This window comes from Dermacentor variabilis, chromosome 5, assembly GCF_050947875.1.
Source record: "Dermacentor variabilis isolate Ectoservices chromosome 5, ASM5094787v1, whole genome shotgun sequence".
Classification (NCBI taxonomy): Eukaryota; Metazoa; Arthropoda; class Arachnida; order Ixodida; family Ixodidae; genus Dermacentor; species Dermacentor variabilis.
Window position 1 is genome coordinate 155,365,392 of NC_134572.1, and position 576,716 is coordinate 155,942,107.

General features: G+C 46.4%; 1 pseudogene; it reads right to left on the minus strand.

Moving 5' to 3' along the window:
- Window positions 1-128,364: 128,364 nt before the first annotated feature.
- Window positions 128,365-129,017, minus strand: LOC142583677 (uncharacterized; annotated as a pseudogene).
- Between the last annotated feature and the right edge of the window lie 447,699 nt (window positions 129,018-576,716).

Here is a 576,716-nt window from a genome sequence, read left to right on the forward strand (position 1 = left end):
CCGCCGGAATAGCTATCTCAAGTACTGCTGCTGGCGAGGGCGAAATACCTTCGTGTAATTATAATAACCCTAATAGGACTTCTTTCAAAGAAAAAAAAAGAAAAAAAAAAGGAAACGGCTCAGAAGGCTATACTACGAGAGCTATGACTGATACTTTTCTATATATATGTATTCATCTCATCTATGGGCTCGCATGCGCGCGCTATTGCTTGTCTCTGCGTGTAGTAGTTAAGAGAGCCAGTTTAAGGGCGGAGAAGAAGCAAGGAGAGGAAAGCAATATTGCAGCGCCGTGGTTTTAAAGCGCAACCGTGGTAGGGATACGGAAGGCGATATAAGCATGCGTGTCCATGATGCGCACACGACCAACTGCCTTACAATATTTAGACTTGAGGGGAAGCTTCGTTAACAAACTATAACACGGCAATCAGCACTCGAATATAATTATAACCCTAATAATAATTGTAAATATTCATCTCGTCTATAGGATCTAAAGCGAGCGCTGTTGCTTTGTCTGTGCGTGTAGTAGTTAAGAGAGCCAGTTTAAGGACGGAGAAGAGGTAAGGAAAGGAAAGTCTCTGAAGCAAACTTGCAGCGCCGTGGTTTTAAAGCGCAACCGTGGTAGATAAACGGAAAGCGATATAAGCATGCGTGTGCATGATACGCACACGACAAACTGCCTTACAATATTTAATAATATTAATAATATTTGGGGTTTTACGTGCCAAAACCACTTTCTGATTATGAGGCACGCCGTAGTGGAGGACTCCGGAAATTTTGACCACCTGGGGTTCTTTAACGTGCACCTAAATCTAAGCACACGGGTGTTTTCGCATTTCGCCCCCATCGAAATGCGGCCGCCGTGGCCGGGATTCGATCCCGCGACCTCGTGCTCAGCAGCCCAACACCATAGCCACTGAGCAACCACGGCGGGTATTACAATATTTAGACTTGAGGGGAAGCTTCGTTAACAAACTATAACACGGCAAATCAGCACTCGAATACGACGAGAGAAATTATTGAGAGGTGGAAAATTCCCTTGAAATAAATCCGGTTTGCGAGACAAATGCTTGTAAGTATTGAATCTCTTTAAAGATGAGGGGGCAAATATATACGCTCACCGAGAGGGCTTCGTCAGCACGAGACCACCACCAGGCACCTTACTGAGATGTAGAGAGCTTCGCGGCAGGAACGAAGTCTCCCCTCTCCACCGGCCAAGAATGGAAAACGCGCTTTCCGATCGCTCAAGGTTGCGCGGACATTGTATAGCTCTAGCGTCTAGGAAAAAGCTTAAACAGGTGCGAGGCCGCACGCATAGCGTGGGAAGCTAGCCGCCGGAATAGCTATCTCAAGTACTGCTTCTGGCGAGGGCGAAATACCTTCGTGTAATTATAATAACCCTAATAGGACTTCTTAAAAAAAAAAAAATAAAAAAAAAGGAAACGGCTCAGAAGGCTATACTACGAGAGCTATGACTGATACTTTTCTATATATATGTATTCATCTCATCTATGGGCTCGCATGCGCGCGCTGTTGCTTGTCTCTGCGTGTAGTAGTTAAGAGAGCCAGTTTAAGGGCGGAGAAGAAGCAAGGAGAGGAAAGCAATATTGCAGCGCCGTGGTTTTAAAGCGCAACCGTGGTAGGGATACGGAAGGCGATATAAGCATGCGTGTCCATGATGCGCACACGACCAACTGCCTGAAAATATTTAGACTTGAGGGGAAGCTTCGTTAACAAACTATAACAGGGCAATCAGCACTCGAATATAATTATAACCCTAATAATAATTGTAAATATTCATCTCGTCTATAGGATCTAAAGCGAGCGCTGTTGCTTTGTCTGTGCGTGTAGTAGTTAAGAGAGCCAGTTTAAGGACGGAGAAGAGGTAAGGAAAGGAAAGTCTCTGAAGCAAACTTGCAGCGCCGTGGTTTTAAAGCGCAACCGTGGTAGATAAACGGAAAGCGATATAAGCATGCGTGTGCATGATACGCACACGACAAACTGCCTTACAATATTTAGACTTGAGGGGAAGCTTCGTTAACAAACTATAACACGGCTATCAGCACTCGAATACGACGAGGAAAATTATTGAGAGGTTGAAAATTCCCTTGAAATAAATCCGGTTTGCGAGACAAATGCTTGTATGTATTGAATCTCTAAAAAGATGAGGGGGGAAATATACGCTCACCGAGAGGGCATCGTCAGCACGAGACCACCACCAGGCACCTTACTGAGATGTAGAGAGCTTCGCGGCCGGAACGAAGTCTCCCCTCTCCGCCGGCCAAGAATGGAAAACGCGCTTTCCGATCGCTCAAGGTTGCGCGGACATTGTATAGCTCTAGCGTCTAGGAAAAAGCTTAAACAGGTGCGAGGGCGGCACGCATAGCGTGGGAAGCTAGCCGCCGGAATAGCTATCTCAAGTACTGCTGCTGGCGAAGGCGAAATACCTTCGTGTAATAATAATAACCCTAATAGGACTTCTTTCAAAGAAAAAAAAAAGAAAAAAAAAGGAAACGGCTCAGAAGGCTATACTACGAGAGCTATGACTGATACTTTTCTATATATATGTATTCATCTCATCTATGGGATCGCATGCGCGCGCTGTTGCTTGTCTCTGCGTGTAGTAGTTAAGAGAGCCAGTTTAAGGACGGAGAAGAGGTAAGGAAAGGAAAGTCTCTGGAGCAAACTTTCAGCGCCGTGGTTTTAAAGCGCAACCGTGGTAGATAAACGGAAAGCGATATAAGCATGCGTGTCCATGATACGCACACGACAAACTGCCTTACAATATTTAGACTTGAGGGGAAGCTTCGCTGACAAACTATAACACGGCAATCAGCGCTCGAATACGACGAGAGAAATTATTGAGAGGTTGAAAATTCCCTTGAAATAAATCCGGTTTGCGAGACAAATGCTTGTATGTATTGAATCTCTTAAAAGATGAGGGGGGAAATATACGCTCACCGAGAGGGCATCGTCAGCACGAGACCACCACCAGGCACCTTACTGAGATGTAGAGAGCTTCGCGGCCGGAACGAAGTCTCCCCTCTCTGCCGGCCAAGAATGGAAAACGCGCTTTCCGATCGCTCAAGGTTGCGCGGACATTGTATAGCTCTAGCGTCTAGGAAAAATCTTAAACAGGTGCGAGGCCGCACGCATAGCGTGGGAAGCTAGCCGCCGGAATAGCTATCTCAAGTACTGCTGCTGGCGAGGGCGAAATACCTTCGTGTAATTATAATAACCATAATAGGACTTCTTTCAAAGAAAAAAAAAGAAAAGAAAAAGGAAACGGCTCAGAAGGCTATACTACGAGAGCTATGACTGATACTTTTCTATATATATGTATTCATCTCATCTATGGGCTCGCATGCACGCGCTGTTGCTTGTCTCTGCGTGTAGTAGTTAACAGAGCCAGTTTAAGGGCGGAGAAGAAGCAAGGAGAGGAAAGCAATATTGCAGCGCCGTGGTTTTAAAGCGCAACCGTGGTAGGGAAACGGAAGGCGATATAAGCATGCGTGTCCATGATGCGCACACGACCAACTGCCTTACAATATTTAGACTTGAGGGGAAGCTTCGTTAACAAACTATAACACGGCAATCAGCACTCGAATATAATTATAACCCTAATAATAATTGTAAATATTCATCTCATCTATAGGATCTAAAGCGAGCGCTGTTGCTTTGTCTGTGCGTGTAGTAGTTAAGAGAGCCAGTTTAAGGACGGAGAAGAGGTAAGGAAAGGAAAGTCTCTGAAGCAAACTTGCAGCGCCGTGGTTTTAAAGCGCAACCGTGGTAGATAAACGGAAAGCGATATAAGCATGCGTGTGCATGATACGCACACGACAAACTGCCTCACAATATTTAGACTTGAGGGGAAGCTTCGTTAACAAACTATAACACGGCAATCAGCCCTCGAATACGACGAGAGAAATTATTGAGAGGTGGAAAATTCCCTTGAAATAAATCCGGTTTGCGAGACAAATGCTTGTAAGTATTGAATCTCTTTAAAGATGAGGGGGCAAATATATACGCTCACCGAGAGGGCTTCGTCAGCACGAGACCACCACCAGGCACCTTACTGAGATGTAGAGAGCTTCGCGGCAGGAACGAAGTCTCCCCTCTCCACCGGCCAAGAATGGAAAACGCGCTTTCCGATCGCTCAAGGTTGCGCGGAGATTGTATTGCTCTAGCGTCTTGGAAAAAGCTTAAACAGGTGCGAGGGCGGCACGCATAGCGTGGGAAGCTAGCCGCCGGAATAGCTATCTCAAGTACTGCTGCTGGCGAGGGCGAAATACCTTCGTGTAAATATAATAACCCTAATAGGACTTCTTTCAAAGAAAAAAAAAAGAAAAAAAAGGAAAGGGCTCAGAAGGCTATACTACGAGAGCTATGACTGATACTTTTATATATACATGTATTCATCTCATCTATGGGATCGCATGCGCGCGCTGTTGCTTGTCTCTGCGTGTAGTAGTTAAGAGAGCCAGTTTAAGGGCGGAGAAGAAGCAAGGAGAGGAAAGCAATATTGCAGCGCCGTGGTTTTAAAGCGCAACCGTGGTAGGGAAACGGAAGGCGATATAAGCATGCGTGTCCATGATGCGCACACGACAAACTGCCTTACAATATTTAGACTTGAGGGAAAGCTTCATTAACAAACTATAACACGGCAATCAGCACTCGAATATAATTATAACCCTAATAATAATTGTAAATATTCATCTCATCTATAGGATCTAAAGCGCGCGCTGTTGCTCTGTCTGTGCGTGTAGTAGTTAAGAGAGCCAGTTTAAGGACGGAGAAGAGGTAAGGAAAGGAAAGTCTTTGAAGCAAACTTTCAGCGCCGTGGTTTTAAAGCGCAACCGTGGTAGATAAACGGAAAGCGTTATAAGCATGAGTGTCCATGATACGCACACGACAAACTGCCTTACAATATTTAGACTTGAGGGAAAGCTTCGTTAACAAACTATAACACGGCTATCAGCACTCGAATACGACGAGAGAAATTATTGAGAGGTTGAAAATTCCCTTGAAATAAATCCGGTTTGCGAGACAAATGCTTGTATGTATTGAATCTCTAAAAAGATGAGGGGGGAAATATACGCTCACCGAGAGGGCATCGTCAGCACGAGACCACCACCAGGCACCTTACTGAGATGTAGAGAGCTTCGCGGCCGGAACGAAGTCTCCCCTCTCCGCCGGCCAAGAATGGAAAACGCGCTTTCCGATCGCTCAAGGTTGCGCGGACATTGTATAGCTCTAGCGTCTAGGAAAAAGCTTAAACAGGTCCGAGGGCGGCACGCATAGCGTGGGAAGCTAGCCGCCGGAATAGCTATCTCAAGTACTGCTGGTGGCGAGGGCGAAATACCTTCGTGTAATTATAATAACCCTAATAGGACTTCTTTCAAAGAAAAAAAAGAAAAAAAAAGGAAACGGCTCAGAAGGCTATACTACGAGAGCTATGACTGATACTTTTCTATATATATGTATTCATCTCATCTATGGGATCGCATGGGCGCGCTGTTGCTTGTCTCTGCGTGTAGTAGTTAAGAGAGCCAGTTTAAGGACGGAGAAGAGGTAAGGAAAGGAAAGTCTCTGGAGCAAACTTTCAGCGCCGTGGTTTTAAAGCGCAACCGTGGTAGGGAAACGGAAGGCGATATAAGCATGCGTGTCCATGATGCGCACACGACAAACTGCCTTACAATATTTAGACTTGAGTGAAAGCTTCGTTAACAAACTATAACACGGCATTCAGCACTCCAATACGACGAGAGAAATTATTGAGAGGTGGAAAATTCCCTTGAAATAAATCCGGTTTGCGAGACAAATGCTTGTACGTATTGAATCTCTTAAAAGATGAGGGGGGAAATATACGCTCACCGAGAGGGCATCGTCAGCACGAGACCACCACCAGGCACCTTACTGAGATGTAGAGAGCTTCGCGGCCGGAACGAAGTCTCCCCTCTCCGCCGGTCAAGAATGGAAAACGCGTTTTCCGATCGCTCAAGGTTGCGTCGACATTGTATAGCTCTAGCGTCTAGGAAAAAGCTTAAACAGGTGCGAGGGCGGCACGCATAGCGTGGGAAGCTAGCCACCGGTCTAGCTATCTCAAGTACTGCTGCTGGCGAGGGCGAAATACCTTCGTGTAATTATAATAACCCTAATAGGACTTCTTTCAAAGTAGAAGAAAAAAAAGGAAACGGCTCAGAAGGCTATACTACGAGAGCTATGACTGATACGTTTCTATATATATGTATTCATCTCATCTATGCGATCGCATGCGCGCGCGGTTGCTCGTCTCTGCGTCAAGGGAATGGGTGAAATAGTCGGCGCAGAATATTATCCAGCGGTTCCCCTTAAATGACTTTGGAAAAGGGCCTAACAGATAAATTATGACTTGCCGAAAGGATGAGGTGGGAGGCGGGACAGGTTGAAGGAGACCAGATGGGGCAGTGGTTGGGCGTTTCCGACGTTGGCACTGTATGCAGCTGGCGACATACAACTCAACGAAATGTCGCATCCGGGGCCAGTAGACGCGTTCTTAAATGCGATAAAGGGTGCGCACAGTGCCTAGGTGACCGGAGGTAGGGTCATCGTACATAGCCTGAAGGATTGCTGGCCGGAGACGCTCCGGCACCATTACAAGGAAGCGTGCACCCGTGCTTGAATAGTTGCTTTTGTACAGGAGCGCGTCCGTTAGACAGTAGCTGCTTGCTGCACTTGAATGGGCAGAAGAGTGGCTCCAATTTGCTGTCTGTCCGTGGTTCTGCTTTGAATGCAACGATATCTCGAAAAGCGCATGTCACAGAAGCGACGAGATGATGAAAATCGTCTGCGTCGCAGTCCGCCATGGTAAGCCGCATACGGGAAAGGCAGTCGGCATCAGCACGTTTTCGGCCACTCTTGTAGGAAACAGTGAAGTTATATTCCTGCAACCTCAACGCCCAGCGCGCAAGGCGATCACAAGGGTCGCGAAGGTTCACGAGCCAGCACAGGGAATGGTGGTCTGTGACGACTAGGAATGCGCGTCCGTACAAGTACGAGCGAAATCGCTGACAGCAAAGATTACAGCGAGGCATTCTTGCTCTATCACCGTGTAATTTCGTCCAAGTTTGTTTAAAGAGCAGCTTGCATACGCAATCACGTGCTTACGGTCGTCAGCAGAGTGGTTCGGCAGAGTGGTTCGGCAGCCGTGTCAACAGCACGACGTGCTAAAACTACCGTTTTTTCACCGCTGCAGGGTTTTCTAGCTACAAGAGGTGACGAAGACAGACAAGTAGACCAGCGCGCAGGCGTACTTCAGTCAACCGTGGTTCCCTAATAGGCCGTTTCCAGCGTGACAGTGCCTTCTTCGTACCCATGTAAGCAGCACGGATTCCCCGCGATTCATCAGAGTGGTTCAGCAGCCGTGTCAACAGCACGAGGTGTTAAAACCACCGTTTTTTCACCGCTGGAGTTGGGCCAACAGCCATTTTTTACTGTTTCTATTTAGAATATTGCGGCTGCTGAACTGCTCTCTGTTGCCGTATTACACCTTGTTCGATGTGCGCATTTCGTTGATGTATATGTCATATTTTGCTTTGCATCACGGCAGCTGGAAAGAGTGACGCTTTCGAATAATTCACTAAGTCTATTGGAGACAAACCACCTCGATCTATAAAGGAGGTTGTTAACGCTATTGTGGAAATGACAATGAAATTTGCTGAAGTTTTGTCTGAATGAAGTAAAAGCAAAAATGAAAAATATCAACCGATCAAACAACAGCATAAAATCAGAGCTGAAATCAGTTGCAGCTTCGATGGGCTTTATCAATAGTAACCTTCAAGAGTTCAAGCAAGAAAATGTAAACCTTCGACAAGAACTTTCTCAGGTGCAGAAAGAATTCCTGATTTCTCAAACAGTAAACAAGCGGCTGGATAAAGAACCTAAAGAAACACGACGGCAACTCAATGAATTCAAAAAGTACAGTCTTAGAAATAATCTTGAATTGAAAGGAATCCCCTGCACTGAAACTGAAGTTCTTGACCAAACAATGCAAAAGATTTCAACTTTCTTGAACGTTTATCTAGTTGATGGAGACATTGATGACATTAATCGTGTGCGCACAAAAAGGGTGATGGACCATCCAATGTCATTGTCAGGTTTAATGCGCGCCGAAAGCGCGACATAATCCTACAAGCAGCAAGAAAAAAAAAGACCAACAACAGCAATGTTTGGCGCAGAAAAATCTGAACCGCTGTACGTGAATGGACATCTATGCCCAAAATATAAGGCGCTACTCGGCAAGGCCATCGAAATGAAGCGAGAGCAAAAGTGGAAATTTGCCTGGGTATCAGATGGCAAAGTACTTATGCGGAAGACAGATAGTTCTAGGGTCATCAGCCTTACAAGTGAAGAAGATTTAGCCCAAATAGTGTGATTCCGTATATATCGGTAGCCTGAAAGATAAATTCTTTAAACCAAGATGGCTTACACTCAAAGCAAATATATGAACTTAGTTTGAACAAAAATGAGACCATTTTTCATTGTAACATACGCAGTTTAAGAAAAAATGTGAACCTCTTGACGTCATGTTTGTCGGTGCATAATTTCATGTATGACGTCATTGCAACAAGTGAAACTTGGCTTTTGAATGATGAAATCGTACATATGCCAGGGTACAGATTAATATCCCGCCCTCGTGTGTCACGTTATCGTGGGGGCGGGGTCGCCCTTTTTGTGAGAAATAAGCTCTACTTTACAATACTGCATTCGATTACATTCTCTTCCTGCGATATTGAGGTACTGTTTGTGAAAATAGAAGCCGGTTATATCGTAGGTGTGGTCTGTCGATCTCCCAACGCCAATCTTGGCAGTTTTCTTGATAAAATGGAATCAATTTTATCTTGCTTACGAAACTGCCAAGCTACGCAGGTTGTAATCGCTGGTGACGTGAACATTAATATACTAAATTCAATACACAAGGATTATTCTTACCTCCTTAAATAGTCTAATTTCTGAAATTTGATATGTAAACCAGCGCGTGAAACAAGCACTACGGCTACTCTAATAGATCACGCATTGACGAACAATGAGTCTGGAATTCATGGTGGAGTGTACAGTCTACCTCTTTCAGACCATTTGCCTATCTTTACGGCATTTAACAGCCAAAGTGTAAAGAATAAGGATGACGGGAGGCTTATAATTAGATTAGATTATTTGAAGCTCGGAGATAAAACCCTTGAGGCCGACTTTGAACAAGTGTACAATGATAATGTACACATAGAGTTTTCCAATTCTATTAGCTTATCTGGCCTTTTGATAAATGAGTGTAGCAGTACATATACTCGAAATTCTTATAATCAGCCTATCTGTTCATGGATGACGGCACAAATTTCGGAAATACTTAAAACAAAAGAATAGTGGTATAACAAATGGAGGCATAATAGGAGTAATGGTTACTAATTAGGTCAGTTTAGGACATTTGGCAACAGAGCGGTGTCAATGATGAGGGTCCGGAAGAGATATTTTAATTCGAAACGTAGCAGTAAAGCTGCCGACGACTCCAAACAACTCTGGCGATTAGTAAACGGGGTTACTGGTAAAAACACAAAAAAGTGTGTTTATCCTCCCACTGTCGATGCGGACACTGTCGAAGACTTCAATACGTATATTACTACTGTAGGTCCAACACTAGCCGCTCAACTACTACAGCTATATAGTGAAGCTCTTCCCGCTCCTAACCCACTAGTAAATTCGTTTATTCTAGAAGAGATAGAGCTCAGAGACATCGTTTCAAACGTAATACACCAAACAATAAAGCGTCAGGACCCGACGGCATTTCTGTAAGGGTGTTAAAGGAAAATTTTGATATATTAGGCCAAGTTTTGTGTCGAATCTTTATTCTTTCTATTACTCAAGCAATATATCCAAATTCTCTAAAAATTGCCAAAGTCATTCGAATCCATAAAGAAGGTGATCCGTCTGACCCTTCAAATTAAAGGCCAATCTCTGTTTTAAGTATTATCAATACTGTTTTTGAAAAAGAAATTTTGTCGAATCGGATGAAAGTATTCATTGATAAGTACAATGTACTCTGCCATCAGTAATATGGCTTGAGACCTCGTTTCTCAACAGCTACTGCAGTCTTCACGTTAACACAAAAGATAAATATGGGTTTACAACTAAATAAAGTAGTAGCTGTCGTCTTTTTAGATTTAAAGAAAGCCTTCGATACAGTGAATCATTCTATCTTATTGGACAAACTCAAACATTGTGGGCTTCGAGGCAAAGTATTGACTGTTTATCAAGTTATATGCAAGATCAATCTCAGGTCGTCAAAATCAATATCATAACTTCTTCAAAACGAAATATTGTTGCTGGAGTCCCACAAGGCTCCGTATAGGTCCGCTTCTTTTTTCTTTGTATATAAATGACCTGCAACAAATTATAGACTCTGCAGAAATATTGATGTACGCAGACGACACATGTATTATAGTAACTGCGGATAATATTGCAGAACTTAGTCATAAGGTAAATGTAGAGTTAAATAGAATTTCCGACTGGTTCTTGGCCAAAAAATTAACAATTAACACAAAGAAAACAAAATATATTGCTTTTCAGTCACGCTTCAAAATTGTAGATACTACGCCTTTAAACATACATATAAATAGCATCCCATTGGGTCAGACAAGTTCTTACAAATACCTTGGGGTAATTTTTGATAAGCACCTGCAATGGGAAGATCACATAAACAGGGTCTGCTCTAGATTGTCATCTGGTTGCTACGGCTTAATTCTAGCCCGCGAGTACTTTGACACCTCAGTTTTACGACTTATGTATTTTGCTTTTATTGAAAGTCACTTAAGGTATTGCATTGGACTCGTGGGGATGGGCGTATAAAACCATATTACATCCGATTATTACGCTACAAAGACGCGCAATTAGCATTATGTCTTATTCTAAGAATTGCGACCACACAGCTCCACTATTCCACGAATATCGCATATTACTATTCGAATATTTACGTCAACAGAGCATTTCATTGTGTGTTTATAGGGTTGCCAGATTCAACCACCCGTTCAGCTCATCCATATTTTACTCGTGTTCACGATGTACAAGAAATCTAACAACAGGTCATTTTAATCTCGCACCGTGTAGCAATATATACGGAGAGCGTATGCTACAGTTCACAGCCATTAAAACCTGGAACGGACTCCCAGAGGGAGTCAATAATTCCCCGAACTTCCCTAGTGGCCTGAAACAATATTTTATTTCTTTGTCAAAGACAGAGTAAATAATCTATTTCTTGATAGATCTGTACGAAGCAAGAATTATATTTTTAGACTATTTTCTGATTAGACTATTTTCTGATGTTTGTTATGCATTGAAATGTCTTATTCTTCTCGTTTTTCTTATTATGTACATATTGATGTTCATCAATTGTATGCTTTATCAGCCAGGTCAGTACTAATCGATATTGCCCGCAATATTTCGTGGGATACGTAAAAGAAATTGACATCATAGCACACATTTTTACATTTCGATATGTATTCTCCTGTATTTGGACTGTGCCCCTTACACTGTTATTTGGTACTCTGCTGTATTCACTTCCTTTTAGTTGACTTGTGAATCAACAACCAACACCTTTGTGTATACAGTTACTGTTGCTCTTTTTTTAATACTGCTATGCTAGGATTTCCTTTATATTTTTCTTATCGGACCTTCACTAAGCCTTCGGCTACACGTCCGACAAGTGATTGTTACTTGTGTATACTAACCTGGAAAAAATAAACATCTTTCCTTCTTTGTTTACAAAAATAACGCTGCACCAAGACGGCACCCAGGCCGACGGCACTAGCGTCTGTGTGGATTTCTGTCGGCGCAGTAGGATTGAAGTGGCGAAGGATATGTCGGAAGGTAAGCAGGAACTTCAACTGGACGAAATGCAGACTCGCACTCGGGTGTCCACTCAAACGTGGGTCTTTATGCAGCAGATTTGTCAGAGGATAGGCCACGTCAGCAAAACCAGGAATAAATCGGCGAAGGGAAGAGCAAAAGACCCAGAAACCTACGAAGTTGCTTCACTGGCTGAGCTGCACTGAATGCCTCAACAGCTGCCGTCTTGAGGGGATCAGGCCGGATACCGTGTTTGTCAACAAGATGACCCAGCACAAGGGTTTGACGGTTACCAAAGTTATTTTCTTGGAGTTCAGAACCAGGCCAGCGTTTTTGATGCAGTCGAGGACAATATCCGGGCGCCTATTTTGCTCATTGAATGTGCGCCCGAATATAATAACGTCGCCAAGATAGCACCTACAGATGTTCCATTTTAACCCACGCAGAATGTTGTCCATGAAGTTTTCAAAGGTTGCTGGAGTGCTGCACAACTCAAATGGCATCACATTGAATTCGAATAATCCATGCGGGGTTATGAAGGCTGTTTTCTCCTTGTCTGCCGGTTGTATCGGGTTTGCCAATATCGTGAGTGCAGGTTCATTGAAGAAAAATGAGAGGCCGAATGAAGGCAATCAATCGCATCATCAATCCATGGCAGCGGGTAGACATCCTTCTTAGTCACGGCATTTTATCTTCGATAATCAACGTAAAATCTCCAGTTACCGTCTTTGTTTCTGACGAGAATGACCGGAGCTGCGCAAGGAATCGAGGATTCGTGTATTATCTCATTTTTCCTCATGTCACTTACTTGTTCCCCGATTATCTTGCGCTCCTTAGGCGACATGCGATAAGGCTTTTGGCTGATCGGGCGCGCACATACCATACCGATAGTACGGCGCGTTCGTGACTCGGGAATCGACAACGCTTTGTACGGCTGCTCAAAGTCAAACACTGACAGATGCTTAGAAAGCGTATCCACCAAGGTATGGCGCTTCTTTGTGCTGAGTGACTTGTTTATCATATTATATCATATCATTTTGTTTGAGACGTGGCGAAGGCCAGCAGGTTCACACGGCGTGTCTGTTAGTAAGGCTGCGGACGAAGACGTGTATTCTCTAAAGTAGCGAGTTTCAAGCCTTCTGGAAGCAGGAAGGGTTTTGCCAAGCAGTTGGCCGTCCTCAATCCAGGACGTCCTTTGCCGATGGATACCACACGACGACGGACAAAAACGTTCTTCAAAAATTTAGATGCATTGGCTCTACGGAAGCAGCGAAACTGTCTGGAACTTCACCGCGACATACAACCGGTACGCACACAGAGGTGGACGCAGGCGCAGCAGTATCTGCAGACACACAAAGTTCACCTTGACTCAAGTCTCCTCAAAGAGCCCGGACGAAACATGGCCATCGACGCAAACTTCCCCCGTGCGACAATCAACGGTCGCACCACACTGCCGCGAGAAGTCGATGCCCAAAATCACTTCATGCGTCGATCGGGGGGAATAACTACAAATTTCGTCGCAATAACTCCACCAGCGAAGGATACTTCAGCATGCAGTGCCCATACAAACAGGGCTCACCGACTCGCCGCTCGCTCCACAAAACGTTGCAGCCTGATCCCACAGAAAAACAACTTTGCGCCCCAGCGAACCTTTAAAACAGAGACGGATGACGCATACGATTGCTCCGGTATCCACTAAAGCCATTGTAGCAACACCATCAACAGTACACGCACTTTCTTCGTATTCATAGGAACGGCAGGGGGCATTTCTGTCGATAGCACGTGTCGAGCGACCTCACCCCCATCGGCTGCGCTAGCTAGTTTTCCGGTTGTGAAGGCGACGCGGGGCAGCGCACTGGCGATGGAGATTGACACGCGCGGGGCACGAGAAGTTGGCGGTGGCGTCAAACTCCTGTCAGATGCCAGCGAGCGGCTCCGAAACCTTCTCTGCAAGCAATCGTTGCCGGGAGGAACGCCAGCTGATCAAGAGGTGGTGTACGGCTGTTGAGTTGTCCTCATAGGAGGTGTGGTCTTTGTTGAAGACCCCGATCAACCATTCCACGCTGTTGGGCGACGATCGCAAAAGCTCTCCATGTGGCCCGTGACACCGCATTGGAAACACACCGGCAGATGCCGCAAATTTCGATGTTCTTCCATGTTGTCTGGCATGTTCCTGTCGACTGCATAGCCAGCAGGTGGGTCACATTCATCATGCCTGGCATCGGCTGCCTTGAGGCACGCGTGCGGCGAGGGCGTTGGTCGTAGTCATGATCTTGATAGCTTATGCTCGCCCTTGTTTGTGGGGTAGAACTCTACTCGACGGACGCTGAGTGAACCATAGTTTCTGTGCGGTCGAAACGGCCGTGTTTCTCATCTCGTGTGGTAAGTACGCACTACTGATGCCGCGTGTGCAACGCTACATGTATTCCCGATGGTGCAACTCTTCGCGAACAATCTGCCGTATTGTTGATGAAAGGCCAACACACGAGCTCGGGTGTACACTTGGCGCCGTTGTGACATTAGCCAGGCGACCAAACTTCGGTATTATCCGTCGCATCTTCAGCATCTCAAAGATCCTGCATTGGTGAATGAAGTCAGACACGGAATCCAAGCTTTCTTTTTCGATCAAAAAATTGTAGATGCCTTCGGCTATTCGTTTAAACAAATGTCCAACTTTGTCATCTTCATTAATTTGAGATTTGAATATTTTACACAGTTCCAGCACTTCGATATAAGTCGTACAGGTCTCACCGGGAATCTGAGCTCTTTGCAAAAGCGTCTGTTCAGCGCGTTTTTTTACGCTAGAGTCTCCAAAACACGCTCTGAGCACCTCGACGAAAAGCTCCCATGACGTTAGCGTGTCTTAGTGATTATCATACCAGACGAGCGCTGTGCCGGTAAGGGAAAGCACAACAGTGGAAAACTGTTCGGTCTAGTTGCAACCGTTAGACTAACTCACCCTTCGGTAGTTCGTGAGCCACTCGTCGATATCTTCTCCAGCTTTTCTTCCGAAAGTGATTGGCACCCGGTTGTATTGCCACGGAACACCAGATGTTGGCCATGAAGTCGCGTCGGATCCTTCGGGAATCTCGCAAGCGTAATCAGTCATGTCAGGTGAGGGTGGCGGAAGTCCGGCATGTCGACGGCTTCGGCGAAGTTGTAGCAGCGTAGGCTCCATGGTTACGAGGTGTACCCCGCACCGTCCACCAGTTTGTTACAAGCACGGGGAAAAGGGGTTTATTTAGGCGTGCGAGAGCCCGAACGGCAGGCTACGAAGGCTGCTGCACATTCTTCGTTCTCCTGTTCCCTCCTCTTCTTGATCCCCGCGTCCCTTTTACGCTCTTGGACGTAGCGTACCTTTTCTGACGGACAAAGCCTACTGGGCGACTTAACTAGCTTGTCGTGGCGTGCGGCAGGCTTCGAGGTACTACTAATAACCACTGGTGGCCGTAAGAGGTGTAACTGCGTCAGTGAAGCGGGTCGTCGCGAATGGCGAAATGGAGAGCTTGACGGCGCAACGACCGTGTGGTTGGCTGCCATGACGGATCAGGAAGGAAGTCAATGATGGAGGCACTCCAGGGGTCCTTGCGCTGCTCGGAAGCGATGATCTCATTATCGATGGAAGAAACATCAAGCAGGAATACTAAGCAGCAGGCACTGTCGTCAGGCAAGGGAGAATTTGAGAGGGCGTCAGCGTCAGTATGGCAGCGTCCGTTGCGGTAGAGTACGCTGATATCGTAATCCTGCAAGCGAAGTGCCCAACAGGCGAGATGCCCTGAAGGATCTTTGAATGACGACAGCCGGCACAGTGCAAGGTGGTTTGTGACGGCATCAAATTGGCGACCATAGAAACTGTGCCGGAGCTTATTAAGCACCCAGGTGATCGCCAGGCACTCTTTTCCCGTGGCGGTGTAATAGGTGTCGGCTTTAGCGAGCGTATGGCTTGCAGAGGTCACCACCTATTAAGAAAACCCTTGCTTGCGCTGCGCTAGGACATCGCCGAGACCAAGACCGCTGGCATCTGTGCGTATCCGCAATAGGTGCCGTATGGTAGTAGTGGCGCAAAATGGGAGACGTCAGCAAACGACAGAGCTTTGCGAACGCTTAGTCGCACTCGGACGACCGCGAATGGAGGGGTCCGTTCCTCGCAAGCAACTTCGTCAGGGTTGATATGACAGCGGCAAAATTACGAACGAAGGGCCTGAAGTAAGACCACAGGCCGGCGAAAACTCGCAGCTCTTTTACAGATGTCGGTTTTGGCAATTCGGCTGCGGCACGAAGTTTGGCTGGATCGGGGAGGACTCCTTCCTTCTAGGCGACATAACCTATTATAGTGAGCTGCCACGCTGCAAATCGACACTTCGTTAGCTTGAGTTCTAGGCCAGCACTTTTTAGGCTCGTCAAAATTCGCCCATGGCGTTGAAGTTGCGTGCTGAAGTCAGCGGCAAAAACAACAACGTCGTCTGGGTTACATAAATGATATAGAAAGGAAGATGGACACTGGAGCCAACGAAGCACTGCTCTTTATTCCAGAGCCACCCCAGCGCGCGCGCTTATATAGCTTGTGCAGAGGTGTCGCAGGCATTTTCGAGACGCTAGCGGCGCTTCTGAGACGCTGTCGGGGCGATGTCATCGCTCTTCCATCCCCTCTTTTTTATTATAATCCCAACGCTCGGGCTGCCGACGCCCTCTTGTGCTTCTCCGAAGAGGTTTGGGCCTAGGTGAGCCTGCGTTGTCCACGCCTGGTTGGCCGAGGTCGTGGGACTGGGATGGAGTCGCTTCAGGTGTATGGCAAGCACGGTGCTTTTCTTGTGGCGTTGCTGGCTCCTGCTCTGTGTCTTCGACAGATGGAGCTGGTGCAGGCGAGCCAGACTCCGTTGGAGGGAGTGTCTGCCCAGTTCTTGGGAATGGTACAGGAATAGGACTGCTCAGGAACAGGAAACGTTGCCTCTACCAGATGGTGTGCCTAAACGAGCCGCTCTTCGTTTTCCATGTTCACAACATAAGTCACAGCAGTGACTCGTCTGACGATGATACCACTGATCAGGGTTGCCAGTTCCGCTTAATATAAGCGAATGTGGGCTTCTTTTTTCACCGAGTCACTTATAAATTTTTACAGTCGCGCGTTTTTTTTGGGTGGGCTTACTCGCGCTTTTCCTGCAAATATTATTATTTTAATGCCTGTCGCTAGCGGTTGTCGTTAAATATACGTGATAGCAGCGGGAGTCACAAAGTACGAAACTGTCCCTATCCATTCATCAATGTTTTGACGCCTTGCCAGGACTCGTGGTCGTCTATGTCGTAGTGTGTTGGCGGTGTTCTTTGTGCAAAATGGCTTGGAAGTGGTCGAAATATGGCAAATGATACTGTAGAGAGGGGGAAAAGGAAGCGCAGCTCATGGACTGGTTACGCCCAGTCACCGGAGACGATAAAAAAGCTGCATGCAAGTATTGCAAGTGTGAAATCCGCGCTCATCATGCCGATCTCGTTCAGCACATGGCAACAAAAAAACACGCGAAGAACTCCCGGCCACTTTACAGTGCACGTTTGACAACCATGGGCGTCACCAAATCATCGCCTCCAATGACAACACCAGAGTTGGAGCTCAAGCAAGCATGTTACTCGGCGTGTCATGCCACTATCAACTCTGTGGATCATCTCGGCGAGCTGTTACCGTCGTCCACAGCGTGCGAGGTAAAGCTGCACCGAACAAAATGTGCAGTACTAATAACGAAAGTTCTCGTGAAGGATATAGAGGATCTCGTGAAGGATATAGGTGCCTCGCAGTAGTCAGTACTGATTGACGAAAGTACTGAAGTAGCAAATGAAAAGCAGGTCGCTGTCGTGGTTCGCTATTTCAGCACCTCACCAAAAAAGTTGTGTCCACGTTCCTGGGACTGTTCACGCTCGAGGGTTCAAGTGCCCAACAGATTGCACAAGGCCTCTTAGACTTCTTGACCAGTGTTGGTCTTGACTTCATAAGGTGTATCGGAATTGGAACCGACAGCGGCAATGTTATTGTTGGGAGGAACAATTCTGTGTACACACACTTGCGTCGAAAAAATGAGAACCGCATGCTAGTCAAGTGCGTGTGTCACTTGATTCAACTATGTGCAAGCAAGGCAGTGGAAGTGCTGCCCCGCAGCCTAGAATTCCTGGTTGGCCGTTCGTACAGTTGGTTTTCGCACAGTTCACTGCGGCTTCAGGAGTACGGCAAAATTTACAGACTGATGAACAACGGCAAAGAACCATTAACGTTGGTTCAGCTGTCGGGAACGCGGTGGCTGTCAATCTCCAGCTGCTGTAAACGTATACTGGAACAATGGGAGGAACTGAAGCTTCACTTCACCATCTGCAAGGACAAGTACCGTTGCTGTGACGCTGAGATTCTATCCGAAATGTATCGGGATCCTGTCAACAAGCTGTACCTGGTGTTCCTGAACCCATTGCTGCAAGAATTCTCAAGAATCAATAAGCTTTTCCAACTTGAAGCTGGAAATCCACTGAAACTGGTTGATTGCCTTCAGAACCTTTTCAAGTCATTGATTTGCAGAGTGCTCAACCCGTTGTATACATCCCAGCTGCAGGAGAAAGACTTCATGAAGTCAACCCGGAGGACAGTGCGAACCATCTTCCACTTTCTGCTGTGGACCTTGGAGTGCTGTTCAACATCGAAGTGGCAGCATCCAAACTTAACGCTGAGCAAGAAAAAGATGTTAAATTGAGATGCCGGGATTTCATTTTTGAGGCTGCAAAGCAAGTGCAGCTTAGGCTTCCTCCCAACATTCAGCTATGGCATTCGATGAAATCATTCTAGCCCGAGAACGTATTGAGCCAGGTAAAACTGCCCCTTCAGGACGTGCCTCTCCTCAAACTGTTCAAGGGAGATGTAGGACTCCTAGATACTCAGTATAGACGGCTGTGCCTCCTTCCTTGGAAAAATATAAACAAGGACGGCGCTTCTTTCTGGGTAGAAGTGCTAGATTTCAAGGATGCAAGCGGCGAAAGTTGTTTCAAGGAAATAGCAGAGTTCGCTCTGTCGTTGTTGGCCGTGCCCGTTAGCAATGCCGATGTCGAGCGCGTGTTCTCGCACATGAACCTGGTGAAGTCGCGCCACCGGAACAGAATGAAGAGTCCAATGTTGAGCGGCATCCTGCACGTACGTTATGGCCTGAAGTTTCGAGGTGTTTGCTGCCGGGAGTACCCTGGGGACAATGCTAAAAAGCTACATGAGTTTTTTCGCTCATTCTTGCGGAAATCGTTGCTGTTCAAAATAATTAAAATTATTTGTTCGCCTTCCCTTCGTATTTGTGCGATTTTTTTATACTGTAATTAAACGATTTGCAAGAATCAGAAAAAATGTTATGATCCGCTTCTTTTGGGCTTCTTAGCAAAAGTCGCGCGGCTTTTTTGGGCTTGTTTTGGGGTGGTTATTTGCTCATTTGCTCGGCAGTATCTGGCAACTCTACCACTTATCCATGATGGTTCACCTGGTGTAGTACCCTTCACCTGCGCCATGCCACCTTCTTTGAAGTCGCGCCAGTGGGCAGCAGGCTGCTGGATGTGCCGTCGCTCGTCTTTCTACAGACGGTTCTGAAGCTCGGGGTGCAGCATAGTTAGTCGTGTCGTTGGACTACATAATACGAAGAATTCGGACGGGCTTTTTCTGGTTGCTGCACATGAGGTGTTTCTGTAGTGTAAAAGGAACTGGTCGACCAGATCTTGAATAAATTTGGAAACTCCCGCCCGCTCTCCATCCTTCAGCTGTTTTTTGAGGTTCCTTTTCATGGTCTGAGCAAGGCGGTCAGCAGCTCCATTAGACGTTGGATGATAAGGTGGTGCCGTCTTCTGGCGGTTTCCCTTTGATGAGAGGAAAGCAGGGAACTCCGATGACACGAAGTGTGGGCCGTTGTCGGTGACAAAATCTTCCGGCAGGCCAAAAGCTGCGTAAATAGTTCGAAGTCTTTCCACCGCCTTGGCTGCAGTTGTCACAGACATGCAGATGACATCTACCCTTGAACAACCGTCTATAAGGACAAGCAACCAATGAGGTTTCAGCATGAGAAGTCAAGGTCAATTCTTTGCCACCGTCGTGTCGGCCAGTGTCACGAACTAATTGGAAGGCGTGTCACAGAATTTTGAATCAATTGGCAACTTGTGCATTCCCTCACTGTTTCTTCAATGTCCTAAGATTGCTTAGGCCACCAGACACGACTTCGTGCAAGTATTTTCATGCGAGTCTCTCACGGGTGCCCCTCGTGCAAGAGTTTCAGTACCAAGCATTTCAGCGGATTGGTATGAGCACCCGGTTGCCGCATTTAATACAGTTATTATCAACAGATAGTTCATAACGCCTAGGAATGTACGGCATGAGCGCTTCTTCGGTTACTCTTGAAGGCCATCCGTGCCACGTGTACAGCAGCACTTTCGACAAGACTGTCGCGCCTGGTTTCTGTGCAAACCTATACCGGCAGCTCGTCAGTCACTAAAAAGAATTGGACGTAGTCGCTGACGCAATTCAAGTTTTTTTTAAGCTGAATGCGCGAGAACGTCTCTGCGTTCGCCACTTTGCGGTATTGCCACGTGCAGCGATAGGCTGAAAGCAAGAGTATTCATCTTTGCAGGCGGGCTGCTAATGCGGTAGATATTTGTTTATCCTGTCCAAAAACCCTTTAAGTAGCAGATGGTCGAAGAAAATTGTAAATTCACGGCCGAAAATGTACTTGTGAACGCATTTTATTCCAAAAACAACAGCCAACGCTTCTTTCCCTAGGTCTGAATAACCCATTTCTGCTTTGCTCAGTGTGCGCGGAGCGTATTCTAGCGGATTTTCGTGGCCGTTCCCCCCACAACATGAAAAACAACCACTCTTACTCCCTAGGTAGATGCGTCTACCACTACGACTAGTCATTTGGACGGACGGAAGCTCTTTGACTCTCTTTCGGCGAGATCCGCTGCTTTCGCCAAATCGCACGCTGTTTCAAAGTCGAGCTCTTTGCTGCAGAGTGACGCTGCTTGAATGGTCGGGTTTCGGAGACTCACAAAAAGCGGTCACGTAGCGCATCGTTCAGAAAAGTCCCAAACGCGCACTTGGCTGCCATGTGTCTTAGTTCAATCGTCTCCAACGGACTCAACGGACTCCATTTCGAGCTGGTGCCAGGGATTGAACTTGAACCTCCCAGCTATTACTTTGTACATCTATTATTCTACAGCTATTGCGGGCCCCTTCAAGGCCATGACCAGTCCTCGAACCTCTTCTCCTCCATTCTTTATTAAAAAGTGGACAAAATCGCAAATTTTCAGAAAACGAAACTATCAAGTTCAAAACTCTGTAACTCAACAATTAAACTTGATATCGCAATTCTCTCAATTGCATCTCATATTACATCTACAGCGGACAAAATTGATATGTTACACATGAATCTAAAACAAATAGTATTACGGAAATACAGGTTTCGCTGTACCCTCGTACACAGCGTAACCAATTCACGTAAGATAGGAATCGACAGATCAGATTTGCCAGCTTTGACTGCTATAATAAATGACACTTACAGATCCACGGTATATGTTCTTGATGCAGAGCTATGAGTTTGTAAACGTCAAGCTTCTATTATTTTTCGAACTTTCAAAATTTGCAGAATATTTTAAACAAAATTCAGGCCCTAAATCGAAATTTTGCTTCCAACACACAATAGAATTTAAATTTATCTCTCCAATGCAACAAATTACATTAAAAGCTGTCCAGGGGATATCTCAGAAAAGCTTTTCTGCGTTTTACATGTATTTGATTGGGCCGCTTCGGTGTTGGGCCCGAGCTAAAGCTTCCTCTTAAACAATTTCTTCAGGGATGAAATACATAAAAAATAACTGCATTCTCATTGCCAAAGACCTGGTAAACGAACTGTTGTACGCTATGCACTGTCAAAACAAGTAAGATATGTATTTTTTTCATAAAAGAATATACTCCTATGTCCCTAAAAATTGTTGCCGAAATAACTGATATCAATGCTTCCGTGTTTTTTTCTCTATTTAATAAGTAAACTAAATATCACACGAACTTTACGATAGATCAGTTCGAAACCAGCAAAGCAGTGCATGCCGTCGATTTGAAAAATGTAAAGGCCATGAAATGAATAACTTGAGGACCGATATTTTAAAAAAGAAGCATTGTACATTTTCGTACATATGCCACGGCCAGAGAAAACTCTCAATGTTGTTGTCCTTTTTTCCAATGCATTGCGCAGGAGCAGCTGTCACCAGTCGTGTATTCTGAGTAATTGCACCGAAGTTATAGTCTCAACAGAGAGCACACATAAAAAGCAAGAGCTTTGCAAAATATACGAGGGCGACTCAAATGAAAGTGAGCAATTGCGATTATGTGACAAACGTAGTATTTTATTTAGGTGTAGTCTCCATGAGCATTCAGACATTTGTCCCACTGCCTTACGAGTCGCGTGGTTCCCGTCTCATAAAAGTCCTTGGGTTGCTGCTTCAAAAAGTCTACAACTGACTCTCACGCCATCGTCTACACGCATCTTATTCCCTTGAGCTGCTTTTTTAATTGCCCCAAAATGTGGAAGGCGCGAGGCGACAGGTCTGGGCTCCATGGTTCGTCCCCAATTACAACTGCAGGCAAGAATTCGTGACCCTCATTCTGATACGGGATCTGACTGTTAAAGGCAGCGCCAAACTTCTGCGTCTTCTGGCCGTTGTTCGAAGTCTTCGGCATCCATTGCGCACACAAGAGCCGATAACGGATACGTTCATGAATATTGATGTTAGCCGAACTTCATATACGCTCTGCCAGTTCATCGATGCTTATCTCTCGCTCTTGTCTGGTCAGCTTATGAATCTTTTCAATTTTGTTATTGGTGATTGCAAAATGACCTTGGCCCGGTCTTGGATCGTCTTTGCAACTTTCACGCCCTTCTTCGAACCGTTTGCTCGAACGCTTCACATTGGCCATTGATATGCAATGCTCAACATACACGGCAGCCATACGGCGTCGAATTTGTTTTTTGGAAACACCTTCAGCTCTCAAAACCCTCACAGCACCACACTGCTGAACTCCTGTAGCATCGATTACGTCACGCAACCGTGTTTAACCCAGTGTATGAGAGCATTAAATACATTTATGATCACCATTGTGTGTCACTTTTGCAAATGAGAAATGCCTCTGTGCAACTCGCATGCCTCGCAGATAATGAACCAACTCATATTTGCACAGGGTGGGTAGGCTCACTTTCATTTGACTCGCCCTCGTACAGTAGAAATGCGAAGATACAAGGGAATAGACAAATGCGAAAATACAGCTTGATACAGGGCAAAAAAGTGTCACTGGAAGTAAATTTCACTGCACACATTGTGGAGATACGAGACTCTCAAGCGTTCCCTGATATGTTGTTTTCCCGCATAGCGCCCGTCACCTGTAATCCAGCTTCGCCGCGTGACCTGGTGCCCGCGGTAGTCAGTGTGGTTGAAGCGCATTGCGAGGGATGGCGCGAGTGTTGCTCTGCTAAAGCCACCTAACGGCGGGGTTACTTGGGCGCAAAAAGGAGAAGGCTCTTCCTCTTTGACTCGGCAAGTGGCGCGGACGTTCTGGGTGTGCACCGATGCATCCTTCTGCGAGACCGTCACGCGAAGCGTATCCCAGAATGAATGAACACTACCGTTAGAACGCGCCAACGTTCGCGTGACCGTACGCGGAAACGACTAGGCGTTGGTGTCCAACATGGTGCGAACATATTCGCTCGTAATCCGGTCGTGGTGAGTTGGGCTTCCGCGATTAGTCGCGCGCCCATCGGCATCTTTTGTGGATAGCAATTTGTCTAGCAGGCATTAGTCTATGAAAGCTGCAATAAATGCTCTTGTGACTCTTTGAACTACTCTGTTTTCGTTCATTTCTCCCAAAAGCACGGGTCAGAAGCCCACAGTATGCACACAACCTCGCAACAAGATATTTAAATATACTTATAAGTCTCCAACAAATCTGCGTATCTAAGATACAGTCAGTCCATATAATGCGTCAGACAAGGCAAACAAACATGTTACGCAATCACATATTCACAGAATCCTAAATACGTCCTACAAGGCAAACAAACATGTTACGCAATCACATATTCCCAGAATCCTAAACCCGCCCCCATTCCATCCATTCTCCCCAAAGAACTGCGCGCGATAGAAGGCGGCGCGCTTGCTCCCCGCTTTTCTCCCTTGCGCATACAAAACTGAGCCAACATTGTCGGCTAACCCATTCCACCACCCCGCTGCCCTATGCACATACAGCCTGCGGCCCGCGGTCACGATGTTATCGCACTAGCACTTTATACCAAACACGAGGGCGATGGTGATGTCAAGAATGCGCCTGGAGTGTCCATATAATTGTCGTCGCAATAGTATTATGAGAGTATCCGGCAACTGAATCTTCCCGTAGCCCAATAGAAGAAGCAACAAAACCGATATTTCACCGTGCGACTATCCGCCGTGCCGCAACAATGTATTTTTTTTCCTTTTGTGAGGCGGGGCACCGCAATGAAAAAAAAACGCCAAGGAAAGTATGTTGGCCACAAATTAACGCGTACTTTGGGCAGCTAAGGTGGTTATTAAAGGAATATCGAAGAAAACGCGAGACGCTTGGTCCACCGAAAACCATGCACATACTGTTCGGCATCCTACACCGGCGAGACAAGACTTTTCGGAAAGGTTGCGCTCAAGCAAACGCGGTGCAATCCGTGTAGAGTCCCCATAGTGATTGCGGCGAGCGACCATTGTCTCATTTTCTCGTCCGCTAGCCAAAAACCGCCCAAAACTTTGACAGGCGAAAATCCACTCTGCCAGAGAAAACCGAACGCGCACCGAAGCACGCCGCGCGGTGCTCGGCGCAACACGAGAAAAACCTATGCGCTCTCGCTGGCTCTCACAGCTCGTGGGTAGCGAGGACAAGAAAATTGAAGAGGTTCAATATGGTCCTCGCGAGTAAAAGTCTAAGTAGAAAAAAATTAATGAGAACGTAGTTACCTTGCCTGCCTTTAGTGTCTCGACATGGTTCCTTTGGCGGAGGTGAAAAAAAAATGTTATTTTTTTGTGACATGAAGGCATAAAGGATCCACAACAACTCTTCGTCTCGTCGGACCTCGCTGCGTGCTTTGTAAGCTTGTCTGATATGGTGTTGATTTGACTTGTCTCGTTGTATGTTCCGATGTAAGACTTTAGAAACGTCAATACACCTTTGGCGTGAGATGTTTAAAACATTAAGCCCGCGAAGTTCCGGAATTGAAAATCTAATGCGCAACTTTGGAAATATCAATGCGCCTTTCAGATCAAAAGTTTACAAGAACATTATAGCCATTAGGTTTCGGAATTTCCCATGGTACTTATGTAAGCGGTCTGTACTCCTTCATTACGCAATACATCTATCAATGGTGGTATCTCTACTTAATAAAATGCTCTTTCGTGATCTATGAAAGCCATGTAGAGAGGCTTAGTGTAGTCTGTGCATTTGTCGATAACCTGATTATTGACATGGATGTGATGTATTGTAGAGTATCCATTCCTGAAGCCGGCCTGTTCCCTTGGTAGACTATAAGTTATGAAAAAGTTAGGAAAGTTATGAAAAAATAGATAATGTAGCATGAGTGAAGTGCCGTAAGAAAAAAGTCCAGTATTACCTTTATTCTATAGGAGTTTATTTTGGTAAATATCTTATATAATACTGGGAGTAAGCTAATGGGCCTATAATTTTTCAGTTCTCTAACGTCTCCCTTTTTGTGGATTAGTATAATGTTTGCATTCTTCCAGCTTTCTTGCACCCTTACAGTCGATAGACCCATCGTATAGAGAGCCGCCAGTGTTCCTAGCAGGATGTCTCCTCTACCTTTGATTAAATCGACTGTTATTTTTTTCTCTTCTGCCACTTTTCCCCGTTTCGTGCCTTACAAGGCCCTTGTGACCTCACCTCTATATATAGGAGGACTTTCTGTATAATGCTCACTATTGTTTCGAATGCTGTCCTCCCGAGTCCTCTGGGTACTGTACAGGTAAGTATAGACTTCTCTCGCTGCGTTTATTATGCCTTTGAGATTGATCACGACATTGCCCTGCTTATCTTTCAGTGCATGCACCATGGTTTGTCCTGTGATGTAGTTCGTGCCTGTGATAAGGCATATATATATATATATATATATATATATATATATATATATATATATATATATATATATATATATTTACCTGTTATTGCCTCTAATCATTGCTTATGCCCAAAAGAGTGTTACTTCAGGAAGAGGGAGGGAGGGAGACCAAATGGGGGGAAACAGAGGAAGCTTAGCCAGTATAAGTAACGGGTGGCTATTCTGGGCTGGGGAAAGGCTTAAAGGAAATCTTAGTTGAAAGAAGAAAAAAGGACTGCGAAAAATTTACACAATAGCACGATTCTACATGCTACAGCATTAAAATACGGTCGCAGAATTCACAACCCCTTAAAAACTTCAAGAAAGCCCTTAAGGCATTGAACGCCGTAACCTATCTGCATTAGTGCCCTAGAACGTATTCATCTACAGAGGGGCGATCATGCACTTTTTTGAGCGCTATCGCGAGCACTTTTCATGAAGCATTGTTACGGGGACAGTCAGAGAGGAGGTTCTTAATGGTCTTGACAGCCGCAGGTGTAGCAAGCAGGGCTGTCGGCCATTCCGATACGGAAGGAATAGGCGTTCGTGAAAGCCACGCCGAGCCAAGGGTGGCACGGAAGTGTTGTTCAAACAATTCATATAAAACAGTACATAAAAAATGCAAAAAAAAAGAATGAACATTCAGCAGCATACCTGTGATAGTTGTTCGTAATAAAAAAATTGAAAACACCACAACGAGCGTTCCACTGTTGGTGCTCTTGTTCCCTAGGGAAAAGGGGCCACCCACCATTTGAGATTGGTCATGAATCTAGCGGTGAAGAAACTGTTATCAATTTTTTAATAAATTGAGGTAAATTTTTCAAATAGGATTTGAAGTGTCTACTGTTAGAGATATCAATAAATATCTATGTAAGTATTACATGAAGTGAAATATGTTAGCATTTCATGTAATAATGAGAATTCTAGCATTCAATTCTCTTTATATTATGCAGGGAGATGCAAAATGCTTCACAAACGTTCCTGTGAGTGTAACGTTGTCCGGTAGCCACAAAGGAAAGAATTACAAATAGAGTCAAATTCAAGCAAAGTTTCCGGCAGAGCTGTTCTCAAAATATTTTCCGCTGTATAATGAAACGACGGCATCTCAAAAAGAAGTGTCGCAGTTCGGCACCAACGTGGTTTCGCAATGCTCACGCCGTCGTCTTCATCCTCTTGGGGATCGCATGCAGAGTAACACGAAATACACACGCTGGTGATGCCACTCTCAAACACCTCACTGTAACTAAACTCCTCTGATGATGTCGCTTGCGGAAGATAAATGACAGCAAACTATTTAGAGTCTCCGGTGGCTTCCAATGCGGTAGGAAGGTACGTTGGAACGCCTTTGACGTTGGGACCTTTTTCGTTAACTTTTTAATTGACATGCAGAAACACTTACCACCCCTTTTGGCTGAAATTAAAGCAAAATTAAAACGAGAAGACCAACGAAGGCTAGCGAAATCTTCTGAAAGCAATGTTTAATTCGAAACACAGACATTTCATTCGAACGGAACTAGATCAATCCTAATACGTGCAAAACACTGTCCCTATTTTTCTAAAAAAGAAACTCAGTTATGCGACTAGCCTAACTACAAGACAGCGTAGATAACGTAAGCGCTTCAAATAGTGACTGAACCTCGTAGGAGAGCAGAGATACTTATTTGCATGCAGTGCTCGTACTGGCAAAAAAAAAAAACATGTTTTGTTTCTTGCACCGACACCACACCAATCATGCGTGTCATTTTTGCTAAAGTAAGCTCAGTGCCAAATTTAGGCCACTCATCGATAGTAAGTTGTTCATATAACAAATAAAGAATGTACAAGAGTATTTGGCAATGTACTGCAAAGCTTGTAGTAAATCTAAAAGCATGAAACATTCTATACACATCAGTCCTTACATGATGTGATGTGAAATTCGTGTCACGGATCTTGCTGGCATATCATCAAATGCAAAGCGTATAACGATTTTTCAAATGTATTGCATGCTTATAGAGGTACTTTTCACCATACGTTGTAAGAAGCACACAAAGCCTAAATGTTATTCTTTTGTTATCCGCAAGGGTTTCCAGCTTTACCATGCAATTTTAGTTTCGGCGTTTCTGGAAGGACACCAGACAAGAAATGTGCGCACATGTAGGCTTGCACAAATTACTGCAATTGTACGAAAATGCCACATCACAAACTCGAACTGCACAGCTGTTGTGTGGTCATGATTATAGCATGCCGCAGCGCCTACGACAACTATTGTTGGAATAAAAAAAGAAGTACCACTTCAGCTTCAGAGGGATACTCATGTTGTGTTATGCTGGAGTTCATTATATGAAATCACAGTGCACACGAGTCCGCTCAGCACTTGAAATTGGCGCACTTCCCACGTGATACAGGATAAGAAGTTTATTACCAGAGAAGCGGTTTTTATCTGACTATGTGCTATCCACTGCAACACTTAATATTTAAGTAAGAATCATAGGGCAGAGCCTAAAATCGCAACCATGGTGGTTGCTTAGTAGCTGGAGTATTACGCTGCTAAGAATGCGGTCACAGGACGAAATACCACCAGCTACAGCCGCATGTTGATGGGAGCGAACTGGAAAAACGCACGTGTACCATGCATAGAGCGGACGTTAAACCTCCAGGTGATCTAAACTAATCTAGAGTTTCCTACTACGGCATGCATTATAATCAGAGGAAGATATTGGCTCTCGAAACACAATGGGCAATTCCATATTAAAGGCACGATAAACGGACAATAGCTTGTCATGTAACCGAGAAGAAAAATTAAGACTTTGTTCATCATTAAATCAAACCATCAAGTCCAAAATAAATCATCGCATGTCTGCTACAGCCATGAAATTACAAATTCAAGCAATAAAAACGTATAAGGGGTAAAAAAATCTACAAGAACTACTTGAATACTGCTCTACAGGACTGTGTGGTCAGCTTGCCGCACCGTAGCGGGGATATCTTCAAGATAAAAAGGCAACGCTTCCATTTTCTCTAGAAGGCCTGCTTGGTGAATTCGGCGTAGAAATTGTGGAATGGTTGTTGAGGCGCGAAACTCTTTCAAACAAGCATGATACCGAGCACTTGACTAAGCGTATCTTTAGGCTCAGCAAATCCAGGAGTCTTTTTTTACCAACAACTAGACAACCTATCCGTGAAACCGACTTGGTCTTTTTGTCGTGCATACGAAAGACAGGGCGCAACGTTTGTGCTCTCTAAAGACCTTCTTTCTTTCGCCTCATAGAATGCTAAGCTGAGCTTGGTGTGCAAATTTCTGTAGCACAGGTGTGATGTGTCCTGGTACCAACATGGAAGCAAGGAGTAATGGTGTTCACGCTAAGCGCATCAGCAATGCGAGTGAGTGTGACCACAACATCCACACGAGAACATACTCTGGGACGTGAGAGGAGTTGACAGCGCAAATAGAGATGCAGCAGAAGAATGGCGATAAACCAGACGCTGTGAACAATTTTTTTTTCGCGATAATAAACTTCTGTGAGAAAGTGGCAGCGAAGTTGAGTAAAAAGAATCCAAAAGGAGCAATATGGAGTCCCCAATAGAGCTGAAATGCGACAAATGTCTTTTTCTCATGCCTGCCATGGTCAACAATATGGAACTGCTTATCAGGGCAGCCAGAAAGAGCCACAAGACAAGCTTTGAGTACAGGGCAATTTTTGAAAGCACATCAACACAACGTCCTCGCCTTTAATGTAGAATACATCATGGATTTTCTCAGTTATTTGAGAGGTATCGTAGTAAGGTGTGTAATGATGGTTAATACTGATGTTCATACGAACGATATCGACATTTCCTGAAGTAAGCACATTTCCCAGAGTGCAGCTGTTCTGCTACAGAACCTCTTTAAAGTGACGTTGTAAAACTCAAGTGCCCGTTGGATGAATCCTGTGATCTATGTTTGGCAAGGCAAGATTGTATCCCGTTTCGCACAGCCTAAGTGTGTTACGCTATTTCTGAGTCTGGGCTTGCCGCAAAGTCTAGAATGTTCTTTAAGCCAAAAAGAAAAGATTGCATTCTGTAGTAGATTGCCAGAGCATGCAGTCGGGTGGCAAAAGCAACGACGGTTGTTGAAACTCCTGGGAGTGGAGAATACGAGAATGAAGAAGACGGCGGGCTCAAAAGGTGCGCGCGCTAAAGAAAAGCCAATAAGAAAAAAGAAGAATCTTGATTTCGTTCGCATCGAACGCTGATGTCGCGTCTCGTTTCTGCGACATGGTGGCGTGACCAGGATTGCGGCTACTCCTCCGACTGGCCACGGACTACCAGAACGACGGACTGGCCACAGAAGACGGACGAAGAGGAAGCCCGAAGGCGAACCAACGGCAGCTAGGCGGGACATACAGAGCAAGGAGCGGCACGGACACAGAGGGCGACCAAGACACAGATGACGGCTCATTACTAGAATCTGTAAGCTACCAGCAGTTTCCTCAGTTAGTCAAGCTGAACAGAGAAGTGATTTTGAAAAAGCGAAGAACGCTGAGGACACAAATAACCAACTTAGTGAGTGATGCTGAACAGAAACTGGCGGAAAACAGGGTCCTGCAGTGACGTCGCTGATAGCCGGCCAGATCAAATGTATTGCAGACTCGCTAAAGAAAGCAGACGAGCAGATGCAGTAGTTCATAAAACCCGAAACAGCTTGACTCAGAGTTTGCGAAAACCACTGAGGGCGAGTTAAAGATAATAGGTAAACTGCACAGCATCAACGCGTACCTTTCTCGACAAGAAATACGGGAAACAGCGAGGGAGCAACCCAACTTTAACGGCGAAGCTAGACAATCGCTGCAAGCAACAGTAGTGAAGCTGACAAAGCTAGAGATAATGAAGTTTGACGGTGATAAAATGAAATGGCAGAGATTTTGGCAGCAATTTGAAACAGCTGTACATGAAAGAACCGTCTTGAACCAAAATCAGACATTTACGTACCTTCTGTCCTCACCAACCGGAAAAGCGGCAGCTGCCGTGGAGGGAATACAGCTTTCCGATAGTAACTATGGGAATGCCATTGATTTTCTCAAGCAGAAGTACGGAAAAGATAACGTGCTGGTAGAAATACTTATGAAAGAATTAAATAACTTGAATACAGAAGCAAGTTACAATGACCATGACGGTTTAAGAAAGCTGTCACAAACGGTGCAAGTGCACATACGTGGATTGGACTCATAACGATTGAAAAGGGAGTATATGCGTCAATGTTGTTTCCGATCCTGAAAAGAGCTTCGTCAGTGGATCTTTACATTGGATTCCAGTTAAAACAACGAGAAGTGATCAGTAGATCTTCAGCACAAGATCAAAACGTGGCTTTACGTGAAGAAGGTATTCTTCGGCGCTTGATGAAATACGTAGAAGATCAGGAAGAGTGCGGAGAGGAATTGTCGACAGAAAGGAGAGAAAGCTACGGCAACAGAACGTAGAGTAAGCAGCAGGCGAGAACTGTTAATTTTCAAAGTACAGCTGCAAAGTTTTGCTTATTTTGCGAGAATACTACTCATTATGCTGATGATTGCAGGAAAACGATGCCTTATGAAGACAAGAAAATGAAGCCTAAAAAAGCAGTGTTTCCGCTGTACCAGGCCTTACCATACTGCTTAAGGCAAACATTAGGCGCAAGATATGTCAAAAATGGCATGCGAAGTCTATGTGGCGAAGCAAACAAGGGACAGCACAGTTTACAGCATGTACTCCTGGTGAAACTGAAAATTAGGGAGAGGAAACATCTACATGCCAGTTTATGTACCTCTCATCAAGTGTTTTTCTGGAGACTGCAGTTGCACTAGCAGAAGGTAGAAGGCAGTCGTGCTATTGTCGTGTTCTGTTGTATACTGGCAGCCAAAGATCATTCATAGTGAAAAGACTATCTGACAACCTTGGCTGTAAAGTTAAAGGAAAAGAAAAACTCACAATAGGCTCATTCAGAGGAGGTCAAAATGAAAAAGCCATGAATTGGGTTAAAGTTAAACTGAAAAGTGGCTACAGTAGTGAAGAAGTATTATAGGAAGCACTGTAGATAGACATACTTTCAAAAGAAAGATTACCGTTCCTTCCTATATCACTACTAAATAAGTGTGAATGCGACGGATTCAAGCTGGCTCACAGTTTGTGTAGAAGCACATCATGCATGAAAATTGGACTACTTATCAGATCAGACCAGTACTAGCAAGTAATGAATGGTGGGATCCGAAGACTAGAAGAAAGATTGACAGCAAGAGAAACTATATGCGGCTGGAAAGTACAAGGCGAAGCTAAGAAATAAGCAACAATAATGCAGTCCACCGTAATGGTACTCAACGGTAACGTTGATGAAATAAATACATACAGAAATCAGACATTTCTGGGATATTGAAACTCCGGGCATAAAATACCCTGAGAAAGAATCCAAGAGAGAAGAGGAAGTGATTCAACACTTCAAGAGGCACTTAAAATTTGAAGAGAAGCGATATTCTGTCAGACTTCCATGCAAAGAGAACGTGGAACTTGATCAAAACAAGAATGTAGCTATGAAGAGATTACGAGAACTCACTCGACGGCTGCAGAAGGACGAAAGTATACGTCGGCATTACGACAGTGCGATTAGAGATTCAATAGTGGAGTAGCAGAAGTGGTCGAAGAAAAAAGAAGAGCGATGACACACTGCTACTACATGCCACATCAGGCACTAATAAGAGACTATCGACAAACTACAAAGGTGAGAATTGTATTCTATGCGTCTTCATCGTCGACAAAAGGGTTTTCTTTAAACGATAACCTCGAGACATGCTGATGAACTTCCGACACTATCGAATAGCAATAATAGCTGATCTAGAGAAAGCATTTCTGCAGATTTCAATACAGGAAGAGGATAGAGATGCATTGCGTTTTGTTTGGTGGGACAGAACTCCATGTCGCACTTACTAGCAGCAACTATGCAAAACCAGCTAAGCAAGTTGGAAGATAGCTTTCCGGAAACGATTAAGCAGCTGAAGAAGAACATTTACGTTGACGACGTGATACTGGAAGTCAACTCACCAGAAGAAGCCGAAAAACGTTATAAAGAGTCGAAATACATTTTTCAAGAGGTGTTGTGATGCACGTTCTTGATTTCAAAGGTTCAGATAGTTCTCTGAGGCGGAGCTGCCCGCTCTTTCCGCGCTTCCTGCTGGTCCATCCATGCCATTAGCTCCGCTCCTTCCAGCCCCATGCGTTCAGGTAAAGCTAACAGGTCTCGTGTGCTAGCCACAGTTCCTAGCCATTGGAATAAAACAAATCCAAAGTAACGGTTTTGTCCTGTCGCGGAAGCCAATTTGTGATGCGCAATTGGGGACAAAGCCGATGGCTTCGAACACACACAAACATTTAATGAAACTAGAAAGAGGTTTAAAATAAATAGAAGGAAAGAGAAAGCATAAAATAAACACTCAAACAGATATAATGGCAGTAAGAAACACAATTGCGGCTATTGTGACGTTAACAATATGCGTGTCCCGGTTTGCCACGACGGCCGGGACGACGTGGAGTCTCGACGTGGAGACGCAGCGAGAAGCTGATGAAAGGAGTTGCGCCGGTCTCACCAAAGGTTGGGGTGTTGACCCGTTGATCGGGTGACCAGTGCTCGCTAGCTCTGGCTGGAAGATAGAAGGCAGGCGGCTTGGCGGCACGAGCAGACAGCGGCGGCCTTCTGGCCGGACAGCTGGGCCTAGAGCTCGGGCCCGTAGCCCGACTGCTCTCGTCCTGCCCACGGGCGCGGAAGCTCGCCGTCCTTGAGCAGCTGGCGGCACGCTCGGGTAGACTGGCGACGCACCGGAACGGGTTGGCAGGAGACTCCGGTCGGGTGAAGTCCTGGTGGCTCGGGTCCGGAACCCGACGGCCCGCCTTCAACTCCCGGTGAGATGGCGGACCTTATCCTTTCGTCGCTTCCTGGAACTCTCCCGGCGTCTGCCTCCTTGTGCCAGCGCGCCTCCCTTTTTCTGCCGCTCTGGCCGATTACTCGCTTTCTGATTGGCTGTTTGACGCTTCGTGGTCTAGTTCTAATCCGTCAACATCTTACTCTTGTTTTCTTTTCTGTCGCCGCGCGTTTACGTGGCGGACGCTCTTCGGCGCCGACATTCCCTCTCCAGCACGGAATTCGCCTCGGCGCGCGCACTCCTTGTCGTCTGCTTCTGTCAGTCCCGACCACCACACCAAGTCGCGCACCACGCACATCACAGGCGCCAATGACTCTGAGAAAGTTCAAAACGATTGAGCCTCGATTACAGCAAACTATATATCTACAAGAGAAAAACACAGGCACGGAAACCTCCCCCCCCCCAGGTACAGATACTTGGCATCAGATGGAATTACGAGGAAGGTAGACAGTACATCCCATCTATTGACATAAAGGATATCGATAAGAGCGGTCCAATTACGAACAGGCAAATGTTACAGCTAACAGCAAGGATATACGATCCGCTGGCCCTCTTCACTCCATTCACCGTGACAGCTAAGCGACAAATACAATACATGTGGCGAAAGAATGCAGATAAAATGTAAAGAAAATACAAAATATGGAGAGAAACATATGGAGGAACTGGATTCAAGCTTCGATGGTTACAAGACTTCAGCATACCTAGATGGTTTGACACTAACCAAGGCAGACAGCCTCTTCACACGGAACTCCATTTGTTTTCCAATGCAAGCCCGTACGCCTACGGAACAGCAGCCTACTTAATAAATACCTACGAAAACCAAAAACAGTTTGAGATACTGATAGAAAAACGACGAGTAGCTCCAATGAAAGAAATAGCTTTGCCAAGACTCGTGCTAATGGCTGTGACGCTATCTGCACACCTCTCTGAATATATCAGAAGAAGATGTGTAAGAAAACTAAACGAAACGAGATATTGGACAGACTCAAGCATTGTTTTAAGTAGGTTACGCGGAAAGAAAAAAACAACGCGACAATTTTGTTGAAAACCGAGTGAAAGAGATAAAAGAAAAAACAACACTGTCAGAGTGGAATTACGTTCCAAGCGATGAAAAGCCCGATCGTGGGAGGTCTGAGTTTTGAGGAACTGAAGAATGCTGAGACGACAATAATAAAACTAGAATAACCACACATACTAGAAAAAATTGCACCGAGCATGACCATTCTTCTTCATGGTACGGAAGTCGTTGAAGATGATCAAGGCCTGATAAGACACAAAGGTCGGCTACTTCAGAGTGGACTAACAGACTACGAAAGACATCCTATTGTGCTGCCAAAGTGTATGGCTGCTACAAAACTGCTGGTACGTCATATTCATCAACTCGCGCTGCATGGAGGAATAAGCGTCACATTAACGCAGCTTCGAACTAAGTACTGGATAATACAAGGAAGACAGCTGGTGAAGAAGAGAATTCATGGGTGCCTAAAGTGCGAATGATTTGACACCAGACCGCTGCACCAAGAAACTGCCCCACTTCCTATTGACATAGTCAACGAGCGACAACCATTTGAAGTGATCGGTGTAGATTTTGCGGTTATTTACTTATAAAAGACGCGATGAAAGGCACTACAACACAGTATGTTGCAATATTTGTATGTGCTACCACTCGAGCTGTACATCTTGAAGTTGTGGACAACACGATAACAGAAGAATTCTTACATGCTTTCCGAAGATTTACAGCGAGACGAGGGCTAATTTTCGCCATTTACAGTGACAACCCACGGACGTTCAAGAAGGCCAAAAGAAAGATCAATCGTATGATTAAAAAACTACAGGAAGAAGTCTCCAAGGAGATCAAATGAAATGGAAGTACATCGCAGAACAAGCGCCTTGGTGTGGAGGCTTTTATGAAGGGATGGTACGAAGCATGAAATTAGTAATGACGAAAGTTATTGGAAAAAGACTGTTATCAAGAGAAGAGATGCAAAGCATAACTGAAGTTGAAGCTATCCTTAATAAGAGACCGTTAATCTATGTATACAGCGAACCGGATGAGCCTCTACCTATTGTGCCGCCTGATATAATAGGCGCAAAGGATAGGATTAAAGATATTACGGAATGTGAAAAAAAGGTCAGCATAGAAGAAATGTGGGCTGTTGTCTCAAGGTGGAACTGGTTGCATTTACCACTGGGTGCTACGTGTCCATACTGCTCCGTTCCTGTGGTGGAATCAGATGCATACCACCTAATATGGACATGTACGGGTTTACAATCGGAACGCTCGCGTCTCCTACTGCAAGCCAGCCTCCGCTACACTGTGACAACCAGCTATGACCGCTGGATACATGAGAACAGATTCCACAAAACACTGCTTCAATTCATACACAACACAGGCCTCACAGCACACATATAATACAGATATACGCTCCACGATTTATGCCTTAAGGGCAAGCCTTCATCGCAATAAAAAAAAAGAAATGTGGAGAAATAAAAAACATCACGAAAGATTGGTGGAAAAGTTGAAACAAGGAATATCTGAAAGAACTGAGAGAGCAGTGTAACGCAAGAGAGCAAGAAACGACAGTGCACCAAGGAGATATTATTTTGATTGGCGCACGCATACTTAGATCTTTCTGGAGCCTTGATCTGGGAGTGGAGGCGAAGCCGCGCTCCTGTCTCTTAAAAACGAGAAAAAGACTCGTTCGGAGACCTGTGCAAAATCTCCACACTTTAAGGCTGCTTCCAGTGATGAGAAGAAAACTTTTCGCGGCCGGAAGCTGTTGAAATTCACGCGATATGACAAGACGAGACAGAAGAAGACGGCGGGCACCAAAGGCGCGCGGCTAAATAAAAGCCAATAAAGAAAGAAGAATCTTGACTTCGTTCGGATCGAACGCAGATGTCTCGTCTCGTTTCTGCAACAACGGTATTTGACTTCTATTTACTACACAAGGTCTTCCGACATTGCCCGACAACCTTCTCGTATGCCCCACTTCAAATAAGCCATTCGATGTTATTCGATGTCTAGCTTTTTCTTCAATCAAGAAGCAGTCAAGAAAAGAAAGATCAACTAGGTGTATGGGAGACATTTTCATATATGGTAACTTGTTCGCAACAACACTTAGCGTGATAAAGTTCGTCTTGATACCTAAATTAGCTTTCGTATTGACGTATGAAGATTGAGGCTGTAGAGTCCTAAACAAGTGCTGATTATTTGCACCGGGTGCAGTATTTTCTGTGGCTCGACAAGCATGCTAAACACTCGCATGTATACATAATATCATCCCATTGTTTAAAATCATGTCTTAAAAGTTAACAGCTTAGAGCATTAAAGAGGAAAATGAAGCACTTGAAGCGCGATATTGAGGAATTTATTTGTTTAGACTGTCAACCGTTTGTCTCCTGTGTTTCTGTATATGTATCTATCTAATTTATGAAGAGCAACTTACCTAATATAATGATAATATCACATACCTTATCGTGCGTTGGACTTCCATTGAAGTCCACACACATGTCGGAACAATGTGATGTGTCAAGAATTTTACGCGTAATGCCAGCTTCACAGCCCCTATATATGTGAATGGTGTTGTGAAAACGTGTTCCATATAACTGCTGTTTTTTTTCTTCTCTTTATGTTTACTAAAATGTCATTCTGCCCGTGAATTTACCTCAAATATAAAAAATAATCGGGAATTCAAATGTTTGCTAGACAAGTGGCCAGAATAAATTGCACAAGAAACTGGTACTGCTCCGTGTTCATTACCATATCAACATGGGACACGATATAGAGGCTAAATAGTTCACACAAACAAGCAACACCTCTTCTTCCTCAAATTGATGTGTTTATACCTTCTACTCGCTGCAGAATACGAAAGTGGGCATCTCTAAGAACACACCTGGAGCTTTCGGGGAACCTTTTCGCTTCTTCCTGTGTCACGTTTTACCTGCAATATGAAAAAAGACAACGGTCCTTTTGGCACATACAAAGCTGTCACTTGAATTGCAAAATCTTTTAGCAGAGCCGTCTGTATTCAACAGTATATTCATCGGTGCTGTTGTTAGGGGAATGTTTCCTCCCTGTACATACGCATTTAAAAGCTTCTGCAGCGTCATACTTGGATAGCCATCACTAAATAGGCCATTCTGCAGCAACAGCGATTCCTGAAAACGGACTTAGAAATATATACAACATACACACTACATTTGAAATTTGCGACTTAACGAGCCCCTGATGGGCGGTTGAACGAACCGGTCGTTAGGCGTCTGCTACTCCAATGGGAAGCTTATCAAAGTATGGAAACACGCTGGCTCAGACAAAAGCACAATAGGGCACTCCAACGGCGCATGTCCGCGATGTTCGACCTCATCACAGAACATAAAACTAGTCTTGATTCTAAACAATGGGCGCAAATCTGCAATAGGCTCGATGGAAGCCTTCAATTAAAAGAAATGCTCCTCCCATGGTTGTTAGAAGCGTCTAAAGACGAGGCAGAAACTAGCAAACTAATCGCCAGATTGCTCCACTTAAGGAAGTGGCGAGGTCAGGACATAGTAAAAATCCAAATTCAAACCTATATTCCGCAGTATGCGAGCTAGTCCGTGTCAGTCTACGGAGACCTCCCCGCCCAGAATAAGACAGCACCATAGCGGAGGCAGAGATGTACGCAGTGTTACATCAGCTTTGGACGAACTTGGCTCCCACCCTGATCGCGTTACCAGCATATATCTACACAACCTGGATGCATGTTCAAATAGGTGCTAACCGAATATCGTAACGAGCACTGGGAATAAGGCTGACAGTCTCCCCAAAGAAAACGTGCAAAGGGGACCTTCATTAGAAAGCCAGAAGAACGGCTAGACCTAGCTTATTTGCACCCTATATGCCCCACATAGAGTGCCGGCAAACTCCTGGAACATGTAGTCGTTAATCGCCAAAATAGACTTATACAGAAAAATCTTCTTTTCCCTCCTGATATGTTTCGATTCATGACAGGGCTCTCCACACATGATATAATGCTCCAGCTCAAAGAGGAGGTACTAACTCACGAATTCCCACATTTCAGAAAAGTTATAAGGGCGCTTAACCTGACCTAAAGGCTTCGATAATGTGCAACACGCGGCTATTTTTCAAAATCACAGTCAGCTCAACGTGAGTTGCCGCACTTATCTATTTGTTTCAGCCATTTTAACGCATGTTTTAACGCATGTTACAGACTTCTTAACCCTCGGATCGGTAAATCCCATACTTTAACCCTCGGCAAAAGGAGCACTCCGCTCGTGGTAGTCTTGTCTCCTTTTATGTTTTATATAACAATAATCCCGCTTGCGCAGTATTTCTCCGCCATACAAACTCTACAGGACTCCCTGTGCGTCGATTACATTACTATCTTGAACACCACGGGCAAAAGTAACAGAGTCGAATATACCCTTCAAAAAGCAGTAAAGATGTTCCATGATCAAGCGCCGAGCATCGGGCTCAGCTATTTGTGTCAAAAATTTGAACTTCTCATTCGCCTCAAAGGCCCTTCTCTTGCAGTAGCAATTTCAACATATCTGGATTATAAATTCACCCAAGAGGTAAACAAGATAATTCGATCCCTTTCAATTCCATCGTTATACGTGCTATAACGTATAGGGCGGTGCTGAATACCTCCTGTCTACTAAACAGGATTTCTAATCGCTACAGGGGGGGCATGCCCGAAGCAGACACACACTGCCTGGTTCAAACGTTCTGTTTTTGTAAGATAAATTGCTTCCTTTACTATCGTCACCTCTCAACTCTCCAGAAGGACAACTTAGGTCACCTCATCCCCACAGGAGGCTGAACTGCCATGCACCTGCCTTAGAGTACCCCTACGAGTAAACTTCTCCAGCTTGGGGTGCACATTTCGATTAATGAATAAGTCAAAGAACACCTCATTAGCCATTATACAAGACTTTCCCTGTGTGAAACAGGAAGGAAGCTCCTACAGCGCCTGAAAATCAATCTCATAGGACGCACCAACCCCTCTACTTCACCGCCCGACTTCTTTAGCGACAGTCTGTACATAGCATCATTACCAAAAAATACCCATCCAACCCATAATTATGACCACAGGGTAGCCAGAGCCAGGGCGCTTCATAAGCGCAACCCATCTTCGATCCAAACCACTGATGTAGATTAATCAGAAACCTCTCTTTTCTTTGCTTTCGCAGTGCAGTCTCGGAGAATGCTCAATAGACCACTTTGTACCTATAACGACTGCAAAAGAAGGTGAACACTGCGCAAAATTCACCAATATTTTATTGCGTTGCCACATCCTATGTATATGTACAAGTTAGGGCATGCGCAGAAAATAAAAGGCGGTCCCTAGGGGCGTTCTAACAGCAAGTCATTGTGCTAAGTACACGATCACGTGAAAGAAGCGGACAATACTTTTACCATATTTTTAGATACATGACTTCGAAAGGGGTGAGTGCGATAGAGGCGGCACTGACACACGAACTACCCAGCTTCTGTTGAAATGTGCTTGTATAATTTTCCGCGTGAGCCCGGGCGTTAACTAGCAAACTAATCACCCGACTAATCCACCTAACGAAGCAGCGAGGCCAGGACGTAGTTGAAATCTAAACTGACACCTAGTTTCCGCAGCACGCTACAGAGGCCATGCCAAACTACGGAGGCCTCCCCAACCGAGAATCAGTAATGTGCGCTTTTTTTCCCGTGACCATCCAATGAGTACAATGGCTTGCTGTTAGAATGCACATTGTGATCGCCTTTCATTTTCTGCGCATGACCCGTTTTGTTTATATACATGTGATGTGGTAACGCTATAAACTATTGCTGGAAGTCAGCGCAATGTTTCTCGTCTCTGGCAGTCCATGTCCTTCGCGCTTTACGTCGGTAATTATTCAAAGGGGTGCATTGAGCATTATCCGAGACTGCCGCTCCCTTGCACTGTACGTCTTTTTTACCTTGAATTACCAACTAGTCCATGCAACAACCCTTGTTCACTTTGTATCACCACCGTCGACAGAGTGGCCAATCCAGGCGGAAGAAGCCGCCATTTCTCGAGCAATTGCTCACACTCACGCTCAATATATCTTCTCAGACTCAAGAGCAGTGACTCGTAACTTTGCTATGTGTCGGAATCACGTGCCCGCCTAACGGATACTGCAACTGGTCGCGCATTCCGAACGCATAATCACCATCCTATAGGGTCCAGCGCACTCTGGACGATCCAGTAATACGCTAATACGAGCGCTCGGGCTTGTTGCCTGAGCACTCGTCAACCGGTCAGCGGACATTCTAGTTTTGTTTTCGAAGCACGGGAATGCGTTCTCATCTATCATGAAATTATTTTACACTACCACAATTCCCACACACTACAATTCCCACATGAGCTACCTTTCTCTTCAGAAATCTCTGTGCCATGGCTGTGCAAGTCGTTTGGCGTGAACTTCGAACAAGTACTTTGGTTTCTCATTTCATCCATTCTTTATTCATCAGGGTGCTGCCTTTCCCCATTGCTTTCTCTACTCGATTCCGCGAGGCCGTCTTTAATGACATCGACTGTTATTGCCCAAACAAACCTATTCCGCCTTTCAGGCTGCTGAGCAGCTCTGCTCTGCTCTGCAGGCTGGCTTGCACAGCTGATGGCCGGCAGACCAACCCCGGTTTGTATTCTAGGCCATAGGGGCTGCCGAGTCACAAGGACATTCGGACACCTAGAGCGTCCTGAGAGCTCACTATCACCTTCCCCACATAACCACTACCCCCTCACTTGATTTAGTCCTTTCTGTCAATAACTTCTTTGCTCCTCCTTATGCTACATGGGCTTCTTGCAATGCGTAAACAAGATATAAGAGTTGGTCTGTCGGATAGGAATATATTAAGTGCTGAATGCATACTGCAAGAGCGTATATGGGGCCGATTATATATGGTGGATGAATATTTTCGCCGTTATTAACCCCTTGAAAAAGTAATCACCAAGCAAGTCCGCAAAAAGCATGTTGATCAAATTGCAGGATCCAAGGGCTTGTTAAATTTGCATTTGCAAGAGAAAAGACGATTTTCTTTCGGTGTCATGCAAGTATTAGAAGAAATGCGAGAAAGCAATAGCAGCGTTCTTTCATAAATGAGGTGTAATCAACAATTTTTTCTACAAGTTGTTTTATGGAGGCAAGCTTGCGAAATTTATGAATGGTATGCGTAGATATTCGAAAGCCTTGATCATTCACTGTAAAAATTGATTTCTCTATCGTATAGGAGATATCATTCTCGGCAGGTAATAAGAAACTACATATGCTGAACTAGTCATCACATGTTTTCAACAAAATTGCAAACCATGACTATTATCACATTACAAACCAAGTTATCACACATGGACCTAGATAGCCAACACAGGAACACTCACTTTTAAACACAAAGTGTTCCAGAATTTCTTCCGCAAATCTTTCAATTTTCAAGCCTCTATTCGTTCTACGCGCTCATTGGAGCGAAACTAAGTTTTATGGAACTGGAAACCACAGCCTTCCAATTCAGTTTACAGCCATCTTCATTTTGTTCAGGTACAGCAAATTATTTATGTTGCTGCAGCTACAGTAGTCCTCTGCCTCAATGAATGACAGCTTTATAATTATCTCTTATCTTTATACTTCATGTCTCATGCAGTAACATTGCGGGATTTTTTCTGTTGCAGTTCAAAGGTTTTAGTGTGCCTTTACTACATTCCAACGTGTTTCGATGAGAGCAGATTTATTTATTTTTACTTTCATTCCATTGAAGCCCTTTTACAAGTTGGCTGTTTGATAATTTACCGTTTCAAATTACAAATCAATCTCTGCGGTAATGACTGACTGTTTCGCGCACATTTTAGAGTGAAGTAGTTGTTCGTATTTGGCCAACAAAGCATTCGGTGGTACGGTTTTTTCGAGCAGCTTCAATACGAATTTCGTTCACACGTCGCTAAAAAACTACATTAATATACTCCAAACGCATTACTCGCTTGTTTGAAACCTTGCATAAAAATATTGGAGCGTTTCTTAAGGAACTTTTTACAAGGACACTGATTTACCCATGCACATCTCAGTTTTCGAGATCATTCGTCATGAATTTCTATCTATGATGACTTTATCTGATCCTAAACGCGATTATAATTCGTTCGGGCAATGGCTTAACTCACGCGCAATTCGAAAAAAAAATTTAAAACACTTAACACATAATTTATTGCAAAAAGAGCAACCAACACCGTTTTTTACTTTCTCTGCATATATCCTATAACGTACCCCTTATTTTCTCCAGGTTTAAACAGCATGCGTTATGTATAAAAGCTACTACAAACGTCGTATAAGGCGTGAAAATATTGTACAGAATTGAATTGAGCAATTATTTGCCTGGCTCCTATTTAGGCCAGGAACATAAGAGATTTACCACATGCTATACTGAGGATTTCCATCGCATTTGTCATCCCACAGCTTGGAATTACTCAACGGTTTAGATTAGACCACAAATCGACATCTACGGTTGCGAAACTTGTGGGGATACGGGGGGCTGTCCGTTTTATGAGAACGCACACAGCTCATAATTGTGCGATGCCAAATCAGCGCTACAGGCGCTAAATTTTTTTTTAAAGAAAGCACCATACTACCTCTCGTGCTGGAAATCTTCGAACTTCATCACAGTGCCGAGTTAAGTGGCCACGTGATCACCTTTCAATGGGTGCCTAGTCATTGTGTTGTTTTTGTCAATGATCAAGGCAAGATCGGCGTCCTCTTCCTCTGATGAAGTACGGATTGCCTACTCGCGACGTGACACCAACTTCATGATCAAGGCACTCATGCAGGAGCTTACGAAAGCTTACAGAGCCCACTATGACAACGTTCATAGACGTCTACACATGATTAACCCAGACGGTAAATTCTGTTGGCCCCCGAAGCTTACACGGAGCAAAACATCATTGCTACTTAGGAATAGGCTCGGCGTTGCTTTCACTCGTCACTACGCGCACCTCATCGGCCAATCGAACAGCCCTGATTGTTATCACTACCAGACGCTTGAAGCACTGCAACACCTACTGTGCGACTGCCCAGCATATATGCTGGAGCGAAGGATGTTAGAAAGTTTCTTAGCCAGCGTCGGCAGGCAACCACTGTCGTAGCAAGCTATCCTCGGCCCATGGCCTGACACTGCAATTTCAATACGTGCAGCAAAAGTATTGAAGTTTCTGCAGGACACCGAGTTCGACGAGCGGCTCTAGCAAGTCAACAGTCTCATGTACACAAACACTCACCACTTCTCTTATCATCATCATCCATCCCAGCACTTTCACTCCCCTTCCCTCTTCCCCAGTGCAGAGTAGCAGACTAGAGCGCACTAGCTCAGGTCGACCTCTCTGTCTTTCCTATCAATAAATCCAAATTCAATTCAAATCCATGTATGCACATATTTTAAGCATGACCTAAAAAAGCATAGCCTAAAATGTTTATGAAACGCTCTTTAATTATTGTAAAACACGTTTTATCGGAAGTTGTACTCTTTCCACAGATATTTGTCTTTAAATACTCATTAGACATAGCTTTTTCTGTTTTCGATAAGTTTCATCTGCTCAGCAATGGTATTTATGTTGCTAGAGCAAACTGCCATGATATAACGCGATTTTCTAATTGCAAGAACCGGCCGCTTAGCAGAATGCAGCAGCGTCCGCGTGGCATTCCAGTGCTATATCAGTGGCCCGGCAGATGACTGTGAAAGCCCTGAACGTTCCAATAATTAGGTAAACGGCGACAAAGCCACGAACAGCAACCAATATAAATCTGAGCCTATGAACGCACGGAAAGAATTACCCGAGTATCGTGCACAACAAGGGTTCCATTACAGAGGATTAGAAAGTACGCAAGGCAGCTCAGCGAAGCAAAACATCCGGTTCAGCAGTGTCAATGGCTTATCAAGGCATAAGAAAGTTTTCAGTAATTGTAGTAAAATGTATGCTGGCTGCGTGAATGCTGCTTGCACAGATGCTTATGTGCTTCGGCTGACTAAATTTTTGCACTTACGGACACGCACCAGATCTATCTCTAATTAAACTTTACTAATGAAGTTTGAAAGTATCGCGATTATGGCTTGTTTGTAATAGAAATGTGAAGACAATCAAATTAGAAGGCAACTGACATTCGATGCGCTGATTTCGCACTCAGAGGCCACCGTCATCAAAACTACAGGCCTATACAATCAGGAGGCGCACCGCAATGCGGAGCTTCAGTTTTGTCTAGTGAGCTGGTGACATCTTATAATGATTTCACAAATCTGTACTGTACTGTAAAATGAGGAGCCGTGCGGCTGTGGCTATGAGAGAGAAAAAACCTTGTTTCGGTACTCGATCGGCTATAATGCCTCTCGCTGCTCTATCGTTCTAATTGCGAACGCTTACTGCCTAAAGAGCTTCGCGACATTTGATGGAAGGTACTGGACCTTTGGAAACCTGGAACTCCGAAGCCCGCCGATCCCTGTCACATCTTCCATGCCTGAGGAGACTAGTCCTACGGATCCACCTGAGGCACCGCCTCCAGTCGTCTGTCCTGTTGCGCCACGCCAACGGCATCCTCCTATATTCAATGGAACTGACGATAATGAAGTAGAGGACTGGCTGTCATCGCACAACCGAGTGAGTGCCCACAACAAATGGTCTGAAGCTGACAAGCTTGGTTACGCACCATTCTGCCTTTCCGGGGTCGCCCATCTTTGGTTCCGCAACAATGAGACTGACTTTTCCACCTGGACAGCATTCCGCACGACACTTCAAGAAGTAATCCGTAGACCTGCTGTAGGCAAACTTCGTGCCCAACAAAAGGGCGTAACCTTTACGAGCTGTACTGAAGATGTAGTTGACATTTGCCGGCGTGTCAAACAAGATATGACAGAAGATGACAATGTCAACAACATCTTTAAAGGCATAGAAAATAACGCCTGCCAAATCCTCTTGGCAAAGAATCCTCAGACGCTCAATGACCTCAAAAGGCTTTGCCATAGCTGTGAGGAGCTGCGCAAACAGCGGCTTTATACGCGCCGAGCTCTTGCTCTGGACGTCGCGCTTTCAGCTCTGAGTGATTGTGTCAGTGCTACTCCTTGAAGTTCAGCAATTTTCGACCAAATCAAGCAATCCGCACGAGAAAAAGTGGCATGCGAACTCTCTCTTCTGCCAGTCAGTCCAGCTTCAGAGTAGCCCTTGTCTTCCGATCTCCGTCAGGTGATACAAGGACAAGTCGCTAACGCAGTTCCACTTGCTCATCAACCGCCTCCTACGCCTCTTCCACTTCCGTACGCTGCCGTTGCCGTGAATCCAAGGCCTCACTCTGCAGGTATTCTTTCCAGACTTACCAGCGCCTTTGCGTCACCTCCGCAAGCAGCTGCTACATGTGCGCCTACCCCCTCAAGCAGCTGCTGGCCGCCACAGAAGCCCGTGCGCCCACCTCGCCAATATTTCCATCAGTCTCCACCCGCTACTCTTAAGCCATGGTGCACCCATGACAACTGGTCCATCTGGTATTCGTGCGGCCTATCTGGGCATGTAGCACGGCTTTGCCGCCGGCACGAACGGTATCTTTCGGATTCTCTGAGGGACAAAGCAACGGTGTCGACTCTCCGTCCCGTTCCGCTACTGCCGCTCAGTCCTTCGGAGCCTCGCCTTCTGCTTCCTGAACTTTCAATACCCGTCGGTTTCCGTCTCCCCGTCGGCGGTCTCTGTCACCGCTTATCCATCGCCATTGAAGCTATCCGAGAGGAAAACTAAGGACCGCAGTCCCGGAGGCAAGAACTGCGATTGCAACGAACTCCTCAAGACATAATTTATTTCCTGCGAATGTCTTTGAAGTTTACGCAGAAGAGATTGCCGTTCATGCGCTTCTAGACACGGCAGAAGTAATATCAGTGACTTCGGACCAGCTTCGTCTTAACCACAGGGAAGTCACGACGCCATATTCTGCCATTTCATTACGTACAGCAAGCGCTGCGCCGATTGAACCCTCAGCGAAATGTACCGTTCGTGTTGTTTTAAGCGGCGCTTTATACCATGTTCAGTTCGTTGTTCTGCCTCGCTGCTCCCGTGCCATGATTTTAGAATGGGACTTTCTGATCTGTCTTCAAGCCGGTATAGATTGTGCCGGTGCTGAACTGGCGCTGTCGCCATTCGGCACCAACTTTTTTAAGATACTGGTGTCGCTTCTGGTCGTGTGTTCGTCACTGCCGACACCGAGATTCCTCCATACTCTGCCGCACCTGCACCCGTTTCCTGAGTTAGGTTTTCCGACTCCACGGTTCTTTTCAAGCCGTCTAAGGTTGTTGCTCGCCGTCATCCCTTCTTCCTTCCTTTTGACCTTCTTGCCATTCGACAAAGTTCCAGCGCACTTTATGGATCGAACCTATTTCCTTTCCCTGCTAACCTGCTCCACGATAAGCGTCTTGGTTATGCCGACTAAACCAAACCAAGCTTCATTTACGATGTGCCTGAAAACGCTGCTTCTCCTCTGGTTAATGCTCTGGCCCTTCAAGTTCCTTCTCCCACGCCACCGTGCGATCCAACATTTCCCAGTGCATTGATCCCCAATTGTGTCCAGCGCACCCCACCTGGATCGTCAATCTCCTAGCCCGCCTTCGCATGTCATTCGAACTACAACAATCTCGCTCAGGCCGTACTTCCACTGTTGTCCATAACATCGATACCGGCAACCATGCGCCTTTGCGCCCCAGGCTGAATCGTGTATCCGCCACGGAGCGTAGCGTCATCGCTGAGCAAGTTGGAGACATGCTCCAACGCGGCGTCATAAACCCTTCGCACAGTACTTGGGCATCACCTGTAGTGCTGGTAAAAAAGGAAGGCGGCCAAATTTGCTTTTGCGTGGACTACCGGCAACTCAATAGGGTCACCCGCAAGGACGTTTATCCAATACCCCGTATTGACGACGCGCTAGACGGCCTCCAAGGCACCGATTTCTACTCATCTTTAGACTTACCATCCGGGTACTGGCAAGTGCCAGTGGCTGAGTTAGACCGTCCAAAAACGGCCTTGCTCACACCTGACGGTTTATTTGAATTCACCGTGACGCCATTTGGCCTGCGTAACGCACCTTCCATATTGGAAACAATAATGGACAACATCTTGCGCGGCCTCAAATGGCAGATATGCCTGTGTTATCTAGGCGACATCGTTATCTTTTCACCGGACTTTCCTTCCCACTTACTCCGACTTGGACGCGTCCTCAAATGCATCGCTGACGCTGGCCTCCAGCTTAACTTGAAGAAGTGTCGCTTCGCTGCCCGGCAGCTGGTACTCCTCAGTCATGTCGTCTCGAAAGAAGGTGTACTCTGTGATCCGGCGAAACTACAAGCTGTTCCCCAGTTTCCGCGACCAACAACCTTGAATGAACTGCGCAGCTTCATTGGGTTAGCATCATAATTCCGCCGTTTCATCCGCGATTTTGCCACCATAATAGTACCTTTACCGCAGCTTCTTCATGCTGGCCACAACCTTTCGGCCTGGTCACCAGATTGCGATGCCGCATTCACAAAGCTGCGTCGTCTCTTGACGTCACCGATAATCTCGCGCCATTTATACCCAAGTGCTCAAACTGAAATACACACGAACGCCAGTGGCGTTGGCTTTGGTGGTGTTCTTGCTCAGAGAAAGGCTGGCTTCGATGAGTACGTCGTCGCCTTCGCCAGTCGTGCGCTCACTAAACCTGAATCGAACTATTCTGTAACGCAAAAAGAATGCCTTGCTATAATTTGGGCCATAACAACATTCCGTCCGTATCTCTATGGCCACCTATTTGACGTGATAACTGATCACCATTCACTGTGCTGGCTGTCATCCTTAAAATAACCATCCGGTCGTCTTTCTCGGTGCGTCCTTCGACTGCAGGAGTACGACATTCGAGTGCTGTACCGTTCTGGCCGAAAACACTCGGATGCGGATGCCTTGTCTTGTTGGTCACTAACAGACGAGGTTACTTCCCGAAGGCCTCATTCTCCATGCCTTCCCTTGCGGCCACGGACATTATTCTGGAGCAGTAGAAAGACCCATACATTTTGTCCATGCTTCGTTTCTTGCCCACCCCATCGACACCCACTACCAATCGCGCATTACATCAAGCACATCACTTCTCCATTCCAAACGGGCTCTTGTACCGTCGTAACTACTCGCTGGGCGGCCGCAAATGGTGGCTTGTCAGCTCTCGGCATCTGCGTTCGGATATTTGTGCAGCGTTCCACGGCGATCCCCAGTGTGCGCATGCTGGTGTACTGAAGACATACGCGCGCCTACGCCCTTGTTTCTATTGGCGGGGGATGTATTGATTCATCCGTTATTATGTCCGCTCCTGTCTCGTTTGCCAAAGCCGTAAAGATCGCCCTCGTCGTTCAACCGCCCAATTACAGCCTTTTCCTTGTCCAGCACGTGTTTTGATCGAGTAGGCATCAACATTTATGTACCTCTGCGAAACACATTAATTGGCAATCGCTGGGTAATCGTGGCCATCGACCATCTTACGCGCTATACGGAAACTTCCCCTTTGTCTAGCGCTTCTCCACGTGACGTCGCCTGGTTTCTCCTGCGCCACATCATCCTTTGCCACGGAGCTCCCAGAGAACCGGTCAGTGACAGTGGCCGCGTCTTCCTGTTCGACGTCATTGAGGCTCTCCACAAAGAATGCCGCATCATTCATCGCACCACTACTGCGTATCATCCGCAGGCATGACTGAGCACTTTAAGCGCACTCTTGGTGACATGCTGGTCATGTACATTGCATCTGGCCAAACTAAATGGTTCCATGTTCTACCTTTTCTTACCTACGCTTACAACGCCGCCACGCAGGCTACCACGGGATTTTCCTCCTTCTTTCACTTGTATGGACGCGAACCTTTTTCCACAATGGATACTATCCTTCCGTACCGCCCCGACACCACGGAAACTACTGCCTTATCCTAAGCTGCTTCACACGCAGAAGAGTGTCGCAAGCTTTCCCGTATATTTACGTCAGCAGACCAGCAACGCCAGAAGCACTATCGAGAAACTTCCCATGCTCCTGTGTCCTATGCTCCTGGCTCACTAGTGTGATATTGGGTTCCAGCCCCTACACCTGGACTGTCACCGAAACTCGCGTCGAAGTACCAGGGCCCATACCGCGTGATCTAGAAAACGTCTCCTGTAAACTATATCGTGGAACCCCTCGAGCTACCTTTGGATCATCACCGTCGAGGACGCCAAATTGTGCATTTTCAGCGTCTCAAACCTTACTATGATCCGCCTGTGTTGACTTAGCCATAGGTCGCCGGGATGGCTTTCTTTTCCGCGGGAGAGATAACTGTACTGTAAAATAAGGAGCAGTGGGGTACCACTGAATACCACTGAATACCACTGAATAAACGATGCCACTGAAACGATACCACTGAATAAAGTGATTCTGAATTGTGATGAAGATTTGCCAATTCAACCGGAGAATGCAGGTCATAATTACATTACAATTTCTGATGGATTAAAGGGTGCCGATCGTAAAATCAACCCCTGGAATGCAACATGTCTGAGCTAAAGTTTGGTCTGAGAATATTCGTAAGCTGCGTAGAGTGACCACTGCAGTGAACACCGTTCAATAAAAATTACTTTTTAAATTTAGCGTACCGCACAACAGGATTCACGACTAACGGACGCACAATTTACTAGTGAGTTACAAAGAGTATATGCGGTATTTAATTACGAAATACAAAAACTCTGACAACAACAAAGCCACAACATCGGAATATATTGCTGACATTCCTATGTGCCAAAGGAAGTTGAATTTGGCCGTCTCATATTGGACACAAATGACTTAAGACCATGACACACCAATCAAGTGTGATAAAAGGGGCAAAAACACAACGGAGAACCTGAATCGCAAGCGATAACATCACGGTGTGGTACTCACAAAACCTGATTTTTGCGGTGTGGCACAAGGCAAGGAAATAGGTTGGCCGCTTGACCAGTCCTCTTGCGCTACAGTATAGTCGTAATCAACCATTACCAAAGAGCCAGTTCGTCATTTATATCTCTGCCGAATTCTTGCTAAACGTGGGACTGAAATACCTCGGTGGTGGCTTTGGAGAAGATATAGGCAAATTGCGCAGACACGTAAATTCACTCGTGTCTTCGCATCCTGCAAAGCTTGCTAGTTTTACGCATAACGGTTGATTCTGACGCCAGGCCCCTCAAATAGATATGTTTCGCCTACCTCACTTTCATCCTAATACTGCTCTTAACGCCTTAATTACAAGGTGATTGAAAAGGCGCATCGCATGGCCATAGCGAGATGGCAATGAGCTCGAAGAGCAAATTAGTGTCCTCTACTCGGCACTCTCGAATGTAAAACTCAGTTTCTCGCCAAATTAAAATCATACAAACAAATCGCTGCCCGGGTAGTGCCAAGAAAGACAATAAAGCATTGCAATACTTGCATGATGAAGCAGAGCGGAGCCGAAAATAGGGACCCGCCGTGGTTGCTTAGTGCCTATGCTGTTGGGCTGCTAAGCAAGAGGTCACGTGATCAAATCCCAACCACGGCGGCCGCATTTCGATGGGGGGAAATGCGAAAACACGCGTGTACATAGAATTAGGTGCATGTTAAAGAACCCCAAGTGGTCGAAATTTTCGCAGTCCTCGTCTACGGCGTGCTTCATAAGCAGATCGTGGTTTTGGCACGTAATGCCCCTTAATTTACTTTTAATTGAAAACGGACAGACACGCATAACTGCCCAAAGCGAGCGCATTTACGGAAGTATGCACAACCCGGATTCACACAGTAGCCTTGGCCCCAGGGGTGAATCTCCGCATGACTTCCATTGGATCTTCTTTAGCAGACGGTCTTTCGACGCCAATGTCACCATTAGTGATGGCCCTAGTAGCAGGGCGATACTTTGACAAAATGGCGGCGCACACGACTGTTTATGTTGTCATGGCAATAGGAACAGCAGCCGCACGGTGCCTCCTCACCTTAGCGCTCTTTTTATGACGACCCGCTCCGCTCCGCTTCCTTTCCACCCTTCTCCATGCCCCACGCACCTTGGGCGCTATAACGCAAAACTGTTCAAAACTTTCTATTCCAATTCTGCTATCAGCCCTTCGCGATCGGTCAAAAGCTTTTTTCGACCATCTCCCACTTCACCTGTCTGTCACGCGACGTCGCGAAAACCGCGATGCCTCCCCATCTGATATGATGCGTACACACTGATTATACGTGATTTGACAGAAAAAACAAAAACACTTATTTCTGATTCGACCCCTTTTCGCCATTAGCCCTCGGCTATTGGTTAAACGTTTTCGGGCTGCACCCACTTCACCTGCCTGTCACACGACGTCACAAAACCACACAAACTCACCGCGTCAAAGTATCAAATCAAATCTTTTATTCAGCATTCTTCCGCGTATGAAAAAAAAGAATGCTAGGACAAGAGCAAAAAAGCTGCTACAAGCAGCTTGACGAGGCCCTTGCCCCTGTTTGACTGGCAGCGAAATGGTTTTTACACTCATTGTAAATACATATTGTTTACATATATGTGTTGCATCTCACAGAAAAAAAGCAAGACAAATGTATTCGCGTACAATAGCATCCCACGTACAGGCCAACATTTCTGAAAACATATGCAGGAAAAGGAATGTATGACAAATGTATTCACGTACAATAGCATCCCACGTACAGGCCAACATGTCTGAAAACATAGAGGAAATGGAAGGAAAAAAAAATACGCACTTCTGGTCCAAGTTAGACCATTTTCACTCAGGTCGTACAGACAATAAAAGAATCATACAAAGGTAATACGAAAACAAGTGACCTGTAATAGAAAACGTTTACATTTCATTTTTCCCTTCGCCTTTGTCCCCCTTTTTTTTTTAAAGTTGAAGACCGTCGTTTGCCATTAAAAATTCTTTCCATTGTTTTCTAGTGATGGTCCTCGGGTCTATATGCCTCTTTTCAAGGCTATTTAGCAGGAATGGTACACGATATTGTAACCTGTTAAAACCATTTTGGGTTCGGGAAAATGGCAAATCCCATATTTCTCTTTGCCTTACGCTGTACGGCAGCTGCAATGATTTTTTGAGGCAGCTCATTCGAAGAAAGTGATCATTTGTGCGTCTTAAGCTGCTCTTGTATTTTAAGAACAGGTTAAATATGTATGCATGCTTGACAGGAAGGACATTAAGCGACTGAAACAAATCCCGCGTATGGGAATTGTATGGGGCGTTTGCGATATGGCGAATAACTTTTTTCTGTATTACAAGTAATTTGTGAATGTTTGTTTGAGATGTTGTCCCCCAAACAAGGTTACAGTAGTTTATATGCGGGAGGAATAAGGCATTATATAGAAGAAGCTTGAGTTTCGGCGGAATCACCTGTCGCATTCTGCAAATCATTCCACATGCCCTCGCCAACTTTTTAGCTACAAGGTCAACATGAGCGTCCCAAGTTAAATTTTCGTTAAAGACGACTCCTAGTGTTTTAACCTGTTTCGCAAGCTCAATTTTAGATTTGTCAAAATAGATACCCAAGCAACGATTTATTTGCTTTTGCACCGGCGCAAATAAAATACATTTGGTTTTCGCTGCGTTTATTTTTAAGGAATTTACTGTGCTCCATTGAAACAATCAATCAAGGGTAGTGTTTGCTAAGCTTGCGAGTTCCTTAATATCCTTGGACTGAAAGAAAATGCTGGTATCATCTGCATAGATAACAAAATATGCTTGATCACTAATGCTTATTAAATCATTAACATAAAGATTGAATAAGATCGGTCCCAGTATACTGCCCTGCGGAACCCCAGCCTTCACAGGAAGCAAAGATGAATATTCGCCTGAAATAGCGATGCGCTGTTTTCTTTGTTCGAGATATGATTTTAGTAATTCTAAAGGTATTCCACGAAACCCATAATGTGCTAATTTGCATAATAAAGTGGTAGGATTAATCCTGTCGAACGCCTTCGAAAAATTGACAAATATGCCAAGGGTTAACTTCCTTTCCTCAAATCCATTAAGTATGTACTCTTTTTGCGACAATAGAGCCAGTTCGGTTGACACCTGCTTTCGAAAACCGTATTGCTGAGACGTTATAATCGAAAACCTATTACAAAACGTTGTCACTATTACAAATAACTTTTTCCAGACCTTTCGAAATAACAGGTAATATTGCCACTGGTCTGTAATTGGATAAATTGTTTCTGTCTCCAGACTTATGCAACACCGAAAAGTTTGCGAGCTTCATTTTGTCTGGAAAAACACCTGTAGACAAACAAGTATTAAACAGATGGGTGAAAACTGGTACCAGGAGATCGAGTACAAACTTAATAGGTCCTATTTGAAGTCCATCTATATCACACGCTTTACTGTTTTTTAGTGATGAAAATACTAAGAATATTTCCTCCGGAGATACCGGTTCAAAAAAAGCACTGTTCGTAGTCTGCATTTCCAGGAAGCTCGTGGCAGTGTCATCGTGGACGCTATCAACCAGATTTATGAAATATTCATTAAACTTGTTCGCCAAATTTTGCCCTTTAAATGCTTCATTATCAATTATTATTTCAAGTCCTTCATTGTGGCGGCTTCCCCTTTGTAATAATTTGTTCAATTCGCGCCAGATTTCATTACCACGAGCGCCCGGTTTCCCCAAGAGGTTTTCAAAATAGCTGTTTTTAGCATTCCGTAAAAACTTTGTCACCAGGTTTCTGTGTTTTTTATAAGCAAGAAAGTCTGCACGATTTTTTGTTTGCAGAAATGCGGAATACAACGTATATTTTTTTCTTATCATATTGAGACATTCATCTGTGAGCCAGGGCTTGCGTATCTTCCTGGATTTCTTTACCATTTTGAATCTAAAGCAGGTTCTGTAGGCTTCAGTAAGGATAGAAATGAGAATGTTGTAGGCTTTGTTAGCGTCTACACATGCAAAGACAGGGTTCCAAATTATTTTTTGGATTTCTTCCCTAAAGTTGTTTAATGTTCTCGGATTTATCTCTTGAACAATGAATGTCTCAGAATGACTCACACTTTTTTTCATAATTTCACCGTGTTTACAAAACATATAAATAGGTAAGTGGTCACTCACGGCTGCTGAGACAACACCCGATTGTATCCTGTCTTCAATGCTGTTAGTTACGAATAAATCCAGAAGACTTTCAGAAGAGTGGCTGATGCGTGTTGGCTCGTTTATAACGTTTTTGCAACCAATTGAATCCAACATTACCTGCAATTCTCGTGACTGATATGTATATTGCAATAGGTTAATGTTGCAGTGACCCCCCAATTGTAATGTGCAGCCTATTTAATGACACAAAACTGAGCACGCTCTCTAGAAAAGAAAGAAATGCGTCCAGTTTACCATTAGCTGGGCGGTACAGCACAACAAATACAGATTTTTGATACTGTAAGGATAAGGCTTCATAATCTGGCGTTTCTATCGAGAATTCGGTGAGTAAGCTGCATGGCATGTGCTCGGATACAAGTTGCAAAACACCCCCACCATGGCGATGTGATCGATTTAGAAAAAACGTTTGAAAACCAGGCAGGTAAAGTACTTCCCCTTCAGATTCGTACCACGTTTCTGTGAACATGATGACGTCAAATTTGAAACCAAACTCAGCAAGAAACATCATTAGTTCGTCATGTTTGTGCCTAGCTGATTGCGTATTGCAATGCAAGAATGAGATATAGGCACCGCCACATGGGCGGACAACGTCACGTGGCATAACCATCCGAACAAAAAGTACTAGAATGAACGCGCCAATGGGTAGGAAAGAACGACATCATCTTTTCCAAGTCGGCTTCACATGTTACACGTAGCATACGGGAACTTTCCGTCTTACGAGCGAAAATTTTGCCTCCCCTCACCCATGCATAGCGCCATTTCATTTCCTTTTTCTTCGCCACAGTCATTCCAAGTAGCTTCTTTAGTTGAGGGGCCAGGTGCTCATTAACAAACACGGGTTGCTCAGTGGCAAATCCTAGCTCAGTTGTAGTGAACCTCGTCTTTCGTGCTTTTTGAACAACTGCGTCCCGTTTCGACCGCCGGTTAAAGACCACAACAATGTTCTGGTTCGACCCATCTGTTCAATCCATCCCTCTGTTCCGCACAGGAACACGATGGCAAACCTCAATGTCCTGCTCATTTATAGGCTCGCCCAGCGCTTCACCTACTCTTCCAAGCACGTTCACGAGGTTCTCGTTATTTGCAACTGGAATTCCCTTCACTTCGACGTTTTTGTTTCTTGAATACTGATCCTGAGCTGTTATCCCGAGAGAATTATCACGGACCTGATCCTTCAATTTGTCCACCTCCTGAGCCAAAAGATTATTGGACACCTTTAAAGCTGCATTCTCCTCCTTGACGCTAGCACATTTCTGTTTCATGTCTTCATACTGTTTGTTTATGAATTCCAAGGATTGTCTTAGTTCCCTTAAGTCCTTCCGGAATTCGCGTTTTAGGTCTGCTATCTCGGTTTCCATTGGGACAGGTTACGATTCAAACACAGGCGAACAAAAATTTGACAGTCGGGCAGCAAAAAATTTGACTAAGTCAGCAGGGGCAGCAGAGGCAGTACGTACAAAAATTAGCAGAAGTAATGAGAGTTCAGACCTGTAAAATGCAAGTTGACGAAAATCACACCCTGCTCCGTGCGCTGCCCCGCTGCCAAGTGGTTCCAGCGATGATCGTGGCCTCCTTTTAAGCCACGCAAAGCGAGCGTGTCACGTGTCCACGAAACCAGTCAATTCACCGGCGCATCAGGACGACGCCGCTGTATCTTGATGCAGCTGTACCGCAGGCACTTGGTCAGTAGTCGAGCGTTTCGCCTGTAAAATGCAAGTTGACGAAAATCACACCCTGCTCCGTGCGCTGCCGCGCTGCCAAGTGGTTCCAGCGATGATCGTGGCCTCCTTTTAAGCCACGCAAAGCGAGCGTGTCACGTGTCCACGAAACCAGTCAATTCACCGGCGCATCAGGACGACGCCGCTGTATCTTGATGCAGCTGTACCGCAGGCACTTGGTCAGTAGTCGAGCGTTTCGCCTGTAAAATGCAAGTTGACGAAAATCACTCCCTGCTCCGTGCGCTGCCCCGCTGCCAAGTGACGTGTACGAGATAAAGATGCATTAATATGTCGAAACCTCAGCAGTCATAGAGGCATTACGGAATCAGGGTGTAGACGAGCCGTACGTAAAAATACTGAAAGATATCTATAGCGGCTCCACAGCCACCGTTGTCCTCAATAAAGGAAGCAACAAAATCCCAATAAAGAAAGGCGTCAGGCAGGGAGATACGATATCTCCAATGCTATTCACAGCGTGTTTGCTGGAGGTATTCAGAGACCTGGATTGGGAAGAATTTGGGAACTTTTGGCCAGCAAGATGTTAAAGGCGTCGTCTTCTATGCCCTTCAGGATGTTTCGGATTCGATCAGACTCCGCCATGGTCGAATCAACTTCCCTGCATAGGTCCAGGACATCTTCGATATAGCTGGTGAACGTTTCGCCTGGCTGTTGAGCTCGTTCTCGCAAACCTTGCTCGGCACGCAGCTTGCGAACAGCAGGGCGAGCAAATACATCGGCGAGGGAAGACTTAAATTCCGACAATGTCTGGAACTCTGCTTGATGGTTGTTATACCACAGGCTGGCAACTCCAGCGAGGTAGAACAGAACATGGCTCAGTTTGGCTGCTTCGTCCCACTTGTTATGGTCGCCTACCCTGTCGTACGCAGTGAGCCATTCGTCCACTTCAGTGTCGTCCGCTCCAGTGTAGATAGGAGGGTCGGATGACGAGGCACCCCGGGACACGCAGTGGGTGCAGGAGGAGGCGTTTGCTGGGAGGCGTCTTGGGGCATGGTAGATGGTAGGGTACGAGACCGGAGTTACAGGATGGTCGTCTGAGAGTACCCCGCACCTCCACCAATTCTAAAGGTGTTTATTAGGCAGAGCTCGGGGCAGCGCAACGTCGACGGGCAGGGCAGTCACAGCTTCCAAGTACGAGAGCCGTTGCTGAGGAGGAGCGCTCGACCCACTACCGATTAGAGCCAGTAGCGCTGAACCCACTAGCGACTCTCTTCGCTAAAATGTGAATTCCGAAAGGAATTTTTTGAACAAGAGCTGGGCATGGGGCGTTTGAATTTTAACTGGTCATCTAAGATATTACCCAGAAATTTCGTTGACATAGATCTTGTAATTATGTGATTGGTATGTGATACAACTAAGCAATCTATGAATAATGATTGAGGGGTATGAAATACCATAAATGTTGCCTTCGATGGATTGATATATAACGTGTTTTTCAGGCACGATGCATTAACATTAGCGAGATCATGGTTTAATTTGTTTAGTAGTGTGGTGTAACTCTTGTCGGATATGAAAATGGTTGTGTGATGAGCATAGATAAAGCAGTGCGAATGCATTATTATTTGTGGCAAATCATTCATGAACAATAAAAATAACAATGGCCCAATAATTGATCCCCGAGGGACGCCTCTATTAATAATTTTAAGTGAGAGAAGGAGCTATTCAATTGGACTATTTGTGGTAGGTCTATTAGGTAGTCACGAATTAACTGCAAAGGCGGGCCAGAAATGCCAAACGATTATAGTTTTTGTAGGAGGATGAGATTGTTAATTGTTTCAAACACTTTAGTAAAATCAATAAAGAGAGCATCGACTAATAGGCCTTCATCTATAGCTAAATTAACTTTATCATAAGTGTAATAGGTTAAGTTCTTCTGACAAATGCTCTCTAAAACCATATTGATAAGGAAATAATAGCTTAAATTTGCATATTTAGTTAAATATGCTCCTGACTAAGTTTTTCAATCACCTTGCTAAAGAAAAACAACATGTAAATAGGGCGATAATAATCAAAGACTCATTATTACCTTTTTAAAGATTCGGGGTACCTTACCCATTTTGAGGCTTTTGGGAAAGAGACCATCTTTAAATGATTTAATCATTACGTCGGCAAGTACCGCTGAAATTTGTTTATGCACAAGCTTAATGTTCGACGGTCGGATGAGATCAAGGACTGTCCCAGTTGTTTCGAGTGATGTTATGATACTACGAACTTCTTGTGATGTTGTAGGGCTTAAGTAAAATGAATAGGGACTGCGTGGTGAACTAGGTATGGGTGGTTTAAGGCTATAGATCAACTATAGCATTTGGTAGTTACTGAAAGTGTTAGCGACGTCCTTAGCGTCGGTGAAATTACCTTAACTGCAGCTGACGCATGATAAGCCATTATCAGGGGAAGCAGCGTTTTAAAATTCTTTAATATCTTGCCAGTTTCGTCTGGGGTTGTTTGCATTTTGTCCAATCTTGTTTGCGTAGTAATTACGCTTAGCACATTTTTTTTACGCAAGAACATTTGAGTATGCTTTGCATCGTGAAAACAATGTGTTAGCTTTGTACTTCTTGCGAAGGTTGTGTTTTTTTTACTATGGACCGCATTAAACTATTGCGGATCCAAGGCTTTTTCGGTATACTGAACCAGCACGTCACGGTGAAGATATTGATGCATAAGTTATTGCACTCTGATACCTTCGCGGAAAAAGATGCAAAAGCTTTTTCTGCACATTGCTCCTGAATAACGTCCGTTCAGTCAGTCGCACGAATTAGGTGAATGAACTTATTTGAACATAAAATTAGCTGATGTTTTTTTTTTTTAAACTAGCTGTTCGGAGCCTGCGCTAAGAAATACGGCATAATGCTCAGTTACATCATACTTTACTACACCGGCCGTGGTATTATCAGCAGGTGAACTGGAAAGAATACGATCTAATTGAGTGCTGCAACCGCCTTGTTCACAACGAGTTGGAGTACGAATTAGCGGAGAAAATCCACATCTAAGGAAAGTGCTAGCGTACTCAGAGCGTGGCTGACTGGTAGGGTCAATTATATTGATGTTTATCTCATCGCAAATTATAATATCCTTGTTCTCGTCTATTGACTTGTTCAGTAACTGCTGGAATTCTCTGCAGAAATCAATATATGTAGACGAAGGCGAGCGATAGATGGACGCAATTATAATATTACGATTGGTCGGCAACAAGTTACTGCTTGACTGAAAGTTACTTTGATTTACTTCTAACCAAACAGATTCGCAGAGAGAGGTGCACAAAGTAAAATCATGGCGGCGTATATAGGACAGTTCTGAATTTGCTAATATGGTTGACCCGCCACTGCGATGTCCTTCGCGATGACAGTATTCAGAAGTATAATCGGGAAGACCGTACAGATTTTCGTCATGTGATAGCAACCACGTCTTAGCCAGGCAAATGAAAGAGAAAGCGTGGTTCAGAATGGAAAGAAACGTCAGGAGATTATCGTGGTGCCCACGAATACTGCGGTTGTTAAGATGTACTAAAGATAGCGAGGGCTGATTTTTTTCAGCAGACAATTACTGGGATCAAGTGAAAAAACAGACTCAGCCATGATGAATTCTAAAGATCAGAGAATGCTACAAAAACGAAATGTGATTACTTGAAGATAGATCAGTCACATGGGAGATGCCGTGCACGCGGCTGTCTTTCGACTTTCTGGCCTTGATAGCGTAGTTGTTGGTCCACAGAAATTTCCAACATTTCAATTTTTTACGTTCTAGCGCCTGCGCAAAAACTCGCTTATTTTCCGGTGTTAGATGATCGTTGACAAAAATAGATGTCGGTGGCTTATGTGAGAGCCCAATAGCGGTCGTAGTGAGTCGGGCCTTTCTTTTTTTTTGCATCGCGCTTTGGATACAAAGTCAGCATTCTTTGTCCTAGAGCAGAATCGTTCCATTATGTTGGTTCCCTGTTCATCAGGTACGCTGTCCACAACATCTATATCAGCAGCAGCCACAGGACAGTCGATCTTTTCGCCCAAGACCTGTGATTTTGACAGACAGTTTTCTCGGTTCTGCTCGAGCTAACTAACTCTTTGCGTAAGTTCCTTGTTACTATCCATGAGGGACTTGTTCTCATCCCTCAGGGGTTTGTTTTCTTGCACAAGACTGTCATTATTTGATTTCACAGATTCGTACAAGTCATTAAAAGCCACCAGGCTCTGGCGCATCTCTGCGTTTCAGAACGGAGCACTTCAATTTCCCTTGCCAGCCCAGCGTTAGTCGGCATCGCGGCTAAGCACACACAGCAATAAACACGACCAGTAAAAAACACAGCGAAAAGGCAGCAGGGGTGGCGGCACTGAGGGTATTTGCGAAAAGCTAGAAAAAGATTACTTAACCACTAAACTGTGCAAGGATTGAGGCAACGTTAGGGCCGTACTTTAGGCCGCAACCACTACTGCCGAAATGAAGAACGCCGTCCAGAGGCAGCCGCTTAAGACGGCTTGTCTTCGCCTGCAGCCATAGCGCACAGTGCGGTTGTTTCGATGCACGCTGTCGTCACGATACAGTGGTAGCCGGCTGTACACGTACCCGCCTTGTTAGTAAGGGCTGTCGAGCTGCTGCTCTTTGAGCGCAGATGCTATGTGATCTGCGCAAGAATTGATGCAAGGGTTAGGAGCGTGCTTTAGGCCACAACCACTATTGCCGAAATGAAGGACGCCGTCCAGAGCCGGCCGGTTAAGACGGTTGTCTCCGACGGCAGTCACCGCACGCAGCGCGGTTGTCTCAATGCACGTTGTGGTCACGGAGTCGCCCCGATACAATGGTAGCTGGCTGTACACTTGTCCGCCTTGTTAGTAGGTGCTTTCGCAGTGCTGTTGTTTGAGCTCAGGTGCTACGGGATGTGCGCAAGAATTGAGGCAACGGTTAGGACCGTACTTTCGGCCACAATCACTGCTGCCGAAAATGAAACCGTCCTTCAGTGTCGAGCGGTAGAAGCTGGTCGCCCTGAATGACGCCTTCAACGTCTGCGGGTGTTTGCAACGTCTCCGTGTCATAATCCTGGAGCAAGGCGGGATACTGAGTTAGTCCCTAAGCACACACAAGGCACACTGACTGGAATGCCTCTCCGTCAGTATGGCTTAATCGGTGGGCAGCGTTATTGAGTTTGACTTCAGATTGATGATCACATTGTGTTGATTCAGGAATTCCATGTCGATAATTATGTCTTGTGAACACTATGGCTCGATAAAGAATATGAGAGGGTCATGAATAACAATTCATGCCCTGTAGATACTGATCGGCGTCACCAGGTGCCCTCCAACTGTCCGCATTTCAGGGCCGCCCCATGCAGTCTTAGCTTTCTTCAACTGGGCGTCGAAGAGTCCACTCAAGAGGGAGTAGTGATCTCCTGTCTCTAGGAAAGGAGCCAGTGCATGACCGTCGCGAAGCACGTCCTCACCGGTGATTCTTTGTAGTTGCAGTTAGGCTTTGGCGTCAAATCACGGCTGCGTCACGCTGACCTGTGGCTGGAACGTGGCATCGTCAGGTCTTCTTTTGTGCAGAACATGGCGTGGTGCGGTGTGGTGCAGCATGGATGAGGAAGGCGTGCCGTGGTGAATATTGACAGGTGTACTTCTTTATCTTTATAGGGCTTCCACTTCTCACTGCCTAACAAATGTCATCGCACAGCGCAGGATGCGCCTGCATGTAAAAGAAGCTTCTGGAATGGTTTTGATGGTTCCGTCCATTGTCTTTCCCCGCAACTTGTGTAATCTGATTGCGTGTATGGGCGACGCGAATAGTGTAGAACTTTGTGGAAGACATGCGTGTCCCAGCGGTTACTCTGGAACATTCGACGACTGATCTATAAAAGCCGACACGCTTGACCCGCTGACCAGATATTTGACGAGCGCCGACCGTGTTCGCCGCTATCGTTGTGCTAAATGTGTAGCCTGTTTTGTGAGTGCAGGTTCGCCCAATAAAAGGTAGCTTTGTCTTTCGCAGTATTGCTACTGTGCTCTTCGTCACCACCATGTGACATCTGGTGGAGGTGCTTTTCGTTCATCTACCAGATGCCCCCGACAAGCCGTGATCCAAGCCCGGACCGCAAAGCGGACACCAACGTAGTCCCAGACCATCGAGCAAGTCGCCGTCTTCAATAGCTGCCCCCGGAGCACGAACTTCTACCTGAGAAGACCAAGAAGATTGTGGCCAAGGCAACTCCAATGGCAGCGACAGCGTACCCCATCGTACTGCAGCAGACCAGGGAGCCTCCGACGTTCCACGGTTCAACATTCAAGGACCCGGAAACCATGCTTGAGGCGTATAAGATGGTCGCTGCATTTACCAGCTGGAACAGCGACGACAAACTGCGACATGTCTTCTTCGCATTTGAAGACGCTGCCAGGACGCAGTTCGAGAATTGAGAAGCCACCTTAACGACGTGGGACCTGTTCCGAAGCGGCTTCTTTCAAACATTTACAAGCGTGGTGCGAAAAGAGCGAGCCCAAGCTCTACTAGAAACCAGAGCGCAGCTGCCAAATGAGACGATCGAGATCTTCACGGCGGAGATCACCAGTTTTTTCCGGCAAGCCGACTCGGAAATGTCGGAGGAGAAAATTCCGCTTCCTGATGCGGGGCGTCAAGCAAGAACTTTTCGCCGGACTCATTCGTAACCCACAGAAGACTGTGGCTGAGTTTTCTGCAGACGCAACGACGATCGAGAAATTTCTGGAGATGCGCACCCGGCAATATAACCTCAAAGGGCTCACGCCGCAGTACGCCATCCACGGACTGGCTTCCGACGACCCTCAAGAGACCATTAAGGCCATTGTGCGCGAAGAAATGTGGAAGGTCCTGCCTTCGTCGCAGCCTCAAGTGGCTTGAATCACCGACATCATGAAAGATGAGGTTCAGCTTCACGTCCAGAAGGTGCCGTGCCTAGTTTCCCGGCTGTATCCGGCAAGCGATAGGCGGCGAAGAGAATCGAAGCGGTTGCGGCGAATGAGACTGATGGCGTCGAGGTGAAGGCGAACGGCTTCAGCGAAGGCTCGGAACAAGAGCGTCAGCGGCACTGGGTTCATGGGGTATAGCATAGCGAACAGAAGGTCCAAAGGTGCGGGATTAAGCGCGGGCGTATGTCCGTGGAGGAGGTGGCCATTGGTTGCGGCCGTGACAAGTGACGTTGCCGTTGCGGCAAGAGTAAAAGCAGATCGGGCTGTCATCAGGGGTACAACATCGGACCGGTTGCGGCGAGATGTGGCAGAAAAAGACTGCCGGGGATGAGGAGGGCCGCTAGAGAACTCGCCAACGCTAGTTTGAGAAGTTAAACACACGGACTTCAGACCCTTGTTTTTAATTTCGTGTCTGACGACGGACTGAATGATCGCAAGCGTTGTTGGTGGTGGATCGGGAGGCGTCGTGGAGAAAACTAGCGGACAGGCAGCCTCGAGCTCGGAGCGAACTATACGGGTTGCGTCGTCACACGATGTGGTCTGACGCGGTCGACCTTGATATGTCGACGTAGCAGCAGTGTTGGGTAGCCGCGTGATATGGTGTGTGATACGGCGGCTCCTAGGTTGTTCATTGCAACGGCATTCCTTTATGATAGCGTCGATAATCGATACGTTGCCGAAAACAAATTGAAGCGTTGTCGGCGATGCATTTTAGCGCATGTGCCACTTTATCTGCTTCAGATATCGTATCGTCAGCTTTAAGGCATACAGCCAGGACGTCGAGGATATATGAAACGTACGGCTATGTGGAATTCTGAACACGAGACGCAAGAGCCTTTCTCGCGGCAAACTTGCGCCCAATGGGGTCGCCGAACAGTTACCGTGGCTTTTCTTTGAAACGTTCCCAATTGGTTATCTCGTCGTCATGCGTTTGGTGCCACACGCGTGGGGTGCCGCCGAGATAAAAGATGACATCGGCGAGCATAATCGTTGGCTCCCACCTGTTATTAGCACAGGCGTGTTCATAGAGCTTGCTTCATTCGTGAACATCCTGAACCTCAAGGCCAGAAAACATACCAGGGTCGCGATGTCGGGCAGCTGTGACGATTGGAGCAGTCAGATAAGCCAAAACCGTTGCAAAGGCGGTCGAGTCACCGAGAATAACGGTGACAAGCTCGATGTACCGACAATTTCGGAGTTCAGTGGCGAGGATAGGGGTCTCTAACCTCCAGCAGAGTGTTACGTGTTGAAAGAAACAGACAAAAGAAACTATTTACAGGTTATATACACTGGAGCAAGACAGCCAGGCCGACACTCGCTCGCGCCATGGCACCGACCCACTTCAGCATCGTTCTCCGCGTGGCTCGTGTCTGCAGTATCTCCCGATAATATCAGAATAATATTAACCGCCGAGAAGCTGTCAAGTCTGAAGTCCTGACTTTCCGGGGGAGCGCCCGGGCCACGCCCCCCCCCCCCCCTTGGGTACGTGCTGCACTTTATTATTTGATTGGGCAAGCGCTACTGGAAAGATGAGAAACACAACTTGGCAGTAACGTTTCGTTTATTTACGCAACTGTGTTTGTCCGTGAACCGACTCTTTTTACAGATCGGTCGGTGCACGGACGGTCACTGTTGGGTAAATAAACCACAGTCAACCGCGATGTTTTACTTCTCAAATATCTATAAATATATTGTACCTAAAACCTAATGCCAACGGCATGACTTCCAACTCTTGCGCAAAGACATAGGGATTAATATCTACCGCGTCCTTACTTGGGGGACTCAGATACCTAAGGTTACGCTGATGCTAAGCGGACATGAGGTAACCTCAGGCAGAGGTAACGTCAGCCCTGCTGTAAAACTACTAACTTGGAAATACCAATCGGACCAAAATTAGAATATACCAGCACTGTTTGAAATCCCGATGAAAACTTTCTGACCTGCTTTATTGAACCAATACAACACCGCGCAGTAAGAGCCATATATCGTGATTAATTGAAGTCTACTAACATAACTATGACAAATAAATAAAAAAATCACGTTTTCCTAACCTTTACTTACGACGCCTAATTCCCTGGTCTTCAGTCTATCATATAGTTTCTCATACCTTACGCAACTCTTCTCAAATCAATTTATCCCACGGCATCTCTCAACGGATAACCAATGCGAAAGATATATATATATATCTGTATATATATTCAGCCTGCGCGCGCCACCACGCACCCTTAACCGCTCTTATCGAGATAGGCATAGCAAGCACGCAGGCCCGCAGGCAGGCAGCTTCGGTGATAGATAGCGCCGATTAATATTATGGAACCGCAAAATAGGCGTTCTAGTGCCGTACTTATCTAATATGCAACTCCTTTCGACTGTAGCAATACGTGATGTCGCTATATTGATTTACAGCTAAACGCATTATAGTTGACAATTATCGTGGTGTTGCTTCCAACGAATATTCAATTACCTAACTACACGGAAGCACAGGTTATGTTTTGCATTAAATCTTGCAACATAACAATGATATTGATACAAGGCAGAAACAATTAAACAACGCGCGCAGGTTCGTGCGCCCCCTCAAGACGACAACGGCGTATTGGAAGAAAAGACGACGAAATAATGGCACGTGTTTTCGCCGCACGCACTCGCATCGCAGGTGGCCGTTGTCGGCGTCTACAAGAAGAAGACGAAGTGAAGCGTCGCCCGAGAGAGAAGAAGAAGGCTTCCTGATCTTCCGTTTAGAGTGCGGTAGTGCTTTTTATTTACCGCCAGGGCACAAGTTCGCCCACAATAAATAGTTTTATCTGAATTCCCTTAACTGTCCGTTAAAATTCTGGTGGAGGTGCGGGGTAACGATTTCCAGCCCAATTCGAGTTGGAGAAAGCAGCCCGGAACCACGCCATCTCAGACCCAACGAGCTTACGCCAGTCCACCAGCGCACGAGCCGTCGCCTACGTGGTGAGCCACCCGAGTTTCCTCTTTTGCCGGAGCAGACTGTAATAGCAGCAGCAGACAACACAGAAATGACATCCCAGACAGCCTCAACCCGCATCGTTGTTGATCAGCCGCGAAGTCCCGAGCCTTTTCACGGCGACACGTTCGAAGACGCCGAGGACTGGTTGGAAGGCTTCGAGTGCGTCGCTGACTACAATGGATGGGACGAAAACCGGAAGCTCCGCAACGTTTACTTCGCGTTGGAAGACTGTGCGCGAACGTGGTTTGAAAACCACGAAGCTGTCCTCCAGTCGTGGGATGACTTCCGACGGGAGCTGCTGGCCACGTATCCGAGCACAGACCGCCGGGAAAGAGCTGAAGCCACTTTGCAAGCAAGAAGCCAGCGAAAAAACGAAAGCGTGGCAACGTATCTCGAAGATATGTGCCGCTTATTCCGCCGGGCCGACCCGAGCATGAGCGAGGACAAGAAGCTTCGGCACCTGATGCGCGGTGTGAAGCAGGAGCTTTTTGCTGGTTTGGTTTGAAGCCCTCCACGTACCGTCGCCGAATTCCGCTCCGAGGCGACAACTATGGAAAGGACTCTTCAACAGCGTGCGAGACTCTACAACCGTGATATGAACGTCACCTCTATGGATTTAATGTCGGCAATGTTCGGGAACAGCGTCGAGGTGTTACGAGAACTCATAAGATCTGTGGTTCGAGAAGAGCTCCACAGGCAACAGCTGAACAACGGCCCCGCAGCGGTCTCTTCGTTAGCAGAAGTGGTTCGCGAAGAGGTGAGACAAGCAGTCCGCGAACAGCACCCGCCAGCACAGCCGCCAGCGTCGTCACCGGTCCGGCCGACGGTATCGTACGCCGTGGTACTCAGAGGATCTCCAGGACGTACTTTCGTCACGGCAACTGCGCATGTACCCGAACCTCGGTTCTTGCCGTCTCCGCCGGAGACGAGATTCCGGAAGGATGACATATGGCGCACTCCTGATAGAATCCCGCTGTGCTACCACGGCGGCGAAGCTGGCCTCTCTACACGATGTGCGAATACCGCGGAGCGGGACTTCGGGCGTTCTCCGTAAACGCTCCTTGTCCAAGAAACGGTGAACGCCCTTTCGAGATCCAGGAGTATTTGTCAACGCGCCAAAGCCCGCAGACTTCACAGCAACAGCAAACTCGATCAACAGTGCCGCTGAGGTATCGATCACCAAGCCCGCGTCCATTCTCCAGCTCCCCAAGGCGACGCCCCCAAAGCCCACGTCGGGGAAACTAATACCGGTGACCTGTGGAGGTTAGGCCGCTGTCGACGCAAGAACGAAGCCTCCAGCGCTGATTCTGAAATATAACGACGGACGCGAGAACAGTTGCGAAAAGAGTGACGTAGCTTCCGATTTATGTGTGTTTATAGATGTCTGCGAAATTACTGCTTTAGTAGACACAGGCGCAGACTATTCCGTTATGAGCATAGTACTTGCCAGAAGACTGAAAAAAGTGCTGACTCCTTGGAGAGGAACGCAAATTCGAACCGCCGGTGGACACCTTATCAACCCAGTGGTCAGGTGCACTTCAAGAATCGGAATACGCTGCTTTACATACGTCGCCAGTTTCATTGTGCTATCAGAGTGCTCAAGGGATTTAATTATTGGAATGGACTTTTTGCAGGCAAACGGTGCAGTTATCAACTTGCAGGAATCCTGTGTGTCGTTCTCAACGAAGCACGCCATCGCGACATTCGAGTGTCAAGAACAATTGGATGCGCTTCAGATTATAGACGACGAGGTCATGATACCCCCAAGATCCAGCATAGCTGTCGCCGTAAGAAGCAGCGTATTCAGCGACTATGAAGGAATAGCAGACAGTAACACTGGACTCTTACTCGAAAAAGGGATCTGTATGGCAAGGGGTCTTGTTCGGCTGCGTGACGGGTGTTCAAATGTCTTCCTGACTAATTTTGGAAATGAAGTCCAGCATGTTGCGAAGGGAACCGTCATTGCCCGCCTCAACGATTATGAACAGATTACGGATTTGAGCTCTTCCGATGCTGCACTACTGGAGTCTGACAACGTAGACTCCATACTCGCATCCGTAAACATCGAAGCAGCGCTATCACCGAGTAGAAGCAGCAAATAGAGAACCTTGTACGAGAATTCGCCTCGTGTTTCTCAACGACATCGAAAGTCCCGAGAATATCCATCGCCAAACACCGTATCATTGTCGACGAAGCTGTGAGACCTATTTGCCAGCATCCCTACCGAGTGTCACCGAAGGAGAGAGAGATCATCAGCAAACAAGTCGAAGAAATGCTTAGAGACGACGTAATCCAACTATCGACCAGCCCGTGGGCTTCGCCTGTGGTGCTGGTAAAGAAAAAGGATCAGACCTTGCGCTTCTGCGTTGATTATCGGAAGCTAAACGTCTTCACAAAGCGGGATGTCTATCCACTTCCGAGGATCGATGACACCCTCGATAGACTACGGGATGCGAAATTCTTTTCCTCTCTCGATCTCAAAAGGGGATACTGGCAAATAGAAGTGGACGAACGGGATCGTGAGAAGACAACACTCGTGACACCAGACGGACTATACGAATTTAAGGTACTTCCGTTCGGCCTCTGTTTCGCACCTGCCACCTTTCAGCGGATGATGGACACTGTGCTTTCCGGGTTAAAGTGGCAGTCCTGTCTGGTTTATCTTGACGATGTCGTGATTTTTTCTACCACCTTTGCTCAGCATGTGGAACCACTAAGGACTGTGCTCAAAGCTATTAGTTCAGCAGGGATGCCGATAAAGCCACAAAAATGTCACTGCGGCTTCCATGAGCTCCTTTTCCTCGGCCATGTGATTAGCTCTGAAGGCATCCGTCCTGACCCTGAGAAGACCGCAGCAGTAGAAAAGTTTCCTAGACCAACCGACAAAAAGGCCATTAGGCGATTCCTAGGACTTTGTGCTTACTACAGGCGTTTCGTCAAATTTTTTTCGAAGATTGCCGAGCCGTTAACGCGATTAAAGAAAGAAGATATGCCTTTCGTATGGCACAGTGAACAACAAGATGCATTCAATGAGCTGCGACGGCGACTTCAAAACCACCCGGTCCTTGCGCACTTTGATGAGGAAGCGGAAACAGAAATCCACACAAACGCCAGCAATTTAGGACTCGGTGCCGTCCTCGTTCAATGGCAAAATGGAGAGGAAGGAGTGATTGCATACGCTAGCCGCACTCTTTCGAGGAATGAAACCAACTATTCAGCAACAGAAAAAGAATGCCTTGCAGTAATATGGGCCATAGGAAAATTCCGACCATACTTATACGGTAGACCGTTGTTTGGCAAATGCTATTGTGCGAATGCCTAATATGTACAAAGAAATTAAGGTAGACGGCCCACAAGCATATTGCGCGTGTTTTATCCGTGTCACAAAGAACCAAATTTGAAGTGGAGTAAAAATGAGCAGAAAGTAAGCAGAAACAAGCAGAAAATGAAGAAATAAGCAGAAGGACACTGCAGTCCGGCTTGATTTCGAAAATGCTGCTTCACTTATTCTGCGTACCAGATTTCGAAATTTCGAAACAATAATGAACAGGATACAGAAACTCCTACTACAGCTAGAGATGAGGTGAGAAGGGCCTTGCAATACATGAAACGAGGAAAAGTGGCAGGAGAAGGCGGAATAACAGTCGATTTAATGAAAGATAGAAGAGACATAATGCTAGAAAAACTGGCGGCTCTCTGTACAATGTGTCTATCGTCTGCAAGGGTCTCAGAAAACTGAAACAATGCAAAGATTATACTAATCCACAAAAAGGTAGACGTTAAAGAACTGAAAAATTTTAGGCCCATCAGCGTAGTCACAGTATTATATAAAATGTTTAGTAAAATAATCTCCAATACAAGAAGGGCAACACTGGACTTTAGTTAACCAAAGGAACTGGCTGGCTTGAGGAAGCGATACACTACAATGAATCACATCCACATCAGTATTCAGATTGTCGAGAAATCCGACATCGAGAATCCCAATATATATACATATACATATATATATATATATATATATATATATATATATATATATACGCAAATCTGGCGGCGCAACTCACAAGTTGTCGAAAATCACATAGCAACAGGTAAAAGGCGATAAAACGATTGCAAAGGTGACGTTCGTGACAATGACACCTGGTGTATAGGGCCAAATGACCGTAAATGATAATGGTTACGCGATACACAAAACCCAGCTTTAAGTGAGTACCCCATTAAAAACTAAAAGATTAAGATTTATCATCAAGCGCAGGCGGCGCAGTAATATGCTCACTTATAAATAAGGGCTTCTAAAAAGGAAATTTCACTTTCATACAGAATTTTTGATGCTTCGCTGACGCATTCAACCCCCTTCCTTTTAATGTGGAAGGCTTCCTTCAGCTCACGGGCAACGCTGTCTCGACATCTGTCCTGAACAATGGTATCTCTTAGGCGAGGTCTGCACCTCTTTGCAATGGATGGCAAAATTGAAACCAGTTGATTTTTCCTGTGAGCGCTCGTGTTCGTTTAGCCTTTCATTTAAACAATGTGTGAGCATGCATTTGAGTTCCAGGTAGGAAGGCACAAGGATGTTTTCGTCAATTCTACTACAAGAAACTCCATTTTGATGCGAATATTACGTTAAGGGTAATGCCTATATATGCTAAGCGTTTTAATAGCCTGAACAACCACAATCATCGGTTTCTTTAGTCACACGTGAGGTTCAGATAACGAAATCTATACCTAATATTGTAGGTTATAGCAGAAAATTACTACTGTTCAATATTCATTGCCACCCTATCGCTGTTTTTACATGTAAGCGTTTGATGCAGAAACATCTGCTTTTGGAACTTGTTCAGCAACATTATAAAATTATATTGATTGCTATAGCGCTCTTTCCCGAAGTCAGCTAGAAACAGCTCAGAGACGTCTCTGTGAAAATAGTAGGCTACGCCGGTGTTTCCTCGGCAACGCCAATCAATTCTGTTGTGCATGCACGCCTGAATTTCCAAAGATCCAAAACAACACTTTGTTCGCGCGAGCAGGCTCTTGGAACTGTTTGATGACTGCATGTTTATATCTGCTTTTTTATTTCTTATCATCAATGCATGCGTGCAGAGTGCATTATCATAACGAGGGTACCATAGAAGGCAAACGATAAAACACACAGTGAAAGCTATAAAACAAAACGAAAATTCACTATCAGTGTCAGTACCAGTCACACGACACGTGTCAGTGGAAGTAAACTGACGCAAGATGAGAAGTGGAGGGGGTTTACGTCAACACTTGCGCATGATGACTTGGTTTAACGCACATGTCACCTCAATGTGATGGCAAACCTCTAACTCGTAGCGGTAAATATAGTATTAGCTAAGTTGTTCCACTCAAATATTGAGTGTGGAAAAAGAATTTCTGGCTTCCTCGTAACATAGAGTATATGTAAGCGTGAAATGGCAAAGGGCAAAGCAAATTGGTTGCATACGATACCAGCCGCAATTTTGAGATGTTTGTAGCGCATTTTTGCAGCAGCACGCCCCACGACACCAGACCGCACTGCACCGCACCATGCCGTACTGTGCCCTGGTCCATATGGAGGCTGCCCAGCTTGAAGAAGAAAACCGGATGAAGGTGACACGACAGGAAGCCAAAGAGGCCAAGGAGACAAGGCATAATGCCCAGCTAAAACAAAATTCGCTGAAGCAGACGGCACGCAGCAGGGCGCCATCTCTCTAGGCTACGGAAAACCCACTCCGCGGAACTCATGGATCTCGCGGCCAAAATTAAGAAAATGAGGTCTACGGCCCCAACTCTTTGTGCACAACCGCATTGCATACGCTTGTTACTGCCCAAACAAGTTACAAAAATATTGCTTTGAAGCTCTTCGCAATGTTTCTTCACAAACTCACTCAATATGTAACTTCTAGTGCGCTAAAGTTTTATTTGTCATTAACAGTAGTGACGTTCAAAAAGCCGATGCAGGGCACTATATATTTCATGGTCATCTGTTGGCGCTGAGACAGGCTTGCCTGTATTGAACGCCAGCGGTCCATGATTTCCACGGCATGTGTTTTGAGTCGCCTAGGGAGATAGCGCCACGCGACCGGGCGTCCCCTTCAGCAGATTTCCTTCTAGCTGGGAAGTGCTCTCTGTTTCCCTGGCGTCTTTCGCTGCCTGTCGTGCCACCTTCAGCCGGTTTTCTTCTTCAAGCTGGGCAGCGTCTATATGGACAAGTGCACAATATGGCGTGGTGCGGTATGCTGTGGTGTGGTGGGGTATGCCGTTGCGAACTTGCGCTACATACATTTCAATATTGCGGCTGCTATCACTTTCAGAAGGACTGCTTTGCCGCTTGCCCATTCATGTCTAGTCCAACTTGTCCGGGTTACGAGAGAGCACGAAATTTTTTTTCAACGCAATATGTTAATAATAATAATATTTGGGGTTTTACGTGCCAAAACAACTTTCTGATTATGAGGCACGCCGTAGTGGAGGACTCCGGAAATTTTGACCTCCTGGGGTCCTTTACCGTGCACCTAAATCTAAGCACACGGGTGTTTTCGCATTTCGCCCCCATCGAAATGCAGCCGCCGTGGCCTGGATTCGATCCCGCGACCTCGTGCTGAGCAGCCCAACACCATAGCCACTGAGCAACCACGGCGGATAACGCAATATGTTAGTGGAATAACTTAGATAATACTATTGTTACCGCATCGATTTCGAGATTTGCCCCTTTTGAGGCGACATTTGCATGAAGCACAGCCATCATGCAGAAGTGTTGACGTAGGTCCACTCCACTTCTCATCTTGCGTCTTTTTACTTGGACTGACACGTGTGATGTGACGGGTACTGACACTGATATTGAATTTTCGTTTTGTATTTATAACTTTCATTGGTGTCTTTTTTCGTTGGTCTCGCAAGGTACGCCCGTTATTATAATGCACCCTGGACACATGCAATGATGATACGAAACAAACTAAGATAAACATGCAATCAGCAAACACTTCCAAGGCCTTCTCGCACGAAGAAAGTGGTAATTTGTTTTCGATCTTTACAAATTCAGGCCTGCATGCGCCGCAGAATTGATCGGCGTTCCCAAGGAAACACAGGCAGAGCCTAGCAATCTTTCACAGATGTCTCCGACTTGCTCCTAGCTCACTTCGAGAAAGGTTGCGACAGCAATCAATATAATTTTTAAAAGTTGCAAAAGAAAGCTCCTATAGCCGATGTTTCTCTCATCAAACGCTTACATGTAAAAACAGCGGTAGGCCCGCAATCAGTATTGAAGAGTCGTAATTTTCTTCTGTAACCTACAATTTACTTCAAACGTTTACACATCTTAACATCACGTGTCGCGACCGGGCCCGTGGGCTAGACCTGCCGGTCCCGTCGTGGGACTAGCCGGCTGCGCGACGAGTTCGCGTCGTCGCCGGAGATGCATTAAAGTTTCTTCACTCACTCACTCACTCACTCACTCACTCACTCACTCACTCACTCACTCACCTACATCACGTGTGATCGAAGATTCCAATTATCGTGGTTCTTCGTGCTATTAACACAGTTAACATATATAGCTCTCATGGTCTATGCTCCATTAGCAATTAAATTGGCTTTTTTGCACTTGAATCGAAAAAAACATTACTTTGCCTTCCGAGCTGGTACACAAATGCATGTTCAGGCATTGACTTTAAAAATAAAAATCGCCGTTCTGCCCCAAAGGCGAAGCATCGGTTGTGATAGCAAATTAGTATATAGCCGTATGAAGTACGCATAGCAGTTTTATTGGCTGTATAAACTGTTAAACATTCGCTTACTAATAAAATTATCAATGATAGAATGTGTGCGTGACTCACCGAGTGCGTAGAAAGAAATAGGCGCACGGAGACAGTGTTCTCTTTGTGTTTCAGATTCATTCAACATGCTTGTTCGGCTGCGCTTCCACATTCTATCATCGACAAAAACCAACAAACCCGCCAACGTGTTTAACAAAATTAACACATCACTCCATGGACACGTTCCCCTCATTCCCAGCCGATAACTGGTGTTAGCAGAATACGAATTGAAAATCATCCAAAGGTCTGATTTTTTCGGTGCCTCTCTTCGCATTTAGCTGCCTCCAGAATAGATCACCATGCCATGAAAAGTCAAACGCAACCAGAAGCACGTTTTCGTTAATGTTTATTTGACGTGGCTGTGTAAATATCTTTTCCCATCGCCTTCTTGCATTCGCACAATTCACAAAAATATTTTAAGGTTCCGCTTCATTCTTCCTGGGTGTTATTGACATATTTTGTGGCCTGTTTTATTGGGAATAATGTATGTAACTTTGCCATGACGTCGTATTTTTCTTTTTTTTTTGCTTCTTTTGTTGGCGTCTGTGCACTTGCAACAAGGGCTCCTACGATGGAAATAAGCAAAAGATATGCTGTACTGAGTCACAGGTAAGCAAAGCATTTGGCGCAAAAATAAACCTACTGTGTGTTAAAACATAATGTGGATAGAAATTTTGAGAAAAAATGCTTTGAATCAATAAAAGGTTTGCCAAAGGCTGAGCAAGAAACCTTATTATACCGTCTAAAAAGCAGAATGCCTCTGGCAATTTGCTTTTCTTTGTTCCCTGAGAAAAGCTTGGCTGCCCTTACAAAAAAAAAACTTTGATGCGCGAGTTATCGGGTTATCACATGAACCAAAACGTTTTGTGCATTTAACAAGAGCTTTAAGATTTGAGGAATTACGTACTGTATAAAAATGTTGCTCGGGGGTGCTAGAAAAACAAAAAAAAACAACATGGTTTATTTTTTGACCGAAACTTGGCTTATCGCTTTTTTTCCTATCGGCAGAGGTGTTGCATAAGAATATTTTTCCTGTCCCTGTTTTTTTTTTCAGAAGCAACCATCTGTGAAGAAGCACTGTACGACTCGGCTTGACTTAGCCCGTATCTGGATTTAACACTGCAAAGGTGAAATGTTTTCCAGTAGATATATTGGGAACCTATCGGCAAAACATGATGTTCATTTTGTTCGCATGACCGGCAGTCACCAGGACATTTCTCCTACAAATACTTTCTTTGAAAGCTCAGAACGCTAACCTGTGGTATATGTAGCTTATATTTTACACAGCACAGTGGAAGACCACAGCTGTGTAGCTGATGGATCATGCAAACTGTGAATCCCAGTCGCCTTTGTACGACGCAAATGCTAAGGCAGTGTGTTTCAGAATATTAAGGTCCAAGCCTTTATTTTCCAGGTGCAGCACGAAGTGGACGCAGGAAAGCGGTGGTCACCGGCGAGGAGAGCAAGGAGAGGAGGCGCCATGCCAGTAGCGCTGTGCAAGTGGGCGCGTGGGAGTGCCTGCACATCGGCGACGAACCTTGCAGCCATATGGCTGTGATTGCATCCCATGCTCGCGGCCACGGCGGCGTCCGTTCGCAGAACAGTTCAGACAACAGCAACAGAGGCAGTCATAGGTAGGCTTTTGCCTGTCGAATTTTAGCTAAGCAAGGGACCGCAGATCTTTTTCTACCGCAATTTGACAAAACAGGCTCATTATCAATGGAACTACGCATATTTTGCTGTACAAAATAGTATGTAAATATTGAAGAGTCAGAAAATAGTACACCACCGCTGTATAGACATTGGTTTTATATAAAGTTAGCCTGTAAACTAAAGCGGCTCTTTGAAGACATTTGTTGTTTTTTTTCTTGATATTTAAGGGCTGGCTAACATTAGCTAGGACACGCAGTGGTTGCTCAGTAGCTTTGATGTTGGGCTGCTAAGGACGAGGTCGCGGGATCGAATCCCGGCCATGGCGGCTGCCTTTCGATGGGGGCGAGATGCGCAAACAGCCATCTACATTGATTTAGGTGCACGTTAAATAACGGTGGTCGAAATTCATCCGGAGCCCCCCACTATGACGTGCCTCATAATTAAATCGTGGCTTTGGCACGCAAAACCCCATAACGTTTTACCGTTAGCTGGGTCTCCTTTGAATATGAAGGCATTATCTTTCCGCACTGATTGGCTAACCTCGGATGACATGCAGAACAATGTAAGGTTTATGTTCTCCGTTGATCTTGTGCGAAATACGAAACCTGACACAACTGAAGATCTGGGGGTGACGTGACGAAGTTCGAAAAGAAAGAAAAGGTCAGCGCGATTACGTCGACGCCGAAGTGGGGACACAGAGAATATACCCGTATTGTTAGAATAAGCTCGCGTGTGCGTGTTACCCAAGGAACATAAAAAATATACAGCTAGAGTGGAGGGAGCGGTCGTCAAGTGAAGACGCCGCGTCGCCATCTTGTCGAGGGCGAAAGCACACCAGTCAGCGTAGCCCATGCAATTCAGTTCATCGTAGCTTGTTGTGCGGGGTGCTGTGCGGATCCCAAAGTGTGCGAGCGCACTCGGGTGTTTTTATGATACCTGACGTACAAGCAGTTGGCATATTAGTGTTATTATTGCCATTTAAGGAAGGTTGCAGGTTACCAAAGCCTTGCTCTAGAATATAGAAAAAATATTATATTTCACGCTAAAAGCAAACGGTTGCCACTAAAGTTTCGAGACTCTTCATGCAATCAGGATGCTAAATCACTGGGCACACCTGATGATAATGAAGGTAATAATTAATGCTCATGTTTATTGCATATGCTGCTATTTTTCATGCTACATTGTCAGTTTTAATTTATTTTTGTTTGGACAGCTTTCATGATTGGTCAATTTATACACTGCATTAAAGAAGGTAAAGAAACGCTTATTATAGTGCCAATCTGTTTTTCTACTTTGAGGCAGCTGCACATTGATGCCGATAAAATGGGAATATGCCAAATTACTCGGACATTTGCGATCCGCAGACCTCCAATATGGCTCGTTCCTCAGCGCACAGCGTTGCATTAGAACTCGGAAATATGTTAAGCAAATGAAAACCGCTCGTCGCCGGCCGCTTCTTACCCCCCGCAACATGGCCGCCGTCAGCATCACCTGAGCCCATAGGCGGGCATAGGCGACTTCCACTCTCGCAATTTTTCTTTAACATGTTTTTTGTAACGAAATAGTAATGGTGCTTGCTTAGAAAGTTTTTCTTGACACAATCTTTAATGTCACTGTTGGATATAGAAATGCCATTCCGGACGACCTAGGCGTATGCGAGATGAGGAAGACAGATTGTTGTGCAGAAGTTACGGAACAGTTTAGAGGAATGGAATCCTCTAGATAGTCTGCAAACACGGACAAGTAATCGCATACCCCGCATTGGAACAAATATATAGTGAGGAGAAACGCGTAAGGTTCTGTCAAACAGTACACCGAGATCAATAGCTCTCACAGAACTTCAAATATGGTACAGAATCTAGAGAATAAAAACATGCTTTTTTTGCTTGTGGAATTCGTCACACTTTGATTTCAAAAGCATTCAAGGTTACTTTAACATGCATGCACCATTAAGAATAATAAGAGAGGTCCCACAGGAGTTGTTACAGTGCTCAACACTATGGTTTTACTCCTGCTTGTCAGTCCATGTACTGTTCACAGATGGATTCTAGTATACCCTCAACATTAAAGAATGCATCTTCATTTGTTCATTTACTTCATTATCACATATTTTTTTACTGTTAGGTGAGCAGTACGTGAAGTCTGCTTCACAAAAGCCGCGAGTTGGCGCGGCATTGTAATATCTCCAGGATCGGCCCACGCTTCCCTTTTTATTGTTGACGCACAAACACGAAAAATACTTGGAAGTATTGATTGACGTATTTCGTTTATATTTATTTTCATTACTATTATTAGGGGCTGAATGCTTGACGCCTGCTTCACTACTGCCGCGAGTAGACGAGGTATTGGACAGCCTCTGGGATCGGCCCACATTTTTGGCCATGGACACGACAGATGCAATGAGGGTAGATCAATGCAGCATGGCTATAAAAATTAATTTCACGTGCCTGTTAGAAAGTTGGCTATTTTCGATGTAGTTGATAACGCACCTAATGAGCTGCACTGTAACATGCTGCTTAGTAATCATCATCATCATCATCAGCCTGGTTACGCCCGCTGCAGGGCAAAGGCCTTTCCGATACTTCTCCGATTACCCCGGTCACGCACTAATTGTGGCCATGTCGTCCCTGCAAACTTCTTAATTTCATCCGCCCACCTAACTTTCTGCCGGTCCCTGCTAGGCTCCCCTTCCCTTGGAATCCAGTCCGTAACCCTCAATGACCATCGGTTATCTTCCCTCCTCATTACATGTCCTGCCCATGCCCATTTGTTTTTCTTGATTTCAACTAAGATGTCATTAACTCGCGTTTGTTTCCTCACCCAATCTGCTCTTTTCTTAGCCCTTAAAGTTACACCCATCATTCTTCTTTCCATAGCTCGTTGCATCCTCCTCAATTTAGGTAGAGCCATTTTCGTAAGCCTCCAGGTTTCTGCCACGAAGTTGAGTACTGGTAAGACACAGCTATTAAAGACTTTTCTCTTGAGGGATAGTGGAAACCTGCTGTTCATGATCACAGAATGCCTGCCAAACGTACCCCAGCCCATTCTTATTCTTCTTATTATTTCCGTCCCATGTTTCAGATCCGCGGTCACTACCTGCACTAAGTAGAAGTATTCCCTTACCACTTCCAGTGTCTCGCTACCTATTGTAAAGTGCTCTCTTCCGGGACTGTTAAACATTACTTTAGTTTTCTGCAGATTAATAATTAGGCCCACTGTTCTGCTTTGCCTCTCCAGGTCAGTGAGCATGCATTGCAATTGGTCCCCTGACTTACAAAGGAAGGCAATGTCATCAGCGAATTACAAGTTACTAAGGTAATCTCCATTAACTCTTATCCCAGATTCTTCCCAATCCAGGTCTCTGAACACCTCCTGTAAACACGTTGTGAATATCATTGGAGAGATCGTATCTCCCTGCCTGAGGCCTTTCTATATTGGAATTTTGTTGCTTTCTTTATGGAGGACTATGGTGGCTGTGGACCCGCTGTAGATATCTTTCAGTATTTTTACATACGGCTCGTCTACACCCTCATTCCATAAAGCCTCCATGACTGCTGAGGTTTCGACTGAATCAAACGTTTTCTTGTAATCAATTATAGATATATATCAGGGCTGGTTATGTCCCGCGCATTTCTCTATCACCTGATCGATAGTGTGAACATCGTCTATTTTTGAGTAGGTTTTACGGAATCCTGCCTGGTCCTTTGCTTGACAGAAGTCTAAGGTGTTCCTGATTCTATTTGTGATTACCTTAGTAAATAGTTTGTAGGCAACGGACAGTACGCTGATCGGTCTATAATTTTTCAAGTCCTTGGCGTGCCCTTATGGATTATGATTACGTTAGCGTTCTTCCAAGATTCCGGTGCGCTCGAGGTCATGAGGCAATACGTATATAGGGTGGCCACTTTCTCTAGAACAATCTGCCAACCATCCTTAAACAACTCTGCTGTTACCTGATCCTTCCCAGCTGCCTTCCCCTCTTTCATAGCTCCCAAAGCTTTCTTTACTTCTTCCGGCGTTACTTGTGGGATTTCGAATTCGTCTAGAATATTCTATCTTCCATTATTGTTGTGGGTTCCACTGGTGCTGTATAAATCTCTACAGAACTCCTCAGCCACAAGAAATCTCACATCCATATTAGCAATGATAATGCAGGCTTTGTCTCTTAACGCCTACATCTGAGTCGTGCCAACTACTAGTTACTTCTTCACGTTTTTTAGGCTTCCTCCGTTCCTGAGAGCATGTTCCATTCTATCCATATTGCACTTCCTTATGTCAGCTGTCTTACGCTTGTTGATCAACTTTTAAAGTTCCACCCGTTCTATTCTAGCTGTAGGGTTAGATCCTTTCATACATTTGCGTTTCTTGATCAGATATTTCGTCTCCTGCGATTGCTTACTGGTATGCTGTCTAACGCAGTTACCACCGACTTCTATTGCACACTCCTTAATTATGCCCACAAGATAGTTGCTCATTGATTCAACACTAAGGTCGTCTTCTGAGTTAACACCGAATACCTGTTCTGTATCTTGATCTGGAATTGCTCAATTTTCCCTCTTACCGCTAACTCCTTGATCGGCTTCTTATGTACCAGTTTCTCCCGTTCCCTCCTCAGGTTTAGGCTAATTCGAGTTCTTACAATCCTATGGTCACAGCAGCGCACCATGCCGAGCACGTCCACATCTTGTACAATGCCAGGGTTAGCGCGGAGTATAAAGTCTATTTCATTTCTAGTCTCGCCGTTCGGGCTCTGTAAGGTCGCTCTGATTGTTCGTGTTCTTAAGTGTCACGAATCGGCCAGTGCTGTGTGTATAGAGAGGGGGTGCACTCCCCCCCGCCATTTCAGCGGGGCAACCGTTTCTGTGTTATGTGGGGTCACGGACCGCGCGGTGTTGGCTGACGCGTCGCGGCAGGCGCCAGGAGGGCGAGTCCCGATTCCGGGAAGTCGGTATTGTGCGCACGGTGTTGGCAGTCCGCCGACGGTCACACGTGTCCACACAGACCAGCCTTGAAAGGGACCGCTGTACATGGTATTGTGGATCTGGCGCCCGAGTACCTGACTACCTGGAGGCGCCGCCGAGGTTAAGAAGGGCTTAGCAACCCTGACCCCGTGCCGCATGCACTGAGCATGGACCTAATCTTCTACGCGTCCGGAACGCAATCGCCAGCCTTATTGTTGGGTGTGACTGCCTGTGTGGTGTCGAAGGCCAGCTTACAGTGCACGCTGTAGGAATGCTGTGCACACGTAAAGAGTGCGTTCGGACGACGGCGTCTTGGAAACACGCACTCGGAGAACTTTGTCTTGTAGACAATAAGCTTGAAGGACAAGGAGGGCCATCAGTCTCCCACGCGGACAAACTTTGAGTACGGCCGCACTACGTGGTATCGATGCCCCTGCTTCCGAGACATTTGCGGCCTAGACGCCGTTGGGATTTGAAACGGTCTAGCGATAACTTGTTCGGGCCTGGCGTGTTTTGCTGAGCCCGTCACTAACTACGGAGAAATGAGAGGGCAACGGAGTTTTGGCGAAGAAGGAAAAGAGCTTTGTTTTCCAATATGTTTATTTTTAAGAGTAAGCCCATCCCTGTGGGTTGTGGCTTAACAAACGGTTGACTCTGATTGGCAACGGAACCTGTGGGACGGGCCAACGGCCCTACCGCCTCTTTTTTCTTTGTGTAATTGGGCTATAAAAATCGGGACGACATGCTGTCCCTCAGACTTGGCTGAAATCAGGATTGCTGATAGATCAGTGAGCCTCCGTACTATGTGCGTTAAAACGAGTCTGGGCTCTAACAGTCATTGAGACATTCGAAGAGTGAGACTTTGTTTCTCAATTGTTCAAATTTGTAATGTATTTGTTTTACCTGCCATGTATATAGAAAAGTTTGCGTATAAATATTTCTTGTACATCTGATCTCATCGCTTCCTGCCTGCGTTTGATCAACAACTGCCGATCACCGTCCGAGAAGCTTCAAGTTCCAACGGTGAAGCGAAGACAGAGAACGAACGAAACTTTACTGGCGCAGCACGACAGGATCGGCAAGCCCCACAACGGGCAACGAGCGGCGAGCCAGGCGCAAGGAATCGGAGGGCCACCAGCGATTTCCGCAAGGATTGCAATTCATCTGGAGAAGGACGTCAGGCGGCGCCCCCAGCAGCAACGGTTGAGCGGGATTCGTTTCGTTTTGTCTAGGTTTGCATGGCTGTTATTCAGTGAGGTTAATGGTGTTCACGCGCAGAAGAGCAAATGCGATTGAGGCTAACGTAAACATTGATACTGCATTTGAACAAGGAGAGGGTCAGAGACGGCAGGAACTACAACGCATCGGAGAGACCGAGTCTGACACGTCGGATACTGAAATGGATAGTGAGACGCAGGGCGCTTCGCGGGCTCCGAGCACGACAGATCCAGAGGCCATGGCGGTGAGACGCCTGGAGCTGGAGCTGGAAAAGATGCGCCTACAGCTAGAGTGCGAGCGCATTGCTCTACGGAGAGTGGAGCTCGAGCAGTCGAGCAGGCCGCCTTCGGTGTCGGAAGGAAGCGATCGGCGCGGTGCCATCACGGATGGAATAGCACAATGTGCTAAAGTGCTTAAGGCATACCGGTTGCCGTGTGACGCTGACGTTCCGATATGGTTTGATGAGGTCGAAAAGTTGTTTGCATCTTTTCAAGTACCAGCACATAGCCGTGTACATTTGATCATGCCGGTGCTGGCCGAGCGGGTTCGTTATCTGTTGCGTGGCCTCAATGACGAGGAATGTACAGATTATGAGGCTGTAAAGAAGGCGGTATTAGATTAACTTAAGCTCACGCCAGCTAAACACTTGGAGAGGTTTGAAAAGGCATCTAAACGAAAGGAGGAAACTTGGGCTCAGTTCGCGTCTCGCGGGAGAACTTATTTGGCCTATTACCTTCAATCTCGAAATGCAAACACCAAAGAAGCTATGACGGAGCTTATGGTCGCTGACCGTATGAAAGCCAGTCTAAGCTCAGAAGCCCTTGAATATGTTCTTTTGCGGGAGGGCGAAGATTGGTTTAAGCCAGTGGAGGTGGCGAAAGTGCTCGAGACTTTCGAGCAAGCTAAAGGGAAAGGACGAGCAACTAAGCCAGCCGCAACAGCCTCACTGCTGCAGCACGCAAAACTAGCTAGCCCGCACAGGACACATTTAAAATGCCACATGTGTCATGTACAGGGTCACCTAGCCAGAGACTGCCCAAAAGCTTCAAATAAAGAACAGCAGGGGAAGGGGCCGACTGTGCAAAAACAAAGGGTACAGAAGGTTGCTGTAGTAAGTGAAGAACCTCCACCAGAGCAAGAAAGGGTGCTAAGCGCTAGAGTACAAGTGTTAGCTCAAAATGCTAGTTCAGGGAGGTCAAAGCTGGACCTTATCCCTATCATGTGCGGGGGTATAGCAACAGTAGCTGTGTTGGACACAGGTAGTGAGATAACGGTGGTCCGTAAAAGTATGTTGCCCGTCGTGTTACAGGAGCCATCACGAACAGTAAGACTCGAGTCGGCATTCGGAAACACCATTCGAGCTAACCTAGCTACGCTGCCCGTAGGCAAGCATCGCCCGGGGGCTGTGATGCAACCGCAGAGGATCGATCTGGTGTGCGCGGTTACAGACGAACTTGCAAACGGGGTTGACTGCCTGCTGTCAAAGGAAGATTGGGAACTACTACAGGCGCACGAAAAAGAGGAGTTTGGAGGAGAAAATATTCCGCGGGTAGCCAATTCCGTTGAAGTCCGATCAGTTGAAATGGTCGATAAAACTGACCCAGACTGCGGTCTAAGTTGCGAAGAAACGACAGATGAAATCCCTAAATTGCAAGGGAACAGTTTGATACAAGATATCAATGGCGTGCCCAGTCAGCGGGAGGAATTTCGAGCTGCTCAGATAGCCGATGAAAGCCTGAAAAGGGCCTCGTATGATGCGATAAATGGAAAAGCTAGCATGTTCGTGTCAGACGGACTTTTGTACCATTGGGATTCCTTAGCGGGAGTCAAAGTGAGACAACTGGTCCTACCAGAAGAAAGACGCAATGAGGCAGTGCCGCTCCGATCCCTGACAGCGAGGGCCACATGCGAGGCTTTACTGGAAATTTTCAGTCGTACTGGAGTGCCGGAAACGATCTGTTCAGACCAAGGAACTAACTTTAAATCTCTACTGACACATTTAATGTTAGAAAAACTGGGCTGTGCACCTAGGTTCTCCACTGCCGAACACCCTGAGAGCAACGGAGTGGTTGAGAGATGGAACAGCGTCCTCAAAAATGTGTTGTATCATGTAATGGAGTGGGACCGAAGAAGCTGGGACAAGCTCATCCCCTTTGTTCTGTGGGCTTATCGCGAAGTGCCGCATGATACCACCGGGGTGGCACCGTTCAGGCTATTGTACGGTAGAAACCCAAATGGGCCCCTATCAATATTGCAGCAAACTTGGACGGGTGAGATCGCGGTGCCCTCAACTCTGAGAGAGAAACCTGCCAAGTATATGCAGCAGCTGCGGGAGCAACTAGAACTAGCCGCGAGTGTAGCTGAGTTGAGAAGCACCGAGTGCCAGAGCAAAAATGCTGAAGTTTACATTAGGAGGGCACGGACTAAAGAATTTAATGTCGGGGACCAAGTACTCCTCTTTGACAGAGATCGGGCAACCAAGATAGCGGCCATAGAAGGTCTTGTGTCACCTCACACAAAGAAAGAGTTGCGAAGTCTTTTGGGGCGTTGTGGGTATTATCGGGACTATGTCTCAAACTACGCCGACGTGGCGAGCCCGCCTACAGCTTTAGGGCGAGGGGTTCCTAATTCAATTCCATGGTCGGAAGAAGCGCAGTGCGCGTTCGAAAGTCTGAAATTAGCTCTCTTTCAGGCTGTCGCCATGAACACTCCTGAGCCTCATCAGCCGTACTGGCTATTCACTGATGCGTCGGCGACGGCGGCCGGTGCCTGTTTAGCTCAAATGTCAGCGGACGGAAAAGAAAAGCCGATCGCTTTTGCTAGCCATCGCTTTAACCCGACACAGGCGCGCTGGTCGACTATAGAGAGAGAAGCCTTTGCTATTATTTGGGCACTCAAGAAATTTGACAAAGGGCTTTTCGGAGCAGTGGTGAATGTTGTCTCTGATCATAACCCATTGTCATATTTGACAACCAGCACCCCGCAGGGGGACAAGTTAGCAAGATGGGCGCTTTCACTACAGCGCTACAATGTAACGGTGCGTCACCGGAAAGGAACATGTAACGCCAATGTTGATGCATTATCAAGGCTCTCGAATCGTTCATGGGAGCCAATCGAGTAAAGAGCAGAAAATAAAGGATAGACAAAAACAGCCATGCCAGCTGGGACAGGCGTGAATGTTCCCGTTCACCCGAAGGACGTGTGCGTGGGACAGTTCAGCCTTGATGGAACTTTCTGTGGTTGTTGTCGTCCATGTGTGTGAGGGTTATAAGACTGTGGACATACTATGTATATAACCTGCATATGTTACTTTGCTGCTGTTGTGCCGTGCAGTGCGTTGAAGTGTTCCTGTACATACATGAGTGTTTCTTTTGCATGCTCACTGTCATGAATGTGTTGAGCTTTCGCCCTTTTCTTTTATCGCTGTGAGAAAATTGTTTTTTTTTCGTGGTCCTTTCAGTTCATTTTCATGGTCCTTACGGACTCCGCAGCACCCGTGTTGGGCAGCGTATGTCAATTTTCTTTGACGGAACTTTCAGAGCCTAAATTCTAGGATACAGCGCCCTTTGGCTCTTGTAGTATAGCTGGGCACATTGTGAGCCCAGTATACTCTTTAGGAGGGACGTGGAAGGTCGCTCTGATTGTTCGTGTTCTTAAGTGTCACGAATCGGCCACGTGCTGTGTGTATGGAGAGGGGGTGCACTCCCCCCCCCCCATTTCAGCGGGGCAACCGTGTCTGTGTTATGTGGGGTCACGGACCGCGCGGTGTTGGGTGACGCGTCGCGGCAGGCGCCAGGAGGGCGAGTCCCGATTCCGGGAAGTCGGTATTGTGCGCAGGGTGTTGGCAGTCCGCCGACGGTCACACGTGTCCACACAGACCAGCCTTCAAAGGGACCGCTGTACACGGTATTGTGGATCTGGCGCCCGAGTACCTGACTACCTGGAGGCGCCGCCGAGGTTAAGAAGGGCTTAGCAACCCTGACCCCGTGCCGCATGCAGTGAGCATGGACCTAATCTTCTACGCGTCCGGAACGCAATCGCCAGCCTTATTGTTGGGTGCGACTGCCTGTGTGGTGTCGTAGGCCAGCTTACAGTGCACGCTGTAGGAATGCTGTGCACACGTAAAGAGTGCGTTCGGACGACGGCGTCTTGGAAACACGCACTCGGAGAACTTTGTCTTGTAGACAATAAGTTTGAAGGACAAGTAGGGCCATCAGTCTCCCACGCGGACAAACTTTGAGTACGGCGGCACTACGTGGTATCGATGCCCCTGCTTCCTAGACATTTGCGGCCTAGACGCCGTTGGGATTTGAAACGGTCTAGCGATAACTTGTTCGGGCCTGGCTTGTTTTGCTGAGCCCGTCACTAACTACGGAGAAATGAGAGGGCAACGGAGTTTTGGCGAAGAAGGAAAAGAGCTTTGTTTTCCAATGTGTTTATTTTTAAGAGTAAGCCCATCCCTGTGGGTTGTGGCTTAACAAACGGTTGACTCTGATTGGCAACGGAACCTGTGGGACGGGCCAACGGCTCTACCGCCTTTTTTTCTTTGTGTAATTGGGCTATAAAAATCGGGACGACATGCTGTCCCTCAGACTTGGCTGAAATCAGGATTGCTGATAGATCAGTGAGCCTCCGTACTATGTGCGTTAAAACGAGTCTGGGCTCTAACAGTCATTGAGACAGTCGAAGAGTGAGACTTTGTTTCTCAATTGTTCAAATTTGTAATGTATTTGTTTTACCTGCCATGTATATAGAAAAGTTTGCGTATAAATATTTCTTGTACATCTGATCTCATCGCTTCCTGCCTGCGTTTGATCAACTGCCGATCACCGTCCGAGAAGCTTCAAGTTCCAACGGTGAAGCGAGGACAGAGAACGAATGAAACTTTACTGGCTCCTGCATGTCCGCTTTAGGCTATGCCGCTTGCGGAAGAAGGTATTCATTATCCGCGTATTATTCTCTTCCGCAAAGTCTACTAATGCAGTAAACTCTCAGTTGTACGTACGTCGGTTTACCGAATATTTCAGAATAACAAACATTTCGAAAATCTCCGGCAGTTTTCCTATGCATTCATTGCAAGCATCTTTCAGTTAATCTTTGGAATATTTCAGAGAATACTTCAGTTGAGCGAACTTGATCAATGGACTCGAGCTCATTTTGGAAATCAGTTCAAGGAAGTTTCGCGCTCTGCAGCCCTGGCGTGTCCGCTGCCCGGCGCACCCAAATCGCCCCTCCAGCGGCGGCTACGTGCAGTGCGACAGTGAGCTAGTAACCTGTGCTGAACTAACAGATCCGCAAATTGTTTCCAGTGCTCGTCACGAAGAGGGAGAGTGCGACGAGAGTGCGAGAGTGCGTTGATCAGCTGGCTGTTGTCACAAGACGGATCAAGTGGGCGCTCGCATCCAGAAGCAGTGAAGCGAAGAAAAACGTGCAGTAAGCAGAGAAGCGTTCCGTTTAGCGACATGGCGGCTTTGGATCCGCCGTGCCCACGGAAGACGAACTCATGCCGGTCTTCTTTTATAGTGGCGCCAATCGATGACGTCACACTGTGATACTTGAAAGGATAGGCCAGTAGAGTTGCGCCGCCGGAAGACGAGAGCGTTGAAAATGAAGGGCCTTTGTTGATCAGCTGGCTGATGTCACAAGACGGATCAAGTGGGCGCTCCCATCCAGAGGCAGTGAAGCCAAGAAAAACCTGCAGTAAGCAGAGAAGAGTTCCGTTTAGCGACATGGCGGCTTTCGATCCGCCGTGCCCACAGGAGATGAACTCATGCCGGTCCTATTTTATGGTCGCGCCAAGCGATGACGTCACACTGTGATAACTGAAAGGATAGGCCAGTAGAGTTGCGCCCCCGGATGACGACAGCGTTGAAAATGAAGGGCCTTTGTTGAACAGCTGGCTGTTTTCAAGGGACGGATCAAGTGGGCGTTCGCATCCAGAAGCAACGAAGCCAAAAAAACCTGCAGTAATCAGATAAGCGTTCCGTTTAGCGACATGGCGGCTTTGGATCCACCGTGCCCACAGAAGACGAACGCATGCCGGTCTTCTTTTATAGTGGCGCCAAGCGATGACGTCACACTGTGATACTTGAAAGGGTAGGCCAGTATAGTTGCGCCACCGGATGATGATAGTGTTGAAAATGAAGGGCTTGTTCATCAGCTGGCTGTTGTCACAAGACGGATCAAGTGGGCGCACGCATCCAGAAGCAGTGAAGCCAAGAAAAACCTGCAGTAAGCAGAGAAGCGTTCCGTTTAGCGACATGGCGGCTTTCGATCCGCCGTGCCCACAGGAGATGAACTCATGCCGGTCCTATTTTATGGTCGCGCCAAGCGATGACGTCACACTGTGATAACTGAAAGGATAGGCCAGTAGAGTTGCGCCCCCGGATGACGACAGCGTTGAAAATGAAGGGCCTTTGTTGAACAGCTGGCTGTTTTCAAGGGACGGATCAAGTGGGCGCTCGCATCCAGAAGCAGTGAAGCCAAGAAAAACCTGCCGTACGCAGAGAAGCGTTATGTTTAGCGACATGGCGGCTTTGGATCCGCCGTGCCCACAGGAGATGAACTCACGCCGGTCTTCTTTTATGGTCGCGCCAAGCGATGACGTCACACTTTGGTACCTGAAAGGATAGGCGAGTAGAGTTGCGCTGCCGGATGATGACAGCGTTGAAAATGAAGGGACTTTATTGATCAGCTGGCTGTTGTCAAGGGACGGATCAAGTGGGCGCTCGCATCCAGAAGCAGTGAAGCCAAGAAAAACCTGCAGTAAGCAGAGAAGCGTTCCGTTTAGTGACATGGCGGCTTTGGGTCCGCCGTGCCCACATGCTACGTGCTCATATGCTACGTAATACCAGTGTTACAGTTAACTCGATATATAAACTAGAAAAATAGTTGCATGCGCAATCAGACAAATTATTCCGAGAAAGTTTGGATACATCTGCCCGGCGTACTAGTTCCAAGTCGCTGTGAAAGCAATGTCAGTGTGCTGCAAACGTGTATATGGAGGAGTGAGAGCTATCATCTGCAAGTTATCTGCTCCAAATGTAGGCGATTGTACTCTTGCGATTTAGGGGAATCCGGACAGGCTCTTTGCTCAAGTGTTCCCTTTAACAGTGGACCGCTCTGTACAATGGGCAAGAAAGTGCAAACATGGTAGCCTGCTGTCGCACATGAAACATAAGCATTACATAACCATCCAAACGCGTTAGTGCGTAAACAGCTGAGTCGTGCAGTGGCTAGAGCAGTTTGTGATGAAACCTCGAGCCATAACAGACACTCCAATGAAAAACTAGGAATCACTGGCAATTGATTTCTCTATGCGGCCTCCTGAGCACTCAACGTTTGGGCAAATACATTTTTCGATGCTATTGTGACGTCGTTAAGATGTAACTACGATAGCGGAAACTCATTCTGGGGAATGGCTGTAGGTATTCTTGGTTTATTTTCCATGCCCAGATTGGATACAAGAGCATACAATCGTGCTTACATGATTTTTTGTATTTGCTCACGCTGGCTTCTAGCGGTACAACTATAATGAAGAAATGTGCGCAAAGGCGTTAGAAGGACGTTCTTATCTTTTATATGCTGTTTAGGTTTCCATTTTTGTTGGATATTTGGCTGGTAATGTGATACCAGGGTAGCCATGCAATAGTTCCTCAGTACAGTAATCATCTCTAGATTTGCATGCTTCATTTCTGGCTACTGTTTCTTTTCTGATATCATTCGTATGGTAACTGGCATGACCGCATTTTACAGACGAACAAGGACTCCTTGCGAATAAATTGTGAGCTAGCTTCAAATTTCGCACTACTGTGGCATTGTAAGGGATTGTATAAGAACGAAATTGGCGAAACAGTTTTCATTCACAGCTGCTATCCAGTTCCACAATATTAAGTGCACGGCTCGCTGATACGAATTCAGGCTATGTGCTTTCTGTGACATATGGGGCTACTGACATTAATCATTATCATCATCAGCAGCAGCAGCCTGCATACGCCCACTGCAGGGTGAAGGCCTCTCCCATACTTCCCCGGTCATGTGCTAATTCTGGCCATGTTGGCCCTGCAAACTTCTTAATGTCATCCGCCCACCTAAATTTATGCCGCCCCCTGCTTCTGAATCTTTTCGACCTGGCCTCCGTTAGAAATGGATGTATTTCCTGTCAGGAAACACACATTAATTTTTGCTTCTCCTGTTTGTGTATGTTCACTTTATTGCTTGTCAGCCAGCATTTACTCTGCGCGTACATTACACTTTTGGTTGTTAGATCATCCCGGTTTTCTTGTTCGTCCTATGTGTTCGCTGGTGCCGTTTGCAGCCAGGCGGTTCCTTAGTTTCTTTTTTAGACTGCAACAAGTCACTTTATTGGCCCTTATGATGCTTCGGTGTCCCATTTTAATATCTTATTTATCCAACGCAGCAAGAAAGTATAGTGTGAAGCAGTGAGAACAGGGTAAGATAACTTCTAATTAAAATGTTTATTGTGAAAATGCAGTGATTTATAAAGGTTACCACAAAGTAGTACAGCGAAAAAAACCTGATAAGAACTTTTGCTCTATTAAACCAAACATAAAAAATGGGAAAGGGAGAAAATACATATAAATATAGAAGTCCAGCCTAAAAACATTGTGATCACCAAGTGCGCATGTGGCTACTTTCCAAGAAACTTTTTTTTTCTTTTTCCAAATGCATGGACCTGGAAGAGTATTTGCATAAGCAAGCTGTCACTTGGTCTATTTGAATAAAAAAGTGTTTCTTGAAAGGTGCTGGCATGCAGGATTGACAATTCTTAATATATTTCCCTGCACTTGGAATTTTTCTGTAATATCTTTCTGCAGCATTTTTATTTATCTTTGGCTGCATCTAGCATCAATTGTTATCTAGCCTTGAAAGATGTGTTTCTTTTTCTGGTAATTTGTATATCTCGCCACATTTTTACAATGAACCTTAGTTGAAAGTTAGTCCTCATCCATCTATAGTGCCATCCTGTTGAAACTTCTTCATGCAATGCACCCTTGCAACATTTGTGTGCATGTGTGTGTCTGTGTGTGTGTGTTTGTGTACGTGTGTGCATACGCACACATGGATTTCGATCTGAAATCGGGCCCATGGAGGTATCCTTCTCGTGTGCAGCCTCATCAATTCATTAACTATAGTGCAACAAAAATACGATGGACAAGAACCAAATGAACACACAGAGTGCCACGTTCTTATCCATCATTTGTCCATTCGTTGTCTATCTGTTGCAATTTAGTTAGTAATGAACACACGAACTCGTACAGTTTTCAGTTCTTATGGCAGGCTTACAAGCCCAATCGTATTCTGGAATATTTAGATGGCTCTGTATCGTGTAAGTAAATTCTTGGCGATGTGATTGCAAGTCGGGCGTCGATCTCCTGGTTTTCCTGACAATCTCGTGTGATGTGCAGACCCAAACAATTTCTGGTGAATTCATAAAGGTGCGTAGGGTGTTGTGCCGGGTTTAATTTGCACTACAAGTGCTGCTTTAATTATAGGCAGCACTACAAGTGCTGCCTATAATTTAAAAAAAAATTATATGTGCCGGATGTTTGCTTGCATCTTCATGATTAGCAACCTCTTCTGTGTTTGGCAGTTGCATATAGTCTCCAGGCCTAACTGTTTGCCCCCATATTGCACGGTATGGGTCTGTTGTGCTTCAAGTGCTCCGGAGGTTGTTTCTGAAGGGAGGAGTAGTGATCTTTGCATCTCATACGCTACCTAGCATAGTATCTTGGGGCCAGGTTCTGAGCTCTTGAGGCAAACAATTTGTGCTGCAGGCAGCAAGTCTACTCTGTCTAGGTGCCCTTTCGTTTGCTCTTTCTCATAGAGGTCTTCAAGCATGGTAAAGTCGGGAAGACCTGCAATTACTTGATGCTTGTATTGTATGAATTGCCTTTTTGTGCGCTGCTGGTAATTCATAGCGTACAATACCTTGGACACAAGCACAGAATCTGCGATTTTCACAGCATCCACACGTACCCCCCTCCCCCCCCATGATTTCATGATTATTCTTTTCACCAGGTGTAGAATTTGCGTCCAGCCATGGGATAATTGTTTCACAAACGTGCTGGGTCTGCCGTCATGGCCTTACACTAGCTGAGGATTTGCGGATGTTGACTTGCGGGTATATTTCTCCAGCTACGTGAAACACAATATGCAATCTAGGGTATTTCTTGATTCTAGTCTTTTTTTCCGACGTCGATGCGAGCTGACTTATCAGAAAGCGAGAGGCCAGACTGGCCAAGAGAGTCTGCAGTGTTGTCGAGAGCTTGTTGCATTATTCTTGATTTTTGTATAAGATAGCTTTCCCATAGGGTGTAGTACACCATAGGCTGTTATACGTCTTGTAGTATGCCTGGGTTCTTGGTGTTGGTGGGCAAAATGTATCTCCCTCACCTAGAATTTTCTATCTTTCAAAAAGTTACTCTTTAACTTAGGTGCCCTACCACAAATTCTTTTGCTCGTCGTTCCTCTTATAAGAATAGCATGAGGTACTGCTGTTAAAAGCCCCTTCACTCATTTCGTTCTTTCATAAGCATTATTACACAATGGCCGGCAATAAAGTTTCTGCTGCTTATGGCCCACTCATATCTGCCAGAAGGGACAACACTTGAAAAATTTTTTCTGTGTGTTGTATGTGCGATGTTGCATGAACATTCATCTCTTGACATTTGTAGATCTGTGGAATCAGCTTTCTGACGGAGTACTTGCTATACCAGATTTTGCTTAATTGTTCAGCTCTGATGAACAGTACACATTGATGCAATGAATCTTTACAAACTAGAATTATCACGAAAGATGGTTGTTTTACAATTGTGCCTTTTGCTTTCGATTGGTGTTATATTTTGCATAAGCATGCCCCCTATTCAACAGTATTTGGAAGTTCAAGGGTTCAATAAAAGATCATGAACTAAATCTTAGTGCAAGAGCCTCTCTTTCACCTATGACTCCCGCCGAAATGTGACTTCCATGGCTGTCACTTCAACCCTCGCCTTGTGTTAGCAGCAGAATGCTATAGCCACAGTGGCAGGTGAATAAATTGAAGAACAATATTTTTGTCTATAGAGTTTTTTTCCTTGCCTGTATGTAGGTAAAACTTGCAATAAGTTTGTCATTGCAAAAAAGCAGTTTGTGGTGCTTTATTGAATAAAGCAGAGATTGTGTGTGGTTCAAATGCAGAAATTTGTTCCAAAACCCCCGGGCGATATGTCTTTGCGACTAGCATGGCATTTCATTACTTATAAAGACAGTAATTGCAGCAGATATCGTTATATGGTTTTACACATTATTATACGTGATCACAAACTTATTAGAAACTGTTATTAGAAACATGTAAGGCATGAATGTTTCTGCACATTTGATCAGTTGTGAATGTACGTGCAAGAACTGCTAGTACTTAAATGGTTCAAATTTTTACAGCAAGGGATGCAACTGGCTGAGTTCACTGCACAGTTTTGATTTACTTTTCTTTAACGTGTCGTTTTCTACTGTTTTATTCTCACAAGAACAGACTGTATGCCTGCTTTTCGCACTATTGTACGGGTTTTACATGACAGTGCAGGACGGTATGTTGTCACTGTGCCACTATAGCAAGAGAATAATTTACTTGATTAACTCTCTGTAGAGTTAATGACCGTTCAATACAAATGTTAATACAGGTGCAGTAAGGACACAAAGTCTGGAACTGATTCAATGTTTATTGGTTTCTATACAAAAAAAAATTCTCCAGAGAAGAGGCGCAGCTTAATGTGCATGTAGTATTCGAAAACTAATTAACGACGCCGTTTATTCAAGCCACGGATTTAGTGTTATGATAGCAAATTCATTACGATAGCCAACACTATTGCTCTGTCATATTTAATAATTGAGGTAAGATAACCTTTCAAGATACATCGCGAAATTCACTTTTGAAAACCGACAAGAAAATGCAACTGAACGGTGCAGCATTCATCACAACCTTGAAACTTCGGGTACTTGGCTGTCTTGTCGTTTGCCCTTGCCGAGCGTGAAATTATTTAAGCTGCTCCGCACGCGCCATTTATGGTATGCTATTCAATAAAAGAAAATTGTGAAGACTCCAAAAGGCTATGTCGTCTTGTGGCAACTCACAAAGGCGGACGAAGCAAACGTGAAATTGCGCTTCAATTTATGCGTAGCGCGTCACTGAACGCGTAGAAAAGGGGAATGGAATCTGCGGCACAAGTTTTTTATTGCCCCTTCGCGTGCATACTGAATTTGGTAATCCACGTCTCCGTGCATTGCACTTGTTCAGCGAGACCCACTTCCCTATACATACCGGCGAAATAGCTCTCCGCACAATTTCGACGGAAAATCGCAGCGATCGCTGCGACAGTGCGACTGTGCGACCAACCGATTCGTCGCAGCTGAAAATCGGGGGGCCGGCACTGCGACTGCGATTTTCGTCGCAAAATACGGAAATCGCACTTGCGGTGCGACTAAAATCGCATCATGTGAAACAGACCTGACTCCTCGGTAACCAATCTGCATCCTGCTACAACTGCGTGTATTTGATCCGCAGTGGTTTGAGCAGATGTGAGGGGCGAGATCTTCTTTATCTTTTTTGCCACCGGTAGCCTAACTGTTACTTCGCCAAGAAGACTCCACTTATCCGCTGCCACTTCTGCGGCACCACAGTCACAATATATTTTCTCGCGGGCAAAGAATAAATCGGCTGTGTACCAAGAAGTGATCAAGCTCCCGCTCTTTTCTTAGATAACTATGAGTAGACATAACGCTACCATCGCGGTCAATTTTGTAAGTTTGGGAATTAGAATGGCGCATGTACTATTTTAAGCTTAATACATAAGACACCATTGGCCAGTTGCGAGCATTCTGTAGACCTTGCTTGTCCAGGCTTGTGCGAGGCACATGCGTTTGTAGCCAGTATGTGTGTGTTGTAGCGGTGAAAGCCTAAGAACAGCTATTTGAGGCGTCCATTCTCCTATCTATCCTCTCGTTTGTGACTGTATTGCTATCCGTACTACAACGAGTAACATAGAAATCTTTTTTGTGCTGACGACAAAATTAGCTCTGAATTTCCTATAAGCACTAAATATTACGCATCGATTATGCTGGAATGCATTTTCGCACCATCACCTAACACTTCATCACTATCAATTGGTTGCAAAATTCGAAAAATGATGCCTATTCATGATTTCGTATAAGCGTATAAGCCGCATAATTAGAGACCAATTTCACTTGCATCGATAGGGTGCGAAAAGTTCAACACATCATTCACACAAAACGTATTCGCTTTCTTGACAATAAGTTGTTTACTTTATTTCGCCCAGATTCGCGCACGCTGCAAAGAACAGTACCGAAAACAGTTAATTCGTTAAATATTGTAATTGATTAGAGAGATCATTTATAGCCCCATGAATGCATGTGATGTGTGCGCATGGCTGAACAGCTGATCACTACATGCGCAGTGTGTTCTTTCCAGTCCGACTTTGCTGAACCTTTCGTTAACGAAGAGCCAGTCAGCCTTTCCGTATATGCTGGCTACATGTTCATCTGAGTGTCAGCAGTGGGGCGAAAAAGCATAAAGCCTTACATCGACGCACCTCCGTGGTCGAGGCCTCAGCATGTCGACCACGCAGAGCGCCTCACTGGTTTACCCGCAAGTCTATGGGCTCGTGCCGCAATGTATTGGCCACAAAGTGATTTCTTGTACAAATTCTCACCGACATCAATGCGTTATTATCGCCCAGAACTTTCAGTAGCACCTTTATACCTCATACATGAAGGGAATGCTTCCCTTTATAGACTGCATACTACGGTTTCTCGTCGGCAAAAGGTTTCTCACATTCGTAGCATCTGTGCTTCAACACGGGAGGCTCTCCTAAGGAAACGTTTGACAAAGCACACCAATGCTGTGGAACACTGGGAAAACTACCATCTGCGTTCTACAGAACATTTAAAGCTGAGCCCTTTGCACATGTCTTTGGCTATCTCGGTATGCTCAAACCGCAGCAATGTATTCTATCACCACACCTAACGCACTCATGATATATGCAGTCTTGATACATGCTATGGTACATATTCGCTTTTCAAAAGACAGAGAATTAAGCTTTAATGATACGATGGCAATATTAGCGTCGATGTACGCGTGACGTGTTACGCCAGGTCCTGGTTAAGGATTACATATACAGTGGCAAGCTTGTCAGTGAAAAATGGACAGGGTAACATTATCCGAAATCTCAAAGATTTAATAAAAGCAGCAGAAGAATTCTATACTGACCTGTACGGTACCCAAACATAAAAATACTTCCATTCATAGTATTAATGAACAAGTTAGAGAGGCTGCTTCTATAACTAACGATGAACTTAGAAGGGCCTTGCAAGATATGAAGCTGGGAAACGTGGCAGGTGAATATGGATTACCAGTCGATTTACTGAAATATGGTGCAGACAAATACTTTAAAATCTAGCGGTCCTTTATACAAACTGCCTATCAACGTCAAGGGTCCTAGAGAACTGAAATAATGCCAAAATTATTCTAATCCGCAAAAAAGGGAGACGTTAAAGAATTGAAGAAGTAATAGGCCCATTTGCTTAGTTCCAATATTATATAAAACATTAACCAAGAAAATCTTCAATAGAATGAAAGTACCACTGGACTTTCTCAGCCAAGGAAATAGGCAGATTTAAGGACGCGACACACTACAATGGATCACCTCTGTGTCATCAATAAGGTAATCGAAAAATCTGAAGAGTACAATGAGCCTCTCGATATTCCTTTTAAAGATTACGAAAAGGCATTTGATTCAGTCGGGATACCAGCAGTCATACAAGCATTACGTAAGCAAGGAGTAGATGATGGTTGCATTAATATCCTGGAAAGTATCTTCCGAGATTCCAGAACAACCCTAATTCTCCACAAGAAAGGTAGGAAGATACCTAAAAAGAAACGGGTCTGACAAGGAGACACAGTCTCTCCAATGATATTCAATGCATGTTTGGAAAAAGTATTCCAGCTTTTGAACTGGGAAGGCTCAGGAGTAAGGATCAGCGACGAATGTCTCTGCAACCTTAGATTTGCAGATGAAATTGTCGTGTTCAGCAACACTGGGGACGAGTTACAATAGATCGAGGACGTGAACAGAGAGAATATAGGAGTGGGCGTGAAGATTATTATGCGGAAGACAAAGATAATGATGAATAGGCGGGCAAGGAAACAAGAGTTGAGGATTGCCCGTCAGCCTCTAGAGTCTGTGAAGGAGTACGTTTACCTAGGTCAATTACTCATAGGGGAGGCTGATCACGAGAAGAAAATTTACATAATAAAAATTGGTTCGAGCACATTCGGCAGAGATTGTCAGATCCTGACTTAAAGTTTACCATTATCATTCAAAAGGAAGGTGTACAATCAAGTCATTCATTCTACCGGTGCTGACATAAGGGGCAGAAACTTGGAGACTGCCAAAGAAAATGGAAAACAAGCTAAAGACCGCGCAAGGAGCGATGGCACGAAAATTGCTAGGCGTAACGTTGAGAGACAGGAAGAGGGCGTTGTGGATTAGTGAGTAAACAGGGATAGCCGATATTCTAATTGACATAAACCGAAACAAATGGAGCTGGGCAGGCCATGTAATGAATGGGTTAGATAACCGATGGGCCATTAAGGCTACAGAATGGGGCCAAGAGAAGGGAAGCGCAGTCAAGGAAGGCAGAAGGCTACGTGGGGCGGTGGAATTAAGAAATTAGCCGGCTTTAGCCGGAATTGGTTGGCGCAGGACAGGGGTAATTGGATATCGCAGGGAGAGGCCTTCGTCGTGCTGTGGACATGAAATAGACTGATGACCATGTCAAGCTCGTTTTTATTGTCTACTTATAGGTTAGGAGCATGAAAGTTGCCTTTTTTCAATTATTTATTGTGGTTAAATGCCGAAAGGTCATCTCAGTTTACGTTGACGGAGTAAGAATTGCTTAGTGTTTTCTATTTAGAAACTGCATTTCATTGTCTAATTACAAACAGAATAAAACACAGCTTGCCACCTACCAGCTGTATCGTACGCCCTAGATTTTCGCATACCGCCGAGAACATGAGCAACAGGAAGGTTGCTCTACGCAGTCTTTGACAACGTAGAGGCCTAAATCAATATAGTGTAAAATCTCTCGAAAGTGCGTGACAAGAATGTGAGTAAGCCACTTCCGTACTGCGAGACATGCCTACGACTTCATATTGAAGATAACAGTTTTAATTATCGCTTCTATCTTAATTTCGAAAAAGAAAGGATTGACGGCCAACTTTCCATATAGTATTCTTGGTGTCTTGGGAGGAAAACACATGATGACGCACTCAAAATCAACGCTCGCCATGTGTCAAGAGTCCCTGACCACCGTCTTGCTCGCTTGTTAGAGAAGAGACGCTAGATAGCGTATTCAAAAGCTGTTGCTTCTAAGCAGCAACCTGTAATTGACATTCTAGAACACCACTAAAACACTGTACCTTTCGTTGTGCCTGAAAAAGCCTCCAGTGTTCCTTAGTTCCAGGGTTGCGAAGAACGCAAGCCTGTCCTCTGCGGCACTCAAGCAGAACAAATTGGAGCATTTACAAACTTCATAAGCAAACCAAATCTGTATTTACACGAACGGAAGCTCCGTCTCGGAAAGTGTGACCGATGACTTCGCTATCCGATCTCGGTCGATCTTTGCTGTTTCTCAGTGAACCACCAGCACGGCCGCTTCCTGTTGGATTGTGATGTAATGAACTCCAGTTAACCTTGCTGAAACATTATTTAGGATAAAAAAGTCTTCTTATTAGCTGCAGAGCCTTAGCAACGACTGTAAAAAGCTTTCTACCATTATGCTGCTGAAATTATAAAAATCTACAAATAGCAAGAACTGAAAAAAAATTGTAGGAGGGTTCTAGATTCCGGTGGCCTTCTTGTAGCTTTAAGACGTCCCCCTATTTAATACATAAGAGTTTCATGGTTCAGCAGGACAGCGCTCGAGTGCTTTATACAGAGGTTGCAGTGCCTCCAGATTTCTTTGTTCGTTTGTAATGACACTGATACTACGCTTCGACTGGAGATCCTGAATTCACTGAAAGCTTCCTGAAGGAAAATGCGCGCCCTTATATCTTGGCGACTGTGCTTCATGTTCTTCAATAGGAAACTCAAATTTATTTTTACTAATATGTTTTAATGGCTTGCTTCGAATCGACGCGGTAGAGAACACAGCCCTGACCTGTGGCTGCCAAGATTGTAAGCTGGCTGGTTCAGCGCTAGTTGCGATTCAATGTGCGCTACTCATGGGCAGAAAGCACGGTGATTGTGAACTTTTCTGCGTTGACTGCTATGGGGCCTGTTACCAAGCCGTGTTACAAAAATAATGTGTTCATGCCAACCAATAAACAGCCTGCCTAAGTGTTGTTGTCGATGTGCAATGTGCTATGTTCGTTATTGATTTAATAAGAATTAGGTGCGGAGTAGTTTTCTTTGAGAATTATACACTTACCATAGCTGCTAGTAATGCTGTCGTGGTCTTCACGCAACGTGTATGTGAAGGAGCATACGTCGTCGCTAGCGTCTCGCGCTTATCTAGCCGTGCGCTACAGTGTTTTCGCTAAGTTTCATTCTCCATACACAGCATAAGTTCTTTTCTGCACTAGAAAATGATCTTGCATAGTGGCCCGTTAGCTTATCACTTTTGCTCGCTACACATTGTATAACTGGGTCAGTAGAATGAGGAATAAAATGCATAGCAGATTGAACAAACTAAAGCATGCGTGCCTCTTTAGTAAGATGAATTACAAATCTTTTGAACCAGATAATTCAGCTTTAGCATTCCAATCTGGAGTTCTCCCAGCCAGCAGTGGAGAAAATAGCGCTACCAATCCTGCTACTTCAAAAGTAGCCAGTTAACATATTGCCGCGACGCCATCTCTGCACAACAACGCCGACGACGAAGGCGACCTCGTGCGTGCAAGCGAGGTGCTAGAGAAGAAGCCTGGACTAAACGCTTGGCCTAATTCTCTCGAATAAATACCGCTCTCCACTCTTGTCACCAGCGAGCATAGACAGTGGTGGAGGTGCTGGGCATATGCATCATCGCCTAATTATAGGGACGTCTCCTGTGAGTAGCCCTGTATCCAGTCCTTCAAGACATCATCCACGCGTCGAGACACCCGTGCACCACGCAAGCCGCCGCCTGCAAGGTCTATGCCCGAAATTCGGCCTCTTGCAAGGAACTTTGTCAGCGACCTCACCGACTTAGGAAATGGCGCTTGCAAGTCCTATACAGGTGACAGTTCAGAACAATCTAGTCCCCACAAACCTCTACGGTGTCACGTATGAAGACGCATAAGACTGGCTGGACAAGTACGAACGCGTCTGGACCAGAAGCTTTCCAATGTGTACTTCGCTCTTGAAGGTAGCGCAAGGACGTGGTTCCAAAACCACGGGGCACATTTGAAAACAGGGGACGAATTTTGCCATCGGCTACACGATACCTTCGGAAGCACTGATCGCCGAGATAATGCACAACGTCTTCACGAGTTGCGCATTCAGATGCCCAACGAAAGTGTTTCTATGTTTTCCGAGGACATGTCCCGTTTGTTTCGTCGCGCGGATGCCAACATGCCTTATTCGAAGAAGCTGAGCCATCTCATGCGCGGCGTCAAAGAATAGCTATTCGCTGGTCTCGTGCGTAACCTGCCTACAACACTGGAAGAATTCATTAAGGCAGCCACAGCCATTGGCAGGGGGAAGCGGGCGCTGCGGCAGCGTTGCCGGCAATACGAACACCTGACTAACGACGCGTCTGCAGGAGCCGCAGTACTGACAGTGGAAGACGAGATCTCGCTGGGTCAACTAATAAGAGACATTGTGCGTGAGGAGACAAAGAAGCAAACTGTGACACCAAAGTAGTGCACTGTTGCTTCGGTTGCTGAAGTTGTCCGCCAAGAAATCCGGCAAGTATTTGCATCACCCGAGCCACTCACTGAACCGTGTCCCGACCCACGCTTGGAGCCGCGTGCATATAGCTACGCAGACGCTGTCCGTCTCGGGCTTTCTACCCTGCCAGTACAGCAGTGCCACCAGTGGCCACCTATTTGGTTAAAAATTCGGTTAAAAAACTCATAACCGCAATTTCCCCAAAAGATATAACGACCTCTTACCTAGATTTTTCCAGACAAAAGCCCATGGGCGTTCTGCTGAAATTACTCTCATTTCTATGCTTCCCTGCTTCAGACTGCGCGTTATCAGCCATCCTTAACTTTAGGATCGCTTTTGCTTAGTGAACGTTTTTTGTAACTGTTGGTAACCATGTATTTCGAGAGAAAGGATGCTTTTGTGATGTTGTCCAATGCAAGGTAAGAGATTTGTATTTAAGTAATGAGAAATTGTATGTTTTCCTACATAGTTACGCGCCTATTAGCGATGTTATTTCTGCTCTATTTGCAATATATTCAGCTCTGAAGTAAAGCTTGTTTTTTGTTGTTTTTTTTAGTTTGCTAACATCGAAAATATAGCACATTGCGCTGCCTTTTGTAATCCTGGCTAAGAGTAAGAGACTCAAGATACGGCTGGCTGGTTAGCTTACCTGTCCTGAATGCTAGAGGGAATGTTTCAGTAAGCAATGTTGAACTCCTTATACTTAGGTACTACGGAAACAGCCCCGGACAAAAACTAAATTGTCGTTACAAGAAGAACGATGATGGCCATAATGAGCGGTAAGGACAAAACAGACGAAAAATACATAGGGAACGATTTTTTGCCTCCTTGTGCCGAGAAAATTGAGCGCCCGTAGATGCCATATCAAACGACAAGCATGATTGCCTTTTCATGTCGCGGGTGAACAAAACCATTGCCATAACAGCATACTTGATTTTTGTCTGTTTTGGAAGCTTGGCATAGCAAACAAAGGGAATGAATCCATGCTACTGATACAATGAACTGTTACCTTGGATGTGCACCAGCAGCCACTGCCAGGGAATACTTCCAGACGCTATATGACGCACATGAGGTGCGCTCTGCTATGGCCGCTGGCAGGAGCCGCTGAGTATACGGCAGACGCTATTGATCGCGTCAGCCGGAGGAAGGTACGCTGCGCAGCTTCATAAGGGTTCAACTGGTTCGTGTCCCCTTTTCACCATAAAACATTATGCAGCGAGAAAACGCCAATGCGCGTGTCGGTGCACTTCATGCGTCGAAGTAAATTGCGTAGGACTGCATAAATAACCGTGAGGTCAAGTTGGTTCTTAGGAAGCTGTTTTCCTTCAAAGGTAAGACACTGTTGCTCTTGTTAGGACGCCGTTCTTGATAACCGTTCGCAGAAGAACAGTTACATGATTCATAGCACCATTTTGTACCAGTCAAGAATGCATAGAATTATGTAGGTGTATAATTAGGGTTGAATCTGCTACTGAGCTGCGGTGCGACTAGGAAAGTTCAAAAAATGTTATATGCCAATTTTTTCCGTGTCCAGAAAGAACAGCTTTAATTACCGAGTTATGATCGGGAGGAGGTGCGGTATGTGCCAACGATAATATGTAGACAGGTTTTGATGTACTGGTTCAACTGGATGCTAAATGAAAATTGCTAATCTCTCGTTTGTCGCCCGTGTAGATGCTCATATGAAACACTTAAAGTTCTCCCGCTGCCCACGCAAAAAAAAACAAAACAAGGTGGCAGTGATTCTTTATTTGCACAAAATCAGGCACATATTGTTCGTAACATGCACTTTCAGATTACAGTACGCAGGTAAACTGCTGCATTTTAGGCATATTACTTAGACAAGCGTTCTAGAGGATTTACAGTTGTGGTATTACAAACAGGAGAGGAAGTGTGATATGCTGAACCAAAAAGAGAAAGGTTTGGGAATCTGTGGTCATGTTTTCTTGAAGTGTCAATATTGTCAGTTTCATGCAGCGTTTTCAGAAAAGTACTCATGTAAGTGTTTTAGAGCGTTCAGTGATCTTTATTTTAATGTTTGACAGAGGGCTGAATCAGTAGTGCTTGGAAATGATTTCTTCTTTGTTTAATGTGCAATGACAGGTGAGAATTTATTCTCCTGTCTAATTAAAAGAAAGAAACCTAGAACCTAACAGTTGCTTCGTGAACCATGAATGCACGCGGCTTTAGTGCATAATTTAGCGACAATGCCCCGATCAGCAACGACGTGTTCTCCCCTTCGCGCTTGCGTGCGCGAGGGAGCCACTTTCCGGGGAAAACGTGCCAAGCTGTTGACTACACCCTATTGTACCTTACCTACCTGGGTCCACTGGGTATGCAAACATTGACTTACGTACCTACATACATACATACATACATACATACATACATACATACATACATACATACATACATACATACATACATACATACATACATACATGCATGCATGTATACAAAGTCAGCTCAGAAGTCAACAAATCATAACACGAAGGGCAGAGTAGACAAACTTATCTGTAGATATTCGTATTACTGAATCACAAATAAATGAAAACAAAAGCTGATCAAAAAGCTAATGGCAGCAGGAGGAATACCAACCCACATGTTGGAATTACAAGAGCGATGTTTTTACCAACTCAGCAACAACACCGCTGTTTTCCTCTCATTTATTCGGCTGTTTATGTGTGTCTGCTAGCACTAATCCTGCGACTGAGGCAGCGCCACCACTCACGGCCACGGTAATGGATGCAGAACATTCGATGCACCGGCTTCAGATAGTACGCGAATATTCGGATGAAGGAAACATTTCAATAAGCCAACATATGCTACCTCAAGGCAGCAAAGCAGCCAGATTCGAGACCATCGCTATCTGCCATATACACTCGTGCAAAAGACGCAGCCGTGTCAGGGCAGCACAAGAAAATTGGCTACCCAAAATTCAAGCAACCCAATGAGTCTATGCGGTAATGAACGAGGATAAAGAAAACCGAGAGTCCTGACCTGTATTCGTCAGATAATAAGTTGTTGACCTAATAGGATCTGGATAAAAAGAAGGGCATGTAATGGAGGTCTTATTGCTATACAAAGAAGCCGCTACTGTCGACAATACCAAATAAAAGCGCGCTGCGATACAAAAGAAGAATGACCGTGTCTAGAGAGGACACTTATTGTTTTTCCAGTCCCTCTCATCGATCGTGCAATAGCAGGGAAAATGGAAAGACACAGAGACAGAAGGACAGAGGGCGGGCATATTCTGAAGGCGTTGCCTGAGAACATGGAGCCGGTGTAAAGTAGCATGTCATTTCAAGCCCATCCCCGTCGAGCCAATGTAACCTTGCGCCGGTGGTGGTCCTGTTGTAGGCCGCCGAGAGAAAGTAACCTGTAAGCACCTCCCGTCGCCTGAGTGTGGTCTACACAAGCCCTGTCCCGCAGCCAAGCAAGTTCGCGAATGCCAACAAAAAGTTGGCCAAAATGTAGCAGCCAGCTAACCCAGCCCTTCACCTCCCAACCAACAGTAGGTGGAATGACAGCCGGTTCACACCGTTTAATAACCACCCCAGGCAGGGAGGTGAGGCACATCGAGTTTTCGGAAACGCAAGGCGACGGAGTCCTACAACTATTTTTTCGCGTTCGAAGCACCGTGATCTATTGAAAATCCCAGCGTTGCGCATTATAAATTTTATCCTTGGTATGATGGTAAATGTCCTCGGCATGGTAGGTGCAGTGGCAGAGGGTGGGATGTATTCCACCAATACATACTGGATGACCTGTCTCAATGGAGAGCATGCAAAGTGGATGGTGGGTGCGCTTCGTGGATGGTGGGATACCTGCTGGGTGAACTGTGTAATTGGTGGGTGAATGATGAATGTCCTGGGTGAACGGTGGGAGTGCTGCTTGGTTGGTAGGACACATACAGGGTGACTTGTCTAAATGATGGTCTAATGGTTGCGTGCTGCGTGAATTGTCGGTGTACTGAGCGGATGATGTCCTCCCACTATGTGGGAGGACATTGGGTGAGTGTATGCCACAGCGAGAAAATTATAGGTGGCTTATTGAATATTAGTAAAGCAGTGATGATGGCGTGCTGATGATGTGATGGGACTGAATCGTGTTCCCAAATAATCTCCAGTGTAGTCTCATTTTTACAAACGTACATCACATGTATTTTTCTAACAATTTATCAAGTATTTCGTGACGCTGAATGATTCACCATTGCACCCTGCTAAATTTGTATCTAGTAGTAATATTTTTATTATTGTAATGATTTCAGGGTCTTACATTTCACAGTTTTTTTTTCACAGTAAGATGCCACTGCTTTGCTACCCTTTGTAGGCAGAGGGAGCTGGTGAAGCTGCTTCAGTGCTAGCTTTGCTCCCATCATTTCTCGTTTGCAGCACACTAAAGTAATATTGAGTTTAATTCAACTTGGAAACACTTATGGCGAATTTAAAGCATGCTAGATATGTAAGTACTAATACAATGCAGTAGCTATGGTAAACTGCATGCCCGTCAGCATGTTGAAACCGCCACAGACTTTCCCTCAGTGGGTGTTGTCGGACCAGTAGCATAAAGGGAATACTCAGGGCAAAATGAAAATTCTTCTAATATAATTAGTTATGGCTAGTTGGTACAAAAGCAATCACATTTCTGCCAGAAAAAGAGGCAATAGGATATTGAAAAAATTCTGGAGTGATAACACAAGACGCCCAACAAAAATTATAAACTATCTGAAGGAGAATGGTCTTTGAAGAAGCCGCGATTTTAATGGGCACTGTGGCACAATCATTCTGCAGGCTGTACATGACTAGCAAAAAATTCGTGAATTAGGCTGTTCACAATCATTTCTTTCGATGCACTGTCTGGACCTTTACATCTACATCTGTGTCTAGTTCGAAGATGCACCCAGTTGAAAAAAAAACACGCCTACGAATTTGGTGTATTTCAGAGTTTTCTAGTGGAAACGTCAGCAAAGTATGGTGGTAAATGGCATGCACACGAGACTGGTCTTGTGAAATCCGGTATGCACACCAGGAGGGTGTAGTACCGCCTGGTGTGTACGCCACAGTACTGAAGTGTTACTCGCTGTGCATATTACTGTGGCGTGATGCTTGTCTGGCGTGTATGCCAGTGGCTTCTGGTGTAAGTTTGCGTTTCGCACAGCAGCCAGCTCCGAAAGGCTATTGCAGGAATGGAGCGTACAGAATATGAATTTAGCAAAGAAATCAAGCGAAAGCAGAAGAAGATGTCATGTAAAACCAGTGATAAAATAATAGCAGAGGAACTCAGCAGGTGACAAAGAATGAACATGAATCGGTTAGAATTCTACAGTTTTATAGTGTGGACAAAAACAACATTTAAATATCTCGGTGTGCTGAAGAGGAGACATATTCACACAGGATGATGTTCAGTGGATGTAGGTCTGTTAGTGGTGAAGCTACTGAGTAAAGGAAATTGTGAAGAGGTACACAGGATGGAAAGACTTTGATGATTCGACATAGCGACAGGAAGAGTGAGTGCCGCGTTAAATATTTCAAAAAAGGAGTTAATACAATAGAAACTCTTACCTGAGAACTCTGCCTACAAGTTGTGACAGAAACCATGTCAGTTGAATTATGCTGAATTATGATATCGCATACATTAACATTACCATGGAAGTTTCAGTTACCACGAAGTTACGCATTTGCTTGCAAAACTGCAGGATACACATTAAAGCTGCTTTATAAGGGGATGATACATTCTATATATAATATATATATTCCGAGACTGTGTCAAAGTACAATAAAACATTGTTGCCTAAATTTCCGACTATTGAATTTTTAGAACAATAAATTCGACTATACTGTAGGTATGCCTGGTAAGAGCGGAGGTTCGACGAGAAATAGTTGAGTAATGGTGGACAAACTGCGCGCATAATATGCTTGTTTTATTCTAGTGTCCCGCTTCCACGCGGTTGCCTAATATGAAGCTTTTGAAAACTAGGAGTTTTAAAATATAATAATTTCAAAACTAATGGTTGCCTAACAGGCCTACACTTTGTATAAAGACGTGAAACAAAGCGGTTATGAGAAATAAAGTTGCTGCTTCTAGCTTTCATAAGATCCATTTTAGGTTATGTGCTGAAAGTCGGTACTAGTGCTTAAAATCTGTTTTGTGATGGTCTATTTTACTTACACTCTAATATTGCCGCAACGCCATCTGTGCGTAACAAAGTTGACGATAAAGACGACCTCGTGTGTGCAAGCGAGGCGCTACAGAAGTCTGGACTGAGCGCTTGCCCTAAATCTCTCTACTAAATACCGCTCTCTGCCTTTATCTCCAGTGAGCCGTGACACTGGTGGAGGTGCGGGGTATCGCATCATCACCTAATGATAGGGACGCTCCTCCGAGTAGCCCTGGATCCAGCCCGTCAAGACATCATCCACGCGTGAAGACACCTGTGCACCGCGCAAGGCGCCGCCTGCAAGGTCTGTGCCCGGAATTCGGCCTCTTCCAAGTTACTTTGTCAACGACCTCACCAACTCAAGAAATGGCGCTTGCAAGTCCTACACAGGTGACTGTTTAAAACAAGCTAGTCCCCACTAGCTTCCACGGTGACACGTATGATGAGGCCGAAGACTGGCCGGACCAGTACGAACGCGTAGCTATGGTCAATCATTGGCGTCCGGACCAGAAGCTTTCCAATGTGTACTTCGCTCTTGAAGGTAGCGCAAGGACGTGGTTCTAAAATCGCGAGGCAGATTTCACAACGTGGGACAAATTTCGCCGTCGGCTACTTGACACCTTCGGAATCACTGATCGACGAAATAATGCACAACGCCTTCTCGAGTTGCGCATTCAGAAGCCCAACGAAAGTGTTTCGATGTTTGCCGAGGACATGTCTCGTTTGTTTCGCCGCGCGGATCCCAACATGCCTGATTCGAAGAAGCTGAGCCATCTCATGCGCGGCGTCAAAGAACAGCTATTCACTGGTCTCGTGCGTAACTCGCCTACAACAGTGGAAGAGTTTATTAAGGAAGCCACAGTATTCGAGCAGGCGCTGCAGCAGCGTTGCCGGCAATACGAACGCCTGACTAACGATGCGCCTGCAGGAGCCGCAGTACTGACATAGACAGACGAGACTTCGCTGCGTGAACTAATAAGAAACAATGTGCGCGAGAAGATTGCTAAGCAAACTGCGACACCGAAGGAGTTCACTGTTGCTTCGGTTGCTGAAGTTGTCCGCCAAGAAATCCGGCAAGCATTTGCATCACCTGAACCACTCCCTGAACCGTGTCCCGACCCACGCTTCCACGCTTCAAGCCGCGCACACACAGCTACGCAGACGCTGTTCGTCGCCCGCTTTCTACCGGGCCAGTGCAGCAGTACCACCAGCGGCTACCTGTTGCTGCCGGACCGGGCAAGGTTCTACGGCGCCTTACGGACGTCAATTATGAAGTGGTTCCTGACAGACCATCCTGCTTGAGGTGCCGTCAGTACCTGCCTGAGGCTGTGCGCGTGGTGCCCATGAAACCTTATTTTTCTGAATGACATGGACGCTCTCTGGTTTGCTGAACACCGGATGCTACCCGCCGAGCATCGGCACGATGTTCCTTCTAAAGGCGGGCAAACGCCGCGACGCCATCTGTGCCCAACAACGTTGATGATGAAGACGACGACCTCATGTGTGCAAGCGAGGCGCTACAGAAGAAGTCTGGACTGTGCGCTTGCCCTAATTCTCTCTATTACATACCGCTCTCCGCCTTTGTCTCCAGTGAGCCGTGACAATATACAGAATATTATTTGAGAGCCAGAGAAGAATTTCGCAATGTGAAGAGTAGGAAGTATTCACTAAACACGAAAAACTGTGCTTTCAAATTGATTGGGAATTGTGTAACTCAGAGAAGCACACCCGCGTTCGCTCAATAAAGCTATCATTCCAGCAGCAGTGTGAAGCAGGAGCTTATTTTTAATGTAGCCATTTCTTGCCCATATCATGTTCTGTACCATTATCCAGACAAAGGCGCATAAACATGCCGCATACACAATAATTTGATGACGAAGCCAATTGTCCAGCTAACAAAACTGTCGCATTGCATACTTTTTGTGCAAGGTGATATCGCTTTTTCCATGATGGCATACAAACTACACGCGATGGAGGAATAAGGTATTGCGTATTGATATAAATACTTGAACAGAGTAACAATACAACGCACAACAGATATTACTCCTGAATTCATGTTGAAACAGTGCAAGGCGTTCTGTTGAACAATATCTCAAAATATCTTCACTCGAAAAGGCAACAGTACAGAGATGAAAATTTTGTACTTGCAACAAATGCTACCGGGAAATTGTGAGCAACACTTGAGATAAGTAAATGATTACATTGGGCCCTTAATATGATGCAAAGTCCTCTGGACTGGAATATGCTGAGACTTTGACGCATCATGGCGACATTCTAGTACTGTAAAAGTTTCGATAATTTTGCGTTGTAGTTCAAAAACCCCAGCCGGATTTCAGTGGTCTTCTAATTTACGACTCACTCCCAATTTTAAAGAATAAAAAGCAGGATTATTTCAACTTTGTCATAGGCATTTTGCTGTCAAGCAATCTCTTCTTTAAAATGACATTCAATGAAGGCGAACAAGGCACAAAATTGCACAATCACAATGTTACGCCGTGGATATGCATCGTAGATTCCATCGAAGATGTACATAAATCGCTAAATTAATGAAGAAACTCTAACGAAAACTGCGCGTAGGCAGCCGAGTCTATTCACCGGAATATACGGATTGAGGTTACGATCTAGTCTGGTTCTGGCTTGGCAAACAGGCTCAACCTTGAGAAGGCACGCCTTCACTTGGCTTCTCTGTGTACAAGGTGGAACGATCATGTCGCGAAGAGTTTGCTGACCCGATACTAAAGTAATGCCGGAAAGAAAGTTAGGTATACTTCAATTTCTGTGGACCTCTGGCCGATACCCAAAGGGAACACCACTCTTCGGGCGACACTGCTTTTTTCGCCGGATGCGGTAATGCACTACTGGCCTTTGGCCATGTATGAATGTGACTAACAGCAGTTTTGGACTGCGAGTGCTGGATGAAGTCCGTGGCTCTCCACTACGCCCCATAACACGGACTCATTACTGGAATTGACGGAGCTGGTGGTACCGCAATGGAAAGGTTGAGGGCCTCGAAAGCTGGTACTTCTAACTAGTGAGGAGAGGTCTTCTCTTGTGAGTTTGTTCGTGAAGAGCGTCAGGCTGTAGCAGCAGTGCTGCCAGTGGGTCCTAGCTGTGCTCACATGTGCACTTAGCCACTGGGGTTAACTTTGACGGGTGACGTGGTGTCACTGTTTCCACGGTAAAAACCTAAATGCACACTACCGCCCTTAGGAGGTAGTGCCGCTGCCCGCTTCAAAGCACCTAGGAGCATTCAGAGGTAAACTACACTTCTTCCGAAGTAGTGCCTCTCTTGTGACAGCACGGAGTGCTGCTCCAAGGGGCTCACTACGCCTCACACAAGTAGTGCCTGCCCTTGGGCAGTAGGGAGCATGCTCCACAAAAGGTGAACTACACCTCCCCCGAAGTAGAGCTCTTGGCTGACCAAGGAACGGGCCACTGCCCAAACGTTTTTTTTACTGTACTCAAACAAACGCCCTGGTTTTTCCAGGCGGCTCTGTTTAAACAGAGACCTTTTCTTGACCTGTGTTTTCACTTCATATATGTCGCCAATACGATGAATGCAGTGCTCACCACTTCGTTGCCACTTTTGATTCCGAAGTTGGTTTCATGCATTGTATGAACGTGTTAAAGGTAGTCTGCCAGTTCTGTAGCTCATATTTTGGAAGTTTGTGGTCGGTAGGAGAGTGGTTGGTTTTGCCCTGTTTGCTGAGCGGGTATCTGCGTGTTTATTTTCGCCCGTTCCGAGTGATGTGTAATAATGGCGATATCTGCAATATGGGGTCTTCTACATATCTTTTATATTTGTTCTGGAATATGAACCTGGCAACGTTTAACGCTAGAACGTTATCTAGTCAGGCGAGACTAGCAGTGCTATTGGAGGAAGTATAGGGCAGTAAATGGGATATAATAGGGCTCAGTAAAGTTAGGAGGCCAAAAGAAGCATATACAGTGCTAAAAAGCGGGCACGTCCTGTGCTACCGGGCTTAGTGGAGAGACGAGAACTAGGAGTCGGATTCCTGATTAATAGGACTATAGCTGGTAACGTACAGGAATTCTATAGCATTAACGAGAGGGTGGCAGGTCTTGTTGTGAAACTTAATAAGAGGTACAAAATGAAGGTTGTACAGGTCTACGCCCCTACATCCAGTCATGATGACCAGGAAATCGAAAGTTTCTATGAAGACGTGGAATCGGCGATGGGTACAGTGAAAACGAAATACACTATACTAATGGGCGGATTTAATGCCAAGGTAGACAAGAAGCAGGCTCGAGACAAGGCAGTGGAGGAATATGGCATAGGCACTAGGAATAGCAGGGGAGATTTATTAGTAGAGTTTGTGGAACAGAATAATATGCGGATAATGAATACCTTCTTCCGCAAGCGGGATAGCCGAAAGTGGACGTGGAGGAGCCCGAACGGACAGATTAGCAATGAAATAGACTTCATACTCTGCGCTGACCCTGGAATCGTACGAGATGTGGACGTGCTCAGCAAGGTGCGCTGCAGTGACCATAGGATGGTAAGAACTCGAATTAGCCTAGACCTGAGGAGGGAACGGAAGAAACTGGTACATAAGAAGACGATCAATTAGTTAGCGGTAAGAAGGGAAAATAGAGGAATTCCAGATCAAGCTTCAGAACAGGTATTCGGCTTTAACTCAGGAAGAGGACCTTAGTGTTGATGGAATGAAAGACAATTTTGCGGGCATCATTATCAGGACTTGTATTAATCTGAGCAGGACAGAATCAGATTAATACAAGCCTTGATAATCAGCAGAGTTACTTACGGCACCCCGCACCTGGGTCTCAAGAACAGCGAGAGAGTCAAATTGAACACCCTAATACGAAAGACCTACAAGTTGGCACTGGGGCTTCCAACGACGACGTCGACGGAGAAGCTACTCAGCCTGGGCATCCACAATACTTGGAAGGAACTAGTAGAGGCCTACAAGACGAGCCAGATAGAGCGACTCAAGCTCACCAGCACAGGTAGGGACACGCTAATAAGACTGGGCTACCCAGTCGAATATGAGTCCACAAAACAGCGGGTTCCGCTACCCCTGAGGGAGAAGATCACGGTGGCCAGCATCCCGAGAAACATGCACGCTGAATACCACAGCGAAAGGAGGCGAGCGAGAGTGAAAGCTCTACGTAAAGCCTACGAAGGACCAAAACAAGGAAAAGTCCGATACACCGACGCGGCAAAGTACTAGAACAGTGCGGCCCACGCTATCAGCGTGATCAACGGCCAAGGACAAGAAGTAGCAGCGGCCTCGGTAAGCACTCCAGACATCGACTGCGCGGAAGAAACGGCGATAGCCCTGGCGGCCACTACGGGCCAGCGAGAGCAAGATATAATCACAATCATCACTGACTCACAAACAGCATGTAGAAATTACCAAAAAGGCCGTATTTCCAAACAAGCCCCGAGCATCCTCGAAAAACCAGACAATTTTCCAGAAGTGTACATTGTCTGGGCCCCGGGACACGAGTCCCTGGCGGGTAATGTAGCGGCTAATGCCGCTGCCCGAGGCCACATTCTCCGGGCTATCCCACCAGGTTCACGAGCACCGGTAGACCAACAAGATAGCGTCCCGAAAAGATACGCCGATATCCTGAGCCACTACAGACTGGGTAGAAGGATCTATCCACCCCCGCATCCCCAGATGACAAGAGAAGAGACGGCGATCTTTCGAAGATTACAGACCGGCACATTCCCGCACGGCACCCTGCTACATGCCATGTATCCTACGGGCTATACTCACAAATGCGCCTTCTGCTCTGCGCCCAATACCCTCTACCACATGGTATGGGAATGTCAGCAAAACCCATCGACACCGCCCATCACCCGACCAACCGTCGAGCAGTGGGGGGCCCAGCTGACAAGCTCGAGCCCTGAAGACCAGCATCGCCTGGTGAGCAGGGCCAAGCTATCAGCTCAGGCCCACGGCATCCTGGACTAGGGACGCCGCCCACCTCGGACGATTTTACCGTCGGCTCATTTCCACTAATAAAGTTTATTCCTCCTCCTCCATTAAGGAGTGTGCAATGGTAGTCGGTGGTAACTCCGTTAGGCTGGATACCAGTAAACTATCGCATGAGACGAAAGATCTGATCAAGAAACGCCAATGTATGAAAGCCTCTAACCCTACAGCTAGAATAGAACTGGCAGAACTTTCGAAGTTAATCAACAAGCTGACATAAGGAAGTATAATATGGATAGAATTGAACATGCTCTCAGGAACGGAGGAAGCCTAAATGCAGTGAAGAAGAAATTAGGAATTGGCAAGAATCAGACGTATGCATTAAGAGACAAAGCCGGCAATATCATTACTAAAATAGATGAGGTAGTTCAAGTGGCTGAGGAGTTCTATAGAGATTTATACAGTACCAGTGGTACCCACGACGATAATGGAAGAGATAATAGTCTAGAGGAATTCGAAATCCCAAAGGTAACGCCGGAAGAAGTAAAGAAAGCCTTGGGAGATATGCAAAGGGGGATGGCAGGTGGGGAGGATCAGGTAACAGCAGATTTGTTGAAGGATGGTGGGCAGATTGTTCTAGAGAAACTGGCCACACTGTATACGCAATGCCTCATGACTTCAACCGTACCGGAATCTTGGAAGAACGCTAACATAATCCTAAACAACATGAAAGGGAACGCGAAGGACTTGAAAAATTATAGACCGATCAGCTTACTGTCAGTTGCCTACAAACTATTTACTAAGGTAATTGCAAATAGAATCAGGCACACCTTAGACTTCTGCCAAGCAAAGGACCAGGCAGGATTCCGTAGAGGAAACTCTACAATAGACCATATTCACACTATCAATAACGTGATAGAGAAATGTGCCGAATATAACCAACCCTTATACATAGCTTTCCTTGATAACGAGAAAGCGTTTGATTCTGTCGAAACCTCAGCAGTCATGGAGGCATTACGGAATCAGGGTGTAGACCAGCCGTATGTAAAAATACTGAAAGATGTCTATAGCGGCTCCAAAGCCACCATAGTCTTCCATAAGCAAAGCAACAAAATCCCAATAAAGAAAGGCGTCAGGGAGGGAGATACGATCTCTCCAATGCTATTCACAGCGTGTTTACAGGAGGTATTCAGAGACCTGGATTGGGAAGAATTGGCGATAATAGTTAATGGAGAATACCTTAGTAACTTGCGATTCTCCGAAGATATTGCCTTACTTAGTAACTCAGGGGACCGACTGCAATGCATGCTCACTGACCTGGAGAGGTAAAGCCGAAGGCTGGGTCTAAATTTAATCTGCAGAAAACTAAAGTAATGCGTAACAGTCCAGGAAGAGAACAGCAATTTACAATAGGTAGCGAGGCATTGGAAGTGGTAAGGGAATACATCTACTTAGGGCAGATTATAACGGCGCATCCGGATCATGAGACGGAAATAACCAGAAGAATAAGAATGGGCTGGGGTGCGTTTGGCAGGCATTCTCAGATCATGAACAGCTGGTTGCCATTATGCCTCAAGAGAAAAGTGTATAATAGCTGTGCCTTACCAGTACTCACCTACGGAGCAGAAACCTGGAGGCTTACAAAAAGGGTTCTACTCAAATTGAAGACGACGCAACGAGCTGTGGAAAGAAGAATGATGGGTGTAACGTTAAGGGATAAGAAAAGAGCAGATTGGGTGCGGGAACAAACGCGACTTAAGGACATCTCAGTTGAAATCAACAAAAAGAAATGGGCATATGGGCAGGACATGTAATGAGGAGGTAAGATAACCGATGGCCGTTAAGAGTTACGGACTGGATTCCAAGGGAAGGGAAGCGTAGCAGGGGGCGGCAGAAAGTTAGGTGGGCGGATGAGATTGACATGAGGGAGATTGAGATGAGAATGAGATGACGGACGACATGGACACAATTAGTACATGACTGGGGTTGTTGGAGAAGTATGGGAGAGGCCTTTGCCCTGCAGTGGGCGTAACCAGGGTGATGATGATGATGATGTCTTCTACGTTTACAAGTGGTTTCATCACAGGCCACTCGACGGGCTTTGCAACACAACACTTGTATGTATTGTATGTGAATTTCGAGCTACCTCTGGTATTAAACTTGAAGATCACTGTGTTACACATACTATACAACATCTATGGCGGTGCCCGTCATGCGGTCGCGATTATAGCTCTTCATAGAAAATACCCTCGGATTACTCAAAGGGTGTTAAGCTTGTCACTCTACTTAATACACAATCTGCACAATCGTCGTCCACTCCCACGCTGCAAACTGCTGCCGAACAATGTAGTGGTTGCCCAAACGCTGCACAGGGTACACCTACTACTAAAGCTACAGTGGGGATTTCAATTGAAGATTCAGATGTTCAGCCTAGTGCGACCGCTGCTGAGACAGTTGCCGATGAGATGGAAGCTGCAAAACTACCTGGTTCAAGCGATGGCCAGCACATGCCTCTTGAGAAAGAGTACCTAGATGAGTTTCATCAACCTAATTCACATGCTACACAGGTGACATGCCAGTCATCTCGTCGATGTTGTCATGCCAGTCATCTCGTCAGCCGCCGATTCGATTGAAGCTGCCACACTACCTGGTTCAAGCGATGGCCAGCACAGGCCTCTTGAGAAAGTGTACCAAGATGAGTTTCATCAACCTAATTCGCATGCTACACAGGTGACATGCCAGTCATCTCGCCAAAGAAGGTGGACTGCAGAAAACATTGCACCTTTGGCGGTCGCCGAGATTCGTCTCCCAGCAGGAACAGCGGTGCCTAGATCATTAGCTACAAACTTTCCATTGTATAATGAGGCTGCAATAGAACACAGCTTGCTACAAGAATGCAATTGAACTGCTGAAAGATGACGTTGAGGCAGACGATGTTGGAGAGCCGTCACCATGAATCCCCCCTATGCCATGTTATTCTCACTATCGTTGGACAGATTGTGATATAGCTGCGCTTGCAATGGCCGATGCTGTACTACCATTCAGTTGCGCCATAAATGAAGACCTACACAAAGAAATTCCTACCAGAATGCTTCAGGCAATCGCTCAATTTCGACACACATCTCGTTAAAAGGATGCGCTTGACTTGGAAGGAAATGCGTGCTAAATCCGCCACCTCTACATCCATTTGAAAATTTAGGAATCAGGCCACTCACACTAGATACAAATGTTATTCGTCTTACTCTAAAAAATGTAGGTATTGACGATAACGGACTTGTTTCTGCATTAAGCGTGAGCCCGATATAAATGCAACATATAGAAGTAGACTTTGGATATATACTACTATGAAAGTAAATGTTCACCTCCAAAACGACGTCCTCCTAAGGTACAGGTTGAGTTTTTAGCGTTGCCAATGAAAAATCGCCGCCAGCCGCTATATGCTGATCAGCAGCATTTATATGACTGGGGTCCTGCTGCCCTTGGGGACTCTCCTGCTCAGTGGATCTCAAACTGGATGTGCAATAGAGGATCTACACAATGAGTACGATCCAATCTTTAGGGCGAAATCCACTCCTGTAGGGGAGAGTCTTCTTTGTCAAGCAAGGACAGAAGTTTCTGAGAGCCTGTTTGTGGCAGAGGAGATTATTCGAGCCTTGAAATCCTTCCCTAACAAATCCGCTGCAGCACCAGATGGTGGCAATAAAATAGTCGATTTGATTAAAGTTCCGTCGAATGTATTACTTCTTCTCTTTAACAAGGGGTTTTCCTTCGGTTTCAGTCCCATCAAAATGAAGTGGCCCCGTACTGTCTTCATACCTAAATGTGCAAACCCGCTGGTACGGCAGATTTTAAACCCATCACAGTCTGCCCAGTCCTCTACCGTAGCTATTGCAAAATGCTTCTGCCACGTTTAACAGATTACCAGTTTTACAAATTTCATGCTGAAATTCAGGATGACAAATCCACGGCATCCAATGTACTTTTGCTAGAAGCACTAACCCAACGGTAAAGAGTAAGCACCGTCCTTTCTTTGCGATGTGCCTCGACCTTAGAAAGACATTTAGCTCAGTGTCCTAAAATGCTCTGTTCATGGCTCTGTCGGAGCGGTGTGTTCCTGAATGGATGAGGAGTATTTTAAAAGATATGTATCGATGTTGCTCCACTATATTTTGGTGTGGGGGCTTAACTGATTCACTAAGGGTTCGTGTGAGGTGTGCTCCAAGCAGGGTGATCCACTATCACCTTTCTTGTTCAAGTGTGTCCTCGATTCTCCCTTAGAAGGATTGAACATGGCGAAACTGGGTGTTCAGCTTAATGGCACCTATGTGTCAGCCACGGCATTTGCAGACAACCCGGTTCACATATGAAGGGCTTTCCTAACTCAATAAACAAACAGAAACGTTTCTTTCAAATATAGGTCTCCAAATGAATCTACGTAAATCCGACTTTTTCGATTGGCGGAAAAACCATCTATCAAAAGCCTAGATTGATTGCATAGATTCGATGCCAGTTGCAGGGACTGAGGTCCATTCAGTTTTAAAACATCAACCCGTCAAATACTGAAGACTACATTTCTTCGTCAACAAGGCCCCTATAAGGCGAACAAACTCCTGGAGCTCATCGGAAAAGCCAAACTTAAACCGTTTTAAAAGATTCATTCCTGGACACAGTTGGTTCAACCAGCATATTTTTATGGGGCCTCAAATTCACGTCAAGCATAGCCAGAGGCAGGGCGCCTTGATCACAATCTTTCTGAAGAGGTCAGGTCGACACTGCATCTTCCTCGAAGCTTTCCAAACAGTCACACTTGGATGCAACTTGATGCAGTGGTCTAGGGATGTTGCAACTACAAAGAGTTACTTTGTTTAATCACTACAAGGCACTTAGTCGACTCGTTCGCCTTGGCGACGAATTCGTTGACGAAGTATTTAAGGAAATTTTGGGCGCATGCAGGGACCGCACAGCAGCTATCATTGAAACTTCAACTAGCATAGTTGATGCCTTCCAAGTGAAATATGCCTTGAAGAAAGGCTCTGTGTCATGGCGGAAAAATCGAACAGCCAGATACGCTAACCTGGACTTGTTTGACCATAAGGCACAGTTCCCTGCAAACTTTTGGTTGGCGTATGGCGCCAAACAGTTGAAGGATAGCGATATAATTAAAGCGTTGCGTTTGCGCACGAACATATATCCGACACGAACCTTGTCTAATAGACACGCTACCGAACCGAGTACGCGTCTACGTCGCTGCTGTAACCAAGGACCTGAGAAACCTGATCTTGGGGTCGAAGATGACAACCAGGTGACTACTCTGGATTTTGCAGTCACCTTGGATGCCAACGAGGGCATACTGCTTCGCATGTGTGCCGTCAAAAGAAGGAAGTATGCAGCAACCAAAGAACTTTTTCCCGAAAAGAGGGTAGGAATCTATGGGACGGCCTTTGGAACCAGGTCTAAGCTCTACCGAGAAACGTTGAGAGCTGGGGACTTTCTAGGTTTGTTCTAAGAGAGACGTCGGGTGGCTGGCTATCCGAACCTTGCTCGGCAGCATTATTGTGCTGAGCAGACTGTCTACATTGATTTTCTAATTTCCAAATATTTCCTCATTATTTTTTCGTTTTTTCTCTCTATATGTGTACGAAGTGTCCAGTAAGTAATTCTAACCAACTTTTTCCATTTACAGTGACCCCAGTACACAACATTTTATCGAACCACTCAAGGCGTCCTTTAAGCAGTAGTTACCTAGCGTCTCGCATTAGGGCATTGAATCCAACCAACGAAGAGCTTCGGTCCTACCTGAGCGCGGACGTCAAGACCCGAGCAACAGGGGGTTTCTTGGGGAAACCTTTTAAATCTGTTAATGTAGGGAAAGTTTTGTAACTAGCCCTTGGAAATCAGCCTACATCATTTTTATACCGCAGCCTGGAAAGAAACGGCAAATGACGAAAATAAGGCCCGTATCGCTAGCATCATGCGTCGGTAAACTCATGGAACATGAGCTTCTCACACGCCTCACGAGATACATTGATGATGGAGGACTTTACCCACATACGATTGTTGGATTTCGACCCACGTTATCGACGTGGGATATCATGCTTAAACTAACACAATGGATCAAAGATGCGGGTGAGAAATATCTAGACCATAAGGCAATACTAGATCTCGATTTAACTAAGGCATTTGACACCATCGCGGACACGGCAATGCTACAAAATTTCCAAAAGTTGAATGTAGGACGTAAAACATACCCGTACATGAAAGGCTTCTTGACGGATGGTACCGCCAAGATTTCAATTGGAGAATCCACATCGCAGGCGCTCAGACTAGGTAATAGGGGTACCCCGCAGGTTTCAGTCCTATCTCCCTTTCATTCAACGTGGCAATGATCGGTCTTCGTGCGAGACTCGAAAAGATTGACTCCGTCGGACACACCCTATAGGCGGACGATATCACCCTTTGGGGGGCGGCTGGAAGCGATGGGCAGTGGAAAAGATCCTTCAAACAGCAGTAAACACGGTCGAAGACTGCATCAGCGGCAAGGCACTGAGATGCTCCTCGCAAAAATTCGAACACCTGCTTTATAGACCCACATGCAGGGGTCGAAAAAGCATTAGGCAAAGACCTGGCATTGTCGTCAAGGTCTGATGGGGAGACACATCTTAGACGATATCGGAATACCCAACGAAGGAAGGCATGGAGTGCGGAGAGACATCCCAAAGAAAATAAGGAGCTTATATCGATACGCCCAATCCGCAGAAAAATCCACCCGGAGTTCCACCAAAATCGAAGAATCGCAAGAGCGAGAGCTCTCCACAAACGATTCCGTAGTGCCAGGGACGTGGTCTATGTGGACACGGCGGAATACGCAAATGGACAGAGTACGCCAATAGTTGGTATGAGTCCATAAGGTGACTGCAGAGTTAGTGGCACGGTAAAAACAGGGAAGGCGATGTTGGCCAAGGAGGCTGCCTTAGCACTGTCGATAGCTTCCACGAAGGCTAACATCGTAGTAAGCGACTCCAAGACAGCCGTCAAGAACTATGCAAAAGGAAGGATCTCACCGGAAGCGCTGGGAATTTTAAACAACTTTCGTGAAGATTGAGACATTCATATTATATGGTAATCCGCACACTACTCCGTTTCCGGGAACGATATAGCGCACAACCTGGCTCGAGAGCTGACTGGCCGAGCAGGTGACACCCTACAATTATTGGCAACGAAGAGAGACCGCATGATCAGCTTTAAGGAAATCACCAAACACTATAAATTGGCAAGGATACATTTCCCCCGCCGCAATCCATGCAGACTAGAATGCAAGCGATGGCATGATGCTTCTTACAAACAGATACATATTCGAACCCGGTGGCCTACCACCGTTTTTACCCGGACCTTTACACGGATAGATGTAAATTCTGTCAAGAAAGAGCGGACCTACAACTTATAGTTTAGGCTTGTCCTCGGACACCGACACAGAATCAAATAAGACAATAAGATAGGTGACCTCGTTTCTCAGCTGTACACCGTAAGACCAGCTCAAGGGAATCCAACAGGCCGAAGATGCCGCCAGGGCCCACGGGCTCGAGGACATCTTCTAAGTAGAGAGGCCTATGTCTCAAATCCGCCGTGCAGAAATAAATGTTTATTCCTGCTCCTCCTAGCCGTTGGCTACAATCACATTGTACGCCGCCATACATTTGTGGCAAACACCACATAGAACACATTGACGTTGCATAGACACGCTTTTTTTTTTCGTGGATCATTCGTTGGTTGCACGATAAACACCGAAGGCATGGACGTAACCCGCGCACATTCAACAGACAAATATGAACGCAGTGCGGATGACACGCGCGTACCCTGCGCAACACGAGCGATGAATCGTCATAGATCAAATGCTTTCCTTCTGAAATAGTTGCAACGCGCACAGAAACACCGCACACTGCACATGTGTACATCCGAGATCGTGTCAATAATTTCTAAGGCTACAGCAGAGGTTGACGGCAGCAGCGGCATATTTAGGAGGAAGAGATCGCACAGGTAGCACGGGAAGTAGCAAGGCGTCGTGGGTGGGCTTCAATACAGCTGAGTGAACTCCAAGCGACAACATTTTAGGAATTGTATATAAAGATCTTGAAAGTCATCCATTTACTGCTTGCGAGCTGCGGAAGCTACTGAAAATCGCAAGTCATAGAGTTTGGTTCTGCGCCAAAGTATAGCGGATAATATAGACTGTGCGATAGTTGTTTTTGTATTGTAACATACATATTTAGTTGGGAGCAACAAGGCGAGCAATGAAAGTGCACAAGTTTTGTGCTTGCTTTATTGAAATGTAACTTAGTTCGCGTGCGCGAAACCTCCAGAAGACAGCGTGTGTCTCGCTGCAAACTCGCCGTATGCGTGGCGCATCAGGCAAATGCGGACCAAGGAATTTCATGCCTTGGAGTGCGATCTTTTTTGTCACTGGTTGTTGTGGAAAGTTCGGTTGACGTCACAAAGAAATAATGGGTAGTGTTAGCGTGCCTCAGCTCGGCCACTACGCAACGCCTTGTATTCTGGGAGTAACTTTGCAGCATCGGCTACTACAAGGGTGCTTTTCGGCCACATCGAATCATTTAAAACATAAGTGTTCGGGCTTGCTAACAACACTCGTATTATGCGGCTTCTCGTGTTTGAATAGAGCGTCTTGCGCAGTTAGGAACTAGGACTCCCATGATGATATTAAACCTTTGCTGAAGGTTGAAAGAATTTGGTGCGAAGTTTATTGGCTTACTGCAAAATTGAAAATATTGATGAGCGCTTGCTTCCGATGAGAGAGGTTCGGTTCGGCAAGAATTGTGTTCATAATTTGCGACAGCTAAAGGTAAGCAATCACAGCAAGCTACTACTACAGCTTTCGTTTTCAGGCAGAATGTGTGTGGGCATGATTATGACGCAATTAAACATGACAAGGGAAAGTTGCTTAAACTATGTCATGGGAAAAATGAATTGGTACGCAAACACATATTTGTTTTCATTTATTGTTGTCGCGAGTCTGTTAGAAATTTTACTGTCAAAACTGATCCCTATATTGATAAGATTTATCACTGACTTCGACATTATGCTCTCTTCCCACCCTGCACCGGTGAAAACATTGTTTTATTGAACATTTATAGGTACTCCTTGCATAAGTTCACAATGTGACATATTTGAAGCGCCACCGCTATAAGTTAACGCTGAACTTGTCTTGCAGTGGCGAGGCCGTAATCCACAACTGTGCCCACGTCCGAGAGGAGACTCCAGAAAAGCAGAAACCCCCTGTCTATGGCTGACATGCATCCAGATTGCACGGCGTGCAATCTGGATGGTTGGGTGAGTTATGACTGAAGTGTGCGTATTCGCAAAAGTAGGATATCCGTATAATTTGTGGATAATTTCATGGACATTGTTGTAACGGAGACACACATGCTGAAAGGCCGTTTATTCTATCTGACGGCGGTACAACATATGACGCGGCTCACATTGGTCACAGCGCTTTTAAAGGAAACCGCGCTGAGAAAAGCGTGCGTCCGCACAATTTGCTCACTGAACAGCAATGGAACAGATAATTATGATCGGCGCCGTTCATGCGATCAAAGCACCCCCCCCCCTAACGAAGCCACAGTCAGTCGTAGATCAGTCGATCTGGTGCACGCGTCACCCGAGTGCTGCGTCTAAGTACACGAGGAGCTTGTGGCTGCTGCGGTGACAACACTGCTGGTAGTGATGGGCAATTTTCTCCCCACAAAATCTCACTGATATGCAACAGGTCACCTGCAGCACCACAATCTTCCGAATACTCCTCATGCTTCAAAGAAAAACAGCGTGAATGATCGGCATTACAAAAGCGCGTTTGTTAGGCCACGTACACCAAGTATGTTGCAGGACACTTTACACACAGTTTTTCCTGGCCGCCACTTTACAAGTTCCCTACGAACAGTACGCACGAACACACGATTGCCAAAAGAAAATGCTCTGGGTTTACCCTTATGCTCATTTGCGCGGCGCAGTCTTCTCTCGAAATTGGCGCTTATCGTAGCTTCCATGTTTTATTTCAGCAAACAGCCTTGTGCGCACCTTTCTGTTCAAAAACAGTTCTGCTGGTGTTCTACCAGTGAACGTGTGCGGTGTAGTCTGTACGCGAATAGAAAGTTATCAACTTTGTGTTGCAAAGACCACTTTTGTTCCGTTCTTCCTCCAACAGCTGTTTCAGCAGTGATTGCTTAGCAGTCTGCACAGCTCGTTTTTCGGCGTCATTAGATTGAGGATGATACGGCGGACTCGTTGTACACTTGACGCCATTTGCATGTAAAAAATCTGCGAACTCTTTTGCCTGAAACTATGGCCGATGGTCAGTAACTATCTGAAGAGGTAGACCACAGCTTGCAAATAATGACCTTATTGTTTCCACAGTCCTTCGCGTGGCAGCAGAAGCCATTATTTTTACATCTACAAACTTGGAGTGTGAATCCACTGCTACTAGAAACATCATAAGTTCTTTCCTTGCGAAATCTGGTTGCACTCGCTCCCAACTGTTCGTCCACCACCTCCACGGAGTCAGTGGCGCTGGCTGCCCTACTGGCCTCGCGCTCTGACATATGTTACATTCCAGGCCACCAAACCATTGATCTTGCCAGGGCCTTCATTTTCCTGACGCCAATGTGCTGTTCATGCAGAAGTGATAACACTTTTTTTAAGAGAAAGGGGTATAAGCACATGGCTCTCCCAAATGAAATAGCATCATCCACAGAAAGTACAAACAAAAAATGGTCGATACTGCTCGCCCACATGTGGTGGCCAACTATGCCATGTCATTTCATGGACAGCCCTCAAGAGAGTGTCTTTAGAGGTTTTACGAGCATTGTCCTTTGCCGTTAAGGGCAATTCTCTAACGGGAGAAACATTAGAAATGTTATCTGCACCATCAGAATCGGAATCAGAATCAGTTTTATTGAGATGATTAGAAAGAATACAAGATGTTAATATACAGAAGGAGGTCCCGAAGTCAAAGACTACAATGGGACCTCCTTTACAAAGTAAACATAATAAAAAATTACAGCAATTTCAAGAAATTGTTAACATGGAATAATTACAGGTTTTAGTACGAACAGCATGATTGAAGGATTACATGTGCATAGATGTCAAGAAAAAAAAACGCACTGTAGCATAATCTGGATGACAATTAATAAAGCTGACGTGATAAACCCAGTATAATTTGATCGAATGTATATGTAAGGGAGAGACAGAAACCTAATGGTATGGCAATGAAAATGAAAGGAAGGCACCCTGAAAGAATGCTTGTGAGTATGAACTACGCATCAGTATTCGACAGAATGTATCCTATTAGTTGTTTCTTAAATTTGTGAATTTTAAGTGTTTTTATATGTAATGGTAGTGTGTTCCAGAATGCGATAGATGAAAAATGGGCGCTCTGCTTGCGATAATTATTATGTATTTCGGGTAAAATGAAGTTCCTATTTATTGCAAACCTGGTAATATTAGTATTTATTATAGAAGCTTGTGGTATCAACCTATCACATCAGCGGTTTCAGACAGTTTTAGCTGCGACAAGCCGTCGGCGTTGCTATTTGCTCCCGATCTGCACACAACGTGGAAGCAGTAGTTTGACAGAAAAATGACCGAGCGCTCGACTCGCGACACTGCGACAGTTGTGCTGTGATGTCTTCTTTCGAATATTATCCTGAGTCGTTGGTGATCAGTGATAATATTGAAGCTGCGGACGTAAAGGTAAACATTGAATTTCTTCACGCGAAAAGTGATGGCGAGTGCTTCTTTTTGAATGGGCGCATAGTTTCCGCTCGCGTCATTGACCTGGAGGCGACTGCGACTGGACGCTCAACACAATTCACTACGTGTGACAACACCGCGCCCAGCCCGTAGTCAGAATAATCGATATGGGCTGGATTTCTTTTCTCATGTCATGCAGCTCTAATGCGGTTTCTTTGCTTAATAACTGCTTACAACGCGTGAAGAATTGATTACACAGACGTGACCATTCCCATAAACTTCCCTTGCATAGAAGCTGGTGGAGTGGTTTTAGTTGCCCGGGCAAATGGGGCATAAATTTAGCATATAAATTTACTAAGCCTTAGAATGCCCTCAGCTGGGTCTGGGTCACACTGCTGCGTTTCAGTGCTTTGAGGATACTTTTCACCGTGTTCGCTTTACGATGTAGAACGTGCTGGTCTATCGCGTGCCCCACATATTGCACTCTTTCTTGAAAATACACACATTTCGTCACATTTACTCGGATATCATGCTCACTCAGTGGCTTTAGTACTTCCTCCGTTTGGCTGCAGCACTCGGCTAGGTTTTTTGCAATCAGTAAAGATGTCGTGCAAGTAGCAGGCGGTACCAGGTGTGCCTTGTAAAACCTGGTCCATGACTGCCTGAAACATGGCAGGTGCTCTCGCAACGCCGTAGGGCAATCGCCTGTACCTAAAGAGACCCATGTGCGTGTTAAACGTTAGGAGTTCTTCGGCATGCTCATCTTACTCCAGCTGTACGTAAGCTTTAGTGAAGTCTATAACAGTCAACACGGTTTCTCCAACCAGGGACTGAAAAATGTCCTCTGGAATTGGCAGTGGTATTGATCCACCTCGATGGCCTGGTTCACAGTGACTCTACTCGCTACAAGTCCTTATTGCTTCCCCATTTTTGTTTGGCACGATAACTAGCGGCATTGCCAAGTGTGGTGCCTCACCCGGTAGATGACCCCAGCCTTTCCTAGTTGCACCACTTCTCTCTCCACTTGCTCTCGCAAGGCATATAATACCAACTTCGCATTACAGAAAACTGGATTTGCGTTCACTTTTGCGCACTTGATACCTTTGTACCCCTTGATAGCGCCGTAGGCTGTTTGAAAACACTAGCATTCCGCCGTTTTAATAAATCTACAGCTTCTTCACTTTTCATCAGCGCGACTGCTTCTACATTAAGTGCAACCTCGAGCAATTTTGGCACGTTGACTTTTGTCCTTGCGAGCAAGTCACGACCGAGAAGCACCGGCATACGCGCAGGTTTTCGTTATTTGGCAATGACGAGTGGTAGGAGGTGGCTTTGCTTCCAGCACCTCACGTTCACTTGCTGACGCCCTTTACGCTGACTGCGGTCAGAGCTGCCAGATCGCTCCAACCACAGGTAACCAAATTGTCCTCCAAATGTAGCCAGAAGCGAAACTTTTGGGAAAACCAAAAGTAGCCAAATACTTGGCCTTTTTCTGAAGTCATTTCTTAAGGATACTGGATTAATTTTCAGCAACAATAACTATATATTAGTTTTTCGCGCTCGACCACGCATGACCTCCACGCGCATAGTCACAGAGGTCATGCGGCACGGAAAACAAATGTTGCTCAAGCGCAAGAAGTGCTGAAACGCTGGCATGCAGGCAAATTCATGACAAGGCAAATACTGTCTTCATTGCAAATGCACTGTTTTATTTTTCCTAGAACACAGAAAAGTCATGAAAAGAACTACACGCAAATAGCACCGCGCCATAAACACGCCAAGCAATGGCATGCATTCAGGCTTTCAGTATTATTACTTACAGCTCATGATAATTTCGCTTAACACCACACAATGCACTAAACGAGAAACTACAAAAAATTCCAAGACATGGTCCAACACAGTAGATGGCGGTTGCTACAAAATCTAGTACGATATATAGACATAAATGTGCAACCACTGAATAAGCATCATGAGCTTATTGCGAAGTGGAACTGCTTGGTGCATACAAAATGTCAGAGCTGAAACGGGACGAAAATTCCTGGCCCGGCTTAAAATCCTTGCAGCAGCCTCCGTTCCTGGCCAGGCCAAACTTCGCGTGGAGCAGCGCTACGAATTTCTTGTTCGACATTCAATTTCGAAGGTCCGTTTTAATAAGCGAGACCTGGCTGAACACTCGTTCGACGGCGGCGTTTGATACGGGTAGTGATAGAAAAGACAGGAAGAGGGTTTGAAGTTGTGTAGACAACGGATGGCTGTGGGGCAGCAGAAGAGCATATGATCTACGTTGGCGTCGGAGCAGGGGCAATTTGGGCAGGAATGGTCCGAGCGAATTGCCACGTAGGCGCCATGCGGTAAGTAGAAAATTTGGTAAATTTCAGCTGGGTTAAGCTTGGTGTTCTCTGTCCGTTCTGCCACCGAGGTCACCCGCGGCGCACAGTCAACGGGAGCTAAAAGCATCTCATGCTTAAAACATAGGACGCCGAAGGCTCTCATGTGGAGTCAGCAACAGTCTATGTTCGCTGGCGCGCGCACGCTGGTCGTGTTAGTTCGCGGTTGGAGACGTGTTTTCTAAGGCCAGCTTTCTTAATTAAAATTATGAAAAGGCGCGAACCTTAACCTTTTGACATGCATGTGTGTTCTATCACATTGAACTTGCAAATTTTGATTTTGAAGCAGACGCGCTCAATTTCTTGAACCTTCTGTCGTCTGCATTTTGATCCCAACGTACTTTTCATTTCTGCTTAACTATTTCTACTTTTTTGTACAGAGGAAAAAGATGTAGCCGCAGAATAGCCACATGGCCAAAAGGAAAATTCTGACGTCAATTCGGACAAAAGGTAGCCCAATTTGGCAACCCTGACTGCGGTGCCGTTGAACAAATCCAGCTTTACGTCCTCACAGTTGTGCGATACGTTAGGAAAGTTCTCTGCAAAGCATTTTCAGACATAATTGCTACGGCAGCCTCCATTGGCACTTCGCGACCCTTAATGATCACCCTTAGTACTATGGGAGGCTGTCTACCTGCTCTCTTTGTCTGGCGAATAGCAAATCCTGCTCTGTTGCCGGCTCTTCTACAGCGTGAAAGACTCGCGTTTAGCACATACTTGTGACGTGACCGCGTTTAAAACACTTAAAACAAGCGCTTATTAAGAAAAGACACCTTGTTGGAGCATGTTGTCCACCACACCTACGACAAACTGCTGCTATTTTTCGCGTATAGCGCTTTATTTTTCAGGTATCTGGCTTGCAGCTCGCAGCTAGACGGCCGTTGCTTGCGATATGCTGTTTGTCGGGCTTAACTGTGGGTCCTCGCCAGTGCAAATCAGCGTTGCTGGCACCAGCATTGTCGACCAGCATTTCCTGGGTATCCTTCTGTGCAACTTCCATGGCGGTGGACACATCGCAGACCCGGTCCCATGTGACCTGGTCATTGGGCAACGCGGGAGGACGGCATCGGATGGTATCGCTCCGTAGTCCTGCAATTAGACGGTCCCGTAGAGCTTCTTGCAGGAAAGTTAAAAAAAAAGCATGTCGCGGCAAGCCTCCTTAATTCCACGAGAAATTGTGCGATGGTTTCACTTGACTCCTGATTCCGTCTGGAGAAGTGGTATCACTCGGCGACTGCGGACCGTTTTGGAGCGTGATGCTGTTGTAGCACTTTTGTGACATCTACGTACTAGACCTCGGTGGTCGTTTTTGGTAGCAATACGCTGCGCAGTGTAACATAGGTCTTCTCTGATAGGACGGTCAAGAAGACTTCAATGCTTGTTCCCGGCGTCTATATCATTTGCTTTCGTAAACAGCTCGAACCTTTCAAGGTAGGCGTCGATGTTGCCTGTGTCTGGGCAGAACTTCGGCAGCTTCCCAAACGTGGTGGCCATGGCATCTGCATCGCTTATCCCATCCTCGTCGCCAATATAATAACGGAGACACATATGTCGAAAGGCCGTTTATTTCCTCTGTCGGCAGCACAAAACATGACACCGCTCAGCTTGTTCGCAGCGCCTTTAACAGCAACAGCGCTAACAAAAGGATCAACGCGCATAGTCTGCGCACTGAAAAGCAAAGGAACAGATAATCACGATAGGCACTTAACACAGCTTAGTAAGTAGGTGAAATATTAATTGAACTTTGTTCAACTTGCTGCTCGTTTGTGTTTGCAGTTGTTATGTACACATTATCGTGTTCAATACCGAACTACGCCTAACGTATCTTGATATTTTGTATTTCCTCTTGCATCAATCGCTTGGCGGCAAGTTACACTTTAGTTTTGTTTAATACGGAGTATATATACCACTTTATATTTTGTTTTATTGCTAGAAACCTCGCGATGCTCTACCTCTTATTTCCATTTTTTTTTGTTTATGCTACACGCTCATGCAATTTGTACACATATAGGCATGCGAAGTGTAATTCGCCAGCTATGTGACAGGCCTGAGCAAGCAGCATGCTCCCCATTGTTTAACATTGAACTTTACAATTATTGTAACATAGTTACTAGCGCGAACAAGACTGGCGGAGGAAAGGTGGGCAGGAGGAGCACTAGAATTTAACTGATAAGCTTTATTAATAAAAACTTGGAAGGAGGCCAGCGCATGCGCAAATAAATGCGCATCCTGACGCGTAAACGAATGCGCCACGTAGGAGACAACCAAATGCGCAACGAAGCCGATGCGCCCAAAACAAGCCATTACAAAGCGTTCACCATTATCTTTTAATGGCGCAACACTTCTTTAGCAGTGAGCGCCAGAGATGCAGCGCTTACACGTTCATCAGCCAGTTTTTAAATGCTGAACGCCTCAAATATTTCGCTATTTGACTTCCTGGCGAACCGTCTCAGCCCTTGCGTGTTATGAAAACACGGGGTGCCTTTATCAGTACATCTTCGGCAGTGGTCACCCAAGTTGTCAGCACCTGCTGGAGCGGTTACAGCGTTCTGGTCTTCCCTATGTCTGTCATTCAGGCACCTACCTGCGTCGCACCTACCTTTCCCCCAGGGAAGTGAAATCGTGTATACTCTGATAGTTATCTTGCATAATACTGGAGGGCGCCACAGGTAACCATTGTTTGCATGTATGCTAGCCACTAGCCGAATAAAGGGACTTCTTTTGGCTGACGCCGTTGTGCTTGCTTAGGCTTAACGCCGCTCCGCTTGTACCAGCCGCAGATACATCGTATTGACGCTAGGTGTCACGAGCCAGTGCTAAGAAAGAAATGACTGGAGGCGCGCTCGGCAAGATGTGGGCGCTGATGAAGAAGTAGAGCTTGAGGACGCCGCCTTGAGTTTTTGTACGCCATGTTGTACAACTGTCTGTCTCGCCGACGCCGGGTACACCTTCAATTTTCTTTTCGTGACAAAACTGGTGGATGTGCGGGGTACGGTTCATCCGATGGCACAAACCCATCCTGGTAGCAGGAGTATCAGCCCTATACTAGTGGACACCCCTGTTCACCGGGCCAGCAGGAGAATCTGACGATTGCCGAAGCTTGATCATCTCTCCGCAATAACATCGACGCCCCCACGGACCAGTATGGAAGGAACATCGACCTCTCTAACGACCATTATGCAAGGTACAGCCACAACGGCAACTCAGTACCTGCTGCAGAATCTCCGAGTGCCCAAAATGTTCAGCGGGGATATCTTCGAGGATGTTGAAGACTGGTTAGCCCAGTTTGAGCGCGTGGACGAGATATTCGTTTATCCCGGCCACGCGCTCGAACAAAAGCGACGCGTCGAAGTTGAGAAACGTCTACTTCAGCTTGGAGGACGGTGCTCGCACTTCGTGCGAGAACCCAGAAGGGATCCTCAAATCGTGGCTCGATTTCCGCCGTGCCTTGCTGGAGACATACACCAATGCTGATCGCCGCGAACGAGCCGATTGGGCGCTCCAATCCCGCATTCATCTGCCGAGCGAGAACATGATGTCGTACGTAGAGCATATGACGCACCTCTTCCGGCGAGTAGACCTTACCACGTCAGAGGAAAAGAAGCTGCGGCATCTAATGCGGGGAATTAAAGAACAGCTATTTGCTGGTCTGGTTCGAAGCCCGCCAAAAACCGTGGCTGAATTCTTAACCGAAGCCGCCACGATAGAAAAGATGCTACACCAGCGCTCAGCTATCTATGAAAGGCAAATGAACGCTACTTCACCTTCGGACCAGCGCTCAGCTATGTATGACAGGCACGCGAACGCTGCTTCACGGACGGAACCGGTTGCCTTTGGAAACCTGGACGTTCTCCAAGACCTTATCCGCTCTTTGGTGCGTGATGAGCTTCAATAGCTCAGCTGCCCGCCTCAGGCCACGCTGGGTTCCATTTCTGCACTCGTGAGAAGTGAAGTGCCGCAAGCGATTCAAAGACCCGTTCGAAGCATCAATGCGCCGCCTGTGACAGCACAGTTGCAGCGGCCGTCGTATGCGGAAGTTCTGAGGCGAGTCCCTGTCTGCGCTCCGACCCATTTCATAGCCGCCTCTTCTTACGCCGCGTCATACGTCCCGCCGCTCCCATGAGTGCAACCGATCCAACGTACAGAGTATTGGCGCCTGCTCGAAAGGAAATCTGATGTCTTGCATACCCCGAACAGACGGCCTCTGTGCTATCACTGTGGAGAAACCGGTCACGTATACCGCGAGTGTCCATACCGCCGCCTCGGACTGCAAGGTTTTGCCGCTGATTCACCAAGGCACAGATATGGCCGAAGGCGTGGGGCGATTGCAGAGTACCTGAACAAGCAGAGTATGCCACTGTTCCCGAGGCGGCAGTCGCGCTCGTCGTCCACCAGGCGATCTTCCCCAGCTCCTAGAAGCCCTCCAATGGCAGCGCAGGGACGATCGCCAAGCCCTCGCCGGGAAAACTAACAACAGTGTCCTTCGGGGGCGAGGCCGTTGATAATCGCCCTTCCGAAGACCTCCCATCGACGCGAGCATGGTCTATCCAGCACCATTTAGCGACGACAGCAGCCGAACTCAGCGACAGACTCTCGCTAGACATACCTGTAGTGCTCGACAGCCGCCACGTTAGTGCGTTGTTGGACACGGGTGCCGACTACTTAATCTTGTGCGGAAAACTAGCGTCGGAACTTAGCAAGGTTATCACGCCTTGGTCTGGAACGCAAATTCGTACTGCTGGCGGGCATATCGTAACTCCATTGGGCATGTGCACGGTCAGAGTACACACTCGTGGGTGTACGTTTCCAGCCAGCTGCTTTATACTCCGTGATTCTTCTCGGCATCTCATCTTCAGCGTCAACTTTCTGCGAGAGTATGGTGCCATTATGGATCTCCGGGAGCTTACAGTGACTTTTTTGCCAGAGAGAGCAGCGAACAGCCGCGACAATTGTCGACGTGACCCGTATCGGGTTTACGCCGACAGTGTAACTTCACCACCACGCGCAAGAGTCTTGCTAGCGGTTGTGTGCGACGATCTGCGTGACAGCGAAGCTGTTGCAGAGGGCAATTCCTCGCTTATGCTGACTCATGGTATATATGCCGCATGCAGTCTCATTATGCTTCGAGGTGGACATTCTGCGCTCCTCGTGACGAACTTGAGCCGGGAACATCGGCACCTGTTTCTTCGTACTACTATCGCTTTTGTTGAGCCCATAGCAGACGTTGCATAATGCTTTGCGTCTATGACAAAGCACAACCCAGCCCAGGCACTCAGCAATATAGACATTAATTCAGACCTTTCGTAGGAAAAGCTAAAAGCGCAGCGCGAGTTGCTACTTCGGTTCAAGGAGTTCTTCGCATCTTCTTCTAAGGTACGCCAGACGCCCATCACGAGACACCGAATAATCACTTATGACGATTCTCGTCCGATACGACAACTGCCTTATCACGTATCGGCGAAAGAGTGCTACGTGATTAATGCAGAAGTGAAAGAAATGCTTGACGATGACGTCATGCAACCATTCCAAAGCCCTTGGTCCTTGCCGGTGGTCCTCGTAAAAAAGAAAGACGGAACGCTTCGGTTCTGTGTTGACTACCGAAAGTTGAATAACATAGAAAAATACGTTGATCCGCTTCCGCGGATCGATGATTCGTTACATCGACTGCAGCGAACCAAGTAATTTTCATCCATAGATTTGAAGAATGGATATTGGTAAATCGAAGTCGACAAACGAGAGCGCGAAAAAAACTGCCTTTGTTACCCCGGAGGGACTGTACGAATTTAAAGTACTTCCATTCGGCCTGTGTTCTCCATGGCCACATTTCAGAGAATGATGGACACTGTTCTGACGGGTCTGAAGCGGCACAGTTGCATAGGATACTTAAATGACGCCGTCGTGTTTGCGGCAACTATCGAAGAACATCTGAAGCATTTAGAGGCGGTACTTAAGGCGCTCCGCTCCGCTAATCTAACACGAAAGCCAGAAAAGTGTCACTTCGGTTACGAAGAGTTCATGGTTCTCGGGCATGTCGTGAACGCCGACGGCGTCCAGCCTGACCACGACAAAACATGTGCTGTTGCTGCTTTTCCGACTCCTCGTGAAACGAAAGCAGTACGCCGCTTTCTCGGTCTGTGTGCGTACTGTCGTGGCTTCATCGCTAATTTCTCCCGGATCGCCGAACCACTCTTACGCCTCACGCGAGAAGACACACCCTTCGTTTGGACGGATGAGCAGGACACAGCTTTCACCGAGTTGCGGCAGCGCCTACAATAATCATCCGTCCTCGCTCACTTTGACGAGGACGCTGACACCGAGGTGCATACCGACACAAGCAACATCGGTCTTGGCGCTGTACTCGTTCAACACCAGGAAGGCGTCGAGCAAGTCATTGCTTACGCCAGTCGCCACCTTTCACGCGTCGAAATCAACTACTCCACCTCCGAGAAAGAGTGTCCAGCGGTCGTGTGGGCCATCGTGAAATTTCGGCCTTATCTCTACGGTCGCCCTTGTAAGGTGGTGACCGACCACCATTCCTTGTTTGGGTTAGCCAACTTACGAAACCCGTCCGGGCGACTTGTTCGATGGAGTCTTTGACTGCAGGAGTTTGATTTTATCATCGTCTACAAATCGGGCTGCAAACACGAAGATGCGGACACGTTGTCGCGCGCTCCCGTCAAAACTTGCGATAAGGACATGGACGAAGACGGCGCATTCATTGGGGCGCTCACCGCATCTGACCTGATCATACGGCAGCGCGAGGACGCCGAAATACGATCGATCACCTAGAAGGCAAGAATGTTACAATCCCACGACACATTTCTCGCAGTCTCTCCAGCTTCTACCTCCGAAAGGATGTTCTCTAAAAGGAAAACTCGAGTGCCAGCGACAGAGAGTATCTATTGGTCGCACCTGCCGCCCTCCGCGATGACGTTCTTCTAGCCTACCATGATGAGCCCACGTCTGGACACTTCCACTTTTTTTTATTAAGCATTGTAGATTAGTAAGCATCGGTTCAATGGTTTCTTTTGGCGGGGGAATAATGCTGCTAGGAGTCACGAGCCAGTGCTGAGAAAGAAGTGACAGGAACGAGCGCTCGGCAAGAGGTGTGCGCTGAAGAAGCAGAAGTAGAGGCTGAGGACACCGACTTGAATTTTTGTACGCCATCTTACACCTTACTTATTACACGCCTGGTACACCTTCAATTGTCTTTTCGTTACGATATGACGACGACGGTCGACAGTATTTGATTTTAATAATTTGGAAGATGAGCCTGCTTCGGTGACAAGAATCCTTGCCAGTGCTGGGAAAGCCAGCCATCCCGTGAAAGCAGCGGCGCAGGCTCTTTGAAAAGTATCTGCTGGCACCAGGCAACAACGCCCGCCCAACTGCGCGACGCGCTCTGGTTGCACTATTTGAGCGTGGAAGGGCAACGAATTTTCTGCAGAGGGCCGGAAGCAAGGTTTCGGTTTCGGGAAGAAATCAGCAAAACACGATCACGAGCAAGTCAGATGAATTTGACGTCTCCATGGCAAAGCTCGAAGCTTACTTTGTCACTACAACTGATGTAGCTGCGGAGTGACAACGGTTCCACCAGCGAGCTCAGCTGCTGGATGAATCAGTGGATTCATTCGTCTTAAGCCTTCGTGAGTTGTTTTTTGCATGCGACATCGGTACGCAGGTAGACGAATTCATTCGGAATCAACTCACGGAAAAGTCTACCCACTGCCAGCTACGGGAGCGGCTACTGCTAGAAGGTTCTGCTCTTACTTTGCAACGTGCGCTCGACATTACCAGAACTATGGAAGCAACGGCCCAATACTCATTGCAACCTAAAGGTGCAGATGCGTGCGCAGTAGACGCCATGCATCCATCAGCTACGACAGCGGAACGTTCTGCAGCATTCAGAGATGTACCACGCCGGCAACCACCCTCCAGAGTTTGTTTCCGCTGCGGCTCTTCGAGGCACATAGAAAGTTCTTCAATATGCAGCGCCAGAACGAGCTCTTTTAACAAGTATGGTAAACTGAGTGATTTCAAATGTACGTGCAGAAGCCAATTAGAGGCCAGGCAACGCTTGGCCATTCGAGATGTCATGGACGAAGAGGGAATTCAAGTGACGACAGTTTTCCTACTTGGCCGATGGCATACAAAAGCAGCACACGTCAACGTACAAGTACACGCTGCAATGTTTCACTGACGGTGGGCATCGGTTCTGCTACCTCAATTCTCTCTGCAACTGCATACGAGAAGTTCGAGCTGTCCACGCCGTTGCAGTCGCCTTGGGCCACTCTCTTCGTTTTTTTCACGCAAGTGCATCACCGTGCAGGAATGTTTCGTCACTCCGGTGCTTTTCCGGTACCGCAAGGCAGATGTGTACTTTCATGTCGTACCTGAAGGAACGGACATCCTAGGGTTGGACGCCATTGTTGTCCTGCGTCTCAAAGTTGACGGCGTCGTTAATTGCACAACTTCCTTGAATCTGCCACAGGGCAATTTCAATTACTTATACACTGCATTTGTGCACTTGTAAAATGGGCAGCTGGGTCGACCTAAAAACTTAATTCACAAGGTCAGAGTTTGTGAAGGGTTACCCCCGGTCGCTGCGAAATTGTGACGATCGCCACTGTCTTTAAGGGATCAAGTATTCATTTAAAAATGCATTCATTCATTCATTCATTCATTCATTCATTCATTCATTCATTATTTCATTCATTCATTCAAAATACTCTCAAAGGCCCTCATTACGAGGGTATTACATAGAGGGGGCGGAACGCGATCACAGGCACTGGTCATAGATTATACATCATACTAAAAACAAGAGAATATAACAAAACTAATGATGGAGTGAAACATAGGTAATATACAAGATAATTAAGTCACAATTATTGCAGAGAAAACATTAGTACGTATTAGGAAGACATACGACAACTGCAATGAAAAGCAAACAGAAGCAGACAGCGAAAATACAGTGAAATTCCACTAATAATAATAATAATAATAATAATAATAACAATAATATTAATAATAATAATAATAATAATAATAACAAGGTTAGTTGACAAGTCGTGAGCAAATTAAATCTTGAAACATAGACAAGTCTGGTTCCGTGGCAATATCCTATAGTAAGGCGTTCCATTCGGTTATTGTGTGCGGCAAGAACGAATATGCATAATGTAATGAGTGGAAGTTAATGCGTTTGAATTTGTATGGATGGTCACGGCATGGAAAGATAACTGGTGGTGATTGAAATAAATAATGATGAAGTGAAGGATGGTGATAAACTTATGGAAAAGTTATAGGCGAGAAATTTTCGGCCAAGTGCTAAGTGGTCCAACTCAGCTTTAATCTTTAACGAGGTGACGCTAGTGTAATATGAATAATCTGAAAAAATAAATCGTGCCGCATGGTTTTGAAAGGCTTCGATGTTACTGATGATATAAGTTTGTTCGGCATCCCAAATGGCAGATGCGTATTCTAATTTAGGATGGATTAATTTGGTGTACGCTAGTTTTTTAGCACACATTGGGGCTTCAAATAGGTTGTGTATTAAGTCCGAGAGGACGGTTTGAAGAGACGAGGGTAAGAATAATTTGATTATTCCATGATAAGTAGGCTGAAGATTGATGCCAAGGCACTTGCATGATATGGCGTGTTCCACAGCGTTGTTATCATGTGAGTAAGTGGTTGAAATTCGTGGCCTATTGGTGACAGACATGAGTTTAGTAATATAAGGAACTGAAGCGTCATGAACGCGAAAGTGTCATTGAAAATATCGATAACTCTAAATGGTTCTGGCCGCGTATCGTTGTGCAGAAGTAGGACGGCTCAATACGCTTGTGCGTTGACTGGCGCGAAACTAAGACGGCAATTATCTTGGACAAGTTCCCGCTGCCTCACACAAAAGAGCTGTTAAATAAGCTGCATGGCAGTTTTCAATACTGGATTTAGCTGCAGCCTATCACCATATTACCTTCTGCAAAGAACGCCGAGATTTAACAACGTTTATTACAGACAAATGACTGTACCGATGCAACCGTGTTTGTTTCGGTCTTACTTCAGCACTGTCGGCTTCGCAAAACTATGATGACTAATATTTTGCAAACTTGCTTAAACACCTTTTGTTACATTGACAACATAATTGTTTTTGATAATTCACTTGACGAACATAACGCAAATCTCAAGGAAGTTTTGGGCCACATCAGCCAGAACGTGCGGCCTTTAAATTGCAAGTGTATTTTCAATGTTACCAAACTTTCATTCCTCGGCCGTATCGTGAGTGATAAGGGTGTGCCCACTGCTGAGGAACGTTGATTCCATTCAGAATACGGCTGCGCCAAGCGACAAGGCCACGTTACGCTCCTCCTTTGGAGTGGTTGACTGCTATGCTAAGTTCAAGCCACTATAGGCCGGGTTGGTCGAGCTCCTCCCTGAAAGGTTGCAAAAGAACACGGAGTTGAAGCGGGTTTCAAAGTGCCAATGTAGTTTTGAAGAAGTGCATAATTTTTTTTATCAGGAAACTGCTTGCAGCTGTTCGACCCTGCCCTGGAAACAATCGCGACATCTGATGCCAACGCAACCGGCCTCTGAGCAGTAATACAGCCGTGGCATGGTCAAGACTTGGTTTCTGTTGCCTTCGCTTCCAGGAGACTGACAGATGCGGAAAAGAAGTTCTCGACTGGTGAGCTTGAAGCTTTGGCATGCGTACGGGCCTGCGAACATTAGCGTATGTACTTATGAAGCCGTTCGTTTAGCTTGCGCACAAACCACCAGGCCCTGGTGACTGTTTTGACCACTAAAGGATTGGGTCGCAGACCCTTCAAAATTGCAAGATGGCATGTCCTGCTGCTTATTTATACCTACACAGAAAAATCTAAGAAGGGCACTTAAAACATTGTGGCTGATGCACTGTCAAGAATGCCTCTAGTTAAACACGCGGCAAACCTGGAGCATTAAGGGTCTGATGACGTAACATGCACCGGTTCGTCGTGCGTAAGTCATGAATTTGTCTCTGTCACTTCGCATGATCCGCTGCTTCAGGACATCATCAGCTGAACCATGTGATCATGGCCGCCAGAGTACGCATCTGCCTGCTGACGCAGTCCCTTTCATCGTATTCGGGAAAGATGGCGGGAAAGGACGAGACCCGGTCACGAAGCCCAATGCGCCGAGGCAGCCGAAGCATAGTGAGCACAGTTCTACGAGCAAGTAGGAGGCCCTGACTACCCAGGGATGTCATCAAAATAATTGTTCTGACCGAACGACGGGCTTAATATAAGGAACACGTGCGGAACGAGTCTCGGCGAGGCGATACGCAAGAAAGCGGTAGTGGGTGACTGCGACATGATCACGATCTGTCCCAATACCATGCAAAACAACTTGCAGATAAGCGCACCGGACGAGACAAATGCGACGAAAATCGCTAAGATCAAAGTTTTGACGATTAACGAAAAGAGGATGAGACCAACGCATACGTTTCGGCACCCGAGCAAATGGTAAAAGAGATTAATCCCTCTTTAACATAGGCCAAGCGGCTCGGCAGTACAACCACTGTACAAACACAGTCCCCACATGGGCTTACTTCAATAGCATCATGACAAGAGTATCCTTGTATCGGAAACAGATTGACTTTTGCAAAGAGTGCTGCAGGCTCGGGTGCCGACGTGACGTATGCCCAAGGCCGAAGATCAGACTATGCCCGGCATGCGGTCCGAAGAACCCGAGCATCGAACACGAGCTCACGCCCAAGTGCCGGATGTTTCAGCGAGGCGCACCCCACGGCCGACCGAATGGGCAAGGGAAAATATAAGTTGCCGCACATAGTGAAGGAGAGAAGGTGGCGGGCGAGAATCAGAGAAGAAAGGGAATGCACAATGGAAGAAGCAAAGAAGAAGAACAAGTCCCTCCGAGCGGCCGCTGTTTCTTCGGTGAGATATTATTTTCTGTTTTCTTCGAAGACTCAGTGCTGTGTACAGACTTCACTGTTGTCCAGGGAGAACGGACATGACGTGGGATTCCTGTGTGCTAAAGATCACGCACAATATCGCGTGGTTTGGCTGCGCTCCGCAGCCATCTACGCCTACCACGGCGGTAGGCAGCAAACACCGGCACGAGCCATATGTCCGACAGCGCGTTCCTAGGCGCATGAGTGCAGCAGAATCGGCGCCGCAGACAGAAGTGCCACAACAAGCGCCTAATGTCATCAAGCCGGCGACGCTAGTTTTCAACGTACCTACCTTCCAACGCACCTTCAGTGGATATAGCTGATACAAGCGAAAGTGAAGCCAAGAACCCACGGGTTGACGACGACAAAAAATCTACCTTTGATCTAAGATGAACACATAGGCTGCGATAAAACGCCGTTCTCCTTGGTAACGTATAAAAAGAAGCGGCCTGAGGTAATTCCAATAGTTTTTCGTCCCTCACAGGAAGGACGCAACTTCTGGCAAGTGAATCCAAACCGAGTTGCGTCGAAAATTCTCTCTGCGGCAAAAGAAAAAGTGCAGTCTTTCGCGTGAATAGAGATGGAAGTTTCTGTATCAACGTTACTTCAGTCTCATCTGCAAGACATCTACTGTCGATGAGCGAAGTGGCTGGTTTGGAAGTCAAGCCATTCATTCCGGCGTCTTATACCAAGAATATTGGCAAGATACGCCATGTGCTAGTTGAGTATACGGAAGAACAACTGGTTGACTTCCTGAAGGATTTTGGAGGGACATCTGCCCGTCGTCAGGCACGCTACAATCGCAAAGATGACGGAGCGGTAGAATCACGCTCTCGGAGAAGCGTCATCCTCCATTTCAGAGAAGACAAACCAATGCCGCAACGAGTGAATTTAGGTTTCACGAGTCACCCTGTAGAAGAATATCATGGCCCTGCTCTAAGAAGCTACAACTGCCAGAGATTTCGACACCTATCGAAGAACTGCCGCAGTCAGCGTCGCTGCAAGATATGCTCAGAAGACCACAACCATTCAGAGTGCAAGTCTGTGTCTCAGCCAAAGTGTGCCAACTGTGGCGGAAACGATACAGCTTCCTACTCCGGGAGGCCTCAGAGCAGAGCTGCCTCAAGGTTACGCAGACATGAGTTAAAATACGGAAGGCTGCCTCCTCGGGATGCGCCCCCACCCAACCTTGCTGCTGTAAGATGCGCGCCTCCAAGTAACAAAGAAAAAGAGCAAGGGGTCGTAATGAGCTATCCTGCCGCTCTAAAGCACACAGGTCGATAACGTTCTGACAGCGAGCGGCATGATCCACCTTCAGAGAATGCTACTCATCTTGCCCAGGCTTCGAGTTAAATTCGCCGACCTTCTCAGCAACGCCCTCCGCCATTGACACAGCAACCTCATCTAACATCTGAGCGACTACCTCAGCATTCGCCTAAACCAAAGCAGTTATCCCAGCGACCATCTCAGTAAACTCTTCAGCGACCTGGTTCGAGCACGCATGGAGCTTCAGCATCGCTTGGTTATTACGCATCTTTACCCGTAGCACAGATGATCCTGCCCATGCTACTCACAGCTCTGCGTGCAATTCTAATCGCCACTCCACAAGCAAACAACCCACCAGAGATAAAAGCACTGCTTTCTATGGTACCGTTGGTTCTTCCACAACCACCAACAGCTCCACGGCAGGCTTACAACGAATAATCGTTACAACAATGTTTTCGTATTTCAGTAGAATGCTAAAAGCCTTCGAAATAAGTCAGCTGATTTTCGCAAACTACTAGCTCAACATAACTCACCTGTTTTGTGTATACAGGAGGCAGGCGTAAGAGATTACTTTCGTCTTTCAAACTATGTTATATATAAATCATCGCGGATTCCTGGAAGTACCAGAGCGATGAGATACCATCGAGTGATTCAAATATACCGGGGTTTGTAGCATGCAAGATATCTTTTAGAAACACAAGCGTCATAGTGATCAGTCTTTATCTACAATGTGCTAGCAAAATATCAGTAGACAGCTTGGTGAATGTGTTTGGTATCGCAAACTCACATGTGCTGGTTTGTGGGGACTTCAACGCACATAACGTCATCTGTGGCAGTGAATATAACGATTTCCGTGGAAGCATCATAGAGTCTGCCGCAGAGAAAAGCAATCTGAGCGTGTTAAATGACAGCTCTCCAACGTTCTTGCGGGGGTTTCGTTACTGAAGCTGTATAGATGTTACGCTCTGTTCACAAGACTGTTGTTGATGGGGTTGAATGGTCAACGGGCATAGAAACGCACGGTAGTGATCATTTTCCGATCCTGGTAAAACATCGCCTCATACGGAGTGAGGAGACCCGGCGCTACTTAAAATATACTAATTGGCAAAGTTTTCGTCACCATTTATTAACCGATTGGACGAAAATCAGGGCTTTCCAAGTTTTGCAAATATATTGTGAGAGTCTTACGAGATTTGCACAAAGCAAGTCATTGTTCCAAATGAATACGCTGCCGTCGACGGGCAATATGAATGTCTAAGAGCAATTAGAAGATGCGCAGAGCGGGATTACCACCGCAGTGGAAAGCGGGATGACTAGAAGATGGCACAGAAAGTTCGGTCAACTTCGCGCAGACGCTTACAAAAATTAGGTACCAGAAGGTGGCGTGAATACTGCGCGTCGTTGTCTCCGTTTACTCCAGTTCCCAGAATATGGTCAGTTGTCCGATCTTTCAGTGGTCCAGTTACCCAGAGTCACTTCTTCCGAGCCCTTGCCGTAGCTCGAAGCACTCGGGAAACATCTGTTGCTGAAGAATTCTGTCAACTTCTATCCAGACCAGGAATTCCGTTTACTTGCCCAAAAGTTACAAGTTCGACAACATTAGCAGAACATGAAGTTCGTGCGTGATTTATGTCACAATATCCTCAACTTGAATGTGAGGTTTGTCTAAATGAATTGAAATGTGCCCTTTCGTTATGCCGTACAAAGACAACCGCAGGCCCAGATGGTGTCGCGTATATGATGTTACAGAACCTATATCCAGTAGGAAGAATTGCTCTTTTGGAGATATTTAATGATACCTGGTTAAGAGAGACTCTTCCAGATTAATGGAAATTAGCCCGGGTAATTCCAGTACTAAAACCAGGAAAGATTCCCCTTTGTCTTGACTCCTACCGACCCGTCAGTCTCACAAGCTGTTTTTCCTAACTAATGGAGAACATGACAGACCACCGACTGCAGTGGTAGTGTGAACGCACAAATGTGTTTTCCAATTAAATGACCGGTTTTCGACAAAATAGGTGCACAATGGATTCAGTATTAGACATTGCCACATGCGTCGAGCATAAGCGTAGTTGCGGAAATGTGACAGTAGCAGTATTTTTAGACATTCATAGAGAATTCGACACTGTAAGTCACATACACATCCTTGCTGGTATGTTAGAGCTTGGCCTACACGGTCGAGCACTGCGATGGGTATCAAATTTCTTCAAAGACAGAAAAATATTTATGGAAACAATCGTAGGAGAGACTAATTATCACAGCATCACGCAGGGCTTTCCGCAGGGCAGTGTTCTCAGCCCGTTTTTATTCAACTGAGTCATGGCAGCCTTGCCACTAAAACTCCCGTCCGGTCTACAGTATTCGCTGTACGCATATTACCTCTGCATGAGGACCTCTAGATCTCATATACAAGGCATTCAAAGAACGCTGCAAGAGGGTCTTGTTAGTATCGAAACATTTTTTAAAAGAAAGAAGCATTAGTCTTTCATACGCAAAAACAGCAGTACTTCCTTTCACTAGACGACAGCTGAATAATTTCCAACTTACGCTTAATGGGAAAATTTTGATGTTTGTGAAAGAGCATAAATTCCTTGGATTTATTCTTGACCGCCAGCTAACATGGGCTTCACACATCCGCGTACTTGAAAAGCAGACCAATGCAGTGATAAACGTACTTCAGCGACTCGCTGGCACAACGTGGTGGGGGGGGGGATCAGTCTCTTCACTGCTACAGGTTCATAACGCACTCATAAAACAAAGAATTGCTGACTCGGCGCCTATTCTCCATGGTTTATCGCAAACTTCTGAGGAATGTCTTCAAAGTTTACTGGTAAGAGGGCTGCGAGTGTGTCTTGGGGTTCTGAAGGCTACCTCGAGCTCTTTAGTAATTGCAGAAGCTCGTCACCCACCATTTCTAGTCATACGACCTGTTGAAATATGCCGACATATTTATCGCATCTTAACCCAACACGAGAAGCATCCATTAAACCTCGCGCTTAACGAAAGAGACAAAAGCAAAATGCACGATGTTGTTCGAGAACATAAAGCATTATTATTAAATATTTGAATTATGCAATGTGGATGTTTGTTATCCTCCCTAGATGTTAACATGTCCTAAAATAGAAATATCGGTTGACGGGATTATATCTAAGAGAGATATGCTCATAGCAGCCGCACAACAACTGGCACTCTTCCAAATTTACTCCTTATATCCCCAGTACATCCACGTTTATACTGATGGTTCGTGTCATAAAAATTCCTCGACTTCAGCATTCGTCATTCCACATTTATCCCTAGAGCAAACATTCAAATTATCCCGAGAGACATCTTTCACCGTGGCAGAACTGTTTGCGATCCTGTGTGCTTTGCGTTTCACATCAGAAAAACATTCGCAAAAATGGGTTATCTTTAGCGATTCGCAAGCCGCTCTCACATTACTACATAGCAATAAGAAAAATTCTTTGAACACTTTGCTATTGTATGACACACTCAAACAGCTTACAAAAGCAAGCGCAATGAACCACGTAATTGCATTCCAGTGGATACCTTGGCACTGCAATATTCCTGGCAATAGTGCAGCGGACGTAGCTGCGATTCGGGCGCACAATAACGTGGAGACAACCAATCTTCCTCTATTGCGTAGTGAAGTCCGTCTGCTCCTGAGACAGCTTTCTTGTCGACTCAGCAAAACTACCTGGTAAAAACTCGGAGTTATACTTTATAGACCCATGTATAAACTTATCAATGCCGGAAAATCTAAGAGACAACAGAAAATTTGAAACATTGGTACACCGCCTGCGTCTTGGTACTGCATTTACGAAACACTTCTTTTACAGGATAAAACGTGTCTCTAGTCCGTAGTGTTCTTGTGGCCATCCAGAAGAAGATGTGCATCATCCTTTTCTCAAGTGCACGAAATACGATACGCAAAGAACGGTACTGCAAGCTAATTTTTTATGTTATACAGAAGACCATTCACTCTAAAAAAGATACTTCGCCCATGGCCAACTGCGGGACTTCAAAAAAGAGCGTTTATTGCTCTGAAAAAGTATTTAGAGGACACCAACATTTTGGGAAAATATTAGGTATCAGGTGATGCGAATACACTAAATGAGTAACAAAAATGTTGTTCGTGGTTCATAATTGGTTTATGTGATAATCGCAACTTTTAAGCAATATGTATAATTCTGTTCTGTACTTGCAGTGCATTACATGTGTTGTGTGTTCTGGCTGTTCAAAACATCTGACTTTATATAAGCGTATCTGGACTGAACTAATGCACAGAACTTTGCGACTCATGTACTGTTGGACTGTATATTCTTTATTCATACAGTGTTCTAGGGAGTGCCATATTTCGCGTCGCTATTCTTCCTTTTACGCAAATTTGATTCCTTTGCCAAGTGACAAGGAGTAGCCGGTGCCACCATAAAACGCTAATCTCTCCTAATACTCATTTCAATAAAAAAACGACCCTTCAGCGGACCCCATCACCATCGGGGTACAGTATGGAGGAGGGAAAAGGCCAACGTCGCCGATGACAAGCCTTAAGCGAAGTCGTAACAGGCCTTCGAGCAGAAGCCGAAGCCGGAGTCCGAGTGGAAGCCGCAACCGGAACCGAAACCGCCCTCTGCCAGACGGCGCGCGGGCCACACATGGCGAGATACAGACAGGGCCGCGCAAGGTAACCTGGTCCAACAGAGTCACAGGAAGAAATAGATACTCTGCAGAGAGCACCCCCCTTTCTGCCAGCACGACGGGAGGCCCCGACTCTCTCCTGGCGGCGAGGATGGAGAAAATGCAGCGAGAGAATAACGAACTTCGAGAGGAGATCGGCAGGGCCAGAAAGCAGAACGAAGAATCAGCAAGGAAAATCGACGATCTACAGCAGACGCTGAACGAAATCTTGAATGGCATGAGAGAATCCCCTCATGAGAGGATCTCTTCCTCCACCTCCCGCGAGGCCACCGAGCGAGGCGATGCGACCGCGACAGGAGGCGAAGTGGGGCAAATGGACATGTGTTGCGGCGAAGAAAAAACGCTGGCAACTGCGGGCTCCAAGTGCAAGCGCACTAACGCGATGCACCACCTACGGAAGACACTGTGAATCACGCACAAGCACTAAAGAGACCCAGGTCAGGAGCCAGAAAGACGCTATTCAAGAGATGGTGAACAAACTGACGGGCAATAGGGAGCGAATGTTTGAAATAGTCCTGACAAGGCTGAACGAGTCCGACGCGGGACGGAACGCGCATTACGCAGCGGTTAACCCCCAACTCGCCGCCATGAATAAGCGAATAGAAGATCTGGAACGCGGGACGATGCAGCGGCAGCAACAGCTGCATCATCACCATCTGCCTCGAAGGACGGGGTACCGTCGGCAAAAGCGGTAAACGTACCGGCCATCATCGCCAGCGGCAACAACGCCAACACGACCCGCACCGAGGCCGGAGGAATGCACGGATAGTTGTGTACCCCCAACACCTCTGCTAACAATCATGGCTGTGTCCCGCAAGTCCCACAACAGACGCATTGTCTGGCAGTGGAATTGCAGGGGCTTCAAAAACACGAAAGCAACGATGGTGCAATACATGAAAACGCTTTCGAATAACAAACTTCCTGTCGTGCTTGCTTGCAAGAACCTTTTCCTGGGCCCAGCTCCCAGGCTCTCTGACGTGCGCCCCCCCCCCCCCCTACGATAGCATGGGTTGGGACGTCAGGGTGCGCGCCCTGGTTAAGCGCGGGACGGCCTTCATCGAACACGAACTCGTGCTCCACGTGGCGTCGGACATTGACCACGGCCTCATCGAAGTCGTGCCGATTAGAACGAAGACCGGCTTCTTCGTTCTCAACGTATATAGCTCGCCCTCGGAAGAATACCGCACTCACACTTTCGACGCCCTCCTTCGCGAAGCGATGGCCAAGGCCGCCTCCAGTTCCTTGCTGATATGTGGAGACTTCAACGCGCCGCACACGCAATGGGAATACGGAGCTGACTCGACGAAAGGGTAGAGGCTAACCGGACTAATGAACGAGCTAGGCCTGACTGTACTCAACGAACCGGCGTGGCACACCAGGATCGGACAGGGAGTGTGCTGCGACACATCCCCCGACCTCTCCGTCTAGTCAGGCGCGGGCGTGGTCACATGGTCGAACTCCTCCGAGGACCTGGCTTGTGACCTCAGTATCCTGTGTGTGCCCGTGGGAGAGGATGAAAGCCAGGAGGACGTCTGCCGAAAGGCCAGAATCGTAGACTGGCACAGACTCCAGAAAAAATAGAGAATGAGACAAGAAGGAGGCCCCGATCAAAGACATCAGTGACTGGTGCAGAGAACTACTCGCAGACGTTGAGGAAGCCACCGATGAGATCGAATGAGCGGACTGGCGACAAGAACCCCCAAAGAAGGAGACAGATCTGGTGGAACTAGGGACGCCGGCGCCCCCCTACCGTCCACAGTGGACAGCCGGCTGGCACATCTCGTTGCGTCCAATAAGTCCACGCAACGAAGAGCGAATAGGCAAACACTCAACAGGAAGATACGCAAGAAGATCGCCGAAATCAACCGGGAGATCGAGATGCATTGCGCCCGCCAGCGCGCGCTAGAATGCGAGGAGCTGTGCGAAACGATGACCGGGAACATGAGGGTTGGACACACCCGGAAGATTCTCACGCACCTGCTCGACTCGGCAAGCACCAGAAAGGGGCCTGTGCAGAGAAGGCCAAGCTGCGACACAAGTACAAGGACGACCATAAGGCCTCCGGGGAAGAGATCATGCAGACGCACCTCGCACGCCCGGAAGGCCAGAGTCACCCAGAGTACCGCGGGGATCCCAACGAGGTGCTGGTCGTGGACTTTTCCGTGAAGTAAATTAGAACGGTACTCCAGCTACTGAAGACCAACTCGGCGCCCGCTCCTGACCGGATAACCAACAAAATCCTGAGGAACCTGAAGGACGACGCCATCGAGAAGCTATGCGAGTACGTCAACACGAGCTTGAAGGTGGGCTGAATCCCGCAAGAGGGGTTTCGTTTCGTTTCGTTTCGGTTTGCCCAGCTTTGGAATGAGTATAATACTCATTCCAAAGCTGGGCAAACCGAAACATGAGGCCAACCTCCCTCGCGTGATGGAGAGCCTGCCTCAACAGGGGGACGACGATGCTCGAGAAGCAGGACGCCTTCGGCACCCACATCATCGGTTTCCGGATGGAACTTTCAGCGCTGGACATCATGCTGCAGGTGGTGTTACTTGAGAACATCATCCCTTAGTGTCCCAGGAGGCATGAAGTTAGAGGCCTCGGAAAATGCGCAGTGCCGTCAAGACAAGGAAGAAGTGGCGCGAGTACCGGAGGAGAAGAGGAGAACGAATACGTTTAATAAATTGGAGGAACTGCTTTATCAGACTCCGTTTATTTCTTTACAACATATTCGCATCAGGCTGCAATGAATGCGTCCTACTTTACTATATGGTATAAAGGTTGTAAACTCTGATAAGGGGCCTACGGCGTGCCTCATAATCAGAAAGAAGTTTTGGCACGTAAAACCCTATAATTTAATTTAAGCCGACAGACGACAAGGGAGGAAGAAGGATAATTAGGTTAATGTAATAATTTATTTATTTATTTCAATAAATAATTTATTAAGTTAATATTTCTTTTACAATTACTTCATCGAAATATGACAATGATAAATAAGTGAAACTAAATATGAACGAAAAATAACTTGCCCCAGGCGGGTTACGAACCCGACGTCTTCGCATTACGCGTGCGATGCGATGCGATGCCCCCACCAAAAAAAAACCTGTTGAACACTTCCTTCTTAATGTGATCTATCCGCTAACCCCTTGAGTTACTCTACGCTTTTATGAGAACCCTTGTTCGTGCATTTAGAGCCATCTTAAACTGCCTCTTAGCATAATGAGACTGTTTCAGCACGATCAAGAACACAGTGTTTGACATTTTTAGCAAGGCTATCATTAAATATCTCCATGTGATCTTAATCGAAATCCACGTTGTCACCGTTATTCAGCGAAGGAGTTAAGCTGATTTCGTCGGCATGTCAGGGAATCAAGCGATGTGTGATCACTCGCCCAGCGCCACCAAATACTTATGTGCTTTCGGCGTATCTCAATCAGATAAAGGAAGACACCCCGATTTCTGCTGAAGAGAAGGTAACGATAACGCTAAGTTCCATTATTCAAGGTTGTTGTCAAAGAGATTCGTCTTAACCTGGTCAAGGTACTTGACAGTACGCCTGAGCAAGCCTGTAAATACTGCTTAGGCTTTTGCGTCACGAAAAAACCAAGTGCTCTAGCTAAGAAGATCGTGTCTCAGATGCAAAATAAGCTGAATCTCACATAGTATCCTTTCACAATTCATTTTCTTGAAGACTGCACGAAGGAGTGTTACTTAAGAGGTGAAAAGACAACAAAAAACCAAGCCCATTACCACGTGGCGGTAGTTGAAGCCACGTTCAAATATGTTTTCAGGAACAGGTATTGGGGATGTATTGGCAATGATATCTTGAGGTACGTCGTTCCGAATTTTCACAGGATGGGAAAAGAAGGATGCTAAGAACATAGAATTGTTCGTGGCAGGCAGAAACTGGTACTAGGTGACCGGGGCTGCGGAATAGATTGGTATCACGTAAGGTGTGTTAATGAGCAATCAATAGAGATAATTCAGAAAAAGGAAAAGTATGTTACTAAACAGCTACGCAAAGAAGTGGTTCTGAGCCAAATTTCGTTTTGAAGGCTCCAACACAGCCTCTGTTGGAGCCTTGAAAACGAAATTTGTGTTACCTTTTGTGTTAATTGGCGAGCACCGTGTGGGGAGGGTGTCGCATGCCTGACAAATAATACAGTTTCAGTAGAAAGAGTGGCTTGTACGCAAGAAGTCTGGCATACTTACGCACCTGTCAAATGTGACACTTCAAGAAGCCGAGTATTCGGCTTCCTAATAGATTAAAGGTACCCTGAACCACTCTTGATGCAAGTGGAGAAGGGCACTTGAAGTGAAAATAGGCAATTTCGGAAATACTTTGCCGCAAAAATAATTCACTGGCATCAGCGGAAGCGGAGTTATTGGCAATAAATCAACGGCCTCCCCTGTGACCTTGTTTCTTCAATGCCTTGCACTGCGAAAGCTACGGTGCAGCGGGGGTCCCCAAAGATCCGCCTTCTAAATGTCACCGTAGCGCGCAGTTCAAATTTCATTTTGGGTGTTAACGTGGACGCCACGAATTCCGCCTTTGGTGCCTACGATGCCTTAAACATGTGCCAAATGCGGTTGTGCTCAGCGAGCCGCGCTGCGCTTAACCAGTGGACTCGTGGCGGCACCCCGCGGCGGCCGCAGTATATACGCCCTGTAGCCGTTCGCAGCTTGATGTAAGCTATCGGCCAATAGTAGCCGCCTAACGTAATAACAAAATAAAGCGTCTGTTGACGAAATAAGGCGTCCAGAAGTGAGTGCGGATAGGGCCTTCTGTTTAAAAGAGAGGGTTTGAGACAAAGACGAATTCGCCATTCATTTGCGAGCTCCGCGCACTGCGTACGACAGCAGAACATGATCCAGATGCTCACAGCAGCTTCTGCTATCCGCGGACAATGCCCGAAGGGTTGTACAGGGCCCCTTTAGTATAAGTGAAGTCCATGTTGTCTGTAAGTAGTCAGTGTTGCGTGAGTATCTTCATGGTGTTACTGTCGCTTGGAGATTCCTAGCAGCTTTATGCCTAAGAAAAAATTTTTGCTCATGGCAGATAAGCGATATATTTGAACATGTACATTGATTAAGCATCATTAGCCATTCATCGCACGATTTCTTGAAGAAGGTCATGATTTTGCTGGGAAACACATTGGTGCAGCGTTTACCTGGTGGTGCCAGGTAAACACTGCACTGACACTGCAACGTGCCGCATGTAGCTAATGCAACGGAAGCCTCAAAATGGCCACTTCGAATAATGAATAGACATAACCTGAGGAATAGGGTGTGTCGCAACAGTTGTTAATGTTAATCGTAATACCGTCGAGAATCTTGATGCAATAAGTTCTGCCATAATTTATTCTGGCCAGAGTAGAACTGATAAGATCAATGTAAACGAAATGGATCGAAAATAACTTCCCGGCTGGTCAGAGCACCGTTTCCTCTTAGGTGTTTAGGATATATAAAATGATATGTCAAATGGCCCACCGAAAGCACCTAGGGTGTTTTCAAATACAGAAATACCACATAGAAAAACTGCTTTGCATTCAACCCATATTTACTGTGACGCATTAGCCAAATCAGTCATCTCCCCTTGGAGCTGCTCTTCTTGATAGGTAAAACCTCTAAATACTAAACAGTGTACGTCGTTATTTAAGCGCTGCGAATAGCAAAGCCGCGATCCAATCGCGAAACGCGCGGACAAGACCAACGTCGTGAAAGACCAGCGAGCTAGCCGAAGGCAGGAAGCAGTGCTATCGCAATACGGACCTATTGATGAGAAGACCAGACGGATCAAGCCCAAGTCATGAATCGCAACGGCTGCCAAAGCGTCCCTCATTCGGCTGAAGCAACCTCGGGACCCGGCAACCTTTTATGGATCATCTAATGAAGATAGATTAAGAACTCTGGCTGGAGACTTAAGAAAGAATCGCCACATTCAACAGCTGAAACTCAGACGACAAGCTGCGGCGTGTACACTTCGCTTCAGAAGACGCCGACAGAACGTGCGTTGACAACCGCGAAGCGACCCTCACAACATGGGACCTGTTCCGCAATGGCTCCTTGCTGACGTTTACGACTCCTGTGCGCAAGGAAAAGACCGAAGCTCTGCTTGAAGGCAGAGTGCTACTTCCCAATGAGAGCATGACAATCTTCACGGTGGGGATGAATTGCCTGTTCTGACGCACCGACCTCCACATGTCAGAAGAGAAAAAAGTTCGCGTCTTCATGAGAGGTATGAAGCAAGAGCTCTTCGCCTGAGTGATGCGCATTCCGTCCCGGACAGTTGCTGAATTTGCTTCCGAAGCTGCAACCAACGGAAAACACTCGAAATTAGGAACAGGCAGTTCAACCGAGGAGGGTTCCCAACCAATTACGCCGAAGTTCAGCCAGTGGGTATCGACGACCTGCGCGAGGCCATCAGAGCGGTCGCGCGAGAGGAGCTTCAGAGAATGTTCCAAAGATCGCAGCCTCAAGTATCATCCACTGGCGACGTCGTCCCACTGGAGACTCATGAGTCGCTTAGAGTCCCCGAATCGCCGCAGCCTCAATCGGAAGCGAGGATCTAGGCCACCGTCAGCCGCAGCCAGATTCCTTCCGCACGCCCACGCCGGGGCCCCATGGGACCGCGAGTCCGTCATAAGACACTGCCACTGTCGCCGCTGCTACGCAGCCCATCTGCTGTCGGCCATTGAAGCGCACTGAGGAAGACAGACATTTGGCCCACCCCCACCACACGCGTTCGGCTACCATCGCGGAGAAGCCGGCCATGTGTACTGCCGATGCCCATACCGCAACTTGGGACAGCGACGGTTCGCTGTCGACGCGCTACGTCCACATCTTGAGGAACACGCTTGTGACTTCGCAAACTACCGCGTCACCACTCAGTAGAGTTTTCGACAACCGTCCCGTTCGCAGTCACCAGGCCAATACCTACACCAACCATACGCTGGCCCAGCCCGGAGCCGGTTTGCGAGCCCATATCAAGGAAAATTGTGAGTAGCGACCGATGGAGGTGCAGTTGCTGTTTGTCGAACTGACAAAGATCCTTCGCCGCCTATAAAGACGCCGAAAAATGTATCTCGACTATATATGAACGAGACGCCGCCATGCTGACCATCCCTAAAAGCAAAGAATACGCCAAGAGAAAACACCTGACCACGGGACGTTCCAGCCACCCGTCAATACGACGCAGCCATGACTTCACCCAAGACCTAACTGCAGCGCAAGACAAAGTACCAACGTCCTCGATGTGTTTCTCGATGGCCGCGCAGTCACCGTGCAAGTGGCCATAGGGAACGGACTACTCCGCGATGCGTGTAACCCTTCCCACTCAGTTGAAGAAACTTGAGGCTACATGGGAAGGCCATCCAATCCGGACAGCTGGAGGACACTTGATAACGCCCACTTCAATCTGCAATGCCCGAATTACGAATAATGACCGCGCCTACCTGGCCACTTTCGTTATTCTCCGACAGTGTTTACAAAACGAAGTTCTCGGCATAGACTTCCTGAACCAACACGGTGCAGTCCACGACCTAAGTCGAAATCGATAACGCTATCCGAAGTTCAAGCGATACCACTGGACAGCTCTCGTAGACACCAAGCCTCGAGTGTCCTCGAAAATCTAGTCAGCATCCTGCGCAACTACAGCACTGTCCTTTCCGTCGTCACCCAAACACCTGCAAACGTAGGAGGCGTCATCGAGAGTGCCCAGCGTCCACTGCTCCACCGTGAAATTTGCTTCGCTAGAAGGATCGCTCGACTGCACGGAGAAGAAACCCAAGTGTTGCTGAGAAACTTCAGCCAGGAGTTTAAGCACATCAACAAGGGCACGACGATTAGATACATCGAGGAAATTATGCAAACCAGCAATGCATTTCTCCTCCGAGAATTTGCGGCACCTACCCTAAAGACCATGGTTCCTGAATCAGACTTCAACATAAATCGAAGTCTCCCCATGAGTAAGCAGCAACAGCTGAGAAGTATTCCCCGATGACACAAAGAGTGCCTTTCGACGTCATCGAGGATTCGACAAACACCATTTGTAAAGCCTCGCATAGTAACTCAAGAGTGTTATCTACCACTCCGCCAGAGCCTATACCGAGTTTCGGCGGGAGATCGTGAGGCTACAAGGCAACAAGTTGGCGCAATGCTGTGCGATCCAGCCTTCCAGCCTTCAAAAACTCGCCGGCATCTGCTGTACTCTTAGTAAAGAAAACGGACGGGACCGTACATTTTTGTGTCAATTATCATCGATTGAATAAGATTACGAAGAAAGACGTATACCCTCTTGCACATATAGACGGCGCGTTGGGTCCGCTTTGCAACGCTAATTACTTATCAATGGATCTAAAGATTGGCTACTGACAAATGGAACTCAACAAGCGGGAAGGCGAAAAGACTGCCTTCATCACGCAAGAGGGCGTTCTATGAGTTCAAGGTCAGGTCATTCGTACTGTGCTCGTTGCCTACAACGATCCAGGGCGTGATAGACACGGTGTTACCAGGTTTCAAGTGGCAGACCTGCCTCGTCTACTTGTATGACGTCGTGGTTTTTATTCTTTTTTTGCAAGTTTGCACGAGCACTGCAGACGCCTTCAGACAATACTAAAGACAATAAAGTCTTCCGGACTAACTTTCAAAGCGGAAAAGTTTCACTTTGCGTGCGAAAAGCTGCTCTTCCTGGTACACATCATCAGCAAGTCTGCAGTACGCCCTGACCCGCAGAAGACAGCTGTCAGCGCAAAGTTCCAGCAGCCCAACGAGCAGTGCATGGATTCCTTGGCATGCGCACAGGCGCTTTTGTAAGGCCTTTTCAGGCATCGCTGCGCCGCTGACACATCTAACTAAATGTGATGTCTTGTTCAAGTGGGAAACGCCGCAGGCCTATGAATTTCAAGAACTCAAACGACGCATTCAGACGCCACGGGTACTTGCGCACTTCGACAAACACGCCGATACGGAAATCCACACCCACGCCAGCAGCTGAGGCCTCGGCGCAGTCTTAGTCCAAAGAAAAGATGCACTTGAACGGGTGATAGCTTAAGCTAGTCGATCAAAAAAGAGGAATGTAATTATTCTACAACGAAAACGGAATGCCTTGCCATCATCTGGGCTACTGCGAAAATTTTGACCTATATGACAGACCGTTCAAAGTAGCAAGCGACCATCACGCCTTGTGTTGGCTAGCGACCGAAGGACCCTTCAGGACACCTGGCACGGTGGAGCCTGAAATTGCAAGAATCCGGCATCAGCGTAACGTACAAGACCGGAAGAAAACACTGTGATGCCGAATACAGGTCTCGCGTTCCACAGGACCTGCCGCCCAAAGATGACCAGTATGACGACGCCTTTTTAGCAACAATAAGCACACACGACTTTGCCAAGCAGCAGCGAGCATAACGCGAGATAAGAAGGCTTGCTGAGTACTTGGAAGGCAAGACCGACTTTGTCCGTAGCATATTTAGGCAAGGATTGTCTTCGTTCTTTTTCGCGAATAGACGTCCTGATGACGAAGAACTTTACCCCATCCCCTGCAAACTGCAGGTCAATTTGACAGCCGGGCGCTTCGGGTTTTGCGGTACATTGGCAAGAATCATGAAAAGTACTACTGGCCGCGCATGACCGCGGACATGGTTTGTGACGTCAGCACTTGCCGTAGCTTCCAACGACGCAAGGCACCTCCAACGACGCCATTTGGGTTACTACAGCCGATCAAGGCACCTTGCCGGCCATTCCAGCTGATTGAGATGGATTTATTGGCACCCATTCTGGTGACAACTTCTGGAAACACGTGCATCGTCATGGCGACGCGCTACCTCACCCGCTTCGCTGAAACGAAAGTTCTGCCGAAACCTAGTGCAGCAGAAGTAGCGAAATGCTTCGTTTGAAATATCCTACCGCGACATGGTGCGCAAGAAGTCGTCATCATCGACAGAAGAACCGCGTTTACAGCAGAGCTTACCGGAGCCATCCTGAAATACACCCAGACAAGGCACAGGAGGAGAACTGCCTACCACCCGCAGATTAATGGCCCTTCCGAGCAGCTGACCAAGACTCTCGCCGACAAGAAAGCAAAGCACGTCGACGTTGAACAAAAGACGTGAGATCCTGTCCTGCCGTACGTCATCTTCGCTTACAACACGGCAGTGCAAGAAACAACACATATCATGTTGTTCAAGCTGGTTTACGGAAGAAATCTGATGACGACTCTCCACGCCACCCCACCGCACGTCGCTGACGATGAGAATCTTGACGTCACCACCTATCTCCAGCACGCTGGAGAAGCCCCACGCCTCGACCGCCTGCGCATCAAGAACCAGCAGAGGACCGATAGCCGACATTACAATTTATGACGACGCTACGTGGAGAATCAGCCCGGCGACCGTGTGCGGGTTCGGAGTCTGATACGCCGATGACGACTCAGTGAGAGAGAGAGAGAGAGAAATTTATTTACGGAAAGGCAGAGAGGTCGGGCTGAGCTATTACTTGCTCTGGCCTGCTACTCTACACTCGGGAGAAGGGCTAATGAATGATGATGGTATAAGGAAGTGATGCGTATATACAAATTCATAGAGTTTTGGCATCTCTAAAGCCGTGCGTCCAGCCCAAGGGCTTGGAGGAAAGCTATAGCGGCTCTTGTTACCAGGGATGCGCTGTTTGCATTAGGCCAAGGACCAAAAAGAAGCTCGTCTGATAGCTGTCTCTCATGGATCTTTGCAATCGAAGAGACAAGTTGCTCTCGTACTTGCGCGTACGCGGGACACACACCAAATGCATGTTCAAGTGTTTCTGGCACCTCACAGAATTCACAGTTTGGGCTAGTATCACTGGCACCTATCTTATGTCTATAACAGTTGGTGAACGCAACACCAAGGCGAATCCGGTGCAACATGCTCGTGTGGCTTCTTTTAAGCTTGTGAGGCATACGAAATTTCATTTCTTGGTTCCATTTGTGTAATCGCTTGTGTCGTCGATCTCATTGGGTCCAATGTTCCAAAGTAGAGTTGCGGTTTACGCGACGAAGAATGGCGTTTGTGTCTGTTCGTGAGAACGGAATGCGTACTTCACATATATTATCTAAAGCAGTTTTCGCTTCAGCGTCTGTCTATTTGTTCCCGATCAGGCCACAGTGTGCAGGTATCCACTGAAAGGTGACCTTGTGGCAATTTCTAGTTGCATGGTCGAGGCGTTCTGTAATTTCTATAGCCATGGAATAATACAAGCCCCGTCTGAGGACACAGTCAATCGTTTGAAGAGCTGGCTTGAAATCGCAGAATATTGTCCATGCGCGAGGAGGCTCCTCGGAGAGAAATCAAAGTGTCTCCCGGTTAGCAACAAGTTCTGTGGCAGTTGATGTTTAGCTATGGTCTAGTTTAAACCGCCGAGCGATGATCATATGTGAAATGACGAAGGCTGCAGTTGAGGCATATGGTGTGACAGACTCATTGGTATACGGGTGTACAGAATCTCCGTACTTTGCGGAAATGTGCAACAGGGTGAGTTGCCTGAGGCCGATAGATGCAACGGATGACTTTTTAGTAATTCCACGGAACTGCAATGTAACGGCATGTTTAGGCAGAACCCACGGGGGTATTGTCGGAATGCAGGCGGGAGAAGATCTTGACGGCAAAACACTCTAATGGCGCGATAAAGTCCTTCAAAAGCTGGAACCTGGGTGGGTGGAAGGGAGTGATCACAGAGGATGGTGCCTCTGTCGGATCAATACGCGAAGGTACATTCGAAGAGACTCGCCGAGCAATTATACCCCAATAGGACAAGCACGAGCTTCCGCTATTGTTCCATTAGTTGGCGTGCATCATGGGAGGCCTAAACATGTGCGCAATGCTTCAGCTTGAATGCTCTCCAGCGCGCGCACACAGCTACGTCCCATGCTTCATAGCGCCAGAATGCTGTACCGCATATATCCTACGAATAGTTCATGGTACAATTAGAGTAATGATGACTCCGAGGGACCCCACCTCGTTCCCGCAATGACGCGAAGGACGTGAACAAAGCTCTTCAGCTTTTCTTCAGTGCGGCAACGTGTCTCGACCAAGATAATCCACAGTCTATGACTATGCCAAGTAATCTGTGGTGTGTAACAGTAGGTATCGCTACTCTGTTAACGATTATCGGATACCTGGTCATTTGTTTTCGCGTGAATATAATGACGGAACATTTTTCTGTTGAGAGTTGGAGGCCTTGACGCCGCAGATACTTAGCTGTGATTGTCACTGCAAGTTGTAGCCTAGCATGCACTTGGCGACGGGTGGCTCCAGATGTCCATATGCATATGTCTTCCACATATGCGCTAATCTTCACCATGCTAGGAAGTTCAGATGCAAGGCCAATCAATGCAACATTGAAAAGAGTAGGACGTAGAACTCCCCTTGTGTAACACCTCGATGTATATGGTACTGTCCGGTGCTGCCATTACTTGTCGACATATACACCGTGCGGCCCCTGAGGTAGCTAACAATCCATGCATATAGCCGGCCACCGACGTCTAAATCTTCGAGTGCATCAAGGATTGCATAATGTAGTACATTGTCGTATGCACCCTTAATATCCAGAAAAGCAGCTCCAACTAACCGACGGCGACATCTTTCCTGTTCAACAGTGCAGACAAAGTCGATAACACCGTCAATGGCAGAACGGCCTCTTCTAAATCCGTGAATAAAATCTGGAAAGCAATTATTTCTCTCTAGAAACCATTCCAGCCTTGCCACGAACATCCTTTCCATTACTTTGCCGACGCAACCAAATCTTAGATAGAGGCTGTCTTGGATCTAGGGATCCACAGAATGCTCTCCAACGCTGTCTGTCAAGCTTCTCCAGATGTCGAAGAAGCTGTCGTTGAGCTCGGCCACTGTTCGAAAGATCTGACGGTGACTTTGTTCTTCTGTATCGCCGTTCCGCGCGGCGACGGATTGCACGAAGGGCTTCATATTGTATGTCGACCGATGATCTGTGCCTCGGTATGCTGACTTCTCAGGTTTTGTCCCGCAGGGTAGAGGCAATGATGTCCTCTATTTCTTATGGAGATGTGATACTCTGACAGGCGGGGACCGATAGGCGGCGTCGAGGTGTGCAGCAGCACCCGTTTCGAGCTCCGCAATATCCATGTTTTTCGTTGGTTACAGTTCCAGTAACCAACCGAAATTGGGTATCATCAGAACCGTGAACGTCTACGGAACCCAAGGACACCATCCTCTTGGACCTAGGCCCATTTCCGGCGGCTCCACAATTTCAAGAAGCTACCAGGTACGCTGCGTCGGAGCTAGCATGCATCAGAGCTAAGGCGCGGCGGCGGCCGCCGCGTCGCGTCGGTGCAGCGTCTGACACAAGACACCGACGCATATGGCGTCTCAAGGGATCGCTTCTGTTGCGGCGGGCGCCTCAAATGGCGCGCCGTCCCAACCGAAACCCGGTACGGAGGAAGACGGCATGGATTTTTCCGAAGCCTTAACTCCTCGTAAAGATGAAACTAATACAACGCTTCTCACGGATGCTGAGGACCTGCGGCGGTTTACGAGAGAACCCGACGAAGATGGATGGCAGACGGTGCTAACGCTCCGCCAAAAACGGCAACAAGCGAAGGAACGCCTGCAGGCAAAACGGAACGAGCCTTCGCAGAAGGAACAGAACTCGCCCCCCATCCGCCGACGCAAGGTGCGACGGAACAAGTTACCACCACTGCCGCGGGATGACTTCAAGATCATTCTCCGCCCGCACCAAGGACTCCCGTTGAAAACTCTAACCAGTCCGATGCTCGCAGAAGCAGTGATCGCGGCCTGCCACAATAAAATAAAGGGTGAGCATTTTATACTGCGCATAAAACAGGGCTCAAACATCGCAATAGTCTCAACGTCTGAGGAAGAGACAGCCAATCTCCTACGCAAGATCACAGCTCTCACAGTCAATGGCAAGACGCACGCGTTCAATGCGTACGCTGCCATAGGAGAAGGCGCCGTCAGAGGTGTCATTCATGGACTGCCGCCGCACACGCCCGGAGAGACAATCAAGGCAAACCTCCGAGTCCGTACCCAGGGCATCGAGATAATCCAGGCAAGAATGCTAGGGGACTCGAAAAGCGCAGTCATCACATTCCTCTGCACGGTCCTACCGCGGTTCGTCTACTATTGCGGTGGGGAAATGGCGTGTCATCCATACCGCAACTCGGTGCAGGTTTGCAAGATTTGTCACAGCGTCGGCCACCGCACGGACGTTTGCCCGCAACCGGACACAAAAGTGTGTGCAATCTGTGGGGCGCTCGAGCCCGAAGACGGACACGAGTGCTCACCGCGATGTGCCGCTTGCGGGGGGCAGCACCTCACGGGCGACCGAAGCTGCAAAAAACGCCTGAAGCAAACACGACCGCAAGGCCGACCGAGAAGCGGAGGGCACAAAGCTGCTCAACAACACCGACCCCGGTGGTTTTCAACAGAAGACGAAGAATTGGAGCTCAGTGACTTTCCGGAGCTCCCTCAACGGCAAGAGGGGACCCCCTCCAAATTCAGACAAGAAGGAACCTCGAGATCCAGATCGAGATCGCGTACCAGGCGGCGGAGTCGTCAGAGATCTAGGTCAACATCCTTGGCACGCAATGTCAAGCCTCTAGCCCCCAAACAGGAGAGGGCTCCGCAGGCCAAACATCAGACGGCGGCCATCGCGTCACAACAGGTAAGCTGGGCGCGAATAGTGTCTCCCACTGCCGATCCAGCAACTCAGAGTCCAGCCTATCAAAAAATCTTAGAGGAGAACAGAATTTTAAAGGACAGCCTTGCAGAAATTCGAAGGGAGCTAGCTGATTTGAAACAAAGGAATGAGCCCCACACGAACAAAGCCAAGCCAGGAGAAACCAAGAACGCGAACCCACAGGTGACAGGAAAAGACGATAAACTGGATACCATATGCCGACAAATCCAACTTCTTTTCGCAGAGCTGTACAAGCTCAAACGACAGATAGAGGACTCCTCTTCTCATGCCACGAAAGAGGGACCGAACAAACGTAAATGTGCCAGCCCGGGAGCTCCTGCACGCAGACCTAAGGAGAGAGAGCTGACCGACAGCGAAAGTACTATAGATGGCTAATCGCCACACGAGAGTAGCCGAAAACCTCGAGGTCTGGCAGTGGAACTGCAGGACTCTTAGAACTAAACATGCAGCACTTTTGAGTTTTATAGATGCGACGCCTGTTCCCCCGGATATAATATGCATACAAGAACCAGGCAAGAACATACCGAACCTCAGAGGATACAAGATGCACACGCACCCTGACCATTCTCAGACAGCAGCACTGACACGGGCGGACATAGCGGTGAGCGTGGACTACGTCCCTAACTGCGGTGTCCAACATCAGCTTCTCACGGTCTGGCCATGTAGACGCTGCAAGCCAAAAACAGTTATTGCCAACGTCTACAGCCCACCTAGAGATAGGAAGGCAAAGTTCGACGTGCTAGTGACGGCCGCATTGCGCAAAGTGAAAAGCAACGACCGGGCAATTATCCTAGGGGACTTTAACGCTCCGCACTCTGATTGGGGCTATGATCGAGGCACTCCTAAGGGCCAAAGGCTAGCCCACCTCGCGGAGGAGCATAAGCTGGTCCTGCTGACGCGACCGGATGAACCAACCAGAACGGGAAACAGTGTAGTCAAAGATACCACGCCGGACCTAACTTTCAGCAACAATGACAGAGGTGTTACCTGGACCAACCTAGGCGAAGACCTTGGCAGTGATCACTGCATTATTAGTGTCTCAGTTAACAGGACGCGGGTTCGCCATAGATTAGGAAAAGCCACCATAACCGATTGGACAGCTTATAGACAGAAGCAAAGGCAGGCCACACCGTGCGATAGTGCTACAGAATGGACGGAATTCATCAGGGAAATACACAGAAGCACTACACGGGAAATATCGACAACAGTCGAAACACCGGCAGTAGACAGGCATCTACTACACCTGTGGGAAGCGCGGAGAAGTCTGACCAAACGTTGGAAGAGACAGAGACACAACAGAAAACTCAGGATCAGGATAGCCAGACTTGCGCAGGAAGCCAGTGAGTACGCGCAGCAGCTGCAGGACACCAATTTCCTTCAGTTTTGTGATGCACTCAAAGGAACGCTTAGCACAAAGCGAACATGGGCTATTCTGCGCAGTATGATAGATCCGACAGGAACACGGACCACCGCAAACAGAACACTGAAATTAATTGAAAATGAATACGATGGCACGGCCGATGCCCTCATTGAGGACCTTAAGAGCGTCTACATAGGAGTACCGGACACAACATCAGTGCAATACAACTATGAGGGACCAGACAACGCGGAGCTGGACGAACCCATAACAACGGCAGAGCTCTATGCAGCCGCACAATCTTTCCGTAAGAACACCGCACCGGGTCCGGACCACATTACAAATGCGATGCTGCGCAACCTGAGTCAGGAATCACTGCGGCAGCTTGCGACCTATTTTAACGATAATGTATGGTGCGACGACGGGGAACTGCCAGAAGAATGGAAAGAGGCTACTGTAATACTCATACCGAAACCGGCTAAACCCAGAGATCTGCAAAACTTGAGACCAATATCGCTCACGTCGTGTGCAGGGAAGCTTTTTGAGAAGGTGATCCAAACACGACTGAGCAACTACATCGAGCGGAATGAACTTTTTCCCCACTCTATGCTTGGCTTTAGGCCACACGTCTCGGCACAGGACGCCTTTCTTATGCTTCACGACGAAGTTTTGGACCCGCCACGAAGCAAAGAAGCCAGGATCGTTGTGGCGCTCGATGTCAAAAAAGCGTTTGACACGATCTCTCACGAAGCAATCCTCGAAGGTCTGGAAGACATAGGTTGCGGAGGAAGGGTGTTTCGGTACGTCCTTGCCTTCCTTCGCGACAGGAAGGCAACGATTGGGTTGGGCAGTACGCGCTCTGACGTCTTCGCGATACCCAACCGAGGAACTCCACAGGGCTCAATCTTGTCGCCTATTCTTTTCAATGTCGGGATGAGGCGACTGGCCCTAGAACTCGAGCAAGCACGGGACCTCGGATGTACGATCTATGCCGATGACATAACGTTGTGGGCACACCGGGGTTCCTACGGAGAAAAACAAGACCTATTACAGGAGGCCATTAACAAGGTAGTGAACTTCACCAAGCACGCTGGTATGACGTGCGCACCCGAAAAATCAGAGTTCATGTGCGTACGCAGCAAGCGTCATAAGAAAACTACCACACCAAGGATAGACTTACATCTCGACGGCAAGGCCATTCGTGAAGTCGCCCAAATGAGAGTGCTTGGCCTGCTTATCCAAGAGAATGGCAACGTCGATACCACAATTCGGAGCTTAACACCAACCGTTAAGAGTGTGGCACGTATGATATGGCGAGTTGGACGCAGCCACAACGGGCTCGCGGAAGAAGAAACTATTAGGCTGGTGCAAGCATTTGCGATTAGCCGCATTACTTACGGCCTGCCGTTCCAAAAACTTAACCAAACTGAAATGAAGAAGGTGGACACCCTTATCAGAACGGCATACAAATCTGCTCTGGGACTCCCGAACACAGTCAGCACGGAGCGCCTGGAGCGATTGGGTATTTACAACAAATATGAAGAACATGCCTCTGCAGTTCTCATATCGCAAAGAGAAAGGCTGAGCTCTACGCCCCAGGGCCGCTCTATTCTCCAAAGACTGGGATACAACGCTCGACCCTTATTCTGCGGAGACGAAACAGACTTGTTGTCACGAGATTTGAGGGAGCGCGTCCATGTCTCACCTATACCACGAAATATGAGTGCCAGGTACCACGCAGGCCGCAGACAGGCCAGGACGAGGACTCTGCAGAAGCGATTCGGCAAGGATCCGGCCGTCTACTACACGGACGCGAGTGCAACCACTCGCAGGGACTTCTACGCGATCGCCGCAACCAATAGAGTCACCACGATAACCGCTACCGTTAAGACTACCTCGGTATGCACAGCAGAGGCAGCGGCAATAGCGCTGGCGATACGAGACGCCGACTTTAAGGGTCAGTCGGCTCATGTGCTTACAGACTCGCAGGCAGCGTGTCGACTCTTTATGCGGGGAATGCTACCGCGCAGTGCCCAAAGAATACTCGGCTCACGACTGGACCTGGACCACGGCATTACATGGTGCCCCGCGCACAACGGACTCGACGGGAACGAAAGGGCAGACCGCATAGCTCGAGGAAGCAACGACCGAGCAGCGGCCAGAACCCTAGAGGAACCACTGTCCGCAGTGCGCGACATATTAGAGAATCAGAGGAGGGAGAGACGGACCTACGGCCCTCCGCACTGCAAACTAAATAGAAGACAAGCCCAAGACTGGCGTCGCATACAAACCAATTCATACCCGCACCTAAACCTCTTACACAAGCAGCACCCGACATATTACACCGACACCTGCCCGTGGTGCGGCGCGAAACCCACGCTGGCTCACATAACGTGGGAATGTACGGCTCGGCCAAGCACCGTCAATTCACCTTTTCTAAGCGTCACAGACTTCGTACGGCAGTGGGAGGCACTACTCGCACGCGAGGATCAGGGGAGCCAGTTGGCCCTCCTGGACCAAGCTCAGCGAGCCGCAAGAGCCAGTGGAGCCCTGGACTGAGGGCCCCACCCAGACCTGGCATAACTCCGATTAACTGAGCAATAAAGTTTTTTTCTCTCTCTCTCTCTGACAGGCGGTTTCGACAGAGGTCTTAAATAAAGTTCAGTCTGTTTGACGAATGCGACGTGAGGCGGAACGGTGAAACCAGCTAAAGTGAACGTAAGTGGGGAGGTGGTCACTGCTATGAGTGTCTAGATCCGTCGACCAGCATGGTGAAGACAGAAGGCTCCTTGATACAAACGCTACGTTTAGACAACTGCTGTAGGACGTGCCACGAATAAACGTAGGAGACCCGTCATAGAGCATATTCAGTCCCTGACTACACATGAAGTCGTCCAAACGTTTGCCACGAGAATTCATCGAAGTGCTACCCCACAGGGGATGGTGCGCGTTAAACTCTCCAATGACGATATGAGGACCTTGCGATGCTTGCAGCACAGACATCAGGTGCGAGCAATCGATCCTCGCTCTTGGGTGGATGTATCCTCCAATCATTGTAACCGTGCGACATCTGTGTTTTATGGTAAGGCATACGTAATCATTAGTGATATGCGATGGGACGTCATGTCTGAAATACACCAGATCGTCACGCATACAAACTAACACTTTTCGAGGTTTGGTCATTACGATACCACATCTGGACATATCCAGAAATACGGAAAGAAGAATCCATATTAGGTTAACAGATAACAATAACTGAAAATTGGTACATAAATATCAGCTGTCGGAAATCCGACAAACGACCCCGTAGACCTCGTGAATTCCATTGCTTAACAAGCGATTGACGCATCCGTTCTTCAAATATCATCGTCATACTTGCTTAGCGGAGAACCACGAGCAGTGGTTCCAACACTTCAAGTAGCTGCACGGCAGCCTTGGCAGCCAGGGTATTTAGGCCGGAAAGAATCCTGCGCATGGAGCCCATCAAATTTTTCAACTTACACGTGACGTCAATGTAATCCATCTTTTCATTTTCTTCAGTGCGTGTAGGAGCGGTGCATAAGGGCGTTCACGGAGGCCTTGGTGGTAACGAGGGCCACTGAGTCTCCGATGTGTTTGGCGCCGATGATGAGCCGCCTTGTACTTTTGCAGCATACAAAGGCTTTGAGGCAAGTGCTTCTTCATTCGTGAGACGATGAGGGGGTACATGCTGCACTTGAGCTGTCGTTCCTCCTACGCGAGGAGGGCTGCGATACCATTGATGTCGGTGTCGTGAACGGCGTCTGCGGTGGCGGATAGCCCTTGCCACTTCCCTGTGCGTGGAATGATCTCTACCTATCTTCTTTACAATACCCATTTCCTTCCTGATCTTTGGGCACTAGTTAGACGTTGTGTCGTGAGCGCCAGAACAATTTCGACACTTCGCAGCAACGTTGCAATTGCTGTCTCCGTGAGGCCCACCACATCGCTTGCATGTTACTGCACCATTGCAAACGGCACTGACATGCCCAAGTTTCATACACTTGTGGCATTGTAAAAGCCTCGGCACGTAAGGACGTACCGGATGCCTCACATATCCAACCTTGACGTGTGTTTGCAAAGTTTCCGACTGGAACACTAATTTCACACATCGGTACCGTCCAAAACGGTGAAGCTGAGCACAGGAGCTGACGATGATAGTAGTTTCACCAGGTCAGTGTCTGTAATGTCAATGTCCACGTCGTAGATGACGCCTGTCATCGCTTCCTTGCCGTATGAGGGGAATGCGCGAACAGGGATGCTTCCCAATTTAGTGACGTTTTTCAGTGTCTCCAGTACTGTCGGTGTATTGATTTCCACCGAGAGGATGTTCTTTGGAGCGTTTATTCGTATTTCTTCTACTTGACCAGTGGCAGTTCGTTCAAAATATTCCGACAGGCTCTGCCTGTTCAGTGTGTTTAGGTTATATGTTGTCGTGGTTGGTACATATGCAATAGTGTATGACTGCTTGCCACTTGCCTTTTTCGTCGCCTGGCCGCTGGTCGGTGATGTTCTTCATATCTTTCTCTTCAGACGTAGGCTTGACACCAGGGTGAAATCGCTGTCCGAGCCCATATCGTCAGTAGAGGAGCCATCAGATGACTCAATCGGGACCATGCTGGGGTCGAAGCGGTCACTCACGTCACCGGCGTAATGAACTGGAAGTTCATGATCCAATTGCTGGGCGGAGTTTGGGTCCCCCATTGTAGACGACGACGTCCCCCAGTTTTCTAGTCACTCATTGCAGAGATCACAGAATATAAAATATAAAATGCAGAGAGCTCGAAGCTGAATCTGCTCGCTACGATAACTTCTTCTGCCTCCGTCCTCAGTCTGAAACTATTGCGACGCTATTACAGACCTTACAAAAACCTCCGACGTATTGGCACACTGGAATATGGGGTCGTTCTAGACGGAATTTCACAATCCATGCGGTGCCGTGCACGACCTAAAGGGACCCACGTGGTGCGTCTTAAGTGCTTTTAAGCACACTGACGAACTTCGTTACTTCATTGTCTCTTTATGCGGGTGTTTTTGATTATCACTTTCATTTGCTTGCAGCATCGAGACGGTGCTTTTTATGAAGGGTGTATTCACATGTGTACTGGTTGATCTTTATCAGGTGACCAAGTTTCATCGCCTAAGAAATGTTAGCACACAGTACAGGACGCGCCTGCATGTACCCAAAGTTTCTCGAATGTTATCGATGATTGCACTCGCTGTCTCTAGTCAACGAACCTTGTGTAAGCTGCTTTAATGTATGCGTGACACGAATGCTGTAGAACTTTTGCAAGACATCCGGGGACAAGAGATTACTCGGGAACCTTCGATGACTGATCTATAAAAGCCGACGCGCTTGATCCGCTGATCCCATTTTTGATGACCGGCGACCATGTTAGCCGATATTGCTGTGTGTTTATCGCCCAATAAAAAGTTAGTTCCGCCGTTCACAGTTTTGCTGCTGCTACGTGAGTATAGCCATACCTTGCTCGTCACATTCTTCTTCTGAAAATGGCGCAGATGACAAGAAATATGTCCAAGTCTCTATGATTTCCTTTTGCGTCATTCACTTCTGAAGAATTCTTGTATTCACCGAGATGAGAAATTTGAGATAAGACTGAACACAATTCGCCTAAATCTGTGACAGCAATGTAATACATGATGAGCATCCTAAACGGCGACACGAATGGTCAAGCGCTGTGGTCATGCGAAAAGTAAGACACCATTAGAGCATTTCTTTGCTCACCATAGCGGCGAGATAAAATCGCCTGTCACACGTGACGTACCTCACCGGACATCACTGAGGTGTAGGGAGGGGGAATAATTCATTACTCACCAACCATGGCGGAGGATGTGGAACATTCTTTCTGCCGCAGGTGTCACATGTACGTGATCTTTCTGGTTGACGGCAACAGGTCGATAAAGCCGCACATGCGGCCTCAAAGCTTCAAAGTTGCCGGATTGGCGACCCTCTTTATGTAAGAAGGAGAAAAAAAGGGGCTAACTGAGGGGCCGGGTTTCTATTATTCGTATCATGAGAAGCTATCAAAATTACTTGTACTTACTCACTGAATTAAAGAAATGATAAATTAATGCAAAAGAAAGGGGATGAAAAGAACAACTTTGCCACAGGGGGGAGACGATCCCACGCCTTCGCAGTACGCGTGCGATGCTCTAACTAATGGAGCTACCGCGGCACGGTTTCCCCATCCACTTTATTGGGTATTGATGTCTTACTAATAGAACCGACCTTGGGAGTGTCAGCCAGCGCCACCATTCAAAAACCTTGGCGGCGGATGTAGAACAACCTTTCTGCCGCAGGCGTCACGAGCGCGTGCTCGGTCTTGGTGAAGGCAATTGTTCAATAAACCCGCACATGCTACTAGAAGGCGTCAGTGTTGCCGGATTTGAGACCCTCGCTACGTAAGAACAAAACAAAGGGGGTTAACGGGGGGGCGATTTTTATTAATCATATTATGAGAAGCCAACAAAGACACCAAGGAAAACATAGGGAGAAATTACTTGCACATACTATTGAGTTCAAGCAATGATAAGTTTATGATAAGTTAAGATAAATGGGCCTGGCGAAGTGAACCAGCCAGCGTTTCTGACCATGTCTCTTTCCTTCGCTATCCAAGTAATCCTGCTCAGCATCATTTCCTTCGAACCCGCCGATAATCTCAAGTCCGTCTTGCTACCTACGCCTGCCCGTCACATTCTTCTGTACCTCCGCGCATGCCTGCCTTCCTGCCTACGCTTGCCCCGTCAAAGCCTACTGTACCTACGCACATGCCTGGACCAAGGCACGTGTTTTCCAGCTTTCCTCCCCTCGAGAGCTCAATGGCGCTCCTGTTGGGGACGTCATCCTCGGCACGCCATCCTCGGCACCCGTTCTTGTTGATGCTGCCGTGCCCGCGGGTTGTTGCAGTTGCCGATGTTGTATTGTTTTTATGGAAACGTCTCTTAGTAGCTGGGGATAAAGAATAGAATCCAGGCCCCGAGTTAAGCCAGATTGCTAAACAACTAAAGGATATCGCAACTGACATAAAAGATATCAAAGAACATCGGCTAACCGAAATTGAAAGAAGATAGACGCCCTCTCCAAACTTGAAGAAAAAGTAGTCTCATACGAAAGGAACACATTGCAGTTGGGGAAAGGTTTTAAAAGATTAGAAAGCAGGGTTGGTGATTTAGAAAACCACAGCAGAAGACCAAATGTTATTTACGGACTTCCCGAGGATGAGGGCAAAAACAGCTCTACATTGGAACACAGTGTCAATCAAACAATCATCAAGGAATTTCTTTGCTTGGAGTCAGTTGCCATCGAAAGAATACATCGCTTAGGCAGGCCGAATAAAGACAAAAACAGACCAGTCATCTTAAAGCTACTTGACTCAAGTAACAAACCAGTGATACTGAAAAAAGGCTATAAATTCAAGAACACTAATAACTCTGTTGGTGAAGACTTCAGTCCTAGAGTGCGGGAAAAGAGAAGAAAACTCTAGGAAAGCACTAAATCAAACCGTGTGGAAGGTGAAAAAGTATCCCTATTCTTTGATAAACTGTACATAAACGACAGCATGTTTTCCTGGGATGACGAAAGAAATCTGAGAGTCGCAGTTCAAAAAAACGCCGAAAGAAGTCGACCAGTAACTCGAAGCCACAAACATTCACAGAAATAACACTGCGAAATGTGAACGCGGCAAGTATTGTAAATGAAACTGAAGCATTAGAAAACCTGTTACTCGAGCACTGCCTTGACATTGTTGCTATTATTAAAACATGGCTTTCACCAGAAATACACAGCCACGAAATAGCACCCTCAAATTACTCAGTTATCCCTAAAATTCGACCAACTCGAGGCGGTGGCGTAGCTCTGCTTATTAAGAAGTGCTTACCCTTTGTATTGATGCCCGACGTTCCAGATGTCGAGGCTGTGTTTAGCAGGATTTTGCGCGATTATTTTGCTATACTTATTGGTTGCTTTTCCAGAAGTCCTCTTTCTGGTAACGAAAGTGTTATTACTGTACAGGACTTTATGCAGAAGTATGCTAGCAATCGAGTAATTTTTATGGGAGACTTCAATTTACCTGATATTGACTGGAATACCATGCACCACACCTCCCTTCATCAAATTTGCTCATCAATTTGATGCTCAATTTCGGGCTTCATCAAGTTGTAAGCTCTCCTACGTGAACACAAGGAACAAGCGATAACATCTAGACTTAATATTGATTAATGACAACTTCCCCCTTGATCTACAGAACTCGGAGTTCATCATCGGTATCTCAGACCACAACATACCAATATGCCAGCTGCCCCTCGGATGCACTGCAAAAGCCATCATCATCATCATCATCATCAACCTGGTTACGCCCACTGCAGGGCAAAGGCCTCTCCCATACTTCTCCAACCACCCCGGTCATGTACTAATTGTGGCCATGCCGTCCCTGCAAACTTCTTAATCTCATCCGCCCACCTAACTTTCTGCCGCCCCCTGCTACGCTTCCCTTCCCGTGGGATCCAGTCCGTAACCCTTAATGACCATCGGTTATCTTCCCTCCTCATTACATGTCCTGCCCATGCCCATTTCTTTTTCTTGATTTCAACTAAGATGTCATTAACTCGCGTTTGTTCCCTCACCCAATCTGCTCTTTTCTTATCCCTTAACGTTACACCCATCATTCTTCTTTCCATAGCTCGTTGTGTCGTCCTCAATTTGAGTAGAACCCTTTTCGTAAGCCTCCAGGTTTCTGCCCCGTACGTGAGTACTGGTAAGACACAGCTATTATATACTTTTCTCTTCAGGGATAACGGCAACCTGCTGTTCATGATTTGGGAATGCCTGCCAAACGCACTCCAGCCCATTCTTATTCTTCTGATTATTTCCGTCTCATGATCCGGATCCGGCGTCACTACCTGCCCTAAGTAGATGTATTCCCTTACGACTACTACTTAAGCCAAAACTACTAATATTACTCTCCTTTGATCGTCCTCACGCAGGAAATTAGGCTCACTGAGGCATAAACATAAAAGCTCTCCCCCAAGCACAAAACGCCTCGCATGTAATGCAATAATACAGTATAACTTGGAATTTGCATCTTAGGTTTGTGATCCGCACACTAAAAAATATTAACAATCTCGAGAAAATCCAAAGATTAGCCGTTCGTTTTATTTTGAACCGTTTTCGCCACTCTGACTAGCCAACTGAGCTAATGAATAAAAGTAAAATAAATCTTTAGAATGGCGAAGGAAAATCACGACTAAAATTTCTTTTGCACCAATCTAGCAAGAAATGTACTCTAGAACTAACAGACACCCATGCACCGTTATCTTCGCGTCCCACAAGGCAATACCGTTCACCCAACTTCACCCCTATCTTTGCCCGTACTAACAATTTTAGATACTCTTTCTTTCCTCGCACGCTAACAGATTGGAACAACTTGCGACAGCCAATTTTCGATTCTAGAAGCACACTAAAATCTATTGATAATTATTGTGAACAGTTTATGTCCTTGTACTTTACTATGTTAAATACCTGTGTGTTTTTTGCCACGCCTGTATTACTATGTCTTTCGTTGTGTACATTTCTCTGCAACACCCCTACTCCGGCTTGAGTAATTCCTTGACCTGCAGTATTTTCTAAGTAAATGAAAAATGAAAGTGGATGAAAAAACAACTTGCCGCAGGTGAGGAACCATCCCACATCTTCGCATTATGCGTGTGATGCTCTAACCAACTGACATATCGCGGCGTGGTTCCCAATTCGCTTTCTTGTGCATTCACGTGTGACTACTACAACTAATCTTGGCAGAGTTAGCCACCGCGCCCCGCACTATCCTTCGCGACGGATGTAGAACATCCTTTCAGCCGCAGGCGTGACGCGTACGTGATCTTTCTGGGTGAAGGCAACTGGTCAATAAACCCGCACGTGCTACCTGAAGGCATCAATGTTGCCGCATTCGAATCCCTAGTTGTATCAGAACGAGAACTAAAGGGGTTTACGAAGGGGCCTTATTTTTATTATTGTTATCATGAGAAGCCCCCCATCAAACAAAGCCACCAATGAAAACATTGGGAACATTACTTGAACTTACTGAATTAAAGAAATGATCAATTACTTACTAATTGAAAAATGATATGATAAAACATGGCAATTAAAGTGGTTGAAGAAACTACTTCCCCAGGTGGCGAACGATGCCGCGTCCTCGCACGGGTGCGATGCTCTAACCAATTGAGCCACCGTGATGCGGTTTCCCCATCCACTTTCTTGGGGTTATTATGTCTTACCACTAGACATGACCTTGGTAGTGTTAGCCAGAGCCACCAATCACAAAACTTTGCGGCGGATTTGGAACATCCTTTCTGCCGCAGGCATCAGGAGTGTGGACGTGTTCCCTATTTCCTAGGAACACTGCTACTGGCCGTCTGAAAACGTTGGCGGCTTGCAGAATTTCATTCCCAGTGTGGCCAGTATGCAAGTTCTTGTGGACTATCCTCTCTTCTTTGTTGAAAAAGCTTGGAAGCACGATCAGATATAGCTTGTCCATAAACGGAGAACACCTCACAAATTGTGTCTATAGCTGATGGGCCATCGAGCTTTGCCAAAGGCTTGAGGGCCCCGGTTCCGTGAGACAAGGGTTTTCAATGTACGTCGGTGTTTCAGGACAGGTGCAATGAGCGAAGTCCCATTATGATAAGTCAAGGCGCGAATGTAGGATGAGTAGACTCAACCTTCTTACGTACCTGCTAACTTGGCTCTGAAGATTCAGCAGAGCCCATCTCACGATGGCTGTAGATGGCAATAGGTGCAACATTGAATGGGTAGAGCAACGCAACGTACTCCCGCCATCGAAACGAGTTATGTATCAGGTGTGTAGTGAAGGATTACCTCAATTTCGATTTTCTTCATGAACACTCGCTGAAGTATCGCGTCGCCGCCGCCATGCCCACGTATGGCGTCAGAAATTCATGGCATTGAGGTGCTTGAAAACGCGGAGAAAGGCGTTATACAGCACCCAGACAACTTGCTCCTTTTTCCTGACAAGCACAGCCATGTAGTGGCGGTGACGACCAGTCCTCATGTAGTCTTCGATACTGGAAACCTGACGCCTTGTGTATGCGAACACTGAGAACTGTTGCCTTGCATGCCGCACACCCAGTAGAGACGCAACTTGTTCAAAGGTTCGCTGAAGAGCGGCACATGCTCAATGTATTTTTGGCGCAACCTGGCAAAGCACCAGGCTGTGATCCTTCAAGAGCACTTCTGATCCTTGTGTTACTACGATCAGCATCGGATAGATATTAGGCATCTTTTATTGAGCGTGCTCCGGTAACAGAGTTCGAAGCCCACCGCCGAAATAAAGTTGATTACGTGGTATGCGGCAATGTGCACATATGTGGCTCTTTGCAAGGAACCACTTTCGCCGCAACATGTGCCACTGTAAATGTGGAACTGGGTAGGTGCGGCTGTTTGATGACACTTTTTGACGCCGACTTAGAGCAATGAGTATGTATGTGCCACTCGGTGTGTGCTGGTCTTCAGCGAACCTCCTTGATGCCACGTGGATCGTTGGGTGCGTTCCAATTGGTGTGTGTCGCTTTTCAATGAACATATCTGACACAAATTTGACTAACTGGCTATATGGCACTAATAATGTGGTTATCAACAGGTACGAAAAAGGTGCTTGAAATTCCTTGGATGTTGGGTAGAATTTAATCCAACTCTCAAGCTTTTCTCAAAGAGAGCAAACCCGCGCTTTAGGAGCCTGCGCCAAAAATGCAGTCAGAATGTGCCGCTACAACGAATGTATTTCACGCCAAATTTTTAGCAAGCTAAGCCAAAAATGCAGTGGGTATCTGCCGGTCATCAATGACCGGCACATACTCAGTGCATTTGTGGCTTAGCTTGCTAAAAATTTGGCGTGAAAGTAGAGGACACTTCTGAGTGAAAGCAGGCACTGCCACGCAAGATCTACTCGTCTCGGAAGCCATGCGCGAACTCCTTCGCAGCACTGTTATGTGGCGCAGCGCGTCCAGACTGAAGCACCAGAGAGGTGCCCGGTTTCCGTATTGAGTTTCTCGTGGCTAGCACGCACTGGCGCCGTGGGTATTCATTTCGGAGGCCACACGCAGGTTTCGCCGCGGTACGACTAAATGGCACAGAGTGTTCTCATGGGAGCGCAAAAGTGGAGCACCGCTGCACTACACGTCTCATAGATAACTTGTGTCAATGGTGGCAATACGCTATTTTGGCATATTGAATTATTTCCACATGCCTTACACACTCGTCAGACATGGTGAGGTAGACTTTAAGAGGAAGCTTTAGTTCGGGCCCAACACCGATGCGGCCTGTCCAAATACGTGTAAAACGCAAAACGTTTTTCTGAGATAGCACCTGGACCAATTCTACTGAAGTTTGTTGCATTTGAGAGAAAAAGTTAAATTCCAGTGACAGTCGGAAGCGGAATTTCGATGTAGGACTTGCTTTTTGTTAAAACGCTTTTTAAATATTCGACAGTTTAAAGAAATAGAAGCACGAAGTTTATAAGTTCATAGCTCTGTACGAAAGCAGATATCGTGGTTCTGTAAAAGGCACACATTAGGTCATTCAAAGCGGACAAATTAGATAAGTCATTTTACCTCTTTCGTGAATTTGTTACGTTGTTTACAAGGGTTCTGCAAAAGCTCTATTTCCATATCATTAAATTTCTTGATATTCATGTGTAACTTTTGTCCGCTTTAGATGCACTATTAGACGCGATTCCCATAATTGTATTATCTTTTCCGTTTGTTCAGTTACGGAGTTGTAAACTTACTAGTTTCGTTTTTCAAAAGTTTTGACTTTCGACAATTTTTAATAAAAAAATAACGACCTAATTAAAAAATTAGAAACCAACAGACACTAGATTTTACGTTCTTCTTTTAGATGCAACAAACCTCGTCAAACTTGGTGCAGTGGTTGCCGATAAAAACGAATTCACGTTTTACATGTATTTAAATAGGAGCGCCCGGCCTAAAGCTTCCTGTTAATGTTTTTCTGGTCGCTATTGTTTTTTTTATGGGTAACATTTTTCTATTATTGCAATTCTATAATGCAGCATCGTATTGCATCCTTTCTAGAAATATTTTGGTGCTGGGTATATCTGTTTTCAATCCTGATAATTGGGTGTGAAATTACCTGTGATAATTACTAACTTTGAGCTGTGAATAAATGATCCTCAGCTGCCTTGATCAGTTTTTCATGCCTAAGCGTATCCAAGATGACATTTGTGGTTTAGGCATACCTATTTTTACCTAACCGCTTTCATGTCAAATATTGCTTTTTTGTATGTCTAAGACGAATCAAATAATGTCAGAAACGCATCAAATCATATAGTTTTGAATAGGAATAGTCGGAGTGCGTATACAACCGAAGTTATTGCAGTTGTTCAAGATTACACTATTATAACGCAAATTACCATTGAAACATTGCGTGTGCACATAAGATACTTTGCCCCGACCCCTACTCACCACCTCCCAAGTCTGACAGTATAAAGGCCGCACACGAAATTCAGCGCAACTGCCATCGCGCACCCTGCCTCTCTCAGGTCAGGTTACGTGCCTGTGGGAAGACCTACAATTCGTCCAGGATGTGTGAGCCCTACTCAAGTAAACCTTACAATACCAGGGCTTCGGAAGAAGCCGGATTTGCTGTCGTCTTGACTCAAGCTGCTTACTTCTCTGGTACGAGAAATTCACCGACGGCACACACGTCAGTACTGGTGGATAAACTCCATCAACCAGTTCGGGTGGGGCTGTAGTTGAACCAATCACGGGAATAACCTAGTTGTTCAAAACTTGCCATATTACTACGCCTACAGTTCCAGAGCTCGCCGCTTTCCGCGACGCGCTTGATGTGATAAGGGCTTAAAGTCTTCGAAAATAGTCAATATATTGCGATTGAAGGCCCGCCTTGCAATGTGTGCAGTCGTTTCTCCGGCATGAAAGTCACGACCAGTTCACGTGAAAGATCATGGAACTTGTCCATCACTTGAGAGAAAAAGGCAATGATATCTCCTTTCAATGGATACCAGGTCATGGCGGTATCACAGGGAATGACGAGGGAATCGAAGCAGCTAGGGCGTCAAATAAAGAAGGCCGCTAAGTCCCCATTCCTCTCTCAAGGACTGACGCTGCGAGAAAACTTCGCATTTCAGTACGCACGCTCTCCATAGCAGGGCGGAATGCCGCACATACGAGGCGCATCATACTGCACAGACTAAACCCTTCACTGCAACTCAGATCTCTGGCCGGACTGAACTGACGCCAAGTGTCTCTTCTGTGTCTGTTATGGCTGGGAGTCGCCTTCACAAAAGCTTATTCAGCACTAATTCGAATGGCTGATAGTCCGGCATGCGATGTTTGCGGATGCGAAGAGAACGTTGACCACTTATTGTGCGACTGCCCTCAATTTCAAGCAGAAAGGAAATGTTTGTCCAAGACATTGAATAAATTAGATGATCGTCATCTGAGGGAACAGAGAGTACTAGAGCACCGCCCCCACCATTCATCGGCTCAGAAGGCAGTGAAGGCAATTTTGTGCTTTCTCAGAACGTCTTCTTTGCATGAGTGGCTTTGACTGAATGACTGTCTGTGCACGTCTCCATACCCTCTCTTTCTCTCCCTTCTCTCTCTATCCTTCTCCCTTCCCCCAGACGAGGATACCCAACCACACTGCTGTTTTATGTTAACATTCCTGCCTTCCATATATCCCTCTCTTTCTCTCTTTTGAGTAATAAACAGCCGTTATCACATTTATTACAGAATGATGTTCACATTCTAGTATTCCTAAAGAAAGCAAGTTTCTGTCAGTACATAGTACGTTTGAAGCCTTGTTTATGAAAACACAAATGCCCTTGCAAATAAGTAGTTTCTGCACATGCGCAGCATTGTTCAAGAACCGCAAATGATCGCCCTTTAGCATGTGAAGTATGGCTACTTGAGCGACGAAACGTACTCGACAACGCAAGTTCTCATGTTTCATGTCTACGCTATGCCCGCGGAGGACAAAGCTTACTGTACCTTCGCTGAAATTTTATGCTTAACTGGCATTTTCAAACATTCAAAAAGTATTAGAAAAATATTCGCGCTTACAAATTTTGAATATTTAATTAGGAGACTGAATCAAATAGGACACTATTCGTTATTTGAATGTGTCGAATGTGTGTACACTTCTACCCGCTAGCGTTGGTATATCATCATGTATATAGCAATATCATACCATATCATATGCGATAACATATCATGACGTAGAGGTGGGCTTTCCGCTATATGGTCTCGCTTCGAAAAATATACGCATGTTAGTGTCATATACTTAGATAGCTCTACCAAAGTATCGGCACTTGATTTTCAGAAACTAGGTTATCCTGAAATGTGGCATGTGTACGTTGGACTCCAGAAAAAATTGTAGATAGCCCCGATTGTTAAGATTTCCCGTTTCCTGACAGGATTCTCTTCGATTTGCCTTTGAAGTGCTGGTAATGTTTTGGCCTTGGCCGGAAGCACTAGTTGTTTACCCTGCTTATGTGTTTATGTGCCCATGGCGTCCAAAATAATGGTTCTCTAAGCTTTCCTTAATGCCTCCAAATGATCAAGGCACTTATGCAATACCTTAGAAAGGCATGCAGAGCCCAAGACGAGAATACTCACAGGCGCCAACATAAGATCGACCAAGACGGTAAATTATGTTTGCCCCGAAGGTTACGCGGAGCAAAACGTCATTGCTACACAGGATTCGGCCGGGCGTTGCTTTCACCCGTAGGTACGCGCACCTCGCCGGCCAATCGAACAACCGTGATTGTGAACACTGCCAGATGCCTGAAACACTGGCACACATACTGTACGATTGCCCAGCATATATGCTGGAGCGAAGGACGTTAGAATGTTTCCTAGCCAGCGTTGGCAGGCAACCATTGTCCGAGGAAGCTATCCTCGGCCCATGGCCTGACAGTGCAGCTTGAATGCGTGCAACTAAAGTGTTGTTGAAGTTTCTGCAGGACATCGAGCTCGACGATTGCCTCCAGCAAGGCAACTGTCTCATATATATAACCACTCACCACTTCTCTTGTCATTATCATCCATCCCAGGAAACTCACTCCCCTTCCTGCATTCCCAGTGCAGAGTACCATACTAGAGCACACTAGCTCAGGACGACCTGTCTGTCTTTCCTGTCAATAAATTCTCTCTCTCTATCTCCCCGAATGTACAAGAACTTGGAAAGGGCCGCATTTTTTAACGTGCGGTGTGTTGCATGTGGCTCCAGCCACATTACTTCATGGTGTCCTGCTTTTAGAAGAGTTTCGCAGAGGAAGGTTCAGGTTATCGCCAACTGCATGTTGTGTTCGTCTTAGATACTGACCACCAACACGTTAGAGATGTCACCGTAAATCTATCTGACTAGCGTATTTCGGCAGCAGGAGTTATTGCCGTCTGTACACTTTAGTGTGTCGCGCACAGGGTTCTACACTAGACTAGCGAGTGAAGTCCTTCAAGAGCAATCGATGGGACTGGCTATCAATTCGTGCACTGTTGCCTAGGCTGAGTCCATGCGAGAAAGAAATATATCTCTTTTCGGCCCTCCTTCTCTCCTTCTTTCCTAGGAGCATGATCGGTGCTTAACATAGGCGGAGACGCTCACGCGGCTTCGGGAACCACCGATAAGTACGAAATAATACTGAGTTCAACTGTGAGGCCGCAAACAGGAGGGCTTTACGTAGAAGCACAGCTTGAAAACTGAAATTCAATAGCAGAAGGGTTGTATCATCCTGCTTACAGAAAAACTCAGCAGGAGTCCTGGCATTGGGTGGATGTGTTTACGAAGACAACGAATAGTGATTACGACTTGGACGTAAAAGGAGGACTCAGATTTTTTTATTTCCGTCTCTTAAATCGGAGCTTTTCTTCTCCAGCCGACTTTAAGATTACGTTAAAAGAATAAAGATACGGGCTGAACGCGCAGCGGCTTGGGACATCCCGCATGAATCTTTCCAATAGCAGCGAGTGAAGCACAGTATGTTTCGATAGAAAGAACACTATAAGCATTTTGATGTCAATAAAAACTAAGTAAAGCATATTTAGAGGCTCCATTCGCTGTCGCGGATAGTACGTTCCTCAATTTTTTTATATCTTCTGTCCTAAATTCGTGCAGAATTAAAGAATGTTGTTGCCCAGGTTACTCTCACTCTAATCATGGGATAATGTTGTCATACTTTGCCGTTTAAGTTTCTCAATCATTTTATACGTGTTATGCTCCAGTACGCTTCTGAAGACTTCACCGGCCTACGCTAACTGCATGTTGCTGAGATGTTACAGACGCTATGTCTGCTAGCCGGATGCTCTTCCAGTCAAACTTGTTGTAGCTTTTCTTGTGACTAATGAGATTCCTGAAGCCTTTCTAACATAGTTGTAATAACCGATGTGGACGCCGCAGCAGCTTTTGCAAGATTCCTTTATCGCGCGAAAAACAAGGGTTTATGTAGGCACGGTGCATCGCTTATTCGCACACGTGCGATGGGTTTAAACAAGGGAGACATGCGCACAGGATAGCCAACTCAGTCACGTCGCTCTGTTAACACAATAGTCATGAAGTATCGCTCGCCTCTTATGCTAAGCAATGTTTCTGTGACCATGACTGTTGTTGTTTGACATAGTTTTTTAGCTCCTACGAAGTAGGTCAGGGATGCTTGCTTGGCATGACAAGAACATCAAGTGCAACATCGAACAGTTCACCTTATCAAGGTAGCTTTCAGCACCTCACATTTCCTGACTGAAATAAGGATCAATAGCGTGAATTACCAGGAGTACATCTTCATCATTTTTGTGTCCCCCTGTACACGCAAACGGAAACATGAAAATGCAATTTGAATTCGACCGGTTGGTGGGAGATATAGCGTTACATAGCAGCGCAAATAAAAAACGCGACACCAAGAACGGTTGTCGTCCTTTGTTTACCCTAGAGCAGGTGGTGCTTGTCCGTAAAGCTTTGAGACACAGATAAGACAGGCACAGAAGTTTTAAGAAGCATGGATATTTTTTATGTTGGTACATTCGAGGGCGTGATGAAAACAGCGCGCCTAGAATGCGATGCTAAATAGAGACGTGTCTTTTTGCATAATGCATAAGAACTTGTGTTTGATGCAAAAACTCTGAAACGAGGACCAAAGAAAAGGCTGATTCGCAAAACCTCCATGTGTCTCGGCCTTCTTCGTAAACGAAATCGACTAAGGCGCAATAAACAGACAAGCGGTGAATAACTAACAGAAATGCAAGCGGGAACTTGCAATTCAATGTTATATTCAGTTGAAACAAAATCTTTCTCGAGCGTATTGGCTACATTATATGTTCGGTTTCTAACCAAGGTGACAACAGTGGCCACACTGTTTTATGCGTGCTTATTTATCACTGACATCGTCCTGTACTTCTGCCGCTTCTTTCATTTAAAGAAAAGTCTAAAATCACTTGTTTTTGGCTCCCTCCTTGAAGTTTTCCTTGACATTGTTTATCATAATTTCAATCTACAGCTTTTTCTTTGCCCTTTCTAACCGCTTAGCTCGGCCTTTCGCGCATCAGTGTGTAGCGTAGAGAGAATTTTTGTAGAAAAACAGCTTCGCCCTGAAGCACGCAAAATTCGAATATTGCTGCAATGTCTAGTGTGACTACTGACTGAATAACGGATAAAGACGGACAGACTTCTTGAATCAGAAACCATATTTAGATTCGTGGTCAAGTCGTTGGGCTCATTCCTTCATCATAATTTCACTGGTCCCACTCCTTGTCCCTTATGCCACCGTCGTCACTCCGTCAAACTAATTCCCTCATCCCATCATCCTGTTGGCAGCAAACTTACGAGCAAAAGTGATATATAAATACGAATGTATACGGACTAAAACCACAACCTAATCATAAGGCCTAATCATCCTCCTATATTGGAGGACTCTAGCATAATTTTCATATCATTGAGTGCTTCAGTGTAAAAAAAAATATTTAATTACAGAAACGTTTGTGTACTTCGCCCCATCAAGTTCCGTCCGCCGGTGATGAAATCAAACCTACGACATCGAGCGTAGTAGCGCAGTGCCATGATTACTGAGATAACGCGGCGGGTTACTCCGAAGCTCTCGGCGGAATTCGGCAACCAGAAACGGATACGTTTGCTCATTGAGTAATGAGTTGAGCGAACAGATATACGCTAAATAGGCTACAAATAACTTTCGAGTAGGGTCCCGCCTATCTTTCCCTGCCACAGCTTTCTACGTGTGCGTAGAGGTACCCTCGCGTAAGACCAGACATATCCACTATTCACTTCAACTAGTTCATCGTTAAGAGATATGAAAAACCTCGCACAATGTTCGCAGTTTGAATGCACACACGAAATACTATGCAGTACCACATAAGTACGTGGTTTTCTTTTTCATGTTTTTTTAGCAACTAGATATGCGTCACTGAAAATTTGGCTTTGTAATTAGTTATTTCATGTTCATGTACCGACATCATTTAGCCTTACTAATCAAATGCGTAGTACTTCTGATAATGGCTTTGATCAAGTATCGTATGTCGAATATAAGAAGCTATGTGTACCTCGGCATGGCACAAATGCAGCATAAACCTGTATTCACATGACGAGACGCATGACTGAATCCACAGACTAGAGCGAGAGACAAAAGGGAAGGAAAGGGAAGAAGGTTAGCACGGACTAGCGGTATACAAAAACCGGTATGCACTCTGGGAAGAAGCAGACCAGCCACGAGCGGCCACACCACGATGCACTTCAGATTGTTTCCATGGACGAGCGGTGTGCAAAAACCTGAGGTGCATTGCGCTGTTGTCGCACGCGGCTGGTCTCCTCCTTCCCAGCGGGCACAGCGATACAGTGGCCTTGAGTCACGTCTTACTCGTCGTCGACTGTACCAGCAACCTGTCGCGTAATGTGCGCCGAGATTATCTAGGCAACGTTACGAAAATATTTACTAGCATATCGTTCAAGCATGAAATCTTGTAACGCTAGTAAAAATACAACAGCTCAACTTTAGGCCTCACGGTGGCGACACTCTTACGTATGGACCTTGCACAGTGTAGCTTAGAAGGGAAAAAGTTGTGCTACCGCCGGCGTAAAATGGTTCTTCTCAGTCGTCTTCAAGAGAGTGCGCGTGACGGAAAGCATGCAACACCGCAGACTCGTAGCGACTAGTCTGAACAGTTGGTGGCAACTTTTGGTGGTGAGTTGGTGCCCACACTTGAGTGGCATGGCAGGAATTTATGATAAAACGATAATCGCGCTGTTGTCATCCTTTTGCAAGCTTTAAAAATTATTATGCCGCGTTTCTCACTTAGGTATTGGCAGTTGGCGATTCGGTATTATTCGCACGAAAATAATTTCAAGATCAGCTTAACACTTTCATTAAAAAAACGCCATGCGCATGTGCAATTCTCTTAATTACTGCGTCATACTATAGCGTTTCTAGACAGCAATTCTCGAAATCTGAAGACAGCTTCCATTGCTATGAAACGAATACACCGCTTATCTGAGGACTGCATCGAATTGGTTACTCCCATTCCTCATCGCTGCATCAGCCACATTATACAAATAACGGTTGTCAAGGATCTGCTTTTTTTACAAACTTGAGGCTCTTTTACATCCGGTAATAAGCTTTTTCTGCGTGTCTAAAACCCGTCGTGTATTCAGCCGCCTGTACCTGACATCACTACTTGTGAAACCATGGCTACGCAGAAGCAATCTCTCTGAACGATAATCAGTAGTGGCAACGCAAATATCCTGCGTGAGGTAGGAAACGGCGGTCCAAGGCAGTAGGCGAAAGAACTGGCATTTTCGCCCGAAGGTCAAAGCACTGACTGCGGTATCTAGGTTTACCGTTGCGCGTGAACTCCTGTGACGGTGTTCCGTCTATACACAGGTTCGACTATAGGGGGCGCGACGTACTGTTGCAAACAAGATCGGTTGTCATGAAGCTTAGGTAGCGTCCCGTCATCGTAAGCTTTCGGAACGCACTTAAACGCAGTTGCGCAGTTGTCACTTTGCGCTGCACCATATTATCAAGAAAAGGCAAGCGACCATCCCCCTCCAATTCCACCATAAAATTTATGGCGTGTTCTCTTGACTTTATATACGACGAAAAAGCACCGGACCATCCTTCTTTATCACACAAAAGCAGTCCTCCGCATATCAGAGAGACTTTTCTGGTTGTGGCGCGGACGCCACTAGAGCCCATCTGAGGAGTCCTTTCAGTGCCCGGAGGCACCTCAGAACCTCAGAAAAATAATTGGCCCTAATCGCCTTATGCGCACAAAGCTTGGAGGACGCTAAAGGTTCGCCTTTAAGAGTGTAAGGCGATAGCACTCAAGGACCCTGACTGCTTTTCACGATTCTCGGCAACTGCAGCTTGTGTACCCGGGATGTTTACCGCAAAACAATGACGACGAACGCTAGGCACGAAGGCGAGCTTTCTGGTAGAAGCGCCACCTTTTTTTGGCCGATCTCCTGATACTGTTTCGCACTCTAATATTCCAGTCTGAGAATATCTAACATAAAAGATAGGTGTTGATCATTTTTTTTACATGACATTTGTCCCTGCGTTGTTATTCTCAAAATTCCGCAGAATACCTTTACAAAGAATTAAAGACAAGGTGTGAGCAACTAAGGTGATAAAAGAGAGTTTGGGTAGACGTGCTTCTGCCGAAGAGACGGACTACGCTGAACGCAGGACACTGACGCCGGTTTTCGTGCGACCTTAGGCCCTTAATGCTATCCTGCTAAAGCATAGAAAAGAGCATCAGTCACTATGAGCATAACATTGTTCACTACCAAGGAATGTGGAATATAGAAAAATGAGCTGGTGGTGCGAAAGGTAGGCCGCATCACGGCCTCCAATACTGCTATAAATGTCTTCTTTAGAGCATTAAATTTTGGCTGGCAGCGGACAGAGCGATATCAGGCCACGTATTACAAGTTCATAATTTTCTTTTTGCTCTAAATTCCCAGAGATTCCAACAGCATGCACTTCATATTGCATAATTATGTGGCTTGCTAAACCAAGCACTGACGAGCTTAGGCTAGCAACGCGTGACTTTGCGACCGACATGTGCCCCAGTGGTTGGGCGGGGTGTTGCGGAGGACAGACACGGTAAATAAAACAGTCATGAAAAAAAGTTTTTCATTGAAAAAAAGGAAACCACGAAAGTGGTGGGGTAATGGAACAAAGCAATCTATAGAAGAGCGTAAGCAGGGCACTAGAGATGGTCGAGAAGGCAAAAAGTTGGGATTACACGAAAAGGCGCTCCTTAGATGGAAAAAATAACGCGAAAACAAAAGGGCGGGGGTTGGCTCATACAAGATAAAATTAAATGTACGAGGGGTCGTTGCACTCGCCGCGGTTCCTCAGTGGCTATGGTGTTGTGATTGTGAGCCCGAGGTAGCGGTATCAAATCCCGTTCACGGCGGCCGCATTTCGATGGGGGTGAAATGCGAATACACCCGTGTACTTAGATTTAGGTGCAAGTTAAAGAACCCTAGGTGGTCAAAGTGTGCATCATAATCAGACAGTGGTTTTGGCACGTAAAACTCCATAATTAATTTAATTAAGGAGACCTTAGGTGCGAAACTTTCGAAAAAGAGAGAAAGGCGCACCAAAATGATTCCAGAATCATACAAGTGCACTCGTAGCTTGAAATAAAAATCCGAAAACGCCTATGACGGATGAAGACGGTAACGTCTTCGAAGGAGCCTATGCGGTGCCGTGTATCAGAGGCATTTTAGGGATAATTTTGGAACGAAAGAAATCATAGTTCACACCCAAACAGATCCAGCAACAACAGAGAAGCCGTAGTGATCAAAATTAAGCAACATCACTTTTTCTGGGATAAGAAGAGGCAAAGGTCCCTAATAACACCGCCGCGGGACCACATGAAATCACAGTAAAGCTAATCAAAAACCTCGGTCCAATGAGGACTGTGCGGCTGACTAATGCCATTGAGCAATTGATTAAAACGAAATTCTGGTTGGATGGCGGGAAAGCAAGATGAAGCTCGTCTACAAAGTCAAACGTGATAACGAGAGGACGAGCTCGTGCAGATCAGTTAGAGTAACGCCGGCGATATACACAATGGCAATGCAAGCCATAAAATAAAACTGCCGAAGTGGTTGAAAGAAATGATGTTCTGGGGGAACTACCAGATAGGTTCAGACAAGGGAGACGCTTATAGTACAATATGTTTGTCATTACTGAGTGCATGGACGTTTCAGTAGCTCAGAATAGATCTTTGTGGATGGCATTTCAAGATATATACGTAGGAAGTCTACGCCACCGTTGATAGGCAATTTTTATTGGTTAGTCTCACGCACGAAGGCATAGATGAGTTCGTGGAGCTGCTGAGGGCGATATGTAGTGACAATCGAGTCGAACTTGTATGGGAACGCTAAAGATATAATGAAGTTGTAGAAATTCACCAAGGAAAAAAAACAATTGACTCATCCACCTCCATAGTTGTTCCCGCTTTTTGTTAAGTTCATAGAAACACGACTGAAAAACAGCGAATTAGGGTTTGATATCACATGCACTCGTAATGGAGAAGGAGGGCAACAAAAGGTCCCCGGCCTGGCGTATGCGGACGACATAGTGCAACTAGCCGGCAATCACAGATATTTACAGGCAATTCTGTACATGTATGGCAAGGCATCGAGAAAGCTACGCCTAAATCATAGCAAAGAGAAATCTGTAATGATGATCTTCAATAAAAAGACGAGCAATTACGTAGTGTGAATTCCATAGAGAGTCATGCTCATATTCAAGCAACGCTGCCTGCGAACTTCGCCAACGCCACAAGAAGCCTCACTTGTTTTCCCTTGGCCTCCTCCAGCCTATAGATATCCCCAGTGAGTCATTTTACCGCGTCGGCCTGGGCTTTCTTGGCCAATTTCCTATTTCATCCTCGGGCAAGAAGGGGGTGACCATTGCGGCGGAATATAAGCCCGTTACGCTATAACGCTGGCCCTCCCTACGAGCTGCACAGCTGATGTGGCTGATTTTCTCCTTCCTGAAGTGATCCTACATCATGGTGCGCTACGTCATCTACTCACTGATAGAGGCCGCTGTTTCCTTTCTAAAGTTTTCGACGACCTCCATCGCTCTTGCTCCACGTCCCACAAGTTCACGACGGCTTACCACGCACAGACAAACGGACTTACCGAGCGTCTCAACCGTACACTCAAAGACATGCTCTCTATGTTCGTGTCTGATGATCACCGGGATTGGGACTGCACCTTACCTTTCATGACATTTGCAAACAATTCATCGTGTCACGATATTACTGGGTATTCTCGGTTCTATCTACTATATGGACGTGACCCACTCCTGCTTCTTGACTCGCTGCTCCTTTGTAGGGAGCTCTGTTACCCTTTGTAGAGGCCAACTGCACCTTAGCTTTCACGCGGGACTAAAAGCATTCACAGTACATGTGAAGGACCTGCATTATTATTTGACGGAAAATGAAATAATTTGTGTTCAGTCATCTATAGATGAATTTGGGGGTGTAAGATTTAGTACGAAAGAAGGCACAAGCGTTGAATATTTTTTAGAACATTTAGACTTGTATATGAAGTCAACATTTGTGCAAAGCAATGACATTTCTTACCTTCAAAAACAAGGGGTCTGTATAGAATCCTGCTTAGAGCCTGTTTTAAGCAACCTGTACTTAGCTACGGTAGACAGAGACCTGTATTTACGCGTCAATGATACAAAAGTTGTGAAAATATTTAGATTTGTTGTTGATTTTTTATTATTTGTCAATGTTAAGCTAGACATGTTTGACGCAGAGTGTTCAGCTGTTAGTAATAATATACGCGGGTGCCTTTGTGAACTGGAAGGTACGTTCGAAGTGCCCATAGAACAAAAGATTAAGTTTCCTGATGTAAAATTTACCTTCGCTGATGATTGATCGTGCTGGTGCAGGAGAAACCAACCATTGTTGTCATATTATTCAGCCCATTCTAAACTGGTAAAAAGGGATATTGCGAAAATGTGTTTTACTAAAGCACTTACTAAATCATGCCATCATTGCACTGACGAAGCGTTCATACAACAGGCCATGCGGCTACATGAAGCAGGTTATCCTAATCATGTTGTGGCATCAGTTGCAGAGGAAATAGTTAAACCAGTGCACCAATCTGGAACTTCTGAACGTGCTGAAGGAAATATTAACCGTGAGAAAAAAAGGCCAACAATGATACCTTGTATTCATCGGGTGTCGCAGAACCTAAAGAAAATTGCCCGCCGCGGTAACACTGATGCGATTTTTTCTCCACCTAACAAACTAATAAGCTTGTGCAGGATAACAAGAGCAGAAGAGAAATAAAATGCTCCTAGCTACCAAGTTAAACACAGGAAGAGGTTTAGAGATTGTAAGAGATGAATTATATATCGTGTACCCTTATCATGTGGAACGTATTACGTCAGACAGCCGGGCAGGTGCATTAATAATAGACTGCGCGATCAAACAAATAAAGTCGACAAAATTGTATCAGATGTGTTTCTCTTCCTTCATTGTAAGCAACATAAGTGTTCCCTTCTCTTCAAATCAACAACCATTACTGGTAGAAATAAGTGCGAACTCACTAGACTTATATTACAAGCCGAGCAGATTGATGCCCTAGGGGATTCCTGCATCAGCAAAGCCTCATTGGCTCTCTCTGAAAAATCACTTAAATTTTTGCGCATGGCTTAACACATCACTTACGAAAATGTTTCGCTCTGATTGATTTTCTGTTGACGTTGCTGGGACTGATGTTGGCTGTATGTGTAAGTTGATCCTGGTTTTCGATAATAAATATTGTTAGAAGTACGCGCTGTGTATATCCCTGTGTGTCTTCTTTTGTCCCGTCTTGTAATCGCGCTACAGTACACTCCATTGAGATGCATTACCATCAAGCCCACATTGCAACCCTCGTGTGCCTTCCGGTGCCAACTCTACCACGTTCAATGCTCACGACGCCACTGTCCGCGCGGCGACAGGACGTCGCATTCATTGTGACCGTCTTCTGGTGTCTCAGACTATCCGAAAGAACTGTTACGACAGTCGTCGTCAGGACGTTCATTTCAGCCCTGGGTTACTTACGCTGCTTTGGTTACCCTCCCGTCCCATCGGCCTTTGCGAAAAACTGTTGCCTCGATACGTCAGGGCGTACCGAGTTCTTCGCCAAGTCATCAGCCTCGCATATGAGATATCACCTTTGACTTCGACGCCTTCTACCCCAGCAAGAACTGATTTCGTGCAGGTTTCGCGAATAAAGCCCCATAATTCGCACACTGATTCCACAACCTAGGTAGCATCGAGGCAATGCTTCTGCCACCGGGGGTTAACGTCAGGTACGGGTTTCTGCCGCTGTGGACAAAAGGACTTTGGGAGGTGAAGAGGAGGTTGAAGTGTCTCGAAGATTGGTACATGATGTTGCCCTGGCAACTGAGCTACAATCTTGTAACTCTAGATATTGTAAATACGTATATTTTCTCCCCCCGTGATAATATATATAAAGAGAGAGCGATATATAGATACATAACGATTATTGCCTCCAATCATGGCTCACACCAAAGAGAGAGTTTTTTTTCAGAGAGAGAGAGAGAGACAAGAGGGGACGAAATACAGGAAGGTTAGCCAGTACAACTACCGGATGGCTACCCTGGGTTGGGGAAAGGGGAAAGGGAGTAAAAGGTGATAAATATTTACACAACAACACGATGCCAGGCGCTAAAGTCTTCACATATGGTCGCACAACTCACAAGGCCTCAAAAGTTTGACCAGAGCCCTTGAGGACTTGAACGGCGAAACCTATCTGGACCAGACTCCAAGAACATTTCTTCTGTAACGAACGATCGCACACTTTTGCGAGCAGAGTCGCTAGCACTTTTTGAGACGCATTGTTACGGGGTCAGTCAGAGAGGATGTGCTTGATCGCCTCCTTGCAGCCGCAGGTGTCGCAACCAGGTCATTCTTTAATGCAATACGGAAGGAATAGGAGTTCGTGAATACCACGCCGAGCCAAAGGCGGCACAGAAGTGTTGTTCAGACAAGTCGTATCAAACAGTAAACAAAAATGCAATAGTAAATGAACATTGAGTAGCATACCAATGACAATAGTTTATAATAAAGCTTTAAAACACCATTACGAACTTAGCACTTCTCATGTACTTGTTACCTAGTGAAATGGTGCCACCCAGGCTTTGGGATCGACCATGAATCTGGCGGTGAAAAACTATTATCATTTCTTTTGAGCACGTTTGGTTCAAATCTTGCAAATTGGTTTTAAAGTGTCGTGTTACAGATGTGAATGAATTATGTTAGCATGTCATATAATGAGAATTCTAGCATGGAATTCTTTTTGACTCACGCAGAAAGGGGCAAAATGCTTCACAAAGATTCCTATGAAATTAACGCAGTGCGGCAGCCCTCGAAGTAAAGAATTACAAGAGTCAAATGGAAGCAAATCTTTTGTAAGAATTTTCCTAAACATGTTTTCCGTTGGATAATGAAGCGACGGCATGTCAAAAAGAAGTGTTGCCGTTTGGTACCACCGTGCTTTCACAATGTTCACCGTGTCGTCTTTGTCCACAAGGGCATTGCATGCTGAGTGAAACGAAATACACATACCGATGATGTCACTCTCGGACACCTCACTGTGCTTTAACTTTCCACTGATGATGTCGCTTGCGAAAGATAAATGGCAACAAAGTATTTAGAATCTCCAGGGGCGTGCAATGCGGCAGGATCTTCAGTTCAAACACCTGTGGTTTTGAGGTTTTTTTGAGGAACTTTCTAATTAACATGCGAACTGAAGAAACCTTTCTAAACCATTTCCATTTCCAACCATTTCTAAAAAACGCAGTTTTGGCTTTCTACCAGCTGTAAATTAAAACAAAATTAAACGAGAAGAGCAATGATGCCTAGCGAAAGCTTCTGAAAGGATTGTTTATTTCGCGGCAGAGTCATACGAGCAGAACACTTACCTTAATAGAAGCAAAACACTGTCCCTATTTTCATCAAATGGAAACTCAGTGTTGCGACCAGCCTAACAAAAAGGCAGCGTAAATAATATAAACGCTTCCAATAGCAACTGAACCTCAAAGGAGAACAGGGATCTTTGTTTGCAAGCAGAGCTGCTTATGACAAACAAAAACATGTTTTAGGCCTTGCGCCATCATCACCCCAATCATGCTTTCCATTTTCACTAACGTAAGCTCAGCTCCAAGTTTACTGCTGCAATGATCTAATTGAAAGTGAGTACTCCACATAACGAATAAAGAACAGACATGAATATTTGGTGATGCGCTGCAAAGCCCGCACTTACTATAAAGAAAATGAAACCTTGTGTACTCCTCAATCCTTACAGGATGCCTACTTGTATAAAATGGGAGATTGGTTCCTTGGATATTGCTGGCATATCAATAAAAGCAAATCTATAAGGATTTTACAAATGTATTGCGTGCTTATAGAGGCACTTTTCCTCAAACGTCCTGAGAAGTCTACAAAGCCTAAACGTCATTATTTCTACCTGTAACAGTTTCCAGCATTACCATGCAATTTGCGTCTCGGTGTTTCTTGAAGGACACCAGGCAAACAATGTGCGCGCATGTAGCTTTGCGGAAAACTGGACCTAAAATCCGCATCAAAAACTCCATGGGCACAGCGGTTGTGTGTTGATCACTACCACGTGCCATAAAGCCAAGAACAACTATTGTTGCAATAAAAAAAAACAGTTGTGCCACTTCGGCTTCAGCCATTGTCCGTTGTCTTCGCCCATCTTGCCACACGAGACCTTTCTTTATAGGACATCGCAGTGTACATGAGCCCGCTCAGTTCTTGAAATCGGCACCCTTCCCACGTGATACTGCATGGCAAGGTTATTACTACAGAAGCCGATTTTAAGACGACTATGTGCTATCCACTGCAGCACTTTACATTTGAATAATAATGATATGGCATAAACTAATATTGCACCTTCGTTGGTTGCTTAGTGGCTGTGATATTACGCTGCTTCGAACGCCTTCAGGGGATAAAATCCCGTCAGCTATGGCCGCATTTCCGTTGCAGTGAACTGCAAAAGCTCCCGTGTACGATGGATTGTGTATATGTTAAAGAACTCCAGGTGGTCCAAATTAATCTGGACTTTTTACTACGGCATGTCTCAAATCAGATGATGATATTGGCTCGCCATACACCACCGACCTTTTCAAATAAAAAGGCACTGTAAACGGACAATGGCTTGCCATTTAACAGAGAAGAAACTTTAAGGCTTTGTTCATCGCTAAACAAACCATCAAGTCGAAAGAAGTTGATGATGTATGGTCTTTTATGGCGCGAGGGCCAGGTTTTGCCAAAGAGCGCCATGACAGGTGGTAATGCTGACTATGTAATGTGGATGACGTACACAATGGGCTCACCATGGCACATGTGATGTGGCTGTAAAAGGGCCTAAAAACTTCCGCTCTAAGTGGAGTAGAATATATAGGTGCTAAAATAAAGACGGTGACAAGGATGTTATGTGGGCTATGGCAATTGGCTTTCGTTAAAACATGATGCAATAAAACTTAACACTGACACGAGAGTTTCAAGAGAGCCCTTGAATTCAGGGCTCTTAGTCGTGTGCTAAAAGTTGCCTGGCCAGATGATTTTCAGGGTGTCCGTTTCGGCTAAAAACTCGAAGACTGTTTGCAGATTAAAAAGCGGTTCATCGCTAAGAGAAAATGCAGGGTTAAGGGGTAAATTCTCGCGATTTGCAGCAGGGAAATTATTTTTCCTCTCCGTTTCTATTGCAGGGCACTGAATAAGAACATGGAGGACTGTGAGACTATTGCCGCACTTAATACAAGTTGGAGGATCGCCCCCAGCCAAAAGATGAGAGTGGGTACCGTATGGTGTGGCCTATCCTTAATCGGCAAAGAAGTACTTCTTTGTACCTTGCTGTTTTCCCATTTATCCAGTTCCCCAGTTTTGGTTTTATTGTGTGAAGCTTATTCATTGCTTGTGTATCCCACTCGCCTAGCCAATTATTCCTCAATTTACTGCGTAGAAAAGGCTTCAGGTCGGCGGCAGGGATGGGTATTTTTAATCAGCATCGCTAAATGTTACTGACCTAGCGCTTTCGTCAGCAGCGTCGTTGACTTTTATACCTTTGAGACAAGGTACCCAGCATATGACAATCACTTGATTGCACATATATGGGGAGCTCAACAGACTGTACAGCTCACTAAAAACTGAGTTTTTATATTTTCTTGCGCTAAGTAGGGCTCTGACTACACTTAATGAATCTGTAAACAATATAGCCCTAGAAAGTTTTGTGAGCCTTGTGTTTTGAACAGCCGATAGTATAGCGTAGGCTTCAGCTGTAAATATACTTATGTGTGGATTTAGTGCCCCGGATACTGAAAATGAAGATCCCAGAGCTGCGTAGAAAACTCCTTTAGAGAACTTGGAAGCGTCTGTATAGTATTCTGTACAGTAGTACTTCTCCTGAAGTTCACGAAAATGGAATTGTATACGGTGCTTCTGGCGTCCTCTTAGATATTTCTACGAAAGAGACGTCGCATTCAATGGTCTGCCATTCCCATGGTGGGAGCAGGCGTGTGGGTGCCATTAGGACATCCTCTGGGACTAGGACGCCTGTTTCTTCTGCCAGTGTTGTCAAACGAAGGCTCAACGGAGCTCTAATAGCTGGGCGGTTACGAAATAATCTGGCTGTAGACACTTCATGAATAGGTGAGCGACATGGATGCTGCACGTCTGACTTTATCTTGAGAGCATAGGAAAAAATTTAATATGTCCTTTGGAGATGTAATGACCATTCATTGCACTCCACATACAGGCTTTCTGCGGGACTTGTCCTAAAAGCGCCTGTAGCCAGGCGTATACTCAAGTGGTGAATGGGATCTAGCATCTTTAAAGCACTAGGCGCAGTAGAGCTGCATACTATTGCTCCATAGTCGAGGCGAGACCGTATAAGGCTTTTGTAGAGGTTCAAAAGGCATCTCCTGTCACTTCCCCAAGATGTGCGGGACAAGAGCTTTAGGAAATTCATCGGATTCAGAAATCTCACTCTCAGATATGTAAGGTGAGGGACAAATGTTAGTTTCGAGTCTAAGATGATTCCTAAAAAATTATGTTCGTGGCTGACAGATAGCGGCTGTCCATTAAGATGGACAACAGGGTCAGGTAATATAACTCTCTTTTTAAAGAATAGAACGCATGCGCCTTTTTGGGGGTTTAGCTTGAATCCATTCTCGTGAGCCCACTTAGATATTTTGTTTAGGCCAAGTTGTATATGTCGCTCACTGATAGCAATATTGCATGATTTAAATCCTATCTGTACGTTAACCACATGCACTGAATAAAACATTGTTCGTGGTATGACGCTATAGACGGAATCCATTTTTACCATGAAGAGCGTGCAGCTGAGCACATCACCTTGTGGCACACCTGTTTCTTGCGTAAATTGACGAGATAGCACTTTACAAATCCTCACACGGAGCGTGCGATTAGAGAGGTAGCTTTGAATCAGGTTCAAGAGATTGCCTCTGACACCCATACAAGATAGATCACGAAGAATTCCAAAATGCCAGGTTGTGTCATATGCCTTTTCTATATCTAAAAATACCGCTAATAAAAACTGATTGTGCACGAAGGCATCTCGCATATTCAGCTCCATGTAGACAAGGTGATCTGTCGTACATCTACCCTCTTTAAAACCACACTGCAATGAGTCTAGTATTTTGTTGCTTTCAAGATAATGAATTAGGCATCTGTTTACCATTTTCACAAAGATTTTGCGTAGGCAGCGTGTCAGGGCTATAGGCCTGTAGCTGCATACCGAAGTTGGATCCTTGCCCTCTTTGAGAATAGGAATTACGAGTGCTTGCTTCCAGGCATATGGAATGTAACTGGCAGAGAATATGGAATGAAAGAGTTATAGTAGTGTTTTGTGTGTTTCGGCGTGTTAGTGTTCAATCATCTCATAACCTATTCGATCGCCTCCAGCAGCTCATTTATTGCAACAATTCAGTGCAGCCTGAAATTCTACCATGTTTAATGGTCGGCTGTAAGGTTCATTTTTATTTCCTTTCTGGTTCAGAGGCTGTCGTTCCGCTTGTCGCTGAAATCTTAGAAATGTATGAGTAATGAGATGAACTCGAGATGTACTGGAATTGTGCGCCTAGCGAATCAGCTTGGTCCTGAATAGTGTCTCCTTGTGTGTCTACTAAATGTACAGGATGAGTTTCACGGCCTTTTATTTTGTTGACCCTATCCCAGGCTTTCCGTTCGTCTGTATATGAATTGATGCTACTGATGTGTTTTTGCCAACTTTCACGTTTGGCCCGGCGGGGTGTTCTTCTACCTAGTGACTTTATTTTCTTGAAATTGATAACATTCTCGGCAGTTGGATATTCGCGAAGGTGACTTCAAGACTTATTTCGATTTTTACGAGCTTCTTTGCGCTCCCCATTCCACCAGGGAACACATTGCTTGAAGGGCGATCTATTTGATTCAGGGATACAAAGTGACGCCGCATCAACAATAAACGCTGTCCGATATGCCAAAGCGTCATCAATAGAAAGTGCAGAGATGTCTTCCCAAGTCATGAGGGTGCGTTCTTTATAACGTTTCCAGTCGGCTGACTCGACTTTCCAGTGGGGGATGCATGGAGAGCATTCATCACGTCTTGTTGATTTCATGACAATTGGAAAATGGTCACTCCCATATGGATTTTTAAGCACGTTCCACTCTAAATACGTTACGAGTGTACCAGATGCAATGCTTAAATCGGTCGATGAAAATGTTTTGTTTGCCACGCTATAGAATGTAACCTCTTTGTTATTTATTAAGCATGCACCTGTAGTGGAGAGGAAGTTTTCTACTAAGCGTCCCCTGGCATCACAACGGCAACCTCCCCAAAGGGTGTTGTGTGCATTAACATCTCCGATGACAATAAAATGTTCGGGCAGTTCATTCATAAATCTTTGGAATTCTGTTTTTGAAAGATGGTAGTTCGGAGGGATGTATAGTGGGCAAATTGTTACCAGTTTATAAAACAGTATCGCACGGACTGCGACTACCTCTAGGTTTGTTTTAAGCTGTAATTGCTTTCAAGCAACCCCCTTATTTAGAGTTATTGCCACACCGCCAGACGAGGCAAGGGCGTCGTTGCGGTCTTTTCGGTAAGTGTCATACTGCCGGAGAAAGTTCGTATGTGAAGGATTAAGATGCGTTTCTTGGACACACAGCACCTTTGGATTACACTTATTTAAGAGTTCCCTAATGTCGTCTAGGTTGTGGAGTAAACCCCTGACATTCTATTGTATTATCTGTGTATCCATAATGTATGTTTATTGTGCTGCGTGTCTAAGAAATATAGATTAGATTATCTCACGAGACCTTTCCAGGACCCATGAGACGAAATTTCTTGATCTTCCGGACGCGCTCGAGGGAGCTGCGCCGTTTCTTGGGCGTCTGAGACGCCGGATTTGTGCCCATATCCATCACCTCGTCTGAGGCGATGGATACTGCCCGCGCGGCGGGCACTGTCGCGGGAATGTTGTGCCGATCTGCTGGGGCAGTGGCCGTGGGTCCAACAGGCCTCAGGGTCTGCTGGTCCTCTTTTGTGGGGGCCGGTACAGCGCTGGCTGTTCCAGCCGGGGGCTGATGGCGTGACAGCCGTCACACTCCGGGTGACTTGGGAGGCCACCGAATGATGTAGCGCGGCCCCCTGTCGCGCCACCTTGGTATAGAAAGGACTAGACTGATTGTGGAGAGCGAAACGTTTACGTGCCTCTGGAAAAGATAGGTTTAGTTTGACTTTCAGTTCTATGACTTGTTTCTCTTTCTTCCACGAGGGGCACGATCGCGAGTAGGATGGGTGATCTCTTTTACAGTTGGCACAGCACATTGCTGAAGTACAGATATCTGAAGCATGCTCTGTTGAACTACATTTAGCGCAAGCATCACGCCCTCTGCAGGTTTGCGTCCCATGCCCAAAACGCTGACACTTGAAGCATCGACGCGGATTTGGGATTTGTGGTCTAACACGTAGCTTGCAGTAGCCGGTTTCTATTGTTTCAGGCAGGTTGCTGGTTCGGAAAGTAATGATTATGCGTTTGGTCGCTATTTGTTTCTCATCTCGCCCTGCTGTTATTCTTTGCACTTTTACTACGTTCTGGTCTTGCCATCCTTCTAGTAGTACGCTTTCACTCAGTTCGAGCAGGTCATCTTCTGAGACGACCCCGCGCACTGTGTTCATGGAGCTGTGTGGGACCACTGAGACGGGAATTTCCCCAAATGCTACAAGTTTCGAGAGCTTGTCATATTACGCTTTGTCGCGAAGTTCGAGAAGAAGATCACCACTTCCTATCTTCGTTACTTTATAGCCTGGGCCAATCGCTTCCGTGAGGCATTTCGCTACAACAAATGGTGAGGTCATTCTGACTGTTTTCCTATCGTTCTGACTGTGTACAACGTAGTACTCGGGAAAAGATTGCTTTGTTTGCATGAAAAACGTGAAAGTTTCATCGTTGCCCTGCCTCTCGAGGGAGCGATCAGGTAATGGTGGAAAGTTGCTCGCCATTTGGCATTGGAAATTTCGGCGGCGATGGTGGCCACCCACCACCGAGCCCAACAAGGGGACGCTAAAAGGTTGGAAGAATACCTGCAGACGCCAGCCATGCATCGCCGCTATAACCTAATATACATGCCCAAGGTTACATTTATTACACATGGTTAGCCCTTGCCGCGAAGAAATACGGATGTAATAAGAAGTGAAGAGGAGACAGGAAAGATGGAAAAGTATGAGAGAAAGACGAAGATTGGAGAGGAGGACAGGAAAAGGCGACTGTCGGTTTCCTCCAGGTGGGTCAGTCTAGAGGTGCCGTCTATGCGAACCAGAGGCCAAAGGGGTGTGTTGCCTCCGCCGGTGGGCAAGTCGAAAAAAAATTATCGCATGGGAACTACAGCCACGAAATTACCAAATGAAGCAATAAAATTAACCTAGAATCATCTATGAAAACTACAAAAAAGCACTAGAAAAATGCAATGTTCAGCTGTATGGTCAGATTGCTGCAGTGATGTCTTCATTATCTAAAGGGAATGCTGCCATTTTCTCAAAAAGTCCTGGTTCGTGAATTCGGCGCACCGATTTGTGAAATGGTTCTTTAGTCAAAAAAACTCCTTCGAACAAGCAGGTCCCTCAGCACTTGACTAAACGTATCTTTAGGTTCAGCAAAGCCACGAGTGCTTTTTTACCAACATCTAGAAAACCCATCCGTGAAACAGACATTGTTATTTTGTCGTACACGCGAGAGACATCCTACAGCATCTTTCGCCTCTAAAGACTTACTCTTCTTCACCTCATAGAATGCTAAGTTGAGCTTGGCACGGTAGTGTAGATAAGGTTTCGTACAACGGTCTGATGCGTCATATTACCAATAGTGCAGCAAGCAGTAATAGTTTGCCGGCGAAGCGTAGCGGCTATCTCATTGAGTGTGACCGTAAAATGCACAAGAGAAGGTAGACTGAGACGTGAAAATAGTTGTCTGCGCTAATTGTGTGACTGCGGAAGAATGGCGATGAACGAGAGGCCGTGAACTATTTTTAGCGGTTATTACGAACTTCTGTGAGAAATTTGCAGGAAATTACCATAAAAAGAATACTAAAGAAGCAATATGGAGTCCACAATAAAGCTGAAGTGTCACAAATGTCTTTTTCTGACGCCAACCATGGTCAAAAGTTTGAAACGGCATATTAGGCCCGCCAAAAGCAACCACAACACAAGATTTGAGCGCAGAAAAATATTCGCAAAATACATCAAGACAACGTCTTCACCCTTAAGGTAGAATGCACTATTGTTTCTCTCAATAATCTGAGAATTACTGTAGTAGTGTACGTAATAATACTTAAGACTCATGATGGTTCTCACGATATGCAGATTTCTTTAAATAAGCAAACTTCCAAGAGAGACAGCGGAACTGCTACAGAACCCATTTAAAGTGACGTTGTAAAATTAAGTGCCTCTGTGATGAATGCAATAATGGCTATTTCACAAGGCAAAATTTTGTCGCGTTTTGCACAGCCAAATTATATTACCCTACTTATGAGTCTGGACTTCCCCAGAAGTCTCGAATGTTGAACGAGAGAATGCAGCCAGGTGGCAAAATTAAAGACAGTATCTGACTTCTATTTGCCTGACAGAGTCTTCTGAAGTTGCAGGACAACCTTCTCGTTTGCCACACTTCGAAGTAATCGGGGACGAATCATGGTGCCACTACTACGAGCCTTAAACACGATGACAAGGCTTACAGTGGAAAGATTCGAATTAACCGCCCCTAAAGAAAGCAAGGGTCGTCATTTCCGCCAGAAAGGTGTTGTTGACTTCCTTTTTAAGGTCGTCGAAGCCATTACTGATAGAATTTACCGTATATTGAGAGAGTATCAATTGTTTCCGATATTATGAAACGCCGGATCGGCTGCGTGCTCCAATGAAGAACAAACGACGTGGAAAACCGACGAATGGGGTCACCTTCTTCCACGACAATGCGCGTCCCCATGTCACTGATGTAGTTAATGCAAAACTGGCAAAGTTCAAGTGGGAAACGCTGGAACATCCGCCATGCAGCTCAGACCTGTCGCCTTGCCACTTCCACATTTTGGGGCAATAGAAGAAACACCTCAATGTAACAAGATTCGTATCGGACGATGACGTAAAAGAGTCAGTTGCAGACTTTTTGAAGCAGTAACCCAAGGAGATTTAGGAGACGGGAATCACTCAACTCGTTAGTAAATACGACAAATGTGTATCTGCTCATGGAGACTACTTTTAAATAAAGTCCCCCTTTGTCATATGCTCGCAGTGGCTCACTTTCATTTGATTGGCCCTCGCATATTTTGCACAACTCCTGCATTTTATACGTGCTCTCTGTTGCGACTACAATTTCGGTGCAATTACTCACGATACATGACCGGTGACAGCTTCTCCTGCGTAATATATTGGAACAAATGTCAGCGTCCTTGAGATTTTTCACTGGCCGTTGCACACGTACAAGGATCTAAACAAGGTTCTTGAATGAGAAAGTTTCCTTAACATATTTGTCCTCAACTTGTTCATTTCATGGCCTTTACATTTTTCTATCAGTGGCATGAACTGCTTTGATGGTTTCGAACTGATATACTCCTAAATTTCATGTGATATTTTCTTCACTTATTAAATACACGAAAAATATGGGAGCATTGATATCAGTTATTCTGGGCACAATTTTTGGCACCCCATACTAGTATAATCTTTTATGAAAAAGAAATACATGTTTTACATGTTTTGAGAGTGCGTAGCGTTCAAGGAATCGTTTGCAGCATATTTGGCAGTGGTAATGCGGTATGTTTTTGATGGATGAAATCGTGTATTTGATCCCTCGACAAATTGTTTAGGAGGAAGCTTTAGCTCGGGCCTAACTCTGTCGGGGCTTTTTGAAATACATATAAAACGCAGAAACGCTTTTCTTAGATAACCCCTGGATCGCTTTTAAGGAAATATCTTGCATTTGAGAGAGAAAGTTCAATTCTAGTGTCTGTTTGAACCGGAATTTTGATTTAGAGCCTGAAATTTGTTTAAAATATTTTGGAAAATTAGAAATTTCGAAAAAAATAGAAGAACGATGTTTTCAAGTAAATAGCTCTGTATCAAGAACGAAAATTGCGGTTCTGTAAAGGCATCTATTATAACAGTCAAAGCGGGCAAATTTGGCGCGGCAATTGGTATCTTACGTGAATTAGTTACATTGTGTAAAGGCTTATTTCCATAATAATAATTTTTAGAATCATGTAAAACAGAACTATTTTGTCCGCTATAGATATACTATTAGATGCAATTCACAGAATTTCGATAACATTTTTCTTTGTTGAGTTACAGTTTTAAAGTTGATCGTCTCGTTTTCTGAAAATTTGCTATATATGCCAATTTTTTATAAATAACTGACAACCCAAATAAAAAATTGGAAACCAGCAGTGCCTACAACTTAAGTTTTTCTTTTAAATGCAAGAAACTCGTCAACTTTAGTGCAGTGGTTGCTGAGAAAAACTAATCCACTTTATACATGTATATATATACGAGCACCCGAGCTAAAGCTTCCTCTTAAGTGAGGAGGCCCAGCTGCAACGTGAACCCCCCTCCCCCCCCAACGAATTTAAGGCTACGCCACTGGTCTCATCTCCTTCGCGGCTGGGCATGCTCACTTGATCGGCGAGTAAGTTCACAAGCTACGTTGTGAACCGCATGTTGCCAGGGAGAGGAGAACGTGGACGCCAAAATATTTTCGATCGTTCCGTGATAATGGCCACTGTTATTGTTTAGAATTTTGAGCGCATCTTGCGAGATGCGTCCTTTCGCGAAATTGTTAACTGCGATCTTTCAGTCGCTCATCATGATTCTAGCTTTGATGGAGGCCAACGCTAATGCTATTACTGATTCCTCCGCAACTTTGAGGATGTCAGTTTTTCACATTTCTGCTCGGTAGGGTTTCTCCGCCTGCGTCTACCACTACGATGGTGATTCCTTTGCATTCTCTATATTCTGCGGCGTCAACGTAGGATACGCCCTCTACATCATGGAATTAGCGCTCAGTGTGGCGCGCCTTTGCCTCTCGTCGCTCCTTGTGGAACTCCCGGTGCATGTCCTTTGGCATTGGCAGAATTTCAATGTTTCTCCTCGTTTTATGGAATGCTGAGCTTCATGCCGTGTTGTGCTTCGTAGTGAATGTTTAGTTTACGTAATATGTGTCGCCCCGAAGGTCTCTGTGTGAGTCTTTCATAGCGGGCGTTGGTATGCGCCTCGTTTAGTTTGTCAATCGTGTTATGTCGCCTCCATTCTAAGTGTTTGTCGTTGGATGTTGGGACGCGCATCTCAATTGCCTGTTTGAACGCTCGTCTGATGATGCATTTCGTTTTGCTTTTGTGCTGCCACACCAAATGTTATGTACAGCGGCACATACATGACGTGGCTGATTACAAAGGACTGCACTAAACGAATTAAGCCGCCATGCCTCATGCCGTAGTGTCTATTGGCAATCCGTCTTAGTCTTATTGCTTGGTCTTCTTTAGCGCATTGATCGTATCGACGTTTCTAACTTCCTCACGTAACCGGAGTCCTAACACTGATGTGATCTACATTATGTATCGGGCCCCCGTTTGCCTTTATGTTAATGTTCGGCGTTCGTCCGTACTGTTTACTTTTGCGAGGGGATACTAAGCCCCCTCTGCGCAGCGTTTGCGGCCTCTGTAGCCGACTCGAAAGTTTCCTTGATTTGGCCCTCACTTCCCCTGTCGCCTCAAAGTTATGTCGTCGGCGTACGGGCTTTTTTAAGGCCGTGGATCTTACTAAGGATTTTAGGTTGACCGATTATGGCCACGTTGAAGAGAAAGGGCGAGAGTACTGACTCCGGCGGCGTTCCCCTACTACCCAGTAATGTGTCGTCCGACTTGATTTCTCCAATCGTGATTTGAGCTGTGCGGTTCGAGAGAAAGTCACGGACGCAGTTGTAGGCCTTGTGACATACCCCTAGTTACGGAGGTTCCCTACCTATCCTGGCATTGAGTGTAATATTATGAAACACCTCGGTGAGGTCAAGCCCTAATATATCTTTTGGTCACCCTCCTCTTACCCATGCGTCGAGGATTTGATGCTTGATTTGGATTAGGACGTCCTGTGTGGACAATATCGGCCTGAACTCAATCATCATGAGTGGATACAGGCATGTGTCCTACATGCACTTACTTGATGTTGTGATAACGAAGTGCTCCCTCAGCCTACCCGCGCACGAGGTTACTGTTATGAAACAGTAATTTCTTGTCGAGTTTGGGTATCATCACTGCGTGTGCAATTTGCTACTGCCGCGATAATGCGCCCTGCTCGCAGCACTCATTCATGTACTTTGTGATTGCCGCGATGGATTCGTCGCTTAGATTTCGGAGAATTCTTTTCGTGAAGTCCTCCTAGCCCGGCAGCGACTTCGTGTTTAGCTTATTTTGTGCCTCACCTCGGTCTTCATGATTTCCTCATCCATCGCGGGATTCTCCCTTTCCGTGTACGCGTTCTGTGCTTCCCGCGTAATGCTTCCTATGTATTTGTTCTGTATGTCGCGAATAAGTTGGTCGTCAGATCCGTTGTAAGCGTAGGCGATCTTTTTGAGGTTCTGCCTTTGTCGTTTTTGCTGCCTTCGGGGTGTAAGAGACATCAACGGATGTTCCACGTTTTTCCCGTCTTGAGCTGGCTGTCCATGGTGTTACATGTGGACACCCATTCCTGTCGGGCTAAGCGGTTGGCGTGATCCTCAATGCCTCTGTCTAGGCGTGCTAGTCACCTCCGCTGGGCCTGATTCAGTCTCTGGCGCCTCCAACGTTGCTGTAGGCTGCTGTGCGACTCCTGAAGGTGGAGTAGTTGTGTGGCTGCCTCGAGCCCTGTTTCCTCGGGAATTTCTGTAGTAGCCTGCTTTACTACCTTATGTATCTGTTGAGTCCATTTACCAATGTCTATAATAATGTCTGCGCTATCGACGTCTGCCAATGGGCCGTTGTATGCCGGTGCCTCTCTGAATATGTCGCTGTCCCCCGTCAATTTCCTACCCCTGATTTTTGGGGGTGCCGCGGCTATTGTTGTGGCTATAATTAAGTAATCGCTGTCAAGATTTTATTCCGTGTTCCCCTACTTGGGCTCCCGCGTATTTGTAAACGTGAAGTTAGGTGTTGCGTCCACACTCACGCTTTCACCCGTGCACGCGGGTTGTTGGGGATCCGTATTGAGTTTGAACCCCTTCCTGTTGCACGTCTATTCAGAGATTGCGTCTTTTGACGCTTCCTCTGCGACAGCCATACGCGGAGTGCACGTCGTTAAAGACCCCAACTACCACCACACTATTTCGCTTGGCTGTGTTTAGGGTTTTGGGGAACAGAAGCCCGAACCTATTCCTCGGCCTTGAAGACAGACAGCCAAAAAACTCTAATGAGGTCCTGAGCAGCAGCGCGGGCCCCTCCCACGTGGCGTCGGGGAGGCCTAGCCTTACAGCCACATCGTGAGCCCTCTGGACAGCCGGGATTTGTGGGAGAACCTGCGTAGTCTTGGTGACAGTGCTCCACTCCCCCTCGGCGACTTGATTGGGTCCCCGTAACGTTGGGCAACGCCAGATAATGTTTTCTAATTTGCTAACAGTCACAGAGCCCTGGCAGGTAGACTCTAAGGCCGCACGGGCAATAATGCGGAGCAAAGCTAAACTGGGATATGACCTAGTCTGCCACATTCTCAGTGAGATTGCCTGAGATTGGGAGAGTTTACCTTGCGCAGGCGGAAAAGCCCGCCTGCCCATTTGATAGTGCTTGGTGACTGTGTTGAAGGTGAATAAAATGTCTGTTAATTCCCCGTACCTATCTTGCAGACCTGCGTCCTCCCGGAGGCGGAGGGTTAGAGCGCGGGCCCAAGAGTGAGTATCATTGAGGTTGGTGAGGCAGAATAGGTGAGAACTGAGTTGCGGAGACATAATCTCATTGCCGAGAATTTTAGAGGCTTCCATAGAAATTGAGCCAGAAGGAAAGGCCCTAGCTGCCGATGTACATTCTTTATAGATTTGCGATCTATTATCGTCCAGAAGGGCGAGGGCTCTGGCCGCCAGCTCGGCCTTAGAGGGAGTGTTATCTTTGAAGGATGCGGGATTGAGGATTGGACTCTTGTGGCTGATGACAACGGCAGTGAACCTGGTGGAGTGGCCATACTGAGCGGCATCTACGAAGCTAGTCGAACGAGGTTCTTCCCTGACGTGTCTGAGAAGTGCTACAGTCGTGGCGCTGCGCATGTCAACGTTGAGCTGTGGAGTAACGTCGCGAGGAAAAAGAGAGGCCTGAATGCTTGCCCTTTGGGCGTCGGAAAGCCGATGTTTCGGCTCCTAAACGAGCGTGGGGTTGAGGCCCAGTGCGGCCAAAATCTTCCGGCGGGCGTGGACGACAGCCGAGCTACCTGGGCAGATACCTGTGCATCCATGATCTCTTCCAGGTTGTTGTGAACCCCTCCTTGCACGGGTTCCTCGGTGCTAGTTTGCATGGAAATGCTAAACACCCTCTTTATGCACTTTCAAATTAGCGCGTCCAGCTTCTCCTCGTAGCCTTGCCAGCAGTGCATGGCTGCCACGTAGTTGATGTGCCTTATGAGGAAGGCGTGAATGAGCCTGAGAAGGTTGTCTTCTCTTACACCTCCCGTCCCCGCCTCTTGGAGAGACTGTTGTTTAGTACGATCATGTTTTCCGTCTTTGTAGTGATTTTGTTGGACCGTTACAGACGTTCGACTTTATCAACATGCCGCGAACTCTAAGTAGGCCCACCCTGGGAATGGGATTATCGTTATTCGTTAGGAGGTTTATGTCGACTGCTGACAGCGGCCTCCATTCCTTAGGAGTGGGCCCCCTCCTGACTAGCCTGTACAGGGGGAGATCCGACTTCCTCGAAGAGCACATAATGCCCATGTTCGTGAGAAAACATTCTGTTTGATCAAGGGCTTCCTGAAGCGCCGTTTCGACCTCGCCTTCGCTGCTTCCGGCACACCAGATGGTCCTGTCGTTAGCGTAGATTGTGTGGTTGATGCCTTCGAATCTGGAGAGAGAGAGAGAGAGAGACATGCAAATTTGAGAAAGGCAGGGAGGTTAACCAGAGCTAAACCTCCGGTTTGTTACCCTGCACGACGGGAAGTATAACGCTGCGCGAGACAACACCGGCCCGCCGGGGAAAAAAGCCGTCGCACGTGCAACAGGTATACGGTGCGCGTGAAAGGAGGCCGACAGTGCTCGCTGCTGCACGTGTGTTGCACGTGCACAGTGTGCCGGAGAAGAGGCCCGGTGTTCGCAGGCGCTGCGGCTTACAGGCAGACATTGAAATGGGCCAAGAAACACCCACGACGGACTCGACGTCAAGCGAACGACAAGAAGAAACAAGCGCAATGCATACAGGCTCAGCGGAAGAAGCCGACGTCGTGCAATCTCGGACCTGCATTAAAAAAAGCGGCAGAACTATAGACCTCAACGACCAATGGCTGACATGCGAAAGACAAGCAGAAGGAAATCACGCGCATCAAAGTCCCCGCAGAGACCCAATACACAAAACAGCATGCCATGCTGCCGCCGCGACGCGAATCTAGAATGCCACTGCTACCTTTCGAATACATCATGATTGTCTACAGCCCACAAGCTGGCCTTGAACTCGCCAAATCGCCACTCGTCGCAGTCATTCACGCAGTCGGAACATCCAGCTGAATATTGCAAAAAGAATTCCACGACAACGTGCGAGCAGAAATGCAAAAAGAAGAAAACCTCAGCACTCCATGTACAGCAAACAAGAACTACGCTCAAAACATAGCCAAGGTCACTAACATACAGCAACATTTCCAACGTAAAAGCCAACTCGCGTCTACCAGAAGATGTAAGCAAGGATGTTGCCTGGTACATGCAGTGCGGAACTAATAGATGGAATTCGAGTGCCAGCACGCTATACAGTCCTCAGCGCCCGCATGCTAGGGCAGTCAACGGCGGCGGTCGTCTATTTTGACGGCCCACACGTCCCCTACTTCATCATTTATCAGAGCGGCGACTATCGATGCAAGCCCTACTGCAAGTCAGTTCAGTATTGCCGAACCTGTGGCAACCTCGGACATCGCCAAGCCGTTTGCCCACAATCAACCCCAAATTTCCCAAACCCTCACAAACACCCCCCCCCCGAACCATGACTGCCATCCCACGTGCAAGATTTGCGGAGTAGGACACGAAACGGCTGTGAAAGAATGCAATCAAAACTTCAAGCCTAACCCACCACTTTATCAAGTAAGAAAGCAATAGCAAAACAGGATCCAAGAGCGCGACAGTCAATGTAGCTCCAACCGCGATGAGTTCGTTGAATTAATGCTGCCAATGGATGCGTCACCAACTCAAGTAACGCCTCCAGTAGCACCGCAAGAAGTAGCAGACCCACGTCAAGATCAAAATCAATATCGCGATCGCGTTGCCGAAAACGCGTGAATTATGCTCAAGTGGCCAATGGATGCTCCGTCATCTCAAGGAACACCTCCAGTAGCACCGCAAGAAGTAGCAGACCCACGTCAAGATTACGATAACGGTCGCGATCGCGTTACCGAAAACGCGTGAATTGCGCTGAAGTGGCGGGCAGATCTGGCAGTGCCAGCATCGGATCGGCAGAAGCGGTAGCCGTAAGAGCCCCAGAGAGCAAGCTACAAAATCAACTGTCAAAGAGAGGCTATTCCAAAGATGCGAAGAATACGAACATGGAAACAAGCAATCAATGGAACTGTCGATACTTCCGTCCCCGGTATGCAAACCTACAAGAACTCGTTAAACTGGACCACCTTGATGTAATTGCCCTACAGGAAACCAATGCCCACAATGTTCGACTTCAAGGATACACCGCTCGTACACAAACTCAACGCACAGCCATGCTTACCAAGAAAACTCTCACAATGCAGGAACACGAAATAGAAGACATGCCCATCGAGCACACCCTAGTGGAGATCATTCCAAACAGAAAAACGTAGCAAAGCTTCCTTATCGCCAGCATATACAGCCCTCCTCGTGATCAACTTCCGGAATTCGACCACTTTGTCTGCGTACTCAGGAAACGCGCGAGAGGACATCAAGTTGTCATAATGGAAGATTTCAACGCTCCACGTACAACATGAGCTTACCGAAACACCACCAAGAAGGAAGCCCGAGTGCACGACACTGCTCAACAACACAGACTGACCCTCTGGAACGACCCACTGCAGGTCACGAGAGTCGGGAACAGTGCCTCCAGGGACACAAACCCGGACCTTACGTTCACAGCGAACGTCCATTGGCCCGAGTGGTGTCGACTCTCGGAAGCGACCACTACATTATCCAACTAGATATGGCGCATAACCGGAAACTAACCAAGACTGGAGTTGCTCGACTAACAGACAGGAAGTCCTACAGAGACAACCTCAGCGGCAACACAACAATCGACGACATCGACCATTGGCTCAAGGGCCTTCTCATCCCCGCAGGGAACCCCACCAAGAGCATCCAGCTAAGCGCCAACACTCCCGCAGTCAACCCGTGTTCTTTAAGGTACAATGTATGCCTGAGCGATGCGGTGGGAACATCAGCCGGGTGTATGTTGTTTGTTAAAAATTGAATTGGCATTGACGTTGAAACGGTTATAAGTTGCTTGCAAGGGCGCTTTGTTTTGTGCGATCTTTCTTACGGGGAAAAGAAATTTAGATTTATTTGTGTCTATGCACCTACAAAGCCGCATAAAAGATGTTTGTTCTTTCGCGAATTGAGTATGTATTTTGATTGTGAGAGGTGTTTGATTGTGTTGGGTGACTACAATTGTGTCCTTAATCAGGAAGACCGTTCGAACACTGCTAGTAAAACACCGCTCTTTCATCATTTACACTGCTAGTGTAAATGATGAAAGTGTTGCGTATCTTAAAGAATGCGTAAGAAATTCTCTTTAAATGACATGGCACAGTTTGCAAGAGGTGGAAGTCGCCAGCACTTCACACACTTTCAAGGCACCAGCCATCTACGACTAGATCGATTGTATGTGTACTGGGAGATTGCCCCTTTCTGTCAGAACTACGATGTAGATGCTCTTTCTTTCAGTGATCATTGTTTAGTGACCTTCGAGATCGGCCAAAAACAAAAAAGGAAACTTCAATGACAAAGATGGAAATTGAATGCCAAGCTTATCAAGGAAGACGTGTTCACAGATAAAACAAAAAAGGAAAAAAGCAGTTTTTTTTGACAAACTACGCTGTGCCGCAGAGAAATGGGAGTTATTTAAACAAAGCGTAAAATTGAACGCAATAGAAAGAGGTGGGTATATGAAGTATCAGGCTCAAAATCATGAACAGGGTCTGCGGCAGGAGCTTGAAGACCTGGGGCGAATCGAAACAGCTAATCCGGGTTTGCTGACGCAAGAACTGTGTCATTAAAAGAAAACTAGAAAGCTTACAGGAGGATGAATACAGAGATGCAATTATACGTGCACGAACTACAAATAGCTCGCGGGGGTAGTACCAACAAAGCGAGGTTTGTCAGATGAAAAGGCGTACGCTCGCGGAAATAAAATATTGGAAATAGAAATAATGGTGAGATATTCAGAGAACAGAATGTAATCATGACGGCATTTGAAAGTTGCTATAGAGAGTTGTTTTCTTGTCGTGAGCCAAAGGTGCCGGGCTATGAGGATGGATTTTTGGCAAAAATGCCGCCGCTAGGCAAAGGGGAAAGGATTTTATCAGAAATTAATATTAAAATGGAGGAGATTTAGAGGGATATCGAGGAACTAAGCTCGGGCAAATCTCCTGGTCCGGATGATATTACCGCGGCAATTGACAAGGCTTTCAAGACGGATAAGTCAACAGCATTGCATGAAATATTTTCATAAGCACTCGAGCGGGCGACTTTACCTCCATCGTTCAATCGTGCGCACACAGTTCTAGTGCCAAAAGGCAAAGATACAAATATATTACGTAAAGTAACGGGATACAGGCCAATTACATTGACAAATGTTGGCTACAAGGTTTTTGTGATAGTTCTTGCAGCAAGGCTGCAGGGAGTTATGCGGAAGTTAGTTGGCCCGCATCAGACATGCGGCATCAGAGGTAGGAAATATTTACAAATATTCATACAGCTAGAGGCATTTTAGAATATTGCGATAGCGCTCTCCTCTAGGTAGCGATGCTGCAAATAAATATAGCTAGAGCTTTTGATACGGTGCCACATAGCGTTCCCTTTTTAATAATTAATTATGTAGGACTTGGTTCCGTCATGTGTAAAGGCATCAAAATGGCATATCAAAGTTCATGTACAAATTTAATTGCTTTAGGTGAACTCTTACAACGTATACAAGCACTCTCTTTCGTTCGACAGGGCTGTCCGTTAAGTACTTTACTTCTTGCTTTATTTTTGGAGCCGCTCTGTAGAAAAATTGTTAATAGCACAGAAATCATGGGGTTTAAGATAGTCATGTGAAGTACGTGTTCTAGCTGATGCCGATGACGTTGCCCTATTAGCTGCACATAGGGAGAGTGTTAGCTCATTATTAAGAATTACTGAAAGGTTTTGCGAGAAAACCGGCAGTGAAATCAATAAGCAAAAGAGTATTGGTCTCTGGCATGGCCAATTGAATGCCACGCCCGGTGTTTTTGAAAATATCCGGTGGGTCACGACACCTAGCACTTACCTGGGAATACCTTTGGACGGGTATCGTGAAAACGAGTCACTCTGGCTCGAAAAAACGGAGGAAATGCGTGCGATGGCAAAGCATGGGGTGGCCGTGAATTGTCGATTTTTGCACGTACCACTATTTGTAACGTTTCTCTCGCTGCGTAAATTATGTATCTTCTGCAAGCACTGTATTGTACACGTAAGCACATTCAATAATTTCACCGAATCATTGCCACGTTTATCTGGTGTTCTACGTGCCCGCTATCGCTGTGATAATTAGTTTGGATCCCGAAGATTTTATTACCACTGTGATCGTGAAGGTATCCGCTATCCTCCGATACCCTACTTTCCATCAAAGGTGTGTTTTTCATCGATTTACCGGACTTTACATGGTTCACCGCCAATAGGCATTGCTAGGCCTAAGCGAGGCCAAGGCTTTCTAGGCCTAGCCAGCCGTACACCTGCCGTGGCAACATGAGGGTTCCCCCCGCCGCTTTGACACACGGTTCCCAGGTTTCCCAAATGTGCGTGCAAGTACAGGAAGAAGAAATTATGCCCGAGGAATTTCATCGCACGCCCGGATGTCTGCACAAGCGTGGGCACACGAGCCGAACACGCCTGCAAGCAACACAGGGTGAGTCGAATTCACGTACTGATACTCCGAGCTCTAAGCAGAAGATTAAATTCAACAAGAACGTTAGGACCGCAGTTATTCGAGCGGCTCGCATGCCCGCAATGCCTGCGGAAGAAATTAAGATCGTCGTGCGGCCCCGCGGAGGACTCGATATTTCAAAGGCGGGAGCTGCATGCGTGGCTTCTGCGTTCATGGCGGCAGCGGGAATTGAGAAGGCAGATCGAGCTGAGGATATGGCGTGTCCCAATACAAATCGCAACATTATAGTGATCAGCACTCCGTGCGAGGAACGAGCGAAGAAGTTTGCGCGAATACAAGCTATCAATGTTCAAAGCAAAATATTCGAAGTGAGCGTTTGCGGAACGACCGCCCACGACACAGACAAGGGCGGGATCAGGGGCATAGCAATCGAGGACAGCGAAGCCGAAATAATGGAACAGATCGTTACAAAGTACAACCCCCTCGCCGTGGGGGCGAAGCGTATCGGGAACAAGACGATGATAATCGTAGTGTTCAACGGTATCATGGTTTCGAACTATTTGCGTTATGGATCCACGCTCTATCCGTGCAGTCTCTACAGGAAGCAAATAGACGTTTGCAAAGTATGCGGCAAGGTCGGCCTCAGGCGCGACGTGTGCTCCACACCGAGGGTACGTGTTTGTCTTTATGCGGTGTTTCTATTCCTAGAGAGGACAAGTGTGTCCCCAAGGGCAAGCTCAGTGGCGAAGAACACCCCACTAGGGACCACGTCTGCAGAGGGAAATACAAGGTGTCATACGTTTTGCGGCGACGGCGATGGGAATGGCGTTATGCCCATGAACAGCGAAAGCAAGCACTCTAATCAAGCTCCTTTCCACGCCTAGGACGCTCCCGCTCACGCAGCGGTTCCCGTGGTGGATCCCGCAGCGCGTCGCGCCATGCCTCACGCCACGCATCACGTTACGCTTCCCGTCATGCGTCGCGCAGCGCATCCCGCGGCCGTGACTCGTCGGACAGGAACAGCCGCGACGCAAAGCGATCGCGCTCCCGTGACAAAGTCAGCTGGGCGGACGTAGCCAAGGGCGGACGTAGCCAAGGGCGAAGTTAAAGGCAGCAGCGCCAGCACTAGTGGCCGAAGCACTCCGACCAGCTGGCAGGCGTGGATTACCAGCCCCTACTACAAGCAACTCGAACAAGTCCGCGCAACCAATGCGACGCTGGTACAAATGACGCGCCGGCTTGCCGAAGAGCTAGCCGAAGTCAAGCAAGAACTTCCAGCACAGCAAGCCCATCCAAGGACAGACCCAACTCAGTCACCCGAGACACCTACACCCGCCACCGACACGCCATCACACCAAGGGATGCAATCAATGAACACAACCCAAGACCAACCCCAGGAGGAGAAGACCACTGACCCAACCCACAAGAAACGAGCACGCACCGAACCTACACCAACCATTGTCCCCGAGCAGAACACCGACACGCTATCGCACCAAGGCACAGATTCAAAGGACGAAACCCAGGACGTGCCCCAGGAGGAGAAGACCACTGACCTAACCACCAAGAAACGAACACGCACTTGATCACGACATTACAAGGACCTGACCCAATTGGAAACTCACCTCGAAGCCAAAATTGAAGCGCTTGCCAACACCTACGCCAGCACGGCTGCCGTGACCGACCAACGTCTGGCGCGGCTGGAGGAACTGATCACCACGTCCTTGCGCACCATACAAGAGAGTTTCGAATTCATTGAACACACCCTCAAGCCCATAGTGCGCAGCCCCATCTTTTCAGCGGAATTCGCCAACCACCCATACCTTCCAAGACAGACGCAAGCCCACCCTCGCCACAACTATGTCCCAAACCAATCCACAATAGGATCGCTACCGGGCCTTACGGTCTGACACTGGAACTGCCACAGTTACAACAGCAAGAAAGCAGTGCTGCGACAACATATTACCACAGTCAACAAGAAAGCCGACATTATCCTGCTGCAAGAAACGGCGACTGTGACCCCCACCCTCCCTGGGTATCGCGCTCACGTTAGCCAAGCGGAGGGACGGGGCGTCCGCACGTTTGTCCGCAAAGGGCTGACGTTCATCCAGCACCAGCTCAAACACGGCCGCAGCAGGGTGGAATACGCCTTTACCGAAACCATTCCAAGCAAACAAGAGAAAGGCAGCCTGTTCATCGCCAACATCTACAGTAACGCCTAGCACCAAACACAGAAATTCAAGGCCCTACTACACACAGCCAGCACCGAACCCCGAGACAACACGTTGCTGATCGGAGGGGACTTCAACGCCGCCCATCGAGCGTGGGTTTACGTGAAGGACACGGCCAAGGGACGGGACTTATTACAGGATACCCTGGACCACAACTGTGTCCTAATCACCGGCCCCGCGCATCCTACCCGCATCGGCAACACCGTAGCACGAGACACCACACCAGACCTTACTATAATCAAAAATGACCACACGGGCAAAGTAACCTGGCGCAACATGGGCGTCGACCTCGGCAGGGACCACTACATCCTCGAAATTACGATGCCCAACCAATTACAGAGCAATGCCATTATACACAAGTCAAGGGACTGGGACGGATTCCGTAAGGGACGCCTCACCACAGCACAAGACATCACCGAGATCGAAATCCGGACGCCAGAGCTCGGCGATGCAGTGCGCTCAGCCACAAAGGTTACATAAACAGATGAGGACGTCATCATCTTGGACAGCCCATCAGATCGAGGCCAAACGTTCGATACAGGCGCGTCGGAAGCAGCACTGGTTGAATCGCAAATTGAGGAAGTAGGTGGCTGATTAACAGGGTCATTGAACCCCATTGCGTGCTCCTGTGCCGTCAGCAGTGGAACGAAATCTGCAACCGAGCTGACAGGAAACTGCATCGCAGTTGTACATGGAATCTATTTCGGCACCTCCTAGACGGAACAAAGACCAAGTCATACCAGCGCGACCACTTGGCCCGCCTCATCCACACCATCACACAACAACAAGGAAAAGACGATCTTATCAGGAGCCTGGAAGCCAAGTATCTGCCAGACACGCTAACGGAAACCCACCCGCCGTACGGGGGTCTGCCCAAAGCGTAGCTTGACCAAGACATTACCATATCAGAGTACGGGTAACGCTGCGCGCGCTCGACACCCGCTCAGCAGCCGGCCCCGATCTCGTTATCAACAAGGTGCTACGCAACCTGGACGATGCTTCGATAGAGGCCCTAACCCATTACTTCAACGAATGCTAGCATTCAGGCAAGCTCCCCCGACAGTGGAAAACGGCAAGAACGATCCTGATTCCGAAACCGGGCAAACTGCGGGACATCGGCAACCTGCGTCCCATCTCGCTGACGTCCTGCGTAGGCAAAGTGCTGGAGCACCTGGTCGCCAACCGGTGGAAGGCATACCTAGAGGAGGAAGGCCTCTATCCTTACACGATGATCGGCTTCCGGCGCAGCCAATATGCCATGTTACAACTCAAACAAGAAATCATCGACAACAAGACACAAGACAGCAAAGTAATTCTGGGTCTCGATTGACGAAGTGCATTCGACAAAGTCTCTCAGCCATATTAGCACAAGTATCAAAACTCAACATGGGGGTAACGAGCTACAAATATATTCTAGACTTCTTGACCAAGCGCAGCTGTTCGTCCTCACACCGCTTCGACCGCGACGGAAGCACGCTCCCCTTCGGGAGTGTGCTTCACATCAAGATTGTGACTGCATCGGGGCAACGCTTCGCCGAAGTTCCCAAAATCAGGGTCCTGGACCTGCTGCTCAACAAGAGCTGCCGCAACGACGAGACCATCAACAAGCTTACCCCCAAGGCAATGGACGCCATCCGGCTCATACACCGAGTCTCTACACGACGGGCGGGCATGCGTGAAGACAGTCTTGTGCGCCTTGTCCAGTCGTTCGTGATCAGTCACATCGCCTACGTTGCGGTTTACCTCAACATGCACGTCACTGACAGCACCAAGATCATGACGCTGATCAGACGGGCTTACAAGACGGCGCTAGGTTTAGTGGAGACCACGAGTACGGCCTCGTTCATGCAGCTCGGCGTCCATAACACCGTAGAAGAAAGAGCCGAGGCGCAGCTCACCGCGCAATTCGAGCGCCTTTCTACCATCAAGACGGGCGCAGTATACTAACATCCCTGGGTTAAAGCCCCCAAGCTCCCAGCCGTCAGCGGTGCGAGATCACAGATGAGGCGCGGGCCCACATTTACGTGGACCCCATCACGAAGAACATGCACCCAGAGTGCAACCAAGAACTGTGGCAGGCGCGGGCAAAGGCTCTCACCGAACAACACGCCGAAGGCCCGCACGCCGGGTACGTGGACGCAGCGGAATACAAGCGGGAGAATTTGCGGCAGAGGTCGTTGCGGCGGCTACCGACACCAAGATAAGGGCATCGAGCTTGCGGTGCACGAACGCCACAGACGCTGAGGAGGTTGCCATCGCTCTGGCGATCACCGAGGCTGAGTGTCGCACCGTGCTAAGCGACTCGAGGAATACCGTGTTCAACTTTGCCAAGGGGCGAATATGCGCGCCGGCGGCCGCCATCATCGGCAATCTCCAACTTCAAGATCGCGGAAGGACCGTTCGTATCAAGTGGTTCCCGGCACACGCCGGCGAGTGTGCATCCTTACCGATCCACAACGAGACGGCCCATTCGGCGGCGCGAGCGCTTACCTTCCGCGCCCCCGAGAGTGACCGTTCCGTGTGGTGGTTCGAAACCAAGGACAGATTGACCAGTTATGCCGAAGTACCCAAGTGTTACCGCTTAGCTCGACGGACAATGCCGCCTCTCCACCCGGCACTCAGTCGGGAGGAGGCCGTAATTCTAAGGCAAATACAGACCGCGTCACTCCTCACCCCCGCAATGCTTCACGGGCTTCATCCAGAGCTCTATCCGAGTGGGCTGTGCGGTGTTTGTGCAGTGGGTCATGAGCCTCATGACCCACTACAAACGGGCCCAACTGGGGTACTACAGAGAAGGGTATAACCCCGGGTCGACGCTTGGCCAGCATCCCTACGCGTTAAACCGTCGTTTTCCGGCACTTTATTAAAGTTATCCCTATCCTATCCTTTGTGGGAGCGAACATCACGGACAAATTTATTCCGTCGAGTAAAAAAAGGTGGTCTGTCGGTGTGCCATTTCTTTCTTCAGCAAGTTGTATCACATTTCATATTGATAGGGGACGAAGGAGACCCGTTTATGTGTTGTTTTTTTCAAACCATGTCAGCAGTTTCTATGCCTGATTTTTTGGTTTTTTCAGCCCTTGGCCCTCATTAAAGAAGTTCAACGTTCTTGAATGAATGAATGAATGAATGAATGTGTAGTTTTTATTGGCGGAAGGACCAGGTATGGCCGAAGAGCGCCATGCAAATGTTAGTGATGTCGCAGTGGAGTGATAGGTTCTATGAAGTTGATGTGAAGTAACTGTAAAGGGGCCTAAAATATAGTCACTGTAATGTGCGTAAAATGTACGTGTAATAAAACTATGGCGATGACAAATGACGTGTACTATGAGCATTAGGGTGCATCGCAAAAAATGATACGATACAGAAAATGCATAAGTTTCTAAAATTCACTAGAGCACCATGGCCTCCTTAGAGCCTTTGAGACACAAGGGCCTGGAGGCATGTGCTATACAAAACAACTATCACAGCGGCATCCTCTGGAAAGAGGATGCGCTACGAATTTATTGGGCTCATAACATGTAGGACAACCTCATTTAAAAAATCGAGAACTACTTTGTGTTGAAAAATGGTTCCTTACCAAGAAACATGGCTGGGTGAAGAGGTATGCAATAACGATATGCTAGAGGAAAATGTTTCTTTCTTTCAGATTCGGCTTTGCGACACTCCAAGAGGAAGTGGAGGATGGTCAGCCTCTCACCTCATCGACCACAGGTTGGCGGTTCATTTCCAGTAAGCAGAAAATTGTGTGTACCAAAGGTGTGCCCTATTCTGAGGCGGCAGAAAAGAACATCTGTTCACCATGATTTTGCTGGGGAGGGCCAAAAACCTAACTGTGGCTTTATAACGTGCAGTTTATTGTTTATTTCTGCGTTCCACATGCGTTGCCAGTGTTGTCGCAGTTTCTTACGCAAGAAAAAATTCAGATCTGTGACAGGGACAGCAGCTGTAGGAAATGTGTTTGGTGATGTGACTGATATGGCCATTTTATCAGCCAGTACATTACCCTCGATACCTCTACGGCCTGGTACCCAGCATATTACTTCATGTTTATGTGATATGTAAATACTGCATGAGAGGGGGTAAAGTTCAATGAAAACAGGATTTTTAAGCTTTTGTAATGGAATGAACGCTTTTACGAGACTTAGCGAATCTGTGTATACAATTGCTCTGCCGAGTTTTAATTTCTGTATATGCCTTACTGCAGAGAGTACTGCACAGGGGAATGCAGTGAAGATACTTGTTTGCGTGTTCAATAAGTCAGATTTAGAAAGAGAGGGACCAACAGCAGCATAAGATACACTAGCATGTGATTTTGACGCGTCTGTGTAGAATTCGGAGCAGGTGTACTTTGAGTGACGTTCACGGAATTGCATAGGGATTTCGAGGTCACGTGCGTGCTTTGTGACCTCTACAATGGATACGTCACAGTCTATCACCTGCCACTCCCAGGGCGGTAATAGCTTAGCTGGGGGTATTAGGCGATGTTCGAGAACAGGGACATCCATTTCAGTGCTAAGTTCTCTCGCACGCAGTGAGAAAGGAAGTCTCATTGAGGGTTTATTATGAAAAAGCGTTTCACACGTCAAGTCGTTAACAGTGTTGAAACACGGACGTTCTTTATTGGAGCGCACATTTAGAAAATAGGTAAATAGGTCCGTTCTCTGAAAATGTAGTGACCACTCGTCTGACTCTGCATATAGACTTTCTACCGGGCTTGTTCGAAATGCGCCAGTGGCCAGGCGGATACCCAGATCATGAACGGGGTCTAACATTTTTAACGCACTCGGTGCAGCATAGTGATATACTAAGGCACCATAATCTAACCGTGATCTAACTAGGCTCCTGTAAAGATTTAAGAGGCACCTCCTGTCGCTACCCCATGCAGTGTGGGATAGAACTTTAAGTAAGTTCATGGTTTTTAGACATTTTTCTTTAAGATATTTTATGTGTAAAATGAAAGTGAGCCTGGAGTCGAGATGAACAGCTAAAAATTTGTGCTCTTTCTTGAGGGGAATTTGTTGTCCACCCAGTTCTACACAGGGTTCAGGTACCAGGCCTCCCTTTCTTGTGAAGAGAACACAAGAGCTTTTGTGCGGGATGATTTTAAATCCATTTTGGTCTGCCCACTTGGACACCTTGTTTAAGCCCTGCTGTACCTGTCTTTCCCACACTGTAAGGTTGCAGGACTTTAAACCTGTCTGTATATAATCTACGTAGACGGAATAAAAAATGGCCGGTGGCAGTGAAGGACGAAGTGAGTTCATTTTAACGATAAAGAGAGTGCAACTGAGTACTACTCCCTGGGGTACACCTGTTGGCTGTATAAAAGGTCGCGACAATACGTTGCCGATTTTCACGCGAAAGCTACGATCCGACAAATAGCTTTCAATTATGTTCAGCATATTTCCACGGATGCCCATCTCCGACAGGTCTCGCAAGATCCCGTAACGCCATGCCGTGTCATACGCTTTTTCCATGTCAAGGAATATCGATAATAAATACTTTCCATGTATAAATGCATCGCGGATATTTCCTTCAATGCGCACCAGATGATCGGTTGTCGACCGCCCTTCTCTGTAGCCAAACAGATAAGGATCGGGCATATTGTTGAGCTCAAGGAAATGGATAAGTCTGCGATTTATCATTTTTTCAAAAATCTTACACATACAATTTGTTAGAGCTATCTGACGATAACTTGTTGCCAAAGAAGGGTCTTTTCCCTGCTTTAGAACAGGAACCACAATCGCTTCTTTCCATGTGGATGGGAGGTATCCCGAAGCCCAAATAGTGTTGAATAGTGTAAGGAGTGTAACTTGTGCGTCAGTATGTAGGTTTCTGATCATGTCATACATGACTCTGTCAGGTCCCGGTGCAGTGCTTTTGCATGTGTTCAAGGCAGCTCTCAACTCGGCAATACCGAAAGGCCGGTTATGCGGTTCATTCTGCCTGGATTTTCGTATGATTGGCTTACGCTCTGCTATTTCGTTATGTTTAAGAAAGGATTGGGAATAGTGCGTTGAGCTCGACACTCGCTCAAAGAGCTCCCCAAGTGAGTCTGCCAGGTCTTTCAGTGTATCGCCGTGTGTGTTTACCAGAGGGAGTGAATATGTTTGTCGCCCTCCTATCCTATTAACCTTGTTCCAGACTTTGGCCTGATCTGTATAGGAGATTATACTCGATAAAAACTTCTCCCAACTTTCTCTTCTAGCCTGTCGGCGGGTTCTGCTGCCTTGGGACTTTACTTTCTGAAAGTTAATAAGATTCTCCGCATTGGGAGAGACGCGTAGCAAACCCCATGCTTTTTCTGTTTTTTACGAGCGATCCTACTTATTATTACTTACTTCCCATGATATACTAGTTGGGGTTCGGAATTTCTCCCAGTCAGCTATGTCAATCTTCCACCTAGGAGCCTGTGCTGGATATTCGTTTTCTTTAGGTTGTCTTAGCAGTATGGGGAAGTGGTCACTTCTAAAAGGATTGTGGTTAACTTCCCATTCAAGTTCAGACAGTACTGACGGGGAAACTAGGCTAAGATCAATTGAAGAAAACTTTTTGTTTGCAAGACAGTAATATGGTGGGTGCCTTCCTTTTAAGCAGACATGCACCGGAAGAAAAAAGGAGCTGTTCAACGAGACGACCTCGCGCATTGATACGAGAATCTCCCCCAGGCTGCTGTGTGCATTGAAATCACCCAGAACAACATAAGGTTCTGGCAATTGATCTGTAAAGGATTGAAATTCATGTTTGCTTAGTTTGTAATGTGGGGGTATATAAAGCGAGCAAATGGTGATAAGTTTGTTTAGCAGAACAACTCGAACCGCCACTGCTTCAAGGGGCGTTTGTAGCTGTAAACGATGACAGGAAATAATTTCATGAATAAAAATGGCAACACCACCTGATGAGACGACAGCATCATCGCGATCTTTGCGAAACTTGACATACGGTCGGAGAAAGTTTGTGTGTTGTGGTTTTAAGTGTGTTTCCTGTAGACACAGCCCCTTTGAATTGTGTTTTTGGATAAGCTCTTGCACGTCATCAAGGTTCCTAAGAAGACCTCTGACGTTCTATTGAATTATTTGTGTACCCATATTTCTTCGCCGCTTCTTAGGCGTTTGATGCGCCTTCAGGATAAGTGCAGTGTCCATTGCCTCTTGTGAGGCGCCGGACAGGTGCTCTTGCGGGCGAGAAGTTTCCCGAGAGAGTCCCGCCCTGGAGGGCAAGACCCCTGCGCCCAACAGCCCGGAGGTCGATGGGGCTCCCTGAGGGATTTGGCTGCACCTGCTGTTGCCAGCAGGGAGGTTGGGGAAGTCTCGACTGCGCCCACCTTCGGGGTTGATACTCCCTTCTGCTCGGTTGGTGGAGCAGCGCTAGCTGCGACCACTGTGGGGGCAGATGGCGTAACTGCCGACTCACTGCTTGTGGGTCGGACAGCCGCCGGAGGCCGTTGTGACGCTGCCCCCTTACGCGCCACTTCGGCAAAGCTTTTCTTTGGCAGGTATGCTACCCGCCTTCGTGCCTCTTTGAACGATATATTCTCTTTTAGTTTTATAGTTACAATTTCTTTTTCCTTCTTCCAGGAGAGGCACGACTGCCAGTACGCGGCGTGATCCCCGTCACAGTTTACACAGTGGAGAGAGTTCTTACAAGCTTCAGTGGCGTGTTTAAGGGCACTGCATTTCGCACATGTTTGGCGGCCCCGGCAGCTCTGCGAACTGTGGCTTAAACGCTGGCATTTGCAACATCTTAGGGGTTTTGGCACATATGGTCTCGACACGGATCTTGATGTACCCGGCCTCTACAGACTCGGGCAGAATACTTGAACGAAATGTGAGTATTAGGTGCTTCGTTTGAATTTCTTTTCCATCCCTTCTCATCTTAATTCTTCTGACATTGGCAACATTCTGCTCGCTGAAGTCCTCCAGGATCTCAGCCTCTGTCAGCTGCAGCAAATCATCATCCGAGACAACGCCGCGGGTGGTGTTAAGAGGGCGATGTGGCGTTACTGGCAATGGAACAGCCCCAAATGATACTAGACTGGGCAACTTTTCGAATTGTTTCTGATCGTGCAGCTCTAACAGGAGATCACCACTTGCCACCCTTGATACCTTGTAGCCTGTATCAAGGACATCAGTTAAGGACTTGGAAACTAGAAAAGGGGAAATGTTTCGTACTTGTTTATCGAAATTTTCAGAATGGATCACATGGTACCGTGGGAAGTTCGGGCTTTGGCGTCCTAAGAACTGGAAAACATCTTCGGTGTGCCCTCTTTTCTGAGGGCGATCGGGAAGGCAAGGAAAGGAGCTAGCCATAGAAATATTTAAATTTCGGCAATAACGCCAGCCACCCACCATGGAACCCTACAAGGGGACGCTACAGGTACTGTATGTACAGGTCCTGTAAACGCCAGCTGTACGTTATCACTATGAACAAATATGAAATAACCTAGGTTAGCTATTCACACAAGGTTAACCCTTGCTGCCTGGAAAATTGGAAGAAAAAGAAGCCAGGACAAGACAGGAAAGGTGGAACGTGAGAGAAAGACGAAGGCTAGAGGGAGAGAGAGACAGGAAATGGCAACTACCGATTTCCCCCGTGTGGGTCAATGCCGGTGTGCCGTCTATGTGAAGCAGAGGCCAAAGGGGTATGTTGCCTCCGCCGGGGCTCCAAACACCCAGCATCAGCTCAAGCCCAGGGTCCCCCTTTCCCCAGACACAGCTAAGCCGCGCACGGCTACACGCGGTAGGGTCCAACCCTCGTGTGCTCGGGCACGTGGTGTCGCAACACACCAAACGCCTGCTGACGCAGACGCCCCTGCGGGGTAGTGAATACTTTGTAGGCAACGCACAGTAAGCTGATCGGTCTATAATATTTCAAGTCTTTGGCGTCCCCTTTCTTATGGGTTAGGATTATGTTTGCGTTCTTCCAAGATTCTCGTACGCTCGACGTTATGAGGCATCCTTCTTCTTCAAGCTTCACACGGGAATTTTGCCTGTTAAAACGTGGGTAGAAGAAAACTGGATTTGTGTGCCATGGGGAAGCAGAAGCTCTCTGTGCTGGAAGCTGAAACGATTGAACATGTTTTCATTGATGGTAATAATGCCATATTCTTTTGGGATATATTACAGAGAACATTAAAGATAGACCTACCCATCAATCCACATGGCATTTGCTTTTTACCCCCTGAACGCGATTTTGAACATCATCATAATCATCAGCCTGGTTACGCCTACTGCAGGGCAAAGGCCTCGCCCATACTTCTCCAAATACCCCTCTCATGTACTAATTGTGACCATGTCGTCCCTCCAGACTTCCTAATCTCAAACCGCCAACCTAACTTTCTGCCGCCCGCTACTACGCTTCCCTTTCCTTGGAATCCAGTCCGTAACCCTTAATGACCATCGGTTTTTTTCCCTCCTTATTTCATGTCCTGCCTATGTCCATTTCCTTTTCTTGGTTTCAACTAAGTGGTCATTACCTCGCGTATGTTCCTTCACCCAGTCTGCTCTTTTCTTACCCCTTAATTTTACACCCACCATTCTTCTTTCATAGCTCGTTGCCCCGTCCTCAATTGAGGTAGAACCCTTTCCGTAAGCCTCCACCTTTCTGCCAGTACGTGAGTACTGGTAAGACAGCTGTTATACACTTTTCTCTTGAGGGATAATGGCAACATGCTGTTCATGATCTGAGAATGCCTGCCACACGCATCCAAGCCCATTCTTCTTCTTCTGAGTCTTTCAGCATCATGATCCGGATCCGTGGTCACTACCTGTTCTAAGTAGATATATTCCCTTACCACTCCCAGTGCCTCGCTACCTATCGTTAACTGCTGCTCTCTACCGCGGCTGTTAAACATTACTTTTGTTTTCTGCAGATTAATTTTAAGACCCACCCTACTGCTTAGCCTCTCCAGATCAGTGAGCACGCATTGCAATTGGTCCCCTGAGTTATCAAGCAAGGCAATATCATCAGCAAATCGCAAGTTACTAAGGTATTCTCCAATAACTGTTATCCCCAATTCTTCCCAATCCAGGTCTCTGAATACCTCCTGTAAACACGCTGTGAATATAATTGGAGAGATCGTATCTCCCAAATTGACGCCTTTCTTTATTGGGATTTTGTTGCTTTCTTTACGGAGGGCTATGGTGGCTGTGGAGCCGCTGTAGATATCTTTCAGTATTTTTACACACGACTCGTCTGCGCCTTGATTCCGTAATGGCTCCAAGACTGCTGAGGTTTCGACTGAACGAAACGCTTTCTAACAATCAATGAAAGCTATACATGAGGGTTGGTTACATTCCGCACATTTCTGTATCACCTGATTGATTGTGTGTATATGGTGTATTGTTGAGTAGCCTTTACGGAATCCTGCCTGGTCCTTTGGTTGACAGAAGTCTAAGGTGTTCCTGATTCTATTTGCGATTACCTTGGTAAATACTTTGTAGGCAATGGACAGTAAGCTGATCGGTCTTTTATTTTTCAAATGTTTGGCGTCCTCTTTCTTATGGATTAGCATTATGTTAGCGTTCTTCCAAGATTCCGGTACGGTCGAGGTCAAGAAGCATTGCGTATACAGAGTGGCCAGTTTTTCTAAAACAATGTGCTCACCATCCTTCAAGAAATCTGCTGTTACCTGATCCTCTCCAGCTGCCCCCCTTTTCCATAGCTACCAAGGCTTTTCTTCGCTTACTTGTGGGATTTCAAATTCCTCTAGACTATTCTTTCTTCCATAATAGTCGTTGGTGCCACTGGTACTGTATAAATCTCTACAGCGCTCCTCACCCACATGAACTATCTCATCCATATTAGTAATAATATTGCCAGCTTTGTCTAATAACGCATACTTCTGGTTCTTGCCATTTCCTAGTTTCTGCTTCACTGCTTTTAGGCTTCCTCCGTTCCTGAGAGCATGTTCAATTCTATCCATAATATATTTCCTTATGTCTGCTGTCTTACGCTTGTTGATTAACTTCGAAAGTTCTTCCAGTTCTATTCTAGCTCTAGGTTAGCAGCTTGGCGTTTCTCGATGAGATCTTTCGTCTCCTGCGATAGCTTACTGGTATCCTGTCTAATGGAGTTAACACCGACTTCAATTGCGCACTCTTAAATGATGCACGTAAGATTGTCTATAATTGTTTCAACAATAATGTTTAACTAAGATTCCTGAGTTAAAGCCAAATATCGGTTCTGTAGCTTTATCCCGAACTCCTCTATTTTCCCTCTTACCGCTAACTCATTGATCCGCTTCTTATGCACAAGTTTCTCTCGTTTCCTCCTCAAGTCTAGGTTAATTCGAGTAATTACCATTCTATGGTAACTGCAGCGCACCCTGCCGAGCACGTCCACATCCTGTATGATGCCAGGATTAGCGCAGAGTATAAAGTCTATTTCATTTCTAGTCTCGTCATTCGGGCTTCTCCTCGTCCATTTTCGGCTATCCCGCTTGCGGAAAAAGGTATTCATTACCCGCATAATATTCTGTTCTACAAAGTCTACTAATAACTCTCCCCTGATATTCCTAGTACCTATGCTATATTCCCCCACTGACTTGTCTTCAGCCTGCTTCTTGCCTACCTTGGCACTGAAGTTGCCCATTAGTACAGTGTATTTTTGTTTTGACTTTACCCATCGCCTGTTCCACGTCTTCATTGAAACTTCAGACTTCCTGGTCATCATGACTGGATGTAGGGGCGTAGACCTGTGCGACCTTTAATTTGTATCTCTTATTAAGTTTCACAACGAGACCTGCCACCCTCTCGTTAATGCTACAGAAATACTGTATGTTCCCAGTGATATTCTTATTAATTAGGAATCCGACTCCTAGTTCTCGTTTCTCCGCTAAGCCCCGGTAGCACAGGACGTTCCCGCTTTTTAGCACTGTGTACGGTTCATTTGGCCTCCTAACCTCACTGAGCTCTATCATATCCCATTCACTCCCTCTAATTCCTCCAATAGCACTGCTAGACTCGCCTCAGTAGACAATGTTCTAGCGTTAATTGTTGCCAGGCTCAGATTCCAACGGCGGCCTGTCCGGATCCAGGGATTCTTAGCACTCTCTGCTGCGACACAGGTCTGACCGCTGCCTTAGTCAGTTGCTTACAAACTGCTGGGGACTGAGCACCAGGGAACAGATGGAAGTTATTTTAATGGGGTTGTGCGCAGTCTGGCGTACTCTGTTGGCATATAGACATTGTGATGTTAAAGGCCGATCTGTTTATGAATATTTTGTGGAAAGGGGTGTGGAGGTACGTGACGTTTACGAGACGAATGACTGTAATGGAGCTCTGGTGTCAATGCTTGATACTTTGACACATAAATATCGAGTGTGACCTATGATCAATATCTCTTTTGAAGCTTCCAGCCAAGCTGGAAATAAAAAAAAAATAGAACTCGTGGCTGAGTGGTAGCGCCTCCGTCTCACACTCCGGAGATCCTGGTTCGATTCCCACTCAGCCCATCTTGCATGTTGTTTTTATAATTTAATTGCCTTCCGGGATTTTTCGCTGACGGCCAGCACCACCGATGCCGAAGATACCGGCTTTTCTGCGACACGAGCTCCTTACGCTGTCGCATTAAATGCTTTGTGGAAGTGTGTGTAACCCTCCCCTAAAAGGCGGGTCGACTACGATGATGATAGACGCTACGAATTTGCGGTGAACTGTCATTTTTCTCTCACCTAGGGGTCTAGGGAGGACAGTGTGTTTATAAGCAGCTGCTGGGTGGCTCCTGTGTGTGCTTTTCTCTCGCAGTCCTGGTAGACTGGTGTACTGCGACGTCCTTATGTAGATACTGTAAATAGACGCATTTTCCTCGATGTTTACAAGTATCTCACTTCAACAACCTCCTCAGCGTGGATTAGTAGGACGGCGGCATGGGCCAGCTACCACCTAATTCATTCCCGACTCCAATCCTTACAACAGGTGGCAGCGGTGGGATTGTCCTCAAGAACCTTACACCTGGCTGACAGCGGTGAGACGGACTTTGCGTCGAGGTGCTGTGTCTTCGTTGAGTGCTTGGTTCTTGCTCTGACTCTCTAGGTTTCATCTTATGGTTGTTCTGTTTAGAACAGTAGGGAAGCTCGATTGTTAATTGTTAGCTAGGTTGTGTATTCCTAGGTAGGTTTAGCGAGCAGGATCAAGGCAGTAAAGCAGCAATCATGGTGTTAAAGACACTGCTGAGCGACGAATTCTTGATAGTTGGTGAGGAACTGAGCCTAGAGGTACGCAAGCAAATGCTAAAATCAGAAATAATATAGCTAACTCCCGAACAAGCCAGTGAGGAAAACATTGAAATGGGGTTGGAACTTCTTAAGAAAAAAAAAAAGAAACGGGACAGAGAGAGAGAGAGCAACGCGAGAAAGATCGCCAGTTAAGAAGAATGCAACTTGAACTTGAAAGCAAACATTTGGAGTTGTCGTATGGAAGTGCACGTGCTCTGGGACGGTCAAGTGAGGCAGAATAATGCCGCATGGACAGGCTGTTAAAGCCATTTGAGTCGGCAACGACATAGGCTTGTTCCTAGAAAATTTTGAAATGACTTGCGAGAAGGTTACCTTCGGTCAGCGTACATGGTCACAGTGGTTGCTGACCATGTTGCCGTGTGAGGCTGCGGAAGTAATCGCCAGACTCAACGTGCAGGATAGATGTGGTTATGCGAAAGTTAAGGCCAGTCTTTTCAAAAAGTACCGCCTCGCAGCCCAACCTTTTCAGCAGCGGTTCAGAAGCACAGGCAAGAATGATAGCGAGGGATATCTGGAGTTTAAATATAACTTAAAGACAAAAAGGTCGAGTAGTCGAGTGGCAAACCTAGTCGAAGCGCGGAAGCGTACGATAACAGAGACATGATCATTGAATGCATGTGTTTAGAGCAGTTCCACAAAAGCATCCCCCAAGCTGTGAAACTGTAGGTGCAAGACAGAGGGAATGTAAACACTGTGAAAAGGGGGGCTGGAATAGCCGAAGAGTACGCAATGCGTAGAAATCTGAACACCGAGGACGGAAATTAGGACAGTCGGAATTGACTGCGGAAGCCATTTTCGTTCAAAAAGGGTTCGCAGATTAAACGACGGGAACCTGTAGACGTCGAGGAAAAGCGCTCAGAAAAGAGCAAGGAGAAATCAAACGGGGAAACACTACCAAAATAGCAGAAAAGAAAATCAGAATCTTTGAGACCGACCCGCTGCTTTAAGTGTCACAAACTCGGACATATTGTTGTAAACTGCGGGAACCCTAGCGTAGTTTTTTCCTACGTAGATTAAAAAGACAAAAATATGGAACCTTTAAGCCCATATCTTCACGACCTACAAGTTTATGGCACCCCATGCCGGGCGCTGCGAGACAGTGACGCCACTATGTTCATTGTCCATCCGTCTTACGTGACGGTACACGACTTAACGGGAGAAGTAGCTTGGATCAAACAGGTTGTAGAGGAACACAGCGTGTGTCTGCCCATGGCGAAAGTGAAAATCAGTGGACCGTTCCGGGAACTGGTGACTGAGGCCTCAGCTTCCAAATTTTTGTCGCTGCAATGTCCCTACATTTTTTTTTCAAATCGTTCGGATCAGTTACTACGTGACAAAGGGCTTAAACTGGAAGAGGGCGTAGTGCCGGCATTGACGCGAGGCCAAGCACGTAAAATCGCGCCGCTTTCAGCTGACAATGCACAAGCTTCTCCAGCGGAAGTAGCTGAAGAGGCAACTTCAGTAACCGAATCCGAGCTAGACTCGAGCGACAAAAAACGTTTGAGGAAAGCCTGCCAGCTGACCAGCTCAATGAGAGCGTATCACTAGGATGTCAAGTTTACGCCTGCAGGAAGAGCCAGTGGATGCAATCACGACCAACAGAGGGTCATTATTATCACCAGCCTCCAAGAACATTGATCAGCTCTTAAGTGTGGATAGAGACACTGGCAGCCGAACAAAAGCATGATAAAAGCTTAGCTAAATTACATCACACAGCTAAAGGAGGCATTGCTAGGCGCAACGTGATGGTGCATGAGAGAGGCGGATTCTTGTATCGGCACTAAGAGACCGAAAGAGCAGGATCATAGATCAGTTAGTCGTATCTACTAAGTACAGGGAGGACCTTTTGAGTCTCTGTCGTGGAAATCGGTGAACCGGCCACCTATGCATACCCAAATCAACGGAAAGATTGCTTATAGAATACTACTGGCCTGGCTGTTTCAAAGACGTACAAAACATTGTAAGATCATGCGACGCTTGCCAGCGCTCCGGTAAGCCAGGAGAAAAATTAAAAGCGCCTCTAAACGTAGTGGCCTTAATAACAGAACATTCCATACGACTTGTGATAGACATGGTAAGGCCTCTACCAAAAACAAAATCGGGTTCTAGGTACTTGTTTGCCATGCTGTGTCCGGCTACAAAGTTTCCAGAAGCAATCCCTCTGAAAGAGCTCAGCTCCACCGAAGTAGTAGACGCTCTTTTGACACTATTTGGACGAGTTGGATATCCAGCTGAAATTCAGGCGAATGAAGGGTCAATATTCACCAGCGCACTGACTTCTACATTGTTGCAAAAGTGTGAGGTGAAGTTGATACACAGTTCCGTTAATCACCCTCAATCAAATAGTGTAGGAAGGTGGCCTTCAGTGCTTAAGCGAGTTTTGCGGTCGCTCTGTTACGAACACAAGGAGGACTGGGAGAATTGTCTTCCAGCCACTTTGTTTGCTTTGCGAACGGTTCCTCATGAGGCTACAGGGTTCTCGCCAGCAGAACTTGTGTGTGGGAGGACACTCCGTTCTCCACTGACAATGTTAAAAGAGATGTGGGAGGAAATAGCAGAAAGTCTAACAATGGTAGAATACGTGTTAAATGTGCTAGAACGGCTAAGTGCATCCCAAGAACTAATAAAAAAGAACATTGAAGTAGCTCAAAAGAACGCCAAGTTCTATTACGACAAGAATGCGAGGCTTCGTACGTTTGACGCCGGAGACCAGGCAATGATCCTCAAACCATCAAGAAAGAACAAGCTTAAAGTTCACTGGGAAGGCCCCGTTAAGGTGTTCCACAAACTTTCAGATACTAACTATGCTCTGAAAATGCCCGGTCGCAGGAAGGAGGTGAGGATATACCACTGCAATTTGATGAAGCCGTCCGTAGAGCGGAGCGGAGTCGTTGACTGTACCATCAAAAAGCACGATGACACTGGTATCTAGGGTAATGAGTGTAAGGTGACTTCCAAATCTGAAATCAGCCAGGAAGAAGTGGTAAAACAATCGGTAATCTCGCACTCTCTTAGACCCGAGCAGCTAGATGAGCTAAGAGGGTTGTTAGGGGAATACCTCGACAAATTCAGTGACAGCCAGGTAAAACCGAGCTAATAACGCATGAAATGGGGCTGACCTCAACCAAACCCACATGATGGAAGCCTTACAGGGTGTCTCCACGACAGAGAGAAATTATGGAGGCAGAAATACAGCGCATGCTAGAGTTAATAGTTATTGAGGCCGCTGAGAGTGACAATACGTCACCGCTAATACCTGTTGCAACCACTAACAGAGACCCTCGTCCGTGTGTTGATTACCGGAAGTTAAATGCCCTCCCTATGGATCAGGTGTACCCGATAGGCAACATTGAGGAACGAATTAAAAGCGTTAGCGCTGCTAAATACATTTCAACTATTGATGTGCGGGGATACTGGCAAGTTCCCCTCAGAAAGTCCCAGCCGCTATGCCGTATTTATCTCACCGGTAGGCAATTTTCGCCCTCTCGCACTCAGCTTCGGGCTGAAGAACGCGCCATTTAGCTTCCCTAAGTTAATGGATATTGTCCTGAAAGACTTGCAGGAGTTCGCCTTGCCATATCTTGATGATGTAGCATTCTTTTCGGACAGCTGGAAAGAGCACGTATCGCACCTCAAACAGATGTGCTCACGGTTCAGGGAAGCCGGTTTAACGATTAAATGCAGAAAAGTGTAGGTCTGGCTGCTGGCAGGTTACTTACCTGGGCCATGTTGTCGGTCAGGGCACGAGATAGCCGGCCTAGCTGAAAACAGCTACGATTGGACCATTTTCACAGCTGCGCACGAAGACAGACATTCGTTCATTTTTGGGATTTGTGGGGTACTATGAACGGTACATTCCGAATTACTCGCAAATATCAAGTCCTTTAACGGACGCCCTCCCAAAGGAACCGCCGAATGGCGTGCACAGGGATAAGGGCAAATAGAACGCTTTACAAAGTTTGTAAACGGTATTGGTTTCTCGTCATGGGCGCCGCGCGCCACACTGCAGAAAAGAATTCACTGTTCAGTGCGATGCACGCGACAGAGGTATGGGCGTCGTACTTAGGTCGGCGACGATAAAGAGGAACATCCTATCCTCAATGCCAGCCGTAAAATGACTGTAAAAGAGGAAGCCTACAGCGCTTCAGAGAAGGAGTGCGCTTGTTTGGTCTTGGCAGCGCACAAGTTGTCGTGTTACTTTTATGGAGCGAGGTTCATCTTCGAGACCAATCACTGTCCTCATACGTGGCTCTATCAAATGTCACAAAAAATGGCCACTTGCTCCGATGGAGCCTCACTCTCCAAGAGTACAACTTCTGCGCTAGATATAACAAGGAAAAGTTGCATAGCAATGCGGGTAGTTAAAGCAGGCTAATTTGAATTCTGCCTTTGAGGGCCCCGCCTAAATTTTAGTGTTGTTATTGTTATGACTAAACGCGGTCGGCGGACCAAGCATAGTTCGTGGATTCGCCATGTACGCTGTATGAAGCAGGGGAGCCCCTGGAAGATATTTTGCATGGCCGTCCCACAGGGCTTAGAAATCATGGACGGACGCGGTGGGCATTGTCTGCGGGGTCAACATTGGGATGAAGAGGCACCTGCCCGAGCAAAGCATCGTGTCTCCAAGAACCCACTCACTTCGACGTGGTCAGCAAAACCTCTGTGGAAGTGTGTGTGACCCTCCCCCTAAAAGGCGGGTGGACTACAATGAGGTTGGACGCTACGAATTGACGGTGAACTGCCGTTTTCCCTCACCTAGGGATCTAGGGAGGACAAAGCGTTTATGAGCAACTGTTGCTCGGCGGCTGAGTGTGGTTTCCCTCGCCGTCATGCTAGACTGATGAAATGCAACGTCCTTATATACCCGCCGTGGTTGCTCAGCGGCTATGGTGTTGGGCAGCTGAGCACGAGGTCGCGGGGTCGAATCCCAGCCACGGCGGTCGCATTTTGATGGGGGCGAAATGCGAAAGCGCCCTCGTACTTAGATTTAGGTGGACGTTAAAGAACTCCAGATGGTCAAAACTTCAGGAGTCCTCCACAAAGGCGTGCCTCATAATCAGAAAGTGGTTTTGGCACGTAAAATGCCATAATTTTTTACCGTCCTTATGTAGATACGGTAAATAAACCCATATTTCTAGTTCTTGATGAGAATCAGTCCTTCCCTTCAACAACTTCTTCAGCGTCGATAAGTTGGACGACGGCATGGGCCAGCTGCCATCTATTCCATTCCCGGTTCCAAAATTTGCAAACTGGTTAATACACTAAATGCAGCACTTCAGCTTCAGCTTATCAAACGCTTATTCGGTTCAGTGGAAGAAAGGAGTTGCCTGTGAAAGCGAAAACAAACGTATATATATATATATATATATATATATATATATATATATATATATATATATATTGCTAAGGCTACTCAGTCACCCATGGCTACGGCTACAACGAGATGAAAAATGTGACGTGCGTTCCGATATCGCTTTCTCTTTCGTAAATGTGTATATAATGATGGCCTCGCAACTGAAAGTTTATTTCGGAAACAGAAACGGAGGGTCCTGACTGTCCATGTGTAAAGCACTATCTAGTTCGTTAGGTTGCCTCTGCCTGTTAGTTAACGAGACGAATATATTACATAGCGATTGAAGCACCAATGTTAAACGACTCACCGGTATTGCCCTCCCTAGTCGCAGCTGATCCGGCTCCCATTTTGATGCAGACGTGTTCTACATGGCGCACGACTGAAACCTAGGTTTCGGTCTTTTACACCCCATGTTAAGTAACGGGAGATGTCGAAGCGCAATAAACTGGTTTTAGCACAAAATAACCAACCGATGTACGAACCAAAGAATCTGTACCTGCAGTGCACGCGAACATACCTGTGAAATTTTAAATCCAACCAGAGGTCACGTGGGAGGTGTATGATGTTCAACGCAATTTTGCGTTCAATGTGGCACGAAACAAGAAAGTTGGTAATAAAGAGTACAATGTAAAATTAGGAATGATAATTTTGTACTCTTAGTCATGTAATAAAAACGCTTCGTTTATTGTTGAAGAAAGTTTGTAGGTTAAAATTCCGCTTACTACGGCGCCTCTAGCGGGAGATAATGAGATCACGGAGGCAATATTTTCAATTGGTGTACTATTCCTGGTATTTTTAACAGCGCCGCGCGGTGAACTTTTTTCGCCTTCTGCGGCCATTTGTAGAACTTGAGGGTGTTGGGAGCCTGGAATCGCTTTCCGATTGTTGGCGCGCGACAGCGGAAGCATGTTTACCGGAAGTAGGCGGCTTATTTTTAAATCTGACACTAGACGGCTCTAGTTTGCCAGCCAGTGACATTAACATACATGTAAACTGAGGTACATCAGCGGAATACGATAGGGCAAGATAATGCGATATGTTTCTACTGTATTCATGTAAACGCGGCTATTGTCTGATCTGCCTGCGCTACTGATTGTCACTCGTCACCAGACCGCCACGTGCGGCGACAAAAGTGAGCAGTTTACGAGTTCGCGTTATTGGTTTGGTGCATAGGTGCTTTGCTTTTCTTCTGCCAATCAAGTCACACGTCGTGTTTACTCAACGTGGCTTGTTTCTATGAGCGTCAGGAGATGCTCTTTATTCTCCTTGAAATTAAAACGCGGCAGCTGAGGCCTGCTACAAAGCCAGCAGAGCGAGCGCGGCGCATACCCTGCGTACGCCACCGGTAAAAAGCGGCCATATTGACTATTGCACAAAAATTGGATTTCCGCTTCCTGTTTAAGCAGCGAAATCTGTCGGGTCCCCCGGTAAGTTTCATGCGCTGCCGCTTCTTATTTCCACACCAATGTGGAAGGTGCGTTTTCCCTTCTCTAAATTTGGTTCTTTATTCTACGGTGCCGGCTGGTTGTTTGTGCTACTACGAAGTGTTTGCGTAATCGCGTGGTTTTATGTTGGTTATAATGAAGTGTGACTTAGTTCATGCACAGAAAAGTGCCAGAAAATATTTCTGTCTCTTTGAAAACTCGCTGTATGCGTGGCGCACCAGAAAAAAGTGGACCAATGATTTTCATGCCGCCACCTTTGTCTCTAGTTTTCGTGGAAATTATGCTCGGAGTAACATCGCAGCATCGCCAACCACGCAGCCAGTCATGCGCACACGAAAGGTACGCACAACACGCGTGTGGTTACCAAGCATGATTACTTACCTTTTCAATGTTGCGACGCGCTCGAAAAGCGCCCTCTAGGTTGGCCGTGCTGGGATGTTACTCGAAGCATACATATGCTGTTGCGTACTGGAGAAGCTGAGGCACGCTGATATGCATTTCCTTGCGACTTCCATCTAACTTTCCGCGACAACCAGGCCTAGCGGGACAAAGGTGAAGCCACGAAAATCATTGGTCTACATTTGGCTAGCGCGCCAAGCATACGGCGAGTTTCCAGAGAGAAACAAGGAAGCTTTCTTCTGGCACCTTTGTGTGCGCGAAGTCACATTTCATTATAACAAGCACAAAAGCACCCGACTACACAAAATACGTTGAAGCAGAACTCACAACCAGCGGGCTCGTATAAATAGAGAACAGGATAGACGAATGAATGGGATGAGCGTCCCCTTTAGTGTACATTACGGTAACTGGTACATTCTCGTCTTTTGTCGTGTTGCGCACAACGACACATGCTGTTGTGATACAAAATTGATCATCGAACTTTCTGTATTGTTCCCTACAGCTTAGCGCAGAATGAAATTCTATCAGGTATTTCTGGTTTGCAATAACTTCTCCGAAATGCAGCCAGGAAGAGCATGGCCTTCGAGATCTGTTTATGGTATTGTTAGGAAGCCCTCATCGGGTGTTGTGATTTCAACGATTTGACTTCGGCTGAGAGAGAATTGTTGTTCAGAATCCCCTCTGTGACGTTTTGCGCTTCTGCCTGTGATACCTGCGCCGTCAATCCGTTTGAAGTAACTTGCTGCAGCTGTCGTGTGCAGTTTGCGATGTTTCTGGGTGCGTTTTAACTGTTTCAGTCGGAAAGCGTCAAATTTTCGAGTGTTTGTCGCTCGTGTGGCGCAGGTTACATCCGTCTCGTCCGCATTTGCTTTCGTGTCGGTGTGTGCGATGTGCGCGGGTGGTGCTCTTGTCGTTCGTTCCTTGTGTGTTTATCGTGCGGCCCACGAATCTGTGCATTGTGCATGTGTCCCATGTGTTGCGTGCCACAAATGTGCGGTGGTATACGACGTGTTTGCAGCCAACTGCTGCATTACATTTCAGCGACTAGACGGAGAACGTTACACGCAGTTTTCATTGTTTGTTCATTATCTTTGTGATTTACTACATCAGCGATAGAAAGAACAATACGATTCCATGACGTTGCATTGTGAATGTGTAATTTTGCGACTGGTTTGCCTTCTTAAATGAATGTCCTTTTAAATATATGTTCTTGCTTGATAGCAAAAATATCTGTAATGTGTTTGAAATAATCCCGCTGTTTATTTCATGAAAATTGCAGTCAGCGGTAATTTTACAAGATCTTAGCAATCCAGCGTTGCAAATCTAGCTATAAAGCCAAACGTGTAAACGTGTTCCAGTACCTGAATCTTACTATGATGTGTCAGTATCTCAGCATGTTATCGGTGCTCAGGGCCTTGCAGTATGTTAAAGGAAAATCTGGTTTTATATTCATCTGTACTGGTTTATGTCATTTCTTCATATCATGTTTTCCAAGTACAATTTATTCTTGGGTGCACTGCTGGTTTTTTGGAGTTAAAATACACCTTGATAATCCTATTGAACAGTATACGTTGCAATGTTTTCTACATGAAATCAGCAGTATTATATATTGCGCCATGCCTAGCTACTCCTTGCAAGTATTTATATGAGTAAACAAAAGCTGATCTTTACATCGCATGTAGTTTGTAATTCACGAAGCAAAAAAAAATAATTTAAACCTGTGAACAAAAAATATTATTTCACGCAGTCTTGTTAGTTTGGAAGTTCGCTTTGCCACTAAATTATGTGTATGTGGGATGTTTACATGCATTTGCCTGGACAGTGGTACAGAGCGCGGCATGAGCCGCAATCTGCTCACTAGAAAATAACCTCCTATGTCACACTACCGTTAAAATCCCAGGTTGATTGAGCGAACATGTGTTGTTTTCTGAGTTACACATTGGCCAAGCCATCTGTAAGCAAAGTGGTTGTGATTAGTAAATATCAACCCTTTCTCCTTTTCACTTTGCAGAATTATCTGGTTCTCACATAATGTTTAATGTAATACAACGTAACTCAGCACATCACTGGAAAGTCATTTCATGAAAACTAGAAACAGAAACTTACATTCATCATAACCGCTTTGTTTTGTGCCTTCGCATGAAGTGTAGGATTGGTATGTATTCATACGTCATTACAATAATATATTTTGAATGTGCATGTCTTCCAAAGCTTCGTATTAGCCGACTGCGTGGAAGGAGGACATGACTGAATGCGCCATGAGCCTTCTGAGAAGAGACGATTGGAGAACAAAAGGAACGCAGACTTTTCTTATCCCTTTGAATATCAGTATGGTCTTTCCATTCTCAATGGTACGCTTCCAAGACGGTTTGTCGTGGTGGTGCTCTCACAGTTGTTCAGCAGATAGGAGGTGAATGACACGGTTTGTTGACAGAGCAGCGGCTTGGACGTTGTTAACGGCCTTTTCGTACTTGATGTTTACGCCCTACATGGAGAGCTTCAAGGACCATCGGAAGAGATGGCCTCGAGGATTTTTGATGTTTTTAGGCCACTGCATTGCCGCGTGATCATTAATCATATTGAAAGGCGTTTTTATGGAGATCACAATGCCATTTATCGATGTCATCAATAATTGCTGAATATTCAAGTTCTGTGATGGCGTAGTTGGTTTCATGTTTTAGCAGCTTGCGTGAATCGCATGCAAGTGGATGCTTTCGACCTTCATGATCAGCCTGCTTCAAGACAGCGCTGATTCCTTTGCTGGAAGCATCGTAGTAGAGCACCCACGGACTGGCGGTATTGTACACGGCAAGGATGGGTTCTTCCCTTTCTCATTTCTTAACCTTAGTGAAAGCCAGTTCATATTCCCGGTCCCAGTTCCAGGTAGTGTCTTTGCTGAGTAGGCGTGCCAGTGGATGAGCATTTTCATTGAAGCGGGCGATGTAACGACGGTAAAGATGGATGGTGCCAAGAAAACGCGTTAACTGTTTAGGGCGTGATGGCGTGGGAAATCGCAGGATTGCCTCCACGTTGCTTTCTTTCGCAGTGACTGTGCCATTTGAAACCATGTGTCCTAGATGCTCTATGGAAGTTTGTGCGAACTGACATTTCTTCAATTTCAGTTTAACGCATTCGCTTCTAAAAGGGCTTATAACGGCATTTATATACTTGAAATAGTCTGGCAAAGTGTCAGAATATACAATGTCATCAAAGTAGCTCATGACGTGCGTCAAGTCGTGTTTGGTCAAGATGGGCTTGACAGCCCACTCGAAAGTAGCTGGAGCATTCCGGAGACCAAAGGCATGACAAGCCATTCGTAATGACCGGTACGTGTGACAAAGGCCGTTTACGGAATGTCTTCCGGATGCATCCTCACGTGCCAGTAACCTGATGATATGTCTAACGTAGACAAATACGTGGATTTCCCGAGGGAGTCAAGAACGTCGTCATTGTGAGGGATGGGTTGATAGTAGGGCACCGTCACTCCGTTTAGCTTGCGGTAAACTACGCAGAAACGCGTGCGCCCTCCTCCTTCTTTCTCGGCCAGAAGCGCCGGCGCAGCGTACGGTGACTTAGACTGTCATATTGCTCCTCGTGCGAGAAGGTTGTTGATTTGTCTATTTCGACGCTATGGGCTTCTGAGAATTGATAGGGAGCCCTGCGGATAGGAACATTGTTGGTGAGAGAATGTCATGCGTTTCGCTAGTGATGCACCCAGTGTCAGTCTGTGATATGGAAAACAACGACCTCGTACATATGGACAACCTGCTTTAATGCCCTCCTATGAGTTTCATTTAGATGCCAAAATCACAAACTTCAAATTTCTGCAAACTATCGTCCATGCAACCGCGAAATGGTTTTGTAGACGAGGGTGGAGGATGTCATTCCCTTGGCCTAGAGTCAGGGTTTCACCATCCAGAGAGAAGTTAAAGAGACAGGCAGTGTCCAAGCCAAGATGTGGTTTGCTCCTCATGCCTTGTAGAAAATGTGCCTGAATTTCCTTCGTGATTATTCTGATCTGTATCTTTAGATTCATGCAACCCGTTGTATTAGATGATGTAACTTGTTTAACATTGAAGCAAGAATATCTCACTATTTGTAGGTTAAGAGCCGTCAGCACTGCTTCGCTGATGCAAGTAATCGAGGCTCCTGTATCAAGAGTAGCGATGACAGGGTACCCGTTGATGAGTGCATCAAATTGAATCAACAGAGCTATGGGTCGCCCTCCTCGTTTCCCTGGTTGGTAGCGAGAGCGGAAATGCTTGCAAGTCATGGACATTCATTGTGCCAGTGCGTCTGTCAGGCAAGCCGTCAATTGCGCAGTGTCTGCATTGGAATGCAGGTACTCGTATCGGCGTACTAAGTAGACGCTGATGGGCGCTGCCGCTTGCTGCGTTGCGTTGATCTGCCTGCTCCCCCTGGTAGAACGCGCTGTGATTTAACTCGCTGCATAGTTGACTGTACTTGCAGAGCAGCTCGAATCCACGTCGCTGGTGTAAGCGGGTTAAGACCAGCAAAAGCCATCTCCAATGCAGCGAGATGGCTGTGTATGCGCCCTGATATAATGTGCGCGTTCTTTAGGTCGGCAAGGCGTCCGCGACACATTTTTTTTCATTGCAGTAGTCCTTCAGGCTCTGGCCCGGTTTTAGCCGACAATGAATGATCTGACGCAAATGATCTGCCATTTTGCTTGTAAAGCGTTGTTTCATGCATTGAGCGATGATCTCCGGAGATGCGTCAGTGTCAAGCACCTTGATAAGGTACCATCGGAAGGCCTCACTTTCAAGGTAATCATAGGAATGGCACAGCTTGTCTCCCTGTGTCCATGCAGCGGCCGCAGTCTTCACCACTTCTGAAAGAGAATGTCCTCGAGTGCTCAAGAGTACTTTGTGACGTTCATGGCTTTTTGGGATGTTGCCATGATGTAGCACACGGTTGATCCTGCTGACTAGTGTAACACAAGATACATGGCAGTTTTGCGAAGCTCTCTTTATTTCAAAACATCGTCTTCCTCCTGTCTACTATTGCACTGCACCGTGCTGGTTCGGTTCATCACACACACGCAGAATGCGTCATCATTTTATGAAGCAGCTTTGCCATGTATCCTGAAATTTTGGAAGCAAATGCTTAAAGGGAGACTAAAGAGAAAAATTATTTCTTCTGCATCAGTAAATTACCGTTCTACAACACCAAAAACACCCCTCTTACAACGATAAGGCGTTTGGTAAGCCAGAAAAAGCCCAAGAACGAAATACGGGTGGCGACGCCTACTTAAGTTCCTGCAACTGGGGGCTGTGACGTCTTGCATTTTGGTGGCACCTTCTAGGTCCTTCTAACTATACAGTGTGGTACAGATTGATTACATTGTGTTCTAAGGGAACCAACTATTAAACATGCCAATTTTCGGGTACATTTATTCTGCCAACGCGGCCCAAATGCGAAAACATACTTTGGAATCCCTGACGTTACGCTGACTTCGGGCGCTGGGGTTTCGGCGCGAAATCGAAATACTGATACTTGGACCTTTATTTTCTCATCTAATAATCAAACTATTCTTTTAATGACTGCCTGAAGCGTTCTCAAACAATGCTTCATTACTCTAAACTGATTTATTGTTTGGCTTTAGTGTTCCTTTAATTTCGTGGTCAATGAAACGTTTGTGTTCATGTATAGAATGTCATCATTGAGCTTACGTTTTCTGTCATAGGTTGGAGGCATAGCTCTCATGCAATAATTTCCATTGTAATGGTTCCCCTCTTTGAAATGTTCAGCTTGCCCCACTATCATCCTAACGCCACACTGAGTCATTGAAGTTTCTCCATCTTATTAATACCTCTCAACAATTTCCTTTACCTAGCAGCTTCATTAGAAATGGTGGGCTTGCATCCACTTTAACTATCCTAACTAAATATGTCTTCTCATCACCACACATAGACATTGAAATGGAGTTTTTGTCCACACTATTGAACTAAGGAATGCTTTACCCGGTCATGTTCGTTCTTTATTGTCACCATGCTGAATTCTTCTATATTGTATACGTTAACCACTCAACTTGCATTGCAAATTTTTCCTTTTTGTTTTCGCTTTTTCATTATTTCCTAAGTATGTATTCTGTACTCCCTGTTCCGGCAAAGGCCGTTTGGAGCGTATGTTGAAATAAATAAACGAAACGAATTTTAATCTGGTGGCTGTGCTAACTTCAAAGCGGCGAACTTAGCATTTAGACAGCCTTAATTGTACACAAGCCAGAAAATAACTATAAACTGAAACAAGTGTGAGAAAGCTAAGTTTATATCACAACAGACTAGCATATATGCCAGACAGCGTGTACCGTATAGAAATGTGAGCACCTAATAACACTAGACGATACTATGGTGTGCACAACAGACCATTCTCCTGTGCAGACCAGAACACACCCGGCCACTCTGGTCTGCACACTGCGTAACACCAGACCATGCTGGTTTCTGCACTAGCGGACACTGGAACACAATAAACCGGAATGGTGTACGTTTCAACTGGGTAAATAAATAATTAGGCCGTTATTTGAGAGTGCAGCGGCACATATTTAAACTAGGGCTAAAGTTAGCTATATATTACCATTCTCTTATGTTTATCAATGAATCTATAAATTATATGTGTACATTTTACATTTATTACGTCCTTTAAAAATGTTTAGTTAATGCTTCCGTGTCTTCACGCGTGCAGTTCTGCAATTCAATACCATAAATATTTTCAGTCTCACGTAAATATTGGGGCTATAGCCTTACATTATGGCTACACGCTCGAGGAATATCGCCCACGCAACAGTTAGGAAGGCGTACTAAAAAAAGGGATAATAAAATGAACTCTGCGCAATATAGAACGGTAATGGTATGGGCTAATAGGTTACAATTCATGTTCAATGCTACTTGCACACCGCTTGAAACGAGTACTGAAGAACGACAGACACAAGCACAAACTTCAAACAGGTTTTAATGGCAGGCCGTGTGAGGGTTTTATTCATACATAAACGTGACGTAGCATGAAATGCATAATAAAATAAATATGTGCAATCAACAAAACATATTCGCACACCTGCATTCGCAATAGGAAGATAAATTCTAAATATTATTAAGTATCACACCCAAGCCGCACACGACAATGGCCGATACATTTGTGGCTCAGGTTGTGTAAAATCCGGCCTCTTATCATTTTGTGAAAGTCCCGTAATAACATAACCATGATAGATGCCCGATTACAAATTATGAAATAAACCGCGGTCAACTGAACTTTTCTCTGCACCATATTCTTCTTCGCAATGAGCACTCGTCATTTTAGTTCACTAACGAATTACATTCTAAGGCATCCGAAATCCATCCACCAGTGATAGAATTCCCGGACACGTATTTATGCCAAAACTCCACCGAAGTTGTCGTGGGCGGTATATTAATTACCGCTGACCATTACGTCCCCTGTTATCTCCGATGTGGCAAGGGCACAGGTCCGATTGCCTGTGAGATTAGGGCGAAGTTTTTTAACTAGATTGTGAGCGATGTTTAGAATATGGATGCCTGGTGAAACACAAATTCCTATTTTTGACTTTCTGAGTGTTGTTATGCGAGAAAAAATAATGAAAATCTAAAATATTAATTCAAGGTTAGAGCAAACTTTGAATGAATAGAATTTATTTCACAGTAAATGCGGATTCTTCGATTGCAATTATTAAAATGTTCTCTGATGTCCGTGACTAAACAAAACGGTACGAAATTTTGATCAACACAGTCCCCCAATTTTCACCAAATCGAAGCTCAGTGTTGTGACAGGCCGAACAAGACTAGCGCCTGAACCACTCTTCTGTTTCACAAGGCCTGTGTTGTCATAATCAGGACATGTATCAACATTTATTTGTGAAGGCCGTAATTCACAAAAAAGTATGTTTAAACTGCCCGTATACGGCGCCCTTGTCAAGTTCCCCATTTCCACCGAATGTGAGCACAGTGTGAAGTTTAGTGCAGCAAAAGCCTCGCCGAAACGCTAGTTCCTCTTACAACGGCGAAAGAGGACGGGAAATATAATAAACTGCTGGCCGAAACTTAAAGCGTCCACGTGTCGTGCATTGAGTGCGCGGTAAAAATCTCCAGGTGGTCGTAATGTTAGCAGGTCTCACCCACTAAGGCGTGCCTTGAAATTCTACAGTGTTTTTGTCGCGTAAAATTATAGTTTATTTAATTAGAAATGCGCCATAAGTGAACATAGTCTCTTTTTCACAACAATAACTCCTCCTTTAAAATGTAAACCGTCAATTCGAAAGAAAGACTATCACATCAAAACTACAGCCTCGACACTCCTAATTCAAGCAATAAAACAAAGCACGACACGGCTAGCGCCACTACGAAAAGCACTAGAAAACTGCTAAGTTCAGCTGTCTGGTCGTATTGCGGCGCGGTATCTGGACTGTCCCCACTCTCTGAAGGGCACGTTTCCACTTTCTCGAACAATCCGGCTTCTTGAATTCGGCGTACCAATCTGTGAAATGCTTCTTTAGACGCGAAACTTTTTCGAACAAGAATGCTACCCAGTGTAGGGTTCAGGATATCTTTAGATTCAACAAATCCACGACGCTTTTTTTGCCAACAATTCGACAACTTAGCCATGAAACAGACATGGCCTTTTTGTCGTGCACATGAAAGGCAGCCCACAGCGTCCTTGGCTTCTAAAGACTCTCTCTGCTTTGCAGCATAGAACGCAATACTAAGCTTGCCGTGGACGTTTGTGTTGCTCCGGTTTTCTACAACGGCATGATGCGTCGTAGTTCCAACATGTAAGCACGGAGTGATAGCTTTCCGGCTAAGCGCTTTGCCAAGTTCATCGAGTGTGTCCATAACATCCACAGGTGAACGTGCACTGAGACGCGAAACGAGTTCACCGCGCAAATAGTGTGACAGCGGAAGAATGGCCATGAACCAGACGCTGTACACAATTGTTCGCGCTAAGACTGAACCTCTTCTGCGTGGAATAGGTAACGACGTTCCGTAAAAAGAAGCTAGAAGAGGCATCACGTAGTCCACAACACGGCTAAACTTAAAGACATTTCTTTCTCTGATGTGGGCAATGGTCAGTACTAAGGAACTGCATAACAAGGCAGCTAGAACGAGGCACAATCCAAGCTTTGCCTCCAGGAGAATTTTTGCAAAAGACGTCAAGACAACGTTCTCACCTTTAACGTAGAATACATCATGGGTTTGCGTAGTGGTTTGATAACCATCGAAGAAATTTATGGCAGAATAGGTAAGAATGATTTCTGATCCTATGATATCAAGATCACCTAAAAGAAGCATCGGTATAAGGGAGGATACAGAGCTTCTATTGAACCACTTTAAGGTTACGTTGTAAAAACCAAGTGCATCTATGATTAATCCAGTGATTCCTTTTTCACAAGGTGGGATTATATTGTGTCTTGCACAGCCTAAGTGTATTACACTATTTCTGAGCTTCCTTTGCCGCCGAAATCTGACATTCTCCTTACGGAAAAAAAGATCGCATTCAGTAGTAGATCGTTCAAGCGCGCGTTCGGGTGATAAAAGTAAACAAGGTATTTGCCTTCCTGTTTTGCGACAAAATCTCGTAGTATTGCAAGAGAACGTTCTCGTGTACCACACTTTGAAGTAATCATCCGATGTTGTTTGTCCTCCAGCCCTTTGTTCAATCAAGAAGCAGTCAAGAACAGTAATATCAACTGGACGTATGGGACACATTTTTAGATGTCGCAAATTTTCGGGAAAAACATTTAGCGCTATCATGTTTGTCTTGATTCCCGCAGCACCATTGTCATAGATATAGTCATGTAGAATTTGCGTAGGCAGCACCCACAGTGTTGCAGCCCAAGGCAGCTGACGTAGTAATAAATGGTTGTTCGAATTCGAATGTCCTTTCCAAGTGCACAGTGCTATTGCATCGTGCTTGTAAATATGGGGCCGTAGAGCGGCAAACAAATGTTGAATATTTCCACCTGGTGTACTATTTGGTGCTGTGCAAGAAATATGTGAAGCAATCAATTTAATGCACAACAACTTCCAAATGGTAAAAGCCATTTTTTTTAAATCAAGTGCTCCATTTGATTGAAAAAGGGGATAAGATTTGAAGCAAGAAGGGCTAATTATATTCTACCTCACATATATATCCCTCCTACTTTTTCTCAAGTTTTCTTTATTTTCATTCTTAGGTGGGATATCTAATTATTTCATTAAGATAAAGTCAACAAATATATCTACACGATCTCAAATCACTGTTCACATTGCCTGTTATAAGGAAGTTTTGTTCCGTGTTGCAATTTATACAATGGGAATGATTTGACGGATCTTACAGATAACCTACAATCAATGACTCTAAAATTGATGTAGCAAACTGCACAAAACTCTCATACTCATTTGTGTTCATTAACATGTCAATATTGTGCAACATATGGAGGGACGATTTCCTTCACATATTTCAAAAGCGATTCAACTTGCTTATACAAGGAAAACCTAACATTTCTAGAATGGAGGTAATATTCTACACGGAATTGAGAGTAAGATTGTGGTAACCTCTATTAGTTGATTCGGAGCTTTTGAAGATTCTTTTCCGTCCTTCACATGTAGCCTTTTACCTGCAAAATAAGGAAACAAACCTACTCACACATACATTGCGGCAACCGACATTTCGAGCATTTGCGGGACGCGGACACATATTGAACAGTATCGATCGGAGTGATAGCGCAGAGGATCTTCACTCGCTACAGGTACACATTGTTAGGCCGATTAAGCTCCCTATTGGTATACTAAATACGTCAATCTAACAAGAAAAGGTGTCTGTGAGAAAAAAAATATCTCCGGAGGAAAATGCACAACCTAAACACCTTTTGACCGACGATCGGATGCGACCAACTGGCTGTCACTGTGTATCGCTGGATAACTAGAGAAGAACACATTCTTTGATGGGGCGAACATTTATGACATTCATAGTTGCCTTGAAATATGTGTAGAGAATCCATGAATGTCATAGTAACCCTGGAAGCATAGCGCGGGAAGGACGAGTGCTTGTCCAGGATCGTCTTTTTCGATCGTCCTTCCTGCACTATGCTTCGAGTGCAAATATGCATTACCAACCAGCCCAAGCCTCTACTCTTCCCAAGAATTTCGTCTGTCACAATAAATAGACCTCATACTGGTTGCATATGCGAGAGCCAATATTTGTCGAATGACTTAAGTATGTATTTTTCGTCCTAATTTACCCCTAAGAAGAGTGTTCTCCTCGTTTGGCAACAACAGGCAATCGACCAAAATATACCATCCAACTCATTGTTAAAACGAAGTAAATGGCACATTCGGCGAACTTGTTTCGGTGTCATGTAAATGGGATAGGAATATTTCCGCAAAAGGAAAACACGACAGTGCGCATTATAACGCGAGGTGAAATCCAAAAGATTTTCTGCACTGTCGTTCGCGAAAGTAAGTTTGCGACTTTTCGTAGTGGTGTGCATAAATATTAGAAAGCACAAAGCAGTGACTGTTAAATTATACCTTGCTCTTTATTACTAATAAATACCTTGCTCTTTACGTTGTTTCTCGAAAATTGCGCACTGCACGACAAATATTTCCGGCTCTATGATTTACTTTTTCCTCTTCACTTCTCAAGAACTATTTTGTTCACCAAGATGAGATATTGGCAATCATACTGAAAACAATTCTCATACGTCTGTGACAACAATTTTACGCATGATGAGCATTCTAAGCGATGATATGATTGTACAAGCGCATAGTGATGCCAAAATGAAAGAAAACATTCAAATATTTCTTTCCTCACCTTAGAAGCGAGATAGAATCGCCTTTCACACCTGACTTGCCCCACTGGGCATTACTGAGGTGTGGCTTCTTCGTTGCTAGTAAGCATTCAGACACCGGGACGTTCGAAGTGGCATTTTTCTGAAACGTTGGGAATCCGTGGGCCTCACAGGTTGCCTTCCCTGCAATAACGCTGCCAACATGACAACATTGAAGCGATAGCAAACACTGCACACTCTATCGGTTTCGACAACGCGCACACTACACAATGTACCACTCGACACAACGAAGAAATGATCTGTTGTTCTATGCAAACGATCATCATCATCATCATCAGCCTGGTTACGCCCACTGCAGGGCAAAGGCCTCTCCCATACTTCTCCAACAACCCCGGTCATGTACTAATTGTGGCCATGCCGTCCCTGCAAACTTCTTAATCTCATCCGCCCACCTAACCTTCTGCCACCCCCTGCTACGTTTCCCTTCCCTTGGAATCCAGTCCGTAACCCTTAATGACCATCGGTTATCTTCCCTCCTCATTACATGTCCGGCCCATGCCCATTTCTTTTTTCTTGATTTCAACTAAGATGTCATTAACTCGCGTTTGTTCCCTCACCCAATCTGCTCTTTTCTTATCCCTTAACGTTACACCTATCATATAGGGTAGATCAAAACCACTGAAATCCTACTTTACTCTTCTTCAGCATATTGGGCCATTCCTACACGTCGTAGCCAACATCCGTATTATTGAGTCGCACAACCAACACCAGAGTATTTTTTTCTTCTCCGTCTTCGCTCATTTCGATGAGCAATAACTGTTGAACAGAAAGCATTGGTATACGGCGAGCCATTCGCAAAGAGATGAATATCTTTCGACAAAGGCTTAGTGCGACCAAGACTTTAGCAATGTTCACAATCATGTTTTCCTCATTATAGCGAAGAAAAATTCTCCTTAGAAGCAGCCACTTATTAGCATGCAACAGAGAATGAACATGTGAAACCCACTGCTGTTAGGAACGTTCTAAGGGCTAAGCGATAGTGCATATTTGACACATTTTGTACATTGCTGAAACCACTCATATTTTCACGTGGTGGTGCCGGTGAAGAAAGCAGCAATGCGGTGGAATACAAAACTAGCTTTTATTGGGCGAACCTGTGTCCACAAAACAGGCTACAGTTATAGCACAACGATAGCGGCGAACACGCTCGGCGATCGTCGGAAATCTGATCAGCGGGTGAAGCGCGTCGGCTTTTATACAGCAGTCGTCGAATGTTCCAGACTAATCATTCGGACCCGCGTGCCTTCCACAAAGTTCTACACCATTCGCGTCACGCGATGAAATCAGATAACATAATGTTTGGCGACAACAGACAGCCGGGTAGAAGCATCGATAACTTTCCAGAAACTTCGGATACATGCAGGCGCGTCCCGCGCTGTTCGATTACATTTGTTAGGCGGCGAAACGTGGTCGCCCGATAAAGGTAAGTACACGTGTGAATACCACCCTCTTAAAAAGCATCGACCCGATGCTGCGTACAAACGAAATAAAGAAAAACACCCGTAGCAATGAAAACAACTCAATAACGAAGTTCGTCAGCGTCCGTAAAAGGGTTTCAGACGCACCACGTGGACCACTTCAGGTCGTGTGCGACGTCGATGTGAATGCGAAATGCCGTCTGGCACGACCTCATAGTCCTGTGCGCCAATACGTCGGATGACCTTGTAGGGTCCGAAATAGCGTCGCGATAGTTTCTCACTCAGTCCTCGTCGGTGTATAGGGGTCTATACCCAAACACGGTTGCCGGGTTGGTACTCGACGAAGCGTCGTCGGAGGTTGTAGTGTCGGCTGTCGGTACGCTGCTGGTTTTTGATCCGTAGGCGGGCAAGCTGTCGGGCTTCTTCGGCGCGCTGGAGATAGGTAGTGACGTCAAGATTCTCTTCGTCAGTTACGTGCGGGAGCATGGCGTCGAGCGTCGTCGTCGGGTTCCTGCCGTAAACCAACTTGAACGGCGTGATCTGTGTTGTTTCATGCAACGCCGTGTTGTAAGCGAATGTTACGTAAGGCAGGACGGCATCCCAGGTCTTGTGTTCGACGTCGACGTACATTGCTAGCATGTCGGCGAGGGTCTTATTCAGCCGCTCCGTAAGACCATTCGTCTGTGGGTGGTAGGCAGTTGTCCTCCTGTGCCTTGTCTGACTGTATTGCAAAATGGCCTGGGTGAGCTCCGCTGTAAAGGCCGTTCTATGTCGGTGATGAGGACTTCTGGGGCGTTATGTCGCAGCAGGATGTTTTCGACAAAGAATTTCGCTACTTCAGCGGCGCTACCTTCAGCTGCGCTGAAGGTAGCGCCGCTTCAGTTTTAGCGAAGCGGTTGAGGTAGTCCGTCGCCACGACGATCGACTTATTTCCGGTTGCTGACGTCGGAAAGGGTCCCAACAAGTCCATCCTGGTCGGCTGGAATGGTCGGCAAGGAGGCTCTATTGGCTGTAGTAATCCGGCCGGTCTTATCGGTGGTGTCTTGCGTCGCTGACAGTCCCGGCATGTTCTGACATAACGGGCGGCGTCGGCGGTCAGGCGCGGCCAATAATACCTTTCCTGTATTCTCGACAGCGTCCGGGAGAATACAAGATGCCCAGCGGTTGGATCGTCGTGTAGGACGTGCAACACTTCTGGACGCAGCCCTGAGGGAACAACAAGAAGGCAGTTGGCACGCACTGGTGAGAAGTTCTGGGTTACGAGTAGGTTGTCTAGAAGCGAGAACGAAGATAATCCTCGCTTAAATGCCCTAGGGACAACGTCGGTGTGCCCTTCCAAATATTCGATGAGGTTTTTCAACTCCGGGTCTGCTCGCTGCTGTTCAGCGAAGTCTTCGGCGCTTAAAATACCGAGGAAGTCGTCAACTACGTCATCTTGCGGCGGCGAGTCAATGGGGGTGCGTGATAGGCAATCGGCATCAGAGTGTTTTCGTCCGGACTTATAGGTTTCAGTGATATCATATTCTTGCAGTCTTCGGCTACACCGCGCCAGGCGTCCTGAAGGATTCTTTAAATTTGCTAGCCCACACAAAGCGTGATGGTCGCTGACGACTTTGAATGGCCTGCTATATAGGTACGGGCGAAATTTCGCTTTAGCCCACACGATGGCGAGGCATTCCTTTTCGGTTGTAGAATAATTGCCTTCAGCTTTTGACAACGACCGGCTGGCGTAAGCTATCACGTGTTCATGATTATCTTTTCTCTAGACTAGCACGGCAGCGAGGCCTGGGCTACTGGCGTCAGTGTGGATTTCGGTATCGGCGTGCTCGTGGAGGTGCGCAAGGACGGGCGGCCACTGCATGCGTCGTTTGAGTTCTTGAAATGCGTCGGCCTGCGGCGTTTCCCACTTGAACTCAACGTCACATTTAGTTAGCTGTGTCAGCGGCTCAGCCATGCGTGAAAAGTCCTTGACAAATCGCCTGTACTAGGCACACATGCCAAGAAATCTATGCACTGCCTTGTTGTCGGTGGGCTGCGGGAACTTTGCAACGGCAGCTGTCTTCTGCGGGTCGGGTCGAACTCCAGACTTGCTGATGACGTGGCCAAGGAACAGAAGCTCATCGTAAGCGAAGCGGCACTTTTCTGGCTTCAGAGTGAGCCCTGATGACTTGATGGCCTCTAGTACTGTTGCAAGCCGCCTAAGGTGATCGTCGACATTTTCGGCGAAGACGACGACGTCATCCAAGTAAACAAGACAGGTCTGCCACTTCAATCCTGCCAACACCGTGTCCATGACGCGCTGGAACGTTGCAGGCGCCGAGCAGAGTCCGAATGACATGACGTTGAACTCGTAGAGGCCGTCTGGCGTGATGAAGGCGGTCTTTTCGCGATCTCTCTCGCCGACTTCTATTTGCCAGTAGCCAGACTTGAGATCCATCGACGAGAAGTATTTTGCGTTGCAGAGCCGATCTAATGCGTCGTCTATCCGTGGTAGGGGGTATACATCCTTCTTTGTGATTTTGTTCAGTCGACGCTAATCGACGCAGAAACGTAAGGTGCCGTCCTTTTTCTTCACCAAGACAACAGGGGATGCCCACGGTCTTTTCGACGGCTGGATGATGTCGTCGCGCAGCATTTCGTCGACTTGTTGTCTTATAGCTTCGCGTTCTCGCGTCGAAACTCGGTAAGGACTCTGGCGGAGTGGTCGAGCGCACTCTTCGATTATTATGCGATGCTTTGCGACTGGTGTCTGTCGAATCTTCGATGACGTCGAAAAGCAGTCTTTGTATCGTCGAAGCAGACTTCTGAGCTGTTGCCGCTTAATCACGGGGAGACTTGGATTGATGTCGAAGTCTGGCTCGAGAACTACGGTAGTCGGGGTAGATGCGACAGAATCCGAGAGGACAAAGGCATTGCTCGTTTCCAGAATTTCCTCGATGTCTGCGATCGTCGTGCCCTTTTTGATGTGCTTGAACTCCTGGCTGAAGTTTGTCAGTAACAGTTTCGTGTTTCCTCCGTGCAGTCGAGCGATCCCTCTTGCGACGCAAATTTCACAGTCTAGCAGTAGACGTTGGCCACCCTCGATGACGCCTTCTACGTCGGCAGGCGTTTTGGTGCCTACGGATATGATAATGCTGGAGCGAGGCGGGATGCTGACTTTCGAGCACACTTAAGGGATGGCGACTACTAGAGCTCTCCGGCGGTATCGCTCGATCTTCCGACAGCGTTATGGACTTCGACTTCAGGTCAATGATGGCGCCGTGTTGGTTCAAGAAGTCCATGCCGAGAATGACGTCTTGCGAACACTGTTGGAGGATAACGAAGGTGGCAGGGTAAGTCCGGTCATGAACGGTAATTCTTGCCATGCAGATTCCAGTCGGCGTAATGAGATGTCCTCTAGTGGTCCGAATTCGGGGACCCTCCCATGCAGTCTTAACCTTCTTCAACTGGGCGGCGATGTGTCCACTCATTATGAAGTAATCGGCCCCTGTGTCGACTAAGGCAGTGACTGCGTGGCCGTCGAGAAACACGTCGAGGTCGGTGGTTCTTTGTCTGGCGTTGCAGTTGGGTCTTGGCGTCGGGTCACGACTGCGTCGTGTTGAACTGAAGCTGGAACATCGCGTCGTCAAGTCGTCTTTCGTCGGTGTAGTCTCGGTTTCTCGACTTCTTCGGGACGGCGGCGTGTCGTCATTAGGTCGTCGAGATGGTTTCTTCGTCGTCTTCGTCGGCGGCGGAGCAGGATCTTCATCAGTTCGACGAACAGCAACCGCACCTCCATGGGTTGCTGCTTTTAGTTTTCCGGATATGGGCTCGCAGAGCGGCCCCGAGCTGGGCCGGTGTATGGTCAGCGCTGCGGTGTCAGGTAGCGGCCTGGTGACGGCGAACGGGACGGTCGTCGAGGGCTCCATTGAGTAGCGTCGAGAAAGTCGGCGATGTCACGTGGCTGCTTCCCAAGTTGTGGAGGCGGCGCGTTGACGGCGAACCCTCTCAGTCCCAAGTCGCGGTATGGGCATCGGCGATACACATGGCCGGCTTCTCCGCCGTGATAGCAGAGCGGGCAGTGGTCGGGGGCTCGCCAAATGCCTGTCTTCCTAGAGTAGCTGCGCTGGGCGGCGGGTGGGCGTGCTAGCGGCGGCGGCGGTGGTCGACGGAATTGCGGCGTTGCAGGGCCCTGGCGCGGTCGTGGAGGGGGACCTTGATGGCGGGCGACGGCGGCGTAGGTCATCGCTTCTGGTTGGGGTTGGGAAGATTGTGGTTGTAACTCGGGAACTCCGAGCGATCGCTGAACTTCTTCTTTGACAATTTCGGCGACTGTGGCCACTTGAGGTTGCGATGAAGTGGAGATCCTTTGAAGCTTCTCTCGTACGACTGCCCTGATGGTCTCGCGCAGGTCGTCGGTGGCCAGTGAGTGAACTCCGGCGTAGTTTGTCGAGTTCGTGCGGTGGTTTAATTGCCGGTTACGCATTTAGAGTGTCTTCTCAAAGCTGGTGGCCTCGCGAAGGAACTCTTCTACGGTCGTCGGTGGGCTTCATATCATTGCGCCGAAAAGTTCCTCCTCTACACCACGCATCAGCAGGCGGACTTTCTTCTCCACGGACATTTCAGGGTCAGCGTGGCGGAACAGACGGTTCATTTCTTTAGTGAAGATCGCGATCGTCTCATTCGGTAGCTGCGCTCTGGTCTCCAGTAGAGTTTGGGCTCGCTCTTTTCGCACGACGCTTGTACATGTTTGCAGAAAGCCGCTTCGGAACAGGTCCCACGTCGTCAAGGTGGCTTCTCGATTCTCGAACCACGTCCTGGCGGCGTCCTCCAATGCGAACTAAACATGTCGCAGCTCTTCGTCGATTGCCCAGCTGTTAAACGTAGCGACCCTCTCATACGTTTCCAGCCAGCTTTCCGGGTCCTCAAATGTGGAACCGCGGAACGTCGGCGGTTCCGTGGGCTGCTGCAGCACAATGGGGGACGCTGGGGCTGCCATTGGAGTTGCCTTGCACACAATCTTCTTGCTCTCAGGTAGGAGTCCGTGCTCTGGGGGCAGCTGTTGAAGACGACGGCTTGCTCGATGTTCCTGGACGGCGCTGCTGGTGTCTTTGCGGTCCTGGCTTGAATTACGGCTTGTCGGCGGCGTTCGGTACATGAACGCACAAGCACCTCCACCAGATGTCACGTGGTAGTGCCGGTGAAGAAAGCAGCAATACGGCGGAATACAAAACTAGCTTTTATTGGGCGAACCTGTGCCCACAAAACAGGCTACACTTATAGCACAATGATAGCGGCGAACACGATCGGCGATCGTCGGAAAACTGATCAGCGGGTGAAGCGCGTCGGCTTTCATACAGCAGTCGTCGAATGTTCCAGACTAATCATTCGAACTCGCGCGCCTTCCACAAGGTTCTACACCATTCGCGTCACGCGATGAAATCAGATAACACAATGTTCGTCGACAACAGACAGCCGGGTAGAAGCATCGATAACTTTCCAGAAACTTCGGATACATGGAGGCGCGTCCCGCTCTGTGCGATTACATTTGTTAGGCGGCGAAACGTGGTCGCCCGATAAAGATAAGTACACGTGTCAATATATTCCTGAACAACAAATATTTTCATGAGACTGGAGCTAGTCCCCTCTACTACGTGAGACATAACATCTAGTATGATCCTATGCAAGAACCATATTTAGTTACCACAGAAGCTACGCCCAATGATTATATTAGGAACAACGAATTTATATACAAACAAATTTGTGCGTATATTACCTTAAAAAGTGTAGTAACAAGAGTAATGTTCGGTAGCGTGGACAAAAGAAATATACATTCGGGCAAAGACTATTATTGCAATTGAATATTTCCTGAAGCAGCCTTGAGGGCGCACACAGCATGGACAATACATTGTGGCTTACTCAATTGTGAAATCATTATAAATGCAATTTTAAGCAGCAAATATTGCTGAGAAAGAAAGTGGATCGTATATGTTGGTGCATACTGCCAGAAGACAATTCAAGCCAATGACAAGCCTATAGTAGCCGTTCGTACGTTTGAAAACGTATATGATACATTTTTTCATTGTGTCAAAATATCAGCTCCTGCGAAGAGAAGGGAGCCCTTGGTGCCGAAGTTATTAATTAATTCATTCATTCATTCACTCCATGTTTGTGTCCTTTGGAATTTCGCAATAGCGAAGAAGCGCGGAAAACACGACATGTGCATCCAAGTTTTTATTTCGAACCGTATTATGTATGGAAATTGCGCATTCAGGTGCGTTCGGGATTTTTGTACTTCAATAGATGTATCAGTCGTTCAAAGGCGTGAGTAATTACAAAGGAAAAGTGCATGCTTCCTGAAGCCACAGTATTCCGAGAAATTGACAATAACGTGCCGTCTCTGTTTCGCTACAGACGGCAATAACAGGCGGTCTTGTTGAATTCTGAACCAATTCTACAAGACGGTCTAGAATGCGCTTGAAAATTACTGCTTAGTTGACGGGACAGTAAGGTCACGTGGACAGCCTGAATGGTCTTAAACCGCTACTCCTTCAGGCTGAAGCAAGCAGGCTGATTGCAAATATTCGCTAATAGACCAAAAAGGTTCACAGCACCGTGCGGTGAGAGAATTATATCAAACGAGGCTATCACTGTGGTTTGCAATAAATACTGCTTCCATTTAACAAACAAATACCGGTATAGAGCGCGCTAGCAGACTGGAAGCAGCTGTATCACGGAATGAAATCCCTTCTCGAAAACGGAGAGTCCAGGCATGACAACGAACGAATGACGATGACTTAATAGTGACCACGAAGGAACGATCACAATGACAGGACTACACCAGGATGGAAATTCTAGAATAAAAAGGATGGAATGACAACTTCAAGATAATGACAATTGTATGAGGACAATTTCATGTCGAAGAAAAAACGACAATGATGCCAAACGACAAAAGCGTCAAAATGGCCATGATGACGCAATAAAGAGTGTGAAGGCGACACACTGAAGACAATAGAATAAACACGACTGAATGACAGTAAAAGTATGCTATACCACAGATAGTGCAATGGTGTGCCAACCCCCGGCTGAGGTGAAGTAGGCGTTAATTACTCCACGTACGTGGGCCGATCCCGAAGGTTCTGCGATACCCGGCCGACCCGCGGTGGAGGTGCAGAATACCATTAAGGGTCGCAAATACATAGCTTCGCTGGTCATCCTTCTTCACAAAGCGGAAGGGCACTGATTGATTTGATAGCCTTTTCCATGCCTAGATTGTGCATGCAACAATATATATATATATATATATATATATATATATATATATATATATATATATATTATTGTCACAAGCACGGCGATAAGTAGTTTATTTAGGCGTGCGAGAGCTGGACCGTCAGGCTACGAACAACAGGAATGACTGCTGCACAGTCTTCGTTCTCCACTTCCCTTCTCTTCTTCATCCCCGCGTCCCTGTTACGCGCTTGGACGTAACATACCTCTCCTGGGAGAAAAAGCCCGCTGGGCGAGTAAACTAGCTTATCGTGGCGTGCATCAGTTCAAACGTGCGACATGCGCGACTTGTGTCCTAGCAGAACGTCTACCAGTGTTCGTGAGGCGCGCGAGGGTATAGTTCACTTCGCTGACTTTGTCGATGACAATGAACGGTCCATCGTAGTTTGCCAGCAGCTTTTGGCACAAACCGCGCTTCCTTGTGGGAGTCCAAAGCCAAAGGAGATCACCAGGGTGATATGTAACAGGCCGATGTCGTGCGTCGTAGCGGGCTTTGCAGTTTTCTTGTGATGCCAAAGTCCGCACATGCGGAAGTCTCCGAGCCTAGGGCGAACGAGGCATAGTGTATCGGTGACCGTAGGATTGTCGTAGTGATAAAAAGTTAGGACAGTGTTGAGCGTCTACCCGGGTGGCCGAGCATACAGAAGGGAGAAAGGGCTGTAGCCGGTTGTCTCGTGCTTGGAGGTGTTGTAAGCGTAAGTAATAAACGGTAGAACTTGATCCCAATTCTCGTGATGGGACGCAACATGGAAAGCATTTTGGTGATTGTTCGATTAGTGCGCTCAGTGAGGCCGTTCGTTTGCGGATGACACGGCGTCGAGTGTCTGAGGTGCGAGTTTCATAAACGCACAAGCTCTTCCATGATATCCGCCGTGAATTGACGTCCGCGGTCGCTTATGTTAACACCGGGTGGCCCATGTCGTAGAACAATAGTGTGAAGTAAGAAGAGCGACACTTCCGTGGCAGTGGCTGATGGTATAGCTGCCGTCTCCCAATAGCGTGTGAAATAGTCGGCGCAGAATATTATCCAGCGGTTCCCCTTAGATGACTTTGGAAAAGGCCCTAACAGATAAATTATAACTTGCCCAAAGGATGAGCTGGGAGGCGGGACAGGTTGAAGGAGACCAGATGGAGCAGTGGTTGGGCGTTCCCGACGTTGGCACTGTATGCAGCTGGCGACATACAACTCAACCGAATGTCGCATCCGGGGCCAGTAAACGCCTTCTTGAATGCGATAAAGGGTGCGCACAGTGCCTAGGTGACCGGAGGTAGGGTCATCGTGCATAGCCTGAAGGATTGCTGGCCGGAGACGCTCCGGCACCAGTACAAGGAAGCGTGCACCCGTGCTTGAGTAGTTCCTTTTGTACGGGAGCACGTCCGTTAGACAGTAGCTGCTTGCTGCACTTGAATGGGCAGAAGAGTGGCTCCAATTCGCTGTCTGTCCGTTGTTCTGCTTTGAATGCATCGATATATCGAAAAGCGCATGTCATAGAAGCGACGAGATGATGAAAATCATCAGCGTCGCAGTCCGCCGTGGTAAGCGGCTTACGGGAAAGGCAGTCGGCGTCAGCACGTTTTCGGCCACTCTTCTAGGAAACAGTGAAGTTATATTCCTGCAACCTCTACCCCCAGCGCGCAAGGCGACCACAAGGGTCGCGAAGGTCCACGAGCCAGCACAGGGAATGGTGGTCTGTGACGACTAGGTATGGGCGTCCGCACAAGTACGAGCGAAATCGCTGACAGCAAAGATTACAGCGAGGCATTATTGCTCTATCACCGTGTAATTTCGTTCAAGTTTGTTTAAAGAGCGGCTTGCATAAGCAATCACGTGCTGACGGTCGTCATCAGAGTGGTTCGGCAGAGTGGTTGAGAGTGGTTCGGCAGCCGTGTCAACAGAACGACGTGCTAAAACCACCGTTTTTTCACCGCTGCAGGGTTTCCTAGCATGGTGTGGCTACAAGAGGTGACGAAGGCAGACAAGTAGACTAGCGGGTAGGCGTACTTCAGTCAACCGTGGTTCCCTAATAGGCCGTTTCCAGCGTGGCAGGGCCTTCTGCGTACCCATATAAGCAGCACGGATTCTCCGCGATTCATCCGAGTGGTTCGGCAGCCGTGTCATCAGCACGACGTGCTAAAACCACCGTTTTTTCGCCGCTGGAGCTGGGCCATCAGCCGTTTTTTGCTGTTTCTATTTAGAATATTGCGGCTGCTGAACTGCTCTCTGTTGCCGTATTACGCCTTGTTCGATGTGCGCTTTTCGTTCATCTATAGGTCATATTTTGCTTTGCATCATGGCAGCTGGAAGGAGTGACGCTTTCAAATAATTCACTAAGTCGATTGGAGACAAACCACTTTGATCTATAAAGGAGGTTGTTAACGCTATTGTGGAAATGACCACGAAATTCGCGGAAGTTTTGTCAGAAGTAAAAGCAGGAATGAAAAATATCGACCGATCAAACAACAGCATAAAATCAGAGTGAAATCAGTTGCAGCTTCAATGGGATTTTTCAATAGTAACCTTCAAGAGTTCAAGCAAGAAATTGTAAGCCTTCGACAAGAACTTTCTCAGGTGCAAAAGAAATCCTGATTTGTCAAACAGAAAACAAGCGGCTGGACAAAGAACTTAAAGAAACACGACGGCAACTCAATGAATTGAAAAAGTACAGTCTTAGAAATAATCTTGAATTGAAAGGAATCCCCTGCACTGAAACTGAAGTTCTTGACGAAACAATGCAAAAGACTGCAACTATCTTGATCGTTGATCTTGTTGATGGAGACATTGATGCCATTAATCGTGTGCGCACAAAAAGGGTGATGGACCAGCCAATGTCATTGTCAGGTTTAATGCGCGCCGAAAGCGTGACATGATCCTACAAGCAGCAAGAAAAAAAAAGACCAACAACAGCAATGCTTGGCGCAGAAAAATCTGAACCGCTGTACGTGAATGAACATCTATGCCCTAAATATAAGGCGCTACTCGGCAAGGCCATCCAAATGAAGCGAGAGCAAAAGTGGAAATTTGCCTGGGTATCGGATGGCAAAGTACTTATGCGGAAGACAGATAATTCTAGGGTCATCAGCCTTACAAGTGAAGAAGATTTAGCCCAAATAGTGTGATTCCGTATATTTGGGTAGCCTGAAAGATAAATTCTTTAAATCAAGATGGCTTACACTCAAAGAAAATATAAGAAGTTTGTTTGAACAAAAATCAGACCATTTTTCATTGTAACATACGCAGTTTAAGAAAAAACGTAAACCTCTTGACCTCATTTTTGTCGGTGCATAATTTCCTGTATGACGTCATTGCAACAAGTGAAAACTTGGCTTTTGAATGATGAAATCGTACAAATGCCAGGGTTCAGATTAATATCCCGCCTTCGTGTGTCACGTTATCGTGGGGGCGGTGTCGCCCTTCTTGTGAGAAATAAGCTCGACTTTACAATACTGCATTCGGTTACATTCTCTTCCTGCAATATTGAAGTACTGTTTGTGAAAATAGAAGCCGGTTATAACGTAGGTGTGGTCTATCGACCTCCCAACGCCAGCCTTGGCAGTTTTCTTGGTAAAATGGAATCAATTTTATCTTGCTTACGAAGCTGCCAAGCTACGCAGGTTGTAATCCTTGGTGACGTGAACATTAATATACTTCAATTCAATACACAAGGATTATTCTTATCTCCTTAAATAGTTTAATTTCTGAAATTTGATATGCCAACCGACGCGTGTAACAAGCACTACGGCTACTCTAATAGATCCCGCATTGACGAACATGGAGTCTGGAATTCATAGTGGAGTGTACAGTCTACCTCTTTCAGACCATTTGCCTATCTTCACGGTATTTAACAGCCAAAGTGCAAAGAATAAGGATGACGGGAGGCTTATAATTACATTAGATAATAGGAAGCTCGGAGATAAAATCCATGAGGCCGACTTTGAACTAGTGTACAATGATAATGTACACATAGACTTTTCCAATTTTATTAGCTTATTTAGCCATTTGATGAATGAGTGTAGCAGTACATATACTCGAAATCTTTATAATTAGCCTATCTGTTCTTGGATGACGGCACAAATTTCGGAAATACTTAAAACAAAAGAATAGTGGTATAACAAATGGAGGCATAATAGGAGTAATGCTTACTGCTTAGGTCAGTACAGGACATTTGGCAACAGAGCGGTGTCAATGATGAGGGTCCGAAAGAGATATTTTAACTCGAAACGTATCAGTCAAGCTGCCGGCGACTCCAAACAACTGTGGCGATTAGTAAACGAGGTTACTGGTAAAAAGACAAAAAGTGTGTTTATCCTCCCACTGTCGATGCGGACACTGTCGAAGACTTCAACACGTATTTTACTACTGTAGGTCCAGCACTAGCCGCTCAACTACCACAGCTATACAGTGAAGCTCCTCCCGCTCCTAATCCACTAGTAAATTCGTTTATTCTAGAAGAGATACAGCTCAGAGACATCGTTTCAAATGTAATACACCAAAAAATAAAGCGTCAGGACCCGTCAGTTTTGTGTCGAATCTTTAATCACTCTATTACTCAAGCAATATATCCAAATTCTCTAAAAATTGCTAAAGTCATTCGAATCCATAAAGAAGGTGATTCGTCTGACCCTTCAAATTAGAGACCAATCTCTGTTTTAAGTATAATGAATACTGTTCTTGAAATGAATTTTGTCGAATCAGATGAAAGTATTCATTGATAAGTACAATGTACTCTGCCATCAGCAATTTGGCTTCAGACCTCGTTTCTCAACATCTACTGCAGTCTTCACGTTAACGCAAAAGATAAATATGGGTTTACAACTAAATAAACTAATAGGTGTCCTCTTTTCAGATTTAAAGAAAGCTTTCGATACAGTGAATCATTCCATCTTATTGGACAAACTCAAACATTGTGGGCTTCGGGGCAAGTATTTGACTTTTTATCAAGTTATATGCACGATCAACCTCAGGTCGTCAAAATCAATAACATAACTTCTTCAAAACGAAATATTGTTGCTTGAGTCCCTCAAGGCTCCGTATTAGGTCCGCTTCTTTTTTCTTTGTATATAAATGACCTGCAACAAATTATAGACTCTGAAGAAATATTGATGTACGCATACAACACATGTATTATAGTAACTGCGGATAATATTGCAGAACTTAGTCATAAGGTAAATGTAGAGTTAAATAGAATTTCCGACTGGTTCTTGGCTAACAAATTAACAATTAACACAAAGAAAACAAAATATGTTGTTGTTCAGTCACGCTTCGAAATTGTAGATACTACGCCTTTAAACATACATATGAATGGCATCCCATTGGATCAGAAAAGTTCTTACAAATACCTTGGGGTAATTTTTGATAAGCACCTGCAATAGGAAGATCACATAAACAGTGTCTGCTCTAGATTGTCATCTGGTTGCTACGGCTTAATTCTAGCCCGCGAGTACTTTGACACCTATGTTTTACGACTAATGTATTTTGCTTTTATTGAAAGTCAGTTAAAGTATTGCATTGGACTCGTGGGGATGGGCGTATAAAACCATATTAAATCCGATTATTACGCTACAAAGACGCGCAATTAGCATTATGTCTTATTCTAAGAATTACGATCACACAGCCCCACTATTCCACGAATATCGCATATTACCATTCGACTATTTACGTAAACAGAGCATTTCATTGTGTGTTTATAGGGTTGTCAGATTCAACCACTCATTCAGCTCATCCATATTTTACTCGCGTTCGCGATGTACAAGAAATCTAACTGCAGGTCATTTTAATCTCGCACCATGTAGCAATATATACGGAGAGCGTATGCAACAGTTCACAGGCATTAAAACCTGGAACGGACTCCCAGAGGGAGTCATTAATTCCTCGAAATTCCCAAGTGGCCTGAAACAATATTTTATTTCTTTGTCAAAGAGAGAGTAAATAATCTATTTCTTGATAGATCTGTACATAGCAAGAATTATATTTTTTAGACTATTTTCTGATCATTCCATGTAATTTGTATGACGTGTTTGTGTTGTTTGCTATGCATTGAAATGTCTTATTGCTCTCGTTTTTGTTATTATGTGCGTATTGAAGTTCATCAATTGTATGCTTTATCAACCTGTTCAGTACTAATCGATATTGCCTGCAATGTTTTGTGGGAAACGTAAAAGAAATTGACATCATAGCACATATTTTTACATTGCGATATGTATTCTCCTGTATTTGAACTCTGCCCCTTACACGGTTATTTGGTACTCTGCTGTATTCACTTCCTTTTAGTTGACTTGTGAATCAACAACCAACACCTTTGTATATACAGTTACGGTTGCTCTTTTTTTATTCCTGCTATGCTAGGATTTCCTTTATATTTTTCTTATCGGACCTTCACTAAGCCTTCGGCTACAGGTCCGTCAAGTGATTGTTACTTGTGTATACTAACCTGGAAAAAATAAACATCTTTCTTTCTTTGTTTACAAAAATAACGCTGCACCAAGACGGCACCTAGACGGACGGCACTAGCGTCTGTGTGGATTTCTGTCGGCGCAGTAGGATTGAAGTGGCGAAGGATATGTCGGAAGGTAAGCAGGAACCTCAATTGGACGAAATGCAGACTCGCACTCGGGTGTCCACTCAAAGCGTGGGTCTTTATGCAGCAGATTTGTCAGAGGATAAGCCACGTCAGCAAAACCAGGAATAAATCGGCGAAGGTAAGAGCAAAGACCCAGAAAACTACGAAGTTGCTTCACTGACTGAGCTGCACTGAATGCCTCAACAGCTGCCGTCTTGAGGGGATCAGGCGAGATACCGTCTTTGTCAACAATATGACCCAGCATTAGGGTTTGACGGTTATCAAAGTTACATTTCTTGGAGTTCAGAACCAGGCCAGCGTTTTTGATGCAGTCGAGGACAATATCAAGGCGCTTACTTTGCTCATTGAATGTGCGCTCGAATATAATAACGTCGCCAAGATAGCACATACAGATGTTCCATTTTAACCCACGCAGAATGGTGTCCATGAAGCTTTCAAAGGTTGCTGGGGTGTTGCACAACCCAAATGGCATCACATTGAATTCGAATAATCCATGCGGGGTTATGAAGGCTGTTTTCTACTTGCCTGCCGGTTGTATCGGGTTTGCCAATATCCTGAGTGCAGGTTCATTGAAGAAAAATGAGAGGCCGAATGAAGGCAATCAATCGCATCATCAATCCATGGCAGCGGGTAGACATCCTTCTTAGTCACGGCATTTTATCTTCGATAATCTACGTAAAATCTCCAGTTACTGTCTTTGTTTCTGACGAGTATGACCGGAGCTGCGCAAGGAATCGAGGATTCGTGTATTATCTCATTTTTCCTCATGTCACTTACTTGTTCCCCGATTATCTTGCGCTCCTTAGGCGACATGCGATAAGGCTTTTGGCTGATCGGGCGCGCACATACCGTACCGATAGTATGGCGCGTTTGTGACTGGGGAATTGAGAACGCTTTCTACGGCTGCTCAAAGTCAAACACTGACAGATGCTTAGAAAGCGTATCCACCAAGGTATGGCACTCCTTTGTGCTGAGTGACTTGTTTATTATATTATATCATATCATTTTGTTTGAGACGTGGCGAAGGCCAGCAGGTTCACACGTTGGGGCTGTCAGTACGGCTATGGACGAAGACGTGTATTGTCTAAAGTACGTGAGTTTCAAGCCGTCTGGAAGCAGGACGGACAAAACGTTCTTCAAAAAATGTAGATGCATTGGCTCTACGGAATCATCGAAACTGTCTGGAACTTCCCCGCGACATACAACCGGCACGCACACAGAGGTGGACGCAGGCGCAGCAGTATCTGCAGACACACAAAGTTCACCTTGACTGCAAGCCTCCTCAAAGAGCCCGGACGAAACATGGCCATCGACGCAAACTACCCCCGTGCGACAATCAACGGTCGCACCACACTGCCGCGAAAAGTCGATGCCCAAATTCCCTTCATGCCTCGATCGGGGAATAACTACAAATTTCGTCGCAATACCTCCACCAGCGAAGGATACTTCAGCATGCAGTGCCCATACAAACAGGGCTCAACGACTCGCCGCTCGCTCCACAAAACGTTGCAGCCTGATCCCATCGAAATACAACTTTCCGCCCCGACCAACCTTTGAAACAGAGACTCATTACGGATACAATTGCTCCGGTATCCACTAAAGCCATTGTAGGAACACCATCAACACTACACGCACTTTGTTCGTATTCATAGCAACGGCAGGGGGCATTTCTGTCGATAGCACGTGTCGAGCGACCTCACCCCCATTGGCCGCGCTAGCTAGTTTTTCCGTTGTGAAGGCGAGGCGGGGCAGCGAACTGGCGATTGAGATTGACATGCGCGGTGCACGAGAAGTTGGTGGTGGCGTCAAGCTCCTGTCAAATGCCAGCGAGCGGCTCCGAAAGTTTCTCTGCCAGCAATCGTTGCCGGGAGGAACGCCAGCTGATCAAGAGGTGGTGTACGGCTGCTGAGTTGTCCTCATAGGAGGTGTGGTCCTTGTTGAAGACCCCGATCAACCATTCCACGTTGTTGGGCGACGATCGCAAAAGCTCGCCATGTGGCCCGTGACACCGCATTGGAAACACACCGGCAGATGCCGCAAATTTTGATGTTCTTCCATGTTGTCTCGCATGTTCCTGTCGACTGCATAGCCAGCAGGTGGGTCACGTGCATCATGCCTAGGCATCGGCCGCCTTGAGGCACGCGTGCGACGAGGGCGTTGGTCGTAGTTATGACCTTGATAGCTTATGGTCCCCCTCGTTTGTGGAGTAGAACTCTATTCGACGGACGCTGAGTGAACCGTGGGTTTCCGTGCCGTTGAAACGGCCGTGTTTCTCATCTCGTGTGGTAAGTACGCACCAGTGATGCCGCGTGTGCAACAGTACATCTCTTCCCGATGGAGCAACTCTTTGCGAACAATCTGCCGTATTGTTGATGGAAGGCCAACACACGAACTCGGGTCTACACTTGGCGCCGTTGTGACATTAGCCAGGCGACCAAACTTCGGTATTGTCCGTCGCATCTTCAGCGTCTCAAAGGTCCTGCATTGGCGAATGACGTCAGACATGGAATCCAAGCTTTCTTTTTCGATCAAAAAATTGTAGACGTCTTCGGCTATTTCTTTAAAGAAATGTCCAACTTTGTCATCTTCAGTCATTTGAGATTTGAATATTTAACACAGTTCCAGCACTTCTTCAATATAAGTCGTACAGGTCTCACCGGGAATCTGAGCTCTTTGCGAAAGCGTCTGTTCAGCGCGTTTTTTTACGCTAGAGTCTCCAAAACACGCTCTGAGCTCCTCGACGAAACGCTCCCATGAAGTTAGCGTGTCTTAGTGATTACCATACCAGACGAGCGCTGTGCCGGTAAGGGAAAGCACAACAGTGGAAAACTGTTCGGTCTAGTTGCAACCGTTAGACTGGCTCACCCTTGGTAGTTCGTGAGCCACTAGTCGACATCTTCTCCGGCGTTTCTTCCGAAAGTGATTGGCACCCGGTTGTATTGCCACGGAACACCAGGTGCTGGCCATGAAGTCGCGTCAGATCATTCGGGAATCTGGCAAGCGTAATCAGGAATGTCAGGTGAGGGTGGCGGAAGTCCGTCATGTCGACGGCTTCGGCGAAGTTGTAGCAGCGTAGGCTCCGTGCTTACGAGGTGTACCCCGCACAGTCCACCAATTTGTTAAAAGCACGGGGAAAAGGGTTTTATTTAGGCGTGCGAGAGCCCGAACGGCAGGCTACGAAGGCTGCTGCACATTCTTCGTTCTCCTGTTTCCTTCTCTTCTTGATCCCCGCGTCCCTTTTACGCGTTTGGACGTAGCATACCTCTTCTGACAGACAAAGCCCACTGGGCGAGTTAACTAGCTTGTCGTGGCGTGCGGCAGGCTTCGAGGTACTACTAATAACCACTGGTGGCCGTAAGAGCTGTAACTGCGTCAGTGAAGCGGGTTGTCGCGAATGGCGAAATGGAGAACTTGACGGCGCAACGACCGTGTGGTTGGCTGCCATGACGGATCAGGAAAGAAGTCAATGGTGGAGGCACTCCAGGGGTCCTTGCGCTGCTCGGAAGCGATGATCTCATTGTCGATGGAAGAAACGTCAAGCTGGTATACTAAGCAGCATGCACTTTCGTCAGGCAAGGGAGAACTTGAGAGGGTGTCAGCGTCAGCATGCTGGCGTCCGTTGCGTTAGAGGACGCTGATATCCTAATCCTGCAAGCGAAGTGCCCAACAGGCGAGATGCCCTGAAGGATCTTTGAATGACGACAGCCCGCACAGTGCAAGGTGGTCTGTGACGGCATCAAATTGGCGACCATAGAAACTGTGCCGGGGCTTAGTAAGCACCCAGATGATCGCCAGGCACTCTTTTCCCGTGGCGGTGTAATTGGTCTCGGCTTTAGCAAGCGTACCACCTATTAAGAAAACGGTTGCTTGCGCTGCGCTAGGACATCGCCGAGACCAAGACCGCTGGCATCTGTGCGTATCCCCAATAGGTGCCGTTTGGTCGTAGTTGCGCAAAATGGGAGACGTCAGCAAACGACAGAGCTTTGCGAACGCTTAGTCGCACTCGGACGACCGTGAATGGAGGGGTCCGTTGCTCGCAAGCAACTTCGTCAGGGGCGATATGACAGAGGCAAAATTACGAAAGAAGCGCCTGAAGTAAGACCACAGGCCTGCGAAAGTTCGCAGCTCTTTTACGGATGTCGGCTTTGGGAAGTCGGCTACGGCACGAAGTTTGGCTGGATCGGGGTGGACTCCTTCCTTCTAGACGACATAACCTAATATAGTGAGCTGCCACGCTGCAAATCGACACTTTAGCTTGAGTTGTAGGCCAGCACTTCTTAGGCTAGTCAAAATTCGCCCAAGGCGTTGAAGTTGCGTGCTGAAGTCAGCGGCAAAAACAACAACGTCGTCTAGGTTACATAAATGATGTAGCAAGGAAGATGGACACTGGAGCCAGCGAAGCAATGCTCTTTATTCCAGAGCCACCCAAGCGCGCGCGCTTATATAGCTTGTGCAGAGACGTCGCAGGCGTTTTCGAGACGCTAGCGGCGCTTCTGAGACGCTGTTGGGGCGATGTCACCGCTCTTCTATCCCCCTTTTCACACGACAGCGTTAAGGAGCTCGTGTCGCAGAAAAGCCGGTGTCGTCGGCGTCGGTGTCGGCGTCGGCGGCGTTGGCCGTGAGCGATAAATCCCAGCAGGCACTTCATGAATAAAAAACAACTTGCAAGATGGGCTGGGTGGGACTCGAACCAGGGTCTCTGTAGTGTGAGACGGAGACGTTACCACTGAGCCACGAGTTCGATGCTTCAAAGCGGTACAAAAGCGCTTATAGTGAACGCGGTGTTGCCTTAGAAACGAGCTGTTTCTAAGGCTCAGGCGTGCGTCGCTTGCTCAGGCGCACATTTCGTTGTCGCGCCGAACGCTGCGTTGCTCGACGCTCACCGCGTCCGATGAGGGGCGCGTAGTCGCTGCGCCTTAGCCCATTGTCTTACACCCCTTGACGGGTCGACGGGAACGCTTTCGCGTTCCACTGTTGAAGGCGAAGCTTAAGCGTCTTCCAATTTTTTTATTATAATCCCAACGCTCGGGCTGCCGACGCCTTCTTGTGCTTTTCCGAAGAGGGTTGGGCCTGGGAGAGCCTGCGTTTCCACGCCTGGTTGGCCGGTGTCGTGGGACTGGGATGGAGTCGCTTCAGGTGTATGGCAAGCATGGTGCTTTTCTTGTGGCGTTGCTGGCTCCTGCTCTGTGTCTTCGACAGATGGAGCTGGTGCTGGCGAGTCAGACTCCGTTGGAGGGAGTGTCTGCCGAGTTGTTGGGAATGGTACAGGAATAGGACTGCTCAGGAACAGGAAACGTTGCCTCTACCAGATGGTCTGCCTAAATGAGCCGCTCTTCGTTTTCCATGTTCACAACATAAGTCATAGCAGTGACTCGTCTGACGATGATACCACTGATCCATGACGGTTCACCTGGTGTAGTACCCTTCGCCCGCGCCATGTCACCTTCTTTGAACTCGCGCCAGTGGGCTGCAGGCTACTGGATGTGCCGTCGCTCGTCTTTCTGCAGACGGTTCTGAAGCTCGGGGTGCAGCATAGTTAGTCATGTCCTTGGACTACATGATAGGAAGAATTCGGACGGGCTTTTTCTGGTTGCTCCACATGAGGTGTTTCTGTAGTGGAAAAGGAACTGGTCGACCCGATCTTGAATAGATTTGGAAACTCCCGCCCGCTCTCCATCCTTCAACTGTTTTTCCAGGTTCCTTTTCATGGTCTGAGCAAGGCGGTCAGCAGCTCCATTAGACGTTGTATGATAAGGTGGTGTCGTCTTCTGGCGGTTTCCCTTTGATGAGAGTAAAGCAGCGAACTCCGACGACACGAACTGTGGGCCGTTGTAGGTAACAAAACCTTCCGGCAGGCCAAAAGCTGCGAAAATAGTTCGTAGTCTTTCCACAGTCTTGGCTGCAGTTGTCACAGGCATGCAGATGACCTCTACCCATCTTGAACAACCGTCTACAAGGACAAGCAACCAATGAGGTTTCAGCATGAGAAGTCAAGGTGAATTCTCTGCCACCGTCGTGTCGGCCAGTGCCACGAACTAATTGGAAGGCGTGGCAAAGAATTTTGAGTTAATTGGCAACTTGTGCATTCCCTCACTGCTTCTTCAATGTCCTAAGATTGCTTAGGCCACTAGACACGACTTCGTGCAAGTATTTTCATGCGAGTCTCTCTCGGGTGCCCCTCGTGCAAGAGTTTCAGTACCAAGCATTTCAGCGGATTGGTATGAGCACCCGGTTGCGCCATTTGACACAGTTATTATCAACAGATAGTTCATAACGCCTAGCGATGTACGGCATGAGAGCTTCTTCGGTTACCCTTGAAGGCCATCCGTGCCACGTGTACAGCAGCACTTTCGACAAGACTCTGTCGCGCCTGGTTTCTGTCCGAACCTATACCGGCAGCTCGTCAGTCACCAAAAAGAATTGGACGTAGTCGCTGACGCCATTCAAGTTTTTTAAGTTGAATGTGCGAGAATGTGTCTGCGTTCGCCACTTTCCGGTATTGCCACGTGCAGCGATAGGCTGAAAGCAAAAGTATTCATCCTTGCATGCAGGCTGCTAATGCGGTAGATGTTTGTTTATCATGTCCGAGAAACCCTTTCAGTAGCAGATGGCCCAAGAAAATTGTAAATTCACGGCCGAAAATGTACTTGTGCACGTATTTTTTCCTAAAAACCAAAGCCAACGCTTCTTTCTCTAGGTGTGAATAACCCATTTCTGCTTTGCTCATTGTGCGCTGAGCGTATGCTGTCGGATTTTCATGGCCGTTCCCCCCCCCCCCCCCAACATGAGAAACAACCACTCTTACTCCGTAGGTAGATGCGTCTACCACTACGACTAGTCATTTGGACGGACGGAAGCTCTTCGACTCTCTTTCGGCGAGATCCGCTGCTTTCGCCAAATCGCTCGCTGTTTCAAAGTCGAGCTCTTTCCTGCAGAGTGACGCTGCTTGAATGGTCGGGTTTCGGAGACCCACAAAAAGCGGTCACGTAGCGCATCGTTCAGAAAAGTCCCAAACGCGCACTTGGCCGCCATGTGTCTTTGTTCAGTCGGCTCCAACGGACTCAACGGACTCCATTTCGAGCTGGTGCCAGGGATTGAACTTGAACCTCTCAGCTATTACTTTGTACATCTATTATTCTACAGCTATTGCGGGCCCCTTCAAGATCATGACCAGTCCTCGAACCACTTCTCCTCCGGTGAAGCAGGCAACATCAGGTCTTTGAGGGTCTTGTACGGGCAGCTTCCGAGGGCAGTGATGAAAGCGGATTTCTGTCGTGTCTGACGCAACGAAAGCGCAACGGTTGAGCAAAACAATACGGCTTCATTAGGCCGTCAACTAAACAACGGCGGGCGAATCTATGTTACAGGAATGAAAGCCCGCGCCAGCTTGGATGCCGGCGCTTTTAAACACAACCACAGAGTGATAACATTGGCGCCGCTGCCACGGCTCATGCCTAGCTGTGACGCCTTGTCGCCTAGGCGCACAGCATATCATCTCCCCCACACTTATTTACTGTCCCGAAGTAGGGTTAGGTGATGTAGTGGTCGGGAGGTCGGCGCGGACGTAGTGGGTAGCGGCGACCCTATTCGGCGGTTTTTCTGGGTGTCGTCGACTGTCCCACAGGCTCAGTGGGGCTGCTAGCACTAGTGCCAGCTGTGACGTGGTCTTCATCGCGGAAGTCGGTGGCTGTGATCACCGTGTCGTCAGAGTCCGGAGCACGTAGGATGTAGTTACGGTGACGCACTCACTCACACACACCCCGGGGTGTCAGAACGCTAACACGATACGACACTGGACCGGTGCGAACGAGAACGGAAGCATTGAACCACTTGGGCCTTCGGACAAACTTGCGGACACGCACGAAGTCTCCTTCACTGAACGTAGTCGCACGATGCCTGCGGCGACTGGTGTCCTGGAACTGTTTGTGGGCGACTAGCTCCTCAACGGAGGGCCTGACCAGGTCTAGCCTAGTCCTGAGGCGCCTCGCTAACAGCAAAAGAGCCTATGCATTTGTCGCTTGGGGGGTGTTGCGGTACGGCAGGAGGAAGTCTGCGAGCTCCGACGGTGGTTTGTGTCGGCTGGCCTTCCGAATTGCACCCGTCAGCGTCTGGACGAAACGTTCTGTGGAACCGCTGCTGCTCGGATGATACGGAGCTGTTCTCACGTATCTTGTTCCTACTCGCTGCAGGTACTCCTGCAAATCTGCAGAAGTGAACTGAGTGCCGTTGTCGGACACCCAAGTCTCAGCAATCCGAATCTGCTAAACAGTTCATGTAGGCATGAAATGGTTGCTTGAGTGGTGGTTCTCCGCATTGCAAACACTTGTGACCATTTTGAATGTGCATCGACCAGCACGAGGCATGTCACTCGGCTTATCGGGCCCGAGAAATCGACATGCAACCGTTGCGAAGGGTGTGTAGGCTATGCTGAAGGATCCAAGCTCGCTTTAGGAGCCAGATTTCGATTAGACGCGCAAGCGTTGCAAGACACGGTGAAACGCTATATGTCACTTTCGATAGTAGGCCACCAAACGCAGCTCATTGCTAGTCCTTTGGTGCGAACAACACCTGGATGACCTTGGTGCAACTCGTCCTAAATTAACGTGCGGAATTTTTTGGGAACAAGTACTGGCATTCCCAGCATAGTGCATCCTCGGTGTATCGACAGTCATAGTCCTCTATGAAAGAATGGTTTGGTTTCATTCGGGACACTACGCGGCCTGCTTGACAGGATATCATGAGTAACAGTACAGAAAGTAGCATAATGCGAAGTTTCACAAGCAATATCACTCCTGTTGATCGGCATAGTGTCGAAGCGTAGGTCATAATATGATTCTTCCTGCTCACTGACCGCCGGCTTTGCTATTGGCAGCCTAGACAAGCAATCTGCGTCAGCGTTCTGTGCAGAAGGCCGAAAATTTAACGAAAAAGAGCAGGCCGACAAACCAATCGCCCATCGTTTCATTCTTGCGGCGGCAATTGCTGCTATGCCAGTCTTGGGACAAAAAATTGTAGCCATAGACTTGTGGTCCGTGATGAAAACAAACTGCCGTGCATACAGGTAGTAATGGAATGGAACACAAGAGCTAAGGCTTTTTTTTTCTAATTGACTATAACCTTTATCGGCACAACTCAAGTTGCGTGAGGCATATGCTACTGGCATTATCTGATCGTCAGAAAAAATGTGCGACAACACTGCACTAACCCCGTAGCCGCACGCATCACATGATAACTGCAGGGGCAGGCCTGGATAATAGTGCGCCAAGATCGGAGCTGACGACAGCAGCTGCTTGATGTGCTGAAAGGTGCGGTCGCAAGCAGTTTTCTCATTCCAGGTGACTTCTTTCTGCAAGAGCCTCTTTAAGTGGAAAATAACGGTGGATAACTTTGGAACGGCCTTTCCATAGAAGTTGACGAGGCCCAGCAGCAATTGAAGTTGGCACTTATCAGATGGCGCCGCTGCCTTGTTTATCGCCGCTCGTTTTTCGTCCTTTCAGCAGATGCCGTGTTTGTCGATTGCACGGGCCAGATATGTCAGCTCGTCGCGAAAGAATTTGCAATTCGATGACTTGAAGCGAATTGTACGTTCTGTCAGCCTTTTGAGAACTGCATCAAGGTTCTGCAACTGTTCTTCCTTTGAGCGACCCGTAATTAGGATATCATCAATGTAGCAAAACACGAAGTTCAAGCCCTAAGAGATATTATCTTTTATATCTTTCGAATATTGCAGGTGGCGAAGGCATTCCAAAGGGCAGACGATTCACGGCGTATAGACCCTTGTGGGAGTTAAGCGTAAGTTACCGCTTTGACTCTCGGTCGATTTCTACTTGCTGGAACGACCTGTTTAGATCAATTTTGGAGAATTCCTGTCCGCCAGAGCGAGGTGCAAACAGCTCGTCCGGCTTGGGTAACGGGTAATGTTCTACGTCTAGTATGGGGTTCAGTGTCAGCTTGTAATCACTACATACCCTTATTGACCCGTCCCGCTACAAAACTGGCACCACCGGAGTGGCGTACTCGCTAATCGTTACCGGAGTCAGTATGTCCCTCTCTTCTTCTCTAGACAACTCTTGCTCGACGGTACATTTTAGAGGAAACGGAAGCCTTCGATCTTTGAAAAATTTTGCCGCCTTCACATCTTTGAAAACAAGAGTCACCTTCTCACCACAGATGGTGCCTAGCTCATCCTTGAAGAGGTCCTTATGGCGGTCAAGCAAGGATTGTAGCTCGGGAAGTCGTTGAGCACTTTGTAATGTCTCCCTCTGTAGCTGATGCAGACCGCGACCTTGGTTCCAATCGATGCGTACCTGCTGAAGCCAGTTGCGCCTGAACAGTGCTGGCCCGCTCGTACAGCGGTAAGCTCGTACAGCGGTAAGCGCTGGCACTGATCTTGTGCTCAACTCTAAGAAAAAAATACCGCATGGCTTGACAGGTTCCCTCGTATAAGTCCTCAGGGTCAACTTAGTTTGTTTCAGAGGCAGTGCCGGAAAACGAGAGGGGGACTGACCCAGGGACATTACCGAAACGGCAGCTCCCGTATCAAGCTCCATTTGCAAGGCAACACCCTCGACGATTAAGCTGAGCATCATAGGGTCTCCAGTCTCTACCTCTTTCGTGACAACACTTCGCAGGGGTGGTTCTGATGGTTGTAACACCCGAACGTTCTGTACTGGTCGCTTTCGCTTCGACCGCAATTTTCCTTGCCGCCTTAGGCAGTCTTTCTTAATGTGCTCTTTGTTGTTGCAAAAAAAAAAAACAAGTCGCATTGACATGCGGGCAGGAATTGGTAGCGTGAGTTGAGTTACACAGGAAGCATTTCGTTGTTCCCTTTGTAGGCAACTGATGCACCCCGAACTCGCTTTCAGGCTGCGAATGAGCAGCTGTAGCGTCAGCAAGCGCTGCTTCCAAAGCTGCTGCACAGTCAACGGCTCGCTTAAACAATAGGTTCTTGTCTTCCGAAAACAAGTGTCTTTGAATGACGACTCTGAGCACACCGCACACAAATCTACCTCGAAGCGACTCGTCAAGAAATACACCAAACTCGCATGTTTGCGCAAATGCCCGCAACTCCGCCACGTACTGTGGTACGCTTTCGTGTTCCTTCTGCACTCGGCAATGAAACTTCGCTCGCTTGCCTATGACTGACCGTTCAGGGGCCAAATGTTTAGGAAAAAGCTCACGCAAGCTTTCCAGGGACTTCGAGGACGGCTTATCTGGAGCGGCGGGCGGCTTGAGGAGCGAATATGTTTGCGGAATCAATATGCTGATGAACGCGTCTACCTACCGGTCTTCCGGTACATTATTGACTCAAAGGTACGCGTGCACGCGTTCTTCATAGCTAGTCCAATCGCTCGTAGAATTGTCGAAATGTTGTACTTGCCCCGGTTGCAGACTCGTGGTCACCTTCGCCATACTGTCCCAACCGCCTGCTCCTCAGCTGTCCGAGCGTAATCCGTCATCAGGTGAATTCCATTACTGTCAGACAGGATCTTGTTTCTTGCTGGCAGCATCCCAACTTCGTCGCCTGTCTGTGTCGGGTCTGACGGAAGGGCAGCGCAACGGTAAAGTGAAACAATAGCGCTTTATTTAGCCATCAACTTAACAACGGCGGGCGAACTGCCTGGTTTTATGTTACAGGAATGAAAGCACGCGCAAGCTTGAATGCCGGGGCGCTTGTTATGCAGAACCACAGAGCGATAACGTTTGCGCCGCTACCACGGCGCCTGCCTAGCTGTGACACCATGTCGCCTAGGCGCGGGACATAGAAATTTCTTGAAGTTGCCGACTTCAATGCGCGTGACTTCCCAGTAATGGTCGAAACGCTCTTCATACGAGTTGAAGTCTTCGTCATCGCCTTCAACGTAGGAATTGAATTCCGAAAGCTTCTGCGGAGCAGAAGCATTGGGAATTGCGCCATATTGACAACTCTCTTTCCAGTGGCGCAGCCAGAAATGTCGTACGGGGGGGGGGGTCATGTTGCCGCTCGGCCTCCTCCTTAAGAGGAAGCTTCAGCTCGGGTGCTCCTATACAAATACATGTAGAAAGATAATTCGTTATTCTAGGCAACCACTGCACCAAATTTGACGAGGCTTGTTGCATTTAAAAGAAAAGCTTAAATTCCAGTGACTGTTGGATTCGAATTTCTCATTTAGGTTGTCCATTCTTTATTAAAAATTGGCCAAAATCGCAAATTTTGAGAAAACAAAACTATGAAGTTGAAAACTCTGTAACTCAACAATTAAATGTGATATCGAAATTCTGTAAATTGCATCTCATAGTACATCTACAGCGGACAAAATTGATATGTTACATATGAATCTAAAACAAATAGTATTACGGAAATACAGCTTTCGCAGAACCCTCGTACACAGCGTAACCAATTCACGTAAGATACAAATCGACACACCAAATTTGCCAGCTTTGACTGCTATAATAGATGCCGCTTACAGAGCCACGGTATCTGTTCTTGATGCAGAGCTATGAGGTTGTAAACGTCAAGCTTCTATTCATTTTCGAACTTTCAAATTTTTCAGAATATTTTAAACATAATTCAAGCCTTAAATCGAAATTTTGCTTCCAACACACAATGAAATTCAAATTTCTCTCTCCAATGCAACAAATTGCATAAGAAGCTATCCAGGGGTTATCTCTGAAAAGCTTTTCTGCGTTTTACATGTATTTCAGTGGGCCGCTTCGGTGTTGGGCCCGAGGTAAAGCTTCCTCTTAAACAATTTCTTCAGGGATGAAATACACGAAATATAACTGCATTCTCATTGCCAAAGACCTGGCAAACGAACTGCTGTACGCTATGCACGGTCAAAACAAGTAAGATATGTATTTTTTTCACAAAAGAATATACTCGTATGTCCGTAAAAATTGTTGCCGAAATAACTGATATCAATGCTTCCGTGTTTTATTCTCTATTTAATAAGTAAACAAAATATCACACGAACTTTACAGCGATATATCAGTTCGCAACCAGCAAAGCAGTGCATGCCGTCGATATGAAAAATGTAAAGGCCATGAAATGAATAAGTTGAGGACAAATATTTTAATAAAACAGTGTACATTTTTGTACATATGCCACGGCCAGAGAAAACTCTCAATGACGCTGTCCATTTTTCCAATGCATTGCGCAGGAGCAGCTGTCACCAGTCGTGTATTCTGAGTAATTGCACCGAAGTTATAGTCTCACCAGAGAGCACGCATAAAAAGCAAGAGCTTTGCAGAATATACGAGGGCGAGTCAAATGAAAGTGAGCCATTGCGATTATGTGACAAACGGAGTACTTTATTTAAGTGTAGTCTCTATGAGCATTTAGACATTTGTCCCACTGCCTTACGAGTCGCGTGGTTCCCGTCTCATAAAACTCCTTGGGTTGCTGCTTCAAAAAGTCTACAACTGACTCTTTCACGCCATCGTCTCGTCTACACGCATCTTATTCCCTTGAGCTGCTTTTTCAATTGCCCCAAAATGTGGAAAGCGCGAGACGACAGGTCTGGGCTGTGTGGCGGATCCTGCAGCATTTCCCACTTGAACTTTGCCAGTTTTGTGCTAACCACATGAGCGATGTGGGGACGCGCATTGTCGTGGAAAAAAATGATGCTATTCGTCAATTTTTTACTTGGTTTTTTCTTGATTGCTACACGCAGCCGTTCTGGCATTTCACAGTATTGGAAAGAATTCATGGTGTCTCAAGATTTAGCAAATTCTATCAGTAATGGCCCCAGACGATCGAAAAAGAAGTCCACGACACCTTTCCGGCGGAAATGGCGGTCTCTGCTTTCTTCCGGGGTGGTGTTTCCACTCTGACTTCAATCGTGTTCGAGACTCGTAGTAGGGCACCATGGTTTGTCCCCAATCACAATTGCAGGCAAGAATTCGTGACCTTCATTGTGATACGGGATCTGACTGCTCACGGCAGCGCCGAACTTCTCCGTCTTCTGGCCTTTGTTCGAAGTCTTCGACATCCATGGCGCACACAAGAGCCGATAACGGATACGTTCATGAATTGTGATGTTAGCCGAACTTCATATACGCTCTGCCAGTTCATCGATGCTTATCCCTCGATCTTCTCTGGTCAGCTTATCAATTTTTTTCAATTTTGTTATGGGTGATTGCAAAATGGCTTTGGCCCGGTCTTGGATCGTCTTTGCAACTTTCACGACCTTCTTCGAACCGTTTGCTCGAACGCTTCTCATGGCCATTGAAATGCAATGTTCAACGTCCACGGCAGCCATACGGCGTATCATTTGTTTTTTGGAAACACCTTCAGCTCTCAATACCCTCACAGCACCACACTGCTGAACTCCTGTAGCATCGATTACGTCACGCAACCATGTTTAACCCAGTGTATGAGAGCATTAAAACATTTATGATCACCATTGTGTATCACTTTTGCAAATGAGAAATGCCTCCGTGCAACTCGCATGCCTCGCAGATAATGAACCAACTCATATTTGCACAGGGTGGGTAGGCTCACTTCCATTTGACTCGCCCTCGTACATTAGAAATGCGAAGATACAAGGGAATAGACAAATGCGAAAATGCAGCTTGATACAGGGCAAAAAAGTGTCACTGCAAATAAATTTCACTGCACGCATTGTGGAGATACGCGAGTCTCAAGCGTCCCCTGATATGTTGTTTTCCCGCATAGCGCCCGTCACCTGTAATCCAGCTTCGTTGCGTGACCTGGTGCCCGCGGTAGTCAGTGTGGTTGAAGCGCATTGCGAGAGCTGGCGCGAGTGTTGCTCTGCTAAAGCCACCTAACGGCGGGGTTACTTGGGCGCAAAAAGGAGAAGGCTCTTCCTCTTTGACTCGGCAAGTGGCGCGGACGTTCTGCGTGTGCACCGATGCATGCTTCTGCGAGACCGTCACGCGAAGCGTATCCCGGAATGGATGAACACTATCGTTAGATCGCGCCAACGTTCGCGTGACCGTACGCGGAAACGACTAGGCGTTGGTGTCCAGCATGGTGCGAACATATTCGCTCGTTATCCGGTCGCGGTGAGTTGGACTTCCGCGATTAGTCGCGCACCCATCGGCATCTTTTGTGGATAGCAATTTGTCTAGCAGGCATTAGTCTACGAAAGCTGCAATAATTGCCCTTGTGATTCTCTGAACTACTCTGTTTTCGTTCATGTCTCTCAAAAGCACGGGTCAGAAGCCCACAGTATGCACAGAACCTCGCAACCAGATATTAAAATATACGTATAAGTCTCCAAAAAATCTGCGTATCTAAGATAAAGTCAGTCCATATAATGCGTCAGACAAGGCAAACAAACATGTTACGCAATTACATATTCACAGAATTATAACTGCGTCGGACAAGGCAAATAAACATGTTACGCAATCACATATTCCCAGAATCCTAAACCCGCCCCCATTCCATCCATTCTCCCCGATGAACTGGGCGCGATAGAAGGTGGCGCGTTGCTCGCCGCTTTTCTCCCTTGCGCATACAAAACTGAGCCAACATTGTCGGCTAACCCATTCCACCACCCCGCTGCCCTATGCACATACAGCCTGCGGCCCGCGGTCACGATGTTATCGCACTAGCACTTTATACCAAACACGAGGGCGATGGTGATGTCAAGAATGCGCCTGGAGTGTCCATATAATTGTCGTCGCAATAGTATTATGAGAGTATCCGGCAACTGAAGCGTCCCGTAGCCCAGTAGAAGAAGCAACAAAATCGAAATTTCACCGTGCGACTACCCGCCGCGCCGCAACAATGTATTTTTTTTCCTCTTGTGAGGGGGGGGGGGCACCGGAATGAAAGAAACAACGCAAAGGAAAGTATGGTGGCCACAAACGAATGCCTACTTTGAGCACCTAAGGTGGTTACCAAAGGAATATCGAAGAAAACGCGAGACGCTTGGTCCACCGAAAACCATGCACATACTTTTCGGCATCCTACACCGGCGAGACAAGACTTTTCGGAAAGGTTGCGCTCAACCAAACGCGGTGCAATCCGTGTAGAGTCCCCATAGTGATGGCGGCGAGCGACCATTGTCTCATTTTCTCGTCCGCTAGCCAAAAACCGTCCCAAACTTTGCCAGGCGAAAATCCACTCTGCCAGAGAAAACCGAACGCGCACCGAAGCACGCCGCGCGGTGGTCGGCGCAACACGAGAAAAACGCATGCGCTCTCGCTGGCTCTCACAGCTCGTGGGTAGCGAGGACAAGAAAATTGAAGAGGTTCAATATGGTCCTCGCGAGTAAAAGTCTAAGTAGAAAAAAATAATGAGAACGTAGTTACCTTGGCTGCCTTTAGTGTCTCGACATGGTTGCTTTGGCGGAGGGGAAAAAAAAATGTTATTTTTTTGTGACATGAAGGCATAAAGGATCCACAACAACTCTTCGTCTCGTCGGACCTCGCTGCGTGCTTTGTAAGCTTGTCTGATATGGTGTTGATTTGACTTGTCTCGTTGCATGTTCCGATGTAAGACTTTAGAAAAGTCAATACCCCGTTGGCGTGAAATGTTTACAACATTAAACCCGCGAAGTTCCGGAATTGAAAATATAATGCACAACTTTGGAAAGATCAACGCGCCTTTCAGATCAAAAGTTTATAAGAACTTTATAGCCATTAGGTTTCCGAATTTCCCATGGCACTTACGTAAGCGCTCTGTACTCATTGATTACGCAATGCCTCTATCAATGCTGGTATCTCTTCTTAATAAAATGCTCTTTCGTAATCTATGAAAGCCATGTAGAGAGGCTTAGTGTAGTCTGTGGATTTGTCGATAACCTGATTATTGACATGGATGTGATGTATTGTAGAGTATCCCTTCCTGAAGCCGGCCTGTTCCCTTGGTAGACTATAAGTGATGAAAAAGTTAGAAAAGTTATGAAAAAATTGATAAGGTAGCATGAGTGAAGTGCCGTAAGAAAAAAGTCCAGCATTACCTTTATACTATAGGAGTTTATTTTGGTAAATATATTATATAATACTGGGAGTAAGCTAATGGGCCTATAATTTTTAAGTTCTCTAAGGTCTTCCTTTTTGCGCATTAGTATAATCTTTGCATTCTTCCAGCTTTCTTGGACCCTTACAGTCGATAGACCGATCGTATAGAGCGCCGCCTGTTTTCCTAGCACGATGTCTCCTCTATCTTTCATTAAATCGACTGTTATTCTTTCCTCTCCTGCCACTTTTCCCCGTTTCGTGCCTTACAAGGCCCTTGTGACCTCACCTCTATATATAGGAGGAGTTTCTGTATAATGCTCACTATTGTTTCGAATACTGTCCTCCCGAGTCCTCTGGGTACTGTACAGGTAAGTATAGACTTCTCTCGCTGCGTTTATTATGCCTTTGAGATTGCTCATGACATTGCCCTGCTTATCTTTCAGTACATGCACCTTGGTTTGTCCTGTGATCTAGTTTGTGCCTTCTGTTATTGCGTCTTATCATTGCTTATACCCAAAAGAGTGTTATTTCAGGAGAAGGGACGGTGGGAGACAAAATGGGAGGGTGGCTTTGGGAGTAACGGGTGGCTATTCTGGGCTGGAGAAAGGCTTAAAGGGAATTATAGCTGAAAGAAGAAGAAAAAAACTGCGAAAAATTTACACAATAGCACGATGCTACGTGCTACAGCATTAAAAGACTGCCGCAGAATTCACAACCCGTTAAAAACTTGAGCAAAGCCCTTAAGGCATTGAACGCCGTAACCTATCTGCATAAGTGCCCGAGAACTTTTTCATCTACAGAGGGGTGATCATGCACTTTTTTAGCGCTGTCGCGAGCACTTTTCTTGAAGAATTGTTACGGGGACAGTCACAGAGGAGGTTCTTGATGGTCTTCTCACCGCCGCAGGTGTCGCAAGCAGGGCTGTCGGCCATTCCGATACGGAAGGAATAGGCGTTCGTGAAAGCCACGCCGAGCCAAGGGCGGCACGGAAGTGTTGTTCAAACAATTCATATAAAACAGTACATAAAAAATGCAAAAAAAGGAATTAACATTCAGCAGCATACCTGTGATACTTGTTCGTAATAAAAAAATGTAAAACACCACAACACCACAACGAGCGTTCCACTGTTCTTGTTCTTGTTCCCTAGGGAAAAGGGGCCACCCACTATTTGGGATTGGTCATGAATCTAGCGGTGAAGAAACTGTTATCAATTTTTTAATAAATTGAGGTAAATTTTTCAAATAGGATTTGAAGTGTCTACTGTTAGAGCTATCAATAAATCTCTATGTAAGTATTACATGAAGTGAAATATGTTAGCATTTTATGTAATAATGAGAATTCTAGCATTCAATTCTCTTTGTATTACGCAGAGAGATGCAAAATGCTTCACTAACGTTCCTGTAAGTGTAACGCAGTGCGGTAGCCACGATTATTACAAATAGTCAAATTCAAACGTCAAACTCTATTACAAGTAGAGTCAAATTCAAGCAAAGTTTCCGGCAGAGCTGTTCTAAAAATATTTTCCTTTGGATAATAACACGACGGCATGTCAAAAAGAAGCGTCGCAGTTCGGCACCAACGTGCTTTCGAAATGCTCACCCCGTCGTCTTCATCCACTTGGGGATCGCATGCAGAGTACCACGAAATACACACGCTGGTGATGCCACTCTCGGACACCTCACTGTAACTAAACTCCTCTGATGATGTCGCTTGCGGAAGATAAATGACAGCAAAGTATTTAGAGTCTCCGGTGGCTTCCAATGCGGTAGGAAGGTACGTTCGAACGCCTGTGACGATAGGGCCTTTTTCGTCAACTTTTTAATTGTCATGCAGAAACACTTAACACCACGTTTGGTTTTCTGTCGGCTGCAAATTAAAGCAAAATTAAAACGAGAAGACCAACGAAGGCTAGCGAAATCTTGTGAAAGCAATGTTTGATTCGAAACGCAGACATTTCATTCGAACGGAACTAGATCAAGCCTTATACGTGCAAAACACTGTGCCTATCTTTATAAAAAAGAAACTCAGTAATGCGACCAGCCCAACTACAAGACAGCGTACATAACGTAAGCGCTTCAAATAGCGACTGAACCTCGTAGGAGAGCAGGGATTTTTATTTGCATGCAGTGCTCGTACTGGCAAAAAAAACATGTTTTGTTTCTTGCACCGACACCGCACCAATCATGCGTTTCATTTTTGCTAAAGTAAGCTCAGTGCCAAGTTTAGGCCACTCATCGAAAGTAAGTTGTTCATATAACAAATAAAGAATGTACAAGAGTATTTGGCAATGTACTGCAAAGCTTGTAGTAAATCTAAAAGCATGAAACATTCTATACACATTAGTCCTTACATGATGTGATGTGAAATTCGTGCCACGGATGTTGCTGGCATATCATCAAACGAAAAGCGCATAACGATTTTTCAAATGTATTGCATGCTTATAGAGGTACTTTTCACCATACGTTGTAAGAAGCACACAAAGCCTAAATGTTATTCTTTTGTTATCCGCAAGGGTTTCCAGCTTTACCATGCAATTTTAGTTTCGGCATTTCTGGAAGAACACAAGACAGAAAATGTGTGCACATGTAGGCTTGCACAAATTACTGCAATTGTACGAAAATGCCACATCACAAACTCGAAGTGCACAGCTGTTGTGTGGTCATGATTATAGCATGCCGCAGCGCCTACGACATCTATTCTTGAAACCGACTTGGTCTTTTTGTCGTGCATGCGAAAGACAGGGCACAACGTTTGTGCTCTCTAAAGACTTTCTCTCTTTCGCCTCATAGAATGCTAAGCTGAGCTTGGTGTGCAAATTTCTGTAGCACAGGTGTGATGTGTCCTAGTACCAACATGGAAGCAAGGAGTAATAGTGTTCACGCTAAGCGCATCAGCAATGCCATTGGGTGTGACCACAACATCCACACGAGAACATACACTGAGATGTGAGAGGAGTTGACTGCGCAAATAGAGTGGCAGCAGAAGAATGGCGATAAACCAGACGCTGTGAACAATTTTTTTGGCGATAATAAACTTCTGTGAGAAACTGGCAGCGAAGTTGAGTAAAAAGAATCCGAAAGGAGCAATATGGAGTCCCCAATAGAGCTGAAATGCGACAAATGTCTTTTTCTCACGCCAGCCATGGTCAACAATACGGAACTGCTTATCAGGGCAGCCAGAAGGAGCCACAAGACAAGCTTTGAGTACAGGGCAACTTTCGAAAACACATCAACACAACGTCCTCACCTTTAATGTAGAATACATCATGGATTTTCTCAGTTATTTGAGAGGTATTGTAGTAATGTGTGTAATGATAATTAATACTGATGTTCATAGGAAGTATATCGACATTTCCTGAAGTAAGCACATTTCCCAGAGAGCAGCGGTTCTGCTACAGAACCTCTTTAAAGTGAAGTTGTAAAACTCAAGTGGCTCTGGGATGAATCCTGTGATCTATGTTTGGCAAGGCAAGATTGTATCCCGTTTCGCACAGCCTAAGTGTGTTACGCTATTTCTGAGTCTGGGCTTGCCGCAAAGTCTAGAATGTTCTTTAAGCCAAAAAGAAAAGATTGCATTCTGTAGTAGATTGCCAGAGCATGCAGTCGGGTGGCAAAGGCAACGACGGTTGTTGAAACTCCTGGGAGTGGAGAAGACGAGAAAGAAGAAGACGGCGGGCTCGAAAGGTGCGCGCGCTAAAGAAAAGCCAATAAGAAAAAAGAAGAATCTTGATTTCGTTCACATCGAACGCTGATGTCGCGTCTCGTTTCTGCGACATGGTGGCGTGGCCAGGATTGCGGCTACTCCTCCGACTGGCCACGGACTACCAGAACTACGGACTGGCCACATAAGACGGAAGAAGAGGAAGCGCGAAGGCGAACCAACGGCACCTAGGTGGGACATAGACAGCAAGGAGCGGCACGGACACAGAGGGCGACCAAGACTCAGATGACGGCTCATCACTAGAATCTGTAAGCGACCAGAAGTTTCCTCAGTTAGTCAAGCTGAAAAGAGAAACGATTTTGAAAAAGCGAAGAACGCTGAAGACACAAATAACCAACTTAGTGAGCGATGCTGAACAGAAACAGGCGGAAAACAGGATCCTGCAGTGATGTCGCTGATAGCCAGTCAGATCAAATGTATTGCAGACTCACAAAAGAAAGCACACGAGCAGATGGAGTAGTTCATAAAACCCGAAACAGCTTGACTCGGAATTTGCGAAAACCACTCAGGGCGAGTTAAAGATAATAGGTAGACTGCACAGCATCAACGCGTACCTTTCTCGACAAGAAATACGGGAAACAGCGAGGGAGCAACCCAACTTTAAAGGCGAAGCTGGACAATCGCTGCAAGCAACAGTAGTGAAGCTAACAAAGCTCGAGAGAATGAAGTTTGACGGCGATAAAATGAAGTGGCAGAGATTTTGGCGGCAATTTGAAACAGCTGTACATGAAGGAACCGACTTGAACCAAAATCAGGCATTTACGTACCTTGTGTCCTCACCAACCGGAAAAGCGGCAGCTGCCGTGGAGGGAATACAGCCTTCCGATAGTAACTATGGGAATGCCATTGATTTTATCAAGCACAAGTACGGAAAAGATAACGCGCTAGTAGAAATGCTTATGAAAGAATTAAATAACTTGAATACAGCAGCAAGTTACAATGACCATGACGGTTTAAGAAAGCTGTCACAAACGGTGCAAGTGCACATACGTGGATTGGACTCATAACGATTGAAAAGGGAGTATATGCGTCAATGTTGTTTCCGATCCTGAAAAGAGCTTTGTCAGTGGATCTTTACATTTGATTCCAGTTAAAACAACGAGAAGCGATCAGTAGATCTTCAGCACAAGATCAAAACGTGGCTTGACGTGAAGAAGGTATTCTTTGGCGCTTGATGAAATACGTAGAAGATCAGGAAGAGTGCAGAGAGGAATTGTCGACAGAAAGGAGAGAAAGCTACGGCAACAGAACGTAGAGTAAGCAGCAGGCAAGAACTGTTAATTTTCAAAGTACAGCTGAAAGTTTTGCTTATTTTGCGAGAAAACTACTCATTATGCTGATGATTGCAGGAAAACTATGTCTGATGAAGACAAGAAAATGAAGCCTAAAAAGCAGTGTTTCCGCTGTACCAGGCCTCACCATAGTGCTTAAGGCAAACATTGGGTGCAAGATATGTCAAAAATGGCATGCGGCGTCTATGTGCCGAAGCAAAGAAGGGACAGCACAGTTTACAGCATGTACTCCTGGTGAAACTGAAAATCAGGATGAGGAAACATGTACATGCCAGTTTATGTACCTCTAATCAAGTGTTTTTCTGGAGACTGCAGTTGCACTAGCAGAAGGTAGAAGGCAGTCATGCTATTGTCGTGTTCTGCTGTATACTGGTAGCCAAAGATCATTCATAGTGAAATAACTATCTGACAACCTTGGCTGTTAAGGTAAAGGAAAAGAAAAACACACCATAGGCTCATTCAGAGGAGGTCAAAATGAAAAAGCCATGAATTCGGTTAAAGTTAATCTTAAAAGTGGCTACAGTAGTCAAGAAGTGTTATAGCAAGCACTGCAGATAGACATACTTTCAAAAGAAAGATTGCCGTTCCTGCCTATATCACTACTAAATAAGTATGAATACGACGGATTCAAGCTTGCTGACAGTTTGTGTAGAAGCACATCATGCATGATAATTGGACTTATTATCGGATCAGACCAGTACTGGCAAGTAATTAATGGTGGGATCCGAAGACTAGAAGAAAGATTGACAGCAAGAGAAACTATATGCGGCTGGAAAGTACAAGGCGAAGCTAACATATAAGCAACAATAATGAAGTCCACCGTAATGGTACTCAACGGTAACGTTAATAAAATAAATACATACAGAACTCAGACATTTCTGGCATATTGAAACTCCGGGCATAAAATACCCTGAGAAAGAAACCAAGAGAGAAGAGGGAGTGATTCAACACTTCAAGAGGCACTTAAAATTTGAAGAGAAGCGATATTCTGTCAGACTTCCATGTAAAGAGAACGTGGAACTTGATGAAAACAAGAATGTAGCTTTGAAGAGATTACGAGAACTCACTCGACGGCTACAGAAGGACGAAATTATACGTCGGCGTTACGACAGTGCGATTAGAGATTCAATAGTGGAGTAGCAGAAGTGGTCGAAGAAAAAAGAAGAACGATGACACACTGCTACTACATGCCACATCAGGCACTAATAAGAGAATATCGACAAACTACAAAGATGAGAATTGTATTCGATGCGTCTTAATTGTCGACAAACGGTTTTCTTTAAACGATAACCTCGAGACATGCTGATGAACTTCCGACACCATCAAATAGCAATAATAGCTGATCTAGAGAAAGCATTTCTGCAGATTTCAATACAGGTAGAGGATAGAGATGCATTGTGTTTTCTTTGGTGGGCCGTTTAACCGCCCCCGATGGGCGGTTAAACGAACCGGTCGTTAGGCGTCTGCTCCTGCAATGGGAAGGTTATCAAAGTATGGAAACACGCTGGCTCAGACAAAAGCACAATAGGGCACTCCGACGGCGCATGCCCGCGATGTTCGACCTCATCACAGAACATGCAACTAGTCTTGATTCTAAACAATGGGCGCAAATCTGCAATAGGCTCGATGGAAGCCTTCAATTAAAAAATTGCTCCTCCCAAGGTTGTTAGAAGCGTCTAAAGACGAGGCAGAAACTAGCAAACTAATCACCCGATTGCTCCACTTAAGGAAGTGGCGAGGTCAGGACATAGTAAAAATCCAAATTCAAACCTATATTCCGCAGTATGCGAGTTAGTCCGCGTCAGTCTACGGAGACCTCCCCGCCCAGAATTAGACAGCACCATAGCGGACGCAGAGATGTACGCAGTGTTACATCAGCTTTGGACGAACTTGGCTCCCACCCTGATCGCCTTACCAGCATATATCTACACAACCTGGATGCATGTTCAAAAAGGTGCTGACCGAATATCGTAACGAGCACTGGGGACAAAGCAGACTGTCTCCCCAAAGAAAACGTGCAAAGGGGACCTTCATTAGAAAGCCAGAAGAACGGCTAGACCTAGCTTGTTTGCACCCAATATGCCCCACATAGTGTGCCGGCAAATTCCTGGAACATGTAATCGTTTTTCGCCAAAAAAGATTTATAGAGAAAAATCTCATTTTCCCTCCTGATATGTTTCGATTCATGACAGGGCTCTCCACACTAGATATAATGCTCCAGCTCAAAGAGGAGGTACTAACTCACGAATTCCCACATTTCATAAAAGTTATAAGGGCGCTTAACCTGACCTAGAGGCTTCGATAATGTGCAACGCGCGGCTGTTTTTCAAAATCACAGTCAGCTCAACGTGAGTTCCCGCACTTATCAATTTGTTTCAGCCACTTTAACGCATGCTTTAACACATGTTGCAGCCTTCTTAACCCTCGGATGGGTAAATCCCATACTTTAACTCTCGCCAATAGGGGCACTGCGCTCGTGGTAGTCTTGTATCCTTTTATGTTTACTATAACTATAACCCCGCTTGCGCAGTAATTCTCCGCCATACCAGCACTACAGGACTCCCTGTGCATCGATTACTTCCTCTCTTGAACACCACGGGCGAAAGTAACACAGTCGAATATACCCTTCAAAAAGCAGTAAAGATGTTCCATGACCAAGCGCCGAGCATCGGGCTCAGCTATTTGTGTCAGAAATCTGAACTTCCCATTCGCTTCAAAGCCCCTTCTCCTGCAGTAGCAATTTCAACATATCTGGATTAACAACTCACCCAAGAGGTAAACAAGATAATTCAATCCCTTTCAACTCCATCGTTATACGTGCTATGACGTATAGGGCGGTGCTGAATACCTCCTGTCTACTAAACAGGATTTCTAATCGCTACAGGGGTGTGCATGCCCGAAGCAGACACGCACTGCCTGGTTCAAGCGTTCTGTTTCTGTAAGATAAATTGCTCCCTTTACTATCGTCACCTCTCAACTCTCCAGAAGGACAACTTAAGTCACCTCATCCCCACAGCATGCTGAACTGCCATGCACCTGCCTTAGAGTACCCCTACGAGTAAACTTCTCCAGCTCGGGGTGCACATTTCGATTAATGAATGAGTCGAAGAATGCCTCATTAGCAATTATACAAGACTTTCCCTGTGTGGAGCAGGAAGGAAGCTCCTACAGCGCCTGAAAATCAATCTCATAGGACGCACCAGCCCCTCAACTTCACCGCCCGACTTCTTTAGCGACAGTCTGTACATAGCATCATTACCAAAAATATCCATCTAACCCATAATTCTGACCGCTGGGTAGTCAGAGCCAGGGTGCTTCATAAGCGCAACCCATATTCGATCCAAATCACTGATGTAGATTAAGCAGAAACCTCTCTTTTCCCTGCTTTCGCAGTGGCAGTCTCGGAGAATCCTCAATAGACCACTTTGTACCAATAACGAATTGCAGAGTGAGGCACAAGGACTGCGAAAGACGGCGAACACTGCGCAAACTTTCAGCAATATTTTATTGCGTTGCCACATCCTGTGTATATGTACAAGTTAGGGCATGCGCAGAAAAGAAAAGGCGGTCCCTTGGGGCGTTCTAACAGCAAGTCATTGTGCTAAGTACACGATCACGTGAAAGAAGCGCACAATGTTTTTACTATCTGTTCAGATACATGACTTCGAAAGGTGTGAGTGCGATAGAGGCGGCACTGACACACAAACTACCCTGCTTCTGTTGAAATGTGCTTGTATAATTTTGCGCGTGAGCCCGGGCGGTAACTAGCAAACTAATCACCCGACTAATCCGCCTAATGAAGCGGCGAGGCCAGGACGTAGTCGAAATCTAAACTGACACCTAGTTTCCGCAGCAAGCGACAGAGGCCATGCCAGACTACGGAGGCCTCCCCAACCGAGAATCAGTAATGTGCGCTTTTTTCCCGTGACCATCCATTTAGTACAATGGCTTGCTGTTAGAATGCACTTTGTGACCGCCTTTCATTTTCTGCGCATGACCCCTTTTGTTTATATACATGTGATGTGGCAACGCTATAAACTATTGTTGGAAGTCAGCGCAATGTTTCTCGTCTCTGGCAGTCCATGTCATTCGCGCTGTACGTCGGTAATGGTACATAGGGGTGCATTGAGCATTATCCGAGACTGCCGCTGCCTTGCGCTTTACGTCGTTTTTACCTTGAATTACCAACTAGTCCAAGCAACAACCCTTGTTCACTTTCTATCGCCACCATCGACAGAGTGGCCAATCCAGGCGGAAGAAGCCGCCATTTCTCGAGCAAATTGCTCACACTCACGCTGAATATATTTTCTCAGCCTCAAAAGCAGCGACTCGTAACTTTGCTATGTGTCGGAATCACGTGCCCGCCTAACTTACACTGCAACTAGTCGCGCATTCCAAACGCATAATCAGCATCCTATAGGGTCCAGCGCACTCTGGACGATCCAGTATTACGCTAATACGATCGCTCGGGCTGGTTGCCTGAGCACTCGTCAAACGGTGAGCGGCTATTCTAGCTTCTTTTCGAAGCACGGGAATGCGTGCTCATCTATCACGAAATTATTTTAGACTACCGCAATTACCACATGAGCTACCTTTCTCTTCAGAAATCTCTGTGCCATGGCTGTGCAAGTCGTTTGGTGTGAACTTCGAACGAGTACTTTGGTTTCTGATTTCATCCATTCTTTATTCATCAGGGTGCTGCCTTTCCCCATTGCTTTCTCTACTCGATTCCACGAGACCGTCTTTAATGATATCGACTGTTATTGCCCAAACAAACCTATTCCGCCTTTGAGGCTGCTGAGCAGCTCTGCTCTGCTTTGCAGGCTGGCCTTCACAGCTGATGGCCGGCAGACCAACCCCTGTTTGTATTCTGGGCCACAGGGGCGGCCGAGTCACAAGGACATTCGGACACCTAGAGCGTCCTGAGGGCTCACTGTCATCTTCCCCACATAACCACTACCCCCTCACTTGACTTAGTCCTTTCTGTCAATAACTTCTTTGCTCCTCCTTATGCTACATGGTCTTCTTGCAATACGTAAACAAGATATAAGAGTTGGTTTGTCGGATAGGAATATATTGAGTGCTGATTGCATATTGCAAGAGCGTATATGGGGCCGATTATATGTGGTGGATGAATAATTTCGCCGTGATTAACCCCTTGAAAAAGTAATCACCTAGCATCTCCGCAAAAGCATGTTTATCAAAATGCAGGATCCAAGGGCTTGTTAAATTTGCATTTCCAAGAGAAAGGACGATTTTCTATCGGTGTCATGCAAATATTAGAAGAAATGCGAGAAAGGAATAGCAGCGCTCTTTGATAAATGAGGTGTAATCAACAATTTTTTCTACAAGTTGTTTTATGGAGGCAAGGTTGCGAAATTTATGAATGGTATGCGTAGATATTCGAAAGCCTAGATCATTCACTGTAAAAATACACTTCTCTATCCTATAGGAGACATCATTCTCGGCAGGTAATAAAGAACTACATTTGCTGAACTAGTCATCACATGTTTTCAACAAAATTGCAAACCATGACTATTATCACATTACAAATCAAGTTATCACACATGGACCTAGATAGCCAACACAGGAACACTCACTTTTAAACACAAACTGTTTCAGAATTTCTTCCGCAAATCTTTCAATTTTCAAGCCTCTATTCGTTCTACGCACTCATTGGAGTGAAACTAGGTTTTATGGAACTGGAAACCACAGCCTTCCAATTCAGTTTACAGCCATCTTCATTTCGTTCAGGTACAGCAAATTCTTTATGTTGCTGCGGCTACAATAATGCCCTGCCTCAATGAATGACAGCTTTATAATTATCTCTAATCTTTATACTTGATGTCTCATGCAGTAACATTGCGAAATTTTTTCTGTTGCAGTGCAAATGTTTTAGTGTGCCTTTACTACATTCCAACGTGTTTCGATGAGAGCAGATTTATTTATTTTTGCTTTCATTCCATTGAAGCCCTTTTACAAGTTGGCTGTTTGATAACTTACCGTTTTAAATTACAAATCAATCTCTGCGGTAATGACTGACTGTTTCGCGCACATTTTAGAGATAAGTTGTTCGCATTTGGCCAACGAAACATTCGGTGGTACGGCTTTTTCGAGCAGCTTCAATACGAATTTCGTTCACACGTCGCTAAAAAACTACATTATTACATTCCAAACACATTACTCGCTTGTTTGAAACCTTTCCCGAAAAAAAAATATTTGGGCGTTTCTTAAGGAACTTTTTACAAGGACACTGATTTACCCATGCACATCTGAGTTTTCGAGATCATTCGTCATGAATTTCTATCTATGATGACTTTATCTGATTCTAAACGCGATTATAATTCGTTCGGGTATTGGCTTAACTCACGCTCAATTCGTAAAAAAAATTCAAACACTTAACACATAATTTATTGCAAAAAGAGCAGCCAACTCAGTTTTTACTTTCTCTGCATATATCCTATAACGTACCCCTTATTTTCTCCAAGTTTCAACAGGATGTCTTATATATAAAACCTGCAACAAAGGTCGTATAAGGCGCGAAAATATTGTACAGAATTGAATTGAGCAATTATTTGCCTGGTTCTTATTTAGGCCAGGAACATAAAAGATTTACCATATGCTATACTGAGGACTTCCATCGCATTTCTTATCCCACAACTTGGAATTACTCAACGGTTTAGATTACACCACAAATCGACATCTACGGCTGCGGAAATTGTGGGGATACGGGAGGCTGTCCGTTTTATGAGAACGCAGACACTCATAAATGGACGATATTGTGCGATGCCAAATCAGCGCTACAGGCGCTAAAATGTTTTTTTTTTAAAGAAAGGACTATACTACCTCTCGTGCTGGAAATCGTCGAACTTCATCACAGTGCCGAGTTAAGTGGCCACGTGATCACCTTTCAATGGGCGCCTAGTCATTGTGTTGTTTTTGGCAATGAACTCGCTGACAGTGAGGCAAGATCGGCGTCCTCTTCCTCTGATGAAGTACGGATTGCCTACTCGCGACCTGACCCCAACTCCATGATCAAGGCACTCATGCAGGACCTTACAAGAGCTTACAGAGCCCACTATGACAAGATTCACAGACGTCTACAAATGATTGACCCAGACGGTAAATTCTGTTTGCCCCCGCAGCTTACACGGAGCAAAACATCATTGCTACACAGGATTAGGCTCGGCGTTGCTTTCACTCGTCGCTACGCGCACCTCATCGGCCAATCGAACAGCCCTGATTGTTATCACTACCAGACGCCCGAAACACTGCAACACCTACTCTGCGACTGCTCAGCATATATGCTGGAGCGAAGGACGTTAGAATGTTTCTTAGCCAACGTCGGCAGGCAACCACTGTCGGAGCAAGCTATCCTCGGCCCATTGCCTGACACTGCAATTTCAATACGTGCAACAAAAGTATTGTTGAAGTTTCTGCAGGACACCGAGCTCGACGATCGGCTCTAGCAAGACAACAGTCTCATGTACATAAACACTCACCACTTCTCTTATCATCATCATCCATCCCAGTACTTTCACTTCCCTTCCCTCTTCCCCAGTGCAGAGTAGCAGACTAGAGCGCACTAGCTCAGGTCGACGTCTCTGTCTTTCCTACCAATAAATCCAAATACAATTCAAATCCATGTATGCACATATTTTAAGCATGACGTGACGTAGACATCACTCGCTATTTAAAAAGCATAGCCTAAAATGTTTACGAAACGCTCTTTAATAATTGTAAAACACGTTTTATCGAAAGCTGTACTCTTTCCACAGATATTTTTGTCTTTAAATACTGATTAGACATAGTTTTCCCTGTTTTCGATAAGTTTCATCTGCTCAGCAATGCTATTTACGTTGCTAGAGCAAACTCCCATGATATAACGGGATTTTCTCAATTGCAAGAACCGGCCGCTTAGCAGAATGCAGCAGCGTCGCGCGTGGCATTCCAGTGCAATATCAGTGGCCCGGCAGAAGACGTTGAAAGCCCTGAACGTTCCAATACTTAGGTAAACGGCGACAAAGCCACGAATAGCAACCAAACTAAATCTGAGCCAATGAACGCACGGAAAGAATTACCCGAGTATGGTGCACAACAAGGTTCCATTACAGAGGATTAGAAAGTACGCAAGGCAGCTCAGCGAAGCAAAACATCCGGTTCAGCAGTGTCAATGGCTTATCAAGGCATAAGAAAGTTTTCGGTAATTGTAGCAAAATCTATGCTGGCTGCGTGAATGCTGCTTGCACAGATGCTTATGCGCTTCGGCTGACTAAATTTTTGCACTTACGGAAACGCACCAGATCTATCTTTAATTATTCTTTACTAATGAAGTTTTAAAGTATCGCGATTATGGCTTGTTTGTAATTTAAACGTGAAGACAATCAAATTAGAAGGCAACTGACATTCGATGCGCTGATTTCGCACTCAGAGGCCACCGCCATCAAAACTACAGGCTTATACAATCAGGAGGCGCGCCGCAATGCGGAGCTTCACTTTTGTCTAGTGAGTTGGTGACATCATATAATGATGTCACAAATCTGTACTGTGCTGTAAAATAAGGAGCCGTGCGGCTGTGGCTATGAGAGAGACAACTACGATGGGAGAGAAAAAACCTTGTTTCGGTACTCGATCGGCTGTACTGCCTCTCGCTGCTCTATCGTTCTAATTGCGAACGCTGACTGCCCAAAGAGCTTCGCGACATTTAATGGAAGGTACTGGACCTTAGGAAACCTGGAACTCCGAAGCCCGACGATCCCTGTCACATCTTCCATGCCTGAGGAGACTAGTCCTACGGATCCACCCGAGGCACCGCCTCCAGTCGTCTGTCCTGGTGCGCCACGCCAACAGGATCCTCGTATATTCAATGGCACTGACGATAATGAAGTAGAGGACTGGCTGTCATCGTACAACCTTGTGAGTGCCCACAACAAATGGTCTGAAGCTGACAGGCTTGGTTACGCACCATTCTGCCTTTCCGGGGTCGCCCATCTTTGGTTCCGCAACAATGAGGCTGACTTTTCCACCTGGACAGCATACCGCACGACACTTCAAAAAGCAATCCGTAGACCTCCTGTAGGCAACCTCCGTGCCCAACAAAAGGGCGTAACTTTTACGAGCTATACTGAAGATGTAGTTGACATTTGCCGGCGTATCAACCCAGGTATGACAGAAGATGACAATGTCAACAACATCTTTAAAGGCATAGAAAATAACGCCTGCCAAATCCTCTTGGCAAAGAATCCTCAGACGCTCAATGACCTCATAACGCTTTGCCATAGCTATGAGGAGCTGCGCAAACAGCGGCTTTATACGCGCCGAGCGCTTGCTCTGGACGTCGCGCTTTCAGCTCTGAGTGATGGTGTCAATGCTACTCCTTGCAGTTCAGCAATTTTCGACCAAATCAAGCAATCCGTACGAGAAAAAGTGGCATGCGAACTCTCTCTTCTGCCAGTCAGTCCAGCTTCAGAGTAGCCCTTGTCTCCCGATCTCCGTCAGGTGATACAAGGACAAGTCGCTAACGCAGTACCACTTGCTCATCAACCGCCTTTTACGCCTGTTCCACTTACGTACGCTGCCATTGCCGTGAATCCAAGGCCTCCCTCTGCAGGTATTCATTCCTGACTTACCAGCGCCTTTGCCTCACCTCCGTAAGCAGCCGCACCATGTGCGCCTACCCGTCAAGCAGCTGCTGGCTGCCACAGCAGCCCGTGCGCCCACCTCGCCAATATTTCCATCAGTCTCCACCAGCTACTCTTAATCGATGGCGCTCCCATGACAACTGGCCCATCTGGTATTCGTGCGGCCTATCTGGGCATGTAGCACTGCTTTGCCGCCGGCACGAACGGTATCTTTCGGATTCTCTGAGGGACAAAGCAACGGTGTCGACTCTCCGTCCCGTTCCGCAACTGCCGCTCAGTCCTTCGAAGCCTCGCCTTCTGCTTCCTGAACCTTCAATACCCGTCGGTCTCCGTCTCCTCGTCGGCGTTCTCTGTCACCGCTTATCCGTCGCCATTGAAGCTATCCGAGAGGGAAACTAAGGACCGCAGTTTCGGAGGCAAGAACTGCGATTTCAACGAACTCCTCAAGACATAATTTATTTCCTGCGAACGTCCTTAAAGTTTGTGCAGAAGAGATTGCCGTTCATGCGCTTGTAGACACGGCAGAAGCAATATCAGTGACTTCGGACCAGCTTCCTCTTACCCATAGAGATGTCAAGACACCATATTCCTTGGACAGTCCTTGGGCATCACCTGTAGTGCTGGTAAAAAAGGAAGGCGGCCCAATTCGCTTTTGCGTGGACTACCGGCAACTCAATAACGTCACCCGCAAGGACGTTTATCCAATAACCCGTATTGACGACGCGCTAGACGGCCTCCAAGGCACCGATTTCTACTCATCTTTAGACTTACCATCCGGGTACTCGCAAGTGCCAGTGGCTGAGTCAGACCGTCCAAAAACGGCCTTCCTCACACCTGACGGTTTATTTGAATTCACCGTGACGTAATTTAGCCTGTGTAACGCATCTTTCATATTGGGAAGAATGATGGACAATATCTTGCGCGGCCTCAAATGGCAGATATGCCTGTGTTATCTGGACGACATCGTTATCTTTTCACCAGACTTTCCTACCCACTTACTCCGACTTGAACGCGTCCTGAAGTGCATCGCCGATGCTGGCCTCCAGCTTAACTTGAAGAAGTGTCGCTTCGCTGCCCGGCAGCTCGTACTTCTCAGTCATGTCGTCTCGAAAGAAGGTGTACTCTGTGATCCGGCGAAACTACAAGCTGTTGCCCAGTTTCCGCGACCAACAACCTTGATTGAACTGCGCAGCTTCATTGGGTTAGCATCATAATTCCGCCGTTTCATCGGCGATTTTGCCACCACGATAGTACCTTTAACGCAGCTTCTTCGTGCTGGCCACAACCTTTCGACCTGGTCACCGGATTGCGATGCCGCATTCAGAAAGCTGCGTCGTCTCTTGACGTCACCGATAATCCCGCGCCATTTCGATCCAAGTGCTCTAACTGAAATACACACGAATGCCAGTGGCGTTGGCCTTGGTGGCGTTCTTGCTCAGAGAAAGGCTGGCTTCGATGATTACGTCGTCGCCTTCGCAAGTCGTGCGCTCACTAAACCTGAATAGAACTATTCTGTAAGAGAAAAAGAATGCCTTGCTATAATTTGGGCCATAACCACATTCCGTCCGTATCTCTATGGCCACCCATTTGACGTGATAACTGATCATCATTCACTGTGCTCGCTGTCGTCCTTAAAATAACCATCCGGTCGTCTTTCTCGGTGCGCCCTTCGACTGTAGGAGTACGACATTCGAGTGCTGTACCGTTCTGACCGAAAACACTCGGATGCGGATGCCTTGTCTCGTTGGTCACTAACAAACGAGGTTACTTCCCGCGGGCCTCATTCTGCATGTCTTCCCTGGCGGCCACGGACATTATTCTGGAGTGGTAGAAAGGCCCATACTGTGTGTCCATGCTTCATTTCTTGTCCACCCAATCGACACCAACTACCAAACGCGCATTACATCACCAAGCACATCACTTCGTATTCGCAACGGGCTCTTGCACCGTCGTAACTACTTGCTGGACGGCCGCAAGTGGTGGCTTGTCAGCTCTCGGCATCTGCGTTCGGATATTTGTGCACCGTTCCACGGTGATCCCCAGTGCGCGCATGCAGGTGTACTGAAAACATACGCGCACCTACGCCCTTGATTCTACTGGCGGGGGATGTATCGATTCATCCGTTATTATGTCCGCGCCTGTCTCGTTTGCCAACGCCGTAAAGATCGCCCTCGTCGTTCAACCGCCCAATTACAGCCTTTTCCTTGTACATCACGTGTTTTGATCGAGTAGACATCGACATTTATGTACCTCTGCCAAGCACATTAGGTGGCAATCGCTGGGTAATTGTGGCCAACGACCATGTTACGCGCTATGCGGAAACTTCCCCTTTGTCCAGCGCTTCTCCGGGTTACGTCGTCTGGTTTCTCCTGCGCCACATCATCCTTTGCCACGGAGCTCCCAGGGAACCACTCAGTGACAGTGGCCGAGTCTTCCTGTCCGACGTCATTGAGGCTCTCCTCAAAGAATGCCGCATCATTCATCGCACCACTACTGCGTATCATCCGCAAGCATGACCGAGCACTTTAAACGCACTCTTGGTGACATGCTGGCCATGTACATTGCATCCGACCAAACTAAATGGGTCCATGTTCTACCTTTTCTTACCTACGCATACAACACCGCCACGCAGGCTACCACGGGATTTTCCTCCTTCTTTCACCTGTATGGACCTGAACCTTTTTCCACAATGGATACTATCCTTCCGTACCGCCCCCACACCACGGAAAGTACTGCCTTAGCCGAAGCTGCTTCACACGCAGAAGAGTGTCGCAAGCTTTCCCGCATATTTACGTCAGCAGACCAACAACGCCAGAAGCACTATCGAAAAACTTCCCATGCTCCTGTATCCTATGATCCTGGCTCGCTAGTGTGGCTTCGGGTTCCAGCCCCTATCCCTGGACTGTCACCGAAACTCGCGTCGAAGTACCAGGGCCCATACCGTGTGATCAAGAAAACGTCTCCAGTAAACTATATCGTGGAACCCCTCGAGCTACCTCTGGATCATCGCCGTCGAAGACGCCAAATTGTGCATTTTCAGCGTCTCAAGCCCTACTATGATCCGCCTGTGTTGACCTAGCCGTAGGTCGCCGGGACGGCTTCCTGTTCCGCGGGAGAGATAACTGTACAGTAAAATGAGGAGCAGTGTGGTTGTGGCTATGAGAAAGACAATGACGACGAGGGAGAAATACCTTGTTTCGGTGCTCGATCGTCTATACTATCTCTCGCTGCTCTATCTTTGTAGTCGTTATAGTAATAATCACAAGAATAAGAATAGGCTGGGGTACGTTTGGCCGGCATTCTCAGATCATGACCAGCAGGTTGCCAATATCCCTCAAAAGAACAGTGTATAGCAGCGGTGTCTTAGCAGTACTCACCTACAGGGCAGAAACCTGGAGGCTTACGAAGAAGGTTCTACTTAAATTGAGGACGACGCAACGAGCCATGGAACGAAGAATGACGGGTGTAACGTTAAGGGATAAGAAAAGAGAAGATTGAGTGAGGAAACAAACGCGAGGTAATGACATCTTAGTTGAAATCGAGAAGAATAAATAGGCATGGACAGGATATGTAATGAGGATGGAAGATAACCGATGGTCATTAAGGGTTGCGGACTGGATTCAAAGAGAGGGGTAGTGTAGCAAGGGGCAGCAGACATTTAGGTGGGCGGATGAGATTAAGAAGTTTGCAGGGACAGCATGGCCACAATTAGCGCGTGACCGGGGAAGTTGGAAAAGTATGGGAGAGGCCTTTGCCCTGCAGTGGGCGTAGCCAGGCTCATCATGATGATGATGGTGATTGGAACTGACCCTGGGAGTGTTAGCAGCGCCACCACTCACAAACCTTGGCATTGTATATATATATATATTGTAACGGACAGTTAAGGAAATTCAGATAAAGCTATTTATTGTGGGCGAACTTGTGCCCTGGCGGTAAATAAAAAGCACTGCCGCGTTCTAAACGGAAGATCAGGAAGCCCTTCTTCTCACTCGAGCGAAGCTTCACTTCGTCTTCTTGTAGACGCCGACAACGGCCACCTGCGATGCGAGTGCGTGCGGCGAAAACACGTGCCATTATTTGGTCGTCTTTTCTTCCAATACGCCGTTGTCGTCTTGAGGGGGCGCACGAACCTGCGAGCGTTGTTTAAATGTTTCTGCCTTGTATCATTATCCCCCCTCCAAAATGCATCGTCCCGATGCGTAAAGCGACGAAATTGTTCACAAGCAGTTGTCCATGCTAAAGTGGTATATGGCACATAAAAGATGTTTCGTCGAATATTCACTGCCTGTCTTAATATGGCTTCAGTCTGACCACATTTACAGTTTCTGTGCGACGCCGGCATAGTGATGAGCTCACTTGTCCTTCTGGCGTAACTTCGTAGTTCAGGGGACTGATGCGGCGAAGTACTCGGTAAGGGCCGAAATAACGGCGCAAAAGCTTTTCGGACAGGCCGCGCGTCCGCAAGGGGGTCCACACCCATACTCTGTCGCCTGGTGCATACTCAACTTCCCTTCGCCGCAGGTTGTAACGGTCTGCGTCGATGCGCTGCCTTTGTTGAATGCGATGTCGCGCCAGCTGACGTGCTTCTTCGGCCCTCTGTGTAAAGTGACTGATGTCAGGGTTCTGCTCTGTACTGTCGCTGACAGGCAGCATTGCATCCAAGGGTGTGGTAACTGTTCGACCAAAAACAAGTTGGAATGGCGTTACTTGAGTGGTCTCTTGCAATGCTGTATTGTAGGCCAGTGTCGCATAGGGTAGGATCTTGTCCCATGTACGGTGCTCTAAGTCTACGTAAATTGACAACATATCGGTCAGCGTCCTGTTGAATCGCTCGGTTAACCCATTTGTTTGAGGGTGATAGGCAGTGGTTTTCCTGTGGCTGCTATGAGTCAATTTCATGATGGACTGCGTCAAATCGGCTGTGAACGAAGTTCCTCGGTCCGTGATAATAACTGCATGGCCACCGTGTCGTAATACTATCTTGGTGACAAAGAATTCAGCCACTTCAATGGCTGTTGCACTTATTAGAGAGGATGTCTCGGCTTATCGGTTTAGGTAATCGGTCGCTACAACAATCCATCGTTTCCCTGATGACGATGTCGGGAAGGGACCAAGCAAGTCCATTCCTACTTGTTCGAACGGGGCTCCTGGTGGTTCTATTCGCTGAAGGAGGCCTGCGGATTTTAATGGAGGCGTTTTGCGTCTTTGGCAATCCCGACATGTTCGTACATAATGCTGTACTGAATTCAATAGCTTTGGCCAGTAGTACTTAGCATGAATTCGGGCGAACGTTCTGCTCACTCCGAGGTGTCCTGCTAATGGGTCATCGTGACAGGCTTCTAAGATTTCCTGTCGCAAAGCTGAAGGAACGACGAGTAGAAATTTTTCTGTGTTGTGCTCAAAATTTCTTTTGCACAGGACGCCATTTCTCATCACATACGATGACAATCCTCGGCAGAAAACTCGCGGAACATGGACGGGATGTCCCTCGAGGTGCCTGATGAGTAGAAGCAACTCAGCGTCAGACTGCTGGTATTTGGCCATCTGAGATGTGATCACGGCTCCAAGAAAGGGAAATTCGTGTCCATCTTTCACAGGAGCAGATTCGACCGGAGCACGTGATAAACAATCAGCGTCACTGTGCTTACGACCTGACTTGTACACGACCGTTATGTCGTATTCCTGCAGCCTCAGACTCCATCTAGCAAGTCGTCCAGAAGGATCTTTCAGGTTTGCAAGCCAGCACAATGAGTGATGGTCACTGATTGCTCCGAACGGTCTACCGTATAAGTATGGTCGCAATTTTCCTATGGCCCATATTACTGCGAGGCATTCTTTTTCTGTGGCTGAATAGTTGGTTTCAGCCCTCGAAAGAGTGCGCCTAGCGTATGCAATCACTATTTCCTCTCCGTTTTGCCATTTAACGAGGACGGCACCGAGTCCTAAATTGCTGGCGTCTGTGTGGATGTCTGTTTCCACTTCCTCATCAAAGTGCGCAAGGACCGGGTGGTTTTGAAGTCGCCGTCGCAGCTCATTGAATGCATCTTCTTGTTCACTGTGCCATACGAAAGGCATATCTTCTTTCGTTAATCGCGTTAACGGCTCGGCAATCTTCGAAAAATTTTTGACGAAACGCCTGTAATAGGCACAAAGTCCTAGGAATCGCCTAATGGCCTTTTTGTCGGTTGGTCTAGGAAACTTTTCTACTGCTGCGGTCTTCTCAGGGTCAGGACGGATGCCTTCAGAGCTAATCACGTTGCCGAGGAAAAGGAGCTGATGGAAGCCGAGGTGACATTTTCGCGGCTTTATCGTCAACCCTGCTGAACTAATAGCTTCGAGCACAGTCCTTAGTCGTTTCACATGCTGAGCAAAGGTGGTAGAAAAAGTCACAACATCGTCAAGATAAACCAGACAGGACTGCCACTTTAACCCGGGGAGCACAGTGTCCATCATCCGCTGAAAGGTGGCAGGTGCGGAACAGAGGCCGGACGGAAGTGCCTTGAATTCGCATAGTCCGTCTGGTGTCACGAATGCTGTCTTCTCACGATCCCGTTCGTCCACTTCTATTTGCCAGTATCCGCTTTTGAAGTCGCGAGAGGAAAAGAATTTCGCATCCCGTAGTCTATCGAGGGTGTCATCGATCCTCGGAAGTGGATAGACATCCCGCTGTGTGACGACGGTTAGCTTCCGATAATCAACGCAGAAGCGCAAGGTCTGATCCCTTTTCTTTACCAGCACCACAGGCGAAGCCCACGGGCTGGTCGGTGGTTGAATTACGTCGTCTCTAAGCATTTCTTCGACTTGTTTGCTGATGATCTCTCTCTCCTTCGATGACACTCGGTAGGGATGCTGGCAAATAGGTCTCCCAGCTTCGTCGACAATGATACGGTGTTTGGCGATGGATGTTCTCTGGACTTTCGATGTCTTTGAGAAACACGAGGCGAATTCTCGTACAAGGTCCTCTATTTGCTGCTTCTGGCTCGGTGATAGTGCTGCTTCGATGTTGACGGATGCGAGTATGGAGTCTACGTTGTCAGACTCCAGTAGTGCAGCATCGGAAGATCTCAAATCCGTAATCTGTTCATAATCGTTGAGACGTCATCGTCTCTAATCTGAAGCGCATCGAATTGTTCTTCACACTCAAATGTCGCGATGGCGTGCTTCGTTGAGAACGACACACAGGATTCCTGCAAGTTGATAACTGCACCGTTCGCCTGCAAAAAGTCCATTCCAATAATTAAATCCCTTGAGCACTCTGATAGGACAATTAAACTGGCGACGTATGTAAAGCCGCGTATTCCGATTCTTGAAGTACACCTGCCCACTGGGTTGATAAGGTGTACACCGGCGGTTCGAATTTGCGGTCCTCTCCAAGGAGTCAGCACTTTTTTCAGTCTTCCGGCAAGTACTATGCTCATAACGGAATAGTCTGCGCCTGTGTCTACTAAAGCAGTAATTTCGCAGCCATCTATAAACACACATAAATCGCAAGCAACGTCACTCGTTTCGCAACTGTGCTCGCGTCCTTCGTTATATTTCAGAATCAGCGCTGGAGGCTCCGTTCTTGCGTCGGCAGCGGCCTCACCTCCACAGGTCGCCGGTATTAGTTTTCCCGACGTGGGCTTTGGGGTCGTCGCCTTGGGGAGCTGGAGGATGGACACGGTCTTGGTGATCGATACCTCAGTGGCACTGTTGATCGAGGTCGGTGTTGCTGTGAAGTCTGCGGGCTTTGGCGCGTTGACAAATACTCCTGGATCTCGAAAGGGCGTTCACCGTTTCTTGGGCAAGGAGCGTTTACGGAGAACCCCCGAAGTCGCGCTCCGCGGTATTCGCACATCGTGTAGAGATGACTAGCTTCGCCGCAGTGGTAGTACAGCGGGATTCTATCAGGAATGCGCGATATGTCAGCCTTCCGGAATCTCGTCTCCGGCGGAGACGGCAAGAACCGAGGTTCGGGTACATGCGCAGTTGCCATGACGAAAGTACGTCCTGGAGATCCTCTGAGTACCTCGGCGTACGATACCGTTGGCCGTACCGGTGACGACGCTTGCGGCTGTGCTGGCGGGTGCTGTTCACCGACTGCTTGTCTCACTTCTTCGCGAACCATTTCTGCTAACGAAGAGACCGCTGCGGGGCCGTTGTTCAGCTGTTGCCTCTGGAGCTCTTCTCGAACCACAGATCTTATGAGTTTTCGCAAGACCTCGACGCTGTTCCCGAACACTGCCGACATTGCATCCATAGAGGTGACGTTCATATTGCGGCTGTAGAGTCTCGCACGCTGTTGAAGAGTCCTTTCCATAGTTGTCGCCTCGGAGCGGAATTCGGCGACGGTGCGTGTAGGGCTGCGAACCAAACCAGCAAAAAGCTCCTGCTTCACACCGCGCATCAGGTGCCGAAGCTTCTTGTCCTCGCTCATGCTCGGGTCGGCCCGGCGGAATAAGCGGGACATATCTTCGGGATACATTGCCACGCTTTCGTTGTTTCGCTGGCTTCTTGCTTGCAAAGCGGCTTCAGCTCTTTCCCGGCGGTCTGTGCTCGGATACGTGGGCAGCAGCTCGGGTCGGAAGTCATCCCTTGACCGGAGGACAGCTTCGTGGTTTTCAAACCCCGTTCGCGCACAGTCTTGCATTGCGAAGTAAACGTTGCGGAGCTTCCGGTTTGCGTCCCATCCATTGCTGTCAGCGGCGCGCTCGAAGCCTTCCAACCAGTCCTCGGCGTCTTCGAAGGTGTCGCCGTGAAAAGGCTCGGGACTTCGCGGCTGATCAACAACGATGCGGGTTGAGGCTGTCTGAGATGTCATTTCTGTGTTGCCTGCTGCTGCTATTATAGTCTGCTCCGGCAAAAGAGGAAACTCGGGCGGCTCACCACGTAGGCGACGGCTCGTGTGCTGGTGGACAGGCGTGAACTCGTTGGGTCTGAGATGGTGTGGTTCCGGGCTGCTTTCTCCAACTCGAATTGGGCTGGAAATCATTACCCCGTACCTCCACCTGAATTGTAACGGATAGTTAAGGGAATTCAGATAAAACTATTTATTGTGGGCGAACTTGTGCCCTGGCGGTAAATAAAAAGCACTGCCGCGTTCTAAACGGAAGATCAGGAAGCCCTTCTTCTCTCTCAAGCGACGCTTCACTTCGTCTTCTTCTTGCAGACGCCGACAACGGCCATCTGCGATGCGAGTGCGTGCGGCGAAAACACGTGCCATTATTTCGTCGTCTTTTCTTCCAATACGTCGTTGTCGTCTTAAAGGGGCGCACGAACCTGCGAGCGTTGTTTAAATGTTGCTGCCTTGTATCAATATATATATATATATATATATATATATATATATATATATATATATATTGTCACGTGCTAACGCAGGAGTAAGTGACAGTACGAGCAGCCAGAGACGAAAAAATGCCAAGCACTAAGCGACGGTTCTCCAGCTGGCGCGGGATCCTTGACCTCGTCGACTTCTTCGCCGTTTTGCTGGGCACGCAATGCTGAATGGTCGCTGGCTCATAACACCAGGTTGCATTATTCCCCCTCCCTATGAAGTATCGACTCGATGCTCAAACACAAGACGTACACGGGAAGTACGCACATTAGGTAAGACATTAAAAAAAGGGAAAAAGCGCTAGCACACATACGGGCATGCACACGAGGCAAAAAAAATTGGGTTCTGTCGTCGGGAACAAAAAAATAGAAAAAAAGCACTTCGCAGTTGTTTGGAGGACGACGCGATGACAGCAAAAACAAAAGTTTGTTTCACCGGTAGACTTAACATCACCGTGCAAAATACGGCTTGAGGCGGACGACTTGTACAGTCTCTGCACGTGGTAAACGGCGCTTGGGCGATGGTAGGTCTCCGTCCGGAACCACTTCATAATTCACGTCACTTACACGCCTTAGTACCGTGTGTGGTCCGAAGTACTTGCTCAGGAGTTTCTCGCTGAGGCCTCGCCGTCTAATGGGGGTCCAAACCCAAACTTGGTCACCAGGCTCATAGGTAACTTGTCGATGGTGAAGATTGTACCTTATGGCATCGGTACACTGCTGCTGTCGTATGTGGACACGGGCCAGTTGACGGGCTTCCTCGGCACGCTGAATGTACTCCTCGACGTCCGGAGCTAACTGGTCGAGCTGATCGATGTCTTCATATGGAATCATGGCGTCGAGCATAGTTTGAACATCTCGACCATAAACGAGGCGAAACGGCGTGAATCGTGTAGTTTCTTGTGTGGCAGTGTTGTACGCAAACGTTACGTACGGCAGGATTTCGTCCCACGTTTTGTGCTGCACATCAACGTACATAGAGAGCATGTCTGCCAGTGTTTTGTTTAGTCTTTCTGTCAAACCATTAGTCTGAGGGTGGTATGCAGTGGTCTTTCGATGACTCGTGTAACTCAACTTGAAGATGTCGTCCAGAAGCTTCGCCGTAAATGCCGTCCCTCGGTCAGTGATGATGAATGATGGTGCGCCATGCCGAAGCACAATGTGATGCATAAAAAACTGGGCAACTTCAGATGCTGTCCCGCGTGGTAGTGCCTTCGTCTCAGCGTAACGCGTCAAGTAGTCAGTAGCGACAATGATCCACTTATTGCCGGAGGAAGACAAGGGAAATGGTCCAAGAAGGTCCATTCCAACTTGATCAAACGGCGTACGTGGAGGGTCGATGGGTCGTAGAAGGCCTGAGTCCTTGTGGAACCCAAGTGACCAGATGTCGGCTCGTCATGGCAGGCTAATAGAATGTCGTCGCGAAGGGCTTGAGGCACTACAAGAAGATGTGGTTTGTCGCCGGCACCTGTGTTTCTTTTGTATAAGATGCCCTCTCGAAGGCAAAATGATGACAACCGTCGCGAAAGTGGGCGAGGAATGGACGCGATGCTGCCTTCTAAGTGATCAATTATGGGCCTTAACTCAGCGTCCGATCGCTGTGTAGCGAGGAGGTCCGGTCTGCTGAGGGCTCCCAGGAAGGAGCTGTCGTCTTCCTCGTCAGGATTCGGAGATTCAACAGGTGCTCTTGATAGCGTGTCAGCATCTTCATGTTTCCTACCTGACTTGTATACGATGGTGATGTTAAATTACTGGAGTCGCAGACTCCAACGTGCCAATCGTCCAGAAGGGTCTCGGAGGTTGGTCAACCAGCACAAAGCGTGATGATCGGTCACAACTTTAAATAGCCGCCCGTAGAGATACGGCCTAAACTTTGTAGTAGCCCAAATAACCGCGAGGCACTCCTTCTCTGTGGTGGAATAATTGTACTCTGCCCGTGACAGAGTGCGGCTCGCGTAGGCGATAACTCGTTCAGTTCCGTCTTGCCGTTGCACCAGGATAGCTCCAAGACCGATATTGCTGGCGTCAGTGCGTACTTCTGTGTCAGCATCCTCATCAAAATGACCGAGCACAGGAGGAGAAGACAATCGATGTTGTAGCTCCGCAAAGGCAGTCTGTTGTTCATCAGTCCATAGGAATGGCACGTCGTCACGTGTAAGGCGAAATAGCGGCTCTGCAATCTTCGAAAAATTTTCAATGAAACGTCGATAATAGGCACACAACCCCAAAAACCGTCGGACACTTTTCTTGTCGGTTGGAGTGGGAAAAGCAGCTACGGCATCAGTCTTCTCGGGATCGGGCCGAACACCTGCCGCGCTCACGACGTGACCAAGGAACTTCAGTTCCTCGTAACCGAAATGGCATTTCTCTGGCTTGAGTGTAAGGTCAGCCAATCGAATGGCTTCGAGTACATTCCGAAGGCGTCGAAGGTGCTCGTCAAAAGTCTCCGAAAAGATAACGACATCATCGAGATAGACGAGGCAGCTTTTCCATTTGAGGTCAGCGAGAACGGTATCCATCATTCGCTGGAATGTGGCTGGAGCGGAACAGAGGCCGAAAGGGAGTACTCTAAATTCGTAAAGGCCGTCCGGAGTCACAAACGCAGTTTTCTCGCGGTCCCGCTCATCTACTTCAATTTGCCAGTAGCCACTTTTCAGATCGATAGAGGAGAAATACTTCGCGCGCCTCAATCTATCCAGAGAATCGTCGACACGAGGCAACGGGTACACGTCTTTCTTTGTGACGTTGTTTAGCTTCCGGTAGTCCACACAAAACCGAAGCGTACCATCTTTCTTTTTAACGAGAACGACTGGCGATGACCAGGGACTGCATGAAGGCTGTATTACGCCGTCTTGAAGCATTTGCTTCACCTGCGTTTGAATCGCATGTCGTTCTGTCGGGGAAACACGATAAGGCTGTTGCCGTATGGGGGGCACGTCGTCATAGGTGATGATACGGTGTTTCGTAATCGACGTTTGACGTATCTTCGACGACCGTGCAAAGCAAGAGTGGAACTCGAGCAACAGCTCGCGTAGGGGTTGTTTGTTCTCTTCAGGAAGCGTTGGACTAATGTCGACGTTGCGTATAGGTGGTTCAGCATTGTCAATTGCCTCGGAAACAAAACACTCAGTGACATCAGCGATCGGGTCGGCGTAGGCGATGACAGTACCGGGGAAAAGGTGCCGGTGTTCGTAGCTGAAGTTCGTGACAAGAACGTCACAGTGGCCATCATGGAGATGAATAAGGCTTCTTGCTACGCAAACACCTTGAGAAAGCAGGAGAGAGCGATTGCTTTCAGCGACCGCTTCCCCGTATAAGAGTCTGTCACATGCCACCTGAACCACGACACTTGCACGTGGTGGTAACGTGACAGCGTCGTCGATGACACGAAGAGGTGCTCGAGGGTGGATGGTGTTGGTCGTCGCTGCGGCGCTCTTTGTCGAGAAAGTGACGAGGCGTTCTCGAATGTCGATGATAGCTCCGTGCTCCCTGAGAAACTCCATACCGATGATTAGGTCTCGAGAACACTGAGGGAGAATGCTTAAGCTGGCAACAAACGTGGAGCCACGAATCTGTATTGTTGCCGTGCACATGCCGAGGGGGGTGATGATGTGCCCGCCAGCTGTACGAACTGGCGTTTGATTCCAAGGCGTCGTCACTTTCTTCAGAAGGGTGGCCAGTTTTTCGCTGATTATAGAAGAATCCGCTCCAGTGTCCACTAAAGCAGTCCATTCGCGACCGTCGAGCAGTACAGGAATGTCCAAGGAAATTCTTTTTCTGTAATCAGCGGGTACTGTCGTCGTCGGTGTATCGTCGGTCCGTGTACGCGTCAGTAGGGGTCCTTGAGTACGTCCAGACTGAGCGGCCTCGCCCCCGAAGGCCGCTGTGGTTAGTTTTCCCGGCGCGGGCTGGGCGACCGACCCCGCACCACGCTCGAATACGTACGGCGAGTCGGAGAAAACCGCCGTGGCGAAGGGGAGCGTGACTGGTGTCGAGTTGATGGGGATCCGCACTGCTGGGCAACGTATTGTTCAATTTCCGGAGGACGCTGGCCGAACCTAGGTCGCGGCGAGTTTGCTGAAAATCCGCGTAGTCCGAGCTCTCGATAGGAGCACTGTCGGTAGACGCGCCCAGCTTCGCCACAGTGAAAGCAAAGGGGACGGCGATCAGGTGCCCGCCACACGTCTGATTTCCTTGGGGCCCGTCGGTGGTCCTGGTAATACGAGGCCGCATGGCCGGGCACGCGGTGCGAAGCGGGGAGGGAGGTGGGGCAGGTTGCCTCAAAGCTTGCGCATACGACATACGGGAGCTGTCAGTTCTTAGCGGTCGAGCTTCTGTGTTGAAGGGTGGTTCTCTTAGCGTTTGCTGGACTTCGTCACGGAGAACGCTGGACAAGGAGTTGAGCGTCGGCTGTGAGGGTACCGACAGCTTCTGGAGTTCTTCGCGGATTACGGAGCGAATGAGCTCTCGAAAGAAATCGACGTGGCCCCCGAGAGCTCCGAAGAAGTCCGTAGGTGAGGCAGCGTTCACTTGGCGTTCGTATGATGGTGCCCGCTGCCGAAGCGTCTGTTCCGTGGTGACGGCCTCGGAAAGAAATTCTGACACAGTCTTGGGAGGACTGCGCACGAGACCGCCGAACAGCTGCTCTTTCACTCCGCGCATCAGGTACCGCACCTTCTTTTCTTCCGACATGATGGGGTCGGCTCGTCGAAAGAGACGCGTCATGTCCTCGACATACATTGCGACACCTTCGTTCGGCATTTGTATACGGGACTGGAGATCACGCTCAGCTCGCTCCCAGCGATGAGGGCTCGCATACGTCTCAAGAATCCGGCGTTTGAATTCTGCCCATGAATTTAGGGCATCTGCGCGGTTCTCGTACCAAACACGTGCACCATCGTTCAGGCTGAAATATACGTTTTTCAGTTTCTCTGCGTCATCCCACTTGTTGAACGCGGCAACACGTTCATAGTGGACCAGCCAATCTTCAACATCCTCATGTATGGCGCCGTGGAAGGGATTTGGCGTTCGCGGATTCAGTAGCGTACACTGAATCGGCGTTGGGCCTTCCATACCTGTTGGCGTGGTCGGAGCTGCCATTTTCTCTGCGAGGAGTCCAAACTCAGGGGCTTGTCCACGGATCCTTCTGCTGGCGCGGTGTACAGGCGTAACCACCGGTACGGGGCTGGAGCTCCTGCTGCTCGGAGGGGTGTTGTGCATAGATTAGATTACCCCGCACCTCCACCAGTTTGTCACGTGCTAACGCAGGAGTAAGTGATAGTACGAGCAGCCAGAGACGAAAAAATGCCAAGCACTAAGCGACGGTTCTCCAGCTGGCGCGGGATCCTTGACCTCGTCGTCTTCTTCGCCGTTTTGCTGGGCACGCAATGCTGAACGGTCGCTGGCTCATAACACCAGGTGGCAATATATATATATATATATATATATATATATATATATATATAGCGAGACAGAGGGAGAGCATGAAATCGCGAACGCAGGCGGTGGCTTCACTAAGTTCTAAGAAGCAGCTTTTCTTAACGTGAGTACTGACCAATATAGAAACGGGAGCTCAAGTGAAGTACCTCCCAGTTGTTTGTGTTCGGCGGTTTAATGTTCGGGCTCAGTAAACCACCTTAATTCCATTTTGCTTTCGTAGGAAAGTGGCCAGCGCTACTGGGAATCAAGTATGTGACCTCTTGCTCTCCAACAGAACGTAAAGCTATTGAGCCACCACGCCGGGTCAAAGAAGTAATCGAAAGATGACGTTTAGTGCTTATACAATCGCTTAGCACCTCTGTTTCATTCATTGAAGGCTTTATATTTTTTCGAAGTGCTGCACTTTGCTTTTATGAAATGCGGCTGGGAGAATATAGAAGATGCTCTGGATCCCGTTGAATTGAAAGCTGTTCAAATTTGTATTAGTGAAGAAGACAAAGGCACCACGATTACAAGAACGAAAAAAACCTACTCTGTTAAAGCAATGCTTAAATTGACGCAATGCTGTTGACGCAACGCTCCTGCTCAACGAGCAGGAGCGTTCGTTCGATCAAACATTAACTCATCCAATTGCTTTTTGTTTTATTCCCTAATCGGTCCTTTGCAGGCCTTTTTCCTCAGTCTGAAGAAAGGCAGAAAATGTGGCACCGACACATAATCGGATGCCATAATCTAGGTATTCAAAGAAAGTAGAAAAAAAAGAGTTCGTGTAAATTGTTGCATTGACATTTACCATTGAGCCTGCTTTTTTTGCGATCGTTCGGCTGATCGAAAGCCTGATATTATACTTATATCGGAGGGCATCAAAAGTGAACATGTTGTCTCCTGTCATGAAGACATATTGCTGCCAAGGCTGACCGAAAGTTCGTAATCCAGGAAATTTAAAAAAAGTTATTGCTTCTTTATAGGCACCCGCCAAGTATTCTGTCTCTATTTTCTTTTTGCCTAGTACATGGATTTCCATTTCTGCAATTGTCAACAGGATAGGAGGTGTACACATACATAAACGATACAACTGAATAAAGAGGCGCATATGATGAAGATTTGTCAATTCAACCGGAGAATGCAGGGCATAATTACATTACAATTTCTGATAGATAAAAGCGTGCCGATTGTAAAATAAAGCCCTGGAATGCAACAGTGTCTGAGCTGAAGTTTGTCTGAGAATATTCGCAAGCTGCGTAGAGTGACCACTGCAGTGAACACCGTTCAATACAAATTACTTTTTAAATTTAGCGTGCCACACAACAGGATTCACGACTAACGGATGCACTATTTACTAGTGAGTTACACAGAGTATATGCGGTGTTTAATTACGAAATACAAAATCTCTGACAAGAACAAAGCCACAACATCGGAATATATTGCTGCCATTCCTATGTGCCAAAGGAAATCGAATTTGGCCGTCTCATATTGGACACAACTGACTTAAGACCATGACATACCAATCACGTGTGATAAAAGGGGCAAAAACACAACGGAGAACCTGAATCGCAAGCGATAACATCACGGTGTGGTACGCACAAAACCTGATTTGTGCGGTGTGGCACCAGGCAAGGAAATAGGTCGGCCGCTTGACCAGTCCTCCTGCGCTACAGTATAGTCGTAATCAAGCATTACCAAAGAGCCAGTTCGTCATTTCTCTCTGTGCCGAATTCTTGCTAAACGTGGGACTGAAATAACTCGGTGGTGGCTCTCTAGAAGATATAGGCAAATTGCGCAAACACGCAAATTCACTCGTGTCTTCGCATCCTGCAAAGCTTGCTAGTTTTACGCATAACGGTCGATTCTGACGCCAGGCCCCTCAAATAGATATGTTTCGCCTACCTCACTTTTATCCTAATACTGCTCTTAACGCCTTAATTACAAGTTGTTTCAAAAGGCGCATCGCATGGCCATAGCGAGATGGCAATGAGCTTGAAGAGCAAATTAGTGCCCTCTGTTCGGCGCTCTCGAATGTAAAACTCAGTTTCTCGCCAAATTAAAACCATGCAAACAAATCGCTGCCCGGGCAGTGCCAACGAAGACAATAAAGCATTGCAATACTTGCATGATGAAGCAGAGCGGAACCGAAAACCGGGACCCGCCGTGGTTGCTTAGTGCCTATGCTGTTGGGCTGCTAAGCAAGAGGTCACGTGATCAAATCCCGGCCACGGCGGCCGCATTTCGATGGGGGAAAATGCGAAAACACCCGTGTACATAGAATTAGGTGCATGTTAAAGAACCCCAAGTGGTCGAAATTTTCGCAGTCCTCATCTACGGCGTGCTTCATAAGCAGATCGTGGTTTTGGCACGTAATGCCCCTTAATTTACTTTTAATTGAAAACGGACAGACACGCACAACTGCCCAAAGCGAGCGCATTTACGGAAGTATGCACAACCCGGATTCACACAATAGCCTTGGCCCCGGGGGTGAATCTCCGCATGACTTCCATTGGCTCTTCTTTAGCAGACGGTCTTTCGACGCCAATGTCACCATCAGTGATGGCCCTAGTAGGAGGGCGATACTTTGACAAAATGGCGGCGCACACGACTGTTTATGTTGTCATGGCAATAGGAACAGCAGCCGCACGGTGCCTCCTCACCTTAGCGCTCTTTTTTTTTTTTCATAATAACGAACCGCTCCGCTTCCTTTCCACCCTTCTCCATGCCCCACGCACCTTTACTTTTGCTTTCTTTCTGCCTGCCCACGGCGTGTATCTTCCTTTTTTTTATCATGCATGCGCTACGTCAGACAGTGGCATTGTGAACAGGCGCGTGGTGCGCAATGGGTTCTCTGTCAGTATGCACGCACGAAGTTTTACCCATGCTTCGAGTATGCCAGCTTATGCCAGCACATAATATATTCCACTTCCAACACAACAGACCTTTGGCCTCGTTTTATTCATTTCCGTTTCCGAACACAAAGGTTTTCCCTTATGTTGGCATGATAGACGCTCGAAAAATAAAAAAAAACTGAAAAATGCATGACGTGTGCATATCTGCTAAAGAACACAAATGTTCACAGACAGCTAAATAAGAAAGATAAAACTCAAGAAAACGCGAAAGCCATTTCATGTGCGCAAATATAAAAACAGAATTTTATATTTTGCCCTAAAGACCAAGTTGTAGAAGAGCTCCTGATAGGCGCATGGAGAGCTTCTCATATACTCACTGAGATATTGCGCAAAACTGGATGACGTGTATGATGTAGTCGTGACAACTAAAGAAAAGGAAACTTCACTGGTAATGTGGTAATGGCGAAGTCAATCCCGCGCAATATACCTTAAGAATAAGAATAACATGCTAAGAGTGTTTCATTGACAGCCACACACAAAAAAGAACTTATTGATATACTTGCACAAAAGTATATGAAATGCGTGACGTGTTTACTACTACTGAACAAAATCAAAAAGCCATGGCAGAACAAAAATAACGTTGTATTAAAAGGGAAATACCCACTAACGCATTATTTCGCACTTGGCCACAACTTGAATAATGGTGGCAAGGGGGAGCAAAAAGTAATTAGTCTTTGCAGCAGCACATAGAAAACATTCGCAGGAAGGCCTGCTGTTCAGTCAAAGACCAGGTGAAATAAGCAAGCAACACGACTTTTCATTCACGGCGATACATTCCTTAGCAGTACAATCACGTCACTTAAGGAGCATGAACTGCTGGGCTAGTTGGTTATCCGTCATAATTTTTGCACCAGAACCACACAAACACAAGAAAGCGCCCTTGTTGTCTCCTTTCTTGTGTGTGTGTTGTTTTGGCGTAAAACTCGTTTATTATTCCAGTTAAGGCACTATGTGATACCTACTAGGGACTCCTTTGTGCCAAAAACACACACTGCAAGAATCTGCGTAGAGGACACTTTCAATGCTCAAGCTTTCATGGAAAAAAGCGTATCACGCCTACACATGAAGGCTGTTCGCGCTGTTTTCCAATCGTCAATGACTGAGATACTATATAGACATGAACAGTAATTTTTCAGCTGTTAGTACGTTTCCAGAATTGTGTCACACAGAAAAAGCATTCCGAGTGCAATTGAAAGCTGGGCCAGTTATTGAATTTGCAGAATGTGACTTCTCACAGAAACACACAAGTCATAAACCAGGTGACAATGAAGAGGAACATCTATTTGTCAGTTTTCTCTACCGGTAAGATGGAAGTGTACAACAATCAATGCGCGACGACGTCCAGAGACTCATGGAGCGCAGACATACCCAGGGCCGTGTTTGTGTACACGCGCCTTCTGATGTCCTTGGCAATGCGCGCCCTCCTGTTATCTTTATGCATGTGGAAGAACCTTCAAGGTCTGGTTCTTGAGGTATTCGTGTACCACTGCACGATGCACAAACTGTGCTAGTCGTGAAACGGCTGCAACATCTCGGAGTACAAGCACGCAGATACTGCGCACCAAGAAACTCACGAAACTGCCCACGCCGTTCCAGGCACATCGCCCCCCCCCCCAGGCCACGCTCCCTGATAACAGCAGAAACGAAACGTCAAACTTCGTGAAGCGGGCTAAGCAGGTGCTGGGCCGGCGGGCATGCGCGGAGTCAGTCGAAGGTGAGGGACAGCAGGGTAAGAGGAGTTGAGAGGAGGTGGAAGGCCACGGCCTTCTGGATCGGCGCGCGCCCGCGCGCGTAGCATCTACCTTTGACTGGTACGTCGGGTCGTCAGGTCTTGTTTTGTCGGCTTATTCTTTGCGTCTTCTCTTTCTCGCGGTGGCGGCGTGCCGTTGCTTTGTCGTCGAGCTAGATGTTGAAGCGTCGTGAGCGGAGGATATTCGGCATTTCTACGTACGGCAACCGCACCTCCATCGGTTACTGCTTTCAATTTTCCGGATATGGGCTGACAGACCGACCCCAGGCTGGGCCAGTGTATTGTCCGTACTTTGGTGACACTGAGCGGCCTAGTGATGACGTCGTTGATATCTGGGGCTCCATACAGTGGCGGCGAGGACGTCGGCGATATCGTGAGGGCGTTGCTGTGACGCGGAGAGCTACGACGGCGAAACCTTGTAGTACTATGTCGCGTTATAGGCATCGGAAGTAGGCATGGTGGTCTTCCCTGGAGTGGCAGCAAAGTAAGCGGTGGTCGGGGACATGCTAAATGGCCGTCTTCCTCGGGCAGCTCCACAGGGGGACGGGCGGGCGTGCTGGAGGCGGGGCCAGTGGATGACGGAATTGCGGCGTTACCGGGCCCTGGCGTGGTCGCCGAAGGGGACACTGACGGCGGGCGATCTTCAGCAGTATAGGTCATCGCTTCCGGCTGGGGTTGCGGTGATGACCTGAGGCTGCTACGTGGAGCACAGCTTTTGAAGATTTTCGCGTACGACGGCTCTTATCGTCTCGCGCAGGTCATCGGCGCCTACCGGATGAGCTTCGGCTCAGTTCGTTGTCAGCGCACGGTGGTTGCATTGCCTTGTGCGCATTCCGAAACACTTCGCGATCGCTGTGGCCTGCAAAACAAATTCAGCGACAGTCTTGGACAGGTTTCGGCGAACATTTCTTCTTTCACACTCCACAACAAGAACCGAACATGTCCGCATTAGCGTGGCGGAAGAAGCGAGTCACTTCCTCCGAAAAGATTGCGATGTTCTCGTTAGGCGGCTGCATGCGGGTTTCAAGTAGAGCTTGTGCTCTCTCGTTGCGCAGCACGCTCGTGAATGTGCAGGAAGCCGTTGCGGAAGAGGTCCCGTAGTAGTCACGGTCCATTCCCGGTCCTCGAACCACGTTCTGGCAGCGTCTTCCAAGACGATGTATGCGTGCCTGAGCGTGTCGTCAGAGTTCGAGTTGTTGAAACCAGGAAGCCTTTCGCATAGTTCCAGCCAGTTTTCCAGGTCGTCAAACGATGAGTCGCGTACGTTCGGGTGCTCCCTAGGCTGCTGCAGAACGATAGGGGACGCTGCGGCTGCCATTGAGGCTGTCTTGGAAACAACCTACTTAGTCGTCGCCCGTAGTATTCCATGCTCCGCCGGAGCTGTTGTGGCCGACGGCTTGCTCAATGGTCTTACACAACGTTTATGCTGTCATTGCGGTGCAGTCTTGGATCATGGCTTGTCGCGGGCGTTAGATACGTGAACAAAGGCCACATCCACCAGTTTTCGCGAGACAGTGATAGTCAAGTACAACGTGGCAAGCCTGTGAATTACGAAATTAACTGACCCGCGTCGCTGAAACGAAAACTCCGCCTAAAGGTAGCGCAGCCGAAGTGGCGATATTCTTGGTCGAGAGCATCCTCCTGCGACATGGCGCCCCGTAAGTTCTCATCACCGAAAGAGTAACGGCCTCTACAGCGGAGCTCACCCGAACCATTCTGCAATACCGCGAGGCAAGCCACAGGAGGACAACTGCCTTCCACCCGCGGACGAATGGTCTTACGAGGCGCACGAATAAGGCCCTCGCTGACATGCTAGCAATGCACGTCGAGGTTTTACACAAGACCTGGGATGCTGTCTTGTCGTACGTAACGTTCGCGGACAAAACGGCAGTTCAAGAAATAACAACGATCCCGCTGTTCAAGCTGGTTTGCGGCAGGAATCCGACAACGACTCTCAATTGCATGCTGCCACACGTCACCTACGAAGGCAATCTTGACGTCGCCGCCTATCTCCAGCACGCCGAAGAAGCCCGACAGCCATGCTGCCTGCGGATCCAGAACAAGCAGGGGACCGACAGCCGGCGACCGACAACCATGTTTGGGTTTGGACTCCAATACTCCGACGAGGACTGAGCAAGAAGCTTTTACGCCGCTATATCGGAAGCTACAATATCATCCGACACATGGCACACTCGTCGTCTGGAGTCTGGCGCGACTATGAGGTCGTGCCAGACGGCATTTCGCTATCACAGCGGCGCCGCTCACGACCAGAAATAGTTCCTCATGTGCGACTTAAGCCATTTTACAAGCGCTTACGATCTTTGAGACGTTGCATAGCTCAACCTTGGACTTTCTTTTTTCGACTGTATTACTTTGGAATTTGTTTCTTTACTGTTTTGTTACTGTTTAATGAGTGCCCTGTTCTTTTTCGTTCTCGTATTATGTTTGTAGCATCGGGACGATGCTTTTTGAGAGAGGGACATTAACACGTGTACTTGCACATCTTTGCCAGGTGACCGCATTTCGTCGTCTAAGAAACGTTATGGTCCAGCGCGGGACGCGCCCGCAAGTATCAGGAGTTCCTTGAATGTTATCGATTGTTCATTCGGCTGTCTGATGTCCCCATGATTGTGTAATCTGACTGCGTGTGCGACGCAAATGGTACACAACATTTTCAAAAACACGCGGGCACATGCTAGCGACTACTCTGGAAACTTCGATGGCTCATGTACAAAGCCTGACGCGTTTGACCCGCTGATAAATTTTCGACAATTGGCGACTGTGTTCGCTGCTGTCGCCGTTCTTTGAGGGTAGGCTGTTTTTGAGGGCGCAAGTTCGCCAAATAAAGCGCTAGTTCCGTCTTTCCCAGTTTTGCTCTTTTTTCTTCAACTTCACCACTACGTAACAATACATTAGTAAATGAACACAACCGATTGCGCTGGAAATTTGATTTAGTTATATCAAGTGGTTCAGCGATTGCTTTCAAACGCATCTCTCGGTAAAGCCAGATAAACTTGAACTCGTATAAACGTAGAAATTTCATGCTGATAATTTTAGTATAAATGGCATGTTCGGACTTCTGAGCAACAGTACTAGCCTTACAGGATGACGTCTGCGTATGTCAGTATTGTTGCAGTTCTTCGCTTCCTGCGCTTCAGGGTATAAGGTTTACTTCAACCTGCTACGAATGTGGCAATGTCGATGTTTAAATGTTAAGCAATGAGGGTTGCGAATATGTAGGACAATAGGTAGTGAAGGAAGAGGAGGTAGTTGAATTTTTTCATCAATGATACAAAGAGTAGTACAAACAGGTGAAGTAGAATTGCACAGCCGGAGGTCCTAAAGTAAAACCTGTCGGGGGGACATCCTAAACAAGAAAGAAAGGGGGGCTAGTACACTTATGGCAAGAGTAGCAGGCTACATGATTCAAAACTTGCGTTTGTCTGCAAAAACAAAAGCAAAAAAGCTGGGTAAAAGGAAGTAGAAATGAAAAAAAAAACATAGCTTTGAATACAAAACTGTGGTTTTAGTGTGTGGAACATGCAAAGCAGAAATGTCTTGATCGGGAAGAAAAAACAAACAGCGTTGTAGTAGAAAACTAGGTGGTGGTAGCATGGGGTACAAGCAATGCTGTAAAGTATTGACAGGGACAGACATATATATATATATATATATATATATATATATATATATATATATATATATATATATATATATAATGAAATGGGGTTTATTGTAGCTCGTTCGAGGGATCGCAGGTAGCTCTAGATCACGAGTCCTAGCGCTTCGCATCAACAACCCGCGCTCATGTCTCGCGCCGCAACGGTGGCAGTCCGCACAGTGCCACATGCATATTACCCACTACAACTACAGTGCCACTTGCATATTACCCACTACAACTTCCCCCGGGGCGAAGAGGAGCCATCCTGGCGACCTAAGGCGATGATACGATAAGGGGGTCGTGGTACGGCTTCAGGCGGCTGACGTGAACAGTCTCGCGGCCACGGCGGCGTTTGTCCGGAGATGGCGTCACCGGTTCGACCACATAATTCACAGGCAAAGTACACGCGACGATCCGGTACGGACCTTGATATTTTGGAGCAAGCTTTGGGCTAAGGCCTGGAGCTTGGAAGGGCAGCCGAAGCCAGACGTGAGAGTCCACGGCGAAGGACTGTGTGGGCTGATCGTTGTCGTGGCGATCTTTGTGGATTCCTTGGGTATCCGACGTGAACGAGCGAGCAAGTTGGCGGCACTCTTCAGCATGGCGAGCAACTTCGGAAAGAGGGGTGAATTCAGAGGCATCCGGGTGATATGGTAGTACGGTGTCGAGGGTAGTGGATGGTTCACGTCCATAAAGAAGGAAAAATGGTGAGAAGCCTGTGGTAGCCTGAACGGCGGTATTGTATGCGTACGTCACAAAAGGGAGGACATCGTCCCAATTGGAATGATCCGACGCAACATACATGGTGAGCATGTCCCCAAGGGTGCGGTTGAATCGTTCCGTTAGACCGTTAGTTTGTGGGTGATACGCCGTAGTGGTGCGGTGAATAGTGCGGCACGCGGCGAGGAGCTCATTAATAACTTCGGACAAGAAGACACGGCCTCGGTCACTGAGCACTTCTCGCGGTGCGCCGTGCCGTAAGACGAAATGCCGTAAGATGAATGCGGCGACGTCGCGAGCAGCAGCCAAAGCAAGTGCAGCAGTTTCAGCATATCTTGTCAGGTGGTCTACTGCGACAATTATCCAACGATTGCCGGTAGCACTGCATGGAAGAGGCCCATAAAGGTCGATGCCAACCCGATCAAAAGGACGTGCAGGACAAGGTAAAGGTTGCAGAGGGCCTGTCGTATGAGAAGATGTCTTGCGTCGCTGACAGGCTGCACATGACCGAATGTATTTGCGGACATAAGAATACATGCCGCGCCAGTAGTACCGCTGGCGGAGCCGCTCGTAGGTTTTCAGGACGCCAGCATGAGCTTGTTGTGGGTCTGCATGGAAATACGTGCATACGTCGGAACGCAAATGGCGAGGGATGACTAGCAGCCATTTGCGACCGTCGGGCTGATAGTTTGGGCGGTACAAGATGGCGTCCCGTAGCACGAACTGGGTGGCTTGGCGACGAATGGCTCGAGGGCATGTAGACGTTGAAGAACTGCTAAGAACGTCAATAAGAGACACAATCACGGATCTTTTCTCTGTTCAGACGGCATGTCACTAACGGCAAGCGTAGCAACCGGGCGCTCTATGGGTGAAGGTGGCCTTTCGTCGGATCGCATGGGCGCACGGGAGAGCGCATCTGCATCAGAATGTTGGCGCCCGGATCGATACATGACGCGAATGTCAAATTCTTGGATCCGAAGAGCCCAACGTCCAAGACGCCCCGACGGGTCTTTCAGTGACGCAAGCCAGCAGAGCGCGTGGTGGTCTGTCACAACGTCGAACGGACGGCCATACAAGTAAGGGCGAAATTTGTTTAAGGCCCAAACTATAGCTAAACATTCTTTTTCCGTGACAGAATAATTGGATTCTGCCTTCGTGAGAGCACGACTCGCATATGCAACCACATATTCTGGAAAGCCAGGCTTCCGTTGTGCAAGGACGGCCCCAAGACCAACGCCGCTGGCGTCGGTATGAACTTCAGTCGGTGCACTCGGGTCGTAGTGGCGTAGAACAGGCGGTGAGGTAAGCCGACGGCGCAAAGTGGTGAAGGCTTGGTCACATGCCGGAGTCCAGTCGCGAAGGTCACCAGAGCCAGCCAGGAGCTTCGTCAGGGGAGCGATGATGCAGGCAAAATTGCGCACAAAGCGGCGAAAATAAGAGCAAAGACCGACGAAACTGCGGAGCTCTTTCACTGTAGTCGGCCGCCGAAATTCTGCGACAGCACAAAGTTTGTCAGGGTCGGGAAGGACGCCGTCTTTGGACACGACATGGCCAAGTATGGTCAGCTGGCGGGCTCCGAAGCGGCGCTTTTTCAAGTTAAGTTGAAGGCCGGCGGTGGTAAGGCAAGTAAGGACTTCGCGTAGACGAGAGAGGTGAGTGGTGAAATCAGGGGAGAAAACTACCACGTCGTCTAAATAACACAAACACGTCTTCCATTTGAGGCCTCGTAGAAGATTGTCCATCATCCTTTCGAATGTCGCGGGTGCATTGCAGAGGCCGAATGGCATTACTGTAAACTCATACAGGCCATCAGGCGTAATAAAAGCTGTCTTCGAGCGGTCGGATTCAGCCACTGGCACTTGCCAATAGCCCGATCGCAAGTCCAAAGAAGAAAAGAATTCGGCACCATGAAGACAATCCAGGGCGTCATCTATGCGCGGTAGAGGATAGACATCTTTTCGTGTAATGTTGTTGAGGCGACGATATATATATATATATATATATATATAAGAAATTATGTATAGTACAATAGAAATACATTTATTAATGTTTACATCGAACAATAAAAATACTAGCAGTTCGGTAAAGAGTTAACATAATACGTTTTAGCTTTGTGCTTGAAGGTTGCAAATGCGCATGATTTGATATAGGGCAGAATCGAATTCGACAATGATATGCCTGAAAACATGACAGTAAATTTCCCATAGATAGTGCAACTTTTAGGAAGGAGCAAATTGTGACGTGCGGAAAACATTGTGTTATTATTATTATTAGTCAGGTCAGAACGGATAAAAACTTCAATACCTAGCTCCGTATTTATGAAGCTTAACATTAGGAGCAGCAGCTTATGGTGCAACAACATACGCAAGGGGAGAAGGTTCAGCGAACGAAAAATGGGAGCAAAATGACACAGAAATGGTTGAAATGTCATCAATCGTACCGCCTGCTTTTGTAAAGCTTCTAGTTAGGGGAAATGAGTGAAGTACGCATTACCACATGATGAAAGGCGATATGAAAATTGACTGAATATACGCGTAATGCAAGGACAGGAGAACACTTGGTTCAAAAAAGAAGCGCGATTTGATAATGATGTGAATTCCGAAAGGAATTTTTTGAACAAGAGATTGGACATAGCGGTTGAATTTTAACTGGTCATCTAAGATAATACCTAGAAATTTCGTTGACACAGATCTTGTAATTATGTGATTGGTACGTGATACAACTAAGGAATCTATGAATAATGATTGAGGGGTATGAAATACCATAAATGTTGCCTTCGATGGATTGATATATAACGTGTTTTTCAGGCACGATGCATGAACATTAGCGAGATCATTGTTTAATTTGTTTAGTAGTGTGGTGTAACTCTTGTCGGATATGAAAATGGTTGTGTGATGAGCATAGATAAAGTAATGCGAATGCGTTAATATTTGTGGCAAATCATTCATGAACAATAAAAATAACAATGGCCCAATTATTGATCCCCGAGGGACGCCTCTATTAATAATTTTAGGTGAAGAGAAGGAACTATTCAATTGGACTATTTGTGGTAGGTCTATTAGGTAGTCACGAATTAACTGCAAAGGCGGGCCAGAAATGCCGTACGATTAAAGTTTTTGTAGGAGGATGAGATTGTTAATTGTATCAAACGCTTTAGTAAAATCAATAAATAGAGCATCGACTAATAGGCCTTCATCTATAGCTAAATTAACTTTATCATAAATGTAATAGGTTAAGTTCCTCTGTCAAATGCTCTCTAAAACCAGATTGATAAGGAAATAATAGCTTAAATTTGCTTATTTAATTAAATGCTCCTGAATAGATTTTTCAATCACCTTGCTAAAGAAAAACAACATGTAAATAGGACGATAATTATCAAACACTCATTATTTCCTTTTTAAAGATTCGGATTACCTTACCCATTTTGAGGCTTTTGGAAAAGAGACCATCTTTAAATAATTTAATCATTACGTCGGCAAGTGCCGCTGAAATTTGTTTATGCACAAGCTTAATGTTCGATGGTCGGATGAGATCAAGGACTGTCCCAGTTGTTTCGAGTGATGTTGTGATACTACGAACTTCTTGTGCTGTTGAAGGGCTTAAGTAAAACAAATAGGGACTGTGTGGTGAAATAGGTAAGGGTGGTTTCAGGCTATAGAACAACTATAGCATTAAAATAGTTACTGAAAGTGTTAGCGACGTCCTTAGCGTCGGTGAAATTAACTTAATTGCAGCTGACGCATGGTAAGCCATTATCAGGGGAAGCAGTGGTTTAAAATTCTTTAATATCTTGCCAGTTTCGCCTGGTGTCGTTTGCATTTTGTCCAATCTTGTTTGCGTAGTAATTACGCTTAGCACATTTTTTTTACTCCAGAACATTTGAGTATGCTTTGAATCGTGAACACAATGTGTTATGAGCTTTGAACTTCTTGCGAAGGTTGTCTTTTTTTACTATGGATCGCATTAAACTATTGCGGATCCAAGGCTTTTTCGGTATACTGAACCAGCACGTCACGGTGAAGTTATTGATGCTTAAGGTATTGCACTCTGATATCTTCGCTGAAAAAGATGCAAAAGCTTTTTCTGCACATTGCTCCTGAATAACGTCCGTCCAGTCAGTCGCACGAATTAGGTGAATGAATTTATTTGAACATAAAATTACCTGATGTTTTTTTAAAGACTAACTGTTACGGAGCCTGCGCTAAGAAATACGGGATAATGCTCAGTTATCATAGTTTACTACACCGTCCGTGGTAATATCAGTAGGTGAACTGGAAAGAATATGATATATTTGAGTGCTGGAACAGCCTTGTTCACAACGAGTTGGAGCACGAATTAGCGGAGAAAATCCACATCTAAGAAAAGTGCTAGCGTACTCAGAGCGTGGCTGACTGGTAGGGTCGATTGTATTGATGTTTATCTCATCGCAGATTATAATATCCTTGTTCTCGTCTATTGACTTGTTCAGTAATTGCTGGAATTCTCTGCAGAACTCAATATAAGTAGACGAAGGCGAGTGATAGATGGACGCAATTATAATATTACGATTGGTCGGCAACAAGTTACTGCTTGACTGAAAGTTACTTTGATTTACTTCTAACCAAACAGATTCGCAGAGAGAGGTGCACAAAGTAAAGTCATGGCGGTGTATATAGGACAGTTCTGAATTTACTAATATGGTTGAACCACCACTGCGATGTTCTTCGCGATGACAGTATTCAGAAGTATAATTGGGAAGACCGTACAGATTTTCGTCATGTGATGACAACCACGTCTTAGCCGGGCAAATGAAAGAGAAAGCGTGGTTCAGAATGGAAAGAAACGTCAGGAGATTATCGGGGTGCCCACGAATACTGCGGATTTTAAGATTTACAAAAGATAGCGTGGGCTGCTTTTTTTCAGCAGACAATTACATTGATCAAGTCAAGAAACAGACTCAGCCATGATGAATTATAAAGATCAGAGAATGCTAAAAGAACGACATGTGATTACTTCAAGATAGATCAGATGCGGTGCACACGGCTGTCTTCCGACTTTCTGGCCTTGATAGCGTAGTTGTTGGTCCACAGAAATTTCCAACATTTCAATTTTTTATGTTCTAGCGCCTACACAAAAACTCGCTTATTTTCCTGTGTTAGATGATCGTTGACAAAAATAGAGGTCGGTGGCTTATGTGAGAGCCCAATAGCGGTCATAGTGAGTCGGGCCTTTCTTTTTTTTATTTTTTTTTTGCCGCGCTTTGGATACAAAGTCTGCTTTCTTTGTCCTAGAGCAGAATCGTTCTATTATGTTGGTTCCCTGTTTATCAGGTACGCTGCGAACAATATCTATATCAGCAGCAGCCACAGGACAGTCGATCTTTTCGCCCAAGACCTGTACAATTGACAGACAGTTTTCTCGGTTCAGCTCGAGGTAACTAACCCTTTGCGTAAGCTTCTTGTTACTAACCACGATGGACTTGTTCTCATCCCTCAGGGGTTTGTTTTCTTGCACAAGACTGTCATTATTTGATTTCACAGATTCGTACAAGTTATTAAAAGCCACCAGGCTCTGGCGCATCTCTGCGTTTCAGAACGGAGCACTTGAATTTCCCTTGCCAGCCCATCGTTAATCGGCATCGCGGTTAAGCACACAGAGCAATAAACACGACCAGTAAAAAACAGAGCGAAAAGGCAGCAGGGGTGGCGGCACTGAGGGTATTTGTGAAACGCTAGGAAAAGATTACTTAAACACTAAACTGTGCAAGGATTGAGGCAACGTTAGGGCCGTACTTTAGGCCGCAACCACTACTGCCGAAATGAAGAACGCTGTCCAGAGGCAGCCGCTTAAGACGGCTTGTCTTCGCCTGCAGCCATCGCGCACAGTGCGGTTGTTTCGATGCACGCTGTCGTCACGATACAGTGGTAGCCGGCTGTACACGTACCCACCTTGTTAGTAAGGGCTGTCGCGCTACTGCTCTTTGAGCGCACATGCTATGTGATCTGCGCAAGAATTGAGGCAAGGGTTAGGAGCGTACTTTAGGCTACAACCACTATTGCCGAAATGAAGGACGCCGTCCAAAGCCGGCCGGTTAAGACGGTGGTCTTCGACGGCAGCCAACGCACGCAGCGCGGTTGTCTCTACGCCCCCTGTGGTCACGGAGTCGCCACGATACAATGGTAGCCGGCTGTACACTTGTCCGCCTTGTTAGTAGGTGCTGTCGCAGTGCTGTTGTTTGAGCTCAGGTGCTACGGGATGTGCGCAAGAATTGAGGCAACGGTTAGGAGCGTACTTTCGACCACAATCACTGCTGCCGAAAATGAGGCCGTCCTTCAGTGTGGAGCGGTAGAAGCTGTTCGCCCTGAATGACGCCTTCAACGTCTGCGGGTGTTTGCAACGTCTGCGTGTCATAATGCTGGAGCAAGGCGGGATACTGAGTTGGTCCCTAAGCACACACAAGGCACGCTGACTGGAATGCCTCTCCGTCAGTATGGCTTAATCGGTGGGCAGCGTTATTGAGTTTGACTTCAGATTGATGATCACATTGTGTTGATTCAGGAATTCCATGTCGATAATTATGTCTTGTGAACACTATTGCTCGATAACGAAGATGGGAGGGCAGGTCTGGTCATGAATAACAATTCATGCCCTGTAGATACTGATCGGCGTCACCACGTGCCCTCCAACTGTCCAGATTTGAGGGCCGCCCCATGCAGTCTTAGCTTTCTTCAACTGGGCGTCGAAGAGTCCACTCAAGAGGGAGTAGTGATCTCCTGTCTCTAGGAAAGGAGCCAGTGCATGACCGTCGCGAAGCACGTCCTCACCAGTGATTCTATGTAGTTGCAGTTTGGCTTTGGCGTCAAATCACGGCTGCGTGACGCTGACCTGTGGCTGGAACGTGGCATCGTCAGGTCTTCTTTTGTGCACAACATGGCGTGGTGCGGTGTGGTGCAGCGTGGATGAGTGAGGCGTGCCCTGGTGAATATTGACAGGTGTACTTCTTTATCGGGCGACCACTTCTCACCGCCTAACAAATGTTATCGCACAGCGCAGGACGCGCCTGCATGGAAAAGAAGCTTCTGGAATGTTATTGATGGTTCCGTCCATTGTCTTTCCCCGCAATTTGTGTAATCTGGTTGCGTGTATGCGCGACGCGAATAGTGTAGAACTTTGTGGAAGACATGCGGGTCCCAGCGGTTACTCTAGAATATTCGACGACTCAACTATAGAAGCCGACACGCTTGACCGGCAGATCAGGTCTTCGACCATCGCCGACCGTGTTCGCCGCTATCGTTGTGCTAAATGTGTACCCCGTTGTTGTGGCTGCAGGTTCACCCAATAAAAGTTCGTTTTGTCTTTCGCAGTATTGCTACTGTGTTCTTCATCACCACCACGTGACATCTGGTGGAGGTGCTTTTCGTTCATCTACCGGACACCACGACAAGCCGTGATCCAAGCCCGGACCGCAAAGCAAACACCAACGTACTCCAGGACCATCGAGCAAGCCGCCGTCTTCAATAGCTGCCCCCGGAGCACGGACTTCTACCTGAGAAGATCAAGAAGATTGTGGCCAAGGCAACTGCAATGGCAGCGACAGCGTACCCCATCGTACCGCAGCAGACCAGGGAGCCTCCGACGTTCCGCGGTTCAACATTCAAGGACTCGGAAACCATGCTTGAGGCGTATAAGAGGGTCGCTGCATTCAGCTGGAACAGCGACGACAAACTGCGACATGTCTTCTTCGCATTGGAAGACGCTGCCAGGACGCAGTTCGAGAATGGAGAAGCCACCTTAACGACGTGGGACCTGTTCTGAAGCGGCTTCTTTCAAACATTTACAAGCGTGGTGCGGAAAGAGAGAGCCCAAGCTCTACTAGAAACCAGAGCGCAGCTGCCAAATGAGACGATCGCGATCTTCACGGCGGAGATGGCCAGTCTTTTCCGGCACGCCGACCAGGAAATGTCGGAGGAGAAAATTCCGCTTCCTGATGCGGGGCGTCAAGCAAGAACTTTTTGCCGGACTTATTCGTAACCCACAGAATACTGTAGCTGAGTTTTCTGCAGACGCAACGACGCTCGAAAAAACTCTCGAGATGCGCACCCGGCAATATAACCTCCATGGGCTCACGCCGCAGTACGCCATCCACGGACTGGCTTCCGACGACCTTCAAGAGACCATTAGGGCATTGTGCGCGACGAAATGTGGAAGGTCCTGCCTTCGTCGCAGCTTCAAGTGGCCTCGATCGCCGACATCGTGAAAGATGAGGCTCAGCGATCGCTTGGGGTTCCTGAGGTGCAACCTCAATCATCGCAGCCCCAGCCAGAAGCGTTGACCTACGCCGCCGTCGCACGCCGTCAAGGCCTCCCTCCGCGACCGCGCCAGGACCCTGTAACGCCGCAATTCCGTCGTCCGCCGCCGCCGCCGCCAGCACGCCCACCCGTCGCCCAGCGCGTCTACGCGAGGAAGACAGACATTTGGCGAGCCCCCGACCACCACTCGCTCTGCTGTCACTGCGGAGAAGCCGGTCATGTGTACCGCCGATGCCCATACCGCGACTTGGGACTGAGAGGGTTCGCCGTCAAAGCGCCAGGTCCAAAGCTTGGGGAGCGCCCACATGATCTCGCCGATTACCGAGCCGCCACTCAATGCAGCTCTCGACGAGCGTCCCGTTCGCCGTCATCAGGCCACTACCGGTGGCCGCAGCGCTGACCATACACTAGCCCAGCCCGGGGCCGGTCAGCGAGCCCATATCCGGAAAACTAAAAGCTGCAACTGATGGAGGCGCGGTTGCTGTTCGTCGAACTGACGAAGATTCTCCTCCGTCGACGAACACACCGAAGAAACTACCTCGATGACATAACGACACGCCGCCGTCCCGCCGAAGTGTGAAAGCAAAGAATACATCGACGAAAGACGACCTGGCGACGTCCCATACCAGCCACAGGTCAACGCGACACAGTCGTGATCCTACGCCAAGACCTAATTGTGACGCAAGACAAAGAACCACCGACCTCGACGTGCTTCTCGACGGCCACGCAGTCATCGCCTTAGTCGACACAGGAGCCGATTACTCTGTCCTGAGTAGACACATCGCCGCCGATTTGAAGAAGGGTAAGACTGCATGGGAAGGCCCTCAAATTCGGACCGCAAAAGGACACCTGATTACGCCGACTGGAATCTGCACGGCAAGAATTACCGTTCATGACCGGACTTACCCTGCCACCTTCATTACCCTCCAACAATGTTTACGCGACGTCATTCTCGGCATGGACTTCCTAAACCAACACGGTGCAGTAATCGACCTGAAGTCGAAGTCGATAACCCTGCCTGAAGATCAAGCGATACAGCCGGAGAGCTCTCGTAGTCACCATGCCTTAAGCGTGCTCGAAAGTCAAGTCAGCATCCTGCCTCGCTCCAGCATTGCCATTTCCTTCGGCACCAAAATATCTGCCGATGTAGAAGGAGTCTTCGAGGGTGACCAACGGGTACTGCTAGACCGTGAAATTTCCGTCGCAAGAGGGATCGCTCGACTCCACGGCGAAAAAACGGAAGTGGTGCTAACCAACTTCAGCCAAGAGTTCAAGCACATCAGCAAGGGAACGACAATCGCGTACATCGAAGAAATTGTGCAAACGCGCAATGTCTTTGCCCTCTCAGATTCTGCCGCATCTACCCCACCAACCACAGTCACCGAACCAGACTTCGACGTAAATCCAAGTCTACCCATGAACAAGCAGCAACAGCTCAGCAGTCTGCTCCGACGATACAAGGACTGCTTTGCGACTTCATCGAAGATTCGGCAAACACCAGTTGCAAAGCATCGCACCATAACCGAAGAGTGCGCTCAACCACTCCGCCAGAGCCCTTACCGAGTTTCGGCACGAGAACGTGAAGCAATTAGGCAAAAGTCGACGCAATGCTCCGCGACGACATCATCCAGCCGTCGAAAAGCCCGTGGGCACCTCCTGTTGTCCTGGTGAAGAGAAAGGACGGAACCCTACGTTTCTGCGTCGATTATCGTCGACTGAATAAGATTTAGTAAAGCAATGAAGGGGGCTAGTTGGTGAACATACATGGTTATATTGCGCTCAGTTTTACAAACACGATATTAAGGAAGGACAGAACGTGGACGGACGCAGCGCAAGCCACCAACTGTTTAATACTGGTAAAGAACGCGCTTATATACACGGAGCTATGGTGCGGGGGAGAGGGGTACATATAAAAGGATATGACAAGGTGACAACCAGTGATCATAGTTTGAGTCAGGCATACATCGTTCACATGCACCCGTTCGCCCTGGCAAACTCGACCTCAGCTTCGATAAGCGCGATGCACGGAGTGCTTACGCACATCTCTTTTTCTTTAACATCGGGCAAACTGGACGTTGTCTAAATGATAGGTTACGGGAGCACAAACACACGTACCAGCTTCTGACAGCCCCTAGCAACTTGGCCGCACATTGCAAACAATGCGAATGCTCCTCGCTACTAGAAAGCACCACAGTCATTGGAACATCAAAAACAAAAACGGAGCGAGAAATATGGAAGGCGCTCGCGATAGCTAAAGAAAAAGAGATGTGCGTAAGCACTCCGTCCATCGCGCTTATCAAAGCCGAGGTCGAGTTTTCCAGGGCGAATGGGTGCAAGTGAACGATGTATGCCTGACTCAAACTATGATCACTTGTTGTCACCTTGTCATATCTTTTTATATGTACCCCCCGCACCATATGCCCTTGTATATAAAAGCGTTCTTTAACAGTATTAAACAGTTCGTAGTTTGCGCTGAGTCCGGTAACATTCTGTCCTTCCTTAATATCGTGTTTGTAAAACTGAGCGCGATATAACCATGGACTGAATAAGATCACGAAGAAAGGCGTATACCCCCTTCCACGGACAGACGACGCATTGGATCGGCTCTGCAACGCTAAATATTTCCCGTCGACTGACCTCAAGTCTGGCTATTGGCAAAGGGAAGTCGACGAAAGAGATCGCGAAAAGAACGCCTTCCTCACCCCAGACGACATCTACGAGTTCAAAGTTATGCCATTTGGACTGCGTTCGGCGCCGGCAACGTTCCAGCGTGTGATGGACACAGTTTTAGCAGGATTGAAGTGCCAGACCTGTCTTGTTTACTTGGATGACGTCGTCCTCTTCGCCAGAAATATCGACGATCACCTTAGGCGGCTTGCGGCAGTATTAGAGGCCATCAAGGCATCAGGGCTCACTCTGAAGCCGGAAAAGTGCCGCTCCGCTTACTATGAGCTTCTGTTCCTAGGTCACGTCATCAGCAAATCTGGAGTCAGCCCTGACCCGCAGAAGACAGCTGCCATCGCAAAGTTCCCGCAGCCCATTGACAAGAAGACAGCGCGTATATTCCTTGGCATGTGTGTATACTACAGGCGCTTTGTCAAGGACTTTTCACGCACCGCGTAGCCGCTAACACATCTAACCAAATGCGATGTCGAGTTCAAAAGGGAAACGCCGCAGGCCGATGCATTTCAAGAACTCAAACGACTCATACAGTCGCCGCCAGTACTTGCACACTTCGACGAGAACGCCGATACCGAAATTCACACTGACGCCAGTAGCCTAGGCCTCGGTGCCGTCCTACTCCAGAGGAAAGACGGACATGAACGGGTGATATCTTGTGCTAGCCGGTCGCTGTCGAAAGCGGAAGTAAATTATTCTACGACCGAAAAAGAATGCCTCACCATCATTTGGGCTGCAACAAAATTCCGCCATTACCTCTATGGCAGGCCATTCAAAGTAGTCAGCGACCAAGACGCGTTGTGTTGACTAGCTAACACAGAGGACCCTCCAAGATGGCTGGCGAGGTGGAGCCTCAGACTGCAAGAATATGACGTGGCGATAAACTGCAAGTCCGGACGAAAACACTCAGACGCCGAATACCTATCACGCGCCCCCATCGATCCCCCACCGGAAGACGACGATGATGACGATGCCTTCCTCGGAATAATAAGCGCAGAAGACTTCACTAAACAGCAACGAGCAGGCCCGGAGCCAAAAGGCCTCGTCGAGTATTTGGAAGGGAACACCGACGTAGTACCTAGGCCATTTAAGCGCGGATTGTCTTCGTTCGCATTACAAAACCACCTGCTCGTTAAGAAGAACTTCTCACCAGTCCGCGCCAGCTACCTTCTCGTCGTTCCGTCAGCGGAGCGTCCAGAAGTATTGTACGCCCTACATGACGATCCAACCGATGGGCACCTCGGATTCTCCCGAACGCTGTCGAGGATACAGGAAAGGTATTACTGGCCGCGTCGGACCTCCGACGTCGCCCGTTACGTCAAGTCATGCCGAGACTGTCAGCGACGCAAGACAATACCGACAAGGCCAGCAGGATTCCTAGAGCCGATCAAACCTCCTTGCCGACCATTTCAGCAGATAGGGAAGGATTTGTTGGGACCGTTTCTGGCGTCCGTATCCAGAAATAAGTGGATCGTCGTGGCGACAGACTATCTCACCCGCTTCGCTGAAACTGAAGCTCTACCGAAAAGCAGCGCAGCCGAAGTGGCGAAATTTTCCGTCGAGAACATTCTGCTGCGACATGGTGCCCCAGAAGTCCTCATCGCCGACAGAGGAACAACGTTTACAGCAGAGCTCACCCAAGCCATTCTGCAGTACAGCCACAGAAGCCACAGGAGGGACACCGCCTACCATCCGCAGACGAATGGCCTCACGGAGCGCCTGAACAAGACCCTCGCCGACATACGAGCAATGTACGTCGACGTCGAGCACAAGATATTGGACGCCGTCCGTACGTACCCTTTGCTTACAAAACGGTGCTGCGATAAACAACACAGATCGCGCCGTTTAAGCTGGTTTACTGCAGAAACCCGACGACGACGCTCGAAACCATGCTGCCGCACGTCATCGACGAAGAGAATCTTGACGTTGCGACCTTTCTCTAGCGCGCCGAAGAAGCCCGACGACTCGCCCGCCTACGGGTCAAGAACCAGCAGCGTACCGACAGGCGACACTACAACCTCCGACGACGCTTCGTCGAGTACCAGGCCGAGTACCGTGTTTGGGTTTGGACACCTATACTCCGACGACGACTGAGCGAGAAGCTTTTGAGTCGCTATTTCGGACCGTACAAGATCATCCGACATATCGGCGCACTGGACTATGAGTTCGTGCCAGACGGCATTTCGCTATCACAGCGGCGCCGCTCACGACCTGAAATAGTCCACGTTGTGCGACTCAAGCCGTACTACCAGCGTTAATGAATTTTGGGACTTCGCGTATCTGACCTTTGGACTTCGTTTCTTTTCGTGTTTTGTTACTTTTATTTAATAAGTGTCATTTTGTGTTTCGCTCCCTTATGTTTGTAGCATCGGGACGATGCTTTTTAAGAGGGGGGTAATCACACGTCTACTTCTTTATCATTATCGGACGACCACTTCACACACAGCCTAACAAATGTTATCGCACAGCACTGGACGCGCCTGCTTGAAAAAGAAGCTTCTGGAATGTTATCGATGATTCCGTCCACTGTCTTCCAACGCAACTTGTGTAATCGATTGCTTGTATGCGCGACGCGAATAGTGTACAACTTTGTGGAAGACAGTTACTTTGGAACATTCAACGACAGATCTATAAAAGCCAAAGCGCTTGACCCGCTGATCAGATTTTTCAAAATCGCCGACCGTGTTCGCCGCTATCGTAGTGCTATAAGTGTAGCCTGTTTTGTTGGGCACAGGTTCGCCGAATAAAGGTTAATATTTTTCTTTCACATTATCGCTACCGTGTCCTTCAACGTCACCACCATTTGACAATATGCGCTACACCCGTTTTAAGTTTGTGGCTAGTACCACCTCCAACTAATCTGTTTTACTGGTAGCCCTTTCATGCTTACATCTACTCTGGATTACGGGAGAGCCAGCGACATTTATGTATGTTGATGGTTTTTAGCTATTTAATAACGAAGGGTAATCATACAACTTCAGGTTCTAGTTCATATCTTTTTACTCTGCAGGTGCAAGGGCTTGTTCTCACTGAGGAGATTCTTGACGAGAACAGGTAGCAATCTTTAACGCTAAATTGAAGTACACAGTTGACCACGTATGCTGGGCGAACTTTCCACGCGCCAAGGAAGGGATTCTATCGCAACACTACACTCTATCATCCCTGAGATTGAGACAAGGGGCATTGCTTGGTAATAAATGGACTCTGTTTTCCTGAAGTTCTGCGCACGGCACCTCTCGATTCCAAGTAGGCCAATTTGGCAGCGAACTTCCCTATGACAGTTCTTTGTGTGGCAGAATCTCTGTTGCAAACAGTGAAACCTGGAGTTATAATGGTAGCGCACGGCCCTAGCAAAGGAAGAGAACGTCTGAAGTCATGCCATTTGATTTCGCACATCCTCGACTAAGTTGCCGGCACACGTGATGCACTACTGGTTTTTTTCACGCACTTAATCATATAAATAACAATTCCCTCGGACCTCAGCCTAAGATAAACGTAGATGCCAAACAAGGGATGAGATTCCTTTTTTAAGGAGGTACACTGGAGTAAATTGACCTTCTCAATGCCATTTGAGAATATCCACATCGGCCAGAGGGTTAGGTGTCCTGATGACCACAGTTAGGAACGTGCTCTAAAAGTACCAACTAAAGAGAATCAACACGCGCGTTGAGCTCGTGCTTCTGCCTTTAGCTGCGAGCCACGATGTAATGAGAGAAAAATTCTTCACCGCAGCACACTTTGCACAGCTCGTTTGGCCTTGGAGGTATTCTTTATCGAATAAAATGGCACTTTTGGTATTATCAAAGCTTCGATAGGCTTTCAATGTCTTGAGTACGAATGCATAGAAGTCGCTACATGACAGAAGCCAGCCTTGTGTCGGGGTGCCTTCCTTCGTGATGCGGTGACGCGAAGGTACGCATTCGCAACATATTGCACAAATAACGGTGGCTGGCGTGCGAACAAGCATATACCAGTAGCGACCACCCTTGTCCAGATTTCTGTTTTCTGTCCATGTAAGAATTTGTTGTTAAACTCCCGTATGTGGATACCAAGTTCTATCACGCATGAGAATGCAAAAGCATAACTATCATTCTATGATTACTTGTGACGCTTATAATTAGGCCAGAGTGATTATAATCTTGTCTTACAAAAAACATTACGTGCCCCTTATTTTTAATGAACTGAAAGGTAGCCGTACGCGTTTCCTTTAAGACTCTGGAAAGACTGCCGATATCTGCCACTATGACAATATGAATATATTGAACAGGTATTCTGCTACAAGGTATTTTTTTTCTATGCAGAAGAAGCATTTATCGGACATGACCCGCCACCAGTTACCTATTTCGTGGAAGTAAGAACAAGGTGTCAGTCATAGTTCACCGAGGAGACGGAAAGAGAAATCTAAACGCATAGATTAGCGCTTCAAAATTCAAGAAAGAAACAAGTACTCTGTTAATAATTATGTTGTTGGGATCAGCGCCCAAGGCTGGCGCGACGGGCCTGCTAAGCTCGCAAGAAGCATCGGTCGATAAAGCTCCCACGTGATGGTCTCCAGACAATCAACGCTGCAAGGCAAATACCTTGCCGTAGAATTTGCTTTCCCAATCCAAAGTTAAACAGAGGCATGCGAGTGTTGTTCGCAGTAATAGTAAGTATACTGTGAGGCACGGTAACATCATACTGTGCTGGAATGTCGGGCAGAACAGTGATGAGGAACTCTCCATCAGGAAGTGGTGCGGAAGACAACAATTCTATACAGGCGATTGACTTTGGCGGCAGGCGAAGAAAGCCGGTGGGGCGTAAGGGGCACTGCGGTGCGTGAGAAGCTTCTGTGAGAACCGACAAATCAAGGCGAAGTGTACTGGCAGTGAAGTCAATAAGAGCAGAATGCTCGGAGAGAAAATCGAGGCTGAGAATCAGGTCGTGGGAGAATGAGCACTCACTGTACAGAGGACAGGAGTGTGGCGGCGGACGAAGCTGGCACGTGCCGTACACATGCCAATGATAGGCACAGCACCACCATCCGCAGCGAGGACGACGCGTGCGCACGCTAGGGTGAGGAGCTTGTTCAGTCGTCGCTGGAAGGCAGCGCTCATAATAGAAAGATGTGCTCGTTTATCGATGATTGCCGTGACAGGATAGCTGTCAACGTCAACGTCAAGAATGTTTCATTCATAGGTAACGTGAGCAGAAGATTTGAGGTCAGGGCCGACAACGGAGCTTCACCTCCAGAAGGTGCCGTGCCTAGTTTCCCGGCTGTATCCGGGAAGTGATAGGCGGCGAAGAGAATCGAAGGGGTTGCGGCGAATGAGACTGATGGCGTCGAGGTGAAGGCGAACGGCTTCAGCGAAGGCTCGGAACAAGAGCATCAGCGGCAGTGGGTCCATGGGGTATAGCATAGCGAACAGAAGGTCCAAAGGTGCGGAAATAAGCGCGGGCCTATGTCCGTGGAGGAGGTGGCCATTGGTTGCGGCAGTGACAAGTGACGTTGCCAATGCGACAAGAGTGGAACCAGATCGGCCTGTCATCAGGGGTACATCATCGGACGGGTTGCGGCGAGATCTGGCAGAAAAAGACTGCCGGGGACGAGGAGGGCCGCTGGAGAACTGGCCGACGCTAGTTTGAGAAGCTGAACACACGGACTTCAGACCCTTGTTTTTAAATTCGTGTCTGACGACGGACTGAATCATCACAAGCGTTGTTGGTGGCGGATCGGGAGGCGTCGTGGAGAAAACTAACGAACAGGCGGCCTCGAGCTCGCGGCGAACTATACGGGTTGCGTCATCACAGGGTGTGGTCTGACGCGGTCGGCCCTGACAGGTCGACGTAGCAGCAGTATTGGGTAGCCGCGAGATATGGTGTGTGATACGGCGGCTCCTAGGTTGCTCATGGCGACGGTATTCTTTTATGATGGTGTCGATAATCTATACGTTGCCGAAAACAAGCAAATTGAAGCGTCGTCGGCGATGAATTTTAGCGCATGTGCTACTTTATCTGCTTCAGATATCGTATCGTCATCTTTAAGGCATAGAGCCAAGACGTCGAGGATATATGAAACGTACGGCTATGTGGAATTCTGAACACGAGACGCAAGAGCCTTTCTCGCGGCAAACTTGCGCCCAATGGGGTCGCCGAACAGTTACCGTGGCTTTTTTTTGAAACTGTCCCAATTGGTTATCTCGTCGTCATGCGTTTGGTGCCACACGCGTGGGGTGCCGCCGAGATAAAAGATGACATCGGCGAGCATAATCGTTGGCTCCCACCTGTTATTGGCACAGGCGTGTTCATAGAGCATGCTTCATTCGTCAACATCCTGAACCTCAAGGCCAGAAAACATACCAGGGTCGCGATGTCGGGCAGCTGTGACGATTGGAGCAGTCAGATAAGCAAAACCGTTGCAAAGGCGGTCTTGTCACCGAGAATCACGGTGACAAGCTCGATGTACCGACAATTTCGGAGTTCAGTGGCGAGGATAGGGGTCTCTAACCTCCACCAGAGTGTTACGTGTTGAAAGAAACAGACAAAAGAAACTATTTACACGTTATATATACTGGAGCCAGACAGCCAGGCCGACACTCGCTCGCGCCAAGGCACCGACCCACTTCAGCATCATTCTCCGCGTGGCACGTGTCTGCAGTATATCTCGATAATATCATAATAATATTAACCGCCAAGAAGCTGTCAAGTCTGAAGCCCTGATTTTCCGGGGGAGGGCCCGGGCCACGCCACACGCCCCCCCCCCCCCCCCTTGGGTACGTGCTGCACTTTATTATTTGATTGGGCAAGCGCTACTGGAAAGATGAGAAACACAACTTGGCAGTAACGTTTCGTTTATTTACGCAACTGTATTTGTCCGTGGACCGACTGTTTGTACAGATCGGTCGGTGCACGGACGGTCACTGTTGGGTAAATAAACCACAGTCAACCGCGATGTTGTGCTTCTCAAATATCTATAAATATATTGTGCCTAAAACATAATGCCAACGGCACCACTTGCAACTCTTGCGCAAAGACATACGGATTAATATCTACCGCGTCCTTACTTGGGGGACTCAGATACCTAAGCTTACGCTGATGCTAAGCGAACACGAGGTAACCTCAGGCAGAGGTAACGTCAGCCCTACTGTAAAACTACTAACTTGGAAATACCAATCGGACCAAAATTAGAATATGCCAGCACTGTTTGAAATCCCGCTGAAAACTTTCTGACCTGCTTTATTGAACCAATACAACACCGCGCAGTAAGAGCCATATATCGTGATTAATCGTAGTCTACTAACATAACTATAACAAATAAATAAAAATCACGTTTACTAAACCTTTACTTACGACGCCTAATTCCCTGGTCTTCAGTCTATCATAAAGTTTATCATACCTTACGCAACTCTTCTCAAATCTATTTATCCCACCGCATCTCTCAGCGGATAACAAATGTGAAAGATTTACACACACACACACACACACACACACACACACACACACACACACACACACACACACACACACACATATATATATATATATATATATATATATATATATATATATATATATATATATATATATATATATATATATATATATATATATATATATTGACACTTGTACATATATTTATCGGGCGACCACGTTTCGCAAACTAACAAATGTAATCGCACAGCGCGGCACGCGCCTGCATGTATCCGAAGTTTCTGGAAAGTTAACGATGCTTCTATCCAGCTGTCTGTTGTCGCCGAACGTTGTGTTATCTGATTTCATCGCGTGACGCGAATGGTGTAGAACATTGTGGAAGGCACGCGGGTCCGAACGATTAGTCTGGAACATTCGACGACTGCTGTATAAAAGCGGACGCGCTTGACCTGCTGATCAGATTTTCGACGATCGCCGACCGTGTTCGCCGCTATCGTCGTGCTATAAGTATAGCCTGTTTTTGTGGGCACAGGGTCGCCCAATAAAAGTTAGTTTTGCCTTTCGCAGTATTTGCTACTGTGCTCTTCAACGTCGCCACCACGTGACAATATATATATATATATATATATATATATATACATATATATATATATATATATATATACATATAGGTGTGTGTGTGTGTGTGTGTGTGTCTATTATTCAGCGTGCGCGCGCCACCACGCGCCCTTAACCGTTCTTATAGAGATAGGCATAGCAAGCAGGCAGGCAGCTTCGGTGATAGATAGCGCTGATTAATATTATGGAACCGCAAAATAGGCGTTCTAGTGCAGTACTTATCTAATATGCAACTCATTTCGACTGTAGCAATAATTTATGTCGCTATATTGATTTACAGCTAAAAGCATTACCGTTGACAATTATCGTGGTGGTGCTTCCACCGAATATTCAATTACCCAACTTCACGGAAGCACAGGTTATGTTTTCCATTAAATTTTTTAACATAACAATGATATTGTTTGGCAAATGCAATTGTGCGAATGCCTAATATGTACAAAGACATTAAGGTAGACGGCCCACAAGCATATTGCGCGTGGTTTATCCATGTCACAAAGAACAAAATTTGATGTGGAGTAAAAATAAGCAGAAACAAGCAGAAAATGAAGAAATAAGCTGAAGGACACTGCAGTCCGGCTTGATTTCGGAAATGCTGCTTCACTTTTTCTGCGTACCAGATTTCGAAAATCTTTATTAAGGGCAAAATGTTTTCGTACCAGAATGCCATCCACTGCAACATTTCACGTATTTTTTACATTCAACGAATCCGTGAAGCTTGTGTTCCAACACTCGGGAAACCTGCCGCAAAGTAAACATGACGCTTCCGTCTTGCGCAAGACAGGCAGCCGACACTGTCTACAGACACTAGCGTCTTTCTCTTTTTGGCCGCGTAGAAGGCCAGGCTGAGCTTGGTGTGCAGGGTGGTGTAACTCCTATTAAGCTACAACGCTGTGATGTGCCAAAGTTCGAATGCGGAAGCAATGAGTGATATATTTGCGGCTAAGCGCATCGTCAATCTTGTCGACCATATCCATAACATTCGCGGACGATTCTACAGAGATGTGAAACAAGTTCACTGAGGAAATAGTTTGAGAGCGGAATGATGGCGATAAGCCAGACGCTGCGCAGAACCACTCGCGCCAATAACGAATTTATTTTGCGTGGATTCGGTGCATACGTTGCGTATAATAAAGCGAGGAGATATAGAAAGGAGCATATTACTGAGCTAAGCCACTAAGACTCTTTATGCGAAGCCAGCGGCTGTAAACCCAAGTGAAAAGAACATGATGGTGGCCAGAAAAGGGCACATTCCTAGTTCTCACTGAGCGACAAAGTTCACGAAAGAAGTTGATACAAAGCTCGCACTTTTGACGTAGAACACTTCGTTGATCTGAGAAGTAAGTAGATCAGTACCGAAATAACCTGCACTAACAGAGAGAAACAATACTTCGGTTACCAAGATGTCGACAACTTATTCCACGAGCACATACGATATAGTTCATAGACGGGTGGTTGAGAACCATTTCAAAGTGACATTGTAAAAAGTGTGTGCGTACAAGACGGTTCTAGCGCACCCTGAGGCGCAAGCAAATTCTGGAATTTTCCGAATTACGCAGCCTACATGTACTACTTGATTTCTGAGCCTGCTTTGCCGTAGATGCTTTGAATGATCTTTACGAGGGAGAAGGTGACATTCTATATCAGCCAATGAAAGAGTGAATGTTGGTAGCAGGTGTGAACATCCTGCTGTGCTTCCGTTTGTGTTGCAAAATCTACCACTTTTACATGGCAATGTTACATGGCATTTCCGTAAATATTCCACGTTGTTCTTCCTTTAAATCTCTCTTCAATCAAAAGGCAATCCACCAATAAAAAAACACGCAGGATATGTAGGACACACCTCCAGATATTCCATTGTGTTTTGACCAATATTTAGTGCAATCACGTTTGTCTTGACAACCGCAGCCGTATTTTCTCTAATATACACAAGAAGCGTTCTACTCGGAAGCGTCCCCAAAATTGTAGCAAAAGGCAACTCGCCGGCCACACAACGACTGCCTGAACTCCAGTAGTATTTCGACGCAACCAGTGCTAGCTCATCTTGCAGCGAAATGTGCGAGCGCAGAGTAGATAGCAACTGTTCATAGTATACTTTTTAACCGGTTTGACAATGCGCACCGAGCAAGAAACATCTGAAGCAATCAATAGCAAGTAGAAGTACCTCCCACTGTTACAAGCCATTTGAAAAAGATGTGATGCTTCGCCTAACTGGAAAAATGTATAAAGTTTCTCAAAGAGAATTAAACAATAAAGACGTTTCACAGATAACTTTTCTCATCTATTTTACATGTTTCCTAATCTTTTCTGTACACACGGAAGGACACTGAAGTAAGCTCTCTTGCAAAAGACGGAGCTGTGGATTGAATACCTTCGCAGATGAAGTCGTACCTCTTTTGTACACTGCTATCCATAGTTACTAGCAGTATTTCCGCAGCAAAGCAAAAAAGAAACTGAAGTACGGACTAAAAACTTGTTTCCAGCCGCCGTCACGGTTACCTGAAATATTGAACCAAACTCAACCTTGTAATCACAACTTCAATGAGTCTCAAACATTGGCTGTAGCATTAGGAATGTCTGGTTAATGATCGGATCGGATGAATTACAGTGACTGTTCACCAGATGTGTTCTAAATGAATAATCGGCGAATCATATGTCTGCGCAAAAAGACGATTTTCGTCATTGTTGATACGTAATTGTCACTTGAAGAGTATAGGAATATCTACCTAATCAAAAAACAATTGGTGACGGCTAAAATACTTAGGTTACGTATATTACAGTAAATTGGGCAAAATGGGCCATACAACTTTCGATTGAATGCTACATTGCAATATTGCAAGGCAGGCTAAACTATTTCACTCCTTTGCACTCAAAGGAAAAGTAGTCCAACGTATCAACCTAGGTTACATTTTGTTCATTAGATTATAAAATATCTGATATTCACCTCAGAAGCAATAGGTGTCTCTCCGACGCCTCTAGGACCTACGAAAAGGATTTTGCCTTCTTTCTGAGCGGCACTGTAGCTGCGAAGAAAGCTAGAAACATGGAATGGTGCCATCAATCGGATGGTACGTGAAGAGTCCACAATTACATAGGAAGCCTTGCGGATGTAAGCACCCACGAAGACTCGGAGGTATTGATTGGTGTCAGGCTAAAGAGTACTTGCGCGGCCCGGTAGCTACTTTTCGATGAGCGCGAAATGCAAGAAGACTCATGAATTTTTAGACAAATAGACGGTGCACCGCCCAACTTGCGCATGCATCATAAGATAGGGCTTTTGGCACGTAACAACCTATAGTTTTTTTGTGTACTGCTGTGCGCATTTGCACATGTGCAAACAGCGCTGTCAATCATGTGAGATTTGGCTTTGTAGAAAAGAGCACCAAAGCTGGGTATAAAAGTATAAAAAAGCAGTGAAGATTTAAAGCTAGCAAGCTGGAAAAAAAATACAATGCCAACACCTGTTGGGGTGCGGTTTGACAGCTTTCTCGTAGATGTTTTTTTTTTTGCTTTAATTGTTAAACCATGGCTGTTCAATGTATTTATCCACAAATTCTTTATCTGAACCTTAGGCTCTTCTAAGTGCACACCCTCAAGACGTTCTGCAATCGTCTCTACCTTGCTGGGGATCCTGAGGTTTGAATGCACCTCAGCGACGTCCAGTTCAGCGTGCTACCAGGATGGTGTCCGAAAATTTCTAACATTCTCCGACTAAGAAGACCCTCTGTTGCGTGCGGAAGGAGGGATGATCCTGGAGAAATTGTATAGCTTGTTTTTTTTTACATATTTAAAGCTCAAGTGGCATAAGAAACGAAAAAGAAGCAAACTAGCCCTAGAATGATTGAAATGAAAATGCTAATGCTCAACCTTCACTTACACCCGTGCTTGTTCACTAGAGGCTGCAATCTTTAGAACCTTAGCAATGAAAAGAATTGGTCCTTTGCTGTCACTGTTTCTCGTGCCGCCAGCGCTCTGGCTAGTGACGTCAAACTTGTATTGACAGCGAGCGCATGTCCAGTGCATGAGATTCCTGCTTAGTTGTCTGCTTGCAGCATACTACTCGCTCCCTTAAGCCGAATGCCGCGGAGTCTGGTGGGAGCAGAAGTGTAGTGTTCGGAGGCTACAGGTCTTTAGGAAATCAACAGAGCCCTTTTCACTCCCAACAGTCATTTCCCACGCCCTTCTCAAGAGCTGCTCGGAAATTCAACGTTTTACAAGGTCCCCGGCTGCGAAACATTTGTGGTTGACTGTGCGCTCGCATTACCCACACAACTACATATGACGCAAAGATGTTGTTAACGCTTTCCAGAACCCCCCACCCTGCTGGGTTCGTTAGCTACCTGCAAAATGAACCGCGTAACGTCAATAATGGGGCTGTTTGGCGGCAAATACGCAGCGCAACACGAGTGCATGAGAGAGAACGCACCTTCTGTCTCCGTGGTGAAAGTTCGACTGGGAGCTCCAAATCGCCCATCACGCAAACTTAGAAAGTGGCAACTGAAGCTGCTTGCTAAAGTAAAATAATTGGGGTCGACTTCTTCGTACTATAAGTGAGGTATATGTTAACTGGTAGTGAAGGCTTCATAGGAGCTCAGGTTCCAAGAAAATGATGACGTGTTGCTAGCATCGCCAAGTGCGTATCGTGCGGACCATTTCTCTAAACAAAAAATGTAAAGACAAATGTACGACGTCACCTCCAGAATTAGAAGTGACGTTGAGATCAAGTGCTGCTTTGCGTCAATGCTTGTATTTGTTTAGCAATGGGCATTTTGACCACTACGCCTGAAGTTATTTTCTTCTCCAAGCTTGCCAACCGCCTCAGCTGACGCGCCAGTGTTTCGTTGAACTATAGGCGTGGCGTATTTATTAAGGTCAACATAATTAGGCGGTTACTTGGCAACAATCGCTTCTGCACGTTCCTTACTAAAGTAAGCAAACAGGATAGCCATGAATGACGATGCCCGTAAGGCTAAAAAATTAAGCAGAATTTTATTCGTCCAGAATAATGCAACCGATTTTCAGCAAGAGGGTAATTTTACGCAAACTGTTCCTACAGAGCAATGTCCATTTCCCGCAATGAATAACGAGAAAATACAACTATATGAGCATGACATGCGCAGTAGTTTCTCAATATATTTTGAGTGGAAGAAAATTTTTGGGTCCTGTGAGGGCCATTTGAATATTAGAAATGATGGAAACCCCGGTGGGAAATAAAAACTTGCGAGAAATAGACCGTTTCGCGTCTTATTTCAATCTCTGCGCTTTTGCGTTGGCTTAACATTCTCTTTTACTTTCTTCAGTTTCATGAAATGTTTTCATGATTTTCAAACCTGAGCAGCAAGGTAGACATTCGCAAATGATAAAGTTTCCGAGAAATATTTTGCCAAGTACGGTGACGGAAGGAAACTGGGTATGATTTCTCTAGAAATATCATTAAAGGTCCTCTTACGAGGCCCCAAAACAAATTTTGGCTATACGCTGGATGTTGTTTCATGTCCTCAAGAGAGAGTTCTGCCGCAAACATTTTTCAAATGGGCTGATTAATAGCCGAGATAGAAACACTTCACTGTCGCGAACTCATGATTTCAGGAGGCGAGCTTCACATCAAAAAAGAGGCGCTTTCTCCACTTTCACTGTCTAGCCTGCGCTTGCGAAATTGCTTCCCAGCCTTGTCCCATACCAGACCTCGAGGGTCCAGTTTCGCGTACTTCACGGGCCCCGCCTTCATTTTTATTTCGCCTCGCTTTTTTTTTTTGCGGTGTGGCGCACTATCGCTGATGGCGTCGCGTGTGGTCTACTGGTATTGCCTTGTTTCGAGCAGCGCAAGATTTTTCGCGCAGTTCACGAGGACACCTGACTAGCGGTATAAGTCAGTGCTACCCGAATGGTGAGGCAAATAGTAGGCAGGTAGATAGTAGGCAGGTAGTAAGGGGATCACTGAGCATCATCCCACGCTAGAAGACGGTGCAAAATGACATATTTTCGGTGTCTGAGCGCGTCACAGCAGGACATGGGAACAAGGAGACGAAACCGAAGTATATCTCTCTTGCTGCGGTGGGAGGTGAAACAAAAACATGCAGATATTCGCTTTGTGTGTTTTGTTGTTTCTCCAAGCTTTAAATAGTCCGTTCGAGGCACGTATTTTTACACGAAAGACGAGTCAATAAGACGACCACCTATTTACAGGTTATATATTCAAAAACGGTCGCAGCGCTGGCGGGTTAGATTCACAGCCCGAGGCCATTCCGTTCTCCTTCTTCTTTTCTGGACTGATTGCGCCCACGCGCCTCGTTCACGCAAACATATACCACAAGCGTGAAGCATAATCCCCCGGCGGGATATGCTGCTTGGGTGATACTGCTTCAATCGTGTAACGTCCAGGATATCACTGCCCTGGGAAGCAGATGCGGCGTCAGGGGCAATATTGTAGGTGACGGGAGTCACGGAACGAACCACTCGGTATGGGCTTGTGTAACGAGACAGCAGTGTTTCGGACAGGTCGACCTGACTTGACGGAGACCATAGAAGCACCAAAGAACCAGGCGTGAACTTTGCGTCTCGGTGTCGCCGGTAGTAGAAAACCCTTTGACCCTCTTGGCATTTCAGAAGGCGGTTACGGACAATTCCCCCTGCGTGGGAACTGCGGGCGGTGGCGTCAAGTGCATATTCACTAGTCGGTGCCGCGTAACCAGGGAGGGCTGTGTCGTGGGGCAATGCTGGTTCTTGGTTGAACAGTAGGAAAAATGGGGAATAACTGGCTGTATCGTGGGGATAGGTATTATATGCAAATGTGACAAATGGTAGAGGCAGGTTCCAGTCAGTGTGGTCTGAAGATATATATTTCGCGAGCGTGTCGGTGAGGGTGCAATTAAGACGCTCCGTGAGGCCATTTGTTTCCGGATGACATGACGTGAATAGCTTGTGCCTCGTGGCACAGGACTGCAGGATGTCCGCAATAACTTTTGATAGGGATGTCCGACCATGGTCTGTGAGAAGTTGTCGCGCAGCTCCATGCAATAAAATCACGTCGTGTAGAAGAAAATCGGCGACATCTTTGGCGCAGCTTGTAAGGAGCGCTCGGATGATGGCGTAGCGCGTGGCGTAATCCGTGGCCACAGCGATCCACCTGTTCCCAGAGGTAGAAATAGGAAAAGGGCCAAGTCCAAACCAAACCGAAAGAATGGTTCCGCCGGAATGTCGAATGGTTGAAGGAACACAGCATGCAGCGTCGATGGTGTCTTGCGTCGCTGTCATTTCTCGCACGCAGCTACGTATCTTGGAACGGAGCGAGCAAGCCCTTGCCGAAAGAAGCGTTCGCGCATGCGGTCGTGGGTACGTGACACACCCAGATGACCCGCAGTGGGGAGGTTGTGAAGTTCTTGGAGAACAGCTGAGAGAAGATGTTTAGGGATCACAAGGAGTAATGCAGAGCCCTCGGGGTTCACGTTGTGGCGGTAGAGTACGCCATGTTGAACTGTCGGGAAGTGGCGATTCCAGGCGGTCAGTGATGATACGCAAGGACAGGTGACCGCGCTCGGTAACAGAATGGTTCGCGCTCGGTAACAGAGTGGTTGCGCTCTGCAGTTGACAGGATCTGGCTAGCGTAGGCTATAACGCGGTCGTGTCCGTGTTGGCGTTGCGATAAGACGGCGCCGATCCCATAACCACTGGCATCGGTTCGGACAATACTGCGGACGGGCTAAAGATGGCCAAGACCGGCGGATTGGTGAGAATCCTGATAAGGCTTAAAAATGCTCTAGCCTCAAGGGAATCCCACGTAATAGGCACGTCCTTCTTCAGATATTCACTGAGTAGTTGAGCGATTGCTGCGAAATATTTCACGAACTGCCAGAAATAAGGACAGAGCCCCTCAACACTCCGGACGTCTTTGACAGAGTGAGGTACAGGAAAAGCAGTTACTGCTCGAACCTTCTCCGGGTCCAGTTGTACTCCGGAAGCATCGACGTGATTGCCTAGCACTGCAATCTGTCGGCGCCCGAAGTAGCACTCCGGTGAGTTTATTTGGAGCCTAGACTTGCAGAAGACGTCAAGGATAGCTGCAATGCAATCAGGGTGTGTCACAATTGTAGGAGAACACACAAGGACCTCGTCGAGGTAAAAAAGGCAAGTTCACCATTTGAAACCTTGAAGCAGAGAGTCCATAGTTCATTCGAACGTGGGGAGGGCATTGTATAAACCGAACGGCATAACTTTAAATTGGTAGAGGCTATCTGGATAGAAGAAAGTAGTCATTTCTTGGTCTTGCTCATCGACGGAAACCTGTCAATAACCAGATCAAAGGTCGATGGATGAGAAGTATTTGGCACCGTGAAGGCAATCAAGAGCGTCGTTGATTCGTGGTAAAGGGTAAACGTCCTTTTTAGCGATTCGGTTTAGGTGGCGGTAATCAACGGGGAAACGCCACGTGCTACTTTCTTTTTGACGAGCACGAATGGCAACGCCCAAGGAAGTGACGAGAGCTCAACAATGCCTTTGGCGAGCATCTTGTTTACTTTCTCCTGAACAACTTGGCGCTCTGCTGGGGACACGCGCGCCGGTCAGCGGTGAATGGGAATAGCATCACCAATGTAGATCTGATGCTTAACAAGGGACGTCTGACGAAGTGGTTGATTGGAAGTGTCAATGATGCCGCGGTAGGAAAGCAAAAGGGGATATAGGCCGGCTGCTGGGTCACGTGCGAGGTCCGGAGCGACCATGGGACATAATGGACCGTCGATGTTCAAGGCATCCCGCGTGTAATCAGGAGGATAAGGAGGATCTGGAGGAGGATCTGTCACTGACCGGAAGTGGTCACTGCTGTGCATTCAGGTAACAGTTTCTTCGTCAAGCCAAAACTAAGAACAGGGAAACAGATCCAATTAGCGGCAAGGGTTTCGACGGAGTGGGGCACAGAGATGTCGTGCGCCAAGAGGACATCAACCAAGAGGTGCGACGACATAGTCGCCATCACGCATGGTTGTCGTTGAGGCCAATTCAACGAAGGCTAGGGCTTTTGGAGGTAAGCGAACAAACGGTGTAGCGCAGAGGGTTTTCGGTTGTTTGTAGCGAAGGTCTGAAAGAAGAGAAAGCTTGAGGCACAGCATACCGGTGGAACAGTCGATGAGGGCACAATGCGTCGTCAGAAAGTCGAGCCCGAAGATTAGGTCATAAGGGCAACTGGTCAGCACCGTGAACATGACTTGTACTTGGCGGCCAGAAATTCCAAAGCGAGCAGTGCACATACCCCTGACGGCAACAGTGGCGCCATTTGCGACGCGTACGGCTCGAGTGATGGCAGGCGTAAGAACTTTATTGAGGCGACGACATAGGAGCGCTCCTTATGGACACTTGGGCTCCGGTATCAAATAATGCCGTCAACGTAACCTCATCGATGTCCACTTCAATAAGGTGCGTGTTGGCGAGGAGCGTCAGCGGAGGATTTAGGCAGGACGAACGCCATGCAGCACTACCTCCAAGAGCTACAAGGCCTCGCTTTTCCTCCGTCAGTTTGGCGAGGAAAAGCGGCGTGGTTGGGGTGACGGGGAGCGGCGGCGCTGAGGGCAAGGCGATAGCACGAAGGAGCGGCTGTCAATGGCACCAGAAGTAGGGTACAGACGGTGAGGTCAATAACGGCGAGCGCATGTATATGGGCGCGGAGCAGCGAATGAGCTCCAGTATGGTGGCGTCCAGGTTGTGCGGCAACGGTGGCCTACATGACCAAAGTGGTGGCAGCGGAAGCAGATGGGAATATTACCTGGGGTTCGCCATTCAGCAGGATTGGGTGGTCTGGGAACGAAATACTGGTCATTACAAGTTGATTTGGGAATGGGTGCCCAATGAGGTCGGCAGACGTAGCAGGTGATAGGCATGCCAAGGTTTGCAATTTCCTTCCGCACAACTGCTTGAATAACGGAAATAGTAGAGGCCCCTTAGTAAAAGGTACCGTCAAGGGGTCGTGGATAAAGATGGCCCGACTCGCCGCTTCAATCTCACGGCGAACGATCCGTGTGACGTTTTCTTGAAATGGTCGTGTGCCGGTAAGAGCGGAGCAAGAGGACGTGGCACGGGTCTTTGGGAGCCGGGAAAACTGTGGGACGACGCGGCGGCTTTTGGCGAACTCGAAGCGGCGGAATTCTTCGACGATGTTGTCGACGGCAGAAACGTCGTTATTGACCATCAAATTGAAGGCGGCGTCCGCGATGCCTTTTAAGATATGGCCTACCTTATCAACCTCGGTCACGTGCTCGTGGACTTTCCGGCATTGCGCGAGCACTTCATGTATGTACGAGACATAGGATTTGGTCGACAACTGGACACGGGTGGCAAGCTCTTCTCGCGCAGCCTGTTGGCGTCCTGACGGGTTCCCGAATAGGTCACGAAGCCTCTCATTGAATATATCCCAGCTAGAGAGGTCGACCTCACATGTATGAAAAGAGACATGCGGTTTCCCATGCAGATAACATATCAATTTGCCAAGCATGGTCGTAGGGTTTCAGTGGTAGCTTTGGCTAACACACTCATATATGTTGTGACAGTCGTCGACGTCAACGCTATTTCGGGACATAGAATGTCCCAAGATCACGAAGATTACGTCTTCTGATCTGCGTTGTGGATGATGCCGCAGCTGTAGGTAGGGACGGGTTGGGTCCACTGGAAGCCATTGCTGAGAAGACGACGCTGCGGCCGCTTCGGTGCTCCGTCGCGAGGACGGTGAACATTCTACCTCCACCATAATTTTAACCCACCGCGGTTGCTCAGTGGTTATTGTGTTACGCTGCTGAGCACAACGTCCCGGGATCGAATCCCGGCCACGGCAGCCGCATTTCGATGGGGGCGAAATGCGAAAACACCCGTGTACTAAGATTTAGGTGCACGTTAAGGAACCCCAGGTGGTCGAAATTTCCGGAGTCCTCCACTGCGGCGTGCCTCATAATCAGAAACAGGTTTTGGCACGTAAAACCCCATAATTCATATTATTTTACCACAATTTTTCGCGAAGGAGGAGTCAGTAAGACGAGCAAGTATTTACTTGTTATATTGAAAACAATGGTCGCAGCGCTGACCGGTTTGATTCACAGCGTGAGCACAGTACGTTTTTCCTCTTATTTCCTGGAGTGATGGCTCCCACGCAACTTGTTCAAACAAACATATGCCACGCGCGCGTAGCATCATCACCATCATCAACCTGGTTACGCACACTGCAGGGCAAAGGCCTCTCCCATACATCTCCAACTACCCCGGTCATGTACTAATTGTCGCCATGTTGTCCCTGCAAACTTCTTAATCTCATCCGCCCACATAACTTTCGGCCGCCCTGTGCTGCGCTTCCGTTCCCTTGGAATCCAGTCCGTAACTCTTAATTACCATCGGTTACCTTCCCTCCTCATTACATGTCCTGGCCGTGCCCATTTCTTTTTCTTGACTTGAACTAAGATATCATTAACTCGCATTTGTTCCCTCACCCCAATCTGTTCTTTTCTTACCCCTTAAAGTTACACCTCTCATTATTCTTTCCATAGCTCGCTTGCGTCGTCCTCAATTTAAGTTGAACCCTTTCGTGAGCCTCCAGGTTTCTTCCCCGCACGTGAGTACGGGTAAGACGCAGCTCTTATATACTTTTCTCTTGAGGGATAATACCAACCTGCTGTTCATGATCTGAGAATGCCTGCCATACGGACCCCAATGCATTCTTATTCTGATTATTTCAGTCTCGTGATCCGGTTCCGCAGTCACTACCTGTCCTAAGCAGATGTACCCCCTTACCACATCCAGTGCCTCACTACCTATCGTAAACTGCTGCTCTCTTCCGAGACCGTTAAACATTACTTTAGTTTTTTGCAGATTAATTTTTAGACCCACCCTTCGACTTTGCCTCTCGAGGTCAGAGAGCATGCATTGCAATTCGTCCCCTGAGTTACTAAGCAAGGCAATATCATCAGCGAATCGCAAGTTACTAAGGTATTCTCCATTAATTATTATCCCAAATTCTTCCCAATCCAGGTCTCTCAATACCTCTTGTACACACGCTGTGAATAGCATTGGAGAGATCGTATATCCCTGCCTGACGCCTTTCTTTATTAGGATTTTGTTGCTTTCTTTATGGAGGACTACGGTGGCTGTGAAGCTCCTATAGTTATATTTAGGTATTTTTACAGGCCGCTCGTCTACACCCTGATTCCCCAATGCCTCCATGACTGCTGAAGTTTCGACTGAATAAAACGCTTTCTCTTAATCAATGAAATCTATATATAAGGGTTCGTTATATTCTGCACATTTCTCTATCACCTGATTAATCGTGTGAATATGGTCTATTGTTGAGTAGGCTTTACCGAATCCAGCCTGGTCCTTTGGTTGATGGAAGCCTAAGGTGTTCCTGATTCTATTTGCAATTGCCTTAGTAAATGCTTTGTAGGCAATGCACAGTAAGCTGATCGGTCTATAATTTTTCAAGTCTTCGGGGTCCTCTCTGTTATGGATTAGAATTATGTTAGCGTTTTCCCAACATTCCGGTACGCTCGAAGTCATCGGGCATCGCTTATACAGGGTGGCCAGTTATTCTAGAACAATATGCCCACCATCCTTCAACAAATATGCTGTCACCTGATGCTCCCCAGCTGCCTTCCACTTTCGCATCGCTCCCAAGGCTCTTTATACTGCTTACGGCGTTACTTGCGGGATTTCAAATTCCTCTAGACTATTCTCTCTTCCATTGTCGTCGTGGGTGCCACTGGTACTGTATATATCTCTATAGAACTCCTCCGCCACTTGAACCGTCTCATCCATATTATTAATGAGATTGGCGGCTTGTCTCTTAACGCATAAATCTGATTCTGTCCTATTCCAAGTTTCTTGTTCGCAGGTTTTAGGCTTCCTCCGTTCCTGAGAGCATGTTCAATTCTATCCATATTATACGTCCTTATGTCAGCTGTCCTCCGCTGGTTGATTAACTTCGAAAGTTCTGCAGTTCTATTCTAGCTGTAGGGTTCGGGGCTTTCATACATTGGCGTTTCTTGATCAGATCTTTCGTCTCCTGCGATAGCTTACTGGTATCCTGTCTAACGGAGTTGCCACCGACTTCTATTTCATACTCCTTAATGATGCCCAAAAGATTGTCGTTCATTGTTTGAATACTAAGGTCTCCTTCCTGAGTCACCTTCCTGAGACACTATTAAGGGTCCCACACCAGGTCTGACCATTTTGAGCTGACAAGTGCAGACAATAGAATGTGCGATAACGATCGTGCCTGCTAAGTATTACATCGCACGCGCCGCGTAAAGTTCCGAAATTTCAAATCGAACGCCGTTTTCCGTTTTCGCGGCTGTCGCGCTCCAAGCCGGAGGATCGCGTACATGTGCTAGTGCGCCTACGTACATGTACTTTGACTTCGCTTATGCCTATACGTGACATCCAGGATCATTCAAGGCAACATCCGTTATTTGTGTCATATTTCTACACGCAGGTTCATACAGGCCGTAATTGGAATCTGAGCCTGGCAACGTTTAACGCTAGAACGTTATGTAGTGAAGCGAGTCTAGCAGCGCTATTGGAGGAATTAGAGGGCAGTAATTGGGATATATTAGGCCTTAGTGAAGTTAGGAGGACAAATGAAGCATATACAGTGCTAAAAAGCGGGCACGTCTTGTGCTACCGGGGCTTAGCGGAGAGGCGAGAACTAGGAGTCGGATTCCTGATTAATAAGAATATAGCTGGTAATGTACAGGAATTCTACAGCATTAACGAGAGGGTGGCATGTCTTGTTGTGAACCTTAATAAGAGGTACAAATTGAAGGTGGTACAGGTGCACGCCCCTACTTCGTGTCATGATGACCAGGAAGTCGAAAGCTTCTATGAAGACGTGGAATCGACGATGGGTAAGGTCAAAACAAAATACACTGTACTGATGGGCGACTTCAATGCCAAGTAGGCAAGCAGGCTGGAGCCAAGGCAGTGGGGGAATATGGCATAGGCACTAGGAATGGCAGGGCAGAGTTATTAGTAGACTTTGCAGAACAGAATAAGATGCGGATAATCAATACCTTCTTCCGCAAGCGGGATAGCCGGAAGTGGACGTGGAGGAGCCCGAATGACAAGACTAGAAATGAATAAGACTTTATATTCTGCGCTAACCCTGGCATCATACAATATGTGGACGTGCTCGGCAAGGTGCGCTACAGTGCGCTAGGTGCGCTACGCTCAAACTAGAATTAGCCTAGACTTGAGGAGGGAACGAAAGAAACTTGTCCATAAGAAGCCAATCAATGAGTTAGGGGTAAGAGGTAAACTAGAGGAATTCAAGTTCAAGCTACAGAATATGTATTCGGCTTTAACTTCGGAAGGTGACCTTAGTATTGAAACAATGAACGACAATCTTTTGGGCATCATTAGGAGTGTGAAATAAAAGTCGGTGGCAACTCCGTTAGACAGGTTACCAGTAAGCTATCGCAGGAGACGAAAGCTCTGATCAAGAAACACCAATGTATGAAAGTCCCCAACCCTACAGCTAGAATAGATCTGGCAGAACTTTCGAAGTTAATCAACAAGCGCAAGACAGCTGACACAAGGAAGTATAATATGGATAGAATTGAACATGCTCTCAGGAACTAGGAAGCCTAAAACCAGTGAAGAAGGAACTAGGAATAGGCAAGAATCAGATTTAGGCGTTAGGAGCCAAAGCCGGCAATATGGATGAGATGGTTCAAGTTGCTGAGAAGTTCTATAGAGATTTATACAGTACCAGTGGCACCCATGACGATTATGGAAGAGAGAATAGTCTAGAGGAATTTGAAATCCCGCAAGTAACGCCGGAAGAAGTATGAAGAGCCTTGGGAGCTATTCAAAAGGGGAAGGCAGCAGGGGAGGATCAGGTGACAGCAGATTTGTTCAAGGATGGTGAACAGATTGTTCTAGAAAAACTGGCCACCCTTTATAAGCGATGCCTCATGACTTCGAGCGTACGGGAATGTTGGGAAAACGCTAACATAATCCTAATCCACAACAGAGGAGCCCCCATGACTTGAAAAATTATAGACCGATCAGCTTACTGCCCATTGCCTACAAAGCATTTACTAAGGTAATTGCAAAGAGAATCTGGAACACCTTAGACTTCCGTGAACCAAAGGACATGGCTGGACTCGGTAAAGACTACACAACAATAGACCATATGCACACTATTAATCAGGTGATAGAGAAATGCGCGGAATATAACCAGCCCTTATAGATAGATTTCATTGATTAAGAGAAAGTGTTTTATTCAGTCGAAACTTCAGCAGTGATGGAGGCATTGCGGAATCAGGGTGTAGACGAGCCGTATGGAAAAATACTTAAATATATATATAGCGGCTTCACAGCCACCGTAGTCCTCCATAAAAAAAGCAACAAATTCCGACTAAAGAAAGGTGTCAGGGAGGGAGATACGATCTCTCCAATGCCATTCACAGCGTGTGTACAGGAGGTATTGAGAGACCTGGATTGGGAAGAATTGGGGCTAAGAATTAATACCTTAGTAACTTGCGATTCGCTGATGATATTGCCTTGCTTAGTAACTCAGGGGACCAATTGCAATGCATGCTCTCTTACCTCGAGAGGCAAAGCCGAAGGGTGGGTCTAAAAATAATCTGCAGAAAACTAAAGTAATGTTTAACGGTCTCTGAAGAGAACAGCAGTTTACGATAGGTAGTGGGGCACTGGAAGTGGCAATAGAATACATCTGCTTAGGACAGGTAGTGACTGCGGAACCGGATCACGAGATTGAAATAATCAGAATAAGAATGAGTTGGGGTCCGTATCCCACGAATTCTCAGAACATGAACAGCAGGTTACCATTATTCCTCAACAGAAAAGTACATAACAGCTGTGTCTTACCAGTACTCAAGTGCGGGGCAGAAACCTGGAGGCTTACGAAAAGGGTTTTACTTAAATTGAGGACGACGTAACGAGCTATGGAAAGAAGAATGAGAGGTGTAACTTTAAGGGATAAGAAAAGAACAGATTGGGTGAGGGAACAAACGCGAGGTAATGATATCTTAGTTGAAGTCAAGAAAAAGAAATGGGCATGGGCAGGACATGTGATGAGGAGGGAAGGTAACCGATGGTCATTAAGGGTTACGGACTGGACGGCGGCCGCAAGTTAGGTGGGCGGATGAGATTAAGCAGTTTGCAGGGACAACATGGCGACCATTAGTACACGACCAGTGTAGTTGGAGAAGTATGGGAAAGGCCTTTGCCCTGCAGTGCGCGTAACCAGGCTGATGATGGTGATGATGTCACACGCGCCTGGCATATGTTTGTTTGAACGAGTTGCGTGGGCATGCATCACTCCGGGAAAGAGGAGGAAAAACGTACTGGGCTCGCGCTGTGAATCAAACCGGTCAGCCCTGCGACCATTGTTGTAAATATAACCTGTAAATAGGTGCTCGTCTTACTCACTCGTCTTTCGCGAAATATTGTGGTACAATAAAATGAATTATGGCGTTTTACGTGCCAAAACCACTTTCTGATTATGAGGCACTCCGCAGTGGAGGACTCCGGAAATTTCGACCCCCTGGGGTTCTTTAACGTGCACCGAAATCCTTGTACACGGGTGTTCTCGCATTTCGCTCCCATCGAAATGCGGCCGCCGTGGCCGGGATTCGACCCCGCGACCGTATGCTAACCAGCGTAACATAATAACCACTGAGCAAGCACGGTGGGTTAAAATTGTGGTTGAGGTAGAATGTTCCCCGTCCTCGCGACGGAGCACCGAAGCGGCCGCAGCGTCGTCTTCTCAGCATTGGCTTCGAATCGACCCACCCCGTCGCAACCTACAGCAGCGGCGTCATCCACAACGTACTTTACGGTTCATAGTTTTCGTGATCTTCGGACATTCTGCGCCCCGAAGTAGCGTTGACGTCGACGACTGTCACAACATATATGAGCGTGTTTGCCAAAGCCACCACTGAAACCCTATCATCATGCTTGCGAATCTGATACGTTATCTGGATGGGACTCCGCGTGTCTCGCTTCATGAACGTGAGGTCGACCTCTACAGCTGGGACATATTCAATGAGAGGCGTCGCGACCTATTCGGGAACCCGTCAGGACACCAACAGGCTGCGCGAGAAGTGCTTGCCACCCGTGTCCAGTCGTCGACCAAATCCTATGTCTCGTACATACATGAAGTGCTCGCGCTTTGCCGGAAAGTCGACGAGCACATGACCGAGGTTGATAAGGTAGGCCATATCTTAAAAGGCATCGCGGACGCCGCCTTCAATTTGATGGTCTATAACGACGTTTCTACCGTCGACAACATCGTCGAAGAATTCCGCCGCTTCGAGGTAGCCAAAAGCCGCCGCGTCGTCCCACAGTTTTCCCGGCTCCCAAACACCCGTGTCACGTCCTCTTGCTCCGCTCTTACCGGCACACGACCATTTCAAGAAAACGTCACACGGATCGTTCGTCGTGAGATTGAAGCGGCGAGTCCGGCCCCACTTTATCCACGACCCCTTGACGGTACCTTTGACTAAGGGGCCTCTACTATTTCCGTTATTCAAGCAGTTGTGCGGAAGGAAATTTCAAACCTTGGCATGCCTACCACTTGCTCAGTCTGCCGACCTCATTGGGCACCCATTCCCAAATCAACTTGTAATGACCAGTATTTCGTTCCCAGACCACGCAATCCTGCTGAATGGCGAACCCCAGATAACAATAACAACGTTGGTTATGTAGCCCGCCGTTGCCGCACAACCTGGACGCCAACGTACTGGAGCTCATTTGCTGCTCCGCGCCCGTCGTTATTCGTCGCCCGTCGGTATTCGTCGTTATACGCTCCCCGTTATTCACCTCACCGTCTGTACCCTACTTTGGGTGCCACTGACAGCCGCTCCTCCGTGCTGTCGCCTTCCCCTCAGCGTCGTCGCTCCCCGTCACCCCAACCTCGCCGCTTTTCCTCACCAAACTGACGGAGGAAAAACGAGGCCATGTACCTCGTGGAGGTAGTGCTGCATCGCGTTCATCCTGCCTTAATCCTCCGTTGACGCTCCTCGCCAACGCGTACCTAATTAAAGTAGACGTGGATGAGGTTACGATGACGGCATTATTTGATACGGGAGCCCAAGTGTCCATAAGGAGCGCACCTATGTCGTCGCCTCAATAAAGTTCTTACGTCTGCCATGACTCGAGCCGTACGCGTCGCAAATGGCGCCACTGTTGCCGTCAGGGGTATGTGCACTGCTTGCTTTGGAATTTCTGGCCGCCAAGTACAAGTCATGTTCACGGTGCTGACCAGTTCCCCTTATGACCTAATCTTCGGGCTCGACTTTCTGACGACGCATTGTGCCCTCATCGATTGTTCCACCGGTATGCTGTGCCTCGAGCTTCCTCTTCTTTAAGACCTTCGCTCCAAACAACCGAAAACCCTCTGCACTACAGCGTTTGTTCGCTTACCTCCAAAAGCCCTAGCCTTCGTTGAATTGGCCTCAATGGCAACCGTGCGTGATGGCGACTATGTCGTCGCACCTCTTGGCTGATGTCCTCCTGGTGCACGAAATCTCTGTGCCCCACTCCGTCGAAACCCTTGCCGCTAATTGGATCTGTTTCCCTGTTCTTAGTTTTGGCTTGACGAAGAAACTGTTACCTGAATGCACAGCAGTGACCACTTCCGGTCAGTGACAGATCCTCCTCCAGATCCTCCTTATCCTCCTGATTACACGCGGGATGCCTTGAACATCGACGGTCCATTATGTCCCATGGTCGCTCCGGACCTCGCACGTGACCCAGCAGCCGGCCTATATCCCCTTTTGCTTTCCTACCGCGGCATCATTGACACTTCCAATCAACCACTTCGTCAGACGTCCCTTGTTAAGCATCAGATCTACATTGGTGATGCTATTCCCATTCACCGCTGACCGGCGCGCGTGTCCCCGGCAGAGCGCCAAGTTTTTCAGGAGAAAGTAAACAAGATGCTCGCCAAAGGCATTGTTGAGCCCTCGTCACTTCCTTGGGCGTTGCCATTCGTGCTCGTCAAAAAGAAAGTAGCACGTGGCGTTTCCCCGTTGATTACCGCCACCTAAACCGAATCGCTAAAAAGGACGCTTACCCTTTACCACGAATCAACGACGCTCTTGATTGCCTTCACGGTGCCAAATACTTCTCGTCCATCGACCTTCGATCTGGTTATTGACAGGTTTCCGTCGATGAGCAAGACCAAGAAATGACTACTTTCTTCTATCCAGATAGCCTCTACCAATTTAAAGTTATGCCGTTCGGTTTATACAATGCCCTCCCCACGTTCGAATGAACTATGGACTCTCTGCTTCAAGGTTTCAAATGGTGAACTTGCCTTTTTTACCTCGACGAGGTCCTTGTGTGTTCTCCTACAATTGTGACACACCCTGATTGCATTGCAGCTATCCTTGACGTCTTCTGCAAGTCTAGGCTCCAAATAAACTCACCGGAGTGCTACTTCGGGCGCCGACAGATTGCAGTGCTAGGCAATCACGTCGATGCTTCCGGAGTACAACCGGGCTCGGAGAAGGTTCGAGCACTAACTGTTTTTCCTGTACCTCACTCTGTGAAAGACGTCCGGAGTGTTGAGGGGCTCTGTCTTTATTTCTGACGGTTCGTGAAATATTTCGCTGCAATCGCTCAACTACTCAGTGAATATCTCAAGAAAGACGAGCCTACTACGTGGAATGCCCCTCAGGCTAAAGCATTTTTATGCCTTATCACGATTCTCACCAATCAAACCGTCTTGGACAACTTTAGCCCGTCCGCAATATTGTCCGAACCGGTGCCAGTGGGTATGGGATTGGCGCCGTCTTATCGCTATCTTGGCTATCCTGTTTGCTTACCTAATTAAGGAACGTGCAGAAGCGATTGTTGCCAAGTAACCGCCTAATTATGTTGACCATTATGAATACGCCACCCCTATAGTTCAGCGAAACACTGGCGCGTCAACTAAGGCGGTTCGCAGGCTTGGAGAATAAATAACTGCAGGCGCAGTGGTCAAAATGCGCATTGCTAAACAACATGGCGCTTCCTCCTCCTGTTCCCACATAAATTCGGGGGCTTCTGTTGGGAGAGTGGGGTGCGGAGAGACAAAGCGCAAAAAACCATTGATAATATTCCTGTAATCGTCGCAAACGCCCCGGAAGCGTCGCATTGTCTTCTTGTTGTTGGGCCTTGGAAACTTCGCTAGGCCAGCACTTTTATCAGGATCCGGTCACATACCGTCATGAATGACCACAAGACCCAGGAACGGAAGTTTTTCAAAGCCAAAGTGGCATTTATCTGCTATTAAAGGGAGTCTAGCCGACCGCATAGCATGAAGAACAGAGAGGAGCCATTTAAGATGTTCATAGAATGTGGCGGAAAAATCAATTATATCGTCCAAGTATACCGTGCTAGTCTTTCATTTGAGAACGGACAGGACGGTATCCATTATTCACTGAAACATGGCCGGGGCGTAGAACAAATCAAAGGGGAGAACCCTGAATTCGCACAACCCATCTGGCGTCACGAAATTAGTGGATCACGATCATTGACCTCGATTGCCTAGTACTCACTTTTCACATCCACCGATGAGAAGAAACACGCATGCCGTAGCCTGTCGAAAAAAAATAATGCATGCGTGGCAGCGGATCAGTGGCTTTCTTTGTAACACAGTTTAGCTTGTGATAATTAATACAAAACCGCATTTCTTTTTCTTTCTTTTTTACGCGCACCAGTGGCGCTGCCCAAAGGCATTTTGTTGGCTGGATGACATCGTCATCTATCAATGTCTGGGCCTGCGGTTGCATTGCCTCGCGTTCTTTCTTAGGCACATTGAGCGAACTTTTTCGAATGAGCCTTGCGGTCTCCTCCGCGATTATGCGTTGTTTAGTCAGCGGCGTTTGGCCAATTGGAGAGGTGGAGGAGAAGCAATCCTTAAGTTGTTCAAGCAGTTGGAGAAGCCTTTGTCAACCTTTGTGCGTTAAGGTTGAACTAAGGTCGGTGACGGGTAAATGAAGAGTCATATAAGCCATTGCTTCCTCTTGAGCAACATAACAGTGTTGAGCATTGTCGATTTCGTCAAGGTATGCTACCACGGTGCCTTTGCTGATGTACCGGCGTTCGTTGGGTGAAATTGGTCAACAGCGCGTCAGATTATCCCTCAGGTAAGCTGGCGATGCCTCGAGCGAAAACAATACCTCGACACAGCAGAAGTGACATTATGTGTTCGGCGACTCCGTCTTCGTCCAATAGTGCGTCGGAAATAACCGGAACAAGTGGCTGTGGAGCCGCCATACATATCTTTCAGTATTTTTATATACGGCTTGTCTACACCCTGATTCCGTAATGCATCCATGAGGTTTCGACTGAATCAAACGCTTTCTCTTAATTCAGGAAGGCTATATATAAGGGTGTATTATATTCCGCACATTTCTCTATCACCTGATTGATAGTGTGAATATGGTTGATTGTTGAGTAGCCTTTATGGAATCCTTCCGGTCCTTTGGTTGACAGAAGTCTAAGGTGTTCCTGATTCTATTTGCGGTTACGTTAGTAAATACTTAGTAGGCGACGGACAGTAAGCTGATTGGTCTATAATTTTTCAAGTATATGGCAACCCCTTTCTTATGGATTGGGATTATGTTTGCGTTCTTCCAAGATTCCAGTACCCTCGAGGTCAAGAGGCATTGCGTATAGAGGGTAGCCAGTTTTTTTTTAACAATCTTCCATCTATCCTTCAGCAAATCTGCTGTTACCTGATCCTCCCCAGCTGCCTTCCCCCTTTGCATAGCTCCCAAGGCTTTCTTACTTCTTCCGGCGTTACTTTGGGGATTGAAATTCCTCTAGAATATTCTCTTTTCCATTATCGTCGTGGGTGCAACTGGTACAGTACAAATCTGTATACAACTCCTCAGCCACTTGAACTATCTCATCCATATTAGTAATGATGTTGCCGGCTTTGTCACTTAACGCATACATCTGATTCTTGCCTATTCCTAGTTTCGTCTGCACTGCGTTTAGGCTTTCTCCATTCCTGAGAGCATGCTCAATTCTATCCATAATATACTTCCTAATGTCTGCTGTGTTACGCTTGTTGATTAACTTGGAAAGTTCTGCCAGTTCTATTAGCTGTAGGGTTTGAGGCTTTCATACATTGGCGTTTCTTGATCATATCTTTCGTCTCCTGCGATAGCTTACTGGCCACTTGTCCAACAGAGTTACCACCGGCTTCGACTGCACACTCCTTAATGATGCCCATAATATTGTGGTTCATATCTTCAACACTAGGGTCCGCTTCCTGAGTTAAAGACGAATACCTGTTGTGTAGCTTGATGCCGAATTCTTATATTTTCTCTCTTACCGCTATCTGACTGATCGGCTTCTTATCTACCAGTTTCTTCCATTCCCTCTTCAAGTCTAGGCTAATTTGTGTTCTTACCATCCTTTTTCCACATAGGTTTTTATTTTTTTACTGTGGTTTCCCCTCCTCAGCTAGGGCAGTATTCTCGATACGCGGGGCGGCAGCATGACCGCCATTATTTTCCGTTTTCTGCTCTCTGATTGGTTGTCGATAGCTGTTGTGTTCTTAAATTTGTGCCGTGAAACGGAAGATTTGCAAAATTAAATTTTGCGTTTTCTTCAAGACGACGAAACGTCGCGTGGGGCCACAAATTTTATTGCCTAGTACTTTTTTCTGGTCCTTGGTATCTATACTGCAGTCCTAGCGCTTCAATAATAAAGTATGCGGTAGCCTGCAGAAACCCATGCAACACATCTGCAATTTGGCGTAGATGTGTTCGCCGTTCAAGATAGCCACGATGCTAGCCTGCTGATGTGGCTGAAGGAATATCCCGTGAGGAGTGTCACAGACAAGGCGCTTTCGTAAACAACAACTTGACGCTGCGTGATGTTGCACTCGGCCGCCATTACAGAAATTTTACACTATAAATTTTAGTGCGACGAGTCCCGCGAGTTGCTCTAAGGAGCGTCCTTTTCCTGTTAATTGTGTATATGTGTTCAAAACAAATAATAATAATAATGCAATGACGGCCGAAGGTATGCACATCGCCGCATTTCCCTTGTCATTTGGGGATGCGAAAATACCTTGTTTCATAACGCGTGCTCACAGCATTTGTATCACCTTCGGGTGTTGGAATCATTGTTGCTAAAAAAAAACCCGCTTATTTTAAATAATATTGTGGTAACATTGCAAACGTTCGGCGGCTTTTTCTATCTTTATATGTTGAGGTTGAATTAGGGCCAATATGTTCACTTTTCACTAAGAAGTGGATACAACCTTAGGAGCGCCAAACGCTATCGGTGATATTCGGTCGCTTCTCGGCCAGACGAGTCAAGCTGACTCACTTGCGTTTCATGAGAAATTGATAACATGTCCTGGAACCTGCGCTCGTCGCCAGTGGCGTCTGTTGCATTAAGCGCGTTGGCGCCAACACTGATTCCGTTTCCCTCAGGCCGCGCATCCTAGCTAACGAAACAGACGACGGCTTGTGCGCACCATGTGACAGAAGCGAGAAGCATTTTCGACGGAATGATCCTACACTTTGAGATACTCGCCGTATTTGGGATGAAGAGGGAAACTGTTTTGTTTAATGAAGTACCTTGGATTGGGAGCCTATGTTACAGTTCTTAAAGCGAAACGTGAAATTTGCGTCTCGTTACATAAGCAAATCGGGGCCGTTAGCGCCATTTTGTTGGCGTCGCACCTTCGTCACACCTCGAGGAAAATGACGGAATGTCGAGAATAGAGACCCTTGTCGTTTTTGAATCATATGCCACTATTCCACTATTCCCTTATTCTAGATCAAGGTGGCGCTAACCTGCAACCTTACTCAAATATCAATAATAACGCTAACATGCCAACTGCTTGTACGTCAGCTATTAGAAAAACACCCGAGCGCGCTCGCACATTTTGGGATCCGTACAGCACCACGCACAACAAGCTACAACCAACCGAAATGCATGGGCTGCGGCGACTGGTGCACGTGATTTTGCCCTCGGCAAGATGGCTACTCGGTGGCTTCACTTGATTGCCGCTCCCTCTACTCCAGCAATATTTTTTAAGCTCTTTGGGTAACAGGGACACTCGACCTTATTCCACATTATTGGTATATTCTCTTTGTCCTCCCTTCGCCGTCGACTTAATCGCGCTTACATCTTTCTTTTCGAACTTCTTCAGGTTACCTCCAGATCTTCAGTTGTGTGATGTTTTGTGTTTCGCGCAAGATCAACGGAGAATATAAACTTAACATTGTGCTGCATATCATCCGAGGTTAGCCAATCAGTCGGGAAAGATAATGCCTTCATATTCAAAGGAGGTCCCAGCTAAAGGTAAACAGTTATGGGGTTTTACGTGCGAAAACCGCGATTTAATTATGAGGCAGGTGGTAGCGGGGGACTCCGGATTAATTTCGAGCACCTTTCTTTAACGTGACCTAAATCTAAGTGCATGGCTGTTTGCGGATCTCACCCTGATCTATATGCGACCGCCATGGCCGGGATTCAATCCCGCGACCTCGTCCTTAGCAGCCCAACATCAAAACTACTGAGCAACCGCGTCGTGTCCCTGCTAACGTTAGCCAAGCTCTTGAATATATTTGAAGCAAAAAAAAATGTGCTCAAAGAGCCGCTTTAATTTACACGCTACCTTTATATAAGGCCAATGCCTGTAGGTCGGTGGTCTATTATTTTCTGACTCTTCAACTTTTACATACTATTTTGTACAGCAAAGAATGCGTTATTCCGTTGGTAATGAACCTTTTTTGTAAATTGCGGTAAAAAAAATCTGTTGGCACCTTGCTTAGCTAAACTGTGACAGGCAAAAGCCTACCTATGACTGCCTCTGTTGCTGTTTTCTGACCTGTTCTGTGAACGGACGCCGCCGTGGCCGCGAGCATTGAATGCAATCACGGCCTTATGGCTGCAACGTTCGTCGCCGATGTGCGCGCGCTGCCACGCACCCAGTCGCGCAGCGCTACTGGCATGGCGACTCCTCTCCTTGCTCCCCTCGCCGGTGATCACCGCTTTCCTGTGTCCACTACGCACTGCGCCTGGAAACTCATGAGCCACTAAAGGCTTGCAACATAATATTCCGAAACACACTGCCCTAGCATTTGCGTCGTACAAAGGCGACTGGGATTCACAGTTTGCATGATCCAACAGCGACACAGCTGTGGCCTTTCAGTGTGCTGTGGAAAATGTAAGCTACATAAACCGCAGGCTAGCGTTGTAAGCTTTCAAAGAAACTATTTGTAGGAAAAATGTCTTGCTGACTGCCGGTCATGCGCACAAAGTAAATATCATGTTTTGCCGATAGGTTCCCAAAATATCTAAAGAAAACATTTCAGGCTTGGAATGTTAAATCCAATTACAGGCTACGTCAAGCCGAGTCGTAATGTGCTTCTTCACAGATGGGTACTTCTGAAAAAAAGTGAAAGGAAAGATAAACTTATGCAGTACTTCTGCCGATAGGAAATAGGAGATAATCCAAGTTTCGGTAAAAAAAAACTAAACCATTTTGTTTTTGTTTTTCTAACAGCCTCGAGCAGTGTTTTTATGCAGTAGTTCGTTCCTCAAACCTTAAAGCCCTAGTTGAATGCACAAAATGTTTTGGTTCATGCGATAACCTGATAACTCTGGCTTCAAAGATTTTTGTAAGGGCAGCCAAACTTTTCTCTGAGAACAAGGAAAAGCAAATTGCCAGAGGCATTCTGCTTTTCATACGCTCAATTAGCGTTTCTTGCTCAGCCTTTGCCAAATTTTTCATTGATTCAAATCATTTTTTTCTCAAAATTTCTATCCACAATAGCTTTTAACACACAGCAGATTTATTTTGGCGCCAAATAGTTTGCTTGCCTGTGAGTCAGTACAGAATGTCTTTAGCTTAATTCCATCCTATTGGGCCATCTTGCAAGTGTACAGACGCCGACAGAAAAAGCAACAAAAGAAAATACATCATGGCAAAGTTACATACATTATTCGCAATAAAACATGCCGTAAAATACGTCGCTAACACCGAGGAACAATAAAACCATACCATAAAAAATTTTTCGCAAATTGTGCGAATGCAGGAAGGCCATGGCTATATATGTTTACACAACCACGTACGATAATCAAAACATGCTTCTGGTGGCGTTTGTGATTTCACGGCACGGAAATTTATTCTGGAGGTCGCTAAATGCGAAGAAAGACACCGGAAAAATTGAACCTTTGGATGATTTACAATTCTTATTCTGCGAACATCAGTTATCGGCTGGGAATGAGCGAAACGTTTCCATGGAGTTCTGCGTTAATTTAATTAAACACGTTGATGGGCCAGTTGACTTTAATCGATGATACAATGTCGAAGCGCGACTGAACAAGGACGCAGAAAGAAGCAGACGCACTAGGACAACACTATCTCCCTGCGTCTATTTCTTTCTACGTTCTCGTTGAGTGACGCTTATACATTCTATCATTGATAGTTTTATTAGTAAGAGAATGTTGACAAGTTTCTACGGCCAATAAAACTACTATCGATACTTCGTACTGCTATCTACTAATTTGCTATCGCAATAAATGCTTCGCCTTTTGGGCAAAACGGCGATATTTATTTTTGAGGTCAATGCGTGAGCATACATTTGGGTACCAGCTCGGAAGGCAAAATAATGTTTTCTTCGATTCAACTACAAAAAAGTCAATTTTAATGCGAATAGAGCATTGACCGTGAGATCTATATATGTTAAATGTGTTAATAGCGTGAGAAACCACGATCATTGGAATCTTCGATGACACGTGATGTGAGTTAGTGAGTGAGGGAGTAAAGAAACTTTATTGCAGGTCCGGCGAGGACGCGAACTCGTCGCGCAGCCGGCTAGTCCCACGTCGCGACCGGCAGGTCTAGCCCACCGGCCCGGTCGCGACACGTGATGTTAGATGTGTAAACTTTTGAAGTAAATTGTAGGTTACAGAAGAAAATTACAACTGTTCAATACTGAGTGAGTGCCTACCGCTGTTTTTACATATAAGCGTTTGATGAAGAAACATCGGCTTTAGGAGCTTTCTTCTGCAACTTTTTTTGAAATTACATTGATTGCTGTCGTGATCTTTCTCGAAGTCAGCCAGAAGCAACTCAGCGACATCTCTGCAAGAATGCTAGGCTGTGCCTGTGTTTCCTCGGGAACGTCGATCAATTCTGCGGCGCATGCACGCCTGAATTTGTAAATGTTAAAAACAAATTACGACTTTGTTCGTGGGAGAAAGCCGTAGAAATCGCGCATAAAAATGTTCTCTATGGCAAGTTTATTTCAACTAAAGATATCGAATTATTCCGCCAGTTTAAAGTGTGCCGTAATCGCCTCGATAAAGATATAAAAAAGGCTAGGCGAGAATATTTTGCAAATTTCTTTGCAGCAGCTGCTGGATGCTCCGATATTATGTGGAAAAGGCTCAGCTCTGTATTAAGGCATCATCCGCCTATCAGTAAACTTCTTAAATTAAATATTAATGGTATAGAATTATCTGGGAAGCGGCTTGCATATACATTTAATACATATTTCGCAAGTGCAGGTAGTACGCCTATGCAACCAAATGATCTTAGTAATATTCCGGTTAATAGCAACACTATTTTTCTTATACCTGTAGATGAAAACGAAGTAATCCACATAATTAAAAATCTAAACAGCAGCAGTGCTAAAGATATTGACGGCTTACAGATAAAACCTTTAAAATACGTTGTCGATATCCTGGCTCCATGCATTGCACATATTTTCAACCTTTGTCTCAATCAAGCCATTTTTCCCAGTAAAATGCAAGAAGCACGCATTAGTGTCCTATATAAAAAAGGTGACAAAAATGACATGAGCAACTATCGGCCAATATCAATACTCCCTATGTTCTCGAAGGTACTTGAAAAAATAATTTTAAATCGGCTTATGGATTTTGAGCAAAAACATAAACTTCTAAATGAATGCCAATTTGGCTTTCGCAAAGGCCTCAGCACGGAGTGTGCCTTACTTGCTCAGAAAGAGTTAATTTCAAGGGCAATTGATGAGGGAAAACTGGTTCTGGGGTTGTTTGTAGATTTTACAAAAGCATTTGATTGCGTCAATCATTCACTTCTTATTAGGAAACTCACACGTTATGGTTACCGCGGGAAGGCTGCATCCCTCATCACATGTTATCTAGAACACCGCAAGCAAAGGGTCGGTATTGATGATGAACTCTCTAGTGCACTGCCCGTTTCTTGTGGCGTACCACAAGGCAGTATTTTGGGCCCTTTCCTCTTTAATTTATATATTAATGATATCATTAGTATCAGTATCAAGGCAAACTATATAATTTACGCCGATGATACTAGCATATTCCTGATAAGAAAGTCGGCGGATGGATTAGTTGAGGAAGCAAACATAATTCTTCAAAAATTGCATGAATGGACACGTAAAAATTGTCTCAAAATAAACACAAACAAAACAAAAGGAATAATTTTTCGAAGCAAAAATAAAAGCGTACTAATTAATACGCCTATATTGCTAAATTCAACTCCTATCGATATAGTTCCGTACTTTAAAACTTTAGGTGTTATCTTTCAAGAAAACTTATCTTGGGATATGCATGTAAATTCCTTGGCGACAAAATTATCTCAAATAATCGGGCTTGTTTACCGTAACCGTCATATACTGCCAACAAAAATAATGATGCTGATTTTCAACACACTGTTTCTTTCTAGTCTAAACTACTGTCACTTAGTTTGGGCTACTACCACACAGGGAAATTTGGAAAAACTTTATGTACTGCAAAACAAATTCCTACGAGTCGTAGAAAATGTTCCAAAATATGTTCATACACGTGAATTTTTTATAAAATACAATGTAATGCCAATTACCAGTATGTACGATTATCGACTCTGTAGAGCGTACAAACAAGAAATAAAAAATGGAGCCAGCTTTCTGAGAACACTAGCGGATTTAAAAATCAACATTACAGCATATGCGACAAGGTCCAGAGAGTTTTGGAAAGTAGAAACCGTCAGAACGACATACGGAAAACAAACTATTCGTAACAACTTGCCAAGGTTACTGAATAAATTACACAACGAAACCACTGGATTGGAAAATACCTCTATTAAAGCTCTGTATAGTTATTTCTGCCTGCACTAGATTGTTTCCCTGGCGTTCGCAAATTTTTTCCTTATCGAAAACAACTAGTCCCATTGTATAGCTTATATTCTTCGTTTTTTCATTTGTTTAGTTTGTATGAGAAATGTTATTGTTACACCTTGTGTTATGATTATATCTTTCTCACCCTTGTGTTTTTTTTTATTTTTTGAACAGTTGCGATACCGTTGTGCCTATCATTGTTTTTATCCTTATTGGTTAGAGATGATTTTTACTATGACCTGTTAGAGCACATCTTTCTTTTTTCTTCATTTGCTTCGCATGGTTCGCGATGCTCAATATTGTGTAAAGGACATTTCTAAACAATGATGTACTACCTTTGTGCTCGCTAACGCCGCGCAAACGCCAATGCGGGGGCCTGCGGCTTCGTCAAGCTGTCCATGTGGCAGCTTTTTCTGCATGCTCCTCGCGTCATGTACTGATGCAAAATAAACATCATTGTCATTGTCATCTTAGTTCCTTTATTTCGTATCATCATTGCATCTGTACAGAGTGCATTATAATAAAGGGCGTACCTTACGGTACGAAAGAAAGAAGACACAATGAAAGTTATAAAAACAAAACAAAAATTAAATATCAGTGTCAGGGCCAGTCATACCACACGTGTCAGTCTAAATAAAAACATACAAGATGAGAAGTGGAGTGGACGTACGTCAACACTTCGCCATCATGACTGTGCTTCACGCAAATGTCGCCTCAGCAAGGTGGCAAATCTACAACTCCATGCGGTAACAAAAGTATTGTCTAAGCTGTTCCACTAACGTAGTGTATTGAAAAAAATTGCTGGCTCTGTTGTAACCTAGACTAGATGTAAGCATGAATGGTCAACCGGCAAAGCAGTTTTGCTGGACATGATACCAGCCACAATCTTCAAATGTATGTAGTGCATGTTCGCCACGGCACACCCCACCACACCGCACCGCACCGAACCACGCCATTCTTTGCACTGGTCCATATAGACGCTGGCCAGCTTGAAGAAGAAAACTGGCTGAAGGGGGCACGACAGGCAGCCAAATACGGCAAGGAAACAGAGTACACTTACCCAGCTACAAGGAAATCTGCTGAAGCAGACGCCCGGCAGCGTGGCGCCATCTCTCGATGTGACTCAAAACCCGCACTGCGGAAATCATGGACCGCTGGCGTTCAACACAGGCAAGCTTGTCTCAGCGCCAACAGATGACAATGAAGTATATGGTGCCCTGCATCGGCTTTTTGAACGTCATTACTGTTAATGACAAACCTTTAGCGCACTAGAAGTTACAGATTCAGTGATATTGTGAACAACCATTACGATGAACGTGAAAGCAATATTTTGTGTAACTTGTTTGGGCAGCAACTAGCGTATGCAGTGCGGTCCTGTACAAAGAGCTGGAGCCATAGACCTCATTTTCTTAATTTTGGCCGTGAGTTTCATGAGTTGCGCGGGGTGGGTTTTGCGCCACCACGAGAGATTGCGCCATGCTTCGCGGCGCCTGCTGCAGCGGATTTTCTTTTAGCTGGGCATTATCCTCTGTCTCCTTGGCCTTTTTGGCTTCCTGTCGTGTCACCTTCAGCTGGTTTTCTTGTTCAAGCTGGGCAGCCTCCATATGGACCAGTGCACAGTATGGCGTGGTGCGCAGCAGTGCGGTCTGGTATGGTGGGTTGTACTGGTGCGAAAATGCACTACAACATTTCAAGACTGTGGCTGGTATCATCTCCAACCAATCTGCTTTGCCGTTTGCCATTTCATGCTTACATCTGCTCTAGGTTACGAGGGAGCCAGCAATTATTTTTCCACACTCAATATTTCAGTGGAACAACTTAGCTAATATTTTTACCACGTCGAGTTAGAGGTTTGCCATCTTAGTGAGGCGACATTTGCGTTAAACGAAGTCATACTGCACAAGTGTTGTCGTGCAGCCTCTCCATTTCTCATCTTGCGTTATTCTACTTCCACTGACACGTGTCATGTGACTGGTACTGACGCTGATTTTGAATTTTCGTTTCGTTTTATAACTATTATTGTGTTATTTTCTGTTTGTCCCCAGGGTACCCCCGTTATGGTAATGCGCTCTGCACGCACGCAATGATGATAAGAAATAAATAAGCAGATATAGAAATTCAATCCACAAACTGTTTCAAGAGCCTGCTCCAGTAAAAAAGTGTTGTTTTCGATTTTTACAAATTCAGGCATGAATGCACAGCAGAACTGATCGGCGTTACCGAAGAAACACGGGCGTAGCCTAGCATTTTCGCTGAGACGTCTCTGAGCTGCTTCTAGCTGACTTGGGAAAGGAGCAATGTAAATGAATGTAAGAGCAAAATCAATGTAATTTTATAAAGTTCCTAAACAAGTTCCTAAAGCCGATGTTTCTGCATCGAACGCTTACGTGTAAAACAGTGATAGACCGGCAATCAATATTGAGCAGTGGTAATTTTCTGCAATAACCTACACTACCAGTTATAGCTTTCACATATCCTAACCTCACGTGTTACCAAAGAAACCAATGATCGTGCTTGTTCAGGCTATTCACGCGCTGATCATATATAGGTCTTACCCTTAACGTGATAATCGCATTAAAATTGAGTTTTTTGTAGTCGCATTGACGAAAACATTATTGTGCCTTCTGACCTGGTAGTCAAATGCAGGTTCACACATTGGTCTTAAAAAATGTACACAGGATGTCGACACCAAACATTGCGAAAGCTATCCAAAAACACGAATATAAATATGCGTATATGTCGTCACAAGGTCCGTATGGGCGGCCAACTGCAACCGGTATTATCATGATCATCATCATCATCATCATCATCATCATCATCATCATGCTGGCTGCGCCCACTGCAGGGCAAAGGCCTCTCCCATACTTGTCCAAGTACCCCAGTCATGTGCTAATTGTGGCCATGTTGTCCCTGCAAACTCAATCTCATCCGTCCACCTAACTTTCTCCCGCCCCAACTATGCTTCCATTCTCTTGGAATCCAGTCCGTAACCGTTATTAACCACCGGTTGTATTCCCTCCTCATTACATGCCCTGCCCATGGCCATTTCTTTTCTTGATTTCTACAAGGATGTTATTAACTCGCGTTTTTTCTCTCACCCAGTCTGCTCTCTTTTAATCCCCCACTTTACGTTACACCCATCATTCTTCTTTGCATAGCTCCTTGCGTCGTCGTCAATTTAAGTAGATCCCTTTTCGTAAGCCTCCAGGTTTCTGCCCCGCAAATAAGTAGTTCTAAGCCAGAGCTGTTATACACTTTTCTCGTCAGGGGTAATCGCCAACTGCTGTTCATGATCTGAGAATGCCTGACAAACGCACCCCAGCCCATTCTTATTCGTCTGATTATTTCAGTCTCATGATCCAGATCCGCGGTCACTACCTGCCCTAAGTAGATGTATTTCCTTACCACTTCCATTGCTTTGCTACCTACCGTAAACTGCTGTTCACTTCCGGGTCTGTTAAACATTATTTTATGTTTCTGCAGATTATTTTTGGACCCATCCTTCTGCTTTGCCTCTCCAGGTCAGTGAGCATGCCTTGTAATGGCTCCCCTGAGTTACTAAGCAAAGAAATATCATCAGCGAATCTCAAGTTACTAAGGTATTCTCCATAAACTCTTATTCCCAATTCTTCCCAATCCGCGTCTCTGAATACCTCCTGTACACACGCTGTGAATAGCATTGGAATGATCGTATGTCCCTGCCAGACGCCTTTATTTATTTGGATTTTGTTTCTTTATGGAGGACTACGATGGCTGCGAAGCCGCTATAGATATCTTTCAGTATTTTCGCATGCTGCTCGTCTTCACCTTAATTCCGTATTGCCTGCATGACTGGTGAGGTTTCGACTGAATGAAACGCCTTCTCGTAATGAATGAAAGCTATATATAAGGGTTCGTTGTATGCAGCACATTTCTCTATCACCTGGTTTATAGTGTGAATGGGCGCCGGACTCCGTCAAGCTGCTTCAAGGCAGCTTTTTGTCCCCGGCCTTTCTCTCTTGGAGAAATAAATGAATCTTGAATCTTGAATCTTGAATATGGTGCATTGTTGAGCAGCCTGTCTGTTCCTTAGGTTCACAGAAGTCTAAGGTGTTCCTGATTCTAATTGCGATTACCTTAGTAAATGCGTTGTAGACAACGGACAATAAGTTGATCGGTATATAGTTTTTCAAGTATTTGGCGTCCCATTTCTTATGGGGTAAGATTCCCGGTACAGAGGGTGCAACACACACACACACACACACACACACATATGTATATATATATATATATATATATATATATATATATATATATATATATATATATATATATATATATATATATATATATATATATATATACACGATCTGTTATTGCACATTTCAGTAGAATGCTAGGGCTCAATGATTTTACGCCGCCGCTTCTACTGAGTGCAGTTCGCGTGTCCATTACCATATTGTCAAGTGCAGCTTTGTGTGCACAAGCGCTCTCATTCCTACAGCTTGCATGATTTGCTCGCGAATACGGATGTTCTCATATCAAAAATACTGAATTCTGGCTGTTTCGTGCCGAACAGCGCGGCCACTACTATTACAAGTGAAACGTCCGTTAAACCTGAAGTGGGAAAATTCCCGTTGTTCACCGGAAGCTTTTGCTGGCTTTTTTTTAATGACACATTCGCCGTATTTTACATGCAGTCCCTACGTATAATGAGGAAATGTTTTTACAATGTATTAGAAGTGTTTGAAGGTGTGTCTGTTCAAATAAAAACCGTAAACTGCCTAAAATAAACATCGGAGTGTTTCTTCCCATTTCAGGAGGTGTCATTCTCTAAGATTTAGTCCATTATATCATATGCGCTGTATCCTGTGCATAGAAAGCCATCAACGTATGACAGAAGGGAATATGTGGAGCTTTGTGGTCACATTGATTGTTCTTCGTGAAGCGATGCGGAAATAATATTGAAATAAACATCATACGTGCGTTACTCTACAGTTGACGCCTCTGCATTTGTACACTCCCTTACTTCCTGCGTTCTTTCTTTTCACGAATAATTGTGATAAAATTAATACTTGGAAAAGCACAAGTTGCACTAAATTTCGTGGTTTGTCATAGCAACGTTAATGGCTATTCCAGACACTGTATTTGAACATAGTGAATGAAATTGCATAGAAATTCTGCATGAGAGTCGTACCTTCTCGGCCGCCGCAGAGAAGTTATGACCTTGTGTTGCAAATGCGCATTTTATTAGAACCACACCCTTTTTGTCGCTTACAAAAGTATTTAAATTTTGACGATGCTTCGAAAAATTATATTATAAATAATCCTTATTCTGTGAGATTTGTGAATTTTGGTGAATTTCGAGAAATGGCACAGAGGGCTGCGTCGAAAAAGATTCCGTATGATTTAGGAATAAAGTGTAGTGTACAATGTAGTGATGAGTGAATAAATAGTGCGTGCTAAGTAACGTCAGTGCTTTATAATTTTGACTAATCTAGTTCTTCAGGTTAGGTCTCGGTGAGAGAAAACGTGGGCACTTCTAGCACGGCGTCAAATTTTATTTTGTTTAACTTGACTGTATTGATGACAGGGAGGTCGTGTCCTCACCAGGTACACCATTCATCCCTGTCTTTCGTTACATGGTTATGCATTAATTTCATCATAACCAGGTTAACAATTCAGCGGGCGAGTATGTATCTATATTGGTTTCAAGACAGTACGTTTCTTTGTGCGTCTCGGTTTGTTAGTGGGTGCTTTCGTGAAAATACTGACAAGTGTACTTGTCTTTATTGGGGAACAGGTTTCACCGCCTAAAAGATGTTATCTCACAGCGGAGGACGCGCTTGCATGTTTCGGAAGTTTCTGGAATGTGATCGATGGTTCCATCCGCTGTCTGTTATCGCCGAACCTTGTGTAATCTGATTGCATGTATGCGCGACGCGAATGGCGTAGAACTTTATGGAAGGCATGCGGGTCTCAGCGATTACTCTCGAACATTCGACTACTGATCTGTAAAAGCCGACACGCTTGACCCGCTGATCAGATTTCGACGACCGCCGATCGTGTTCGCCGGTACAGTTCTTCTTTGAGTATAGCTTTTCTTTTTTTGAGGGCACAAGTTCACCCAATATAACGCTAGTTTCGTTAATCACAGTTTTTCTGCCTTCTTTGCCGTCACTACAACATGACATCTGGTGGAGGTGCTAGTGCGTTCATGTACCGAACGACCCCACCAAGCCGCGATCCAAACCCGAAACCTGAAGACAAAACCAACATCGCCCAAGACCAGCATGCTAGCCGCAGACTCCAAAGACTGCCCCGAGCATAGACTTCTACCTGAGACGACAAAGAAGATCGTGGTCAAACCAACCCTAATCGCTGCCCTAGCGTCCCCCGTTATCCTACAGCAACCTCGGGATCCACCGACCTTCCATGGAGAAGCAACTGAAGACCCGGAATCCTGGATGAAGACCTACGAACGAATCGCAACTTTCAACAACTGAGACTCCGAACGAATCGCGACTTACAACAACTGGGCATCCGACGACAAGCTGCGGCACGTATACTTTGCCTTAAATGACGCCACCAGAACGTGGTTTGAAAAGTTTGACAACATGCGACCTCTTCCTCAGTGGCTTGTTGCGCACCTTTATGAGCATCGTGCGCAAGGAAAGGGTCGCTGGACGCCTGAGCGCAGCTACCTAACGAGAACGTTGCCATCTTCACGGAAGAATTGAACAGTCTGTTCAACCAGGCCGACCTGGATATGCCCGAGGAGAAGAAAGTCCGCCTTGTCATGCGGGGTGTGAAGGAAGAACTTTTCAGCGCAGTGGTACGAAGCCCACCGAAGACGGTAGAATTCCTTCGCGAGACCACCAGCATCGAGAAGACACTCGTAATGCGGAACCGGCAATTCAACCGCCGCACGGCCTCTACCAATTACACAGGAATTCAATCACTGGCCACCGACGATCTGCGCGAGACTATCAGAGTGGTCGTACGGGAAGAGCTGCAAACGTTGTACACCAGGTCGCAGCCTCCAGTAGCCTCAATCGCCGACATTGTCAAAGATGAGCATGAACCATCGCTTGGAGTTCGCGAGCTGCAACCAGAATCACCGCAGCCCCAGCCGGAAGCGGTGACCAACGCCGCCATCGCCCGCCGTCAAGGCCCCCCTCCACGACCACGCCAGGGTCCTATCACCAGGCCGCTACCTGTCGCCGCAGCGCCGACCACACACTGGCCCAGCCAGGGGCGGTCTGCGAGCTCATATCCGGAAAACTAAAAGCAGCAACCGATGCAGGTGCGGTTGCTGTTCGTCGAACTGACGAAGATCCTCCGCCGCCGACGAAGACGTCAAAGAAAATACCTCGACGGCATAACGACACGCCACTATCGCGACGAAATCTGGAAGCAAAGAATACGCCGACGAAAGACGACCTGACGATGCCACGCATCAGCCACAGGCCAACGCGACGCAGCCGTGATCCGACGCCAAGACCTAACGGTAACGCAAGACAAAGAACTACCGAATTCTACGTGCTTCTCGACGACCATGCAGTCACCGCCTTAGTATACACAGCAGCCGATTACTCCGTCATGAGTGGACCCATCGCCGCCCAGTTGAAGAAAGGTAAGACTGCATGGGAAGGCCCTCTAATTCGGACCGCTTGAGGGCACCTAATCACGCCTAATGGAATCTTCCCGGCAAGGATTACCGTTCATGACCGGAGTTACCCTGCCACCTTCGTTATCCTCCAACAGTGTTCACGAGACGTCATTCTTGGCATGGACTTCATGAACCAACACTGCGCAATCATCGACCTGCAGTCGAAGTCGATAACGCTGTCGTAGGATCGAGCGATACCGCCGGAGAGCTCTCGTAGTCGCCATGCCTTAAGCGTGCTGGAAAATCAAGTCAGCATCCCGCCTAGCTTCGGCGTTGTTGTCTTTGTATGGTCTGTTGTCACCCCTGTTCTCTTGGTGAAGATTAAGCACGGAACCTTGCGTTCCTGCGTCGATTATCGTCGACTGAACAAGATCACGAAGAAGGATGTGTACCCCCTTCCACGGATATACGACGCATTGCAACGCATATACGACGCTCTGCAACGCAAAATACTTCTCGTTGAAGGATCTCAAATCTTGCTACTGGCAAATAGAAGTCGACGAGAGAGATCGCGAAAAGACCGCCTTTATCAGGCCAGACGGCCTCTACGAGCTCAAGGTCATGCCATTCGGACTTTGCTCGGCGCCTGCAACGTTCAAGTGCATCATGGGCACGGTGTTGGCAGGATTGAAGTGGCAGTCCTGTCTTGTTCACTTGGATGACGTCATCGTCTTCGCCAGAAATTTCGACGAATACCTTAGGCGGCTAGCGACAGTACTAGAGGCCATCAAGTCATAAGGGCTCGCTCTGAAGCCGGAAAAGTGCCGCTTCTTTTACTGCGAGCTTCTGTTTCTAGGCCACGTCATCGGAAAATCTGGAGTCCGCCCCGACGCGCAGAAGACAGCTGCCATCGCAAAGTTCACGCAGCCCATCGACAAGAAGGCAGTGCGTAGATTCCTTGGCATGTGCGCCTACTATAGGCGCTTTGTCAAGAACTTTTCACGCATCGCGGAGCTGCTAAAACATCTAACCAAATATGATGTCGAGTTCGAGTGGGAAACGTCGCCGGCGGACGCATTTCAAGAACTTAAACGATGCATGCAGTCGCCGCCCGTGCTTGCGCACTTCGACGAGGACGCCGATACCGAAATCCACGCTGACACCAGTAGCCTAGGCCTCGGTGTGGTCCTAGTCAAGAGAAAAGATGGACATGAACACGTGATAGCTTTCGCTGGCCTGTCGTTGTCAAAAGCGGAAGGCAATTATTCTACAACCGAAAAGGAATGCCTCGCCATCGTTTGGGGTACAGCGAAATTTCGCCCTTACCTGCATGGCACACCATTGAAAGTCGTCAGCGACCATCACGCCTTGTGTTGGCTAGCGAAATTAAAGGATCCTTCAGGACGGCTGGCGCGGTGGAGCCTAAGACTGCAAGAATATGATATCACTGTAACCTATAAGTCCAGACGGAAACACTCGGATGCCGATTACCTATCACGCGCCCCCATTGACTCGCTATCTGTATGTGCAGCACTGACTGCATCTTTAGATACAAGAATTCAAAGAACCTTTCGTTCGATGGTACCTCCGTACTTACGAAACGTATGTTTGCTTTGGGTACCGGGACATCATGGATTATACTTGAATGAAATGGCCGATTCACTCGCACGAACATCCCTCAACGGCCGGCGCTATCATATCTGTTTTGCCGACATCAGCTTATGTCACCCCGGCTAGGTACAGAAATTTCGCTATATCCCAAAACTCTGGAACATCCATACTAACACCGTCTTCTGATTTCCACCATCTTGGCTTCCCATGGCATAATAATTGGTATCCTACAAGGCAATTGGAAGTTTCTTCTACAAAATTGAGATGCCGTATACCTCCTCTAAATTTTTACTTACACAGGTCTGGTCTGGCTATGTCCCCTCTATGTTCTTTTTGCAGTGCACCTGAAGCTATCGAACATTATTTTCTCTCCTGCCGCCGCTTTATAAGACAAAGAAAATTATTAGTACACTCATTCACCAAACTTGGGCTATCGCTAACCTCACCGACCATACTTTCTTTTGGTGCGACCTCACTGGGATCAAGCCACAGGGATGCTTTTCTTGCAATTTACAATTTTAGTAGAAATACAAGAAGAGTACCTTGCTAACTTTCTAGAATTATCAATATTTTCTAATATTTCATTTATTTACGTTAACTCATTTTATCAAAATTCTTCACAATATTTTCATCATACGTCTAAATTACAGTTCTAGTCTCACGCTCCACAATTTAAATCTAGTTTGGCTTTACTACTAAGCATACGAAAAACCGCCTGCTTCTGGGCCAATCCCCCATAGTGGGTATGCGCCACTGTCTGGGACACAAGACAAGACAGGATTTTGCTTAACTGCAGCGAACAGAGCCGGAGTTGAAAAACATCGACGAGTATTTGGAAGGGCACAGCGACGTTGTCCCTAGGGCTTTTAAGCGAGGATTATCTTCGTTCTCGCTTCAAAACAACCTTCTCGTAAAGAACTGCTCGCCAATGGGCGCAAACTACCTTCTTGTTCCGTCAGGACTGCGTCCAGAAGTTTTGCACGCCCTACATTACGATCCGGCCACTGGACACTTCGGATTTTCCCGGACACTATCGAAAATACAGGAAAGGTATTACTTGCCACGCCTGACCGCCGACCTCGCCCGTTATGTCAGAACATGCCAAGACTGTCAGCGACGCAAGACACCACCGACAAGGCCACCGGGATTTCTACAGCCAATGAAGCCTCCTTGCTGACCATTGCAGCAGATCGGGATCACGTTGTTGGGAACCTTTCGGATGTCAACAACCAGAAATAAGTGGACCGCTTCGCTAAAACTATAGCACTGCCGAAAGGTAGCGCAATCGAAGTGGCAAAATTCTTTGTCGAAAACATCCTGCTGCGACAGGGCGCCCCAGAAGTCCTCATCACCGACAGAGGAACGGCCTTTACAGCGGAGGTCACCCAAGCCATTCTGCAATAAACACAGACAAAGCACAGGAGGACAACGGCCGACCACCCACAGGCGAATGGTCTCACGGAGCACCTGAATAATACCCTCGCCGACATGCTAGCAGTGTACGTGAACGTCGAACACAAGACCGGGGATGCCGTCCTGCCCTAAGTAACATTCGCTTACAACACGGCGGTGCAAGAAACAACACAGATCACGCTGTTCAAGCTGGTTTAGGGCAGAAACCCGACGACGACGCTCGACGCCATGCTGCCGCACGTCACTGACGAGGAGAATCTTGACGTCGCTACCTATCCCCAGCCCGCTGAAGAAGCTCGACAGCTCGCGCGCCTACGGATCAAGAACCAGCAGCGTACCGACCGCCAACACTACAACCACCCACGACGCTTTGTCGTGTACGAGCCCGGCAATCCTGTTTGGGTAAAAATCCCGATACGCCGAGGAGGACCGAGTGAGAAACTATTGCGGCGCTATTTCGGACCTTACAAGGTCATCCAACGTATTGGCGCGCTGGACTATGAGGTCGTGCCAGACGGCATTTCCCAATCACAGCGGCGCCGCGCTCGATCTGAAGTGGTCCACGTGGTGCGTCTTAAATCAGTTTACGGACGCCGACGAACTTCCTTATTTTGTTGTTTTCTTTGCTACGAGTGCTTTTATTCATTACGTTCGTTTGTTTGCTCTTTAAGAGGGGGGGTATTGACACGTGTGCTAGTCTTTATCGGGCAACACGTTTCACCGCCTAACAAATGCTATCACACAACGGAGGACGCGCTTGCATGTTTCGGAAGTTTCTGGAATGTGATCGATGGTTCCATCCGCTGTCTGTTATCGCCGAACCTTGTGTAATCTGATTGCATGTATGCGCGACGCGAATGGCGCAGAACTTTATGGAAGGCATGCGGGTCTCAGCGATTACTCTGAAACATTCGGCGACTGATCTATAAAAGCCGAAACGCTTGGCCCGCTGATCAGATTTCGACGACCGCCGATGGTGTTCGCCGCTACGGTTCTTCTTTGAGTGTAGCCTGTTATTGAGGGCACAATTTTGGCTAATAGAACGCTCGTTCTGTTAATCACAGTTTTGCTGCCTTCTTAACAGTCACTACCACGTGACAATACACCTAACCGCATCGGTACATTCAAAGACAATCTGACTGATGTTTTATAGGCTACAGCAATCGAAGGTGATAATCGGATACGTCGATGTATAGCGAGAACCGCTTTAAAAGCTTGGCCAACGCTCATGGTGAGCTCTTCTCGCTACGGAGGCCATCTATATGATGGCAGCTTCCTATGCGTTGTCAGCCAGGGGACGAGAAGACCTACCTGCTCGACCCAACGGCTGGTGTCCTTCTACGCTAACAATTCACCACTGGTACATCACAATGTTGACGATCGACTTTACAACACAGCTCTCTGCATCATGTAGCATATAGTATACTTTGGGCGTTTGTAACCCTTCTGTAGGGGCCATGTTTCTGTATTGTTTGCTACGATTAGCCTCGAGAATAATAAACAAACAGTATTATTTGCGATTTTCCATTTTTGACACCTCCCGGTCGGTATCCGTAATGATTAGCATGTACATAATGAGGCACCTGTGGGCCATTCATATATTCACTTGTATTGCTGGTGTGTGTGTATCAAAATGAATATTATATAGAATTGAAGAGCTAGAACTACGTTAGGGACAGGGAAAAATAGAACGTAAAGATTGATCGATGTGGCGATTGGCATACCTGCTGCCCATGATTCTTTGACGAAATCTTGGCCGTAGTCAGGCAATTTGTTAAAGATGTCCGGCGCATGTGCACAGCGTCTGGCTGCACCATACCTTGTGGCTGAACCAAGAGCTACGTAACAGACGTGTTTTCTAAGTTCTCTTGTGGAGGCAGCTTTTTGTTTGAAAGCGGCATTCCAAAAAATGTTTAACGACAACTGCTTCTATGAGCAAAGAGTGGAAACTCGATAGACAAAGTTCAGGAAAGTTATTTGGAGCTGTTGCTATTAGGTAATTGTAGGCAACGTTTTTAAGAATATTTTTTTATAATCCTGTCTGCCCTGAATCTCCAACGATGCGAACATAAGTCGTAGACCGTAATGCCGTATCGCAACACTGTAGTCCAGAGCATGTACCATCCTTTTTTAGAGACAAGGGTGCAATACCTTGATATAAACAACAGTCAAGCTACTGACCCCAGTTTAGAACAATTAGGTGATAAGTGATGTGGCCACGATAAGTTGCTATCGAAATAGGTTCCGAGGTATTTCACGCAGTCCACGTATGGAGTAGGCACGCATTTGCAAGAAACAGTAGAGAAACAAGTAGAGAGGCATGTTAATTACAGTAGTCTTGAGTGGAGAGCGAAAACAAACAAGTTGTGTTTTTGGACATTAAGAACAATTCCATTATTAGAGAACCAAAGCATTGCCTTGTACAAGTCATTTTGCAAAATTTCAGCGGACATTTTGTAAGAAAGATGTTGCCCCAGTAACAAAGCGTCGTCAGCATACTGGAACACCGAACATTTGGAAATTGCCAAAGGTAAGTCGTTAACGAATATATTAAACAACAATGGTGATAAAATGGACACCTGTGGAACTCCAGATTCCCCCACTGGCAGCTTAGAACTAAAAACGACCTTATCATCGGTAGCGGCCACCTGAAATCTCTTTCTCAAGTAATTTTCGTGAATGTTGTAAAAAGGCCCACGAAGTCTCCCAAATATAGTTTACTTAATATTATTTGATAAATGAGGGTGTGAAACGCATTCGCTACATCTAAGAAAAACGCACAAGTGAGGAGATTCTGATCGCATGCCAAGAACAGTTAATCTGAATATTCCTCAAGCAGTGCCACAGTGCCAAGCTCTGAAACAAAGCCAAACTGTCGATCAGTCAGAATAGAAAATTTGTTATAAAAGAAGACACAGTGTGGAAAGAAATTTTCTAAGACCTACGCAATAACAGCCAATTCAGAAGTTGGTCGATAGTTTTCAATAATCTCTTTCATCCCTGATTTGTGTAGTGGTAACACAACTGCTGTTTTTTCGCATACTGTAATTTAGTCGCTATCCGAAAAACCATTCAGTATATGCAGGATAATATGTGATACCGCATTGAAATTGCATCTGATGATGTGCAAAGGTATTCCATCATATCCAGTGGGCTTATTAGAACGGAAACTGAAAACATTTTCTTCCAGATCACCCATAAAAATTCTCGGAAGAAAAGCTGACGCAGATACGGATTGTATCGTATCTATGCATGATCTCTACGGTACGTGTGACGTGACCGATATCTGTATTACACATGACACATGGTGGTGACGCAACACACCCTCTCCCACTTAGAATATATATATATATATATATATATATATATATATATATATATATATATATACGTAAGAGTGGTGGCAGCTTTGCGAAACTTTGAGTAGAGAGCCTTTACTAGGCGTGTGGGATCGAACAAAAGCAACCAAGGTGTCATGGGACGCATCGCGAAGCGGAATCGGCGCAGCGCTATTGCAGTGCCACCAGGACACCTAGAAGCCAGTCGCGTATGCCTCGCGGGCACTTATACAGTGCGCACAGCGTTACTCGCAAATTGAAAAGCAGGCGATGGCAGTGGCATATGGCTACGAGAAGTTTAAGCATTTTGTCTATGGTCGGTCGTTTATTCTTGAAACTGATCACCACCCCTTGATCGCCATCTCGCAGAAGGTCTTTGGGGACATCCCACGAGGTTGCAGCGGTTTTGCCTGCGCCTTCTTTGTTATGACGTAAAACTTCAGTTCACACCAGCAAAGCAACTGCTCTTCGCCGACATGCTGTCACGTGCAACAGCTGCATCACGGAAAACGTCATCAACGACGAGGCGGAAGTGCACCCAATAAGTGTTGCCTATCCACTTGTCACCGATAACCAGCTGGAAGAAGTTGGCCGCGGAAACTAGTCGGGATGAAGAATTAAAGCAAGTTCTTGGGTACCTGGCGGAAGGAAAAGCACTCCAAGGCCATTGAAGGGGTCCTTTAAAGGAGAGCTCTCTCAGGTGAACGAATTCCTCTTAAAGAGTGCAAAGTTGTAATTCGGGCTACCATGAGGAATGAAACTCTGGAACGATTCATCAAGGCCATCAATAAATGCAAATCACGGGCCAGGCATCTCGTCTTCTGGCCAGGAATAAACCGTGACATGGAAGATTTCGCAAAGGCGCGTTCTTCATGCAAACCATACGTGTAGACAGCCACAAGAGCCGTTAAAGTTACGACCAGTACCTAATAAACCGTGGCATCATGTCGGCATCGATATTTTTGAGCATGGTAGACATTCATACCTGTGCGCCTCCGACGCATTATTAACCTTTCCTGAAGTAGAGCTGCTAAAAGATACTACCGCGAAGACACTCGTTGAAGCAAAAAGTGCAATTTTTGCTAGATACGGCATACCAGTTGAAGTTTGTTCGGATAATGGCACACAATTTACTAGCCACGCTTATGCTGCATTTGCCCAAAGGTACGACTTCAACCAGGCCACTTCCAGCCCTAGGTACCCCCAGTCCAACGGTCTGGAGGAAACCGGCGTGCAAGTATTTAAGAGAATTTTAAAAAAAAACACTCAATGGAATCAAGATTTTTGGCTTGGTCTTCTTGCCTACAGATCTACTCCAATGGAATCGGGACCATCACCTGGCGAAGAACTTCAAGGAAGACGACTACGGACGACGTTGCCCAACGTCCGGCGATGTCCAGGTCGCAGTGTGCAGAAGCCTCGTCAGACCGACCATTCCAGCCGAAAACTACCACCGCTCAACCTTCGAGACACGGTACGCACCAACGAAGGGGCGTGGGCCACCAAAGGTAAAGTCGTTGAAGCTACGAGATATCCCTGGTCGTATACCATAATCACTGAAGACGGCACGTTCCCGCGGTGTAATCGGCGACATCTGCTGTCTAGAAGAGAAGCTTTTCGACTGAGAGTCCTCTGTGAGTGCGAGGAGTACCTCCGCCAGGGAGCTGACGAAAGATCTTCAGCATACAGCAGCGACGATGCGGCAGAGTCACCGGCGACAACTGGCAGCATTCCCGCCTCAGCCAACGCTCCTGCACGCTTGCCGAACCAAGAACCTGCGTTCAGAAGGTCAACCCGAGAACGAAGGCCCTCACAGAGGCTTACCTATTATCGATGTTTTGTGCAGGTTCCTTAAAACGCCTTCTAAATGTCGTTTTCTACTCATGTTATTTTCGGTGTTTTCTTCTCTCCTTTGAAAGAAAAGGGGATGTATCGTATTTATGCATCATATCTACAGCACGTTTGACGTGACCCATATCTGAATGGCACATGACACATGGTGGTGAGGGAACACACCCTGTCCCACTTGGCGTATATATACACGGCTGTTTAATAAACGGACATGCGTTCCGCTCCCATTGCTTAAAGCCGCTGGTCACGTCTCACCTACGGCACCACACGTTATACGGATTGCCCTAACGACCGAGTGTTTGTGGATGGAGAGACAGCTCTTTGGGACACTCTAACAAGGTGGTTGTTGAAAGCATGAGCCACTTCTTCGGAAGGTTGCTGAAAAGCACCGAAAATAGACCGTTTACTGGAACTCCCTCCTCTGACACGATTTACCAAAGACCAAGTTTTGCTTACATTATTTGAAGGTGGTTGGAATTAATAAAAATGTCAGCGTTTGGCGCCACGCAGACGAGCAACAAGTATTTCTTGCCGACTCGTATTCTATTCGAAGTGCTTGGTTTCTGGGATTCCTTCTGCAGCGCTTCCACAAGCTGTCTCAATGCAAAATAGTCAAGAATTTCCGTGTTCATCCAGCAGTGACCCTTTCGTATCGGTTTAGCTATAATTTGTGTACAAGTTTTTTCAGTTGAGTACAGAACCTATAGTACACTTTTCCCGACGAGTATGCTTTGGTTAAGGATGCCAATTCAAAGGAAACGATAAGCTTATCTAGCTTGAATTGATTAAAAATATTGCCAAGGCATTTGCGCTGCCCAGAGGCAGTTTCGACCGACTGTGTTTAAGACGCGTCCGGCAATGCAAGACGGCATGCTACAAAGTAGTGATCAGCCAACCTTTCTAGAATAGCACATGACCTAAATGAACAATTGGGAGGTCTGACCGCGATGTTATATAAACAATGTTGCACTAGGTTATAATTGTAATAGAATAAGACGTATTCTTTATTTCTCGCTTTTTTTTACATCTGTTCTTAATTTTTTTTGCTACGTCGAATGTCTCTACTTTGTGCATATACCTGTGCAAGAGCTCCATGGCGTGGCACCTTGTAAAATTATATGCAACTGCAATACAAAGTGTGCAAGTGTCCATGCTACCCTGCGCCCATCACACATCACGTGACTCATCTTGCGCTCAGACTCGTGTATAGAGCCTGTTTCTGTAGCACCTAACAGGCGCTGCCGTGGCGCAATTCTAGAGTAGCAGACTGCCGGGAAGAGGGCCCGGGTTTACTCTGGCGGGAAGAGGTTGTTCCCGGCTTGTCTCATTCCTCACGATTGCTGCGACGATCCCAGGCCGCTGCGGCTCACAACATTGCCATCCGAAAGGTCCAATGGAACGAGCCCATAACTGCTTGTTCGGTATAAATAAGAAGCTAAAATTCGGACGAGTTATTTGCTAAAATCGCAGATAGCGGAGGAGATGTCTACCTAATTGTTTTACGTTGCGGCGCGGCCATCGTGTGTACGGAGCGGGCCGCTCACTCGCTTGTCCCGGATGGATGGATGTTATGAGCGCCCCCTTTTGAACGGGGTGTTGGGTTCCGCCGTTAAAGAGACACTAAATCGAAACAATAAATCAGTTGAGACTAATGAATCATTGTTTCAAAACACTGCAGGCAGCCAGTTAAAAGAAATAGTTTGATTATTAGATGAGAAAACGAAGGTCCAAGTGTCAGTATTTGAATTTCATGCCTAAACCCCAGCGCCGATACGTCAGCGCGACGTCAGGGATTCCAAAGTATGTTTTCGCATTTGGGCAGCGTTGGCTGAATAAAGGTTCCCGAATCCTGCCGTGTTTATTATTTGGTTCTTTTAGAAAACACTGTAGTCAATCTGTACCGCTATATATAATTAGTAGGCCCTAGAAGTTGCCATGAAAATCCAAGACGTCACAGCCCCCAGGTGCGGGAACTTAAGTGGGCGTCGCCACCCGTATTTCGTTCTTGGGCTTTTTCGGGCCTACCAAACGTCTTATCATTGTAAGAGTGGTGTTATTGGTCTTGTAGAATGGTAATTAACTAATGCAGAATGAATAATTCTTAATTTTAGTGTCCCTTTAAGCTCTTGCTGTTATACTGCCGAATGTCCTACGTAGCTTAAAAAAACAAAAATATTACCTATGACATCTCAAAACACCCCCTCTCACCTCTCTCGAGCCGAGCGCTCGCAGCGGACGAGCGTTCTTGCGAAACGAACACCTCGATCGTTCGCACGTCAGCAGTGCGCCTTGAAACGCGGAGCTCGCTCGCCTGCAGGCGCAAAATTATCGGACTTCTTTCGCCGCTCAAGAGTACCTCGGTATCATGCCAGTTGTTTCTGCATCGAGGCATTTGGAGATGGGGGGAACTGGATGACCGTGATGGAGAACCTAAATCGAGCGCTTATCTCCCAGCTGACGATTCGTAACTGTAACTCCAAATTTGTCTGACAGGTGACGCAGCAGTGCGCTCCGCTCTAAACTGAGGTCGGGATCGCTGAGCTACCACTCTCGTTATCGTGCACTGTTTTGTCATTTGGCTGCCGTCTCCACTCGCCCACGTGTGCCGCTGCCTCGTGAATTCGCCCAGCTATAACTCTCTAAGGATCCCTTTGTTGTTATGGTGCGGTCAAATATCAAGAAGCATAATGCCCTAGCACTCGTGCCCTCCCTATTGTAAATACCAGCGTCTTCCAGTGGGAAAGCAGCGCGCTTTTTGGCGCTGGGTCGCACTAGGTACGCTGGCACTCGCCTGGACTCACTTGGACACCAGTGATAACTGGATAAGAGCTGGGTCACACTGCAAGAGACGCTGGTTCCACTGCCATGACGCTGGGGCGCACTGGTTTGTGCTGTACATGCGCTGGTTCTCGCGGCAGTTCGCTGGTTCGCACTGGAAACTGCGTTGGTTGTGTTTGTGCCGCGCTGTTTACAGTACGCAACGACGAGCGCTGCTTAATATTAAATGCTTTATGCAATTATCTTGTTTTGCAGACAAGCTTCTAAAACGTTTAAAGTAAACATTTTGGAAACTTGTTCACAGAACAACATGATTTTTTTTGTTTAAAGATTTCAGGATTGTATTGTTATGTCAGGATACAGGCTACGCGAAGCAGAAACTTGGTGTGCTTCTTCACAAATGGGTGCCTATGAAAAAAGGTTCTCGCAATTTTCACGAAAATATTTCGCATTGTCGTAGGAAACACAAATGTACGGCTCACGTCACGCGATACGCGATAGGAGGAACACCAAATTTAGGTCAAACGAATAAGCGTTTTCATTGTTGCTAGCACGACCCCAGTAACATTTTTTATACAAGAATTTACGCTTCAGACATTACTGCCCTACTTAAAGGCCCAGAATGTTTTGGTTGATGCGATAACCCTATATCTGTCGTTTTGAAGCTTTGGTAAAGATCAGCCGAGCTTCTTTCAAATAAAGAACAAAAGAAACGCGAGACAGGTTTCTTTATTGGACGCTGTATTACAGATCCTTGTTCAACTTCTGTGAAATACTTCCTTGTTTCAAGGCAATATTTTCTCTAATATTTTCTTACACAATATGACCACCTACTTCCGTGATTTCTTCGCCAAATGTTTTCTTTGCATTCTAGACTGTACTACTTAACATTTTTATTGCGAGGACAATCAAACGGAGAATCCAGGCGAATTTTCACCATCGGCGTGATGTTCTGTACAACTTCCAAGGGCGATAACACCGTCACTGCGCTCCATACGCTGTATATGTAAGTGAAGGCGCGCGAGGAGAGCACGCGATCGCGGCTCAATCCGGCGCGCGCTGAGCGGCAAGCTGAGAGTAAACGCGCAGCCTTTTTTGGCGCGAAAACGCGGCGGCGGGGGGGGGGGAGGGGTTAGGAATAGAGGGGGCGGCGTTGTTCTCTGGCAGCAGCTGCGTATTTCGCGAACGCATCAAGGGGATCCGATGATCGCGGCTCAATCTCGCGTGCGTGGGAGGAAAGTGGGGTGGGAGGGGGGCGGCGTTCTATTCCGTGACTGCGTGATTTGCATGGCCGCGTGAGGCCGCGTACCTTATCTTAAGAGAGACCTGCAGACGCCTTATAACATGTCTGGTGCGTTCTGGTCGCCCAGATTGAGTTGAAGCGATAAACAGCACGAAGGTCACTTCGCTGGCTGCAATTGACGCCTTCATCGCGCTGGCGTTTTGACGGCGAGTGTCGGTAGTAATCGAATGGGATGTGCTCATGTTTGCTTGTGCGCGCTGACACCATGCTCGCTAATTTAGTTCGTAAGCGAATGTTTCTAATTTTATACAGCCGATAAATCTAGTATCCTAGCTTCGTATAGCTGTCGACTAATTTGATGCCACGATCGGTGTTTCAGCTTTCGGGCGAAACTGCGCCTCTTTTTTGACTCCATCGAATGTTTGGCCTGTATAGCAAGGTTTCTTTACGACTTTCTAAAATTACATTGATTGCTCCAGCGGTCCTTACCGCAATCAGATACACGCAGCCTACTGACGTCTACGCAAGAATGCTGAGTTATGCCTGTGTACCTAAATGAAAATCTTCCTCGGGAACAGGGATCAATTCCACTGGGCATGCAGGCCTGAATTTGTAAAGCTCGAAAGCAAATTACCACTTTCTTCCGTTCAGCACGTTCTTGGTACTCTTTGTTGATTCCCTGGGTATTTTTGCATATTTGTTTATTATCATTACTACATCTGCACCCAGAGGACATTATCATAGCGAGGGAAAATTTTGAATAAACGAGAAAAGACAGAATCAAACTATAGAAGCAAAACAAAAATTGTACATGAGTGTCACTACCAGTCACACGACACCTGTCAGTCGAAGTAAAAAATTCACCCCAGAATACGGTAGTCCCTAATATGAAATTTGAGCGCACCTGTTCTCATGTTTTTATTTCGCGTGTCGATATTTGGTATTCTTATTATATAGGCAAACAGTTTATACTAGGAAGAGAACGCTGTGAGTAGCGTAGCTGGCACGCACAATCTGTCCCGTACGGCACATTGAAAACGGAGCGAAGTGTGGTGCGACTGCCTCGCTAGCTAGTTGGGAGATCGTCAAAGCCAGCGCCTGGGGCATGCGCGGGCGTGATTCACAACGGCTGCCGCAGGCAGACTTTCACTCATAAAGCGCTTTGTTTCCATAAAGATGAAGCAAGCTACTCTGGCGCCATATCGTAGCCATTGTCCTCACATAGTACGTCCTGCGTGGCACTACACTTTTCTTCGGAGGCTTTTGTTCAAGCAACGACGAGAGCGATCCTTCGTCGCAAGCAAATCGTGCCACCAGTGTTAGTGACTACAACACCCAAGGGAGTGTCACACCGAGCCTTGGTCGCAGCTTGTCGCCATCGCCCTTTGAAAAGGCAGTGATCCCCGTCACACAAGCTGCCAAGGCGGACTCTCCTCAGGAGTTGACTCCTTGGACGGTCGCAGCCCACCCAACCTCACGCCGCCCTGGCTACCCCCGTAAGCGCAGATGCGATCAGCTAAGGCCGTGGACGAGCGAAACCCACCCTACCTCACGCCACCCTGGCTACCCCTCGGAAGCGCAGATAGGATCGCCTACGCAGCTGCAGATACCATAGCCGCGGGTAACTAAGCGCATGCGCTGGCCGTCTCTCGTCCTCTTTCCTTCCGCTTTCCGCCTCATGCTTTCACTGCAGCCTCGTTCTCTTCTTCCTTCCTTGCGGTTTATCGCTCTCGCGGGGGTGAGAGGTCTCTCTTTTTAATCCCGCACTGCGCTCCGCGTTAGCCCCCCTCTTTCATCCTTCGCTCTTCTCGTTCGCTCTGTTATGTCGACGCTGCCGAGGTACGCCGACGCCAACGATAAACGCTGAAACGGGCACTTAAGAGCAGCGCTCTAAACGAAACGAGGCAACAAGTGTAGTGGGCGTAAGTCAACACTTCAGAATCATGTCTGCGTTTCCCGCAAATGACGCCTCACTTAAGGCAAGTTCATAGCCCGACGTTATCGGCTCGCGGGCTTGCAGCCAGCCATGCTACGCCACTGTGCCAGCCGAAATTCTATTCCCTCTACATATCGACGCGTGTGTTGTCGGCTGCTCTCTTCGCAGAATCGCCCCCAGCCCGCGCGCTGCTTTCAACGGCTGGCTACAACCACCGGCGAAGAGGCGTGGGCGCCGTTTTTTCTTTGGGCTGTGAATTGTGGGTTGGCACAGTAAGGCCAACCCACGCGCGCATGGAGCAAGAGCCATCTCGACGTAGGGCACGCCGGAGCGCGTTGGGTGCGCCAGGTTACGTTGCTGTGTCAGGGCGTCGAAATATAGACGCTATTATTTTTCGCCAGCGTGACGTAGCGCGTGCGGACGCTCACGCTCCGTTGGACTATATACACGCCTTAAGGCGGCAAACCCCTCACTGCTCACAGTAACAATAGTATTAGGTAATTCGTTCCACTCTCATATTGAGAGAGGAATAAATGATGACTGATACACTGTAGCATGGCACTAATTTTTCAAAATTTCTTACTACTATCCGTTCAGTTGGATGAATATGTGGGAAGCTTCAAGTACTTCTGGCGACCAATGTCGAGGGTGTCAGGGCCTAACTGGTTGAGGAAAGAAAGCCTGAAAAAGGGTACTGTGAACTTGGAAAAGTCTGCTAGGTCAGGTGGAGCTTGTAAGAACGGAAAATGTTTTTCGGAAGACGAAGACGATGCTCGTATTGTTCACACGCATCCTCTTTCATATAGTAAAGTAACACTTCTTATCGTAAAATGTTTCGACATGTAACCTAGACTGATTCGCTTACTTTCTTTAAAGTGCATACGGGGGATGAAACTCTCGGCAGGAAAAAAACAGCGATACTAGCGAAATGCAACTATTTGCGGGGAAAATACCAATGAAGGCTTAGTGAAGATAACTACATTGCCATATATATGCAGGATATCAAACCTCGGTTATTTATGTTTTTTATGGAGTGATCTGCGCAGTTATGGGGTGACATTTCTTACCATTGCGAATGTACGACGAAAAGCGCTTTAATTGGCATTACATAAGCTAGGTTATTCTTACTTGCTACAATTTTTTAGTGTGGAGAGCAGGTGCTGATTTTACATTACTGTAGTGGCTTTCCTGTCATAGTATGCAGGACATGCAACAGCATTTATTGTGGCATCATAATTGGAACAATACCATCAGAGAGGAGAATGTTGTCGGTCTTTACACTGGTATTACTGGGTACGGCTGCCTTAATGCTACCTTACCTTGTACTACTACCATGCCAATAATTTCAACCCCACAAATGCAACGCAGTTTTTCATAAAGCAAGGTACCTGTATTACCTAGTATTGTTTGTGCATAACGTTTTTAGAAAAGAAGCAGTTAGACTGTGCTTGACAAAGTATCGCCGCACCTTTGGGAGCAACGCGTCACCACGGTGACGACAAAGACGATCTGCTCGAGAGTGCGGCCTGGCTCAATACAAGAAGACTGCGTTCCCTATTCTCGTGTGTGCCGATGGAGTGTGACACGACGACCTCTCGCAATTAAAGTTCCCGCACTCAGTGAACCGTGACACCGGTGGAGGTGCCGGGTGCTGCACTCGTCACCTTACGCGCAGTAGTCCTTTGAGGAGCCCTACACCAAGGTGGGATGTGCAGGAGTACAGGGATGCCGATGGCGTAGAGGTAGAGCATCCACCCCGCGTGCAAGAAGACCGTTGTCGGAATCCCAGTGCCGCACAATTTTCCACCGGTATAAAAAAAATGAAAAAAATGCGCGTGTTGATGAAATTGCATAAACAGGCGTGAAGTGCGGCCTGATCCAGGTAACCAGAACCGGTAACGCACTACCTCACCAGAGGAGAATTGGCCATCCTGGTGCAGTACTTGGCCACTACCACCTATATGAATACGCAAATTAAACCAAGGTCCTCACTCCTCAGCCACTGCGAAACAACTGACCACGGCGGCGCTCAGACGTCTGACGCAGTAGAGGGTGGTAAGAATCTCTGGATCCGGACAGGCCGTCATTGGGATCTGCGCCCGACAACGTTTAACGTTAGAACGTTATCTATTGAGGAGAGTCTAGCAGTACTATTAGAGGAATTTGCCGGCATTCATCATCAGCCTGGTTACACCCACTGCAGGGCAAAGGCCGCTCCCATACTTCTCCAACTACCCCTGTCATGTAGTAATCGTGGCCATGCAAACTTCTTCATCTCGTCCGCCCACCTAACATCCTGCCGCCCTCTGCTACGCTTCTCTTCCCTTGGAATTCATTCTGTAACTCTTAATGACCGTCGGTTATCTTCCCTCCTCATAACGTGTCCTGCCCACGCCGATTTCTTTTCATTGATTTTAACTAAGATATCATTACCTCGCGTTTGTTCTCTCACCCCAATCTCCTCTTTGCTTATCCCTTAACGTTACACCTATGATTCTTCTTTCCATAGCTCGTTGCGTCGTCCTCAATTTAAGTAGAGCCCTTTTCGTAAGCCTCCATGTTTCTGCCCCGTACGTGAGTAGTGGCAAGACACAGCTGTTATAAACTTTTCTCTTGAGGGATCATGGTAACCTGCTGTTCATGATCTGAGAATGCCTGCCAATCGCACCCCAGCCCATTCTTATTCTTCTGATTATTTCAGTGTCATGATCCGGATCCGCAGTGACTACCTGCCCTAAGTAGGTGCATTCCCTTACCACTTCCAGTGCCTGACTACCTATCGTAAACTGCTGTTCTCTTCCGATACTGTTAGAATTACTTCAGTTTTCTGCAGAATAATTTTTAGACCCACCCTCCGGCTTTGCCTCTCCAGGTCAGTGAGCATGCATATCAGTCGGTCCACTGGGTTACTAAGCAAGACAATATAATCAGCGAATCGCAAGTTACTAAGGTATTCTCCATTAACTCTTATCCCCAATTCTTCCCAATCCAGGTCTCTGGATACCTCCTGTAAACACGCTGTGAATAGCATTGGTGAGATCGTATCTCCCTTGCCTGACGCCTTTCTTTATTGGGATTTTGCTGCTTTCTTTATGGAGGACTACGGTGGCTGTGGAGCCGCTATAGATATCTTCCAGTATTTTTACATACGGCTCGTCTACACCCTGATTCCTCAATGGCTCCATGACTGCGGAGGTTTCGACTGAATCAAACGCTTTCTCGCAATCAATGTAAGCTATATACAAAGGTTGGTTATATGCTGCACATTTCTCTATCAACTGATTGATAGTATGAATATGGTCTATTGTTGAGTAGCCTTTACGGAATCCTGTCTGGCCCTTTGGTTGACGGAAGTCTAAGGTGTTCCTGATTCCATTTGCAATTACCTTAGTAAATCATTGTAGGCAACGGACAGTAAGCTGATCAGTCTATAATTTTTCAAGTCTTTGGCGTCCCTTTTCTTATGGATTAGGATTATGTTAGCGTTTTTCCAAGATTCCGGCACGCTCGAAGTGATGAGGAATTGCGTATACAGGGTTGCTACTTTCTCGAGAACAATCTGCCCACCATCCTTCAACAAATCTGCTGTTACCTGATCCTACCCAGCTGCCTTCCCCCTTTGCATAGCTCCCAAGGCTTTCTTTACTTCTTCCGGCGCCACTTGTGGGATAATGAATTCCTCTATAGTTCCATCGTCTCTTCCATTATCGTCGTGGGTGCCACTGGTGCTGTATAAATCTCTATAGAACTCCTCAGCCACTTGAACTATCTCATCCATATTATAAATTATATTGCCAGCTTTGTCTCTTAACGCAGGCATCTGATTATTGCCAATTCTTAGTTTCTTCTTCACTGCTTTTAGGCTTCCTCCGTTCCTGAGAGCATGTTCAATTCTATCCATACTGTACTTCCTTATGTCAGCTATCTTGCACTTGTTGGTTAACTTGGAAAGTTCTGCCAGTTCTATTCTAGCTGTAGGGTTAGGGGCTTTCATACATTGGTGTTTCATGATCAATCTTTCGACTCCTGCGATAGCTTCCTGGGATCCTGTCTGAAGGAGTTACCACCGACTTCTATTTCACACTCCTTGATGATGCCCACAAGATTGTCGTTCATTGCTTCAACACTAAGGTCCTCTTCCTGAGTTAAAGCAGAGTACCTGTTCTGTAGCTTGATCTGGAACTCCTCTATTTTCCCTCTTACCGCTAACTCATTGATCGGCTTCTTATGTACCAGTTTCTTCCGTTCCCTCCTCAGTTCTAGGCTAATTCGTGTTCTTACCATACTATGGCTACTGCAACACACCTTGCTGAGCACGTCCACATCTTGTATGATGCCAGGGTTAGCGCAGAGTATGAAGTCAATTTCATTTCTAGCCTCGCCATTCGGGCTCCTCCACGTCCACTCTCCGCTATCCCGCTTGCGGAAGAAGGTATTCATTATCCGCATATTATCTCTTCCGCAAACTCTATTAATAACTCTCCCCTGCTATTCTTAGTGCTATGCCATATTCCCCCACTGCCTTCTCTCCAGCCTGCTTCTTGCCTACCTTGGCATCGAAGTCGCACATCAGTATAGTGGATTTTGTTATGACTTTACCTATCGTCGATTCCACGTCTTCATAGAAGCTTTCGACTTCCTGCTCATCATGACCTTAATGTAGGGGCGTAGACCTGTACAACATTCATTTTGCACCTCTTATTAAGTTTCCTAACAAGACCTGACACCCTCTCGTTAATGCTACAGAATCCCTGTATGTTACCAGCTATATTCTTATTAATCAGGAATCCGACTCCTAGTTCTCCTCTCTCCGCTAAGCCCCGGTAGCACAGGATGTGCCCGCTTTTTAGCACTGTATATGCTTCTTTTGCCCTCCTAACTTCACTGAGCCCTATTATATTCCTTTTACTGTCCTCTTATTCTTTCAATAGTACTGCTAGACTCGCCTCAATAGATAATGTTCTAACGTTAAAAGTTGCTAGGTTCATATTCCAATGGCTGCCTGTCCGGTGCCAGGGATTCTTAGCACCCTCTGCTGCGTGGCAGGTCTGACCGCCGCCGTGGTCAGTTGATTCGCAGCTGCTGGTGTCTCAGGGCCGAGGTTTGATTGTTGTGTTCATATAAGAGCTTGTGGCCACCAAGTACTACACCAGGGTGGCCAATCCTGCTCTGGTGATGAGTGCGTTACCGGTTTTGGTCACCGGTATCAGGCCATACTCCAGGCCCGTTTATGCAATTTTATCAACACACGTATTTTTTTTAATCCGATGGAAAATTGCGCGGCACCCAGCTTCGAACCACGGAACTCTTGCACGCGAGGCGGGTGCTATACCTCTACGCCTCCGCTGCGCCTATATCAATAAGTTTCGCCCGTACTCATACGGCCGCTCCTTCCTAGTAATGAGCGACTGTCACTCGCTTTGCTGGATGACAAACATGAAAGATGCTCTGAGTTTCTTGGCAGGCTGGAGCCTACTTCTTCAACGGTATGACATCACGGTGATTCACAAATCGTGCAAGCAGCAGTTAGATGGTGACTGCCTCTCAAGATGTCCAATTAGATCACCAGGCACTGATGATCGTGAATACGCAGGCGTTTAAGCACTTGTCGATGCTGTCACATTGTCTCGTCAACAACAAGAAGATTAAGAGCTCCATTCACTCATTGATTTTTTAGAAGGTCCTCCTACAAATGTGCACAAAGTGTTTTTAAAGGGACTATCATTGTTCTGGTTGCTTAACGGGGCACTCTATAAAAGGAGCTATTCTTTGACAGCACAAAAATACCTGCTAGTCGCTCTGTGTACTCACCGCAAAGAAATCGCGCAGGCATGTCACGACGGCGCCACCTCAGACCACCTTGACTGCCAGTGGACATATGCACAAATAAGAAGCTAATGCTACTGGTCAAAGCTTGCAGCAGAGGTGACAAATTACGTCAGAATATGGCTTGACTGTCAGCGACGCAATGTACCAGCCACTGAACCCACCGGGATCTTACACATTGTGCCATTGCCGTAGTCGCCGTTTATACGAGGTAGAATAGACGTTCTGGGCCCATTACCGACATCTGCCAGGGGAAATAAATGAGTCATAGTCACGACAGGCTACCTTACCAGGTACACGGAAACCAAGCACTTCGGAGTGACACGGCAGCTGAGGCGGCACAGTTTTTTTAGAACATTGTCCTAAGACATAGTGCTCCCGCTGTTGTCGTAACAGACAGAGGAACCGCTTTCACAGCGCAGCATTTAAGAAGTGTGCTCACGCTCAGCGGCACGACCAAGAGGAGAACAAAAACATATCATCCTTAAAGGAATTGGCCTACATAACGGCTCAATGAGATCCTCGCTCACATGCTCTGTATGCACGTCGAGGAGGAGCACAAGAATCGGGACTAAATTCTGCCGTATGCTACCTTTACTTATAATACGGCACGCCAAGGAACTACAAGAAGGACGCCTTTCCAACTTCCCCATAGATGTGACGTTTATCAATCCGGTGACCGAATGTGGACACGGACACATATTAGACGCCGTGGCCTCTCTGAGAAACTTCTACGGGGGTACTTCGGACCGTATAAAGTTCTATGCCGCCTGAGCGACGTCGCCTAGGAAGTCGTTTACGACACCCCATCCTGATCGAGGCGCCGCCAATATGTACTTAAAGCTGTCCACGCGGTGCGCATGAAGCCTTATCTCTCCGAGTGACATGTATAGCCTCATTTGTGCATTGATTACTATTGGCTCTTACATTCTATTCGGATACTTACACCGATGCTACTTGCTGCGATTGTGAAGAAATAGCAATGTTAGAACAAATGCCCTGGCGGTGTGCCCGCTCACGCTCTATCATCGATATCAGCTCGGCCAGATGGGAGGCGTTTCACCGCAGCCTTCTTCAGGGTGACCAACCCTGGGCTGTCTACGGTTTTAGGCGTTTGGACGAGTCAGTGGAGTAGTTGCTGCTCCAGCGCATTTCTTTTTCTGATCATTTCCTTTCATTCCATATTTTGTCTGTGTCCTATAATGACACTAATTATAGCAATATTACTGGTAGTGGGACTCGATGCGCTTGAAATATTATCGTTATGTGGTCACACAACTTAGTTTATATTGTTGCAGGAGGAAAGCCGGCCCATGAGTGTAAAATGATGCATATTTACAACAGGTGTATATGGCGTTCTGGCAGCTGCCAGACTTCGTCCCTCCAGTCCAATTCAACTTCTTCCTTCCCCTCACCGTAATATCACCCTCGCCGCGGGGTAGCTCCGTCCCGGTGCAAGTTATAAGAGTGTCAACTAATGGAGGGACATAGAACTTGAGCCTGGCGAGGTCAACAACATCACTGGTCACATTGGGAGGCACTGAAGGCTGACAGACTGGGGCGATATCCTATGTCATGCCGGACAGTTCGCGTAAAATCTGGTAGGGACCAGAATAACGGGAAAGTAGTTTTTCCGGCAAGCCGACGTGACGTGAAGGCGCCCAGACAAGGACAAGAGAACCAGGTGAAAAAGGGTGGTCTCGGTACCTATCAATATTGGCATCTGTTTGCATCTGCCAAGTTGTTCATATCAAACAGTTTTCTCCGCTAGTTAGCTCACTGGGTTGTCCATCGTCGAATAGACAGCGGATCGGACTGTCGTTTAAAGGGAACAGGGCCCGACGCGAAAGGTCGGACACACTTGGGTCCCTGGGTATGTGCGAGCAGGTGTGTACCGCTCTTCAATGAACCTCTTTGACTGCAACATGAGTGACGAATCCATAAATACTTTGTTGAGCGCAATACAGCGGAGCCTAGAAAGGCGACTAGACAAGGCGCTTTGTCTCCGTCTTGTGTCCGTTGTATTGCGCTAAACAAAGTATTTATGGATCCGCACCAACTAGCCCGCCAACGCATTGTGTTGAGTGACGAAGTAATTGCTACTTGGAATGTGCAGCCGTATAGTGATAAAGGTATCTCTCAAATTTCTTTGATACTCGGTGGAATCGAACCCAGGTCACAAGGAGAGCAGCACGACGCTTTACTAGAGTGCACCACGAACGCAGAGTGTATGCGCTGCTATTCAGTGAACGTCTCCCGAACATGGGTCATTCAGTATGTGCCGGTGTGTGCACGGCAAACCAGGAAACAATTCTCAGCGTTCGCGGGAACCGGCGCCGCACGCTCATTGCCTCGGTCGCCACGCGTTGAATTCTTGCAAGTGGAACTAAATAGGACGGATCCGTTACAGGCTTCTATGACGGTACAAGGCCGATAGAGAAGTCCTCAGTAAGTGATAAGTAACTCAGAATGAGTTCACACTGAATAGTTGTTCACAACATGGAGATGTTCACACACTAGATGTTGGGCACTTGAGTACCGCACTTTAAATACAACAAATACAAATGCTACATGAAAACGTAATTAAGGGTGCCTCTCAATAGTAACAATGCGAGCAATAGCTTTTGTATGACTATTAGTCTTGTGATATTTTTGATTGCGCAGAAAATTTTAGTAGGGCGCGCAGCGTTGTTCTTAAGTTTTTCTGTTGGCGATGGAGCTAAAATTTACCCAAGGATTGCGGCCGTCTATGCAAGCCGTGTAGTTTTTCCAAAAAGTCCTTGCGGGGAGCATGTTAAATTTTACACCACAGAACTGTTATTTTTGTGATCCTAAACGGAATGCCTTTAGTATAGGCAGTGCCTTTCCGAAGCCTAAGAGCTGTTGTTTCAACAGATCGACTAAATTGAAGTGGAATAATGAACTCTACTCCAGGATCTACATTATATAATTGTGAGTTCTGTGCATCATTTATGAACCAACTCACCACCAGAGTAATTAGTGATAATTCATTCTCTCGATGTTTTGCACGTGCCTTGTAATCAGCTGATGTATTTGCTATGAATTCACAGCGAGTTGGAATCCACTGGAAGCTTATGTCACGTTGTAAGTATTCCGCTATGGCGTGTGTCTTCTGTCCTTCGTATGTCAATGTGCAGTTTGCTTTTCTTAGGGCCTAACAATGAAACCCTCCTTACCTCAGTAAAGAAGCCTTCTTTGCGGTGTGGCCACCTTATGTCACTCCGAAAGCATCCTTACTGAGGGACCCTCAGTGAAGGTTTCCTTGGTGCTTTCTCGGGGTAAGGTAGCTCCGAAGTTACCTTCAGGCGTCCTTATGCCGCTTCTGGCCCTGAGCGGCCGCTTCACCTCACTGCTTAGCGAACTGACATTCGGTTCCGCACTCTCGCTGTCGCCCGCCAGCGGAAAAGCGCGATCACTGCACGCGATCGCTGCACTTTCGGCATGAGTGGCGTTCCTAGGCGTTGCAAGGCGCTGCCCAAAGCCGGAGTGACAGCGTTGCTGGAGCCCAGTAGGTTTTGCGCTAAAATGTGGTACTTCTTTACGTTTAGTAAACAAACGTAGAAGAAAGCGTGCACGCGTCTCTATATTAGCACTTAACTCTAAATATTATGTGACGATTCAGTACCTCCCCATTAAATAATGTTGTTCGCGTAAAGCTTTTAAGAGATCCTCTTGAACCCAGGCATGCGGTCACGGTTCCTTACGTGAGGACGGGCGAAGGGAGCATTCAGAGTAGGCTTGCTTCCTCCATAGGTACTTCGCTGTAAAGAGGCCTCACATGTGGTTACGAAGCGATGCAACCAAACAAACGCTTCATTGTTTGAGCCTTAAGCTTTCGCTTGAGCTCAGCAATGAGGTTTGTGAATCACTCAGAATCACCCAGCGAAGTGGTTTTGGCAGCTGACACATGTAACGTAAAGCAGAAAAGGCTGTGCAATGTTTTGCCCTCGTGGACGTTGCTAATTTACAAAGCTTACAAGCTCTTTCCTCGAGGTATGCAGACATATAAAACGCAGATGTAGAGGTTTGTTTCCAGCATGATTCATTTGTATACACGTGAATGCGAGCTACGCACCTAGTGTATAGATGTGATAAATTAACCGCTTCATCGTAACTCCGGGCATATCATATTTGCGACCTACTCCAGTAATAGAAGTCACTATTTCTGTAATGTCTAGTCGCCATTGGCGATGAGTTGTGCAAGTAGGCCAGCATTCGTAAGCACACAGTAAGTTTTTGCAGCACCGCATATCTTCAGGTATTGTGCATCGGTTCTATCCTGCTGGTCTTAGTATAATGGATGAATTGCGTGTTGTGCTGGAAAACGAGAAGAATGACAAGTTTTAGTAAATAATATTGCATGAAAAGTTGGTTAGCGGTACTCAAAATTTACCATAGCACTGGCAGGTGCACGCGGAACACCAACACATATGCGAAGGCTTCTGGCTAGCAATCTTTTACCTATTTCCTCTAGATTACACGATATTCCATGTAACACTGCAGCAGAATATGCTATTTTCTTGTCTAATCATCGCCGAGTGAATGCGTAATAAGGAAGACGTTGAACTACCACTCCACCTCACTCTAGCAAATCGACAAAGAATATTGATTAGGGAGCTGACTTTCTCCTCTTATGCTTTATTTGGGGAGTCCATGATAACAGTCTTTCTATGATAATTTTGTCGCACAAGTTGCGAACGCTGAGAGTCTAGCACGAGCTGGAAACTCTTCAGGTAATTCTTTGGAAAACAAAGAACAGCTGTTTTATCGTGCGTAATAATCATACCTCAGCTTCTAAAAAATCAAGAAATATTGTTAGGCCAGTTTGTAGCTTTTGCTGAACCTCTTGAGTACTTGAGTGGGGGCCCATATGCAGAAGTCGTCTGCAGATAGCGAATAATTTAAGGTAGCAGGCAGGATACGGCGTAATTCAGCTATACACAGTTAAACAGCCAGAGACTACTACCTTGCGGAACGCATTGATTCGCTTTATGTTCATTGCTTTTGCGATCAGCAGCTTCAATCAAAATTTTCCTGTCCCTTGAGAAATCCGCAAGACATCTCAGCGTTCGGCCTACTATGCCAAACTGAATTAACCCATGTATACGCGAGTGTGGCTGGCTGCGTCAAATGAAAGCGGTATGTTTAGAAACACTCGAATGATGTTTCTTCCATAGCTCCTCTCATGATCTACGTGTTACAAAATCTAAAATAGCATCTATGGCACACCGGCGTCTGGGGAAGGCTGCTTCTCGCGAAACTAAGCAATGCAGTCCCCGGAGATGAGGCTGCATTGAAGAATGGGACTGCGAAACCTCTGCTGCCCCTGCTGCTCGACCGAACCTTGTTCAAATTTATGTTGATGACGTAACATTTTACGGCCTCATTTATACTGGCGCTCAGTTGTCGTTTATGCGATCAAATCTCCGTTGCCGTCTCCGTAAAGTCCTGACACCTGCCAAGTCTCCTGCCGTCCGAGTAGCTAATGGCCTTACAACAGCCGTCACGAGAATGTGCGCCGCCCGTATACCCATTGCCGGCCGTCCAGTGTTCACTGTACTGACTGAGTGTCCCCACGAAGTGTTATTTGGACTCGAATTTCTGACTGCCCATTCAGCACTCATTGACTGTGCAACCAGCACCCTTCGCCTTGAACTGCCCCATTACTTTGCCGACCCGACCGACGACCGCAAGTCCCGACTTCGTTCTACTGAATTTGTTCGACTGCAACCTAATACTGCGACTTACGTTCTCTTGTCGCCTTCTCCACCACTTCGAAATGGTTCTTACGTGATGTCCTCACTTTGCGACGTCCTCTTGGCGCATCAAATGGCACTACCAAGCTCAAATACAACTCTTGTCAACAATCAGGCGTGGCTTCCCCTTCTAAATTTTGGTTCGTGTCTGCAAGTGCGTCCTAAGCGTGTACCTGTCCCTGTGCTGTCCCCTTTGGAAGACTGAAGTAGCTGTTCTTACGCCCGAAGCACTATTCGACACTGCTGCAGCTTCTGCCCCTTCTACTTCACGCAAAGACAAGTTTACACCAATGATGGCTACTGATTTACGACCTGCTTACGCCGACGGCCTTCTCCACATTCTGATGTCATATGAAGATATTTTTTATTTTGGCGATCGCACGCTTGGTCAAACCCGTCTCGTCACCCATCCAATCCATACTGTTGATGCTGCTCCTATAAACCGGCGGCCCTACCGTGTGTCTGCGGCTGAACGCCAGGTGATCCAAACGGATGTGGACAAAATGCTCTCCAAAAATATTACCGAGCGTTCCGGCAGTCCGTAGGCGTCACCTGTCATTTTGGTTAAAAATACGGGCAATACCTTGATATTTTGCATCGATTGCAATCACCTCAATAAGATTATCAAAAGGACGTGTATTCATTTTCGCATATTGCTGACGCGCTGAACTGCTTACATGGTAACAGTTATTTTTCGTCGACCGATTTCCACTCTGGCTACTCACAAATCGCAGTGGATGAACGAGATTGCAAAAAGACCGCCTTCGTCGTCCCAGATGGTCTTTACTAATTTATAGTGATACCTTTCGGACTGCGTTGTGGCACTGCTACCTTAGAGCGCATGATTGACTCTCTTCTGCGTGGATTAAAATGAACCACATGCCTGTGCTACATTGATGACGTCATTGTTTTTTCACCGACGTTTGAGAGTCACCTCCACCGACTCAGGTTTGTCTTTGCTGTTTTTCAACGAGCTCGCCTACAACCCAATTCTGCCAAATGCCATTTCGGCCACCGCCATATACGAGTACTTGGTCACTTGGTTGACGCTGCTCGCTTCCAGCCTGATCCTGATCAAGTTCATGCCGTTGCTGAGTTTCCACTTCAGCGTTCTTCTACCGATGTCCGATGTTTATTAGGGCTGTGTTCCTATTTACGGCAATCTATCCAGAACGTTGCCGAAATCACTCGTCCTATCACAGACCTCCTCAAAAAGGGCACCGCTTTATTTTGGGGAGCCGACCAGGCTGCAGCATTTTCAAAGCATATCAGTCGCCTTTTCAATCCATCCGTGTTGGCCCATTTTGATCCGCATGCCTACAAAGAAGTTCGCACTGATTCCAGCGGCCATGGCATTCGCGCTATCTTGTCCCAACGACAGCGGAACACCGATCGCGTGATCCTGTATACTAGACGTCTTCTTTCAGCCCCAGAGCGGAAATAGTCCATAACAGAACGCCAATGTTTGGCCCTTGTTTGGTCCATTGTCAACTTCTGCCCTTACCTGTTCGGTCGGTATTTCCCCTTCGTCACAGATCATCCTACCTTGTGTTGGCTGTCTTCGCTCAGAGACTCGACAGGCTGTCTTGGCCGCCGGGCTTTACGCCTGCAAGAGTACACCTTCCCCACGTCCTACAAATCTGGGCGGCCACATAAGGATGCCGACTGCCTCTCCCGCTATTCTGTCGACCCTCTCAATGGCACCGAAAGTGATACAGAGACCTGCGTTTTGTTGATCTCTGACTTCTCACGCATCGCTGACGAGCAGCGTCGTTACCCATATTAGCGATCCATCATCAAACGCATTACCTCAGAGCAACAGCACGGTTCCCTCCGTATGTTTGTTCTCCAGGACGGGACCTTGAAACGACGCAATATGAATCCACATGGTGTTGAACTGCTTCTCGTCGTTCCCCACGATCTACGCTCGACAATTCGTTCGCAGTTGCACCATGTGGCACCGCTGGTCATTTGGGCGTTTCCCGTACGTACGACCCTGGCGCGCAGACGATTTTTCTGGCCTTGTCTGTATCGCCCTGTTGAAAGCTACGTCACTGCCTGCGAACTTTGCCAACGCCGCAAGAAGCCTTCATTGTCTTCGTTGGGCCCCTCCAGCCTATAGATATGTCACGTGAACTATTTTACAGCGTCGGCCTGGACCTCCTTGGCGAAATTCCAATTTCATCCTCGGGCAACAAGTGGGTGGCCATTGCGATGGACTATACAGCACGTTAGACGATAACGCGGGCCCTCCCTACGAGCTGCGCAACTGATGTGGCTGATTTTCTCGTTCACGAAGTGATCCTACATCATGTTGCCCCACGTCAGCTACTCACTGATAGAGGCCACTGTTTTCTTTCTAAGGTTTTCGACGACCTCCTTAGCTCTTGCTCCACGTCCCACAAGTTCAGGGCGGCTTGCCACGCACAGACTAACGGACTTACCGAGCGTCTCAACAGTACACTAAAGGACATGCTCTCCATGTATGTGTCTGAAGATCACCGGTATTGGAACTGCAACGTACCCTTCATGACGTTTGCATACAATTCGTCGTGTCACGATATTACTGGTTATTCTCCCCTCTATCTTCTATATGGCCGTGACGCACTCCTGCCTCTTGACTCGCTGCTCCCTTGTAGGCAGCACTGTTACCCTTTGTAGTGGCCAACTGTAACGCGGGAATAAACGCCTTCTGAGCAGATGTGAAGGACCTGTATTCTTTGCAGCAAAATGAATTGTTAAGTTGTGTTCAATCATGTATAGATAAATTTGGGGCTGTAAGATTTAGTACGAAAGCGGGCACAACCGTTCAATATTTTTAGAACTTTTAAATGTGTACAAGAAATCAATGTTTGTGCACAGAAATGACATTCCGTTCCTTAAAAAACAAGGAGTCTGTATAGGATCCTGCTTAGCGCCTGCTTTAAGCAATGTGTACTTAGCTAAGCTAGACATAGACCTATATTCACGCGTCAATGATACAAAAGTTTTCTAAATATTTGGATTCCTTGATGATTTTTGGTCTTTGTCAATGTTAAGGCTAGACATCTTTGACACAGAAGGTTCAGCTGTTAGTAATATTATACGCGAGTGCATTTGTCCACTGGAAGTTACGTTCGAAGTGCCCATAGAACAAAAGGTCAAGTTTCTTGCTGTTAAATTTACCTTCGGCGATGATCTAACTTACCGGCACTACACACCAAAGACAAATAAACCGCTGTTGTCGTATTATTCAGCCCATTTTAAACTGGTAAAAAGAGGTATTGTGAAAATGTGTTTTACTGACCTACTTACTAAATCATGCCATCATTGCACTGACGAAGCGTTCCCACAACAGGCCAGGCGGCTACATGAAGCAGGTTATCCTAGTAATGTTCTGGCATCAGTTGCAGAGGCAATATTTAGGCAAGTGCAGCAATCTGGGACTTTTGAACTTGCGGAAGGAAATAGTAAACGTGAAAAAAAATACCTACAGCTATACCTTGTATCCACCATGTGTCGCACAACCTAAACAAAATCGCCTACCGAGGTAACACTGATGTGGTTTTTTCTGCATCTCATAAACTAATCAGTTTGTGCAGCACAACGACCAAAAAAGAAAGTGCTCCTAGCTGCCAAGTTAAACACAGGAAGAAGTTTAGAGATTGTAACACATGACCTATATACCCTATACCATTATTATGGGTGAAGTATTACGTCGGACAGTCGAGCAGGTGCACTAATGATGGACTGCGCTAACACAAAAATAAAGTCGACAAAGTTGTATCAGATGGGTTTCTCTTCCTTCCTTTTAAACAACCTAAGTGCTCGCCTCTCTTCGAATCAACAACCATTACTGGTAGATATAAGTCCGAACTCACTAAACTTATAATAGAAGGGAAGCATATTGATGCCCCGAATCCCTGTATCAGCAAACCGTGATTGGCCCTCTTTGAAAAAGCACCGAATTTATTGCGCATGGCTTAACATATCACTTACAAAAATGATTCGCTCTAATTGTTTTTCTGTTCACGTGACTGGCTGTGTGTATAGGTACGACCTGGTTTTCTAGAATAAACATTGTTGGAAGTTAGCGTTGTGTGTGTCCATGTGTGTCTTCTTTTGTCCCGACTTGCAATCGCGCTACCGTACACCCCATCAAGATGCATTACTATCAAGCCCACATTGCAACCCTCGTGTCCCTTCGATGCCAACACTACCACATTCTATGCTCACGACGCCATTGTTCGCGCGGCCACAGGACATCGCACTCCCCGTGACCGTCTTCTGGCGTCTCAGACAATCCAAAAGCGCCGTTACGACAGTCACCGTCGGGACGTTCATTTCAGCCCTGGGTCACTTGTTCTGCTTTCGATGCCCTCCCGTCGCGTCTGCCTTTGTGAAAAACTGCTGCTGCAATACGTCGGGCCATACCGAGTTCTTGGCCAAGTCACCGGCCTGACATATGAAATATCACCTGTGACTTGGACGTCTTCTACCCCAGCAAGAACTGATATCGTGCACCCCGTTTCGCGACTAAAGCCCTATAACTCACACACTGATTCGACAACCTAGGAAGCATCGAGGCGATGCTTGTGCCAGCGGGGGTTAACATCACGTACGGGTTTGTGCCGCTGTGGACAAAAGGACGTTGCGAGGTGAAGAGGGCGTTGAAGTGCATCGAAGATTGCTACATGGTGTTACCCTTGCAACTGAGCTACAATCTTGTACTGTAGATCTTGTAAATACATATGTTTCCCCCCCCCCCGTGACAATATATATAAAGAGAGAGTGATATATAGATATATAACGGTTATTGCCTCCAATCAAGACTCACACCCAAGAGAGAGTTTTTTTCAGAGAGAGAGAGAGAGAGAGACAAAAGGAGAGGAAATAAAGGAAGGTTAGCCTGTAGAAGTACCGGATGGCTATCCTGGGCTGGGGAAAGGGAGCAAAAAGGTGATAAATATTTACACAATAACGCGATGCCACGCGCTACAGTCCTCAAATATGGTCGCTCAACTCATAAGGCCTTAAAAGCTTGAGCAGACCCCTTGAGGTCTTGAACGTCGAAACCTATCTAGACCAGACTCCAAGAACATTTCTTCTGTAACGGACGATCGCACACTTTTGCGAGCGCAGTCGCTAGCACTTTTCGTGACGCATTGTTACTGGGTCTGTCAAAGAGGATGTACTTGATCGCCTCCTTACAGCCGCAGCTGTCGCAAGCAGGTCAGTCTTTATTGCAATGCGGAAGGAATAGGAGTTCTTGATTACGACACCGAGCCAAAGGCGGCACAGAAGTGTTGTGCAGACAAGTCGTATGAAACAGTACACAAAAAAGCAATAGTAAATGAACATTGAGCAGCATACCAATGACAGATGTTTACAATAAAGGTTTAAAACACCATAATGAGCTTTGCACTTCTCATGTTCTTGTTACCTAGTGAAATGGTGCCACCCACGCTTTGGGATCGACCATGAATGTGGCGGTGAAAAGCTGTTACCATTTCTTTTGAACAAGTTTGGTTGACATCTTGCAAATTGGTTTTAAAGTGTCTAGTGTTACAGATATGAATGAATCATGTTAGCATATTATATAATAATGAGAATTCTAGCATGGAATTCTTTTTGACTCAGGCAGAGAGGGGTGCCAAAACTTTTCACTGATGATGTCGCTTGCGGAATATAGATGACAACGGAGTATTTAGAGTCTCCAGTAGCCTCCAATGCGGCAGGAACGTAAGTTCGAACGCCTGTCACTTCGAGGGTTTCTTGGTGAACTTTCTAATTAACAAGCGGAAACACCAAAAACCCAGTTTCGGCTTACTGCCTGCTGTAAGTTAAAACAAAATAAAACGAGAAGACCAATAATGGCTATCGAAAGCTTGTGAAAGGATTGTTTAATTCGCAGCAGAGCCATACGAGCAAAACACATGACTTTATAGGAGCAAAACACTGTCCCTATTTTCATCAAATGGAAACTCAGTGTTGCGACCAGCCCAACAAGACAGCGTAAATAACGTAAATGCTTCAAATATCAACTGAACCTCAAAGAAAAACATGGATTTTTACTTTAATATAGTGCTGCTTATGACAAACAAAAACATATTTTAGACCTTGCACCCACATCACCCCAATCATACTTTCCGTTTTGGCCAAAGGAAGCTCAGTGCCATGTTTACTGCAGCAAAGATCTCATCGAAAGTGAGTGCTCCACATAACGAATAAAGAACAGACAAGGATATTTGATAATGTGCTGAAAAGCCCGTACTTACTATAAACCATGAAACATTGTATGCACATCAATCCTAACATGAAGCCTACTTGTATAAAATATCAAATTGGTGCCATGGATATTGCCTGCATATCAGTAAAAGCAAACCTATAAGGATTTTAAAGATGCATTGCAAGCCTATAGAGGCACTTTTCATCAAACGTTCTAAGAAGTCTACAAAGCTTATTTGTCATTATTTATTTACCCGTAACAATTTCCAATATTACCATGTGCGCTACGTCTCGGCGTTTCTTCAAGGACACCAGGCAAACAATGTGCGTGCATGTAGCTTTGCGGAAAACTGTACCAAAAAGCCACATCACAAACTCAATGGGCACAGCGGTGGTGTGTTGATGACTACCACACGCCACAACGCCAACAACAACTATGGTTGCAATAAAAAAAACAGTTGTGCCACTTGGGATTCGGTGGGATACCCATCTTGCCACATGAGCCCTTTCTTTATATGACATCGCAGTGTACATGAGTCCGCTCAGTTCTTGAAATTGGCACCCTTTCCACGTGATACTGGATGACAAAGTTATTAATACATAAGCGGATTTTATGATGGCTATGTGTTTACCCCTGCCGCATTTAACATTTGAATAATGATATGGAATCAACTAAAATCGCACCCACGCTGTTTGCTTAGGGACTGTGATATTACGCTGCTAAGAACGCCGTCAGGGGAAAAAATGCCTCCAGCGATGGCCGCATTTCTATTGCAGCGAACTGCAAAAGCTCCCGTGGACCATGGATTGTGTGGACGTTAAAGAACTCCAGTTGATCTAAACTAATCTGGACTTTCCTACTATGGTATTTCTTATAATCATATGATGATATTGGCTCGCGATACACCACCGACCATTTCAAATAAAAAGGCTCTGTAAACGGACAATAGCTTGTCATTTAACAGAGAAGGAACATTAAGACTTTGTTCATCGCTAAACCAAATCATCAAGTGGAAAAATGTTATCGCATGGGAAGTACAGCCACGAAATTACTAAATATAGCAGCATCATTAACCTAGAAGCCACTAACGAAATTACAAAAAGCACTAGAAAAATGCAATGCTCAGCTGTATGGTCAGATTGCTGCACCGTAGCGGTGATATCTTCATAATCTAAAGGAAACGCTTCCATTTTCTCAAAAAGTCCTGGTTCGTGAATTCGGCGCACCGATTTGTGAAATGGTTCTCTAGCGCAAAATTCCTTCGAGCAAGCATGTTAGTCAGCGCTTGACTAAGCGTATCTTTAGGTTCAACGAAGCCGCGAGTCATTTTTTTAACCAACATCTAGAAAACCTATTCGTGAGACAGACATGACCTCTTTGTCGTGCACATGAAAGACATCCTACAGAATCTTTGGTCTCAAAGACTATCCCTTCTTCACCTCATAGGATGCTAAGCTGAGTTTGACACGGTAGTGTAGCTAAGGTTTTTTTTTTTTTACAATGGCCTGATGCGTTATAGTATCAACAAGGAAGCAAGCAGTAATAGCTTCCATGTCATTGAGTGTGACGATAACATGGACAAGAGAATGTGCACTGAGACGTGAAAGGAGTTGTCTGCGCAAGTAGTGTGACCGCGGAAGAATGGCGATGAACCCGACGCTGTCAACAATATTTAGAGGCGATAATAAACTTCTGCGAGAAACATGCATCGATTTTCCATAAAAATAATCCGAAAGCAGCAATATGGAGTCGACAATACAGCTGAACTCTCCCAAATGTCTTTTTCTAACGCCAGCGATGGTCAACACTTTGAAACTGCATAGTGGGCCGCCAGAACCAGCCTCAATACATGCTTTTAGTGCAGGAAAAGTTTCGCAAAATACATCGCGACAATGTCTTCACCTTTAAGGTAGAATACACAATAGTTTCTTTCAGTAATTTGAGAAGTATCGTAGTAGGGTGCGTAATGATACTTCAGACTCATGCTAGTTCGCACGGTATCAAGATTTCTTTAAATGAGCAAACTTCCAAGAGAGACACCGGAGCTGCTACAGAAGCTCTTTAAAGTGACGTTGTAAAACTAAAGTGCCTCTGTGATCAATCCAATGATGCCAATTTCACAAGGCAAGATTATATCCCGTTTTGCACAGCCTAAGTATATTACGCTACTTCCAAGTCTGGACTTGCCTCGAAGTCTCGAATGCTGTTTAGGCGAAAAAAAGAAAGATTGCATTCTGTAGTAGATCATGAGAGAATGCAGTCGGGTGGCAAAAGCAAAGACAGTATCTGACCTTTATGTGCCCGACAGAGTTTTCTCACATTGCAGGAGAACCTTCTCTTGTGGCGCACATCGAAGCAACTATTCGATGTTGTTCGATGTATAGCCTTCAATCAAGAAGCAGTCAAGAAAAGAAAGATCAACTAGACGTATTGGACAAATTTTCATATCCGCTAACTGGTTTGTAGCAACATTTACCGCGAAAAAGTTCGTCTTGATTCTCGCGTTCGCTTTGGTATTGATGTAGGAAAAGTGAGGCTCAGAGTGGCCCACAAGTATTGATTATTTGAACCGGGTGTAGTATTTTGCGTGGCGCGACAAACATGAGAAACACTCGGAAGGACACGTAATATCATCCCAGTCCTAAAGGTAACTTCTTAAATATGAACACCTGATAGCTTACGAAAAAAATGAACCATTTTATACACAATACTGAGTAATATTTATGTTAAACCTGTCGAAATTTTCTCACCGATCTTTATTATTATACATGGGAATAATTATTGAAAAGCAACTCAGCTAACTTAATGAAAAAATAACATACCTTATTTCGCGTTGCACTTCCATTAATGTGCAGACATATGACTGAACAATGTGTCGCTGCTAAGCCTTTTACGCACACTGCCAGCTTCAGAGCGCCTATATGGGTGAACATTGTTGTGATCACGTGTTCCACATAAAAGGCAGCTTTTCTCCTGATTACATTTTCTAATATGTCATTCTGTACATGAATCGAGCTCAAACATAAACTGTCGGCTGAGGATTCAAATGTTTTCCCTAGAAGTTGCGAGAATAAATTTCACAAAGAACTGGTACCACTTCGTGTTCATTAACATATCAACATAGTGCACGATATAGAGGCTCAATAGCTCGTACAACCCAGGAAAACTTCTCCCTCCCCGAATGAACGCGTGCATACCTTCTATTCGCTTCAGAATATGAATGTGGTCTTCTCTAAGAGCGCACCTGGAGCTTTCGGAGAATACATTCGAAACTTCCGGTATAAACATCTATCTACAAATTAAAAGGAAACAACGATGCTGTTGGCACATAAAAAACTGTAATTTGCATTGGAAAAGCTTTTCGTATAGGCGTCGGTATTCAACAGCATTGATCAGTTCTGTTGTTAGGCGAATGTTTCCACTTTGTAGATACGCATTCATTAGCTCCTCAAGCGTCATACTTCGATAAACATCACTAAAAAGGCCATTCGAACAACAAAAGCTATTTTAGGAAATTGGCGAATGAAAATATCCAACATACACAGCACATTTCGACCATTATTAGATACGAAAGACCCCTGCCCCATTTGGTAACTGGCAGCTAATGAAGTGCAGGGTTTTTGATACCATAAATATTTATGACTTAGATCAGTCCACGAGGAATGGTTCGCCCTACAAACCTATGAAATTCGCGACTAAACAAGCCCGCGCTGGGCAGGAAAGCGAGCCGTTTGACAGCTGTTTGCTAGGCCAATGGGAAGCTGATCAAAGCATGAAAAGACGCTGGTTCGGGCAAAAGCACAACAGTGCTTGAGACGCCACATGTCCGCCATCCTTAACCTCATAACAGAGCATTCCACTAGGCATGCCTGTGAACAAAGGGCGCAAATCTGAAATACGCTCGACGCAAGCCTTCAATTAGAAAAAAGCGCTCCTTCCTACGTTATCGGTTAGAACCGTCTAAAGACAAGGCAGAAACTAGCAAGCTAATCACCCGCCTGTTCCACCTAAGGAAGCAGCGAGGTCAGGATTTAATAGAAACCCAAAATTCAAGCGTATGCTCCACAGTACGCGACCGAGCCTATGCCAGACTATGGATGCTTCCCCAAGCTAGAATTACACAGCCCCATAGCCGAGGCAGAGGTAAATGCAGCGTTACATTAGCTTTGCACAAAATCCGCACCCGCTCCTGATCGCGTCGCCAGCATATATCTAAGGAACCTGGATGTTGGCTCAAATGAGGGGATAACCGAATATGTTAACCAGCAATGGGAACAAGGCACAATGTCTCCCCAAAGAAAACATGCATAGATTACCTTCATTAGAAAGCCAGGCAAACTGCTCGACCTAGCTAATTTGCGCCCAATCTGCCTAACTTCATGTGCGCGTAAACTCCTGGAACATGTAATCATCAATTGCCAGAATAGATTTATGGAGATAAATCTCCTCCTCCCTCCTAATTGTTCGCATTCTAGGCAGGGGTCTCCACCCAAGATATAATGGTACAACTCAAAGAGGATGTACCAACTCACGAATTCCTACATCTCACCAAACCTATATTGACGCTTGACCTGACTTAAGCATTCGATAATGCGCGACACGCAGCTATCCTCCAAAATGACAGTCAACTCAACATGGGTTCCAGCACTTATCGATATGTGACACCCATCTTGACGCATGTTTTAACGCTTATTACAGCCTTCTTAGCCTTCGCATTAGTAAAATCCCAACTTGCACCCTCGGCAGTAGGGGCACTCCGCACGTGGCAGTCCTATCTCTTTTTATTGTTAATATAACTGTAATCGCACATGCGCAGTAATTGTTCGCCATGCCGGCCCTACGGGACTTCCTGTAGGTCGATGACATCACTCCCTTGAGCACCACGGGCAACAGTGCCACAGTCCAGTATGCCCTTGAAAATGCAGCAAAAACGTTCCAACTGCTCCGCTCATAAAGCTCAACTTCTCATTCGCCCCAAAGACACTTCCCCACCAGCAATTTCAAGATATCTGGCCTTAAACTCATCCAAGAGGTAAACAACATAAGAATTCTGGTCTTCCGCATTTACAATAACGCTTCCAATTCCATCGCTACATGTGCCTTAAGAAGGTCGGTGCAGAAAACCTCCGCCTTCATAAGCAGAATTTCTAATCGCCCCAGGGGAATGCGCGAAGCGGACACGCGGTGCCTGGTCCAAGCGTTCTTCCTTTGTAAGATAGCGGACTGCCTCTCCTATCTGCACCTCTCAACTCTCGAGAGGGACCGCGTAGATCGCCTGCTCCCCATAGCCTGCAAAGCTGCCATGCACATTCCTAAGAGTAGCGCTAAGAGTAAATTTCTGCAGCTCCGGGTGCACAATACGATTGATGATTTAGTTGAAGCACAACTCATTAGCCATTAGGGAAGCTTTTGCCTGTCTGAAACAGGCAGGCAGGGCCTGCAGCGCCTGAAAATGAATTTCATAGGATGCACCACCCCCACGAATTCACCACCCGACTTTTTTAGCCACAGTCTGTACATTCGATCACTACGCAAAACTACCCATACCCCCTATATATATATGACCGCAGAGTAGCCAGAGCCAGTGCGCTTCATAAGCGCTATCCACCTTCGACCCAAACCGCTTATGCAGATGCTGCAGGAAGTTATACTCCTGCTTTTATAGTGGCAGTCTCGCGTAATGCTCATAAACAACTTTGTAGCAAAAACGACGTACAGCGCCAAGGACAAGAGGAGCCAGAGACTACAAACACTGCGCCGACTTCCAACATAACTTTTTTTACGTTGCGACATCATGTGTATATATATACACAAGGGGGACGGAGACGAGGAAGTGCGGTGACGGGTCGGATGGGTTCCCCATCTGCTCAGCACAGAAGCTAAATTTTCGCCGAAATCACCTCTGCATCTACATTCTATATAATCATCATGTGTCTCAAGTCAGCCAGAGCACGTCGACACCAAACATCAGGGGGTAAGTGCCACATTTTGCATTTTACTGTCAGATCAAGTTTTGAAGCGCGGCCGCCCTGCTAAACCCACTACGATAGTGGCCAGGCCTAGCACAGGCTTCGGCCGCCGCATCGCTGCCGATGGCGAACGCACAGCGCAATACCGACCCCGACAAACCCCACTAATCCTTCACCGGGGCCTCGGAGGACGAGGACATGAAAATTCGCCAATCGCAAGGACTTCTTCCGGCCGCTGAGAAGAACGAGGACAATGAGCCTTGGATCAATGTTACCAGTCGTGCCCATCGTTGTCGGCTGCAGACAAGCTCGACCACGCCCCTACTATCCCGAAAGCCACCGAAGCCCATTCTCCGCCAAAGCCGACCGGCGACGTGCAAGGCCCCAGAATGCCCTACATGCCAATGATTACAAGCTGACGGTTCGTCCACGGAACGGCCTGCAGCTCAGCAAGGTGAGCCCAGGGAAGCTAGTAGAGGCCATCACAATTGAGGCAAAGCTACATATAAGCACCACCAGATTCAAAATATGCATAGACGAAGACCAAAACATCCTTGTTCTGAGCACTGCCTCAGAAACTATGGCCTCAGCACTAAGCAAGATGCAAAAAATTACAATTGGTGCACCAACATATGCTATTCCATCATACGGAATATCTCCGGATCACTCGTGCTAAGGGGTGATATACAACATTGATCACGACGCCACGCCCGAAATGTTACTTAAACGCGTTGAATCTCCAGGATACGAGGCCCTAACCTGTAGAAGACTTGCAAACACAACAACCACCGTGATCAGATTACTGGCAAAAACTACCATATTACATCGAATTTTCTGGCCTTCTTCTACGGGGCTACCTCTACAAGAGAGCTGAGCCACCTCGCCGAACCTGCAACGAGAAAGGCCAGAGATAGGACGTCTGCCCGCCGCCGCTCGCCACACCGAAGTGCAGGGAGTGCGGCAGTTGGCTAGCAATGTAGCAGCACGAGTGCCACCCTCGGTGCTCTCTGTGCGGCGTGAACCGCCCGAGGGCAGCCAGAACCTGCCCCAACAGATTCATGCCGCCCGTCATCCACTGGAAACCGCAGCAGGTCCTTAGAGCCGGCTCCTCGTAACCGAGGCCACGTGGCGAGCACTCAGCATCCCGCAAGTCACGGTCCGTGAAAGGACGCGGCGCTGTGCTGATGTTCAAGGCCGAATTCCACTTACGGCTCCAGGCACAGGACCTCACCGCGACGACGGACGCCATCCCATGGCAGGACCCCGAGCCGTGACCTTTCCGCAAGTCGCAGGAGGGGAAGCAAGGGAGCAGCGCAGGTCACGCGACAAGTGATCTGGGCACAGATTGTTTCTCTCGAAGCTCGCCCCCACCCCCGGAGAAGCGGAAACGGGCCGACTCAGCTGGCAGCTCTTACACTGCAATCAACTCTAAAGTTTGTCTGTTATAGCAAAACAATACGTCAAGCGACCCAATGCACTTTAAATAGCAGCTGCTCTTGTCACAACAGGGTTATGGATTCCAGTTACCTTAATTACTAAAATAAATAATTTGCTCCACATTTTTATTCCACCCTATCCAGCTTTTCTGGACAGTAGGGTTTAGTTCGCATAAGTGCCACCGCTTGGAGTACTGATCTTAATTTTTCGAAACTTCCCGCGGTGACTCGCTGATGACGCCAACAAAACAAAAATAAAATAGTGATAAGCTATCTCTATGCAATAAACTTCGCCACGATGCTTGTCCCACCGATATTGTCAATGTTCTTGATAAAGCGTAGCCGCTCGTCACCTGGAAATGACTTGTCATCCTAAGAGCGCTTATTCGCGACAGGCCATGATTGATTCTGCGCTTTTGATACGGTCCTTCTTTTCTTTTCTGTTTCTTTACCTTTTTGGTGCCACGGAGTCGTGGGGTAACAATTCGAGGGTAACCATAGGGTAACCTTCAGGAGCACTCCGTGGCAGCCTTTCTTCTGCCAGCCCACATTTTTAACGTACGAGCATCGCACAGCGTCTACGAGAGACGCCGTCGTGGAAGGCTTTTGATACTCGCCTATCGATTTTGTTAAGGTGCCCTCAATTATTTTCTTGCGGCTTTTCTATCCGCACTCATGGGCTACCGCAATGCTCCGAATCGAGATGTGCTGAAATATAAAGATATATACATTGATATGTTGGTTTTGCACCTTTACGGAAAAGTCACGACACAAAAACTGAGCAAACTGTATTTGTGTCATCGGCCGTTAGCATGCTATCGCCGAAGCTGCTCGCAATATTATGCCCCATTTACTGGCTACCGGGCCAACTACACCGTTGGGTATGACATATACAGTACTTGCAGTTACTTACCAAAGCAATCTCCTGTCACGGTTATCAACGTACGTGAAGGAAGACAGTTATTTAAAATTACTGTGCAGTAATATATGCGGGATTTGCTTGTTCTCCATATTGTGTATCATGTTGCCGTTCCGCTTTAATAATATAGCCACAACGTAGACTAGCAAGTGTCCAACGTCATCAAGGCTACCCACATACTCAAACTCCTCGGGCACAAGTCATGACACTAACTTGCATACAAGAGTTGTGCGGCTGCCATGTACTTCCTCAACGAATGTTACATAATAAATTATGGGGTCTCATTATGAGGCATTACGATCTCATTATGAGGCACGCTGTGATGAGGGACTCCGGCATAATTGGTACCCCTTGAGGTTACTTAACGTGCGCCTACGTAAAGAGGCGTTTTCGAATTTCGCACCCATCGAACTACGGCTGCCCTGGCTGGGATTCAATCCCGCAACCTCCTGATTAGCAGTCGAACTAAATAAAAACTAAGCAGCTACGGCGGGTAAGGAATGTTGGCAGTTCGAGGAAGGTGACAGTCGGCGCGTGAACCAATTTGTTTTCATCTTCATTGCCCGAGAATCGGTACCAACCATCTAAGAACGACACCGTAGAGTGATATAGCGCACTATATTTAATTTGATGGCGTCTGCGTTCAATATTTCAGACACGATTCATCCTGTAACGATTGACGACAAGGCATCTCGTTTATACGTGCAGTCGCCTCACAGCTGCCGGGCGCTGCCGTCGGCCGCAGGACCCTACCTACTTGACCTCTCCTCAACACTTGCCCACATTCTCATCTTATTTCGCACTATCGGGTTTCAGCTCAACTCCTTCAACAGCCAATTTATTTGTTCGAAAATTTGGCCACCCTCTGAAAGTTATGGTTTCTTATTTTTACGTCATATTTTATATTTAAGCTAAGGCTGGTCCTCAGATTTCCAGCGATTTTACCTTTTCCAAAATGCCCGCATTTTTGTCGGCCTAGCTCAGGAGGATTTTAGAGGATGTTTAAGAGACGTTGAAACCATCGCTCGGCCTCCTGACCAAGCTGCTCAAAAAGTTATTTATTTTCCCGGGGTCTTGTGCAAGCTTCTGCCTTAGTGCCGTTCATCAAACTCTCGATTTCCCTGTCACTCATATCCCGTTTTGACGACTACGATACCACGGAAGTTGGCAACGATGGAATGACCATGAGATTGAAGCCCCGTAAATCAATTATACCATGGACACAACAACCGCTTTTGCTCACTGCGAATCCATGAGATTGAAGCCCCGTAAATCAATTATACCATGGACACAACAACCGCTTTTGCTCACTGCGAAACAAAATATTGCTAGAATGAGGGCCATTCTTAAGCATATAAATTCATAGTCTAAAAAGACATATGTGGATCCCACACACTGTGCGAATCGATGTAAGCGAAGCCTTCTGTGTTGTTTGTTTTTATGTATGTTAATTAGCGGTAGTGATGATTACGAATGTATATTTTCTCCAACGTATATTGCAATACGAGAGTAGCGACTTGATGGCAAATGGTACCTTTCGGGTACTACTGCTCTATTACGGAACATACATCGAGCCGTGCTTGCTTGAGGCGTTGTTGGGCGCCATTCAGCACAATGCGTTAGCAGTCTGGTTGGTGTGAGTCCATAATTACTTTTTTTAGCACAAAACAACGGACACAAGAAAGACGGCAGAATAATGCGCTACTCTCAAGTGTCAGTTGAGAGTAGCGCCAGTCCTGTCGTATTCTTCTGCCCGTTGTTATGCGCTAAACTGAGTAACTGTGCGCCATTGTTTGTAATCTATGAGAGGGTTGAGCATTGTCATTGCTTCACATGGCACATCGCATTGAGGCAGACGTGTTGGCAGAGTTATGGTGCTCTACGTGCCAAAACACTATCGGATTATGAGACACGCCGTCGTGGCGTACTCAGGATTAACTTTGATACCCTGGTGTTCTTTAACGTGCCCCTGAATCATTCATTCAATCTTTATTTACACCATATTTTAGAAGATACGAAAGCATTACTGGACCCATAGCCATTGGCTAGTCCCGGGTCCATAGTCAACTTATGTTATAAAACGCAGCGCTCGAGCAAACGAAAAGAGTAGACATAAAACATAATAGTAATATTAACATAGATAACTATGACAAGAATCTAAATATAAACTTGGTGTTTTTTTATCCTGCACACACGCGAGCAAACAAAACAGACATAATACATAACAATGAAATTGACATGCCCAACTTGAACAATTGACATGCACAACATAAGCAGGAATGTAAATATAAAGAAGTGTGCTTGCATGGGCAGCATTTTTCAAAATAGTATTTTCTCACAGCTGACCTAAAGTTACGGGCTTCTTTATATGTATTGGCAGAGATTTCCAAATAAGTGCGCCGTTAAGTTACGCGAGCCTTTTCCCGTACAGTGTATGACATGGAAGCAAATTAAAACACTGATTAGTTGCAGCTCTTGTATTTCGCAACGAGATTTTAAATAAAGTAATTGGAAGTGCATTATTCGTTTCAATAATACTATGAATGACCTCAACAATTTTCATTTCATAGAATGCATGCACTGGCAACACATGCAATGAGCTATACAAGTACGTACTGGATTGTGTACACCTAGAAGAAGTGATAATTCTTAATGCGCCCTTTTGCAGATGGAATACAGGCTCAAGGTAAGTCATAAAAGTGTTTCCTCATGAATCAATCGAATAAGATATGTGACTGAATGAAAGAAAAGTACAGAATGCGTAGGACAGGACATTGGAAACATTCACGCGCCTTAAGAAGAATATTACATCCGTAAGCAAGCTTGGAAATAAGGTGTTTAATGCGAGTTATCCAGTGCATGTCTGAATCAAAGAAAATACCTAAATATTTGTACGAGACAACTTGTACTTTTGCGCCTCGTAGTGATATGTCAAGTATTTCAGTAGTGAGCTTTTTCTTCCTTGAATGAAAAACTGTATAGTTAGTCTAATTAAGATTAAGGGTCAGTTCACTGGACGAGAACCACTTAAAAACGTTAACTCTACGTTTATTTTATTCTTTATATAAAGCCGACTCTCTCCAGTAAATAGAAGAGCGGTGTCGTCAGCATACATTAGAGCCTGTGAATGCCTAAGCTTTGCAGGGAAATCATTTATGTAAAGTGAGAAAAGCATGGGCCCAAGAACGGAACCCTGTGGCACACCAGTTAGTACGGTTTGTGAGGTAGACGCATAATTTTTAAGTATTACTTGCTGCTTGCGGTTACTGAGGTAGCTTCGAAGCAAGTTCAGGATTTTGTCCATAAACCCTAGATTGTTATTGTTGTTCAGTAATATCTGATGGTCAACTGTATCGAAGGCCTTTTTTATGTCGAGATAGACAACGACCGCCATTTTATTCTCCTGGATAGCCGTATTCAGTAGGTGTGTCAGAGTGAAAACAGCGGAGGAAGTAGATTTCTTAGGTCTGAAACCGTGTTGTTGGGGGCTCAGTATATTGTATTTGGATATGAATTTGTTTGTGTACACGGAGAGTATATTTGCAAAGACTGTGTTGATAATGCTATGAATTGAAATCGGCCAATCACTTGATGGGTTAGAACTATCTCCGTCCTTATAAATCGGATTACATAATAAAATTATGGGGTTTCACGCACCGTGAAAATTAAACGTGAAAAGGAACCTCCTTACCTTTAACGGTACAAATGGGAAAGCATAAGTAGAAAAAACCAAAGAGGTGGTGGGATAGCCATTTACTTAAAAGATAATTTACCGTATAACATATTAGACAGTTTGTGCAGAATGGATGAACATGTTGAGAGCTTATCGGTGAAAGTGCTTAACACCACTGTCTGCGCCGTGTACAGGCCACCTTCTGGCTGCGTATCTGAATTCATGTCGTTTCTTGAAAATTCACTTTGCTATTTTAGCTCGGCGAATGCACCGTTTATGATCTTTGGAGATATAAATATTGACAGAATATCCGGTAACTTACATGCTAACACATTTCAAGGCGTTGTTCACCAGTACGTGTGCAACAATGTGATAGCACTGCCCACTAGGGCAACCATTGACACTACCACATCCCTTGACATCTGCGTCGCAAACATGGATAACGATGGTCTTTATGCTGGTATATTCTTGAATGACATCAGCGATCATCTGCTCGCGTTTTGCCTAGCAAACGCATCCTACAAGGATCAACATAATTATGAAGGTAACCTCTTGCTCCGATCGGTAAACGGAACTACACTAACCATGTTCAGCTGCCATATCAACCAAGAAAGCTGGCAGGCCGTCTACGATGAGCATAGCCCCGCAACTGCGTACAAGATCTTCGTGGAGAAATTCAAACAGTGCTACCAATATAGCTTTCGCTCTGCGAAAGCAGAAAAAAAGAAATAAAAATGTTAGAAAACCATGGATGACTGCGGAATTATACAAAAGAATACGTAAAAAGAATAAATTGTGCCACAGTTCCATTAGCTCTCGTAGTTGTGACATATTGACTGAGTTTAAAAGATTCAGAAATAAATTAAACTTCGATTTAAAAAAGGCAAGGAATGATTATTACGAAAGAAAATTTTACAAAATTACGTAGACGTAGACTTAGTTTACGTAGAGTGTGAACGATTTAAATAGACGAGGGCGAAAAACGCATATTGTGAATGAATATGCAATCGATACTGCCAATGTAGTTGGGAAAGAGCTCGTTGATGAAATGAATTGACACTTTCTTAGCATAGGGGTGTATAGTGGACAAGACTCAGAAACGGATAGTTTTATGACTATACGGCAGGTTGATTCCATGATGCTTACACGAGCGATTCCTACTGAAATTGAAACATTTATCATGGCCCTAGAAAACAAAGCTGCAGGTGGGGAAGACGAAATAAAGGCCTTACTTGTCAAGTATGTCCCTCATCTTATTAGTCCCGTATTAACCCATATAACAAACGAGATGCTTACACGTGGTGAGTTCCCAGATGAATTAAAGATAGCTATGGTCACCCCTGTTTACAATGGTGGCGATGAGAAAAAGCTTACTAACTACAGACCGATAACTGTTTTGCCGGTGTTTTCCGGCAAAACATTATCATTATTATTATTAGTGATAGGCTTACGTCTTTTTTTCATAAACACAAGATAATTACGAAGTCGCTGTATTGCTTTCAGAAGGATAAGTCTGCAAAACTAGCTTTAATAAACATAAAGGACAAAGTAATTCAAAACATTGAGAACAAACTGCTCACTTTGGGGATTTTCTTGGATTAAAAAAATGTATTAGACACGGTGCAACACGATATACTTCTTAAGAAGCTTGCTGCGTATGATGTTTGAGGAGCAGCACAGAATTTAATTACATCATATCTCTCAAATCGGTATACGTATGTAGGCGTCGACAATCTGGTGTCGCGAAAATTGAAAGTCGAATATGGCGTCCCTCAAGGATCAATCTTAGAACCCCTCTTATTTCTTGTATACATAAATGATATAACGTCAATACCAAACTCCCCTTAAATAATAATGTATGTTGACGACACTGATATCTTCTTTACTGGCACAACAAAAGAGGTCATTGAATCATCAGCTAACAGTTACCTCTTACACCTCTTCAGGTGGCTTAAAAGCACCGGCTGAGTTTAAACACAAACCAAATACATAACTTTTAAGCCAGCAAATAAAAGACACCCCTACTGTGTTCGTCTAAACTTTGAGGACACGTTACTGGAACAAGATATTGAGCAAAAGTTCTTGGGCGTATGGTTTACACAGGACCTTACTTGGAATACTGACGTTAACAAATTAAAAAATGAGCTATGTCGAGTTACTGGCTGCATGTATAAAATACAAAATATACTACCCACATGGTTTAAACAAACATTGTACTACTCACTTTTTTATTGAAAACTCAGTTGCGGCATCTTTGTCTGGGGAACTACGACAGTTTCAAACTACAAAAAAATAATCATTGTACAAAAGAAAATATTGAGAATGCGTGAAAACCATGCGGATGACAAGCGAGGAGTTCGAACAAGACCGCTCTTCAATAAATATAGCAGGCTTAAAGCAGATAAAGTTTATTGCTTCAAACTACTTCAGTGGATATACAAAGATAGGCTGCACACTATGCCTGTCGACAGTTGCACCTCACACCCAATACGTAAACCGCGCCATCTAAAGCCCGCCACAAGAACTGATTACGGAAGGCAAACAATAAATTATCAAGCGATTGCTATATTAAACAGTGATATCTTTAACGTACAATACACACACTCCTTCAGCAACTTCAAAAATGACTGTAAAAACCTATTAGTGGGAAGTGACATTGCATTTTCATTTTGAGTAACTTGTGCTCATTCCTGATAACACATGTAACCTCAGTTATGTTACTGATTTTCTCAGCACTTGTAAATTGCGTTTGCCATTGTTTCGACATTTACACTGTGCATCAATCTAAACCTTCGTTCTTTTCTAAAATGTTTCTATGTACTGATCCATTTACTCTATATGCTATTTATTTTCGGGCCAGTGATTCTATGGTTCTCTTTTCCTTGTTGACTTCTGATGCCAGCCAATTTTATTGTTATATAATGCTCATTGCTTATGTGTCTTCTGCTTTTTCGAAATCTATCAGGTTGAAGCTAAAGTAATGCTTTGGGTACATTTGTTTTGAATAACTGCATTTTTTGTTGCTGTTTGGTGTGTGTTAAAGATACGTTTGGCAAATATGTATGTGACTGATTTGTCATGCTGCCTTGAACTGTAGGGGCGCAGAGGCTCTGTCAGGCATTTTGCCTTTACCTTTGCCCCCTACACGGAGAGAATCAATGAAACAAACAATAAAGAAAAAAACACTTTCTTATTATGAGCCACGCCCTAGTGGAGGACACCGGAAATTTCGGTCACCTGGGGTTCTTTAACGTGCATCTAAATATAAGTACACGGGTGTTTTCGCATTTCGCCTCCATCGAAATGCGGTCGCCGCGGCTGGGATTCGAGCCCGCGACCTCGTGCTCAGCAGCACAACACCATAGCCACTGAGCAACCACGGAGGGTCGCAAATGACTTTCGCTCTTTTTAATTCTGCCGTCCTATATTTCCAAAATACTCATTAAATTCGTCTACTCTTTCCTGGTCAAATACAACAGGCAATATACGCTGCTCTGAACGAAGCCCTACAGCACCTGTTACAACATTCTAAATTTCACCTATATCGCCCTGAGCGTTAATGATAAGAGAAGAGTAGTATTCTTGCTTATTTTACGCAGTAGAGACACCGACAGGTTCCTCAAACGCTTACACTGGCTTAGATATTAGTTGGTTTTAGCACGTTTACACTTCTCATGGCATTTTTCTTTCTCCTTCAGTATGCATAGGATATCGTGAGTGATCCATGGGCATATAGGTGCAAAGTATCTACCCGAGGACTTGTCTGTGGTGCTCTGCATGATGGCATTCTGGACAACTGTAAAGAAGTTTGTATATTCTTTGTTTATGTCAGCATCATAGGTATCAAAGAAGTTTACTTTCTGCAAGTTCTCGCGAAGTAATCGATAGTCAATCTTTTTCTGTGGTTCATGAACAGATATGCTCGCCGTTATCCTTCCTTGGATTTTAACCGCAACGAATATGGGTATGTGATCGGCTATTGGATCTAGGTAAGTTCCGGCCCATCGGTTACATGCGATGCTCGTAAGCGCATCGTCTATTACAGTGTTAGAAGTGCCAGTGTTACGTGTTGGCACTGTTATAAGGTTGCATAAGTTATATAAATGTAGAAGTAAAGTGTAATTGTTAGCTTCTCCAGAAACATCTATAATAAAGTCTCCTGCAATTACACCACGGTTCCTGTTTTAGTGCTTAAGATTTCTACAATTGATTGAAGCTTCTCAATAAAAATTGAAACAGCAGAACCGGGAGGCCGGTACACCACACCGATTGTTCTAACACACTCAATTTTTCAAAAAGTGCCTCAATTGTAGGGTCACTGATAGTAAGGGCAGGAAGTACTTCAAAATCAATACTTTCTTTTATAAAGAAGGCAGCACCACCTCCTCGTGCTCTTGAAACCCTTGGCAGAGAGGGAAGATTGGAGCGCCTGATATACATGACGATTCTTTATCCTTGAGCCCGGTTTTCGTAATAGCGATCAAGTCGAAAAGTATGCTGGGATAGGTGAGCACTCAGTAAGTTAAGGTTTTTTGGGATACTGCGCACATTGCAATAAAAAACTGAGAACACATATTGGTGCTGTATTAGTTGATCAACTTGATACCAACTAAAGGTCATGATGAAATAGAAGGATAACACGAAGATATGAACAGAGGAAAAAGCTATTGAATTTGGGTTAGGTCGTTTTCACTACCAATTGTCAACACAGTTGAGGTTTCTCTCCCTCATGAAAATCTTTCTGTGTGAAACACAGGCAAACTTCCATTTTGTCTTGAGGCGCAGTTGACGTGCTTTGCTCAAGAATACTTTGATCTCAATACAGAGATGCTCAATAACATAAACCGGATTGGTTTCTTCGAAGCCATGAACTCTTGTGGAAAGCCTTGCCTTTCTAGCTGCAGAGAACTTATCCCGCCTAGCACGAGTGGAAAACCGCAACACAACGTTAGGTCCCGTACTTTGAACGGACGCGGTGCACAACGTCAATGTCATCTTCGGAGACATGGACACCCACGAATGTTGCTATTTCTTCCACATACTTACGCAGATTCTCATCAAGCCCCACTGGTATGCCTTTTATTTCTACATTCTGGCTCATGCTGTATTGCTTTAGCCCAATAATTTCTTTCTTAGCTTCCGCTAGTGCCTTCTCCATCTGCTTGATTTCATACTGGCATTGAGAATTCTGTGTTTTACTTCGATCATCTCACGACGGAGGTACAGGACATCCCTCTTGAACTGCTCAAAACTATCATTCATGAAACCCATAGCCCTTCGTATTCCCTCTAGTTCAGAATGGATATCAGTGTTTGATGTTTGCGCGGCTGCAATTTAATTCTTCACGTCAGTTGCGAACTGATCAAGCTTCACTAATACGTCGGTTAACACTTTCACAATCTCTTTTATGCTACTCGGTTGTTTTTCGCCAAAAGCCGCGAGAGCGTCCTCAAGAGTACCGGTGTTTGCCATAATTCAAACAGAGAGCACCAGCGAACCGCCACTGTCCCCGTGAACACAAATTTGACAAGCAAATAATTGACAATACACTCATTGCAGCAACAGCGACGACGCAGCGTAATATTTCCACAAATAGGAACGGAATTAGCACCAAACTGCGAAAGGTAGATCAAGTTGGTTATGACGAGTTTGTACGCCACCGCTGCTGCTGCCAAAGTGAATGCGGCACACAGGAATGCCGCCCCTTCGATGAAGCCGATAAGCCCAGGAGCAGTCTCCGGTCAGCGAAAACTGATGGCAGCAGACGTGAGTCCTGTTGCACTTGAAGTACTGGGTTTTATTTAGGATTGGCAGCGCGCGAAGGCAGATATGCTCCGGGACCCTTGTAATGTGATGGCAGCTTACGCTGGCAGCACTTTTGTCCCGCTCCTGCGAAAGGTAGATCAAGTTGGTTATGACGCGTCTGTACGCCGCCGCTGGTGCTGCCAAAGTCATCAAAGTGTACGACCGTTATGAAAGTGCACCACCGTTATTGTATTTCGCTCCCGTATATATCCGGCTCCCCATGGCGGGGATCTAACTCGCGACCTCGAGCAATGCCATAGCCGTTAAGATAAATGCGCCTGCCCCGCACGTGTTGATTTCACGTGCGAACACTTCAGTAGTATCACATATACGCTACAGTAATTAATTTCAGCTTTGCGTCTGCACGCCCGGCGCCAGTTGCCCACTTGACAAATTTGCATGGTGTTTATTTTTTAGACATAGCAGAAACGTACACTACAGTGCCTTCAGTGTGCCCGCAACCGCTGTCGTGTCTATAACAGTAGTTTCGTTATCTTCTCACGTCGCCTTTTCCCTGTACCGTCCTTCCCCTCTGTCTGAGAAATGCGAGCGAAGAATGGTAAGGCTCTTTTTCACTAGTTTCCCGAATAGCCCGGTTCTACTCATTTTCCGCCTCTTCACTCTGCCCCATCTCTACCATAGTGCTCACCTGTCTTCAGAACTTGCATGTTAGGAGAAGGGTAAGTGCCGCAGTTTTCGCAATGATTTTTAGGGGGTTCACGAATAATTGCAGCTGCAAAGAGGCTAATGTGACGACGCCGAGGGAGCTAGAGAGGGCACTAAGCACTTATGACGCGATGGAAAGGTCCCAACGAGTTTCTTGCGCCATCTTTCCTCTTTTCCGAGCCTCTTCTATGTATATGCACGCTCTAAAGCCCTCCCGACACGGCGCGCTAGAAAATAACAGCACCTGTGGAAAAGTCGAAGGAAGAGGCAAAGAAAGCTTTACTTAAAAAAAGTTGCCTATATTTGTTGGCGTACAGTGGCGTGTCGTCGTGGTGTCAACGCGTCCTTGGCCGGATGTCTAAGCTGCGGGAGCCAACTGACCAACCTGCCCACAAGACTTTCTGCCTAAAGGAACAACCTTATCCTGCTGCCAAGACGCGAATGATCTATCTACTTTGCTGCAGGCATACAGGACTGTTTTTATAGCCTGTTCATTATTTGCTCCCTCCACAGCTATACTGTGGAAGTACTCCATTTTCACTACCCTGCATTAATAAGTCAACTTGTCATCGAATAACATTCTCTAATAATGTTTTATTCTTGCTATTATTGTCGTATGCAATCTACACAAAATACTCAGGCACCCTCTAATGGAATGCTTCGCATTTTTGCCTGATTACGCCTGCCATTGTGATGCTAGCAATATTTCAAGTAATATATTGGTATAGCAATTCCCCTAGCAATATCGCCGCCAGCGACTTCACGGGCTCCCGTAGGCGGCGGCTTGGACTGGCACTCACGAAGTGAATTGTATAACCTCCTTTCATAAAAATGGCATCATGGTTGCTAATATATTGTTGGCTTGGATATGTTTGGCACGAGGCCCAAGACGGCACGCTGTCTTCTAACGTGTTCTTATGTTTGCGTTGACATCTCTGTCTTGAAGGGACGCGCACCGTAACATGCTTCAATGGTGCTTGCGTTGAGCATATGTAAAACGGCAAATGCAGTTCTAAAATTCGTGCTCCCTAACTTGTGCAGTAAACCCATCATTGTAGATTCCCTCTATAACAAGTCACGAGTATGGCGACCGTAACCGCAAGCATCACGGTATGGTCGTTTCTTGTCGCGACAGCGCACTTGTAATCCACAGACCCTGCTCCTAAGGAATACGCGGCAAGGTATGGCCAATAAATAAGTAAATGCCAAAATTTGTTTTCAGTAAACGTTTATTACCAAGAACGGCGGGTGCTTATACTACAGCAAAGAACGGATGCTGGGCGGTGACTCCAATCACTTACTCGCCACATCACATATCTACACTAGAGTTCAACCAGTTTCACAAGCTCTCGCTTATAATCTCTCGGCCCTAAACTGCGGCTTCACCTGCCACCCGGACTCTAACTTTTCCGCTCTCTGTCCCTTGCTCCGTTCCCACTCTGCTGAGACGTCCTTCCACCGATGTTTCCTCGTACTTTTTCTCAATAAATGCCATTTATCCAGTCAATCCTAAATTTCTGCATGCAGAAAGTAGCGTGTCTTGATCTCCATGACCACCCTGTCCATCACCTAGACTTTGCCATCACAAAACAATGTTGCTGCGTTGCAAATGTCTTGGCGTCGCATATAAAATTGTCTAGGAATGGCAAGCAGCGCAGCGTGGAATTTTTCGTGGGTTACCAGACAGTACAGAGCACCTTCTCTGGTACTTCCAACACTCAGCGCACTGCTACGTGAGCTACTGTTAGCCGCTAGGACGAAGCACGCAATGAAAGAAACCTAGATATACAGGTCGCAGGCTGCGTTTTTCGGATTCGTGATGCGTCGATTTAAAATATGCATTTCTCAGCTATGCCTGCATGACAGCGATATAGGTCAGGTGACTTACAGTATATATAGCATGAGGATTTGGACTAAGGACGCTCTGCACGCAGCACTTTCGTCTTATGCGTGTTTGCGAACGGGAGTGAAAGTCAGGAGTGTACACTCTTCATCTGGTTCCAAATAAGTTCCAGTTAAAAGTGTGATCTACATATTTTTATCTGGATGCGAACTGTTATTAATTGGAACGAGACATATAAGTGGATCTTATGTAGGACGTTTGTCGTGTTTTCTTTACGTTCATGGTTCTTATTTGGAACTCCGTAAAGGGGGGAGGCCATGTTATATGATCCAGTTATCGTTCCACTTAGGTTCCAGTAAAATTTCTGGACAGTGCGTTTGCATATTTTTTTATTGTGTCTTGTTCCACATAACTGGCCCGCTGCAGAGAAGTGTGCAATGTATCGTGCCGAAACTACATCATTGCACCACATTTAAATTTGGCGCTCTTTGGGCGCAGGTGCCCTTGACACATACACACATTGCATATAAACTTGCAGAAACTTATGCTGTATCGGTGAAGCTATATTACAGCAGCTGATATTTGTAAAATATCAAGGAGGATATTTACTGGTAATATTTTACATGAAACAAAATCCCTGTTCAACAATGCCGTAAAAAGATTGAACGACGGAAGTAAAGGATATATCTTAGAGAAAAGCAGAACATGCAGAAACCTCTTGTCAGGTTGTCTCCTGCGCGCAGACGGTCTTTGTGTGCCTGGTCTTGCTGTCACTAATTTCAGACGCGCAGTACACCAAAGCGTTGGTGTCATTGCTTTCTCTTGCATGTGTCTCAGTTTGCGCTTAAGTTTCAATGACGAATATTCAGCAACTAGCTCCTCTCCATTTTACTTCAGTGTGTCTGAACTTATCAATAAATTCTAGAATGTCTGGTGTCTTTTGGTACCCACTCGGCTGTTTGGACGAAGCCCATAACTTTCTGGGCTCAAGAATTTCTGGTGGACAGCGCGCTTATCTGGACACCTCGGTTACGGAATAAATGTTGACGCTATCATGTCTTATGCATCTGACTAACAAGTAGCACCATAGAAACAAGGGATTTGGTTCTACGTTCAGCCATTTGCTCACTGTGGTGTAGCGCGTACAGAGTTTTCAACGCTTAAGCAATATGCCAATGACTACAGCCTTCAGTTATAATGGGCCCTTGGGTCGCGTTGCGGCATATTACTCATCCTTATACGCATGCAAGTGTGGCTGCATTTTTATTCTCGTGTGGCTCTTTGATTTCCACAAGCAAACAAAATTCTCACTTTTGCAGGGAAAGGTCGACTTTATACGATTCAGAAGTGGGGAACGAAATTAAACTTTGTGAACTTCAAATACTTCACAGTATCTACAGTAAATGCTGTGTATTAGTGCTGATATCATATTATTTCGTTTAATTATGCACTTCAATAAAGGAAATATTCGCAGTGTAAACATCGATTTCTTCATGGTAACTAAACCTCACTGAATGGCCCTTCCGTCTCCTGCTGCTCCCTTGTGTATTATTTTCCTTCAGAACTGGCGTTTAGAAGAAAAAGAACTTTTTTGAAACGGGCCGCTGCATTATTTTCTAATAAGCTGTCCCACACATTCCCCCGGCTATATGCGAGTAATTTTATCATGTGTATATCAAAGAAATCTGAAAGATATCTATAGCGGCTCCACAGCCACTGTAGTACTCCTTAAAGAGAGCAACAAAATTCCAATAAAGAAAGGCGTCAGGCAGGGAGATACGATCTCTCCAATGCTATTCACAGCGTGTTTACAGGAAGCATTCAGAGACCTGGATTGGGAAGAATTGGGGATAAGAGTAAATGGAGAATACCTTAGTAACCTGCGCTTCGCTGATGATATTGCCTTGCTTAGTAACTCAGGGGACCAACTGCAATGCATGCTCACTGACCTTCAGAGGCAAAGCAGAAGGGTGGGACTAAAATCAATCTGCAGAAAACTAAAGTAATGTTTACCAGTCTCGGAAGGGAATAGCAGTTTACGATAGGTAGCGAGGCACTGGAAGTAGTAAGGGAATACATCTACTTAGGGCAGGTAGTGACCACGGATCCGGATCATGAGACTGAAATAACCAGAAGAATAAGAGTGGGCTGGGGTGCGTTTGGCAGGCATTCTCAAATCATGAACAGCAGGTTGCCACTATCCCTCAAAAGGAAAGTGTATAACAGATGTGTGTTACCAGTACTCACATATGGGGCAGAAACCTGGAGGCTTACGAAAAGGGTTGAGCTTAAATTGAGGATGACAAAACAAGCTATGGAAAGAAGAATGATAAGTGTAACGTTGAGGGATAAGAAAAGAGCTGATTGGGTGAGGGAACAAACGCGCGTTAAAGACATCTTAGCTGAAATCAAGAAAAAGAAATGGGCATGGGCCGGACATGCAATGAGGCGGGAAGATAACCGATGGTCATTAAGGGTTACGGACTGGATTCCAAGGGAAGGGAAGCGTAGCCAGGGGCGACAGAAAGTTAGGTGGGCAGATGAGATTAGGAAGTTTAGAGGGACAACATGGCCACAATTAGTACATGACCTTGGTAGTTGGAGAAGTATGGGAGAGGTCTTTGCCCTGCAGTGGGCGCAACCAGGCTGATGATGATAATAATATCAAAGAGCGTCGCATTATTTTTTGGTAATGACCAGGCTTCCTTTTGTCAAGGGAACGCAGCAAACGAAGCAGCGTATATTTTGTGCTTATTGTAAACAGCAACGCTGAAAAGCTGTCAGAAAAATTAACGTGCTAAGCGGATATATATATATATATATATATATATATATATATATATATATATATATATATATATATATATATATATATATATATATATATATATATATATAAGGGCGAATATACGAATTGACGTGTTTATATGCAAACACTGCGCCCTGAGGGCTTGCGGCGCGTTGTCATTTCAGGGCAGAAAGAAAAGCTCCGGCGGCCGCGGAGTTGTCCCACGCCGGTATAGGAGGATATTTACTGGTAACATTGTACATGGAACAAAATCCCTGTTCAACAACGCCGTAAAAAGATTGAACGACGGAAGTAAAGGATATATATCTTAGAGAAAAGCAGAACATGCAGAAACCTCGTGTCAGGTTGTCTCCTGCGCGCAGACGGCCGATTGGATGGGCCACATCGCCCATCCTATCGGCCGGTATACCTCCATATGCGCATGCGGGACGTCTGCAGAGCTCTTCTCGCCGGCTCGCCGGAGCCACCTTATCGCCGGTGCGGTTTGCGTTGTGACACGTAGTACAGCGGGGCTGCAACTAATACAACGCCAATGTGCGAAAACGGAAATGCACAAACACTTGTAACGATCGCAGCGCCCCCATCTCTCAGGATTTCTTCCGCTAGCTGTAAGCGTTCTACATCACTAACGCTGCCAATGGTAGGCGCAGTACAGTGGTTCGTGCCGCGCCTGATTCGAACTACTAGAATAGACGTGGTATGTGGTGGGTGTGGTGTTGGCTAGTTTGGCGGGAACTGTTACTTTGTGTGCACGTACACTGTAAATGAAAATAAACCCACCTTGGAGTTTTTAACACGTAATGTGCCATTAAACCTCCCCTCCTCGAATATTTACTCAGGTGTATGAGAGATAAACCACGCCATTTCGTCGTTACACTCCGTTGGCTAGCTGCGGGAGTATTAAAGCGACATGACGCGATTTTACTCCGCTTCAACATCTTGTTCTCCAGTGAAAACTCCGACAAGGAGTTTCAAAAAACTCCCATCCGCCGAAACAGGTTGGTCACGTGGCGCTTTCCATGAGGCTGTGCGCCTCACGCGCGACTGCGCACGTTCGGCGCAGTCGGCAGTGCTCATGGCGTACGGTTTGTTCACATCTGTGAAGTGCCGTTCCGTGACAGCGTTTCGACAACTTTTGTCCCGTATTTCCTTCCAGAAAACGTTATGGCATGCATGAAGTCCGCGGTGTCTCAGTTTCAAGTACGTTAGCACTGATCCCTTTGCTGACAACGATGAATGAAAGAGCAACGTTTTCAAGTGCGGAAAAAGGCTTAGGTATACCTCGAAGCTGCTCACTGGCTCGTGATGTCGGCTCAGGTTCTGACTGTGTTTTCGTGCTGCGTGACCGTGGCTTATGTTCTTCAGTGCGTGAAATGCGACTTTCATGTCCTTTTGGGTGCATGCTGACAACGTCCGGTGTAATGTTTGAAGGGACCGCGTAGCAATGGCAACAGCAGCCTTTGTTCAAGCGACGACGTCCGGGCTAGTCGCACATGGATGGTGTACCCCAAGGTCGTTGCGGTGCTGTGTTGCCAGTGAGAAAGACCGGAGTGCCAGAAACTGTTTTTATGTATCTGTGTAGGGTTATCCTCGCCCGAAGAAAACGGTATGACATAAGTATGCGTACGGTAGATAAAGCTTCTTACTGAGCGATGTGAATCAAATTGTTATCGCGCATATAGGTTTTGGTCACGACGTTGCTTCCAATATTGCATTAACATTATGCTCTATCCGAGACACTGATTTAGAAGCATGCCTGCTGGCTCCAAGTTTAAGGATTCACTGGACACATCAGCGATGTAGCTACTTTTCACAACCGAGAGAGATTGCTTGGACGCAGAGCAAGTAGTGCGGTGTAGAAAATGTATGACTGCTCACTTTTCTGTGTTGCGTCGGCTGCTGCGGGTCATGTTCACACGTAATAATTTCTTGCTATGCTATCACTATATCGAAAAAGATTAATTTTTCTATGACGCACACGCACTTACATTTTTCTTTCCTACTGTAACTAACGCACTACTTTTTGGCCGCGAACGCCGGCGGTGCCCGAAGACGCTTCAGCACCCGCAGAATGGCATGCTAATTTTTGAAAAATTACGCCATTAACTTCTTTTCTCTCTCTATTCAAAATGAACAGTTTTGCGTTTATTAAGGTATCCTGGTAATTTCAGCGAGGCAGATCTCGTATGAACGAGCATGTGAGTCATAATGCAGAAAACAGCGCAGCTGCTCCCTAGTCGGTTTAGAGGCGCACAGTATCGTGGCTATATATGCTGGCAGCGTTGCATCTTGAGTATCGCGTGTGCGTGGGATGTCTTTCAGAGTTCTGCATTGGGCGTTGCTAAAATGTTTATGTATGTCATGATATATGTGGTTTGTTAAATTTGACGTGGTATTGTGTGCAAGTTTCGAAATTTGACCAGCAGCTTCTGTATATAAAGATATCCGCCCAAACTCACGCGATGCCTCTTTTTACGCTCCCGTTGCACCTCGAAAAAACTCCGTCCATTGCAAAGCGAGAAATCAAGAAAAGACAGAAAAAAACTCCCATAGTTCCACGCAAAAATTTCGCTCGCATGGAGTAAAAATTCTACACCCGCGATACGGAGTATAATAAATTCCCAACCGGGGGGTCGCTAAAAAAGAATCATTACACTCCCACCTGGGGGTTAGTTCCGTTTACAGTGTACGACTGCGACATTCTTCCGCTCCTCTGGCTGTGTCGCTGCATTCGCTGCTGGATGGAGCGAAGTAGTGAAGTTGCCAGGAGGCGCAAGAAAAGGTGAGTGCTGCATATTTGTGTGCTCGTTACGGTTGTTGCTCAGTGAAACGAAGAATACCACTGTGTCGGATAGGATAACACTACGCTGCCCTATACGTATTCAGTGGAATGGAGGCACTCCTGCTAAACTCGCTCTACGAAGCCATTGCTGCTTATATAGTCCGATAGCTTAATTTGAGTACCGTCCCGACGGATTTGTTTCCAGTGCGCGTAATAGAGCAATCTAGATGACGGAATGGATGGCAGTCTCTCCGCCAAATTGCGGAGCGCGAGACAAAGGACGACAAGGCACAAGGAATTAATATGCGTACTTCATCATTTATGCTGGCTTAAATTTTGCGCGGAAATTTTTATTCGTAGCATGCAACTTTACTTTGTTTTGGCGAAACGTAATCGGTAAACGGTAGATCGCGTCAGCTTGCGTGCTCGCGCGTCGGAATCCCCTCGACGTTTATGACAACGACCACGTTGCTGGTTCGCGTGTTAGTTTGCCAGTGAACTGTATGCCCCCTTACAGTGTGTTACTTAGCAGGATATTGAAGGTCGCTTTAGCAAACAGTGGCTGTGAATCTTCGCACCACGCGCGCGCGTGTTTGCCGCTTGTGATCTCCTCGCACTGACATGTTAGCAACTTCCCAGCAAGTTTGTAAAAGCTTGCGTCCTTGGACTGATCGGTATTTTTTGAAACGTGTGGGCTATTCACGCGGTTGTTTTATTCTGCTAGGTACCATGGATCGACAGTTCTTGCGAAACCGGGATCTTCGTCCTTGCCCCTTGGGCGCACGCGATTCACCAAGGAGAGCGCTGTTAATGATGGTTCAATGCGTTGGCGGCCACACTACCTAGGTTTAGCTGTGTGCATTAGGTAGCTGTTTCGTGTTCCTTCCAATGCCGTCGGCCTTTTCAGATGTTATGTTCACGCTATCCTTTGCTTGCTCCCTGATGTAGAGAAATGGAAAGGACAGTGGTTGTCTTAGCACTAGCATGAGCTCACGCTGCTGTCGCTTTATAATATGACTATTTTGCGGCAGCATGCATTAGTTAACAAACCATTTCATTTGCTGAGGGAAGCAAGGGTAGAACACATGGCTAGCCTGGGATTGGGAAATTATGCTGCCATTCTTAAGCCGTGGACATCAGTTCTGGTAGCACGGTAGAACAATTACCTAGAACGCGCACGTGCTCAATAAGTTCTTACATCATGATATGCCCACAAAAATTATGCAATTTCAGCGTGTACTCAAACATAATATACTGCAAACATACCTGCGTATTCTGTTCGACAATAGCCGGTGCAGAAACCGAATGTGGCTGTATCTACTTGGATGTTTTGACAAATATTCCTATTTTTGTATACAAAATAAAAATGAAAACATTATTTGCAGTCTCTACACGTACTTTTCACGTCATGACTGTGGCATCCACTGTGGTCGGAGACATCTCGGGCGTACTGAGGGGTCGTTGGGACGAGTGCGAGTACGGCGGGTTCCGCCGTATTGTGGAGCTTATAAGCCGCGAACGAGGGCCGCTTCGGTTGTGCATATTATGCCGACGCCGACCAGCCCTGCACGGAGCATTGACAGGTGAGCCTGAAGTAGGTTCAAATATTTTTATGTCGCTAAATCCTTAGCAATGAAACCTCACCAGGGCTTCCGCAGTGGATGTTTTTTTTTTGTTTCGTAAAAAGGCTCCTCTCCAATATTTTAGTTGGCTTGAAGCACCTGTCCTGAACGATAAGCAAGCCTCCTAAGCGATATTCTTCTGTGGGGTCGTAACTGGGTCAGTTGAGCATTGGAAACGAAAAAAAGAAAAGCCTTGAAAACGCCACCCATGAAAAGGAGCAACATATCTAGGACATGTGGGACAACTTTCCTTCGCTTTCAGTCTTGTTCTTTTTTTCTAGTTTTTCATGTCTGCTGAAGTACAATAGAACCAGTACATATCTTAATTGTGTTATTTATTTAATACATACTGCTAGCCTTATGTATAAGGCTACCCGCCGTGGTTGCTCAGTGGCTATGGTGTTAGGCTGCTGAGCACGAGGTCGCGGGATCGAATCCCGGCCACGGCGGCCGCATTTCGATGGGGGCGAAATGCGAAAACACCCGTGTACTAAGATTTAGGTGCACGTTAAAGAACCCCAGGTGGTCAAAATTTCCGGAGTCCCCCACTACGGCGTTCCTCATAATCAGAAAGTGGTTTTGGCGCGTAAAACCCCATATATTATTATTATATATAAGGCTGTAGCAGCGTTGGGGCACAAATACAACTGTGAAAGTGGTATCAAACATGGGTAACAGTATCTGTTAATAGCGATTCCAAATATTGTGCACAATGAATAAACGGCACACAGACACTTTCCTGCAAGTGATATCAATGTATGCAATTCGTAAACACAAAGGTATTAATAGCACTATAAACATATTTAAAAGAAAGAAAACTTGACACGAACTATTACTGACATGGACAACACCCATACATACATTTATTTTTCAAGCTAAGGCAGTAAAGAAATATAATTGGTTAGTCCTAAGAGAAACATATCAGTTTAACTACTACCAACGACGTGATCAGGTAGTGCTTTCCGTTCTGTTATTGTACGTGGGAAAAAAATGAGAACTTAAACGCATCATTCTGTAATCTATACTCTTTCAAGTACCTACTATGTTTTGTTCTAGTGGGCCTGGTGTCTCAGAATGATTGGAGTCGTCCGCTATTTCCGTTTACTTCATTATTCAAGAGCTGGAGAACGAACTTCAGATGTAGAAGCTTTGCACGTTTGCTTATTGTGAAAAGACCTGCTCTCCCAAGGAATTCAGAAGGCGAATCACGGCTTCATTACTAGTTGTACACAAATCTAAATGCTTTCCTTTGTACTGCTTCTAATTTATCTATACATCTCTTCGTGGGCGGAAACCAACCTATAATACCATATTCAAGAATTGAGCGAACTAATGATGTATTTGCGAGTAGTTTTTTGCTTGGTCAAGCAGTCCGAAGTGACCATTTTAGCGAGCAAAGAGGGGAAAAGGCCTTACCTGAAATATATGACACTTGTTTATCCCATTTTAAGTCTGTGGAAATAATTACCCCGACGTACTTGTAATGCTCAACGACTTTTAACAGTACTTTATCTATTACAAAGGCGAACGTCAGAGGCTTCTTTTTTCTTGATATTGTCATATAGACAGATTTAACTAGGTTAATATTCATCTGCCATGATCGGCACCAGTTGGCAACGTTTCTAAGTGCATTATTCAGAATAACTTGGTCTGTAGTATTGTTGATTTCTTTATATATTATACAATCATCTGCGAAGATGCGGAGTGTCACGTCCGAGTTCTCAGCTATTTCATTAATAAAAATGAGGAAAAGAATAGGAGTTACTACTGTGCCTTGCAGCACTCCAGATTGAACAGGTGAGCGTTCGGATGAGTAGCCGTTGCAGTGAGTATAATTGGTCCTGTCTGAAAGGTAATTTTTAATCCATTTTGTGACCTTGCAATTACCAAATAAGTTATCAAGTTTCCAGAATAACTTAGTGTGGGATACCCTGTCAAAGGCTTTTGATAGATCAAGAAAGATAACGTCAGTTTGTGAGCGGTTACTGATGGAGGTTGCGAGGTCACACATTGTTTCTATTATCTTATTTTGTTATACCACAAGCTTGACACGGACAACAGAAGGCACATCTGACACACACAGCGCTACTTTCACCGACAGATTTATTTCTCGTTCTCGTCCTTATATATACACCCTCGACCCGTCATACAGCATGTGTAAAATTTTGGAAAAATAAACAAAACAATATAAACTTGGAACCACACGTAGGCACTTCTTGACTCACATATTCACAGACATGTACACGTTCAACGCAAACAAAAATAATTCAGCTCTTTCGAAGCTAATGAAATGCAAGGTTTACTGACGCATGCGTCGCCGAATGTTGATAGGTGTCTGGCTTCTATTATCAAGCGCCTCATTTCACACCTGCTTCTACTCATGATGACTGTTTCTTTAAATCTTGGTTTGCACTTGCATGTCTGGCAATGGATAGCAAGAAAGCCGTCAGCGGCCAAGTTGTGAACTTTGTTACTGTGTTCTCGTAGCCTGTCATTTATGCATCTGCCTGTTTGACCGATGTAGGATCGTCCACACCCGAAAGGAAAGCGGTATACCACACCGGCGACACAATCAATGAATTTCTTTTTATGTTCTTTTTCACATGCGCTACGAGGGATTCTTTCTGGCCTGGTGTTTTTACAGAGGCTGACCAATTTATTAGGTGCCGAAAATCCAACGTTGATGCCGCTCTTTCCAGCAATCTTCTTTATTCTATGCGAGAACCCGTGTATGTAGGGGATGACGGCAACCTTTCTTTTGTTTACGTCAGTGCTAGCCACGTGCACCTGCTCCGAACTGCTTTGCTGCGCCTTCTTAAGCAGTCCTTCTGCGACTGACACAAGCACGTGGCTCGGGTAACCAGCGCAGCTTATACGCGAGGCTTGCCGTTCGAAGTTATCTTGCATTAGGTGTTGCCATGATTTTTTCAGTGTTTCGCTGAAACACATCTTCGCGATTCCCCTCTTCACAAGCTTTGTATGAGCGGAATGAAATGGTAAAAGTGGCTTACTTGCCCTAGGCTCGTAACAGGAGCATGTTTCATTATCGGTGAGCACAAACTTGATGTCAAGGAATCTAATACTCCCGTCACATGGCATTTAAAAGGTCACTTCTAGTGGATTTAGACAGTCATGAATAGTGGTAAAAACAGGAGCACATTCATTAGTAAAACAAGCGGATGAACAGTCAATAAGAACTAAAAGTCGTCAACATATCTAAAAACTTTTACAACCTTAGATAAGTGAAGGCGCTGTGAAAGGTCGCTGTCAAGTTTGGCTAAAAACAGATTACTTAGCACTGGTGCTATGCAAGAACCTATACACACTCCTGGTTTCTGCAGGGACAGGGTACTTTTGTTCTCGATAAACGTAGATGACAAATAAAACCTAAGTAATTCTAAAAAAATTCTCAATGGATGTACCTGCTTCCATGCTAAACCTAAGGGCACCATGTGCATCTATGCAACTGTCAATACAGGTTAATATTTCAGATTGTGGCAGACAACAATAAAGGTCATTAACATCGGCAGAGAAGGCCTTTAAAAGTTGATTTTCATGAGTTCTTACAAAATTTAAACCTCGGCAGAACTCTTTGTCAGGAAAGGGTCGCTGATGTCTAGCATGTTTAGTTTTTCTTGTAGGTACATGGCGACAGATTTCTGCCACGTGTCCCTCTCAGAAACTATAACCCTGAACAGTACACCTTCTTTGTGAGTCTTAGCGCTGAAAAAATACTTCCAGACAATCCTCGCTTTTTTTGATGCTGTTCATCACACCCTGCAGATTCACCTTTTTACACAATTGTTGTGCTTTCGCTCTGACCTGATTGCAAGAGACGTCATTTCTTTAAAAAAAAACTGCCGAAATAGCGCTTATAGCTTTCTCATTGAATTCTTCAGGCGAAAAAACAGCGAAGCCGCCTTCTTTATCAGTTGGCAGCACACACACAGATCATGGTGTAACAAGTATGATTCTACGTGTTTCACAGGCAATTTATGACGTGGAGGCTTACAGCTTTTTAAGGCGTCGACACCTTTGGAGCTGATCCTCATGGCCTCGTCCTCTGGTGCACGTCGGGAGACCTGACGCGCAATAAATAAAAGTTCAGGCTTTTTCTTCGGGGGTTGCAGCGCAAACTTTGGTACGATTTCCAAGACTTCACGTACAGGTTCAGGGAGGCTGAGTCCTTCCAGTATATGTAGGTTGCAGGACGCATTACGTGCACTTTACTCACCCAGTCACGTAGATAGCTCAGATGAAGATTCCAGTGGAACTCCGTCATTTGGTCTGCCAGCCGTAGATGCCTTCGGACTTGCACTTCCGCTGTGTCTGGTTCATAGGTGTTGCGAAGCTTCGTCCCCGGAAAGGCTTCGTCCTCTGAAAAGTCTAGCCTGGTGGAGCCATTCTGAGCACTAGAGTTTTAGGATTCATGTCTTGTGTCCATTCGACGGAGTAGATCATCCAAAGACCTAATGCGCGATAGCTTCGAACGGCAAGCGTCGCGTTTAAGCTGCGCTGGTTACCCGAGCCACGTGCTTGTGTCAGTCGCAAAAGGACTGCTTAAGAAGGCGCAGCAAAGCAGTTCGGAGCAGCTGCACGTGCCTAGCACTGACACAAACAAAAGAAAGGTTGCCGTCATCCCCTACATACACGGGTTCTCCCATAGTATAAAGAAGATTGCTGGAAGGAGCGGCATCAACGTTGTATTTTCGGCGCCTAATAGATTGGTCAGCCTCTGTCAAAACAGTAGGCCACAAAGAATCCCACGAAGCGCATGCGAAATAGAACATAAAAACAAATTCATTGATTGCATCGCCAGTGTGGTATACCGCATTCCTCTCGGGTGTAGACGAGCCTACATCGCTCACACAGGCAGATGCATAAATGACGGGCTACGAGAACACAGTAACAAAGTTAACAACTTGGCCGCTGACGGCTTTCTTGCCATCCATTGCCAGAGATGCAAGTGAAAACCAAGATTTCAAGAAACAGTCATCATGAGTATAAACAGGTGTGAAATGACGCGCTTGATAATAGAAGCCCGACACATATCAACATTCGGCGATGCATGCGTCAGTAAACCTTCCATTTCATTATCTTCAAAAGAGCTGAATAATCTTTGTTCGCGTCTAACGTGTACATGTCTACATGTCTGTGAATATGTGAGTCAAGAAAGTGCCTACGTGTGATTCCCAATTTATGTTATTTGTTTATTTTTCCAAAATTTTACACGTGTTGTATGACGGGTCCAGGGTGTATACATAGCGACGAGAACGACAAATAAATCTGTTGTTGAAAGTAGCGCTGTGTACGTCAAATGCGCCTTCTGTTATCCGTGTCAAGCTTGCGCTAAAACAAAATAAGATATGCTGTACCAACAAGCCCCTATTGCTATCCTCATCGATTTGTTTCTATTAGTTGCGTTGTCGTCGACAGGCCTTTTCTAAACCCATGTTGATTTTCACATAGAAGTTTGTTGTCATTCACGAACTGCATAATGTGTTCTTCATGATATGTTCAAATATTTTGCAAACAGTACAGGTTAAAAAAAATTGGCCAGTAGTTAGAGGGATTTGTGACATCTCCAGATTTATGGATCCACATAATCTTAGCAGTTTTCCATTCGCGTGGTAATTCACCAGTGTTCATTGATTTTTGATAAATAAGTGAGAGGTATTTGGCCATCCACTTGACGTATCATTTCAGGAAGGTATTTGCAATGTCATCAGGTACATTGGATTTTTCTCGTCAATGTTAAGAAGCAGTTAAACGATCCCTGGTTCCGTAATAATTAGCTCGTCGATTGGTTCCCTTCTAGTCCCTCCATCAATTCCTATTAGGGGTAAAACGCCATTATCAGTGGTAAAAACAGAGTTGAAGTAGTCAATAAACGTTTTAGCTTTATTTAAACTTTCAGTGTGCGGTAGGTTGTTTTCTTTATGAGTTCGGGAGTTCAAATATCACCAGAATTTATGGGGAGCCGTTTTGATAATGTTACTTAAAGTACCGTTAAGGTATCCATCTTTAGCTGCTGTTATATTTGCTTTGAGAGAATGGCAGAGCTTGCGGATTAGTTCGGTTAAGTCAGATTCATCAGACCTATTTTTAGCTTTTCTTAGCCTTCCCATCCCACGTTTCATGTGTACTATTCACGGGTTATCGACGGGTTCTTTTTATGCACTCTCTTTTTTCTTACGGGTACAAATGATGTCAAACAGTTTTGAACAATGTTCTTAAAAAATAGCTACAAGTCACCTGCTCGAACTCTATCGTTTTGATAGCCATTAAGAAAATACAAATAACAGCTTTTAAGAAAATCAATAGTGCTGACGTCATCAGCATTTGACCAGTCTAAAACATTCGTAAAAAGCTCATCCTCACGCTTTGGTGAATGCAATACCATAGAACATTTAAAAAAATCTAAAAAAATAAAATGTTATACCTAATTGTATCTACAATAATAGTTCGTTTTTTGTGCACCATGAGTTACAGCGCCATATGCGTTGCACCAAGGAACACACGAAGGTATGCTGTTTTTATTAGCATGACTCTTTTGGGTCGTTTCTAGAAGGCTTTAGGGTTATTTGTTTAGCACAGTCTTCTACAGCATAGGCTCAGTGTGGGCATACTTAAAATTTTTATAGCATGCGCTGAGGCTGATGCTGCGAAAAAGAAGGAGTCGTGCACACGAAATATTTGATCCTCAGATTTACCACGCTAACGGCATTACCAAAAAAATTAAAAACACTATAAGCGTTTCGAACAAATGACTTAGCGACTTGTTGCTGATAATAGGGTGCCTGACATTGAAGATCTCGCTACTATAATGACAGGAAAATTGAATGCCTTGTCAAGTGAATATTTTTATTTGGCCTGTTATTGAAGTGAAAAATACAGTAAATGTTTGCCACTGTGTACTCCTAAGGCATTTCAAGGATGGAAAAGTCGCAAGAGGTTGATGTGGTGGGCGAGTTCGTGCATGATTTAACAATGGTGCACAACAATGATAATGAACAGAGTCCACGTACCACAACATGGTGCTGAACTTCCAACTAGATTTTGGCAGTAGAGCACTTGGAAGTTCTAAATCCCACGTGTTGTACTTGTTCCATTTTCATCCCCATGTTCTTGCGCCGTTTTTAACCGCAAGATGATAAAATGGCACTCTCGCACCCCGAACAAGCACCCCACCTCATTCTTCTTTAGATGTTCTACGATGTTATAATTGGTCATGCTCATTAGCGCTTTGTGCGCAGTCTTGCCTTCTTGTGACGTATCGTTCAGTGAGGTTTCCTAGGTATATCGTTTACTGCATTCTCAGCAGCCGACTTACAGATCCTCCAGCCCTCTTATGAAGCAAACTGACAGCTGTTCTGCTTTTAAATTTTCGTAAGAACTGAAAATATGAGTACTTGGAATTAAGTAAAATGGAAATGCTCTAAAGTTTTTCAGTTAAAGATCTAAGTTTTGTACTTCATTTTATTGTGTTCTACCCAAAACCATAATGCACACATCGGTCAAGTGAGATATAAGGGACTCAGTATAAAAATGATCTTTCTTTCGCAGCAGGACCTGAAGGCCTCACATTCTTGGAATCCAGTAAGTTCAAAGCACTCGCAATTATTTTTACCCCCAAAGTGTGCCTGAAAGACTTTTGGGTAGGGTGATGTATCAATTTATTTCAGTACGTAAAATAACACTGTGCCGAGTGACAGCCTTAAAACATTACCGGATAAACTTTATATTTTATCAGCTGAAGCCTAAGTGGAAGGCTCGCTGTTTCGTATTTTGCTTTTTATACAAGGACAGGTGTTGTTTAAAGTATAAAATTGCTGCAGTTTGAATGTGCGTTCCAATTTTACATAAACCTATTATAGGCTTAAAAAACTGGCAATAACATGCAGTGTTAGAAGAATTTTATTGGCACTTTCGTAAGTCTAAAGACCTAAAGTGCAAACTTTAAAGCGACACTGAAGTAAGTCTTAAACATTGCCTAAAACGTGACTGGAGCCCAGAATGCCTAGGCCGTGTTCTTAGTTTTTCATCCAATTAACATGCGTATTCTAAAACAGTGCTCAAAATTACCACTTTCCTTGCACCTTCCTCCCCTCCGCTTTCCGGACACTGGCTATGACGACACTCTGGTAAGTCCGCCAGATAACATTTAGCAGATTTATGTTAATTTAAAATGGCACAACAAATGAGTGCGCAAATGAAATGTCTATAATACCTGTAACGTGGGTAGATGTTTGAATTTTGATGGTTGAAATAGCACGAAACCACACTGCAAACCAGTGGAACTTTGTTACAGTGCATGGTGCAGTGGCTGCGAACTGCGCATGGTGTTTGCCATCCGTGCATTGCAGCCAGCAAATGCTGTAGACATTCGCTAAATATTCATTATACTCCGAAACGCAGTCACCACAAGTCAACCTTGAACAAATTCATCTCAGGGTCCTTAAATGCAGGAGAGAATTTTAATTATGCATTTTCTAGCTTCCGCTCAATAATAGATTATCGTTCAGAGAGATTTATAATCATAAAAGAGTGCCAGTGTACAGGAAACCTTGCAAAATATCGTAAATCATGAAACAAAGTTCGACGTATTGCCCATCTGAATTTTAATAAACGTGTTGATATCGTTAAGGAGAACTCATTTACCTAGTGCAAGTGTGGGCAAATGGCAGTTTGGTGGGTACTTTGAATTACGAAGGAAAATGTTTATGGCTTATAAGCATAAAACCGATCATACTTTTGAGAATAAACTTTTCATATACATGGAAAAAAGAAGCATTAACAGAAATACAATATGAAGTTTTTGGCAAAAAACTCCCCAGCGCGCCAATGCAACAAGCTTGCTAAAAACTGTTTTAAGTGCGTGCAGAAAAAGCTTGAACTCTTCAAAGTTATCATGATCGTCGCAAATTTTAAAACCTAAAATAGTGCATCTCGGACGTCTTGCACCTGCTCCTTGCCTGGCGAGAGGAGAAATGTCTGCTGCTGCAGCGGAGCGAATGGCAGCGGCCGAGCTTGAGCCCCAGACTTCTGCTGAAGCCTCAGTCCCAACGCCACCCCCTTCAATGTTGTCCAATCTGCAGCACACCACGGTGGTGACAGGCTCATTCATATTGCTACGGGGTAGTATTCCCAATGACGAAGAGCCGAGTAGGAAGAAGACGAAGACGACGATTGGAAGCTAGCGCGGGCTGTTGCCTCTTGGTCAACTGCGGCGTCTTGCCTTGTAAATATACTTGTAAATAGCTTTTCGTCGGCGTCTTCCTACGTAACATATTTGGTGGAGGTGGACGTTCCTACGTAACAATATTCAGCACAAGCCGCTGTAATAAGTGACCTTGCCTTCTGCTTTGGTGCCAGTACCTCGAATATCCCTGCTTAAACTTCATTTGTCAGCTCCACCCCCTGTAAACCGGCCGCTACAGTTACTCATTTGTGCTTGCACTATAGATTTTCAACGAAGTACTTGAGCTGGTTTGCCAACCATATGAGTGAAACTTGCCCTGGAATTAGGTGGTAGACCTGTTTCACTTGCACTGTAATATTCGGTGCCCTGCACGATACAAGAAGCACTGCGATGAGAAGCACGCAGTCTCTTTAAGGATTGCTTAGATACCCGTGGTGAAGGCCGGTTGTGCAACATTAAACCCAGAGCGTCTGAGTGCAGACCTTGAGTATGACTGCCAGCTCCCTTCATTACGTGACGAAGCACCACTTTCATACTTGTGCAAAATGCTAGAAGGGAAGCACAGGTGTAGAAAAACTGTTGACGCTGTTGTTTAAGGCATCTTAGAGATGTTTTGCAGGAAAGAGTTTTACCAAGGTATTTCACAGCTAAAAATGACAAGGGGAAAATGATTTGTATTAGCATAAGAACATTTATGTGAGGCCTTGGGAGAAAGTACTTCCCAATGGCTCTAAAGCTTATTACGCACCACTGAGGCACCTTTTGGCAAACCTGAGGCACACAGAGGATAGCCCAGTACCTCTTTCGTCCAATCTCATCTGATGATCGTTGCCTCAGCGATTTTAATGATGGCATGAGATTTCGCAGTCATGCTCTGTTCAAAGAGGAAAGGGATGCACTCGGGCTACTACTAGTCTACTGCGATGATGTGGAGATGGCTAACCCATTGGGAATGAAGCGAGGGGCCTGTGCAAAACTGACAATCTTCTATATCATGGTTGCAAATTTCCCAACTTCGAAGCGTTCACAAATGAACTCCATTTGCTTTCTCGTAGTAGGCCATTCAAACGTGCATAAACCACTGAGTCAAACAGAAATGCTGCAGGACTTTCTTTTAACAGCAAATGAGCTTGCAGCTGAAGCGATTGTCTTCACAGTACAAGGAACAGAAACGAAACTCTATGAACAGGTGTTTGCCTTTCTTGTTATGTTAAGCATCAGAACAGCACTATAAAGTACATAGTGGAGTAAAGAGGACATTTATTTGCAGTGCGAAGGTGCATGAAGAATGAAGTGCGTAAAGATTAATATATTGTTTGGTTGGTAACTAAAAATTCCTTGAGGCTGGAAAAGGCAAATAGATGTTCAGGTCGCTCAACTGCAAAAGCGTAACGCTTTTTTCAGAAGTGAAGCCGCGATTCCATTCACACCAAGCAATTGCCGATGCTGCATGCTCATAGAATTTTTGTGCACACTAGTACTTTTTGTAGGTTTGAAAGGAAGGAAACCAAGAAATCATAGAGAAAGAAATTATTAGTTTTATAAAAACGGTATTATCACCAACACCCCAATTTAAAGCCATTGTGTAGTTAAAATTTCCTGCTTCTCTTTTATTTAAAAGCATTAGAACTTGGCAACAGGTCTCCACCAGGCCCATGCATTTTCAAGGAGAATGGCAAGTTAAAAATTGCCTGCAAAGAAAACATTTTGGCTTTACCACCAGTCATCCTCCTGTTCACTGTATATTTTATATTGAACCTATTGTACCCACAGGCTTTTGGACAGTTTTTCGGACTTGTGCAGACAGTTGTGAAGGGTGAGTTACTTGGCAGTGGCTTGATGTCGTTTGAGGTAGTCTCAGTTGAAAACCTAATATTCACGTGCGAAATGTTTGGTAGGCAGAAGCGGCATGTCAGCTGCAAAACTGTGAAGTCGTGCCTTCTTTTACGATTTTTTATCAGCAGGGAAAAGCGTCGGCTGTATGTTTTAAGGCTGGTTTGTTATTTACCTCTTCTTTATTTATGATATCTCATTTCTATTTTTCAAGGCTGAGTTGTTTGCTGATTTAAAAATTTCTCACTTGTTTTTCAGAATTTCTTACCTTTATATTTTGCTGTTACCTTATTGAATCTTTAAAATGTGTAACATGCTTGCAGCTATTTGGTGCGTAACATTTTATGAACAATTACACAAGCTTTCATGGTAGTGTTCGGGATGAGTTATCCCAAACTACATAACGCTGGGGCAAGTAACCTGCCTCCTGTTGGAGGCTTTTTCTGGGTGTTATAAAGTGTTTGGTCACGATTAGCTGTGTATTATACGTACATCTGTGATCTCCCAACTGTTTTGTTTCTAGTGTTCGTGTTTTAGTTGCGACATTTGCCACGTGCTTCTACCAAGTTTTCCAGTGCAAATGTTCCATTGTTTATTTTGGCTTGCGCTGTCTTTTTCCTTTAATAACACATCTACTACATTCTGCACTGGTCTTGTGATAAATCAACTGTGCAATAGATTATTTTATGCCTTTTTCGTACAATTTTAGTGTACTGAATTCTTTTCTAATGGGGATGCGTAAACTCGGTAAATGACAGACAGGTACTTGCGCATTTGAGTTACGTTAATTTTGTGATAACCCAGCATATTTCATAGTCCCCACTGAATATTTCTTTTCTCCAGAGCCGATGGGCAAGTTTATTTGTATGTGATGCACTTATGTCTCGGGCCATTTTTATTACCAACTTTTTTTAATTTAGGGGCATACGTGTGAATGCCTCTTAGAGCTTAGCCTCTTTTCTTTTTAATATTCGTTCCCTGTTGATTAGTGAATGTTCAGAGATCTAATCGGACGCGCGCACAATATTCTCGCCTTGTGTGTTGTAACGTAGCGCTGAGGTGCTTCTTGTGAAATGTAGGAGAATCGGTTGTAAAGGGAAGAATGCACGGTTGGGCACATGTGCTTAATTAAGCTCATGAACTTGAGCTGCGCCAAGGTAACCTGTCGAAGCTTTCACACTGGCTTTATAAGAATCCTACACCACCATCAATATTCCGGCTTCTTTTAATTGTACCAAACAAACAAACATATAAATGAATACAAGTATTGATGACATCATCTTATCTTTCGAGTGTTGAACTTGGTAACCTCTGGATGCGGAGCAAGTTGTGAAGTTGTGTGCGAAATTAACAAAGCTACGTTAATTAAAATTTCAATAGGTGTCCTTAGGGGGCTAAAGAAAATGAACAATTTGGAGCCCGTCCTCGAGATAATCCAGCCGAGCGCAGGAATCCTCATTAAACATGCTACACTAAGAGCCATGTCAACAAAAATTTTCCAAGTAAACGCCCTTCGAAAGCGTCAGTGACGCAGAAAATAAAAGTCTATAGTCACAAAGAACAGTGCTACAAGACGGGGCACCAAGGAGGAACCACACGCGCACTGCGCCAACAGCTTGAAGTGCTATTGTTTCTGTGATAATAAACCAACTGGCCCGTCACTCAATCCTTGGAAACCTGCAAAGTCAACCTGACCGCACCTGGCCTTTTTGATGCTTTCATAAATAGTATGCTCCATGTGGCCAGTCCGCTTTCGACTTTTATTCAAGCTGTTTTTTCGAAGACAAGCAATTTATTTTTTTATTGTCAATTAGCAACGAACGTGAGCCGCCGAAAGTTTGCTTTGTCGCAGAAGCGATGCATGACTGAATGATGGCGCATGTTTAGCGCGTCGCTGGCATCAAGACGATGCGCTGCCACATTGGGTAGGTAGGTGACGAAAGTGAACAACTTAGTAGCTGCCAACAGAGCCACGCCAATAGTGACGGCGCCATCGTGATGAAATCTGGGGCTCCGATATTGACGGCTCAGGGTTTTTTTTTCTTTTAGTCTTTTTTTACAGCGAAGCCGGGAAGAGGAAGCTTTACCTCAGGCCGAACTCCGATGCGGCCGATTGAAATTGATGTAAAACGCAGAAACACTTCTCTGAGATAAGCCCTAGAATGATTCTAATGAAATTTTTAGCGTATGAGAGAGAAAGGTAAAATGTAGTGACTGTAGCGGGGAGCCACATAAATGGCACGTGCTTCTTCACAAGAACCGTAAGCGGTGCGGTAATCGTTGCGATGCCTTTACGAAGTGTCGGAAGTAGGAGCAGAGTCCTACAAAACTTCGGACGTCTTTCACAGACTGAGGTACAGGAAAAAGCGTGATTTTTCTCCGGGTTTTGTTGAATACTAGAAGCATCGACGATGTAGCCCATCATTGTAATCTGCCGACAACCGAAGTGACACTTCGATGAATTTAGTTGGAGTCCAGCCTCGCGGAAGACTTCAAAAACAGCTGATAAGCGCTCAAGGTGTGTGTCAACTGTAGGTGAAAATACGAGAACTTCGTCTAGGTAGCAGAGGCATGTTGACCATTTGAACCCTTGAAGCAAAGAGTCCATCATACGTTCGAACCTTGCTGGGGCGTTGCATAGACCCACTGGTATAGATTATAATTTATATAGAACATCAGCAGTGAAGAACGCGGTCTTCTCTTGGTCTTTTTTTATCCACAGAAATCTTCCAATAACAAGATCGCAGGTCTATTCGTGAAAAGTAGTCGGCACCATGGAGACAATTGAGGGCATCGTCAATGTGAGGCAAGGGGTAGACGTCTTTCTTGGTAATGCGATTTAGATGGCGATAATCTTTCTTTTTAACAAATGCGACGGGAGATGCCCAAGGGCTCGACGAGGGCTGAACAATGCCTGTTGCAAACATCTTGTTCCCTTCATCTTTAGTAATCTTACGTTCGGAAGCAGCAACTCGATATGACCGGCGAAGAATAGGACTGGCATCACCAGTACTCATGTGATGCTTAACAATTTAGGTCAAGCCCAATTTGTGATTCCTGAGGTCGAATATGTCGTGGTAGGAGACCAATAGTCAACACAGAGCTGCTGCTTGTTCAGCCAATAGGCCCGCAGCAATCATAAAACGAAATGTTGCGTCAGGGCAAATATCTTCATGTGGAAATAGTGCAGAATCTGAGCAGATGTCTACGGAAAGCGTCATGACGTGGTCATCTCCGATAGCACGCAGCGTTGCAACCGAAATGCCTTTGGGTAGAACTTCCTTTGTCATGCCAAAATTAATAACAGGGAGGCATGCCCGGCTATTGGCCACGGTGACGACGGAGTGGGGCACAGTGATATTGCTCATCAAAATGACATCAGGAACAGATGTGGAGACAATCACCATCGGGCACAGGAAAAGATGATACCAAATCGACGAAATTCAAGGGCTTAGGCGGCAGGCGGACGAAGGCGGTCGTACTAAAGTTGCTCGGCAGTTCGGCACGAATATGCGCGAGTAGGGGAAGTTCCAGGCAAAGGGTACCGGCAGAATGGTCGATCAAAGCTCAATGCGCCGTAAGAAAGTCGAGTCCGAGGATTAGGTCATGGGGACAATTGGTCAGCACTGTAAAAAGAACAGGAACGGAACAGGAACAGAAAAGAACAGACTTATACGGGAAGTACACATTCCGGTTACGTCAACAGTGCTGCCATCGGCCACGCGTACGGTTCGGGTAGTAGGAGGTGTGAGAACCTTCCTCAGTCGATGACGGAGGTTAAAACTCATTATGGACACCACGGCTCAAGTATCTATTAACGCCGTGAAAGGGACACCGTCGACGTGAACATCAGGTAAATTGTGGTTCGTTGGGAAGGTCAATGGAGGATTTCGACACGACGAAGACAATGAAGCACTACCTCCAGAAGCTGCATGGTCCAGTTTTCTTTCCGGTGGGTCCATAATTGGTCGACGACGAATAGCGGCATGTTTGGGGCGACGGGGACCGACGGCGCTGAGGTGACGGCGAGCGAGCAGGACGATGGACATCGAAGGATACGTCAGAGGTAGGAGGCATATGGCGAGGCGAGTAAAGGTGCGCGTTGGCATATGGACGAGGAGGCGGGGGAAAAGAGCGTGAATACGGCGACGTCCAGGAGGCGCGGCAGTGGCGAGCGACGTGGCCAATGCGGACGCAGCGGAAGCAAATGGGCTTGTCGTCCGGAGTTCTCCCCTCGGTAGGATTACGGTTTCTTGGAGGGGAATGCTGACTGCCGTGAGGCGTAGCAGTCGACACCAGTTGCGCGTGCGGTCGGGAGACAGCGGGCAGCAGGAAATCCTAGGATTGCAAATTCTTGCCGCACAACTGCCTCAATGAGAGAGATCGGTGGTGCTGGTTGGTCAATGGTCGGTTCAAGAGGGCGTTCATGACTATTTACAAAGTATATTTACAAGTGATAATGCAGCGCTGGCCAGTTCAGCCCACAGCTCGAGAGCCAGAGAGCATTTGTCGTCTTCGTCGGGACGCCCCCGTGCATCGGCCACAAGAAACACGCAATATGCATGTATCAATATTGACGTCATGTATGCCGTCGGGGTCGTTTCATCGCAGCCATAACAGTATCGACGAGCGAATATCGTCATGCCGCCGTCATGGCGCCATCGTTGTCACGCAGTTTTTGTTATACCATTACCGTCATGCCAGCATCATAACACTGTCGTTTTACCGTTGTAATCACTTTAGAAACGTCATACCATGGTCATCATGTCGCCTTCGTGATACCGCCTCTGCCACTCTATTGTATAATTCATTCTTTGTCATTCTATAGTTATGTTATCATCGAACAATCGTGTTACACACCCGTCGCTATACTATCGTCATGGTGCTCTATGGTAGTGGCATCGTCATTTCAGCTTCGTCATTTGACACACCATGCTGTCATCGTTACATCTTGTACGCCGACTAAGTGACACAGCTGTTCTAATATGTTAGGCAACTAGGTATGTGCGCGTGGTGGCGATGGCGTAGCGGTCATTGTGTCATCATCATTCAAGCTTTGTCACCTGACTTTCGTCATGACACCGTCGTCCTAATCGTAATTCATCAGCTGCCATACCATGGTACCCCTGTCATGCTCTCGAACTATTGTCATACTGTCACACCATTGTCGTCAGTACAGTTTCGTCATCCAGCTGTCGTCATACCGTCGTCGTGACGACATCGTCCTACACTTGTTATACCGTTGTGCCCATGCAGTTGTCGCCTTACGGTCGCCGTTATACTACACTCGTAATTGCATAATCATCTCACTACCGTAATTACGTTGTCGTTATACCACTTTTATCGTTTCATCGATGCCATATCTTCCTCGTCCTATCGTCGTCACCGAGTCGTCACACAGTCGTTGTCTTGCCATCGTAGGGTACCTCGGCAAGCGGGTGCCATAGCAGAATGGAGCGATACTGGAGCGAATGTGTGCAGCAAGTTGCCGAAGCAGGAAAAGAATCGGAATTATGAATGCAGATTGTGAATGTGGCTTCAGCAAAGGAATGCGTCGCAAATTGCTCGAAACCAGTCTCATTACCGTCGGCAGTCATCGTTGGATCAATATACAAAAATTTTGTTATTATTTACTACAAGTTGCCGCCCCATAGAAGAGGCTGTTGCGAGAGCGCGTAATGTACAGAAATAAAAATTATTTGAAAGGTCCTATAACAGAGCGAGGCATGCTTTGAATTGATAGAAAAACAATATAGGTGTGCGTAGAAACACACGGAAATGAGGTATAGGACTAGAACTATAACATAATAAGCGTGGCAATCATGTTTTCTCAACCTCCTGAATAGCTTTTCTGTTTCACTTGCCTAAATCCTACTGCAGCAGTCACAGAGGATCTTGCCAGAAGTGCATGGAAAATGCAGGCGTCGTTGAGAATACTGTTTGATACCACGCAAAAAACATCATGCCAAGTACAATGGCTATATTTTGCTGACTCACTGCGCGATGGAATGTCCGGCACCGTTTCGATTCAGTTGGGAGCCCAAGGACGCAACGTTTGAACTACACGCTAGGAGCATCTTGAAAGCCACTGTCATGAAGTTCCAGAAAGGTGAAACTGACCCCTATGTCCTTGTAGTTTTTGCACGAGTCAATGGGCATTGGTAGCGTTATCAGTGCAGACACCGCGTACCTTCTATGGCCAAACTGGAAGATCACTCAGTCTACCAAAATAATAAATACAAAGAGCGCGAAAATACAAGTGCTAAAAAACACTCACACAGTTTACTTTATTATTGGGTAATTATGATTAGCATTTTACTATGCTCTTACTTGAAGTAATTCTGAAAGAGAAGGCATTGCGCTAAGTACATCGCAACAATGCTACAATTCTTAGCTTGACCCCTGCGGCTGAACTATTGTTGGAAGCTCACAGTTTTAGATTTGATTATTGATATGACAAAACCACTAAATTCTTAAGATAGAGCGATATCTCAGAGAAATATATCGTATAGTAGAGACCGGCGCACCTAGCTGCCGTACCTTTGTTGCAAACAACTCCAAAAACCTGCGATCGGGCTCCCGTGGGTATATAGATTCAAGCATTTTTACCTTACCCCTTGAACAAATATGCACTGCTACGGATGTTTCTTTTTTTAAATAACATGCTTAGGGTACTACATCACGAAATACTCACGGCGCCGACTGTCAGTCCGGCTGACAGGCTGGCCTGCTTAATGAACAGGTTCATTGGCTGGCTCACTGACATTAGTTTGATGGCTGGCTGTAACTGGCTCGCTCGCAGCGGCACGCTCGCTGACTGTGGCTGGCTCCCAGACAGCACGCCAGCTAGGGTCAACGTTTGAAACATGATGGAAAATCCTGATCTAACGATTGCTCAGTGTTGACAATGGGGTTATAAGGACCGTGTCATCCTGATTCCTTTACCAATAACGACTTTAGCTTAAGAGCGTGGCGTTGAAATCGAATGTGCCATTCTAATAGAGATCCAACACATGCCTGGATTACACATGCTCTAAAGAATATCACAACTGCCACTCAACAAGACGGCAATCAACATTCCTATGATTTCCCGGCCTGGGTTATTAGGTGGACTTTCAGCGGAAATACTGGACTCTAATAAGTTCATTTTAATGCGTATCCTTCTTTGGCGAGTACCCCTGGAACATTAGGAAGCAAAATTGTGCAAAATCTTGTTACACAAAAAGCGTGACATCTTTGCCGTAAGAACACATGGGCCTCAATAGAAAATACATGGGGTTGGGGTGGGCCAACTGGAATTGGGAAGTGGGCCAGCCAATATTTGGGGACCATATGGCGATGGGACAACTTAAATGTGGCGTTTATATGGGGATGCGCCAACGTGATTTTGAGGATGATATTGGGGTGGGCCGCCCTGAATTTGGGAAAGGGACAGTGTGAAATTTAGGGCGCGCAACCATAAATTTGAGGGCGGGCCAACATGAAGTTTCGGGTAGGCCGACCTAAATTGGGGCGCATGCTAACTTAATTTTGGGAGTTCGTTATCTAAATGAGGGGATGATATTGGGATGGGCCAAATTGAAATTGGGGCGCGCCAACAGAAAAGGATAACCACAAACTAGAATAAACATAGGGAAAATACCAGCAGAGCCAAAGAATGCTACGCAATAGTAGACAATACTCTGAATTTATGTAATTTCTTTTCTGAGTACTGTTAATGGCCTTTCTGGTACGACGTGTCGAGCGTAAATAACGTTTAAAAAATCCAATGCAGAGAGCTAGGAACAGAGGCGGTTATGCGTAGTATTACGATGGGACCGTTCAACACAGCTCATACAACTGTTAATTTGTTGCTGGACAATGGACACGTGAAATCTATTTTCGTTGAGCTTTAAGATGGCCTAGTTTATGGTTGTCACAGCAGATCTCGGGCTTTCAGTTATCTTTCAAAATATCTAGGAATTCCATAACAATCACTCCCGTACAGCACACGCCATGCATATCTTTGTTTCGTTCCAGCGCATGTACCAGATATCGCTGCAATATGGCCTGGTCAATATTTAGGGATTTGTAAGTGCAGCAACTGGGCCTAGATGTGGTGATCGACGAAAACATGAAGGACGTAAAGTACTTCGATGTGCATGAAAGTACTGACATAATCGGATTTTTTTGGCAACAATTTCGGCAGAACGTTTTCTCCTGCCTAAGTTTCCAACAGTCAACTGTCTATCATGCACACGTCCACATAGGCCTGTTCATTGCGGTGAATGAAGCGCTGAGCCAGCTACATGCTGCTATATAGAATCAACTGCGTGCACAGGCTTGGGAGAATGATGTGAAGTTGCTCTTGTCTCTCTTGTCATCCGCCCTCTTGTCCTGCGAGGAAGAGTCGGGAGCTCATGCTATTTTCTTCATTCAATCCTAACTCATGCCCTCACCTTCCATGCTTGGCTAGCTTACGGCCAGCGCGATGTGAGTGTTTGGTGCATTGTCAGTGCTCTGAAATCATGAGAATTTCCCACTTGTGATTGGCATTTTGCCTGCAAACTCTCCGTCATGAAATTATTCACCTAAGTATCAAGTGATTTTGTGAGGGATAGACATAATTATTGGGAGAGGCCACAGAAATTCCCACGCTGGCAATCAACGTCTTCGATGTGGGATAAGTTCGAGAACACAGGAACGTAGATCTCACAAAGGTGTGCGCGTTTGTTTTCTGGGTGTTGTATATCTCGTAGGATGCCAAATGGACTGTATTAGAAAATGGCGAATAAAGGTGGTATGTTTTGAAAACAAGAGTGCTTCAATCTAGTAAACTTGGCAATAATGTTGCCTTCAAAAATATACCCAGCATTTCGAACGCTCTTTCTCGTCAAATATTTCTCTTAGTAAGGGAGATCTGGGATTTTTTGTGGTTGCTTCGAATTACATTAAGTGGCCTTTCAGCGCATCGATTTCTCGTTTTGAGATGGTCTGGAGCAGGACTTCTGTTTGGTGACTTGAACGATTATGATGCATTGCGGTGCATATCTAAATTGAGGTTGACCAGAAATATAAATAAATTACTATGAGTAATTATATATATATATATATATATATATATGTGTGTGTGTGTATGTGTGTGTGTGTGTGTTTCGCAATGTTTGCCGGTTACACTCTCTATCACGGAACGCATCCTCTAAAAAAAATGTGTACTTCCGCCCGAAAGGCGCAGCACCGATTGCGATTGCTAATAAGTACACGGCTGTACAAAGTAAGGAGAATAGCTTTATCGGCCGTATAAACTTGTAAACATTTGCTTACTAACTAAACTAACAATGACAGAATGCGTAAGCGTGACTCAATGACGACGAGACAGGAACAGCGCTGTCTTTGCGTGTCTGCCTCTATCTACGTCCTTGCTCGGTCGCTCTGAACCATTCTCTCATGGATTCAAGCTAACAAGCCCGTCAACGTGTTGTAACTAACTTAACCAGCACAGTGTCACGCGTGCAAAGGAAAACATGAACCTACCTCACTCGATCACCGCGGAAACTGTCTGTGAAAACGCTGAATTTAGGAATCGCGTCAATGCCGCGAGCCAATTGACCTGCGTGCATCTGTCGCTTCAACACGAACTAAACGTCGAAAGCACAGTGCATACGAAGCTACCGGAACTGCGCACACTCCGCAAGCACAGTAGGTCGCTTTGAAGATGAGGCCCGCGCGGGCACGCAGATTTGCCACGTCGCAGATTGCTTTTAAGACGCACGAGCGCCAGCAACGCGTCCTACTTCGGCGTCCGCGGTTCGCGTGGCCAACGCCATAGAAGACGCCATGGCTGTCTCCGCTCTGTACGGGGCGGCGGCGGTCGAGGAGGACATCGAAACACCATATGGAGACACCCTTGCAGCCGCCGGAAAAGAACGCCCGGCCTCCCTCGCCTGGCCCATGTTGGCTCGCCCGCTTTAGGAGAGGGGACGCACTGGGAATGCTTTAGTTCGTGATTTCCACTCGCACTACATCACAAGAGAGTATCGAGGAGAGAGCTCCAAGTACTTTTTCCCTGAAACCAAGTTTTCCTCAGATACCTGGATGATTTCTTCAGCACCGCGAAGATGGGGCAAGTCGAAAACCTGCAGACGCACTTAAAATCCATAGACCGGGATATACAGTTCACATATGAGCGTGAACAAAACGGATCGCTCCCAGTCTTAGGTGTACAATTTACGCGAACATACGGGATTCTAAAATTTTCAATCTGCAGAAGACCAACCCCCGCGGGCCGCTACCTTCACTTCCAATCCCACGATCCGGCGAACCACAAGGTGTCTGTTGTAAATTATTTATTCAGCGACCGGAAACTCAATACTGATCAGAATCGGATCAAAAGAAAGAAAAGAGAACGGTGCTCAACAACCTAATAGGAATGACTACACAGATGATTTCATTCCAACAACCCGGCAGCAAAAAAGAAGAAACAATGAGGCCTTCAGCCGTTGAGTGCTCCCGAACCCCAGGAACGAGTGTCCATCCCGTACCTCAGAGGTACCAGCGAAGCGCTCAAGCAAATGTTAAAAAAGAAGGCCTCAAAGTGGCGCACAAACCCATAAACATTTTTAACATCCTCCTCCCTAAGCCAGAAGATCGTCGACTAAACGAAAAATCTCAAGGTGCCGTATACAAAATCAGCTGTGCCGACTGTCTGGCGTCATACATTGGGGAAACCAAAAATCTAAAAGAAAGGATCAGACAACAAGAGAACGACATCAGCACATTCAACCGTATGCGCAGCGCCTTCGCCAAACAGGTTGAAGTTACCGACCACAAGATTGCTTTCCAAGAAACTCCAAACCTTCACACAGAGACGAACTCGCGAAAAAGACTGCTACTGGAGTCATGTCACATTCAGAATACCAAGGCAACATAAATCGCGTGAAGGGAAACCTACCCTCGTGTATATCCACGGCCTTGGCGACATGACGAAAAGGAGGACGCCCAGCCATGACGCCCAGCCAGGAAGATTCCCGCTCAAGTTCAACACCAAAAAGTCGGCGCTGCCCCGTACCTTAACCCCCCCCCCCACCCCACCTCCCGTTAGCGGCACTCTCGCGGGTCAAGCTCTCCCAGCACCGCTCATCCTAGCCGCCCATCAACATGGCAGTCGTCTCACCTCTTGTGTTACCCCCTTCCCGTCTGTGAAGTGTCTCCCCACCTTCCGTACTCTCCTCCTTTTCTTTACAAAAGACGCTTTAAAAGCTGTACACCACCACCCCCGAAGAACAACCCCTGAAGAAAGAGCCGAATGGGCTCCGAAATGTCGAGTTAATAAAAATCAGTTATTTGGTTGGAGTCAGTCTGAAAGTCCTCATCTGAAGGTAAACAAGTGTACGTGTTCAGTATTGAGTAGCCTGGGACTAAAGCTAGTCAAGCATTATAATGGCAGCTCAGCATTTCACAATGTAATCAAGGCACATGAGGGTGGAGTGACCAAATGTGTCATTATATGCAGCATTTGTTCAGGGCCATAACAGGCGCGTAAATGCAGCGGCTGAACCTGAAAGCACTGTACACTCTTAATGCAACATGTGTGCTGGAAATAGCATTTTCACACGCAATAAGCAAATAAATGACGCATTCAAAGCACATGAAGAAATGAAGACCAGTAAGACATGGTGGAGTTGAACAAACACATAGGAAGGTTGTACATCACAAAACTTACAAAGGGTGACATGGTGTGCGAATATTCAAAATTTCATTGCTTAGACCTTGTTATGCAATCTGTGTTTGACTATTCGCTATTTTAACACTACTGAATACACGTTTTTGTTCAAAGATAAGGGATAACACTTCTTTATGTCTCAAAGGAAACAGACCTGCACTTTTACATCACTTTTATAGGAAGTTGTTCCCTCGATCACAGCAAACCAACATATATGGCTGATCTTGCCATGTTTGTGTCCATTTAAAGCAACCTACGGTGCATTGTTGCATCACACACTTTGCCTTCAAGAAATGCAATACTATGCGAATCTGAGCCCTTTCTATTCCCTTGTATTTACTGCCAGTGAATTCGTGTACCAGTTATAAAAGCAGTCGTGTCGCATCTTCAAGCTCCTCAATTATCTGGTTGAGGACGGAACTACATGCATGTATCGAATAGTTTCAATGAGCTTCTTTTAGAAAATTGTGCTACATAATAACATTTCATTCTAACTTGTTTAGAAATGATCAAAGATTTTATATTAGATTAGAAAATGACACTTTTCAAACTGCCATTCGAAGTGCATCCAGCAATGAAGTCAACTTTTTCCAAGGAGTCCTTACGCTTCAACAGATCTAAAGTTAGGCAGGTCGATCATTACAAAGCAGCACTGTAAACAACACAGGGACAAAAGTGAAGTACAGCACTGCATCCTCAGGCTTCTCTGTGGCATTTTGCAGTACTGGTTTCCATTGATGAGTCATAACTCTTCTAAATGTTGTACACCACTCGTCGGCTAAAATATCAAGAAAAATGCATTGAAAGAGATTTGGGTACATGCTCAGCTAAAGTTAATCAGCGGCATGAAGATAACACCAGCATCACCACCGCCTAGTTGTGATGCTAGGGCTGGGCAGTTGATCAGTTATCTTACGAAGTAATGGATTAAAGCTTTCCGTTACTTTTTTACACCAATTTATCCGGTAAGCTCACATAAACAAAATGAGGCGTGATACGGCATATTGTGCTTTGTTGCCAATTTCCAGCACAGCGCAAGCATGGATGACTATAGGAGTGAAGGGAAATCTTGCAGTAATAATAAAAGCAACTCAATTCAATTCTTTCTTTTTTCAGAGTGTGTACTTCGTGAAAAATTCATCTCATGTAATTTTTTACCTATGGACATAAATCTACAATTCCAATTATACGATTAAGAAGCACCAATTCATCAAGCTGAATTTTTAAATCGACACCCAGCTGAAATCGCCACATAATATTGTGCTAAAGAAGGCACGACATAGGCACGGTCACATCAAATATTAACTAAAGCGGTAAGCCATTGCTAAGAGGAAGGTAATATTTCGTTAAGTTTTGGCTACTTGTCTTGTGTCTTGTGTGAAAGCATTCCGAGGCATGCTCTAAAAAATTAAATTCTGCGAGTTTAAGTGCCGCAACCACAATATAATTATGAGGCATGCTGTAGTGAGGCACCTGGTGTTGCTTAACGTGCACCTAATGCACAGTACACCGGTGTTTTCGCATTTCGTTCCATTGAATTGCAGCAGCCGCAGTCACGAATTGATCGTACAACCTCAAGGTTTGCATTAGAATTCCAAAACAACTATACCACCAACTGTGGTAAACAGTTCAAACAATCATTTTGCCACAGTTAGAATTCGCCTCCCCAATTTGGTCCCCTCATCAATATTACCTACTAAACATGACGGAAATCATACAAAATAGAGCAGCCCGGTTCATATCCCGTGACTACGGTATAAACTCAAGCATTACACAAATCAAACTAGACCTGCTGTGGCCGCCATTAGATATCCGCCGCGACATCGCTCTTCTGTGCTTATTCCACAAATATATTTACGCTAATAAACGAACCAGGTTACAACTGCAAATGTCCTACTCTTTTTCACGCAGATTACATAATCAGTTCAGTTTCGTGCGGATATACGGTAAAACAACTGCATTTAATTCATCTGCACTACCTCGTGCCATCCGTCTCTGGAATGACCTCCCTGATACAATAGTCTCCATATCTAACCCCTACAGGTTCCTATCTCCGTTACGCTTTTCCCATTAATTACCGTTCACGAGTGCCCATTCTAATGTACCTTATTGTGCATTTTTGCCATGTTGTATATCATTTTCATAAATGGTATTCCTTTTGCTCTGTTAACAGTAACAAGTGTACGTGTGCCTTCAAATATTGCTTTGTATTCCTCGTGTTTTCAATATTGTGTAACACGGAAATCTTTTTATAGCATTGTTCCTGTTGGAAATGTGTACTTTTGATACCGTTACTGTTTTAAATCCCCCCCCCCTTTACTTTATGCCCTGCCATAGGGCCTGTATGGTTCGTGAATGGTTCTTAAGGTTCTGTAATGCTTCTAAACTAAGCAGAATTGGAAGTGTGGACCTCGAGAATCATGAAATTTGTTTCTGACTATTTCTACAACTAGAAATTTTTCTGTACTGACAGGTGCGAATACATAGGAATATCAGAATTTTCGCGAGTAGCTTTGTTTTGAAGAAATTTATTTATTTATGTGCAATGGAACACCGTCATCATCAAAATGGTCTTCTTGCACAACAATACAGCACTAAGCATTCCTGCGACTTAGTGACTATTTCCTGGAGATCTCTTCGGAACCATGAGCACCTTCCGCAGCTTGCGCTTAATTTCTGCAATATGACTAGCTTTGGTTCACAAGGACGTCTTGTTGGGCGAGTTGGTCGCACTTCATCTTGAGTACTAGGCGCGAAAACGCACTCGACACAAGGAAGGAGACGGGACAGAGCGCCTCCCGTTCACTCAGGTTCAGGACCACCAGCCCTCCTAGAAAAAAAAGGCGCTCTGTCCCGTCTCCTTCCTTGTGTCGTGTGTTTTCGCGCCTAGTACCCAAGATGAATTTGGTTCACAACAGCGCAGAAACTGTTCAGCGATCATGAGATCTCATAGACCTTCATACGTTTAGGCACGTTAGCCATCTCAATCCAATGATCAAACTAGGCTGAAATTCTTACTGCTAACTGTCTGCCAGTTTCACCCTCTACTGCTCGTGCTTTCCGAAACTTCTCTTGGTAGTCTTGAGCCGTGAATAGGAACCTCTGTAGTAAAGCTTTCTTTACCTTCTGGTAATCTAATGAATCGACGTCAGTCATCCGACCGATCACAGTTGAACGTTCCCCATTCAGACACATGCTCACAGCAAGAGCCCATTTTTCTTGCGGCCAGTCCTGCCCTGTTGCTACAAGCTCAAATTGCTGCAAATACGCGTGCATGTCATCGCGTTTCTCGTCGAACAAAGGAAGTAACTTCGGTGGATTGAGGGATGACGAGGAAGTGCTGGGCGCAGTAAAAATTTGAGAAGCCGCTGCCTGCACATTCCAAGCTTCTTCCTAAAGCTGCAGCTTTAGCTGGAAGATCTCACGCTGCCTCTCGTCACCTTCCTTGATTGCCTCTCGCTGCACAGCTGTCTCGTCCCTTTGTTTTGCCTGTTCGGCTTCAATCTATCTGCGAAGTTCTGTGCCTGACAATCCTAGTTGCAGTCCAATGGCGGCGAGTTTCCCTAAATCATTGGTGCCATCTACTAATGTCTGTCTGCGCTCAAGCTAAACTGTCCTTTTGCACTGTATCTACAAGTGAATCCTGGTAGGCTCGCCAGTTTGTGATGTTATTAGGTGCTGGATTACTTCAGAAAGAGGCAGCAGCATGCAGAAGGGGTCGGAGGGGTCGAGGCGCCTACGCCAGCACGTTTACTTACACCACTTACATGGAGGACGTCGTGGATATTTTCACCCGCGTCGATTCCACCATGACTGAAGAAGACAAGGTGAAGCACATCCTCACGGGCATCGAGGATGACGCATTTGAAATGTACCTGGTGCGACACCCTACATCTGTCGCAGCTGTCGTCACTCTCTGCCAGAGCTTCGATGAGTTACATCGACAAAGTATCCTTGCGCGCAGCGCTGTCGCACCTGGCGACTCTCTCTCGGGCCTCACGCTTCGCTCCAACTCCATGCCAGCAGTATCGCTCTCCGTTGAGATTAAGGATTTCATTCGTGTAGGGGTGGCGCGCCAACTGTCTATGCTGCCTCTAAACGATAGACCTCCCCAGCCTGACACATCTCTGGCTGCTCCCATTAGGCGGGCCATTCGCGAGGAACTTGCTGGGTCTTTACCATTAGTTCAACCCTGCCCTCCCGTGGCTGCACCTCTGACCTATGCAGAAGTAATCGCGCGTTCTGCGCCACCGACGTTCGCGTTTCCGGAGCCAATGCGACTTCAAGCTACACCTGCGCCCGCGTCACCTCCCATTCCATCTCGACGCCCAGTTCAGACCCCTTGGCGCTTATGCACGCAAAAGCTAAGGAGCTTGCAAGAGAAAAAGGGGCTACCGAGCTCCACGTTCACAGCAAGCAAGCATTGGATTTATCGCTACATGTGCCGCGCTGCATTTTCCTTACACCGCCGGACTTCGATTTCGCAACAGCTGTACGAATTAATCGAAGAGCTGCTTGTGGCATTGCAGCATCACCTTATTTCGCTGTGCAAGTGAAACAAATTCCAGCTAGCGCAAATCGGCAATGATGACCAAATGCTGGTTTATCAGGACATGCCATCGCCCCTCACCGTGCAACAAACGGGCTCCAAAAAAGTTCATATCCGGTACACTGGCAACGAGAAAACTCGACTTACCCTCGTATTGTTGTGCACGGCTGACGGACGCAAGCTCCCGCCCTATGTCGTCTTCAAGCGGAAGACAGCGCCTAAAGGTGAGGAGCTGCCCAAAAATTAGATCGTGACATGCCATCAGAAAAGCTGGATGAACGAGAATCTTGTTCTCGACTGGATAAAGTCTGTCTGGTTTTGGCGGCCCGACGCACCGTTGTCGTTCCCGTCCACCCTCGTTCTGGACGCATTTCGTTGCCATTTGGCCGACTCAGTAAATAGGCTGTTGCGCGAATCCCGCACTGAAGTCGTCATTCTCCCGGGTGAGATGACGTCTCAGCTGCAGCTTTTAGCTGTTTGCGTGAACAAGCGGTTCAAGGACGCGGTCAAATGGTGTTACGCAGATTGCATGCGCTCAGGTGAGCCTGCAGTGATGCCAACTGCGTTGGCTTAAGCACGCTTCGGCAGCCACGCTATGCAAGTGGATTGTGGGCGCGTGCGCCAGCATACCGGAGGACCTTGTGCGTTGCGCATTCCAGAAGTGCGGCATCTCGAACGCGCTCGGTAGCACAAAGGGTGAGTACCTCTGGGAAGATATGTCCGATAAAGAAATATCCGAAGAGAGCGCAGCTGAGGAAGACAGTGATTGAAGTGCGGAGTGCAATTTAAATGTTTTCCTCTAGTTTTTCGAACACGTATTATACGCCGATAAACATTTTTTTTTTCCATCTCGCGTCCCAAAAATTTCACCTCGTATTATATGCGGGTTTTTACGCTAAGCGAAGTGATCTCAAAGATATGTACGAATTCCGTGATTTGCCTTCTTTCTTGACCTTATTCTATGCTATTGGGAGCTCAGCACTTTTAGACCTCAGTCTCTATTTCCTTAGGTTGCGGATCTGGCTTGAATGAAATCTTGTGGTAGTAAGTTGATTGGGTTGTTTGACACCTTTCTGGCTAGCCCCTCAGATGCTTTCCAAGCATTTTGAGGCTACCTAATGTGAACGGCTGAGCTGGCATCTGACCCAAGTATGTGGCTGTGACGTTGGAGAGGAGTGTCATGCATCTTGGCGATTCCGGCAGCTCAGTACCATCAATCACTTTGTGTGGGGTCAAAACAAGTGATGCCTTTGATCCAGCGCAGCATTTTCCTCACGACGGCATGGTGCCAGTGAACCTTCTTGACGGCTGGCCAACACTCGCACCCATATACAGTAAAATCTTGTTATAATGAAGCTGAACGGGGAACCAGAGCTACTTGGTTATATTCAATATTACATGTACTACAATCGGAAACTGTATAGGGATTCCAAGAAGACTGTTGCATGCTTGGTTATATCCCGTTTTGTTATAACAAGGTTTTGCAGCAGGTCAGATGACTCCGATAAATCTTTGACTTAAGGTGGTCTTTCATGCTGTGGGTGCGGAGCACGCCAGTCACAGTGGCCACTTCAGCCAGGCAGCTTTTACGCATGTTTTGGTTTCGTGCTTCAGGCCACTGTCTGCCAATATCTACAAGCCGAGACATTTGCTGTTCTTGGTGTGATGCAGGTCATCAATGGTGATGTGGACAGCCTTGTTGATTTGTGTCTGTCGTCAGCTACTTGCTATTGAGGTTTAGCTCGAGTTGGTTCCGCACTAGGCGGTCGTTCCAGGTCTGAACGAGCAGCTGCAGATGAGACGTGTGTATGGCGAGGATGGCCTCTTCTGCATATAGCAGTGTAGGGTGTTGTTCATTGGAGATTGTGCATGATAACATGCATGAAGAGCACGAAGAGCTGCAGCAAAAGGCTGTAGCCGTGACGGACCCCGAGCAAAATCCCCAGTTTCTTCCAGTCTCTGGCGGCGCTCTGAACTTGACTCCTCCTCTTACGTATGGTTGAAAAACTGAACAAAGGCAATGCGCTTCTCTTGCCCCTTATGCTGGTAGAGCATGTATATGCCAGGTCAGCTTGCCAAGAACCTGATGGAATACTTTTAGGTCAAAGAATGCAATGTGGAGAGAGAGAGAGAGAGAAACAACTTTACTGGTCCATTATGAAATGAAACGCGTTAAGCGTCTGATGGGGTGGCTCCCTCTTCGCGGGCTCCATATGCTTCCAGGGCCGCCTGGCCCCTGTGGATCCGTCGGAGCTGGTCTTCCAGGGTGGGGCTGGACAGCATGATCTCCCATCGCTCGTAAAGGGTGGGGATAGCAGGGGGGTTAGCTATGGGTATAGGTGGGGGGTGGTCTATGGAAAAATTGCACTCTCCTATGACGTGCAGAAGGGTGCCTAATGCATTGCATTGAGGACATGTGTTCTTATATCTCTCTGGGTATCTTTTGTTCTGGAGGCAGGGTTCGGGAAAGGATCCTGCCTGGATTTGCCTGCATATTGTTCGACTCTGGTCAAGGTGTGGTGGGGGTGCGGGAATGTCTTCCTGCCGTCCCTGTAATATTTGACTATATCGTTGTAATTTGTGATGGGTTGCCATCCCCTTGCCTCCTCCTCGTTGGCCCGGGAGTTTAGCGCTCGGGCCTGTTGATGAGCATATTCATTGCCCTCAACTGAGGAATGAGCCGGGACCCAAACTAATTCGATTGCTTGATTAGGAGGCGTAGCTTTACCAAGAATTTTTAGTGCCACAAGGGACACCCAGCCAGATCTGTAGTTCTTGTATGCAGCTTGTGAGTCCATGACGATCTTGGTGACGTTTGGTTGCAGGAGTGCGAGAGCTATCGCTGCTTCTTCTGCTTCCTCCTAAGACGGAGTGTAGATTGATGCGCAGATGACCAGCTTTTCTAGCCCGGTGACCACGACTGTTGCCCTCGTGGAGCGTTTCGATAGAGAGGCGTCTTTATATAAAGCAGTGTCGTCTTCCTCCAGGGTCCTGGAGATGGCTCTTGCCCGGGCGTCGCGTGGTCCGGCATGCCTTGTGGCGTTCATGTTGCGTGGTAGTGGTTTGTATTCCAACTTCTCACTCAACTTTTCGGGTAATTGGTCGTGGCGGGTGTAGTGCGATTCTTGCCATCCGAGCTTGCGGAGGACGCTTCTGCCCCCCTTGGTCTGGCTAAGGCCAAGGGGGGCAGAAGCGGGCAGAATGTTATGATGTATGTGAAACAAAGCTTTGGTGAAACGCTCACTGGGAAACTACAGCAATGTTTTGCGACTCGTAAACTACCTAGTTCAAGATGATGTAGATATAAAGAAGTCTATGTGAAAAATTTGACGTTTGAAATACGAGCAAGAGCATCAGGTATAGATCGCAAGAAGAGCTGTTTTTGAGAATGGCGCTAAAAAACAAACTTCCTCCATTCTGCAGCTTAAAAAGAGGTGTAGCGCGAAGCTGTTGCCGACTTTAAAGGTGTACAACCGACGTTAGACAAGTACCAGCAATCCAACTGACGTTAGACGACGTTGAACGAGCACTGCCGCCGCAAGCGATGTTAGACAATCCCAAAGCGCTGAAGTAATACTTTTATTTCGTTATAGTTGTAACGATGGCCCTGCAATCACTGCGATACACGGCAACCGTTTGGGCGGCCAACTTAGTCTCGTCTTCAGCCAAGATGCCCGCACGGTCTGCACCGCGTTGTTGGTAGCTGCTGCCGCTTGTTTCCTTTCTGCCGTGGTACGTGCTCACGCGGCTGTTCGGCAGACCTACGTATACGTGGCCTACACATAGCGCAGCCGCAACGACACGGAAATCCGTTGCTAAACTACATTTCCTTGCAAAGGCCCCCGCCATCTACGATTCAGTTGTGCCAATTGACGTCAGCCCACAGGCCGACAAGTGCAGGCGCACACTGTATAGCGGTATCAGCCCCTCCCCTTTGAGCTGCCGTTTGACATATGTCTGAGCGGCTGCGGCCTCTGCGTGGCAATGGTGTTTGTTGTGATGCTCGTCACGCACGGACTTGTTTTTCCACGGCTCCGTGGCGGCGACGAAAACAAGTTTTTTGAGCACGCTTAGTGCTTGCTTCTGCTTTTTTTTTATTTTCAAGTTTATTTACCCTTCATATAGTAATTTGCTAGGCTTCCTTCTTTTCTTGTTTTTTCGTGGCACGTGTTTCGAAACGTGCAATTGCGTGAGACATTAGATCTTTATAACCTATAAATATTAGCTAGGAATTGGGAAGGCTTCTAGCTATTACTGGTTTTAGTGTATGTGCATTGGTATCAGGAATACTGCTTTGCTAGGACAGTGCAAGCGCTGCCGCGCGTTTGAACACGTGCGAGCACATATTTCTTCAGTGCGTGCTGCATTTATTGCTTTTGAAATATTGGTAATAAGTAATTTGCAGCACTTTGGGGATTTTGGTTTTTTTTGCATATCGGCCTTTGCTAGTAGGTACGCACTCTTAAAAGCTTCGGTGTTTCCATTAAAACAAGCTAATTGCAACACATGTCAAGAAAGAGGTAAACTGTGGAACACGCGGGGGGTTCTTCAAGGTAGGCGAGGGAAAGGATGATAATCGACAGGAAATCGAGTCAATCGATAGACATTGTGATATGAATGCTAGTGTAAAGAAAATGGATGATTTCCAGGATGAGATAGCGAAGCAGGGGAAAGAGCTCAAAAATGAGCTAAACATTGAGCGTGATGTACGGAAGTCGGTAGAAAAAACACTTCAAGTAACTGTGGACAGGTTGAGCATGGCCGCAATTATGACCGAGAATAGTTTGGATGTTGGACCGCCTGCTCCCCACTTGACGGGACAAGGTTGTCAACCAAGCACGTGGAAGGCGTCAACGCGGGGTAGGGGTAGATGGAAAGAAATTCACGTATACCTTGAAGCGGCCACAAAGTAAAAACAGGAACAACAGGGTTAATGCCCTTTGTCCAGTCCAAATCATGCCGAAAATGATGACAAAGGGAAACATGGACAGACCCTGCCAGTTTTAAAGAGTAAAAGGATGACTACTGCCGGCGACTCAAACCTGGCTAGGTGCTCGGAGGCGCATGTGGAGAGGGTGACAGTCGAAAAAAGAGTGGCGGTAGGGACATTGCAAGGGCGGGCATTTGGTTTTATCATGCAGCGAGAAAATGAAAAGCTCGTGGAGAATGCCAACTGACGGAACTTTGTAGTTGTAGCAGGTGGGGCTAAATGGCGGGCTGAACAAAAAGGGGCCCGACTGACTGAGCGCTTGACGAAGGAGGCAGACGACTTGCGCGGCTCGTCCTCTCAGGTGCAGATGGTGATGTGCATGGTGCCTAAGATGCCTCTGCGTTACAGTCTCGTACATAGAGCCGTTGTGACTGCTAATGAGGCTGTATGGAAAATGAACCGAAAAAAAAAGGGTTTAATGCCGTAGAAGTAAATCGCAATGTGAGAAGGTATAGTGGTTTTCAAGAAGACGGGATCAACTTCAATCACAGGCTTGGATGAGAGTTAGGCTGGTGACTTGTTGTTCGGGCATTTGCCTTTGCGCGGGGCCCACGGGTGCTCAGTAGACCAGGGTAGGCAGTACTCAAGGAGGTCCTGTAGGCTAACCGGAGACTAGCATCGTCCTCAATAAGGGAAAAATGAGGAAAACAAGAAAGAGCGCCTCCATGACATAGCCTACATCAACATAAAGGGCGGAAGAAAAAAGGAAATGTAGTGAGAGATTCATGAGCAGTTAGAGAACAAACAGGGGTGTAGGCGGTTACAGAAACACACCTTAGAGAGACGGAAGAGCCGCCAGTGATTAAGAATTACAATTTGGGAGGGCGCAACAGAACTAAATGGGAAAGGAAGGCAGGGAGATTCGGAATGCGCATTCATCTGGGAGCCAAATACAATAGGGCAAATTCATTATCTCAGGAGAATCTTTGGTTATCATGCAGAATGAGCGGAAAGAAAACTTTTCAAGGCATAATTTATTTGTGACCAGATATAATTGTAGAGAGAAGAATGAAGAGTTACTGGAATGCCTAAGTACTGATGTTACCGGTTTTTGGAACGATATGCGAAAATTATCCTATTAGGTGACATGAATGCCCACATACAAGATCCATATGGCTATACCGACAACAACGCGAAGTCAATAGTTCATCTTTGTAAGCAACATAATCTCGTTATCGCGAATACAAGGCCTAAGTGTCATGGGCAGACCACAGGGAAGTGAGAAACCGGTAATCGATCTTTGATCGCTACCTGATGACAGAAATAATTTATGATATTTTTATAGGAATCGCCATTGACCAGGAAGGACATAGTAGCATAGTGAGGGACTATAAACGCCTCGTATTCAACATCGAATATGTGGGAGGAAAAGGCAGCAAACAGCGAAGGATGACCAGTGCCAATTTGAAAGCTGAACAAATAACAAATGTAGTCACAAGAGTCGAGCAGGGACTTGGAAACGGCCAAGCAAAGCGCAGAAATATAGTGAGCTTCTGACTGTACCCATGGCAGAAATACGGAAAGAAAAGCGACATGTTCGTTGGAAAGGGCAAAAGAAACCGAAAAGCTAGTTGAACAGGCAGATAGGGTAAGCGAATGCTTAACGACAGAAAGCATAACGAGAGCACCGGTACCCAAAAAACATCTCACTCGCCGCAACAAGTAGGCAGAAAAAGCGAAACATACTGGTAGAGTAAATGTATGGTTCAAATATTGGTTCAAGCTAGAATAAAATGTTAAACTGAACGTTCATTATCAGAAATGTATGAGAATGAAAAGAAGGCCACACCTAGAATATTTTCGACCCAGCTAAACTTATTAGGCAAGAACTACGGAACGATACATCATATCCTAGACGAAGATAGAAAGAAACTGGAAGAGAAGGCGCCATTAAATTACACACGAATAATAACAGCCGAATGATTCCAAGGCAGTGACGCGGTTGTACTTGAGGAAGAAAAAAGCATGGAAGAGAACCAGATAGAAACGGAGCTGGTGCTTACAAACTTCAACTAGAAGAAAGCCGAACACAAAATTCCTAAGCGCACAGCAACAAGGGCTAGGCTGATTAATGAATTAGGTCGAACAAGTAAGGAACCTCTGTTGAAAGCAATAGAAAAAAGCTTAAAAAATAGGCGAATACCAGACAGTTGGCAACAAGTTTTAATGAACCTAATTAATCAAGCTAAGGGGAAAAAGATAGAATTCACTCAAATATATCGTTGAACATTACACCGGTAATATGCAAGTAAGCAAATCAGCCGATTGGACTAAAGCTGCAAGCATGGGCAGTGGATAATGCCCATATTGGTAGAACTTCAGAATAGCTTCAAGATGAGCAGGCGCCTGGATGCTAACTTATTTGTCCTGACTCAGTGTGTTAGAAGACCGTTATATGCGGCTTCTTTACACATTACAAGAGCGTGCGACAAAGCAGGCCACAACATTTTTTGGGATTGTCTGGAAGGGGAAGGCTTAGGCGAGGATTGCGTTCAATTTTTGAAAGAGGTTTACCATTAAAATATCGTTTGGGTTAAACGCGAAGGGATGAGCAGCGAGCCGAACGTTCATATCCACAAGGGACGGAGGCAGGGGACCCTCTTTCCCCACTGTTGTTTATGATTTACATGTCCCTCTTTTAGGTCGCGTCTTCGTAGCGCTCTTTTCTTCAAGTATGACTTACATGGTGAGGAATGAAAGGGCGCTATCGAGAATGTCTCATTGAATCTCTCGCACGAACAAGCGGGTACAGTAGTAGAGCAGCAGCTTCGAGGCTTCTTTAGTGCGGATGACATTGGGTTGCTAGCTAACAAGCGAAGTGACATACGCCGTCTGGCTTATATCTGTGGTCAGGAAGATGAGAATTTAGGACAGAAATCTAGCGTTTAAAATATCAGGTGTCATGAAATTGAATGAAAACGGGGAATAGACAAAGTCAATCCAGTTCCAAGAAATACCTCTGGTAAAAGAATATAAATACCTTGGTATATGGACAAACAAGGGCAATATATATGTGGAAACAACGGAGAAAAACGATAACATCAAAAGGGAAGAGAAATGCGGCCATTGTGAAACACAGAGCGCTATGGGAACACAGTAGGTACGAGGTGCTCCGGGGTATTTGGAAAGGTTTAACGGTTCCAGGACTTTCTTTCGGAAATGCGGTTGTTTATTTGAAATCAGGGGTACAATCAGCATTCGATACCAAAGGTCAGTGGGTCGCATCGTATTGGGCGACCACGGGAAAACTACAGATATATACGGATGAAATTGTGCAGGGTGATATGGGCTTGACTACTTTTGAAGTGAGGGAAGCTCACAGTAAAATTGATTATGAAGAACGACTGAGCAATATGGAAGAAAGTAAATGCGTTGGCTTGAGGTATCTATACATGAAAAAGATTGATTCACCGCGGAGGAAAAGAACTAGGAAGCTTGCACGCAAGAATGCGCCTTGTAGGGTGGGCAACACATCAACAAAGAACGTCAAGCGGAAAGTCGGAAAAGCTGAGATAATCTTGTGGGTGGCGGCAATGAAAAAGAAACCTGCTATGAGTAACTACTTAGGAGGGCAACAAATACTGGAAAGAAACAATTCTGAATAACTCGAAGGGAATCTCATTACTTTTGTACGCGAGATCAGGACGCGTTAGAACATGCAATTATAAAGCAAAATAAAACAAAGAAGAAGCATGTGTGTGGTGCGGTAAAGCCTGGGGAACGACGAAGCATGTTTTATTAGAATGTGAAGTTATCTGTCAGCTATCTGTCAGCTATCTGTCAGAAGATGTCAGCTATCTTAGCTTGTTGAAGTTAATCAACAAGCGTAAGATAGCTGACATAAGAAAGTACGATATGGATAGACTTGAGCATGCTCTCAGGAACGGAGGTAGCTTAAATTCAGTGAAGAAGAAACTAGGAAAAGGCAAGAATCAGATGTTTGCGTTAACAGACAAAGCCAGCAATACCATTACTAATATGTGGGAGATAGTTCAAGTAGCTGAGGAGTCCTATAGAGATTTATACAGTACCAGTGGCACCCACGACGCTAAAGGGAGAGAGAATAGTCTATAGATATTTGACATCCTACAAGTAACGCAGGAAGAAGTAAAGAAAGCCTTGGGAGCTATGCAAAGGGGAAATGCCTCTGGGGAGAAAAGCAGGCCACCCTGTATACGCAATGCTTCATGACGTCGGAAGAACGGAATATAGGAAGAACGCTAACATAATCTTAATACGTAAGAAATGGGACGCCAAAGAGCTGAAAAATTGTAGACCGATCCGCTTACTGTGCGTTGCCTACAAAGTATTTACCAAGATAATCGCCAATAGAGTCAGGTACACCTTAGACTTCTGTCAACCAAAGGACCAGGCACGATTCCGTAAATGCTATTCAACAATAGACCATATTCACACTATCACTCAGGTGACAGAGAAATATGCGGAATATAATCAACCCTTATATTTAGCTTTTATTGATTACTGGAACGCGTATGATTCAGTTCAAACCTCAGCAGTCATGACGGCGTTAGCGAATCAGGCTGTAGACGAGCCGTATGTAAAAATACTGAAAGATACCTATAGACCTTTGCACTGAAGCTTCCATGGACGCCACCATATTTGGACTACTGGCGCCGCCTAGCGTCTGCTTGGCGGCGACGCCATACTGGACTGTCGTTGCTCAGCCTCTGCCGGCTCAGCGCTGCTGTTCCTATGATCAAACAGATCTAAAAACGTTGGTTGCTATCTACATCTGTGTTGCTCCGTATCTTCGGCCTTCACAGAGTCCTCTTGCCACTTTCGTGCTATTCTCACCAGTGTCGAGAGGCCTCGGCTACACATAGAGACGGAAACTTTCCCGCTGGCAGCGGCTGTACGACTGCACGCGACTGTCGGATGGCACCGGGAAGCGTCAGCTCAGCGCTGCAGCTGCTTTCACCTATGTCTTAAGTCTCCTCAGCGTCGTTTTGGACCTTTAGTGCAAGTATCACCAGTGTTAAGCGGTGTCGCTTTACGCATTAAGGCGGATACTTTCCTATTTTGAGCGCCCGTGGCTGCGAATCAGTCCGTGCGATTGCGGAATGGCGTCGACGTCAGCCACTGTCGGCTTGCCGCCTTGAGCAAACAAGGCCAAAACTTGACCTTGTTGGCTCATATTTGCTTATTTATAGCCCATCTAAACATTAGGGGCTGACGATGGAGACACACACAGCGCATCTTGCCTTCCTCGCGTAACCGAGCTGAAGCATCGGCTCTGGATTCTATGATGTCCGCTTCCTGTCGATAAAATGAATCGAGCAGACGCGCGACGACCCCGTAGGGACGAATCCCTTATTAAGCGGGAGATACACGGTCCGATCCGGCGGCCGACGCGCTAGAACGGCAGCCGGAATCGAGATGTTTTGCCGTGCCGAAGCGCCGGATCGGAAGTCCGGCGTGCGACAAACCGGGCAGATTTTCATCGTCCGACGCGTCGGACAACCGCACCGTCGTTTGGCCGCAGCCAATGACAGCGTGGCTGGCATGTGACGTTCTCTGACGTTCCCTCCACGGAGGCGGCGCTGGCTGGCCAGTTTCTCGCAGTCTTCTTTTTTTCCCTTGCCTGCTGCAGTTTGTTTCCTACACGAAATAGTTACCAATTTAATAAAATTATCTCGAACGTGTGCCTGTTATGCGCCTAGTACACTAGCACCCAGCTACTGGCGAGATCGGGAGCCGCGACGCGAGGGCATTTCGCGGGCAGACAGCACACACCGACCATCTGGGCGAGGCTGCTCGCTTCGCTTGCACGTTTGCCCTTCGCAACGGGGGCGTCGAGTAAACCAATTATATTTAATTACGGGTGACCTAAGTGTACAGTGTTAATTGTTTTGGCAAAAGTAAGCGCTCTTTGACGAGCTCGCGTTGGATCGCAAGCGCCGTCGGCGGCAGCGTCCGCCTAGCTAGGCCTACCGGCCCTATCATTTGCTGTTGGCGGAGCCGTCAGTAGACAACGCGCCGTCGTGAAGTGTTCCGTCACTCGCAGTGGCACAATTTTATTGGCAGTGTTCGCGTAAAGCGAAGCAGTGTTGTGCAGAGTTGTTTATATTGCGTTTCTCGACGTGGTATGAAGTGAAGCTGGGGGGCTGTATCTGGGCGGAGCTTACGCGCCGCTCGATCTTTCGGATGCACGCACCATGCGCCCGGAATCGTCCTATGCCGCATGCCGGAGCATGCGGCGCCGCACGTCGGATCGGACGCCGAATCGTACCGTGTGTCTCCTGCATTACGATTTACAGCGCTAATCCAGCGATGCTTCAGTACCGCGTCGGCAGGAAACCGATACAACAGGTACACGTTGCAGCCGCAGTCCTCTTGCAGAACATTGTGCGTGCTGCACGGCACATTTCTTGCTGCATTGCGCTTCTTCTGGTTGTTCGAACAACCGTACAGAGCGCAGTGTTGCCCGGACGTTCGCATAGCCTGTGCGGATAAGCTTAATATCGCGAAAACCTCGTGTAGTAAATGCGGGAACTGCGCGCGTGACAGTCCAGCAAGAGAGGGCAACTATGAGACGCTAGCTACTCTCGCTACCGGGGGCCTGATATCCGTTTCCGACTCTCTGGTTCGAGGCTTCCGGTGCAAAGGTCTATAGCGGCTCCACAGCCAGCGTAGTTCTCCATAAAGAAAGAAAGAAAATCCCAAAAAAGGAAGGCCTCAGGCAGGAAGATACGACTTCTCCAATGCTATTGACAGCGTGTTTACAGGACGTATTCAGAGACCTAGATTGGTAGGAATTCGGGAAAAGAGTTAAAGGAGAATACCTTAGTAACTTACGATTCGCTGATGATATTGCCTTGCTTAGTAACTCAGGGGACCAACTGCAATGCATGCTCAATAGCCTGGAGAGGTAAAGCCGAAGGGTAGGTCTAAAAATTAATCTGTAGAAAACTAAAGTAATGTTTAACAGTCTCGGAACAGAACAGCAGTTTACGATAGGTAGTGAGGCACTGGAAGTCGTAAGGGAATACATCTACTTAGGACAGGTAGTTACTGCGGATCCCGATCATGAGACTGAAATAATCAGAAGAAAAAGAATGGGCTGGGGGGCGTTTGGAGGCATTCTCAGATCATGAACAGCAGGCTGCCATTATCCCTCTAGAGAAAAATTTATAACAGCTGGTGTCTTACCAGTGCTCACGTACGGGGCAGAAACCTGGAGGCTTACGAAAACGGTTCTACTTAAATTGAAGCCGACACAACGAGCTATGGAAAGAAGAATCATGGGTGTGACGTTAAGGGGATAGGAACCGAGCAGATTAGATGAGGGTACAAACGCGCGTTAATGACATCTTAGTTGAAATCAAGAAAAAGAAATGGCCATGCGCAGTGCATGTAATGAGGAGGGAAGATAACCAATGGTCATTAAGGGTCACGGACTGGCATCCAAGATAAGGAAGCATAGCAGGTGGCGGCAGAACGTTAGGTTGGCGGATGAGATTAAGAAGTTTGCAGGGACACCATGGCCACAATTCGCTCATGATAGTGGTAACTTGAGAAGTATGGGAGAGGCCTTTGCCCTGCAGTAGGCGTAGTCAGGCTGATGATGATGATGACGATGATGATGATGATGATGATGATGATGATGATGATGATGATGATGATGATCTCTGCACAGAGGTCGGTGTGATAGGTGTGAATGCACAGAGGTCGCCTGATAGCCTTGGGTTCAGCGAGAGCAGGGGGAAAGTGCACATGTCTGCACAACGCTGTCAGTAAGGGTTCGGAAAGTTCGTTGATGGGAGTTCGCGTTTTTCATCTTCATTCTTGTCTTTTTTAACACAGGTAAGATTAGGCAATACAATAGCAAGGACTTGGTGGCACGACCCACCACCCCGATCCAAAGGGACGCTCATAGCATCCAGTCATCCATCCATCCATCCATCCATCCATCCATCCATCCATCCATCCATCCATTGTTTTTCATAATGTCAATTTCAATGTAAGCTGTGTAACAAATTTCGTGTAACAAATACGACTTACGGTCAAGGTGCAGACAGAATATTTTCCAATTGTAAATCTAATATACGAGAAAAGGCAATTCTGTTAGAGGAAACTCATCGATAAAGCACTTTCAAGTCTGTCTGAAAGGCCGAGGTCCCTGTGGCCGCAGCTAACAGCTTCGCTGTAACAACGCCGTCCTTTCCGCTAGCGTCAAGTGATGAATGACCTAGAGAGTGGCTCGTGTGCATGGCGTCCATAATTTCAGAGGTCACGCTGCTGCGTAGCGTAGATACCGTGGCTGCCGCAGGGTCTCGCTACCAGCCCTCTCCCCTTGTGAGACGCTAGGGCTGCCGCGCGCTAGGAATTTTGATTTAATAAATTGAGGATCTGCAGGCGCGGGTACGATATTCAGCTCGAGCGCCTCGCGCCCCTAGCTGCCCTCGGCCCGCTGAAAAATAAAGGTGACAGCGGTGCGCTGGTACTCAAGCGATACATGCACCACCAGGTGAATGCATCGTCTGCATAGGCACTACATAAACGTTATTAACGAAATGAACCATACAGTTAGGAAATCTGCGACTTTCATTCCGAGGTATACCCAAGAAGAGGATCTATGCAATTTTTTTTACACCGAGCAGATGCACCATTTCGTCAATCAGCATTGATGGCTATTATAAGATCGTTTGCTAAAGCCTATGCTCGGCGAATACAACCTTCACTAATCTACCTAGAAATTTAAAGTTGCCAGATACCAAACGACGCGGCCACACTATGCAAGCGACGTTCATTTTTACAGATAGTTTTGCTTTCGCAAGATTACTCAGCAATCATGACTGGATGCATGCGCACAAAGGTTGGGCTAACGCGACCAAGTAGCTCATTGACTCTTGTTAGCTGAATCTCACGAAATCTCACGAATGTAAGACTGTCACCAAAAGGGATCACTCGAAGGTACTACCCCAGCAAGCAGTAGCAGAAACCGCTCTATATCTGCGAAAAAGAGAGAGGGGGGCAAGGGTGCCATCTGAAGCCACGTAACGATTAGCAGGTCATAGCAGCATACGGGATCCCCGAATGAGCCTGAGCTTGGGCGCAAAGATGTGCGATGTTCTGCTCCCACGTGACTAGCTACTTAAGTGATAACGTCACGACACCTGCCATCTAGAAATCCGAATAAAAACTAGTTCGTTTAACGTTTTCACAGATTATTTTGCATCTTCTACGGATTGCAAGCATATTTTAAAGAGTATCAATGTCGAAGACGTTCATCGAAAGCAAAAGGAGTAAAAACTAAGAAGTGTCCCGCTATTACTGCTTTAAAATCCTTCAGCGCTACGCCAGATAGGTTGTTTAAGGTACCCATATTTCTTGAGTGTATCCGATATGTGAGGCCTAATAGCATAGTCGTGAGAAGAAATTGATAAGCATTCTGTTCAGCAGACCTAATATTTTCTTGCTTCGAGGGAACATATTGCGCTACAAACAGTACATTGTGGGCTGCATCGACTGTGCAAGCACGGCTAACTTTTCCGTCCTATGGCTTTGTCGCATGGCACCGTGACGTTCTCGTCACGCGCTCCTTGAGTGCAAGTATCTTACGCCTGCCAGAAAAAAAACTGTTTTGTTTTCTGTCGACGGTGAAACTACGGGTAAAATTGCAGCTTTTTCCTCACTGTGCGCATCGCGAGTGCGCATATAGAATTTTTTGATATAGATGGGTGGTTGCATAACAGATCGAGTATATTTTTGGCGCTTTCTGCTGCGACTTCTAAAACATGCGCGTGTAGAGCAACCGTACTGCAGCAATTTCTTTTATACGAGCGTTACAATTTATCAAATTTCTCGTAATATCCAGCTCTTCATAGCAAACCAAACAGTTTGTTGTAACTTCGTTCGACTGCGTTTCAGGGAGACGGGGTGCCAACGACCAACGGCTATACGTTTACTCTGGTAAGCCATCCCGTTGACGGCAACCCGGAAGTTGCAGTGGTTCTGCATATTGCCCCAGAGTGGAAAACGTACGTGAATAATTACTTCATTATTGCGATAACTAAAATATCAAGCCAAAGCGTTATTGCAAAGCTATCGGTCAAGAGACATCCTTATTTACAGGTCTAGAATTTCAGAATTTAGACAGAAAGAACAACGTCGTGGAATAACAATATAAATGTTAACATAAAAAGTTTTCAGAGCATCCTCGCTCCGAGTGAAACAAGCCAATTAAATACACTTGCTGCCAATGGTCAACTTGTTTTCCCTTTTATTTTTCCTTAGCCGTCATCAACCATTGTGATTTAGCAGATGTGGAGTTGTACTGTTGAGCACGAGGTTGTGGGATCAAATACCAGCCGCGGTGTCTGCACTTCGATGAAGGCAAAATGAAAAAAAAAGAATATCCATGTAGCTTCCGTTGGGTGCGAGCTAAGGGAAACCAGCTGCTCAAAATTAATCTGGAGTTCTCCAATACGGCGCGCCCCATGATCAGTTCTTTCTTCTGGCACGTCAAACCCGAGAATTAATTTTTTTAAGTGTCTTCGGTGTTCATGCATTATGGCAGTAAAGGTGTTCGTATATTAATTAGACAGAAATAGTCGCATTTTCACTCGAAAGGTGAAGCATCGATTGCGATAGTAAACTAGTAGGCAGCTATACGAAGTAAGGATAGCACTATTAGCGGGCGTACATATTTGGAAATATTCACTTACTAACCGAATTAACAAGCACCGTGTGAGCGCGTAAAAGCAAACATGAACAGATCACACTCAATGGGCGCTGACACTCGCTGTCAAAACACTGGTGTGAGCAAGCGCGGAAGCAGCAGCGAGCGAATTGACCTTAGTGCAGTCGATCGCTTCAACGCAAGAACGGTGAGAGCACAGCGCGCACAGAGGTATGAGCCGTCTGTAGATCCCCTTCGAAACACGGCGCGCACAGTTGCGCGCACTTTTTGGCAAAGTCGAAGCCACCCTCTCCCTCTCCCGCTGCCTCCCCGTTTTCCTCCATATATGGCGCGCGAGGGTAAGCCGCCATGAGTTCCACTCACGTATGGTCGCGAAATACGCAGTGGCTACCAGATCATAACTCTGCACCCTCCCTCCCTCCCTTGCCCTCTCCCATCCTCCTACGGCCTCTAGTGCGACGGAAGAGAGGGTGTTTCCTCCCTACTTTCTTCGTTCTCACACGGGCGATTGAGCCGCTAGCGTCCGCTTCCCTCGCGTGCTTTCACTCGCACATATACATACGACGCGCGGCGACGGTGTTATCGCCCTTGGACTTCCTACGGAACATCACAGCAACGGTGACGACGACAATGCGCGTGGAGTTTCGATGTAATTGTCTTCGCAGTAAAGGCAGGACGCTATTTCGGTATAATGGGAGGTACACTGCAACATAATCCACATGGTTACAAGTGAATATTTGCGTAAATAGTCCCATATCTCACACACTTGTACACTTTTTGGATGTAAGGATGCTATTTGTAGACAGATTTATAACGTTATTCGTTTTTAGCGGTTGGTTGCGGTCTTGCTGCTCAACGGGTCGATCAGGTTCTGAACGCTTACGATGGCAACGGCCAAAGAAAGGCTCATTGAAGACCTCAAGGCGATCTACTTCAAGACGGAGAGAGGGTGGTTTCCGATACCGGAGGAGTACGGGGGACCGGGAAATCCGGCATTGCTTGAACCGTTTACCATCACGAAGTTATTAACAGCCATAGACGAAAATAATAAGACGAACGCACCCGGAACGGAGGCCATTACATACGAGCTGCTCAACAACATGAGTGATGCGGTGGCACTCCGGCTCCAGGGTCACATCAACAGAACCTGCGAAAGCTCGAAGTTGTCCGCAGAATTGAAAGAGGCCGAGGTACGGTTCCTACCGAAACCCGGCAAGCCTCTGACGATCGAGAACATGCGTCTAATCTCGCTCACGTCCTGTTTGGGCAAGATCATGGAACGCATGGTTCTCAGAAGACTTCAAGCACACCTGGACGAGACGAGCCAGATGCCGGCGATCATGTATGGATTCCGCCAGCACCTTAGCACCCAAGACGTCCCGATCACATTACACGAACAAGTTATTAAAAGAGGAACGAGGCATGGGCCCCGCGGTATACTGGCTTTGGACCTCAAGGGGGCCTTCGACAACGTGTTCCACGCCAGCGCGCTCGAGAACCTGCGCAAGACGGGGTGCGGCCGCAAGACCTGCGGCTATAATTATGATTCCCTAACCAATAGAACGGCAACTATCCGGATAGGAAAGGAACGGTCAGAGCCTGTGAAGCTCGAAGAAGGGGGTACCTCACAGGGGTCGGTCCTGTCATCTCTGCTTTTGAACCAGGCGCTCGTGCCCCTGCCCGAACTACTCAATCAGATCGAAGACGCAGACCACGCGTTCTATGCCGACGATATAACGGTGTGGAACAACCGTGCGGAGTCTGATGCCTGGGCAGAGGAAGCCCTGCAGAGAGCGGCAACGACCGTCCACGAGTATGCCACGACCTGCGGTCTAAGCTGCGCTCCACAGAAATCAGAGCTGCTCATGGTACAGCCCGGAAGACCAAAGAAAGAGCCGCCGCCGAACAGAATTATCGCCATCGACGGCACAGAGATCAAGCCAACGCAGCAGACCGGGATAGTGGGCCTGCTGTTGAACAGCGACGGCAAAGCGCACGTAGCCGTTGACATCAGAGCAGGTCCTGAGCCTGTTCCGGAGAGTTACCAACCGGAACAGACGAATCAAAGAAGAAGACGCACTGCGCCTGGTGCAGGCATTCGTCGTGTCACGCGTAACGTACTCCGCCCCGTACCTCCAGCTTACGAAGGTGAACCGCGAGACGCTGAACACGACGATAAGGAAAGCAGTCAAACTCGACATGGGCCTCCCAGTCTACTCGGCAACGGAGAAGCTGCTGGAAATGGGTGCCCACAACAGGGTGGAAGAACTGGTGGAAGCACAGTTATCCAACCAGAGGCTAAGAATGAGCCGCACAGAGCACAGTCGAGCCGTCCTACGCAAGATAGGATGGCAAATTGAACAGCAACCGACAATGGAGCCGTACCCCACAACGTGGAATGACATTATTAAGACCAAGCCCCTCCCCCGGAACATGCAGCCGAGGAGGAACGACGAGAGATGCTCTGCGCGGGCCAAGGCACTGGCTCGACAGCTGGAAGAGGACCCGCCTCGCTTCTCAAGCACGGCGCCAGAGCAACGGCGGTCCTCACCACCATCGATAAACTGGTCGACGAATACAGCCGAAGCAGAAGAAGTGGTCGTGGCCCTCGCACTCGCACAACCGGGAGTGAGTACCGTGGTCACAGTCTCCCTGACCGCCTACGCAAGCTACCGCAAGGGGAACATCTCTCCCGCGGCACTAGCGATCCTCACCAAATGCAAATCACCGGGACGGGCCGTTGAACTCGTGTGGGTCACGGCTCACTCGCAAGTGGAAGGGTGGATGGCAACGCACTCGCCGACCACCAGGCCCGAGAACTGTAAATCCGGGCCGAGGACGAGCTAGAGCTACCGCACCCCGAGACAATTTACAATGAAATCACCCAAATGTACAGAAGCGGCAGATGTAGGCTTCCGCGTCCGCACCCGCAACTCAGCCGAATGCAGCAAACGATTGTGCGACGCATGCAAGCGGGGTCGCTAGCGCAACCCGTGCTCTTGCACAAGATGTTCCCAACAGAGCATGACACTTCATGACCGTTTTGCAGACGATCAAAAGGCACTCTAGCCCACATCCTTGCAGAGTGCACTGAGCTCAAGAACCCCCCACCATCCCTACCCCCGCTCTCCCCAGCCCCAACCCCAACCCTCCCGAGCGATGGGAGACCTTGTTGTCCAGCCCCGACCTACCGACCCAGCTCGCGCTGGCGGCTAGGGGCCAGGAACAGCTGGATGCATATGGGACCTGAGAAGGTTCCACTCCTTCTGGTGCCAGCGCACACAAACATTTACTAAGGGCTCAGTAAAAGTTGATTCTCTCTCTCTCTCTCTCGCTTAAGCGTGCAAATTATTTCGCTGCGTAGTGAGGTGATAGCACTGCGATGTTTTCTCTTCAGCCGAGGATTTGCTCACTTCAAATATTCGTATCAGATCTCATATATAAAATAGAGGTTATCTCACGGTATAAGAATATTAATTAACGCATGACCATGCTTCAATTTACCAACTTTATTTAATATGTAATGCGCCTTTATCTACTGTCATGTTACGTACTCTGTCACGTAATCGGCAACCACCTATCCCTGTCACATACTGTAACTCCAACGCCTCCAAAGCTGGGCATTCGTATCCGAACATTCGCCCTCAGTTCACCTGTGCATCTTCGTTACTTTAACAACCTAGTTTATTATCAATCTGCAGTTTGCTCAAGTATACATTGGTAATTCTTGTTTTTATGCCTCTAAACGACATCATAGCAACTAGTGTGTTGCGAAAATCACATTTGTTCAACTCTAACCCGACTAAGTTTGACTCGAAGAATAACTTTTAACTATCATATGTCCGCACTGACTATGGCAAACATGCTGCTACTTTTGCGGCTGTTTTGTTTTGGAATACCATGCCGAAGTACCAAGCAATTGTTATCATTGGGAGCATCGCAAAAATACTTGTTTGATTCGTTCTTCACCCCAAAACGGTGTGCAATTAATCTGCACTGCGATAATGTTGTCCCTTTTTAACTCTTCGCTTTTGCGTGCCTTTGCATTATTAACTGCGTTTGTATATTTATGCTGTACGCTAGTCATGCATATTTGGAGTGCTTCCATTGTTAAAAGTAATTACTTATTCCTATTTTGTTGCCATTTTTTTAATATTTATCTCGGCTTAAGTTATAACAGGAGGTCCCAATTGAGTCAGGTCTTATGGCACTTTACTCAATATGTGCCTAAACGCGTGCGTTTGTTTAGGAATAAAAGCTTCTCTCTCAGACAAAAGAGAGAGAGAGACAAAGACTTTCGAGACGGTCGGAGCCATTGGCGGCGCCTCAGCCTGACAATCTTGTTGGATTTCTCTCGGGATAACCGGAAAGACCTACGTCGAAGCAACGTCGCTGGAGCTTTCATTTCTATTTTTGCATCGCCGTACCTGCGATGGTGAGCTAGGTCGAGTGTTAGACCTTGTCAAAGCCATGACCTGGGCTTCAGCAAATGTGCACCCACTTTGATTCAGTAGCGAGTGAGAGCTGTTACACAAAAGGCTAGGGTAGCCTACCGGCAGCCCATTCATTACTGCTGCTACTGTCGCGAAATCTCTCAAAAGTTATTTAATCTGTACCTTTGGAATAGGTACGCACAGTGAGTCTTCGCTGACGGCCTGCCTTCTTCACGTGCATTAGGACACATAGGCTTCACCTTTCACATACTTCGGACGGACGGCATCGACGGTGGCCACAGAGACCCTGAGTACCCTACATCCTTTGCCATTTACCATTACATCCGTCATGTAGGGCTTTAGGAGATGGAGGTTACCCAAGTGATTGCTTATGCACAAGAATACTGGCCTTTTCTGTGGCCAGTTTAGGGCGAAGTGACGCTTTTGTTACAGTTATAACATCACAGCTGAACTCTCAACTGAAGTTTTTCCGAATGATTTCCGCGTTCTCTCCTACCCATTTCATTAAAGTAGAAAGGTTGGCGCTTTCGTATGCATTCATAATGGTAACGCCGCTAACAAAACGACGGACAGAGTGAAAGGACACAAGACGGACGCTCGTCCTTTGTGCTTTCATTCCGTCCGTCGGTTTGTTGGCGCTTCTGCCATTACGTGCCAATTTAAGTTGATTTTGTTATGCATTTAGTGCGCGTGCAAATGCGACTGGTGGCGCCTTTCATTTTTTTTGTTGCCCTCAAGGGTAAGCTTTCGGCTGTGGGGAACGTTATTTACAGTACTGCGCGCTACTCATTTGGGCCTGAAAGCACGGCTTGCCACTGTTTTAAGATTATTAAATATGACATTTTAGCAGGGAAGAAGTTTGGGCGTGGTGGTGGGATACATTCAGACTGGGATACATAGCGCAAACAATGACACAGGGACAAGCAGAACACAGGACGAGCGCTAACTTTCAACAATTGATTTATTGCAGCTGGTGAGTATATATATACTCACTGGGATGCCACTGTAATAGAACACACTGAAGGGAAGGAGGAAAAGACAGTCATGTGGCTATTATGCCCAAAAAATTCAAGCTCTTTCCTTGATAAAAATATAGACGGCGTGCTAACGCACTCGTCACCGCACTCGTCCCAGTGAGTATATATATACTCACCAGCTGCAACAAATCAATTGTTGAAAGTTAGCGCTCTTCCTGTGTTCTGCTTGTCCCGGTGTCATTTTTTGCGCTATGTATCCAATTCGGAATAAATATGACAGCCTACAGACGTTATCCGCTCCTGCTTCTTTCACCCACTATGAAAAGTTCTTCAGACTACACGCAAACCCAACAAAGCTTTCATTAGGCTTTTTTTGTTACTACCGAATTCTCCTCTGAAACTACTTTGCTGAAAGCTTGTATACCGACTCTCTGAGTGTTGTTAAGGCACTATATCACTAAAAAGCACAAAAACCCTGTACTTAATGATATTTATAAACTCTTGTGCGCTGTTTATGCGTGCAATCAACGTGTCATTATATGCTGGGTGCCCGCGCACAGAGGCATCGAAGGTAATGTGCTCGCTGACGATATCACGACATCCACAGCAGGAAAAGATTTCAACTCTTCCATAGCTGTCCCCGCTATAGATTTGTCGGACTTGTCGGATTCCTAAACCTCCCAACGATTCCCAACGCTTGTCGGGCTCCCAAACCTCGAATAAACTTTACTTAATCAGGCCACATTTAAGCATCTCCTCATCTATAATAAAATTACGAGTATCCAATGTCGCGTTCTGTGGACTAAGAATAGGGCACACATACAATACACATAACTTCTTGCTGAGTTTCGATGAACATCCTACATGTGGTGCATGTGGTAAAAGACTGACGGTCATCCATTTCCTCGTGGAGTGAAGGAAAACAGAATGCGAGTGGAAAAAGCACTTTTCTTTGGCATATAGACACTATATTCCATTACATACAGCAGAATTTCTCGACATGAACCCATTACTTCACCCTCAGTAAGTTTTAAACTATTTATTCACATTATTACATTGCACATTATCGCACCAAATGATACGTAGTGCGGCTTCTTACCAGAGGCTGCTGCTGCATTCAATACATTTAGCATAGTACGCATCTCCAGGCCCTTGCATTCAAGATCCCTGTTGAGGCATCAGTGCTGCGTTCACTACACGTTCTCTCACATCATGCGGGCGTAACAAGAATGTGCGATAGTTCCCATCTCTGGTCGTTGTCATTGTTTTAATACTTATCTGATTTACGACATTTAGATGGAGTGATTTTAGGCCCATTTACTGCCATGCCACATCCACTATTCGAAGTACATTTCTCCATTTCACGAACAATTCATTGAAAACCCACCACCATGTGGATGGCGCGCTTTGGCTATATCTTGTCCTTGCGCCATAAAACCCCATACATCAACAATCAATCAAGCTTGTATTTTGCGACCAAACTCGGCTTAACTGAACTGATTGTACGCTCCTGCCTTTGGTGCGCTCAGTCGAGCCACGACATGCGAGGCTTCTCTCAGCAAGAAGGCAAGCAACCGCTCCGGCTATGTATGTGTCGTGGTGGAATAATTGCTTCACACCAATCCTCCGAAAATTAATCAGGCAAGGACCGGTGTCATCTCCTGTTTGGTACGGCTGAAGCTAACTCGTCATTTTCACGCTTTCCGTTTGTGGCGGCGCGGCTTCCTCAGCGCGTGCTAATTCCGATTGCTCTAGTTTTATTTTCTCGAGCTCAATTACTGTTTGCCTTCTTCCCCTCCTTTCCTACCTCTCCTTTTCTTCTGTCCTTTATTTCCTCTCGTGATCCTTCTATTCCTTCTCGCGCTCGTTCGCTTCCTCCGTTTTGTTGCTCTCTCGAGATATCTTTCGCAAACTAAAGTGACCTCGTCCTCCTCGAAAGCCATTTCGTCAATCGCAGCACGAATGTCGGATTTCTTCAACCTATCGTCAATCCCCATACCGAGCTCTTCTGCAAACAGCAGGAGCTCCACTTCTTTTAATACTGTGACATGCATACTTTTCCGAGAGCCAACTACTACTACTCCTCTATTGACTGGACAGCCAGTGGCGATCAATCAGAGATAACTGCCCGACAGAACGCTGCCTTTATCGTCCAGCAAAACATAGGCACTGAAGCACTCGCGCAACCTCGAGCTTGCCACATTCATGTCTCCCGGAATCCGGTTCCCAGTCTGCCGATCACAGATTATATGGAGGGCCTTTTCATGTTCCTCATGCAAACCTTGAATGGTCCAAGATTCCACGCCATTACTGCGACGGTTCTCCTTCCCTAAGCCGTGAAGAGGGGCTCTACTGATCACGGATCCATGGAAGTCGCTCTTCCATCTGCACTTTACCTTGATCTTGCGAAGGTAATGTCTACTGGAACCACGTTTCCAGATCCGCCCATCCCAGATCGTGAGGTCTGCCTTCTGCGGCTCTTTGTTCGTTTCCTCGACCTGACCCAGCCTGCAGACCGTTACTGCGACGGCTATGCCTCCGTGCCATGAAGATAAACTTTGTTGACCCTGGGTCTCCAGAAGTCGCTCTTCCGTCCGCAGTTTTTCCTTGAGCTTGCGAAGGGCGTGTCTCCCGGAGCCGTGTTCTAAGGTCCACCGATCTCAGACTGTGAGGACTGCCTTCTTGATCTCAGCACTGTCAACCGGTTTGTTGCGGCTCGAGCTAGGGTTTAGGCCAGGAATCCACCTAGCCACTTGTTGATTACGTCCGGTTGTTGCAATTAAAAAAAATTTTTATTTTACATTATTTACAATGGCTCTATATACGGAAGTGCGCCCCATTTAGGAGCATATTAAATGACTGAGTTCACATCAGGACACGTCAGCCCACCCTTTCACTGCACCAAAAGTCTCCACTTTTTAAAACCGTCGTCTTCCTGAGGAGACTGGAATCGAGAATTTGGTGACTGTATGTAGGCCAATCACAATCGTCAAAACAGTCGCAGAATCTTGAGCATGCCGACGCACCGTCATGCCGGTCTCCGATCCCTGTATTGCACCTTCGCCCCCGCATATGGCGCAAGCAAGTAGCTATCTGGGAATCCGAGGTGGAAGCGCTTCATACGGTAGTCTTCCAAATTGGTCCCTTTCACCCATTATTTCAGATTTTGAGGGTCAAGTTCAGGTAGAGTGACCTGCGCGGTAGTTGTCACCCCTCGAAGGGAGTTCCTTTGCTTGCTAATCAGAATTTATGTCTATCCCCAACGTTAACTGAGCGCACACTGATGAAATGGCTGCCTTGCCATAAACATCCAAGTAATACTGATTGTCGCATTGATGCCGTAAGAACACGCAAAAACAAAGCAATTCTAGCATCCAATCTTCTCAAGCGCTACTGGGAGCTTTGTTTTTTGTACACCTCCGTTGTCTGTGGTCTCCGTAATACTCCCTGCGTAGTAGGTGACAATCACGCCCTCTTGATTGTTTTCTTTAAAAAACCCGCCTAGACGCCTAGCCCGCTGGACTCCTCACACCAAGCATTACGACACACCTGTAGTCAACCGCTCAGGCCATAAGCACACTCATTCAGGCGCTCTGTAGCGCACTCCGCTGCAAGCCGGCATTGCCTCCCACTCCATCGTAGGTACACGTCGACACGTTTACCTCAGAAGAGCACAAGGATTCCTAGGTGGTCTCACTTTTGAGTTGCATTTCCGGATCGCCTGCATCTTCCATCTCCGGCTCGCTGCACCGCCAACTGCACATTTTGCCTCCCAGTTTAGCGTTTTGTATAGACGCAACTATGAGCCCGATGGCTGCAAGTTGTGCCTTGTTAGCCCTGGGACTTGTTCCTAAATGTGCCCATCTTTATCCACTGAGACACGACGTGCACACGGAGGCGTCTTGACGCATGAGCGCCCGTTACTACTTGCAGGGAGTGTACACCATTGTGCGGAAATCTGATCGCTCGTGCCCGCAATACCAACGCCTGAAATGCATGATATACCTGCCTCATCCGGCCTACGATGTATTACAGCCGCTTACGTGTTCTGCTCTTGCCTTCGACCGTGCGGGGAATGGTCCTGTAGGGCCGCTACCCTACAGCCATTGGCAAACGATAGATCACTATCCCAGCCGACCCAGTTGGCAACTATGCGTGATCCGCCAATCTACCAGCAGCCCCCACCAGTGAAGTGCGCCTATTTTGCACCACGGTTTTATTTTTGTGCATGAACCACTTCGCTAACTGCTTAACGAGAGACGCCATGTGTTTTTGACGTAGGTGGTTGAAGCGGTGCTTGGTCAATGCCGCGTTGTTTACTGAACCACCCAGGCTTACAATTCCGTAACTAATGAGCTTACGGAGCCTATTAATTCTATGTTTAGTGACATAATCGCCATGTATGTTTCCTCCGACCTACACACTGGAAGATCATTCTCGCCTTCCTCAAGTGCACATTTAAAACGACTGCACAATATGCACAACGTTTCCTATATCATCGATATTGATTTACCCTGTCAACAGAGTGCATTAGTTTCTACTCCTTTCCGCCGCCGCTTGAAATTCCTAGTAATGCCACTGTTAGCCCAAAATTTCACCTCCGACGATAAACAACGACAAAAATGCAGTCGTGATGGCGGCGATACTGTCACGCGGTAGTGACGGCGAAGAAAACAGCGAAGCTGTGAATAACGAAAATAGCATTTTATTGGGCCAACGTGGGCCCTCTAACATAGGCTACACTCAAGGAACAACGACAGCGGCGAACACACTCGGTGGTCTTCGAAAATCTGATAAGCAGGCCAAGCGCGTCGGCTTTTATACATGAGCCATCGAACGTTCCAGAGTAATCGCTGGTGTCTGCGTGTCTTCCCGAAAGTTCGACACCATTCGCCTCACGCATACGTGCAATGATATTACGCAAAATTCGGCGACAACAAACAAGGGATGGAAGCATTTATAACATTCCAGAGACCTCTGATACATGCAGGTGCGTCCTGCGCTGCGCGATAACATTTGTTAGACGGGGAAAAGCGCTCACGTGTGAAAGGTAAACAAGGTCGCTTGCTGAATACAAACCCCAACTTTGATCCCGCCACACGTGCCTGGTTATCCGTGCCTGGCACCAGGCATAGACTTTAAAGAAAAACTTTTCTCGATGTATGATGGACCAAACCGCACCGTCGAACGCACGTCTCTGCCCAACTATATGGTAAAGCCGCTTACAGCGATATCTGACCTGTTGTTTGCGTTCATCACCTGAAACAATATTGCGACCCGCATTGCGCCGCACTACGCTTTTCCTTTCATGCTTTCGCCAAGCCCGCTTCCTACACTTTCCACCTCATGGTTTCGCTTCACCCTCCTCCTCCGATTTCCTCCTAGCGCTCTCTTCACTACCGCTGTGTTTCTTCTCCCACTGAGCTCCGCGTTCGCTCTTTCATCATTCGCTGTGCTCGTTCGGTCAGTTACGCCGAGGGATGACGCCGAGGGCCGATGCCGACGCCAAACGAAGGACTGGGTGCCTAAGAGCTGAAATTCAGATTAGAGCTTGGACAAGGCCGACCAAATAGTCGACTCAGTACCCGCAGTTTATCCACTGATCCAGCTGGATCACCAGTGCATGACCTGAGCGTGCGCCACCCGGGCTTCCAGCTGTTCCTGCTCTGCGTCACTGAAGTGGTCACTTACGCTTGACGTTACCTGCTGTGCTGTTGCATATACCCTTTTACAATGTATATATGTGAGGCCACCTTCCCGATGGCGCTGTGTATTGCGTCTCCAGAAATCTTCAGGTGCCTAGGGTGGAGCGTGTCCTGAATTAAAGGGGCAATGTTGTCGGAACGAAAAATTTTGTTCATACCAATGACAGATATATTCTTTGGAAACTGCTTTGTAAAGATTTAACACAGTCATGGGGTTCACAGTACCCGCCTAACAAGGCCAGTGTTAGCAAAAAAAAAACATCTTTACATAGCGCGGACCAAGCGGACCCTCGGAGTATTGCAAGTGTGACTTCTAATGTAGAGAAAGGATTGCCAGCGCTTTGATGCAAGGCAGTTTTTGAATAGCCTCAATATCATGGTCAATTATGCAGTTCTAGGCGCCGTCTTTTGGGGCACATAGGTTTTATTTAAGTTTGTCAAGTCATCCACAACGAATACCCAAAGCGCGATTTCTTTCTCTTTACTCGCTTGTTTAAAACACTTAGGCTGCCTTGTCTTTGGTATCGGTACAAAAAAAAAAAAGACGGCCCGCAAACACGCTATCAACTGGATTGATTTATACAAGAATTCTTCGCATTAATAATCATGGGCTTTCCGAATGAAGCTGGCGTAAAACAATTATCTATTCGTTCTGCTTCCTCGTATGTGCTTCCCAGAATTTTTCCTAGTAGCAACAAATTACGGAATGTGCCCGAATTTTGAATTTCTTTAAATACACACCTTGCTGCAAATCACATTTTACAACAAATATTAGTGTAATATTGCCTTAGGTTGGTATTGGATTGCTCATGCAATCCCAATCCCATTTCCCATGCCTTGCCGTAAAAAAGAAGCTTTATCGGGCACGCTTACATCTTATTTGGTTAAATGAAAGCATCACTAATTACTAATTAAAAACAAACGTATTACATTTTAGACTGCGTATGGATCCGGGTTAGACGCCTCGGCATACAAATTGATAGCGCCTAAGAAATGCTCAAGTTGGACGTGGCTACTATGCCTAGGTCGAGCTGATGAAGGATAAAGCCGTTACACACCGCATAGCATGGTGAGACTTGCTGCATACGAGGGCGAGCACGCACTCAAGCCTTGTGGTGCAGTAAGTAAACGCGGCGCATACACAGTAGGTTTGAGTACAGCCGTAATATGCTATGCAGTGTAGACAAAGCGGCCGCGGCTAGTCTGCTGTCTACGCGCACCCGGCTGCCTTAGGCCTACCTTATTTGGCTCACGTATTGCGCGTCGCAGGCGCCAAAATCGGAAGTAGCGTCCATGTTAATATCGAACACGAAACTTGAAATACGCGCCACGGGCACATTCTGAAGGCGGCAGCGTTGTGAGCACGCCTCTCTCCGCAGTGTTCGTCGCATTGTAAGACATTGAAGAAGTGGAAGCCCCGCACAGGGCATGTTTGATTTGTCAATAACTCTGCTTCCGCTGAACAAGCGGAAGTACCTATTGCGGCTAAGTATTTCTTAAACAGGCGGTTTTCACTTCAAATGCCCTTCTCATAGGGCGAATTCGAAAAAAAAAGTGCTTCAAGGAACCTTTAGGCTACTTTCTCGTGTATGTAGTCCACCCTCTTACATCCATAAAGGAAGGTGTTTAGACGGACTAATACAGCCATTTCAAAGGGCGACTGATTCGAATGGCACCATTTTCTCCAATGTGTGAGTTGTCGAAATACGCACGTTTTATTTTGCAGCAATATATCGTTATGGTGCATTTGGACAGGATTGTACGCACAACAGGGAGCGGAAGAGCAAGTTGTAGACTGTCTCCTGGAGCTGGGATATTTTTTTGTAGAAGCCTGGATGATTACCACTAACGTTCGCCATGTAAATAGTTCTACATAGGTTTGTGCGTCGGGTTTTCTCTTTGCAAAGTTTGGTGGAGGTGCCGGTTAACAATATCTTACTCTGTCACTACCCTAGTCATATATCGTCAGTCGACATAAACCCGCAGTGTTTTCTAAGAGGTTTATGAAAAATAATATGCTTTTTTTAAGAAAAATCCGCGTAGCCTGGCTTCGAAATACGCGCCTATAAACGGCGTACGAAAAGCATTACCTCTCCTCCGCCCTGCCGACGCATCGAACTGATTAATACAGCACCTTAAGAGTGCACTAGCTCCTCTAGCTGCTTTGACATGCTGATGCCACCGTCTTTCGTGATTCAGTTTATCCTTCTATATAGAGCCAGCCTAATCACATTAGGCGAAGCTTTATCTTAATTTATGTTTTTGTTATTGTTCTTGCGTTGCCCCTTTGTTTGGCGACGAACACGTGCAGTCAAGTAGCACGTGAACTGCAATAGCGGGAATAGACACCAAGAAATTGTTCATTAGAAACGCCGCGTTGATATCATTCTAGCGTATATCTGTGTACGCGTATGCTCCAGATTGCAAGATTTTCCAGCTGAATTCGTACTGGACAATGTGGCGGCGGGTCAGCCATGAGCAGTGAATCCAGCTATGCACAGACGTAGGCCGAATGCAACGGCGGTGTATCGTTATTCATGTCCCGCGTACCTCAACATTGAAACAAGTGCGCCTCTTTTATGTATTTTGCCAACGATTACGGTAGTTCCTCATGCGAAATTTGAGCGCGCTTTCAGGTCGGCCTTTGTGGGCGTATTCTTGGCTTCGAAGCTCTCCATAGTAACTCGCACTTCACTGGCTGCGCCATCAAAACGAGGTAAACTTTGCGTCTACACGTTTGACTAATGGCAGCACCAAACACTGACATTCTGCCTGCATCACAAAGTTTTTCAGCACATGTACCCCAGAACTCATTTGAGACCTCCTTAATTTTATGCCACGCAAATTCGTTCCATCAATTTTGTCAGATAGAGTTGCCTGTGGTGAGAAGTATAAAACAATCATTAAAATACGTAAATTAAGTTACTTACATGCCGAACAACGATAAAATTATGGCGATTGCCAAAGTGAAACTTTATTGGTAATTTTAACCACCACTTTTTTTATTAGACGCGTACATCTACGTACACGAGCGTTTCTGCATTTCGTTCTCATCGAAATGACAATGCCACGGGTGGGATTAAACCCCCACCTTGAGCTATACAGCACAATGCAATAGTCGCTATGGTATCTTGGCGGGTAAATATTTCGTGACACACACAACAATTTCCGCAATAATTTATTCGCTATGCCAGTAAGAAGCAAGAGCTTGTGGTATATAATCTGGTCTGCATATCAGACAAGAGATATCCGTTAAGCTGTAGCGTCAAATTTTGCAATTCTTGGCAGTCCACGTGCTCATTCATCCAAATATACTGCCTCCCCCCTCCTCCGAATTTGAAACGACATATTGCAGTATCTTATTGTTGTAATTCACTATATGTCTGTACATGAAGGCACGTGGTTGAGGAAGTATTTATACATTACATTGTCTTTTCTGTCAATTGGAGGTCAGCGTCGCAAGACTATTACTGATAATGGTATCATAACGTAATGCTCTAGAGGAAATCTGGAAAAATTATCACTGCAATTTGTAATCTGCTCCCTTGTACTAACATATAGCTCCATGGCTTGTGCGCAATGTTTCCGAACGAAAATATTACCCTCAATTTTCTCCAGTAAGAATTAGCTCCTCTCCACAACTTCATTGCACATTAAAATCAAGATATTATTTTGCGATATGGCGATGTTGTTCATAGATGTATCGAGAAAGTGAAGTGCATCTCAAGAAGCTCACTTGAACATGTGTTTTGAGGGAACTCGTCGGCCTCACAGGACGTCATCTTGTTCTCAAACTGTAAAAAATAAGATTTTTTATTAACCAGAAAACATCCGAACAACACGAATGTTAACAAACTTTTCCTTATGCTTCTTACAGCATCCACCTCGACTTCTTTTGCCATCAGCGAATTTGTTAAATACGATAAAAACTCACCGGCAACACCGCAGTTTACCACGTTCCTCGTTCCCCTGCCTGCCGGTGTGCAAACGTTCATTTACTACGTCAAGTACTGCAGGAAGCATCTCATCATCGACGGAGGAGCAGGCATGAAAGTCTACAAGCATAATTTTAAAGCCCCTAGGCGCTGCTACGCGAAGTATTTGTGGGGAGAAAACATCAACTTTGTAAGTAACTTGATACGCTAAAGAACCAGAAGAAACGGAGTTCACCGATGGGCCAGATGTTTATTAATCATAGCACAAGAAGCTAGCCAGGAAAGACACCAATGACAACACAGGGGAAATTGTACTGTATTACTTGGTGTCACGAGTACGCGTAACGACTGCGGCAGAAAGGATGTTCGACATACGCCACCAAGGTTCGCGAGTGGTGGCGGTGGCTAACACTCCCAGGGTTAGTTCCAGTTGTAACACATAAATACCCCAGAAAGTCGATATGCAGCATGGCGCCGCGGTAGCTCAATTGGTAGAACATCGCAGGCCAATTGCGAAGACGTGGGATCGTTCCCCACCTGTGGCAAGTTGTTTTTTCGTTCACTTTCGTTTCCACTAATTTATCATTTAACTCAATCAGTAAGTACAAGTAATTTTCCCTGTGTTGTCCATGGTGTCTTTGTGTGTTCGCTTCTTCTGCTTTGATACGCTAAAGAATTTTGGCAGAGCGCACGACACTCTGCTCTGCTGAGACTGTTGTTTCCCCACAATACGCGCGCAATCGCTTAGTGGAAACGCTAGTGCGCCTGCGCACGACGCTCACCGCGGTAGCACAAGGCCGGACTCTTGCCAAACTCCGCCGCCGGGCCGATTTAGCGTGCGCCCATTTGGCTTCTGTGTTGCTTTTGTAGGAAAGCTCACTGCGCGTCATTTGTGTCTCTGAGAGACTTGGCAGTCAAAATAGTCGCAGTTTTGCCGGAAAATCAGATAATTGATAAAGATAGCGCCGTCTTAGACAATTACACAGTGTAAGGCCTATTGTTTAACCTCGGGCCGTAAAAATTGCAGTGAACTCTTGCTTGCTAGTTAATTACGAAGTATGGTGTCACGCTCCACACATGCAAACCCAGACAGATCTCACTCGATGACAGCCAACACTCGCTGTCACAATGCTGGCCTAATCAAAAGCGCGAGACGTTTGGAGCGAATGCATGTTGCTGCCTCCCGCTTCGATGCGTTTCCGAAATTCGACACCGGGTACCCTCTAACCATGGTGTCCAACCGAACCGGAACCTAACCAAACACCGGAGCTGAACCGTTATCTTCAGCTCAACTGGTGCCAAAAGACACCGCTATTGTTCCGCTACATGAAAACCATACGCGAACAGAAGCTTGGGGGAGAAAACATTCCGAACTGGTTCCACCAATGTTGCGGAAGAGGCCTTAGCACTTCTTGTAGGGCACGCAAGAGGAGAAACGTAGGACAAAGGTTCGACACCACGCGCACTTAGCAAGGCGTTCCCACCAGTGAAGGCGGTGTCTCTAGCTACCACTTTATCCTACAAAGACGGAAGCACGAAAGCAAAAGCATGCAATTCGCATATGATAGCCGTTTGAATGCATGGGGGAAAACCAAGCGTCGAATCAAATCACTTTATATAACCCCAAATCAGTTATGACCACCATTAAGTTAGCATTTCCTTGTACAGCAAAGGCTGCAATTTATGCTATAACAGAAGCCGGTGCTCTACATGCGCTCGCACATGTCGCTGCAGCAAAGTAACCGGAACAATTTTGTTCGACTTTCTGTTTTGTGTTAGTGCAGCATGCAGGTATCATCTCAATACGCGCGATCAGTCTATAGCAAATAAATGTGCGGCGTGACAACGCTTTATGTGACAAGAAGGGCAAAAGCGAGATGAAAAAAAAAATGTTCGACCTTGAATTGAAAGGTGTGCTGTCATATTAAAAAAAAACTGTCCTTTTCGTACGGTGTCTCTAGCTACCACTTTATCCTACAAAGATGGAAGCACCATAGCAACGGCATGCAATCCGCATATGATAGCCGTTTAATGCATGGGGGAAAACCAAGCGTAAAAAAGGATAACGAAAGACAGAAGTGCGCTTAAATGTCATTACACCGGCCTTGCACGCGACGAGTGCGAGAGTTTTAAGAATCAGCGAATCATTTTTTGCGATACGTAATCCTCTTCCTCTTCTCTGTGCGCGCGCTGACGCTAACGGCTTCGTACAGCCTCTTGGAGCAGGCTGGGAAGCAGGGAACGCCATGAAAAGCGAATCCAGTTATGCAAAATGCAAAGAAATGGGTCAAATGCAAGGGCGATGTATCTTTATCGATGGCCCGCCTGCCTCAACATTGAAACAAGTGCGCAGGTTTTATTGATTCTGCCGACGAATAAAATACTACCTTATGCAAAATTTCAGCACCTTTTCAGGTCTCCCTTTGTGGGCGTATTCTTGGCTTCGAAGTTTCGTTGGGATAGTGGCGTGTCGTTTCTATGTTGTCGAGATAGATCTTGAAGCAATGTCATCGGGGTCAGCGCAGAATCTTCGGTAATTTGACGTACAGAAACCTCTCCTCGATTGCGTGCTGCTTTTAATTTTGTGGTTACGGGCTTTCGGACCGGCCCGGGTCTCGACAAGTATACGCTCGGCGCTGCGGCGACAGGTACCGGCTTGGTGACGGCGAACGGGACGGCGGTCGAGGCTTGACTGAGGGGCGGCGGGGTAGTCGGTGATTTAACAGGGCTCTTCGCCAAGATGTGGACGGGGCGCGTTTACAGCGAGTCATTGTGGTCGCATTTCGCGGGATAGGCACCGGTAGTAGGTGTGGCCGGCTTCTCTGCAGTGGTATAAAAGTGGACACTGGTCGGGGGCATGCCAAACTTCAGTCTTCCGTCGAATGCTGTGCTGGACGGCGGCGGCGGTGGACGGCGGAATCGTGCCGTTACGCGGCTCTGGCACAGGCGCGTAGGGGGCCCTCAAGAGCAGGTGATGGTAGCGTAAGTCGTCGCTTTCCACTATGGTTGCTGTGATGCCGGAACTTCTGGTACTTCCCATGACCGCTGAAGCTCTTCCTTAACTATTCCAGGGATCGCGGGCACCCCCCCCCCCCGGGGGCTGCTAGCTTTGCCACAACTTCGGCAGCGTTTGCCGTGCCACTACTCTGATAGTCTCGTACAGGTCGTCGGCACTTATCGTGGGCCAAAACATAAAAAATGCAGCAGTTGGCCATTAAGGCGCACAGACCGCGTGAGGCTGTGATACTCTGCTAGCCAATTACAGAAGCAAGCGAAATCTTAGTCATGCGACCTTTTCAAAATGCGTCGTACTTCATACGGCTGTTCTTGTACTCTTTTGATGGGTGGAAGCGACGAAGTGCGCAACAGACAAGTACAAATGGTATGAAGTCTGGGTATTTCACTCTTCAAAAGTCCGCGGTACAGTTCATTTGAATGCTTAGCCTGTTTTACTTATGAAACTACAATGGCAGCTGAAGGGAAACTCGACAATAAGTAGTTGCACCGAAGCAAGCGTTTGATTTCACTTCCATAAAGAATTCGTCTTTCGCCATTCCGCTATAATAGACGAGTGAAACCGTATAAATGACAGGCTTATAATTGTGTTTTTGCTACCACCTTCTTCGATAAAAGATAAAGTTTGAAGTACGAACTATTTGATGCCTCGCGGAGGAACAGTGGCTGGTAGTTATGAGGGCGTGAGCGGGGATTTACTGCAGACTTACGCTGTATCCGAATATAGTGCTTGAGCTTCGACGTAGTTTGTTGTCAGCGTACGGCGAGTTCATTGCCTGATACGCGTTTCAAGCTTCTTCAAGATTCTTGTGGCTTCCGAAATAAACCCTGCGACAGTCTTGTGAGGGCTGTATATCCCTCCTGCGAATAGCTCTTCTTTCTCACCCTGCATGAGGAACCAAACTTTTTTTTTCTTCACCGATGTCAGTGGAGGCGTCAACGCAGAGGCGAGTGATCTCCTGCATAAAAATCATGCTGTTGCCATTCGGTAGTTTGTGTCAGGTGTCAAATAGAAGTTTGGCCCTTTCCTTACCTACGACACTCATGAAGGTGTTCAAGAAGTTCTCACGAAATGGGCCCAAAGTCGCTAGGCTTTTCTCTCTGTTTTCATACGAGGGCGGAGCAGCGTCATAAAAAAATGGACATAGCACAACTTGTCCTCACTGCTCCTGATGTTGAACGTTGCGGTCCTCTGGTATGTCTCCAGGTCTTCGAACGATGATCCACGGAAAAGCGGTGGCTGCCTGGACTGTCGAAGTATCATGGCTGCTGTCGATTATATGTCCGCCATCCTGCTTCTACACGTGGTGTAGCCCTTCTTGGTCGACAAAGCCAGAAATCCAAACTCCGAAGACAGATTTTGCAGTTCGAGTCTAGCCCGATGGTCCGAGGTGACGTTGTGACTGTATCCGGGGTTCGCGATTGAATCAAGGCTTTGCCGGGGCGTCCGGTACATGAACGTAAGAGTACATCCACAATAGGTCATGCCGTAGAGACGCCGAAGAACAGCACCGAGTAAAAACATCGACTCACAGATTTAACATTTTATTGGGCGAACTTGGGCCTAGAAAAAGGAAGTGACATGCGAAACTCAACTACAGCGGCAAGCAAAGTCGTCAATCATAGAAATCGGATCTGCGGGTCAAGCGCGTCGGCTCTTATACTTGACTCTTCGAGCATTCTCGCGTATTTGGCAGTGCCCGCGTGCCTTCCAGGAAGGACTAGACAATGCGCGCCGCACATACAATCAGGAGCACTATAACCTAAGCTATTCTAAACATTCTATTCCAATTCTGAAATCAGCGCTCCGAGATTCGCCGAACGATTCTTTGAGCCACCCCCATTCGCCCTGTCAATCACGCCACGTCACAAAAAAATGCGACAGTCCCCCATCTGATAGGACGGGTACATTCTGATCATGCATGATTACACCAAGGAAAAGAAAAATATTTATATCATATTCGACGCCTTTTTGCCATTAGCAGTCTGCTATTGGTCAAACGCTCTCGGCTGCACCCACTACGGCTGTCCATCACGCGACGTCACAAAATCAAGAAAACTCACTGAATCAAAGGGAGGTGTACACGTTAAAGAGGCAATCATGTGCCGGACAAAACTGAATTTCGTTTGCGAATAGCCGAAGACCGCCCAGTTCTGAAAGGAATGGAAGATGGCTGCCCGCCGATCGCTTAGGCGGCGGCTGCTCACGCCTGCCGGAGAGCATATATTTATTGGCGTGTAATAAAACATTTCGCGTAACCGTGTAATGGTTCGAGTCCTTTCTGCTTGTTTGCGACGTTGCTTTGCCAACTTTTCCTTGCTGACGCTCCGTTTTAGCGGCATTCTTCACGTTCCGCTGCACGCCGCTGCGATTTTCGACCAGCCTCTGCAGCTTGGTCGAAAAGGGCAGGAAGAAGCGGACGAATCCCAGATGCCGACGGCACACTCTTTATCCGGCTGTCTTCTTTTACTGCGCTGACTCGGCCTGATCGAAACCCTCACCACTTGAAAATACTCCTCACATTTTGTCAGCCAATTAGATAAGAAAAATCGCTCAACGTAGCCAGTGTTATTCGTTTTCAAAACGAACAAAAGATTAGGCTGTTCTGACAACGCTGCAGGTAACTACCCCATGCATGCGTCGGTGCTTACGTAAATTTGACGTCAGGAAATTGCAACAAAAGTACATTGAAATAGTTCGGCGTTATAGGGCCGCAGCTAACACAAGGTTCGGTGACAACAGACAACGGTTAGAATCATCGATACCTTTCGAGAAATTTGCGATACATTCAGGAGCATGCTGCGTCGAGCGTTAACGTTTGCCAATTGTTAGCCAGTGAAACATGGACACCAAAGGTAAACTAGTGTACGTATCAGTATGAATCCATCAATCGGTCCTGCATGTCACTATGAATGCGCTTTCCTTGAGTAACATTGCATCAGTCAATCGCCCAAGTACTCTCTCCATATTTTACCAGGCATGCCAATCCTTTCTATGTTTTGAATTCGTAGTACAGAATTGTTTGTATAACCCGCAGAGGGCAAATAAGAAAGTGGTAGGAAATTTATCGATTGGAACATCACATTTTTCATACTGCAATTTTCCGTTACGAGTTTCATATTCTCCATAAGATAGTGAACTCAGCGATATCGAGTGCATGCATTGTTGCGAATAGCGTGGGCGGTCAAGGACAACGTAAGAACACTGGACGAGCTCATACTATTAACTCTAAAGGTTGCATTACACGCGTGCATATATGTCACAACGCCAGTGCACTGGTTTCGACGAAGCCAGAAGTTTGCATAAACACTCGATTCAACTGGCACGCGAAGAAGTCAAGGCTTTTTAGATAGAAGACAAGAACGCGTGTATGAGCGAACCTTCTGTATCTTTGCGCTATTTTGAGGTAAGTTCCTTGTGGCCTGCCATGTGCAGTTGCTGATAATTTTAGTCTCTTGAACTGGCCTTCGGCCACAGGCTAACAAGCAGTTAATCTGCATGCATCCTCATTTGTGGGTTCATCAAAATGATATAATATAACCGAATATAATGTTTTCAGTTGACAGTAAGCACTCTCTCTGAGTTGTTTCAGTCTGGTTTGTCCATTTCTGCATTTCTTAAGAACTTGTTCATATTGTCACTCGTGTTTTGCATGTTCATTCCATTATCACCATCATCGGATGAGGCACGCATTTTTGGAGTGGTTGGATGTAGAAGACGACGTGAAAAAGTTGGTGACTGTTGCTGCTTCAGTACAGGTGCCGCTCGCTATCAGTGGACTTCTCTCGCCACTTCTCTGGCGGAAAACTGGTGGAGGTGCCGGATTCCAGTGCATCTCAGGCTATCTGGACGCGAAGCTGCAGGTGCCCGAAGTTGCCCGAAGAATCCCTCGCCTCCAAGAACTCACCTGAGTTCGATCTCCTGGCAAGCCCATCGAGAACAATGTCGACCAATACGGCAGGCCAGGCAAGCTACAGACCCAAGACCCAGACCCAAACCCACACCCAAGCTACAGCAAGCTACTTATGTCCCGCGTACTGCTTATGTCCTACGAACGCCGCAGTTTTTCTATGGTGACGTATTCGACGACGTTCAAGAGTGGTTGGATGATTTCGAATGATTGGCCTGCTTTAACGATAGGGACGACGCCAAGAAGATGCGGAACGTCTACTTTCCACTCGAGAATCCAGCGCGCATATGCTTCATGAAACCCGAATCTTTACAGACGAGTTGGAAAGAATTTGAGGCACAGATTCGCGACGCCTACAGAGTCGCTCAAGACGAAAGAACAAGCCGATCAATCCCTCACGTCACGATACCGGAAGCCAAACCAGATCATTGCTGTGTTCGTCGAAGATATGTCTCGACTGTTTCAGCGAGCAGATCTCTCCATGTCCGAGTAGAAGGTGAGGCTCTTGATGCGTCGAGCCAAATTGCAGCTCGTTGCCGGCCTTTTACGTAATCGTTTTGTAACTACAGTGGAGTTCCTTCGTGAGGCAAGAGCCATGGAAAGGGTGTTTCGGCAGCGGTCGTCACAATATGAGCCTCTCACAGTCACCAACTGCTCCTTCGTGACAGTAAGCGCAAAAGAAAGTCTCACAGAATCCGTACGGCGTGTGGGAGAGGTGAAGAACTCCAAAGGTTGACACAAACGACACGCCAACCAAACGTTACGGCTATTACAGATGTGGTTCGTGACGGCATCTGGCAGGTAAGGGAACGCTTCTCAGCGTGCGGGAGCACTGACAACAGTCCGTTTCTCAACTGCTACGGGACAGACAACTCCTTGGTTTCCGAGCGATGAAACTCATCGTACGGCTTCATACAGTGGTACTCAAGAGAGCACGAGAAAGAAAAATGCGTGGCGCACGACAGAAAATTGTCTAATGTGCCACTACTCTGATGAAACTGGTGACTTTCAGCGTTCTGCCAAATGGGTTGTCGTGGCTTTCAACCGGACGCGCGTTCCCCGCACTACGGCGAGCGCCGTCAGCATACCGAAGCTATCTCCAGGACACCATCACCTTTCGATTCCACAGCGACGACAACTTTGGTCTCCGTCTCCTAGGGGCATTGTTTGCCCTAGCCGCAACACCACCTCTATTGATTCTGTCAGCCACAGTGGCTCCAGCCCATCTGCAGGAAACAGCGAGCTGCGCGGGTGAGTCCGCTATCCGTGAAACTCTCAAATTTCCTTCCGCGATGCAACTTCTGAACTTCAACGACTGAATAGCAAGAGACCAATTCCCGAATTTTCACCCGATGCCATAGTTTCCGCTGACAACATTGTTGCGGTTGGGGTTTACAAAGTTACTGCTCTCGTCCACACTGGTGGCGATTACTCTGTTGTAGGAGCTACATTCGCAGCTCCACTGATGAAGGTTACGACGCCTTGGGCACAGCCGCTGGTGATCTAACTCCACAGGGCAGTGCATTGCCACAATATAGATCTGCAGTTCTTTTTTGTTGGCTCTTCCATCATACTGCCTCATTGCTTACGGAAAACAGCCTTGGGGATGGATTTTCTTCTGTAATATCACGCCGTCATGAATCTTCACGACATTGTCATGACATTTTCTAGCCAACGAAGAACACCACCGGGTAAATGCCTGTCAGAGCAAACAGCATTGTGTGTGGTTGCTGGCACAGTTTAGTACCACCAGGAAATAGCATCTTCGTGGTCGTCGAGTGTGGGTCCGATAAGAACGGCACCTGATTCGCCGAACCGAATGTTTGTGTACTACTGTGTCGACAACTATGTGTCGCGAGAGGTGTTGTTGAACCCCACGACAAGCAAATGGAGATAATGGTTACGATTTCATTCTTGAATTCCAGAATTTGGTTCAGCACAGTGCTATAGCCGACTTCAAACAAGACACATCGCAAGTTTTGATAGAACTATCGGCGGGCAGCGCCCACGTCATGAAGCTCGCCAGTGTGATTGATGTGCGCCCACACCTGGCGCCGGCACTGAAGGAGAGTCTCCTCAGCCTTCTACGCTCATTCAAATCTGGTTTTGCTTCCACTTCACCAGTAATACAGACTCCGCTGACGAAACACTCAATCATCAGTCAACCGACTGTTAGACCCCTGCACCAGTATGCTACCTGTTTTCCAGAAGGAGCAACATGCCATTTGTTGCCAACTCAAGCAAGTGCTCGAAGACAACTTTATACAACATTCCACTGTTCCGTGGGCGTCACCGGTTGTGTTGATGAAAAAGAAAGCCGGCAGCCTACGGCCAGGCGCGGATTGCCGCAAACTCAACCACTTCACAAAGAAAGGCATTTATCCATTGGATCGCTTCGATGACTCCTTCGACCGTCTTCGATGTGTCTCCTATTGTTGTTTGATCGACTTGCATAGTGGGTACTAGGAGATAAAGTGGATGCGTGCAACCGCGAAAAGACTGCTTTTATTACAACAGACGGTGTCTATAAGTTTAGGGTCTTCCCGTTCGGCTTGTGTTCTCCGCCCGCCACATTTCAGCGAATAATGAACACCACCCTATCTGTCTCAAAGTGGCCATCTTGTCTCGTGTATTTAGATGTCTTCTCTACAGCGTTTGAAGAACACGTCAAGAAACTTAAAACACCCATCAAGCTTTCGCACCGCTCGTCTCCCTTGAACTTGAATACATCCACTTCGCCCATGATGAACTCAAATTGCTTGACCACGTCGTCAGTAACACCGGAATTGAAGCCGACCTAGAGAAAACTACGACTGTTGTCTAATTGACAACATCTACAGGGAATAGGGAAGTCTGACGCTTTCTGTGACTTTGCACCTGTTACCGTTGCATTGTTGAGATTTTGTCACAACACTTTGAACCACTAACTCGGCTTACAAAGAACATCTCTTTTGTTTGGGCGGGAAAACAGGAAGGCGCCATTTGTGAGCTCCAGACCCACCTCCAGAGCCGTAACATTCTGGAAACATTGATGGGCATGCCAATATAGAACTACAGACAGATGCGAGCAGTTTTGGCATTGGTGCTCTTGTTGTGCAGATAAAACAAGGTGTCGAACGGGTTATTGCGCACGCCAGGCTCACTCTATCATCTGCAGCGAGAAGTTACTCTGCTACCGAAAATGATTGTTTGGGAGTGGTGTAGGCCATCGAGGATTTTTTTTTATTTTCAATACTCTTAGTATCTATGCAGAGGTCGTAGCAGGTGGGCATGTTGTTACAACGTGGGCTCACAACGTCATAGAGCACATTTGAGAGAACGAAAAACCTGCATACGAAATACTAGAGTTACGCTAACTGTAGTAACAGAACTCTAAGGTAACATAAATGTTTACATCCTTGCAGTCTATAACGTATTACAATCTAATAGAACATAAGAAATTCATATAGATAATGCCAGATCCATTTTACATAAAAATGATAATTGTGTGAGTTGTTTAGTGATTATTACTTTCGATCACGTTACAAAAAGTTGATTATGATTTAATGTTAGCTATAAATTAGTCGAGGCAGTTCCACTCTCTAATCCCAGTAGGGAAAATGAATATCTGAATGTGTCAGTATTGCAAGCGTTCCTATTATGCTTATGACGTGAAATGGCGGGACAGAAAGAAGTTTGTAAACTATGAACTATCTATGCTGAAACCGTTCTGCAGCAGGGTATGTATAAATTTAATCGAGCTTGCTTTGTTCTGACTATCAGAGTGGCTCGTCCAGATGATGCTAGACGTTTTGTGGGTGTGTCACTACGTTTTTATTGATTACAAATAAACCGTATCGCCTTTCCTTGAACTTTTTCCAGTTCGGTTATGTTAGTCTTTGTGTGAGGAAACCAAACCGTATTATCGTCTTGCAGTACAGGCCGTACGAAGGATTTGTAACATTGGTGTTTGACGCCACTCGGAGCATCCTTCAGGGACCTTTTAGGGAAAAATAACTTACGAGTTGTTACTGTGGTGAAGATGGCATAATGTTTGTTTCAATTCGGGTCATATGCTAGAGTTAGTCCTAGATACTTGTGTTGTTGAATTTTAGTCACTGCTGTGTCATTAAGGAAGTAAATGAATTCTGAGGTATTCTTCGTTATTGTTACCGTCATTGACACTGACTTGTTCATAATGATAAATATATGCCATTGTTCGCATCAGTCATTTATCACATTGAGGTTTCTGTTGAGGCTGACATGGCCTTCGTAAGTTTTTATTTCTTTATGTGGTCACCAAGCTAACCAACGCAGCCGGCACGTTGGTTCGGTAAGCTTTGCGTCTTCAAGAATATGACTTTTATGTTGCTTATAAGAGTGGCCGGTGCCACACAGAAGCCGACTGCTTATCTTCTCTTCCTTCTAAGAGCGAGGGTACTGATGATGACGATTTCGATGACCACTTAACTACAATCTCATCGGACTTTGCTAGCTTTGCGTTATTCAAGGACGAACAACACCGCCGCCCTTTACTGCAGCCGATTATTGATGTGACCTACAGATCGGAATGGGATACGCCATTTGTGATTCGTGACGGTCTGCTTTACCACAATAACTATTCAAACAACGGTGCGACGGTGCTGCTCGTTGTCACAGAATGCCTGCGCCTTGTTGTAGTTCGGGTCATGCACGACGACATTAAATCCGGTCGCCTTGAATTCGCTCTAACGCTCCACCGCCTACGACAGCGTTTCTATTGGCCTCAATCGTGGAAGACAACCAAGCAGTGCGCCACCAGCTGTGATGTCTGCCAACGCCACAAAGAACCGACTACAGCTCCTCCAGGAACTCTCCGCCAAATTCACTTTGTGTGAAAGTGGGTATAGATTTACTCGGTGCCTTCCCCAAGTCGTCCCCTGGCTGCCGCTGGATAATTGTGAGCGTGGATCATATAACCCGTTATACCGAAACAATGGCGCTTGTCTCAGCAGGGGCATCCGATGTTTTGGCGTTTCTTCTGCATTCGTTTACCCACCGCCACGGAGCCCCTCGTGTGGTGATAAGCGATCGTGGCCGGCAGTTCACCGCTGACGTCGTGGAAGAGCTGGTGCGCCTTTGTAGAACTCCGTATCGTCATTCCATGCCTTACCATCCACAAACCAAAGGTCTAACTGAGAGCACAAATCGTGCCCTCGTCAACATGCTTTCCATGTATGTCTCAGCGGATCATAAGAATTGGGATGCCGTATTACCGTTCATCATGTATGCCTTCAACACATCGGAGCATGAAGTCACAGGTTGCGTACTTTTCTTTCTCCTCTAAGCCATGCTTAAAGTTTGCTCGACACCATACTTCCTTTTTCACCTAACGACGACGCTTCTGTCACGCAGATATTGTGTCGTCCCGAAGAAGCACGTTGACTTGCCCGGCTGAGAACCCTATCGTCGAATTTTCAGGCTAAGGCTCGCTACGACGCACAACATCTACGCGTCAGATTCGCCACCGGTGACTTCGTGTGGCTTAGGACACCCGCTCGGAAAAGGGGGCTTTGCAAAAACCTTCTCTCCAAGTATTCGAGCCAATTCGTCATTCTCAAATGCTTCAGTGAAGTGAGATATGTCATCGATAAAGTGACGGCTGATAACCGCCGTTCACGCAAGACGCAAGTTGCGCAAGTCGCACGATTGAAACCGTACCATCAACGCGCATCTGACTCGTTCGGTGAGCTTCGTCTGCCCCGGTCGAGTATGTAACGCCGCACCGGAGGAGCGTGGAACACAATTACGTTTTCATAGCGGTACAGCTGTCTGTCCGCTTGTACCGCCCTAAAACAAACCGCGTAGCCCTATTCTGAATTTTTTCAAGTTTATCTATAGACCTGGCCTGGGGGGGGGGGGGGGGCGTCGGGTCCCATACATGGCATGCGTACTCTGAAATCGGCCTAATACCGGTGAGGTAGGCTGTGTTCTTTAAATTCTGGAGTGCCTATCTTAGGATCCGTTGGATAAAGTTAAGAGCCTTTGCTGCTTTACCAAGAACATAATCAATATTAGCATTCCATGAGCAATCATGCGATAAAACAACAAATTATTTACGTGTCGGTTCAGTAGTAATCACATACATATTCAGGCTGTAAGATGTTTTAATTTGTTTCTTTCTTTTGGAAACACGCATGTGCACACCCTTTTTTGGATTCAACGTCATTTATCCAATTCTGGCACCACCTTGTAATACGATTCAAATCGTCCTGCAAAGAAACGACGTCACTTGCGTCCCTAATCTGCCGATATAAAACACAATCGTCGGCAAATAAACGCATGCGCGATGAAATACCCACAGAAATATCATTAACAAAAATGAGGAATAAGAGCAGTCCAAGGACGGAGCCTTGTGGCACGCCTGACGAGACATCAACATAGGATGAACACCTCGCATTTAAAAGCATGCATTGACACCTGTTGAACAAGTAATTGGTTATCCAACTTAGTACATACTGGTCAAAATTTAGAATCTGCAGTTTGACGAGGAGAAGGTAGTGCGACACGGTGTCGAAGGCCTTTCGAAAATCTAAAAAGACATGATCTGTCTGCCCACCCTCATCAACTTTGGAAGCCAACTCATGGAAAAACTCTAGAAGTTGCGTGGTACAAGACAATCCTTTGCGAGAACCGTGCCGCTCATTTATCAGAACATTATTATCCGTAGGATGGGTCAATACGTGCTTAAATAGGATATGTTCAAAGAGTTTACATGATATCGATGCTAATCAAATGGGCCGCTAATTTGTTACATCCTTTTTTGAGCCACCCTTATGAACCGGAACAACATGGGAAATTATCCAATCGTCGGGTAGAGTGCCTGTTGAAAGGGACTTAGTGTAAATTATGCAAAGGTAAAGTGAGGAGAGATACCATTCAGTACACGAGGAGAGATACCATCAGGAGGAACTGCTTTGGATTCGTCTTGGCTTTCAAGAAGAGAACGTGTACCACGAACACTCAGTGCCACCGGCGGCATCAGTGGAAACGTGCTTGGGTGCGGTTGGGAAGGAGCGTCATGCTTAGGTAAAAACACGAATTGGAAATGCGTATTTAAACACGTGGCTTTAGCTTCCTCATCGACTCTAACCATATCATTAAAATTCAGTTCGCTGACTCCAACATTATCAGTTCCGCACTCCTTGATATAATGCCAGAACGACTTGGGATTAGTTTTGATTTTATTATTGAGCCCCTCGAAATATCTCTCCTTTGCTTTTTCGACACTTGCTTTATACTGCTCTGTTAATGCTTGTAATTCTGTCGAGTACTATCTCCTTCCAGTTTTCTTTAATTTAGGAAAAACTCTTCGCCTTTTCCTGATTTCTCTCAAAATACCTGACGTCATCCATGGGTTCTTGAATTTATGAATCTTGCCTGCTTGTATCGCTGGTATATACTTATCCACAAGGGCTAATACCTTATCCCTAAACTTAAACCATAAATCGTTTACAATATCGGTTTCAGCAAGGCACTCAAACACGGGCAAATAATATTCTAGCTTTTGAGATATGCTTGAGTAGTCACCCTTGCTGAATAGAAAAACCTTTCTTGTTGCACAACTTAAGGTTCTGCTCTCTTTTTAATGTCTGCAGCAACTGCCATGTGGTCACTGATACCTGGAATAACACTGACATTATTCACCAAACGGGTAATTCGAGAACGCGAGGTCTAGAACGTGATTATCTCGAGTTGGGCAAGTAACAAATTGAATCAGACCAAAATTGTCAATAATATTTTTTAGTTCTATGTTTACATGGCACCCAGTGTTGCTTACACACATTCAATCACGCCGCCTGGCAAGTTAAAATCACCAGCAAGAAAGAATGGTCTGCTTGAAACTTCCGAGATAATTTCATTCAGCGATAGAAGTGCATTGTAATCAGAGTTCGGTGGTCGGTGAAATGCACCTACGGCGAACGAAGAATTATCATCTAGGGTTACTGTGCGCCAAACAGATTCGACATCACACGGGATGTCTAAGGGGGCAGATTTCAGGGAACTTCACACAAGTAAAAATACACCGCCCACATGGCTCGACCTATCACTACGGTACGCGACAAATTCGTTCGGAAAGACTTCACGATCTCCGTGATTGCCATGATAGCCATGATTCTGTGCCAATAACTACGTCAGCTCTCACCGTCTCAATTAGTCCTGCCAATTCTTCCGTCTTATTCATTATTCAGATAATGTTTCAGTAACCTTCGTGGGACACAAGCACACTCAATCGCTTTGCAAATATCTATAAATATTATGTCTGTTTGACGGCGATGGTGAGTTTTCCGTCTTAGGTCATGCATAACCTCAGTTAACTATGTAACTGTTCACACCACGCGTCGAAACCAGTGCTGGTTACTTGTTAGTATGTTGTTACGGTGGGAAAAGACTGTTACGGTGTTACGGTGGGACGACGACGTTAATGACGACGAAGTGGCAACAGCCTCTCGTGATTATCAGCTTCCGTTTATGTATCTCTCGTAAATACATCGTCTAAATATTTTTATACCCGTAATATTTGGTGGAGGTGCTGGGTAAGCGTCTTCGCGACGGAGCTCCACAGCGGAAGTCCCACCCAGCCTGGGAACGTGCTTCCAGTGGAACGCACCACGTCTGCAACTTCAATGCTGACTACGCATACCCAGTACGTTGCTCTATCTCCGTCGCAGAACCCGAGCAAGTTCACCGGCATCGATGGTGCTGACGAGAAGAATGGTAGAATATGTATGAGCGCGTCAGCAAGGTAAGCAGGTGGAATCCAACCATAATGCTGGCCAATGTCGTGTTCTACCTCGACGGAACACCGTCAACGTGGTTTTGCACACACGAGAAAGTACTAACCAGCTGGCAGTTGTTTTAAGAGAAGCTGTCCGACGTTTTTCGCAATGCGACCGGCCGGCAACTAGATACCAGGCAATAACTCGCTGCGCGTGCCTGAACTGCTACCGAGTCGTATGTCTCCTAATTCAGGACGTCCCCGCCCTCTCACATAAAATCGACACATTATCTAATTAAACACATTATCACATTATCACGAAACACATTATCAATGGCGTCTTGGAAGACGCATTCAAAATTCTCGTCTTTAGAAACCTAGCGACTATCGGCGCCATCATAAGGGAAGGCCGCCGGTTCGAGCAGGCAAAGAGTTCCCTATACAGAATCAGTTTACTTGGCTTCCAAATACTGCAGCGACCTATTCTTGTACCGCCCCAACCGACCAATCTAGCTTGCCAGCTCCAAGCGAAAACGTGACCGTGAACATGAAGCAGCATTTCCGACTTTGCCTCAACAGACGTCTTGGAACAACGCTGCTGAGACGATATCGCTGATTCAGTCCGTGGTTCGCAGGAAATCGCTCATATGGGTCTTCCCAGCGCCTGCTCCTTGAGTCGTACTGACAGTGGTCCTGCTCCTATGCGTCGGTCTTATCGCTGTCCACTTTACAGTGCGCGTTATCCCTACACTGCCCGAAATCCATCAGACTGTCGTACGCCAGACGAGAGGCTGGTCTGTTTCTGCGGCGGCCGAATCCGTCACGTTTCTCGTCACTTCCGCAGCCGTTAGCGATCCCCTCCTCGAAACACCCCCTGGTATTCAAGGTTGCCCCAAAGCTCTTCACTCCGTTGCTTCCACGACGCTTCCGACGCCACTACCTATGGTCTTCAATGTCTATCGTCACGTGTACTAATATCGTATGTTCTATTAGCTTGAATGATGTACTAGTTAGTGATATGGATCTGTAGTTGGCAGGATAGTTAGTGCCACCTGATTTAAGCGTTCGTATTATCTTCACTTTTTTTCAGTCGTCTGGCACACACACAATTGAAAGTGACATGTAATAAAAAATTGCAAGAAATCTGCTGCAGCGTTCTGCGTATCTCTTTAGGAATTTGTAATTGACAACATCAGGCGCATTAGATTTTTTTTCTTTTGTAAACCAAGTAGAAGTTTAAAGATTCCCGTGTCTGTTACGTTTAGTCGACCGATGCTGCAACTTATAGAAATGATTGGGGAACAGAATCGCTACCTACGCTAAATGCTGATTGGAAATGCTTGTTGCATGATATAGCTTGAGCAACATTTTCGTCATGGGATCCTTCTTGCATGGCTACATTGTGGAACGAAAGAGATACCGAAATCTGTGTGGATTATTTTTCAGAAAGTTAGGTACCATAGTATTATTCTGTTGGGATCACAATTGGTCTAACTTCATTTAGGTTCTTCCTTGGCTGTAATCAGCTTTGATGTCAGGAATTTCGGTTATCGCTATTAATCAGGATTATATGCAAGGAGAAGAATTTCAGCCGGAGCTGTACGGCCGGCTTCTCAATGTTTTACGCGGCCAACTTTCTCGGTGTTGGCTGGCGAATATAAAAGATCCCTCAGAACGTCTAGCTCAATGAAGCCTGCGATTGCAAGGTACAGCGATTCGGAGTGTCTGTCTCGACGTTCTATTGGCACTGGCGGCACCAATCTCAAAGGGGAATTGTTTTCTTGAGGCTCTGGTATTATTATATTCAACCGAAAAGCATTGACAAGGCTTACAGCAGTGGCCACTAAACCACTAGCTTGAGGGATGCGCTTCGCAACCTCCTTGAGGATTCGCATGCCAGGCACGATCATTCGGCTTTCGCAATGACGTTCTTTACAAGTACTATTTAGAGCTTAATGACACCATCTATATTCTTGTCCTCTGCTCAGAGCTCCGCGCAAAGTTCCTACGTGCCTGTCACGACGAACCTTATTCTGGCTTCTTGGACTTTACGCACAGATTGATCAGAATTCGCCAGACGTACTATTGGACTAAATTACTGAAGACTGGGCAACGCTACCTGAGGACGTGCCGTAGCTGTCATCGCCACGTCATTGCGCTCAGGCTAGCGAAAGTTTGCTAAAGCCTGTTAATCGCCCATGCGGTCTATACGAGAACGTTGTTTCGGACTTACAAGGTCCATTTCCGACGGCTTCTGCTGCCAACGGGTGAAGTGTGACTTTATTACCCGGTACTGTGAAACCAAGACCGTTCCGCGAGGCACCATCTCCGATATTGCACTATTTTTCGTTCAGAACATCGTTCCTTCTTCCGCCATAGTGCGCCAGGCGTAGTCATCATAAATCGCGGTGCAGACTTCACAGCACAGCTTATGCACGAATTTATGCATCTAAGTGGCCCGTCACACCAAAAAACTACTGTGTACCATTCGAAAACCGGTGCCCTAACCGATCGCTTAAACAATACAATTTCATCATTCATCATTCATCATTAGTACAGAAGGAGGTCCCGGAGTTACAAGAACTGTCAGGGGGACCTCCTATTAGTAATTTAACAAAGCAGGAATTAATACACTATGGTAACGTAGCAGCGACAGACATCAGAAAACACGAAGTTAATGAAGCAAATAAACATATACAGAAACGTACTTACAATAATTGAAGTTAAAAGCACAAGCAAATGAAACCGATACAGCGTATGAATAAATAAAAATGTAGTAACTGACACATTATAAAAACATAGGAATGACACATATCAAAGAACACGAGGTTAATGTAACAGATAATTAGAAACAAATATATGCTTACGATACGCAAAGTGCAAATATTATATAGACTACGCGACAAAAATTTTAAAACGCCTAAAAAGGAGGAAAAAGAAGACAAAGGGAGGTACAGAAGAAAAAATAAATAAAGCTATCGATACAATTGATGATGATCAGACATGATGTCCATGTATGTCGGCGATAACCACAGCTGAATTTAAATGAATGGGTATTTACATACCAAAACCAAGGTTTCAATATGAGGCACGCTGTAATGAGTGGCTCCGGATTGATTATGACGAGCAGAGGACCATTGACCTGCCCACATTGGACTCAACACGGGCGTGTCACAAGAACTGGGCTGATGTGCTCCCAAAAATAACGTTCGCTTATAATGCAGCGCTTCAGGAAACCAAAGGATTCACTGCTTTTCGCTTACTGCATGGATGCGCAGTTACACAAACGTTGGACGCCATGCTCTTGCTTAGCACATACCCAACAGCTCTACCGGATACAGGCTCAGTGGCCCAACGCAAAGGAGCTGTGCGCCAGCTTGTGCGTCTGCGTATTCAGAGTAAACAAAGTTCTGATGTCAGTGTTACAACCTTCGCCACAGAGAGGTGGCGTACAAACCGGGCTATGACGTCTGCATTTGGAGTCCCATAGGTCATGGAGGGCGCTACGAAAAGCTCATACGCCGCTACAATCGTCCATACGGTGCTTTTGGACGCCTAAACGAAATGAACTGCACAGTGATCAGATCAGACTCTTCACGGTGCTCCCACGGTTAACCTGTGCCAAAAGTCGCGCACGTGATTCCGATGAAGCGCTACTACTCATGGTGACTTACTTTTCTGTAATCTCATGTCGGCTCTTCTGATGTGCTTCTTTCAAAGCATTATCTATTTTAATTCTACAATTGTCGCTTGATTCAATTCTGTTTTAGCATCGGGACGGTGCATGTGTTGTGGAACCAATATTTCCAAGCTTGTTTTTTATGATCATCCCACAATCTTCATAATCAGATTGGGCGCCCATTTGTGGTATCGCTGGATGTAGAAGAAGACGTGAACGACATTTGTGGTTCTTGCCGCATCAGTGAAGATGCCGTTAGTGGCCAGTAGACTTCTCTCTTTCCTCTCATGACAATATTGTATATTGCAGCTCTCCGTTTCGGTGGTAATATTCATGCCGTTAAATGGTAACGATAAATGCTGCCGCTAAATCTATCTCAATAATTCTTTTCGTAGGTCTCGAAAGGTCACATAACTGTAAGGCAGCAATGACATAGAGTAGGTAAATTAAAAGCCTCCAGCGAGTCATATAATGCTGGAGCCTTGCGTCCAAGCGAACACAGGAAGTATTCAAGAACAACCGTGGTGCAAGGGTTCGAGTTATTTTGAGAATTTAGAATTATTTAGCGCGAGCCGAAAGTCTATGTACGTCAGATTTTTCACCTATCACCTACACTGCAATGTTGTCAAGGCAGACGTAAATCGAGTCTGTGGAGTCCTGCTGAACAGCAGCGCCCTACACCCATTAAGCTCCGCCATTAAAGTTATTTTTTCTCGTAATTTACAAAAACCATCAGTAGGTTCGGTACGCTTTTCTTTAAGGTGTTGAATGCTTTCTTCGATGCTTACTCAAGTGCCTTATCACCACGCATGTTGCAGCAAGTGCAAAAAGAACATATGATTTGTATATAGTCATGATCAGTGATTATGGTCAGGTCCTGGTGCCAAGTATGCAAGCATGTATCACGTGTATGTTCTGCCAGATTATCAGGAAATTGAGGACAGGTACATCGCGTGCAGCCATGTATCACCTGTATGTTCTGCAAGTTTATAAGCAAATTGAGGAGGGGTACATCCATAGTGATGGCATTGGGTTTCTAACACTCAATGTGGTTTTAACAATCAGTGTTCTAACATTCAGGTAGCCGCATTCTAGGGTTAGGAAGGGAATGCTCGATCCACGTAGGAGGAAACGCTGAGAATGCTGCGATTGAAGAAGTTAAAGAAAATTTTAAAAAATCTGGCGCAGTGCAAACGTGATATGACATTGAGCTAGCGTTGCGCATTCGTAGTTTGCCTATGAGAGCGTTTCCCAGCACCAGTGGGTGACTGAGCTCGTACAATAAGCCTACGTGTTGCGGGCTTATTGATTCAGTCGTTTGATTCAGTCGAAACCTATGCAGTCATGGAGGTACTGCGGAATCAGGGTGTAGACGAGCCGTACGTAAAAATACTGAAAGATATCTATAGCGGCTCCACAGCCACTGTAGTCCTTCATAAAGAAAGCAACAAAATCCCTATAAAGAAAGGCGTCAGGCAGGGAGATACGATCTCTCCAATGCTATTCACAGCATGTTTACAGTAGGTATTCTGAGACCTGGATTGGGAAGAATTGGGGATAAGAGTAAATGGAGAATACCTTAGTAACTTGCGATTCGCTGATGATATTGCCTTGCTTAGTAACTCAGGGGACCAACTGCAATGCATGCTCACTGACCAGGAGAGGCAGAGCAGAAGGGTGGGACTAAAAATTAATCTGCAAAAAACTAAAGTAATGTTTAGCAGTGTCGGAAGGGAACAGCAGTTTACGATAGGTAGCGAGGCACTGGAAGTGGTAAGGGAATACATCTACTTAGGACAGGTAGTGACTGCTGATCCGGATCATGAGAGTGAAATAATCAGAAGAATAAGAATGGGCTGGGGTGCGTTTGGTAGGCATTCTGAGATCATGAACAGCAGGTTGCCATTATCCCTCAAGAGAAAAGTTTATAACAGCTGCGTCTTACCAGTACTCACGTACGGGGCAGAAACCTGGAGGCTTACGAAAAGGGTTCTACTTAAATTGAGGACGACGCAACGAGCTATGGAAAGAAGAATGATAGGTGTAACATTAAGGGATAAGAAAAGAGCAGAATGGGTGAGGGAACAAACGCGCGTTAATGACATCTTAGTAGAAATCAAGAAAAAGAAATGGGCATGGGCAGGACTTGTAATGAGGAGGGAAGATAACCGATGGTCATTAAGGTTTAGGGACTGGATTCCGAGGGAAGGGAAGCGTAGCAGGGGGCGACAGAAAGTTAGGTGGGCAGATGAGATCAGGAAGTTTGGAGGGTCAACATGGCCACAATTAGTACATGACCGGGGCAGTTGGAAAAGTATGGGAGAGGCCTTTGCCCTGCAGTGGGCGTAACCAGGCTGATGATGATGATGATGATGATGATGATGATGATGATGATGATTGCGGGCTTCAGAATCTGTACCACATTTGAGAAAATAATGAAAATGGCTCGATAGTCTGTTCTGTATAGAGATGTCGATGCAATTCATTATAAATATTAGCTCTATGGTTATATTTTGTACTAAGCGACTACGTTTGAAAAACCTTGTTTTTCCAGGTTGTCAACTGCCTTGGCTAAGAGAAAACAACAAGCAAGTCATCACAGTGGCGCTTTCCTACATGCTCTTCAGTTTACTATGACATACAATAAAGGTTCGCTAAGTTTGGCTTACACTCTGCTTTTTTCTGGGTTCAAGTATTCACTGAACCCCTTACAGGTCGACATGCTATGAGAAAAGGGTCTGCAGTTGTGAAGTTTCAAACTCTGACTCTGTGCCATCGAGCGATGATGCGCGACTGTCCAGTTTCCCATAACTGATAGTCATAAATTTCCTTGAGGTAAGGAAAAAATAACTCGAAAGTATGCGAAAGTTATATTAACCAAATCAACCAATTGATTCAATAATAGGTTTACCCATTAAACAGAATTGAAGCAATAAGGGATGAAAAGCAACTAACTTTGTTGTCACCGCAATTCTTTCATCGATTCGATCATCCGGTGAAGGCCATATTTTTGCATAGCAAGAGTCTATATAATTTCTCGCATAGGTATAAATAGCCTCCAGTTAATTTATGAGCACTCCTTTTGGTGCTTTCTCATTTTCCGACATTAGCTCATGTTTTTCCGAGAAGAGTAAAACACATTAGCGCATTTAGCGTTTATTATAACATTTGTCTCTCTCTAGGGTAATTCATGATGCAAGCAGGAAGTTTGTTCAGTGTAGGTACGGCTCAGCAGAGCGAGTAGATTAGTGCTTGTACCAACGCCAAGTATACACTGTCGCATAAGCACTAACTAATTAATTTTTTTACCTGCGAAGCATAATTTGGTGGCTGAAAAGCTTTAAACACGCACTAAGGTAGCAGCGTCTAAAAGAGAATGCTTGCTGGCGGGCTTTTAATAACATGCAGAGTGGATGGCATCTAATTTTAATGGATACAAACAACAATAATGTGTATCAATCATAATTTTAACTATAACGCGCAATTCAGGACGGTTTTGTGTCATTGTGCTTTCTTAAGCATTGGCAATGAATCAATAATCAATAAAATGAACACTGGGTAACATAGAAGGGTACTGGTATGGGTTAGTGGGTTTGGTTAGTGGGTATGGTTAGTGTCCCTGTCAATTGTGCGCGCAAAATATTTTACTATGAATAGTGGGTTACAACTGATGTGGAATGTTACCGGCGCACCTCATGAAACGAGTACTGAGAAACAAAAGACACAAGCAGCAGACATTCAATAGATTTTAATCGTAGAAAGTTTAAGGGTTTTACACATACATAAATGGGACGTAACATAAAATTCATCATAAAATATGCACGTGCAATCAACGAAACACATTCGCACACATGCACTCGCAATAGGAACAAAATACCCAAGGTACACACGATAATGGCCTAAACATCTATCGATTAGCTTTCGCAATATCCCGCCATGTTAAGACAACTAATTTATTTTTGTGAGCGTCCTTTATCAATGACAGATGTTCCATGAGAAATTTTGAAATAAACCACAGTCAGCACCGCCGTTCTCTGCACCAACTTCTTGTTCGCAATGAGACCCACGTCATTTTTGTCAACTACGGAATTACATGCTAAGGCATCTGAATTTCACGCACAGGTGTTAGATCTCCCGGACACATATTTATGCCAAAAGTCCGCCGAAGTTCTTGTGGCTGGAAGGTCAATTAGAGCTGACCATTACGTCCGCATTGATATCAGAAGCGGGAGGGACAAAGGTTCGATTGCCAGTGACCTTGGAGCGAAGTTTTTCACATATAGAGTGAGCGAAATTTAGAATATGGATGTGTGGTGAAACACAAGAAACCCACTTTTTTACTTTACGATGATTGTTAAATGAGAAAAAATAATGAAAGTCTAAAATAATCAATCAAGGTGAGTGAAAGCTTGGGCAAACAAAATTTATTTCCCAGCAACTACGTTTCTTTCGGTTCCGAACATTCAGATGTTTTCATACATTCGTGGCTAAACAAAACAGTACAACATATTGATCAAACCACTGCCCCATTTTCAAAAAATTAAAGCTCACTGCTGTCACAGGCGCACCAATACCGCCTGAGCCACTTATGTGTTTCATGAATTATGTGAAGTTATAAGGAGAGGAGGCATTTATATTTATCTGTAAAGGCCCTAATTGACAAAACGCATGTTTTAAACTGCGCGAATACGGCGCCCCTGTCACACTCCCCATGTCCACTGAGTGTGAGCACAGTGCGAAGTTTAGTGCAGCAAAAGCCTCACCGAAACGTGAGTTCTTCTTGCAACGTCGAAAGAGTGAGGAAATATAATAAATTGCGGGCGGAAACGTAAAAGCGTCTCTGTGCCGTGCGTTGGGTGCACGTTAAAGAACCCAGGTGGTTAAAATATTACCCGGCCTCCCCCAATAGAGCGTACCTTGAGATTGCATCGCGTAGTATAGATTATTTAATTAGGAACGCGCGATGAATGCACATAGTCTCTTTTCCGAGAGAGTAACTCCAGTGAAATGCGCACCGTTAATGCACACCGCTAATGAACACCATCAATTTGAAATAAAAGCCATCACATCGAACCTGCAGGCTCGAAATTCCTAATTCAAGCAGTAAAACAAAGCACGACACGGCTAGCGCCACTACGATAAGCACTAGAAAACTGCTAAGTTCAGCTGCCTGGTCGTATCGCTGCCCGGTAGCTGGACTGTCCCCATTCTCTGAAGGGCACGTCTCTGATTTCTCGAACATTCCGGCTTCTTGAATTCGGCGTACCAATCTGTGAAAAGCTTCTTTAGACGCGAAGCTCTTTCTAACAAGCATGGCACCGATCGTTGGATTTAGCGCATCTTTAGATTCAACAAATCCACGACTCTTTTTTTTGCCAACAATTCGGCAACCTATCCATGAAACAGACGTGGTCTTTTTGTCGTGCACATGAAAGACAGCGCACAGCGTCCTTGGTCACTAAAGAGTCTCGCTGCTCTGCAGCATAGAACGCTATACTAAGCTTGGCGTGGACGCTTGTGTAGCTCTGGTTTTTAACAACGGCATGATGCGTCGTAGTTCCAACGCGTAAGCACGGAGTGATAGCTTTCCGGCTAAGCGCATCGTCAAGTTCATCGAGTGTGTCCATAACATCCACAGGTGAACGTGCACTGAGACTCGAAACGAGTTCACCGCGCAAATAGTGTGACAGCGGCAGAATGGCGATGAACCAGACGCTGTACACAATTGTTCGCGCTAAGACTGAACCTCTTCTATGTGGAATAGGTGAGGAAGTTCCGTAAAAATTAGCCAGAAGAAGCATCACGGAGTCCACAACACGGCTAAACTTAAAGACATTTCTTTCTCTGATGTCAGCAATGGTCAGTACAAAGGAACTGCATACCAAGGCCGCTAGAATGAGGCAGAATCCAACCTTTGCCTCCAGGAGAATGTTTGCGAAAGACGTCAAGACAGCGTTCTCATCGTTAACGTAGAATACATCATAGGTTTGCACAATGGTTTGATAAATATCGAAGTATTGTGCGACGGGATAGGTAATAATGGTCCCGGCTTGTATGATATCAATATTACCTAATAAAAGCATCTCTCCAAGCGAATCAGCAGAGCTTCTATAGAACCGCTTTAAGGTTACGTTGTAAAAATCAAGTGCCTCAATGATTAATCCAGTGATTCCTTCTTGACCGATCACACCCTGTTCTGCACAGCCTATCTATATTACGCTATTTCTGAGCTTGCTTTGCCGCAGGAGTCTGGAGTGATCCTTAAGAAAAAGATTGCATTCAGTAGTAGATCGCGCAAGGGCGTGTTTGGGTGGCAAGAGTAAACACGGTAGTTCCCTTCCTGTTTTCCGACAAAGTCTTCTAATATTGCAAGACAATGTTCTCGTGTACCACACTTTGAAGTAATCATTCCATGTTGTTTGTCCTCCTGCCCTCTGTTCAATCAAGAAGCAGTCAAAAAAAGAAACATCCACTGGACGTATGGGGCACATTTCCAGATATCGCAATCTGTTCGGAACAACATTTAGGGCGACTATGTTTGTCTTAATTCCCGCAAGAACATTGGCATCCATATAGTCAAGAAAAGTCGGCGTAGGCAGCTCCCACAACGTTGCAGCCCAAGGCAACTCGCGCAGTAATAAACAGTTGTTCGAATTCCAATATCCTTTCCACGTGCAGAGTGCTACCGCATCGTGCTTGTAAAAGTGGGGCTTTAGAGCGGCAAGCAAATGTTGAATATTTCCACCTGGTGTGCTGTTTCCTACTTTGCAAAAAATATGGGAAACACTCAAAAGAATCCCTAATAACTTCCAAGTGGTAAAGGTCATTTCTTAAAATGAGGTGCTTCGTGTGATTGGAAAAGGAAATAAGATTTTAAAACAAAAAGAACTAGTTATGTTACACCTGACAAAAATATCCCGTTTACTTATCCTCAAACTTTATTTATTTTCAGTCTTAGATGCGATATCTAATTATTTTATTAAGATAATGTCAACTAATATAGTCACACGATCATTCACGTTATCCCGTGTTAAACTTGCAATGATTCGTAGACAAATAACTAATTAACATCACGTTGCCAAGCGTTTTATGCACTGTGCCGGCGGCGGAAATCACTGCTGACAATGCCTATTATAAGGAAATTTCGCTGTCTCAGATGATTCAGATAAAAGCCAGTTTTTTTCCTTGTTGCAATTTCTACGATGGGAACCTTACACGCAACCAACCATCGATGACTCTAAAATGGGTGTATTAAATGGCACAAAACTCCGATACTACTTTGTGATCATTAACATGTCAATATTGTGCAACAGATAGGAGGGACGCGTTCGTCAGGTATTTCTGAAGCGATTAAGCTTGCATATAGAAGGAAAACCTAATATTTTTACAATGGAGGTAAGATTCTAAATTCAATTCAGAATGAGATTGCGGTAACCTATTTCAGTTCATTGGGGGATGTTGAAGAATCTTTTCCGTCCTTGACACGCAGTCGCTTACCTGCAAAATAAAGAAACAAACATACTCACCCATACAAAGCGGCAACAGACCTCGCGAAAATTTGCGGTACGCGCTGATATATTGAACAGTATCAATCGAAGTGATACCGTGGAATATCCTCACTCGCTACACATACTTATTGTTGGGCAGCTTCAGCTCCCTACTGGGATAGCAATGACTAATTATGTCAAGCTAACAACAAAAGTTGTTGGTGAGAAAAAAAATCTCCGGACGAAAATGTACAAAACAAACACTACATTTTAACCAGTGATGGAATGCGAGCAACTGGCTGTCACTCTTTATCCCTGGATAACTAGGGGAGAACACGTGTTTCGATGAGGCGTACATTTATGACATTTATAGCCACCTTGGAATATGTGTAGAGAATCCAAGAATTTCGTCTGTCACATAAAAATAGCTCTCATACTGGTTGCATACTGCGAGCGCCAATATTTGTACAAGCAGTTACGTGTGTATTTTCGTCCTAATTTACCCCTAGGATGAGTGTTCGCCTCGCTTGTCAGCAACAGGCAGTCGACCCAAATATAGCATCCAGCTCATTGATAAAACAAAGTTAATGTCATATTCCACCAACTTGCTTCGGTGTCAAGGAAACATGATCGGAATATTTCAGCCAAAGCAAAACACAACGGCGCGCATTACTAAGCGAGGCTCAATCACCAATATTTTCTGCAATGTGGTTCACGAAAGCGAGCCTGCAACTTTTCGTAGTGGTGCGCATAAATATTAGGAAGCACAAAGCATTGACTGATTGAATGATTTTTGTGTCTTGTTCGAGTGATCAGCCTGTTTTATCAGCAGGGACAAAAGTCTGCTGAAATTTTAATAGTCACGGAGCGCTTTCCAATTAAGTATCAAACCGAAACTATTGTGCTGTGTAAGTCACCTTTTCATTAATGAAGATACGGGATCAAACCCCGGCCACGGCACCCCCATTTAGATGGGGGCGAAATGCAAGAACACCCGTGTGCTTAGATTAAGGCGCACGTTAAAAAACCCGAGGTGGTCTATTTTCCAAAATCCCCAACGGCGGCTTGCATCATAATGAGAAAGTCGTTCTGGCACATGAAGCCCCATAATTTAATTTTGCATTATTAAAAACACAATGTCAACTTAAGAACCCTCATTTTTCAATCTTGAATGTTTCCTAATTTTTTGTGCAAAGCTTGCAATGTTTAGGAATATTTTCTTTCTCTTTATTCAGTGCGTGGCAACCATTTTTTCTCGATCTGGAAAATACAGCGTTCCAGTTTGATTCGTTTGAACACACAGCAGGTCTTATTTTTACGTTGTATTAGACCACATGGTTGTGTATTGTTGCTTCTAAAGTAATGCTCTGCCTCGACAAATACCAGGTGTATATTCTTTGTTATGTTTTATCATGCCGTCTCGCGCAGGCAGAGCACCAGGTTTTCTAAGTAGTCGTTCATATAGTACCTTGCCTATGCAACTGTCCAGAGCCATTCATACAGGAACGATTTAGCGACTGTGATTCCATCGATGCCGTTTTCACACTTTGTTGTTTGCTAGTTTCCTGTTTTCTCCGCATAATCAACATGCAATAGAATCGACAGTGGGGCAAGTTGATGCTGGTTGAGCATCTAGATGAAACAGTGAAAACGACAAAGACACAATAAGGAGAAAAAATACGGGATAACTCTGACTCGCGACTAAATTTATTGGAAAGCGACTTTAACCCCCATGCTCTCATATTGACGACGTTCCTCTCAGTGCATTTACAAACAGCAAACAAGGTCTACAAGAGGATTTATCTCATACTTGATTTATAACATGGTTCAAATATCAAAATTCACTCCCATACAGAGCTAGTGGAGAGACGCTTACATAAGACTTTTTTTTGCGATTATTTGAACACGGGTGCGCTACAGTCAAAGATTGTAGCGCACCCATGTTCTGAACTAAGCGTATGAGTACGCATTGCCTTCTAGCCAATGCTTTTGCTCAGACAATCTAATATGTAAACAGCGACCCGTTTGGCCGCGGTAAATGCGGCTACAAAAATAAGGAGGTGTTAAACTCCAAACTCTAATGAACCCATGTGACAAGGTGTGATGTTGAGTCGTGCAGCGTTTAAATTGAACTTGTGTGTCAGATATACGCAACAGTTTTCGTGTGGTGGCGATGAAAGCAGACGACAAGGTTGGTCACCGTAGGCTTTATCTATTAACAATTAAAAAAACGGAAAATGTCACCTGTGGCTTAGCCCTTCTTTGCTTTGAAACGTGCTTATCAAGAGTTATGAAAAAGTTGCCTAGCTTATCCTTTACCTGGAGCACACCAACATATTCCTTTAGGTTTGAATATTCTATCTTAGTCGGTAGACCATCATTTTTTGTTCGTCTTGTTCTATATTTCTGGCTCCCCGTTAAGATCAACAATTACGCGTCATATTTGATAACCAGATGTAGGCAACGTGTCAAGCGGTTTTTGATTTGAGTTATTTTTCTAACAATTCTTAAGGGTTCATTCATGTTGTAAAGAACGTGCATAGGCTTTATATAATGATTGCACATTTTTGTATCAATCCGGAAAAGTAAATCACGCGAAACGGCTCTATTTTTGAAAGACTTGAACTTAATACAACGAAGCACTTGCGAAGTCATAAATAGACTTACGACCGTGCCAAAACAAATGTTTGAGGATATTTAATGGTTTCAGAATTTCCTTATAACGCTGAGCTCTATTTGATCTAGGAGCTCCAACGCTTCACATGCATTTAGAGAGGTTTTAATCACAATAAAGATATAACAACGCTCCTCTTTGCATATGATAGCCATGCCGTGCTCTTCCCGTTGATTCTCTGAAAATGGCGCACTGCACAACTAATCTTTCCTAGTCTCTATGATTTTCTTTTTCACCTTCACTTCCGAAGAATTATTTCTTTCACCGAGATGAAATATTGGCGATCAGACTGAGCACAATTCGCATAGATCTGTTACAACAATTTCATGCGTGATGATGATCTTAAGTATGGCATGATTGTAAAGCGCAGTGGCTATGCCAAAATGAAAGAAAACATGCAAGTATTTCTTTCCTCAAAATAGAAGCCAGATACAATCGCCCGTCGCGCCTGGCTTGCTCCAGTAGACATCGCTGAGGTAGTGGCTCCTTCCTTACTAGTAAGCCTTCAGACGCCGTGACGATCGAAGTGGAATATTTTGAAACATTGGGAAACCTTGGAGCTCACAGGTTACCATCCCTGAAATAATTTGCCAACATGACACCATCGAAGCGGTAGCAAACACTGCATACTCTGTTGGTTACGTACAGCGAGCCCACAACATAATGTGTCATTAGATAGGGAAAGGAGATGATCTGTTAGGCTATATAAACGACATGGTATGTCAAAACCACTGAACTGCTGCTTTACGCTTTTCAGTATATGAGGCGTTTCCTACCAATCATAGCCAACATTCATATTATTGACTCGCACTACCAGTAACAAAGCGTTTTCTTTTTCTCCGTCTACGCGCACTTCGATCACTAAGGAGTGGGAGTGCTGAAAAGAATTCATTGGAAGATGGTGACACATTGACAAAAGACAAATATCCGTCGACAAAAGCTTAGTGTGACCACGACTTTATCAATGTTCACCATCATGTTTTCCTCATTATAGGGAAGAAAACGCTCCTTGGAAGCAGTCAGACAATTGCTCGAAACATGTGAAACCCAGTGCTGTTTGGAACGTTCTAAGGGCTAAGCAATAGTGCCCTTCTTACACACTTTCTGCACTTGAAGAAACCGCCCGTGTATTGAAGAATAACAAATTTCAGGAGACTGGCGCTCGTCCCCTCTACTACGTGAGATGTACAATCTAGTATGATTTTGTTTGAGAACCACATTTGGTTACCATAGAAGCTATGTCCCCTGAATATCTTAGAAGCAGCGAATTTATATACAAATATATTTGCAGGTATATGACCTTGAAAAGTCTAAAGAAGAGTAATGTTCGGTAAGGTGGACGAGAAGAAATAGACATTCAGGCAAATATTTTATTGCAATTGAATACTTTGTAAGCAGACTCGAAGGCTTACACAGCCTGGACCATACGCTATGGGTTAATACCTTATGAAATTATTCTAAATGCAATTTTAAGCATCGGAGCATTGCTGAGACAGAAAGTGGATCATATATCTTGGTGTATACTGCCTGAAGACAATCCAAGCTAATGCCACGCCTTTAACAGCATTTGATACTCTCGTTGGTTTGAAAATGTACATCATATATTTTTCATTGTCTCCACATATCAGCTCCTGCGAACAGAGGGGAGCCCATAGTACCGAAGGCATTCTTTCATTCATTCATTTATTCATTGTTTGAGTCCTTTGGCATTTCTCAATAGCGCTTTTACACGTAAAACATGAGATGAGTACATCTATGTCAATCTATTTCGAACGACATTATGTATTGAAATGGTGCATTCAGGCGTGTTCGGGCTTTTGTGTGCTTCAATATTTATATCAATCGTTCAAAGGAGCCAGTGGTTGCCAACAGAAAGCGCATTCTTCCTTAAGCCACGTTAACACGAGAAATTGCCAATAACGTCCCTTTTGTGTTTTGCTAAAAAGGGCAAGTCTTTTTGGCCGAGATATTGGGAACCAATTTGACAAGACGGTCTAGAATACGCCCTCAAATCGCTACTTAGGTGACTTGTATGGTGGTGTAAATATGTAACGACAATAATATTCCGTGGACAGTGTTAATGGTCCTCAACCGTTACTCGTGTGGGCTAAAGCTGGCAGGCTAACTGCAAACATTCGTTAATAGACGAGAAAAATTCACAGTCGCGTGAGCTTAGAGAATTAGTTCGAGCTGGGGTCTTTGCGATAAATACTGCTTTTATTTAGCAAAAATACACCAGTATAAAGCACGCTAACAGGCTGGAAGCATCTGCAATGTGAAATAACATTGCGCCTTTTCAGAACGCGGAACCCACGTATGAGAAATAACGAATGACGACGATGTAAAGGCGAGAACGAAGGAGCAATAACAGTGACATGGCTACCCCAGGGTGGCAATTCTGGAATCGCATGAACTGAATAGCAACGTCAAGATAATGACGATTGTGTGACGATTATTTCATGACAGCGAAAAAAAGGCCCGTGATACCGAAGGACGAACACGCTAAAAGGACCATGATGGCGCGACGAAGAGTGTGGAAGCGACATAATTAAGACAATAGAGTGAATAACTGAATGGCGGTAACAGTGTGCTTGCTTATAAAGGCCGAACAAAAATATAGTGCAATCAGGTGCCGACCTGCGGCTGAGGTGAAGCAGGCGGCGTTAAGCAATCCCCATACGTGGGTGGATCCTGAAGTTAGTTCAATACCGCGCCGACCCGCGCTGGAAGTGATACATACGCACGTGGGCCGATCTCAAAGGTTGTGTAATACCCGGTCGACCCACCGTGTAAATGCAGTTCGCCATTAGGGACCACACATACACAGCTTCGCTGGTCATCCTGCTTCACAAAGTGCAAGGGTACGGAGTTTTTAATGCAATAGCATCTATATGGACAGTCCAGCCGCATTACTGCCGTCGGTGTCGCTGTCGCCGTGAGGCTCCGTATGAGTGAAAGCGTGTCACGGTGAGCCGGCGAACGGGGTTCAATCTCGCATGCACGAGCGAGATGCGCGGCCCAGATTCGTGCGCCCTCCTGTGGCGCTCGAGGCAATGGTGGACAGGCGAGCAAAGAGGGGCGTTATTCCCCGGCCGCTGCCAGGGTGTCTCGATGTCATCGTTGCCCGCCGTTCCGTACAGAGTGGAGACATTAGGGCGTCAACTACGGCGTTGGCCACGCGAATCGCGGAAGCTGTAGTGGACGCTGTAGTGGACGCCTTAGGGACGCGCTGCCGGCGCTCGTGTGACTTGAAAGCAATCTGCGACGTAGCCAAAGTGCGCGCCCGCGCGGGCCTCATCTTCAAATCGATCTGCGATGTTTGCAGAGTGCGCGTAGGGCGGGTAGCTTCATATGCGCTCTGCTTCCGACATTTTGCTCACGTTGAAGCGACAGATGCACGGAGGTCGACTGGCTCCCGGCTGCTGCCGCGATCCGTAGCCCCACCGTTTTCACAGACAGTTCCCGCTGTCATTGAGCGAGATGTGTTCATGTTTGCCTGTGCGCGCGTGACACCATGCTGGTTACATTAGTTAAAACACGTTGACGGGCTGTTTGGCTTGAATCGATGATATAATTGCTAAGCGCGACTGAACAAGCACGTAGGAAGAAGACACGCAATGACAGCGCTGGCTCTGTCTACTTAAAGCGAAGTACACTCCAGTACTTAAAGCGAAGTTCTCTAGCATGCAAACTTGTGGACCGCCGCAAATCGTACTCATGACACGAAAACGCACGTCCACATATCTTGAGGTTCACTGCGCCTGCAGGTTTGTTTTAACTTGGAGTCACACTGGTTGCACTGACGCTTCGTGGGTCGCGGCTGCATCTTAAACCTGCATCTGCTGCTTAAAAATATGACCCCCGAAACACTCCATTCAGATGGCTAACCAGCTACAGTGTAATGTGCTGACATGGCGTTTATAACTGGGATAATCTCAACGGTTCAATAAACAACGACTTGGCAGGCAGCTGGATCCTCAGTACGCAGTTGCTGGTTGCAATTGGCTGCACGAGCCTGTTCTTTTGCTCGGGCTGCAGCATCCACACCGCGTAGACGAGCTCTTTCCTGGTTCTGTTCGCGGCGCTACTGATCGAAAGCTGCCTGCTCCTGATAAATGCGTATGACGCGTAATTTCTCAGCCAGAGACGAACTCCTGCGCGAGCAACCGGCTAAGACGGAGATTAACAACGTCACTACTGGCGCACCTAATCCAGCACAATCTAGATAGCACAAGGCCTTTTCACTCCAATCCATAACATCATGCTACCTGGCCCGACTGCCATAGAACCTAATACGAATCCTACCCAATAGACAAGTGATTTTGACGTCACCACTTTCATCACGCCTGCCTTATCAATGGAAATTTCGGGCCAGGAAGCGTCATGTCATGGATCAGAGTGAAGAGGCCTTCTGCTATCTAGGTTGTGTTGGCTAGTCGGCTGCTTCCCTTTCTCTCTTTTCTTTTTCGTGTATGCGCATGGAGTAGCCGGAGAACGTTTTCGCCGTACACGTGACTGGTAAACGTACAGACAGACGGAGGGAAGAGTCGGGTAGCCATATACAGCTTCGCTGTAATAAAACACCACAATAAACGTACAATGGGCTTGTCCTGTAACCAAACAGAAGCATTAGAACTTTGGTCATCACTAAACCAAACCATGAAGTCGATGAGATATTATCACATGTTAACAACATCCTAGAAATTACTTATTCAAGGAAACAAACAAAGCTAGAAGCGCCTACCAATGCTACAAAAAACACTTGAGAACTGCTATGCTCAGCTGCCCGTTCCTTTTCCTGCACGGTAGCGGTGATATCCTCATTATCTGGATGACACGTGTCCATTTTTTTCAAAAAGGCCTGCTTCGTGAATATGGCGTAGCAATTGGTGAAATGCTTCGTCATGCGCGAAACGCTTTCAAACACGCATACTTCTCAGCACTGGATTAAGCGTGTCTTTAGACTCAACAAATCCACGAGTCCTTTTTTTTTGCCGAAAGCTGGACAACCTATCGGTGAAACCGGCGTGGTTTTTGTTTCCCCGTGCATGAAAGGCAGCGTACAGCGTTTTTTGCCTCTGAAGGCTTTCTCAGGTTCGCCTCATAAAATGAGAAGCTGAGCTTGGTTTGCAAGTCTGTGTGTAAGAAGTATTTCTGTTAGGATGAACAAAGTTTAAATGTCCGACAGCTATAATAATGAGAGAGTATCGGGAATCCTAGGTATGATTCTTGAGCAAGGTTTCACAATTGTCGGTTTCTTAGAGTGGTTTCTTACAAGAATGTGATGTGTCATAGTACGAATGTGGAAGCCTGGAGCAATAGTTTTCCTTCTAAGTGCAGCGGCCATTTTATCGAGGGTATCGAAAACATCCACACGAAAATGTACACTCAGACGCGAAATGAGTCCCTGTGCAAATAGTTTGACAGCTGTATAACAGCGATGAGCCAGACGCTGTACACAAATGTCCGTGCAAAAACTGCACTTCTTCTGCGAGATATTTGCACTGAATTTTCGTAAAAAGAAGCCAGATAAATCACTATGGGGTCCACAATAGAACCCAATTGCAGCCAATGTCTTTATTTGACGTCAGCGATGGTCAACGCTATAGAACAGCACGATTTATTTATCTGGATAAAAAAAATAATTTCACTACTGATCTCCAAGCGACAACAACCAAGATTACCTTGGCTCTAATCAGTTACGTGGCATTTCCATATCTTTGAAACTTTGTGCATGAGAGTTGGGACGCCCTTATGCAGAAGTGTTCAAGAGCGCTGACGAGTGTTTATTAAACGGCCTAGGAAGTATTTCTGTTAGGATGAACAAAGTTTAAATGTCCGACAGCTATAATAATGAGGGAGTATCGGGAATCCTAGGTTTGATTCTTGAGCAAGGTTTCACTATTGTCGGTTTCTTAGAGTGTTTTTAGAAAATTAACTATACAAGAGTTCTAGTGGGTCTAACGGGCGTTATTATAGTGTTTCACAGAGTACTAAAAGAGATGTGCTTGAAATTGACTTTGCATTTGGTGAAACTAGAGAGAGAGAGAGAGAGACAGAGAAACAGAGAGACAAAAGGGGAACAAAGTGAGGGAGGTCAGCCTGTGTAAGCACAGGCTGGCTACCATGTACTGGTGAAAAGGGTAAATAGAATAAAAGGTGAAACTAAGACGCACGCTAAGCGTAATGAATGGCTAAACTTTATTCTCTCGTGTAAGCTCAAACAAATCCTATCAACGGGTGCGCCGTGACGCATAGTAGACCGAGACCTTAGCCTACTATCAGCCACCATGCAGCGATCCGCAGGGCCATGTTCTCGCCTAGGGGCCTGAGTGCACAAAGGCGCAGCTTCTTCAGTTGGAAACACGCCATTCTCTTCACAAAACGCCATTCTACCCAGCCTTCTTGGGGCCTGTGGGAGTGCGGCTATGTATAAACATATATTAACTAACTTATACCCATACGATACGCATGTTGCCGAAGCAACAGTTGTTCGCTGCAGAACAGATATAATTCATAACAGCCATTGTCCACCCGATCAAGCACACTTGGAATCACCTAGATGAAAAGCAGCATTCCTGTGCTTTCCGTACAAAAAAATTCGAAGTATGGTGACAAGTAATTTCATATGTTTGGCAGTCAGCGCGTTTCTGCTCCCGGTAACGCTCACGGGAGTGCTGCTTGCCTGTGACAGGGGAAATTGAACTGCCCGGAAGATCTTCTTGCGGCAGGAATTATACACACACTCGAAGCGAGCCTGCGGCCCTGTCCTGCTATTCCGGAATCCCCGGTGGAGGGCTAATTCACCAGAGTCGCGAACAACACGCGGTGCGCTTCCCTACAAAAACGACGAAACTGATTGGTCACATTCTTGCGCTCAACGCGCAGTTAGTTTTTCTACATCTCCGTGCCGATCGCTGCCCGAATTTAGCCCAAAGGATCACATAAAGCGTTTCCACAAGAAGCGAACACCACTTTTAAAGGAACTTCGCGCCAATGTCGTCGGCCTTATTAATGTGCTAGTATTGTGGAGGTACTTCGCGCATTTTCGGGGGATACTTATCCATATTGATAACTGTTTGTATCTATATTATCTACCCGTTTTCTCGCTAACCTTGGTCACTGGGCAGACCTTGGTCGAATGGGTAGCTCATATGGCTGCGGTTTAGAGGGAACCCAAGCAACCGTCGGACCAACTTGAATCACTGGGTATGTACGAGTAGGTGTGTACCACTCCTCAGACAACTTCCTTGAGGCCAACTTAGCTGACGAGGTAACCCGCCGTCGTTGCTTAGTGCCTATGGTTTTGACGTCCAAAGCACAAGGTCGCGAGATTGAATCCCGGCTACAGCGGCCGTGTTTCGATAACGGCGAATCGCCAAAACACCGGTGTAGTTAGATTTATGTGCACTTTGACCATCCCGAGGTGGTCCAAATTTCCAGATTCCCACACTAGTGCACGCCTCAGACTCAGATCTTGGTTTTCGCATGTAAAACCCCGTAATCTAGCTTTTCTTTTTAGTGACAAGGTGATTGCAACCGGGAATGCGTTGTTCGATGTTGATAAAAAGATCTCTTAAATTTCTATGATTGTTCGTAGAATCAATGACAAGTCGCAAGGACATCAAATAAAGCAGTTATTAGGATGCGCCATATATGCTCAGTGTATCTGCCACTAATAAATATACTTCTCGCCAATATGGGTCATTCAGTATGTCCCACACAGTGTACGGCAAAAGAAGGACCAATTCTGAGCGTTCGCAAAACTCGGAGTCCCAGCCTTGCTGCCTTGAATGCCACGTGCATAATTCTCGGTAGTGGCACCAGGTATACCGGATCCATTACCGCAGATTGGACAGCAGATGCCAGAAAGAAGAGTTTTATGGAAGTGAAAAAAAAATAAGAAGATGTGTACACAAATGCTGGAATGAAAAGCATGTATAGCATTATTGATTAGCTCAAGCGGGCTCGGTGACTGTTTGCCGCCACTCCGTTTCAAAGAGGATGCGAATAAATTATCATCCTTATAATGAGCGAAAAAAGAGTCCAGCTTCAGCCTGCTGTCGTAGATAACTTGTTTCGATGGAGGCAATACGCTGTGCTCATGTAATGAATGAATTCTGTAGGCTTCAGAATTCTCAGAGACGTCTCACCTCAAACACGTCTCTGTGAAAATGCTAGGCTACGCCGGTGTCTCCTCTGCAACGCCGGTCAATTCTGTTGTGCATGCACGCCTGAATTTCCAAACATCCAAAACAACACTTTGTTCGTGCGAGCAGGCTCATGGAACTGTTTGTTGACTGCATGTTTATATCTGCTTTTTTATTTCTTATCATCAATGCATGCGTGCAGAGTGAATTATCTTAACGAGGGTACCATAGAAGACAAACGATAAAAGACACAGTGAAAGATATAAAACAAAACGAAAATTCAATATCAGTGTCAGTACCAGCCACACGACACGTGTCAGTGGAAGAAAACTGACGCAAGATGTGAAGTGGAGGGGGTTTACGTCAGCACTTGTGCATGATGACTTGCTTTAACGCATATGTCGCCTCAGTGTGATGGCAAACCTCTAACTCGAAGCGGTAAATATAGTATTAGCTAAGTTGTTCCACTCAAATATTGAGTGTGGAAAAAGAATTTCTGGCTTCCTCGTAACCTAGAGTAGATGTAAGCGTGAAATGGCAAAGGGCAAAGCAAATTGGTTGGATACGACACCAGCCGCAATTTTCAGATGTTTGTAGCGCATTTTCGCACCAGCACGCCCCACGACAACAGACCGCGCTGTACCGCACCATGCCGTACTGTGCCCTGGTCCATATGGAGGCTGCCCAGCTTGAAGAAGAAAACTGGATGAAGGTGACACGACAGGAAGCCAAAGAGGCCAAGTAGACAAGGCATAATGTCCAACTAAAAGAAAATTCGCTGAAGCAGACGCCACGCAGCATGGCGCCATCTCTCTAGGCTACGGAAAACCCACTCCGCGGAACTCATGGATCTCACGGCCAAATTTAAGAAAATGAGGTCTACGGCCCCAACTCTTTGTGCACAACCGCATTGCATACGCTAGTTACTGCCCATACATGTTACACAAAATATTGCTTTGAAGCTCTTCGCAATGTTTCTTCACAAACTCACTCAATATGTAACTTCTAGTGCGCTAAAGTTTTATTTGTCATTAACAGTAGTGACGTTCAAAACGCCGATGCAGGGCACTATATATTTCATGGTCATCTTTTGGCGCTGAGACAGGCTTGCCTGTATTGAACGCCAGCGGTCCATGATTTCCGCGGCATGTGTTTTGAGTCGCCGAGAGAGATGGCGCCACGCAACCGGGCGTCCCCTTTAGCAGATTTCCTTCTAGCTCGGAAGTGCTCTCTGTTTCCCTGGCGTCTTTCGCTGCCTGTCGTGCCACCTTCCGCCGGTTTTCTTCTTCAAGCTGGGCAGCGTCTATATGGACAAGTGCACAATATGGCGTGGTGCGGTATGCGGTGGTGTGGTGGGGTATGCCGTTGCGAACTTGCGCTACATACATTTCAATATTGCGGCTGCTATCACTTTCAGCAAGACTGCTTTGCCGCTTGCCCATTCATGTCTAGTCCAACTTGTCCAGGTTACGAGAGAGCACGCAATTTTTTTTCAACGCCATATGTTAGTGGAATAACTTAGATAATACTATTGTTACCGCATCGATTTAGAGATTTGCCCTTTTTGAGGCGACATTTGCATGAAGCACAGCCATGATGCAGAAGTGTTGACGTAGGTCCACTCCACTTCTCATGTGTCTTTTTACTTGGACTGACACGTGTGATGTGACGAGTACTGACACTGATGTCGAATTTTCGTTTTGTATTTATTCATTGGTGTCTTTGTTCGTTGGTCCCGAAAGGTACGCCCCTTATTATAATGCACACTAGACGCATGCAATGATGATACAAAACAAACTAAAGTAAACATGCAATCAGCCAACATTTCCAAGGCCTTCTCGCACGAACAAAGTGATAATTTGTTTTCGATCTTTACAAATTCAGGCGTGCATGCGCCGCAGAATTGATCGGCGTTCCCAAGGAAACACAGGCAGAGCCTAGCATTCTTGCAGAGATGTCTCTGAGTTACTTCTAGCTGACTCCGAGAAAGGTTGCGACAGCAATCAATATAATATTTAAAAGTTGCAAAAGAAAGCTCCTATAGTCGATGTTTCTCTCATCAAACGCGTACATGTAAAAAGAGCGGTAGGCCCGCAATCAGTATTGAAGAGTCGTAATTTTCTTCTGTACCCTACAATTTACTTCAAACGTTTACACATCTTAACATCACGTGTCGCGACCGGGCCGGTGGGCTAGACCTGCCGGTCTCGTCGTGGGACTAGCCGGCTGCGCGACGAGTTCGTGTCGTCGCCGGAGCTGCATTAAAGTTTCTTCACTCACTCACTCACTCACACACGCACTCACTCACTCACTCACTCACTCACTCACTCACTCACTCACTCACTCACTCACTCACTCACTCACTCACTCACTCACTCACTCGCTCACTCACTCACTCACTCACTCACATCACGTGTGATCGAAGATTCCAATTATCGTGGTTCTTCGTGCTATTAACACAGTTAACATATATAGATCTCATGGTCAATGCTCCATTAGCAATTAAATTGGCTTTTTTGCAGTTGAATCGAAGAAAACATCACTTTGCATTCCGAGCCGGTACACAAATGCATGTTCAGCCATTGGCTTTAAAAATAAAAATCGCCGTTCTGCCCCAAAGGCGAAGCATCGGTTGTGATAGCCAATTTGTATATAGCCGTACGAAGTACGCATAGCAGTTTTATTGGCTGTATAAACTGTTAAACATTCGCTTACTAATAAAATTATCAATGATAGAATATGTGCGTCACTCACCGAGTGCGTAGAAAGAAATAGGCGCACGGAGACAGTGTTCTCTGTGTGTTTCAGATTCATTCAACAGGCTTGTTCGTTTGCGCTTCCACATTCTATCATCGACAAAAACCAACAAACCCGCCAACGTGTTTAACAAAATTAACACAGCACTCCAAGGACAGGTTCCCCTCATTCCCAGCCGATAACTGGTGTTCGCAGAATACGAATTGAAAATCATCCAAAGGTCTGATTTTTTCGGTGCCTCTCTTCGCATTTAGCTGCCTCCAGAATAGATCACCGTGCCATGAAATGTCAAACGCAACCAGAAGCACGTTTTCGTTAACGATTATTCGACGTGGTTGCGTAAATATCTTTTCCCATGGCCTTCCCTCTCATTCGCACAATTTACAAAAAATATTTTAAGGTTTGGCTTTATTCTTCCTGCGTGTTAACGACATATTTTGTGTCCTGTTTTATTGGGAATAATGTATGTAACTTTGCCATGACATCGTATTTTTCTTTCTTTTGCTTCTGTTCTTGGCGTCTGTGCACATGGAAGAAGGGCTAGTACGATGGAAATAAGCAAAAGATATGTTGTACTGAGTCACAGGCAAGCAAAGCATTTGGCGCAAAAATGAACCTAGTGTGTTAAAACATAATGAGGATAGGAATTTTGAGAAAAAAGTTATTTGAATCAATAAAAGGTTTGCCAAAGGCCCAGCAAGAAACCTTACTATAGCGTCTAAAAAGGCAATTGTCTATAGCGTCTGGCAATTTGCTTTTCTTTGTTCCCTGAGAAAAGCTTGGTTGCCCTTACAAAAAAAAAAAAACTTTGATGCGAGAGTTATCGGGTTATCACATGAACCAAAACGTTTTGTGCATTTAACAAGGGCTTTAAGATTTGAGGAATTCCCTACTGTATAAAAATGTTGCTCGGGGGTGCTAGAAAAACAAAAAAAAAACAAATGGTTGATTTTTTGACCGAAAGTTGGCTTATCGCTTTTTTTCCTATGGGCAGAAGTGTTGCATAAGACTATGTTTCTGTCCCCCTTTTTTCTCAGAAGCACCCATCTGCGAAGAAGCACTGTACGACTCGGCTTGACGTAGCCCGTATCTGGATTTAACACTGCAAAGATGAAATGTTTTCCAGTAGATATATTGGGAACCTATCGGCAAAACATGATGTTTATTTTGTTCGCATGACCGGCAGTCACCAGGACATTTCTCCTACAAATACTTTCTTTGAAAGCTCAGAACGCTAACCTGTGGTATATGTAGCTTGTATTTTCCACAGCACAGTGGAAGACCACAGCTGTGTAGCTGATGGATCATGCAAACTGTGAATCCCAGTCGCATTTGTACGACGCAAATGCTAAGGCAGTGTGTTTCAGAATATTAAGGTCCAAGCCTTTAGTTTCCAGGTGCAGCACGAAGTGGACGCAGGAAAGCGGTGGTCACCGGCGAGGAGAGCAAGGAGAGGAGGCGCCATGCCAATGGCGCTGCGCAAGTGGGCGCGTGGGAGTGCCTGCACATCGGCGACGAACCTTGCAGCCATATGGCTGTGATTGCATCCCATGCTCGCGGCCACGGCGGCGTCCGTTCGCAGAACAGTTCAGACAACAGCAACAGAGGCAGTCATAGGTAGGCTTTCGCCTGTCGCAGTTTAGCTAAGCAAGGTGCCCGCATATTTTTTTCTACCGAAATTTGACAAAACAGGCTCATTATCAATGGAACTACGCATTTTTTTGCTGTACAAAATGGTATGTAAAAATTGAAGAGTCAGAAAATAGTACACCACCGCTGTATAGACATTGGTTTTATATAAAGTTAGCCTGTAAACTAAAGCGGCTCTTTGAAGACATTTGTTGTTTTCTTTTCTTGATATTTAAGGGCTGGCTAACATTAGCTAGGACACGCAGTGGTTGCTCAGTAGCTTTGATGTTGGGCTGCTAAGGACGAGGTCGCGGGATCGAATCCCGGCCATGGCGGCTGCCTTTCGATGGGGGCGAGATCCGCAAACAGCCATGTACATTGATTTAGGTGCACGTTAAATAACGGTGGTCGAAATTCATCCGGAGCCCCCCACTATGGCGTGCCTCATAATTAAATCGTGGCTTTGGCACGCAAAACCCCATAACGTTTTACCGTTAGCTGGGTGTCCTTTGAATATGAAGGCATTATCTTTCCGCACTGATTGGCTAACCTCGGATGACATGCAGAACAATGTAAGGTTTATGTTCTCCGTTGATCTTGCGCGAAATACGAAACATGACACAACTGAAGATCTGGGGGTGACGTGACGAAGTTCGAAAAGAAAGAAAAGGTCAGCGCGATTACGTCGACGCCGAAGTGGGGACACAGAGAATATACCCGTATTGTTAGAATAAGCTCGCGTGTGCGTGTTACCCAAGGAACATAAAAAATATACAGCTAGAGTGGAGGGAGCGGTCGTCAAGTGAAGACGCCGCGTCGCCATCTTGTCGAGGGCGAAAGCACACCAGTCAGCGTAGCCCATGCAATTCAGTTCATCGTAGCTTGTTGTGCGGGGTGCTGTGCGGATCCCAAAGTGTGCGAGCGCACTCGGGTGTTTTTATGATACCTGACGTACAAGCAGTTGGCATATTAGTGTTATTATTGCCATTTAAGGAAGGTTGCAGGTTACCAAAGCCTTGCTCTAGAATATAGAAAAATATTATATTTCACGCTAACAGCAAACGGTTGCCACTAAACTTTCGAGACTCTTCATGCAATCAGGATGCTAAATCACTGGGCACACCTGATGATTATGAAGGTAATAATTAATGCTCATGTTTATTGCATATGCTGCTATTTTTCATGCTACATTGTCAGTTTTAATTTATTTTTGTTTGGACAGCTTTCATGATTGGTCAATTTATACACTGCATTAAAGAAGGTAAAGAAACGCTTATTATAGTGCCAATCTGTTTTTCTACTTTGAGGCAGCTGCACATTGATGCCGATAAAATGGGAATATGCCAAATTACTCGGACATTTGCGATCCGCAGACCTCCAATATGGCTCGTTCCTCAGCGCACAGCGTTGCATTAGAATTCGGAAATATGTTAAGCAAATGAAAACCGCTCGTCGCCGGCCGCTTCTTACCCCCCGCAACATGGCCGCCGTCAGCATCACCTGAGCCCATAGGCGGGCATAGGCGACTTCCACTCTCGCAATTTTTCTTTAACATGTTTTTTGTAACGAAATAGTAATGGTGCTTGCTTAGAAAGTTTTTCTTGACACAATCTTTAATGTCACTGTTGGATATAGAAATGCCATTCCGGACGACCTAGGCGTATGCGAGATGAGGAAGACAGATTGTTGTGCAGAAGTTACGGAACAGTTTAGAGGAATGCAATCCTCTACATAGTCTGCAAACACGGACAAGTAATCGCATACCCCGCATTGGAACAAATATATAGTGAGGAGAAACGCGTAAGGTTCTGTCAAACAGTACACCGAGATCAATAGCTCTCACAGAACTTCAAAGATGGTACAGAATCTAGAGAATAAAAACATGCTTTTTTTGCTTGTGGAATTCGTCACACTTTGTATTCAAAAGCATTCAAGGTTACTTTAACATGCATGCACCATTAAGAATAATAAGAGAGGTCCCACAGGAGTTGTTACAGTCCTCAACACTATGGTTTTACTCCTGCTTGTCAGTCCATGTACTGTTCACAGATGGATTCTAGTATACCCTCAACATTAAAGAATGCATCTTCATTTGTTCATTTACTTCATTATCACATATTTTTTTACTGTTAGGTGAGCAGTACGTGAAGTCTGCTTCACAAAAGCCGCGAGTTGGCGCGGCATTGTAATATCTCCAGGATCGGCCCACGCTTCCCTTTTTATTGTTGACGCACAAACACGAAAAATACTTGGAAGTATTGATTGACGTATTTCGTTTATATTTATTTTCATTACTATTATTAGGGGCTGAATGCTTGACGCCTGCTTCACTACTGCCGCGAGTAGACGAGGTATTGGACAGCCTCTGGGATCGGCCCACATTTTTGGCCATGGACACGACGGATGCAATGAGGGTAGATCAATGCAGCATGGCTATAAAAATTAATTTCACGTGCCTGTTAAAAAGTTGGCTATTTTCGATGTAGTTGATAACGCACCTAATGAGCTGCACTGTAACATGCTGCTTAGTAATCATCATCATCATCATCAGCCTGGTTACGCCCGCTGCAGGGCAAAGGCCTTTCCGATACTTCTCTGATTAACCCGGTCACGCACTAATTGTGGCCATGTCGTCCCTTCAATCTTCTTAATTTCATCCGCCCACCTAACTTTCTGCCGGCCCTTGCTAGGCTCCCATTCCCTTGGAATCCAGTCCGTACCCTTTAATGACCATCGGTTATCTTCCCTCCTCATTACATGTCCTGCCCATGCCCATTTGTTTTTCTTGATTTAAAATAAGATGTCATTAACTCGCGTTTGTTTCCTCACCCAATCTGCTCTTTTCTTAGCCCTTAAAGTTACACCCATCATTCTTCTTTCCATAGCTCATTGCATCCTCCTCAATTTAGGTAGAGCCCTTTTCGTAAGCCTCCAGGTTTCTGCCACGAAGTTGAGTACTGGTAAGACACAGCTATTAAAGACTTTTCTCTTGAGGGATAATGGCAACCTGCTGTTCATGATCACAGAATGCCTGCCAAACGTACCCCAGCCCATTCTTATTCTTCTTATTATTTCCGTCCCATGTTTCAGATCCGCGGTCACTACCTGCACTAAGTAGATGTATTCCCTTACCACTTCCAGTGTCTCGCTACCTATTGTAAAGTGCTCTCTTCCGGGACTGTTAAACATTACTTTAGTTTTCTGCAGATTAATAATTAGGCCCACTGTTCTGCTTTGCCTCTCCAGGTCAGTGAGCATGCATTGCAATTGGTCCCCTGAGTTACAAAGGAAGGCAATGTCATCAGCGAATTACAAGTTACTAAGGTAATCTCCATTAACTCTTATCCCAGATTCTTCCCAATCCAGGTCTCTGAACACCTCCTGTAAACACGCTGTGAATATCATTGGAGAGATCGTATCTCCCTGCCTGAGGCCTTTCTATATTGGAATTTTGTTGCTTTCTTTATGGAGGACAATGGTGGCTGTGGACCCGCTGTAGATATCTTTCAGTATTTTTACATACGGCTCGTCTACACCCTGATTCCATAAAGCCTCCATGACTGCTGAGGTTTCGACTGAATCAAACGTTTTCTTGTAATCAATTAAAGATATATATCAGTGCTGGTTATATCCCGTGCATTTCTCTATCACCTGATCGATAGTGTGAACATCGTCTATTTTTGAGTAGGTTTTACGGAATCCTGCCTGGTCCTTTGCTTGACAGAAGTCTAAGGTGTTCCTGAGTCTATTTGTGATTACCTTAGTAAACAGTTTGTAGGCAACGGACAGTACGCTGATCGGTCTATAATTTTTCAAGTCCTTGGCGTGCCCTTTCTTATGGATTATGATTAAGTTAGCGTTCTTCCAAGATTCCGGTGCGCTCGAGGTCATGAGGCAATACGTATACAGGGTGGCCAGTTTCTCTAGAACAATCTGCCCACCATCCTTAAACAACTCTGCTGTTACCTGATCCTTCCCAGCTGCCTTCCCCTCTTTCATAGCTCCCAAAGCTTTCTTTACTACTTCCGGCGTTACTTGTGGGATTTCGAATTTGTCTAGAATATTCTATCTTCCATTATTGTTGTGGGTTCCACTGGTGCTGTATAAATCTCTACAGAACTCCTCAGCCACAAGAAATCTCACATCCATATTAGCAATGATAATGCAGGCTTTGTCTCTTAACGCATACATCTGAGTCGTGCCAACTACTAGTTACTTCTTCAGGTTTTTTAGGCTTCCTCCGTTCCTGAGAGCATGTTCCATTCTATCCATATTGCACTTCCTTATGTCAGCTGTCTTACGCTTGTTGATCAACTTTTAAAGTTCCACCCGTTCTATTCTAGCTGTAGGGTTAGTTCCTGTCATACATTTGCGTTTCTTGATCAGATATTTCGTCTCCTGCGATTGCTTACTGGTATGCTGTCTAACGGAGTTACCATCGACTTCTATTGCACACTCCTTAATTATGCCCACAAGATAGTTGCTCATTGATTCAACACTAAGGTCGTCTTCTGAGTTAACACCGAATACCTGTTCTGTATCTTGATCTGGAATTGCTCCATTTTCCCTCTTACCGCTAACTCCTTGATCGGCTTCTTATGTACCAGTTTCTCCCGTTCCCTCCTCAGGTTTAGGCTAATTCGAGTTCTTACAATCCTATGGTCACTGCAGCGCACCATGCCGAGCACGTCCACATCTTGTACAATGCCAGGGTTAGCGCGGAGTATAAAGTGTATTTCATTTCTAGTCTCGCCGTTCGGGCTCCTCCATGTCCGCTTTAGGCTATGCCGCTTGCGGAAGAAGGCATTCATTATCCGCGTATTATTCTCTTCCGTAAAGTCTACTAATGCAGTAAACTCTCAGTTGTACGTACGTCGGTTTACCGAATATTTCAGAATAACAAACTTTTCGAAAATCTCCGGCAGTTTTCCTATGCATTCATTGCAAGCATCTTTCAGTTAATCTTTCGAATATTTCAGAGAATACTTCAGTTGAGCGAACTTGATCATTGGACCCTAGCTCATTTTGGAAATCAGTTCAAGGAAGTTTCGCGCTCTGCAGCCCTGGCGTGTCCGCTGCCCGGCGCACCCAAATCGCCCCTCCAGCGGCGGCTACGTGCAGTGTGACAGTGAGCTAGTAACCTGTGCTGAACTAACAGATCTGCAAATTGTTTCCAGTGCTCGTCACGAAGAGGGAGAGTGCGACGAGAGTGCGAGAGTGCGTTGATCAGCTGGCTGTTGTCACAAGACGGATCAAGTGGGCGCTCGCATCCAGAAGCAGTGAAGCCAAGAAAAACGTGCAGTAAGCAGAGAAGCGTTCCGTTTAGCGACATGGCGGCTTTGGATCCGCCGTGCTAACGGATGACGAACTCATGCCGGTCTTCTTTTATAGTGGCACCAATCGATGACGTCACACTGTGATACTTGAAAGGATAGGCCAGTAGAGTTGCGCCGCCGGAAGACGACAGCGTTGAAAATGAAGGGCCTTTGTTGATCAGCTGGCTGATGTCACAAGACGGATCAAGTGGGCGCTCCCATCCAGAGGCAGTGAAGCCAAGAAAAACCTGCAGTAAGCAGAGAGGAGTTCCGTTTAGCGACATGGCGGCTTTGGATCCGCCGTGCCCACAGGAGATGAACTCATGCCGGTCCTATTTTATGGTCGCGCCAAGCGATGACGTCACACTGTGATAACTGAAAGGATAGGCCAGTAGAGTTGCGCCCCCGGATGACGACAGCGTTGAAAATGAAGGGCCTTTGTTGATCAGCTGGCTGTTTTCAAGGGACGGATCAAGTGGGCGTTCGCATCCAGAAGCAACGAAGCCAAAAAAACCTGCAGTAATCAGAGAAGCGTTCTGTTTAGCGACATGGCGGCTTTGGATCCACCGTGCCCACAGAAGACGAACGCATGCCGGTCTTCTTTTATAGTGGCGCCAAGAAATGACGTCACATTGTGATACTTGAAAGGGTAGGCCAGTATAGTTGCGCCACCGGATGATGATAGCGTTGAAAATGAAGGGCTTGTTCATCAGCTGGCTGTTGTCACAAGACGGATCAAGTGGGCGCTCGCATCCAGAAGCAGTGAAGCCAAGAAAAACCTGCAGTAAGCAGAGAAGCGTTCCGTTTAGCGACATGGTGGCTTTGGATCCGCTGTGCCCACAGAAGACGAACTCATGCCGGTCTTCATTTATAGTGGCGCGAAGCGATGACGTCACACTGTGATACTTGAAAGGATAGGCCAGTAGAGTTGCACCGCTGGATGACGACAGCGTTGAAAATGAAGGGCCTTTGTTGATCAGCTGGCTGTTGTCACAAGACGGATCAAGTGGGCGCTCGCATCCAGAAGCAGTGAAGCCAAGAAAAACTTGCCGTAAGCAGAGAAGCGTTCTGTTTAGCGACATGGCGGCTTTGGATCCGCCGTGCCCACAGGAGATGAACTCATGCCGGTCTTCTTTTATGGTCGCGCCAAGCGATGACGTCACACTTTGATACCTGAAAGGATAGGCCAGTAGAGTTGCGCCGCCGGATGATGACAGCGTTGAAAATGAAGGGCCTTTATTGATCAGCTGGCTGTTGTCAAGGGACGGATCAAGTGGGCGCTCGCATCCAGAAGCAGTGAAGCCAAGCAAAACCTGCAGTAAGCAGAGAAGCGTTCCGTTTAGTGACATGGCGGCTTTGGGTCCGCCGTGCCCACATGCTACGTGCTCATATGCTACGTAATACCAGTGTTACAGTTAACTCGATATATAAACTAGAAAAATAGTTGCATGCGCAATCAGACAAATTATTCCGAGAAAGTTTGGATACATCTGCCCGGCGTACTAGTTCCAAGTCGCTGTGAAAGCAATGTCAGTGTGCTGCAAACGTGTATATGGAGGAGTGAGAGCTATCATCTGCAAGTTATCTGCTCCAAATGTAGGCGATTGTACTCTTGCGATTTAGGGGAATCCGGACAGGCTCTTTGCTCAAGTGTTCCCTTTAACAGTGGACCGCTCTGTGCAATGGGCAAGAAAGTGCAAACATGGTAGCCTGCTGTCGCACATGAAACATAAGCATTACATAACCATCCAAACGCGTTAGTGCGTAAACAGCTGAGTCGTGCAGTGGCTAGAGCAGTTTGTGATGAAACCTCGAACCATAACAGACACTCCAATGAAAAACTAGGAATCACTGGCAATTGATTTCTCTATGCGGCCTCCTGAGCACTCAACGTTTGGGCAAATACATTTTTCGATGCTATTGTGACGTCGTTAAGATGTAACTACGATAGCGGAAACTCATTCTGGGGAATGTCTGTAGGTATTCTTGGTTTATTTTCCGTGCCCAGATTGGATACAAGAGCATACAATCGTGCTTACATGATTTTTTCTATTTGCTCACGCTGGCTTCTAGCGGTACAACTATAATGAAGAAATGTGCGCAAAGGCGTTAGAAGGACGTTCTTATCTTTTATATGCTGTTTAGGTTGCCATTTTTGTTGGATATTTGGCTGGTAATGTGATACCAGGGTAGCCATGCAATAGTTCCTCAGTACAGTAATCATCTCTAGATTTGCATGCTTCATTTCTGGCTACTGTTTCTTTTCTGATATCATTCGTATGGTAACTGGCATGACCGCATTTTACAGACGAACAAGGACTCCTTGCGAATAAATTGTGAGCTAGCTTCAAATTTCGCACTACTGTGGCATTGTAAGGGATTGTATAAGAACGAAATTGTCGAAACAGTTTTCATACACAGCTGCTATCCGGTTCCACAATATTAAGTGCACGGCTCGCTGCCGTGCTTTCTGTGACATATGGGGCTACTGACATTCATCATTATCATCATCAGGAGCAGCAGCCTGCATACGCCCACTGCAGGGTGAAGGCCTTTCCCATACTTCCGCGGTCATGTGCTAATTCTGGCCATGTTGGCCCTGCAAACTTCTTAATGTCATCCGCCCACCTAAATTTATGCCGCCCCCTGCTTCTGAATCTTTTCGGCCTAGCCTCCGTTAGAAATGGATGTATTTCCTGTCAGGAAACATACAATAATTTTTGCTTCTCCTGTTTGTGTATGTTCACTTTATTGCTTGTCAGCCAGCAATTACTCTGCGCGTACATTACACTTTTGGTTGTTAGATCATCCCGGTTTTCTTGTTCGTCCTATGTGTTCGCTGGTGCCGTTTGCAGCCAGGCTGCTCCTTAGTTTCTTTTTTAGACTGCAACAAGTCACTTTATTGGCCCTTATGATGCTTCGGTGTCCCTTTTTAATATCTTATTTATCCGACGCAGCAAGAATGTATAGTGTGAAGCAGTGAGAACAGGGTAAGATAACTTCTAATTAAAATGTTTATTGTGAAAATGCAGTGATTTATAAAGGTTACCACAAAGTAGTACAGCGAAAAAAACCTGATAAGAACTTGTGCTCTATTAAACCAAACATAAAAAATGGGAAAGGGAGAAAATACAGATAAATATAGAAGTCCAGCCTAAAAACATTGTGATCACCAAGTGCGCATGTGGCTACTTTCCAAGAAACTTTTTTTTCTTTTTCCAAATGCATGGACCTGGAAGAGTGTTTGCATAAGCAAGCTGTCACTTGGTCTATTTGAATAAAAAAAGTGTTTCTTGAAAGGTGCTGGCATGCAGGATTGACAATTCTTAATATATTTCCCTGCACTTGGAATTTTTCTGTAATATCTTTCTGCAGCATTTTTATTTATCTTTGGCTGCATCTAGCATCAATTGTTATCTAGCCTTGAAAGATGTGTTTCTTTTTCTGGTAATTTGTATATCTCGCCACATTTTTACAATGAACCTTAGTTGAAAGTTAGTCCTCATCCATCTATAGTGCCATCCTGTTGAAACTTCTTCATGCTATGCAACCTTGCAACATTTGTGTGCATGTGTGTGTCTGTGTGTGTGTTCGTGTGTGTGTTTGTGTACGTGTGTGCATACGCACACATGGATTTGGATCTGAAATCGGGCCCTTGGAGGTATCCTTCTCGTGTGCAGCCTCATCAATTCATTAACTATAGTGCAACAAAAATACGATGGACAAGAACCAAATGAACACACAGAGTGCCACGTTCTTATCCATCATTTGTCCATTCGTTGTCTATCTGTTGCAATTTAGTTAGTAATGAACACACGAACTCGTACAGTTTTCAGTTCTTATGGCAGGCTTACAAGCCCAATCGTATGCTGGAATATTTGGATGGCTCTGTATCGTGTAAGTAAATTCTTGGCGATGTAATTGCTAGTCGGGCGTCGATCTCCTGGTTTTCCTGATAATCTCGTGTGATGTGCAGACCCAAACAATTTCTGGTGAATTCATAAAGGTGCGCAGGGTGTTGTGCCGGGTTTAATTTGCACTACAAGTGCTGCTTTGATTGCTTTGACTTCAGCTTTCTTCTAGGCGTAGCATGATCTGGAATGGTACTCACTTATATGAGGTTTAATTTTATGTAGTGTCATACAACTGTTAGACTGCTATTGCCACATCAGTATACTGTATGTGCCTACCCGCCATGGTTGCTCAGTGGCTATGCTATTGGGCTGCTGAGCACGAGGTCGCCGGATCGAATCCCGGCCACGGCGGCCGCATTTAGATGTGGGCGAAATGCGAGAACACCCGTATACTTAGATTTAGGTGCACGTTAAAGAACCCCAGGTGGCCGAAATTTCCGGATTCCTCCGCTACGGCGTGCCTCATAATCAGAAAAGTGGTTTTGGCACGTAAAACCCTATAATTTAAAAAAAAAATTATATGTGCCGGATGTTTGCTTGCATCTTCATGATTAGCAACCTCTTCTGTGTTTGGCAGTTGCATATAGTCTCCAGGCCTAACTGTTTGCCCGCATATTGCACGGTATGGGTCTGTTGTGTTTCAAGTGCTCCGGAGGTTGTTTCTGAAGGGAGGAGTAGTGATCTTTGCATCTCATACGCTACCTAGCATAGTATCTTGGGGCCAGGTTCTGAGCTCTTGAGGCAAACAATTTGTGCTGCAGGCAGCAAGTCTACTCTGTCTAGGTGCCCTTTCGTTTGCTCTTTCTCATAGAGGTCTTCAAGCATGGTAAAGTCGGGAAGACCTGCAATTACTTGATGCTTGTATTGTATGAATTGCCTTTTTGTGCGCTGCTGGTAATTCATAGCGTACAATACCTTGGACACAAGCACAGAATCTGCGATTTTCACAGCATCCACACGTACCCCCCTCCCCCCCCCCCCATGATTTCATGATTATTCTTTTCACCAGGTGTAGAATTTGCGTCCAGCCATGGGATAATTGTTTCACAAACGTGCTGGGTCTGCCGTCATGGCCTTACACTAGCTGAGGATTTGCGGATGTTGACTTGCGGGTATATTTCTCCAGCTACGTGAAACACAATATGCAATCTAGGGTATTTCTTTATTCTAGCCTTTTTTTCCGACGTCGATGCAAGCTGACTTATCAGAAAGCGAGAGGCCAGACTGGCCAAGAGATTCTGCAGTGTTGTCGAGAGCTTGTTGCATTATTCTTAATTTTTGTATAAGATAGCTTTCCCATAGGGTGTAGTACACCATAGGCTGTAATACGTCTTGTAGTATGCCTGGGTTCTTGGTGTTGGTGGGCAAAATGTATCTCTCTCACCTAGAATTTTCTGTCTTTCAAAAAGTTACTTTTTAACTTAGGTGCCCTACCACAAATTCTTTTGCTCGTCGTTCCTCTTATAAGAATAGCATGATGTACTGCTGTTAAAAGCCTCTTCACTCATTTCGTTCTTTCATAAGCATTATTACACAATGGCCTGCAATAAAGTTTCTGCTGCTTATGGCCCACTCATATCTGCCAGAAGGGACAACACTTGAAAAATTTTTTCTGTGTGTTGTATGTGCGATGTAGCATGAACATTCATCTCTTGACATTTGTAGATCTGTAGAATCAGCTTTCTGACGGAGTACTTGCTATACCAGATTTTGCTTAATTGTTCAGCTCTGATGAACAGTACACATTGATGCAATGAATCTTTACAAACTAGAATTATCACGAAAGATGGTTGTTTTACAATTGTACCTTTTGCTTTCGATTGGTGTTATATTTTGCATAAGCATGCCCCCTATGCAATAGTATTTGGAAGTTCAAGGGTTCAATAAAAGATCATGAACTAAATCTTAGTGGAAGAGCCTCTCTTTCACCTATGACTCCCGCCGAAATGTGACTTCCATGGCTGTCACTTCAACCCTCGCCTTGTGTTAGCAGCAGAATGCTATAGCCACAGTGGCAGGTGAATAAATTGAAGAACAATATTTTTGTCTATAGAGTTTTTTTCCTTGCCTGTATGTAGGTAAAACTTGCAATAAGTTTGTCATTGCAAAAAAGCAGTTTGTGGTGCTTTATTGAATAAAGCAGAGATTGTGTGTAGTTCAAATGCAGAAATTTGTTCCAAAACTCCCGGGCGATATGTCTTTGCGACTAGCATGGCATTTCATTACTTATAAAGACAGTAATTGCAGCAGATATCGTTATATGGTTTTACACATTATTATACGTGATCACAAACTTATTAGAAACTGTTATTAGAAACATGTAAGGTATGAATGTTTCTGCACATTTGATCAGTTGTGAATGTACGTGCAAGAACTGCTAGCACTTAAATGGTTCAAATTTTTACAGCAAGGGATGCAACTGGCTGATTTCACTGCACAGTTTTGATTTACTTTTCTTTAACGTGTCGTTTTCTACTGTTTTATTCTCACAAGAACAGACTGTATGCCTACTTTTCGCACTCTTGTACGGGTTTTACATGAGAGTGCAGGAGGGTATGTTGTCACTGTGCCACTATAGCAAGAGAATAATTTACTTGATTAACTGGCTGTAGAGTTAATGACCGTTCAATACAAATGTTAATACAGGTGCAGTAAGGACACAAAGTCTGGAACTGATTGAATGTTTATTGGTTTCTATACAAAAAAAATTCTCCAGAGAAGAGGCGCAGCTTAATGTGCATGTAGTATTCGAAAACTAATTAACGACGCCGTTTATTCAAGCCACGGATTTAGTGTTATGATAGCAAATTCATTACGATAGCCTACACTATTGCTCTGTCATATTTAATAATTGAGGTAAGATAACCTTTCAAGATACATCGCGAAATTCACTTTTGAAAACCGACAAGAAAATGCAACTGAACGGTGCAGCATTCATCACAACCTTGAAACTTCGGGTACTTGGCTGTCTTGTCGTTTGCCCTTGCTGAGTGTGAAATTATTTAAGCTGCTCCGCACGCGCCATTTATGGTATGCTATTCAATAAAAGAAAATTGTGAAGACTCCAAAAGGCTATGTCGTCTCGTGGCAACACACAAAGGCGGACGAAGCAAACGTGAAATTGCGCTTCAATTTATGCGTAGCACGTCACTGAACGCGTAGAAAAGGGGAATGGAATCTGCGGCACAAGTTTTTTATTGTCCCTTCGCGTGCATACTGAATTTGGTAATCCACGTCTCCGTGCATTGCACTTGTTCAGCGAGACCCACTTCCCTAAACATACCGGCGAAATAGCTCTCCGCGCAATTTCGACGGAAAATCGCAGCGATCGCTGCGACAGTGCGACTGTGCACCAACCGATTCGTCGCAGCTGAAAATCGGGGGGCCGGCACTGCGACTGAGATTTTCGTCGCAAAATACGGAAATCGCACTTGCGGTGCGACTAAAATCGCATCATGTGAAACAGACCTGACTCCTCGGTAACCCATCTGCATCCTGCTACAACTGCGTGTATTTGATCCGCAGTGGTTTGAGCAGATGTGAGGGGCGAGATCTTTTTTATCTTTTTTGCCACCGGTAGCCTAACTGTTACTTCGCCAAGAAGACTCCACTTATCCGCTGCCACTTCTGCGGCACCACAGTCACAATATATTTTCTCGCGGGCCAAGAATAAATCGGCTGTGTACCAAGAAGTGATCAAGCTCCCGCTCTTTTCTTAGATAAGTATGAGTAGACATAACGCTACCATCGCGGTCAATTTTGTAAGTTTGGGAATTAGAATGGCGCATGTACTATTTTAAGCTTAATACATAAGACACCATTGGCCAGTTGCGAGCATTCTGTAGACCTTGCTGTGACATATCTACAGTCGATAGCTTATGTATTACATATTTCCGCATTTGGGCTTGTGCGAGGCACATGCGTTTGTAGCCAGTATGTGTGTGTTGTAGCGATGAAAGCCTAAGAACAGCTATTTGAGGCGTCCATTCTCCTATCTATCCTCTCGTTTGTGACTGTATTGCTTCCGTACTACAACGAGTAACATAGAAATCTTTTTTGTGCTGACGACAAAATTAGCTCTGAATTTCCTATAAGCACTAAATATTACGCATCGAATATGCTGGAATGCATTTTCGCACGATCACCTAACACTTCATCACTATCAATTGGTTGCAAAATTCGAAAAATGATGCCTATTCATGATTGCGTATAAGCGTATAAGCCGCATAATTAGAGACCAATTTCACTTGCATCGATAGAGTGCGAAAAGTTCAACACATCATTCACACAAAACGTATTCGCTTTCTTGACAATAAGTTGTTTACTTTATTTCGCCCAGATTCGCGCACGCTGCAAAGAACAGTACCGAAAACAGTTAATTCGTTAAATATTGTAATTGATTAGAGAGATCATTTATAGCCCCATGAATGCATGTGATGAGTGCGCATGGCTGAACAGCTGATCACTACATGCGCAGTGTGTTCTGTCCAGTCCGACTTTGCTGAACCTTTCGTTAACGAAGAGCCAGTCAGCCTTTCCGTATATGCTGGCTACATGTTCATCTGAGTGTCAGCAGTGGGGCGAAAAAGCATAAAGCCTTACATCGACGCACCTCCGTGGTCGAGGCCTCAGCATGTCGACCACGCAGAGCGCCTCACTGGTTTACCGGCAAGTCTATGGGCGAGTGCCGCATTGTATTGGCCACAAAGTGATTTCTTGTACAAATTCTCACCGACATCAATGCGTTATTATCGGCCAGAACTTTCAGTAGCACCTTTATACCTCATACATGAAGGGAATGCTTCCCTTTATAGACTGCATACTACGGTTTCTCGTCGGCAAAACGTTTCTCACATTCGTAGCATCTGTGCTTCAACACGGGAGGCTCTCCTAAGGAAACGTTTGACAAAGCACACCAATGCTGTGGAACACTGGGAAAACTACCATCTGCGTTCTACAGAACATTTAAAGCTGAGCCCTTTGCACATGTCTTTGGCTATCTCGGTATGCTCAAACCGCAGCAATGTATTCTATCACCACACCTAACGCACTCATGATATATGCAGTCTTGATACATGCTATGGTACATATTCGCTTTTCAAAAGACAGAGAAAGAAGCTTTAATGATACGATGGCAATATTAGCGTCGATGTACGCGTGACGTCTTACGCCAGGTCCTGGTTAAGGATTACATATACAGTGGCAAGCTTGTCAGTGAAAAATGGACAGGGTAACATTATCCGAAATCTCAAAGATTTAATAAAAGCAGCAGAAGAATTCTATACTGACCTGTACGGTACCCAAAGCATAAAAATACTTCCATTCATAGTATTAATGAACAAGTTAGAGAGGCTGCTTCTATAACTAACGATGAAGTTAGAAGGGCCTTGCAAGATATGAAGCTGGGAAACGTGGCAGGTGAATATGGATTACCAGTCAATTTACTGAAATATGGTGCAGACAAATACTTTAAAATCTAGTGGTCCTTTATACAAACTGCCTATCAACGTCAAGGGTCCTAGAGAACTGAAATAATGCCAAAATTATTCTAATCCACAAAAGAGGGAGACGTTAAAGAATTGAAGAAGTAATAGGCCCATTTGCTTAGTTCCAATATTATATAGAACATTAACCAAGAAAATCTACAATAGAATGAAAGTACCACTGGACTTTCTCAGCCAAGGAAATAAGCAGATTTAAGGACGCGACACACTACAATGGATCACCTCTGTGTCATCAATCAGGTAATCGAGAAATCTGAAGAGTACAATGAGCCTCTCGATATTCCTTTTAAAGATTACGAAAAGGCATTTGATTCAGTCGGGATACCAGCAGTCATACAAGCATTACGTAAGAGAGGAGTTGATGATGGTTGCATTAATACCTGGAAAGTATCTTCCGAGATTCCAGAAGAACCCTAATTCTCCACAAGAAAGGTAGGAAGATACCTAAAAAGAAAGGGGTCAGACAAGGAGACACAGTCTCTCCAATGATATTCAATGCATGTTTGGAAAAAGTATTCCAGCTTTTGAACTGGGAAGGCTCAGGAGTAAGGATCAGCGACGAATGTCTCTGCAACCTTAGATTTGCAGATGATATTGTCGTGTTCAGCAACACTGGGGACGAGTTACAATAGATCGAGGACGTGAACAGAGAGAATAAAGGAGTGGGCGTGAAGATTATTATGCGGAAGACAAAGATAATGATGAATAGGCGGGCAAGGAAACAAGAGTTGAGGATTGCCAGTCAGCATCTAGAGTCTGTGAAGGAGTACGTTTACCTAGGTCAATTACTCATAGGGGAGGCTGATCACGAGAAGAAAATTTACATAATAAAAATTGGTTCGAGCACATTCGGCAGAGATTGTCAGATCCTGACTTAAAGTTTGCCATTATCATTCAAAAGGAAGGTGTACAATGAAGTCATTCGTTCTACCGGTGCTGACATAAGCGGCAGAAACTTGGAGACTGCCAAAGAAAATGGAAAACAAGCTAAAGACCGCGCAAGGAGCGATGGCACGAAAATTGCTAGGCGTAACGTTGAGAGACAGGAAGAGGGCGTTGTGGATTAGAGAGTAAACAGGGATAGCCGATATTCTAATTGACATAAACCGACACAAATGGAGCTGGGCAGGCCATGTAATGAATAGGTTAGATAACCGATGGGCCATTAAGGCTACAGAATGGGGCCAAGAGAAGGGAAGCGCAGTCAAGGAAGGCTGAAGGCTACGTGGGGCGGTGAAATTAAGAAATTAGCCGGCTTTAGCCGGAATTGGTTGGCGCAGGACAGGGGTAATTGGATATCGCAGGGAGAGGCCTTCGTCGTGCTGTGGACATGAAATAGACTGAACAATGTCAAGCTCGTTTTTATTGTCTACTTATAGGTTAGGAGCATGAAAGTTGCCTTTTTTCAATTATTTATTGTGGTTAAATGCCGAATGGTCATCTCAGTTTACGTTGACTGAGTAAGAATCGCCTAGTGTTTTCTATTTAGAAACTGCATTTCATTGTCTAATTACAAACAGAATAAAACACAGCTTGCCACCTACCAGCTGTATCGTACGCCCTAGATTTTCGCATACCGCCGAGAACATGAGCAACAAGAAGGTTGCTCTACGCAGTCTTTGACAACGTAGAGGCCTAAATCAATATAGTGTAAAATCTCTCGAAAGTGCGTGACAAGAATGTGAGTAAGCCACTTCCGTACATCGAGACATGCCTACGACTTCATATTGAATATAACTGTTTTAATTATCGCTTCTATCTTAATTTTGAAAAAGAAAGGATTGACGGCCAACTTTCCATATAGTGTACTTGATGTCTTGGGAGGAAAACACATGATGACGTACTCAAAATTAACGCTCGCCATGTGTCAAGAGTCCCTGACCACCGTCTTGCTCGCTTGTTAGAGAAGAGACCCTAGATAGCGTATTCAAAAGCTGTTGCTTCTAAGCAGCAACCTGTAATTGACATTCTAGAACACCACTAAAACACTGTACCTTTCGTTGCGCCTGAAAAAGCCTCCAGTGTTCCTTAGTTCCAGGGTTGCGAAGAACGCAAGCCTGTCCTCTGCGGCACTCAAGCAGAACAAATTGGAGCATTTACAAACTTCATAAGCAAACCAAATCTGTGTTTACACGAACGGAAGCTCCGTCTCGGAAAGTGTGACCGATGACTTCGCTATCCGATCTCGGTCGATCTTTGCTGTTTCTCAGTAAACCACCAGCACGGCCGCTTCCTGTTGGATTGTGATGTAATGAACTCCAGTTAACCTTGCTGAAACATTATTTAGGATAAAAAAGTCTTCTTATTAGCTGCAGAGCCTTAGCAACAACCGTAAAAAGCTTTCTACCATTATGCTCCCGAAATTATAAAAATCTACAAATAGCAAGAACTGAAAAAAAATTGTAGGAGGGTTCTAGATTCCGGTGGCCTTCTTGTAGCTTTAAGACGTCCCCCTATTTAATACATAAGAGTTTCATGGTTCAGCAGGACAGCGCTCGAGTGCTTTATACAGAGGTTGCAGTGCCTCCAGATTTCTTTGTTCGTTTGTAATGACACTGATACTACGCTTCGACTGGAGATCCTGAATTCACTGAAAGCTTCCTGAAGGAAAATGCGCGCCCTTATATCTTGGCGACTGTGCTTGATGTTCTTCAATAGGAAACTCAAATTTATTTTTACTAATATGCTTTAATGGCTTGCTTCGAATCGACGCGGTAGAGAACACAGCCCTGACCTGTGGCTCCCAAGATTGTAAGCCGGCTGGTTCAGCGCTAGTTGCGATTCAATGCGCGCTACTCATGGGCAGAAAGCACGGTGATTGTGAACTTCTCTGCGTTGACTGCTATGGGGCCTGTTACCACGCCGTGTTACAAAAATAATGTGTTCATGCCAGCCAATAAACAGCCTGCCTAAGTGTTGTTGTCGATGTGCAATGTGCTATGTTTGTTATTGATTTAATAAGAATTAGGTGCGGAGTAATTTTCTTTGAGAATTATACACTTACCATAGCTGCAAGTAATACTGTCGTGGTCTTCACGCAACGTGTATGTGAAGGAGCATACGTCGTCGCTAGCGTCTCGCGCTTATCTAGCCGTGCGCTACAGTGTTTTCGCTAAGTTTCATTCTCCATACACAGCATAAGTTCTTTTCTGCACTAGAAAATGATCTTGCATAGTGGCCCGTTAGCTTATCACTTTTGCTCGCTACACATTGTATAACTGGGTCAGTAGAATGAGGAATAAAATGCATAGCAGATTGAACAAACTAAAGCATGCGTGCCTCTTTAGTAAGATAAATTACAAATCTTTTGAACCAGGTAATTCAGCTTTAGCATTCCAATCTGGAGTTCTTCCTGCCAGCAGTGGAGAAAATAGAGCTACCAATCCTGCTACTTCAAAAGTAGCCAGTTAACATATTGCCGCGACGCCATCTCTGCCCAACAACGCCGACGACGAAGGCGACCTCGTGCGTGCAAGCGAGGTGCTAGAGAAGAAGCCTGGACTAAACGCTTGGCCTAATTCTCTCGAATAAATACCGCTCTCCACTCTTGTCACCAGCGAGCATAGACAGTGGTGGAGGTGCTGGGCATATGCATCATCGCCTAATTATAGGGACGTCTCCTGTGAGTAGCCCTGCATCCAGTCCTTCAAGACATCATCCACGCGTCGAGACACCCGTGCACCACGCAAGCCGCCGCCTGCAAGGTCTATGCCCGAAATTCGGCCTCTTGCAAGGAACTTTGTCAGCGACCTCACCGACTTAGGAAATGGCGCTTGCAAGTCCTATACAGGTGACAGTTCAAAACAATCTAGTCCCCACCAACCTCTACGGTGTCACGTATGAAGACGCCTAAGACTGGCTGGACAAGTACGAACGCGTCTGGACCAGAAGCTTTCCAATGTGTACTTCGCTATTGAAGGTAGCGCAAGGACGTGGTTCCAAAACCACGGGGCACATTTGAAAACGGGGGACGAATTTTGCCATCGGCTACATGATACCTTCGGAAGCACTGATCGCCGAGATAGTGCACAACGTCTTCACGAGTTGCGCATTCAGAAGCCCAACGAAAGTGTTTCTATGTTTTCCGAGGACATGTCCCGTTTGTTTCGTCGCGCGGATGCCAACATGCCTTATTCGAAGAAGCTGAGCCATCTCATGCGCGGCGTCAAAGAATAGCTATTCGCTGGTCTCGTGCGTAACCTGCCTACAACACTGGAAGAATTCATTAAGGCAGCCACAGCCATTGGCAGGGGGAAGCGGGCGCTGCGGCAGCGTTGCCGGCAATACGAACACCTGACTAACGATGCGTCTGCAGGAGCCGCAGCACTGGCAGTGGAAGACGAGACCTCGCTGCGTCAACTAATAAGAGACATTGTGCGTGAGGAGACAAAGAAGCAAACTTTGACACCGAAGTAGAACACTGTTGCTTCGGTTGCTGAAGTTGTCCGCCAAGAAATCCGGGAAGTATTTGCATCACCCGAGCCACTCACTGAACCGTGTCCCGAGCCACGCTTGGAGCCGCGCGCATACAGCTACGCAGACGCTGTCCGTCTCGGGCTTTCTACCCTGCCAGTACAGCAGTGCCACCAGTGGCCACCTATTTGGTTCAAAATTCGGTTAAAAAACTTATAATCGCAATTTCCCCAAAAGATATAACGACCTCTTACCTAGATTTTTCCAGACAAAAGCCCATGGGCGTTCTGCTGAAATTACTCTCATTTCCATGCTTCCCTGCTTCAGACAGCGCGTAATCAGCCATCCTTAACTTTAGGATCGCTTTTGCTTAGTGAACGTTTTTTTTGTAACTGTTGGAAACCATGTATTTCGAGAGAAAGGATGCTTTTGTGATGTTGTCCAATGCAAGGTAAGAGATTTGTATTTAAGTAATGAGAAATTGTAAGTTTTCCTACATAGTTACGCGCCTATTAGCGATGTTATTTCTGCTCTATTTGCAATATATTCAGCTCTGAAATAAAGCTTGTTTTTTGTTGTTTTTTTTTGTTTGCTAACATCGAAAATATAGCACATTGCGCTGCCTTTTGTAATCCTGGCTAACAGTAAGAGACTCAAGATACGGCTGGCTGGTTAGCTTACCTGTCCTGAATGCTAGAGGGAATGTTTCAGTAAGCAATGTTGAACTCCTTATACTTAGGTACTACGGAAACAGCCCCGGACAAAAACTAAATTGTCGTTACAAGAAGAACGATGATGGCCATAATGAGCGGTAAGGACAAAACAGACGAAAAATACATAGGGAACGATTTTTTGCCTCCTTGTGCCGAGAACATTGAGCGCCCGTAGATGCCATATCAAACGACAAGCATGATTGCCTTTTCATGTCGCGGGTTAACAAAACCATTGACATAACAGCATACTTGATTTTTGTCTGTTTTGGAAGCTTGGCATAGCAAACAAAGGGAATGAAACCGCGCTACTGATACAATGAACTGTTACCTTGGATGTGCACCAGCTGCCACTGCCAGGGAATACTTCCAGACGCTATATGACGCACATGAGGTGCGCTCTGCTATGGCCGCTGGCAGGAGCCGCTGAGTACATGGCAGACGCTATTGATCGCGTCAGCCGGAGGAAGGTACGCGGCGCAGCTTCATAAGGGTTCAACTGGTTCGTGTCCCCTTTTCACCATAAAACATTATGCAGCGAGAAAACGCCAATGCGCGTGTCGGTGCACTTCATGCGTCGAAGTAAATTGCGTAGGACTGCATAAATAACCGTGAGGTCAATTTGGTTCTTAGGAAGCTGTTTTCCTTCAAAGGTAAGACACTGTTGCTCTTGTTATGACGCCGTTCTTGATAACCGTTCGCAGAAGAACAGTTACATGATTCATAGCACCATTTTGTACCAGTCAAGAATGCATAGAATTATGTAGGTGTATAATTAGGGTTGAATCTGCTACTGAGCTGCGGCGCGACTAGGAAAGTTCAAAAAATGTTATATGCCAATTTTTTCCGTGCCCAGAAAGAGCAGCATTAATTACCGAGTTATGATCGGGAGGAGGTGCGGTACGTGCAAACGATAATATGTAGACAGGTTTTGATGTACTGGTTCAGCTGGATGCTAAATGAAAATTGCTAATCTCTCGTTTGTCGCCCGTGTAGATGCTCATATGAAACACTTACAAAGTTCTCCCGCTGCCCACGCAAAAAAAAAACCAAGGTGGCAGTGACTCTTTATTTGCACAAAATCAGGCACATATTGTTCGTAACATGTACTTTCAGATTACAGTACGCAGGTAAACTGCTGCATTTTAGGCATATTACTTAGACAAGCGTTCTAGAGGATTTACAGTTGTGGTATTACAAACAGGAGAGGAAGTGTGATATGCTGAACCAAAAAGAGAAAGCTTTGGGAATCTGTGGTCATGTTTTCTTGAAGTGTCAATATTGTCAGTTTCATGCAGCGTTTTCAGAAAAGTACTCATGTAAGTGTTTTAGAGCGTTCAGTGATCTTTATTTTAATGTTTGACAGAGGGCTGAATCAGTAGCGCTTGGAAATGATTTCTTCTTTGTTTAATGTGCAATGACAGGTGAGAATTTATTCTCCTGTCTAATTAAAAGAAAGAAACCTAGAACCTAACAGTTGCTTCGTGAACCATGAATTCACGCGGCGTTAGTGCATAATTTAGCGACAATGCCCCGATCAGCAACGACGTGTTCTCCTCTTCGCGCTTGCGTGCGCGAGGGAGCCACTTTCCGGGGAAAACGTGCCAAGCTGTTGACTACACCCTATTGTACCTTACCTACCTGGGTCCACTGGGTATGCAAACATTGACTTACATACCTACATACATACATACATACATACATACATACATACATACATACATACATGCATGCATACATACATACATACATACATACATACATGCATGCATGCATACAAAGTCAGCTCAGAAGTCAACAAATCATAACACGAAGGGCAGAGTAGACAAACTTATCTGTAGATATTTCTATTACTGAATCACAAATAAATGAAAACAAAAGCTCATCAAAAAACAAATGGCAGCAGGAGGAATACCAACCCACATGTTGGAATTACAAGAGCGATGTTTTTACCAACTCAGCAACAACACCGCTGTTTTTCTCTCATTTATTCGGCTGTTTATGTGTGTCTGCTAGCACTAATCCTGCGACTGAGGCAGCGCCACCACTCACGGCCACGGTAATGGATGCAGAACATTCGATGCACCGGCTTCAGATAGTACGCGAATTTTCGGATGAAGGAAACATTTCAATAAGCCAACATATGCTACCTCAAGGCAGCAAAGCAGCCAGATTCGAGACCATCGCTATCTGCGATATACACTCGTGCAAAAGACGCAGCCGTGTCAGGGCAGCACAAGAAAATTGGCTACCCAAAATTCAAGCAACCCAATGAGTCTATGCGGTAATGAACGAGGATAAAGAAAACCGAGAGGCCTGACCTGTATTCGTCAGATAATAAGTTGTTGACCTAATAGGATCTGGATAAAAAGAAGGGCATGCAATGGGAGTCTTATTGCTATACAAAGAAGCCCCTACTGTGGACAATATCAAATAAAAGCGCGCTGCGATACAAAAGAAGAGTGACCGTGTCTAGAGAGGACACTTATTGTTTTTCCAGTCCCTCTCATCGATCGTGCAATAGCAGGGAAAATGGAAAGACACAGAGACAGAAGGACAGAGGGCGGGCATATTCTGAAGGCGTTGCCTGAGAACATGGAGCCGGTGTAAAGTAGCATGTCATTTCAAGCCCATCCCCGTCGAGCCAATGTAACCTTGCGCCGGTGGTGGTCCTGTTGTAGGCCGCCGAGAGAAAGTAACCTGTAAGCACCTCCCGTCACCTGAGTGTGGTCTACACAAGCGCTGTCCCGCAGCCAAGCAAGTTCGCGAATGCCAACAAAAAGTTGGCCAAAATGTAGCAGCCAGCTAACCCAGCCCTTCACCTCCCAACGAACGGTAGGTGGAATGACAGCCGGTTGACACCGTTTAATAACCACCCCAGGCAGGGAGGTGAGGCACATCGAGTTTTCGGAAACGCAATGCGACGGAGTCCTACAACTATTGTTTCGCGTTCGAAGCACCGTGATCTATTGAAAATCCCAGCGTTGCGCATTATAAATTTTATCCTTGGTATGATGGTAAATGTCCTCGGCATGGTAGGTGCAGTGGCAGAGTGTGGGATGTATTCCACCAATACATACTGGATGACCTGTCTCAATGGAGAGCATGCAAAGTGGATGGTGGGTGCGCTTCGTTGATGGTGGGATACTTGCTGGGCGAACTGTGTAATTGGTGGGTCAATGATGAATGCCCTGGGTGAACGGTGGGAGTGCTGCTTGGTTGGTAGGACACATACAGGATGACTTGTCTAAATGACGGTCTAATGGTTGCGTGCTGCGTGAATTGTCGGTGTACTGAGCGGATGATGTCCTCCCACTATGTGGGAGGACATTGGGTGAGTGTATGCCACAGCGAGAAAATTATAGGTGGCTTATTGAATATTAGTAAAGCAGTGATGATGGCGTGCTGATGATGTGATGGGACTGATTCATGTTCCCAAATAGTCTCCAGTGTAGTCCCATTTTTATAAACGAACATCACATGTATTTTTCTAACAATTTATCAAGTATTTCGTGATGCTGAATGATTCACCATTGCACCCTGCTAAATTTGTATCTAGTAGTAATATTTTTATTATTGTAATGATTTCAGGGTCTCACATTCACAGTTTTTTTTTTCACAGTAAGATGCCACTGCTTTGCTACCCTTTGTAGGCAGTGGGAGCTGGTGAAGCTGCTTCAGTGCTAGCTTTGCTCCCATCATTTCTCGTTTGCAGCACACTAAAGTAATATTGAGTTTAATTCAACTTGGAAACACTTATGGCGATTTTAAAGCATGCTAGATATGTAAGTACTACTATAATGCAGTAGCTATGGTAAACTGCATGCCCGTCAGCATGTTGAAACCGCCACAGACTTTCCCTCAGTGGGTGTTGTCGGACCAGTAGCATAAAGGGAATACTCAGGGCAAAATGAAAATTCTTCTAATATAATTAGTTATGGCTAGTTGGTACAAAAGCAATCACATTTCTGCCACAAAAAGAGGCAATAGGATATTGAAAAAATTCTGGAGTGATAACACAAGACGCCCAACAAAAATTATAAACTATCTGAAGGAGAATGTTTTTTGAAGAAGCCGCGATTTTAATGGGCACTGTGGCACAATCATTCTGCAGGCTGTACATGACTAGCAAAAAATGCGTGAATTAGGCTGTTCACAATCATTTCTTTCGATGCACTGTCTGGACCTTTACATCTACATCTGTGTCTAATTCGAAGATGCACCCAGTTGAAAAAAAAACACGCCTACGAATTTGGTGTATTTCAGAGTTTTCTAGTGGAAATGTCAGCAAAGTATGGTGGTAAATGGCATGCACACGAGACTGGTCTTGTGAAATCCGGTATGCACACCAGGAGGGTGTAGTTCTGCCTGTTGTGTACGCCACAGTACTGAAGTGTTACTCGCTGTGCATATTACTGTGGCGTGATGCTTGTCTGGCGTGTATGCCAGTGGCTTCTGGTGTAAGTTTGCGTTTCGCACAGCAGCCAGCTCCAAGGAGATTTAGGAGACGGGAATCACTCAACTCGTTAGTAAATACGACAAATGTGTATCTGCTCATGGAGACTGCTTTTACATAAAGTCCCCCTTTGTCATATGCTCGACGTGGCTCACTTTCATTTCACTGGCCCTCGCATATTTTGCACAACTCCTGCATTTTATACGTGCTCTCTGTTGCGACTATAATTTCGGTGCAATTACTCACGATATATGTCGGGTGACAGCTTCTCCTGTGTAATATATTGGAACAAATGTCAGCGTCGTTGAGATTTTTCACTGGCCGTTGCACACGTACAAGGATCTAAACAATGTTCTTGAATGAGAAAGTTTCATTAACATATTTGTCCTCAACTTGTTCATTTCATGGCCTTTACATTTTTCTATCAGTGGCATGAACTGCTTTGATGGTTTCGAACTGATATAGTCCTAAAGTTCGTGTGATATTTTCTTCACTTAATAAATACACGAAAAATATGGAAGCATTGATATCAGTTATTCTGGGCACAATTTTTGGCACCCCATACTAGTATAATCATTCATGAAAAAGAAATACATGTTTTACATGTTTTGAGAGTGCGTAGCGTTCAAGGAATCGTTTGCAGCATATTTGGCAGTGGTAATGCGGTATGTTTTTGATGCATGAATTCGTGTATTTGATCCCTCGACAAATTGTTTAAGAGGAAGCTTTAGCTCGGGCCTAACTCTGTCGGGGCTTTTTCAAATACATGAAAAACGCAGAAACGCTTTTCTTAGATAAGCCCTGGATCGCTTTTAAGGAAATATCTTGCATTTGAGAGAGAAAGTTCAATTCTAGTGTCTGTTAGAAACGGAATTTTGATTTAGTGCCTGAATTTTGTTTAAAATATTTTGGAAAATTCGAAAGTTCGAAAAAAATAGAAGAACGATCTTTTCAAATAAATAGCTCTGTATCGAGAACGAAAATTGCGGTTCTGTAAACGGCATCTATTATAACAGTCAAAGCGGGAAAATTTGGCGCGGCAATTGGTATCTTACGTGAATTAGTTACGTTGTGTAGAAGGCCTATTTCCATAATAATAATTTTTTAGAATCACGTAAACCAGAACTATTTTGTCCGCTGTAGATATACTATTAGATGCAATTTACAGAATTTCGATAACATTTTTCGTTGTTGAGTTATAGTTTTAAAGTTCATCGTATCGTTTTCTGAAAATTTGCTATATATGCCAATTCTTTATAAATAACTGACAAACCAAATAAAAAATTGGAAACCAGCAGTGCCTAGAACTTAAGTTTTTCTTTTAAATGCAAGAAACTCGTCAACTTTAGTGCAGTGGTTGCCGAGAAGAACTAATTCACTTTATACATGTATATATTGACACGTGTACTTATCTTTATCGGGCAACCACGTTTCGCCACCTAACAAATGTAATCGCACAGCATGGGACGCGCCTGCATGTATCCGAAGGTTCTGGAAAGTTATCGATGCTTCTATCCACTGTCTGTTGTCGCCGAGACTTATGTTATCTCATTTCATCACCTGACGCGAATGGTGTAGAACTTTGTGGAAGGCACGCGGGTCCGAACGATTAGTCTGGAACATTCGACGACTGCTCTATAAAAGTCGACGCGCTTGACCCGCAGATCAGATTTTCGAAGATCGCCGACCGTGTTCGCCGCTATCGTTGTGCTATAAGTGTAGCCTCTTTTGTGGGCACAGGTTCGCCCAATAAAGGTTAGTTTTGTGTTTCACAGTATTGCTACTGTGTTCGTTGACGTCACGACCACGTGGCATCTGGTGGAGGTGCTTGTGCGTTCATGTACCGAACGCCCCCGCAAAGCCGCGATCCTAGCCCGAAGCCCGAGGATAAAACCCACATCGCCCAAGACCAGCGTGCTAGCCGCCGACTGCAAGGACTGCCCCCAGAGCACGGACTTCTACCTGAGACGAGCAGGAAGATTGCCACCTAGTCCACCCCAATGGCAGCCCCAGCGTCGCCCGTCGTGCTGCAGCAGCCCAGGGAGCCCCCGACGTTCCGCGGTTCAACTTTCGAGGACCCGGAAAGCTGGCTTGAGACGTACGAGAGAGTCGCTACCTTTAACAACTGGAACAGCGACGACAAACTGCGATATGTCTTCTTCGCTTTGGAAGACGCGGCCAGGACGTGGTTCGAGAACCGAGAAGCCACCTTAACGACCTGGGAACTCTTCCGAAGCGGCTTCCTGCAGACATTCGCAAGCGTCGTACGTCGAGAACGAGCGCAAGCGTTATTAGAAACCCGGGTGCAGCTACCTAATGAGACGACCGCGATCTACATGGAAGAAATGAGCCGTCTCTTCCGCCACGCCGACCCTGAAATGCCCGAGGAGAAGAAAGTCCGGCTGCTGATGCGTGGTGTGAAGGAGGAACTTTTTGCCGGAATGGTACGAACCCCACCGAAGACCGTCGACGAGTTTCTTCGCGAGGCGACGAACATCGAGAAGACACTCGAAATGCGGAACCGGCAATTCAACCGCCGTACAAGCTCTACCCCCTACGCAGGAATTCAATCACTGGCCACGGACGATCTGCGCGAGACCATCAGGGCCATTGTGCGCGAAGAACTGCGCAAGGTCTTGCCTTCGTCGCAGCCTCAAGTGGCTTCGATCGCCGACATCGTAAAAGAAGAGGTGCACCGATCGCTTGGAGTTCCTGAGGTGCAACCAGAACCACCGCAGCCTCAGCCGCAAGCGATGAGCTACGCCGCCGTCGCCCGCCGTCAAGGTCCCTTTCCACGACCGCACCAGGGCCCCGTAACGCCGCAATTCCGTCGATCACCACCGCCGCCGGCAGCACGCCCACCCGTTGCCCAGCGCAGCTACCCGAGGAAGACAGACGTTTGGCGCGCTCCTGACCACCGCCCGCTCTGCTACCACTGCGGAGAAGCAGGTCACGTCTACCGACGATGCCCATACCGAGAGATGGGACTGCGAGGTTTCGCCGTCAACGCGCCGCGTCCACAGCTTGGAGAGCGCCCACGTGACATCGCCGACTACCTCGCCGCTACTCAATGGAGCTCTCGACGACCGTCGCGTTCGCCATCACCAGGCCGCTACCTGTCGCCGCAGCGCCGACCATACACTGGCCCAGCCCGGGGCCGGTCAGCGAGCCCATATCCGGAAAACTAAAAGCAGCAACCGATGGAGGTGCGGTTGCTGTTCGTCGAACTGACGAAGATCCTCCGCCGCCGACGAAAGCGCCGAAGAAACCCTCTCGACGACATAATGACGACGCGCCGCCGTCCCGAGGAAGTCAGGAAGCCAAGACTACACCGACGAAAGACGACTTGACGACGCGACGTACCAGCTTCAATTCAACACGACGCAGCCGTGATCCGACGCCAAGACCCAATTGCAACGCAAGACAAAGAACCACCGACCTCGACGTGCTTCTAGACGGCCACGCAGTCACCGCCTTAATCGACACAGGCGCCGATTACTCAGTCATGAGTGGACACATCGCCGTCCAGATGAAGAAGGTTAAGACTGCATGGGAAGGCCCTCAAATTCGGACCGCTGGAGGACACCTGATTACGCCGACAGGAATGTGCACGGCAAAAATTACCATTCACGACCGGACTTACCCTGTCACCTTCGTTATCCTCCAACAGTGTTCACGAGACGTCATTCTCGGTATGGACTTCCTGGACCAACACGACGCAATCATCAACCTGAAGTCGAAGTCAATAACGCTGTCGGAAGATAAAGCGATACCGCCGGAGAGCCCTCGTAGTCACCACGCCTTGAATGTGCTCGAAGACCAAGTTAGCATCCCGCCCCGCTCCAGCATTGTTATTTCGGTCGGCACCGAAATACCCGCTGACGTAGAAGGTGTCATCGAAGGCAACCAACGTCTCCTGCTAGACCGTGAAATTTGCGTCGCAAGAGGGATCGCTCGACTGCATGGAGGGAAAACTGAAGTGTTGCTGACAAACTTCAGCCAGGAGTTCAAGCACATCAACAAGGGCACGACGATCGCGTACATCGAGGAAATTGTGGAAACCAGTAATGCGTTTGTCCTCTCGGATTCCGCCGCATCTACGCCGACGACCATGGTTTCCGAACCAGACTACGACATTAATCCAAGTCTCCCAGTGATTAAGCAACAGCAGCTCAGAAGTCTGCTCCGACGATACAAAAGCTGCTTTTCGACGACATCGAGGATTCGACAAACACCAGTCGCCAAGCATCGCATAATCACCGAGGAGTACGCTCGACCACTCCGCCAAAGCCCTTACCGAGTTTCGCCGCGAGAACGCGAAGCTATAAGAGAACAAGTTGACGAAATGCTGCGCGACGACATCATCCAGCCGTCGAAAAGCCCGTGGGCATCCCCTGTTGTCCTGGTGAAGAAAAAGGACGGAACCCTACGTTTCTGCGTCGATTATCGTCGTCTGAACAAGATCACGAAGAAGGACGTATACCCCCTTCAACGGATAGACGACGCATTGGATCGGCTCTGCAACGCTAAGTACTTCTCCTCGATGGACCTCAAGTCTGGCTATTGGCAAATAGAAGTCGACGAAAGAGATCGCGAAAAGACCGCCTTCATCACCCCAGACGGCCTCTACGAGTTCAAGGTTATGCCATTTGGACTGCGCTCGGCGCCGGCAACGTTCCAGCGCGTGATGGACGCGGTTTTAGCAGGATTGAAGTGGCAGACCTGTCTTGTTTACTTGGATGACGTCGTCGTCTTCGCCAGAAATATTGACGATCACCTTACGCGGCTTGCACAGTATTAGAGGCCATCAAGTCATCAGGGCTCACTCTGAAGCCAGAAAAATGCCGCTTCGCTTACGACGAGCTTCTGTTCCTAGGCCACGTCATCAGTAAATCCGGAGTACGCCCCGACCCCCAGAAAGCAGCTGCCATCGCTAAGTTCCCGCAGCCCACCGACAAGAAGGCAGTGCGTAGATTCCTTGGCATGTGTGCCTACTACAGGCGCTTTGTCAAGGAATTTTCACGCCTCGCCGAGCCGTTGACACGTCTAAATAAATGTGATGTTGAGTTCAGGTGGGAAACGCCGCAGGCCGACGCATTTGAAGAACTCAAACGACGCATGCAGTCGCCGCCGGTACTTGCGCACTTCGACGAGTACGCCGATACAGAAATCCATACTGACGCCAGTAGCCTAGGCCTCGGTGCCGTTCTAGTCCAGAGGAGAAACGGAGTCGAACAGGTGATATCTTACGCTAGCCGGTCGCTGTCAAAAGCGGAAGGCAACTATTCTACGACCGAAAAGGAATGCCTCGCCATCGTTTGGGCTACAGCTAAATTTCGCCCTTATCTTTATGGCCTGCCATTCAAAGTCGTCAGTGACCATCACGCGTTGTGTTGGCTAGCGAGTATAAAGGATCCTTCAGGACGACTGGCACGGTGGAGCCTCAGACTACAAGAATACGACATCACTGTAACCTACAAGTCCGGACGAAAACACTCCGATGCCGATTGCCTATCACGCGCCCCCATTGACCCGCCGCCGCAAGATGATGAAGATAACGACGCCTTCCTTGGCATGATAAGCGCGGAATACTTCGCTGAACAGCAACGGGCAGACCCGGAGCTAAAAAGCCTGGTGGAATATTTGGAAGAGCACACCGACGTTGTGCCCAGGGCATATAAGCGCGGATTATCTTCCTTCACGCTTCAAAACAATCTCCTCGTGAAGAAGAACTTTTCACCAGTCCGCGCCAACTACCTTCTTGTTGTCCCGTCAGGACTTCGTCCAGAAGTATTGCATGCCCTACATGACGATCCGTCCGCTGGACACCTCGGTTTTTCCCGGACACTATCGAGGATACAAGAAAAGTATTATTGGCCGCGCCTGACCGCCGACGTCGCCCGTTATGTCAGAACATGCCGAGACTGTCAGCGACGCAAGACACCGCCGACAAGGCCAGCCGGATTACTACAGCCAATCGAGCCTCCTTGCCGACCATTCCAGCAGATCGGGATGGACTTGCTGGGACCCTTTCCGACGTCAACAACCGGAAATAAGTGGATCGTCGTGGCGACAGACTACCTCACCCGCTTCGCTGAAACAAAAGCACTGCCGAAAGGTAGCGCAGCCGAAGTGGCAAAATTCTTTGTCGAAAACATCCTGCTGCGACATGGCGCCCCAGAAGTCCTCATCACCGACCGAGGAACGGCCTTTACAGCGGAGCTCACCCAAGCCATTCTCAAATACAGTCAGACAAGGCACAGGAGGACAACAGCCTACCACCCGCAGACGAATGGTCTTACGGAGCGGCTGAATAAGACCCTCGCCGACATGCTAGCGATGTACGTCGACGTCGAACACAAGACCTGGGATGCCAACCTGCCGTACGTAACATTCGCTTATAACACGGCGGTACAAGAAACAACACAGACCACGCCGTTCAAGCTGGTCTACGGCAGGAACCCGACGACGACGCTCGACGCCATGCTGCCGCACGTCACTGACGAGGAGAACCTTGACGTCCGTACCTACCTCCAGCGCGCCGAAGAAGCCCGACAGCTCGCCCGCCTGCGGATCAAGAACCAGCAGAGGACCGACAGCCGACACTACAGCCTCCGACGACGCTTCGTGGAGTACCAGCCCGGTGACCGTGTTTGGGTTTGGACCCCTATACGCCGACGAGGACTGAGCGAGAAGCTTTTGCGTCGCTATTTCGGACCGTACAAGATCATCCGACGTATTGGCGCACTGGACTATGAGGTCGTGCCAGACGGTATTTCGCTATCACAGCGGCGCCGCTCACGACCTAAAATAGTCCACGTTGCGCGACTAAAGCCCTACTACCAGCGTTAATGAACTTCCGGGCTTCGCGTAACTGACCTTTGCACTTTGTTTCTTTTTGTTGTTACTTATGTTTAATTAGTGTCCTTTTGTGTTTCGCTCACTTATATTTGTAGCATCGGGACGATGCTCTTTAAGAGGGGGGTATTGACACGTGTACTTATCTTTATCGGGCAACCACGTTTCGCCGCCTAACAAATGTAATCGCACAGCATGGGACGCGCCTGCATGTATCCGAAGGTTCTGGAAAGTTATCGATGCTTCTATCCACTGTCTGTTGTCGCCGAGACTTATGTTATCTGATTTCATCACCTGACGCGAATGGTGTAGAACTTTGTGGAAGGCACGCGGGTCTGAACGATTAGTCTGGAACATTCGACGACTGCTCTATAAAAGCCGACGCGCTTGACCCGCAGATCAGATTTTCGACGATCGCCGACCGTGTTCGCCGCTATCGTTGTGCTATAAGTGTAGCCTCTTTTGTGGGCACAGGTTCGCCCAATAAAAGTTAGTTTTGTGTTTCACAGTATTGCTACTGTGTTCGTTGACGTCACGACCACGTGACAATATATACGAGCACCCGAGCTAAAGCTTGCTCTTAAGTGAGGAGGCCCAGCTGCAACGTGAACCCCCCTCCTCCCCGAACGAATTTAAGGCTACGCCACTGGTCTCATCTCATTCGCGGCTGGGCATGCTCACTTGATCGGCGAGTAAGTTCTCGAGCTACGTTGTGAACCGCATGTGTCCAGGGAGAGGAGAACGTGGGCGCCAAAATATTTTCGATCGTTCCGTGATAATGGCCATTGTTATTGTTTAGAATTTTGAGCGCATCTTGCGAGATGCGTCCTTTCGCGAAATTGTTAACTGCGATCTTTCAGTCGCTCATCATGATTCTAGCTTTGGTGGAGGCCAATGCTAATGCTATTGCTGATTCCTCCGCAACATTGAGGATATCAGTTTTTCACATTTCTGCTCGGTAGGGCTTCTCCGCCTGCGTCTACCACTACGATGGTGATTCCTTTGCGTTCTCTATATTCTGCGGCGTCTACGTAGGATACGCCCTCTACATCATGGAATTAGCGCTCAGTGTGGCGTGCCTTTGCCTCTCGTCGCTTCTTGTGGAACTGCCGGTGCATGTCCTTTGGCATTGGCAGAATTTCAATGTTTCTCCTCGTTTTATGGAATTCTGAGTTTCATGCCGTGTAGTGCTTCGTAGTGAATGTTTAGTTTGCGCAAAATGTGTCGCCCCGAAGGTCTCTGTGTGAGTCTTTCATAACGGGCGTTGGTATGCGCCTCGTTTAGTTTGTGAATCATGTTATGTCGCCTCCATTCTAAGAGTCTGTCGTTGGATGTTGGGACGCGCATCTCAATTGCCTGTTTGAACGCTCGTCTGATGATGCATTTCGTTCTGCTTTTGTGCTGCCACGCCAAATGTTATGAACAGCGGCACATACACGACGTGGCTGATTACAAAGGACTGCACTAAACAAATTAAGCCGCCATGCCTCATGCCGTAGTGTCTATTGGCAATCCGTCTTAGTCTTATTGCTTGGTCTTCTTTAGCGCATTGATCGTATCGACGTTTCTAACTTCCTCACGTAACCGGATTCCTAACACTGATGTGATCTACCATATGTATCGGGCCCCCGTTTGCCTTTATGTTAATGTTCGGCGTTCGTCCGTACTGTTTACTTTTGCGAGGGGATACTAAGCCCCCTATGCGCAGCGTTTGCGCCCTCTGTAGCCGGCTGGAAGGTTTCCTTGATTTGGCCCTCGCTTCCCCTGTCGCCTAAAAAGTTATGTCGTCGGCGTACGGGCTTTTTTTAAGGCCGTGGATCTTACTAAGCATTTTAGGTTGACCGGTTATGGCCACGTTGAAGAGAAAGGGCGAGAGTACTGACTCCGGCGGCGTTCCCCTACTACCCAGTATTATGTCGTCCGACTTGATTTCTCCAATCGTCATTTGAGCTGTGCGGTTCGAGAGAAAGTCACGGACGCAGTTGTAGGCCTTGTGACATACCCCCAGTTACGGAGGTTCCCTACCTAGCCTGGCATTGAGTGTAATATTCTCGAACACCTCGGTGAGGTCAAGCCCTAATATATCTTTTAGTCACCCTCCTCTGACCCATGCGTCGAGGATTTGATGCTTGATTTGGATTAGGACGTGCTGTGTGGACAATATGGGCCTGAACTCAATCATCATGAGTGGATACAGGCATGTGGCGACGGGTCGGATGGGCTCCACATCTGCTCCGCACAGAAGCTACATTTTCTGCGAAATCACCTCCGCATCCAGATTCTACGTAATCATCGTGTGCCTGAAGTCAGCCAGAGCACGTCAACGCCAAACTTGAGGGTGTAAGTGCTATATTTTGCATTTTACGGCGACATCAAGTTTCGAAGCGGGGCCGCCCCGCTAAACCCACTTCGCTAGTGGCGAGGCCTAGCAAAGGCTTCGGCCGCCGCACCGCTGCAGATGGCGAACGCGCTGCTCAATGCCGACGCCGACAAAGCCCACCAATCGTCTACCGGGGCACCGGAGGACGAGGACATAGAAATTCGCGAATCCCAAGGACTCCTTCGGGCTGCTGAGGAGAACGAAGAAGACAATCAACCGTGGATCAATGTTACCAGTCGTGCCCATCGCCGTCGGCTGCAGACACGCTCGACCACGCCCCAACATTCCCGAACGCCACCGAAGCCCGTTCTCCGCCACAGTCGACCGGCGATGCGCAAGCCCCGAGAACCCCCCCTTCCTGCCGATGATTACAAGTTGGCGGTTCGTCCACGGAACGGCCTGCAGCTCAACAAGGTGAGCCCAGGGAAGCTAGTGGACGTCATCACAAATGAGGCAAAGCTACAAATCGGCTCCACCGGATTCAAAATACCCATCTACGAAGACCAAAACATCCTTGTTCTGAGCACTGCCTCAGAGGCTACGGCCTCAGCACTAAGCAAGATGCAAAAAAATTACAATTGATGGAACAACATATGATATTGCCTCATACGGAATTTCCCCCGATAACTCTTGCAAAGGGGTAATATACAACATCGATCACGACACCACGCCCGAACTGTTACTTAAACGCATTGAATCTCCTGGATGCGATGCGCTAACATGTAGAAGACTGGGAAACAACCACCATGGTGATCACACTCTTGGGAAAAACAGTACCATATTACATCAAATTTTCCGGCCTTCTTCTGCGGTGCTACCGCTACAAAAGAACCGTGCCACATAGCCGAACCTGCAACGAGACAAGCCACAGAGAGGACGTCTGCCCGCGGCCCCCCGCCACACCCAAGTGCAGAGAGTGCGGCACTTCGCTAGCAACGGAGCAGAGCGAGTGCCACCCTCGGTGCTCTCTGTGCGGCGGGAATCACCCGACAGCAGCGAAAGCCTGCCCCAACAGGTTCCTGCCGCCCGTCAACCGCTGGAAACCGCAGCAGACCCTGAGAGCAGGCTATTCGTCTCCGAGGCCGCGTGGCGAGCACTCAGCATCCCGCAAGTCGCGGTCCCGGAAACGACGCGGAGTTGTCCAGGGGAGGAGCAGTTCAAGGCCGCGTTCCGGTTCCAGGCGTAGGACCTCATCACGACGACGGACGCCATCCAGGACCTCGAGCCGTGGTCGTTCCGCAAGCGGCAGGAGGGGAAGCAAGGGAGCTGCGCAGGTCACGCAGCAGGTGAGCTGGGCACAGGTTGTTTCTCCCAAAGCTGGTTCCCCCCTGTTGACACAGAGCTGGCACAGGCACATGCCCAGATTAGGCGTCTCACTGAAGAAAACGCAAAACTCAAATCAGAAATCACTAGCGTACACGCAGAATTCGTAGCACTTAAAGATGAATTGTTTGGAAGAAATAGCACTACCCCTACACAAAACACTTCAACCCCACCCCCGGAGAAGCGGAAACGGGAAGAACAGCCAGCTCACACAGTCACTTCAAACCCGACACCGCAACGAGCAACCGCGCAGCTCACTGCACCGCAGGGAGTCATACCCGTCCAATATGCCACTCTCCAGAAGGTAGAAGAGGTAGTAGCAAAAGCTATTCAAAGCCTTCAGACATCCCTACAAGCTACCATGCAGCAACAACTCACAGCTATACAACAGTCAGCGGCACAACAACAACAATTCGCAACTCAACAACAACACTCGAACACTCAGTTGGCGGAAAGCATCATGAGGCTAGAGGAACGCATACTAGCACTGGAAGCTCGTCAGAGCGGGCGCCCCAAGAAAACAGCTCATCAGACCCTACCAGAATTGCCAGATTCTCTGGGCTCCCCAGAACCCCATCTTGTGCACGCATCACCACCCCTTGATAACCAAGATGGCTCCGCCTCAACATATATGCAGTAAGCGCGGGGGCTCCGCAGGCGAAACCACGGCGTGGCAGGGGAATTGCCGGGGCTACAAGAACAAGTATGGATCACTGATACAATACATCGCTACATCAACAAGACCACCTGAAATCATCGCAACGCAAGAAACGAACACACACGTCCGCCTACCTGGATACGTCACTTATGGCACCGATACAGGCAGCAGCCTTCACACCCTGGTCGCTAAGAAGCTAGTGGCCGTTCAACACCATCTCCAGCAATCCGAACCGCTTGCCATTCTGCTCGAAATTATCCCACAGGCAACAAAGAAGAGGGGTCCCATGTTTGTTCTAAACGTCTACTGTCGGCCGAAAAGCGCGCCATCGGTCCTCATACTGGTTTTGGAGCAAGCCACGCATGCAGCAGGCAACCATTCGCTTCTAATTGTGGGCGACTTTAATGCAGCCCACCCCCTCTGGGGTTATACGTACACCAACTCCAGGGGAAACATGCTTCACAAAGTTATTGAGGACATGGATCTCACACTCGTCAACGATCCAAAGAATAGCACGAGGCTTGGCACAAGTGTTCAAAGAGACACAAACCCCGACTTAACCCTCACCAGATATATCCCCCAAGCTTGCTGGACCAATCTGGAGGAGTACCTAGGCAGCGACCACGCGCTGCTAGCCACCACTCTCCATGGGCTCGAATACAAAGCCAGGATAGGCACGGCTCGCATCACGGATTGGACCAAGCTGCGGGAGATAAGAGAAGAAAGAGCTACGAAGGAACAGAGCCAACAGCTTCAGTCAATTAAGGACTGGATCACTCAGCTTCAGAAGGATGTGAAGGCGCTCACCAAAATGCTTGAAACATCCACCACCACTCCAAGCATCGACGCACGCTTGCTCCACATGTTGGAAGTCCGGCGTAGCCTGCTGAAGCGTTGGAAAAGGCAAAGATTAAATCGCAAGCTCAAGAGGCGAATAGCACTACTCAAACAAGAGGCTGCGGAATACGCTACCACGCTATGCCGAGAGAATTGGCTGTCCCTCTGCGACAGCTTGAGAGGAAGACTGAGTACTTCCAAGACGTGGAAGTTATTGAGGTATTTAATCAACCCGGCCAGTAGCAAAACGGAATCCCACCACGATATGGCCCGAGTAATTCACCAATTTCCTGGAAACGAGGCGGACCTGCTTTTGACTCTCAGAGCCCAGTACTTCCCCACACAGCCATCGGAGCCTCCGCCAGCCTACACCGGCACCCCTAACGAGCTCCTAGATGAGGACATTCATCTACATGAGGTAACAGCGGCGATAATGGGCTTGAGACGCCACGCAGCCCCGGGAATGGACCAAATTACCAATAAGGCACTCGTAAATCTTGACAGCCCCACGCTACTAGAGCTTACCGCTCATCTTAACGAAGTATGGAGGAAAGGAAACCTTCCCGAGGACTGGAAAATAGCCGAGGTTCGTCTGATACCGAAGCCAGGCAAGCCGCCAGCCATTGAGAACCTACGACCGATCTCCCTCACTTCGTGTGTATGAAAGCTCCTAGAGCACATCGTTCTCAATCGGTTACAACCATTCCTGGAGGACTCGGGGAAACTTCCAACAACGATGATAGGATTCCGTCCACACCTCTCAACTCAAGACATCCTACTTCAGCTGAAAGAGGAGGTGATTTTACCAGCGACACGCAACTCCCCCACGGCTATCCTCGCCTTAGATCTTAAAGGGGTGTTCGACAACGTCAAGCACACAGCAAGCTTACAGAGGCTAAACGCGCTGGGCTGTGGGGCCAGGACGTACTCCTATATCAGAGATTTCCTCTCAGATAGAAAAGCCATCCTAAAGGTCGGGGACAAAGCCACAAACCCCTTCCTAGTGGGCGGGCGCGGCACACCACAGGGCGCAGTGTTATCCCCTCTCCTTTTCAATATCGCCCTAATAGGCCTACCGCCGCTCCTCGATAACATCCCAGGGATCCGGCATGGCCAATGTGCCGACGACATTACTATCTGGTCGTCCACAGGGTCCATCGGGGAAATGGAGAACCGCTTGCAGGAAGCTGCAGACGTGGTGAGCGACTATGCTAAGTCATGCGGGCTCAGCTGCGCCCCCCAAAAGTCGGAGCTACTCCTGGTCTCACCGCGAAAGAAGCACACATCCGATTCGCCCACTATCAACATACAACTGGAGGGACACACCATCGTTCCGTCTCAGAGCGTAAAGATATTGGGAATGGTTTTCCAGTCGGATCGCACCAATACACTATTAATACAAAAACTTAAAAATACAACAGCCCAAGTTACGCACATGATCCGGCGAATAACAACCAAGACAAGAGGCATGGGGGAGGCGGACACACTTCGGCTTGTCCAAGCCTTCGTCGTGTCTCGAATAACTTACGCTATTCCATACGCACTACTCAACGAGACGGAACTCACGAAAATCAACACAATGATCAGAAAGGCATATAAGCGGGCGATGGGCCTGCCAATCAGTACGTGCACAGACCGCCTACTACGACTAGGTGTGCACAGCACGGCCGAGGAGCTGATCGAGGCACATTTATCCAGTCAGCGAACAAGGCTGGCGATTACGGAAGCAGGGAGGTCCATTCTCTTACGCCTGGGGCTCTCTGCCCCTCTGAGCCATCCGCCGCCTCAGACTGTGAGCTTACCCCATGCCATCCGGAGAAACATCACCGTACGTCCTCTACCTCGCAATATGCACCCAGTGCACCACGCAGAGCGAAGGGAGGCCCGCGCCCTGGCCATACACAAGCGATACGGAACTTTGCCATCTACAGCCTACACGGACGCGGCTTCTTACTCCAGACGCGCAGCCACAACAGCAACCGTAGTCGTCGAAACAGAACAACGGAGCAGCATTTCGCTCACTCGAAACAATCCCCTCCGAGCCGAGGAAGCGGCCATAGCCCTCGCGCTCTCCCAAACAGAGGTTGAAGTCATAGTGACCTACTCCCAACAAGCGTGCCGCAACTTTGCTAGCGGCAGAATTCATACCACTACGCTCCGGATCATCAATCAAAATCCGCCAACGAGATCAGTCATGAACATCTGGGCGCCAGCTCATCAAGGCATTCCTGGCAACGAGGTCGCCAACCACGTGGCTCGAGATCTGACCCACCGAGCCGACGCCGAGGAATCTGAACCAGAGCGCATGCACCCTCTAGTCTCTTACCAAGACATCACACAACACTACAAGCTAACCCGCAGAACATATGCACCCCCACACAAGTCACTACCTAGAGAGCAGGAGCGATTCCTCCGAGCTCTACAGGTTAATACATTCCCCCACCCAACCAGAAATCACCTCATACACCCTACAAAATTCTCTCCGCAATGCCGCTTCTGCGCTGAGCCCGGGTCCCTCAGGCACATAGTAGGGGGTTGCAGAGCGGCACCATTAAATCCTCCGAACCCTTACCCCACTAAGGAGCTTTGGGAGAGAGCCTTGGCCAGCTCCGACCTCGACGATCAGCAACGGCTGATTGCGAGGGCCCAGGGCGCGGCCCGAGCTCAAGGCATTCTGGAATGAGGACGCCTCTCCAAAGCTGGATTTACCTAATAAAAAGGTTTATTCTCTCTCTCTCTCTCTCCTCCATGAACTTACTTGATGTAGTGATAACGAAGTGCTCCCTCAGCCTACCCGCGCACGAGGTTTCTAGTATGAAACAGTAATTTCTTGTCGATTTTGGGTATCATCACTGCGTGTGCAATTTTCTACTGCCGCCATAATGCGCCCTGCTCGCAGCACTCATTCATCTACTTTGTGATTGCCGCGATGGATTCGTCGCTTAGATTTCGGAGAATTGTTTTCGGGAAGTCCTCCTAGCCCGGCGGCGACTTCGTGTTTAGCTTATTTTGTGCCTCACCTCGGTCTTCATGATTTCCTCGTCCATCGCGGGATTCTCCCTTTCCGTGTACGCGTTCTGTGGTTCTCGCGTAATGCTTCCCATGTATTTGTTCTGTATGTCGCGAATAAGTTGGTCGTCGGATCCCTTGTAAGAGTGGGCGATCTTTTTGAGGTTCTGCCTTTGTCGTTTTTGCTGCCTTCGGGGTGTAAGAGACATCAACGGATGTTCCACGTTTTTCCCGTCTTGAGCTGGCTGTCCATGATGTGACATGTGGACCCCCATCCCTGTCTGGCTAAGCGGTTGGTGTGATCCTCAACGCCTCTGTTTAGGCGTGCTAGTCGCCTCCCCAGGGCCTGATTCAGTCTCTGGCGCCTCCAACGTTGCTGTAGGCTGCTGTGCGACTCCTGCAGGTGGCGTAGTTGTGTGGCTGCCTCGAGCCCTGTTTCCTCGGAAATTTCTGTAGTAGCCTGCTTTACTACCTTATGTATCTGTTGAGTCCATTTATCAGTGTCTATAATAATGTCTGCGCTATCGACGTCTGCCAATGGGCTGTTGTATGCCGGTGCCTCTCTGAATATGTCCCTGTCCCCCGTCAATTTCCTACCCCTCATTTTTGGGGGTGCCGCGGCTTTTGTTGTGGCTATAATTAAGTAGTCGCGGTCAAGATTTTCTTCCGTGTTCCCCTACTTGGGCACCCGCGTATTTGTAAACGTGAAGTTTGGTGTTGCGTCCACACTCACGCTTTCACCCGTGCACGCGGGTTGTTGGGGATCCGTATTGAGTTTCAACCCCTCCTGTTGCACGTCTATTCAGAGATTGCGTCTTTTGACGGTTCCTCTGCGACAGCCATACGCGGAGTGCGCGTCGTTAAAGACCCCAACTACCACCACACTATTTCGCTTGGCTGTGTTTAGGGTTTTGGGGGACAGGAGCCCGAACCTATTCCTCGGCCTTGAAGACAGACAGCCAAAAAGCTCTAATGAGGTCCTGAGCAGCAGTGCGGGCCCCTCCCACGTGGGGTCGGGGAGGCATAGCCCTACAGCCACATCGTGAGCCCTCTGGACAGCCGGGATTTGTGGGAGAAGCTGCGTAATCTTGGTGACAGTGCTCCACTCCCCCTCGGCGACTTGATTGGGTCCCCGTAACGTTGGGCAACGCCAGATAATGTTTTCTAATTTGCTAACAGTCACGCAGTCCTGGCAGGTAGACTCGAAGGCCGCACGGGCAATAATGCTGAGGAAAGCTAAACTGGGATACGACCTAGTCTGCCACATTCTCAGTGAGATTGCCTGAGATCTGGAGAGTTTACCTTGCGCAGGCGGAAAAGCCCGCCTGCCCATTTGATAGTGCTTGGTGACTGCGTTGAAGGTGAATAAAATGTCTGTTAATTCCCCGTACCTATACTGCAGACCTGCGTCCTCCCGGATGCGGAGGGTTAGAGCGTGGGTCCTAGAGTGAGTATCATTGAGGTTGGTGAGGCGGAATAGGTGAGAACTGAGTTGCGGGGACATAATCTTATTGCCGAGGATTTTAGAGGCTTCCATAGAAATTGAGCCAGAAGGAAAGGCCCTAGCTGCCGATGTACATTCTGTATAGATTTGCGATCTACTATCGTCCAGGAGGGCGAGGGCTATGGCCGCCAGCTCGGCCTTAGATGGAGTGTTATCTTTGAAAGATGCGGAATTCAGGATTGGACTCTTGTGGCTGATGACAACGGTAGTGAAGCTGGTGGAGTGGCCATACTGAGCGGCATCTACGAAGCTAGTCGAACGAGGTTCTTCCCTGTACCGTCAATTTATTGTGTACCGTCAATTTATTAATCTAAAAGATATCTCTCTTCTAAGTGAATATAAGAAAATTCGAAACAAGTTAAACTCTGATCTAAAGAAAGCTCGATGTGAATATTACAAGAATAGGTTTATTGCTGTTTCTTATGACCCCAAAAAAATTTGGAACACATTACGATTGCTTATTGGTCAACAACAGAACAGCATCCCTGGTACACTAATTACTGATGGTGTCGAATACAGTAAAGAGACTTTGTCAGATAAATTCAATCCCCACTTTTTATCTTCAGGCGGATATTCATCTTCCAGCACTCAGCGAGATGCACAGAAATATATATCCTCTTCCATTACGAATTCTATATTTATGTCTCCTTGTAGTGAATTAGAGATAAACTCTTTTCTTAAGAAGCTAAATAAAAATACTGCTGCCGGTAATGATGACATCAAAGCTACTCCAATTATTTTCATTGCTAACCTTTTATCAGCACCTTTGCAACATATTTGCAACTGAGCATTATCAACAGGCATTTTTCCAGTTAATATGAAAATAGCTAGGGTTGCGGTCTTGCACAAAGGTGGTCCTTTCAATAATCTTAACAATTATCTACCGATTTCGGCGTTAACTTTATTCTCGAAGGTATTAGAGCACATAATAAGAACAAGACTAACCAAGTTTCTAGATGAACATGAATTGCTTATCAAGTAACAATTCGGCTTTCGCGAAAAAAATCTACTGAAACAGCTTTACTTAATATTGTTACGGGAAGGAAGAAGCGTTCGTCTATTTACAAGTGCCTTTTAATGGCTGAGCCAACAAGCGTAGAGCAGCGATGATGCTAAACTCTTCTTCGTCGTCTCTAAGACCACCATCAGCGTCGTCTTCTTTCCACATTACCGACTGTGACATCACCCTCGTCGGAAAAAGCACCTGATTGGTGCGGCTCAGCTCTCCGAGAAAGGTAAGGTTTGAGACGGCTGACGTGGATGATGTCAGAGAGAGGTGAAGGCATCGTGCCATCCAACGGAGACACTTCATACGTGACAGGGGTCACCTGGCGAAGGATGCGGTAAGGGCCATGGTATCGCGAGAGGAATTTCTCCGAAAGACCAACATGCCGAGTTGCATACCACACTAGCACAAGGGCACCTGGTTCATAATGCACGTCGTGATGGCGCTGGTCGTAACGGCACTTCTGGCGTGTTTGTGAAGCAGAAAGACGAATGCGGGCAATCTGGCGTGCTTGGGTCGCTGTGGTTATGACATCCCGAGTGTACTCTGTCGGCGAATCGAGCGTGGTCGAGATGAGGGTCTCGAAAGGCAAAGTTGGCTCACGGCCGAAGAGTAGATAGAAGGGGGAATAGCCAGCTGTGTCGTGGCGCGAGGAATTGTAGGCGAACGTGACAAATGGTAGAGCAATGTCCCAGTCGCTATGATCGGAGGAAACATACATTGCGAGCATGTCAGTTAATGTGCGGTTCAGGCGTTCGGTAAGACCGTTAGTTTGAGGATGGTAAGCGGTAGTAAGTTTGCGTTTAGTAGCACATGATCGAAGTAGCTCGTCTATGACTTTGGAAAGAAAGTATCTGCCGCGATCGGTGAGAAGTTGACGAGGTGCACCGTGGTGCAAGATGACGTCGTGAAGCAAGAAATCAGCGACGTCTGTAGCGCAGCTGGTCGGTAGGGCTCTAGTATTGGCATAGCGAGTTGTATAGTCCGTAGCGACGGCAATCCACCTATTTCCGGCAGTCGACATAGGGAATGGTCCGAGAAGATCAACGCCAACGCGAAAAAAAGGGTCGGCCGGTATATCCAAAGGCTGCAGCAGTCCGGCAGGAGGCACAGCTGGTCTTTTCCGTCGTTGACACGACTCACACGCGGCAACATAGCGGCGAACGGAGCGGTTGAGACGGGGCCAGAAGAGCCGTCGCCGAATTCGGTCATAGGTCCGCGTAACGCCAAGGTGTCCAGCGGTGGGAACGTCGTGCAGCTGCTGCAGTACAGTCTGTCGCAGATGAGACGGAATGACGGTCAGCAGCTCGGGCCCGTCGGGGTGCATGTTGCGGCGATACAGGATGCCATTTTGTAGCAGGAACATGTGGAGGGATGGGTCAGACGGATCAGAGAGCAGGCGTTCGATAATTGGGTGTAACGACTCATCTCGTCGTTGTTCAGCGCCAATGTCTTGCAAGGCAGAGAGCGAAAGAACGCAGATCGGTGCGACATCCACTAAGCCGTCCGGTACATCGACGGGATTTCGAGACAGGCAGTCGGCGTCCTGATGTAGACGACCCGACTTGTAGACCACAGTGTATGTGTATTCCTGCAGCCGTAGGGCCCAGCGACCGAGGCGTCCGGTGGGATCCTTAAGGGAGGAAAGCCAACAAAGGGCGTGGTGGTCGGTGGTAACTGTAAATGGCCGACCATATATATAGGGTCTGAACTTGCCCACCGCCCAAATGAGGGCGAGACACTCGCGCTCAGTAATCGAGTAATTGCGCTCTGCGGGAGAGAGGAGGCGGCTGGCGTAGGCGATGACGCGGTCGTGCCCACATTGGCGTTGAGCTAAAACTGCGCCGTCAGTGCGGATTTCTGTCGGAGCGGAGGCGTCAAAATGGGCGAGAACAGGAGGTGTGGTGAGCAGCGTGATGAGCTGTGAGAAAGCGGACGCTTGTTGAGAGCCCCAAGAGAAAGGAACGTCTTTCTTCAGGAGGTCAGTCAGGGGACGGGCAACATGGGCGAAATTTTCCACAAACCTGCGGAAGTACGAGCATAGGCCAATAAAGCTGCGAACATCTTTGGCACAAGTTGGTACGGGGAAATTCTGCACAGCGTGAACTTTAGCGGGGTCGGGGCGAATGCCTGATGAATCGACGAGGTGTCCGAGCATAGTTATTTGGCGGTGACCGAAGTGACACTTGGACGAGTTGAGCTGCAATCCAGCGGTGCGAAAAACAGAAAGAACAGATGAAAGTCTTTCAAGATGAGTCGCAAAAGTTGAAGAGAATACGATGACGTCATCCAGGTAGCACAAACAGATGGACCATTTCAAACCACGCAAGAGCATGTCCATCATCCGTTCAAAGGTCGCCGGGGCATTGCACAAGCCAAAAGGCATTACCCGGAACTGATATAGGCCGTCTGGTGTGACGAATGCGGTCTTTTCACGGTCCATTTCGTCCACGGCAATTTGCCAATATCCAGAGCGAAGGTCTATAGATGAAAAATAAGTGGCACCATGGAGACAATCCAGAGCATCGTCAATGCGGGGAAGTGGATACACATCTTTCTTGGTGATCGTGTTTAGATGACGATAGTCAACGCAGAATCGCCAGCTGTTATCCTTCTTTTTGACGAGAACAACAGGGGACGCCCACGGGCTGGAAGAGTTTTCAATAATCCCTTTGGCAAGCATCTTGTCAACCTCGCTCTGGATAACTTGTCGCTCAGAGGGCGACACCCGGTATGGGCGTCTGCGAACAGGTGCTGCATCGCCGGTATTTATCCGATGTGTCACGACCGTAGTTTGACGCAAAGGGCGATCGTTCAGATCGAAAATGTCGGAGTAGGACTCGAGGAGGCCACGGAGCTGTGCGGCTTCTTGGGTTGAGAGGTCCGGTGCGATCATCTTTGTGAAGTCGTCGGTCGGTACTGATGCAGAAGGCGCAGAATGAGCAGTGGTCGAAGACGGCGCAACAGATAGAGCAGAAATGTGGCACTCGTGCGTTGGAGACAACGTGGTAAGAGACATGCCTCGAGGAACTACTTGTGGGCTCTGTCCGAAATTTAGGATGGGAAGACATGTCTGATTGGCCGCAACAGAAACGATGGTGTGTGGGAAGGAGACATTGTAAGAAAGCAGGACTGACGTCGAGGGAGTAAGGACATAGTCTCCGTCAGGTACAGGTGGGCTGGCTAAAACAGGGATGAAGGTTGCTGCAAGAGATGGCAGGCGTATAAAATCCGCGGAACAAAGTTGAGCTGGAGCTTGAGCCGGAAGGTCAATGGGAACAGGTAGGGGTAGGTCAAGTTGTACAACACCGGCGGAACAGTCAATCAGAGCAGAATGGGCAGACAAAAAGTCGAGTCCGAGGATCACATTATGAGGGCAATGTTCAAGCACACTAAACAAAACGGACGTGTGGCGACCGGCGACACTGACACGAGCAGTACACATTCCAAGCACAGCCGGAGTACCACCATCGGCGACCTGGAGCAGTCGAGTCGGAGCAGGGGTAAGTACTTTTTTCAAGCGCGTTCGAAGCTCCGCACTCATGATGGAAATTTGGGCTCCAGTGTCGATGAGTGCTGTAACGGGCAAACCATCCACGTCCACGTCCAGAAGGTTCCGATTAGTAGGCAGGGCCAGCAGAGGAATTTCAGGCCGGTGTTCTAGAGCAGCGTCACCTCCAGGAGCTGCCCCAGTTAGTTTCCCGTCGGAGAGCGGCGACGGTAAGCTGGGGATGGAGAGCGACGCAGCTGGGGCGAACGGGAGCGGCGACTATGTGGTGATGGCGATCGGCTGGTCGCGGTGGCTCGAGCGTTGTCAGGTGCGTCTTCAACCTCGGTGGAGAGTGATGGCGGGCGAGGATTCAGTGGGGAGCGGCGGTAGGCGGGAAAGCTTGGTCGTGAGTGGGCTGGCCAGGAACTTCGACAGTGGCGAGAGATGTGGCCCACACGTCCACAGGAAAAGCAGATGGGTCTATCGTCATGGGTGCGCCATTCGGCCGGGTTGCGATAGCTCGGATATGGACCGTATTGGCTCCGGTGAACAGGGGCAAAGGCAGTAGACGAAGCAAAGTCAGGACGGCTGGCGGAGCAGATGGATGGAAGACCTACATTGGCAAGTTCTTGGCGAATGACCGACTGAATGAGGGACACAAGCGGCCGGGAATCGTCAAAGCACTGCGTGACTGGCGTGGAAGGAGACGCTGCTTCGATTTCTCGCCGAACGATACGTACGACGTTCTCGCGGGAGGTGGACTCACGCGGTGGACCAATGTCTTCGCACGTCGACGAAGCTGCGGTATTAGGTAGACGAGTAAACTGTCGAACTATGCGGCGACTCTTCGCGTCTTCAAAGCGGCGACATTCGTGAATTATCTCATTGACCGTTGTGATGTTCTTATAAACAAGCAGGTTAAACGCGTCGTCCGCGATGCCCTTTAAGACGTGGCTGACCTTGTCTGCCTCTGCCATATTGTTATCTACTTTGCGGCAAAGAGCGAGGACGTCCTGAATATACGCCACGTAAGATTCAGTGGACGTCTGTACACGGGTCCCAAGGTCCTTCTTCGCAGCACGTTGGCGGCCGACGGGTTTGCCGAACAAATCTCTAAGCTTCTGTTTACACTGGTCCCAACTCGTAATCTCTTCTTCATGTGTTTCGAACCAGACCCGTGCTGTTTTCTTGAGGTAGAATATTATATTAGCCAGCATAAGCGTGTGATCCCACCTGTTGTGTGCGCTGACCCGTTCATAATTCTGCAACCAGTCGTCAACGTCAACGTTGTCATTCCCGGAAAACATGCCTGGGTCGCGAGGCTGAGCCAGGATGACCGTCGGTGGCGACGCCGGGGCCGCGGTGGAACTCTCTCCTTCGGATGACATGGCGGCCAGGTTACGTCCGCTGCGGAGCTCCGTCTTGCTCAAGTGATTACCCCGCACGTCCACCAATGATGTTACGGGAAGGAAGAAGCGTTCGTCTATTTACAAGTGCCTTTTA